This window comes from Melanotaenia boesemani, chromosome 12, assembly GCF_017639745.1.
Source record: "Melanotaenia boesemani isolate fMelBoe1 chromosome 12, fMelBoe1.pri, whole genome shotgun sequence".
Classification (NCBI taxonomy): domain Eukaryota; kingdom Metazoa; phylum Chordata; class Actinopteri; order Atheriniformes; family Melanotaeniidae; genus Melanotaenia; species Melanotaenia boesemani.
The window spans coordinates 3,713,078-4,286,661 of NC_055693.1; the positions used below are offsets into that span (position 1 = coordinate 3,713,078).

Here is a 573,584-nt window from a genome sequence, read left to right on the forward strand (position 1 = left end):
CCTTGAGTTTGTTTTTCAGCCATCCAAAAATATGTACCTGTAAGGCATAATATCGATTTGATTACTAAATAATTATTAAAAGAGCCATAAGCAAATAAATCAGGAGTAAATCTAACTGACATGATTAATAGACCTAAAAATGCATAATGCTGCTTGTTCACACTGCAGGCAAAAGTGATTCAAGACCGACTTTTTTGCTAACATGTGACCCATATCTTATCTTTTTATTACAAATCTGACTTTTTCAAATCCGACCCAGTCTACTTTCACATGTGATACTTGATTGGATCTTTTTCAAAGTGACCTCAGTCTGAACGGTCATGTTGCATTTCATCCGGCCTTTATGTCATTGAAGCGAGATAGACGTCAGAAATCTGCGCCAGAGGAGGCGAAACATGGAAAAATCTATATCTGAATTATTCTAGGCTCTTACTGCTCAATAACTATGCACACACAAACAAGTGTAGCATCCGTATTTACCTGAAGCACACTGAAGTCTGCATTGAAATGATAACACTGATTTGAGCGTTAGGACCTGCAGTGTGATCGTAATCTGACTTAAAGCCCATTTATGCTCTTTTCTAAAGACAGATACTGAACCCTTCGTCTGTCTTATTAAGCAGTGGTTCTCAAACTGGTGGTTGGGACCCCCATGGATAATAAGATAATTTCAGGGGGTTGCCTTTTAATTGTAAAAAATATATAGTCTACATTTCTCAAATAAATTTGGGATTTTTACCAGGCCTGTCAAAAATGATCCATTAATGAAGAGCTACATCTTTGAAATTAGCACCTTAATATTTGAACACAATGACTCATAAAGCTCTCAGATGGTTGGTTCATGGGACCTAATGAGTTGGCATGGCAACAACAAGCTTTTCCTAACCCTGTTTTTCACTTGTTTTCCACTTTTCTTGTAGCAATCTAGAAGATATTTGCTACTGTTTGTATATCTGAAGTTGCACCCGGTTACTTGGAGCTGTCAGGGCTTCAGAACAAAACCTGAATCACTAATTTACAAAAGATACCTGCATACTATCAAACACAGCAACAACAAACTAAATCAAAATAAACACTCGCCTGACTGAGATGAAAATACTCTAAACTAATGATGATAAACGATTGATTTACTTTCAGTTCAGAGCAGGAAGGACATCTTCAGGTTTAGGATGAACAGAGGGGACGACCACAGCAAGTAAAACCTGACTGTTGGTTTAGCAGACCTATCATGAGCAATTGTGTGTTCTGCTGTGCAGGTGATCAGTGCCCACAACCTGCCTAAGCCCCAGGGCTCAGGAGCCAAGGGGGAGGTCATCGACCCGTATGTGGTTCTGGAGCTGCATGGCGTTCCGGCTGACTGTGCCGAGCAGAGGACGCGCACCGCTGCTCAGAACCAGGACGACCCGCTGTTTGACGAGACCTTCGAGTTTCAGGTATCGCTGCTGTCTGGTCAACGTAGTCCAGTTTAGGAGCAACAGCAGCTGGTTGCAGCAGCTTACACACACACACACACACACACACACACACACACACACACACACACACACACACACACACACACACATATATATATATACATATTTATATATATATATGTATATAGCATGTATATAACAGTCCTAAAACCATTATTCTATTCTATTCTATTCTATTCTACAGTCATTTAGCAGACGCTTTTATCCAAAGCGACTTACATTTGAGAGGAAGAACAACACAAGCATGAATTCAAACAAGATGGGACGTCATAATTAAGTGATATGTGATATATTATGAACAACCTGAAATTAAATATGTGGAAAAATAAGCAATAAAACAAAATTTACATTTTTAAGATATGTGTATATATATATACAAATCCATACATGCATTTTCTGCCGCTAATCCGGAGTCGGGTCGCGGGGGCAGCTGCCTAAGCAGGGAAACCCAGACTTCCCGCTCCCCGGCCACATTCACCAGCTCATCCGGAGGGATCCCGAGGCTTTCCCAGGCCAGCCGAGAGATGTAGTCCGTCCAACGCGTCCTAGGTCTTCTCTGGGGCCTCTTTCCGGTGGGAAGTGCCCGGAACACCTCACCAGGGAGGCGTCCAGGAGGCATTCTAACCAGATGCCCGAGCCACCTCATCTGGCTCCTAGCAATGTGGAGGAGCAGCGGCTCTACTCTGAGCCCCTCCCGGATCACAGAGCTTCTCACCCTATCTCTAAGGGAGAGCCTGGCCACCCTGCAGAGAAAACTGATTTCGACCGCTTGTACTCGCAGTCTTATTCTTTCAGTCACTACCCACAGTTCATGACCATAGGTGAGGGTAGGAACATAGATCGAATGGTAAATCGAGAGCCTTGCCTTTTGGCTCAGCTCCCTCTTCACCACGACAGACCGATGCAGAGTCCTCATCACTGCAGACACCGCACCGATCCGCCTGTCGATCTCCTTCCCTTCCCTCACTCGTGAACAAGACCCCGAGATACGTGAACTCCTCCACTTGGGGCAGGACCCTATTGCAGACCCGGAGAGAGCACTCCACCCTTTTCCGACTGAGGACCATGGTCTCGGACTTGGAGGTGCTGATTCTCACCCCAGCCGCATCACACTCGGCTGCGAATCGCTCCAGTGAGAGCTGAAGATCACAGCCCGATGAAGCCAACAGAACCACATAATCCGCAAAGAGCAGAGACCCAATCCTGAGGCCACTGAACTGGATCCCCTCAACGCCTCAGCTGCGCCTAGAAATTCTGTCCATAAAAGTTATGAACAGAATCGGTGATAAAGGGCAGCGTTGGCAGAGTCCAACCTGCACTGGAAACGATTCTGATTTACTGCCGGCAATGCGGACCAAGCTCTGACACTGGTCGTACAGGGACCGGACAGCTCGTACAAGCGAGTCCGGCACACCATACTCCCGGAATACCTCCCACAGGAGTCCCCGGGGGACACGGACGAATGCCTTCTCCAAGTCCACAAAGCACATGTAGATTGATTGGGCAAACTCCCATGCCCCCTCATAGACCCTGAAGAGGGTGTAGAGCTGGTCCACTCTTCCAAGACCGGGACGAAAACCACATTGCTCCTCCTGAATCCGAGGTTCGACTATCCGACGGATCCTCCTCTCAAGCACCTCTGAATGGACCTTGCCGGGGAGGCTGAGGAGTGTGATCCCCCTGTAGTTGGAGCACACCTCCGGTCCCCCTTTTTGAGGAGGGGGATCACCACCCCAGTCTGCCAGTCCAGGGGAACTGTCCCCGATGTCCACGCGATGCTGCAGAGGTGTGTCAGCCAAGACAGCCCTACAGCATCCAGAGCCTTAAGGAACTCTGGGCGGACCTCATCCACCCCCGGGGCCTTGCCACCGAGGAGCTTTTTAACCACCTCAGTGACCTCAGCCCCAGAGATGGGAGAGCCAGCACCAGCTACCCCTGACTCTGCTTCCTCATCGGAAGACATGTTGGTGGGATTGAGAAGGTCTTTGAAGTATTCCTTCCACCGCCTCACAATGTCCCGAGTCGAGGTCAGCTGCCCCCCATCCCCACTGTACACAGTGTTGACGGAGCACTGCTTTCCCCTCCTGAGTCGCCGGATGGTGGACCAGAATCTACTCAAAGCTGTCCGGAAGTCATTCTCCATGGCCTCTCCAAACTCCTCCCATGCCCGAGTTTTTGCCTTAGCAACCGCCGAAGCTGTGCTCCACTTAGCCCACCGATACCCATCAGCTTACCTTACTGTCGGTGTCCTCCAACGAGTTCGGGGGTTACCCCCGATGCACCGACGACCTTCAGCCACAGCTGCGGCTGGCCGTCTCGACAATAGAGGCATGGAACACAGCCCATTCGGACTCAATGTCCCCCGCCTCACCCGGGACATGGTTGAAGCTCTGCCGGCGATGGGAGTTGAAACTCCCATTTCTTTCTGACTTTCTGACAGGGGACTCCGCCAGACGTTCCCAGCAGACCCTCACAACACGCTTGGGTCTGCCAGGCCTGACCAGCATCCTCCCCCACCATCTGAGCCAACTCACCACCAGGTGGTGATCAGTTGACAGCGCCGCCCCTCTCTTCACCTGAGTGTCCAGAACATGCGGCCGCAAGTCCGACTACACGACTACAAAGTCGATCATGGAACTGTGGCCTAGAGTGTCCTGGTGCCAAGTGCACATGTGGACACTCTTATGTCTGAACAAGGTGTTCGTTATGGACAGTCCATGATGAGCACAGAAGTCCAACAACAAAACACCACTCGGATTTAGATTAGGGGGGCCATTCCTCCCAATCACGCCCCTCCAGGTCTCACTGTCATTGCCCACATGAGCATTGAAGTCCCCCAGCAGAATGAGGGAGTCCCCGGAAGGAGTGCTCTTCAACACCCCCTGCAAGGACTCCAAAAAGGGTGGGTACTCTGAACTGCTATTTGGTGCATAAGCAGAAACAACAGTCAGGATCCGTCCCCCCACCCGAAGGCGGAGTGAGGCTACCCTTTCGTCCACCGGGGAAAACCCCAACATACAGGCGCCAAGTCGGAGGGCAATGAGCATGCCCACACCCGCTCGGCGCCTCTCACCAGGAGCAACTCCAGAATGGAAGAGAGTCCAGCCCCTCTCAAGGACAGTGGTTCCAGGGCCCAAGCCGTACGTCGAGGTCCAACTATATCTAGCCGGAACCGCTCAACCTCGCACACCAGCTCAGGCTCCTTCTCCGCCAGAGAGGTGACATTCCACGTCCCTAGAGCTAGCTTCTGCAGCCGAGGATCAGACCGCCAGGGTCCCCGCCTCTGGCAGCTCCCCAACTCACAATGCACCCGACCCCTATGGTCCCTCCTGCAAGTATATATATAAATATATACATGCATTTAATCTTTTCATTTATTGTGAATTAATGTATATTTTGTAAAAAAAATTGTAATTTAAATTTATATAGTTAACATTTTATATAAATAAATTCATTTTTAATGATGAATTTTAATAGAATTTATCATTTTTTGAACTTCATAAATAAAATATTTGATATTTTCTTTAAAAGCAATATAGTTTCTTTTAATATTTTTTCCTATTTAATTTATTTAATTTTACAAATGCATTACTACTTACAAATCACAATGAATCTACAAAATCACAAAATGTAATAAATCCAGTTACTCATATTGTGATCAACAAATCATTCTAAATGTACATATGTGTACATTCCCACATGTGTGATGCTGACCACCTGAACTGACTCACCCTAAAATACAACCTGAAGTCACATTAAGTCAGAAAGATAGAAAAGTTAAATAATTTATTTTCCGTCTTAAAAACATTTAACAATTAATCATATAAATCATATAATCATATAAAATGAAACCTTACATAGACCCCCCCCCCTCAAAAAAAAAAAAAAAAAAAAAAAACTCAAAGAAAACTTCAAGCTCTACAATGAAACTAAATTAAATGAATGAACAAATAAAGTGACAAATTCTTTATTTATCCCCTGAAGGAAGTTGCCCAGTTCTTGTTGCAAAGCTCAGGGCCGACGTTGCACAATGAATGAGGGTGTGTGTATGATTCATGACTTTCTTCACCCAAACATACAAGACAGACCAAAGACAAACAAGCATTTCTGAACACAGTCTGCAGGAGATCATTGTCTGGGTGGAGTACAGTAAGAATTCATTACTTGCTTCATTTATTTCCACCCAATATACTACACGGATGGAGCTAAGTGATGGGCTTGTGCTGTATAATTATAATTGCCCAATCACGTGTGTTTATTTGCAACAAAGTTTGCTTTAGCACTAATGCTTACCATTAAACCTTGTGCAATGCCTCTCTTCTTCATGAGGCCTACTTTTTCTGTCTCCTGTCTGAATCAACATACAGAATAAATAGAATATATCTTCACCACTTTAAGGGCTGCATGTATAATCGTGTTCTCAAGAGAAAGCTGAGACATGTGAGATTATTACAGATGTGTCAGAATCCAGACATACAACACAGTGTCAAAGGAAATTCACCTGGAACACAGTAGAAACTGATTATGTTTTTATCTCCTCCTATGTAAACTCTACATTACTTTGAATAAAAACACCTTTGAATTGAAGAAGTAGTAGAAAGAAGTAGCCCCATTAATCTAGGAATTAGTAAAGTCATAAGTAAAAGTGCAGAAGTAGAAGCTAAAAAAGTGGACCTGAAGAGTTTTACAGATGTTTTACCGCAGGTATATCCAGGTTGAACCACCTTTCTCAGGTACCAGAGTGGAAAACTAATTATATTTCACTGATAAGTCATCATATACTCACACAGAACAGGAGACTCCGGTGATGTAGACAATAAAACTTCAGCAATCTTTCCGCTTTCCCTCTCACCTCTAAAACCTCCTCAGCAATTAAAAGCAGGACTTTTGGTCCATTAACAGGTGACATTCATTCACACAGCTGATATTAGCGAAGCGCTAAAGTCCTGCACATCATGCATAAAATTGGTCAAAGTGTCAGAAACATTGTGTTTATTTTGAGTAGTTTTATTTGGGTTTGTTTATATGTGCAAAGCACTGAGGAAAGCAATTACTTATTAAAGCCTTTTACATAACTGCATGACAGCTCCTTATTATAATCCTGTTCTCAGACTGCTCAGTATTATTTCAGTTTTTACAGAGGCTTGTTTGTTTGACCAGGAAATGGAAGTGGCCTCGCAGAGCTGCCAGTTTGGCGACAAGGAGATGTCTTAGACATTGTTAGTGTGATTTTTATGGCTTAATGTTAATTCAAAGTAAATGAAACATTTAAAGCTAAGTGAAGTGAGGAAGAAGTTAACAACATGAGAGAGGTTTACGTCTGCTCTCCTGTCGGCTTTGATAATAGATCCCAGAGGGCTTAACTGAGGGGGGTCAAGTCCATCAAGATTTAAATGAGGTGTTTCCATGAATAAACTGATGTATGCAGTGAATTTATTATGCGAGACGGAGTTTGATGACTTGCTGATTGGGCTTTTTTTTTTTACCAGTGAGCCCTGCCTGAGTGTGGCTGAGCTATAATGACAAGCTGTCGCAACCGATATGCACTGTGTGTTTGCATTTTGTGTGTCTGCAGTGAGTGTGTGTGTGCAGCTCCCTGCAGACATAATGTACCTTCAAAGAGAATAAAAAAAGAGTGGCGTAATACCTGTAATCAGGAGACGGTAATCGCAGCGGCTGTTTGGCAGGAGACAGACATTAAATGAGTTTTCAATGGATGATTTGTGCGTCTGACTCGGATGCATGTGTGTGCGTGAGCTGCAGAATTACAGCTTCATATGAGCTTTTAATTTAACCAATTTTTTTTATCGTGTCCAAACCTTTATTTTAATTCTGCTGGCCCAGATTAGACCGAGGAAAGTTCTGCCTTTTCATCACCAGCCTGTCTCTCAGTGGCTTTATTTTTCTTCTGTGGGGTTCGCAAAGAACAGAAACATCTGTCATGTGGGCAGCTGGACCTCATCAGTCAATAATATGAACACAGAAAATAGAGGGTCTCACTTTTTATCTCACATTTCATAAAAAAAAAACCTAGACCAAAATATGTTCTCAGGTATCAGGGAATGTACCGGCAATCACATGCTTATGTGTTGCTATGGTTACCAGCCAACCCTTTGAGAACTCCTGCGAGAACTTCTGAGTATAATCTCCACAGAATAATATAGCACCCTGCTGGTTTAAGTATTACCCAGTTCAAAGAAAAGAAAATAAGCAGTTTTTACTTTTTACTTTGCTTTTACTTCACACCTTTGTTCAGTTATTCATCGGTCTGCCTGTGAGCATTGCTCACTTTTGTTTTAGTTGCCAGGTCCTCCTTTCACCTCACCGTTCAGTGTTCCAGTGTGTCCTACAACTCCTCTTGCCAATTAGAGCTCATATGTAATTTGTTCAAGCTGCTAAATATGACCCCAAGGAGTATACTAATCTGATGCTCCTACAGGTGTCAGGAAATACTTCAAGTCTTTGGATGGAGATCTGGAGTGCAGTGGACTCATCGTCATGTTCAAGGAACCAGTTGGAGATGATTTGAGCTTTGTGACATAAAAAAACCCTCTATAACAATTTTTTTTGCATTTTCTTAAAAACAAACAAACAAAATAAAAAAGTAAGGATATGGTAAGGTAATTACCAACCAGAGTCAACCAGAACGCATCATTTATGGTGAGAAACTGGTTAATGAAAGCATAGAGCCAAGCATAGTTTCAACACAGGGCAGGTGGAGTTGCATGACGGGGGTCTCCTGGGAAAATAGGTCAGGGACCACAGGTCTAATGGATCTATATTGTTGTTGGACGTGTTGTGTGTTCAGAGATGATGTTCTGCAGACTTTGGTTGGAACCTGTGCTGATTTGACTTCCTGTTGTCTTTCTATCATCTCCAACCAATCTACCCATCCTCCTCTGACCTCTGACCTCTGACATCGACAAGACATTCCGGTCCAGACAACTGCTGCTCGCTGGATATTTTCTCTTCTTCAGATCATTCTCTGGAAACCCTGGAGATGGCTGTGTGTGAAAATCCCAAAAAATACTCAGACCACCAAGCATGCCAGATTCAAAGCCACTTAAATCTCCTTTCTTCCTCATTCTGATGCTCAGTTTGAACTTCAGCAAGTCTTCTTCACCATGTCTACATGACTAGATGCTGCCACGTGATTGGCTGGTTAGATATTTGTGTTAACAAGCAGGTGGACAGGTGGAGCTGATGAAATTGCAGTCAAGTTGTAGACCCTTATAAAGAAATATTAAAGCTCTTATGAAATTTCTTACTTCAAAGCAGAGCCATATATTAAAGGTTTTTCTAGATTAAGCTTTTGTTGTGTTTTTAGACATTTTTTTCTGTTTGCCATGATGGTTTTATTCATGTAAAACTGAATCTCTGACACATAAACCCTAAAAAACAATGTGATCTGAATACTTTCTGAGCTGCTGACCTAATTTCCAGCTGTGCTGAATGTCACATTTCTGTATCACAAACTATTGCATCATGATATACTGTCACACCCTCTAACGCACATTGTTTGGTATGTGCAGACAGCTGAAGCAGCAGTTTTACTTCCAGGCTCAGGAGGATAACAACATGCAGCTCGTCGTATTTCTGTGTGTGCTGCAGACACTGTGTCCGAGCCTGGAGGACAAATGATTAAGACATATGAGAGGCAGCTTCAGAGGACCGACACGCACGCTTAAACCAAACACCACAACCCCAACATGTTTCTGAATGTGTGCCGCAGTTTGTGTTTCTGGGTGTGCGGGGTATCTGATGTGTGTGTTGCATGGCACAGCCCCCTACTCGGCCTCGGGTTACAATTCAAACGCTAATGAGACGAGCAGATCCGGAGACTTGTTCCTCGGCAGCTCAGCCAGCCTCTCCGCCTTCCTACTAATGTTGTACAGGAAAGCATGAGACCTCTGGTCTGCTCTGAGTCATGACAGATCCAATAAAGTCCTCAGCAGTATCGCTGTGTGCTCGGTCCGACCACTGAAGGTCAACGCAGAGTCAAGACTCCAGCTATCAGCTACATGGAAAATGACACGCAGGTGATTCTATAACAAATCGTTCCAACTCAGATTTTTTCAGTCTGTCTTCAAGTTTACTCAGAGAAAGTTAAAATAATTTTGTTGTAAAACCAGTGAAACTATTTCAAACCCTTCATTATTCTAAATTAAGTTATATGAAAAGGAAAGTACGACCTTTTTCATTACATGGTCTTCGGTTTCGATGGTAATCAGGTATCAGGTATGACAAATGAACACGTCTGATAAAAAAGAAACCGAGGACTATCTAAGAATAAGACACTATTCATTTGATTTATCCTTTTGAATTTCTCAGGTTTAATCAATCAGAACATAATTTAGAAAAAAATCACGTGGTCTTTACGATGTCTTAAAGATGCATTACAGAACTTTTGTTGTTTTCTCAGTGATGCGCCGCCTATTGTCGGATAATCCAGCTTCCATCTTTCTAGCAAACTACTAGTACTGAGATCTCTCCAGACAGTAAAAGACAGTCCTGTCTTGACTCTTGGTATGTTCTCTTTTTCTTTTCTGCTCCTCCTCCAATAATGTCATAAGGCCTTTCTTGCTCAATCAGCCATGAAGCGTGCTCAGAACGGCTGGTGTGTTTAAATCCACTTGCTAGCATGTGATGTGGTGCGTAAAGCGGCAAGCTTCGGTTTTTCAGCCTCGGGACGCTGCTGGGTAGCGATGGCTCAGAAATGCACATAAGAGATGTCACTGTACCATCAAACGAGTCAGCAACGTGGAGTTTTAAGGTTTAAAAGTTACGTAATGTATCTTTCAAATCAGGTAAATACAACCTATGAACAACATCACATCATTTAATGTGCAGCTGGTAAATTAAGTTTCATTCAATCAAGTCAGCTTGTGAGGAAATAGTTTTTCCATGTTGTCCATGAATTCCTTTTAATGGACTCTAGAACTGAGTATTGTCCCTAACTGAAGCCCTACCAACGGGTCCAGGTCGGTACGGGGTGGGTCGGTGAGCAATGTTTGGTGTTTCCACTGGCAAAACCTAGGAATGGTGCCACAATATCTTGAATATCAGAATGTACTTCCCTTGGGGTCCCAGTCTTACCAATCTAACCCAAAGGGATGGTGCTTGACGCTGCAATCTGCTGATTGGTCGCAAGAGTCATCACTTCCTGTGCGACTTTAAATATACGGTGAGAAGCTTGTTACTTACTCCGCGAGATACAAACCAAGCAGACATTCTGACCATAGATAAGCAGCAGAGGAAAGCCACTGGGATCGATAGCCCCCAACCATGGCAAGATCAGGAAAATAACACAAACCGGAGAAATGGAGCACTGGGGTCCGTGACCCCCACACAGGAGAAGTTGTATAACCCCCTACATTTTCTAATTTACTTTATCTTCATTTTGGTTTCAAAGATTTTTTTTTTTTGATTGGCACATCCAGCTTTCCGTAGAAGAGCAGCTATAAACTCTTATATTAGATTAACATGTAGAATTTTCTCTGGGGTCATTATATTTTTCTTTCTTTGAGATGAATATGAAATCAGTTTTTTAATATGCTGCTGAGTTTCAAACGTTTGTTCTTTATCTTAATATAGATAGTATTTTGATTTTTCCCCCAATCAGGACAGTATTATGGAAATCCACTTGCGTTAGTTTTTTTTTAGCATAAAGGATTCTGTTATTTAGATTAAGCTTGTATAAAAATGGTAGAAACTAAGACTTAATGCTTTAAAAGAACTAAAAAGCAAGGAATTTTTCTACAAGGATGTTCTTTTGGGAGTGTGTGGATCTGTGAAGAAAGAATAAGGATGATGTAAGAACAGAGATCCAGTCTAAGACAAAGCTTCTTTGCAGCGTTTGGTTTTGAAATTGATTAAATTATTGGCCACAGAGCTGCTCTGCTCAGCCTCGAGTGCTACAGAAAAACTGACAAAAATAGCCAAGACCAGAGCGAGTGGGACTTGAGTCGTGATTTGATGCCCTCACACAAGCATTCAGATGGTCAGATACGCGCCAGTAATACCTGGACTGCACACAAACACACACACGCATGCTGGTGGAGCTGCATGTTGGGCTTATCTGTGTGTGAAACTCGTGCTTTTCTTTCCACCAGTCTACATTCACACCTTATGGGACACACGGACCTGTGCAGGTTTCCAGAGCTGTGCAGGGCACTCATACAATTTTTAAATATATTTATTATATAAATATTTTTTTTTATTTAAAAGGGACAAATACACATTATTAAACATAAGTATAAATGAATGCATGAATGTAAATGTGCTACAGAGTAGGCCTAGCAGCTAATTTACATCTGCTGTTTCTCAGCTGGTCACAGACAAACTTCAACCTTAAACCTGTAGTAGTACACACTGTATAAAGTGCATGAGTTAATGTGCATATTTCAAGTGCATGAGGTTGAAGTGTTGTTTTAAGAGTATAAGACAAAACACAGACACTGTAATTTAATTAAAATACAGTCCAATACAATTCAGTCACACAGGAGAAGTACTCATATACATAAACATATATGTTTATGCAACAAAACATGTAACAAAATATCATGGGAATAAAAAACTCAAATCAAAAGCACACACACACACATATATATATATATATATATATGTGTGTGTGTGTGTGTGTGTGTATTGAATTTGCCAAAAATCAGTTTGCATCAACCTTTGATAGTATGTTTCATAAAAGAAGATAAACACATTTATGTTGGTCCTATACTTAACCTTTTAAAACCTGAGGTATGTTGAGAACAGACAGGGCAAAATGACCATTTTGGAGCCTTCTTTTGAACTGTGTGTACATAAAACCTTCAGAATTTACTCAGAGTTTACTCAGAGTTTAATCAGAGTTGACCTTTGCAGGAATTCTATTCACATATTATTCTATAGTCTGATGGAAGTTGGAGCTACAGCTGCTTCATTACAAAGGAAAATCTGTCTGTAAGTGTTTGTTTTAGGCAAGCCTGAAACTATTAGTCCTATGTCCTTTAATTATTTCTTCCTCACCAGGAACACGTACTGATCTTTACTCATGTTAAAAATGTAACAAGTGTTCCCTTGTTGCAGAGATAAACTCATTTTATTTTGGCACAGAACTCCAAAGGTTGAGATCTTAGAAACCAGCTGAATGGCGAACCACTGCCTGAAGATCTTATCTAAACATGAAGAGGAGACAGTGGTACACTTCCCTTACTTCCAAATGTGATTTATGCAACATATCTGAATTCAAGTCCCTGAACAGCATAGAAGTCCCTGAACGTTACTATTCACTCACCATGCTGTTAGCTGGCAGTCTAGTCAGTTAAATAAAATAACTATGTTTGCTTTTTTGTTATTGTATCCTCTATGAAGTGTCATATTTTGTTCCTTAGACTAATTTAAATTCTTAAGGACAGTTTAGTTATCTGTGTGCTAGTTTTGTGAGATAACACTTCAAGCAGGAACAGATATGCTAAGCGCTAGAGCGAGCAAATGGTCTCCATGGAAACTGAAGAACTTTTTGGACATAAAACGTCTTTGAGTGGAGCACAGGCCTTAACAGTTTACTTCGGGTGTCTTTTTAAGAGATTATTTGCTGCAGTTGCAAACCTGAAACAGCCTGTAGAAGCTCAGTTCCAAAGCGAGATCTAACCTCAACATCTACACTTTCCAAATATGCCTGTCACAAAACTAGAAACCATTTCAGTCCTCACAAAGATGTATAAAAACACGCAAACACACATGCAGTCTAGGCCTAAGGGCACAGCTCGGTCTTTGGTTTATGTTCTCTGCTCCTTCATCCATCAGCAGCCTCTCCACCTCAAACCAGAACAGACTCACACATTTATAAAAACATTCACACAAACGTGGCCCCATGTGTGTGTTCGTGCATGCATACGTGGCTGAACGTTTTATTTCCTACTTATAAAACATGACATTTCGACGTCAGACGCTCGGCTCTTCTCCAAGCTGTCCTTTTTCAAGTTTACCATTCAAGACCAAATCTGTTATTCTTTTGACGCTCTCTGAGGCCGTTTCCGCTCTGCAGCCTTCACTTTGACGGCTCGCTTGTTTTATGACGCATTCAGGTGCAGCAAAGGAGACAGACTTCACATGTGTGACTTTTATTTTCTTTAAAGAAGCAGCCGAATAATTACAAATTTCTTAAGGTGTCAGAGCTAAACTGACTCTTAAGTGAAATATTATGAGCTTTGTTTTATGATGGAAAAGAGTATTTAATGTCATATCTCATCACAACCGACATGAACAAGTTTAATCCAGCAGGACTCAGACAAGATCATCAGAAACTTGAAATTTACACATCTGCTCTGCTTCAAAGTGTCCGTTCCCATCAGAGTGAACATGCAAAGAGACTAATTATTCTTTACAACAACAAGGACAGTTTTTCCAAGGATCTGTTTTGAAACTGGATCCATTATCTTTTAGACCTGTGAAGACCTTCAGACCAATTTTGGTTTATACAGTTCAGATATAAACATACACCGGGGATGGATAAATAGTGAGCTGAGGCCAAACCTGGTATTTCATCATATATTTAAAATTTTCCATGATTCTTTTTAAACCACCACAGCTAAATGTAAACAGATTTGTGTAAAAAGAGTATAAATTTAACTACAAATCCAGACAGTAATTAGGTTTTATGTGTGAATAGTCTCTGAGTTATATCTTCAGTGTTACAGTAAAACACTGACTTAACATTTGGTATTTCTCTTGCTAAATAATGACCACTAAAAAATGAATATGATTTCTTTATGTTTATGATTTATTTTTAAATGTAATTATTCATCTTTATTTAAAAACATGCTAAGTAAATAACCTTAACATCAGTCAGCGAAGACTTCAGCAGTCGTGAAAACATAAAACTGTGTAGTTCATGTAAAATGTTCAGACACGAGATTGTTAAGAAAGTGTAACAAATGAGCTTTACTAATCAGATGATTAATCTCTTGAAGCTGACCCTAAAAATCTTTACACCAATACAATAGAATATAAATAGTCAGAGAAGGAAGCATAAAGAAAGCCCAGAAGGAATAATGATGGCAGTTTTGTGTAGCATAGAAAAGCGGGCCCAGGATAAATCCCTGTGGAACCCCATTTCTGATAAATGAGGTTTGATAGTGCTTAAGTAAAACTCTCACCTCTTCATCGGGTCCTTTCTAGTACCGGGTTGGATCCCTTTTATTCTTCAGAACTGCCTTAATTCTTGGTGTCAAAAATTCAACAAAGTGTTGGAAACCTTCCTCAGAGGTTTTTCTCCATATTGACGTGACAGCATCACACAGTTGCTGCAGGTCTGTCGGCTGCATCCATGATGAGAATCTCCCGTTCCACCACATCCCAAAGCTGCTCTACTGGACTGAGATCTGGTGGCTGTGGAGGCCGTTGGAGTCCAGTGAACTCATCGTCATGTTCTAGAAAGCAGGTGGAGATGATCTGAGCTTTGTGACATGGTGCATTATCCTGCTGGAAGCAGCCATTAGATCATCCCATAACATCAAAGACCTGGAAAGAGATGGATAAAAATTACGTAGATTTACAACTACGTGTCATAAAGGGATGGACATGGTCAGCAAGAAAACTCAGGTCGGCTGTGGTGGTTAAACCAGACCACACAGGTACTAAAAGGCCCAAAATGGGGCAAAAACATTTCCTATTCACCATTACACCAGCAGCAGCCTGAAGCGTTGATCCAAGGCAGAATGGATCCATGTTTTCATGATGTTTCCAGCAGATTCTGAGAATTACTTAAATCTCCTTTCTTCCTCATTCAGATGCTCAGTTTGAACTTCAGCAAGTTGTCTTCACCATGTCTACATGAATAGATGTGTTGAGTAGCTGCCCTGTGATTGGCTGGTTAGATATTTGTGTTAACAAACAGGTGAACAGGTGGAGCTGATAAAGTGTCTGGCAAGTGTAGATGTTATTTTAAAACTGAATTAAAAAGACATGATAATTAACTTAGTAAAAACAATAAACATTGAAGTTAGTCTGACTAGTGTTTCCCTGTGGTTATCCTAAAATTAATTTCCTTAGTTACAGCTCACCTGGCATTCAACCAAGATATTTTCAGCTCTAACTCACTACAAGCTGCTGTTGAAGTCATTGAGGTCACATGTCTGTCACTGATCACACATCCTGCCTGTTATTCACCTACCTGCCTAACACATCAGATGTTTTTGATCAAAAGACATTAATGGTCAAGAAACCACTCAGAGAGGAGAGTCAAGGCTGCATCATCCGCCTGAGGCTAGAAACTGTTCTGACATGTTTTTCCCATTTTAACATCCTCTCTCTGTCATCCTAAAAACCTTCTGACCAGAATGTGTCTGAAACACCTTCAAGGACTAGAAAGAGGTGGATTTTTCTGTTGACCGTTAGCGTGGTCATGCACACCTTTATGAATATGACTGGATGTTATGAACCAGCCAGTGTTTCAATGAGCTGCTGACTCTGAACGATGAGTCAAAGATTTGTCGAAATATTATCGTAATGCAGCATCAGCTATTGCCTCTCTGAGGTGAGAGATGGATATAAATCCTGAGCTGAATGAACGACCATCCTGCTGCTTCTGTTGCAGCGTTCAGCAGTAAATTGTGTGCCAGGAGGGCTTTTACTGCTGCGCTCCTCTCGTTGCCTCCACAGTCTTCATGTCAACCTTTTAATTAAACAATTTCAGGCACATAAAAAGTGTAATCTTCCTTCGCAGTCTCTACTGTGCTGCTTAAGTTTGTAAGATTTCATATGGTGTTGTTTTTATTGTTGCTATTGACACACAGGTACGAGCTTGAGCATGCTTTCTGTAGAAAATGACTGGCTGATGCTGCTTCCTGGTGTTAACATAAAAACTTTTTTCTTTCTTGCTTCAAACCATCAGTGAGGGTCTTTTTGTATGGTAAGGATTTTTTAAATTTTGATCCTCAAAGCTTCAAAAGAGATTTTTTTTATGCCTTTTTTTAATACGTTGACATAATTCCCAAGATCTTAATGAAAGGTGGTTTGGTCAGAATTCTGCATAAAAACAATACAATGAGGATCACCAACTCTGGAGCTCTTGGGCCACAGGCCTGCAGGTTTTAGATGTTTCCCCTCTGCAAAACACATGATTCAAATTGAATGGACCTCCAGCAGCTTTTTGTCAAGTTCTGCACAAGCCTCCCAATAACCCACATGTTCAGAAACGGTGCCACTATGTGGTTAACCCTGTGTGAATTCCCTTTTTTTTAATACAAAACATAAAAAAGGTGAGCAAACACTGAGCCCAGTATGACCAGTCCACCAGGATCCTGATCCACACAGTCACTGCCCAACAACATGATCAGTGTTCTCTGAGTTGTCTGGATTTTGGCTCAACACCAAGAATAAGTTACTGGCGGATGGGTTGTCAATGGATGTGTGCAGCAGCCGAAACACAAACGGAGGGAAAATAAAAACTAAATATAGTTCCAGGTTCACCAGTGATCAGATGAGTATGAGAACGGTCCTGACTTCATACAGGTTCAGGTTTAAGATCCTGAGAACGGTCTTGATATGCGCAGTGCCTTCTAGTTCAGAAGAAGTTCTTTTTTTATTTTTATTTTGAACCATTTGAACGTTGAAATTATCAAGATTCCGTAACTCTTTCAGTTTCTAACAAAAACGTATCCGCCACAGTCCAGTTCTGTGACAGTATCCGCCACTGGGGGGGAGGGTTTTTTCCCTTTGTGAGGTCACAAAAAGGGAGGTCTTAGACTCACGTGTTAGAGCACACATTCGCTAAAAAGTGGAGCAAGCAAGTGAGAGAGGTGCTGAAATTTTCTCATTTTTTGGCCTCATACACAGGCTATGAGGGGACATATGACTGTTAGAAAACCTTTAGAAAGTGACTTTTGGATAATATGGGACCTTTAAATGAAAAACAAAAAAATTACACTTAAAATACAATTTGCATAATAATTTGGAACACGTTGTAAGTGAATTATAAAACTTATAATGATACCAAATCTACAGCGAAGATAAGAAAACTGATTATTATTGTTTTTTTTTTCATAATATGTCCCCTTTAAAGGTCTGTTTGAGGATGAAGACTATTAGAAAACAGTTTGGTTCAAGTTTGAGCTATGCCACCAATGAAATATAATTTATTTAATCATGATTGCTGCTTCACTGGAACATATAAGGCATGAGTGAAGTATGTAACCTGTAAACATACATATCGTTAGCTTCATAGCATAATTGCCTAAGTCATATTTGAAGGTTTTCCAAGCAATGATTCACAGTCTATCAGCAATATTAGCAGCGCACAGTTAGACAGATATAACAATTTAGCTGAAATGTGACTTAGGCAATTATGCTATGAGGCTAATGATATGAGGATTATGGTTTCCCAGCAGAGTGAGATGAAATGCAAATGTCTGTATTGAGCTGTAATCCAGACATGTTGTTGGTAAACTTCCACACAATGAATATGCAGACACACACTCCCTCAGCGTCTACTTGTTCTTTTGTGTCTGTGTTTACATGTGTGGGTGTTTGTAGCATTATTAGCTGAGGGGAGGGTAGCCTCAGCTAATAATGCTAGCCCTTTCAAGGTGTGATCTGAATATTTCAAACAAGCTCACGGTGCTCTGCTCATCCTTTCAATTAATTAACTTTATTGCTGCATCTTGGAAACTTTCTGAGCGGCGCAGCCTTCAGATGACTTTTGTGACCAGCTGATTATCCGTTACTGTTGTAAACAATTAATGAAGAGCAACTTTTCCGACTAATAACCTTTGACTTAATGATTTCAAATCAGGAGCTGATGAATAATGTACAGATGCATTTAAATGCTGTCATAGCAGCAGCATCTCCTCAGGTGACAAACCATTAATGTTTTATCAGCTTCGCCGTTCAGATGATCACCTCGGATGTAAACAGGTTGGATTTTCTTTGTAGACGAAGCAGATTTCTCTTTGCTTTGTTCTGTGTTTGACAGCGGCTTTAGTCAAACTGTGTGTGCAGAGGGATGAGGTGTATGGTAAATTACAGCAATACTGTTGTTTTATAAATGGGGAAAAAAAGAAAAAAACATTTAAATTAAATTGCAGTAAAAACATTTTTTGTTCATAGCATCACAAAATACAATTGGACAACATGCTGTTTTTTTTTTTTTTTTTTTTAAATGATATGTTTTCAACCCATTTTCAGCTGCAGCTCTTCACATCTTTGTGTATGGTTACCATGGTTGCAGGTGTTATTGTGGTCCGTGGTGAGGTTAATGGAAAAGCTCAGCTCCCCTTTTTATGAATGTCAGCAGCAGCCTGCATGTTTGCAATTTTTCTCAGCTGTTTTTATGTTCTTATGTTTTTCTATAACTCTGCTTGTAATTTTTTAAAACGTATGTTTGTATATGTACAGTACCAGTCAAAAGTCTGGACACATTTTCCCATTAAATCTAAAGGCTGTCCAAAACTTTTGACTGGTACTGTATACACAAATATGTGTGTGTGTATCTATATATATATATATATATATACATATTTAAAAAAACAAACAAAAAAAAAAAAAAAAACTTTCCTTACCCAACCTCCCCACCTGGGTTGGCTAGGGCCTCTTCGTCTCAAGATCCGAACGACACATGCCGCATTAGATCAGACCTTATTTTTCTTGTTATCTCTCCAACGTCCAACTGAAGCATGAACTGAACGGCATCATTGTGTTTGTTTCTGCTTGCTTTTGTCATGGGCAGTGACGTTCTTTAGTCAGTGACGTGGATTTTATTGTTAGACACCAGTAGTTCCGCCTTAACTGTACCATAGTATTTTCCTATGGATCCACAACTGAAGGGACGGCCCCCAGTGCTCCAATGACCACTGGTACTACTGGTAATACTTCACCTTCCAGGCATCCTCCAGTTTTTCCTTGAGCCCTTGGTATTTCTCCACTTTCTCGTGTTCCTTCTTCCGGATATTTTCGTCATTGTGGATGGCTACATCCATCACTACAGCTTTCCTTTGGATACGGATTCATGTGGAAGTGATTTTTGAGTCAGATAAACAGTAACCTGGAGCTTCTCAAAACTGCGTTTATGCATCAGTTAATCACTGACTAATTCTTAGTAAAAACCTTTACCAGAGCCAAAATATATCTCTTCTAAATTATTATTGAGGGGGTAGTTACAAAACTGGTATGAAAATATCTTGGATTTGTATGAGTCTGAACATAAAATATTAAGTGGTTTAAGGTGATTTTTGATGTGATGCTCCAACAAACCTTCATATAGACTGATCATTACAGGCTTGTACAGAACTTGATAAGCTGTTGAGGAGTTTGAATCAGGTGTGTTGCAGCAGGGAAATATCTTAAACCCGAAGGACAGTGGTCCTTGAGGACTGGGAACAGTATTTTGAAGGACAGTCTTGCCTCAAGGTCCCCTTTGTAGCTGTGAAGGTCTTCTTCCAGCATCGATTAAACCGCCTGATAACGCACCTCTGTTCATGAACTTTCCGGTCTTATCTTGAACAGGCTACAATTCTTCTGTTCAATATCTTGAACAGTTTTGTGATAAAAATCTACAATCAGCTGCTGTGTGGATTTTCATTTTAACAGCTAAATGAAGACATAATAGCTTCATTACTGCAACAAGCATGTTGACTTCCTCCCCTACTTCATTTGAAATAAACACAAGGAACATGAACTGGATTTAGAAACATATTAAACAGATTTTGAATGATGGGTAAGAGGGATGATTGTTAGGTTGGTACGAACATTGTGTTTGTTTTGGACGTGGTTTTATCTTGCTTTATGTACAGCAGACTGGATTTCATGTCTGAGTTTTGTTTCCTGTGTGCAGGTGAACATGCCGGAGCTGGCCTTGCTGCGCTTTGTGGTGCTGGACGATGACTACATCGGAGATGATTTCATCGGCCAGTACAGCGTGGCCTTCGAGTGCCTTCAGCCCGGCTACCGGAACGTGCCCCTGTTAGGCCTGGCGGGAGACCCCTTACCCCACACGAGCTTGTTTGTCCATGTGGTGATCACCAACCGGAGAGGAGGTGGGAAGGCCTATCGGCGCGGGCTGTCCGTGCGGAGGGTGGGACGGCGAGGGAGGGAGTACGTCACGCTGAGGCACACTGGCATCAAGGTGGTGGACGAGACCTTCAAACAAGCAAGTGGCCCCGTCAAAGAGGCGACGGACCTGCGGGAGGACGCTCAGGTGAGACATAAACATGGTTGGAATTATCAGTTTGTGATTAGGTATAAATTTAATTTGGTTTTTGTTAGTGATGGAGAGATTTATCTGTGTCTGGCCAGAAGTTTCCCCCCTAACCAATGTTATTTTTGACTGGCATCTCAGTTTTAGTCTTAGTTTTCGTCTTCAGGACGAAAATGCTTATTAGTTTTAGACCCATTTTATCCATTTCTATGTTTGATAGTTTTAGTCCAGTTTTAGTTAAAGAAAACTCACAAATTAATTTAGGTCAATAATACGTATTAAAAAGTGGAATCAAGGTTGACACGTTATAACATGTAATTCATAAAATAAGTTAACCTTAATGCTTTTGCATAGTAACCAGATCCTTTACCAGACTGAAAGCTTTAGCCTGGACTTTCCCATCAACAGGGATGCAATGCTGCCGTGTTACTTTACTGCTGTTGGGCAGAAACCTTTTATTTCTATATTTAAACTTTTTTCATGAATTGATGCCCTACTTCATCATACAAAAATGTCACGCAAGAAAATAGCTGATCTATAAGCACAACATATAGCAACACACTGTGAGCTTGTTGTTTGGTTATTTTCATCAATAATTACAAAATTAAAAGGAACAGCAAATACTTTCTGATCTACTTAGGGTGATGCATTGCACAGATAAAGTGCTAACTGTGGAATCAGTTACTCCAAAAAAGCAAAGAGCAAAGACATCCTTACTTTGGTAACGGTGGCTTTATTTCTGAGAATTTTCTGAAGTGTAATACTCCACCCTGAACATACACATGCCCCAAACATGAGCAAAGGATGAGGAAGACATGCTCAACTTGACCTGGTCTGCCAGTGAAATTATGACAGATTATAATTAAAATATATCCACATATCGTTTCATCGCTTCCACCAAACCCCTTCGTCGACGCCGCTGCCATGATTCATGAATGAATAAACTGCTTGTCTGTGTGTGCGTTGTAGATCTTGTGGTGGCCAAGGTGCAGCATTGCTGACTGACAGATTGCGCTCACAATAGGCAGAAATGTCTGCATTTTTAATTTGAACATTTTTGTCTCGTCTCATCAACGAAATCTCACAAATGTCTCGTCATGTTTTCATCATCAGAGAGCCATTTTTAACTCGCCACTGTCTTGTTATCGACATGAAAACAGTTCTTCAACAACGAAAACAATACTGCACCTGACTTAAATCAGTAGGTTATTAGCAGAAGTGACCAGCGCTTGACATATAGTCCTGGACCTTGGTTGCTGGATTTCTGCTTCCATGATGCTTCAGATGTTGTGTACTGGTGAAAGGTCTGGACTGCAGGCAGGCCAGTTCAGCAGCCGGACTCTTCTCCTGTGAAGCCATGCTGCTGTGATGGATGCAGGATGTGGTTCAGCATCGTCTTGCTGAAATCTGCAAGGTCTTCTCTGAAAGAGACGTTATCTGGATGCAGCTTTTCACCTGTCCACTGATAACAAGCTGGATGCTCCCTCTCATCTTTAGTCTGCAGGACACGCCGTCCATGCTTTCCACAAACTAGTTCACATTTTCGTCCATGTTGCCTCAGACCATTTTAAATGAGCTTTGGTCCAGAGAAGACAGTGCTGGTTCTGGATCCTGTTCACATCTGGCTTCATCTTTGCATGATAGAACTTTTAACCTGCATTTGTGGATTTCAGGCTTAACTGTGCTCACAGACAGTGGTTTCTGGAAGTCTTCCTGAGTCCATGCAGTGATTTCTAATAAAGAATCTTGTCTGGTTTTAATGTGGTGCTGCCTGAGGACCCCAAGATCACCAGAATCCAGTTTGACCTTAAGCCTTGTCCCATGTGCACAGAGATTCCTCCTGATTCTCTGAATCTCTTTATGAAATTGTACACTGTAGATCTTCTAACTCTCTTTTCTTGTGTATTTAAGTTTTAAGGCGAAAATATTTTTAGGTTACAGAAATATTATTTTTATAGCTGTCAAAGGCGTAGCTCATTCTCTCTTAATTGCTGTTAAAAAAAAGTATTCCTACTAATATATGATCCAGATCCTCAGTTCATTCTGAGTGATGCTGAAAATACACCAGAGTGGTTCCTTTACAAATCAGAGCATGACATTGCTCTGTAAACTTTGAAGCAGTCAATCTAATGTTTGTAGTACTGTTGGCTGTATGGTTAAAACTAGACACTAAACTGACGCCAAGGCTGTGGCAGATGCTTTATTTATACCTCTGATAAACTAAACACTCTGAACATTAGTTATATAAGAGTTTTTCTGAAACCTGGACCCATCTGGACACTTAATGACTGATTCTGACTAATTAAACACCTCTGTCAGGACACATTTTTCAGCTGCACTCAGCTTCCAAAACTGGATCCCAACTACATTACCCATAATGCCACCTTCTTAAAGAGGAAAGGTTTAAGTTTTCTGTAAAAAGAAGGTAGAAAGCATTATGTGTTGTGTCTTATCTTCATGATTCCCTCTATTAACTGGCTGCAGACCAATATGTTTCTTTTGGAAATGAACAGAAAATTGCTAAAAGAAGTTTTCGCAATCCTTCGAGCAGAACTCGCACTATTTCACACAACCTGACTGTTCTGAAAAGTAGTGAATTAACTAGAACGAAACAAGGCTTGTTAATCTTGTGATTAACAAGTGTTCATGTTGAAAGGCTGTGTGATTCGACTTCGAACAGCTGAAACCAGACTCTACCTGAGACGTGTCTGCAGGGTAAATGAGAGAGGATGAAGAGGAGGAGGTGGCGACAAAAGAAGAGCTGATGAGAAGAGTGAGGGAGGACAATAAAGGTTCTATAAATACCCTCAGAGTTGGAAGATGGTCGCACAGCACCTACCAGTTTGTCACTGAATATTAACATGTGCAGGTGGATAATGTAAAAATAACATTACAATGTGTCTGTTAAGAGAAATGTATATGCTCACCATCCACTTTTATCAGGTCCACTTTGCTGGTACTGAGTTGGACCACCTATTGCCTCCAGAACTGCCTTAAATCTTGGTGTCATAGATTCAATAAGATGTTGGAAACCTTCCTCAGAGGTTTTCTCCATATTAACATGACAGCATCACACAGTTGCTGCAGGTTTGTCGGCTGCATCCATGATGAGAATCTCCCGTTCCACCACATCCCAAAGCTGCTCTACTGGACTGAGATCTGGTGGCTGTGGAGGCCGTTGGAGTCCAGTGAACTCATCGTCATGTTCTAGAAAGCAGGTGGAGATGATCTGAGCTTTGTGACATGGTGCTTTATCCTGCTGGAAGTAGCATCAGAAGATGCTCCACTGTGGTCATAAAGGGATGGACATGGTCAGCAACAATACTCAGGTAGGCTGTGCTGGTTAAACCAGGCCACGTTGGTACTAAGGGGCCCAAAGTGGACCAAGAAAATCTCCCCCCACCATTACACCAGCAGCAGCCTGAAGCATTGATCTAAGGCAGGATGGATCCATGTTTTCATGATGTTTCCATCAGATTCTGAGCCTAGCATCTGAATGTGGAGCTGAAATGGAGACTCATCAGACCAGCAACGTTTCTCATCTTCTATTGTCTAGTGTTGGTGAGTGTGTGTGAATTGTAGCCTCAGTTTCCTGTTCTTAGCTGGCAGGAGGCACCCGGTGTGTCTTCTGCTGCTGTAGTTCATCTGCTTCAAGGCTGGATGTGTTGTGTGTTCAGAGATGCTGTTCTGCAGATCTTGTTCGGAACGAGTGATGATTGGACTTCTTGTTGCCTTTCTATCATCTCCAACCAGTCTGTCCATTCTCCTCTGAACTCTGACACAAGAAGACATATTTTCCAGACAACTGCTGCTCACTGGATATTTTCTCTTCTTCAGACAAGCAGTTGAACAGGTGGAGATGATAAAGTGTCCATTGAGTGTATATTATTATATGAATATATTCAAGAGAGCCATAAATATATGAACACATCTTTCCTTGTCCATCACAGAGCTTTGTGCATAAAATTCATATTGAAACATTATGGTGTGAAGGACCTTATCAGACCAGCACAGATTCTGACCTTAACCCATCTAGCACCTTTCCCAGGTAGCCAAAACGATTTGGGCAGAAGAACTAACTTAGCTCTGGTACCATTCCAAGTCCTGGCCCAGGTCCACTGGCCAGACTCCCGGTGCTAACACAGAACCAGGCTTTTTAGCTTGCTCAGATTCAGGTCAGACCACATGGTCCACTCTGGCTCGCTTTTGTTGAGCTTCTACCAAAATGCGGCCGAGTGTGCCGATACTTGGCTGCCGTCAGTCCCATTCAACTGGCTGTGTGGGCTGTCATGACCTTATACAGCAGCTGCAAGCCAAGCTTGTTTCCTTCATTTCTGCTCTGGAGTTTGGTGAGAAACACCATGCAGCTCAAACTTTAGCACAGTTGTTTTTCAGTAAGATACTGAAAGACTAAATTATAGAATAAATTATAGAATAATATTTAGAATTTAGCAAACAACATAGAAAGTTTTAATAGATGTTTAAAAGCTCATTTGATTGCTGATATATAACTTTTTATATTTGCATGTATTCATTTAGTTTCATATACCCTAGTATATTTTCTTAAAAACCTATTTTTTTCTCATTATTTTGTTATAAGTGGAGACTTGATATAAGCCTGTTTGGGCTTTTTTGCCTCTTCCTGCACTTTAATGTTTTCTATCAACTGTATATTTTAAATGTGCTGAATAAAAAAGAGCAACAACTTGGGGAAACATGCAACCACCAGCCATTTTGAAGCTAACAAACATGTTGTATCTAATTTCCTAAACACACACAAAAAGGAAATTTTGATCAGCTTTTCACATCACTGTTGCATCTCTGTGGTTTTATTCCTGGGTTTCCAGCCCTGGCTGTTACATCTCAACACAGAGCTCTCCGTAACACAACAGATGCAACAAACTCTCCTTAAATTATTTTGGTTTTGTAATGAATTCACATTTATGGATTAAAATGTATATTTATAATTTTTGCTGAGTTTACATAAAATTCTAGGACAATAAATGAAATATCCTGCTGTTCCTCCTCGGTATGAACAGAAAGCTTCCAGCCGAGTCTGTCAGACATCCTCCCACACACACCTACACCCCCACACTAAGTCCTACACAGAAACACTGTTGGCTCAATCACATGGAGCTCTGAATATCTCTGCTCCGTCTCCTCGTCCTTCCCCTCCTCTCCGTCTCTGAGTCCAGCTGTGCGCTCATCTGCCAGGGTCAGTTATTATCCATCACACCTCTGTTCCTGCTTCTCACACACACGCAGACACACACTGTTGTGCAGGTGGGGTGTGAGAATCGCCCGTCCCGTTGCAGCTCACTTAATTGAGGTTTTCTATTTGAGTGCTTAACACATTTTTACATCCTGACACACCTGCAGTGGCTAAAAAATTCCCAAAAGCTTAGATTTTTTTTCTGTTCCATTTTTCTGCCACAGTTAAGTTCAGACTGATTTCAGTGGATGAAAGGACGGCCAAACTGATTAAATCTAAAAGAGAGGCAGCAGAGGACAGCATGTGTGAGTGTAGGGGTGTGTGAACCTTTATTTTACTGCCCCAGCAGAGTTTTTCAGCAGAATATGGACATCTGATCTAACCCTGTCACCTCATTTTTCCTCTCCAGAGCTCCACAGCCGGTTTCAAAGAGCAGTGTGGGCTCCCCTCTGTGGCCAAGCTGAAGCAGTGCATCCAGAGCCTGGCCACAAGGCTGCAGAGCCCTGAGGGCCCCATGGGGGCCACCATGGTGCTAAGGGAGGGTTACCCCTGTCTGGAGCCGCTGGTCAGCCTCTCGGAGACGACTCGCAAACTGCTCGCTGCCTATGACACGGTCAGTATGTCAGACCACCGGAGTTCTGAGATCAAGCTCTTCTTCACGAGGCCTATTTTTTCTACCTCCTGTCTGAAATGACACACCCAAAATAAATGAAGAATGTCTTCATAACTACAAGGGCTGTATGTATAATCCTGGTCTCTACAGAAAGCTGAGAAGTGAGGTTACTACAGACGTGTCAGAATCAAGACATGTGTTAATGTGTCTGAGTAAATTCATCTGGAACACAGTAGAAAATGGAAATGGTTATCTCCGCGTAAAAGTAACCCATATTACCTTCAGTGAAAACCAAAGAAAAGCAGCCCAGTTCATCTAGGAACGAGTAAAGTAATCCTAGAAATGATTAAAGTAATCCTAGAAATGATTAAAGTAATCCTAGAAATGAGTAAAGCAATACTAAGAATGAGTAAAGCAATCCTAGGAAAGTAATATCTGATGAGGAACTGTGCTACAGTAGAAGGTAAAAAGTGAACCTGCAGGTAAATATCTCAGGAATGACGATGATGATGGACACCTCTATCAATGGTCAGAGTCAGGAGAATCAAGTAATGGCCTCAAAATTCACCGTCTCCATGGAAACCAGCAGGACCTTCATGAGTCATTTCAAACAAAGGCAGAGCCATAGGAGAATACGTTAGCAGAGTTTTTAGAGCTGGAATCAAACTTTTCACCACAAAACAGCAACAGTAAGACCTGATTTCTGATTCTGGCTGCTAGCTCCAGAGTTTCTGTCCCACAGTGAGACAGACGTCTCTGTAACCATCAGAGTTTCTGCTTTCATGCGACTCCTTGTTTGTGTGGTGTGCTTGAAGTGGAGAAATTAGCAGAAGCTCTAAAGTGGACAGAGATGTTGTCGTTCTTCTTTAGCCAGGAAACTAAGGGATGAGGAATTTTCTTGCTGGTAAAAGTGATAAAAAAGCAGTGGCACATTTAACATTGTCCTCTCAACTCATGATAGTTTGCAGCATAGTTCATGTCCAGAGAGCAGAAATAGCTCAGTTTATCCATCTCTCACTGCACTCGCTGACATTTCAAACAGTTATCTCAGGAAATCTTCTATTTCTGCTGACGTGACGGAAAAGTAGACAGGAAATGTAAAGAGGTTCTGATAATAAACCAAAACATGTACCTTCATCTACCAGCTACAGAAAAGATCGCACTAAAGGCATAAAAGGGGAAACGATGAGTGTGTGAACCTCCATTTGTAATAAAGTAAAAATACACAGATGACCTATAATGTAAATGACGTCACAGAGGTTTAATACAGATAAAAGTGAGCCCTGCACAATGTTCTCTAGCTCAGTAAATGAGAATCAGTTTTTAAGAAAAAAGCTTTCTCAGCAGATTAAAGTTAAAACCAGCTTTTCTTCAATGCACGTCTAGAAATCTGCAGGAAGGGATTCAAATACCATCTAATGCCCAGACGGAGGAAGCAGCTTTAACCCCTCAGTGTTCTGTTTGGTGGAGGAAACGTCAATCACTACATCATTTTATAAACTTCTATATTATATACTCTATATCATTATATCATCAAGGGCGGCTGTAGCTCAGGAGGAAGAGCAGCCGTCCACCAACCAGAAAGTCGGTGGGTCGATTCCAGGCTTCCCCTGACTCCATGCCATTGTGTGCTTGGGCAAGACACTGAACCCCACGTCGCCTCCCGATGTGCCTGTCGGGGTGTGAATGTGTGAATGTGGCATGTAGCGTAAAGCGCTTTGAGTAGTCAACATGACTGGAAAGCGCTATATAAGTACAAGTCCATTTACCATTTCATTTGCTAACACACACTGAATTTATGATAAAAAAGGAACAATTTCTAATTAAGCCAAGAAAAAAAATCTGATCAAAGTTCTGCATCAACTGATGAAAATGATCAATCTGAGCTGCAATAAGAAACAAATCATTTGTTACAAATACAGTTACAGCAGATGTCATTGTAAAATAATTATAGAGGAGAATTTTTGATTTATTTCATCTTTATTTTACCAGGCAAAACATTAAGAACAAATTCTTATTTACAGTGTTTACCTGGTCAGTGCTAGAAAGCACTTGTAGGACAGAAAATAAATAAATAAATAAATAAAATTAAACTTTAATGCATGTGAATTTCAGTAAATATTTTAAAACATTTAAAAGTTGTTTTGAGTTGTACCAAAACATGAAACATTTCTTGAGATATAGGAATGATATTTAAATGTATATAAACTGAAATAAAAGGCTAGCTCCTGCATGGGAGGGCCTGGCATGGAGAGTTAACAAGGACAAAAAGAAAGACACGAACAGAGGAAATTTAAATGAAAATGGATAAAAACATTTCTATTTATCCCCTGTGGATGGAACTTTATGAACAACATTAAATGCAAAATTACTCACATTATAATGAGGGTTGATAAGTATGTGGCTCTTATGCAAAACATAGTTAAAATCCCTGGTTTAATTCTAATTAAAGAATTTATTTTATATTTAATTTTGTTATTTTGGTTTTAGTATAAAAAAGTAAGACTAAAACTATTTGTTTTTTATGTATTATATTTCACCAAATCCACAAATTTTAAAGAAAGAGTTTGTTAGTTTTATCATGCACAGTTCATCCCTCTAAATAAACCTTTTTTATTTTTTAAATTTATTTTAATCACCAGTCAGTGTGGCTGGTAGAGCCTTAAAGTTAGCAGCTAATCAGAACTTTCATCCGCCAAATACTTTTATAAATAATCTAGATTATAAATGCATCTGAAGACATTTCACTGTACGTGTTTCTTTTGGTTTTTATTCACATTTTTCATGAAAATAACAACATTCTCCCATTTTCCCTTTTCCAACAAGGAACAAACTTTTACTCTGAACTCAACTGAAATGAAGAATTTTACATTTTTACAGCATTAGTAAAATAACAGAAAGATTTCCTCTCAGGTAAAAAATAAAAGATTGATCAAAGTAAAACAAACAAGTAAATGAATAAGTAAATAGAAAATATATAAATGATTAGATATATTGATAAATAAACAAATAAATAGAAAGATATAAAAAGCAGATAAATAAATAGATTTATATATCTAACAGAGAAAAACACTATAATACAATTAAATACTAAATAAGTTAAAAATAATAAATAAATAATATAAAATAAATCCATAAATAAGATTTAATAAAAGCAAATGATTTCATTAGATAAATAGAAATAAAATAATTATTAATAATAATTAGATTTTTAAAAAGAAATAAAATAAAGAAAGGTCGGTAGGGATTTATTGTAATTTTGCTACAACAGGCATGAAGGGGTTAAATGTCTTTTCTTGGTTAAATTCCAGCCACTAACGAGCTAAAAGCCACAAGGCCGGGTCTTTTCCTTCGTCTCACCAGCTGGTTCTTCCCACCGTCAACCACCTGCACATGTTTGTGTTTCCTGCTTTTTACTCAGTATAAATTTCACTCTTCATCCAGCTGCAGTAGCACATCTGCTGGGTTGGTGGGGGATGATTTCCAGCCTGCACCCCTCACCTCACGTCTCAGTTTAGCTGCACGTTCATTCGCCTTCCTGCTTGATCTAAGATGTCTTTATGTTACTGGATAACAGCACAAAGTGACTTTCAGCTTCATTTTTTAATTAGCTTGTCTCTTTTCTTTTTTTAATGTACTTTAACGCAGGAGGAATGAGTGCACACACACACTCACACACACACACATACACACACACACACACACACACAGCCACATGCATTCATGCTTTCCTCAAGCATTAAACATGCAGAATGATCCCGTGTGACGACGGGCATGTAGTGTTACCCACATGCTTCCTATAACTACCAGCTGCGCCTCCTCCCACTCAGTCCCCTCTCACAGCAGATGAGTCTCTCCTAACTGTTGGTAGTTATTTACACCTACACACACCTCCAAACACACAGCTCCCATCATTCAGTTAACGCTGCATGTGAGGCCAGCAGGCCAGCATCAGGAAGCCACAGTTGGTCTGGTCTGCACTCCAATATCAGCTTGATCTCACATATGAGATTTGGTCATCACACATACTAAACCTCACACTTCAGACTGTAATTTCATTCCATAAATTCCTTATTTGAGATAAATGCTTGATTCAGCCTTAACTGAGAGTGGTTTGGTCTTAACGTCAGAAATGGTTGGGATGGTGTGGAAGACGCAGCTTTTCCCACTTTGTAGTGTTTCCATTCCTCCTCCCAACATCTTGTTACACTGAGGAAACCGAGTGATGAAGAGTTTCTGGAGTTATTTTGTCCCATTCTTCCTGCAAACACGTCTTCATGTGTCCAACAGTACGAGGTCATTGTTGTTTCAGGTCAGGACTGCAGGCAGGCCAGTCCAGTACCCTCCTCTTCCTCAGCCATGCTGCTGTAATGTAGCAGAATGAGCTTCTTCATCGTCTTGTTGAAAACTGCATGGACGTCTCTAGAAAAGATGAAGGAAGCAGAACCCTGATCCCACCCGGTATCATCACAGAACCCCAATCCGACCCGGTATCATCACAGAACCCCGATCCGACCCCGCACCACCACAGAACCGTGATCCAACTCTGTACCATCACAGAACCCTGATCCCACCCGGTACCATCACAGAACCCCGATCCGACCCCGTACCATCACAGAACCCCGATCCAACTCTGTACCATCAAAGAACCCTGATCCCACCCGGTACCATCACAGAACCCCAATCCGACCCGGTATCATCACAGAACCCTGATCCGACCCTGCACCACCACAGAACCGTGATCCAACTCTGTACCATCACAGAACCCTGATCCCACCCGGTACCATCACAGAACCCCAATCTGACCCCGTACCATCACAGAACCCCGATCCAACTCTGTACCATCACAGAACCCTGATCCCACCCGGTACCACCACAGAACCGTGATCCGACCCCGTACCATCACAGAACCCTGATCCCACCCGGTACCATCACAGAACCCCAATCCGACCCGGTATCATCACAGAACCCCGATCCGACCCCGCACCACCACAGAACCGTGATCCAACTCTGTACCATCACAGAACCCTGATCCCACCCGGTACCATCACAGAACCCCAATCCGACCCGGTATCATCACAGAACCCCAATCCGACCCGGTATCATCACAGAACCCCGATCCGACCCCGCACCACCACAGAACCGTGATCCAACTCTGTGCCATCACAGAACCCTGATCCCACCCGGTACCATCACAGAACCCCAATCCGACCCGGTATCATCACAGAACCCCAATCCAACCCGGTATCATCACAGAACCCCGATCCGACCCCGCACCACCACAGGACCGTGATCCAACTCTGTGCCATCACAGAACCCTGATCCCACCCAGTACCATCACAGAACCCCGATCCGACCCCGTACCATCACAGAACCCCGATCCAACTCTGTACCATCACAGAACCCCAATCCCACCCGGTACCATCACAGAACCCCAATCCGACCCCGTACCATCACAGAACCCCGATCCAACTCTGTACCATCACAGAACCCTGATCCCACCCGGTACCACCACAGAACTGTGATCCGACCCCGTACCATCACAGAACCCTGATCCCACCCGGTACCATCACAAAACCCCAATCCGACCCCGCACCACCACAGAACCCTGATCCGACCCCGTACCATCACAGAACCCCGATCCCTGGTCAATACTGAGTCTGGTCAAGTATCAGTCCTGGTTCTGCTTGATCTCAGCTCTGCGTTTGACGCTGAATCTTGTTCCAGAGGCTGGAAAACTGGGTTGGACTTTCTAGAGCAGTCTGTAGTTGGTTCACGTCCTGTTTCAGGGGTGGCGTGGCTCAGTGGGTGGAGTGGTTGTCTTGTAGCCTGAGGGTTGCCGGTTTGAATCTCGGCCTGTTGAGCTCACGTCGAGGTGTCCCTGAGTAAGACACCAAACCCCAGATTGCTCCTGATGGGTGGTGGTTAGCACCTTGCATAGCAGCTTCCACCATCAGTGTGTGAATGTGATATATTGCAAAGCGCTTTGGTTAAAAGTGCTACCATATTTATTATAGTTGCATATATATGTGTATTATTAGTTTATATATTTTTATTTAACCTGTATTAAGTGACCAATGAACTTCAGAAAAGAGGTAGGATTTAAGTTTTTTTTTAAACTTTATTATTTATTTATTTTTCTTTTCACACCTTTAGGTGAAATTTTCTTCTTTATCTTGCGATTCGTTTATTTCTTTTTTTTTTGTATCTGACTCACACTTTTTGTCACTTCTTTGAAAAAAAAAAAAAAAAAACTTCAGTAACTGGTTTAATGATATTCTGACTGTAGAGGGAGAAATTCGTAAATCCCTTCCAGTCTTTCTTTGAGGAACTTTGTGGTTAAACTGAATGATTTTGTCAGAGATTTGGTGTCAAACCGGAGATCCTGTGAACATGTTTGACTTTCCTGGATGTTTGTCTGAGCAGATCATTCTTATACTCATCATACATCATACTCATGTGTTGCATGGCGTCATTATTAATTTTTACATCTTTATGGCCTGAAAGTTCTGGTCAACCTTTTCTGCAACATGCTATAGACAAATTACAAAAATGAATGTATATTAATAAATAAACAGACTTAAAATGAGATGTTGGATTTAATCTGTGCTAATTCTTTAAAATAAACCTTGTGTGATTTGGGGTTGTAATTATTTGAATCAATATATAAATACAAGCTGAAATGAGGTTCTTCTTCTCTGTTCAGATGATTGCTGCCCAGAAACAGCTGATCGAGAACGCAGATGGTGTCCAGGAGAGGATTGACCAGGTGCACCGAGAAGGTAAAGCATGCAGAGATGGGTGAATGGGCCGGTATGTGGTGAAGCCAGTGGAAACATTACTGATAATGAGTTTAATGACTGCAGTGTGGGTGAGATAATTAAATGTACAAGTCACCAAATGAACAACTGAGCAACAGGAATATAATGAGGACGACTCCTCAGAGGTCGAGTCTGTTTTTAGTCACATTTTTCTGTTGATGTTGCTTTTCTATAAATCTGCAGCTCTGAATTTTTTAAGTGTGACACCTGCGCCACCTTGACGGGGAAGGAGAGGCATCTACACGGCCTCAGCTGTGTATTTATAGAGCCACTCTCCATCTTAGAAACTCTTGACCTTTAACTGCCAATGGAAATGTCAGGAGTGGTGGCTGTTTACTGTTTGCATAAATACGTCAATCCAGAATGTGACAAAACGCCCATCAACACACACTGATGATGCTTACCTGTAGATATTTAGCTTCAGGTAAATCCTCCCCACAGCCTGAAAGCTGCACTTTTCCTGCATTTGAATTACTGATTTCACAAACAATGTTCGTTTTCGGCAGGAATGGACTTCCATGAGGATCTGTCTCGGCTGGGGGAGAAGGAAGGGCTGAAGGGACGCAAGCTGAACAAAGCTGTGGAGAGTTTCACCTGGAACATCACTGTGCTAAAGGTACCGGGAATACGGGAAGCTCAGGGTGCAGCAGCAGATACAAACATCCCTCCATCTGTTTGCAAAGTAGTTAAAGGGGAAGTTCAAACTAAATTATATGTGTTTTCTTTTTTATCCCGTTTCATTTTATGTGACACAACGCAGATTAATCTGCTACCAGTAAAACGCCACTGTAGACATTAAAACAACCTGGATGGATAAAAAGAATATTCTGAGATTCAGGGTTGACGTTAATTCCCTTCTACACCTGCCGTCCCTCCATTGGGATTCCTTTCAATGATAACCTTAGTGGACTGAGTCCTCGTTATCAAAGTCATAACTGAGCTGACCTTCTTGTTTAAAGATCGATGAAACGTGCAGATGGACACGCTTAGTGTGAAAGAATAAAGTTAGTCACTCGTTGCACAGGCCACCTTCTGCAGTTCAATTGCTTTTTTTTTTTTTATGTACATCAGGGTTGTCCACTTCCAGTCCTCAAAGATCACAGAAGCAGGGAAACATTTAAAACCTGCAGGACAGTGGTTCTTCAGGACCCGGATCGGACATTCCTGATGGAAGTTGTAGGTTTCCCTCGTTTCCCTCAGCTTCTTTTAGTTTTGTTTCTATCAGCTGATCTCCCTGCACATTACCTGGTAAACATGCCGACGTATGTAGCAGCTAGAAAGAGAATGGTTCATCAGGGGAGGAGAGGGACGCTTTGCTGCCCCCTAGTGGCCCAAACTGCAGTTGCCGCTTTAAATGAATACTCTTCAGATTTCTTCTTGGGATTTTTCTCTGTTGGAAATGAATGCCTCGTGTTTGTTGATCCTTGCATTAAGTGATGAGACAACTGATACAAGATGGTAGCGGAAACTGGACACAAACAGGACAAAAGAAGAGTCAGGACTAAAAACTATCTACTCTCACACATCTCAGTGTATTATAAACCCAAAGAAATATTTAAATTTGAGTTTTTATTTGATCATAAATGTGAGATCCGTGTGTTTCCATGTTCTTCAGGGGCAGAGCGACCTGTTGCGTGGAGCTAAGATGGACTCCCTGGATGCCCTGCGGCAGCTGGCTCTGGCCTGTGAAGCCTGTGGACTCACCTCTTCCTCCAACTCCTCGTCCTCCAGCTTCTCCACAGCTGAGCTGCACTACCCCTCCCACCCCACATCCGGCAGGCGCAGCAGCACACATGGCAATGGACGCATCTGACAGCCCCCCCCACCCCCCAGCACAGTGCTGGAGATGAAAGATGGACTGGGTAGGGTAATTACAGGATAAGAGACGAGGAGATATGAGTGCAGATGAGGAGGTTTTTCTTTATCCAGTAGATTTAAGCCTTATGGTGAGTTTAACTCTTATCAGCGACATTTCGACCTGCAGAGAGGCTTCTCATGAATGTCTGCAGTGCTAAAGCTAATGAAGACACTGGACTTTGAAGGCTTCTTAAACAACAACTCAGCCGGTTTTTCCTCTATAAAGATGTAGACGTGAAACTGAATGTAGAACTGCCTCTGTGTTTCAGCTCCTTCCTGAAGCTGTTGTAAATATCAGAGATGCAACGAGAGCCTGAGAAAACCCCACCGTTGACAGATCCGTTAAGGATGGCCTCAGATAAAGCAGGCTAACACTAAAATGACAGGTACTGATATAACCTTCAGGAACGTGGCAGCATCTGTTCACTTTCTCCAAAACCTTTAAACAAAATGAGCTTCAGATGAAAAACAAGAATTAAACTGAACTTATCTTAAATATCAGGAGTTATTAATGAGGTTTGGAGGGAAACCGTTTGAGTTCTAACTTCCTTCACATCTCTCAGCCTCCGGAGGTTTTCGCTGGGTCTGTTTGAGGATTAGCGAGCGTCCTCGTCATCACTGTGCTTGGTGATATCAGCTCACACGGGTTGTTTTTATCGCCGGCCAATGTGACGCCGCTTTGGCTTAGAAACACGAGAAGCGTGTATTGCTGCTGCAGGTCTGTGTATGTGCAGTGTTTGCGTGGATCGTGTTGGTTCCTTGCATGCATGTGTGCATGCAGGAGGAGCAGATTTCTACAGTGCTTATGATGGAGCAGCAATAATAAGTTAGAAGAACATCACTGAGAGCTGCTTTTCCTCTGGGCCTTAGACTGTAAACGTGTGCATCTCCCTAACACAGGAATAATTCTTATTTTAACTCTGCTTTTGTATCTTTATAATGTGTTTTAATCTAACTTGTCAAAATGATGTTAAACCTCAAACAGGACCAAACTAAGCCAGTTAGAAATACCTCTGGTTGCCTCTCAGCTCTCTGTGGACCAAAAAAGCATTTTCTTAGTCAAAAAGACCAAATGTTCAGAGGATAAACTCATGATTGAGTAGCTGAATGTGATTTAAGAAGACAGGCAGGAAGCTAACGGGCACCGGGAGGGGACTTCTGAACGGAAGATGATATGAATGTTTGTTCTGCCCCTGGAGGGAGGTGGGCAGGTGGACTGCAGCGAGATGCAGCACATCAACACAGCTGGTGGCATTCAGGAGTCGAGTGGGCGTGATGAGGACTCGTTGAAGTGCTTGTGCAGGACTTCTGTGTCAGCTGAGTGGTACCCATTTCCTCTCCCTCCTCTCAAACCTGCTGCTGCTCTGGAGCCTCCGGGTGAGGAGTGACAGATCTGATGAGCTGAGTCACAGCCGACCTGATAACATTTCCCTGTGTGTGTGTGTGTGTGTGTGTGTGTGTGAGGATGCTTACGAAAGCAGAAACATTCGCAAGGGTTGCGGATGGAGGAAGACAAAGAGGCTGATGTTGTAGGCTAACCTCTGGCTGCATGCGTGGTTCTTTGGGAACACCTGCAGAGCTTCGTAATTGGCTGTGAGTAGAAGATGCAGTGGCAGCACCTGCTGTTTGTGGTCTATTAATACACTCTGACTCACTGAGGGTCTTGTGGTGTGCTGCTGGTGTGCTGTCAGGATTCACAGGTCTCGGTTTCTGCTGGTATATTTCCTCTGAACTGATTCAGAAGCTGTTTGGTGGATCTTCACTGCCCCTGAGAGGCAAACCTGTCTCATACACAGCTGCTCACCAGGAGCGAGGGAGGAGCTCTGCATTAATGATGCATCGGCTGCAGGTAAACACCGCGTGGTGTCGTCTTTCCGTTAGACATGGAGAGAACGAAATGATGGGACTTATTTTACCTGAGCATGGAGGTCACTGCACATCCTCTGCAGGGGTTGGGTTTCAATAATTAGATTGTTTCCAGAGTCATTCACCAGGTTCTTGCTGTATTTACAGAGACAGCAGCAACCAGAGGATGTGAAGTAACAGCTGAGGAAAATGGCAGCTCTGTTTCGGTAGTCATTAACCGGTGGCTGGATGATCCAAAAAGACCACACTTTTTATTTAGCCCTCACTTCCACTCATATGCACCCACATTAATAAATCATAGTTCTGCAAGTTGACTCTGCTTTTCTGCTGCTTGCCTCACATTTAATCTGACAGAAGAGCTCATCAACCAGCTCAGTAAAACAGTTCATCAGCATCCCACCAGTTTCCCCATAACAGCAGATTTTAGTTGAATTATTTTATGCTTTTTGTTGCTTTAGAGCACGATGATTGTAAGTTTCAGGATAAAAGACTAATGAAGGTTTTTAAAAGATGCATCTCCAGTTGTCACGCACACACTCGTCACCACACTTTGCTTTTTCCAGACATTTAACCAAATGTCCATGGTGCAGTATTTAAAAAAAATTTAGTGTTTATCTCTGCAAAAGGCATAGCAGTCGGTGCTTTCCTACAATGCTCGGTACGTTGCATTGCACCTGGAACACCTGAGCTGTGCTTTACCTCCCTTTAAATCCTCAGAGGTGCAGTTGATCTGAGTAAAACTCTGAGTCTCACTGTGATTCTGTTGTAATGAATGATTCTGGTTTATTTCATGCTGCTGTGTCTGTTGTGTCTCTGTGGACGATTCTGTCTTTATAGAGTTCATCTTAATGGCAAAGACCCAAAAGAAATGAGAATTATCACGAAACGGCAAAAAGGCGCAACGTTCCTGCAGCTTCTCATCAGTTTTCACCTGAAGACGGAAACCCCGGCACCCTAACCCTAACCCCAGCAGTTTGCAGGCATACGTTACCTTTGACAACTTCTTTTATTTCCAACTCAGTTCAGTGGTGAGCAGATACAGCACAGGCTGTGTGGGGCTCATACGGTGGAAAACCAGAGCAGTAAAAACATGACACTCCAGTTTGTGACCACTTTTAGAAGGCAGTTTTTCCCCTTTGTTTTTTTTTTAGATTGATTTTTGTTTGAGTTCTGCTTAGGAATAAAGATTTCCTGGTCAGCTTTGGTGACTAAAACATCTCGTTTAGATTCCAGGGAAGATCGAACACATTAGAAATCAGTTTCAAGACGTTTGGGGTCCTGAAAAAAATTAGAAAACATCATATCTTTCTCTTATATCATAGTTCATTTCTTATCTGTGGATTCTGTTTCCAGTTAACATGACTTGGCATGAAACTGGAACAACCTGCAGCCATCCTCACAGCGCTCCACAGGATGAGGTGCCACTTCCACTGCAGGTAGGAGAGAATCTACCTGAGGATGGAGTGAAACAGCAAGTAATTATGTAGTTAAAGACTCAGTTTTTGCAGTCAGAGTACAAAGATTTGAAGTTCTTCAAGTAAAAACCTGCAGGGAGTTTGCACACCTTGCCTCTGTGCATGCCTTTTTCTGCAGCTCATATAACAGAAGTGGAACTTAAACATGAGACACAACAGATGCATCAACAATAAACCTGCAGGAATCTTTGAGTTTGACGGAGGGGCGGACTGCTCCGCCCTGCAGAACCCAGTTACCCACGTGTCTTATAGAGCTAGCTCTCTTTGTGCTCTTCAGTGATGATACCTATCTGCTCAGACTATAGTGGCTAATTAGACTCAATGGGAAGTCGTTTGTACTCGCCATAGTGTTGTGGACCGACTCGTGAACACTTGGAGACGTGTATTTTAGGTTGTGTATTGCCGTGGCATCTGTGTCTACACTGCTGACCTTTAATCCATTGTTGTTCCCTCCGCTGTTCCTACAGTCGACTGTATTTTTTTGTAAAACTGAAGAAAAAACTAGCAAAAGAAGAAAAATATTTATTGTGTTTTAAAAACTAAATAAATGTAATAAATTAAACGGACCTTGCTTCTTTTTTTTAAAGAAAAAAAGCTACTGTGTTTTCTATCTGACATGTAATCTAATATAACAAGAGTACGTATTCTAGACTAAATAAAGTTATCTTTTCCTGACTGAATCCTCTTGTTGGCTCTGTTTTTCTCGTGTTGATGCTGGTGTGTTTTCATTTCCATCCTGCATGTTGGTCCTTGGGTTTGTTTCCACTGAAGTAGCGTGTAAAAAATAAAAAAAGAAAAGGAAAGAAAGCAGCTTATGGAAGGATTTGGATGAGATGTCCTGCACCCCAGAAGGTGAGAATACAATCTGAACACTAAAAACATCTTTATCGTGAATGGAGGACAAAAGAAAAGTGAAGTTTTCTATAATCGGGAAAACCAGCCACGTTTCCACCAGCAGGTACGGGTTGGTACATATTTTTTGAGTTTCCAGTGGCAAAATCTGGGACGGGTACCAGAATATCCCAGCCGATCCTTCTGTTGGGGTCCCAGTCTTAGTTGCCTTAGTTTTGTTTTTTCTTAAAATAGGGACAGTGTGTGGACATTAATCACAATGGCTCTAATGTTCAAAGTCTCGGGGAGCCCCTGTGTTTTTTGGGGGACCGCCTTGGGGGGAAGAACTGACTTATAAGACATCCTGTCTCTTCCCACAGCGATCCAGCGATAGTGTAACAAAAACAGCAGTAGTAGTAGTCCGTCCGTCCGTCCATACTCCCTTTGTCCATTAAGGGTTGCGGTGAAGCTGAAGCCTCACCCAGCATCTAGCAGGTGAGACATCCTGGACAGGTCACCAGTCCATCGCAGGGCGACACAGAGAGACAAGCAGCCATTCAGGCTCGCTCTTAGGGAGATTTTAGAGTGACCAGTTAACCATTGTCATGGTCGGAGGAACAAATCTCCAGTTAACCATTTATTCCCAGTACTGTGAATATGTTAATGTCTATGTCGTGGAGCTGTCACCCCCCAAAAAAAGGAAAAAACTGGAACCTTATCACATTAACGTGATAGTTTATTGAAAGAACATGAATCAAAGTAGCCTGTATGCAGATGTTGTTGCGACCTATACTGGAGCAAAATATATTTTATGGAAAATAAAATGTATTTTGAATAAAGCAGAAACATTTCAGTTTTTTTTGATGATGAATTGTTCTACTCTGGTTTATTATTGTACGGCGCGTCACACTGCCTGCACGCAGTGAGATGGTGCGTGAGTTGCCTAGTGTGTGTGCTGCTTTTATGTACCAGTGGGTACCCCTATGGCTGTCTTCTGAAAATGAAAATGAAAATGAAAATTATAAAGGCTATATGTACCGCTGGGACTGGGAGAAAAAAGTTGCTGACACAAAGACGTAGTCCTGTCTGCTTTAAGTGTGCAACGTCAGCAATATCAGTGTTCTTCAAGCTTCACCAGATCTCTCCAGTGAAGTAGAACTTAATACTATTTGGTAAATCAGGCATTTCTCTGGCCATAGTATGCAATGTTTCCCCATACAATGACACATTTATAGTCCACATTTTCACGTTTTTAGGCAAGGCCGTTTATTTGTACAGCACATTTCATGTACAGGACAATTCAAAGTGCTTTACATAAAACAAAGACATTACAGATATTTAGAAATAGTAACAGGTATCAACACATAATCAACACATAATCACAATAAAATAATAAATTACATTAAAATGATTAAAAGCAAGATAAGTTAAAAAAGTTAACATGCAGAATTCATGCATAGACATGAGAAAAGAAATGTTTTTAACCTGGATTTAAAAATGTCTACATTTGGGGAAAGTTTAATCTCCACTGGCAGTTTGTTCCACTTGTTTGCAGCATAACAGCTAAATGCTGCTTCTCCATGTTTAGTCTGGACTCTGGTTTGGACTAGTTGACCAGAGTCTTTGGATCTAAGAGCTCTGCTAGGTTTATATTCTCTGAACATATCACAGATGTATTCTGGGCCTAAACCATTCTGGGATTTGTAAACAAGCAGAAGGGTTTTAAAATCTATTCTGTGACTGACTGGAAGCCAGTGTAAAGATTTTAAAACTGGTGTGATGTGTTCAGATCTCTTAGTCCTGGTTAAAACTCTAGCAGCAGCGTTCTGGATGAGCTGCAGATGTTTAGTGCTCTTTTTAGGAAATCCTGTTAAAGACCATTACAGTAATCCAGCCTACTGGAGATGAATGCATGGATGAGTTTCTCTTGGTCTTTCTGGGAGACTAAACTTTTAATTCTGTTGATGTTTCTGAGCTGGTAAAAAGCTTCTTAGTGAAGCTTTGATGTGGCTGCTGAAAGTCAGATCTGAGTCTATCAACACTCCCAGGTTACCAACTTGGTTGGTGATTTTAAGAGCCCGAGTCTCCAGGTGTTTACCAATGCTGACCCTCTTCTCTTTGCTACCAAACAGAATAATCTCAGTTTTATCTTCATTTAATTGTAGAAAATTTATAATTTACAATAAATGTATCATGTTATAACGTGATAAGGTCCTTTTTTTTATTTATTTGGGTGACAGCTAACAGTTAACTGGTCTGTGTAAAGATTTACTCTGCAGACAAACATATCCGGGCCTGTTGAAATGATGTGAGCTGAGCTCAGAGAAATATTCCTATGTTCACACTAACTTATCACTCCAAGCTGAACTCGTGCAGCTTTTTATTGTAACATTTACTTATTTTATTATTTATATCATAACTATATTTATTACTGCACATTTGGACAACATGGGAAGACTTAGTTTTAAGTTTGCAGGGAACTCCTGTTTGATTATCAGCACAACTTCCTAAACCTAGCAAACAGATGGAAATTACTTTCCTAAAACTAAACAACAGGGCTCCACATTTTCTCTCACTGTACTTAGATAGGATAGTATCTGGATAGTACCGATAGTACCCGGATAGTATCTGGATAGTACCGATAGTACCCGGATAGTATCTGGATAGTACCGATAGTACCCGGATAGTATCTGAATAGTACTGATAGTACCCGGATAGTATCTGGATAGTACTGAAAGTATCTGGATAGTATCTGGATAGTACTGATGGTATCTGGATAGTATCTGCCTGCAGCACCAAAGGACTCCAGAGTGATGTCTGTCTCGCACCTGCCTTCCTCCTCAGATTTCCTCATCACCTCTGCTTCTGTGTTTGGATTGATTCTCTAACATTTAAAGGGGTTTTGTTGCTTCTCACAGATCAAACTGTGTGTTATTGCTGTTTGCGGAGCTGAAATGTCTCCACACGCAACACAATTTCGCACTGACTGATCAGTGAGTGAGCGAATGGCAGGCGGAAGAAAAGTAGTTCCATCCTGACAGTTTACTTTCCACTGTGTTCATGTTAATTATAATTATTAATATGAGAAGGAGATTAGTTTGAGAATAGTTTCGAGAATTTAAATAGTTGTTAAGTAGTTGCACATCACTGCTTATTAGTCTTTTTAGATAACCTCGTAGTTCAAAAGCATTTATTGTTTATTAAAAGTTCCAGAGAACTTGGTGTCCTCTGTGTTCTCATCGGCCTTGCTCTCCATCTGATGGTCATCCAGTGAAATAGAAGGCCTGTCAGGAAAAGACAATGGTTCTAAAAATGACTACGCTGAAGTTAGCTTCCGATTTTTCATTTGTGTAAAGGGTGATTTCACCGAATTTTTAACAACCTAGACCATGTTAGACCAGCTTCTGATCAAAAACTACAATACATATCCACTGCAGGTAGGGATGGTGAACACGAGGCGTCATGAAACAGCGAGTTAATTTCGACACAAACGCATGAAATATTCTCTTTGTGTTGAAACATTTGACACAGTCAAAGAGCGCCATCTGCTGGCTGGGGGTGTCTGATGCATGTCTGTTATCCCTGTCTCATTTTTGATGGGTTCAATAAATGAAACGTTTTCTACCATGTGTTAATATCATCTTCTGTTGTTCATATAAAAGATAAAAGGGGACTGTTAGGTAACACTGGTTTAGGTAACAAGATTATGGTATAATTTAAAGTAGCCTATACCAATCTGTGATGACAGTAGTTGGTTACTTGCAGCTACATCTGTATTTGTAAACAGGAGCGTATGAGGGAAGGGGTGCTTGCACAATGGGGAAAGTGATCGTATTTCTGATTTTATACAGTTGTATTTAAAAATGTTTGCACTACTTTGTGAAGTGTCATATATATATATATATATATATATATATATATATTTATATATTAGTATTTTCTTAATAATGTTAGGCTTCAGTCTGCTCCTCTTCTGACACACTACTTCTCCAGCTTTTCAGGACAACTTTATACGTCTCCTGATGATACCAGACCAATGGATGCCCTTTAAACTGCATTTCAGGTATCAAATCCAGGATGGTGGAGAACTTTTTACAGTTCTAAGGCCCTGAGACAGAAACATGCTTCTAAACTACAGGCATTGTCCCTGAATCCATCTTTGAAAGTGAAAAATCATTTTTGACTCCGACCGTAGAGTCCGCCCTATTCTAACTCAGGGCAACATGGAGACCTAATGCATGCTTTTATCACTAGTCACATAGACTTCTGTAACGCTTTCTGGTCTCCCAAAATAGAGTATTTTGGTTCTTTAGCTGCACAAGTCCTGAAGAAGACAAGAAGGTAGGACCACATTACACCTGTTCTAAGGTCACTACATTGAGGATTGATTTCCAAGTTTTTTCACTAGTTTATAAATGCCTTAATGGTTCTGTTCCTTTTTATCTTTCAGACCTGCTTTTAAATTAGATACCCTTGCGGACCCTGAGACCCTCTGGCGCTGATCTTGTAATCCTTCTTAAAGTCAGGACACATACCCACATCTTTTCAATATTTTGGCCCCCGTCTCTGCAACAGCCTGCCGGAGGACCTCAGGGCTGCAGAGAATATTCATGTTTTTAAGAGCAGGCTCAAAGCACCTTTTAATTTGGCTTTTACTTAGTATTTATTGTTTTGGTGTGGATATTTAATTTATTTTTTGTAACCTGGTTTATTTGAGGGACATTTTATTTTATTTTAACACATTTTAAACCATTTGGCTGGTGCTGGTGCCTGCGGTCGACGCCTTGTGCAGATGGCTCCTGTGATGGTGCTTCCTTACATGGCTTCTCTGTGCTAAGACACAGGAGATGGCGTGGTGTATGGTGGGAGGGGGGACTGATGGGCTGTTCTTTTTAATGCTTTTAAAATCTGTAAAGCACTTTGTGCTACTTTTTATTGTATGAAAATTGCTTAACAAATAAAGTTTGATTGACTGAGATATCCTACATAACATTTAGATGAATTAAAATACAGTTTTTGATTTGTAAAACCTTTATTCTATTTGTAAAAATAGAACAAGGAGCCTGTAGCAGTGCTTGTTTCAGACAAGACAGAAATAATTAAAATAGTTTTCTATATATTTTTGTCACCCTCTTAAAATAATGGCCTATGATATATATATATATATATATATTAGGTTTTTTCTTAAAACACACACTAACACACAAAATGGAACCAAATATCTAAAAGAAGATTGCTTTTGTTTTTAGAAAAACATGAAAAAAATTTGACCACTGCTTTAAGAGGATGACTACATGTTTACATATGAATATGATTTTGTCTTCAGCTACTTCATCCTCATTAGCCTAATTTAAAGTTTATTTCTGCCATGTGACCCATCTTTCCATTACTGTGTGCCATATTTCGCCCTGCTCTTCCCCTCCTGCTCATTCCTGACCTCCCATCTGTGTTCAGACCGGACCCTCGTCGCCCACTTCAATAATAGTTCATTTTGTTTACATGTGCATCTATAATCTTGAATGTGCTTAGTTATAGGGCTTTAATTTTAATTAAAGGGGCTAGCTGTAGTTGCCATATAGACAGTAAAATTATTCTTTTTGGTCCAAGACTGTTTCAGATTTAATCCATTACCAGGAAAACTTCCTTGTCCTTGAAGTTTAAGTTAATTTATATACATCCGATTTGCAAAAAGTTTTAATTGCAATTTCAGTCCAGGTTTGAAGAGTTTATGTATTGTAGTTTTTTATCAGGACCTGGTGTAATGTGGTCTATGTTGATAAAAATTTAGTGGAGCCACCCTTAACACACGTCGAATCGGAAGCCAACTTCGGCGTCGTCTAGAAAAGCGCGTGTGAATCGATCTGCAGGTATGCTTCTCAAAAAAGGCGACAGGTGAGTGTACCATTTTTAAGAGAGAGAGAACCAGAAAAAATAGCTATTAATGACTAACTTTACTTGTTTAGTTTCAAACTCTGCCTGTTAGTCACGTGCAAACTGTTTATCTAACGTGTGCAGAAAACTACGTTATGTTTGCTCACGGTTGTTAAAAGGAAACGCAGCTTCGTGCAGTTTATTTCCTAGTTTAATTTATCTTTGTATCAGCATTCAGGTAAAGGTAGGGGTTGATGTGGTGATATGTCAGTCTCTGTCCTTCTGCAGTATGTGGTGTGTTTGTGTTAAATAGATCATAAATGAATCTTAATCTTCTGTTTCTGTCCGTTTCTTGCATTGTGAAGCTTCTCTGCTGTTTGCTGGTTATTTGGCTTTTTGACCAGCATGCATTATTGTCACAGAAAGTACATTTTATGACAAAAATATTTACAAAGTTTAGTTCCTAACATTTGCATTATGAATCTTAAGCGTTAAATTGACTGTTTAGGGAAAATCAGGACGTTTTGTGGGTGTAGGTGTGGAGTTTATCATCTTTGACTCTTCGTAATGTTTCTGAGGATGTTTCTGAGCTTTGTGTCAGCAGAACAATTAGTAATGAGACCATTGTTGTTATTTTCTGCACTTGTTTGAATGTCTGCCTAATTTAGGGCTAAAAATTCATTTTTAAACAGAAATCGCAATTTAAAAAATTGTAATTAGCAAATAGCAAAGATGAGTGATTAGTTTACAGTTTACATGGTGTCTGATCCGGGTTTTAAACTCTCAGCGTCCACAGTTTTACAAATCCACTCGCTTCAGTCGTAGTTATTTTACCTGAACATGTCCTCTACAAGAACTGAGCCAGGAAAGGATTTTAAAATTGTCTGTGATTTATCTAAATGTCAGCCTCAGATATGTTTTTATCTGATTTGTGCTGCGTTTCATTCCCTGCACTCGCTTCACAGAGCAGAGAGGACAGAGTAACCGGGTGTTTGTGCAAAACTGTGTAAAAGTGTGAGCGACTTTCTTCTCATTGTCTCTGATGGGTTTCGCACCGTCGGGGATGTGAAGCCCATCAAACTTTTCACAGCGAGAGGGTTCAACACCAGGTCGGTTTACATGTTTAAATTACACATTATATGACATAAAGTTCTCAGCATGAGCGCTTCCATCTTCACCTCCTGGGAGAGTTAAAAAACAGGATTTCTGTCTGCTTTTCAGCGTGTTCTCTGGCATGCATCCTGTCTGCAGGTTGGAGTTCTCACCTGCACGGGCAATGTGAAGTTTACTTGGTGACTCAGTGAGCCTACAACAGACAAATCAAAAGTATTCCCAAAAACCACAATTTCTGTTTTGGGTTCATTAAGCTTTACAACCAGTCCTTCACTTCCTGGAGTTTAACAGGGCGTGGATACTCTCTGTGCTTTGGTTTTATGACTTGGAGGTTGTCGGCGAAACAGTGAAAAAAAAATTGATGTTTTTTAAAAATGTACGCACCTGTGTGTGTGGCGTCAGGGCGGAGCTTGGCGTGTGCAAAACAGAAAGCATGTAGAGAGAAATGAAGTGTTGTGGTGTAAATAAGATAAAGAACATGCTGTCTCTGTTTTACTTGGATCTGTGGTGGTTCGTTTTCTTTTTCTCCAGCAGGGGGAGCCAAACACAAACATATCATTTCACTGGTTGACTAGACAGCAAGTACTATTTTTTAATCATTTATTTATTTATATAAATAAAATACAACAAAAAGATGCCATTTATCAGGTCTAAAGGCTTTCATATTAAAGTAGAAGACAGAAACACAGAATGTTTGCATTATGAAACACAGGAAATCTTTAATATATCCTGCAGATGTTTACAACCTTTTCTTATTTTAAATAGATTTATTAAAAAATGATCAACTGCCCTCTGACTAATCTAAGCTGAACCATACCTGCAGCAAACCCTGTCAAAGGATGTGCAACCAGTCGGAGGATGTTAAGTTTGTAAGGAGGAAGATGGATGGATGTGACATGGAAACAGTTTTATCTAACACCTGAACATTCTGGTTTGTTAAGACAGAAAAAAAACTAAATTAGATAATATTGCTGTAGTTTCTGTATTTTATTAGAGTTAGTCACCAAAATTACTGTAACGTTAACGACTTCCATCTCCCCAGGTTCATTTACTTGACATTAAGCCCTGTATGCCTGAGACAATGAGCTTGTATTCTTCAGTCATCTCTGCGTCTTACTGGACCTTCGCCAAACCAAAGCTCCTGCATCATCTTCTTTTCCAAACCAGATTGGTGATTCCTCACTGAATATTACTTTAATCCACCCATCCACAGTCCATGACCGCTCCTCTGACCATGAGTCATGTTGACTCCTCTTTCCCGTCCTCTCCAGCTGGTTGAGGCTGATGGCTGTCCTTCCTGGTTCTGGTTCTGCTGGAGCTTTTCTCCTGTTTTCCTCCCCACTGTCCCAGGAAACGGGATGAAATCAGAGAGAAGAGCTGATGCAATCCGTTGGGTTCCTTAGAGAAGCTTTTTTCTCCTTGAGTTTGCATCATATAAAGAACAGGACTAATGTTGATTATGACTCATTTGATTTAGTTGGGTCATAATTTGAAATGAGTTTCCTCTGCAGGGTGGCCGGCCTGCATTAGAGATGGGGCAAGAAGCTCGGTCATCCAGGAGGGGCTCAGAGTAAAGTCGCTGCTCCAGAGGAGCCAGGTGAGGTGGCTTGGATTTTTTGACAATTTGTTTAGAAAGCCATAATATTCAGCTGTTAACCAAGATAATGTAATATCTCTTTCCCCCCCTACAAAATACAAATAACAGCAAGGCTTCTAAGAGTGGTGAATCCATTTTTCTATCCAGGGTTTTTATAAAAGTTCGTCTGAGTTCAGTTATAGTTGATGTTTTGAGGACTGGTGGCCTGTAGATGGAGACATTTTTATTTTAGTTGCTACATCATGGGCAGTCCGGTCTACAGTGCCCTGTAGGTCTAATTCATTAAAGATAAAGTGGTGATGTCTACCGAAATAATGCCTTTATATTGTCTTTATTTCCAACTTCTTAGTTGGACAAGTGATCAGTGATTTGGGATTCTGGGTGGCTCACCTGGTTCATCGAGCCCCTCTGAATGAAAGATTAAGTCCTTCTCACTGTAGACCCAGATCAGTCCACTGCCTCGTATCACTAAAAGGTCTAAATGCTTTTTCTTGCCCTCTTTCAATAACATAATGAGGTAAAAGGATGTTGGAAGGAGAAATTCATAAGTACTTTGGAAATATGTGTCGTGTCTGCAGTGATGCTAAAGATGTTTTTTTCCTCGATGTTTATTTCCTCGATGTTTATTTCCTCGATGTTCAGACAAAACGTCGGGGGTCCAGATCCTCGACGTTCCTTGACGTTCCAAATGAAAATATTCATTTTTGACCTGCAGCTTTTATTGTTAAATCACCAGAACAGACATTTAACTTTGTGACACAAAGGGTCTGGGTCTATTCTGGTTGTTTGGAAACTTTTGATTTTTGCCTTCATACACCACATAAAGACAAACATTACCACAGCCTGTTTGGTAGCCTATCCTCCTTATATATATATATATATATATATATATATATATATTTATTTATTTATTTATTTTTTTTTAACTTGTCCTGTCCAGCATCATAGCAAGCAAAATGATAATCTGGTTGCTGTATCGTGCTGAACAAATTTGCTCTGCCAAGGGGAGGCCTATGGGTAAGGCTCCTCTTGATAATGTGATTAATTTATTTATTTCTTTACTTTGAATCACGGAATCTATGTAATCTTGCTGGACCTGACCGGAGGGGACAGAAAAAGATGGAAAATAGCAAAAAGAGCAAAAGGGAAAGAAGAAAGGAGACAAAAAGATCACAGACAGAAGGCAACGACCCTTCAATCCACACCATCACCAGACAACAAACAACAAACTGTTACACCTGTACATGAACACACCAGAAAATTTCCTACAACTTTTACAAAAGCAGAAACACACACACAGAAAAAACTATTCATTAAGAGTTTTTAAATAATAACCAAATCAAAAATACACAACAGCGACCAGATACTAACTCACAGGAAAAAATAAATAAATAAATAATAATTATCGCTTAGTATTAAAACCCACTGGACACCTCAGTGACTGTGTCAGCATGCAGAGCATGAGAAACAAGGAGTGATCAGTGATGAAGAGTGGTGAGTGAGATCATGCAAATGCGACCACGCCTCCACGGAGGCCAGAGACAGACCAGGGCCAGAGGCCCGGGCCCTCAGCAGCAGACCCGGAGCACCAACCCAAGCCACCCCACCACGAAGATGACTCCAGCCCCACCCGAAGGGCAGCAGAGGAGAGCCCCAGCAAGAGCCCCCCACAGTCCCGGGGCACAGGCCCCAGTGGGCCAAGATCAGCAGCCGCCGGCCCCGCCAGGGACCGGCTACCCAGGGCAGTCCAAGTGAAGGGCCCAGGGCCCCAGGAGCCCAGAGGCGGCCACCCCACCCCCCAAAGGCAGAGGGCCCTCAACATGCCTAGGAGGACCAGGCCCCCCCAGACAGCCACCCGGCGCAGGCCAGCACACACCCCGATGTTCCAGCCGCACACCCCGGGAACCAGGGTGCTGTCGGCCCCCTCCCCCCACTCCCCACCTGCACCCTATATAACCCCACACTCACACCCTCCCCCACGCCGCACCCACAATCACTCACCACCACACAGTCACGCCACACATAACCCACCCACCATGCCCCGTGGGGGACACCCCAGGCGGACCAGAGGACAGCGAGCCCCAAGCACCCCCTCTTGACCCAACACCCACAGAGCCAGCAGCCCACCAGTGCAGCCACACCGGGACCCGGCCCTGGGGCAACCACCTCCCCCCGCCCGCCCCCGGCCACACACAGGGGGAACAGGGGTGTGAGAGGTCCCCAATACCCTCTCCCTCCCCGCTCCTGACTGTTTAGGTGGTGTGTGTTGTGTGCAATTAAAATTGAGGGGCAGTGACCGCAATGAGCCGGGAGCTGGGCCACCTAAGTGGCCCCGCCCGACATGCACCGCATGCCATGCCCCCCAGGTGTTGTTTGTGTGTTGGTTTCTTTGCACATATATGATCTGATAAATATTCATCGCCTTAAACCTGCGTTATTAACACATCAGTCATCACATCTGAATTGGAGGAAAGTACTATTTATTGCAATAAAAACTGTAAAAACACAACTTTTTTTGTTTTAGGATATAGAAATGTAAAAAATCTGATAATGTGATGTGATCTTAGACTTTTTTAGGAAAATAGGTCTTGTTTATAAACGACAGAAATCTGTTTAGCATTTATTAATTGGGATGTGAGCATAAATTACGATCAAATCTCTTGACAGGTCTGAGATTGTGTACGCAAGTTGTACAAGTAAGTGTGGATCAACATTGCAGCTCAGCAGACGCTGAAAATGATAAAACTTAAACCGTCATCTCAGCATCAGCAGCCACATATTCAGTATTTAAAAATGTTTTAAATGGATTCCCGAAACGGATAAAATTAAATAGCTTACTGAGATGCTTGGAGTGCACACAGACTGATTTGGGAAAATAAACTGTGAACAGCTCAGATTTATTAGACCCATAAACCATTAAACACTCTAATTAGAAATAATGATAAATACAAACAGATCTGTGTTTGTACTAGGGCTGGGCAATATATCGAGATTTTCAAATATATCGAAACTTTATCAGATGCAATATAGAAGGAAGCAATATCGTTTATATCGAGATAACTTGTTTTGAGTTAAAAACATCTTTGCTTTTGCATTTTGCACAGATGATTTTTGTTGTGGTCATTGAAAAGTATTTTAAATTTATTTTTTATTTTAGGAGCATTTAATATAAAGGTACTGTAATTTTAGTCAGCTGTTTTAATGCACATGTGCTGCTGATCTTTAATAAAAGTACATTTGGCACTAAAGGCTGTAAATTAGAGCTGTCTCTTTGGTTACTTGACAAAAAAAAAACAAAAAAAAAACAAAACAGATATATATCGTATATCGTGATTCAGGTAAAAAATATCAAGAAATAAGATTTGGTTCATATCGCCCAGCCCTAGTTTGTACTCACAACAAACTCATACCTCTGTTCGCTCTGGGAGCATCTCATCACCCCGCAGGTTCAACGGTGCACACACTTAGACAAACACATGCACACACACACGTGCACGGTGGAGGCTGCTTTGGTTGCTGAAGGGCAGGTGGATGTGTCTCAGACCAGCAGGGGACGCTGCTGTACTCTCCGGAGAAAGTCTTCAACATATTCCTGTTATGTGCTCTGGCTAACGGAGCCTTCTGATACCTCAGTGCAGCCAGAGGAGGATGTCCAGGGAACGATCCGACTTTTCTAACAAGTAGTCTAGACCTTAAAGTTGTAGAACTCTATTTAATCAGTAGGCTAATGTTTACCATGCTGTGCACTAAAATGTGCAGTTCTTTACCGGACAGGTGGAAATGCTAGAGGCTACCAATTTTCTCTTCTGGAGGCTGTAAAAAGTGGCTTCATGTAACAGAACCTTGAACACAACTATGTTTAGCTAATGCTAAAGGTAAACAGACGTTTAGTGGTTTAAAAATTTTTTATTCACTGTTTAATGTTTTCATTGATCTTTCAGCGTCGTTTCTATTTACAAGTGTGCAAAGTGAAGAATATTGAGATTCAATTACCAGGCATGGGATGTTACCTAATTAAAATGAAAACATTAATCATGGGCATATATAGGCTACCTATTGAGAATTTTTTTCATATCTCAGCCCGAGTCGGATCAACAACGGCGAAGCTATTAACTACCTCCGTAATCCTCCTTCATGAAGTGTTTTTGTTCATGCCTTTGGCTCCGGTTTTTAGGCTATCAAACAGCTCCTCTTTATTCTGTTCCACCTCACAAGTGAGGGTTTCCATCTTGATCTCCAAAAAGTTTCTTTTCTTTAGCAGAACGTCTCCTCTCTGTGGTTTGACCTCACTGGGCGTGGCCTCTGGCCCATGAATAATTAAGGGCGTAACATGTAAATAAGGATGGATTTCAGCCATTGCATTTATCAAGGCCCGATCATTTGTAAGATGGGATTGGTCCGATACGAACGTTTCACAAATGACACGTGGATCCAATCCTAAGATCATTCCTGCGATCAGATGTGCTCATTTCCACGTTCGCTTGATAAGACCACCTGTGTGTGCCTGATACCTGTTTTAATCTGATGAGATTTTTTATCTGGTTGAGACCTCACACGTGAAGATAAAAAATCTGGCATTTAACAGTACTGATTGTACTGTGTGTGGTGGCTCTAATCTAATCACAGAACAACACACATATAACAATGCTGTCCCATAACCGATCTACAATCTAGTCCTCCAAGCTGGAAATCTCGCATGATCAAACAATAACTAAGAAGAGGAAGCACAGCAACGACCAGAAAAACAAAGAAGAAGAAACACAGCAACATCCAGAAAAACAAAGAAGAAGAAACACAGCAACATCCAGAAAAACAAAGAAGAAGAAACACAGCAACGACCAGAAAAACAAAGAAACACAGCAACATCCAGAAAAACAAAGAAACACAGCAACGACCAAAAAAACAAAGAAGAAGAAACACAGCAACATCCAGAAAAACAAAGAAACACAGCAACAACCAGAAAAACAAAGAAGAAGAAACACAGCAACAACCAGAAAAACAAAGAAGAAGAAACACAGCAACAACCAGAAAAACAAAGAAGAAGAAACACAGCAACAACCAGAAAAACAAAGAAGAAGAAACACAAAAACATCCAGAAAAACAAAGAAGAAACACAAAAACATCCAGAAAAACAAAGAAGAAGAAACACAAAAACATCCAGAAAAACAAAGAAGAAGAAACACAGCAACAACCAGAAAAACAAAGAAGAAGAAACACAGCAACATCCAGAAAAAAACAAAGAAGAAACACAGCAACAACCAGAAAAACAAAGAAACACAGCAACAACCAGAAAAACAAAGAAACACAGCAACAACCAGAAAAACAAAGAAGAAGAAACACAGCAACAACCAGAAAAACAAAGAAGAAGAAACACAAAAACATCCAGAAAAACAAAGAAGAAGAAACACAAAAACATCCAGAAAAACAAAGAAGAAGAAACACAGCAACATCCAGAAAAACAAAGAAGAAACACAGCAACAACCAGAAAAACAAAGAAGAAACACAGCAACAACCAGAAAAACAAAAGGTGTGTCCCAATTCAGGGTCTGCGCACTTCGAAGTGTGCAGACCCTGAATTGGGACACAGCTAATGAAGAAACACAAAAACATCCAGAAAAACAAAGAAGAAGGAACACAAAAACATCCAGAAAAAAAACAAGAAGAAGAAACACAGCAACATCCAGACAAACAAAGAAGAAACACAGCTCTCACATGTACAAAGATAGAAACTGTTCCTATTTCTGTGAACACAGTCCTGATACCTGATCAATCAATGTTAGCTTCAGTCCCAGATTTGCTTTTCATCCATCCTTCTGGCTTTTCTGTTTTTATGACAGCAAATGGAGCGAGAAGACTCACAATGTGTAGATTACACATAGCATAAAGCCAAATGTTAACCCATCAATAAACCAGTCAGACTTTATTTAAAAAACACTTTTTATACAATTTTGTAACTTGAAGCGCTTTACACAAATAAAAAAACAAGAAGTCTCTCACTTTCTCACACAGAAATCATCTGATTGTACCCATAGAAAAAAAACCAAACAGAAAGCACAATCAGTGAGATGAGGTAAATAAAATGAGAGTAAATGTATTAAAACAGACTAAAATAGGATAAAAATAAGAAATAAATTAAATATAGCATAAAAATGGAACTAAAAATTGAATAAAATACTTCACTAAACAAAATTAAGATGGAAATAAATGTCAGTTCAAATAAAAGCCGAGTTAAAAAGGTGGGTATTTATACATTTATATTTCCTGTTGTTTTCGCGCCTTCAGGAAGCTTCTGCATATTTGGTCTGCAGGAAGAGAAAGTTTTCTCCCCGTGCATTTTAGCTTGAACTTTGGCAATAATAAAAAAAAAAGCAACAACAAAAAAACCAACTTTCTTGATAAAGAAAATCTGAGATTTATAAAAGGTTGATAATGTAAAGCGGTTCAGATAAATACTCAGTACCAAGACCATTAGTTTTATGTACTCTCTTACTGGCCCCGGTCAGAGCCCAAGCAGCTGCAGGGTGGGGGTAACAGGTCTCTTTGGGAGGCCAGAAAGTAGAGCATTACAATAGTCCAAACCATGAGGAAATCCTTGGATCTGTTTTTGGATCATGTGACATTTTCACAACGCTATAAAAAAAAAAAGTAGGTCACCTGGAGCTCTGCTGTCCGCTACACTGGAAAGTTCAGATCAGAAACGGTCCCCCAGCTTTTTTTCACATTTACTAACCATGTGAAACTAGAAATGTCACAGTTTTTATTTGATAATGCAAAAATATTTATCTGTAATTTACAGATTCTGCTGTACATTTGGTTGATATGTTGGGAAGTTCTCCAGCATACAACTAGAGGGAGTGCGAGTACCACCAGTGGTACATGAACCGCAGTTTGAGAACCACATTAGATGATAAGAATGTAAACGTCCGTGTGCTCACATCTGTCACACAGTCCACATAAGATAAGAGCTTAACAATGTTGGGCATCATTACCGATCCATCAGTGCTGGGACGTTTGAGCTCCTGTGAGGGATGATGGGAAATAAAGTTAGTGTATACCCCCCCACCCCCCACCCCCCACCTCTCAGGAGGCGTTGGGCAGCAGATGGGAGGTGATGGAACAGTGTGGTAGCGTAGGCGCTAACATGACAAGCTGTCAGGCCCTAATGCAGGCTAACATCTGGAGGTTGTTGGCTATGTCACTTCAGAGTCCTGTAGCCCGGGGGCCAGAAGGGTACCCTGAGGGACACCCACCCAGGCCTAAACCTGGGCGCCTGTGACAGGAAACAGCAGCTCTGATGGTGTTTGGACTGCAGCCGTAGCTTTGTCTTCAACTGGGAAGTGAAATGAAAATTAAGTGATTGTAAATGTCTAAGCTTTAGTTCAGAGTCGGAGAAGAAACTGGTCTAAGTGGGTCATCACAATACTTATAAATCTACCTGCTTCTGCAGCCTGAAGCTTTGCAGTAAACAGCCGTGATGAGCTACAAATAGACCATCATAAGACACTTCCAGCGAGCAGGAGGTGGAGGCGCAGCAGGATAATACAGAGCCCGTTAAAACTGTTCACGCCATTGAGGTGCTGTGCTATTAACGCTTCATGCTTGCCGGGAACATCCAAGAAGCAAGTGCCTCTTCTGTTTTAATGACAGCCTTCATCCAGAGGTAATTTCACAGTGATTAAGGCAAGAGAAAAAAACGACGTCTTAAAAGTCTCTAAATTGCATCTTATTTATCTACCTTTTAACTAACTACAAAAGGCAGGCGGACAATGGCGCTGCATGTCTCTACCTCCGCTGGTGAACAATTATACTTCAGACATTATTTGGTCCATTGTTGGATATTAAATATGGCACCCAGGAGATAACACGCACTGGAGCCTTGATGGAAAAGTTTAGATGAAAGAAATAAGATTTTATGAACTTTGTAAAATGCGTTATTCTAATTTATTTTTTTTACCTGGTTCAGCAGTGAAGCTTTTTGGTTGAATTTTGAGGCTTCACTCAATAGTTGAAAGATATTTAATTAAATGCTTATTCTGTGTTTGTAACATGATCTGGTCAATCTTAAATTTTCTTAAGCTGGGGTTTATTGCTCCAAGCCATTCTGTCACTGTTGGTCCACCTGTTTCTTTCATGTAAAATTCATGTAGCAGCTGAAGCTTTAGATCCCAGTCAGCATCAGACATGATGTTTCCAGCCTCAGCTGTCAGTTTCTCAGGCTAAAATTATGTAAAATGAATGTATCAATAGATTTAGCAGCATAAAGAAGAAGAAAGCAGAATTTATTACTAACAGAACTTCGTAGAAATAACACACAGATCAACAGTGACCAAGCCTTTTCTCATCTGCACATCATCCTCTCAAGTGCAGCCGTAGAGGAGCATTATTTTTCCTCTTTTCACACACACATAGAACTTCCTGCTCACTGGTTGATCTTTGGCTGCTTCTGATTGGACGTTACCGTCAATCTAAGCTCTCTGATTGGTGGAAAGTTGGACAGGAAGTGGCTTCATCATCATGTCCAGGTCTAAATAGAGGTCTCTTAGCAACATAGTAGTGATGGTGATCTTTTTATGATGAAAATGTGATAAATAATGCAGTCAACATGGATCATTGTGGATTTACTATATAGAGTCACTGAATAAACATTATTTTGTGGGTGGATTGTAAACCTCCTGGACGGGATATAAATGCCAGGAAAACTTCCGTAGATAACCTGAAGAATAAACAATCCATCACATTTCACCCCACAGTTACAGACTACCGTTCCTGAGGCACTGGTGGTGACATAAGCGACGGCTCTCAGGTGTGATGGCAGGCTAATAGGCTATTAGGGCTGAACTCATGTTTGCTTAAGCTGTAATTTATAATTTCTGCTAGGTGTTAAAAATAATGCCAGGAAGAAGCAGCTCAGAGAAATGCAGATTTTCTGTCTCTCTGTGTGTCTGTTGCATATTAACTGCTCAGCAAACTACAGTTTTGGTATTTTAATACAGTTTTTCATTAGCACCAAGCTCTACCTGAATAGCCGAGCTGTGTAAGTGCTGTAATCTAATCATGATTATCAATATAATCTGATTATCAAGTTGCACTTAAAAAAATAAGCTATTTTAATATCAAGGGGAAAACACTCAACTCGAAGTCAGACTATAAGCAAGTGAAGCACACTGACATAATTACACTTGGTAGGATTTCCTAAAATAAGAAAGAACATCTTAAAACAAGTGGTGAAACACTCATCGAGTCCTTAATGCAAAAATAAAAAACAATCAAAAAGACATCAGAACAATCCTGTCAGTGCTTGTTTCAGTGTAGTTTATTTCTCACTTTGAGAGAGAAGCAAAAAAATGTTTTTTTAATTATTATATGAAAAGATTTCTTTTATAGTAATATTTTGGGACTGAGACATGTTTTCATGGCTAAACTTTAATGAGAGACACAATGTAATCTCAAACATTGTCTTTAATATGATTTGATCCTAGTGTAAAATAATCAGTTTAAGTACAAAATAAAATAAAAATAAATAAAATGGCAGCGACTTGATGACAGGGTTGTTAACAAGTTTCAAAGGCCTCTGAAAGTGCTGCTTTCCTCACATCCTCCTTATCAAAATACAGCGTCAAGTAGATATTAGTCAACATTAATATTGTCTAATATAGTCCAGCAAACTACTAATTTATATAGAGTAACTATGTGAAACATGCAGTGAAGCTGTGCTGCTGATGCAGACAGAAAAGACGCTGCAAGATGTACCCATGATGCACGGTGGTGTGGGGGTTGCTGCCTCACAGCACGGAGGTTCCTGGTTTGAACCCAGTCTTTCTGTGTGGCGTTTGCATGTCCCCCTCGTGTGTGTGTGGGTTCTCTCCAGGTAGTCCAGCTTCCTCCCACAGTTCAAAGACGTTTGTTAAGTTAATGGGTCATTTTGTTCAGAAGGCTCACTTGAGACCAAAATAAAACACGAGGAACCTCAGCCTAATGATGCCTCTGCTGCTCGTCCCTCCAAACCAGGACTAAGTTAGGATGCTGGACCAATCAGTGTCCTAACAGGAGTCATCACAAACTGGGATGGCAGGTATACAGACAGGAAGGTTCTGCAGCAGGTGATCAGAGCTGCCCAGAATAGTCAAGTGTAAACTTGCACAAGTGATTTTATTTCCAACGACACCATTTGTGTTTGTAGAATTAGCTGATTTAACATAAAGTGCTTGAGAGCCCGAGTGGTTGTTGTCCCTGTGATGGACTGGTGACCTGTTCAGGGTGTAACCTGCAGCCCTGCACTGGAATTTAGCTCTATAAGGGTTGCAAGTGTAAGACAAACAAGCAAAAGAAAATGTCTGAGAGACTGAAAATTGGAAAGAAATGATTTAAAATGTCACTAATTTTATGATTCTAGACTTTTTTTTTGGGGGGGGGGGACAAGTATATGTCATATTATCCTTAAAATGTTGCTTTTCATTGTTTTCCTAAGTAAATTTAACCTTTTGTGACTCTAACACGATGCACCAAGCAAATGATGGAAAAACTAACTGAAAAAAAACAAAAAACAAAAAAACAAACTGAACTGAAAAAAAAAGTAAGAAATCTATTAAATACATTTATCTGAGATAAAAGCAGATTTGGCTTATTTTGGTTAAAAAAAAAAGGGGGGGGGGGGGAGGTGGATTTGGGCCTATCCCAGTTTCCTGTCCTGTCAAGCCGGCTTATTTCATCATTATCAAATCAAACACTATTGTGTGAGTTTGGAGAGTGATATGTGGATAATTACTCCATCCAGAATTCGTTCCGAAGAGCCGAGAAGTCCCGCCCCCTACCTGAGCAATCACACTCCATCTACAGACTCATTGTATTATAATCACAGCTATTCACAAGTTGTTCAAGTTTGACTTTATCGTCATCGTTTATCCTGTTGAATTACGTCTCCTGTCCGACGCTTCTCGTTTATTTTCCTCTCTTGATTGTGTACTCGTCATCATCAGCAAGTTGCCATTTTTACACAGATTGCACCATGTAATGATTCTAAGGAGGCCGCCTCGTTTAACCTGCTTGCTCGCCTTTCTCCACTTCCTCTGTAGTGACATTCTCCGTTATGCTCGTACCAAACAGCAGCGAGGAGCAACAAAAGCCTTAAATCTGCTGCGTGAACACGACTCAGCTTACTCAAGCTCTGCTTTACATGTGACTGAAAAACTTGTTTTAATTGTGGTCTTTTTGTATCCCACCACACACACACACACACACACACACACACACACACACACACACACACACACACACACACACACACGCACACACGCATGCTCCTCCAGCTAATGTTGCTAATGTTAATAGCTTGTGCTGCTTTAATTGGTCTCTAAACGCTGTAAGCAGGGTTCCAACTGTGTGTTTAATGAACAGGTAGCTCTCCATGATTACAGCAATCTCAACCCACCACCCTGCTGCTTCACGCTCTCTTCAAACGCACACACCAAAAACGCAGCACACACACCGTCACCGGCCTCATACACAAATGGACGGAGGCAATTTGAGATGCTCCTCAGCTCTGCAGGATGCTGGGTAAATTAAAGAAGAGGATGAGAGGGAAAGAGAGAGGCCTGCCGAGGAAGACAACAAAAGAAAATGAGGGGAGATGAGCACAAAAATGATTACTGGTGTTTGTGAAGGGAAGAAGAGACAGAATCATTTCAGATCTCACCACCATGAACCGCGGACATTCAAAGTGTGCAGACGGGAAGCTTCGTTTTTTTTAGTGATACATTTGCAAGTATAAATGCATTCAGGTAATATTCAAGGAAAGGCAAGTTTATTTGTACAGCACATTTCATGTACAAGACAATTCAAAGTGCTTTACATAAACATTAAAAGAATTACAGCGGGGTGCAGGAAGCAATAACAAGTGCATTAAAAACACAAACATTAAAAGAAATTAAATAAAAACAAAGAAAAAAAAAGCTAAAATAAAATAGATAAAATGCAAGAAATAACTTTCCAGTGTGGGGAATTAACAGTTGTTTTAATAAAAGGCGGCAAATAGAAAAGTTTTTAACCTTGATTTAAAACTGCTGAGTCAGCAGACCTGCAGTTTTCTGGGAGTTTGTTCCACATGTGAGGAGCATAAAAGCTGAACGCTGCCTCTCCACGTTTAGATCTGACTCTGGGAACAGAAAGTAGACCTGACCCTGATGACCTGAGGGATCTGGTTTGTTCATAACGAACCAGAAGATCCTGAGTGGATTCTGGTCCTAAACCATTCAGGTCTTTGTAAACTAACAGCAGGATTTTAAAGTCAATTCTTTGACAGACAGGAAGCCAGTGTAAATGTGTACTTTTTTCGTCTTGGACTCGAGCAGTAGCGCTCTGGACTAACTGCAGCTGTCTAATTTTTAGGGAGACCTGTGAAGACAGCATTACAGTAGTCTACTAAAGATAAATGCATGGACCAGTTTTTCTAAATCCTGCTGAGTCATTAGTCCTTTAATCCTTGATATGTTCTTTAAGCGATAACAGGCCGACTTTACAACTGTCTTAATTTAACGGCTAAAATTCAGGTCTGAGTTCAGGAGTTCAGGCTTGGTTGTTAGTTTTGAACTTAGCTGTTTGATGCTGTCAACAGACTTTTAATCTTTCTTCCTTGACTCCAAAAACTATTATTTCAGTTTTGTCTTCATTTAGATGTTGAACAGCAGTGGCCCAAGGATGGAGCCTTGGGGAACTCCACAGGTTATTTTTGTTCTCTCAGATGTATAGTTACCTATAGACACAAAGTAGTCCCTGTTTTTTAAATAGGACTTTAATTTTAATTGCAGTGCCAGAAAGTCCGACCCAGTTTTCCAGCCGGTCTAGTGAGATGTTCTGTTCGATCGTGTCATTATCGCCTCCTTTCATGTTTTCTTTAGTTTTTTTTATCTTCTATCCCCGTCATTCCTCCATCTCTCCTTTAATGTCTTTTCCCCGTTATCTTCTCCTGTACACTTTGTTCCTGATGTTTCTTTTTATTAGTTTCTTTTATTTTAATTTCTTCTGGTTCTGTTTATTCATTTTCATTTGTTTTCCTTTCTTTCCATCTGTTGTTTGTGACTTTACTTTTTCCTCCCCAAGTTTCCTCCATTTATTCCTTTTTATCTCCTCTGTTATTTTCCTGTTCTGTTTTCTCTTAATTCCCCTTTTCTTTCTCTCCTTGTTTACATTTTAATTTTCTCTTACATCTCCTGTTTTCTCCTTCCCTATAAATATTCTGTATATCTTCTTTCAGTCTTCTGACTTTTCTTTTGTCCTTTACAAGCATTTTTCTTTTGTTTTTTTTTGGGGGGGGGGTTCGCTCTCCTAATAGATCTTTTCTTTTCTCCTTTCTCTATTCTTCCTGTTGTTGTTCATTTCATTTACTCCCTCTTGTTCTGATTTGTTCTATCCTGTAATATTCATTCCTGTCTTTATCATGTTTTTCTTCATATAATTTCCTCTTTTCTCCTATTTTCTCTTTTAATTTTATTTTTATTTTCCTGTTTCTCTTTTTTTGTCATTTCCAGTTTCCTCCTCCCTTTTCTTGTTTTTTCTGCTCTCCCCCGGCTTGTTTGCTCTCCATCTGTTAGTTCTCGTCTGTCCTGAGGCAGAGTTTCTCTGTCGGCTGATGAAGATGTGGCGCGACAGTCGTCTTTTCTTTCTTGGCCGACCCGCTCCCACAGAGTGAGCAGAACCAGAGGCGGGTCTAACCGAGGCCTGTGTATATGTACGGCTGGGTGGCAAACCTCATTTTGTATACATATTTGTTCAAACATGTGCAAGTTTCTCAGTAATCCTCCCCACTTGGCTCCCCCTCCTACATATGTATATAAACAGGCAAGCCTCTGCCCATCTCAGCAGCTACGGTGGAGATGTGATGGGTGAGGTTACAGAGGAGGGGGATGGTGAGGGAAGAAACAACCTCTGCCAGATGCCCTTTCTAAATAAGCAGGGAGTCCTTTGAGGGATTCGTCGGGCATCCCGAAGGACACAACAAGGGTGCCCCCCCCACCCCGGGTGCCCCCCCCCCCCCCCCCCCCCCCCCCCCCCCCACCACCACCACCTTGTGTCAGGGGTATGGAAGGGTGATCGAAGTAGAGGGTCTGGTCTCTGTGTCTGACATAGAGGAGCTGTGGGTTTAATTTATTAAACCAGCTCTAATATAAACAGTCATTCATTTCTCTGGCTGACTCTGGGCCGTCTGGACAATGTGAAGAGACCCAATAGAGCTGCCATACACTTCTGTGTGTGTGTTAGTGTGTGTGATGGAGGCTGGCTGTTTCAGACTATTTGTGTGTATGAGCTCTCAGACAGGCTTCTGGTCCAGAGCAGGTACAGTGAGGCTAACCAGAGGCGTTCATGAGCAAAGTCATGGTTAAGTTCCACATCAATGTAAATCCAGCCAAATGGTGCAGGCTGTCCAGATTTTATAAAACAAGTCAACACGTCCCTGATCTGTCAGAGTTGTGATTTGCAGCTGTCAACTCTTCAGCTGGTGAGTGACAAATTCTGTCCTGTCAGACCTCCATTTTTTTTTTTAACGGATCCGTTTTCATCAATTTTTTGCAAAGTCTTAATCCTTTAGGTACAATCAAGAATTCAAAATGAATTAGGAATAAAATGTTGGTTTATGAGGTTTGCAAATCATTACATTCTTATTTTATTCATGTTTTACAGTGTCCCCATTTTTTTTTAATTGTGGTTGTATAATATTTTAATTAAAAGCCCACAGCAAACCAAATATGAAACTTCATACATTTGTTAGGGACAAGAGAAAAGTCTGAAGCAGGTGATCTAAACCTTAATTTTGGTGGTTAAATAGCAATAAAAAGTGTTAGCTTCTTGCAAACTTTGGACACGAAAGTAAATACGGGTGCAAACAACACACCATACACTGACTGTAAGTTCATATTTGAATGAAGCCTAGAAGTGAGACTAGCCAGTTTACATTACTGCACTCCCACTAAATAAATAAATACATTTAAAATATACCCAGATAAACATTTCACTTGTAAATATAACATTAAAATGTCTCTGATACCTTATCACACAGACACAGGAGAAACTTTTTATTTTTTTATAAAATTTATTCTTTTATTTGTTCTATAGTAAATATGTTTTAACAGCACACTTGCACACTTGCACACACACACACACACCATCACAAACTCCACTTCTCGGTCTCCTGCTGGGCCAAATTTCCCACATCAGGAACCCTGTTGCTCACAATTAGCTCCATGTCTTCTCTTGTTCCTCTGCAGTAAAGTGAAGTGGTGTTCTTTGTTAATATGAGAGAAAAGAAACAAGGAAGAAGCCACAGTGTTGCAAGCAGCAAGACTTTTGTAGTACGGTAGACGGGGGTATTTAGAGGTAATTGTCTACGATGATGAGTAATCATGACATATAAAAAGCTTTTTCCTCTCCACTGAATCTACAGAGTCCCAGAAAAACTAGGTAAAATAACCCAAATCCACACTGTTTTACTCAAAATGAGGTGAGTTTTATCTGATATCGGCTTGTCCTGCAGCATCTGGTGGCGGATCGGGATGGCTGTCTAACGGTGTGGCTGGATCTTTAAAGGACACGTTGACAGTAGACTCAACAGACAGACAGGCTGCACACACCCACTGACTCTGACACTGAATGTGGAATGTGGCTTTTATGGGCTTACAAATGCACGCACACACACATGCACACACCCATCCGTTCAAGCATGCAAGCATCCACCCACACAAGCAAACACGCATACATACACACCTAGGTATCTATGACCACTAATTGTGTCTGGCCAGTACCGTCCCCAGCAGCCAGGGTCATGAGAGTGCTGGGTAGCCATTGTGGTACCCTGTTAAACATAGCTCACTCTGAGGCCTGTTATTACCCTGAGAAACTATCATCTTTTTCTTCTCAAACTGTCCTGCTCAGTCAGTTTAATGAAGTGGGCATTCCAGGGGAGGGAAATTAACAACAGCTCCCACAGTCTCATGAAGCACCAGCACTTAATGGTTCGAGACGGCATCCTCCAGGAAGGAGATTCATAGGTTTATCCCAACAATGTTGTTATCACACATCTCTGTGCTGTTTGTTTGGTCTTTTTCAAACCTTTCAGGTGTTCTTTAGGTTATCAGAATCGGAGCGCTATCACTGCTAACGTCCAATCAAATGCTGTCATGATGATATTTACCTGAACTGTTGAGCTAAAACCTGGCTTATGCTTCTCACCTCAGTTATTTTGAGTTAAAACAGTAACAAGGATTTCTGTTATTATCTAACGGCTTTGCTTAATGAAGTTTTTATTAAATTGAAACATTTAAATCTATTTTCACAGAAGGTCTTTTACACAGGGGTCTTTATGTATTACTGCCAGAAAAGGGCTGTAGAATGAGTACGAAGGCAATGAAGAAAAAAGTGGATGAATTGTTGGTGGCAAATGCAGAAATGAAGGATGATCTTATTAATGCAGGAACAGACAGCAAGAGAATCAGCATTGTAGCGCTGCGCAGTATGCTCAAAATAATATATCACAGTGATTTTCAACATTATGCTGGTTTCACTGTATTTTTTATTTATTTATCTTTTTCATACATGACTGGATTTTAGCCACATTTTCCACTGATTGAGAAAAGAATGAGCAGTAGATACCTGAGGATGTTATAACTACTATGGTCACAAAAGGTCCAGACTTCTTACAGATGCATAGATCGTCTTTTTTCCATGAACAACGAATAAAAACCATAAAAACTAAAAGGCCAAAATGTCCGTTCAATGTCAAAACTCAAATAATCACAAACGAAGCACTTTCTAAATGCAAATATACATTTTAAAACATTCTCTTTGTTTCAAATACTCACTGTGAAGCCAGTTTTACACAATGTCCATTAAAATAAAACTAACAAACATTATTGTGTTCGCATTAACAGGAACATAAAACTCCTCTCCAAGTCGCCACCATTGCTTCGCCTCTCTTTTGGCACTTTAATTACCAGCTTCCAGCTTGCAGTCACATGACTTATGACACAAACTTTTCTCTTAATGAAGCATCAGTACAGCCACAAAATAATTTTTACAGAATATTTTATATTTTTGCAACCAAACCTTCCAATTTTCATTAAAACACAGGTGAAAAAAACAGCATGGATGCCTAATTTTGGCGTTGCCATGGTAATGTATAAACATTGTGCCAAATGGCATCAGCTACAGAGGATGCTGATCTTAGTTTCAGATATTCGTGGTTTGCAGCTAAGGTGGTGCAGCACATGTTGCGTTTTTCGGCGATATTAGCTTGACAGGATTTCCAGTAACTAGTTGTTTGGTTCACGCCTGACCTTTTTAAACAAAAGCATCTACAGACAAAAGAACTCTGTTTTTGTATCCTCATGTTCAACTTCAACACTGCTACAGCTTTACTTTCCAAACTTTTTCTGTCCATCTTCACTTCTCAACATCTCAAGTAGCTTCTGTGCTCTCCGGGTTCTCCGACTTCCTCCAAACCGTCCAAAGACATGCATGTTAGGTTAATTGATTACTCTAAACTCTCCCTAGGAGTGTATGCGAGTGTGAATGGTTGTTTGTCCCCTATGTGTTGGCCCTGCGATGGACTGATGAGCTGTCCAGGGTGTACCCTGCCTTTCACTTGTTAATGCTGGGATTGGCTCCAGCTTACCCGCGACTCGTAATGGATCAAGCGGTACATAGAATGAATGAATGAATGAATGAATGAATGAAACCGTTGATGTCGTATGAAACATTACAACCTCGTCAAATAAGGGAAAATATCAAAAGACGAGAGAATTTATGATGGGCAAACAGAATATATACAAATGCTGATTAAGAGGAACAAAGGGTTTTGTAGAGACGACAGGTTATTTATAGCCCTCTGAAGATGTAGTTTGTTCTTAAGTAGTGACAGGAAGGAATTTTAGTTTGAGTTGATTTCTCCAACTTGCCCACTAGATATCAGTTTTTGTTTGACACCGTTACCATAAAGCAATCATTCATTGTGGTTATTCTACCTGCTGTTGACTCTGGTCAACTCTGAGCTCTACACTGCCCCCTAGTGGATGGGAGTATGTGGGCAGTAACGTTTGATATGGACGTACCTATTCACATACATAAAGAGAGCATCGTCAAAGTGACACACAAGGTTTTTTATTTATTTATTTATTTATTTGTTTTCTTACAATGAGAAAGTAAAGAGAATCTTGTAACATACTGGCACACTCAGTACTGTACAAAACTTAAAATTAGTCCTTCTTTTTTAAAGAATTGGGGGTTTCAGTAAAAAAAAAAAAAAAGTGATGCAGAGATCAGCGAGTTGGACTTATAGCATGAAGCTGAAGTGAATGAAGTGACATTCTTTATATCGAGGCAACCATATGCACAACGTACCATGTGATCACTTGATATCAGCAACATCTGTGTGGAGAGATTCAGATCTGTGATTCACGGTTGTTTCCTCCTGAAAAGGTCGTCCTCTGATCTTTTGGCCAAATTCTGCTCTGAAAAACATTTTCCCAGACTATGAGGCAGTTGGATCTCACCATTTTAAAAGGAGAAAGAGTAGCTCACGCTTTCCTGGTAAAACTATAACAACCTGCAGCATCCTGACTGCTCCCACCCTGCATGACAGGCTGTTTCAGGTTTGTCCAGTTGGAATGAATTTCCTGTTTCATTTTCAGTGTGATATCAGGTCTTTAAAGAAGGCAGAGCAGCCAGCTGAGTGACAGCACCACCTCTAACTTTTCCTCTCCTCTCAAGGACTCCGCTTCAGCTGTTGACTTGAATTAGCCTCCTGTTGCCTTTATTAGCAGCAGCGGTGGAATCAGAGAAGGCTGTCTGCGAGGACGGTGGAGGAAGGAAGGAGGGGAGGGGGCGACCGCTAAGTGCTTCACTTCAGATCTCTGATGGGGGTCATGGGGTCGCCGCTCAGCCTCACCCTGATGACTTCTGACACTGCATGAGCAACCAAAACCACACACACACACACACACACACACACACACACACACACACACACACACACACACACACACACACACACACACACACACACCCACACACACACACACACACACACACACACACACACCCACACACACACACACACACACACACACACACACACACACACACACAAGCAGGGTTTCATTATAGGAACACAAAGCCACATCCTCAGGAGCACTGATATCATTAACTCAAGTACAACTGCAGTATTTATTCACCATACAAGCAAACTTCACATAGCTACTAAATAGGAACTGAAAGGCTATTTTTACATAGCTAGAAACAATTAATGGGACAAAAGTGAGACTTAAAGGAATTTTTCTCTCTAATCACATCACCAAATTAGCAGTAATTTAAGGCTCTGAGTGAGACTGGTCTCATCTTACGCACTGGTTATGTCTGAATTTACCAGTCTGAGACAGCTTGTAATTAAAAATGAAATGTAATCATGTATAATGCATGTTTTTAACAGCACTCTAGACCTTTTGAAAGTTTGATGCCTGATGTCTAAACACAGATTAAAACAAAATAAGTGAAGCATTTACTTTTAATTTAAAAAAATGGCTCAAGCTGCCACTTAATTCAGTAGAAGTAAAGTTAAAATTGGCTTAAATGAAAATATGTGAGACGTTAAATAAGATAGAATTAAAAAAAAATCTCACTTGCATGATCTACTATATTTAAATTCTGTTATTAATGCAGAGTGACATGTAGTTCTTTTCCCCCCTCATGGACTTGCAAGTAAGGAGCAATATTCTGGATGAAGATGCAGAAATCACCCATCGGCTGCGTTCTGGACTGGAGGTGAGATGGCTAAATGCTATGCAGCATGGTCAGAGAAGGAAAACTGGTTATCAGTCACGGCAGACAGAAATGAAGAGGTGGATTTTAGATCATTATGATGGAGAGACAGCATAGGGTAATCACTGATTCCGTTTTAAGGATTCTTCTGACCCTTTGGATACCTGACAGAATCAAACTAAGATGCATCATAGAAAAAACTCTAAAACATGCAGCAAGAGCAGCAACCCCAGATCATAGACTGCCCCCACAGGCTTGTACAGTAGACACTAGGAATGATGGCTGCATCACTTCATCTGCCTCTCTTCTTACCCTGATGCTCCATCACTCTGGAACTGGGGAAATCTGGACTCATCAGACCACATGACCTTCCATTGCTCCAGGGTCCAGTCTTTATGCTCTGTAGCAATTTGAAGCCTTTTTCCTTTTTGAGGGGTCCAACAGATTTGTCTTCTGTTGTTTTTGATACAAATAACACATAAAGTTATGTAGTTCTCATTCCTGCTGATGGGCTGTGACATAAATTTGGATGCAAGGCGTCTGCTTTGAGTGTTGATCAGTGGGTGGAAGTGTTGATTCTTCTCTGTGGGAACAAACCAGATCTGGTTGGTCTCAGAGCCGTTTTTTTGGTTGGTTTGTAAGAGGAAATATTAAAAAGGTAATTGTTATGGAGCACAGCAGAATGGTGACTCTCAGATTGATAAAAAGAGAGCAGACCCTCTTCATTACTCATCTTCATGTGTTTGCACTGAGGGTGTTTTGAACTTTGGGAAGTGAGATGTTTTCTCATCAGGATAAAACCTCAGATCTCGACTCTGCTCCATCACAGGCGTCTCCTGAGTGTTTATCTTCTCTTTATTGGTAAATAAGAGTGTCCCGCCCAGCAGGCCCATTCCTTCTCTCCTCCCTCTCTCACTTCTTGTGCTCGCACATCTCTTTTCTTCTTCCAGCCATCCATCCCTCCCTCCTCTGTGTGTGTGAAGTGTGAGTGCTGCTGATGTGTGTGTGTCTGAGTGTAACTATAGCAGTCAGTGTTTAGGCTATTAGAGCCGTCTATTTACAATCTGAAGTTTGCTATTGATTAGGTCTGCCTTCTCTTTCTGTTTACATGAGGGAAATAAATAACACATGTCGCCGACTCGCTCTGACTCGACATCTTCTTCTCCAGCTCCCTCTCTCCCTCTTTTCTTCTCCCTCCCTCCCCCCTCCCTCCCTTTTTTTAATTTTTTTTTTTTTTTTTTACCGTTACTGGTTTTTGCTGCTTTTTTTTCTCTATTTCATGGTTTTCTTACGACTTCCTTTTGTTGAAGTGACTGAAATGAGTTTGAAGTATATTTTAGAAGTCAGAGTAATTTGTAAACAGTAACATACGTTACTGGAATCAACAAAGTCTCAAATCTGTTTCTATTTTATCCCCATTTACAGGGATAAAAGGCAAATAGATTCCCCCTTTAGTGATATGAAAGGATAAAACCATCTCTCCATCCATCCTCACTGGGACTTTTTCCTCATGCCATTCTGGAGTGTAACAGGACCTGGGTATCTGGGCTTCAGACCAGGCAGTGTCTCATACCTTCCACCCCCCCACCACCATCTCTACGACCCTTTTCCTCAGCACACAGCACTCAGATTGCCCCTCCGATAAAACCTGAGCTCTATATGAACTGGCAGGAGTGAAATCACACCCCACAGGTCATTAGTGGAACAACCACGTCAGACGCAAACTTCTGAAAATACAAAATACAGCAGTAAAAGCCACAAACACAACAAGCTGAAGTTAAAATGCTTCTTTACATTTCTGAGGGAAATCCTAAGGTGCTGACTGACCAAGATCCACAGTATGTAGTAGTAGTTGTAGTAGTGGTATTTGTCATTATAAAGATTGTTTACCTGTGGAAGTAAGTTCCCGTAAATAAAGCCCAACTTCCATCTTAATTAGATGCAAGATGAATGAATATCATAGATTTTATTTAACAAATGCTTTATGACTAGGTTAATCCACATCAGAAACCATTTAAAAGGAGTAAAAGAGCGAATTATATCAGTGGATTCAAAGGGAAAGTTTGTGCTGGAGAAAGTACCTGAACTACTTCTCTGTTAGAAAGTCATTTAAAATAAATGCTAAAATTTTGCACATTAAGTCTTCTAGAATAATATGAAATTTTATGTTAATGCTGGCTGATGTGGAAGCTATTTCAGCCATTTATTAAAAAATTTCAACACAGGAAAAATATTTTTCACAGTATTTCGATGACAGCCTGAAATGTTTAATTTCAGTGATTCTAAAGATTTTTAACGCGTCATGGTTTTATAGAGTTTTTACAAAGATGCCATTGCATTAAAGGAAAATGGTATCAGGACATTAAATTCTGTTAAAGTTGTGTTTGTAGGTGAAATGATGCACCTGTAGGAACCCACAATGAATCTTCTTATAAATCTGATTAAAGAACTGAGTAGTTTTTTTCCCCCAACTAGTAATAAACTGCACTGATTTTGACTGATATTTTATTAGATGTTGCTTTGGCTGGACAACATAGCAGGCAGAATTTACAGGCATCGGTTAAATCTGTGTAAATAGTCCCAGTCTGGACTCTCTGGACCCAGTCTGTCCCAGTCTGTCCCAGTCTGTCCCAGTCTGGACTTTCTAGACCCAGTCTGGACTCTCTGGACCCAGTCTGTCCCAGTCTGGACTTTCTGGACCCAGTCTGGACTCTCTGGACCCAGTCTGTCCCAGCCTGGGCTGGAGTCCGTTAAATAATGCTGCTTTCTTCTATGTGAAAAAGTGAAGTAACTTAAATCTGCAAACTGCTTTAAATATTGATGTAAAACTCTGAACAAATGTTCTTGGTAATGGTTCATTACTGACCAGTATTAGGTTTCTCATATTGCAAGTTGCAGAAGGTCATTTAAAGCTGTTTATATTTATCTTCAAATGACCTCAACTTAATATTTTTTTCTTATTTTTCTTCTTTCCACGCAGCCTCATCCTCCATCTGGGCAGGTAGATTGTTCCTGTCTCTCGCTCTGGAAATATACATTAACGTTTAAAAATTAAAACCATTTTTGTTATTTTTGGTCCACCTGTTTTTTAAGTGTAAAGATGCATGTAGAAGCTGGAGCTTTTAATCCCAGTCAGCATCAGATATGATGTTTCCATCCTCAGCTGTCAGATTCTGAGGCTAAAATAATGTCAAAATGAATGTATGAATAGATGTAGCAGCATAAAGGCCGGCCAGAAGAAGAAAGCAGAATTTATTACTAACAGAACTTTGTAGAAATAACACACAGATCAACAGTGACCAAACCTTTTCTCATCTCATCGTTCTCTCAAGTCTTGGCTTTCAGGAGAAAAAATATTGTTATTGAAACAAACACACAACAGAAACTATTTCCATGTTTCCACTTTTTCCTCATTTCCAGTTATTCCTGCTACTATTTACCTGCTATCCTCACTAAATCAACCTCAGCTCAGCTGCTTTGTGGCGCCACCGTGCATCAGAAACGTCTTCTTGGCTTTATTCCAGCCATAGAGGAGCATTATTTTTCTTCTTTTCACACACACATAGAACTTTCTGCTCACTGGTTGATCTTTGGCTGCTCCTGATTGGACGTTACCGTCAATCTAAGCTCTCTGATTGGTGGAAAGTCTGACAGGAAGTGGCTTCATCATCATGTCCAGGTCTAAATAGAGGTCTCTTAGCAACATAGTAGTGATGGTGATGTTTTTATGATGAAATGTGATAAATAATGCTGTTATCATGGATCATTGGGGATTTACCAGATAGAGTCTCTGAATAAACTCTACACTTAGTGGCTGGATTGTAAACCTCCTGGATGTGATATAAATGCCTGGAAAACTTAATAGATCACCTAAAGTGTAGCTATCCATCACAGTTTACCCCACAGAGCTACACACTACTATTCCTGAGAAACTGCTGCCAGTAACGGTTATAGCGTTCTTGGTGGCGCTGGTGATTTTAAGGCTTAAAACTGGTCATAATAAAAGATCAGGGCTCATTGCTGCTCCAACTTTCTGGCTGTGGCTGAATGTTTGCTGCAGAATCAGAAACCTTCACCATCATGATACTGTCTCCTCTTGAGCGTACACACAGTATCAGTGTTTACTGCGAAGCCTAATAACTGAGCAGACTGTGTATGTTGGGAGTGTTCTGTCCAGATCGCTGCTCCACAACAATCAGGGGAATGAAAGAGCGAAGCCATCGAGACGCGTCGTGTTTACAGCAGAAAAGCTTGAATAACAGGTTGCAGCGGTCAGCGGCTGCAACTCGAGCTGCTTGTGTGGATTCACATGGACTCCTGTCAGACCCTCTGTAATACATCTGAGTTATAGGCTTTGTTGTCCCAGAGTGACACCACATATTTTGACTAGCAATCAAATAAACCCTGTCTAGAGTTTCGGGGGGTCTTTGAAGAGAAAGCTCTGCAGGTTTTGACCAACAAGGGATTAGAGCAAAGATGTGAAATGAGCATGTAACAGTATGTTACAGTCTAGACCTGCTCAGTGCAGGACGTCCAGTTTCTTCCAGAAATCAGATCAGATTTTCTGGCTCGGTCGGTCCACAGCATCTTGGCAGTTGTTTTATTAGCTGTAGCATGTTAGCAGTGTGCTTCCAGATGGAAATAAATCCTGGTTCTGCATCTGTCGCTCATGTGAAAGAGAAAAATAAAGTCTGCAGTGACAGAAGCAATATGTTGCGCTGTGAGGTAACCACAGGAACAATAAAACTGCACCTGGATGATATAAAGGCATATTTTCCACTCATTTTACAGCAGCTGTCTGAAATAAAGCAGGCTGAAAACGTGGTTTTAATTCTGGGGAAACTAAACCGTATCTTATTAACAGCTTATCAGGGGTTGCTTGTGGCTATCGCAGCGATGCCGAGGACACTGCCACATATTTAATGCTTGTCTCGTCAGGTTGCTGTGTTCTGAAGGTCTTTATGAGCTGATCCCCTTCCAAACACACCGCAGATGCTAACTTTGACCCTGAAAGCCTGATAAGATATGAGCATCAAGACAAAATGTCTTTTGAAAGGCCTCTTTGCTAAAAATCCAGTTTTTCACTTTGTCCATAAAATGCACACAATGTTTTATTCATTTATCAAGTGCATGTCAGCTTTCTACATGATACCTGAGGATTTCTGAGTCACACTGAGAAGAGACAATCCTGTCACCCTTCTGGGTGTTGCTTTAACCCTTAAAGAGCCACTCCGTAACATTTCAACCTTATAACACCGCATTCTGGACTCGTTTGATTGCACAGCGACATCTATTATGTGCATTTCTTTGGCTGCGGCTGCCCAGCAGCGTCCTGCAGCTGAGAAACCGCTCTATGCGACTCTTTCATTCGGGACGCTGCGTGATGTTGCAGCTTAGTTTTGCTTTGTATACGCATCACATGCTACAAGCAGATGCCAACAAACCGCCATTTTGAACGCACGTCATGGCTGATTTAGCAAAGACAATATAGGAGGAAGAGAGGAAATAAAAGAGATCCAGAGCAAGAGATAAGAGTGAACACAAAGGCGGATTTATGGTCACGCGGCGTCTGTGTAACCGCCACTGGGGGCCGCAGAGGCTTGACGCACACCTCTTCCAGACTTGATGTGCACCCCTGCTACGCAGACGGTTACGCGGAGGTACTCCCTTGTGATTGGTCAGTTTGGGATCACATGTTGTCGGATATCTGGATCTTCTCGATGAATTTGTGTGGTAACCCCCGTTTTTAAAAACAATAACATTTACAGACATTATTAGCAGTGTTGTTTCAAAGATCCATAAATCTGTTAAGAGTCAGATTTCTATGATTGGATGGACTCAGAAGCAACGCTGCACAATGTAAAACTTTTACTTCTGAATTATTCAGTGTTGCAGTTTCCTGCTGTTCAGTGCTGTATCAGCTCTGCTTGATCTGCAGCAGAAATGGAGGAGGCAGAAATCTGCATACTAAGTGATCTTAGTATATTAAATGAGACAGAAGAGTGAAGTACATTTTATCTGTTTTATCTCCCCAATCTGTGGTGCTTTAAAGGGATTTAATCTACTTTAACTGTACCGATAATGTAGCACTTTAAATGAAGATAAATTAAAATATTTAATTATAGTTCTTGTTGTACTGAAAGCTGTACATTTTGAGAGCAGAATCCCTTAAAAAAATCTGTTAACTGTTGAGGCAGCGTGAAGTTTCCTCTGTAGCCAACAGGGGGCAGTGAAGGTCTGGTAAAGTCTTACAGAGCACGTCCACCATCTCAAGGCTTCCTCACCTTCAGACAGGCCGGAGTGTGTGAGGAGGAAGAGAAGCAGGCTGTGAAATGTCTCTCAACACGTCTGCATTTCCCATCCCAGCTCGAAACAAACGTGATGCGTTTGTGCTTCTTGTTTTTCTGCTGTTTTCCATGTCAGCTGTATCTGGTGGCCTTGCGGCGGCCGCAGACATCCCTCCAGATGACAGTCGAATCAGGATGCATGTGCATGTAAAACAGCACCAGTCATTACTCGGCTAAGTATAGGGTCCCGCTCTGCTTTGCCAAACGCTTTATGATAACCAGAGTGTGTTAAAATACGTGTCCTGTGGGAATTTATCTGCCCAGGAGCAAATCTGAGTGCTGGTCACGGTGGTCTGACTGGCGTGTTGAAGTTAAAGATGGGAAATGTCTACTTTGGCTGTTTTTGACTCTACATATCTTAGATAGAAGGCAGTCATTTATACATTTGGATGTAAGAGATTTACTAAATGTTCTACTAGTTAATCTTACAAACTAATAAAATAATTTATTAACAAAAAATCACTCAGTATTTTAGCCTCTTCATTCAGTTTATAAATATGTCTATTAAAACTTTTTAAAGACTATGTAAGTCATTTTACATGAAAAGAACAACTTTAAGTGTACTTAGTAGTCTTTAATTCTTATTGTAGCAGCATATTAGAAAAGATTGAGACGTTTACTGGATAAAATAAACTGCAACATCATCATAAACATAAAGAGCATCACATTCTGCTGTTCATCAGGACCCAAAGTCTCACGAGTCGACGCAGAAGATACAGATTTTAATAAACAGTGGAAAAGTGTTTCTGCATCGCTTTGGAATAATATTATGAAGGAATGTGTTCTCAACCTGACTGAGATGGCTTGATGCCTGACCCCAACCAGACAGTGAGTGAAACTGAAAACTATCCCAAAGATTTCTCAAACTCAAGTGTCACGCAGCATTACATTCCGTCCACTTCATGAGGACTTAGTCATTTTTTAGTCATGGCTGCTTTGTTTGTGAGTCTAACAGAAAACAGGGCTTTGACATGAAAGCAGCAACTCAGACTCAGAGAATGAGAACATGTTGGATTCACCTGTAAACAATGAACTGAGAAGTCTCAGCTTCTGCCTTCTGGACGGTTAAAATAAACCTGAGTTCACACATTCTGCATGACTGATAAAAATCCAGGGGGTGGCCGGAGGATAACTTGCCTGGTCGATTGTTGTGATCACTTATGAATCTGGATCATTTTCCTCTTTTCTGTCCCTCTTTCTGGCCACCTCTCAACTCGATCTGTATGTAGTAAAAACAAAAACCTGACAGACAACAGCTGCTGCTCATCTTCAAACATACGAGAGAGATTGAGAGGTGTAAATGTTTAATCCTGATGCGCTTTATTGATTCATCACAATTCAGCGTTTGCAGATTCTGCAGTGATTCGGTTTTGACTCATTTTGATTAAACTATTTAAAAGGCAACTAAAAACTCAAAATATAAGAGCGAGGACTGAGATCTTGTCCACACGGGCAGAAGTTTAGGTGATTCTGCTGTAGGTGTTTAGGGAGATGGAAACATCTAGTCTTCTAAAGTGGTTTCTGAACTCACGATGACCTAATCCCACAATTAATCACGGTGTTGAACTCCACGATTAATTAGTCGCAAAGATTCCTTTAAATCGTCACTTTCCATAAAAGATTATTTCTGATATGCATAGATCTTCTGCATGGAACGAAACCAAAGATAAATCCTCGTGTTGCTTTGTTTTCTTTCCGTGTGAGTTGCAGAAGAGGCGAGTTTGTGCAGGAGAGTAGAGCAGAGGAAGAGTTATTTTATTCCAAATAATAGATGAAATCATCCTTGTTGGATTTTTCTTTTGGTTATAGACATGAAAACCAACCAAGGTATCGTTGTGGAGGACGACTCTCCAGCCTGTAAAGCAGGACATAAAAAGCAGCAGAGAAAGAAGGAAAAGCAGCAGAGAAAGAAGGAAATCCATCCAAAGCCCCACCTCCTGCAGGATAAGCAGCAGATTTTTATGCTACATTAAAGGTGAAATACATAATAATGACACCTAGTTTTTCAAATCAAGACTGCAGTTAAAAGAAAAACATGAGAGTGTTCTCCCCCTTGAGAGTTTCACACAGGTTGCCAGTTTGTGAGAGGACGGCTCTTCTATATACAGTCGATGGAGGACGGAGAACATGGTGCCAGCAAACATCGTGAATTTTTAGCAGGAGGCTGAGGCTTTTTAGGTTTTTCTGAAACTATTTCTGGTCTGCTTCTTTTACTAGCTTCCATACCTGCAGGCTGCTGCTCTTTTGCCGACATAAAATACCAAATGCTGCGCTGTTGTTTGGCGACTACTTCCTGGTTAAGGAACCAGGAACCAGGAACTACTTTTAATTTTAGAGGAGAAAAGATTGACAGACGTTGTTGATGTAGAGACAGATTGTTTATCGGGAAGCTTCCTTTTATCCCTCGCAACAAGTGAGGACATTTTAAATTATTTTTACAGAAAAAAAAACGTTATTTAGCCTTTAAAAGTAAATGTTTAGTAGTTTGGTTAAAAGATTCATTCATTCATTATCTGTACTGCTCTGTCCATTAAGAGATTTCAGCACCAAGGTAAAAATGCTCACTTACTTTTCATTCTCTTTGCTCGCGCGTTACGGGGAAGCTGGAGCCTAACCGACCTCCCCCAGCCGAGGCTGGAACCAAAGAGGCAGCTGTGAGGCCGCGGGGCTAACCACCACACCACCATGCAGCCCTGGTTAAATGATGATGTGAATGTTTATCTAAGGTAACACTGAAGTTAAATGTTGTCATTTGCAGTTTTGTAATTACGCATGTTCGGGTTTACTGCGGACAACTCAACGTGAGGTCGATGCCTTTGGTCATCGGTGATCAATGGTCTGTGGAAGAAAGTATTTTCAGTTCCAGATATGTGGTCTAGCTTCTTCATTCCCACTGTTCCAGGATTATTTATGTGTCAAACTGCAGCTATTGTGCTGAAGGACAGCTGGAAGTCAGAGCTAACTACATGTTTTTCCTGCTTTTTAAAGAAATGTTCAAAAGCTTTTTTATTATGTAGTTTCCAGAAAAAAGCCTCCCAAGTCCAGGTAGAGGTCCTGTGGCCTTTTCATCTATTTTCCATGAAAGAAACCCAGAGTTAATGTGTAGGATTTATTTATTCTGCACACAGCAGAGATATTTGGTTACTCTACTTTGTTTCTATATAATTTTATGCTAACTTTAAGAATATAAACAAATAAAACTTATGTTCATGTAATTTTAAACATTTATATTGCTGGGAAATTGATTAACAGAATAATTAGAATTATTTCCTTGACAATTATTGTACTTAGAAGATCAATCATTGTGACATCCCCACACCTAAGCCCCACACGGTTCAAGCAAAGAACATACAACACAAAATGTTTTTTAATTAAGACATAGGAATGAAATGCATTTTTATTCCGACTGGCTGTTTTAACTGAGGTTCTCCATGTGAACGCAGCTGGTGAGATGCATGATTGTGTTTACTTTTTTGGGCTCGAGGGGTCTTTATAGATACATGCTGGAAAGGAAAATGGTGTCAGAGAGAGAAGTGACGTGCAGCGAAGGGCCTGAGGCTGGGTTTTATACCCGGGCCAGCTGCGTTTGAGAAGCTGTACCCTCTGCATATAAGGGGGTAGTTCTACCCTCCCAGTTGTTCTTATTTTAGTATCTGCCTGGATAGGAGCATTACATCTACATAAAGAGGCCTGCACATCATCACTGAGTGCTTAGTTTGAGCTGGGTTTCTGTCTGTGAATTAAAAACTAAGCAAATAGCCTGAAAGCTCAGGTTTGCCTCCTCATCCTGCAGCCTCTATGCTCCATCTCTGAACCAAAGTCTGTCCTGCTGGCTCAGTTCCAGCAGTTTGTTCCCACGCTGCAGCGTGACAGTCTCACTGTGACCTGTGGCCGAGGCCGAGACCGGGCTTCAGGCTGTGGTCAACATGAAGAAGGGAGGGGGCAGGAACCAGAGCTGACCCACATAGGCGCCTTCGGTCCGGGCCAGGCTAGACCTTTTCTGGTCTGCTGCAGCCTGTAAACACAGTGGACAACAACACAGAGGGAAGCAGGACAGCAGGAGGGACAGCTTGACCACAGGGCTGCTCGGCATCTGCTCACACCCAGGCAGAACTGAGCAGCGAGCGTCCACATTACGCAAAACTTGCAAGTACCAATGTGAATGAAAACCTCAGAACAGCAAGAGGGACCGTTTCTATATTTCAGCTTCAGCATCACACGCTCGTATGAGAGCAGAGAAAACAAAACCCTCCGGTTTTCACCCTGGAACATCTTCTTACTCACAAAATACTCATTTTAACCAGTCAGAGCATTTTCGTTCATTTGATAACTTTGTCAGCTGAATAGTGTTGAGAGGCAGTATGCCCAGGACTTCATCTTCCAAATGATTTTTCATGTGGAACTAAGAGGCTGTTCCAGAGCAGATGGATAGAAAAGCTTTCTTGAATTTAAGCTACACAACGTTTTAAGTTCCAGTTTCTTTTTAAAGTAGGTATCATAATCTTGAAATCATGAATGTCATCTAGGAAGATAAACTGCTCACTTTTGGATGAAAATTACAGTAAATGGAAATGTAGTATCATGAAAGTAGGGCATTTAAGTAGAAACATGCAGTATAATTCTTTATCTCAAAGTATTTATTAAAAACAATCCACCAACAGTGGCGTGTTAGTGTAAATAACTTGTCGTGTGTTTGGTGTCATCTTGGAGATAAATGTGAGCAGTATGATGGAGAGGACTGTTGTCACTGAACCAGAATATTTACTGGTCGATTAATGGTTCAGACACGTCTTTTGTTTTTTATGTTGTACAGTAAGTCCATAAACACTGAAGAGTACGTGTGTATTCAAAAGTTTAGAAAAAGTCACATTATGTTTACCTGTAAAAGTTATAGTTCATTTTAGGTTAATATATCCTCTAACTTTTGTGATGAATGTATGTTAAGTACATCCTGTTTTTATTCTTAAAGAACAGACATCTTCTGGTCCTAACCTTGACACATGCGACGCTGTTTATTCAACAAAATTGACAAAAACTAAATCCAGTTCATGATCCAGCAGCTTGTAGATGCACCTTTGGCAGCAACAAGTTGAAGTCGTGGTTTCTGTGTGACGTTATCAGTGTGTCTCATGGTTGTGGAGGAAATTTAGTCCACTCTTCTTTCCAACGTTGCTTCAGTTCGTTAGTTTCTGCAGCTCTCTGAGGTCAGGACTTTGTCAGGATCATGTCAAAACTTTGATTATTTTTTTTTTAGACATTCTGTTATAGATCTGCTGTTGTGTTAGCAAGCCCAGATCATTATCTGTCCACCTCCGTGTTTGACAGATAGAATGAGGTGTTTGTTCTGATAGGCTGTGTTTGGTTTTCTCCAAATGTGCCGCTGTGCATTCTGACCAAATCTTTTAAATGTGCATCATGAACTTTAACATTTAACATGCTAACTGAAGCCTGGAGAGTCTGAGATGTAGCTCTTGGTTTCTACTTGGTAATAATCTTTCTTTTTGTTGAACGATGGACTCCAGATACTGTAGTTTGGAAATGACCCTTTAACCCTTCCCAGATTGATGGGAAGCAACAGCTTCTTCTCTAAGATCATTACACCATTTCTGCTTTCTTTCTTATTTTTTTATTTATTTTTTTTTCATGAAAAAAATTGTGACACGGCATAATATTCCATGTGTGTGTGTATATATATATATATATATAAATATATATATATATGTATTCCAGTTGACCTCATTTTAAAACATGAAAAGACCAAATGATTTGTTTTTCTTGTTGCTTCCCCACCTCAGAATTAAAAGGGAGTTTACTTTCTTTTCATTTAACTTTTAAAGCTTCTTTATCTTTAAAAATGTGTCTGAATTTGCACTGATATCCATCCATCTCTCATTCCTCATGAATAAGTGTCGAACATATTAAAAAAACAGCTAATCATAGACATTCGTAATCATATATTGGTTTTCTTCATTTTAAATGACTATAAATTAAATAATAGTGATTAATGCATTCTCTTTGAATTTGAAGTTTGATCATTGATGCTTGTCATTAATTCATGCAGATTCAGAGACACTTATTTACCACAGTTATTTAAATACTGCATGTAGTTTAGTTAAATATATATAAATGCATTAATAGAAGTATTAGAGGTTCTTTCATTCCTTTTGAAATGATCTGCTCAGCCGCTGGCGTCATCCATGAACTTGTCTACATTTGGTACAATACAAAAATTAGAGAGATACCTGGAAAAATGCAATTATAGCATACAGTGTCAAGAAAAGTTCAAATCAAAGAGCTCAGAAGATCTCATCCAAACTCCAGTTTAAATTACAAGGTGCTAAATAAGAATGAGGTAAAGACTTTTGGTCTGTAAAATCAGAGCTATTGAAAGAGGCATTCAGACATCAGTTTTTCTACTTTTGGGAAAGTTTATGAATCCCCATTAGTGGCACATGTCTCATCAGGTGAGGACTTAGTGTGAGAATATATATTGAGCAGATTTTCCATAAAGAAAACCCCCATAAAATCTCTATAAAATACCTCCTCATCTCTGTCATTACCGCTGCCTGAAAACAATAATGCTGTAAAACACTTTTACTTTTACTGGAGTTATAAAAAAGTACCTGCTGAACATGTATTTCATTTTAATGGTGATGCTGCTTTATAGAGGGCGGTCATATGAGAGCCATCAATAGGACGAGGTGAGAGTTCATAGGGCATAGATTTGCAAACACACACACACACTCCATGCACATCATTGAGGATTGATGGGGCCCGGTACACAGAAAACAGACCTGTTTTTGAAACAAGACCCAATAGATTGGTATTGCCTTGCTGGCTTCTTAACCTGCTGCAATTAGCAGACAGGAAAAGGTCTGGTCACTGAAAATGTAATCACAAAATTAGCTGTATGATACATCAACCCAACATATGTCTATTAAATCCAGATTATGGATGCAGCATTTGTTCATATCAGCGCTGATGATGGCAGATAATTGGCCGAGCTAATCCGATAACACTTACAAATGGTCCGAATTACGTTTTGAGTAGCGTTGATTAAGGCACAATGTCGAACATTATGGGCACACGTGCACAGCGATGCATGGTGTAGGTTCATGCATGCTCACACACATTTCCTGCTGTTTGTGCCACACCATCAGGGGTCAAAGTGTGGTTGCACACTGCATTGACAAGTGACACCACTCGTAAAAAAGCGCTGTCATTAACTACAGCATCGTTTGCCAATACATCACCCTCCATCGTCATAAAAACATGGAAAACACATCGCTGCGGTGCTTATTATGCACTTTAAACTTTGACCAGCCTATAAAAAATGGATGAAATTACAAGAAGGGTATCAGCCTGGTAATTTTTTATGAGTTTTTCTTCTTTTAAATAGCTTTAACTAATAAAATTGATGGTCTGTATAGTGCTGACAGCAGATTTTTCAAAACAAGTTGGTTGTAAATGTTAAAATCACACTTGCAGATCTTGCTGATTCACAGTTGGATACTGAGGGTGCAACTTTAGGTTATTGTAGTGTTTTTTTTTTTGTATACCATGAAATGTCGCTTTTTGGTCCATTTGGCCCCGAAACTAAGGAAATTTAATTGACTGTTAAGGCTTTCCTCTTTTCAGTGATTTTAACATTTTTATAAATTAAAACTAAATTGAAAATTTTCTTATTTTTTCTGTTTAATTAATCAGAGCAATATATTTATTTGAAATCTGTGTAAACAGCTTTAAAAATCCAGTATTTCCAAATGCATTCATTGTAGAAATGCCTCCTGCCGCTGGGCTTCAACCACACTCTGCTTTTTATAAGTATGCCACACAGCCACTGCAACACACCAATCTAATAAAACATGGCAGATCAATTTATGGCTGCATATGAAATGTCTCATGCACATGACCTTATGGCTGCCTATTTAACCTAATATAACTAATATGAGCGCCATATATCACTTATTACTGATATGGGATCAATACTGGATTCAATTAGCTAATGATGCTGAAAGGTACTTCCTGGATCCATTTGGATTACAGAGCTTTGTTGGACTCACCTTTGATAGAGCATAACTTTGGGTGTTAGAGTTCTGCATACAGTTTGATGTTTTCAGGTTTCTGATTTTAGCAGTTTTTTCTTAAGATAATTTATATTCTACCGAGCCCGTCTGAATGAGCCTGTCAAACTCCTGGCCGTGCATTACTAATGCATCAAAAACTTGCCCGGTGTCCGCATAGCCTATTGTTTTCTTTTCAAACTGTGTTTCTTCAGCACACTAATTAAGTGTTTGTTACTCTTATTCTTACGTGTCCTGCTGTGATCTGTGAAAAATCACAACAGATTGCAGGATATCATTGTAACAGAACATACAGTGTAAAGCTCTTTGGGTGCCTTGAAAAGTGCTATATAAATCTAATCCATTTTTATTATTTAAGGAGGTTATTTTTTAAACATTTCTCAAGTCTCTTAGTGTTTATTAAATGGCTTCAGTCTTAATGGGTTAATAGCACTATCTACCTGTTTATTTTTTATGAAAGTATTGACTCCACCACAAAGTGGCTTTAAACAGCTTGTTTTCATGGAGCCTGTAGAGTGAAGGTTTTTAACCAAAGCCTGTCAGACGCGAACATCAGTTAGTGGAAGGTTTTCATTCGATCGTGGCCAAAAGTCTGGATATCATCAGGCCTGCTAGATGTTCTGTAAACAGAGCAGGCATTGAATACATTAGTCCCCACATCAATTTGAGCCTTTCCTTCCAAACACCGCCTCCCTCCTTTTTTACTCTGTTGTTCAATCTAACTTCCCTTTTGCTCTTTAATCTTCTGCTCTCGCTCTTCTCGTGTCAGTCATCCTCATTCCTTTTCACTTCTTAGAAATACTTCAGATGATGACACAGCAGTGTTCACTGCATGATTTTAATGATGGTTCCTAGAAGAAACAATCCTGGAAAGTAGGATGAAAGAAGGTGGGCTTGATGAGATTACCTTCCTGTACAAGAGGCTTCCATTCTGAGGTCCTAGCTGTTTGATGCTGTCCACTCTGATTGCCTGCTCAGTTTAATTGGAATAATCTGTTATGAAAATACACTGATGACACAAATAAAGGCAAAGCAAGTTTATTTATCACATGTCATGTACAAGACAATTCAAAGTACTTACCAAAAAAAACAAACAACAAAAAAAGAACCAATAACAAAACAAAACAAAAACTAAAGTAAACAAGCATTACAGTGGGGTACAGAAGTACTAAAAAGTACATAAAAACATAAAGTGAAACTTAAGCATATTAAGACATAATTAAAAGGGTGTGCAAATAAAATCATAATAAAATCATCTAAAAAAGCTAAAAAAAAAAAAAAAAAAAAACAGCAGCACTCTTGATTAGTTAAAAGACATTTCATGCATTTGTGCATAAGAAAATAAATGTTTTTAACATTTGTGGCAAGTTTAATCTCCTCTGGTAGCTAAATGTTGCTTTCCATGTCTGGACTGGACTCTGGTCTGGACTCTGGTCTGGACTCCGGTCTGGACTCCAGTTTGGACTCTGGTCTGGACTAGCTGACCCGAGTGTTTGGATCTAAGAGCTCTGCTAGGTTTATATTCTCTGAACATATCACAGATGGATTCTGGGCCTAAACCGTCTTTTAAAACCAGTTTTAAAATCTACTCTGTGACTGACATGAAGCCAGTATAAACTGCAAACCAGATGCTAAACTTTTAATTCTGTTGATGTTTCTGAGATGGTAAAAAGCTTCTTAGTGAAGCTTTGATGTGGCTGCTGAAAGTCAGGTCTGAGTCTATCAACACTCCAAGGTTACGAATCTGGTCGGTGATTTTAAGAGCCCGAGTCTCCAGGTGTTTACCAATGCTGACCCTCTTCTCTTTCTACCAAACAGAATCATCTCAGTTTTGTCTTCATTTAATTGTAGAAAATTCTCCTTCATCCAGGTGTTTATTTGCTCCAGACACTGACACAATAAGTCTGTTGGACTGCAGTCATCTGGTGACAGAGACACATAAAGTTGTGTATCGTCTGCATAACTGTGATAATTGATGATAAAGTTCTGTAGTATCTGACCCAAAGGGAGCATAAACAGGTTGAACAGAAGAGGTCTGACCCCTGAAGGACTTGACAAGTCATAGCAACTTGGTCAGATAGCTGCTGATTGTAACAAAATAACTCTGGCCATCTTAACTCATACATCACATTCACACACTGATGGTGGAAGCTGCCATGCAAGGTGCTAACCACGACCCATCAGGAGCAATTTGGGGTTTGGTGTCTTGCTCAGGGACACCTTGACAGGCTGAGGTTCAAACCAGCAACCCTCAGGCAACAAGACAACCACTCTACCCACTGAGCTATGCCATCCCTGAAACAGGACTGCTCTAGAAAGTCCAACCCAGTTTTCTGCCTCTCTAACAGGATTCTGTGATACAGTGTCAAACGCAGAGCTGAGATCCAGCAGAACCAGGACTCATACTTGACCAGACTCAGTATTGACCAGAGCTGTTTAACTGCTGTGATGAGGTCAGAAACCTTTTATTAAACACATTTATTCCACCAAAGTTTCACAGATATTTCTTTTCATTTCATAACATAGAAAATAACATTTTAAAATGCACAGAAGAAGAATAAAATGATGATGAAGCATACTTTCTCTGATTTAAATGCTCACATTTGTTCCTGATGAAGCTGGTGAATCTTTGTTAATAGGTTAGAGAGGAGAACATCCTCTGGTCTCCACACAGCTATTACCTCCAAACACGGAGCATTCAAGCCAAAAGCCAGACAGGCTGCAGGTCTCTTCATTTATTTATGTATTACTGCAAAGCTGTGTTGATTTGTTACTTGGGCTCAGCTCATGTGTGTGTTTCATACTGTATCCATATGAGCTTTATCAATTTATGTGACAATTTAAGTGCCTGTTGCCTCGTGTGTGTGTTTGTATGTGTGTGTTTGTGTTTGGTGGGGGGGCAGGCAGGCTGTCCTGTCGCCTCAGCTCCGGTCTGATCAGCACCAACAGACCCGGTTAGCGCTGAGCTGAGAGTGCAAAAGCATGTCAAGCAACACACAGCTGTTTACACACCAGGCCGCAAACACCCCACGCAGGCTCGCCTCGTTCCTGATGAATAATAAACACCCCCAGGCGACCACTGCTGCATCTGTATGTTCATAATAGCATACCTGATAAGAAATATGACACACAGAACATTTCTGGTTATTTATCTTTATATCCTTTGTTATATACTCTCGGGCTCCTGTGTTGCTTGTTAATGGATTATTATATTGCCTTGGGCAATATCCACTCTGTGCAAAATATACTGTGAACACCACCATAGTTGCACCCACTTCCTTCCCTTTTTATATGTGTCAGAGTTTTTATATTTTTATATTTTTATATTGTGTGTTATGCAATGTTTTTTTTAGTGTTCATAGTTTTTACAAAGTGCACTGAAATGCCTGCACCTTACTTTTCAGTGTACTTGTTGCAATGACAGTAAACTGAATCTGAATCAATTCATTGAATTCATTCATCAGAGCAAACCCCCAGATCTGTGCAGTCTTTAGTTAAATATAACAAATTGTGTGGAAACAATTTTCAAATTGTGATAGAAGTGGAAACTGCAAATGTTGCAGGACTTTTACAGATATCTCTCCCTTTTCTTGCGTCTCGCTACCCACTGGGGTTCCATTGGCACAGTACATTCCCCAGTTCCTTACCCTTAACAGCTAAATGCCTCACCCTGAATCACACCCTAAAATAGCCATACCCTAATTCTAAACCTAAACCCTAAAACCTGGTCTTAAGCCTCAAAAATCATGTTGTTCAAGGGCTGCTAATAAATTGATTTGATTGATTAATTTGAATGTGTTTTTTATTACTTTGTTTTTATTAAAATTAAGATTTTTTTTCCCTTTTAACGCTTAAAACTTTGCTGAGTTGCATTGGCTGAAGATATGGTTCCCTTTTTATACATTGGAAACTTCTGGCTTAATTTACATTATTCACACATTTAGTTTTTATTCAAGACATATTTTTACACGAAACTTTACACAAAGTTTAATGTTTTTTATAACTTCAGTTTGTTTTTAAGAAAGAAGAAATTGCAGAAAGAAGAAATATTTAACCAGATCTAGGAGTTTTTCTTTAAGAAGAATGGCTTTTTTAAACAGTTTGAGGCTTCTTATTTGTCCCTCTGGTTCAAGTACAGAGAGGACGACTGAATACTCCAAATTTGCTAAGTTAATTGTTGTCCTGCTTTTAAATTTTTACATGTGCAATGAAAAGAAGAGGTTTAGGAACTACAATGTCCTCATAAAAACAGACAGGGCAGTTAGAGATTTGCAACCAGATCCAGGTTTTTATAAAATGTCTGTTATTAATGTTCAATTTGTCCCTATGAACATGGCTCATAACGCTGTGTTCATTATTCACACAGCATTTTCATGCTGGTGGTTTTTCATTAAAATGAAAATTACAAGAAAGATTTTGTATGCTGGTGATTATAGTTTTTAGACTGAAAACCAGAATTGGCCGAGATAATTGCAGTTGGTGCATCTCTAATCAAAAGTGTTACATATTTGATTGTTTTTAGCATTATTAGAAAAATTCACTAAAAAGCTGCTGCATGCAAACACAGGCGTACCCTGACCGACTGAACCTGGCTGACTTTAGATGCCGACATTATGAACATCCAGATCCAGACCAGGATCTTCGTACAGATGTCCACACAGTCCCACCAGCGGTTCAGCTGCAGTGGCTCCCAGTTTGTCATTTTTACACCTCAGTTTACCAGTTTGTGACTGGAGTGCATGTTTGTAGTGGATGATGTTTAAATCAGGACTCTGCAATTGGCGCAGGAATTTCTTTTTAATTGAAAACACATCAAACAGCATCTCGTACAGAGTTGTAGAAAATATTATTTTACTTCTGGGAATCACATGAAACACTTGTCACCCATATTCTGTGTAACAGCAGTGTTTGATGGATCTGATAATCCAGTAAAAATGGTAGGATTTTGTGGATAAATTTAACAACTTAAACATTTCATCACCACAGGCTGAGAGCCACTGAGCTAGATTTCTGCAGTGATCGTCTCAATCCATACAGCCTGCTTCTGATGAGTTCTGTTGAGACTCTGGGCGAAGCCACAACACTGTGGACCCTGTTTGGGTTCTAAGAATCACACCTGCTCCTTTTCGGTCATTAGTCCTTCAGTATTTCTTCTGCCTGGTTTCCTTTGTTCTTTAAGAGATCATTATTGTTTTTTCAATCGCTGTTTGTCTCTATAGTCTTAAGTTTCAGTAAATCAGTCCATCTTGTTTCCACCTGAAGTTTTTATCCTGATTTAGTTTACAGATTATTTAGTCTTTTCAGCACCCTTTATTTATTTAATAAAGCCTGAGTCAAGTTGATCTCCTTACCTCAAGTCTCATAGTCCAGTATTTGGGTTTGATTAAATGGAAACCTTAGAGGCACTCATTCCTTTCCAGTTCTAGCTTTGAAAGCCTCCCCCCATATCAGAACTGCCCCCTGTGTGGACACTGAAAAGCCTGTTTAAAACACACTGTTTTCTCACTGGCATTTTTAGATTAATTCCAGATTATTTTTTTCAGTTGGATCTGTGTTTTGTGTAATCTTATGTTCTCCCTGCTGTTCTACTTTTAGCTTCTTATTCTGGTTATATGTGTTTTTATATCTTGATGTTTAATTCTGCTGTTTTCAGTTTTAATATGTTTCATGTTTCATGGCTGAAAAACCTCTGGCTTTGGCTGGTTTTGCATGAAACATAACATGTTTTTATTGCTTTCACTGACAATCTAGATATATTTGTTGTTTGCTGACTGGGAGTATTTAATGTATTTTCTTGAATGAATGTGATGAAACCAGCCGAGCTGTCGGAGCATCTGGACAGGAGCAGCGCTGAAGGAGTTAAAAGGCAGTGAAGGGGAAGAAAAAAAACGCTCTGATCTCCTTTATTGTTGAGTTTAATTAAATTTTCAGCTCTAATTACAATTAAGCCACTTAGTATGTATAATAATGTTTGCATCACAGAGCAGCACAGATGCAGTCCATCAACGCAATTAAATATTAAAATGGCTGGGGCTGTATTAATAGCAGCATGGTGTGCTAGTCAGGGTGTGTGTGGGTATAAACTCCAGCCAAGGCAATGCAGAGAGGCCTCTCCCTTGATGCTGGTGCTTGGAGACCAGCAGTGCCATCCTTTGTACCACCAGTCAGCCCACTGTGAATATGACCTATATTCACCGTGCGCGCTCTGTGCCAAAGAAGCATCTCTAAAATGGAAAAAAACACAGTTTGTGGTGGATCCAAAATCCCCATGAGTGTATGAATATTCCTGCGCTGCACAATCAGCACACTGTAAGTTTAATGCAAAATTAGTGTTTTGGTACAAAATTATTCATGACTGCACATAATGAGAGTGTTTTTAAGTGAAAGCGATGATTTGCTTGATTCTCTGCTCTCGTCCCCTCCTTTTGAATTTCATATTTTATCTGCTGCATGCACATAATTCAAACCTGGGTTTAGATGCACACGCACATGGTCACTTGTGTCCATGACCATATGCACATGCAGAAAACTCGCTTTCATACAAATAAAAAAAAAGAAAGAAGTGAGAATTAAAATAAGGTAATTACAAACGAACCTCTTTCCCAGCATTACTCAGGGAATCAGCGCCTGCAAACATGCTGTACCACATGTGCAAGTCTGTGTGTTGGTCTGATGATAGGCAGAGCCCGGAAGCTGCATTACCGGCACCTTTTTAGAACCAAAACTGTTCAAAAGACTTGATTTTCTCAAACTTATGAGATCGGGCATCACCTTCATATCTCCAAATTTAAATTTATGCACATGTGCAGTGTTGGCTGCAGACTGGATCATTATATTAAGAATTAAAGGTTCAGTTTGCAGGTTTAATGACATCTTGTTGCTCAAACTGCAAAATGCAACCAACTAAGTAGCTTGTAAACCATGAAAATAATCAAAGGCCTGCTTTAGAGTTTGGTTTGTTACTGTTACTGTGTTACTGCTATAATCTGGTGGTGGATCATGGTGGATTCATGAATTCATTCATTCATTCATTCATTCATTCATTCATTCGTTCATTCATTCATTTTCTGTTTACTGGCCAAAATCGATGTCTGCTGTCATGTTTCACAGTCTCATTGTGTTTTAGTTCTGTCATGATTTTGGTTATATTTCTGGTTTTTGTCATGTTTAGTTTCTGTTTAGATCATGGTTTGGGTTTTAGTTCAGTTTTCCCTCGTGCGGTGTTTTCTGTCCTTGGCTCATTAGCTCACCTGGTTTGATTTTCATTCACTTCACCTGTTCCCAATTTGTTCCCCTGTGTACATGCACCCCATAGTTTCAATTCTTCCCTGTCAGATCATTGTGGTTTATCCCTGTCTTGTTTGATTCTCTGTCCTAAATTTAATGGAAAATAAACCGTTGCCACCAGCACAGTTCTGCCTCCGGTCTCGACTGCCTGCATTTGGGTCCTCACCCTCCGCCATTCATTACATCTGCATATAAATATGTTTTATCATGTGTATTATGATCTCTGCTGATGATCTGTCACGTTCTCGTAAGTAAGAATTTTAGATTTATTTATACATATGACAGGTAAACCAATAGGGAAGCGCCATGACAGTCTGCCACCTTGAAACTACAGCTGCCAGCAAGGGACAAATAGCACCAACACGGAATCCCTGCGAGCCAGCACACTGTCATTGAGACGTTGGGGGAGAAGATAAACGAGAGCGGCTTACCACCCCAGCAAGTTGGAAAATCTTTTAAATTGTTATTGACAAAAATGCAGCACCATGCATATGTAGCAGCAGCACGGGGGCCGATTTCACCATCGTCAAGGAAGCGAAAAAGGGGACTTAAAAGGCAACGTGACCAGACAATACCAAAATGGATCAACATCGCTGTTGCCCAGGTAGCCTTCCTCACGTAGAAGGAGCTCAAGAAGGACAAAGATTTTAAAAGGGATGCTGAAGTTGCCGCTTTCTCCTTGATGAATAAGTCAGCGGTACTGCCTAAATGAGACTAAAGCTAACTTTTTTCATTCAGTTTTGTTAGACAGTGCTGCTCATTACCATTACAGTAGATCCTAGATACACCAGCCTCGTTAGTACAGAAGTGTATGTTTACGTGGTTTCAGTCGGTTTCATAGTCATGGAGAACTACTTGTATACTTGAAACAGGGCTGTGACTGCTGTCCCTCCGATAAGAGTTGCTGTAAAGCAGCGTGGTAACGAGTCGTAAACGGTAAACATCACAATGCGTTTGTGTATCACTACATGAAACATGACACTATGGAAATGACTAAGTGACAGGATTAACCTGTGAGTGTGACAGTAGGAAGTCAAATTAAAAGATTCAAGTTCCCAATTAAATATTTGATTTAACCTAAAGTTACTTAATATTCACATTATACTTGATAATATAACATGTAAACAAAGTTTTTTATTAATTTCATTCAGATAAAATGGATCTGCAACAGCTCGTTGTCAAGTTCTGAAAAAGTCTGTTAATGATCCATTGATTTGAATCAGGTGTGTTGCTGCAGGGACACATCCAAGACCTGCAAGGGACCAAACCCCCAAGGACCGGAGTAGGTGACCCGTGCTCTACAGTCATGTGCAGGTGACATGACAGTTTTTAGCAGCTAGTCCTCTGTCATATCTCTTTTCATGTTTTACGTTGTACTTACAGGATATATGTTGGGGTTTGGAAAACATGACATTTACTAATTGTGATTCAGCTTGTGCAACCAACTTATTTAAGGTATTTTATTTTTTATTGATATGTCTCTGATCATCAGTAAAGAAGTAGAGTAACATTTTTTTCTCATCCCTGCAGTGATTTGCTCTGGTTTGTGGAATTGTCATTCATCTTCAGACCAGTCTCAGATGTGTATTGTTGGCTGTTGGAATGTGTGGGGAAAGCTCAGCCGTAAAGTTGAGCGACTGGGCCCAGCCAGGCATGCACTGATAAATATAGCTGCCACTGAGGCAGTCTAAATACAAGGCTCTTCTCTGCTGTAATGGATGGGTGTCGCTGACCTGTGGTGCAATCATGCCAGATTCCACAGAAATATTTCTGCACAGTGGCAAACAAACAAAGCAAAAAACAAAGGCATGGAGCAGGCAGTGCTAATCATGAGGCACAGCAAGGCGTCTGTGGCCAGGGCGGCGGATATGTGTGTGCGCGCACACTGCAACAACTGTAACAACCATTGCTGACCCTGAAGGACTAAACAACCTCTCTACAGTAGGATAAACACCAATGGCTCTGTGTGTTTGTGTGTGTAACACCACTTTATAGTGTGTTAGTGTGTGAATATGTGTACGTGCAGAATGAATAGGGAGATATTTATGACCAGGGATTATCCTGAGGACACTCGGCAAAGTCCAAAGGTCGCCTTGCTGCCTGTCCCTTTGGGTTTCTGGGAGCATCATTAACCAACATTTAACTGCTGGCTTATGAGTACAACTTAACAACCTGGGCTGTCCTCGTATGAAGAAGTCACACAACACACACATCCCTCCAATATCCGGACTGTTACCACTATTTATCACCCAATGAAATGACAGTAATCCACTGATAAAAGTGCAGTTGGTCTCTATTGTCTAATAAAACTCACATGTCACATCAGTCCACATTGTAGTAAAAAGGGATGTGTTTGTTTCTCTGACACACACACTTTCACACAACAGTCATCAGCTGCTGCAGCCTGTGCTGATTTGAGGGGCAGCTGTTGTGATGAGTGGGCTGATGTGAAACAGTTTACACACACAATTACTATTAATACCAGAAACACATGCGCCTCCGCTCACACTGCCATCCGCTGGACGTGAAGCGCGACTGATTAGGCTGCTCTTTGTGTGGGTTCGTGTACGTTTGAGAGAAAGATGGAGCTGAGAGGCGGGAAGCAGTGTAGCGTGAGGGGCACACCTGTTCGGGACGCACAGATCAGCAGAGGCATGAACATACCGAACGTCTTGCAGGTGAACTTCATGTCAGTGTGAGTCTGCAGCAGTGACGACTATAGGATTAGACTGCTTTTGGTTTAGACTCTTCAGTCATTTATGCAGAAAAGTGTTGAAATAGACGAGAATTATAATCTAGTAGTCATAGCGATGTTTTAATTAGTATAAATTCCTGTGAAATTAGAAGTATTTTTTTTCTTTCACATAAAATAGGCAGTTTATATTCAAGATGCTTTGGTTGCTGCTTTATAATGGTTCACTCTAATAAGGACTTTTGCATTGTAAGTCCCAACCAAGGTGAGAAAAAATCTAAGGTGAGGCAGAAGCTCTTAAACTGGGTTCAGAACTGTCCAACGCATTATTAAAAACTGGAAGAATAGTGGTTGTCTTCCTGAAAGAAATGTGGCCAGAAAAAACATCCTGAATGATGGTGATCACTTAAAGGTTTGGTGAAATCAGATGGAAGAAAAACAGCAGTAGAGCTCAGGACTGTGTTTAATAGTGCAAGGTAGAACATTTCCACATGAACAATGTGAAGGAACTCAAGGGACTGAACAGCTGTGGAGCCAGAAGAAAACCACTAATCAGTGAGGCTAACCTGAGAAAAAGGTTCAGTTTAGTAGGGAGCATAAAGACTGGACTCTGGAGCCATGGAAGAAGATCATGTGGTCTGATGAGTCCAGATTGACCCTGTTCCAGAGTGATGGAGCATCAGAGTAAGAAGAGAGGCAGATGAAGTGATGCAGCCATCATGCCCACTGCTACTGTACAAGCCTGTGGGGGCAGTCTATGATCTGGGGTTGCTGCTGTTGGTCAGGTCTAAGTTCAGGTCTAGGTACAGGTCTAGGTTCAGCAACATTATGTGTCCAAAGAATGAGGTCAGCTGATACCTGAATACTGAATGAGCAGTTATTCCATCTTCCCTGCTGGCACGGCCATATTCCAAGATGACAATGCAGGATTCTTGAGGCTCAGGTTGTGAAAGAGTGGTTCAGGGAACAGGAGACATCATTTTCACACGGATCAAGATTGGCCACCACGGAGTCCAGACCTGAACTCCACTGAAAGTCTTTGGGATGTGTTGGAGAAGGTTTTACAGGGGTAGGGGTCGGACTCGCCACCATTAATAAAACATCTTGGAGAAAAATTAATGAAACACTGAAAAAAAAATTAATCTTGTGACAGAAGCTTTTTTAAAACAATGACAAAGCGAATGCTGCTGTAATCAAAGCTAAAGACGCTCCAATCAAATATTAGTGTTTAACTCTTTTTGGTGGCAACTTATTTGCTTTGCTACATACATTTACATACTTATCAGCTATGTAAAAGCATGACACAATGTCTTCCTTAAATCAAAACAAAGAAGAACGTGACATAAAAGCAAAGGAGAAGCGTTGTGGACCTTCAGCAGTTTAAACAACAAGTATCCAGTGTATATTCAAACATGGAGCTGTTCCTGCATTGTTCTTAGTGCAGAAAAGTGATGATCCTTTCATCCAATAAACATTGCACTGTGTCAAATCGGGCTGAACGATTCATACATACATATATATATATATATATATATATATATATATATATAGTAAATTTAAAAAGTTGCAATTAGCGAATCATAAAGGAGAAGGAATCCTTTTTTATGTTACACGGCGTCTGATCTAGGTTTCAAACCTGCGGCGTCCATGGTTTTACCGCGTTCACTCTCTTCAGGTGTAGTTCCTGTCGTCTTTCTTGTGTGAGAGCCATTTAAACATCATGTGACAGCTGATCTCTGCTGTGAAGTCACATCAAAACCTCATCACTGACTAATTTTCCATAAATAACAGACACACAAAGGACAGAAAACAGTCCAACTTCTGAAACGTCCTGAAGAAGTGAATAAAGACGGTTTTACTGAGTGGAGTCACTCTAAATATTCATAGAATTCAGATAATTTGATGTTTATAAAACTTACAAAGAATAAGGGAGCCATTTTGAGCCATAAAACGACTCAGAAATTCCTGCAATGACATAGATTCAGCTTAATGGAAACGAAGTTCTCAGCATCTTTGCCTCCCTGGGAGAGTTTAAAAAACGATGATTTCTGTCTGATTTTCAGCTGGATGAAGCTACAATTAACAGTTTTTTCATTAACAAAAAAGGATAATTGATCTTATAAGTGGTTTTTGAGTGTGATGAATGAACTTTTAACGTACTATTTAATACCAGGATGTTTTAATTATGGCTGCATCAAGTATTCTGTTTGGGAGGAAACGTGACTGATATCTAACATCCTTGATTTTTGTGGCCTTAAATCATGCCTACAATATCACAACTTTCACAGTTTCTACCAGGACGATCAGCAAAAGAAACAGACCTCTTTTTTTACTGAAACTCTGAAACTTTGGTTTGGTCTGAATTAACTGCTCTATGTCATCGTGGAATCAGCAATAGATTAAAAGTTCATTCTTGGCTTCAAGAGTTGGGCTGTTGCCTCCTCAGCTCTGTTATGACTTTGGTGTTCAGGAGAGCAGTGTGCAGGTTCTCACTGCAAAATTGTAGGTGTTTATAAATGTTTTAACAAGAAAGCAGGGAGGCAGCAGACATGAGCGTCCAGGCGGCGCCGTCGTTAGTCAGTCCCATCGAAGAAGAAGGTTTGAGGCCTTTCCAGAAAGAGATAGCATAAATGTGTTGTACCTAGGTTTGTAACTCATTAACTTCGACATTAACAAAATGCCAAACGTAAAGCAATGCAGAGGTGTGTTCACCTGCCAAATGTCACAGAAGCAGATACAAAACTACTTTTTTTGTTGCTGCTGGTTTTGAACCTCCCTGCAGCATCTCTTCGAGGTGTAAATCAGTGTTTTGTTAGGTTCTTTTGCTAAACACAGATTCCCTGCGACATGACACGTCTGCCCACATACAGTAACAGTAATGTCCATATTCTGGCTCTGGATTTTCCTGTTTGGGGAACATAAGGCCTTCTGAAGCATCCCTTTTCTCTTCTGGAATTATCACTTTTAATGCAAACCCTGTTTTTCAAAGTAGATCATGAGCAGCTGCAGAATACTTCATCCTCCTCTCTGGCATTCAGTTAGTGGAGGTGTAGGCCACCATCCAGGTGAAATCTGCCCTGAGAAGACTGAGCTGGCACAGCTGCTCTCTGGAAGTCAGCCTCTTAAGTTGTACTGAAAGCTGAATCTTGTATGTACCAATCAGGCCTCCACAATATTTAGTAAATTCATCTTCATCACAATATTTGCCTTTGCAACATACATACATAAAGACATACATATACCAAAGACTGCCTAAACTTTGAATAAATAGTAGTGTCTATATTTCCATATTTTTAGAACGTGGTGTGACTCAGCTCAATGCAGCTCACTCTGGGATGGATACCTCCACTGCTTGATTCACATTATTGTCTTAAAATAAGAAGGACACAAAAACACCACTAGTGTCTGGTTAATGAGTGACTGTAATACCTGCTCTGAAGGATCATCCAACATGGCTGGATGCAGTTGGGGTTCGCGTTAGCAAACGGTAATGCTCATGAAAAAGGAGGCCTGGCCCAGCTGATGATATTTGGCCAATTGCTTTTAAGTATGAGAGAGCTTAAGGAGGAAGATGCTATTTATGTTTCCCTAAAAGGGCTTTTTAAGTCACCTTTTTTACCCCTTAGTTTGCAATTATGTATTTAGAGTCTCAAACTAAATATTTTTAGACCTTGTTATAACGAAGGTAGCAGAGTCTGACTTTATCATAGTTACATATTACATCCTTGGATATCTACATTTTCTGGGATTAAAATGAGACATTTTGGTTGTTAGAACAGAAAATGGAAACAGTTCAACATGATATTTCTGACTGTATTAATGTTTAATCAATATTTTTAATTTGGATTGATGCTACTGGCCATTGCTCCTTAGATTCATGTTGATTGATATGTTTTTACACCCCTGCAGTACTTTGTGTAAAACAACTTGGCAACACCAGCTGACAATCTGTAAGAATCTTCTTTATTACCTTTTTGGTCAGGTTTAGATGAGATTAGTCATATTATACATAAATCACGTGCACAGTAAATCCCACCGATAAAGACAGCCCTGTGTTACCTCAGCCGACGTTGAGAATAAATATTGACATTTTAATACCGACGTCAAAGTGTTATTGTCTGTGCTAAAGAGCTTGTAACTCACTAATGTGCAGACTTTCATAAAGCAGCTGTTTGAGGCCGTGTGCAGGAATGACATCTCATAAAATCCATCATAAAAGTCATCTCACAAACAATATTTTTGTGTAATCAGTCACTTTCTGCTGGTTGTAGTGCATGTTGAGCTCAGTGTCCATCACATCCAGATTACTGTCATCCATCCTTCCAGAGTGGACCAGATGCCAGTTCATGCCTACTAGTACTCCACACAGACTATAGCACACTGGCTCATAATTAATGAAATTAGCAGCCTTATCTGCTGAGAAGAGTCCTGCGTCTGTTACTGAAGAGAGATAGATGGGTGAGGAGGGGGTGCTAGGAGGAAGAGATTGATGAGAAAGACACAACTGATTAACAAGATTGGCAGTAATGTGTGGGAAGCATGCACAGCTGGTGAAGAGTGGGGGATAAAAAGTGAGGGATTTCCAGCAGTGTGGAAACACAAAATGCTGCAGCCAACATGTGTTTCTATTAGCTGCTCTGATCGTCTGTCAGCTTTATGGTTGTGTTAGCAGTCAGTTAATTACAAGTACTGAAAACAGCAGATCAATGACTTGCAGTGTGAAAGCTTTCACTCGTGTCTCAGTGGCTGTTAGCGAGAGCAGAAATGCCAATTATGTGATTAGCCCCCGTTAGTCGGGATGGTGTTTGGACCCTGAGGGGCCCTCGGGATGGCGGTGAGCGTCTGATGGCTGTCCATCATCCAGTTCTGACATTTCTGACCACATTTCCACTTTTACATTTCCTTCTCCTCGTGTCTCTTTCCCAGTTCTATAACACACCACTCAGTTGAACTATTATAAGGCTGAGCTTTGACACCTTTGAGAGTTTACAGCCGCTCTTTCAGCCAATCACAACAGAAATAAATAAATTAAAACAGGCTTGATTTGAACTGTTTTTAAAATAAAACCTTATGGAAAACGGATAAATCACATAGTAATGGTGGATAATAGATGGACAGAAAAGATGAATTTCTGTGTGTTGTTGGACCATGAAATCTTGTTATGTATGTAAAAACAAAATTGGCAGAGTATTGAATTTCTGGGAAAAACAAAGTACATTTTAACCAGAAAACGTTGCATATTTTATATTGTTCAGTTATTAAACCACACTTGAATTATTGTGTGGGGATATGGGGCAAAAGCACACTACATCCACTATGCACATTACAATGAACGAACGATGACGATAATTCACATATTCAGACATTTGGAGCATGAAAACACTTTTTAAAATTTTTTATTTATTTATTTATTTAGTTAGTTTTATTTATTTATTTTATTTTATTTATTTAGGGTAAAAATCTGGTGAAATTTAGAATGATGCACAAGACAAATACTCTGTTACCAGAAAATATTAAAAGCTGAATTATAAAAACATAAAGAACAAACAACAAAGAAGATGTGCACGTGTGGAACTTAATTAAAAAATCCTTGTAATGCTGTTTATGGATCAAGCATAGTATAAAATATTTTAAACATTGACAGAGTGACTGTTTATACTGTATAATTATATAAACAGATATAATGGACATTTTTGGTTTGGTGTGAACAACTAACTAATATAAATATATAAACATGAAAACATGGTACTGTATAGTAATTAGGTTTGTATGTAGTATATTGGAAAAATGAGTCGATAGTAATTGTTTAAATGGGGTAAAATTAGATGAGCATTAACTTCCCTTCACTTCCTGTTGAACATAAGATGGTTACGTTTTTTTAATGTGATGTGAGCTGCTAACGTAGTTTACCATGTTAATATGTTGTTTTTTATTTTAATGAATGTTTTCTTTTTATTTATTTATTTTGGATTCAAAATGTGGATATAGAGTATATAGCTCTTTCAAATTTAGTATGTGCCTCTGTGACATCATGTACTTTGAGGTTAGCAGATTTATTTACAGCTGTAATAATCTGCTTCTATTACTAATCTCTATTTGATGCTCACTGGAGCCTTTTGCTCCCAGTTCCTAACATTGCAGCCAGAACTGTTGCTACAGCAGTGACTCTTTGCTGGGCCAGAGAAAAAGATTGCCATGGTCATGAAGTCTGTTGTACTTAATAAAAGCTGAGTTTCAACATGGATGTGAATCTAAGCAGCAGTGGAAGAAGACGACTGCAGAGTTACTCGTTTTCCTTCTTTTTTGTTTTAATATTTCTAGTTTGTGTTCGTGAACGCTGCCCAGTGGCTCCCATACAGCAGCAATCACACGCCCTGTCTTCAGCTGGATTTATTACTGCTGTTTCTAAGATCGACAGGTGTTTTAACACCAGCTGGAGATTATAGATCCCATTATAAAGAGTGTGTGTAAATCCTGTTTGAAGCAGTGTTCATAATTAAAGGTCAATGTTGGGAAACACCAGCCAAGACTGCAACAAGCGCTCATAAACATCACGGTGAAATGAAGACATGAGCCAGTTATTCATTTAGTCATCACCAAATCTAAGGCTTTAAAAAAACAAACACCAGAGGTATAAACTGCAACATGAACTGTGGTGAAAATCAGAAAAGGGAAAATTAAGAAAGCCTTTCTTCAGGAATGACTGTAATCTCTGGGAATATTACGAACACTGATGGCTGATTTTATTGCTTTTCCACTCAGATTTGAAACAGCTGGTGAGTCACATCCATGGTTCAAATTAAGGGAGCGCTAATGAGGACTAATGTGGAGCTCTAAAGATGGTTTCAGGTATTCTTGTTGTTCTTGTATGACGTTGTTTTTATGCCTCATTCCTGAGTGAGCAGAGGGACATTTTGAGTGCAGACAAATGGTTTTCGCATGTCAGTTAAATTTTGTGCTGAAAATATTTTTGCACAAAAAAAAAAAAAAAAAAAAAAAAAAAAATTCCAACCAATCACAGGCTTGGACAGAGCCATCCTGACTGGTTGCTTCACTGTGTGATGATAACACTGAAAAAAAGGATCAAGAGGAGTTGCTTTTAAACTTCCTTACATTACATTTTTGGTTAGCGTTATATTTGATTTACATTCTAATATTATAAGGGTTGTCAAATGATTAAAATTTTTAATCAGGATTAATCACCATTCGCTTAATCACTTTAGGTGTAATTATCAGTTCAAAATATCATAAAATCAAAACCTTAAAAAATATATATCATTTGTGCCAACTTTTTCCTGGTCAGTACCCCTGCCTGGCCTCCTTTTCTAGCCCTGCACCTGCTCATCTGAAGTATAAAGCCTTTCTACCACCTCTCAACTACTTTGTTATAGAAGGGTCCTGTTCTGATTTGTATCTTAGATTTTACAGGCGTGTATCTCATTAATACTGAAATACAGGAAATAGGAATTTATAGGAAATAGAGGCAAACTATCTTTTTTTTTTTTTTTTTTTACTTGTCCTGTCCAGCATTGTAGCAAACAGAATGATGGTCTAGCTGCTGGTGGTGAATAAATTTGCTTTGCCAAGGGGAGCTTTATGGGTAAAAGGCTTCTCTTGATAATCAGATTTTTTACTTATTTTTTATCTTATACATTTATTTAAAATTATGGAATTTATCTAATCTTGCTGGATCTGACCGGAGGGGTCAGGAAAAAAGAGAGTAATGAAGAGAAGTTAAAAGGAAAGTAGAAAATAGGACGAGGAGACTATGATACAACAGATAAAAGCAACGACCCTTCGATCCAACCTAACACCAGACAACTAACTGCTACACCTGTACAGAAACACAACAGAGCATTTCCTACAGCTTTTACAGGTAAGTTTAAAAAAGCTGACAATCATCAGGAGTTCCTAAAAAAAAAAAAAAAAAAATCACATACACACACACACACACACACACACCCTAAACAAAAGTAAGGCAAGGCAAGGCAAGGCAGTTTATTTGTATAGCACATTTCATGTACAGGACAATTCAAAGTGCTTTACATAAAACAAAGACATTACAGATATTTAGAATAGTAAAAGGCATCAACACATAATCACAATAAAATAATAAATTACATTAAAATGATTAAAAGCAAGATAAGTTAAAAAAAAGTTACCGTGCAGATTTCATGCATAGGCGCATGAGAAAAGAAAAGTTTTTAACCTGGATTTAAAAATGTCTACATTTGGGGAAAGTTTAATCTCCACTGGCAGTTTGTTCCATTTGTTTGCAGCATAACAGCTAAATGCTGCTTCTCCATGTTTAGTCTGGACTCTGGCCTGGACTAGTTGACCAGAGTCTTTGGATCTAAGAGCTCTGCTAGGTTTATATTCTCTGAACATATCACAGATGTATTCTGGGCCTAAACCATTCTGGGATTTGTAAACAAGCAGAAGGGTTTTAAAATCTATTCTGTGACTGACTGGAAGCCAGTGTAAAGATTTTAAAACTGGTGTGATGTATTCAGATCTCTTAGTCCTGGTTAAAACTCTAGCAGCAGCGTTCTGGATGAGCTGCAGATGTTTAATGCTCTTTTTAGGAAGTCCTGTTAAAAGACCATTACAGTAATCCAGTCTACTGGAGATGAATGCAGGCCCCAGCCAGAGCTCCCCGTGGTCATGGGACACAGACCCCAGTGGGTCAAGATTGGTACCCACCAACCCTGCTAGGTACCCGCCAACCAGGACGGCCAGAGCGAAGTGCACTGAGCCCCAAGAGTCCTTTTGGTAAATGTGTGCTAGTGTGAATCCTGAACTGCTAGTTTCCTCCTTCTCAGCTGAAAGATAACCAAGCCCAACAACAGAGACGGTACTACCAACAGAAAGGCCAATTAGCTGATCACGACACCTGGTCACGGAACAACAGTAGAAGCAGGGGGGACGTGAGGAGGCTGGGCAGACACAGAGAAAATCGGAACTGCGACGTTTGTGTAAAACTATATGAAAGGTTTTTAAAAATGCAGGAAAACCTCGGATGTTGAACTCTCTCACCAGTATAAGTGTGGGTGTTAAAACAGCCTCATCCCACACGAGTGTGACATCCTGAAATCCATCAGCGAGATCTTGTTCCAGCAGATCTTGCTCTAGCAGATCTCGTTCCAGCAGATCTTGTTCCAGTAGATCTTGTTCCAGTAGATCTTGTTCCAGCATATCTCGTTCCAACAGATCTCGTTCCAACAGATCTCGTTCCAGCAGATTTTGTTCCAGTAGAACGCCTCAAATCTGTGCATGCATTAAATGCATTAAGAATTTTAACTTAGTTAATTACACAACTGAGTTGCTGCCATTAACACGTTATTTTTGACAGCTTTAATTATTACATAAACAACAAATTTTATTTTATTTTTTTATTGCATAGGAAGCTCCGCTACATTATTTTCACCATGTTGATGGACATATTGGTAAAATTATATGGCTATTTGGTTTTGTTAGGCTAGCTGGGATAGCAGCATCTCTCTTATTCAGTGAACGGTTTGCTGCTGCTAGTCTAGCTAAATCAAACTAAGACAACATCAAGATGATCAATTTCCTTATATACCAGTTAAAATGGTGAACATAATTTACACTTACTAATGTAGAAAATTAATTTACTTTAGATCCATGGAAATATAATTCTATCAGAGTTGAACGAGTGTGTTGACTAAACTGACAGGTGTATTATTTGTTTTATGTGTGCCGTGAGCTGCCCTATATGAGATGTTTCAGATTAAATCAGCTCCAAACTGTAGTAGCAGAATCATTTTGTGGCAGTAATCGTGTTTTTAACCACACAGCTGTGCACTAATCCATATTAGGTGCAAGTGATTTGCAAATTCGTGGTGCACGTAGGAAAACAAGGCTCCCCCAAAAGCACCTGTGTCACATCAGTTTAATCTTTGCCAGTACACATTGATTGAGAGGATCTAGTCATTCACCATATTGGGCATCAGTTAGTTTTGAAAGCAGAAAAAAAGAAACGCCTCTGTGTTTAAAAGGTTTTAATCTTTTTTTTACAGTTTCCATTTACCGCTCCATAGACATATCTTCTAAAACTGTGGATCAAAACTAACAATTGCAAATAATTAGATTAATAATGATTTAAAATTTTTATTCGCGATTAATCACATGAAAGTTTGAGATTAATCGCGTTATGTGGAAGATGTTCTTTTTCTGTAAAAGTACAGCTATATGAAAATATTGCAGTAAATTTTTGTTTAAAAACACTAAACAAATAAACAGCATTTAGCAGCAGTTTTTTCTTTACACTATAACAGTTAAAATATTTCTTGTAAATTTTATCTTAAATATTAAGGTTATAAAATCAAGTATTTATGACAAAGAAGGATAAAAATTTCTGGATTTACTAAACTATGTGAAGCTGCTTCCTTCTAAACACAGAAGGAACAATATGTGATGAATATCAGCATCAGGTGAACAGACAGAAAGCAGGATGAGAATCTCACAGCTTCTAGATGGTGAGGAGAGAGAAATATTCACAATATGCACAATAACTTCCATCCATGCACCTTTAATGCTTCATTATCAAGATTTCTGCCTATAAATTCTCTAACCTTTCATTCTTAGCTTGACTGTTTAGCTTCACCTCTGCGCCTGCAGCTTCTGCTACCGGGAGTTAAGGGGTTAACATCCGGTTTCACGGGTGTGTTGTCAGGTCTGTAGATGTAACTATAACATGTGTGGTATCCACAGAAAGTCCAGAATCTCAGCTACCAGCTCAGTGAAACCATTTCTATCACCACCAAACACAGTTAAGACAACAAACAATTAAAAGAGCAGGTACACAAAGTCCAAAATAATATGCAAACACAACTTATGTCTCCCCGTGTCCACCCGACAGAAGAACTTTGAAGGAAAAAAAAGCTGCATTAACCCACAATAAAATAATTAACAGCATTAATTAATTAATGCGTTTAAACAATAATAATACCTTGACGTGCCCAGCCCTAAAAATAATACAAACACTGTGATCTGTGGAGATAAGTTGCTTCTCTTCTCTGTGGTCCTTCACAGAAATACGATAAAAGACGAGGCTCTCCTAACTGCTCTTTAATGTTTTTTGTATCCTGCCGGTGACACTTGGCACCAGCGCTTTTTGTGTACTGCTGCTATGACTGTGTTTGAAATTGGCCCCGAGGGCAAATAAAGTTTTTATAATTTGAATTATTATTCTATAATAATAATTTGTGATAAAAAGTTATTTCTCCGGGTTGGGAATGAGGTTCGGTCCCAAGTGGAGAAGTTCAAGTATCTCAGAGTGTTGTTCAGCACTAAGGGAAGGATGGAGCAGGAGATCGACAGGCGGATCAGTGCAGCTTCTGCAGTGATGCGGACTCTGCATCAGTCTGTCGTGGTGAAGAAGAAGCTGAGCCAAAAGGCAAAGCTCTCAATTTACCAGTCGATCTACGTTCCTACCCTCACCTTTGGTCACGAGTTGGTGAGCAGTGACCGAAAGAACAAGAATGCGAATACAAGCAGCCAAAATGAGTTTTCTCCACAGGGTAGCTGAGCTCTCCCTTAGAGATAGGGTGAGAAGCTCGGTGATCCAGGAGGGGCTCAGAGTAGAGCCGCTGCTCCTCCACATCGAGAGGAGCCAGATGAGGTGGCTTGGGCATCTGGTCATGATGCCTCCTGTGCGCCTCCCTAGTGAGGTGTTCCGGGCACGTCCCACTGCAAGGAGACCCCGGGGAAGACCCAGAACACGTTGGAACAACTACATCTCTCGGCTGGCCTGGGAACGCCTCGGGATTCCCCCGGACGAGCTGGTAAATGTGGCTGGGAAGAGTGAAATCTGGGTTTCCCTGCATAGGCAGCTGCCCCTGCGACCCGACTCCGGATAAGCAGGATGAATGGATGGATGGATGGATAGATGGATAGATGGATGGATATGTGTGAAAGTGTGAAACATCTCTCCAGTGCTTGCTTCCCGTTGTTGGCTCCCCCATGTTAAAGGCCAGATTTTAAGGTTTTTATTACTGACTTGGGCTAGCTTGTTTCTACAGTACCTGTCTGACCTCTTGCATCCATATGTGCTCTCTAGACCCCTGAGGTCCACTCATCAGTTACCTTTACTTGCTCTGAAATAGAGGTTTATTTTCACATATTTATTGATTTTTATTTATGCATTTCCTTTTTGGATCTTGTTAAGGTATTTTTCTTTAATGTCAACATTTGTGAAATTGTAATTGTATTTAATTGTACAGCAACAGGCTGTTGTTTTAAATGTATTTTTTAAATGGACTTCTTGGACAGGAGTTTGACAGGAAAGAACTTGGAGAGAGAGATAGAAAAGAGGGATGACATGCAGTAAGGGGCCCCTGGCTGTGTTGAGGAGCTATATCTTCTGTACCCAAAAGACAAAAACAAGCAGATGCCATCAGAGATACTGATCCATCTCTCCAAAAATTCTAGTATGTTGTGCCTAAATGGCTCAACCAGGGGGCATTCCCATATGAGGAGCAGAAAGGTGCCCATCACTGTTTGTCATACCTATAATGAACCGCCTACAAGGCGTCTGGTAGTACTGGTAGAAATTTTGTATTGAATGAAATTCCTTGATATATGTCTCATTATTCACTATGATTTGGTATAAACCAGTGTTTAGTAGACTTGGCTCTGGACTGGATCCAGCATCAGTACCTGGTTGAAAAGGGCTAACTGAGGATCAGCTCTGCTACTGGTCCTATGGGTGTCTTTAGTCAGCTTGCGTGGTTCCTGTCCCACCCAGCATCTGTGTTAACGCACACACACAGACACACACATCAGCTGTGGTTTAGACTAGGTGAGTAAATTGTTTTTTATTCTTGAGGCATTTTTCAACTATGGTGTCGCCCGTTGGACCAATGGCTTCCGTAATGGATCTGATTAATGGCAGCTTATTAACAAAAGCTCTGTTGTTCAGGCCCTGAGGGCTCGGTGTAATTCTAGAGCTCAGTGCTGATATAATGGCCTATTTTAGGAGCGCCGTGATTAAGCACCATTAAGCGGCGAGCAAAGCCCGGCTGTGGACAACTTCAATGGCAGCAAACGTAAACGCAACGGAGTCCCCAGAGCCCCTCCATCCTTCTCTGCCTGTCTCACTCTGTCTCCCTCTCTGTCTGTTATTGAAACAGAGAGCTGTATTTATATTGAGTTTGGAGAAAGAGTCTCAGGGGGGACAAAATTTATCTAAATTTTCTCCAAACATTACAGATATATTGTGTTGCTAGCCATTGGCAAAATGGGAAAGCCATGTAGTGGTGGGAATAGCAGAGAGGCCGCGGCCACTCTGTAAAATTATGAGAGTAAATTAATCTCTGCATCTCCCAGTTTGTGCGCTGTATGCCTTCTTGCACACATATGAAGAGCCAGGAGGGAGTCTGGCGCTCGGCCAGGCTGCTGTCACCATGATAAAGGATAACCTGGTTCCATTTTGTCCTAACCTGCATGCTAATCTGGTTAACCTGAGTTCAGACCACACAGTCAGAGTCTGACACAGCTGGCTCCAGCATAAAGAAGTCTTTGGTTGATAAAAACCACCATTTAATGTTCGTTAATCCACATCTCTTTACACTATGACTCTGTTTTTGTCTTTGACTTTTAAATCAGCAAACTTCTTAAAACAGGGCACGGAGGCCATACTTTTACCTCCTGAAGCTTCTCCTCACGTTTAACCTCTTGTTGTTTGTCTTCTGTTCCTCAACCGGAAGACTCCTCACTGTCCACCTCCTCCCTCGCCACTTCCTCTCCCCCATATCCCACCTTTCATCTCTCCCCAGACCCTGCCGTTCTCCCCTGGCTCCTCTGGGGAGGGCAGTAATAATTATTATGTAAATAAATACGCCTGCTATAATCACATTCGTGCCACTGATCCAATTAGATAGCTGATAGCAGGCGGCTGATTGCACAGACTGGCGGCTGATGGTCAGGGCCTGTGTGTCTGTGAGGTAGCTGGGGGAACAGACATTAGCGAGCTAGCAGGGCCAGCGTAATGAAAGCCGTTTGGTGCCACGCTGCATGCAGTCATGTACTCTAAATAATGCTCTTTGACCAGGACCCTGCATGTCTGCCAGCCTCGCAGTCTGCTGGCTGGGAAGCCTGTGACGGAGATGAGTGTTGGTCTATGCAGTACTTCTGTTATCATGATCCCCTGCTCTGGATCACTTTCACCATGCATCATCTTATCACCAATTACTGCCTTGTTGTGATACTCATCAGCTTAATGATGCTCCGCTGAGACCATCATCGTCATCCTTCAACCTCCATCTGCACTCAGCTCGCCATCGGCTCTGGATTTCCTTCCAGTGTGCATGACATTTTTAAAGTAAAGCAATAATAAATGGAAAGAATCTAAGCATAACTCATAACACCACAGGAGATACTAAACCTGAAATGCAAAAATCCCCCCTGCTCTGTTTGTCACTGGCCAGACACGATGAAGGTTGACATCTATCAACCTCCTTCATCAATCTTTCCGGGATTTCAGTAAAGAGTCTCCTGAGGTTCTTGTAGTTTCCAGGAGGAAGTCCCATCCCACTAATAACTGTTGCATTGAGCTGTGCATAGTAAATTTCTTCATTGCAACAACCTTAACTTGAATGAATACCACACAACCCCTAAAGAGTATAAAATTAGGGTTTAAAGAAGCACTACTGATCTTTGGCAGATATTTTCATGAGTTGGCCCCCAACAATGGCTAATTAGGCATCTGTCTCATATCCTGTGTCTTTGCTGAAAACTCTCCAGTCAGTAAAAGTCAGTCTGATACTGACTCTTGTCCTATCAATTGTTCTGTGTCTGTCTTGGTTTCTTTTCCCTGAGTTCCTCTGATGATGTCCTCTTTTGCTTCTTTGCTGAACCAGCCATGGTGTGCATTTAAAATGGCCACTGTGTTGATATCCAGTTGCTGGCATGTGACGCAGTGCCATAAAGCAAAACTCTGCTGCAAAATGATGAAGCGCCTCAGCCTCGGTACACTGCTGGGCATCGATGATTCCAGGAATGAACATAATAAATGTCACTGTGCCATCAAAATGATAGGATAGAATAAACACGAACTACTGCACTACTGTAGCTCCACCAGCTCACTGACCTCACAAAACATGTGCATGCACAATAATTGATTGGATGTACAAGGTGTGGCCTACTGAGTAGCTTTTTTAACAAAAATAAAAATAGAACTTTCTGGCTCCCAAAACATCAGTTCCACATGAGCAAAACGTCCAAATGATAAAATAAATAAATAAATAAACATCAACTTGTCTGTGTTGACATAGCCTTATGAAGCTAAGGGGGTCCCCTTGAGGTAAAGGGCTGCTTGAGATGGAGTCTGGGTGAGGCAGGATTGCATCAAGTATTCCAAAAAAAAAAGAACTGACCCAATCTTCTCAATCTTTATAATTAAGTTCTGTACAACATGAGCGTTTCTTCAGAACATGGGCTTCTCTTTACTACCAAAGACCTGGCAGTGCATCCCCTCACAGAGCTGAGCCTCATTCGGCTTGAGGGAGGAAATAGTTGAGACTCAGTACGGCTTGAAGATGCTCATCAGTAAGTTTGGACCTCTACTTTGACTTATTAAAGTTCATAATGGAGAAGAGATTTTAACACAGTACATGGTTTGCTTCCTGGAAAGCGAACTAGAAGAGCTGTGTGGTGTTTATTGCTGAAGCTGGTAGCAGAACATTCACTACTAACCAGGAAGTTTCTCACAGCGACTTTCTCTGCTGCGACGTTCCCTTTCCCCTCCCAGCTCTGTGCATCTCTCCTCCTCTCCAGCTCTTAAAGGGGCCATGCTGTTCTTTCACTGTTAAAAGCACCATGCCTCTTCACGTTGACACATAACTCTTGCTGTTTTTATTTATTTAATTTTTTCATTAATGTGAATGGTCCACCAGTTGCCAATTGCTGATATGCTGGGACAAAAAAATACACAAAATGACTCTGTCCTCCTTATTTATGTTGATTCTGACCATTTTCAACATGACTTTTAGAATTTTTATCATTGGATGAAAAGAAAATTATTTATGGCACTATATTAAACATCTAAATTTAGCTCCATCTCTACAGGAGAAGCTGATTTAGGTTGTCACAGAGGTAATCTGAATCCACCTAAAACCACCTTATCCCAAAACATGCTTTGTAATGCTGTAATGAATAGGCACCTGCTACATCGTTCATAAATACATGATTTAGCAGAGCTGATTTTAAAGTTGACCAGATTTACATTCAGTTTACTAAGCTGTGTGTAAGTTACACGTATGAAACTAAAACTGAAGAGTTTAAACAGACTAATTAAAATCCCTGTCCGCTATATGTGAAGAGCTTGTTCGAACCGCCATGGTTTGTGTGCTGTAGTCATGTGACTGCATGGCTATGTTTGATTGGTGCAAGAGAGGCATGACCGACTCAGCAAAAAGGCACTAGACTTTGGTGTCAAGTAAGGGGTCACAAAAATTCATCCCACAGGTCTTAAATGGCCTGCAGACCATGAGATTGCTTTAGACGGACAAGACCAAAGTGGAGATTTTTGGTCTTGCAGAGGCCAAACTGCAGGTCCAAGCAGAGCTGCAGAGACCGGCACTGCAAACCTCGGGCTGCTGAATTGTTTTTGAATGGACTTAAATGTCTCTTTTTTTAAGTTTCTTTTGTTTCTGAGCATTATAATAAGCAACCCATGGGAAAACAGCCCTCTGTGTTTTGTTTCCACAGGTCACATTTATTCCTTCAAATCAAAATTATAAAGCTTTTTCTGTCCATTTTGGATTGTTTACTCAAAACAAGATAAACAACCGAGCATAAACAATAGGATCCTGATTTAAGAGGTTTTTAAATGTTAAGTTCTGGACTTCATTGTTTTTGTTTCTCTGTAAAGGTCAGAAATGTTTGACTTGTAGCTCCAGTAGAGATCGGGTGGGAAAAATGGCCAAGTTGTCTGAATCTAATTACTCCTTCACAGATACCTCAATCCCAAAGTACGGAGGTGTCATCACCCTGCCAGCAGCCTTGACTTTCCAAAGGTGTGGGCACAGGTGAGTGGTTAAAAGACTCAGAGGGGGGCATTATTTCTAACCTCAACATTTGCCCAGGGGCTGTACTTCCACCACCGTGTGTCGGCTGAGTAGACTACTGTTAATGTTGGGAAGTAATGTATGGGTCCCAGAGCTAACTCCCTGCCTTTTACATCTCAATCAGGTCACTCTAGTTTATTTATATATTGTCAGGGGGCAGGGGGAGCGAGTGTGGAGGCTAAGAGATGAATGTGGCAGATTTTTTTTTCTCTCCCTCGTTCTCTATTTAGTTAGCAAAAAGCTTTTATAATGAATTTGAAAGGCGGCACAGATCCAAGTGTTTGAAATTCCCAGAGCATTGCTAAGTGAAAGATGGATTGAGGGGAGTAAAGAGAAGCCAAAATAATAGATTGCTTTAACTCAAAATGTGGAATGGATTTTAAAAAATCAAAATTAATAAATCTTCTCTTTTTTTGCTGGTTTTCTTCTTTCATTAGTTTCCTTCCCTGCTGCTGCCTCTCCTCCCTCCTCCCGCTGCCCTCCTCTAGCTTTCTGCTCTTACCCAGTTGGTCGCACGCTATTAAACAAACAATCCTAATATTTTGAGCTGGCTGGCAGTTTGAATTTCATCTCGCCGACGCATCTTGTTTCTCTCAAGCCCTGACTGTTTTGACATGCGGCTCGATTAAATTATAAACAAGCAGGCCTCCTGATGGTGATGCTGGAGCCACTAATTTCCCTAATTGTTTGCAGTTGTCTGGGAGGCGAGGCTCAGAGGCCCGGGCCTGATCCCCCCCCACCCTCGCCCTGACTGGCACAGCCGAGTTAAAGGGAACGGAGGGAGGGAGGAGAACGGGAAGTGGAAAAGCAGAGCAGAGGAAGAGGAGGGAGGGGAGGAAGAGAGGATGCATTCGAAGAGGAGACAGAGCATGTAAATCAGAGAGCTGAGGTACGAAATTAGAGTGGAGGTGTAATTAAGAGGTCCAACAACCCATTAGTGTCCAAAATGGCTGACCTGCAGTGGCCTCGTGAGGACACGGATGTATTAAGACATTTGATACGTTGGCGCCTCTCTGTCTTCTGCCATTTTTTCCAAGTGGTTACTGGTGGTACTGCAACAAAAATACAGTATTTCCTCAAATAAAAAAACAGGAATAACTTAAAGGTGCAGCGTGTCACTAAATTAAAGGTCAGTGACAGAAAATTTAAATATACCTTTAAAAACAATTTCTATTGGTATCTAATCACTTTATTAAAAAAGCTGTTATGTTTTCACTCTGAGAATGAGCCGTTTATATCTACTTGCTGTGGGTACACATACAAGGCAGCTGCCATATCTGCTCATTCTGCAGAATCTGATTAAAAAATGACTGCAGCAGATAAGAATAGGCTATTCTGCTGTCACTGGAATTATATTTAAAAAAAGTGTCTTGATCTTCACCCTGAATTTGTCTTCCTCCACAGAACCTTTCAGGACTCATCAGAACCATGCTGTTGTCTGTGTGGATTGTAACGACATTGGTTATCTCCATCCACCTCTTGCTTTTTTCTTTTTTTTTTCTTTTGTCGTAGTCTGTCTAGTATACATGTGTCCAAGTGACATCTAACTGCAGTGTTCTCCATTTTATCCATTTTCAGTTGTGGATGGTGCTGATCTTAGGTTTAGACATTACTGGTTCTTTAAAGCTGTGATTCCCAACCAGGGCTCCGGGACCCCCCAAAGAGTGCAGAGGGTCCCTGAGGCTTTGAACATTCAGAGCCATTGTGATTAATGTCCACACATTATCCCTAATTTAAGAAAAAAAGTAATGCTCTATGTTAATTTAATTAACTTAATTTAACTTTGGCTTTATCAAAGGACAGGATTACATTATTTATGCTAAGAATCTCACCTTTGACAGCATCAAACCAAGGATGGTTTCAGCACGGAGCGGCAGCTTCCACTGTGTTGTTGCCAACATTGTTTTTTTTTTATTTAAATCAGTGTTTGCAGTATAAGATAAATTCAGATGAAACACCCAGTTTTTTATATGGATCAGTACCACGCAGCACTAGTGTCATAATTCCTGGGTGGATTCATGTTGTTTAGTGTTAAACTTATTCTAACTCTGCTGTTTTTACTCATACTTCCCCACCACAGAGCTGCATTTTAAATTAATGTTAAAAATAGGCACTAAAATTCTGCTCTAAGGTATATGAAAGCAATAACTTAGTTTGGACAATATTTTAGCTTAAGACCTTAACCTGCAAGTTAAAAACAAGAGAAGACGGCATTTTTTTCCTAAATAACTTTGGATGTCAGGAGTAACATCACACTGTCAAGGTTAAAGCCGGGCACGAAGAAAAATTAAATCAAGAGGAAAATTATTTTGAGAACATTAAAATGTCAGAAACAGACTTCTCAAAATTGAGCAGTTTTTGAATAAATAAACTCTGGAATATAATGAAGCCAGGAAAATCTGAGGAATAAAACGGCCTTTTCTTCTCTTTTTTCCTTTTTTTCTTAGTCTGAAAGGTTTCCATCTTCTTCCTTTTCACCGTAACTCATATCAAGTGAAACATGTGATTGAGTTCCAGCAATCACCCATCAGAAAACAACACTGCAGCTCATAATCTCATCCAGTCGCCACCCTGCTGTGTTTTCCAGATCTCTGGTTGACATAATGTGTGTGTGTGTGCGTGTGTGTGTATGTGAGAAAGGATAAAAGACTTCTGAATGGAACTGTGAATGTTATCCATGCCGGCATCTACGTACGGGCATCGCTAGCTGGCAGACAGGAGTGTAGTCATATCACGACTGTCATCACCCAATCACTGGAGCCGCCTCTGTAGATGCATGCTTGTGTGTGTGTGTGTGTGTGTGTGTGTGTGTGTGTCCAATGAAGACTAATTTAGCGTGACAGCAGAGATGGCTGGCATTGTTGTTGAGCAGGTGAGCTAATACACCGCTCACAGAGGTGAGACCTGAGCTGGGACACGTACACAAACTTCTCCAGGTCCTGCTGTTGATGAAGAAAGAAATGGAAGGAAGAGTTTAACAAACGTGTCTGTCAGTCGCTATTTTATGATTTTCCAGATGGAAATAACACCCAGCTTCCACTTTATTAGGTCCACCTCCAAAGTGCCTTCTAATCAGCCAATCACAGAGCAGCATCTTGTCATGTTGACACGGTGAAGACGACTTGCTGATGTTCAAACTGAGCATCAGAATGAGGAAGAAAGGGGATTTATGTAACTTTGAACGTGGCATGGTTGTTGGTCTGAGTATTTAGTGGGATTTTCACACACAACCATCTCTAGGATTAAATGCAGATGAACTACAGCAGCAGAAGACACACCGGGTGCCTCCTGTCAGCTAAGAACAGGAAACTGAGGCTACAATTCACACACACTCACCAACACTGGACAACAGAAGATGGAGAAACGTTGCTGGTCTGATGAGTCTCCATTTCAGCTCCACATTCAGATGCTAGGATCAGAATCTGGTGGAAACATCATGAAAACATGGATCCATCCTGCCTTGGATCAACGCTTCAGGCTGCTGCTGGTGTAATGGTGGGGGGAGGTTTTCTTGTCCCACTTTGGGCCCCTTAGTACCAACGTGGCCTGGTTTAACCAGCACAGCCTACCTGAGTATTGTTGCTGACCATGTCCATCCCTTTATGACCACAGTGGAGCATCTTCTGATGCTACTTCCAGCAGGATAATGCACCATGTCACAAAGCTCAGATCATCTCCACCTGCTTTCTAGAACATGACGATGAGTTCACTGGACTCCAACGGCCTCCACAGCCACCAGATCTCCACAATTTTCTGAACTCAGCTGTTATTTGTTTGTAAAAGTGTCATAAATGCTACAACTCGCAGTGCATTTATACAGCAGCTAAACTTGCATTTTATGTTGCTGCCTGTGAGAGGAATCAAGAAGTAGAAACTATGAAAAAACAGAATACAACAAAAATTAGGAGATTTTTAGGAGAGAAAAAAAGAAGGGCTATAAGAAGAACAGGAACAGCTAATGTTGGCCTGTTTTGAGCTGACAACTCTTGAAATCTGTTCGGACAAAAATTCACATCTTAGAGCCCTAATATCTATTTAATGGAGGGATTATTTTTAGAAGGACCACCGGTACGCTGGTCTGGAGTAAATTGAGCTAATGGCATCATAATGACTTGTGGAAAACATATATTGGCTCAGTGTTTCATGAGAGAAGTTGGTGCTTTTGAATGGGAATCATTCCTGGTTTTAGTGACCATCGCTGGGAAGGACCTCTCTTTCTGCTTCACTTGTGTTCTGAGTGACAGCGTCCATCTTTTATACACAGTCTATAGCAGGGATGTCAAACTCATCTCAGCTCAGAGGCCACATGCAACGTAATTTGATCTCAAGTGGGTTGGATCAATAAATCAGCAAAAAAATCCCCAAATAGTAAAAATTCCAAATGTTTCCCTTTGTTGTAGGGCGGAAAAGTAAAAGTTTATTATCAAGATGTTTACATTTATTGAATGTTCCTTTTAGAGAACATTCTGAACAACATGAAATATCTGGAGGAAAAAAAAGGTGCAGTTTGAACCATACTTAGCCTCAGTTAATGTATTTTATTACATTTATTTTTATTGTTTATATTTCATACATAACATGTATAATATGTATATTTATATAAAAATATGTATATAAATGCATACAATTAGATAATTTTTCTTCTTTTTAAATTTAATTATAAGAAATTTTATTTATAATTAATTTCCTACATTTTTAAACTTCATAATATATATCAAAATATTGTCATTTCTAATTATATCTATTATATTTTATTTATTTTTAATTATTTTACTTACAAATCAAAATTAATGTAGAAAGTCATGAAACTTAATTGCAGGTATCTGAATCTGAAAAATACAATATCAGATCAGAGTAACTTTCAAGACCTTATTTTGAATGTACATTTGTGAACATTTCCACATGTGTGTGGTAATCCTGACCACCTGAACTGACTCACCTCATCATTCAAACTGAAGTCAGATCTCTTGATTAAGAAAGACAGAAAAGATAGAACGAGTTCTCCTCTTGACTCAGAAATGTTTTATATGTCACAGCTACCTGGAAAGTTGCCGTTAATGTCGCTGTCATTTTCACATTCACATAATTCATCCCTTGTGCTCGACTGGACCATCTGGTGAGCTGGTTTAGGCCCCCGGGCCGTATGTTTGACACCCCTTGGCTATGTAGTTTAACACTACCTTAAAGTTTGTCCATAATATATTTTTATAATATAAAGGTTTGATTGAGTCATTGAGTCTTTTTCATTCAGTCATTTGCAGAGAAAGTTTGTGTGTGTGTGTGTGTGTGTGTGTGTGTGTGTGTGTGTGTGTGTGTGTGTGTGTGCTGACTGCTCTGTCAGCTGTTTAACTATTTCAACGGAAGGAGCCCATTATGTGACAGCTTGTAGTGATGAATATTGAATAGACTGTGTGCCAGTGTTAATGCTGCAGATGTGTGATAAGATCTGATAATTCAGGGGGGAAAAAGCACGCAATGTAGGAGCAGCATGCTCCTCCTGAGGTCAGCCTATTAGTAAAAAACAAACACACACATTTCCTGCACACCCCCACATGTATGACTGATTTTTACTGTAGTAAATATTTGAATGAATCTTGTTTATCTTTGTTCTGCATGAAGAGCCGGAGACCAGAGGTGGAAGCACCGAACGTTCTTCCGATCTGCAGACTGCTGGTTTGGGTTTATTAAGATAAACAAGCAGAGACAATAAGTGACAGGTGTCCATTCAACCAGGACAGTTAATGCCTAATGAGAATTTACCCTCAACATTCACAAATGCTGAAGTGATAGTTACTGACTGACAGCGTGCTGCAACCTGCGATGCACCCATGCTTAATGTGAAGATTCAATGAGAAAAACAGGTCAAATCTGTGTGAAATCAATTTAAGTTGGATGACATTTAAATCATGAAAACAGCTTTTCTAGAAATGTTTCCCCAAATTATTACAAGAAACTCTGATTTTAAACCAGATACAGGGCCCAAACATGGTTTACACTGTCTACACTAACTTTATTGTTCTTAAAAACAGAAATAAATGTTTAATTTGCTGCAGCAACATTCAATAAAAGTTGGTTATGTTATGGCATCTTTTCTGGGGTTCTCAGTTCTTCTGTTTTCCATATTAGTTAAACATCTGTGCATTAATGTCAACTATCTAATCTGATTTTAGTAACCAACAATTCACACTGAAATATAAAACACTGGAATGCTTCAAACTTTTATAAAGGTTATTCATTTTCTATTTAGTCAGGTATTTAACATTATGTTATAACACATCTTTGGACTGCAGGACACAGTGTATGTGATCTGTTTGTATTACTGACTGAATTGTTTTTATTTTCTGGTCACAACCTTGACCTGCTGAGAGCAAATAACATTACATTTCACAAAATCTCCTTAATTAGTCATTTACTCTCAGAAACCCCTTGTCTCTTAGTTCGTTAATATTAAATAGTGGAACAAATGTTTCCCGTTATTCTACATTAAACTTGACAGAAATAGGAACATGTAGAAGTTAATGTTGGAAAACTGGTCACCAAAATTTACCGCACTGTTGTTGTTTGTGATAATAAAATCTAGAGTTTCCTCCACCGTTTATATTAGCGGCTGCCGAAGCAGAAGTAAAGGTCCGAGGTTTTCCTGCTTGAACAGCCAAGAACGGCACGAGTCCTTCAAGTTTTTATTAAACACATAAAGATAAAAGATGTACGTCCGGTATTTGCTATGATTCCTCTAATTGTTCCAACACTATGAAAATAATGATCAAACACTGGGAGAAAATGACCTGAAAGGACAAACAAATCCCTTGTTCCCAGCTTGTTAACCGCTTCTGATTTCCACTGGTTAGGAAGCATAAAACAACTTTTTTTTAAATGAGTCTCGAACTTCTGCAGGAGCAGACACCAGAAAACCAAAGCTGTGATTTGGTTTCAAATAATGTTTGCATTATTTCCACTTGCACAAATTTTCCCCAACTTATCTCAGCAGCTCTGCTCCACCGTCCAGCGTTTCTGTCAGGAAGCATCAGCGGTGGTGATGGCAAGCGCCTGCACCGGGGACGGCCCCGGGCTGCTCTGTCCTACACACACCTGCCTCTGCTCCCCATCCCCACCCAGCCACCCACCCTCCATCACAGCCTCAGGGCGTCCGAGCTGTGATGTGGAGGCTGATCTGGTTCTCTCAGAACCTCACAAAGACACAGCAGCAGGATGATCAGAAGTTTTATCAAAAATAAAATCCTTTAATCTCATTTTTCTTTGTCATTTTGACAGAAAATAACATTCAGTTTCTCAAATCTGATGAACCACATCAAATTTAAGCTCTTGTCCTTCTATAAATGTTTATCAGGTGCGGCATAAAACTAATATCTCCATTACTGCTCAGATTCTCATCTCAGAGTATCCGGGGCTTTAGTTTAAAGTGTTTAAGTAAATCCTTGGATGGATGAAATTATTACATTTACCCTCATGCATATTTCATGTCCCAGTCCAGATTAGTTATTCCAGGGTTTAGAGAAATTCTGAGTGTGATTTATTTTTAATCACAGCAGCTGTTTGCCTTCTCGCATTGAAGATCTTGGCTGACACAGACCCAGATCGGATGAGACAAATGTGAGCCCCCGTGACCGCTACCGTTTTTAATCCGCTCAACCTTTTTACAGAAGAACATTCCTCAAACAAACAACTGCAGTTTTCCAACATGGTTGCTCCTCCCAGAGCAGCATCCGAGAGGGTTCTCATCGACTCGCACTAACACGAGCCGGATTCCCCCTGAAAGACTCAACGCTGACAAGCAGTTGTTAATCTCGCCGTAACATTCAGCTAGTTGAATGTCTGCTGTTGTTTACTGTTTGTCTCCATGTTGGCCCCCCAAGTGACAGTCACCACTGCCTTCAGTCTCTTCGGTGCATTAGCCTTGCTGTACGGTGCTGCCACGCCAGCTGCCCTGCCAATCCGTGTGAAGCTCCCAGTTCAGATTGTCCACAAGAAGTCGCATCATTATTCCAGATAATACCAGTTTTAACGCTAGAAAGCCATTTGCTTATTTCGTGCTGTGATCAGATGTTGTTTTCTACATTAGTTAAAGTTCTTGACCCATGCCGGCTGGCTGAGAGGTTATCCACATGAGCACAGCGGGGAGGCCACAGGTGTGTGAGCCCACTCTGCTGAGAGCCTCCCTTCAGATGCTGCTTTGTGGGTGATAATAGTTAGCAGCAACAGCTGTGCCCCCTCTCCCTCCTTCACCCCTAATGTTCTCTAATCAGCCCTCTATCAGGCCTAATACCCTGCTGTGGTGCCCTCACATCTGTCTGAGGGGCCCTGGGTACCCAGACACCTGTCAATCTCCCTCATTTACACTCAACCAAACACGAGCACAGGCCAAATGAAGATGAGAATGAAATCCTCCCACTTTCACAAGCAGAGAAGATTCTCCTTCCTGTTGATGCTGAGTTTAATGATGAGTTTTCATCTTGATGGCGTGACTCGTAGAAAAACAAACATACCCTCATCATGTGCTGACAGTACGTCTAGAAAGTCAAGCATCTGTTGGTTAAATTGAGTTGGAACAGATCCGATCCAAAAATAGCTTTGGGCTCCGATACTGACCTGATTCACGGGTCTGATATCTGTTTGAATTCCCTGATCAACCTCACCGATCAAGACAGAGACCTTTTCAGGGTCCCGTGTGTAAGTATCAAAGTTTAAGCCAAACGAAGTATGTTGATTCAAAACTAGTTCCTGAAATATTTCCATTACAAATTGTATATATATGTGTGTGTGTATAGAATCCATTTAAATAAAAAAAATGTTGCTTTTTGGGACAAATATTGTTATGTGATTAAAATGCATGTAATGCATGTAAATCTGTGAAGCATTTTAAACATTCACAACTACAACAGTCTCTTTGTAGTTGTAGAACTAAATGTTCTAATCAGCTCCAAGAAGTCGTTCCAACCAGACTGAACAGCACCTTCTATGATCAGAAGTCCTCTTCAGTAGAAACAAGATACTGCAGACCACAACCTGTCTGCAACACCGTTAGATTACCTGGTGTTCCCAGATTATTCACATACATCCTGCTTCCCTTTCAGCACATTTCCTCAGACCCTAGATAATAAAAAAGCAGTTCCGCGTATGGGAAACATATAAAATGGATTAGTTTTGTTCATCAGTTGCTCTCTTATTAAGAAGTGATGTGGGGTTTACTACAACCTAATAAAAGAATACAAATAGAACAATTACTCGTGTAAACTGATTAAGTATTGGAAAATATTAATATCTGCATATAGTGGATTTCAGATATTGGGTGTTGATCGGAATCCCCACAAAAAGCAAATAGCTTTCTAGTTAAATAACAGCAGTGAAATGCTCCTCTGCTCAAAACAGAAACCATCCTTTTTCCAAAACACTTTCTGAATCAGCCTTGTCAGGTTCTTTTCCTCTGTGAGGATGAAATGACAGCAAAAATAAAAAGTTAGTGACTACATGAGCCACGTTCTGTATCACGGCTCAAGTGGACATCAATCTGCATCTTTATGGATTTTTCTTGACATTTGGGAATGTGATGGATTTGGGAATGTGATGGGAGGTAAGTTATCATTCCCGGTTTCATCGAAAGACTTCCCATGAGGGATCACCCTGGTGGAAGCATAACTCACATGAGCCGGAGCGCACCCAGACTTTCAGCTGGGATGTTAGAACCGCAGACCTCTGGGTGGTCTGCCGCGTTCATTACTGTCTGTCTGTCTGCACGTCTGTCCCGACCCGGATGAGCTGACTCCCGTCCAACTTCTGACGGAGCCGCTGCTCGACACGAGGAGGCCGATAAAACTGCAGCAGCACCCCGCTGGCTCCTCTGGCGTTTTATGATGCTGCATATGTGTGAGAGAGAGCTCAGACCTGTGAACCCCTCCTCCCCGCCTGCTCCACTCTGTTAATGACTACCAGGTCTATAAGATCCCAGGCAGGGTTTTGTGGGGGGGAGGGGGTAAAAGCCCACCAATTGAGCGAATAATGAGTTGAATTAGGAGATTTAGGGATGAGGTAGAAGGAGAATAGGTCTGGTGGAATTGAATGAAAACCAGAGGTGCTTACCACAGTGATGCATCCCTCCTCTAATGCTCTCACAAAACACATTTATGAATATAATATGCATCATTTTATGAGAAGAAGAAGCAGTGACAGGACCACAGATATTATAACTGGAAAAAATGTCATCACTGAGCGGAAATAACATCTTAATCAGAGTGCTTGGTTCTGTTTGCTGCCAGGAGCGTATGTGGTTGGGAGCAGCATTTCCATTCAGATTATGTTCCTGTTTCCTTAAAAGCTTTCTTTTGCATAATGTTTGCTTGTGTGTTTCAGGTTGATGAGTTTGGAGCATTAAAAGGAAAATGTGCGTCTCAGTGTTTATCAGCTTTGGTGACAGTTTGACGAGGTTTATTCTACCCATAGAGCATCCACAGAGGCCTCCTTAGTAATACAATTTCAAATTGCTTGTGAGGAATACGGCGAGTTTGAATAAAATTACCATTCAGATTCAGCTGTTGTGCACTTATTAGCTTTGTCTTGCATAATATATTTGGCTTGAGGCTGATTGGTTTAGATTGTTTGAGAGAAGTTTGAGTCTGTTTTATAATTTCTTGGCACGTTCATATCTCCCTTCTTCCCTAATAGAGCTTTTAAAAGTGTGTTCTTTTAGTAAATAAACACAGGATGCTGCATTGTCTTCCACAGTTTCCAGTAAGTTCCACCCAGAGCGGTCTCTTGGGTTGTATTTTCTTTCCATCACTGGTTTTCTTTGATTGTGTACAAATGAAGCAATATTTGGTTCCTGCGGCCACGTTGCTGACTCCGCCCGGCCTGCCCCCCCACCGTCCCCAAAGCCAAGCCCTCTTTAAGTTTATACAGAATGCACAACATTGTTCAAAAGATGAGGCGCTGCGAAACCTTTGAACATCATCAAAAGAGTCATTCTGGGTTAACCCGGACAGACAAATGTAAACTCAGAGCAGAGTGATTCACGCTGGAATGAGTGACAGCTTTCTGTTTATTGCTTTATAAAAAGGCTGTTCAGTAAGCATCAGTGGATTCTTCCTTTTGTTCTCATAGTCAGCTCACTTCCAGCCCGGGTGTATCTCAGCAGGTATAATTATCCTGCAGAGTGACAGCGTGAGCTGATTGTCTTCAGTCAAGCTGAGTGGAGACCAGGCTGCAGGAAGACCTCGACCCTCCAGCTCATCAGCTCCACTCAGGCTCCATTGTTTACTGAAGGAGGTTAACTCCAGGATTGTTCTGTCTGTAGGGAGGCAGTTTAAAAAGTGTGTGGTTGCTCTGCTGGAGGAGGTGATTGTCATGAGGGATTTTTTTTTATTATTATTAAAGCTGATTGTCAGGATGCACTGTGGTTGGTGGTTTGTTGTTTCCAAGTTTGCCTAAGTTTACCTTTTCAAGTTCACCTCTAGTTTCCTGCTCTCACCAAGTAAAGGAAAAACTTTGCCACCAACAGATACAAGCTCTAGGGTGGACTCTAGGATATTCACCTAGACTCAGTTGGGTCTAGTTGGGGGTGTGCAACATTCTTCTGGATTGAGATTGCATTCAAGCTTTACTACTGAAACAAATTGGCCCTTTTAAATAACATATTCCACTCCCCGGCAAAGTGCTGCATCAGGAATTAGTGAAGGAGAAGACAAGACACATCAAAGAAGAATACTGACTCGTTTGTTGGTTGATGCAGATCAACTTCTGTTTCCATGGAGCTGAGTCAGATCCTAGAGGCTGATCACATATCAGAACTTTTACCGAGTTCTTCCAGTTCTGAGAGCGAGCCATTTCTCCCAGCCAGAGCCACCTATCATCCCCCACGAGCATATGTTTTACCAACAAGCCATGCACTGAGACCACAATACATTTTGTTTTGTAGTCCGCTTCCTGTATTTGGTTCACTTAAAGTGGGCCTAGATTAATGCTTGTAGTGGACCCAGTCTGTTTGTTTATGCATTAAAAATTCCCAAACAAAGCTGACTTTCTGAGCAAACAAAGTAGGATTCACATAAAAAAGACTGGTGTGAAGCGTCCTGTAGGTCCTGAGTCAGTCCTAATGTCAGGACACAGAAACAGGCTGGGAAACTGATTGTTGTGGGCAGATCCTATTCTCCAACGAACTTTGGCTTTACATGAGGACAAATTCCAATTTAATAATTCAATCTGTGGCCCATATTGAAGCAGAGGGTATAAAATACCATTAAAAAGACGTATTTTTCTGCTATTAAACAAACCTTTTGGAGACATTTAAAATAGCATTCAGCTAATTTCAGCTGTGACAGTTTCAACACAAAATAGAACATTTCATGTATGACTATCATTCAGTCTAGTAATTTCAACTAATTACCAGACTTTAAAGATAAATGATAACTGTTCTGAGGGCGAAACCAGATAATTAAAGAACCCAATAGTACGAGAGATATGTTCAGCAACATGGATCCCACTTCACAAAGAACAACACAGACGCTCAGCACAGCGCAGATGTTTTGCTTATAATTTCTATTAGATAAATAACATTAGGCTGTTTAGTTTTTAAACAGACACTGACGAAACAGACTGTCGTTGGTGGACACCGGCAGTAAGGGATGCCGTCAAGCTGAAGAAGGAGTCCTATCGGGCCTTTTTGGCCTGTGGGACTCCAGAGGCAGCTGATGGGTATCGGCGAGCTAAGCGGAGCGCAGCTTCGGCGGTCGCTAAGGCAAAAGCTCGGGCATGGGAGGAGTTTGGAGAGGCCATGGAGAATGACTTCTGGACGGCTTCGAGGAGATTCTGGTCCACCATCCGGCGGCTCAGGAGGGGAAAGCAGTGCTCCGTCAACACTGTGTACAGTGGGGATGGGGGGCTGCTGACCTCGACTCGAGACGTTGTGAGGTGGTGGAGGGAATACTTCGAAGACCTCCTCAATCCCACCAACACGTCTTCTGATGAGGAAGCAGAGTCTGGGGTAGCTGGTGCTGGCTCACCTATCTCTGGGGCTGAGGTCGCTGAGGTGGTTAAAAATCTCCTTGGTGGCAAGGCCCCATGGGTGGATGAGGTCCGCCCGGAGTTCCTTAAGGCTCTGGATGCTGTAGGGCTGTCTTGGTTGACACGCCTCTGCAGCATCGCGTGGACATCAGGGACAGTCCCCCTGGACTGGCAGACTGGGGTGGTGGTCCCCCTCTTCAAAAAGGGGGACCGGAGGGTGTGCTCCAACTACAGGGGGATCACACTCCTCAGCCTCCCTGGTAAGGTCTATTCAGGGGTGCTTGAGAGGAGGGTCCTCGGATTGAGGAGGAGCAGTGTGGTTTTCGTCCCGCTCGTGGAACAGTGGACCAGCTCTACACCCTCTTTGGGGTCTTTGAGGGGGCATGGGAGTTTGCCCAACCAATCTACATGTGTTTTGTGGATTTGGAGAAGGCATTTGACCATGTTCCCCGGGGATTCCTGTGGGGGGTACTCCGGGAGTATGGAGTGCCGGACTCGCTTGTAAGAGCTGTCCGGTCCCTGTACGACCGGTGTCAGAGCTTGGTCCGCATTGCCGGCAGTAAATCAGAATCGTTTCCAGTGCGGGTTGGACTCCGCCAAGGCTGTCCTCTGTCACCGATTCTGTTAATAACTTTTATGGACAGAATTTCTAGGCGCAGCCAAGGTGTGGAGGGGATCCGGTTTGGTGGCCTCAAGATTGGGTCTCTGCTCTTTGCGGATGACGTGGTTCTGTTGGCTTCATCGGGACGTGATCTTCAGCTCTCACTGAAGCGATTCGCAGCCGAGTGTGAAGCGGCTGGGATGAGAATCAGCACCTCCAAGTCTGAGACCATGGTCCTCAGCCGGAAAAGGGTGGAGTGCTCTCTCTGGGTCTGTGATGGGATCCTGCCCCAAGTGGAGGAGTTTACATATCTCAGGGTCTTGTTCAAGAGTGAGGGAAGGATGGAGCGGGAGATCGACAGGCGGATCGGTGCGGCGTCTGCAGTGATGCGGACTCTGCATCGGTCTGTCGTGGTGAAGAGAGAGCTGAGCCAAAAGGCAAAGCTCTCGATTTACCGGTCAATCTACGTTCCTACCCTCACCTATGGTCATGAGCTGTGGGTAATGACCGAAAGAACGAAATCTCGAATACAAGCGGCCGAAATGAGTTTCCTCCGCAGGGTGGCCGGGCTCTCCCTTAGAGATAGGGTGACAAGCTCGGTGATCCGGGAGGGGCTCAGAGTAGAGCTGCTGCTCCGCCACATCGAGAGGAGCCAGATGAGGTGGCTCGGGCATCTGGTTAGGATGCCTCCCTGGTGAGGTGTTCCGGGCACGTCCCACCGGAAGGAGGCCCCGGGGCAGACCCAGGACACGCTGGACAGACTACATCTCTCGGCTGGCCTGGGAACACCTCGGGATCCCTTCGGAGCTGGTGAATGTGGCCGGGGAGAGGGAAGTCTGGGTTTCCCTGCTTAGGCAGCTGCCCCCGCAACCCGACTTCGGATAAGCGGAAGAAAATGGATGGATGGACAAAGGATGAGTCAACAGCCTTTTGGCCACATTTGACCAGGAACTGGGAGCTTATTCTACAGAGCTCTTAGATTTATTAATGCCCAGTGTCTGATTTTATGAAACGGAATTCTATTTACTAAATTTTAGAGCTTAATATTTATCACACACACACACACACACACACACACACACACACACACACACACACACACACACACACACACACACAGACAAATGATCATTTATTGAACAGCTCAGTGACTTCAGGAAAGTTTTGTTTTGGTATTCATTCATCTTATTGGCCCCAGAGTTGAAGCCTGGTGTTTTATTCGTGCTATGCGGCTCTATGGACAATCTATGGACTGATAGGATTTTTGTTGCCTTAAATTCAAAATATAGAAATAAGCCACAAATTCACACCAGGTGTTTTTTATTAGCATGACTGCTGATCTGCTGCTGTAAATACTTACTGTGAACTTAATGTTAAATTTGTGGCTGAAAACAGTCCCCAGCAAGTTTCCACTTTGGCTAAAGGTGTGAAATGAAACTTAAATCAGAAAATGGTTGAACAGTATAAGAGGAAGTTATTACATTTGTCAATTTACAATCCTTTTTTTTAATGTTTGTTTTTCAAGCCTGCAGTTTGTTATGAAATTTAGTTGGGGTGAGGTCAGTAAGGTTACTGATGATGATTTGGTCCAAAAGTAGCAACTATGCTGCCTTCAAGACCACATTTTCCCACATGTCAACCTGAATTCAGCTCTCTGCTTATTACCATCATTTTTATGCATTTCATTTTTAAGATCTTAACTTTTGTAAGTGCATTTTTTCCTACACCAGGATCCAAACAGCAGTGATAATAAAAAGTAATGGAATTAAAACAACACAATTTTCAATTCACAAATTTTAATTCACTTCAACACTGATGAAATAACATTTCATTGGAACTGTGTTTTGAGTCTAACCCTGATTCCTGTCATACAGAAAAACACGATATCATCATACGGAGTAATGATTGAAAAGGCAGGACATCTGTTTGAGCGTAGCAGCCAATCAGGACGGCCAAAACGAGACGCCGTCCACGTTCAGATTGTGTTTCAAACATACTGTACACGTACACAACTGCACCAGACCACAAACAATAAGGAAGAAATTCTTTTTAAATAGTCTTGTGTGTGAATTTTGAACTGGCTCAAACATTTAAAGTCACTCAGCAAAAATGAAAGTAGAGTAATAACAATTTGTCCCACGTTGGGTATTTACAGTCAAACCTGCCACTTTTCTTTCATGGCTCAAAAAGTAGATTGTCTTCAAATGCAGCAAGAGAAGAGAAGCACACTTCTTCTTTTTTAACTATTTCTCTCTTTAACAAGTCTTATTTACTATTTTTGGAAAACAGAGCAATGAAAAGAAGACATAATACAATGTGACAGGACATTTTATTAACACTCAGTAACTGTTTCTTTGTGTTTTCTTTTACCACCGCCTCCTTTTTTCTTTCTCTTTCCTTTCAGGGCAGAGCATCTTGCATCCAAACAAACGCCCAGTTCTGAAAACCAATATTTCAAACCATGGAAATAAAAACTAAAAATAGCCCGCAGCGACAGCAATTCTAACCATAATAACAACAATAATAACAATAATGATAATAATAATCATGGATAAAGATAGCAATAAATAGGGTTGGTGAAGTTTAAGTGCAGGGAGGTGTGGTGAAACAAGACTTGTGGGCACCAATTAGACAGAAGAAGGACAGGGTGGGGGTTGGGGGGTGGACTGCTGCACATAAAGTGACTGTTTGTTTGGCTGCTGAAGCTCCACGCTGTCTTTTTCACCACACATTCGTGGGTGGTGCCAGGAAAGGCCAGAGTGTCCGTCGTTGCCACATCCTCTCGGTCCGGCGGCCTCCTGCCAGGCTGGCCTGCAGGGGCGGGAGGATGGAAGGGGTTCGTCACAATAAGTGCTAAATAGGAGTCTGGAGTGTGATTGTGAGGCTGGGGATGAAATAAAGCTTTTAGATGCACAGCGAATCAGGCCTGCATTCTCAGGCAAAAGCAAAGTCTTTGTGTCTCCTGAGGATTTTTAGGACTGTTTTTCTTTCTCTTTTTGGTCTCTGAAGGCCCCAGGTTTTTGTCACTATCTGGGAAATGTGATATTACTGTGCTCAGATTGTAGAGGGTATGAGCAAGAGAGCCCCACCTCATTGGAGTGTCTTTACTGGTTAATAAAAAGGAGAATGATGTGATAAATCAAAGGTCTGACTTGCTGGGGTGAAATATGAAAACATTTCTGGGGATATTGTGTCACAGTTTTACGACCACTGTCATCAACCTGCTGACGTTTACTGAGGTAAATTCACGCCACTAATCTGAGATGGTCACGATAATCGGTCCATCTGGTTGGTTCAGTCTCGTACAGTATTTCAGCTGTTGGTTTCTTGGTCAATGTGCCTGCATAGACATTAATGTCTCACACAGTTTCTATGTCGCTGTCCTCCATGACGAGTTCCTCGTTTGGTTTTCCAGTTTCTTCTCTTTCCTCCTGTTTGCTAGTCTCTACCTCTGGTACTCAGTCTGCTCGCGAGGACTGGATGAAGAGCTTTCGGGGGCCAGAGGGCCACCGAGCCGCCCCTTGTCCTTGCCCTCCTCCTGAGACACGTTGGTCCCTAAAGACAACTGGCTGGAGATGGAGCTGGAGGAGGTGGGAGGCTGGTTCAGCCCCCCTGTGCTGCCACTGCTCCCCTCTGAGGTCTGGAAGATCTCCTCAGCTCCATCCTCGCTGGACTCTGGGTCCTCTGAGCCTGAGAGCAGCTCCTCATCCCTGTATTCGCTAACATCAACCCCTCCGCTGGCGGCAGCCCCCTCGCCCAGCTCCTTGAGGCGGCCGTGGTGCTTGACGTGGTAGCGCTGGTTCTGGAAGAACTTGATGATCGTGTGTTTGGGGAGGTCAAGCTGTGCCGACAGGGTGTGGATGGCCTCCTGGTCAGGGTACAGGCCGACATCCTGGATGAAGCTCTGCAGGATGCCCAAGGCTTCCAGGGAAATCTAAAATACACAAAAAATATGAATTAAAATCAGCTGACCTGTACACCAAAGTTCAGATACTTAAGCAGTGACTGTCAACCCCTTTTTAACCCAGTGCCAACCCTGTTCTTAATTTGGTCCACTACCACCAATTAACCATTACATTACAAGTAAAAAAAAAAAAAGAAGGGAGAAAAGTCCAATTTCTTTAATCTAAAGTTTTTATTTGGCATTTTAACAAAATGTAAAAAAAATAAATAAATAAACCATAAAGTGATGCATATAAAATATGATACATATGGCATGACAAGGTTAAAATATAGGTTATGTTCACACTGCAGATCTTAATGCTTGTTTTGATTTTTTGCATAGATCTGATGTTTTTGCATGGTTGTTCACATTATTATTAATAAAATGTGCCCTCCATCAGATTAATACGCCATACACTGTGAACCGTGTATGATCCTAAAGTGACCTGCATGTGCTGAAGGTGTAACATGCAATATATATTCTCTTTACAAAATAAATCTGATAATATCCAACAAAAACATTTTCTTCATTTTCTATTAAAATGAATAAATATCACACTAATCCTGGGAAATTAGTGTCTACTAGTCTGTGTTTGTTGGTTCTCTGCCTGTTTTTTCACTGCACATTGCAGAGAAGTTCATTTTAACCATCGTGCGCCTGAGGTCAACAAATCCAAGTAATCAATTGAATGATTTGAAAATGATTTTGTGAGTCTAGTGGGCTTTATTACCCAGGGGTTGACATGCAGCAAAGGGCAGGGAGGGGCTGTAGCCTCGTCTGTATAAGTAGCGCCTGCTCAACACATCTGGGCGACTGCAGTACTTGGGTTGCATATGGAAGATATATTATTTGTGCAGAAGAAATAATATATATGCATGCTAAGACGCACCAATAATAACATGTACCATACCAAAAAACCTTTAAAAGAATCACACAAAAACTTATGTATGTCATACCTTTGCTGTTTTGTGGTCAAAACACATGTTCAAGCTAAAGAAATGCTGCTAAAATCTGCCCATTTCACTCTTTGTTAGTTAGGAATGAATCATGAAGGTCAAGGCTATTTACATTAAGAAGAAAAGTTTTTTAGGCTCGAGTGGGCCCTCTTCCTTTAATAAACTACCTTTGTGTTTCCTCCCTTTTGGATCATTAGTGTGATTTGGGTGCTAGCCCTGTGCTAGTGTGCTAGCCCTGGCTTACCCTGCCTCTGATTGGTCGATAGAAGTGCCAGTCATCAAATTATTTAACCAACGCCCCCATTTAAAAATATTGCATATCCCGAAGTTCTCTGAGCTGACAACCAGATAGAGGGATGAAGAACTCCACCTTAGTGCGCGACCGTGGCTTCTTGTTGCTCCCAGCGCCTCCAACATTGCTGGGTGGACACCCGCCTGCAGCCCCAGCTCCAACATTCTGCGACCTCTCTTCATTCACAGAGGCCGGTAACGGCTCCTCACGCATTGGAGACAGGTGGTGTTCCTTCATCGGGGTTGGGGGGGGCCTATGAAGTGCCTGATGAGAAAGACAGAAGAGCTGATTAATGGGGCACAGTGACCCCTGATCAAGAACGGAGCCAGGACTGAGTTCACATAACTACGTATGATTTTCACTTAAATAAAACCTTTATTTTGCATTAAACAGTATACAAGTATAATTTCCAGTCAACTTTGTGTAGTGTGACCTCCTCGCCCCTCCACAACACAGTAGCTGCAGGGTGAACAGAGGGTGAGAACAAGTGTTTCACAGCTCACACAGCGTCATGCACTATTAACCTGTTCTGAGGCTGGCTTTCTGTCCAGTATACCTTTGACCTAATGTGTGTAAGATTAGCTGTAGTGAAACGCCAACCAACTGTATGCCAGGAAGTCTTTTATTTACAAACTTAGGACATCCCAATCACTATTTAACTAGCCCATTGAAAGCAATGGGGAGGAGGGTACGAAGAAAATGAAATGGAGCCTTTTTGGCCGAGTATTCAGATAATGGGAAGAAATGTCTGCTGTGGGGAGAAAAAATGAAAAAATTAAAAGTACCTCGCAGATTAGAGTAGATGAAATTTGTGTAAATGTATTAACATAACAAAAAAATTAAAATAGCACTTTAAAATATAACAATATATGCCAGTGAAAGGACAAGAAGTTCAATAAAAGCACAAAATAAGAACATGTGCATATCTGAATTAGATTACAGTGTGTACTTAAAATTTTCCAGGTGCAAGTTAAAGATATGTGAAAGCTGGTTGGAATTAGCGAAAATCTAACCATCAGCTGGAAGATTGGGCCTAAACAGTATGACTTGGAGCTGGGAAACATGGGTTCTCATGATTTTGATTTTGGGAATATGCGATTAATCTGGATTATAGCATCTGATTTGCCTGAGAAGCCTTCGACACACTCAGCTGCATTTCTGCTGAATATAAAATTTAAAAAATGGATGTATCGGTCAGTCTCTATTCCTGCAGTAAGTAAAATCTGCTGAAAGCAGTGAAATGAATAAAAATGCTCCTGCTATGATGTTTCTCAGTCAGTTTTGGCTGTTTGTACTTCTGGGCACTTTTCAAACAGGAAGAGGTCCCAGGACAGAGTATTGAGATATCGATCTAGGCTGGTGTGGAAACACTTCAGTGCAGTCCTGGAACACCTGGAGGGAGTGGATGGGAAGGGGAAGATCTGGATAGCTTTGCTAAAACCACTGGATTTGCACCCTGGACCCAAATATTCTGTAGAAAATAGATATAAACATGATCTGAAAGGCCTCTAGAATCAATCCTTGGGGAACTCTTTAGGGAATTTGTGTTTGCTTAGCTAAAGGTAAAACCAGCTGGTCTCTTTCTTGTAATGATGGAAACTGGTTTTAAAGCAACACCACATCAGTTTCCAACCTTAAAATTCTGTCTTGTTTTAATGCTACATTCACAATGTTCATTCCTGGAGGCATCGTTGCCCTGAATGAAGGCTGTGAAATCACACCTCACACTTTTTCTATCCAACGGTATCACATTAGAGCCGAGTTTCACTTAATGACACAGCTTCACCAACTAGCAACTGGACATTGACACAATGCCGGTTTTGAACATAGACCACAGCTGATTCATCAAAAAATGCAAGTGGGCATTATTGAGGGAAGTGTGAAAAAGAAAGAGACAAGTAACAGAGCAAGAGCTAAGACAAGAATTAACAGCAGACTGACTTTTATTGGCTGGATAGATCCTGGAAAAGAGACAGGATGCAAGATGGATGCTGAATTAGCTGTCGTTGAGGAAATCTGCTAAAGTTCAATAATGTTGCTTCAAGTATGAACTGGAAGTCTTCTAAGATCGATCCTTGGTTCAGTAAAGTACAGTTCAGTTCAGTTTATTTGCCATTTGCAGAACAGAAGCCATGTTGGAAAACAGTTGCAAGGAACTCAAAATGCACTGTCAACATTTAACAGACAAAACAAAATATATGAAACACAAGTCTAAATAGATCTCACAAGGAGTTCCCCCTTCTTGGGGAACTCCTTGTGAGATTTTTTTTTATGAATATCTACAGGAAAAACCTACTGATGTCTGGTTTTAAAGTTGTGTGACCATTATATAGTGATTAATGTAATTAATACACTGCAGCTTGTCTTGTTTGGGTTGTTGCCTTTTGAAAAGATTACACACACAAACTTTGAACCTATACTTTTAAGAAAATATTTAATGTACATTTAGGAGAAAAAACATAACCCAACTTATAAGTTTAATTGATTAGTTTTGTCATCTTCAGACGGTACCTGCTGGATCTGGTGCTTCGGGTGATGTTTTGACCGGTTTTTGTAACCTGTTGTGGCATGAACGAATGTGTGAGGAGGTCCATCTGTTCGACATATCAAAACCTAACAAAATCAACTAAATATACTTTAAAGTAAAACAGATCTTGAAATTGTGCAGTAGCATTTTAATATACGTAATTTACTTCCTTTATGAGCTTCTGTCAAGTGAAAGGAGTTTCATGCAGCTATAGAAACCCACTTCTTTGCAAAAATAAATAAATAAAAATATGACCTCTACTCCTGAAGCTGTTGGCACAAGTATATCTGGGTTTTTATCAACTCAGATTATTCAGTAATCCAGGTTAAGACATAAGGAGTTCAATGTTTAGCAGGTTTTCTGGAGGATTAATGAAAGAAGTTTCAGGAAATCTGTGAGGAGGTTTGAGGAGGTGCGCTGTTGGTTGTTTTGATGGGTGGATCTCTTGTCAACACTCAGGGAGCAGCTGAGGTCTGTTTGACAGCAGCGAGGAGGCCAGGATGAAGCGTTCGCAGGGAAAGTGCCGACTTTGGTTGTTTGTCAGAAGGTAGTGGCAGTTGTGAAAGCGTTGTGGTCGTGTCCCGCCCGCTCGCTTTAAGAGCAGGGAGGGGCCTCCCCACTGGAATGCCCAGCTATAAATCTGTGGTGCATTAAAATTAAAGGACCCACATAAAGATAATAGTCATTCGCTTTTCTCTCCCTCACTTCAATAATAACAGGGTATTACTTAAATAATATTGAGGGCAGGCCAGACCATGAAATTGCTCTGATTTTATTCTCAAGGGCTTTATTTTCCAGAGGGAGGGGGAGTGAATGACCAGTTTACAGGAATCCTGCCACTTTTTTTCCCCTTTTTTAAATATTTCTGCCTCCCTGCTTCCAATCTTCTACTTGTTTCATGCAGAGTGACGCTTTAGATATTGAGAAAAGACTGTAAGAATGCAGGAAAACCAAAACTGAGTTACAGGCACAAAAAAAAACCGATATCTATCCCTGCCTTAATGAGGACCACACAGCCACAAACAACCCCCCCCCCCCACACACACACACACACACACTTACACACACACAAACTTACTGAGACACTTAATAGCTAAATTGAGGGTAAATTATGGAGGAGATTGTGAAACCTACCCCACACTTCAACCCCCCCTTCTCATACCTTCATCATTTCTCCTTTAATTCAGGCTGACAGCAGGGACTTGCGGATCAATGGCCGCACACATGCATACATTGATGACGAAGCCTAGTTTGCCTCATGCATTAATGATGATGTTGAAGAGCAGAACCAAAGTTGTTGCCATTCCAACACAACTTCACATCCAGATCAGCCCGGATATCACCATTGATACCAGGACCCAGGTTACCTCTGCACATTTTATACCCTCTATTCTTTCTGCAGAAATGTGTCATCATACCTCTAAAATTTTGCAGGGGTTTTAAGTAAAAAAACTGATTTTTAATATCCAAAGAAGAAAAATGTGTTGCATAAATCTGACTCTGGCACAGGTTTTGTCTCCACTGTCTTACTGGAAGAGTTTTCTCAGTGCTCAGCACTGCAGGATGACTGCTGGTAATCAGTGTCGCCTCAGTGCAGCAGCTTTTGGGCGTGTGAGGGCATAAAATCCAGGTGAAAACCATTAAACCGATCTGTGCTCTCTTTGGCAAATTTAATTAAAAATTGAAAACAGTCATTGAGGAGTTGACTTACACTCCTGGAACAATTATGTAGACATGTGGCCAAAAATAGCTGCCTTAAAAAACAAAAAAAAAAAACAAAATAAAAAAGCTGCCCACTGGAATGTTACGTAATCCTTTGTTTCCACCAACATGTTTGAAAACTGAAAAATGAATCATGTAGCGTTTTACTGACCTCTCACTTCTATGGTCAGGGTTTTGTTGCCATAAGTTTAGGAACAGAAACTACTGGGTCAAGGTTATGTAAAGATCATGGTTTTGGCTTGAAAACTTCCATGGAGGTCAGGGAAAGATCTTGGCTTAAAAAAAAAAAGGGACCTGAACTGCTCAGTGAAGGTTAGAAAAATATCAGAGTTACAATTTAAAAAAAAAAAGAAAAAGAAGTGGAATAATGATGGATAAAAAAACAGTAAAAACAAACTTTTCTTCTCATTTCTGGAGGCATGCAGTCCCACACACCTTCCTTTCTGGTCAGACTTATTTTGTAATTCACAACATCAACATTTTGCTGCTGGACACTCAGTTTTCCCAACTAGTTTTTGTAACAAAATCTATTGTTGGAAAATGATAACATCATGAAAATGTTTAAGACGTAAAGGTAGTTTATCTAAATGCTAATAGATACAATACTCATACATACAACACTCATAATGATGGATATTAAATTTAATGACCTAAAATTTACTCACGAAGAAATCATTTTATTTTTTCCTCCAGTTACGTTGTCTTATTTTTTTAACCTTAAAACTTTGGGCTGATGTTTTTCTTTATTTACAATTTACAAAAGTATAAGACTTAAAGCATAAAAAACTTTATTGTCATCATGATGCTGTGCAGACCGCAAAACCAAGAAATTACTCCCTAAAGTCCAAAATGGTAATAGTAGAAAACAAAACAGAAAAAGATGTAAAATATAGAGAATAGAAAAGAAAAATAAATAGATAAATAAACACTGTTGAAATTTGGACACACTTCCTCATGAAATGCAATGGGTAGGTGTGTCCAGGGCGTACGGTTTTGTGTGTGTGTGTGTGTATATATATATATATATATATATATATATATTTATATATATATATGTATCACTATTAACTGTTTTGTGGTATTCTACCATACCTACAGAGAGAAGAAGCTGTTTATGGTCACAATGATTCCTGCAGAGTGAAAACTGGAAGACGTGGAAGGTTTTCTTGAGAAGTTTTCAGTTTCCTCCCACCCTGCCTACAGATTTATATATATATATAGATATATATATATATATCTATATATATATATATATATATATATATATGTGTATATATATATATTTTATTTAAAATAGAAATTTCAGTAAAAATTTGATTGCATAGAAAACCGAGAAAATTCATCACAGCTGAACCTTGTTTCTACGACATGCAGGCTTAAATGACCAAAAACTGAAGAAGCATTATTATGTTTTTTTTTTGTTTGTTTGTTTGTTTTTTATGACATATAGTGAGATTGCACAAAACCACAATGCTTGGACAGGAACGCCACCACAGCTTTCAGCGCACACTTGGTGAATGACGCTGCACACTGTTGAATGGTAGACAATAAATATCACTAATTACCGATCCCAAATCATCAAAACATCAAGCAATCATTAATCATGAGGCAACTAAAAGAACACAGTTGCATAATTTGATCCTGATGTAAAAGGTCGGACAGTTCAGGTCACATAAAATCTGTTATTTCTTATATCTTCTCTGGATGAATTATTTATCTAATTTATCACCATAAATTGCCATGCTATGGTTAAGATGCCTTACTAACCTCACTATGTAGTGATTTAAAATCTACTAATTGTAAGAAACTTCAATCATGCTGCTCTTCCATTTGTGGAGTAGTATTTTTGAAGTATTTTTTTGGATGCCCATTAAAACAGATTTTACACAAACTCATCACTGAACAATCAGAATCATCCCAGCTGCTTAAGTTTAGTCCGGTCGTTCTCCCCGTTACATGTTTAAATAAAACCACAAGCACCCAGGGGCTGCAGTGAATCCAGCTCATCGAGTGCCGTGATTCAATATTCCTGAAAACTTATTTTTTTCCCCCTCCTCCTCATCCTCCCTCCCACCCTCCTGGCAGAGATGTGAGTGCTCTGCAGTAAAATGAGAAAGTTTCTTTTAAACGTAAATCAAGGCAAATTACGACGCAGAACTATGAAAGAGTTATAGAACATGAAATATTCATCTTCTTCTTAATGAGCTCAGGTCCTCCTGGACCTCTAACGCTCCCTCTGTTTCTGTCGGTGTGTGTGTTTTGTTGTGCATGTGGGTTTGCAGAGGGAGTGTGTGACCACCAGAGACACCATTAACACAGAGATAAATATGTAATGAAGGAAAAATCACTTTCTGTTAGTTTTTTGCATGACTTCACCTTTCCTGTTAATCAGTGTTTTAGTCTCATTTTTCCTTTTCCCCCAATCTGTCTGTCTCTATCAGCCTGTTTACATCTTTCTTGTCTCCCCCTTTAATCTCTGTCACAGTTCATTGCTTTCTATCCTCTTTCTGACCTACCCTGTCTACCTACATGTCTATATCACATTATATTTACCTCTGTGGTGCTTTTCCTAAACATTTTACATATTGTTTGAAAGTCTGAATGATTTTAAATTAACTTGAAAAGATCTGAAGAATTTTTTTATCAGTGTCAGTGCAGCTACTGCCCATGGAAAAGTACATATAACTGCATAAAACAAACAATTTGGGGGCAGCTATGATGGAAAATGTCTAAAAGAAGCAGCTGCTTTCTAACTGGTTGACATGGTGACGAGTGTGAGGGAGAGGCTGTGAACAGACATACGCTCATACCCACCGATGTTCATTGTAAGCAAATAAAAACGTCAGATGATTCATTAAATGTATCCTGTTCCTGTGAGTCATTATATATTACTGTTTCTGGAAGGTGTGTGCATGATTCCAGTGTTGCACACACAACAGAGCCTGCTGGTTGCTGTTGCTACGATGACAGGGCCTGCTCATTGCCATTGCTACGACGATTTTATGATGAGTTAAAAACACCCATCACCTGAAAAAATCAGAGAAAAATAAATCAGAGCCAGGAGTGGAAGCACCCTACACTTTGAGGTAAATTGAGTGAAAAACATAAAGCCTATCACAATGATGGTAACATAGGACGAAAGCAAGGAAAAAGCCCAATGTTTTAATTAGGGTTGTGCACGTTAATGCAACAATTAATTACCGCCGTTAAGTTTTTTAATCACGTGTAAAGTTTTTTTTTTTTGTTTTTTTGCTGCCTGCTGGCTTTGACCACAGAAACATGGCATCCCGGCCTCTCTTCCCTGCTGCAGCGGTGTATCTGATGTAATCAGGAGAGAACGGTTTCATTAAAATGAAGAGACCTTTTCTGTCTGGAACTTAAGAAAGACGAAATGAACCTACGATTCTCTTTGTCAAAACCGATGCAGATGGCAGAACGGGAAACTGCTCCCAAAAGACAATGAGAAACTTTTTATTTATTTTATTTATTTATTTTTTAAATTAATGTGGTTTTAATTTAGGCAAGACAGCAAAGGTAAGACATGTTTTTTGACTTTTACAAACGTAAAGCATAAATCCGGCCTTCTTCTGCCTCTGGTTCGGTGAATCTTGGTCATAGCGAGATGAAACTTCCAGCCATGGAATCTGTGAGATGTGAGCTTTCAGTAGAGGAGTCATTTGTTCTTGTTCACAGGGAGACATCATCTGTGTTTACATATGTTTTTGACATTGTGTACCTGGTCTTTTATTTATTGTTGTCTTAACTGTGTTTGTTAGTCATAGAAATGGTTTTGCTGAGCTGGTAGCTGAGATTCGGGACTTTCTGTGGATACCACACATGTTTATAGTTACATTTACACACCTGACGCCAAACCCAGAAACAAGATGTTAACCCCTTAACTCCCGGTAGCGGAGGCTGCAGGTGCAGTCAAGCTAAGAATGAAGCTTTGAGAATTTATAGGCCAGAAATCTGGATAATGAAGCAGTGAAGGTGCATGGATGGAAGTTATTGTGCATATTGTGAATATTTCTCTCTCCTCACCATCTAGAAGCTGTGAGATTCTAATCCTGCTTTCTGTCTGTTCACCTGATGCTGATATTCATCACATATTGTTCCTTCTGTGTTTAGAAGGAAGCAGCTTCACAGCTTTAAATTCATCCTGCTGACTTTTTACCTTTTAGTTAGTAAACCCTGAACATTTCATCCTTCTTTCTCATAAATATGTGGTTTTATAAATATATATGAAGACATATTTTAACTGTTGCTGTTTAAAGAGAAAACTGCTGCTAAACCTGTTTATGTGTTTAGTGCAGGGGTCTGCAGCCTTTCCAATCCAAAGAACCATTTTTCCCTCAGCCAGCCAAATAATATATATATATATATATTTAATAAAGACCCACCATAGGATATTTGTTATTTTTGAAGAACCACATTTTTATTTCCATTTTTAGGTTTTAAAATAAAGAAAAATTTAAAACCTTTATAAAAAGAGGATAGACAGATTTTCTTCTAAGGGATGTAGATATTTGTGGAAAATGATGTAAAGTAAAAAAAAAAAAAAAGAAAGTCCCTGGCTTCCAACCTAATTACAAGAAAGGTAGATTTAAAAAATATTTTAGCCACGTATTTAGCGGCATTGTGGAAGGGCCAAAGAGCCACTTGAAGCTCCAGAGTCGCGGGTTGGAGACCCTGATGTTGTATTTGAAAACCAAAGTTTACTGCATTTTCTTCATATAGCAGTAGGCCTTCTTTTAAAGAAAAGAGACATTTTACGCATAACAGTGCGATTAATCGCAACATGTCATGCGATTAATCACAAATAAAAACTTTAATAGTTGCCCAGCACTGTTTTTAATATACAAATTGTGTATGTACATCAGAAACTGTGAGCAAGAGAGAATTTTTTTTGAGAAATTTTCTGAATAATTTGAGGCCAGAAATCTGACAGTGATTTCTGAATTTTCATCAAACTTAAACTGCGACTGTGTTTGAACCGTAAAAGACATTAAAATGCCTTTTCAACCAGTCAAAGTTTTATCTTTCAGGACCTAAAACTTTGAATGAAGTTTCTATGCAAATGTATGCCTAAGCTATAGGGCTCCAAAGTGGGTTGGGTTTTCCACTCATTGCTCCCTCTACAGTTTTAACCCAGTCTCACGTTGTACAATGTGTTTAAAATTATTCTGCGTTTGTTATTTTTGTTAATTTCCCCACAATTAATATGTAAATTGACAGTGAATATGATTTTTGCTGTCAAAAATAATTTAGGTTAATAATAATAATAATGATGATGGTGGCCCACTGTGAGTTTTTCTCCCTTTATACCAACAGAAGTCAAAGATTCTGCTGGTATTTCTGCATCATGGGATGGAGTGTTGTCTCTACTGCAGAAGGAATGTATTCTTTTATACCACAGAAGGAAATGGTCAAAAAACTGAATGGATTTTGCAGAGGCCATCCTAAAGGGGCCTACCATCTCTCTTTCCATTACTCCAGCCCAAACCATCACTCCACCACCACCTTGCTGGTGTGGCAGCCTTGTTGGGACATGGTGGCCATCCACCAACCATCCAGACTCTATCTATTTGGACCATCCAGTGTAGTACAGCATTTGTCATTGAATAAAGCTGTTTGAAAATGCTCTTCATATGTTTCTGAGCCCACTGCAAACATGTCTCTGTGAGCTTAGGTTAACAGTGGCCTAAATACAGCTTCTTGCACAATTTCTCTGGGGTCTCTGGGGTGTCCTGCATGCAGAGGTTCTCCAGCAGCTGCAGATACAAATACCTGCAGCTCATCACTGGCTCTTTAACAGCTGCTTTCTGACAGAAAAATGCATAGTTTTTTTGATCAGTCTTTATCTGAACCAACGTGTTTACTCTCTGAAAAGAGCTTTGGTTTGTCTTTGTGTGTTGTCTGTCTCTGTCCATCTGTCTGCCTGCCTCTCTCAGTCTTTGTCTTTTCTTTATTTAAACTAGTGTGTGGTTGAGATTTGTGGGGACTGGATCCAGTCTCTTGGAGCAGATGAGTCACAGCACATTTCCCTTTTTTATTTTAGTAAAATAATGTTTCTTTGATGAAAAGCTGCACACACATAATGTCATTTAGCCTGTTTATGTGTGCTGTGGTCGTACGTGTGCTCACATGCACATGCTTGCATTACTGCATCTTTTATTCGCTCACACTGTGTGTGGTATTCATTCCATTTATCTGCAATTAAACAATTAACTTAATTGTGGTTGACCAGAAAGCCCAGCCTCCACCCTGCAGCAGTGGAGGAGAGGCCACCGGGACAAAACAGACGGAGGCAGTGACTTCCTCCCAAAACAGCTTTTTAATGCTCCTTCTCCAAATTTAAAATGTGCCTTTTTTTCAGAAAAAAACATGTCTTTCTTTTGATGTACTTCTGAATAATTCAATGTTTAATGAGGGAGATTAAAAACGTAGGTTCAATGACTAACTTTAAAAAGTATAAACATGTCATTTACAGTTTAATGACTGAAATAGAAGCAGATATACAGACATAACTTGATTTAAGGAGGATGAATCTAGTGAGAAATATTGTAACCATGAACAACCACACAGAAAAAAACATGTTTATACAACCAGCTATTAAATGTTTAAATGTGGCATTAAGGTAAATAGTTTTTTCCTCTAAGGGTCAAAAAGAGTCACTTCCTTGTTATTGTTGCCTGTTGAAAGATACACAGCTGAGCAGATGAGCTTAAAAGTGAATTTTTGTTGGCTTTTCCAAATGTTTGGTATCCATCCATAATGATATTTGCTGAGGTCACATTAACACATGCCAGCTGTCGACTGTAATTTATTATTTTCAAGGGGAATCCAATATTTCGTGTTATTAGCTGAATGAAATAACTACATGGTTTTACCTTCTTATTCTTTCATGCTACATGAATCTTTGACAATGTCAGAGCAACCATGAACTGATTAAAACTTTCTGTTGGCAGCGAGGTGATGGTGGAAACTAGGGATGAGCGGATCGATACTCTGAAGTCGATGCTTTGAAATCAGTTAAAATATCATATTCGGAATGTTTTTGAGTGTCAAGATACCACTCTGCTGATACAAAACATGCTATTTGTTTAGACTTTTGAGAGTTTTAGACAGTGAAATTGTACACGAAGCCACAGTGTATTCCTTCTGTGTCACATGATTACAGTCGCCTATCAGATGTCATGAGGCTGCTGCTACTGTGATGATGAGGTTTTGCTTGGTATTTTACAAGTTTAATGCAGGTTATTGCACATTATGTTTTATTATATTCATCTTCTTACTTTTACATATTTTTTATTTTACATTAAATAAATGTGAATAATCTTATATTAATCTGAAGTTTAATTATTTTATCATTTTAAATTATTTTTCTATCCTTTTTTGTTTAATTTACTCATCCTATCAGTTATTTTTATTTTAAAAGAATTTCTTTCAAGTATTGATGTTCTTGAGTTTTATTTATATTCTGTATTGCACTTGCAATGATGTTTTGTTTTAACGAAGATATTAATGCACACTGTAGAATTGTGATTTTCCTTTAAGGGAAGAAGTATCGATATTGATATCGATATTGGTATCAATTAAAATGTACCATAAACTAAAAATAAAGGAAAAATGTTGGTATCGCACATCCCTAGAGGAAATGGCATCTTCATGTGACGTGATTAACGTTTTTCTCCTGCTGACAATAACTATGCTTGTTGCCGTGAGCCCGATAAAGCCCTCCAGAAGAAGCAGCCAAAGTCTTTTATTACACTGAAAAAAACAATGTTTTTAACCCCCTCATGCCTACTGTCATACATTTGCTACAAACCGCTTCCTTCCTTTTTATTTATTTATGTCTACCTAATAAATTTATTTTATTTATTTGTTTTTATATACTCTTATGTATGTATTTATATGTATCTATGTTTTATGTCTTAAGTGTTTTTAGGTATACATTTATTATTAAATTTTTTGCTTTATTTATTTAGTTTCATATAATTATAAATAGATTTAAGCATTAAGTGGCTGAGCTGCTCCTATACACAGTAAAAATAATGCTATGACTCCAAAATGTGTTTGGTGTCATATTCAACTTAACTTACTGTCCAGTTTTGTGTGTTCTGTCTTAAGTTTATCTGAATGAAGCCATGAGGAAATATTAACCCTTAAAGCTCCACTAGCTTACCAGCATTCGAATGCTATCACTTTTATCTTTACCAGCGTCTCAGGAGCTGTAGTGTGTAACTCTGTGGGGTAAATTGTGATGGATAGTTTACCCTTTAAGTCATCTATGGAAGTTTTCCAAACATTTATACCCTGTGCAAAAGGTTTACAATCCAGCCACAAAACAGTGTTTATCCAGAGACTCTATCTGGTAAATCTACAATGATTCATGAAATCAGCATTATTATCACATTTTCACCATAAAAACATCACCATCACTACTATGCTGCTAAGAGACCTCTATTTTGACCTGGACATGATGATGAAGCCACTTCCTGTCAGACTTTCCACCAATCAGAGAGCTTAGATTGATGGTGACGTCCAATCAGGAGCAGCCAAAGATCAACCAGTGAGCAGAAAGTTCTATGTGTGTGTGAAAAGAAGAAAAATAATGCTCCTCTATGGCTGGAATAAAGCCAAGAAGACGTTTCTGATGCACGGTGGCGCCACAAAGCAGCTGAGCTGGAGTTGGTTTAGTGAGGATAGCAGGTAAATAGTAGCAGGAATAACTGGAAATGAGGAAAAAGTGGAAACATGGAAATAGTTTCTGTTGTGTGTTTGTTTCAGTGCCAATATTTTTTCTCCTGAAGACTTGAGAGAATGATGTGCAGATGAGAAAAGGCTTGGTCACTGTTGATCTGTGTGTTATTTCTACAAAGTTCTGTTAGTAATAAATTCTGCTTTCTTCTTCTGGTCGGCCTTTATGCTGCTACATCTATTCATACATTCATTTTGACATCAACTGAGGCTGTCATGCAGACATGAAAACATCATGTTTGCATGCTGACTAGAATTCTACATGCATTTTTATAACCAGGTGCATATAAAAGAACAAAAATGGCTTGATTTTAAAGGTTAAATCTACATGTTATTACTCAAATGGGCTTTTCATTACTTTACATTCTTCATAATTTACTGATGAAACTCACTAGCATTTTAGGGGGGGTGGTGACTGAATAAGACAAGTATTTACAAACGTAAAAAAATTGCTAACAGAAAATTTACATTGTTTGTGTCTGAGTCAACTGAATCTCCCTTTTTTATCATCTGCTTTGCAAAGCTGTATAAAAAAAAGTATAAAAACATAAAATTACTGCAAATTTTAGAAAAATATAATCAAACCATCTTATCTACTATTAGGAAGTGAATTTCATTTACAGCCTCCACCCAGTTAAAGTCCATCGAACCTGCTGAGCAGCCGCCCCACAATAAACTGTAATGAGTCGTCTTGTAAAACATTTTAATAGCTTTGTTAATCATCTGTCATGTTAAATCATTAGAGATATACAGACAGAAATAAAAAGTGTGCATTGTGGTCATAGTTCAGTAAAGTATATAGGTGGTTTCAAAGCCAGATTAATGGATCTGGTCGACATTGGGACCTGAAACAAGAGCGTCTCCCAATTCTATCATGGACGACAGCATCAGTCATGACCTGTGACGCTGTAATATCAGAGATCTGACACCCCGTTCAGGTTTCCACCAGCCCACTGGTTCACTCTGTTTTCACTACTTAGACATTTATTTGTGGCAGTGTGACCAACCCAGTGCAGCACTGATCACAAGCGTCACCAGCTTCTCAACGATGTCTGTCTTTTCACGTAGAATGAGTTGATTTCTTTTTTCTGCTGCCAACCTTCCACATTTAGTCTCCATATGCAACATGATCAGGGTTAAATAATCCAGAAATAAATGCCAAACAGCAATTTCACAGTTCAAGTCATCAGCTAATCTGTCAACGTAGTTTTGACTGCATCTCTTTAACTTCACATTAGAAATCATATATATTTTGTTTATGAAAGATTCAGTAAGAAACCTTTCACTCAACCTCATTTATGTATTTATAAAATGTTTATAAATAGTTAATAGTTTGTAATATTCTGATGAGACAATATTTATCATTGTGTTATGGTCTGAGTGCATACTTGATTCTGATTGGCAGCAGGGAGGCGGTTAGTTCCTGGTAATGAATACAGTCAACTGGGTCTTTTGAGCTGAATGGACCAGAAAAATCTCCCTAATAAACCCCTTTTTCTCCAGAACTGCCTTCATTCTTGGTGTGATAGATGGAAGCAGGTGGTGGAAACCTTCCTCAGAGGTTTTTCTCCATATTGACATGACAGCATCACACAGTTGCTGCAGGTTTGTCGGCTGCTTCCATGATGAGAATCTCCCGTTCCACCACATCCCAAAGCTGCTCTACTGGACTGAGATCTGGTGACTGTGGAAGCCGTTGGAGTCCAGTGAACTCATCGTCATGTTCTAGAAAGCAGCTGGAGATGATCTGAGCTTTGTGACATGGTGCATTATCCTGCTGGAAGTAGCATCAGAAGATGCTCCACTGTGGTCATAAAGGGATGGACATGGTCAGCAACAATACTCAGGTAGGCTGTGCTGGTTCAAGGGGCCCAAAGTGGGCCAAGAACCCCCCCCCCCCCCTTACACCAGCAGCAGCCTGAAGCGTTGATCCAAGGCAGGATGGATCCATGTTTTCATGATGTTTCCACCAAATTCTGAGCCGAGCATCTGAATGTTTACGGACACTAAAATTGAATCATGAATAAGCACCTTTTGAAGCTCCTTCAGGTAAAACTTAGTGAAGGTGGAGGAGGGTACAGCAGCTGTTACTTCTTGTTCTAGTCCACCACTCCTGGGGTCTCGGCCACAGTGAGCGGTCATACACGCACACACAAAAACACCCGACTAGCAGCAGAAATCAATTTAGCAAAAACAATAAAGAAATAATTTATAAGGGCAGACTCTGCCAAATTAGCTGTGGGACGCACTTAACTGCAGGAGAGCTGTGGAGCGAGCGCCAGGGCCACGTCGCTCATGAACAAATGTGATGCTGCGCACACACACACACCTGCAGACTTAATAGACCTTCCAAGAGCCCCCGACATGCAGAAATGCCTCCATCCAAACACACACATCACATGTGCACCGCTTTCACTTTTCATGTGTATCTGTGGCTGCTTGTTGCCATTTCAGAGACCAGATCTCATTGTCCGAACATAAAGGAGCACTCACATCAGCGACTTATCATGAGGCTGTGTATGTGTGGCAGATGGGACACATGTGGGGTCTGTGGTGGCAGGCTGGCTGGAGCCTGAGGTTGGTGGGGGTGTCTGAACACAGCAACGCTAACACACACACCTCATTTCTCCATTAATAAATCACAAGTGCTTCACCACAGTGTCTTAGGAGGGGGGCGGAGGGGTACAACATGGACATTTTTAGGGTGAACTTTTTTTTTGAGGAGCAGAAGAATGTGTGAATGGTGCCACCACAGCTTCCTCCCATCAGCCCTTCACACAAAGCTCTGACAGAAATTAAAACCCCCAAAAAACTGGAACCTCCAAACGAGCCATGAATGATTAGTGAGGTGTAGGAAATGGGAAGTTTGAATATTTGCCTGTTTTTAATTTAGAACATATGGAACTCTAATGGCTTGCAGTGGATGGCTGGTGGTCACAAAAACCTTAAACTGGATTGAAGCCAAGAAGTGAGTTCAGACCAGGCCTGGACTGGCCCACGGGAGACGCAGGACAATTCCCGGTGGCCTGGACCTGACAGTGGCCTGACTGGCCTGCTTGTCAAAGAAAATAGTAATAATAAAATCAAGGTGCATCACATCGGTGTGGCTGATGGGTCCACCCGGCACCTAGACACCTGTGCACAGACGACATTATTTGTACTTGTAAGGTGTCACTAATAATGGCGATTGATCAAAATGTCAGTAATATTTCGACACGAGCAAAGCGTGCAGAGGCGGAACAGCTGAAATGCAGAGAAATGTGGTGGCGAAATGGACTCGGAATAAAAAGATGAAAGGGGGAAGACGGATGAGGAGGAGGCAAGTGTCAGAAAATTTCTGAAGCTTTCAAATCGGCAGCAGCAGAGACATCGCGTGGGTTTAGTCTTTAATGAATGAGTGATGGAGGAGAGATGGCTGGTGGGTTACAAGCTGCAGATTTTTATCTGAACATAACATGATGAGATTCTCCATGTATGAAGAAGCTTAAGGTTGGACAGTCTCTTATCTGTCATTTTCTAATGCTAGTAGAATCACATCAGGTGAAGCTGCTGTTGACCACTTCTTGTTTATACTGTTGCAGCGAATACTGATGTTAACATATTTATGGTAATCTGGCATTTAAATCATTTGCTGATAAAATGACACAATTGTGTTGTTTGAGACTAACATAACATGAGATGAATAATGATGTACTGAGACTCTTGTGTTTATAAAAAGAAATAAATACATGAGTCTTTTGATGAGAGACGGAGATATGCATGTGTGTGTGTACTTGCATGTGAGCATATGTTTGCAGTATATGAATTAGGACCGCCTGAGTGAGTGTGACTTCTGACTTTTTGTCCCATCCAGGCCTGGTTCAGACTGTCTGTCTGTGACCTTTAGCATCAGTTAGCATCAGTCTCCAGTCAGCAGCCTGTTTGGTCAGACTATAAGTGGACTATATTATAAGTCTAAAAACTATGGAGAAGAAAAATTGACTCGGTACCATTGTGTGTGTAATACATGATCTGTAAACTGTATAAACTAATTTATGTGTTACTTTGGGTATTTGCAAATGTATGTTCAAATGCATGCACCAATATCTAGAAATTACTAACATAAAATAAATCTGCACACGCACAAATTACAAAAGATGCACAAACATTGATAGTTTACAAATATTATACCTTAAACCTCACAAATCTAAGAGGTTTATGTTGAAAAAGGCTTCTAAGCATAAAAATCATTAAATACGTGTGCACGAATCACCTTGTATGCACAGGCAAAACTGCATTTATACACAAATTAGTTTACATGTACACGCTGTGCACTCTCTTACTCTGCATTCAGTAACAATGGGACATGGGACTTTCCAGCTTCTAGCTGGCAATTAAAATAAATAAATAAATAAAGTTTTCCATCAGCTAATTTCTAAAAGCGTTTTAGGTGAACTGTTCAATAACGCATTAGATATTTTTTGCATATATAACATGAAAAGCTAAAAAAAAAAAAGAGTTCCCATATCTACCGTACTTTGAATGTAGTATGATGCAAAGTTGTGGGTGGAGATAAAAATAAACACCATGGAAGAGTAGATTTTCTTTTTTACATTATGTCACTTTAACTGTTAGCCTCCTGTTTTAACCAAACACAGATTTAGTTCATTATTTATTTCTAATATCATACTTCCAGAAATTCTTCAGAACAACTGTTATGAAGACACAAAGGCAGAGAGAGTGAATCAGTGGGAGGGTTTCCTGCATCGATCTCCTTCAGCCCCTCACCACCCTCCTCAGAAACTAATGGGGCATTTCCTCTGATGCCACACCACCCAGCAACACTGTTTACTCTTCGTTCCTGAGGGGCACGCAGGGACACACAAACACATGTGCACACACAACGAGATCAAACGGCAGCGGGCACTCTGAGGAAATACATACGCGTACATCATAATGACAGATGTGGTGTGTGAGGGTGGACGCAGTCAGTGGACTTTGCTCTGGGAACAAGCTCAGTATTTTAAAACATTGTGACTGAAATACAAACGTCGTATCCTGAATTTCATCTATGTTGATAGAAAAGTAGGATCCAGTTGTCAAAGCTAGACTTCAGAATGTCAGAGATGTTATTCACTACTAGCTCTGAAGGTGTAAGTGTAACAGGATGAGGAAATCTTTGACCTGGTGTCTGAATGAAAACGGCCACACCTGTGCAGGTCGCAGCCAACTCTTACCTGTGTGTCCTGCGGCAGGTGGAGGACGGTGTGCAGCCTCTCGCTGTGATGGTGGCGGGACTCCTCCTCATACGCCAGGTCTCTGTCGGCCTGGGGCAGGGTCAGGAACCTCCGTATGGTGCACAGGTTGTCCCACAGAGTTCGGTTCTCCGGGCTGGGGTTCTCCTTCCACCTGAGCAGCTCGCACAGCCAACCCTGCAGAGGAGGAGGAGCTTAGGTATAGAAGTGATGCCTCAAAACATCTAATGACTCTTAGAAAAGAAGGGGAACAATAAGGACTGAAGGAGGACGTTGCTTTAAATCCAGTGAGAAAGTTGCAGGAGGTTTGACGAGGATGATGGACAGGGAAGATGAAGATTCAATTATATCTGGTAGACTGCTTTGGTTTGTGACACCAGCTGTTGTGTTCAGCCAGCCTCCTCCGGCAGCTCGCGCCGCTAATAGCCTGATCATCTCTCTCCCCTTCGCTTTGTCCTGGTGGCCAGCTGCAGCAGATGTGTGCAGTGAGCTGTGACCACCCACCACCCCCAGAATCCCCATGTCCCCCCTCCAAACCTGTGGGACAGCGCTCACCACACACACACAAACACAAAGGCCATGCACATACTGTATACATGCGTCTCCACATGTTGTGGCTTAGCCACATGCTGCTGCCCCCGGTCATTTTAAGCTACCGTGTATGAGGAGATCAGGTCAGGTGACCTGCAGACGTTACAGGAAGTTGCAATGGATGAAAATTCAACCAGTCCCAGTGAATTCTGCCTCATTCTGTCTGATCACTGCTGTTTCATATTAGATTCTTTGCTCTTTAGCTTTTCTTTGGCCTCAATTATTTAGATTTTTATAGAGATTTCAGTTTTTTAGTAGCTATCTGTAGTATTAGTATGAATATTCAGTCTATTAGTTGCACCAGGCAGTCATAAGTAGGCTATTCTTAGTTAAGCTAAGCTAAAGAAAAAAAAGCTTAGTTTTTCCTTTCTGAACAGCTAAAACCTAAAATATTTTATATCTTTTCCATGAAAGCTCAGATGTGGATATTTACATGCTGGTTACGCAGACTGTGTCTGAGCAACATGTTTTCACATTTTCCACAAAACTCTACAGTTTAGAAAGTCTCCACACGTGTCTGAGGCAAAGTGGAAGTAGTGTTCTTATTTGTTGTTAGATGATGAAAATGTAATTTTACTGGCATCTCTGTGATGAGCAGTTTTGTAGCGTTAGCTCTGCCATCAGAAAAGTTTCTATAAACTGAGTTTTCTCTGACTGTCATCTGCTGCAGGTAAGATACTGACTTCTCATAAGTACTTAAAAGAAAACAAAAAACTTTTGTTTATTACTTAAAAGACTTTTTTTTACTTATATTCTTGAATTTCCAATGCTTTAAATGGCAAAAAAACAAAACCAAAGAAAACAAAAAAACGGTTGTTTTTCTTAAATAATGTGTTTATTGTATGTATTTATTTTTATGTAATTTCACTACACAAAAATAAGTACATTTATTAATTACATTAATTAAAACAATTAATTTTTTTTAAAAAGCTTAAAAACATTGCAAAATTTATTGCAAAAAAGTATTGTATTATATTGTATTATATTGTATTATATTGTATTATATGTATTATATGTATTGTATTATAAACTGAGTGAATAAATAAATAAATAAATAAAAAAGATTTCTCAATGCTGCTGCACTCAATTTAAAAACTGCTCTAATAAACAGGAGAAAACTGATAAAAATAAACATCATCTTTAATTAAATGTACAATCAGTTATGCTGCATCCACAGCTGTTAACAGTGGCTCACTGAGCACCTGAATGTCTGCTACCCTGCATATCAAAACCTTCGTTTAACAGTTTAACCTTCGTTCCATCAACAGTAGAAATATTGAAGGAAAAAATCATCCAAACCAAATTTTTAGATTTTTTTCTCTGTAACGTACCCATATAGATTGTTTTGCTGTGAGCTTCCACGGTTCAGATACCCACCACAGAAATGTCAGCCTTCGATATGACACTGGATGGCACTCAGCTCTCTGGACATTTGCAAAACTCAGTGTGTCCTTTGCAGGGTTCCCTCAGTGCACTGATGTGGTTTCAGTTTGGTAAAAATCAAATAGCTTCTGCATGAAACTGGTCAGAACAAAGATTGTGGATTTTCTCCAGTAATTCTGGACCGAAATGCCACTGTTGGGGTTTTTCACATGTGTTTTTTGGGGCACTTTTAGCTCCACAAACCAAGTTCCATCTCATTTGATTACATTCAAGAGAAGGCATTCATAAAGTATGTCTGAGAAAAACTAAACTGGGTGAGTAACTCAAGAACAATCAGCATGACAGAGCAGAATAAAACCTGCTATGAGGTGCAGCAGAGTGGCCAAACACTGAACTCAGGAAAAGTAAAAACATATGTTGAAGTACTGAGTAACTGTTTGGTTTTAAAAAGTATGTTAGCAGATAAGTTATCAAAACCATCTTGATCACTGATAATTTGTGATAGCTGGTAGCTAACACTAATTCATTCCTCCATAGAAATTCACCGTGGTCTGATTAGCTGATGCAGCATGTGTACAAACACTAAGATAATTATTGTACTATGAAATGGAAACTATCATATCTCAGATTTTTCATGGTCTGTCAACATCAAACTCAATCTGAGTGTCAAACCTGCAGTTTTGAGTGAAGCGACAGCAGCTCCAGATGACCTACTTCTTTTAAGACATTAAAACCAGAAAATCATGCTGATGACAGACCTCTGAAGAATAACGTCTCCACATGAACCGTTTCACGAGTCAGAACAAACTAGTTTAGTTGAAAATATCTGGTTACTAATCAGTCATGTAAAGGTAGACCAGCAAAGTAGTTTACCTTCATCACCCTCATCCTCAGATCTATGGAGAGAAAATCGTGTGTGTTTGTTAACTACTGTGTATAAACTAATTTATGTGTAACGTTGGGTATTTGCAAATGTATGTTCAAATGCACACACAAATATCTAGAAATTACACACTAAAAAAATCTGCACACGCACAATTTACAAAAATGCACAGACATTGATATTTTCCACATTTTCTTTTACCTTCAATCTCACACATCTAATAGTTTTATGTTTAAAAAAGCTCCTACGCAGACAAATCTTTAAATATGCGTGGAAGGATCGCCCAGTACGCACAGACAAAACTGCATTTACACACAGATCAGTTTACATGTAAACAAAGAGTTCGGAGACTCAGTCTTGTGCGTGCATGGTGTGTTTAAATGCTGGTGGGAAGCTGGGTCATGTGGAATTTTACCTGATTCTCATTTGAAGTTATTTCATCTATCTTTTTTAACATAAAGGCTAAAACTAGAGTTAAAAGGGAAATCAACCCAAAAAAAGGAAATGAACATAACTAAATGACCCTGTTCAAAAGGAGTGGGAGCAAGAATGAGCTTATCTAATCCCACCCCAGAAAATCACAACAATGTAAAAATTATAGTCACAGTCATTATTAAAATGGCCAATAGGCCTTACATCATCTTATAATGAAACAACAGTAATATAATGATAATAACAATACTCAGCATATACAGAAGAGTTAGAAAACCTTTATTAGTCCCACAGTGGAGAAGTTGCTCTGTTGCAACAGCACAGGTGCAGTAAGCAGAAGCACACACACAGTAAGTAATAATATGTATAGTATATGGTCTGACAGGGTGAGTATGTGTAGTATATAAATATTTACATAAGCATGTATATAAATATGTAAACACACTTTACATGTGTTCATTGTAATGTCTGACAGCTACATCAATATCTCCTTAAAAAATGGAGCTATATAATAATAATAACTGTACTACCAACAATAACAATATCTACAGTAATAATATAGTAATGGAAATACATACAGTGTTTATAATCAATACGCTTACCATATGCATCAAAATTCCAAATGACCCGGCTTTCCACCAGCACTTAAATGCACCATATACGCATGAGTCTCGAACCCTCATGTGCACATGTAAACCGATCTGTGCGTAAATGACGTTTTGTCTGTGCATAACAGGCGATCGGTGCACACGGATTTAACAATTTTATCTGCGTAGGAGCCTGTTTAACATGAAAAAATTTAAATATTTTTGTTATATTTATTTCGTGTTTGTAACTTTCAGATATTTGTGTGTGCATTTGAACATAAATTTATACAATACAAAATCAGTTTATATAGTTTACACACACACACACACAATGATACTCATGGATTTTTCCTCCACATGGATCTGTGATCATATGATATCTTCACAGCGCCCAAACAACAAAAACAAGTGTAAAAACTTGACTAAGTGTTGCCCGAGTAGCAGTTCTTCCTTACAAATTTATTCAAGTAAAAGTAAAAAGTATGCTGCAATAAAAGTACTCTTAGAGGTACTTTTTACTTTTTCATAAAAGTAAATGTAACACCTGGAACAGTAAAAGTTATCCTTACACTTAGACGTCCTCTCTGTCCCCCTCGGCCCCTCACCTGACTCTTGTTGGCGGCCACCTTGGCGAACAGAGCCTGGGACACCTTCGCTCTCTTCATCTCCTGCTGAATCTCATCGTAGACGCCGGCTGTGATGTTGACCAGCGACTCCAGCTTCAGAGGGATGTCCGCTGCCGGGCCTGAAGGCTTCGGCTGGGTGAAAGGATCAGCACATCATCTCAATAAGTAGGAATTTAAAAAAATAAATATTTTAACTTGTACGCCGAGATTAACATTTACATCTTGAAGCTGCTATGAGATTCCTCCACTAAGTGCATACATGTGAGGGAGAGTTATCAGCTGATGATCAGACCGAGTTGCTCTGAGAACAGACATCTGTAGTGCACGTCTCCACATGACTTTTGTTTACAGATCGAAGTCATTAAGTCCTTCTCTTTTGTCTTTTTTTGTTGTTTCTGTTTGAACGAACATGTATTGGCTCTCAGAGAGCTTGTATACACAGTGTTTGAAGTCATCCACGAGACATGTAGAGACCAGCCCGCTTACATTCCCTCAGTGTAAACGATGCTGAGATAATTTTACTTAGCCATAATAAGAACAGAGCACAAATTCAGCCAGAGCCACGAATGGGCATCAGAGGGAGCTTCTTATCAGTGACATTGCTGAATGGTTTGTGCATATGGAGGGACATTTCCAAATGCTGTTTTAATGTTTACAGCTCGCTCATATTGAGGCTTTGAAGATGTTTTTTAGGACATCATTCATGAGTTTGCTTTGTGAAGGAGGTTAAAGACTGCAGGTAACTCACAGAGTTGGAGATCTTGGTCTTGTTCTTCCAGATGGAGGCCCAGGTATCAGGGGTTATCTGGTCATCCAGGCTCCTCTCCCACACTTTCTATGCACACACAAAGACATAATCAAACGTATGTATCACTGTGAGTTCCTTTTAAAATCCCAATGCAGTTTAAAAAAGACATGCAGCCAGCGCTGCATCGGATTACTAACCTGTGAGAGGCGAGCGGCGCCCGGGTTGGAGGAGTTGGAAGCAGGAAGGCCAACTGTTGGGTTCATGGTGCGCTCTCTCTCCTCCTGGTAGATTCGGTCTCTCTCGCTCTCAGGCAGAATGAGGAAGTTCTGCATGGCTTTCAGATTGACCAGCAGAGACTGCGAGGCTGTGCGAGGGTCCTCCTCCTTCCTCAGGATCTCTGAGAGCAAACCCTGACCAACACAAACACAGCCACATCTGTACTGTCAACCTCACTGAGGGGCTTTCGTCTTAGTTTCCTTCATAGTAAACATCAAGCAAAATATTTGACACAACTAAAAAAAACAAAACTCGTTTCCACCTAGTCTTGCAAAAGCCGTCCGATCACAGCCTGAGAGTTTAATAAAGTACGACCACAGTGCCGGCTCTGACTGGCTGTAAGTCTATCTGCGGCATCTACAGGCGCTTTGGTTTGGACTCGTTTATATTCATAAATGAGCTGAGAGCTTCCAGACTAATGCACATTTGAGACCCCTAGAAAAAAAAAAAGCCTAATGAGTTGTTTGTTCATGCATAAAATTGTGAGCTATAATTTTGCAACTTTATATTTGAAATTAAATATTTTATTTAATTGTTAAAAAGATCAAATTAAAATTTTATAATGATTAATAATGTATATTTTCATTTCATTTTAATAATTAATTAATAAAATATGTGACTTCTTGTGACCTTGAAAAGTGACGTCCATTAAGGTGATGGTGAATGTTTATTTGTCCCAAACATGGCGTCTTATAACCCCGATGTAATGGTCCTAATCCCCAACACTAAACCCAGCAACATGGTCAACATGGCAAGCTTTCATATGATGTTGCTGGGTTTTACTCTTTCTTTCTCTCTTCTCCCCTTCCCTTGTTTCCCCTGTCAGCTCCAGTATTAACTGTAGTTCAGCATGAAACAAATTAAAAGATAAAGAAAAATACTCATGGCAAGAGGAGTTTTTTTACCTACAAAGCTTCATAGCCTTCATATCCATTAAGCTCTCCTTGATGAAGTAAATCTGTTCCGCAGTAAAAACTCATTCTGGTTGCAAAAAAAAGTTTAAAAAGATGAAAAAAGACGAAAAAAAGCATATTAAACAGAGATTAAGCGGTTAAAATTAGGAATGAGCTAATTCTCGCATTTAAAAAGCTATGACCGAGATATGTTTGACATTTTTGCATACAAACACCTTAAAATAGATTTTGTTCTTTAAAGTTTATAAGAAGAATTACTTTATATTTATAGTATTTCCAAAATGATGGGATGCTCTTACAAAGAGAGACACACAATACCGACTCAAACACACCTGGCCTCTGAACCAGTAGGTCTATGAGCCACCTCCCATCGCATCAATCTAATGGGGCGTGCAGTTACCAGCTTAGCACAGCCTGGCTGCATCAGGTGTTTGTGCTGCTGCGAGGGCGGAGGAGGAGACTCAATGACCCAGCAAGCAACCTCGCAACGCTTCCACTAATCCCTCTGAAAATACCACGGGGGGGTGAACACATGATCAGGCAGTGTGAAAAATGAGTCGCCAGTATATCGTTCTTTCAAATACAGATACAGAAAGTGAGGATAATCGGCTTTTTATTTCCAGAATGTAACATTCTGAATTTTAAATTTTACCCCCGCTGTGTAATTAATGGCTTCCTATCCTGTGAGCATCACCTTGCGCCCCATTTTCCCCTGATTTCCCACCTGCCTGCTGACTTTCTGGGGATTTCCTACCTGTGTACGGTTAAAAGCGACGCGGGCGAACACGGCCTGAGAAACGCTGGCTCTCTTCAGCTCGTCTCTGACCTGCTGGTAGATTTCAGAGGAGACTTCAGCAGCCGACGGGTTGCTCCCAGGATGGTCGCCTCCACTTTTAGTTGAGCCCCGCGGGATGGGTGGGTGGTTGAGGAACTGCTGGTTGAGGGCTTGTGGGTGTTGATGGGCCAGCAGGCGGCTCACCGCTAGCTGCTGGTTGATGAGGTGGGCCATGGCGAGCTGCTGGCGAACCAGCTGAGGGGAGAGTTGAGGGGAGAGCAGCCCACCTGGTCCCAGCAGGGGCTGCAGGGCACCGGGTGGGGGGGGTGGGGGAGGAGGAGGCACCTGCCCCGTACGGAGAGGAGGACTGTGATGGAGGGGCCCATGAGGTGAGGGTTGTTGCTGTGGAGGAGGAGGCTGCTGGGGCGGCTGCGATGGTGCCTGTGGATCTCCGGACCCAGCTTTCAGGAGGGGACTTCCAGCACTCAGGTGACTGAGCTGGGCCAGACCGGCAAGGTGAGGAGGAGGTCTCTGACCCAACACGCAGAAGTCCGCCATGTTGTCCCTCTCAACTGAAGAGAAGAGAAGAGAAGAGAAGAGAAGAGAAGAGAAGAGAAGAGAAGAGAAGAGATGAGAAGAGAAGAGAGTCACTAACAGTTAAACAGGCACTAACGTACAGCGAAGACACCAAACACAAGGCTTACTTTTAATGTCAGCAGTTTCTCGTCCAGGCCACATCTTCTCTAGGTAATCACCTGATCAACAAAACAAACAGAGAATCAGTGGTAGCAGCAGGAAGGAGATGCGGGTCATGTTGCAGGACTGAAAGCTGGAGGACAGCCACAGTCAGGGGAGTGATCATGTTGACAGGTGTTGTCTCTGCAGGACTCATCCTCACCAACTGTCCACCTACATCCTCTACTCCTCAGGGATAGTCTTTACTGGTGTGGTTGAGTAGAAGAAGACATCATTACACAGTCACTGTACAGTGATATTGAATGTTACACAACATTTACACAACCTTTAATACATAACACATATTCTTGTGGTCAACTGGAGTTCCATCACAAAACTGTTAGATTGATCATTGATAGTTTAACATCATTCAGCATCAGATTAATGTAAATGCAGTAATGGAAAATTAATACAAAGATACTTATCAACATAAGTCATATCTGAATTGGTTTAAGTCAAAAGATCGTCTTCCAAAAGCACCAGATAATCTACACATTTTAAATTCCACACACAAGATTGTTAGACTTGATTAGTTTTTGCAGTTTTACACCAATCACAGTCAATGGGCCAGAATCAGGCTCAGTATGGGAAACGTTCAGTCCCACTGATGGGCAAACATGCATGAGCCTTCTTGTTATAAAGCAAATGCTGTAAATATATTGCAAAAATTACAAAAAAGGGTTGCATATTTCAAGGAGAACAGAAGTCCTCATATTTAGCGCTCCACGAAGAGTTTACATGAAATGCAACTTCTTCCTCGTTTTGTTCTTATTGAACGGTGATGGACAGGTCACCAGTCCGTCACAGAGAGACAGACACTCATGCTCATGTTCAGGGAGAATATAGACACCAGTTAACATAACATGCATGTTTTTGGATTGTGGGAGGGGGGTAGAGTACCTGAGAGAACCATGCTTGAATGGGGCAACATGCAAACTCCACACAGAAAGACCCCAGTTGAGGCCTAATGATTGCACTAACCACCACAACACTGTGCAGCCACAGATTTGCTGAACCATTCAGGCTAAAATGGTCAAATTTGAAAGTTATGCTGCAACATGCCAACATTTTAAGTCATGAGAAACTGTCACAGATGGGTAAATTTATTACTTTATCAAGGCTAAATATCGTTCAGCTCTGATGAGTAAAAATGGAGGGTCCAAACCAAACCTAATTTTGTTTGTAAAACACTTTTCATACAGGAGCAGCACAAAATGCTTCATATAATAAAAACAAGCAGAACGAAGCTTGAGTCCTATCCACTCAAATTCTGTCTAGCAACTTTTCTTTGCTGTCATTTACACTCATGTTGGGTTTGGTTTCGATATTATAAAGATAAGACTAGTGCTACAAATCATAAAACATGGGATTAAGCTGCCAGAATGCCGACATTTATAAAAGAGGAAAAGTGAATTTTTACTATTTTAAAATTTGTCGTCTTCATTGTGACACGTAGATATTCTATGTTCCCTTATGAGACCAGTGGAACCAGACATGAGCTCCTTACTGGATGACTAAACTCTTCTGCAAATCTTTTTCAGAGTCGACAGCGGCCCAGAAAAAGCTGTTTACCAATGTGGTAATGATTTTTTTAAGTGTAAACATGAAGGAAAAGGCTGTATCTCACCCTCATGACAGTATGCAGAACACTTCCATAAGGAGGTCAAGATTTATTTTTTGTTTGTTTGTTTTGCTGTGTTTTTCCCAGATGTTTAAGTTTTCCTGATCCATTTATGTTTCTCCAGAGTGGTATTGTAGGTAATGTAGGATTTTGGCATGAAAAAGGATGGAGGATGAGAAATCAATTCTCTGGCTTTTGTTTTTGTAAACCTGTTTTTTTTAGCATTATTGGAGTGCAATGCCACATCGCTGGGATGCTCTTTTGATATCTTCACCTAAATTTAGCTTAAATAGCTTGTAAGTGTTAAATCCTGACATCAAATTATTTCATTTGTGTTATTTTGGGAGATGTTGTGGACGGACAAACACACCAGGTGTTGTTCATTTTAAGGCCATTGGACCAAAGTCTGCTGTGCTCACCTTTGATTTTCTTATACTTCTTGTACCAACGACCAAACTCTTGACATTTGGCTGTGGAGACGTTGGCATAGTAGGAGCTATTTACGATGGAGGAAATCATACTCTGTGAGAGAAACAGAGAGCAAAGATAAGTAATGACCAGCATAATATGAAATGCTTGGACTCACGCGACCACATGGCACACACACACATACACACAAAAGAAATAGACAAACATTAATCATGACTGGAAGCCACCCATGGAAACACAAGCCGGAGCAGCAGAGAGGGAATCTCCCGCCACACACATATGCTTGCAATTGATGTAGCGATCAACACCCCTGCCAGAGACCCATTTAAACACAACATGCAAACACATCACACACACTACAAGAGCAGGATGGAGATCTACACATGCAGCTGCTTTGTGTACGTGGGTTAAAGTAAATTGTTGATCTGGGAGCAGCTCTTACCTGTGACAGTGGACACTCTTTGGCCAGAGTGCTTTGGTTCATTTCCTTCAGCAGCTCTTTGAGAGCGTTCCTGACAGTTGCGTGGTTCCACTGCTCAGAGGGCAGATCCTCCAGCTTTGAAAAACTACAGCAAACCCAAACCACACGCAAGGATCAGACATGTCTTCATGCTAATTCAGAAAGATGAACCATCAATGATTTCTTTTGTAGCATCTCACAGGATGTTTTTGGATAGAATGAAACAGGTTGCACAAATTACAATGATTTATTTTATCCTGATGTAGTTCAGATCCTAAATTTGCATTCTAGGATCAATGAATATCCAGATAAGCCCTCCAGCCATGAGAGGAACTTGGCTGTTGTTACAGCATGGCAGACTTAATGCTGGTCAACCCACGCCCAGAGAGAGACTTTTTTTCAGGAGATCTTCAGATTTTGGGTAACTTGCTTTCACAGTAATGTGACAACTTGACTCATCAGGTCCAGTCTTCTTCTCTTCCACTCCTTCTTTTTCTTTTGTCCACACAGTATTTGTGTTGAGACTGTGTGTTGGGAAAATAAATTTTTCTTTTTGGATTCCCAGCTCTGCATGTGTCACAGACTAAAAGAAAAGTGTGTGGCACTGTTTGTGTCATGGAGTGGGAAACCTAATCCTACAGTTTATGAGCACAGAGATGCACGAATACCCAGAAAACAGACCAGAAAGCTAATAACAAAACAGCAGTAGAGAATCTACGCTGCGCTGTAAAGAACAACGTATGCACACCACATGGCCTAATGCTAAATGCTAACATTAGCTAGATCTTATTCCAGAGCTGAAAAGTTGTCATCACTTAGCATGAATGAGTATTTTTACCTCCACCAAGGCAGAGATGTTTTCAGCAGCGTTGGTCTGTTAGCAACATCACTCAAAAAGTTATAGATGTAATTTGAATAAATTTTAAGGAAATCTCAGAAATGGAATAAGGAACAAATGATTAGATTTTGGGGGTGATCTGTATCGCTGCCTGGATCCAGGATTTTTTTAAAGGGTTCTTTACAGGCGCAGGGCAGGAGCAAACATCCAGGAACGTCAGTGAAAACAAAACACCGTCAGATTTTCAGCGTCGATCCTCATAGATTTTACTTTGATTTTAACAGGCTTTCCTTTAAATATGCTGAAAGACGTGAGAACTGGTTAGCGGCTGTCAATCTTGCCAGTGCTGACACCACCTTCGAATAGTTCTTCGAAACATTCTGCAGTTTGTTCAGATCATTTTGACTGGTGAGTAAAACAAAAAATACCATGAAATGTCTGGTTACAGTAACAATAACAAACATCTGTTGGTGGTTTTTTAATGTTTCTCATTAGCAGCTCCTTCACAATGTGACAGTGGATAAACACAAGAACATTCGTTCAGTCCTGCTGCCACTAGCTTCGCCTTGCATCTTTTTCTAGCCATGACACTGAGGGGAAAATATAACTATCACATCATGGATAATTTTCTACCAAAAATCAATGGAGAAAAGGTAAAACTATGAGAAGAAGTTGTGCACTTTAACATAGACACTGGTCCGATGCAGGGTTTGGTTACTCTGGCAAGCTGTTCATGGTCACGTGACCATCCAGGTTTGCACCTGCCCATAGGGAGATAAGGATTTTGCCATTAGAACATATATTTCAAAAACTAATGCCGACAATCATTGACAATGGCTTGGTGGAGGTCTGTGCTCGCTGAGTGCTTCTAGTTATTTATGTTTGGTACACTCCCTGAAGATAAAGTACCTTATTGTACCTTTAGGGGTACAAAAGATTGTTACTGGGGTGGTACTTTCAGAGGTACTGCTGCTGTACCCTCAACTGTGGATCTTTATTTGTACTCTTCCAGACCAGCATTGTACCTCTGGGGGTCATCTTGTACCCTAATTTAACAATACTGGTCTTTATAAGGTACACACGGCAAGGGCACAAATTAATACCCATTGTTCAGGTTTCAACAGCAGTACTTTTGAGGGTACCACCCTACGTACCACCTCATACTGTTGAACATGTATGTTAAAAATGCATAAAAACATATATAACATAGTCTCACCGAGCATTAAATAAGGTCTCAGAAGGTGGTCGTCATAATAAATAACCCATTTTTAGATATGATTAGTGAATTAATTACTGTAAAACTAGATGTTATACAGTCTGCAGCTGGGGCTTCATTCTGCTCATCTAATAAACAGCACAAAGTGAACATTAGCCTAAATGAGCACCTCCAGTTTCCCTACTGATCATCCAAAACATCAACTCCAGATTGAAGTTTCCTGTTGAGGGTCATTTTCAACTTTTTTAAATAAAATTTTATCCCAAAAAATTATTTCCACTCTCTGCACAATGCATAACAAATTTCAGCAGTTGCCATGGATATACATAAAAAACACACAAACAAATCTGGCTGGTATGTGCCTAAACAATAACAAAAATAACCCTATCATCTGGAGTTTATCTGTTTTCATCTGTGCATCAGGACTTGTTCTGCTTCACTTTTCTCTGGAATCAGGAGTTTTCTGACTCACAGACTCTCTCTGAAAGGCGATAGATAAACTCTCGCTGGGTTTTTAGTGTTTCAATACTTCTGCAGTGACGTCAGGTGCCGGTGGACCAAGTGTCTGATACCTCATTTTATTCATAAAATACAAACACAGTCTTTCTTTGTTCACCATCTGATGCCACATATCTTAAATCTGATGAGTGTAAGAGAAATTGTTGTGTCGCATTTTATAAGCTGAATCTGACCTGTGTAATTGGATGTGTAGCGTGACCATGTGGTAGACCTCCATCAACATGTCGGCAACGGTGGCTTCTGGAGCATCAGTCAGAAAGTGGATGGGCAGAGGGTTCCACCTTCCCACCTTGATGATACCTGCATAGAGACAGAGAAGACTGCTAAACAATAACCCCTCTATGATGTGGTAATGTTGTGATATAGATTTGGTTGTTTAAAGGTTAAAGGAGCTCTGTCATCATGGTTTCCATTGTAATCATGCAGACAGGTTATAGTATTAAGATAGTCCCGTGACTATAATATAACAAGGAGTCATGGGACTAAAAATACAAGGTTTTCCCAACCCTGCCTACAATGGGAAAATTGTTTAATCTAGTGGAATCCAGTAAAAATGTCAAAAATGAGTACTTTTTTCTTAACAAATGCTGACATTAAAGAATAAATTGTTTTAAACTGTGATGACTCTGAGATTAAAAATATGCAGTTTTACTGGAAGTCAATGGGACATTTTTGGCCACAAAGGTCACCAGAAGGATAATCTGAGAAAATATAAAAATACAATAAATACTCAGTCTAATCTTGGACATATCATCGTCTGAAATTATCACTACATATGCATCCTCCTAATATAGTGTACTTTTTTGTATGTTTTTTATTAATAAATAATAATTCAAATAATCAAACAGGCATTTAAATGTAAACATCTTAAAATATAGCATGTTTTATAGTTTTGAGCAGGTCGGAAGTTGGTAAAAAAAAAAACAGTGAATAATTTTAATTCATGATGATTTTATAGCAGATTTTGTGATGTGAATTAGCTATAAGTGTGCCCAGAGGGAATGTCTAATGCAAACAAAAAACCACTTATGCAATCAAGTAATTTTTGATGCTAATCTTTGATACATGCAAGAGTCTAATCTCCCCAAAAACTCCATTCCCCAGATATTTATGATATAGAAAATATTACATTTTTATGTAATTATTTTAATAGATAAACAGTAATTTAAATATTCAAAATGGCATTTAAAGGTTTACAATTCTAAAAATGATTGAATGTTAGTAAGTTTGGCTCAAGTCATCAGTTCTTTGAGTGATTAAAAAAAAAAAAGCTGTAAAACATATTGATTTTTGATGATTTTATAGCGGATCTTGTGCATAGACATTTTTGGCCACAAAGGTCAATTAAGGAGGGTACAAAAGTTAAAGGGTTCAATTTTTTTCATAAACTTAACTGATAAGACTTGCATATAAATGCAGATGAACCACAATGGTCCTTCAGTAACATGCCCATTTGAGTCTATTTTACACTTTTAAAGTCATTTATTTAGCAGTTTTTGCTGCACAAATAAATTATTTAATATATAAGTGTATGTCACACTGCATCAGTATTTTCATATAAAATCCCAAAGTTAGAGAATGAGAAAGTCTGAGATTTAACTGTGATCTGAAAGGGTTGTGAATAAACGATGGCTCAAGTCCTCATTTTTTTTTTAAATACTTGGTTTAAGATTTCAGGATATAAGATATATATTATATCATATTGGTTTATTATATTATATTCTATTATATTATATTATATTCTATTATATTATATTCTATTCTATTATATTATATTATATTATATTATATTATATTATATTATATTATATTATATTATATTATATTATATCGGTTTGCATATTGTGTTCTATCGCATGTTCTGGTGTGAAATCGGATGGTCGATTCTTGCAGGAAATGAATGTACACATCTACAAAAATATGTTTAGAAAGTTTTCATCTAAGGTTTAACTAATAATAATAATAAGAAGAAGAAGAATGAGTAATAAGATTTATATTGTACTTTCCAAAGCGCTCAAAGCGCTTGACACTGAATCCATTATTCATTCACTCACTGGTGGTGATAAGCTATATGCGTAGCCACAGCTGCCCTGGGGCAGACCGATCCATGGCATCCAATGCAAGCCAAAAACCTCTCCAGCCACCATCCATATACATTCATGCACCATTGTTTCCCACACAGGGAAGTGTCAATGACAGGGCAAACCCTCCAGTTATGGGATAACCCACTGAGCCACTGTTGCACTCATACCATGAACAAGAACCAGTAGGAGTAAAATGATGGGACAGCAGATATCTTCACTTTGTTCCTGCTCAGGTTCCTTAATGGACGATGCATCTTGTTTTAAACTTTAACCTTCCACCTCTACTGTCTGATGTCTTCTACTGCATCAACTAACAGAATGTGATGTATGATGTAAAGCGCTTTGGGTATCGTTCCAGGTACAGTAAAAGCACTATATAAATACAGACCATTTACCATTTTTAGATAAGTTCTTATCCTGGATCTGCTACAAAGACGACTATGAACAATGTAAATTGATACAGATCATAGCAGCTCATCATATGATGAGAAAATTAGACAAAACCGTGCACATGATCAAATCCTGGTTACTTCCATGTCCTTGTATACTGGAACATCACCAGATTTTATATCTATGTACAAATAATGTTCAAAAACTGACCAAGACTCAACTCGTGTGTTCATCCTTTGACCCCACTGTCAGCAGTTTAGATGAGACATGAAACCACAAAGTGTCCTGGAGATGTCCTGCAAAAAGTTTTGTATTAATAATTCAAACTGACTATTAGCTCAAACACGCAAATGTATTTGTCCTCTACACACCAGAACACACAGATTAATACACATTTAGGGTTTTTTTTTTCCTAGGGACGAGCTGGAACTGTGAAAACTAAACAAAGCTAATCCCATTACTGTCCTCTAAATGAGATCCAGACGGATCTGGAGAAGTCTCCCTTCGTCTCTTTGTCCCTCACATCTCCCTCTCCCCTTTTCTTCCTCTCTTCTATGGAGCTCCTTCCCCTCTGATCTCCTCTTTTCAGTTATATCTTTGTTTCACTCGGGCCAAACCGTGTTCTTAATTATTTGGTCATGCAGAGGCAGCATCATTAAAACACCATGCAGAGAACGGCCTGAGCTCCCTTGGGGCAGAGAGGAACCTCAGACCACCAGGGAGACATTTGAGACAGAATCAGAACAAGCTCTGAAAATATAAAACCTTTTTGTTTCTGTTTATAAAAGGTAAGCAACATCAGCTGCTTTAAAAATCAGTTGAGCCTCGTTTTTGTGAGATAAACATACAAATACACATTTTTAAAATATCCTGTTTTGTTTTCTTCTATTGCAGTCACATCGTCACGCGTGGTTGTGATCCCTTTTTTTAAAACAATCCTACGTGCAAAGAGGAGTTTTTTATTTTATTTTATTCATTTATTTATTTAGTCATTCTACAAAACGCAGAAACCATCCAGCCTCTCTTTCTCCTGCTATTGTCTAATTTATTTCCTGTCTTCCTCTCCACCGAGCAGCATCTGCACATCTGAAAATAAAACTAATGCCCAGTTGGGTGGAAGCAAACGGATGAATAAGCAGACAAACACAAACTCACAGAGGACATATGACAGCACACAGAGAAGTGGACATGTACCGGCTCGCATGCAAACATGCACACGCTCGCAGTGTGATGCATTAATAATTCATCCATCATTCTTGGTCTGCTGTACAATGAGCTCTGCTTCTTCTGCACATTTAAAAGTAGAAATCATTGTTCCCATTTCCACATTAAAATTCCACCTCCCGGAGACGGGCTTTCATGTGGCCGGCTAGTGGCTTGGCTCATGTCTCCGAATCCACACGGATGTCTCTGACTTCTCCCATCAACACTCTTGTGTACGCACATATTCGCAGACACACGTGCACGCTCAGTAATCCTGTGCTACAGTTAGTCTTAATGGTTGCAGCAGCCTCCCTACAAACTGGTTCCAGGTTCTGCCCCTGGCACACACTTAGGGAAATCCTGCGTACAGTACAGCTGACTCATCCCTGTTGTCCACAATTAGGAGTTTCTCATCATCAAAGTCAACACAAAGGTGAAAACCCAAACCTCTTTTTTTCAGGGGTAAGGTGTCTCTTTTCTTTTAGGTTTCAGTTTGAGGAGGATTTGGGAATGTGTGAGTTTTGTTGTTAAATTTAGCCAAACTTAGTCAAATATAAGAATATTTGAGCTGCCATGATGTGGTGTTGCTCCTTCTCCATCATTTCCTATGGAACTTGCACAATGAGGCGAAAATCGCTGCCCTCCTCCAGCCAAGCGACAGGCAACATTTGTGAACGTGAGATGTTGAGCTCGTTCACGTAGACGTAGATGTGGGTTTGCAATGTGACGCAACCATTGACTGTAGTTAAAAGATGGACGGAGCCTCCGTGACGTCACCCGTAGGTTTCTGAAGAGCTGAATCGCCATCTTGGCAGCGTTATGCATGTTGACGTTCCCGGAAAATCCAACAATAGGCAAAGAGGTGGAGCTGAGAGGGGGACTGTGAAGGTGGGGGTGGATGATTGACACCCATCAAACTCCGAGCTGCCTGTAGCTAAGAGCTAACAAACGAACCTGGAGCTAACCAGCTAACGGAGGCTAAAGCTAAGGTGTGCAGTTAGCTGGCTAAAAACCATGGTTGTGCTGCACTCTCCTTTCTTGCCGTGGATATTGGATACCTGTTAATCAAAAGGACACGCCCCTAATTATGCCAAACCTCAAGATTAAATAACATCCAAACAGATAAGGTAGAAAAAAAATTCACCCCCCTCACAGTTGTCATGAAGGAGAACTTGACCTTTTAATCCTAAAATGGATTATTGTACCAGGCTTTAAACATGTTTATTTCTGCTGTGAAGTTGTTTTTTTTTTAACATGGGAGTTTATGGGGATTTGCTCTGTTTTGGAGCCTCTAGTGGATGAGGGGTGAACTGCAATTTTTTGCACTTCCGCATAGGCTTCATATTTTATTAGTCGAGGTTGCTGCTTGGACGTGACCCAAAAAAGTTGAAAAATATAAAATTTTTGTCACTGCTGCAAGGCACTACATCCAACCAGCGAGGGTTTCATTGACTGACCAGTGAGCTGAGAGCATATGTTGGGTTTCACCTGGGTGGTGATGAATTTTGACTGTCACTAAACAGCAAGGTATACATTTATTCACACCTAAATGCAGTAATGTCTCAGGAATTTTTTCTACAGCTGTTTTATCAGTCTTAAACCATAAAATACCACTGTGATGGCCGCCTAGACAGCCACACACTGAGCCTGGTCTGGTAACCTTTTTTTCTTTCAGTTAAATAATTTTATTTGTAATATTTACCATTTCCTTTATATTTCACATTTTTCTTAGCAAGTTTGGCAGGAGGGGTTAACTGATTGGGTGCACACTTTTAGTTGACTCATTCTTGTCACCTTGTTAGTTTGGTTTATTTTCAGTTAATATGCATTTTCTTTGAGTTACTAGTTCCTGGGGAAGTTGGTGTTTGGGAGGCCCAAGCCTGCTAAGAGTCCTAGCTGAGGTGGATCTCCATTGACGAGGCTACAGCCTAATTGGACTCATCCATCTGGCAAAAAGATAGTGGGAGAGGGGTTTAGATTTTCTATTGTTTTGTATTACTTTGTTTGTTCTTTATGTAGAAGTAAGATTATTTAGATTTATGTTTCCCTAATGAGTTATGAATCTAAATTGTTTAAGTTCTGTTGTGAATTAGTTAAGTTTATTAAGTTAGCTGAAGATGGTTATGTTATATATTTCCCTCTTGTGTCAAAATGGTCTGATCAGCCAGTGTATATAGTTTCCCTTGTGTGTCAGTTTGTTAGGTCAGTTAGTTTTCAGTTCCTTATGTTGATGTTCTGTTTAGTTGACCTCTTTTATGGGCCCAGAACTTTATTTAGGAATTTGTATTTTTGTTGTTTTTTTGGTAAAATTAAATGTCAAAAGACTTTTTCCTTAAAAAACCTCCTGTGCTCTCTTCATCCTTGGCCTCGGTCCCTCACAACCACATAAATTATTTGTTTGACACAATTCCTGTCCACTAAAAGGCAGAGAGGACATTACAGTTTGGACATTTCTAGGGTGTATTAGTCCTCCTGTCCACCAAGAGGCAGCACTTCAATATGCTTTTGGTTTATTTTAGTTACTGCCACAACTTCTCCCCAGCAACCAAATGCATCATTGTCATGTGTTATTTGTTTTTCTTTTATTGGTTGATGTTGTGCATTTTTCCACCAATAAAAAAGGAGTTAAATTTTTTTTCCTCATAATCGGGCTTTTTTTTTATCATTTCCTCCTGAACCAAACTGGTGGTAATATACAAGGAAAAGGTATGCTGTATATATTTTTTTTTTATTATAACTCTGGTTTTACTGGTTTATCGACACAATTTAAAAACTGGTTTATAGCCTAAGGTCCACATTGTCAACAGAAGTTGGAATGGAGACTCTTGTGGCTGCATCTTTCTGTTACATCATCTTAAATTGTTTATGTGATTTGGACATTCCAGGCTGTCTGTCAAACCCCAGAGGGTTAAGAAAGGACCAGAGCTTTTGGCCAAAATTAGCTTAGTTACATATTCTCTACAGGCATGTTTGAAGATGTCAGAACCACTTTGAATGATAATTTGTGTCTCATATGGTTTGAATGTCATCTATGACTTTTCCTCACATTTAAAAGTACAGCAGCCAAGGGCAGCCATTAATGCAATTATTTATTTTTGATGCTGTTATCTCAAGATGACGAGGTAATTATTCTGTAATCTGGAGATAATGAAGTCCATCATCACATTAGTTGCATTCTCTCATTAACTAGAGATATCGTCCATTTCTCGAGATAACAACATCCTGTAACTGGTGATGATCTTTTTTTTTTTTTCTCGAGATCTTAAGATGATCAAGATTACTTTGAGAATGTGCTGTAGCACCTAATTTAATCGGCAAATGTTGCATTTGGTCAGAGGCTATAACAGTGCAGGTTTTTCTGAAGTTAACAAAGGTCCTCTTTGTTTTATCTTGTCTTTGAGACACATTAAAACCCTTATTTTGAAATAGCAAAAATGTTCAAGCAGGACCGTTCCTGGCTTCCGTACAAAAAGAAATCCATATTCTGTAAATACTTTTCATTTTCCAAAGTTTAGCTACTTGATAAAATATGTCTTTAAAGTTCTTTCTGTTTTCTTTCTGCTTCAGATTTCCACATCACATTCTTTATGCTGTTTGTTGGACTCTGGTCAGCTTCCAAGCCAGCTGAAAAGTCACAAATCCTTTCCACAGGTCCACACCTTCAACCCTTTCACTCAAGCTCAGAGAAACTCAGATTTCATAAACAAACTTTAAATGTCAAACAGTGAAGCTCAAACGCCCAAATATAAACAAACCACAACACATTTGTTGAGTTGAAGAGGGCCTTCAAACTCCAGACTTGATCCAGACACTCAGCTGACTCGTGGAGCATTTCTGATTCAGTTTTGTAGCCCTGGAGGTTTACAGGCTCTGAAACATAAGCCTGGCCATTAGAGACATCTCAGCTTGTTTTACAGAGCTTTTTACAAACATGTGGCCAAAGATTTTGCAGAAAGACTGAAGAAATCAGGCTCTGGCTGATGTGGATCTCTGGCCTTCCAGTGACTGAAGCCAAGATTTCTCTGTCATTCTGGTATCTGTTTTGATCATCAATTTATTACATTAAACGCCTGAAATATCTGGAATATTTCAAAGATTTTAACAATGGTTTACTGTAAATTTAAGGACGGCTAGGATAACCACAGACATGCTTTCAATGACTGACTTTCAGCCCCATCCAGCTGGTCACCAGTCAAACCAGTAGCTAATGGAGTACTGCTAGATTAAGGTTCATGCTTAGTGAGCCTGTTTACATGCACACCACAAATCTATTATCTGATTTCTGGATTTACCAGATTATTAAAAAGGTCATGTAGACAGTGTAATCCAATACCCTGTATCAGATGACAGTTATCTGATAATGTGAACTCAGACTTGGTGGTGTGGTTAGCACCGCAAGAGTGACTTCTCAGCGAGAAGGTTGCTGGTTTGAAACTTCTCGCCAAGGAGTTCACTCTAGGTACTCCGGCTTCTTCCCACCATGCATGTTAGGTTAACTGGTCACTCCAACTTATCCCTGGGAGTGAATATGTTGTTTGTCTCTCTGTGATGGACTGGTGACCAGTCCAGGGTGGACTCTGCCTCTCGCCTGTTAATTGCTTGGGTAGGCTCCAGCTCCAGCTTCCATAAATTGGATGAAGCGGTATAGAAAATAAATGCATGTATTAACACTCCCCAATGCTCTGATGTCTTTGTGCATGTAGACCCCTATCAGATTTATTTATTCTTTTTACATCTGCTCATGTGCAAAAAAACGTCATGGGATGCTAAAGACAAACACCAAGGCGAGTATAAACGCAGTAAAGCAGTCATGTGTTGCCTGTTTTTCCAGCTTATTAGCTCCCACATTAGCAGCTAACCTGAAGACGGTGGGTGCCGCCATGTTCAACGTATATCTATGTCCTACAAAAGAAATCCAATAATAGACGGGGAAATGTAGACATGGGTCTATAAGCGTATGCCAATGTGTCAGTAACCGATTATTACAATTATGTAGTCACTCCCAGTTATTGGATTTTGGTTGTCATATAAACGGGCTCTATGACACACAGGTATCCATCTGCATCGCTCTCATCCAAACACAAGATGCTGCATGATGGCTGAATATTGATTTGTTGAAGGTTAGCTTGAACTGAAAGGACGATGATTCCAAAAGATGTTATCATTAAAAAAGGTAAGAATAAAGAAGCATAGGGGAAAAGCTCAGACAATCTTTATCATCATTTAAGACTGCCTCCAAGTGGCAGCAAAACTCTGTAACATGTGGATGTGTTTGTGGAGCGTATCATGAATGTAACTATGGAAGTACAACTTATTGGACAAGTAGACAGATGTATGGATTTTCTTTATGGATGTGGTCATCAACACTTTGTAACCTTAATTCTTATGGAAATGATATAAAAAAGAAATTAGCTTTGAGCAGAAACTGAAGCTGTACGTTAACGTGGTGTCCGTGGTTTCCCCTCAGATGTCCGGTGAACTGCTGATCTGCAGCAGTGACCCTTTACGGCCTGTTCGACGTGGCACCGTTAACCGTTCGCTGGCTAAAGCCGTAAAGTACAGGTCTGCTCCCATCCATTCTATAAAAGCTTTCAAACCCTTATAATTGAAATAAACAATATCATCCAGTTAATTACTGGGCAGAGCTAATTAAAGAAAGGCCGTGGTCCTTTAAATACACCGCTGGGACACAAGAATGCAGGACACAATTCAAACAGGGAGAAAATAGCTGAGACTCTATGTAATTTTGGTTGTGAACCGCAAGGGAAAAATGTACAATTTAAACCAGAAATTATTCATTTAACATAAACACTTGTTTTAAAAAACAAAACGTATTCATTTGAGAGAAGCTCAGAATTGTGTGTGTTTTGTCTGAGAGGTTCCACCCTGATTGTATGTGTGTGAATAAAAGCATCCTTGCATGGGTTAGATAAAGTCTTTAAATGCGTGCACATGTAGGTGAGCGTTGCTCTTTGAGCTTTGTTTGTGTGGAGTTGAGATGTCCCGTTTGGTGTGCATTGATGTGGACAGGGGGCCGGCGTTGCTCATCATTTTTCCAAACTCTGATCAGACCTCCCCTGACACTTGGCAAAAACACTGAGGCTAAAAGTGTTACTAATAGCATTCATCTGCAAACCATAGCAAACACCCACCATACCGCTCCAGAGGCCTGTTTGAGGCCATCGCTGTAGGATAAAGTGCATCTGAATGTTTGTTTTTCTTACTCTCTTTAACAGGCTGTTAAGTACAGCTTTGAATTTTACAGCCGGCAGCAGAAACGGCTTACAAGGGTGATCTTTTTCTTTCTTTTTTTACTTCATATTAAAGAAAAAACATGTTATTTAGCATCTGAGATTATCAGATGGATAAAACCACCAATAAACAGTTAAACCACAGATCGATCTAAATCCTTTAAATAAGCTGTTTGTGGCAGTGATTCAACTTTTAACTTTTCTTTCTTAAGATCCACTTCCAGACACAATGTTTTGATACCAATATTAGAAAATACAATGATAATAATAATATTTTTTTTTATCTATTTTGCACTTTTCACAATAAATGTTACAAATTCTTTACAAATCAATAAAACCAACAGATCATAACAAACTAAATCAGCAATATTAATATTAAAAAGTTAATGAAAATAAACTGTAACTGCATTTTAATTAAAAAAAATTGTCTGATAAATAGGTTTGTATATATAAATATATATATATATATATATATATGTATAGATATATGTACACTATCAGAATATAAAGCTCTGTGAGATTAGTTTTTTTATCCTAATTGATCAGGTTTTTTTATGCTAAAACCTAGTTTTTAATTACTCAAGCTAAACTGCAACAGAAAACAGACGTGAAGTTGTGATTAAACGTACAAAACTGTAGATGAACTCTAGTCTCATAGGTAATAATCATGCTATTCCTGCCTCCTAACTTAGATGTTTTTGCCTTTTAAATCAGGTAAACACACGTCATGACAGGTTAACAAGGTGTGTCAGTACTTAATACTGTGGAAGGAGATGAAACACGGTTTCAACCTTAACTAAAGAAGAGTAAATCCTTAATTTTCATTCGTTACAGGGTGTTATCACCTATTCTCAAAAGGCTTTTGATCATTAATATTATCTTATGAGAGGTATTACTTTCCTTCTGAGATGTTGATCTTATTGCAGCTGTGATGCCATGTTTTGTTTTGTTTTCTGGATGTAACTGTTCTGCTAGATGTAAGTGAGGCGTATTGAGGGTAAACAGAGGTGGAGTTTGAGCATGCACCGCCTGTTTAAGGTGGGCTGGCAGACAGATAAGAGCTAAACGCCTATAGGCAATAAAGGGATTACCTGGGTAACAAAAGCAATAATACAACAGGTGACAAATAAAGGAAAAACATGAACCTTTGCCCTGTATGGTGAATCAGATTTGCATAACCAGATTTTTCTATATCTATATAAACTGCACTTCACATGTCTCCACACTCAAAAACACCATGTTGGGATGACACAAGCACATGCACGCCAACGCTGCAGGAAGATTTCAAACAGATGGGGGATCTCCCACCAGTTTCAGTCTATTGCAATAGCCGCACCGCTCACTGTCACTCGGTTGTTACCATTTTATATTGATGTGAAGCAACTTCTCCAGATAGAATATTCTGCATACTTGAGAGAAGACAGCAGTAAATGACACTGTCCTGCTGCAATGACTACCATGTGTGCAACAATAAATTACAGAGTTTTTCTTTTTCTCTGTTTCATAAACATCCTCACACATACTCCACACACACACACAGTGTATTTTTGTCTTGCCGGGACATTCCTGTCCATCTCTTTGTTGTGTCTTTAATGACTTTTACAGGCTCTGTCTGTGTCTCTGTTGTGTTTTTTAAGCATTCTTGTGCTTATTGCCACTGTAACAGAGCAGCATTTCCTCTGAGAGCAAGAATTCACATCCAGTTTTCTTCTTAGAACGCTGATTAGAGGGAGACTCTGCTGAAAGGCCGTTCTTGTCTCAGCCCCCAGGCTGCAGTGTTGTAGTTTACACAGAGAGAAATGTGTTATGGTTTCAAACTTTTTACTTTCAAAGCAGTCTCGATTGAGCATCAACCTCACGTTTTTAGACAACGTATGTCCATAAATTCTATAAATTTTACTTTTCTAATTGGTGTAGGAGAGTTTTTTTTTGTTATTTTTGTTGTTATGCTGCAATTACTACCCTCAGTTAGCTGTACTCTGGGTTCTTTCACTTGGGGACCATAAATATGAAAAAAAGATGTGCAGCTCATCTGGGGATTTATTTTCCCCCAATAAAATCCTGCTCGACACTTGAGGCTGTCGTCTGCTTTCATGAGGTAGATCCTCATTTCAGTATCTTATTAAAGACAAAGCTAGAAGGAAGCCCAATGGCACGGTCCTCAGATGTGGATTTTGTTGCCGCCAGGTTGAGCTAGGCTGGTTGTGGTGTTTATGCTAAGCTAACAATCAGTTGGTTAATTTAGTTTACATACAAAATTTTAATAATAATAATTTCAACCATACTTGTCCGAATCATAGTAATGTAAGTGCATTTCCTAAATGATTTAAGATTTTGGGACACACTGAGTTCAAAACTTCTAAAATTCAAGTTAAAATTAAAAAGTTCAGGGACTAAATCTATTAAAAAACAACAAAAATAAATAAATAAATAAACACTTTAAGGGATTTTAAATATCATAGTTTTTCTTCTATCTTTTTGTCTAATAAAGACTAAGCTTGTGGTAAAGTATAGATAAGAAACAGTTTGATATTTTGGGAAGTTATATCTTTTTGCCGAGAGTTTGTGGGATAAAAGTTTAGCTTGAGGATAAAAAAGCTTGGTTAGCTTAGCATAAATACTGAAAACATATTAAAACAATTAGTTTGGTGATGTATTTACCACCAATCCACATATCAGTGTGATAGTAAGTAGAAAAACTTGCAGGTGGATTTTGTTACTTTCAAGTAAAGCTAGCATAGCTGCTTCCTCTTTTTTGCTAAGTTAAGTTAAGCTAACACAGATTTTTTTATCTTAGCTTATTTGTTTAACACACAAAATAATATCTCAAACATACATGTCCAGTTCTTGGTAAGACAAGAATTGGAGATAATCTCCTTTTGCTAATTTTTACAGTAAATATGTAGCTGATGCCAGCACATGGTTAGCTGAGCTTCAAGTTTATTAACAAATATAAACATTAGCCAAGCTAGACTAAGCTAACATGCATTTGGTCATATTTTAGCTTAATTAGCTATAATGTAGAAATGTTAGTATAGATATACTTGCTAAATTCTCTGTGAGATAAAGATATTTTTATATGACATTATATTATTATAGGACACACTAGTTTAAAAAACTTTATGACTATATGGTGTGACAAAACTTATAAAAATCAAAATCTAAACCTGTTTTTAGACAGTTATTCCCCTCAAAGGAATCAATTTGTGCAGCAATGTCCTGTTCCTTGTGTGTTAACCACATTTTGAGCATGTTTTCTTCAGTTAACTCATTCACATTTATACTAAAGGCTAAATATCTGTCAAGCCTCGTTTTAAAATCTAAAAGATGAAAATCATCTTACAAAGTCTAAAGAAGAGCATTGTTTAGCTGCATGTGTGTTTTTTGACTAACCGTGGGCTTGTGCAGCAGAGCTGTGGGAGTAGCCAAGGGCTAAGAGCGCTGTCTCCACCAGCTGAGAGAAGAGAATATCCTTCCTGACCAACACAAACTCTGCATGCTCCTCCCTTCCCTCACATCCGTCTGTCGGGATCCCTCCATCCGACTGCTCCACCACACAGAAGACTGGAATCATCAGACCTGTCAAGAAGCACCAACATTTAAAGGAGAGAACAACAAGAGGATTCTTTTAAAGCCTGGCTTTAATTTTTTGTGATCACAACGGGGATTATTCCTCTCAGACAGCAAACATGTGGACCGTATTTGTTGTTGGTCAAGCTTGTAATCACTTCATGCTTTTTCTTTTACAAAGTTGGGTATTGCAACACCTTAAATGTTCAATGTAATGCACCCAACCAGAAATGCAAAATGAAGGATGTGCAGTCCTGCATATACTCTAAAAGTGCTGTTAATGCTGTTAACACAACCCCAGGTGTTTAACGGTTTATTAGATAGGCACTTGTAATAATAGCCACACTTCCAGATATGCAAAGTCAATATACAAAAGACTTAGTGTGATAACAGCAGCTGCCTTTATTAGGTCATTAATAACAGAAGGACCAACACTGAATGTCAGTGTGGTTAAAAACAGCTCAAAGAAATTCCTGAAAAATTTTCATATAAGATGCAAATTCAAACCAGGTGTAAACCGACCCAGATTCTCCAGAACACTTCCTGCAGACAGAAACAGTGGCATGTCTCAGAGGACCATATGCCAACCTGATGTTACAATACCCACAAGCGTCCTGAGCGACCACTTGTGAACAGATCCCACTTATTAGCTAACGTTTAATCACATATTTACATTTTGTTGCTGAATCCAGTTTCACCCTCCCACAGAGACAGCACTGAAACCTGAAAGGGTTCAAAGAACATTACAAAGTGATTGAGGTGTTCATGGCCTCCAATGTGACATTATGGGAGTTAATGGCCTCTGTGGGAAGTGAGCACACCCCCAAAACCAACAAGGTCTAAAAGATCTATTTCTAAGGTCCTGGTACTAAACACTCCAGGATCAAGTGATGGGAACTTTGGCTCTTTTCAAAGATTCAGCTCTTTTGGCACCCAAATGCCTCTTCATTTAATTCAGATTCCATTTTAGTCTAATTTGCACATTTTTTATCTAGTAAACAAATTTTTTGTTTTATTTTTCTGTAAACGCCTTTTTCTATTCATTATTCAGTTAAAAATACAGTTACTGCTTAATACTTTAATCAAACATTTAAATAAACAACTAAACAAAGAAAATGTAAACAAATCAGATAAATAAAGGCCAAAGTCTTAACATTATGACCCTTTAGATCCACTCGTTTGTCCATTTTTACCCAACAAACTTGTATTAAAATACAATCAGTAAAGTCCGGCTTATCTAAAGATTTGGTTCTCCAGGACTCATTCAATGTGTTGTAATAATCCTAATTTTAAGAAGGAAAAACTATTCAGGATATTAAAATCTGGGCTGAATTATTTAACAGAGCGTGATGATTCGTTAAAACAGTTTCTGATTTGTGAAACCTTTATTGTACTCATGAAAATGCAGATAAGGCTCATTTTATTTATTTATTTATTGATGGATGGCATCTAGACCACATGAGACCAGGTCCTGTTTAAGATTATTGCGTACAGATGGAGTATTTTAGCCACCTACTGACCTTTTGTGGTCTTACTGTTTTAAAAAGTTTTGCTAAACCTGCAGTTTGTCTGAGAAGGACCAATATGGCAGATAAATTGCTAAGAAACAGGGTCACCTGTAATTTCAAAAGGGAAAATCATTTTAAATAACATGTTTTGGCTTAACATAGAGAATCCAGGGGAAAATTCCACAAAGTTGTCTCAAGGGATAATATTTTTACTTTAACCACTGCATCCTAATAAAAATGAAGATGTGCACTTGCTCCTCTTTTCATTATCTGCTTACAGGAAGGATCTAATGCCAAAATTTCCTCTTCTTGGCTCCCTGCGCTCATATCAATCCTTCCTCTCCAATCCTTTTTCCTAAAAGGCTTTTGGTTTTGGGCCACCTGTCAACTGACAATTAATTAAAGTCCTCTGAAGAAATGATGGACTGAGAGCATTAGGCAGCGTCCCAGTTCTAATGATACAGGCCAACGGCTGTGTGTTTTACTACAACACACCCACGCAGCATTAGCTTCCCTCCACCACCACCTCAACCCCGACCCGTCCCAGCCGTTGTTTTAATCAGTCAATTCCTATATTTCTATTTCCTCCTCATTAATCACTCGACTCCCAGTCCTCCAGCCTCTCATGGAGTGAATTACACACCGGAGCGCTGTGCCAATTCAAGTAAGTGAATTTCCCCCAACAGGGAAATATAACTGTCAACATGGAGCTGCTCCCTCCGACCAGCACTCCTCTACCCTCCGTCTCCACCTCCTGTCTGTCTTCTCTCGCATTCAGTGTCCTGGATGGTCTGGTTTGGACGACGTCTAACCTCTAATCCCTATAATATGTACAGGGACGAGTGAACGGGGACATTAAAATAAGATGTGTGTGTTTTGGCAGAGTGGGAGTGTGTGTGTCTACATGTGTGTTTGTGTGTGGGCTCGTCCTCATAGCAGCCATGTGGTTTGGAGGAGACACGTCGAGTTTCCTGTCTTCAAAGGCAACCCGTCATTATTACAGCCCAGCACAGGAAACCCCGTCCTCCTTCCTCCTCCTTCCATACGTTTATATTCTTCTTTACATTTTAAACATTCATTCTCTCCTTTTCTGCATTTGCTTCTTCTTCCTGTGGTCAAATCTAAGCTCCTCATTGATTTGTGAACCCCCAGATGGATTTATCTGTACAAACTGTTCAAACCCACAGAAAAGATTTCATCTCATTAAACAGAAAAAAATCCCGGAGTTCAGAGAAAAATCCCAGCATAAATCCTGCCATCCGTTTATATGAAAGGAACCACACAATGTCAAATAAATTGATCGATTTTCATTATTGCGCCACAGGTTTATAAATGTCCACCCTGCAAGGGCTTTAAAGTCAGAGTCTTCATCCTGAATGATTAACAACTATAAAACAAACAAACCATTCCTGCCTCTTTTTTCCAGCTTCCAGACACAACTTTGCCATCTTAAAGACAAGTTTTATTTTTTTATAAAGTATCTCTGGATTTATTAGACATTTCTTCCCCTGACTGTTTTGTGACTGAAAACATTTAAAAAAGGAAGAATTCTCTCGAAATCAAGCTGTGGGAAGCTCATATTTGGTTTTAGAAGAACTGGACAACAATTCATTTAAATCCCACCGTAAAGCCAACTTCACCAGTCAAACAGAACACAATGTGATCATTTTACACCATCGAGGGGCAAACGTCAAACTTTTTTAACTTACCTTAAGTCGTTTTCAGAGTTCTTATCTACTTGTTTACTGCAAAACTTGCTAGTTAGACAGAGAGCAGGATGGGGGTGTTGAAAGAAATACAGTACTGTGCAAAAGTCTTGGGCCATCCCTTGTTTTTTATGTATTGCCAAGAAAACTGAAGTTCAGCATTTCACCGAAATAAACATGAATATAAACATAGTCTGAGGCAAAAACTCCAAGGAGCTTAAAAGTGAATATTTGGTCAGAGCAGCTTTATTCTTCATCCCAGTCCGAACCCTCTTAAACCAGCTTTCCATCTTTTCTTTAAGTAGTATGGGGCGGCGTGGCTCAGCAGGGTAGAGCGGTCGTCTTGCAACCTGAGGGTTGCCGGTTTGATCCTAGGCCAAGTCGAGTTCATGTCTTGTGTCCTTGGACAAGACACCAAACCCCTAATTGCTCCTGATGGGTCATGGTTGAGCACCTTGCATGGCAGCTTCTGCCATCAGTGTGTGAATGTGATGTATGATGTAAAGTGCTTTGGGTATCGTTCCAGGTACAGTAAAGCGCTATATAAATACAGACCATTTACCATTTTAACATTAGTCTTCAGGAATCGTTCTCCAGGCTTCTTGAAGGATTTTCCAAAGTTCTTCTTTGGATGTTTCTGCCTTTTGTTCTGTTGTCAGTCCAGATGATCCCACACTGCTTGAATAATGTTGAGGTCCGGGTTCTGGGGAGGATCCAACCCTCCATCTGACCTGTTGCTTCAGATTTTTAGTCCAGTTCTTGTGTCATGTCACACACCTCAGCCTTTTCTCCCTATTTCCCTTCCTTAAGAACGGCTTCTTGACAGCCACGTTTCCATGGAGACCATTTCTGGTGAGGCTTCAGGCCAACAGTAGAGGGATCGGCTGAAGGTCCAGATGCATCTATCAGGTCCCGGTTCCGGTTTTTGCTGAATCTGTTCAAATTTCTTCAGGACATCACTTTCAGATCCTGTTAATCTGATAGTTTTTAGTCCTGACTTTTTTTTTTTTTTTTGTCCTTCACATGTTCAGCTTCTGCCTCCAGGCTGAAATATGCCAAGTCTCCAGCTAACAGCTCTTTGGGAATCACCTTGTTGCTGCTAACATCCTGTGTTCTGTCTGTCAAACTGTGTTTTCTTTGATGTTTTTCACAGATAAAACTAAAGAAATGGGAACAAATTGTGTATATTTGTGACAAATAGCTTAAAGATCCAATTTAAAATCTATTCTTTGCTAATTTGTCTGTTATGTGTCAAATCAAATGCATCCCTTAAATTAGGAACCTTTTTTATCCTTAAATGATTCATAGGTCAGTGTTAAGTACCTAACAGAAAAGTACAAGGACTGGAATGAAAATGAGTGAATAAGAAACCAAAGAAAACCTTTAAGACCCTTAGAAAGCTAGGAAATACTGATCACCACCCCAAAAGATTACAACAAAATCTGGCTGCGGGGAGGAGAAATATAAAGAAATGAAGAGAGGTGCAAAACTTTTGCACATAACTGTAATGGCTGAAGGTCGAAACATTTCTGCAAACATGGCAACAAACACAGATGGATAACTGCACACACACATGCACACATGCATGAACACACACGCATAAAGAGGAACTTTCACAATGAACGCAGAAATCGATAAGCCAGAGTGACTTGTATAAATCTTGTTTATGTGGAGCAATCTCCTTTATTTGGTAAGCCTGTGTTATACAGTTCCCTCCTGACTTATAGATTAACAGCCTGAGGTTCTCCCTGCAGAGCCGCCACACAAAAACATGGAGCTCGGAGCCAAACTCAACTCGTGGCCAGGATGTGGCTCACAGCTGGGCCAAAAGCTGTCTTAGGTTTGGTGTGTCAGAGCCCAGAAACCTCCTGGATGAGGTGGGAAGAGTCTACGTTTAACCCAAAGATGTTAGTTTATTATAGTTATCAGTTATTGCATTGGAAAATTTCCTTCCATCTTTCCACCCACTGTTATTACAGTCACTACTATACAGTAAACACCACCCAGGCTGTTTCATCCTTACCTCCGAGGGGTCGTGGAAGGGCTCCATTGTGCCGCATGCGGGGCCCGGTGGGGCTCCCATTGAGCTCCAGCCGGCCCTTTTTTGCAGGTGGCGGGATGCCACTGAGTTCTGGGCTGCCTCCCCTTCGCTCAGGACTGTCCTGGGTGATGGGACTCTCCCCTCCTCGCTCCATCCTCCTCCAAACCCCCAGAGGAGCTCCAGCCAGAGAAAATGTGTCTGGAGGGGTTAACCAGGAAAACAGAGGGATCAGATATGTGACACATATACCGATATATTTCATCCTCTCTAGATTTGTTCTTTTATTTCTTTCTAAACAAAAAGATGAAAAGACTAAAAAAAATATTTTTGTGTGGTCAGCAAAAAATAAATAAATAAATTGTCCTTAACAAAGATTCTCTGAGTCATCTTTCCTAAAAATTTCAGCATTTATGTTGCAGTCCACAAAGAATTTGAAAACTTACAGACCAAACGTTGTCCATCTAAACAAACAGGCTGATGTCCTGAAATACGACGCCAGTGTCTTTGCAGCGATTCTTAAGCTGGCCCTGTTGTTGAAGTTTGGACAACTCAATAACTCCCATCAAAGCAGTTTCAGACTTTACAGTTTAATCTTTATTTTCATTCTCTGTACGGGGACATTTAGACTCTAAAACTGGTCTGCTTAGGGTTTAAATAGATGCTGATTTGGGATAAAACACAATCTTTGGTAAAGTTGACTTCCCTGATGAATTTGATGAAGATGATAAAGTTGTTGTTTTTTTGTTTTTTTTGACGCTTTAGCCTTTTATTGTAGTTGAAATGAGAAAATACACGGCTGGCCTGGGAACGCCTCGGGATCCCCCTGGATGAGCTGGTGAATGTGGTCGGGGAGAGGGAAGTCTGGGTTTCCCTGCTTAGGCAGCTGCCCCCGCGACCCAACTCGAATGGATGGATGGATGGATGGATGGATGGATGGATGGATGGATGGATGGATGGATGGATGGATGGATGGATGGATGGATGAAATGAAATGAGTGAATATTGTCTCTTTGGGAGACTCATTCTCTGATTTTTAGGAACCAAGTAACTATTTTTCCTGAAGATAAGTAAATAGTAGGTGGCAATCAAAGCAAAAATGTCCTCAACACAAAAAGTTGAGGAAATAATTCCTGAAGTGAGCAAGGGAATCTAAAGTATCTGATTTAGGAAGTAATCACACCAGGAAAAAGTCAGGTTTGTTTTTTTTTTCACCCTGGACTTTTCCCAAAACGGCCAATGACCAAGTAGAAAAATGTAAGAGGAAGAAGATAACCTGGCTCACTGATTGGCCAGAACCAAAAACTGATCTTTTGCTTCAAGTAAACAATGAGGCAACATCAATTATCTGCAGTCTTCACCAGTTTTTACCAGAATCTGTCCATTATGAGCAGCAGGAGAGGCTGCATGTTGCTCTACATCCCTTCCTCTCTGTGGTTCGCGTCATGGTCTATTTGCTTTCATGCTGGACGAGAACTGCGCCATGATTTACTTGCAAGTAAACCCCTGGTTTTTAGGCAGACCAGAGTTCACTTCTTTGGTCTGCACCAGAGCAAATGTGCATTCACACTACTCCAAACGAACCGGACTATCCGTGGAAGCTGTGGGCCTTGTACAGTTCACACCGAAGTGTGATGGAGGTTGCATTTAAATGACAACATAAACAACCACACACAAAAAAAGAGAGATATCTGAAAACAATCTGATTTGAGCATTAAGACCTGCAGTATGAACATATTCTTTGACTCTGTTTTGACTGACCAAGCATCCGTTCTCTCAGGGAAACTACTGAACATCAACTCTTTTACCTCTTTTCAATCATAGAGGTTCCAGTGGTGGTTCAGGTCTGGTGCTAGAGCCAGTTCTAAATTAACTCTAAAAAGAACCAGTGAATGTCTGGTTTAATTTTCCAGTCAGATGCGATGCAATTATAACTTCTTTCCAGCTAAAAAGTACATGAGCTCGCTTTCTGCTGTAGATAGGCTTTGAGTCCTGACTCTTTTTCTTTTGTCCACCACATTATGTCTAGTTTCTGCCACCATATGTCACGTTTCCAGCCAACAGCTCTTTAGGAATCACCTTGTTGCTGCTAAAAACTGTCTGATCTTTGATATTTATCATATAAATGGGAACAAATGCTGTGTCTTTGTGAGAGGCTGATACAAAAAGCCCAAAGGTCACATTTAAAATGTTTCTTTACTTTCTTTGTGTAAAATGTGTCAACACAACACTGGTTGAATGATTCATAATTTTCTCTGAACATGGTCAGGTACAAGGACTGGACTGAAAGTGAGTGAACAAGCTGAAAATGTCAGAAGAAAAACTTTTTAAATAATCTGGAGAACTGTTGCTTTGCGACCACTACAAAAAAATTACAACAAAGTCTGGCTGTTTGGAGGAAACTATAAAGAGATGAGAGCTGGACTTGATCACATACAACCTCCTACCATACACATGCATGCAAGCCTCATCCTCATGGGTCAGTTTTTCCTGATAAGGAAGCGTCAGCCAAACTCTAATATGCGTAATGCCGTTAGCAGCATTAGCAGGCCTGACGAGGACTCACGCCAGCTCGCTCTGGCCAAATGGACTGCATTTATTTACCCACCAGACCCTGGACAATATCCACCGCATGTGTGACCCTCGGTGAGCAGAGAGAAATTGCAAACTGTCTGTGGAAAACGGTTAATAGTGTATGGAAATCATGGAATAGAGTGAGCAGATTTGGGAACGGAAAAACACAGAAGGTCTCACTGTGGAGTGACACTGAGCAGAAATCCACCAGAACAAATGAGGGAGAATCCACGGTGATTGTTTGAGTGTGAAATGTTCCACAGCACTTGATTAGAAACTGTACTCCCCCCACTCTTTAATATTCTGCAGCTCCAGCTGTTGTAACTTTGTACAAAAGACGCCATTTCTTTTCTTTTTTAAGCATTTTCTATCCATCTTCCTTCTTTCCTGCTCATTCCTTCTCTTTCCATCTCTTTCCTCTACCTTCTATATACCCACTCACGTTCTTACACAGCAGCAAAGCTGAAAAACACCACGAAAAAGCAAATAAACTCGAGATCTGAGAAGTATTTAGAGCTCAGGGAAAAAGGCAGGATGAATAATAAATTAAAGCCATTAGCTCTGGCGTGATTAAAAATTGTGGGAGACAGAGGCCAAAAATGCGAGTGGCAGAGTTTAATAAAAGAGAAAACAAGTTCAAAGAGTGGAGAGCAGCGGGTTTAAATGTGAGTACAGTGGTAGCTATAATTTACAGTGAGGCTTGCTGAGAAAAAAGGGAGGCTCTGCAAATAAACCCAACCACTAACAATGTTGTAGCTACAATACAGAACGAGTGAATAAAAGAAAACAGACTGTTTACAATCAGTGCAGCTTTTTAGTGTGACGGTCTGCACCTGGAGGGTAAACTACACAATTTAATGTTGATTCTTCTCCTCATATTCGGACATAATCCTCAAAAGAATCTGACTTCATCACTGAACAAGTCCAATCCCGTTTTAGCTGCTGACGATCCCTATCAAGACCCGCCGACATCTCTTCATCTCACCTAGCACACACACACACACACACACACACACACAGATCCTCTGCATCACCTTCATCTCTCCTCACATCCCACTTCTATTACATTTCATTTGACCCCAGAGATAAAGAATCTTATCCAGGCTGTGCATCTTTATGTTTTTCCGTACATCCCAGTGATAAGATGTCCAAATGTTACTACAGTAAGTCATCATCAGGTCACGAGTGGCCAGAGAAGGCTTGTTTTTATTAGAAAATCACAAAGAGGAGTTTATTTCCTCCTGTTAGCAGCTGTTAGTATGTAAAGTGTTATCTAAATAAATTTGTAATAATAATAATGATTATAATTAACAGCCTTTATGTATTACATGGTGGTAAAAGTGAGTCAAACTGCACAAACAGTGTCTGAAAACTAAATAAACCCCCACGATTCAGCAGCAGTAACAGTATCAGTTCCTCACAGCAGTCAGTTCTGTTGTAGATCTCACATCTGACTAGAATACTTTGGTATCCACAGGACTTCATGGTCCACTCAATGACTGCGAGATGTCCAGGTCCTGTAGCGGTAACTTTAAATCATTTATTTACTTGCCTTTCAGGGAGTTTGCGGTCACTTTCATCTTCATGTTTTATTTTAAATACATCTCGATGACTTCTTTTTTAAAATTATTAATAAAAACAAATAGAACATTTACTGAAATTGTACAAACTTATAAAACAGGACATATAAATACAACAGTAAACATTACAATTCAGATAGCTGTGATGCTCGAGGGTTTAAAATAGTCTTTTCAAGGGCAGACATAGTTTTGATTGCCATAGAATTACACCTAAATATATGACCTATATAAATATAAAGGGATGGCAAGAATGCATTAAAATTGGGTTTATTATGCTAAAACTTTGAGGTGTAGATATGATATTTCACATACATTATTAGCAAATCAACAATGTACAACTTATCAGCGTTTTCAAGGTCACTTTTCTCTATGCAAAATAGCACATGCTTGTTTTTTAAGGAGACATTTATGCCTCTTCTATCTAAAAAGTTCATCATATCACTCCAAAAGTGTTTCATATACGTGCAGACCCTGAAAAGATATAAAAGAGTTTCATAATAAACAGTCCAAATCCCATTAATATTGTCTCTTTAAGAATGTTTTTACCCGATAACAGTTGTGACTTCTCCATAACGTTCGCTACGGGCTAGAAGCTAGCTGAACTTCTTCTGCTTATTGGAGTTTGTTAAACACTTCATGGATAACTGGAATATCTCTCATGACTTCAGCTTATAACTTATGCGGTCCTTGCAGCCCACAGGTGCAAAACTAAAAGTTTTTTGCAGCCCTCTAGGTGGCGCTGGAGGCCAAAGCCTGGGCCCCATGGTTTAGGAATCACTGGCCTAAAGGACATTGTTCCAGAAGTCTTGCAGTTTGCTCAGATGCAGCTTTGTGAAAATGTTCTTTTTTGAGAGAAGAGGCTTCCTCCTGCAACTCTCCCAAACAAGCCACATTTGTTCAGTCTTTTTTTATTTGGACCTTTGTGAGCTTTAACATTTAACCTGCTAGCTGAGGCCCGGAGAGTCTGAGATGTAGATCTTGGGTCTGATCTTGCTGGGACGTCCACTCCCGGAAAGATTGAAGATTTGAAATGTTTTCCACTAACGAAAAATCTTTCTGGACTCCAGATGGTTTGTAAATTACCTTATAACCCTTCCTAGACTGATGGGCAGCAACAGCTATGTCTCTAAGATCACTGCTGATGTCTTTCCTCCTTGGCATTGTGTGATAGGGGAGGAGCTCAGACTGATGGTGGTCAGTTTATCACTGCATTGATCAGGAGAACCCTCTTAATTTATTATTATTTATTATGGAAGCCGTAAGTGTGGACTTTTGCACACTATTTCTACATTTTAGGTTTTTTTTATATAATTATTATTATTAAATAAGGACACGGTGTAATATGTCTTGTGATTATTTGATTTTTTTCCTTAATTTTACAACCCGATGAGTATGTTGATGCATTTAGCTCAAATATGAAAGAAATAGTCATAAAATAAACTTATAGATCAGTCAGTGATGAGAATAACAAGTGATGGCTCTAGCAACATATAATATTTAACATTTCTGTCTTTTTCTCTGCAGAGCATGTTACTGTAATTATTTGACCACATGCACTTGATGAAACTTTGGGTTAGATGTAGAACCTTTGCTACTAACTGCAAGCACAAATAATCAGTTTTGATTAGAAATGTGACTGTACATAGACTTAAAGAGGACATTTTAGAAATCTGCAATATTTTAAATCAGTCTGAATCTTTATTTTTTTTAACTCAAGACCAAAGGAAGGATTTTCAATTTTTTACTGACTAACTTTTTATTATTTTATTGTAATTTTACCTGTTTTTAAGGTTTTTAACATCCTCAGGTTTTAGATTTTTACGGCAGTTGCACCTGAACTTTTTGCCCAAGACTAATTTTTCTTTGGAGCAATAAAGTTTATCTTAATAACTTCATCATATTTAGCAAATATAAACAAATCCATAATTTGCTGCATCAACACACTCAGTAAAAGTTGGGATCGAGACAAAGACAGAAAGGTTTCTACAATAACATTGTTTTGGAAGATTATCCATCAGCAGATTAAAAGGTGGCAGGTAAGGGTGTCAAGATTGGGTATAAAAGCAACATCCACCAAATTTTTTGTCTTTTTAAACAGGAATGGGTCCAGTTTGGTCACATCACCAGTTGGGTCCAAACTCCATTAGAGAATCATCAGTTAGTTGAACAACAGCACTGCAGGAGAAACCGTCATGCCAGCGCAAGGGTTTTTGGACATAACCTCATTTCATTCGGAAAGACAGTGGACACGAGCTATGTAGACAGATAAGCCCACGTTCAAGTTGCTTCCAGGAAAAACTGACGCCTGCTTTTACATGCTAAAGATCCGAAAGGTAATCATTCTCATTTCACCTTTATAGTTCTTACAACTAAAAAGGTCACCCAGGCCGAAAGCTGAGATGGTATGGAGGACATCAGTGTCCGTGGAGGACTTTATCTGTGTGAAGGTACCACTGATGCAGAGATGTTGGAGTTTTAGAGACATATGCTACCATCAATGAGATGTTTTATTTCAGCAGGATGATGTCAGACCTCATTCCTGACTGTCTGTCTGCAGTCCACATCCTCATGAAAAGGAGAGCCAGACAGCAACAATCCGGAGTGTTTGAACAGCCAAAATCTTGGATTTAGCAGGCACGGACACAGATTTCTCTGGAAAACTGAAACAATCAGGATCCTCAGTTCATTAAAAAAAACTGACAGAAACAAGACTCTATTCAACTTCCACTGAGTGTTGCTGCAGCAGATTCTGGATTTTTTTTCAGATTTCTGAACACAGTGAAGTTGTTCAGAAAAGATCCTGGAAATAATTGAAACAGCAAATTTAGTTTGTTTTTTGTTTTTTTCTCACATTTAGAAAACTTGGCATTTATTTTGGAAATGCACATGTTTATTTAACCACAATATCTGTATTTAGTTTAATGCATCACTTTTACTAGTACAGCAGTTTGTGACAGTTATTTCTTTTAGTAAATTCGATTAACACTCAAACGAAAAAGTACCTAATTGTACCTTTAGGGGTACAAAGCCTTGTTACTGAGGTGTTATCCTCAAAGGTAATGTTGTTATACCCTTTACCATTGCAGTTTATACCTTGTAAAGACCAGTTTTGGGCTCAAACCACCAGTGACTCCTGAACTACAGCCAGGTTGATGATGAAAACAAGGATAATGTGAACAAAGTTAGATAATTTTTTAAGCATGAATTAAATCGTAGTAAAAATAAATAAATAAATACACTGAAATGCACAAATCTAATTTTACAAATAAGCTTTTTTTCATTTCTCAACACTAGACAACATAGCTATTTCTTTCTTTCCTTTTGTTTTTCCCATCACCTCCTCAGATTATGTCCCAACATTTAGCTGAAACAGTACAAAATACTAGATTCTGTTTGAGAACATAAGTGTAGCTTTCAGGTCCTCAGATGGGTACAACTAGTTAGTCCAGATTGGGGGACATAAATGTTTCCCTTTGTTGACAAAGCAAATTTTAATTATAGGTGCTTGCATTAACCATAAATTACATTACAGGTTAAACTTATCAATTTAAAACATTTAACCTAGAAAGATGTTGTCAGATCAAAGTTTAAACTTGTTTATCATAGACAAGAATTGAAGGTTTTTGCACATAAAATCCACAGTGATTGGTGTAAATAATAATTGGGGTGTGAACCTGTGTGTGTGGAAATCTCACATAAACATCCTCTGTCATCCACAGATAAATGCTAATCTATTCCTGTAATTATTACAGGCATGTTGAGCAATAACCCCTTTGCTCCAGAGACTGTCAGAATGAGGGTATGCGCTGGATCGCGTGTTAACGTCTCAGAGTGCCACTAAAAACATTGATTTAGTAACACTGCTATCAGTCTTGAGATACTGAGATTGGTATCTTCTAAATCCTAATTTTTTCTGTGCTGCATTGTTTATAAGATGTGTGATAGTCAGAGCAGTTAATAAAGAGATGATAAGATGATCTGTTGCATATCTGTTATATAGACGGGAACCAACTTTAATGTCGATAAGGTGGAGGTCACGATCGCGTTTATTGCCCCTCTGAGGGACAGTCAGAACTCTCCAAGGAGCTTTCATTGACACCTGTTGATGTCAGAGAAAAGCTTAAGATGAGCTTCTGTAAGGTTTGACCCTCATTTTTTTATTTTTTTGTTTTATTCTGGCACAAACTTGTGTTTTCATGATAAGCTGCTATCAAGTTCCATATTATTACACATTCTAGACATAACAAATACACACCGGCCAAAGACAAGATTGCAGAGCAAAAAAATGTGGACACACCCTGAGAAATAGAAGAGTACAACGCGACAACAAACACACCTTAAACAACGTGTCCAGCTCAAAGACGTAAACACACACAAACACAGGCTGACATAACCTAAACTCCACAAACAGTTTCACTATCTCTCACAAACAAAACGCAGAAAACTCTCCTCAGAAGAAGCAGCCAAAGAAGAAATAACACACACACACACACCTCCACTGTAATCCCATTGTGATAAATTTGAATCATACAGGAAGCAGGGTGCAGTAAACGCCTCACACACACACACACATTTACAGCACGATCAGCAGAGCAGCAGCAGAAGTATGAAGTTTATGGAAATGCTGAAGAGCTGAAACTGACCTGCAGAGCTGGCGGACGCCTCCACGCTGCTCTGACCGCCCCTGTGCTGTCTCACTGTCCCTGACTGAGGCTTCTGCCTTTCACATGCAAACCAGACGGAGCGACCTGCGAGGGCATTATTAGCACTGATAGCAGGGGAGAACAGGAGAGGTGTCCCTTCCAGGGAAATTTCCAGAGATATGCTGCTCTTCCCGTTCCAGATCCACTTTTATAGCAGGGCTATCAAGCTATTGGTTAATGCTTGGCTCTGCAGCACAGATAAAAGACGGGGGTTGATATTAAGAGCCCTGCTGTCACATAAACATACAGAGTGTACATGCGTTCATATGAGATAAAGGCTGGACTGGAGCAAATTGGGCCCCCAGTTTGGCTCATTATTTAATGATTTGATCCAGCATCATTTGTGGAAAAGCTCAGCCTGCTAAGAAATGTTTTTATTTTTTATTGAATGAGTGAAAAAAAAATAAATGAATTATTTGTGGAGTGAATTAAATAGAAAAGCTTTAATAAAATTTCTTTGTTCATTTTTTAGTCACAGACTCAAAGATTCTGTCATTTTTTTTTATCATATAGAACTTTTAAACTACAAGTTTTTATGTTCAGGACGCTGGAAGAGGAACAGACAAACAAAATGATGAGGAAAATCTCAACTTTTGTTCCAGACAGGCACATCCGAAGCCAGGACCACAGAGTTAGGCACAGTTTAACGTCTTTGTTGGATGGGCAAAGTATTTTTGTGCTTTAAAATGTATTTAAAGATTAAATCAACCAACAGAACAATTTTTTTTTCTAGTTGAAAAATTGATTTATTGTTCCAGCTTAGAATTAGTTTGTGGTTTCTTGTGATGTTTATGAATTAGAAACACAATAAAATAAAGTATCTATAACAAGTCAGATTTTCAGTTTCTTTTCAAAGTTTTACATTTTATTTTATTATTCATTTTTTTAAGCCTTAGCAAATCAATTTTGGTTTTTGCTTTTGTGTTTATTGTCAGGGAAAACTTAAAACCAGCAGGTATTTACATTAGTAGCTGGAATGAGAGTTTTCTCCCAGATGAGGAGAATTTTCTTTTATTTGCTTTGGACAGACAAATATAAACACATTTTCTTCTCTTGGGCGTTGGGTGCACAAACGTTTTCTCTTTTAAAATAACATTAATATATTAAATAATAAAATAAACCATTTTATTTTATCACTTAATGATCTGAGAGCCGTTGCGCGCAGTGACCTTTATTAATAAAAACGCCAGAAAAGAGATGGAAAACCCTGACAGAAGAAGAAGTCTCATTGTCTCAATTTGTTTTTTTAAGTCTGGAAACAACATGTGGAACATGAAGAAACTTCTTTATGTGGCCGATTATGAGGAAATATTGCTTTTCGGGAAGGTTACATTATTGTGGAATTTGCTGTTTATGGCCATCAGATGTGTGGCTGTGATGTGGAGAAACTCGGGGTGGGAGGCGGGCAGGCTGAGGGGGCGACACCGGCCCTACATGTTTGTTTTTCCCGTAAACACATCGTTTGATAACGTGGGATGAAGAGCAAGCGTTTGCAGCCTCGCCCTTCCAGCCAAAGGATGCGCACGCGTGCTTAAACATCCGCGCACACACCGAGCCGCACAAACCGCAGCCAGCACGCGGCACAAGCTCACTGCTTCAACACTTCCAGGGACCACACACTAGACTGTGAACGCAGCCGAATCCCAGAAAAATACACTCACAGGACAACATGATGGTGTCACTTCACGCGCGTGCGCACAGGGATGCCACGCCGTCCACCGCAGCCCAGCAGAGCGAGAACAGCTGCGAAAAGTGCAAGTTTGTCCTCAACATGCATCAGTGACGCCCGCATCTGCGCCATTAGAGCCTGTAGATCATCTCATCTGCACTTTAACATTCTTATTACGTATGAAGGTGTCACCGGGTTCACGCGGTGAGGCAGAGGAGGAGGGGTGATGAAGAGTTCCTGAAATCCTGCACACAAGTTTGATTTCTTATGGTTGCAAAACTTGGCGCGTGCACGTGAGAAAGGACGGGAATCCTGAATGTTTTCAGCCTCTGAGGTCAGGCTTGTAAAACTCCAGCGGTCTCATAATGCGCGTGACATTGCAGACCAGAAATAATTGGACTCACACACATCAGGCCTCCGCAGCTCAGTTAAAGCCAAAGAAATTTTAACTTTCCCACCATTTTGGACATTCCTGATGTCCATCCACCCCTCCCACCCCCCCACCCCCACTTATTTCTTTTAATGTCCCAGCAAATCTCCAACTGAGATTCATGTTCCCTTTTTTTAAGAAAATATATTCGTGTGTTTTCTTAAAAAAAAAGAAAAGAAAAAAAGAAACCGTTGTCAGTACACGCGCTTGACTTCATCTGCTCCTGAAATAGAACAGGATGACCAGATCCAACCTGCGCAGGTGATACACCTCCTGAAAATGAAGAAATGCATTTTTAAAATGAACATTTCTGTAAAAGGAAGCTGGCAGTTTTAAGCCTGAACCTGTTTTTGGTTTTGGAGCAGAAGAAGGAGCTGTTGTGTCTTAAATGGTCACAGAGGACCACAGACTTCATGGAGGCTGAAAGCGGCTGCTGTCAGCGCGAGGAGCCGCAATGAGGGGAACCAAAAGCTCCCAGAAGAAGAAAAAAAGGTTTTATCCTTTTCATAATCAGTTTGCGCAGCTTGACGTCTGAGCTTTGTCTAAAATTAAACACTTAAAATTGATTTAAAAAATACAAAAATATTCTGCTCTGAATTTTCTAATATCTTGATTAAAAGAGTTAAAAGAGGTTTTAGTGGTGAGAATTGATCCTGACGTGACTCGACACAAATCTGCTGCTTTTAATTTGCGTTCGCAACCGAAAGGCCGCAACGAGACTTCCAGTCCCTGACATCCCCTGACATTCCTCATTTTATTTATTAATTCATTTATTTGTAATACCGGCCGTGAAACAGTCGGTGTGTGACGGTGTCGCGTGAATCAGGCGCTGAAAGTTAAGCCGCAATTCTGCACCTTTCCGCTCCTCCACATGACGTTTAATACAAGGCGACCCAGTTATATTATAAATATGTGTAAAACTAATGGGGGGTGGGGGTATTATTCAGACCCCGCACGTGTTAATGACTGACACCTCTCACAGTAATTGGTCATTAATTGTTTTCTTTTAAAGTTAAAATGTGACAGAGTGCGCTAAATCTTCATGGGGGACAAAGGTGTCGCACTTTATTATTGGACTTTATTATTTATTATAACTGAGTTATTCTCCTAGACACACACACACACACACACACACACACACACACACACACACACACACACATACACACATACACACACACAGGTGTACAAATAAGCCAATCAAAACCGCCAAAACAGAACGAAAACTAAAACCTTTAATCTAAAACTTGCATTTTTAATTTAATTGTAAATAATTTATAAAATTTAATCCGCATATTCACTTTGGTGCAATATTTGAAATTCAGTAGTAACTTTAAAATGACATTTTAAGACATTTAGCTTTGATTTTACAGCAATAAAACAGTGTGAGATTCTGATTTCAGTCAAAGGAAAACGTAGAAAATTTGACCAATTAATAATAAAAGGCTGAACATGAAGAGAAATTAATAAAAGCGATAATTATAAGCAAAACCCAAATAATTAAGTTTATATTATTATTATTATTATTATTATTATTATTATTATTATTATTATATTGATAATATTATTAATAATTATAATATGATTCTGTTTTGTTGAGTTTTTTTTTTCTTGCAGCCATTTTCTTCGTGATCATGTACTGTTGAGTGTGTGTGTGTGTGTGTGTGTGTGTGTGTGTGTGTGTGTGTGTGTGTGTGTGTGTGTGTGTGTGGACTCACTGTTCACGGCGTGTCTGTAGCGCTGCTGCCCGCTGAGGAGGCTCTGTCCATTGATCAGCAGTAGTGAATCCAGGGCTGGGTTTTGGTTCGGCGGATCACGCTGCTGCTGCACGGAATCTGGACTCGAACCCGGATCGGAGATCCACAGAGGAAAAATAAAAAGTAGTTACAAGTGTGTGTGATGTGCGCGCGCTGGTGTCTGTGGTAAGAGGCGGACGGAGGATGAGAGTTTGTCAGCCAGCAGCAGCAGAAGTGCTGTCAGTTCCGGAGTCGTGGACCGGACTTTAGAACCGAATTTTGCACAATTTTGATATTTTCACGGACTTTTTTCCCTTCTGTCGTCCTTTTATGTCACGAACCAGCTCCTGACTGAACTCCTGGCTTCATCCTCGGAATAGATAGAGAGAGGGAAAAAAACGCAAAAAGACAGTGCGACGCAATCGCTGAAAGTCAACACGCACTCACACACGCACAGTCCGAGAGAAAAAGAAAAATCCCAAAAGAGAAGAAAACAGAAAGTTGACTGAGAAAAGCAGACAGCAGCGGACTGACTTCCAGCTTCTCAGCAGCGTTAAACGGCGCAAAGGAGCGCGCTCTGATCAGAGTGTCACTTTCAATCGTCTCTGTGCCAGCGGGTGCACTGACTGATAGAGGGAGGAGAGAGGGGAGGAGAAACCAAGGCGAAGGGGGAGGGAGGGAGGGAGCGGAGGGGGCGTCAAAAACTAATCCGATCCATGAAAGCGTTCAGTGAGCCGGTTCCAGGAGAAAAATGAAGCAGAAATGAGCGGAGGAACTCGGGGTTTTACGCATTTTAAGCACCCGATCAAGACAGGTCGTGACCTGTGGGGTCATTCTATTAATTAATTTATATATTATTTCATTAAATATCATATCACGTGCGCCCACAACGCAGAAACCTTGACAACAAAGAAGAGAAACGCTGTGGGAAGATTCTGCTTCAGGCAGCAGGAACTTATCAGCGTCTCTTTAACACCTTACAGGTATCATCCCACAGATAATCCGCACGAGCTGAAGTCCAAGCTGATACATGTTAATAAGTAGCCTAATAATAAGCAGGATGACCCCTCCATCTCCTGTTAGACGTAAGGCTCGCGGTCTTGCGGGATCCTGTTAATCATAAACATGAATCTTGATAGACAGATGTCACCGCGCGGGGCCTAATAAATAAGGATGCCGCAGAGGGTCAAATGGAAAAGGAAAAGAAAAGACTGGAGCTGGGAGTGTTTTTTGTAAAATAAGCATAAAAGTTCGAATTTGATGCAAAATAAGCTAATAAAGTGAAATTCATCTGCAAAGGTTCATAGAGATAAACGATGTACAACCGAGAGTCGAAATTCTTTTGTTTAGACTCATCTTTGCATATGCAGTCTTACTGTCTCGTGCAACAAGGGAGTCCTTTCATGAACATTTTAATAGAAGCATATGCGACGCAAATTAAGCCACAGGTCAACAACCACAGCCGGGTTTTTGGTGCCGCGGCTCGCTCCGGGCCCTCCGGATGCCCAGTCTGGTTGCTAAACAGTAACTCTCAGATTGGGGGCTTTTTACTAAATATTATTTTATCATTTTATTGTCTTTTATACATGTTCTATTGTTGTTTAGTCCCTTTTTTGTTTGTATTTTTTCTCTCTTAGTTGTATAGCCTTTTTGGTCATCATGTGTTGTTTTACTGGTGCTTATGAATTACGTTTACTTGACAAAACACGAGATAAATCACATGAACAGGTTTTTTTTTATCAGATCCTAATGTGGAAACTCTTCTATCGTCATTTTACAGTCACATTTAAGGAATGGAGCTCAGACTAAAACCCGTTAACGACCTGCTGGAAGTCCTTCATCTCTCACGCACCTTCCACATGGAGCACGTTATGAATTCATCCTGCAAACTCGGATTAAGAGTCGCTTCATTTGGATTTATTATTAAATATGACAGTGACGATGGTGAAGATGCGCAACGCGCGGCTGGCGGGTTTCTACGTGGAGAAGCTCGTTTAAGAATAATAATAAAAAACAAAATTATTTTTAAAGCAATCCGTGGCCCCTCACTAGACCTTCTTATTTAAGCTTATTAAATTCACAAGTAAGCAGAAAATATTGTCTTTATTTCTGATCATTCAGGCTACAAGTTTCTTAGTTTTTTCACGTTTTTGGAGGAGTCCTGTAAAATGTGTGATTTGTGATAAGATGAAGTCTGTGAAATATTTGCACCATTACAAATAGAAACTTCTGGATTTCACTTCAATTAAATCTGAGAATAATTTTTCTGCAACTCGGTTTTCATTGAATATAAAACATAAATATCAGGAAGATAAAAATAAATAAGTAAAAAATGCTATTAATGCGGAGTCTCTGCCTGTCTTTAGGACAACTTTTTGAATAAAAAAATCAAATCTGCCATTTTCTTTGGTTTTATTCAGACATTTTTATTTAATTTTAAGATTCGGAGCTGTGTTGTATTTGTGAAAAGAGCTGCTGCGGTAACCAGCTGCAGCATTTTCTCCTCATCCTGCAGAAACATTCACCGTGAATTATTGAAGCCTGTTCGGTGGGGGACGCCTCTGCGCTTCTCCTTCTGTCTATTTTTTCCATTCCTTTGTGGATGAGGACATTCATCCTCACAGAGGCGCGAAAAACCCTGATCCCTGAAATAATGGGAACAAACTGCAGAGTAAATCTAGATTTAAGTGGGGAAGAGCGCATTTGTCGTGCAGGTAAGGCCTCCACCTCCCCCTCTTCTCCACCCCTCACATGAAAAAAAGAAAAAAAAAACATGAATAACACGCTTTTGTTTATTTCACATCCAGGGAACAGAGTGATTTATAGAAAGCGATCCTGTGATTTTATGCAGAGCGGAAAACTCATTTAAAATTCAAGAAGTCAGCAGAATCATTTAGAGAAGAATGCGTCTGGTTTGGGTCACACACAATGAAGCATTAATAAATAAGCACACTTCATTTCAGCCTCAGCGCGGAGAACTAATCCAGGACAAGTTCATGGAGGACCCTTTCTTCGTTTTTAAGTCTCTGATATAGTCTCTGTTCGCCATCACGTTCTGTGCCGGTTCTCAGCCTCTTGTTGTCACCTTGTGAAATGTGGCGCATTTAGAAACGCGCAGGCATAATTTGTGCAAACAGCGCGGCTCTGTGGTGAAAATGAAGAGACAGAAACGGCGAGAGAAGAGGCCAAACTCTGGCTTCTGAAGAGAGGAGCGAGTGTTTGTGTCTCAGAATGACTCTTAAGTGGATTTAATACAGTTAACTTTGCTGGCATCATGTTTCCAAAACGGGATGCAAATGATTCTGTGTGTGAGAGCTGGGACTTACTGGGAAACAGAGCTTGTGGCTTGTAAACCTGCGGCACACACAAAAGTAAACACAGGCAAGCCAATATACAAAGGCCTCACTTTTATTTCTTTTAAAGAAAAGTTTTTTTCTTTAAATTAGTGCAGTTTTAAGAAAACTGCCCAAAGCTTTCCGGATATCATCTTTAAATATACTGTCACCTCTACGCGGATGATATAGTAGATTTATTTCTTAGAAAACAGCGTTTACAGAAAGAAAAGAAACGTGTATTTCCAGATAACACCGCCTTCCTCTTGTGCCTTTTTACGCTGCGCAGGAACATCATTTATTCATGTAAACGAGCTTCCTGCTGCTCGTGAACGAGAAGGAATCCCGTCAGATGGTGACTGAGACAACATGAACACATCCCTGACCGAACACACCCCGAACCGCCTCAGACCCGTGATGCGGATCCTTATTCCACTGCTAGATCTGAATAACGCACGCGACCTGGAAATTAATAAGTAAATAAATAATCCGCTCAAATAGCATAATATATATATATATATATATATATATATATATATATAGATAGATAGATAGATAGATAGATAGATAGATAGATAGATAGATAGATAGATAGATAGATAGATAGATAGATAATAATAATAATAATAATAAATGTTTTTATTGAACTTTTTCACACTTTTACAATTTTGCGCCAAATGAAGCGGCTGTTCGTTGAATCCGCGCTAATTGCAAACGAAAGTAAGTAAATCCTAACGAAGCCAGATTTCTGACAGATTTAGGCAGACCACCAACAAAGCGAAAGAGCATTTTTTTTAAAAAGCCAAAAGTGAAAATAAAGGTTTTTGTGTTTTTTTGTTTGTTTGTTTTTTTGTTTTGTTTTGTTATTTTTTTGTTTGTTTGTTTTTTGTTTGTTTTTTAGTAATTCCCATTTCAAAATTTTGTTTTGATTTGAGAGGATCAGGGGAAAAACTGACGAGCTGCTGAACATTTCTGTAAAATTTCTTTGTATTTTGTTCTGCACCCTGCAGAAGTTGGTTCTGGTCTGTGCTTCACTTGCGGGTCCTGCTCTTAGATTAAAGACGAGCTGATGGGCCAAAGCGGCCCAATGGCTTGTTTTTTAAAGGATGTATCTCGTTTCCGCCGCAGATTAATTTGTCTTTTGCCGCACTTTTAACTCGTTTCCAAATTGCTTCCATGCAGAGGTCACGACTCGCGGCTCCATTATTGCAGCTTCACACCATTTTTCACCGGGTCGCGGTTTGAGCTCTGAAAGCCCCCAAAAGCCCCGAAACGCCCCAAGAGACTCCAAATTTAGACTTAATTTAACTCGGGCTATGAAACTGGTTATTACAAAGTTTAGTTCCACTATTATTACTGATTATCTAGCCAACAAGTCAGTGTAATTTAGAGAATTTGAGAAAAGTAAATTATTTATTTTAATAACCTACTCTATTATTATTATTATTATTATTATTATTATTATTATTATTATTATTATTATTATTAAGTATTTAAAGTTTAAAATGTTACCAATTTTACTTCTTATAATAATGATAATAGTAATTATTCATAATAGTTGTAATGCTACTGGGTAAATTATACTGTGGATTAATTACATCATTATCCTTAATATTACTCAGTAAATATCTGTATTAAAAACTTGAATTTATAGGATGCTTAATAATAGCTTAACGAATTTGTCAGGACTTTGAGGCATTTTCTGGTGTTGCTGCTTTGGAAATATTTCTGATTCTTTATGTTTTCACAGTTTGTTTAATTTTGTAGAAGTTTTTAAAACAACTCAAAAGTATTTCTGGGTCATATTCTCATCTTGCTTCCCAGAATAATTTTACACAACCTGGCAACCCGGACTCTGTTCCTAAAGGTAACTGATCTTAAAGCTTTAATCATTTATTAAACATTTTTTTATTTATTTATTTATTTGTTTGTTTGTTTGTTTATTTATTTATTTATTACATCTCTTTTCTCAACATTTCTGTTCATGTGAAATGATCAGGGCTGACTGAATAATTGATCTTCTGTCAGAAACAGTTTGAGACTCTAAAAGTCCACAAGCTTTCTGCTCAGTTTTGATTGTGTGAGACAGCAGCTATCTCAGCCTCTCAGCGTCTGGACTCTACGAGCTCTGATCTGCAACACACAGGATTGTTTTGGTTTGGGTAAAAGCCCTCTCTGGCAGACCCGTGGCCTCTTTTCCTCCCACTAAGTTCTTACCTGAAATCAAATCCGCCTGCTTAAAGAGGAGGGAGGCGGTTGTGAGCGTCAGCACTCTGCAGTATGTCATCGGGCACAAGTATTTGACAGTTGGAATTATCTGTAAATACTTCATTAAACTGTGTATGAGTTCGCCTCTTGTGCCTCATGGTCCACTTCTGGTAAGATTTACAAATGATAACATAAACAGAAAGAAAAAGAAATTCAATTCTCATTTGAGGAGAATTGTAGAGCCGGAGGGGGAGGGCAGGGTCTTGATTTGGGGCCCACAAGCAACAAAACATTGGAGGTCTCTGTAAAGAGGTTTGGAGAGTGTGTTCAGTGTTTGGGGATTGTCATCCTGAGCCAGATGCTGAGCTGCCGTCCAACTACCTGCAGTCTTCATCTGTTAGAAATGTGGGGTCTATTTGTCCTCCTGCAGCTATTCAGCCTTTTCTTTAAAACACAGTATGGAAATGAAGCAGCCTGACAGGAGAGGCTTACCGGTGCAGTAAAAGGTTTTCTGATATAATGTCACTCCAAATCCATCCTCTCTGCTCCAAAACTCCCCTCGTCAGGCCGTCTGAGCTAACAAGCCCACATTTGTTTGCAGGAAAATGATGCGTTTAAAAGTGGAGCAGAGAGGAGAAAATATAAGAAAAGCAACGAGAGATAGTCCTGATGGGAGGTCATGGGTCACGCTGCTGGAAATGGGTCCTACCGTGAAGCGAGCCGGTCTTCCAGGGGTCCTTCAGGCCTGTCCACAAACATCTCGTCTCCAGCTCTTCACCTCCGGGACGCAGACCAGCAAACAGCCTTGTGGGTAAACATGGGTGCTGGGTGGTTTCGCTTTGCAGTTACCCCCCTGGGTGGGCGGAGCCTTTCACTCAAAGTAAATGTCAATCATTTACTGTTGGACACCAATGAGGAAGCTTTTGTCTTCCAGAGTAAATCCCTTTGATTTCTCTAAAGGGAGTCAATGATTGAAAACATGTATGGAGGGACACCCATGTTGGAAAGGGTTCAGCGTGTCTGACAGTCACTCTGGAGTCACACACACACATTCAGGGCGATAGTGATCAGGCCGGCTGTGAGGAGGCCTGCAGGGTCAGAGGTGACCTCAGTGCTCTGATCTCATGTTTGTTATTGCTATGCTGCCCTTGGACGGGTTAACATAGCACACACTGCATCAGCTGCTCTGAGCACACACCGTCCAGCCAGCAGAGCTGTCTGAGGGTCACTTCCACATGTGTTGATGGGCCCTGAGTGAGCTAATCTAAACTGGTGAAATGTTATATCCCAGTGCAGCAGGGACAGGAGCTGCACTTTATCCAGTACTCTGCAGCAAACATGTGGAAATATGGTTGTAACCCAGGCTGAAATGGAAATATTAATGACTGTTCCTCATGTGGAAGGACGGCTTTCTTTAGTTTCTTCAGTTCAGTGTTTATGCAACATGATTTCAGTTGAATTATTCCTGTTGCTTTTTCATTTTACTTTGAGAAGTAAAGCTGTTAAACCAGCTGCTGTGTTACCTGGAAGGACATAAAAGGAATTTAAAGTTTATGTAGATTTTTCTTAAGTTTGATCTAAACGGTTTTCTGTTCCTGTTAGGACATAATTAGTCATCATAAAAAAACATAAAAAAAAATCCAGAACAACACTTTTAGATTTCTGAATTTCTTGTTTACTTTAACAGGTTTATGTGTGTATGTTCATTTATTTGCTTATTAATTATTAATTACTTATTAATTTATTTAAATATTCACTTAAGTGTGTGTATCTTTAAAGGATTTTATCTTTTTCTTTGTTTGGCTGTGTTTTTAAATGCTATTTTATCTTATTACTATATGTATCAGTTGGATTTTATTCTTATTTTATTAGTTTTTATACTATTAGACTGCAGGTTTGTACAGCTCAGGCACATTGTGTTGTTTGAATGTGCTATATAAACAAACTTGACCTTAACCTTGACCTTTATATATTGTTTATATATTATTTATACATATATATTTACAACAAGACAAACCTTATTTATTACAGTAAAAATTATATATATATATATATATATATATATATATTTAGAGAGAGAGAGAGAGAGAGAGAGATTTTTTCACTGCAATAAATGAGGAATGAGCTCATTGAGATTTGCAGGTTGTTTCCGCAGCTCTCTGAAGGTCCCACCACGGCATTTCAACTAGGTTGAGGTCTGGACTTTGACTAGATCATGTCAACATCTTGATTATTTTCTTTTTTTAACCATTCTGGTGTAGATGTGCTGCTGTGTTTGGGGTCATTGTCCTGCTGCGTGAAACAGTTTCAGACAAGCTTTAGCCGTCAGACAGATGGGCTCTCATCTGACTCTAGAAGGAGAGTTCATGGACCACTCAGTGACAGCAAGGTGTCCAGGTCCTGTAGATGCAGAACAAACCCAGATCATCATCCCTCCACCACCGTGCTTGACAGTTGCTATGAGGTGTTTGTGACCAAGCATCTCCACTATAGTCTGGTCTGGACATTGTTGTAAAAGTCTTGTGGTTTATTCAGATACAGCTTGTAAACTTAAAAATGCTGTTATGTTCTTTTTAGGCAAGGCAGGTTTATTTGTATAGTGCATTTCAATTTGCTTTGCATAACAACACATGAAAAAAAGAATAATATAAAGACACAAGGAAGTGTGTACAAAATAACTTTAAAATATTAAAAGCAAACAACAGTCTAGATTACTTAAAAGATACTGTGCAGACTTTTAATGCATAGGTGCATGAGAAAAGAAATGTTTTTAACCTGGATTTAAAAGTGTTGATGTTTGGTGAAAGTTTAATCTCCACTGGCAGTTTGTTCCACTTGTTTGCAGCATAACAGCTAAATGCTGCTTCTCCATGTTTAGTCTGGACTCTGGTCTGGACTAGTTGACTTTAATCCTTGGATTTAAAAGCCCTGCTAGGTTTATATTCTCTGAAAATATCAGAGAAGCAGTTTCAAAATCTGTTTTGTGACTGGAAACAGTGTGAAGATGTTAAAACTGGCATAAAGCGTTCAGATCTCTTAGTGTCTTAGTTTTAGAGACAGAAGAAGTTTTCTCCTGCAACCCCTCCAAACAAGCCATACCTGTTCTGTCTTTTTTAATTGCATGAACTTTAGCATTTAACATGCTAACCAAGGCCTAAGAAAGTCTGAGACATAGCTCTTGGGTCAGATCTTGGACCAAACCTGCTGGGACGTCCACTCCTGGGAAGGTTGTTAGCTATCTTGAATGTTTTCCATTCTCTCTGCAGAAAGATGGACTCTAAATAGTTTGGAAATTACCTGATAAACCTTCCCAGATTTATGTGCTTCTCTAAGATCTTCGCTGATGTCTTTCCTCCTTGGCATTGTGTTAACACACAATTAAATGAAACATTTGACATTTTTATCAGGTCAAATGGAATTAAAGTTGTCAGCTGACTGTAAAAAAACAGCAACATTTAAGGTCCTGCCAGTGAAAGCCGACGCATTTTAACAGCAGAGCTTCAGATCTTTCAGTATCTGATGGATTTATCTGGTTTAACTGATCCTCTGGATACTTCTATGGATCTGCCTCGCAAGTAAAATCACAGCCTCATCTGAGCGCTGCTCTGACTCTAACTGCTGTAGCAGAGGTATGATAATGAAGTCAGAATATCATTGTGTGGGCGTCACATGTCTCCTCTCAAACACTCAATAAAAGCCTGCTAATACAGAACATACTGGGGAGGGGGCAGAATGCTGGACATGTGCAGGAGGAGGGGAGAATCCTCATCATCTGTCATTATTTATTGTCCAGGGAGGGTTAAAATCAACATGTTCCAGGCCTTATGGTTTTATAACTGCTGTTCAAATAATCACAGCACAGATACCAGATATGGATCACTTCTCCTCACCTCCTTCCATCCTCTCTTCCTCCACCAAAACAAAAATTTTGAGGTGAGCCAGCACCTGTCTGCTTCCTGCGTTTGCTGAGGAAGTTTAGATGAGGTTTTTGTAATCACACACACATACATGTGCAGATATTTGCTGGTTTGTGTGTTCTGCATTTTTGTGAAAGCTCAGATGAAATGAAAACAAATGGGAATGTTAAGTGAGCTGAACATGAAGGATGGAGCTGCTCACAGGGAACAGAAGCATTAGTGTGTATGGTGAGTGGTCTGGTTTGGCACATGGGCTCTGTACGTGTGTGTGTGTGTGTGTGTGGGAATGACGAGGCAGATGAGGAGAGGTGGCGTGAAGTCAGTGAAGGTCTGATACTGCCAGAACCTGCCATGTGTCATTTATTAACTGAGCTGCAATGATTTAGTAGGACTGCACATCCAAACGTGTGTGTGCAGATTAATGATGCAGAGAAAAGCCAGATACTTGTCGACATTAGTCGAGGTGCCAAAGTGATATCGTGACATTGTTTTATTTCTCACAGGATTGTTTTTCTTTTTTTTACTGTGAGATTATTGACTACAACTGCAAAATGATTCACGCAAAGCGCCTGAGAAGCAGGACAGTGAGTGTTTGGACGTTCTTGTAAAAATGATGGTGATTTACCTCATCTGAACCAGAGCCCCCTGTACAGGGGGCAGCATGAGATACAGCAGTACAGCAGATCTTTGCACATGCTGAAGCAGAAGCAGAAATATAGCAACCCATAACATAATAACAGCCAATAACGTAGTGGCATATTGTCCATAATGTATTAACTTTATTACATTATTGGTCTTGCATGAAAAAATCAGTTGAAATTTTAATAACAACTTCCAATATTGTATTAATACATAAATATGACTTCTTAGATTTAGCACCTCTTAGAATTTGTTGTTTGTTTGTTTTTTTTCCCTAGTGGAATGTGTCAGGAAGAGAACACGGGTCATGTGACCTACGTGTCTGATTTTATCACTTTTATTGTCAAGAGGCTTGTGCAGAACTTGACAACAAGCCACTTGATGCCCCATTAATTTCAGTCAGGTGTGTTTCAGCAGGGAAATATCTAAAACCTACAGGACACTGGCCCAAGACGTCCAGAGTTGGTGATCCCTGCTCTAGTCAGTCACATGACTTTGTTAGCTTGACGTGAATTAGCTTAGTGCTTCTAAATAACTCCCTGCATGTTTTAAATGTTTCTGAATTTAACACACCCGAGTTAAATGAATAACTCATTAGCAGGTTTGCAAAGAGACTGACAATAGGGATGCACCAATACCGATACCAGTATCGGGTATTGGCTCAGTACTATGTGCATGTACTTGTACTCGGTATTCATAAGTGTTCTGATACTACAGAACAAAATACCAATGTGGAAAAACTAGAGCCGTCAAAATTAATGCATTAAACAAAGAGATTAATCTGTCATTCAATTTTAATCCATAAACAAGTTATTTGTCATGTCATATTAAAAGTTATAACTTGGCATTATCTCAGTAAGAGATGTTGTTAATATAGTCCATCAAAAATACACTTTATCCTCCTTATTTATGACGATTTTAACAGTTTTCAAACCTGGTATTTCGAGGGTTAGGGATTGGAAGTAAGGATGACCCATTCGCTATATCACACAATGACAACATGCCACTCAGTCGTTGCATCTGACATTCTGGCTCAACTCCTGACTGGTGAACTCTAAAAGGATTTATTAGTATTTATTAGTACGGTAAGTACTCAAATGCAAGTACTTGTGCTTAGTTTGAAAAAAATGTGGTATTGGTGAATCCCCAGATGATGAGCAGTTCAGTGAATCTGAATCAGGTGTGCTGGAGTTGGAAACATCTGCTTTAAGCAAACCCTGGTCCGCTTCCACTGAAAGTCCGGTCAGCTTGGAGCAGTGTGGACGTGCATTCAAACAAAGAGAGGAAGGGACGTAGGACATCATAGCACCTACTGGATAGCTCACTGCCTCTCCTGCTGCTCATATTTATTCCTTGATGAGACCAAGATTAGACATACAGCCCTTGTAGTTATATTATGAAGCAGACAAATTAGGCCTCGTAAGGAAGAATTTAAAATAAAAATGTGATGCTGTTATTTTGATTAACTGCAAATGAAATCCAATCAGATGAAAGTGTTGCATACTTAAAAAAAAAAAAAGAATGTTGCAGGAAAAAAGAGCAAAAATGAGGATTTGATTTAATTTTCTGGATTAAATGTGCAGGTTCTGCTAAAAAATAGTGATGATAATGATGATAATATACTACTCCTACTTACAGTATGCGTGTGTTAAACACAGGAAAGTCTGGGTTGTGAGGAAAGGTGAAAGGGCCAGCAGAGAAGTGAGGGCCGACACTTCTCAAACCAAAGCCGAACCTGTTTTATCTCAGCATGAGGACAGAAACAGGGAGAGGGGTCTTAGAGGGGACAAGGCCAGGCCCGTCGTTGTGTGGCAATGAGGGGGAGGAGGGTAAGATGAAGCTGCTGCAGGCCTGGAGGTCTGCCTCTCTGTCTGGGAGCTGTGCTCCGGGGGCTAACTGATTAGCCCATAATTTGAAGGGTGTCTTGAGGGACCGGCCCCTTCTTGCCCACCACATTCAGTCCTCAGAGCCCCTGGGAGGCTGGAGTTGGTGCAACAGGACCCATGAACACACACACATAGAGACATGCATGCTTAAGAAATGATGGATAAGCAGACGAGGGGATTGAGAACAGGAAGAGATGATTTAAACAGAGCGCCAGAGGCCTCCCTCTCCCTCTGACTCAGAAACTACAGCAGCAGTGGAAGGAACAGCTTTGAATTATATTTCACACCAAAAAGCTTTGAAATTAACCTGGAAATAACTCAGCAAATGGATTTCATGATTAACATCCAATAATTACCCCAACGGGCTGTTTGTTCATACAGCACACAGGAATAATAACGTATAATTACATCTGAAGAATAAATGGTTGACACTGCAACTTCATGCTAAGAGTAGGTTTAAATCAATCAGAAAATACCCAGGTCAGAGTTCCCACTGAGAAAAAAAACTAGTTTCAATACTTCTAATCAGCCCTGGACATAGACAGGTCCGGGAAGAGAGCTTTGTTAGTGCTAAAATCCTCCACTGGCTGACATTACATGAATATTTAATACGTCTCTGCCAGGACCTACATGTCTAATTATGCTTAATGGATGTAACTAGCTAATGATTTATATAAAGTGGTTTCCAGTTAATTTAAAGCAGTACATTTGGACTTTTGTAAACATTAAACTCCATTTTTGTTACAAATTGGACATTAAAACCAGGAACCAGGAGATATTCCCTCCCCTGGAGAAGGAGTCAAAATAGTGTCATTGTTTCAGTGTTGCTTTAACCACAAATGAGCTTTGTGTAAACTCAACCAGGACGTGAAAAAAGAGTTTTAGTGACGTGGTGTTAGAGCCTGAAAATACACCCGCTTCATCAGCTCCACCTGTTCACCTGCTTGTCAACACAAATATCTAACCAGCCAATCACATGGCAGCAACTGGTCATGTATATGTGTGCTTACTGGGACCGCAGTGGCTCAGGTGGTAGAGCGGGTCGTTCAATGACCGGAAGGTCGGCCGTTCGATTCCCACTCCCCAAGTCATCTGTCGTTGTGTCCTTGGGCAAGACACTTCACCCTCCTTGCTGGTGATGATTATTCGGTGGGGGTTGGAGAGGCCGTAGGCGTGGTTTGGCTGCCACGTTTTTGTCAGCCTGCCCCAGGGCAGCTGTGGCTACACATGTAGCTTACCACCACCAGGTATGAGTGAGGAGTGGATGAATAATAGATACAATGTAAAGCACTTTGAGTGCCTTGAAAACGCGCTATATAAATCTAATCCGGTATTATGTAGACGAGGTAAAGACGTTTTGCTGAAGTTCAAACTGAGCATCAGAATGAGGAAGAAAGGGGATTTATGTGACTTTGAACGTGGCATGGTTGTTGGTCTGAGTATTTACTGGGATTTTTACCCACAACCATCTCTAGGGTTTCCAGAGAATGGTCTGAAGAAGAGAAAATATCCAGTGAGCAGCAGTTGTCTGGACCAGAAGGTCTTGTTGATGTCAGAGGAGAATGGGCAGACTGGTTGGAGATGATAGAAAGACAACAGGAAGTCTAATAAGCCCTGATTCCAACCAAGATATGTAGAACAGCATCTTTGAACACACAACACGTCCAGCCTTGAAGCAGATGGGCTACAGCAGCAGAAGACACACCGGGTGCCTCCTGCCAGCTAAGAACAGGAAACTGAAGCTACAATTCACACACACTCACCAACACTGGACAACAGAAGATGGAGAAACGTTGCTGGTCTGATGAGTCTCCATTTCAGCTCCACATTCAGATAGGCTCAGAATCTGGTGGAAACATCATGAAAACTTGGATCCATCCTGCCTTAGATCAACGCTGCAGGCTGCAATGGTGGGGGATATTTTCTCGGCACATTTTGGGTCCTTTAAAATTTTTCCAACACCTTGAATCTATGCCACTAAGAATTAAAGCAGTTCCGAAGGGCTTACCCACCTGCAGCACCCATATCTGCCTGGCAGGGCCTGATGGGGCCTCATACTAAGCTGAAAACAGCCTTCTGTTCAGTGGCCCCCAGACTCTGGAACGCTCTTCTTTTGGACTTGAGATTGATGGACTCTGCAGTCGCTTTTATAAGCCTTTTAAAAATATATCTTTTTAAATCTGTTTTTTATTAATTTATCTTATTTTTATGCATTGTTGGCTCTTGTGAAGCACTTTGTGATTTTATTTCTTGAAAGGTGCATTATTAATAGTTTTATTTATTATTTTATTGGGCTTTTATTGGGCTTAAAATGTTTTCTTCCTTGAAAAAAGAAGAGTGGTCAGGAAAGAAAAAGCACAATTTTAGGGAAAGTAAAACTGATGATTATCAGTGAAGCAGAGAAAATAGTTGTATTTGTTGGTCTTAAATCTGGAATTACAAACAGAACAAATACTGCATAATGAACAAAGTACCAGATACATGAGTTCTTAAAGATCAGAGAGAGTAAAAGCAAAACAGGAGTAAAAGCAAAATGTGCGCCAGCTCACACGTGTCAGCATCAGAGCTACAGATGGTTTTATCTGCAACTGATAAACACACAGCATGTAGAGTATAACATACAGAGTGGAGGTGGGATAAACGGTGTTTGAAAGCAAATAAACCCTCTCATCACAGATAATCAGGATGATTTCCATGAAGCAACCGTCCTGGCTGCATTCATTTAGGGTCCCCACTGTTAAATAAGACAATAAAAACTATGATAGGAATCATAATCAGAAACAATTGGCTTTATGGTTTTATGTGGAAAAACTATTTCTACGTCATCATAGGAGGCTTGATTCGCTCTAAACTGTGTGTACACTAAGTCTGAAGAATGCCCAACAAAAGGTTTTGTGTGCACATTATTTACGCCTCTGATCTCTGGTGTCACCGTGTCTTCTTCTTCTTTTCTTTCTTTTTGTTTTCTTGGAGGGAATTTATGTTGCTGCAAAGTTTGTTGTAAATTCACCTCTGACATGAATTAATAAGTCTTGAAAAATCCAGCTTGCCTTAACTCACAGAAACCCTTTTTTTTACATTTTACTGCCACCATCCTAGCTGCTGCAGCATAGTATGTCTCCATGGCAACAGTTGGTCCTACCTCAGCCCCTGGTGCCATTGCCTCATGTATTGCTACCTACATATGACATGTGAAAATGAGCTATACTCTGAAATATGGATGATTTAGCTGCTGCTGGAAGGCTTCATCAGCATTATTTGAACTCTTTTGAAATAATGTATGCCCCACTCTGCTTTTAAGTTAAGCTCATTGTATTTGTTTGCATTGAACCAGTAGAATGGTGTAACATACAGACTGCACAGACTGTAGGTCATTCTGGTTTTTTTTGGCCTTTTCTTGTTGTGACTATCAAGTCATTAATTGGAATTATTGTCCAGAATATCAAAAGTTTTAGAATAAAATAACATGGTATTAGCAGCTCAGTTGATTAAAACAACATATTCTAAGTGGCTGCAAAGGTTTTTGCATTTCTGTGCAATTAATGTAAATAAAAGTTGCTTTGTAGAGATCATTTTGATTATCTGCGATGAGAGGGTTTATATGTGCTTCAAGCTTTCAAACACCGTTTAAGCCCAGATATCCTTCTCTTTCTGTGTGTTTGTGGCTTCCTAATGATGACCTCCACTCTGTATGTTATACTCTACATGCTGTGTGTTTATCAGTTGCAGATAAAACCATCTGTAGCTCTGATGCTGACACGTGTGAGCTGGCACACAAGCTATTGTCCTGTTGAACTGGTCTTCTTTAGGCTTACAGACAGTATTCCAGCTGTAATTAGGACAATATATTTATTGCTGGCAGTTTTAAGCAAAGACGCTGCTATTTATCCAGTAATTACAGGCACTAAAGCTCAGCCCTGCTTTGTTTTCCTTGTGTTGTTTGGCCATTTCCATGACGCTGTGTGGATCTCCATGGTCAACAAGCAGCTTGCAATCTCCCATTAGATCAGATGCTATTAGTGCAGAGAGGAGTCACTGAACAAACAGCGTCCCTGCCTTTAAAACCGGGTTATCTAATCTAGTAAACGGGGATGAGCTGGACTTTGGAGTTCACAGACAGGCAGGCCAGTTTGTCCACGAGTATTGTTTGTAATGAAACGCTACTCAAGATCAGACAAGTCTCTATTGGTCGATTCCCATGGCAGTGCTCACCTGGAGCTTTACGAGCGGTGATCAGATAAGAGGCCAGGGAAGGTCTTTGTTAAGGGTCAGATAACGTCTGGTGCTGATGATCAGAGATGGTCCTCAGGTCCCTCAGTTAGATGTGATTCAGTGGAGGTTACTTTAATGGCCGTGCTTTGGTAGCATTAACCTGCAGGAAACAATGAGGCAGACATGTTTCCTCCTCATTAACCATCTGATCCTAACACATTTTTACTCTCCATATTAACAAAATATACAGTATTTATATTATAACAGCAGTCAGTGTCTCCAGGTGACATTGAGGTATAACTAATTTAATTAGGAATAAAAACCTAAATTTTGGGTTGTGTAGGTTCTTTCCAGTCGAAAAATGCACGCATGCTAGATTATTGGGTGTTTCTAAATTCTCTCTAATTAATTTGAGCCTTCATTAAACACAAAGAAAAACAATGAAACTTGATCGTGTTAACAGAATAGAAACAAATCTACAATTGATGTGGTGAAAAATGTGAGAAAAGCAAAGAGTCACAGTAAAGTTTCTAGCACACCCAAAAACATAATTCTGGAAGATTCTCTATAAGCAGATTAATTAATGACAGATAAGGGTGCCAGGATTAGGTATAAAAGCAGCAGCCACCATTTTGGATGGGTCACCACTTTGGCTAAAGTCTATCAGAGAATCATCAATGAGTTCAATGAATATTTCTCAATGACAGACTGTAAAGAACTTTGTTCTTTCAACATCCACGAACACGTTTCAGCTGCTTTTAGAAAAAAATTTATGTTGTGATGTATAGTTGACATCAGTGTCAATGGAGGACTTCATCTGTGTGAAGGTACCACTGATGCAGAGGTGGATGTTGGAGCTTTAGAGACATGTGCTACCATCAAGGTGATGTCTTGTTATAGCAGGGCGATGTCAGACCACATTCTTGACTGTCAAGTAAGCAGCCCACATCCTGAAGATTTTAAGATCTTTTGTCTCAAAGTGAGGAAGAAACCACATTGAAAAGAAGAATTGACAGGCTGGTTTTGAGGGTTTTCTCATTTTTCTTATTTCAGGAAATCTGTGTGTGTGAGCTGGTGCTAGGAGGTCTTAAAACAACTTTTTACATGCAAAATTGGGCGTGATAAATACAATGTGATCTCAAACAGTCTCAGTGAGATCATTTAGTTTGATATGCATGCAAAATAATAAATTTTGGGACTGAGTCATTTTATGATTCACTTGCTAAGTAAGAAATAAAAGAAGTAAACCCTAATAACATGATCAATAATCTTACACATTCTGGTCTTGCCAAGAATATCACTTCCAAAACAAGATCAGAAAATCTTTTTGGCTAAATATAAGATGAGATGTGAGAAATTAAAATTGGTAGTGAGGTGGTTCTCACCGCGGCCTTACAGCAAGAAGGTTGCTTGTTTGAGACTCACCTGGGGAGAGGTTCGAACTGGGGGGAGGTGGCCTTTCTCTCCACGTATGCGTGGGTACTCTCCGGGTACTCCCGCTTCCTCCCCCTGTCCAAAGTCATGCATACATTATTTATCACTCTAAATTCTCCTTGTCCGTTTCTGTGTTTCCCTTCCGATGGACTGATGACCTGTCCAGGGTGTACCCTGCCTCACCTGTTAAATGCTGGGTTAGGCGCCAGTTTCCTCATGACCCGTAATGGATGAAGCGGTACAGATAATGAATAAGATTGTATGACTTGGCTAGACAGTTTTTGCAGTGATCCTGAGCTGCACAGGGCATGCTCAGCTGGTTCCATAAGAGAGAGGCCTGCTAACCAAAGGTTATCTATTTATTTTGTCTGAAAATGGGATTTCATTAGTGGGTTATAAGGTTCTATGTTTTAAAGAAAAAACATCATATTATGACATACACACACACACATACACCATCTTAGAAATAATAGCATGACTGATTCATGGAAATATCAGGTGAAAACTGATTCCACACTAAACAGTTATCAGGGCGTTATGGAAGTCTGAGGCGTACATGTGTGATGAGAAATGGTGAGAGTCCAGTCCCTTGTGGCGCTCCAGTGCTGCTGACCACCATCTCAGATGCACAAACTGTGGTCTGTTTGTTAGCTAGTCATAAATCCAGGTGGTTGTGGAGGTATCCACTTGGAATTTATGGAGCTTCACACATAACAGAGCAGCTGAATTGTATTAAAAGCAGTTGAGAAATCAAAGAACAGGATCCTGCAAGTGCTGCCTGACTGGTCCAGATGAGAGTGGGCTCTCAGATGATGGCACTTTCTCTTTTCTGTCATTTGCAACATGCAGATGGTCTGAAAGTCACATCATTTTAGTCACAGCTGCTGATTTCTGCGAATTTAAGCCTTGCTTGTCCATTGCATTGAGGTATCCTAGATTTTTCTGTCTACAGCTGCTTTTTGTGCAGATTCCATATTTGTGTCACTTTTCTTTTTAAAGGAAACATATAATAAACTCTTAAAATAGATGTTGCAATTTTACACTTCACTAAAGACCATGTAAAAGTATAACTTGCAACCATGTTTCATGTTTTCATCATTTCTAGCTGTGATGAATGGTAAATTTTTGGTAAATTTAATTTTTTATTTTTACAGAAAACATATTTTTGAATGAGTTCTTCCTGAGCCTTAACAGATCCCTCTCTGACTGTCGGAGTCACACTTCCTGTTTAACTGAAGAGGTAAAATCTCCCAGATCGACAGCCATTTGCAACAAAAGAGCAACCGTGGACTCTCCCTCCTTTTCTACATTTGGACTGCATGCTTAGAGGAGAAACAATTACAGTGATCACCAACTGAAGCACGAGCTGGAACACGAAGATTGTTTTAGCTCTTTCCACTCCTTTCCCTGTTTTAGTATCTGCTTTGTTTCATTTACAGCTGTAGTGACTGATAAGATTGGCTACAGCGTTGTTGTGTTTCATTGATGCTGTATCAAACTGGGCAGAGAGGAAGTTTAGAGCTTTAAGAGCAGGTTTAGTAACAACTGTGACACTCTGTTTATTATTAGGTTGCTATGTGCTCTGCAGGTGGATGTCAACAGTTTTTGTTTGTTGTCAGAATTTCGTCATGCTTGGTAACTGCTGAGGGATGAAACTGTTTAAAAAATCCATAGAATAACTTCATAATGCCAAATTAATATATCTAAAATTCACTAAGCGAATAATTAATGTATAAAAAATGGAGGACCGGAACTGCCAAAATTAAAAGTAAATACAGAAATATAAAAATGGCTCAATAAACTAACTAGTGTCAATGAATTACACAAAATGATCCATCCATCCATCCATTTTCTGCCGCTTATCCAGAGTCGGGTCGCGGGGGCAGCTGCCTAAGCAGGGAAACCCAGACTTCCTCTCCCCGGCCACATTCACCAGCTCATCCAGAGGGATCCCGAGGCGTTCCCAGGCCAGCCGAGAGATGTAGTCCATCCAGAGTGTCCTAGGTCTTTCCGGTGGGACGTGCCCGGAACACCTCACCAGGGAGGCGTCCAGGAGGCATCCTAACCAGATGCCCGAGCCACCTCATCTGGCTCCTCTCGATGTGGAGGAGCTGAGGCTCTACTCTGAGCCCCTCCCGGATCACCAAGCTTCTCACCCTATCTCTAAGGGAGAGCCCAGCCACCCTGCGGAGAAAACTCATTTCGGCTACTTGTATTCGCGATCTCGTTCTTTCGGTCACTACCCACAGCTCATGACCATAGGTAAGGGTAGGAATGTAGATCGACCAGTAAACCGAGCGCTTTGCCTTTTGGCTCAGCTCCCTCTTCACCACGACAGACCGATGCAGAGTATGCATTACTGCAGAAGCCGCACCGTTCCGCCTGTCGATCTCCCGCCTGCTGAGGACCAATGTCTCGGACTTGGAGGTGCTGATTCTCATCCCAGCCGCTTCACACTCGGCTGCAGATCGCTCCAGTGAGAGCTGAAGGTCACAGCCCGATGAAGCCAACAGAACCACGTCATCCGCAAAGAGCAGAGACCCAATCCTGAGGCCACCAAACCGGATCCCCTCAACACCTCGGCTGCACCTAGAAATTCTGTCCATAAAGGTTATGAACAGAATCGGTGACAGAGGGCAGCCTTGGCGGAGTCCAACCTGCACTGGAAATGATTCTGATTTACTGCCGGCAATGCGGACCAAGCTCTGACACCGGTCGTACAGGGACCGGACAGCTCATACAAGCGAGTCCGGCACTCCATACTCCCGGAGTACCCCCCACAGGAGTCCCCAGGGGACACGGTCGAATGCCTTCTTCAAGTCCACAAAGTACATGTAGATTGGTTGGGCAAACTCCCATGCCCCCTCAAAGACCCTGAAGAGGGTGTAGAGCTGGTCCACTGTTCCATGACCGGGACGAAAATCACACTGCTCCTCCTCAACCCGAGGTTTAACTATCCGACGGACCCTCCTCTCAAGCACCCCTGAATAGACCTTACCGGGGAGGCTGAGGAGTGTGATCCCCCTGTAGTTGGAGCACACCCTCTGGTCCCCCTTTTTGAAGAGGGGGACCACCACCCCAGTCTGCCAGTCCAGGGGAACTGTCCCCAATGTCCACGCGATACTGCAGAGGTGTGCCAACCAAGACAGCCCTACAGCATTCAGAGCCTTGAGGAACTCTGGGCGGACCTCATCCACCCCCGGGGCCTTGCCGCCGAGGAGCTTTTTAACCACCTCAGTGACCTCAGCCCCAGAGATAGGAGAGCCAGCACCAGCTACCCCAGACTTTGCTTCCTCATCAGAAGACGTGTTGGTGGGATTGAGAAGGTCTTCGAAGTATTCCTTCCACCGCCTCACAACGTCCCGAGTCCGCTTAGCTCGCCGATACCCATCAGCTGCCTCTGGAGTCCCACAGGCCAAAAAGGCCAGATATAACTCCTTCTTCAGCTTGACGGCATCCCTTACTGCCTGTGTCCGCCAACGAGTTTGGGGGTTACCGCCACGACAGGCACGACGACCTTATGGCCACAGCTGCAGCTGGACGCTTTGACAATAGAGGCACGGAACACAGCCCATTCAGACTCAATGTCCCCCGCCTTACCCGGGACATGGTTGAAGCTCTGCCGGAGATGGGAGTTGAAACTCTTTCTGACAGGGGACTCTGGCAGACATTCCCAGCAGACCCTCACAACACGCTTGGGTCTGCCAGGCCTGACCAGCATCCTCCCCCACCATCTGAGCCAACTCACCACCAGGTGGTGATCAGTTGACAGCTCCGCCCCTCTCTTCACCCGAGTGTCTAGGACATGCGGCCGCAAGTCTGACGACACAACTACAAAGTCGATTATCGAACTGCGGCCTAGAGTGTCCTGGTGCCAAGTGCACATGTGGACACTCTTATGCCTGAACAAGGTGTTCGTTATGGACAGTCCATGATGAGCACAGAAGTCCAGCACCACTCGGATTTAGATTAAGGGGGGCAGTTCCTCCCAATCACGCCCCTCCAGCAGAACGAGGGAGTCCCCAGAAGGAGTCCCCCCCCCCCAAGGACTCCAAAAAGGGTGGGTACTCTGAATTGCTATTTGGTGCATAAGCACAAACAACAACAGACAGGACCCCAAATGATGAATAAACAAAATTATATAAATAAGATTTTAAAAAGTGTAAATAAATAAAAACAATTTAATAAATTGATAAATAAATAGATAACTAGATAAATAATAGTTTGAATAAATCAATAAATACAATATTTACATTAAAGAAATAAGATAGCAAATGAAAGCACATTTTATTCACTTATAATTTTTTAATTTTATAGAATATTTATTCTTTTCTGTATTTATTTATTTAATCATTTATGAATAAAAAGCCACTCTATGAATTTGTTTTTTATCTCTCATCCATTGAGCTGACGGTGGGTCAGTTTGACCTGACAGTTGAAAGGAGGGAGGAGTTTTAGGGGTTACGACATGATTTTTACAAAGAGCTCTAAGACAGATGGAGCTCTCGCTCTGCATCAGTGGGTTCTGAAGGGAAGCCACCTGAACTCAGGTTTTTTAAAGCCAGATAAAGATCCCATGTACATGTTTTCCTGCAGTCTTCTTCTTTGTTTTGTCTCAGTTATATCCTCATCTTCCACAGCTCCTCCTCTTCCTCCTCCTCCTCCTCCTCCTTCATGGAGTGTTGGAGTCCAGACTCGGGAGGCAGAGGCGGCTGTGTTTGCCGGTCCTGCCTGGTTCAGCCTGCCCAGCATCAGTTTAAGTGACTCTGACAGCCCACCGCATAGTTATTAACTGTGATCTGCCACCACAGGGCCTGGGCAGCCCCGCGCCGAGGGGAGGGTCCACCAGAGGGCTCTGCTCCAAACACAAAGACTGCTTTCACCTCTGCACTCCACTGTGTATACCTCCCTGACCCCTCTGCACTCACTAATACATATTTATATTATTTCATATGCTGAGCATGCACTTCTCTAATGTGGAAGATTTTATAAGACACATCTGTGGAGGCGGCGATGCTGAGCTGCATTTATAAACCACCGCTCCAGCCCTGCCTCGCAGGCTTTGTGTTGCCTATGGAATGCTGTCCATATACTTGTGGTTTTGATCCGTATAGGTGGTCTGCAGCATTGTTTGTCCTGCGATTGCCCTCCTGCATCCCAGCAGCCCCTTCTCTTCCTCACAGGATGTGGGTGACCAAAGAGCCATCAAACAACAACACAACACAGGTCATTAAAAAGCAGAATTGGGAGAGAAATAAATAAATTCTCAAGAGGGGGAGGATAAAGAAGGAGGGAGAGTGAGATCCATAATGACAGTTGACTATGTTTAGCCCCCAGAACGGAATCAGGATAAACAGCAGCTCGTCCCAGCTTACAGGAGGGCTTTAAGTCGCTGAATCAAAAAACCCCCAAAGCCACTTTTTCCTGCCCACATTGGCCATAATGAAAGCCCCGCTATTCAATTGTTGAATAGTTGAGGCTTTTCCCTTTGAGGTGACTGGCTTTAATATAGTAACACGACATATACAGTGGAGCAATGGACGTCCCCAGCAGTGTTCAAAGCTGTGGTGGGACAACGATACGGCTGACATGCATTATTCCCTACAAAAGCTGCCCTTTGTTTGCTTTATGCTCACAGCCCACAAATTGTAGGCTTTGTCCGTCAACATTTCTTATTTCAAGCCTATTTTCCCTGCTTGTTCCCCCTTCCTCACATGCACTGTCCTCCCTAGTCCTGGTATTTTGTTGGTGCTTCGCTGGGCTGATGACTACGAACACACTGAGACCAGTTCAAGAGTCTTGTCTCCCATCTCAGCGGTTTTGGGGAAACCTGCCAGAGTCCCGTTTAGCTTGAGATGCGAAACTCGACTCAGATTTTCTGTTTCAGTTTTATTAAGGTTTTCATTTATTTATTTATATATAGATTTTTTTGCTCTGTGTTTCTATTTTTGCTGAAACTATGAGAGAATTGAATGTAGCCACCAAAACCTCCTCACTTCTCTGACAGAAAGCTCCAGCATTAGTTACCAAATTACATGTTCATTTTCAGCCTTTTCTTTCCAGAAAAACTTTTTTTTGTTTGTTTGGTGTTTTTGTTGTGGGGGTGGAACACATCCGATCTATGGCTTAGAGCTTTGAAACGGAAAAGGAAAACAAAACAAACTGGACAGGTACAGTCATGAAAATGTTTTACATATCAGGAAATTCTGACAAAGAATGACCAGATCTTATGCGATGGTCAGAGGAACTGCAAAAAAAAAAAAAAAAGAAAACATGTGTGTTTGCTGCTCTTCAGCATTCAGCTGTGTTAACACAATGCCAAGGAGGAAAGACATCAGCCATGAGCTTAGAGAAGAAACTGTTGCTGTCCAGCAATCTGGTAAGGGTACCAAGGTCATCTCCAAACCACCTGAAGTCCATCATTCTATAGAGAGAAAAATTATTCACAAGTAGAAAACATTGAAGTCAGCTTTCAGTCTTTCCAGTCCAGCCAGAGGTCAGACCCACGAGCCACATCTCAGACTTTCCAGTTCTCAGCATGTTAAAAGCCAGAAAGACTGAACCAGTATGGCTTGTTTGGAAGGGCCACAGAGAAAGTCTCATCCCTTTTAAAGAACATGGCAGTAGATTGACAAAGCTGCATCTGAATAAACCAAAGACTTCTGGAACAATGTCCTTTAGACAGACCAGACCAAAGGGGAGGTGTTTGATCAGAAACACAGCATATCAGCACGAACACCTCAGACTTGTTGAGTTTTGGCCTGTTGTTTCCACAGTAATGGTGAGTTTTAGGTGGAAAAAGTGCAAAGGTTTGAAAACAAGCTCCAGAACGAAACTTTCTTGAAATGCAAGGCAAACCCTGTCCATGTAAATGTGAGCTGGAATTTGGTGATGATGTTACATCAACTTGCTTTTTCGCTCATGATATTTACACCCCCGAACAACACGGCAGCAACAGTGACAGACCTGCATGTTCTGTTTGTACTGCGGAAGTTATTTGCTTTCATAAAACTAACTTTTGTTGAAGACATGTGGATTACATAGATAATTAATACACCTGTATAACAAGCAGAGGGCTACCAAGAGATGTCTCTGGATAGTTTCACCACCCCCTACAGGTCTGACATGCACACTACATCATTTCCTATTTCTGTATTTAATCTGTAATGATGTAGTTTTCTTTCTGCTCTTATTTAAATGCAATATTTTTTTAAATATGCAAAAGGAAAAGTTTTGGGTCTTGTAAGGAAACATCATGTAAACAGAGCCCACAGTGGTGGGGGGATGGTGTTCTGGACCTGGACACCTGAGTCAATGAGTAGACCATGAACTCATCTGGACACCAAAATATTCTAGAGTCAAATGTGAGTCCAACTGTCCAATAGCTAAAGCTTGGACAAACTGTCCTATGTAACAGGACAATGATCCCAAACACAGCAGCAGATCTACAACAGAATGTCTGAAAAAGAAAAGAATCAAGATGTTCACATGATCCATTTAAAGTCCAGACCTCAACCTGACTGAAATACTGTGATGGGACCTTCAGAGAGCTGCAGAAACCAATGAACTGAAGCAACAATGAAAGAAAGAAAAGAACTGAAAGAAAATAAACCACAATTACTCCACCACCATGAGCGAGACTGATAATGTCGAACAGAGGTCAATTTCTGTTTTATTTCTAGATTTTACTTTAACTGTTGCTATTTATTGAAACTTGCATGTTCTCATGTTTCCATCCATCCATCCATCCATCCATCATCTATCTATCTATCTATCTATCTATCTATCTATCTATCTATCTATCTATCTATCTATCTATCTATCTATCTATCTATCTATCTATCTATCTATCTATCTATCTATCTATCTATCTATCTGTCTATCTATCTATCTATCTATCTATCTATCTATCTATCTATCTATCTATCTATCTATCTATCTATCTATCAGAATTTCTCATTTTTAAGAGCAACAAAATCACAACAGATCCAAACAGATTTTTCTTCTATAGATTGTGTTTTTGTTTTTTGGAGGAAATAGTAATCTGTCTTGATATGTGTGTGTGAGTTTTACTTGGTGGTGATGATTGCACAATAAAACTGAAGATTTGCAATAATTTGACATCACATATGGATGTCAGAAAATTTTACTGAAACTGTTTACTCCTTGTAGAAAGGGTCATCCTCCCAGGTTTCGATTGCATAATTCAGACTGAGTTGAGACCTTGAATCAAATAAAACTGGCGTTAATACTCAGATGTGTTTTCATCAGACTTAAATAAGTTTAACATTAAGTTTTTAAGTTCTGTCAAAAGCCAAAATCACTTTTAGGAAACAGCTAACAGTTTTCTGCTCTGAGTAATGCCTCGCTGGTGAGGTCAGGCACCATTAACCGAGTACACTGCAGAGTCAGAGCAGGTCAAAACAGCCGATGGCGCCACCTCACACACACACACACACACACACACACACATATATATTCTGAGGAGATTGCTCAATTACCCTCCTTTAGCTGGAGCCTCTCTTAACCCTGCAGCTGTACTTAAACGTCATTACATTCAGGGTCAAGTGTGATCACTGTGCTTATCTGCATTAACAACTGCCAAGTGCAGGCGTGCACATATTTCACGCACAGACCTCTGTGAGGAATAAAAAGTGATTTATAGATGGAACACATTGAAGAGGCAATGCTGCCCTCTTGTGCTCTAAAATTTGCAATTACAAGTGGTTAAAAGATATTTGCGGGTGGCTGGTAAATCCCCAACATAACTCACTCAGGCCTCCACTCCGAGAGCCGCATCTCAGAGTGGGTCACCAAATCTCACCACATATGCTGGATTTTAAGCGTGTGGATGCTGCCTGGACTCTGAAATCTTCATGACACTCTACACAATTGTGTAGAAAAACATAAAAGTATGGAATTCAACAGCTTTTTAGAAAAACTTATAGTAGCAATAAGTTGAAGTAATGGTTTTCAGAATGATGCTATGAGTCCTTCACATGGTTGTGGAGGAATTTTGGTCCACTCTTCTTTCCACTGTTGTTTCAGGTCATGGAGGTTTACAGCATGTCAGACAGACAGACTCACATTTGACTTAGGAACTTTGGTTTCCAGAGGTCCAATCAATGACTGCAAGGTGTCCAGGTCCTGTAGCTGCAAAACAAGCCCAGATCATCATCCTTCCACCACCGTGCTGACAGTTTGAATAAGGTGCTTCTGTTGATATGCTGGGCTTGTTTTTTTCTGCACTCTGACCAAACATTTCCACTTTGGTCTGGTCTGTCTAAAGGACATTGTTCCAGAAGTCTTGTGAATAATGAATAATCTTTCTCTCTGTAGAACGATGGACTCCAGATAGTTTGAAAATGACCTGATAACTCTTCACAGATTGATGGACAGCAGCAGTTGCTTCTTTAAGATAATTTCTGGTGATTTCTGATCATTTCCTCCGAGGTATTCTGTTAACACACCTGAATGCTGCAGAGCAGCAAACTGAATAAACCTCTGTTATCGACTTGATCAGCACGAGGCTGCTACTGACCTTCTTAATTTATGTAGAACCAGTAAGTGAAAATTAGTTTTTCAGTTTCTACAGTTTGAATAAGTTTTTACTTAATAAACATTCCACTTTAATATATTAACATTCAAAGACTTATTAAAGACGACTGTCCAGCTTTCTCCAGCCAGTAAAAGTCAGTCTGAGTTGACTCTTTTTTTATCTCTCACTCTGTACCTTTTTTTCTTTCTATTCCTCTCTTCCTCCAGTAATGTCTGATGAACCAGCCATGGTGCACACTAAAACCAGCCAGTGTGTTGATATCCAGTTGCTGGAGTGTAATGAGGAGCCATATGGTGAAACTCAGCTGTAAAATGATGCAGCATCCCAGAAGAAAAAGTTAAGTTGGGTTTCTCAGTTTCAGGATGCTGCAGGACAACAATGTCTCCGGGAGTGCTCATAATAGATCTCACTGTGTTATTAAAACAAGTCAGAAACACATTTTTAATGTCAGAAAATAACAGTGCTACTTTAAGGAAGTTGTTTAATAGAAGTTATAGCAGTTGTCCTTCAGTCTGAGTTTTGTTGGATTGATTCCCAACTTTCACATTTACTATGTCTGAGTGTCCTTGTGTATGATATATTTGATCCAACTGACTGAACTGAAGTATTTTTTTATATGCTCTGATATGTAAACCCTTAGAATTGCAAAAGGATGCAGTTTCCTTTTTTTCTTTACAACTTTAAGCAGTGAACCAGCACCTTTATGAAGGCAGGAGTATTCTGGTATTAGCTGAAGGAACCATCCACAGTGGCCTTAAACATGCTGGATCTTTGTGGTTTTATTAGTTGGAGAATTGAGCAGTGAGATGAACCAGGGAGATGTTTCCTCTGAGCACCGGCACAATACTCCTCTTCTCTTCTGCAGAGCCTGAAAACGACTGTGTGGTGGGCTGAGGAGGAAACTCCCTTCACCACAGCCCTGCTATCTCTGTGGGAGTCCATTACACACACACACACATGAATGCCAGAATACAAACACACACTCATTCATGAGCTGTGGGAGATTACCATGCACATCCAGTCTGTGACAGGAACACTGGTGGGCAGATGTGCGCGGCGTCTACCGCACCATAAACTAACCATCGTGATTATTTCTGTGGACATCCCCTGACCCGCCCACGCAGACAGACGCCTCCACCCACAAGGTGTGGGTGTACAGGGGTGAGGAAAGGAGCGCTCGCATGGCAGATGTTACAGGAAATAAAACCACAGAGGAGTCACAGGGTTAGATCACAGCAGGGAATACACTACTATCACATGGACCACACACACACGTCTTTACACACATAAGACCTTTATCACTACACATGTTCCTGTTACTGTAATGAACATCCAGTCTGGCCTCAATAGACTTGTAGTTATCAAGAAATTTCACAGATTTCCTCTGTGAAATTTGGACTGGGTCAGCCAAAGAAATGATCACAAATTTACTTCTCACTGGTCAAACTCAGTTCATGCAGCATCCAAAAAGTGATGGGTGCTCAGAAGGGGGTGGAGGTGGTGTGACTGTCAACTGTTGTTTATTTAAAGGTCTTTATCCACAAAGAAGTTGGAGCAGTGGTGCTTTCTCTGATACAATTTGTGTTAACTTCCATCCATGACCTGGAAATGTTTGCTATCTTTAAATCATGAGACTCAAACTCACAGAGATCTTGTACCTCTATTTGACATCAAGGTTTCGTGAAAGCAGAGACTGCACCAACGCCAAACTTTTAGCTGAGTTGCTGCCCGCTGCACTTTCACCAATCAAATGTAGCCATGCAGTCACATGACAACGGCACACAAACCATGGCAGCATAGCAGCACAAACTCTTCACCTCTAGCAGACAGGGAACAAAACACACATGAAAACTATCAGAGGCAGCTGTCTGTGATGCTAAAACCGAAGACAACGAACACCTCTGGTTTCATATATGTTTGGAGGATAAAGTGGTTTTTGGATTCACCATGATGGAGCCAAATTTAGATTTTTAAAACAGCACCATTAATAGTTTTGTTCCTTGAAACCCAGTGATACAAAAACCTAAATGTAAGGCTGGCAAACTGACCGGATCTTCATAAAGAAGGACAACTTTTGTACTTTTGGGCCCCAATATCTTAATGAGGTGAGTGGAAAAGCAGATAAACTTGTTTTTGAGACACTTTCCTCCCACCTTCCCTGAGCTCTCCAGGATGTTCAAGTGGATCATGTACCTTTAGGGAGCACATCTCTGCATGGAAAACTCTTCTCCACCAACTTTAATAAGTCAAAGTAGAGGTCCAAACATACGGCTTGAAGATGCTTATCAGTGAGCCTCAAATGCTTTAATCCTCAAGCGAAATGTGGCTCAGCTGTGTGAGAGTAAATGTAGAACCGTTCATATTCAGAAGGACCGTTCACATTTAGAAGAATCGCTCATGTTCTGAAGAACCGTTCACTTTCAATAGAACCTTTTATGTTCTGAAAAAAACACTCATGTTCTGAATAATGGCTAATGTCCAAAAGAATCATTCATTTTCTGAAGAACTGTTCACATTCAGAAGGACTGTTCGTGTTCTGAAGAACTGTTCTTGTTCCAAAGAACTGTTCATTTTCAAAAGAACCATTCATGTTCTGAAGAACAGTTTATGTTCTGAGAACTGTTCACCTTCTGAAGAACCATTCATGTTCAGAAAAACCTTTAATGTTCTGAAGAACTGTTCATGTTCTGAAGACCTGTTTGTGATTTAGAAGAATCATCAATGCTCTGAAGAACTGTTCATGTTCTGAAGAACCATTCATGTTCAGAAAAACCTTTATGTTCTGAAGAACTGTTCATGTTCTGAAGAACCATTCGTGTTTTTGAAGAATCATCAATGCTCTGAAGAACTGTTCATGTTCAGAAGACCCGTTTGTGATTTAGAAGAATCATTAATGTTCTAAAGAACTGTTCATGTTCAGAAGAACCGTTTGTGTTTTAGAAGAATCGTTAATGCTCTGAAGAACTGTTCATGTTCAGAAGAACCGTTCATGGTAAAAAAGAAACATTTATAATAATGATTGAGAAGATTGGATCAGTTGTACTGTTTTTTTACAATACTTGATGCAGTCCAGCCTCACCCAGACTCTACCTTCAGCGGCCCCCCGGGTAAGATGAGTTTGGGACCCCTGCCTTAAAGGTTTTCTATTCCATCGATGCACATGAGGAAGCATAGGTGTATCCTGGAAGTCTTTTATTAGATGGCATACTGTATAAGTGTTGTACCTGCACATTTTAATTACTGCTAAGGAAGAGCCGAGTTATCATTTAACAGTTTGGCTTCTTCATCCTCGTAGCTCTCTCACATCCTCATCCTCACTGAAAGCAGCCAAGATTTCATGTATTTAAATGGGTCATGTAATTACATCATGTAAACAAAACCTGTACAGTTTTAAGCATTTATCTCTTTTTCATAAAGCTTCTGATTTATCTACTCATGTATTCATTGACCGTCATCGTTCTATATATTTATTTAAAACAAATAGACTCCAATTTAACCTCCCATGTCCATAACTGCTGCTACATAGGCAGTACACCTTTTTTTTGCTCCTGTTTTTGCACTTTTGTGTATTTTAACCCAGTCGTTTCCAACCTATTTTTCTTGAGAACCCCCTTCATGCAAATACTAAAAAGCCATGGACATTCTGCCGCACCCGTGCTGAAACTGTGTTTGCTTTTATGTTTTCAAAAGTGAGATTTTCACCATAGATAGCGTATTCTGGTTGAGTCCTCTCCTTCCATAAAGCCTAAGTTAAAATAACAGCATATAACCTTACTTTTTTTCCTTACATTGGCTCCAAATGTTCAAAGCCTCAGGGACCCCCTTGGGGTCCCGGACCCCAGGTTGGGAAGCACTATCTTAAGCTCTCTGATTGTTATACTGTGCTGTAAATGCTGATGCAGGATCCTTAATTTCCTGAAGAAACCCCTCAGAGACCAATAAAGTCTATCTATCCATCTAAGACACAAGGAGGTAAAATGACAACTCCTCAATCAGTTAGTTGTTGGTGTACATTACCAATTATCCAGGTTGTGCTACTCCTAAATGCAGGAACTGGACTTCTTATCTGAAGACTTCCCTTCTGACAGTTTCAGGGTTTAAAGTTGTTGCTGGGACATTTACACCCATCCACTGTTTTGGGTCATTAAGCCATTGTCACCTGGGAGGGTTTGGTCAGGACTGGACTCCACATTCGTTACTGCTGCACATCTCTAACTGGGATTTATTAATAAACTGGACATTTTTTCCAGTTTCTCAAGGATTCAAGAACGACTTTCCAAAGCTCTTCTTTGGATGTCTCTGTCCAGATGATCCCACACTTCTTCAATAATGTTGAGGTCCTGGTTCTGGAAAGGATCCATCCTTCAGACCTGTCGCCACTGATTTTCAAACTGACATACCTCAGCTTTTTCTCTCAGTTTCCCTTCCCTTCCTTCTAGACAGCCATTCTTCCATGGAGACCATTTCTGATGAGGATCAGCTGAAGGTCCAGATGCATCTCTCAGGTCCTGGTTCAGGTCTTTGCTGGATTTGTTCCTATTTCTTCAAGACATCGCCATCAGATCCTGTTCATCTGCTGTAGTTTTGAAGTCCTAATACTTCTTCCTCTTCCTAAAGTAAAGAAAATAGCAGTCCAAAGAAAAACTTAAAGAATTAAGAAAGTCTGGAGATTAATTGTTGGAGAACATTTTAAAAGCTTTCCAGCAAATCCAGCTCTTTGGGTGGATCGACACAGTATACTGTTTATGTGATTAAGTTCCCACAAAGTGTTGAAGGGCATCGTCCTCCGCCTCCTTCCGTCCATCCACAACACAGCCCTCATTGCTCAGAAGAATCTTACCCATCCTCATAGGTCACAGTTGGTAATTTTCTGTTGGCAACTTGAGGCTCAGTTATGTTTTAAAAAGATGAATAAGGGCTGTGGGTTAAGCTGAAATAAAACCTGAGTGGTTGAAAGGAAGGATGGAATGCTTCATGCAACGCTTCAGTTCTGTTTTTTTTTTTTTTAATATCCAAATCCTCAAACTTTGTGATTATTTAGATGAAAATTTGACATTTTCATAGCGTCGGGAGTTTCAGACCCACTTGGCATTAAATTCCCCAGAACCAACAATCCAGAGAAGGAACATGTGACGTACATTCAGCTTTTTTATGTCTTCGTCCTCCTCCAGATGTCTCCCACATTCATGGTGAGAATTACCCAACAGCCTGACCACAGCGCAAAAATAATCCAGTTTCCCTCCTGGAGGCAGCTGTCGTCTATTTAAAATGGTGTTATAGTGCCACCTACTGGTACATTTGGCGTATAACATCTCATCAAATTTGTATAAATCTTTATTTATATTGTCAGCCAAAAGAGCATTACCCCACCCCAAAACACGTAAAAATGGCCGAATAATTCACATTTAAGGCTATGAAACTCTGGTGAGACCGCGAGGCAGCACTGCAGACAATGTAAAGCCTAAAAACCATAAAACTGTCCAACAGAGAGGCTGACACCTGGTGATCTGAAGTCCCTTTGAGTTGTAGGTGATTGTAGGAAAGTGGAGGTCAACTCTCATCACGGTATAGTGAGTCGAATGCAAACAACCAAATAAAGAAACTAAAAGACGAGGAAATGAGCTTTGTTCTTCCCTATTTACATAAAGTGTTACTGAACAGGAATCCGAGCAGAGCAGAAATCCCTCAACAGGTGGCGCTCTTACGTTCACAAAACTAAGAGGGGACCAAAAAAAAAAAAAGAAAAAAGAAAAAAAAAAAAACCACATGGACGACTTTGTTCAACAGTAGATGCAGAGTTTCCATCAGCAAACGTGGAGTCTCGTCTCCAGAGTTCCAGTAAATCCACAGATCAGCAGATGTTGCAGAAAATAAAAAACATAAATAAAATAAAATAGAAAACAAAAACAGGTGGCATTATTTCTGTTTTCACACTGAATATTAAACGTCTGCAGCTGCTCCTCAGAGATGTACAACATCAAAAAGTACAAACTAACCGGAATAAAGCCGTCCTGAGAACAATCTGGAATTAATAAATACACCCTGGCCAGAAACCCCCCCCCCCCTCGACTAACAGAACATATCTGTGTGTAGTAGGAATCAGTCCAGGCTGTGGAAGGTGGTGTATTAGTATCCTTGTAGTCCGTTGTAAACCTTCTGTACAGAACTCTGTTTCAGGAGACTCCAAATACCTGCAAGACACAAAGAGGGACACAAAAATTATGGAGGATTTTTTTTAACTGTCCTGCAAAACAAAACCAAGTTTTAATCAGTATTACATAAATAAAAACCATGAGCCCATACACTAAAAAAAAGGTGACTGCAGAGTAAATACTGAAGTTTAAAATATAACCCAGCTTTTTCCAAACTGGAGGAATCTGCCAAAAACCACATTATGAAGCTTCTAATAGTTCAGACACAAATGGATGTTATCTTGGGGGTTGTGGCTAAAAAACTTTGGGAAGCACTCATAAAACCAAAAGGATTCAGAAAAAGGAACATATAAATATTTTTTTCATAATTTCTAAATCAAACTATTACTCTTCAGAGCAGAAGTTTAAAGGAAATTAAATTATATCAAAATAACGATAATTCAGTGTTTTCAGTTTTTAATAAATTCAAAGAAGACAAATCTCTTCTTTACTTTGAAATAAAATAGTAATGTTTTGACTAAACATTACACTGAGGAAACAAAAGAAGAACCAGCAGAGCTGGACTGGATCAGACAGAACAGCAGATCCAGTCCAGAACCAGCTCTTTCTGGTAAGAAGGGCGTATCAATACTTGAATACCCAGAGCCGATCCAAAACATGCAGTCTACTTTACTTTGTTTTAAAGTATTTGTTCATTTAAGAGCTTAGTGGATATGGACTAAAAGGTTTACACCTTTGCTAGTCTCATGTTAAACTTTACCAATAACTTATTAAACAAAGTAGAATTTAAAGTTGGTTTAAAGATAATCTACCTGGATACTATCAGATTGAGTTAAATTTGATTAAAAGATTTCTCATATTTATGCAGAATGATTTGGTTTTATGCAGTCTGATACAGTTAAATTTAAACAGAAATGAATTTTCTATCTCCATGTTATCCTACTGAGGTCTGCAGGGCATACCCAGACAGTCCATCACAGGACCAACACACACCAAAGAAACAACTATGACTCACACATTCACATTCACTCTGAAGGTCACATCAGAATCACTACTCAACACAAAATGCATGTTTTTGGACTGTGGGAGGAAGTTTGAGTAATTTATTTCCCATTTATTTAGATATTGCATACAGTACATACATTTAATAAATAAAAAAAAAAATCAGGGGTCATGTTAACCGAATTTTTTCTGTCTTTAACAGTGTTTTTTTTAAATGGTGACGGAAAAATCAAAAGGCCCTCTGTCATTTTGACAGATTGCAATTTACACCCCTGACCACTCGGTAGCAAGTGAGCATATTAATGAACTATTGTCTCTCTTGATGCATGACCTCGTTGGCTTCACTCGGAAAAATGACCACTATGGGTCACAGAGCGGTGCAGCTGAGCCTCTGGTGCAGAAGTAGCCCATGCTGCAGGATTTCCTCCCACTTAAGCAAGTGCTTGAGTAATCAGGAAACCCGCTGTACAGAGTCTTGCTGACTTCAGGTCACTTCACTTGAAGAAATGTTCCCTGATTTCAAAACCCTGGCTAAAGCAGCGCTTGTAATTCCTGTCTCCAGTGTAGCAGCACAGCGTGGATTCAGCCTCCAGAACAACATCAAAACAGCCGTGAGAAGTCATCTGTCTGAGGAAAAAGTCCAAAACCTCATGACAGCAGCTTCTGCAGCAATCCCACGTGAGGCATCTGATCACACACAAGGGAGCACACAGTTCAAGTCCATGAAGACCAGGAGGAAGCTGTGAGACGGTGTGTCCAGGCCACACAGGTGGATTGTTCATATTTTAAGTGGAATCATTTCATTCGTTTTTCTGTAGCTACCAGGGCCACAGTCAGTGGTTCCACGTATTCATCCCGTAGCTACCGAGGCCACAGTCAGTGGTTCCACGTATTCACCCCGTAGCTACCGAGGCCACAGTCAGTGGTTCCACGTATTCACCCCGTAGCTACCGAGGCCACAGTCAGTGGCTCCACGTATTTACCCCGTAGCTACCGAGGCCACAGTCAGTGGCTCCACGTATTTACCCCGTAGCTACCAAGGCCACAGTCAGTGGTTCCACGTATTCACCCCGTAGCTACCAGGGCCACAGTCAGTGGTTCCACGTATTCACCCCGTAGCTACCGAGGCCACAGTCAGTGGTTCCACGTAGTCACCCCGTAGCTACCGAGGCCACAGTCAGTGGTTCCACGTATTCACCCCGTAGCTACCGAGGCCACAGTCAGTGGTTCCACGTAGTCACCCCGTAGCTACCGAGGCAGCAGTCAGTGGCTCCACGTATTCACCCCGTAGCTACCGAGGCCACAGTCAGTGGTTCCACGTGTTCACCTCGTAGCTACCGAGGCCACGGTCAGTGGTTCCACGTGTTCACCTCGTAGCTACCGAGGCCGCAGTCAGTGGTTCCACGTGTTCACCTCGTAGCTACCGAGGCCGCAGTCAGTGGTTCCACGTGTTCACCTCGTAGCTACCGAGGCCGCAGTCAGTGGTTCCACGTGTTCACCTCGTAGCTTTCCTCAGAAATCGGCTGAAATATTGAACATGTTCAATATTCCCAAATGTCGGCTACGATCCGTTTCAGAGCGGATTATCGGGACAAATCGGCTCGTATCACACCACAGACCAAATGATAATTGGACAGGGAAATTCTCATGATGATCGGGCGTTTGCCATCCGAGGTCGGGAAGAGTCAAAATCAGCCCAAAAATCATTGTGTGTACCAGGCATAAGTTGTGGTGGGAAAAATCTTCTATATTTGTGCCCGTTTCTCATGTTGTTATTCTTTCTTGTGCTAGCTATGTTAGCATCCAGGCTAATGCTCAGTCTGTTCTTGTTCTGCAGCCGTTTTGTTTCTTAGAAAATCCAAATGATTTTCACTGCACGGTGCACTTGAAGATGTGTCAGCATCCATCGGTCATGCTGTGTTTGTGGGCATGAACGCTGCCCCGTTAACATATCTGAGCAGAGGATCTGGCAGCTATGCTGCTAAATGGGTTGCACTGACAGACAAATCTTCTGCAGACCTTTTTTCTTTACATATGCAGGAAAACCTGAGTCAAACGTTTAAATGTAGAAGTTAAACTTGTACTTTAGATTGCCACACATCAGTATCTAAACATCTATACAAGTTTAAAGAGACATGAGATCGACACGTCATCGGTGCAGAGCCTGAACAGTTATTGACATTTCCCTTTAGAACTATGTATAAAACCGCATTAAATTAATAGTTTATAAGTTGAAAGAAGAGCTTAAAATGCTCCTATTAAAAAAAAAAAACAGATTTTATCGTTTTAAAACATTAAGGCTTAAAGTCTTCGTCTCACCTTCTTTCTGCTGATCATCGAGCTGCGTCTGAGGAAACTCTACATCGAAGGTGATGATGAGGGAACCTCGGATGTTGATGTTGTCAAAGTTGGGCAGACCTTCTCCTTTCTTCCACATCCGAGCGCCTGGTTTGGTGATCTTGTCTCTCACTATATGAACCTGCCAGAGGTAGAAACAGAGTTTTAAGAGTTTGTCTTTTCCGCCCACAATAGTCTTGGTTCTGGAAATAACTATAAAACCCAAATGGAACCTTGTGTCCGTCCAAATGTACAATGTCCATCTCAAAGCCAACCAGCGCCTCCACCAGAGAGATGGTGACGTTGGTGTACAGGTCATCTCCTCTGCGCTCAAACACAGGATGTCTGAAAGGGAAGAGCATCCTCAGATTACACTCAGCGGAGACCACATATACCCACACACACAAAATAAGGCCTGTTCTTACTTTAGTACTTTGATACGGAAGCGAAGGTCTCCAGGTTCACCATCGATGTGTGGTTCACCTGAGATCACAGGTTAGATGTTAGGAGCAAAGCAATGAGGAGCGAAACTAATGTTCAGATTAAGTTTCACCTTCTCCAATGAAGGGGTACTCCATCTCATCCCTCACTCCCTGCTCGATCTCCACCTCCAAGGTCTTCTCCTCGTTTACCAGTCTGAGGAAGGAAAACATCTAGTGTTTGATGCTTCTGTAACTTTATCACAGTCGTAATAAACACTCAGCTCATCTGCTATAACTAACAAAATAGTTAAAATCCTACAACAAACTGACCTGTTGCACACTGCTGCGCCTCAACTTGCTAACAGTTTGTTTTACATTTAAGAAAAAAAATGCAGTCTACAGACTTGTCACCAGGCTCATGTTTAGTCTTGATAGTCAAATTTTGTTCGATGCCTCAGAAAAGCTTGTTTTTGACTTGCGATTTCCTTCTAACTTTGGAACAAAACAGGGCTGCAGTTTGGATTTTACAGTATTGCTAGATTAATTTCAGACCTTAAAATAATGCTTTTCTGGCTGGTTGTAATGGCACGGTGATATTCATTATGTACATTCATGAGGCCGTCGCTGCCCTGCAGCCTGTAAGCTGAGAAACCAGTTTCAAATTGTTCCAGGACGCTGCATTTCTGCAGATCAGCATGTGGTTTGGGTCTGTTCAGCCAAGCTTTAAGGTCATACTGATAAACAGACAGTTCACATACAGGATCAATTAACCTCCAGTTTCACTGTCACTCCCTTTCTTCTTGTTTTGTCTACAGTTTATAACAGAGGAGCCCAAGTTCAGTCCTTGAGTGCTACTATCCTGCAACTTTTAGATGCATCCCGTCTCCAACGCAACCGAATCGGGTGAATGGCTTTACCAGGCCTCCACAGCGCTGAATGACATGTGGATGAGGGAATTCAGGTCTGTTGGAGAAGGGTTAAATCTAAAAGTTGCAGGATAGAAGCTCTTGAGAACTGGACTTGAACACCCCTGGCTTACAGACTGACATTGAGGCTACATTTACATCTAATTGTTCACTAGACTGTGTGTGATTGAGGAGTCGGTTCAGTTGGGGAGTGCAACATTCTTCCTGCATGGGTTTGCTTTCACATTACGCTCAAACAAACCAGACTTTTAAATAATGTATTCCCCTTTGTGACTTTCCAAGCAAACAAACCAGGATTTGAATCAGAAGGGCTGGTGTGGTCCACCTTAACCGAACCCTGGTCCGCTTCCACTGATAGTCCAGTCCGTTTTGGAGTAGTACGAACGTACATTCGGACTCTGGTGCCGACCAAAGAAGCAAACTCTGGTCCACTTAAAAACCTGGGGGTCTCAGTCCGCTTGTGGGTAAACTCTGGTCCGAACTGTGTGAAAGCAAGCGGACCATCTAGCGGACCAAAGAGGACGTAAGGTATGACACGCCGTACTGCAAGATGTCAGCTATCTGGCTGCCTCTCCTGCTGCCCATACAAAACAGATCCTGGTGAAAATGGATTTAAGTTTTAACATCAAACTGCATCAGGTGAAGAAATCAGATCCAGACTGGTGGATGTACACATGCTGGCAACCAGACTGAAGACATTTATAGTTCCTCCATTGTTTTTGAACTTGTGGAGAACCATCTGTTTTTCAGCTCTGGCCAATCAACGAGAAGCTGTTGTAACTACGTGTAACTACGTACGAAACCAAACCAAGGTGCAAACATTTCTGTAATTCCCCGCCAATTCAAACCGAGTTCCCTGGACTACCCTGGTGTAACAGCACCCTGAGGCCTGTTTATGTGGCTGATAGTGTTTTACTGGTGTTAATGTCTACAGTCAATCATACAGATTGTTGCTGGTAAGGACCTACTTTGAGGTGGAAGCTAAAAGACCCAATTAACAGGTTTGTGGTTCTTTAATTGCCCCCACAGTGGAGGTGATGTATCCATAGCAACTATAGTGTGTTCAGAAATATTACATGATAATATATCTGGAGACAAAATGTTTTGGATATAATCAGAACACCGGATCTCACATCAACAGCCTGTTTTTATGATTTGATTAACTTGTTTCAGTCTGAAATGTCTATTATTAGACTTTTTTCTAAAATGACTTATAAATGTGACACATAGATCCAACTCTTCTCTTCTAACAGACATCTCAGGGTCTTCAGCTGCATCTTTCAGACCAGCTGTCACATAAGATCCATTTTGACTCACTTCACATTGGGGCACTCATCGCACACCGTCTCCTGGGTCATCTGGAAGCGTCCCGGTCCGAGCTGCGTCGTCCTCATCTCCTGTCTGCAGTTACACTTCCTTTTACCGGGAGCCTCTTTGGCTACAGGCTTGTTTCGTACAACCTAAGAGGCAAAGGAGACGCAAGAAAAGTCAGAAAAACAAGAAACGTGATAAGAAGTGAAACTTAAAGATCTGCTGTTCAATGACTCAAGTGTTACTTTTACAAAGTTGAAATACAGATAACAAGTCTAGGTTGTCTGTGTAGAACGCATGTAGAAAGAGTTTTTCCACACCTCCACAAAGTTCCCAGAATACACCTCTTCAAGTGTAACTTCCAGATCAAGTATTACATCGTTTCCTCTGGGAATGTTCCTGTCCTGCTGCTGCCGGTTGCCTCCAAACATGAAGCCGAAGTCACCAAAGAAGCTTTAGAGAGGAAACCACACACATACAGGTGAGTTTTGGAGTATTAATAAACAGGTAAACGCCTTTTTACTGCAAGCATAGATGAACATTTTCTATAATGTGACATTTAAAAAGATTCACTGAACAGATGGAAAGTGACAGAGTTACCTGTTAGTCTGGGAAATCCATAGAAATTATTTTTCTGATTTTATTCATTTGAAAATGTTTAACTTAAATGTTAAATACAGACTTTTAAAAACAGTCTGTTGTCATCAACATGGCTGGAAGATATTGTCATCTTAGTCAGTCAGCACTGTAAGCTGATATCGTATCAGCTGATCAGCTGCACATTCTTGGTCCTAAACCCCACCTGAACCCAGGACACCAACCTGGAGAAGATGTCGTTGTGAGAGCTGTGATGACCCTCTTTGAGTCCGTCCTCTCCGTACATGTCATACTGTTTCCTCTTCTCCTCGTCTGAGAGGACCTGCCAACAAACACACACATCAGTCCAAAATCTGACATGTTTTCACCCACACCAGAAACATCTTTTACATAGCATCAGGATTTAAGGAAATAAAAAGTTAAAATATTTGGAAGTGCAACAATTACTCAAATAATATGTCAACTTACATAAACAGTTAATCTGAAAAAATTTTAAATGAGTGACGCCTCAGGAGTGAAACTCAGATGTCGCACTGTTCACATTGCATCTACTTTGTCTTGTGAACACTGTTCACAAAACACAGTAGATATTTGATCAAGTTATTAGAATCTGAAGGTGTGGAGCTGAGGCGTGTATGTGACAAAGGGCCGACCTGAACTCACTAGACACAATGCCATCCATGGTAGCCAAGATTCTGGGTCTGCATCAGGTGATGAAATCAGATCCAGACTGGTGGATGTACATATGTTGGCATCCAGATTTTGTATAATGGATGAGATTAGCATATCCTCAACATTTTAACTTTATTTTCAAAAGTGGAAAATCAAAACAAATAAAAGTCTTTTTCCCTGCTTTATTATTCCCTTCTCTGTAATCCTGTAACTCTAGGATAAAGAAAAAGATTTTCTACTTTTTCTAAAGTAGAAAATGCAAACTAGAAAATGCAAACTAGAATATATATATATATATGTATGTGTGTGTGTGTGTGTGTGTGTGTGTGTGTGATATAACAGTTTACTAGCAGTGCAGAATTTCTTAATATCGTTATTAGAATAAAGTCGAACTATAATGCTCGTCTCAAGAAGTTTAATGCTTTTCCAATTTATTAACAAATAGTTATTCTTAAACATCTAGAGATGCATTGTAAATATATTAAAGTAATCTGATAAATCTAATTACCAGACTTGTAGACCGTGACCAGGTTGTTAAATTAGCTTATAAACTTCTCAAATTGAAATTTAATGCGAACATTAGGGGAGGAAACACCTGCAGCGCTGATCTTAACCCACTCCCATTCATCCACGTCTGACTTCTCATTATGCCAGCGGTGGTTCCTTACAGCCAATCAGCTGCAGCCACACGGTCTTGCGGGCCAATCACAGAGCGTGTAGCGTTTCCAACAACAATCAAGTAGCAAGGGTACAAAAGACGTTTATAACTAAGCTTCAAGCGCTTCCACACAAAATATATATTTTTACAAAACACATACAATTACATTTATTGATATTCCTGATATTTTATAACTAAAAACAGCTCGAGAACCCAAACAAGTCAGCTTTGCATCGCTTTACAAATCACCGGCATCAGGTATACAACAATAGCTTTTGACCCACCTCATAAGCTGCCCCCAAGTCTGCAAATTTGTCCTGTGCTTGAGGGTCGTCTTGGTTTCTGTCGGGATGTAACTGCATAGCCAGCTTTCTGTAGGCCTTCTTAATGTCCCTGATTGATGCTGACTTGCTCACCCCCAAGATTTTATAGAAATCTCGCCTACAACGGAATGAGGGGGAACACACAGATTAGTATGGAAACAATATGTAAAAAGTGTGCAAGATGAGAAACTGCTACAAAACTCTGCTGTACCATTGATGGGTTATCTGGGTAGTCAGACAACAGCTAGCTAGAGTCCCGGAGGAGAAAGCCGACTCAGTGTCACTTCTGTTAGCTCTGAGCTAACTAAGCTAACTAGTCCAAAACACGACCCTTAAAGTCACAAATGCTGGTTGTTAGATGTAAACTCTTTAGCAGTAAACAGCGAAACACAACACATTTTTATAGGGTTAGCTCTGAGTGTCAGCCTGCTCCACACATGGAGTGCACGGTTAGACCAATCACAGTGAAACATGTGTACCAGCTGCCGATGCTGTTTCACCGCTTGTCGCTGCTCTGAGTGGGACCCACTTACCCGGCGAACACCGCGGTGATGACATAAAGAAGTAAGCAGCAGACATGGCACACGTTCATCCCTTTCTTAGCCATAGTTCCCAGCGTTTTATGAAGGGTGTAGTGGCGAAATACAACCGGCTTTTTGAAGCTTGAATCCTGCTGCCTGTCTCCAGCCTTCTTCTTCCTCCTGTCACAGAAAACCCTCCCAAGGTATGTCAGCAAATCCGCCTCCCCGGCATAACTCCGCCCGGTCTTAAAGAAACACCACACATACTTCACATGGCTACACCATCTTCTTATTTAATATGTGATCATTTGCTCTACGAGATTATGAATCCACACATAAACACGACTAAAAAAATGTTTAAATATTTTTTCTAACTGTGTGAGTTCGGGTTATAGTGTAGACCCATGCGCGCTCCCGCTAGCTGCGCGTACCAGGAAAGGGAGGGCGCCAAATAGGAAGGACACGGAAGGCAGATGTGTGTCTGACTGTCTGGTAGACAACATAGCGCATCAACTGTGCTCGATACGTCCATATTCTGCCTTATGAAATCGTGATCGGTCGGTTCATCTCCATCCTGACGGAACGTCTCCTGCACGCGGACAAAGTTTAACGGTAGGACATCCTCCGCTTTGCTAGCTACCTGAAGCTAAGTTAGTTAGCTGGGGAGGCAAACTTGAGCAAAGTTAACTGTTAAAACAAACAAATGGAAAATCTGCTTTCAGCTTGGATTTAAAGTGACTTTAATGTTTGTTTGTTTACAGTTTGACTAGAACTAATTTAGCTAGTTAACCCAGTCAAGCTTAATCTTATTATGTGATGTCAGGTGTTGATATAAGCAGTTGTCATGGGAGCATTTGGACAAATTTGTCGCCATGTTTGGTGAACGGAACAGATTTCAGATAAATTGTCACTGTTCAGAGGTCAGGAATAAATAAAGTTGACGGACATTTAGTTAGCCTCTAATCAGAAGTGATCAGAACTTTATTTACAGTTTAAATCTAGATATGAAGAAGAGCAGGTTGTCATGTAGTTTAACAACGGTTAGAAGTATCTGAGATTTGGGTCAGTGTCATGATGATGATGATGATATTATCATCATCATCACAGTGAATGAGCAGCTGCCCCCCTAGATTACACAATACTGTGACCTTAATTCTGTTGTAGTTGTGACCACATTTACAGACTGCATTGCAAAAAACCCCCATCTTTTGTCCCTTTTATAACAATCAGTATGATTGAAGAATTATAGGTGCTTTACATTCCTTTATTATCATTATGTATGGGAGTGCTATATAGAAAGTTGTCATTAAAAAAGAGGAACAATAATACACGTGAACAAAAAAGTCATTTAAGTGGCATGAAAAATGAATAACACTATCTGGGAAGAGTTAGAGCAATTTACACATATATAACTATAACATAAAATAATAAAAAAAAAGGCTAAATGGAATATCTAAAGGGAAAAAAATAATCAGATTATTCTGTAGGGCATTTCCACAATGGCAGAGAGACCTAATTTAGCAAGGGCAGCCCAATCTTAGCTTAAAGCTTACAGTGGTGGGGATTATTTCACTAAGGAGAAATTGTTCAAAAAGCCTTAATGTCATTTAGTGATGTATAAGTATTGAATTCAAAACTATTTTGTTTTGCAATGTCAGATTTTTTTTATACTCTAGTGAGATGAAAAGTCCAAACATTGGAAAATGAGGAGAAATGAGGGAACAGATTTCTCTCAATAAACTTGGGAATAAGATTCAGTTTTAGTTCATGATGTTTAAAAAAATATTTGAATGTCTAAGAGTTGAAGGAAGCGTGTACAAAACATAATGCAAAACTGATTTAAAGTTTTTTCCTACAATGTAGGGCAAAATATTCTTGAAAGACACATTTTTGGTCGTAACTTGTTCCTCAGGTTTGTCACGATATTTAAAAGTCAGCGTTTTATGACAGTTTGAATATTTTGTGTAGTTGTTTTACATGAGCTTGTTTAGTTTATCTGCAGTAGGTACTGATTGATTATTATTGGCTCATTATTTTGATTGTAAACAATCCTGATGAGGTTTGAAAGCAGAATGAACAGTAGTATTGGAGGTGACCATTACATCCAGTTACTGAGAAATCAATGGCACCAGGGAACAATGCAGACCCCAGAATTGAGGCTAAAATCACGTGTAATATTTCCAATATAGACATAGTGCTGCTGAGGTACCTCTGAAACCAGCTGTCTGCATTTATCTCACAGTCTGACCCCTGAATGCAGCAGTAAATTTATACTCTTAACAAAAAAGTCTGTCCAGTGTTTCTTTCTGTCCAAAGCTGGAATGATGTTCTGTTAAACAAGAAATGCATCAGGTACGGTGCTGTTTTTGTTTGTTTTATGATTAAAAAGCTGGACAGCTTCTGTTCTGTTGCTGCTGTCGTTGTTCCTTTGATGGGTTTACAACTGACCGTCATACATACTGTGATACACGAACACCAACCATAAATTTAATTATTTATTTCACTGTGATTATGATGCTGAGACTTGCAGTTTCATTTTACAGTAATGTTCAAAGTGTCAAGTGACAACTCATTTATTTATTTATTGAATTTTGCTTCCAAGCTGTCAGACTTTGTTGTTTTTACGTGATTCTCCAGCTTTCTGAAGGTCTTTCAAAGGTTTCTTTTGACATTTTTCTGCTTTTTCACCCATTTTCTGTTTAGCGGTTTGCTTCTTTATTAATCTACCTAACTCAGACCTATGAATCATTCAAGCATAAAAAAATCCTCCAAACTCAAGATATGAACCAGTGTTTTGTTGACGCATAACAGACAACTTAGCAAAGAGTGAGTTTTAATCAGGATCTTTAGGCTCTTTGTCACAAAGACGCATAATTTGTTCCTATTTCTTTAATTCCGTCTCTGAAAACCAGCAAAGATAAGACAGTTTGACAGGCAGAAAATAGGATTTTAGCAGCAGCAAGGTGATTCCCAGAGAGCTGTTAGCTAGAAAACTTGGCATATCTCAGCATGGAGGCTGTGTGTCATTAAAACATTGGAGGGGACTAGACAAGTGGAGGACAAACCAAGTGTCCAGCCTGTTACACACAGCCCCCACTATCCCCTATCCATCATAAACGTAGGAAAGAAATAAGCAGCACAAAACATGTTTTGAATAAACATGATAAGACAAAAGCTTGTCTCATAATAGTTAAGGCCAAATCAGGTTTCCAAATGTCTGTGTGTCCTTGCAAGCATTTTTATACAGACTACAAACATGCTGCAAAGATGACATATCAAACTTCAAGTTTGGTTTTAACCCTTAAACCTCCAAGCTGAATTCTTTTAATCTCAGTCAACATCCAGACAGGAGTCAGAACATCCATCCATCCATCTATCTATATTTTATTTATATAGCACTTTTCATACATAAGAGCAGCACAATGTTCTTTACATTACAATAACAGCTAAATATCAACAACAAAGCTAAATTAAAAATAAGTCTTCACATACCCCATTATATAACTCAATCAAATTAAAAACAAAAACACACATCCAATTATTATTTCTCACACACTTACACATGTAAAGCACACAAAAGCTACCTACCCAACCACTAATCCCATACCCCACAGACAAACCCCAGTCGCTAATATCAGGCTTATTGCTGCTATACAGCAGCATAAAGGCTGACCAGAACAAGAAAACAGAATTATTACTAACAGAACTTTGTAGAAATAACACACAGATCAACAATGACCAAACCTTTTCTCATCTCATCGTTCTCTCAAGTCTTGGCTTTCAGGAGAAAAATATTGGCATTGAAACAAACACACAACAGAAACTATTTACACATTTCCAGTTATTTCCTCTGCTATTTACCTGCTATCCTCACTAAACCAACTCCAGCTCCGCTGCTTTTTGGCGCCATTGTGTTGGCTACCCTATTTTGTGGCTGGATTGTAAACCTTCTGGATGGGATGTAAATGTCTGGAAAACATCTATAGTTAACCTAAAGTTTAGTTATCGATCAGAACTTACCGAACAGAGTTGCGCTTTTCCTGAGAATTTGCTGACAAAAAAGTACCTGAGAGATGCATCTGGAACTTCCATCTACTGTTGGCCGAAGCCTCATCAGAAATGGTCTCCATGGAAACGTGGCTGCCAAGAAGCCATTTTTAATTTCTACATCTGTTCATTGTCCTCTTTCCTCAGACATGGAGGCAGATACTGTGAGCATCTGGCCACGCATGGAGCCTTTCTTACTGGGAGCCCTGCAGGTGAAGACATTCTTCCAGCTCCTCTATGTGATGATATCCTGAACATGAGTTAATTTTTTTAATTAACCCGAGTCAATGCTGTTGAAGGTGGCTCCATCCTCCAAGCTCAGCCTTCACTATCTTCGAAAGATGGCGAGCTACGTGCGAACGCGGGACGGCTGCTTCCCGGTTCTGGGCTGGTCCATGTGGAGACACATCGCCTGTGGAAAGCTGCAAATTCCAGAAGACCTTGCCTGGCTGTACTTTGAGACCTTTGACCTGCTGGTGGGCCACAGTCCAGAGGAGAGGCTGGAGAGGGCTGAGTGTTTGTCCCAGTGCTCCTCAAAAACTGAGCTGGACCAGCAAAGGAACAAGGTGAAGGAATGTCAGGGGTGGAGTTTGGAGTTGCAGATTAGATTAATTTTACACAGATTATTTAGGCTTAAGTGCTCTGTTCTCTTGTCTCTTTGCTTCCAGTTGTCAGTGGACACCCTGCAGTTTCTCCTCTTCCTCTACATCCAGCAGCTGAACCGTTTGTCTCTGCGTACGTCTCTGATTGGTGAAGAGTGGCCCAGTCATCGCACTCGTTCCTCCTCTCCGTCAGACCGGGAGGCCAAGACGAGCTCTCAGAACAAGGTTCTGTACCGATGACATCACTGAATGCCTGAATGCATATTATGAGGAGTTAACAGTGTCTCGGGTCTTTGATGCGTCACTCATCTCATGAGTCCATCCTTGTTCCTGTGTTTGATCGGCAGAACTGGGACGATCAGGCCCACCTGTCGTTTGTGCAAAGCCATCTGCCGGAGATTTTGGAGCTGCTGCTGGAGCCCGGCCAGCTGTCGCAATCTGGACAAGCCCGAAGAGACAGCCAGGTCTGTTGAGTCAGCACACACTTATTACACTTATTATTATTATTATTATAGATATGTTATTCCTCACACTCTGTGTGGAGTTTGCATGTTCTCTCCGTGTATGCAGGTACTCCAGCTTCTTCCTCCAGATAAAAGACATGTATGTCAGGTTAATTGGTGCCTCTAAATTCTTCCTAGAAGTGAGTGTGAGTGGTTGTTTGTCTCTGTGTTGCTGAGGAACTTTTTGTTACTGGTGGGTGGAAATCAGTTCAACATGGCCGACCCCGATGTCTGCAGTCATGCTGATGGTTTTTACAGTGTTTCTTCTTTTTGCACATGCTTTAACCACGTGAGGGTCGGGCTTAGGAACGAATGTCAGGAAACGATTGAATTACAAATTGACTAGAATATTTACAGACAAATGTTTTTTGGCCATAAAGGAAAACATGAAAACATCCATATTAAGTTGAAAATAACATAATTGTTTACATGTTTATGATGTTTGTCAATATCAGGACATTCAAATTGATTTCTGAAGTAATTATAAATAAGCAGGGAGTTTATTATCAGACAGTGAAGACGCACAGCCTTATAGATTACACTGTGTGGATATAATGAATGATGAAGGGCTTTCTCAGTGTTCTGCAGCTTATTGTAAATCTAGTAAAGATGACTGTTTTTAAGCATCCAGCTTGAACTGTTCATTACTAAATCATTTCTGAAATCTGGATTAAATGAATGTGTAAAAGGAGCTGGTGTTTCAGCAGATATCTCTGGAGGCCGTGCGGAGCTTGGGTCTGCTGCTGGAGGGCACAGCTGGTCCTGGAAAAGCAGTTCAGCCCGTTCACCGGCTGCTGACCAAGGGTCCACTCCAAACACAAGCTGGCTACTCAATGCTGAGCCGCTCCTTCCTCCTGCACAAGCTCCTCTCCTGCCTCCAACACAGCCTCACCCTCAACCCCTTCGGGATCACTGCCTGCCTCCGTTCAGGGAAGAAACTGGCCTGGGCTCAACAAGGTGTCCCAGAACGTCCCGGTATTAGAGATTTCTAACGTTCTTCGCTGTCTGCAGGTGTTTAACCGTCTGCTTGTCGTCTGATTGCAGTGGAAGGCACCATGAAGAGAGCCAAGATAGCGAGGAACACCCACACTGCTCCACCCGGTAGTAAGATGGTGCTGATGTCTCAAGTCTTCAAACAGACTCTAGCTAAGACGTCCGACAAGTTGACTGCCGCTAACATCAAAATCCACAGATGCTCCGATGCCTTCATTTACCTTCTGTCGCCTCTCAGGTCGGGTTGGCTTCAGTTAACATGTCGGATGTTTGGAACATGCTCTGTTTTCACTCTGCTTCCTGTTGCATCTATTAGATCCGTCAGCGTGGACAAATGCCGGGACAGCACGGTGGTTTTGGGTCCTGTGGAGATCAGCGTCCACATCCACAGCTGCCACAATGTGCGGTTGGTGTGTGTGGCCGGCAGGATCGCGATCGGAGCGTCGTCACGTTGCACCATCCACTCCCTGACACCCACCCGCCCACTGCTACTGCCTGGAAACGCAGACATCACCCTGGGTCCTTTCCACACCTTCTACCCCTCCCTGGAGGATCACATGGCCAGCGTGGGACTGGCCGTGGTCCCCAACGTCTGGGATCAGCCCCTGCTTCTGGGAACCGACGGCCTCGCCAGCCCCTCGCTCAACACCTCCTCCAGCCTGGACGCCACCTGCTACCGCTTGCTGCCTCCGTCCGAGTTTCACATGCTAGCCGTGCCCTTCCAGATGGAGGGGGATACGTGCGAGGTGCCCGGCGGACTGCCTCCCGCGTACCAGACAGCTCTGAATGAAAAGCAGAAGAGGATCAAGGACTGGCAGAAAACGGTGATGGAGGCCGGACTGACCAAGTGAGTGGCTAACAGACCCTCATCTCACATAGATAACCACCTCACACAGGAGTTCACCATCAAGCAGTAACCGGTACCAGTAACAGGCATAGAAGACAGTTATCCTGGAGAAGTCAAATAGAGCCGTTTCATGAAAATATAAGCTTTAGTTTGCTCCGAATCTTGGATTAATAATAATGTATGTTCTCTGAGGACCCCATTACCCCTTTAAAAAGGTAAAAATGGTTTAGTCCACACCAGTAGCGGTTGGTTCACCAGTTACATAGCCTCCATAGAGTGTTGTGACAGCAGAGAAGAAAGCAGGAAGTCACGTCTTTCTCTACGGAACAGAAATCAAACTACAAAAAAAAAGAAAGAAAAAGGAGGGAAAACGAAGTGAGACTAGATGGAGAACAGATGTCACGGACCTCGCCCTTAAAAACTCAGCATCGATATTTTTGCCCTTTCCCTGTGATCGATCATGACATATTTAGTATTGATGGATTTGTTGTAATCTCAGGCTTGTGAAGATGGAAAATCAAAAACTGTAATATTAACACTAGATGATCTACCATCATTTTACAGAGGGGTAAAATGAAACAGGAGGAGAATATTCAAACATAATCAATGATAAATAAGTCAGTCTTATTATATAATGAGTTACTCTTCGTACATTTGAATCAAATCTAATCAAAACTACTTGATCTTGAAAAAGCTGTCTTATAATAATTAACAAGGAAAAAGGTTATCAGGGTGTTTTCACCAGAAAGCTGCTCAGATGGATGTTACACAACACAGAGTAGAATAAATATGGATAGTAAGAACTGCTGCCTCTATGTTCATGATAAAATAAGTGTGTTGATTGTGTTTAAATCGTGCTACTGAAATCAAAATATAAATATGTAGATAACAGCTCCAACATCACTTTTTTGTCCAATCTGACTTTGTACAAAAAGTAAAGTAAAATTATCTTCTCACTTATTAATTAGATGGGTCAGCTGGTGATGGCAATAAGTTAATTATCTAACTATTATCTATCTAATTATCTGAGTTTGTTTTTAGAATATTTAATTATTGTGTATTTTTCAAAAAGTTGCCAGTTCAAAAAGATCCAAAGGATGGATGCTTCATCCCGCAGCCGTCCTCTAAATGTAAGGCGGGAAAAGTGTCAGAAACGTCATAAATAAGGAGGATAAAGTGGTTTTTGGTGGATTTGGTTCACAGCTGTGACAAGATACCAAAAACCAGCTTCTCTCCCTGAGATAATGCCAAATTCACATTTTTTTTTTCACATTGGATTACACTCACCTGTAAACTACTAGCAGCTTATCACCTCTCACATTAGCAGCTAACGCTAACCGTACCCTCCGCCATGTTCAACAAACACTTCTTAAAATAACAGGAAGTGACATCACGACCAACGTACGTACTCCAACATAAATTCACTAATGGGCCGATAAATGTGAGCAACGATCTTTTCGAAAATCATATTTCAGTAGCATATGTAGACACGTCAGGCCAGATGATTCCAGTAATCTGATTACTCCCAGATATCTGATGTGAATGTGCTCAGGGTTTTAGAAGAATAGTTATCCAAGAATGTATTTAATATACAAGAAAAAATGGTGTTACATAAATATCTGTAAATGAATCAATATGGAATCAATTCAGGCTGTTGTGAATGGAATCGATTCAGGAACTTAGTGGTGATACCAGCCCTACCGCTTACCAGGGCTGACGGCCCTACCGTTTACCAGGGCTGACGGCCCTACCGCTTACCAAGGCTGACGGCCCGTTTTTAAAGGTATTGGTACGGATGATACCAGCCCTTTATTTACTTTGCATCAGATCGATACCAAATCTTGCAGTATCCCACACCACTAGGTGGTTTATGATGACTGGCATCTGAATAGTAAATGGTAAGTGGTCTGTACTTATATAGCGCTTTTTACCCAGAGTGCTTTACTTATACGTCACATTGACCCATTCACACACTGACAGCAGGAGCTGCCATACAAGGCGCTAACCACGACCAAAAACAGTTGTGTGACCACTCTACCCACTGAGCCATGCCGCCCCTGAAGGGTTGAATCCTGCTATAAATAAAACAAAAACCCTTTTTTGTAAACTATTGTAAAAAATGGTGGCGCTAATTTCCCTGGTGATAAAATCATTTTTTAAATGAGTTCATTATTTGCCACGATTGTTTATATGGATGGAGCTCAGTGTTAGGAAACTTGTTTGAGAGTCTTCTCCTCTCCACCCAACCCTGACATCACATGACCCTCCACCTTTTTTCTTTCCTTTAATCCACCTCTTCCTCTCCTCCTTTGTTTCTCTGTCTGTAGGGAGCAGAGGCGCCAGTTCCAGGAGCTGGTGGAGACAAAGTTCCACGAGTGGCTCCTGGAAACGGGACACCGACAGGAACTAGACAGCCTGATCCCACCATCGGTAACCTCCCTGAAGGAGATGGACGGAGCGGCGAAGAACACCAGTCGAGTTAAGGATGCCAAACACATGGGGACAGGACGGGGGGAGGGACAGTCCCCCATGGCTTGTTAAGTTTATGGGCTATGCTTGTTGGGACGTTTTCCAGAAGGATAACTACAGCTTTGGCCGTGAAGCTGCTGATTCAGATGTTCTGCCCAATTTCAGGTGTGTCCAGGGTTAGAACTCCCTCTGAAGAAAAGGCAGCTTAAGTCCTCACCTGTCTGAGCTGGGAGTGGATCTGTCTGAGCTGGGAGTGGGCTGGCATGTTGTAGAGCAACATGACGAGCATCGATCATTAAAGAAAAGACGTTAAAAAACAGGTTGGACGGGTCATAAAGGGACAGTCTGTAAATAAAACATGCTTAGATTTGGATTTAATTCAACCAAACTTTTTTTTAACCTACTTGGACTGGTTCTGCTGCCAGTTTAAACCCGTCCCTGTGGTGGATTTTACATTTCCTCTGCAGGAAGATTGTCTTGTTGCTCTTCTAGAAGTTGAGCTTTTAGATTGATGACTGCGACACGGGTTGACTAGCAGCAACACTGCTGGTCTGGAACCAGTTTTCTTGGCCCAGAACCATTTCTAAACCCATTAACAGGTTCAGCCATGGTTCAGTACGGTCCAATTCCCAGAGAACGACGACTTCCACCTTTTCTGAACACTGTCATCATTTCATCTCAAACAGTTCATAAACACCATGTTAGTTTGTAAAGAAACGTAAGTTCATAAAGGGAAACTGGTGTGTATCTGAAGATGGAGAATGTTGCTGAATGAGTCCCACTTTGTGTGTAAGTGAAGGAAACCCCACAGTAACACACTCAGATTGTAGTGTTTATGACTTCTGAAACTTTAAGGAAACATTGTCGGTTTGATTTTACCGTCCGGCAGCGAACATCTGATCTGCCATGATTACGCAACTGTTTACTGACGAGTTAGCCAGTTTATTTTGTTACAAATCCTAAATGTATTTTTGTATTTATTTACCTGATGTTCTGTATATATTAATTTCCAGAAACCTTCCCTCTTTAAAGAGCCAGTTTAAGCATTTAATACCTCCAAGTGTACTTCTGTCAGTTCTTTGCACATTTGAATGTTTTAATTTGGAGCATTTTCATTAGAAAGGACACATGCGACAGAACTGCTGGAGGATTTTAGTGCAGAATAGTTTGGGTTAAAGGAAGCAAAGGGAAGATGGTGGTACTGTAAAAAAGAAAGTGTTTACACTACAAAAGGCCTTACTGATGCTGTATGAAGACAAAAAACTTTTAAATTAAATAAAGAATAATAAAAGTTTTTACTAAAACCAGCTCACCTTTTGTTTAGAGGTAGCATCTTCTGATGCTACTTCCAGCAAGATAATGCACCATGTCACGAAGTTCAGATCATCTCCAGTTCCTTTCTAGAACATGACGATGAGTTCACTGGACTTTTCACTGTTTAGCTTTCAGTTCTGCTGCAGCAGACAGCATTTATAGGTGGTAAAAAAAAACACATTAAATGGGAGCAATATTGAAGCTGAGAGAGGACAGAAAGTCAGTCATAGCCACAGCTAATATATCAGGCATACCCAGAACAACCATCTGAAAAGTCCTGAAGAAAAGGACTGAGCAACAGATGCCAAAATCTATAGACCAAGGAAAACATCTGCAGGTGAGGACAGAAAAGATGTGCCTTAAAAGATTAAAGACATTTTTATGGACTGATGAGACAAAGATGAAAAAGGGGTGTAAAGAAAAGCCTTATTGAAATCTCCTAAGCTCATTTGTGAAATACAGGGGGTGTTATGTCATGCCTGGGTCAGGCTCATTGATCTTCATGATGATGTAACATGATGGCAGCAGCAGTGTGGACAAATTTAAAGAGAGATTCAACCAAACCAATCAGGGGATCCTTTGAGGGTGAAAAGTTGAAGGTTTTAGAAAGGTCAAGTCCATTTCTACTGAACTAAAAAATGCTCAGGGTGTTGATATCCAGTTGCTGGGCGTGTGATGAGGTGCCTTAAAGCGAGACTCCGATGTAAAATGACACAGTGCTGCATTACTGAACTGTGGTGGATTTTCTCACAAAGCCACCCCTTAATGACAAATAATTTCAGCATCTATTCTGCATCCTGTCTCTCCTCTGAGCTCTATCTATCCAGTAAAAGTTAAGCTTGTTAGATACTCTGTAAGAACAGACAACTTTGTCCTCTTTAGGTGGCAAGAACAAGAACAAGGCTCAGTTCTTTTATAGCTTAAAAAAAAACTTCCTTCTTAATATAAACCAGAGACCATGGAGCAGCGGGGGTGTGGCCAACCTGGCAGATCTGTCAAGCTCACCAGGTTGGCCACACCTAGAAATAACAGCTGATAAATGACACGTTACAGCTGTCAGATGACACTTCTGAGGAAGACTGCAGTTGCCAGTAGAAACATGTCAAGGCTTGTTGTACAGGTTTTTGTACTTTTTCATCGCATTGAACAGCTTTTCGTTAAAACAATCCCGTCATCCTTGTTGAACATTTCGCATCAGCTGAAAAACAGAAACGACAGCATTTTCTTTTCTACCTTAACCACGCCCACTTCAAATTTTTGACCAATCACACAGTTTTTGGACGTTGCACAAGAAAAAAGCTCTGGTCCGCCAACATGTCGCAAACAAGCTGCAAGAACTCCCAAACCAGAACCGCTTCCAGAGCAACATAAAGTTTGCAGCAGCCTTCTGTTTGATGTTGACTCGTCTCATCTCTTAGTCTGTGCCTTGCTCTCTTCCTTTTTTACTTCAACAATATCGTCTTGCATTTCTTTGATGAATCAGCCATGGTGCACGTTCAAAGCAGCTGGTTTGTTTATATCCAGCTGCTGAAGCGAAACTCAGCTTTAAAGTGATGCAACACCTGGGAAGCAAAGTTTGAAGTTTGGTTTCTTAACTTCAGAATGCTGCAGGGCAACGATGACTCCTGAAATGTACATCCGAAGTACATAATAAATGTCAGTGTGGCATTAAAATGAGTCAGAAATGCAGATTTTTAAGGTAAAAAAGTGACATAGTGCTACTTTAAACCCTAATGAGCTGCTGGACACTGAAAAAAGCTAAAGTGAAAACCTGGAAAAGCATCATAAAAGAAGAATGTAAAAGGCATGGTGCGAAAAAAACCTGAAAAATGCAGCAAAAATAAAGAAAATGGCTTTGCTGTTCCAATAATTTCTAAGGGTGCTGTAATCTTATAATAAAATGTAGCAGAAGTGTTTATTTTTTTTCTATTGGATGATGTTCTCTATCAAAGGAGTTTGACCGGGTGCTTAAAGTTTTTACACTGAAGTAAGGCATTTGAATACTTCTGCTGGAGAGTGGCGATGCATCTGGATCCATCCAAAGGCCAGAGGTAAGTCATGAGCTGGCAGGTCCTTGCCAGGTGGGGGCAAGCCGGTGGAGCTGGCATGTGTCACAGGGGACCCAGCCAGTACAGAAGTGGGGGTCAATGGACGGGTGCTGTTGCCTGGCTATTATGCCGTAATCCTTCCTCGCTTTTCTGGAAAAACTGAATAGCACTAGAATCACTGACTCAATTTTTGGATCTCATTTTCATGACAAAGCGATTGTTCCACTTTTGCCTCCCCTGTTGCTGTTTATGAAGGTGAGGGAGCAGGGAGGTATAAAAGGCACCAGCTGAAAGGCCAGAGCAACATCGAGACCTCAGGGGATCCACCTACATCAACTCTATTCAGCATCTGTGAGGCTGTCCCACACTTTACATCCAAGATGGGCAGGGTGAGTTCTGACAGGTAGCACGATGCCGCACCTGGAGGCCTTTAAACAGCTGCTCTGGTCACCTATGACCCCCCACTTCTTCTCCCTCAGATCATCTTCTACGAGGACAAGAACTTCCAGGGCCGACGCTACGAGTCTGAGAGCGACTGCTCAGATTTCCACGCCTACCTGAGCCGCTGCAACTCCATCCGAGTGGAGAGTGGGGACTGGGTGGTGTACGAGAAGCCCAACTACATGGGCTACCAGTACGTTCTACCCAGGGGGGAGTACCCAGAGTACCAGCGCTGGATGGGGCTCAACGACCGCCTCAGCTCCTGCAAGATGATCCACATTGTAAGTAAGCCTGTGATCTGAATCATTGGTTTTTTTTGTCTCTCACTGAGTGAAAGATGAACCAAATATCAGAGGTCACGCTGTGGCGTTGGTGACTGGGGGCTGAGTTGTTGACCGATCCAGGACTGGCGGGCTGTGTGACCCACATCCTGCAAAAATCATTACAGCCTGTGTTCTGCTGATTATGAAGGTGCAAAACTAAAGTAAACATTGAAAAGATGACTTTTGACTGAAGCTTTTTATCTCATTTATGTGGTGAAAGATGTTAGAGGCTGAGCATCAGAAACTACATCCTCCAATAGAAAGCCTGAACTTCTGTTAGCTGCACGTCTCATCTCCCTATATATCCCCCCTTGATCTATGTTCTTACCCCACATCCCATCCGTGTTTTTTCCCAACCCTCTACACTAACATCCCCCCCCCTGACCTTCCAGGGCAGAGTGACCCTGTACAAGATCTCCCTGTATGAGAAGGCTGACTTTGGGGGCCAGATAGTCGAAGCCACAGAGGACTGCCCTTCGCTTCTGGAGAAGTTCCGTTTGAGGGAGGTCAACTCCTGTAAGGTCAACGATGGCTGGTGGATTTTCTACGAGCACCCCAACTACCGCGGACGCCAGTACTTCCTGGAGAAGGGGGAGTACCGCAAGCCTGGCGACTGGGGAGCCGTCAGTCCTGTGGTCCAGTCCTTCAGGCGCTTCACTGAATGATCCATCCAAACTTCGGAAAGACCATATACAAGCTACGTCAGGGCACTCACAGTTGATATTTGGCAAAGACTCTCACTGATTATGTTGTGATTTTTAACTGAGGTCTCAAAAATAAAACAAGTCCAGCAAGCATATCAATGACCTTTCTTTGGATTTCACACACAAGTTTTTACTCTTCTGAACCTTTTCTGCAAACTTCTCGCATCAGCTGGGAGTGTTACAAAACTGCACGTGTTGCATTTCAGGCTGCAACACGTTAAAAACCTGGAAAGGGGGAAATTTATAGCTTGTAATCTGTAAAAGAATAGTTGCCAACAGATGATGGTGATCATGATTTGGTCCAAAAGCAGCATGCACAAAACAGTTTGACAATCAAAGATGTTCAGCGGATCACTATGGGCTCAATTTAAAGCTATGAAGATTTTGAAACGTGTCAAAAGGATTTGCATGGTTGTAAAAACGATCTGTATTCATAAATAAAAATAGAAGTTCTTCTGGAAACATCTGTTCACCGATTTAGCAAAAATAAACCTCTGCAAGACTCTAAAGTTGCAGATGCAGAATTTTGGCCCTGTCTTTACACCTCTACTTGATTGGATGATGCCAAATCAAACTGTCCAATCAGTGAGCAGCCTCTTAAAGGGCAGCAGATGGATTTCAGAGACGGGCGATGGTGTAACCAGAGTGGTCTGTTAAATTATACTGGGTGCTACTCTGTCCCATTAGTAGTCACACCATCAGTCGCCTGCCACATCATGCAGCTACATGCTAAAATCCCACTGGCAAGGAGCTGCTTACAAAACTTCCATTGAAGGCATTAAATCACATACACATTCTCCTCACTGTAACTAATCATTAAATAAAAGAACACAGAATCCTCGGTAAACGTGGGTTAGCCATAAACGCAGTCAATTCACACTGTATGTGCTGAATTACGTCATTAACTCTGCTCACTCTGCTGTAGTGGTGGGTGGATCGATCCAAATATCAATACCAGCATTGGGATCAATACCCCTTTTGTGTTTTGCAGTGGCATTTAATAAGATAAAATCATTGGAGCACTCTGCTGCTTTGATGTTGCACTGTCACATGACTCAGCTGTGCGGGTAAATTACCACCAACGCACCACCTGCATGTGGGCCAGATGTGACAATGGAGTGGTTAATTATGTGACATATCAGAAGGGCCATCCAGCTAAATGAAAACTGCCCCAATCTTTATAAATAAGAAGGATAAAGTGGTTTTTGATGGATTTGGTTCACCACTGTGACAAAAATCGGCTTTTCTCGTCGAGATAAAGCTAAATTCTGATATTTAATATGGCATGAGTAATATCTTTATATAACATGTTAATTCCACACATTAATCCCTTTGCACGTTCATTGTGACAGCCCTATTAAACAGTGTCAGTATGGATGATACTAGCCCTTCGTTTACTTCTTGCAGTTTCTCACACCACCACTCCGCGGTGCTGAAGGTGAGAAATAATAACATTAAGAAAACCTAGAAATCTAGTTTATGTCATTGTGGGATAGATTCTGATGTGCAGGAGACATAAAACACTAAATATATTAAAAAACATCAAATGTTTGGAGTATTTTCCAGAATATTCGGTTTAAAATCAGTGAATATATATTTAAGCTTAGCATTAAAACACCGCTAACATGTAGAGGAAGAAGCTTAAGCATTCCTTTTTAGTGTTTTTGTAATTGTAGGATCTTGTCATGTAGTTATGAGGATGATGATGAAGTCTGAACCAGGTGTGATGAAGCTCAAACAAGTCAATACTTTCAGAAACTTTTTACAATAAATTTAGTATAAAAAATGTCTTTATTTTACATGTGTGTGGAGCAGCTGAGACACACAGATCGACTCCTCTCTCTCCGTTACCATGGCGAATTTTGTGACTACGACCCGCTTCACCTCAGTACCGGCCTGAGGTCCACAGAGACGGGCTGAGGGTTGACGTGAGTCCCGAAGGAGAAACAGTTCCCTCCTCCTCCAATCAGGAGCAGCTCTGGTTCTTCTGGGTCCGTCATCTCCGAGCAGAACGAGTGGAGCATCAGGGGCCACGGTACCGATATCTACAGAACCCAGAGTCCGGTTCAGATCCAAGCATCTCTGACTAAAGCCCCGTTTCCACCAACAGGTCCAGTTCAGTACGGAATGGGTTGGTATGCTTTTTTTCCCATTTCCATTCACAAAAACTGGGAAAGGTACCAGAACATCCGATCCAAACTGTCCTACTTTCATTGGAGTGCCAATCTGACCCAAACCAAAAGAGTGGAGCTTGACACACTGCAAAACACTAATTGGTTGAAAGAATGGTCTCTTCCTGTACGACATGGCGCTAAAAACAAAGCAAAACAGCTCCATGTTTAAGTTTAAGGTGGATGTTTTTGTTGTTTAAAGCCACATGACAGCAAGAAAAAACACACTCTGCTGGATGTTCAACATTATGGGTCAAGTTCTTCTTTGTTATAGGACAGCGTCATGCCACTATGACATCTGACATCTGTCGCATTGCTATTCGGCCGACACGCTGCCTACCAGGTAAGGATGTGGTTTCTGTGGAAACGCAGCCGAGATCAGGGTTTACCGCACCAAACCGTCCCGTACAGACTAGGACCTGCTGGTGGAAACGGGGCTAAACATGGGTCACTGGAGGCTGAAGACAACTGACCGTATCCAGTCTGAACTCCATGCTGCTGCACGTGTTGATATCGATCACGACAACGCCGGGCACGCCGTCTGAGTGCATCCAGACTCCGCCTGCCACCACTAGTCTGTCACCAGTAACGTGGGCACAGTGGGAGTATCTGAAAGGCATCATGGAGTCAGATCAGCTGCAGAGCAACGCTTCCTTGTACAGCTGCAGTAAGAAACAACCAACCTGGGAACAGGAGGGGGCTGCACGTCGATCCTCTCCCAGCAAAAGCCTCTTTCACTCGGCCTCAGCACCACCATGTCGCCCAGAGGAACCCCCCCTCCGCCCAGTCCTCCAAACATCAGCACGCCTCCCTGATAGGAACAAGCTGAGTGGGAGTGACGAGGCGCCGGTGCTGCGCCCTCTACTGGAATCTGTGATTAATGCAGACAGAAAAGCAGATCAGCTCAGTCATGGACACAATTCCCCTTTCTTCTTCTTTTTTTTTTTTTTTTTTTTTTAGGAAGAATAGTAAAGCCTTTAAAAAACGTAAACTTTTTAAACAAATAAAAAAATGGAAGTTTTTAAGTTTTTGCCATAAAAGCAAAGCTTTTGTAGTCTTAATATAACTTGATTAGTACTCTAATACTAGTTGAAGTGGTGTGTGTTCTGATCCTGGCCTGCAAACATGTCCACCTTCCATGAAATGGAAAGAGAGAAGGCTGCAGGAGGTCAGCTGGAGTGTGTGAGTCTATTTATTAAAAACAAGATGAAGTAAACCTCCGTCCAAAGCTGCTGCTCCAAACTCAGAAAGCAGCCGTCACCCAGAACCGAATCAGACTGGTTCTTTCCACCAAACACAAACAGGAAGTGTCTGCCTGCAGAAAAACAACAGGATACACTGAGTGATGGGAAGAGAAAGAAAACATGGAGTATCTGATAACAAAGAAGTCTTAAAGACATAAAAATCTGGATGACTGAATTATCTCCTGCTAAATCCAGACAGGTTGAGGTTTGTACGTTTGGACCTGAACACCTCAGGTACAAACTTTCTAGCTCTGGATTTACTCTGGAAGGTATCACTTGGCTTCCAGTACAACAGAAGTTATTCTGGACCAGGATCTGTCCTTTGAGTCACATTTAAAACAGGTTTCTAGAACCACCTTCTTTAACCTACGTAATATTCCATAAATAAGGAACATCCTGTCTCAGAGTGATGCAGGAAAACTAGTACATCATGTGTTACTTCCAGATTGAAAGACTAGAATTCCTGATTTTTGTTCTGTCCTAAAAATGTTCTGAAAAGTTTCCATCTGATCCAAAATGCTGCAGTTCAGATTTTTATCCGGGTTTATCTTCTCGTCATCAGGGAATTTCAAATTCTTCTCCTCACATATAAAGCTCTTAGTGACCAAGCTCTGTTTGGATCTCAAAGATCTCAGAGTTCCAGATTCCAGTTCCAGACCCCTCTCTGTGGAACCAGTTCCCAGTTTGACTTCAGGAAGCAGACCCCCTCTCTACCTTCAGATCATCTTCTAACTTTCCTTCCAGATAAATCTTATAGTAGGTCTGGCTTAGGGACCTTAATCCATCCCTTTAGTCCTGCTGGGGGACATCCCATAATGCACTGGGCTCCTCTCTGCTCTCGTCATTCATCTGTGTTTCTCTTCTTCTTTCTCAGCAGGGAACTCCCTGGATTGGTTGACCCCTCTTTCCTGTCCTCTTCACCCCTAACCAGTCCAGGCATATGGTGGTCCATCCTGGTTCTGATGGAGGTTTTCCTTCCTGGTTCTGATGAAGGTTTTCCTTCCTGGTTCTGATGGAGGTTTTCCTCTCTGCTGTCTCTTTATGAAGCTCAGGATGGAGAAATGGATCACAGAGAAAATTCCTTCACTAAGTAATTACCTGGTTTATATGAACAAGGTTAAAAATTGGACTGATGTGGATCATATGATGGACTAGATTTAACTGGATTATAACTGGACCACGATGAACTGGACTGTATCTGTTAAAGTGCCTTGTGATGATTTTATGTGAAAATGACTTTGTACAAATAAAGTTAAACTGAATTCAATATAAAGAAGACAGAACAAAAAAAGACAAAAGTACAAAAGAAAGGATGAAAAAAGATAACATGAAAAATGAGTGTGAGAAGATTAGAATGAAAGAAAGAAACAGAGAAAGAATGCTCGAAAAAGAAAGTGAAAGAAAGAAAGAAAGAAGCATAATAAAGAATGAAAGTAATGGAGCCAAGGAGAGAAAGCAAAAGAAAAGAAGAAAATGAAAGAAAATTAAAGCAAAAGTGAAAGAAAAAGTCAAAGAACAGAAAAACTAAAGTCAGATGAAAGAAAAATGAAGGGAAAGAAAGAATAGAGAAGAAGAAAGTAGAAGAAAATTTTAAAACCTAGAAAAGATTAAAAATGAAGAAGAAATAAAAAAAATGATAAAAGTAAACAAGAAAGTAACAAAATAAAAGAAAAGAAGCAAAAGTGAAAAAAAGCCTGAATGAGCGACAGAAAGCAGAGATGAAGAAAACTAATCCTCATCCTCACCTCTGTGACTGACCACAGCAGCCGTGTGCCTCCATCTTGGCGGCGGGGGGTCGCCCGTGCACTCCATCCGTTCCACGTTAACCTTCGCTGGATCTTCCCCCTCCGACTCTGCCGCAGCCGGCAGACTGCAGGGGTCAAAGGTCACTTTGAAGAGGTCTCTGGCTGGGCTGAGTGGGGAGGAGCGACCTCCGTAAACCACCACACCTCCTCCAGGAAGAGGAGTAGCCGTGTGGTAGAGCCGCACGCCTGCGATCCATCAAGGAAACGTTTCAGACTCAGGATGTCGCAACTGCTTAATTTCACAATTAATTGCAGTAATAAACACCATGAATAATTAATCATAACAATCCCTTCATGTCATCACTTTAAATAAAAGCTTGCATTGCTTTTTTTTCCGTGTTAGAGACAGAGGAAGAGTTTTTCCCTCCAAACAGATTAAGTCATGTTGGAATTCTTGAGTCAAACTAAGAAAATCAATGATCATGACATCATTTTGGATCAGCTCAGGTTTTAAATTCTATGGGAATATAAAAAAACACGCCTCACCCAGATCTGCTGACAGCTCCACACTGACGGACCTCCAGCCGTCCTGAACTCTGAGGAGACCTCTGGTCCCGGCCCCTCGGCCTGCTCTGCTGGAGCCTCCTATTAGCAGCACCTGATCTGGCTTCATCCAGAAGGAAGCCATTCCCAGACCCTCCAAACACACCGGAACAGGGCGAACATTCAGAGCTGTGGGGCTCCAGCGTGGACTAAAAGAAGGCACTGGAGACACTGAGGCAACAACACACACTCAGGCACAGTTAGCAGAAAGGTGTTACGGACTGAAGCAGAGGTCGGGGTTTTCTACCTGGAGATGGAACGAGTAAAGCCTCCTCCAGCAAAGAGCCTCGAGATGCGGTGAGGATGAAGTAGTGGGAACATTTCTGGTGCCACTCCTGATGGTAGACAGGCTCATTAGAATCATTCTTCTCATCATCATCATCATCAGCAGAAGGTTTGATCCGATGAAGGAAGCAACAACCTCATGTTCATCAAACGGCTCCAGACTCTCCACTTGGCCTCTCTCCTCCTCAGGGACCAGCTCCAAGTAGAAACCATTCATATCCAAACACACACACTGCTCCCAGCCCTGAGCACACACAAACGGATTTCATTAAACACACAACGCTGTGCTGTAGTCTAGCTCATCGTCATCCTCACAGTGAAGCACAGCAGTGGCAACATCATGCTGTGGAGAGCAGCTCAGATCTGATCTGGTCTGGTGGAGCCGAGTAAAACCTGAATGAAGGATCTAGGTGTGCAAAACTCTGAGGAGACCTAAGGTTGGCCCATACCACCAGAGGGTTGGAATCAGGAGGGAAAATGACGATGTAGATGACACTACATGGACCCACAGGAACCAGGAATCAGGTCTTACTCAAGAAGACTGGAAGCTCCAGCTGCTCCCTGTTAAATTAATCTGTTTTACCTTTAATATGATCCTAAATTAGATAAAGTTGGGATGGTTAGTATAAAACAAAACCGTGGTTTAAGCATTTAACAGCCGACAGTATGAGCCTAAAAAAAATCTCAAGTTTGGTCTCATTATCTTTAAATTCATTCCCACAAGTCAGGTCTAAAACACAGTCGATCATAAGTTAGTCCAAAAGTAGCATCCATGACAAGCTGAGTGTTAAAGCAGCAAATATGAACACGAGATCTCCGTTCGTCACTAAATGTGTGAGAAAAATCACTGAGCTGTTCAAAAACAAAGTTCCGCATGAACCAGGAGTTCCGTGATGGTACGGGGTCGGATCGGGTTCCGTGATGGTACTGGGTCGGATCGGGTTCCGTGATGGTACTGGGTCGGATCAGGTTCCGTGATGGTACTGGGTCGGATCGGGTTCCGTGATGGTACTGGGTCGGATCGGGTTCTGTAATGGTATGCGGTCGGATCGGGTTCTGTGATGGTACGCAGTCGGATCGGGTTCTGTGATAGTATGCGGTCGGATCGGGTTCTGTAATGGTACGCGGTCGGATCGGGTTCTGTAATGGTACTGGGTTGGTTCAGGGTTCTGTGATGGTACTGGGTCGGATCGGGTTCTGTGATGGTATGCAGTCTGATCGGGTTCTGTGATGGTACGCAGTCGGATCGGGTTCTGTGATGGTACAGGGTCAGATCGGGGTTCTGTGATGGTACAGGGTCAGATCGGAGTTCTGTGATGGTACTGGGTTGGTTCAGGGTTCTGTGATGGTACAGGGTCAGATCGGGGTTCTGTGATGGTACTGGGTTGGTTCAGGGTTCTGTGATGGTACAGGGTCAGATCGGGGTTCTGTGATGGTACAGGGTCAGATCGGGGTTCTGTGATGGTACTGGGTTGGTTCAGGGTTCTGTGATGGTACAGGGTCAGATCGGGGTTCTGTGATGGTACAGGGTCAGATCGGGGTTCTGTGATGGTACTGGGTTGGTTCAGGGTTCTGTGATGGTACAGTGTCAGATCGGGGTTCTGTGATGGTACAGGGTCAGATCGGGGTTCTGTGATGGTACTGGGTTGGTTCAGGGTTCTGTGATGGTACAGGGTCAGATCGGGGTTCTGTAATGGTACAGGGTCAGATCGGGGTTCTGTGATGGTACTGGGTTGGTTCAGGGTTCTGTGATGGTACAGGGTCAGATCGGGGTTCTGTGATGGTACAGGGTCAGATCGGGTTCTGTGATGGTACAGGGTCAGATCGGGTTCTGTGATGGTACTGGGTCAGATCGGGTTCTGTGATGGTACTGGGTCGGATCGGGTTCTGTGATGGTACGCAGTTGGATCGGGGTTCTGTGATGGTACTGGGTCAGATCGGGGTTCTGTGATGGTACAGGGTCAGATAGGGGGGTTCTGTGATGGTACAGGGTCAGATCGGGTTCTGTGATGGTACGCAGTCGGATCGGGTTCTGTGATGGTACTGGGTTGGTTCAGGGTTCTGTGATGGTACGGCTGAGGAAGAGGAGGGTACGGGCAGTGGACTGGTCTGCCTGTAGTCCTCACCTGAAGCAACCACAACCTCTTACTGTTGAATCCTTGTAGACGTGTTAGCAGGAAGAATGGAACAAAATAACACCTGAAACTCTTCATCACTCGGTTTCCTCACTGTTAGAAGATGTTGGGAGGAGGAATGGAAACATTACAAAGAGGGAAAACTTTTACTGTAACTGTTTCAGAATCTGTTTCTGGCCTGAAAAAAAAAATGGATGTACAGTAACAACTCAAATGAAGCTGATGAGACAAAACATTAAATATTTTTGATTCATATTGTCCGCAGTGGAATTAAAAGTCAAAGTAAATGTAAGATTCTTCATTTATTTTACTCAATTGAAATAATACATCGTGAAGAGGTCTGAAAACCTCCTAGAGCCTTCCTTTTGAACCCATTCCTTTCAACAGGTAATGCATATTTTTATCATTTATAGTGTTTTGGTAAAAGAGAGTTTAAACGAAGCACATTTAAGAAGTAGCAGGGACCAGATACACACATATACACACGTTTATATACTGGCCTTCTGCAGGAACCGTTGTCTCTGTGCAGAGGTGTCCGGGTATTGTCGCAGGGCATGCAGAGTTGAATTCAGCTTCAGGAAATGCTCCTGCATGATGCATCCAAACGGATCATGTGGGTGGATTTGTTCATACATCACAAACAGAGACTGAGGCAGAAGCTTCGCTGCCCAGCTGATCACAGCATCCGACCTGGAAGCACACAGCAGCTTCAAACACTCACAGCCAGGTTGTGTGGATGCACCTGACAACAGATTTATGAGTAGTTCACTGAATCTTCGGCCCATGTAGATGTGCCTATTATTGAATTTTTTATTAAATTTTTATTTTATCTATTTGTTTATTATTGTATATTCCTCCAATTCTTTATATCATAAATAAAAATGTATAAAAATTTTGAAAAATACAAAACATGAATATATATCCTAGTGTTTATATATATTCTAGTTTGCATTTTGCTTGTGAATGATGTCTCCTGTACCGTTGTGTTTCCATGTAGGTGAGGACCACTTCAGAGAGGATTAGGGTGGGGGCAGTCCAGTCCAACCCAGCTGTACCCAGAGCCTCCTCCATGTGGGATTCTTCTCTGACATCCACCCCTAACAGTCGGTACTGGCTGCTGGACATGTAAACAGGCCCTGTGGAACCAGGCAGATAATCAAATTAAATATAATTTTTCTGGTGAATTTAGCTTTTTTTTAAAATGATACAACAGAAGAACAAGCAGACCTGCAGGAGGAGTTAAACAGGAGTCTAACATCCCCCTCAGAGTTATGTTAGAGCCAATCAGAGCAGCTTTACGCCGCGTCACATCAGGAAAATCCACCTCAAACACAACTGTCCTGTCCAGAGCTCCGTCTGCATGTAGACGAAAATACAAAGAGTCGAACCCTGCGCCTAAGGACAAAATCTGCAACAGTGGAGGAGAGAGATGAGGACACAGGGAGTCAGAAAAGCACAACTTCATACACAAAGTGGATCCATTACAGTAGCTTACCTGTCTTTTAGGGCACTTCTCAGTAATCAGAAAGAACCGCCTCACACAGTGATCCACAGCCTTCCAGCGCACATAATAACCCCTGAAACACACAGAGAAACGTCCTTAAATGTTCATCTGCTCTCATAAAGAAGAGCTCAAACTGCTGTGTTTTACCTACAAACATGACAAGTAACACGATGATGCTTCTTTATCATGGTGGGACTATGTCTACACGTATCCAGCTGTGTGAAGATCCAAATGCCTGCTGACCTGTTGATGAGAGGAGCTCTTCTGGTCACTTTGCACACAAAGTGTTGGAGGAAGTTGTCTCTGAAGTAGCCCCGCGCAGCAGCTGACACTTTGCTCACCACGCTGCTGTCGTTGGTTCCCTGAACCTGCAACGCAGAAGAAGAAGTCTCATAATCCATCTATCCAAGATAAGCTGCAGAGAGCTGAACTGTAATAAACAGCATTAAAATAAATGCTGATCATTTCAGTCTCCAAAAGGATCGCAATCTATTAATGGCTTATTGATCTGTACTTTAACAGTGCTGTAAAAATGCAGCAATAATTTTAAATAGATAAACTCCAACCATTTTTGTACATGTCTTATAAAACCAGCAGAACCATATATATATATATATATATATATATATATATACACCATAATTTAGGAGGTCATCGTTTGTTTTGGTAGTTATTAGCTCCATAATAATACCAAATTAGTTTACGTGATTTATATTTTGAAATATATATCAACGTTGCTTGTGAGTTGTCCTAAAGGTAGAAAAGTTTTCCTGCTCAGGCTTTTTTGCTCTACTGAATAAACAAGCTGAACTAACCGCCATGTCGCTGCTCCTTTTCTGTTTCTTTTTACTTGTTGTTGGCATAATGTCAGCGAGATTCTCTGGAAAACTTAAGGAAAATGCATTCAATCCTTTAATAAATGTTGGCATTGATGTTTTGAGGAGTCGCTGAAGACGACAATTCAAACATCCTTCACATGGTTAAGCACTTCCGGGTTGTTTCCTTGTTGCTCTCGGGCGCCATCGTGCGGCCTGGAAGTTTATCACATCTATGTTCAAAACTCCATAAATCTAAAAAATCCTCCCAAAAACCAGTTTTAGCATCATGGCGTCGAACTCAACTTGTTTTATATCTTTATTTATGATTCTGATTTTTATTGAATGTTGTCACGATCTGCCTAACTGTTACATCTAACACATTTTACACTATTTGGGGAGAGAATCTGAGAGATGTAAATACATTTAGTCTGTTTATAACCTAGTTTATCGTTGCTAAAATTCTCGTTGTTTGGCCTTTTGTTGTTCTCAGACTGAGTCATACACATAATTCAAACTCTGTCTTTTTTTTAATGCTATTAGCTGTGTTCAAGAAAACAAAGGGGGGAAAAAACTTTTCCCGGGAGAATTTCTCTATCACCTTTTTTCCAACAATAATACAATAAAAACATAATACAATAAATCTTATTGGAACCAGAAAGATCCTTCAAGAAAATTAAACCAGAGGTTAACTTTCAGAGTTCCACAATGTTTAAAAGAAACGTAACCTTGAAGGAGCTATTTAGATGTATTTTAGCCAAAGGTTAGGTTAACGTATTAAGCTAGAGAACCCTCTGGAAATCATCAGGGAAATAATAATAATAATAATAATAATAATAATAATAATAATAATAAAGATAAATTATTAAAACGGTAATAATAATGATCATCCTTAAGGAACCTCCGGGAAAAATTCCCTAGAACTTCATCAAATTTTCAGTTAAATAAACCTCCCAAACTACTTCAAAGTATTGTTCAATCAAAGTTCTTGGGAAGACCTAAAAACCTAAAGGTTCCCTAGAAGTTATCTCAATGGTCTAAATCAATAAAAACCGAGGGACATGAAAGCAACATTCCGCAGAGGTAAACTATAGGTTTAAGGAAGAATGCTGAGGAAATTTTAGAAGATTCCCCAGAGGTGACATAGAGGGTTTAAAACCTTGTAGTAACCTTCTAGAAACCTTTAACAATTCTCCAGTAGTTTTAAAAGCTTTTAAAATAGCAATAACCTTAAAAGAACCTCAGAGGAACATTCACCAGAAGAGGAACAGGTATAGTAATTATCATAAGTTTTATACGAATTAAATCTAATTTTGGAACCTTTAAAAAAAAAAGAAAAGTAAACGTTGATTATTTTGTCAGAATCTACAGACTGAATAATGTCCATATGCTTGTAATGTATGTTAATGGTTTGATAAATCAAACAAGAAGCTTTAAGGGAATTTACATGAAGTCTATCTAGTCTTTTGTTTGGCATATATAATTTATTCCCAAATATTCCTAATTATTTTCTGTTGTATTTTATAATATATACCGTTGCTTGTGTTCTGTGTCCCATAATGTTCGTGCTTTCTAATTCTGAATATGTAAATTGATAAAAATAAATTAATTAATAAAAAAAAAAAGAAAAAGAAAATGCGGTTTTCTTTTTTTTTTATCGGGGTTGACAATGCGACACTCAGTGCGCCTGCGCCGATTTACAGGAAGCGTTAACGTTCTCTTCACCCAGCTGATAGCTAAATTGTCAACAGTGAAAGCTGCGGTACCTGCGCCGCGGAGACAGCAGTATAAACGGTAAATATCCTCATGTTTTGCTCTCAGTAGAAACATGTTGTTCGGGTGAACGACTCGGTTCGGTATGTTTAATCTTGCGTCGAAATATTGGGTTCTGATTCAGGTCGTTTCGCCGAACCGATCGGTGTCACGTTAGCACATAACGTAAGATAAGCGCTGGTGATCTGATAACATTCACCGACGGAAAAACATCGTGTCAGTCCGCGCACTCACTTCCCAGCACGCGGAGGGCCGGGTGGCGTTTCCAACGGTTATTACTGCAGTGATGAAGCTAATGACTGATGGAGGAGTAGTGCCGTGTCGGTGAGGTGGGAAGCGGGCATTATAGGCTCAGCATCCTGTAAACTCCTGTTTCTCAGCTGTACTGGGCCATCATCCCCCCCAATCCCCTCATTCATGGCTGTTCCCTGTTTGCATGTCCGAGCTCCGTGTAAAATCCAGTCAGGAGGATTCATGGATGATCTGAATCAGACCTCTGTTAGAGTGGATAAGAACACAGGGGACATTCACAAATGGTGGATGATGCGTAACAGTTAAAACTTCTCTTAAATCCCCTCCTCCATGTAAAACTGTAAACATTTAAGAGATGTTTGTTGCCTTTATCAGAACTCCACCTATCCTGATAAAACTCTAATCTCCAGGCTTTATGGATCCAGTAGAAGAGACTTTTTACTGCAAGACAAAACAAAAAATGTAACACTTGGAGGGGTCATAGGTTTAGGCAGGGAGGCATTAAAGGTTTGCAAATCTATATGTATTCTTCAACAATTGAAAGTATCCCATATATTTTCCAAGTTTCAAGAAAAACACCAGTGTTCATGTGTTCGAGTTTAACACGTTTTAAACACAACAAATCTACAGTGTTTTAAATGCATCGACTCTGAGCTAAAGAAGCTTTCAAACTCTGGTTCCAGCACTCTCAGCAGCTTGGTAACCAGTTTTACTGCCTTATGTTTATATCCTAGATAAATTTTTTAAATAAAGCATCATCAGCTCTGAAACTGGGGTCATTAAAAGGTGTCAGATACTTTTCTTTATATGTGTGCATTCATCTTTAGCTCAAGTTTTACTTTAAATTGTTTAGCCCTGTGGCGGTTTATCTCTAAACTTAAAATCATAGTATTATATATGATGGTTTTCTGCACAACTGTCAGCAAGCTTCCCCATGACTATGAATTAGGGCTGGGCGATATGAACCAAATCTTATATCTCGATATTTTTTACTAGAATCACGATATACGATATATATCTCGATATATTTCTTTTTGTCAAGTAACCAAAGAGTGCTAAATGTACTTTTATTAAGGATCAGCAGCACATGTGCATTAAAACAGCTGACTGAAATTAAAGTATCTTTATATTAAATTAAATGCTCCTACAACAAAATAAATTAAAAATACTTTTCAATGACCATAACAAAAATACAGCTGTGCAAAATGCAAAAGAAAAGATGTTTTTAACTCAAAACAAGTTATCTCGATATAAACGATATTCCCTCCTTCTATACTGCATCTGGTAAAGTCTTGATATATTTGAAAATCTCGATATATTGCTCAGCCCTACTATGAATTGTACTGAAATAAATGTTTAGGAGTCCTTTGTCTTTGTTTTGGATTAATTAGCTGATTAAAGTGTGGCACTTAGAGGCTACAACATTGAACCTTTTCACACTATTCTAATTTTATGAAATTTAGACTTTTGGGTTTTCATAAGCTGTAAGCCATAATCATCAAAATTATAACAAATAAATGCTTGAAATAGCTCACTTTGGATATAATGAGTCTATATATTAGTTTACCTTTTACAGGTAAATTATTGAAATTAAGTTTTTATTCAGTATTTATATATACTATATATATATATATATATATATATATATATATATGGGTAGCTATCACCACTATTTACCCCATTGATCTAGACACTACCGTTCCTGAGACACTGATGAGGATATAGGGTGCCCAGGTGATCTGGTGTTGTTTTAAGGGTTAACACACCTGTGCTCCTATTTAACATCTCTGCACACCTTCATAATTTTCCTGCATTCAGACATCAGAACCAGGAAAGATCTGGACCCCGTCAGTAAGACTGGACTGCAGCCGGTTTGTGAGTGACTGATATCCCAGCGCTCTGAGGAGGAGGCCCAGCTCTCCTGCCGTCCGTAAACAGGTCAGTATGAGCTCCAGAGGGAGCGCCGGCCGCTCCAATGGCACGCTACCGCAGACCAAGATCTGCCAGTTCAAGCTGGTGCTGCTGGGAGACATGGCCGTGGGCAAGTCCAGCCTGGTGCTACGCTTCGTCAAGGGTCAGTTCGATGAGTTCCAGGAGACCACCATAGGAGGTGAGATATTGATCCGCTGGTGATGGTTGGTGTTGAGAACAGCTGATGATGAATGGTTCTCTCCTGTGTGTGTGTCCAGCTGCGTTCTTGGCTCAGTCGGTGTGTCTAGATGACACCACGGTGAAGTTTGAGATCTGGGACACTGCAGGGCAGGAGAGATACCACAGCCTGGCTCCCATGTACTACCGAGGAGCTCAGGCTGCTATTGTCGTCTTTGACATCACCAAGCCAGTAAGACCCAAAACCAACAAAATTAAGCTTCATTTATTTTTCTGCGACTGTCATGTGGCATTTAGGGACAAATAAGCTCAGCTAAAATAGTTTCATAAGTGAAATTCTCAGTTTATTCACAGTCATGTGAACAGTCTGAGCTGTTTGTGTTAACTGATGCAGAAATGCATGTATTGACATTCGTGCACATCCTCCTTACTTCTGAACCTGGTGCATTTCTGCAGGAGACTTTTGAGAGAGCCAAGGCCTGGGTGAAGGAGCTGCAGAGACAGGCCAGTCCTAACATAGTTATTGCTCTGGCTGGAAACAAGGCCGACCTGGCTGAGAAGAGACTGGTGGAGTACGAGGTAAGACACTGGTCCAGCGGCGGCTTGCTAATGCAGGACGTTCGGGTGCCGCTCCCATCGAGATGGCTACTTATCCCGTTAAACAAAAATGAATTACATTATGCAAAATTATTATTAAGCTAAAATAGATAACTCTTACAGTGTGCCTGCTTGTGTGCTGTAGGTTTGTTTGAAAATTGGTTGTATTTGGTTAAATACGTCCTGTGTAAATTTATAATGCAGGACGAGTTTGTTTGTACAGCACATTTCATGTACAAGACAGTTCAAAGTGCTTTACATAAAACAGAACATTACAGCAGGGTGCAGAGGAAGCACTAGAAAGTACTTTCAAAACAAACTTTAAAAAGAAATAAAAAACAGAAAAAGGATAAAATACCAGAAATAAACGTTTCAGAGTTTCAGCAGACCTGCAGTTTTCTGGGAGTTTGTTCCAGAAACTGAACGCTGCCTCTCCGTGTTTAGTTCTGACTCTGGGAACAGAAAGTAGACCTGACCCCGATGACATGAGGGATCTAGTTTGTTCATAAAGGACCAGAAGATCCTGAATGTAGTTTGGTCCTAAACCATCGAGTGCTTTGTAAACTACCAGCAGGATTTTGAAGTCAGTTCTTTTTTCATTACATTACATTACAGTCACTTAGCAGACGCTTTTCTCCGAAGCGACACATCTGAGAGTAGGCAGTAGCGTTAAGGGTCTTGCCCCATTGTAATATGTTGAACTCCGTCACTCCTGCATGGGAGACGGATGCCCTGCCAGTTTATTCGGTTGGCAGGACAGACAGGAAGCCAGTGTAAAGCTCTGAGGACTGGAGTTATATGATCTACTTTCCTGGTCTTAGTGAGGCTGAAAAGCTGGCTGATGGATTTTTTTAAGGAGACCTGTGAGGACAGCGTTGCAGTAGTCCAGTAAAGGTAAATGCAGAAATCCTGCTGAGTCATCAGTCCTTTAATCCTCCAGATCTCTGTTAAGCGATAACAGGTTGGTCTAGTAAGAGTAACAGCAGTCCAAAGGGCAGACGCCCTGCATCAGTACAGTAGAATAATATCACAGCAGGTCTAAATATAATATTCCACAGAAAAATCCTGTTATGCCACAGAAATTATTACACAGGGAGAATGTACTTACTGTTTTCATCATTGGTTTGTTTGTCCATCCTCCCATCCTATGAAAAACTAAGTCGGCTTGCTGGATGTGACTGATGCTGATCTGAGAGAAGTCACAGACGATTGGACATTTAGTTTGGGTAATAAGTGGTGTGAGTGGGACTGTGGATGCTGGTTGATCTTGTTCCTGTGTTGCAACGTCACAGTTTAATGTCATTCTCAGTGAGTTAGTTCACAACCACATTTATATTCTAAATGTTTCTAGAATAAATAAAAATGGCTGGACAACACCAACCTTGTTATTAAAAGTTCAGTCTGGATGAGAGATGAAGAACTTGGATGTTTACTATAAATCCAGTTTTGTTTTGCTTCTACAAAGATCCAATGTTGCATCTGATTGAATTAACTGTCAGAGGTGATAAATCTTTCTTATGCACCTCAAGAATACACTTGCAACACACTTGTGTGAAAACAAAGCATCAGTAACGTAGCAGTGGTATCAGTCTGAATCTTCATCATCTTTCCTTCCTGCTTTGGCTGCAGCAGCTGTAGGAATATTGGACCCTGACTGGTCATCTGCTGCCAGCTCCTTCTGTTTCACATGGATGTTCACATATCCAGAGTCAGAAATACAGGTTGACTGACCGTGTCGATGACCAGCATCATATAAAGATCTCCATGTAAGGGGTAGTTAACCCTGGACATGTTCAACCTACGTCATCATTCAGGACAGTTAGCTGGTATTCACATCAAAACCTTGTCCTGTCCAGCATCATAGCAAGCAGGATGATGGTCTGGCATGCACACACACACATCCAGATTAAATGTACTAGAACCCCTTCCCCCTCTAAAGCAACATGTCTCAAAAAATAACTGTATTAACAAACATGTCTTGGCACCAGGTGAGGAAACGATATCCTTCTACACCAAGAGCTACTGCACCCATGACCATAGAGGCTGTGACCACGGAAAACCACCCAGACCCAGGAAGACTGTGCCCACATAGCCACCATAAGGCTGCCACAAAAATGTAATAAGTAAATATAAAAACGGATTAATTTAACAAGAATAAAACTTAATTATAAGCTAAACTAAAAAAATTAGGTACCAGAGGACCTCAGGGTCCATGAAGGTTCATCTCTAAAAGCAGGTTAGATAAATAAAAAGGCCTAAGACCATTAAGACATTTAACAATAAAAGAACCTTAAAATCAATCCTGAAACATACGAGGAGCCAATGCAGAGATTTTAAAACTGGTGTGATGCGTTCTCGCCCTCTGGTTCTCGTCAAAACCCATGCTGGTGAGTTCTGGAGCAGCTGTAAACTAAAAGTACTTTTTGGGAAGACCAGAGAGCAGGGCATTACAATAATCTAATCTAATCTAGAAATAAAAGCATCAGCTCTTCTGTGCTGGCAGAAGACAGAAGTGAGCAGACTCTGGTGATGTTTAAGATGATAAAATCCTGTCATCCTGTTATAATTTTAATGTGTAGAATAAAATAAATCTTAGAGTCAAAGAGAACACCTAAGTTTCTTTTAAACTGAGAGGGTTTAAAACTCTGTAGTTTGCTTGAAATGATCTCTGTGAGATAAGTAAAACCATTTTAACGACCTGAAAGGCCCACCAGACTTCTTAGTCTGTTTAAAGTGATGTGGTGATCCACTGTGTCAAAAGCGACACTATGATCCAGAAAGTTTCTGTACATCCAAATTACACCTAAGATCATTTACAATCTTTAAAAGCTGACAATCATCAGGAGCACCTATAAAAAGACAGACAAGCTGGAAAAAAAGAATAAAAGAATCACAACAACAAAGACATTAGTAACACAAAGACAAAAACATCAGGGTAAAGTATCAGGATAATGATCAGTGATGAGTGTGATTTGCAAATGCAGCCAGGTCCCTGCAAAAATCTGAGGCAGACCAGAGTCCCGTAAGACCCGGGAGTTCAGCCACCACCCCAGAGCAGAAACCCCAGCCAGCCCACCCCAGAGACGACCTCCCATCCACCAGGTGGGGGCCGGCCCGGATTCAGTGACATCCTTTCCACCTCAACATCCTCCACCGTTCACAAAAAAGCACAAAACATCAGTGTGCAGCAGTTCTGTGGATGAAACACTCTCCCATACAGCCCTTAAACGGAAGACCACGTCTGGTTTCAGAAACCTCACCAAAACCGGACAGTCAGACCACGATCAGAGCACGGCAGCTCTCTTTTAGATGATATTTGATTCCTCTTCATCACTAATAAGTTGTTTATTTAACGTCACTAATCAGTGATTGAGGAAATATTTGTCCACATTAATGCATCCATAATGTAAACAGGCAGTAAGACAAATACACTTCCTTCTGTTTGACTTTGGTACACAATCCTGACATAGAGACATAATAATGACATGTTTACCTGATCTGTTGCAATAACTATCAGTTAACATATGAGTGTGTGTTAGGTTTGCAATGTGCGTGTTCCTCAGCACGATCATCTCTGTGGATCAGAACGCTTCTAACTTCTAACTTTGTTTTTGTAATAAATTGACCAGCGTTGTGTATCTTTGTGTGTTGAAGGAGGCCCAGACGTACGCTGAAGACACCAGCCTTCTGTTTATGGAGACATCTGCCAAGACGGCCATGAACGTGAATGAGCTCTTCTTGGCTATTGGTGAGTCTCCCAAACATAAATGCATTTTAAGAGGCTTTAACAGTTTGTCCAGTTCACAGGAGCCTGAAAGGGAATGTTTGCTCTGAGTAGGGCTGGGCAATATATCGAGATTTTCAAATATATCGAGACTTTATCAGACGCAATGTAGGAGGGAATATCGTTTATATGGAGATAACTTGTTTTGAGTTAAAAGCATCTTTTCTTTTGCATTTTGCACAGCTGTATTTTTGTTATGGTCATTAAAAAAAGTACTTTTCAATGTATTTTGTTTTAGGAGCATTTAATTTAATATAAAGATACTTTAATTTCTGCTGTTTTAATGCACATGTGCTGCTGATCCTTAATAAAAGTACATTTAGCACTCTTTGGTTACTTGACAAAAAGAAATATATCGAGATATATATCGTATATCGTGATTCTAGTAAAAAATATCGAGATATAAGATTTGGTTCATATCGCCCAGCCCTAATTCATAGTCATGAGGAAGTTTGCTGACAGTTGTGCAGAAAACCATCATATATAGTACTATGATTTTAAGTTTAGAGATAAACCGCCACAGGGCTAAACAATTTAAAGTAATGTATTTTGTTTTAGGAGCATTTAATTTAATATAAAGATACTTTAATTTCTGCTGTTTTAATGCACATGTGCTGCTAAACCTTAAAAGTATATTTAGCACTAAAGGCTGTAAATTAGAGCTGTCTCTTTGGTTACTTGACAAAATATATATATATATATATATATATATATATATATATATATATATATATATATATATATATATATATATATATATATATATCGTGATTCTGGTAAAATATATCGAGATATAAGATTTGGTTCATATTGCCCAGCTCTGGCTCTGGGTGGCTTTTATTCTTCAACACAGTCTGAACCCTCTTAGACCAGCTGTCTGTCAGTAGTTCTCCAGGATCCTTGAAGGAATTTCCACTGCTCCTTTTGGATGTTTCTGCCTTTTGTTCAATATTCACGATCTTCATTTGTCATGCCACATGCGTTCATGTGAAGTGGTGTGAAATTCCCTAATAAAATAAGTGTGAAAAAAGCAGAATAAAGTAGAAATACAGCATAAGAGGCATTAAAATAGTATTGCACGTGTTGTGCTTCTCTCATATACTGCTGTAACTGTTTTTTTAGTCCTGACTCTTCTTTTGTCTTCAACTAGTTTCTCCACACCATGCTGAAAGGTTTTAGCTAACAGCTCTTTGGGAATCACTTTGTTGCTTCTAAAATCCTATTTCCTGTCTGTCAAACTGTTATCTTTGCTGTTTTTCAGAGAATAAACTAAAGAAATGTCTTTGTGAGTAGTAACAAAGAGCCTAAAGGTCCAATTTAAAATTTGTTCTTTGCCAAGTTGTGTTATGTATCGACAACATCAGCTCAGTTGGGTTGGGAATGTTTTTATGCTTGAATGATGCATAAGTCAGAATTAAGTTGCTAAAAATGCTCAGGTAGAAGGACTGGAGTAAATACTGATAAAGAGATAGCAAATGTCCAAAGAAAATCTTTAAAAGACCCCCCAAAACCTGGAGACCTATTGCTTAAGACCAGTTGGAAATATTAAGAAAATCTGAAGGAATGAGGGACTGGACTCTGCTGATTTTCTCACAACTATCTGAGGCTTAGTTTTTTTTTTAACAGCAAAAAAGATGCCAAAAACAGACACCCAGAACCCGACACATGCAGCACGACATCGGGGAGTCAACCTCCAGGACCCAGATGCTCACTCCACCCGAGCCTGCTGCGGTGGGAACTAGACGTCCAACCTCCCACCTGTGTCCCACCATCCACACCACCACAGCCCTTCAGTCATCTCATCTCCTTCAACGTCCAGCGGTCAGCCCGATGTGGGGCAAACCCGTTCCCTGCATCCATTGTCCGGTCCCAGTGGATGGAAAATCCAAGAAGAGATTAAAAACAGAAGCAGGAGGACGGAGACGTGATTCTGCATGTGGAAATTACAAGTAAAGACTGAGTGAGAGGAGGAGAATAATGTGGAAAGTGGTGGTAAGCCTGATGTAGTATTTAGCACTAATTGTGAAATTTCAGTTTCTGTCTGCCTTGCATCACCTTGGCCACAGCCTCGCTGCATAAAGAAAAAAAAAAAAAAGGGCACAAACTGAACAGCAGCTGCTGGCGAGTGGACGAAAAGCAGAACAAACGGCTCAAAGGTCGCTTGCTGCTTCTTCTTGCTGGAGCTTGCTCCTGCTTGCTTTGCCTCTTCCTGAATCGATCAAACCCTGCTGTCAATAACGCCACATATCACACCTCCGGAATGATCTGTAACCCTACTGTGATGCTCCGCCTTAGCAGGCCAAAAAAAAACCCAAAAGGTCAAATGTGTCAGTTTGTGCATATTTCTAGCCCAGTGTTTTGACTTGCAGGCTGAAGTGCTCCAGGGTTCCTGAAGCTTGACCTTAAAGTCCAGATCCAAATACTTAAAGCAGATTTCTCACAGATAAATTCAGTCAGACTTGTGTCATGAAAGATTGAAGTGCAGTGTACTAGTGTTAATGAGGACAGGAGGCGACTTGTACAACACTATAGACTTGATGTGGAGTGTGTGATTTATTTTTATTTATAAAGCAGAAAATGTCTGGAAAATGTCTAACAGGCAACCCAAAGAAGTTTAGCATCAAACACAAGTTCCCTGCTTGGAGTAAATGTTTTAACCATTTGTTTAATGGTTGCAGTGACTGGTGATTTTTGGGCTTTGATGTTTAGTTTAAAACAAGAATTAAGTGAATATGAGAAAAATGAGGCTCATAATAAACCTCCCCAGCCTGCAGGAGCACATCTGCCAATCTTCTGTTAAAATGTGTCCACCATCTGTCTCGTCTCAAACCTGTCGTCATGGTGATCTTAGATAGTTTTATGGATTCCTTTATCTTCCTGCGATGGTTGTCTGGCAGTCCGAGGCTTGACTGAGGAAAAATCTGTGAAGAATTGATGAAAACACACACACAAAAAAGAAAAAACAGAAGTGCCTACTCCCAGTTTTCTTTCTAAGAATCATCTTCGAGGCTTTAAGTGTGCTTCGTAGATAAAAGTGCAGAAAAAAACTTGTCCCTTACATTGGCTTGAACCATAAACCAACAACTCTGCGCCCCGCCATTCGGCTTTACTGTGTTGGCTTGAACCGGATCTTGTCGAATACACTGTATGTTGTATTTTGTCTTAATTCTAATGAAAGTGTATGTTGATTTTAGCAGAGCACACTTGTCAACCTGGAATGGATGGCTCAAATGATCAGTGTTATAAATCTGTTTGATTTAAACAAATACTGGTGTCCACAGAAATCTTTTGTTTTGCTTTATTTTCAGATTTAGAACAATGCATAAAAGGAAAACATAAAAAGAGAAAATGCAAGTTGTATTATAAAAGCAAAAGAAAAGTAGAGATGTTCTTCCTTACAGGGCATCAACGACTCATCAGCTCATTCTGTTCAATAAAGTAATTCAGTCCTTAAATCTACACGTTTCCATGTTCAGCTCCAGTTACCCTCCCCCAGGTCATAATTAGACGACAGCGCCTGCTGTGCTTCACAAGCAAAGGAAAAACAGCGATTTACTGATCGGAGTGTCAGATTCCCATTTTTAGCTTTTTAGTTTTGTGCTTTTTCTGGTCCACGCCATCATTTCTGGTTATTCTGTTTTTGGCTTCTTCTGTTAGTCTGGGTCAAAGTCTGGGATGGGAACTGTGGCGCAAATGAAGAGCAGATGCAGGAGAAACTCCCAACTCTTCCCTTTAAAAAAGGTTTGTTTTTTAACTCTTTATTTAGTATGTAAATGAAGATCCGTCCAATTTCTATGGATACACGGGGAGAACCAGCGTACCAGTGACCGGTGTTAAGATGTTTGCATGCATTATAAAAGTCCGGTTTTAGTCCTGCTCTTTTCTGACGTATAAAAATACAGAGTATTCAGGAATAATTCAGTGTTTCTATCAGCACCTTTAGTTTGAACCGTTATTGGGCCAGTTTGGTGCACCAATATGGAGCCAGAATACGGACCTACATGCATCTAAGTACAGGTACAAATTGAATATATAACTCAAGATTAATTCTGCAAGTCTGAAAATACAAGTCGGTTTCAGTGCAAGTTCAAGAAATTTGTCTCACATTTTATATGCTTTCTTAAACAACTGGATTTCTTGAACCCCCCAGCAGAATGATGGTCTGGCTGCTGTGTTGTGCCAAACAAATTTGCTTTGCCAAGGGGAGCTTTAGGTATAAGGCTCCTCTTGATAATCTGATTTATTTATTTTAAATCTATTTATTTATTTTGAATTGTGGAATTTACATAATCTTGCTGGACAGAAAAAAAAATTTAGTGAACAGAAGTAAAAAGGAAAGTAGAAAAAAGAAAAAGGAGAGAAAGCTACAACAGATAGAAGCAACGACCCTTCAATCCAACCTAACCAGACAACCAACTGCTACGCCTGTACAGAAACACAGAATTTCCTACAAAAACAAAAAGCAAAACATGTATCACAGCAACAACCAAAGTACCAGAACTGATCTACAATCTAGTCCTCCGAGCCGAACATCTTGAGTGACCAAATGCGATCTAACAAAAATGTAGAAGAACAACCACAGTAACAACCAGAAAGCACAACACCCAGCATGGAAGAGGATAATACAGGACGAGGGAATGATGGTGGTCTTGGGACTATTGTTAACAGAAAAAGCCAAAACTGAAAAAATTTAGACGGTGTGAACACGGACTTTATATCCTTCCTTGTTCCCCAGCCAGCTCGCTCTCTGATTGGCTACATTCTGTGCCACGACACCATCCACACAGTCAAAATTCATGAGTCGTCAGCTTTCCTCACACAAATGAAGATATCGGGTCGTAGCTGGGAATCATGAGAGGGAATTTACAATTCTCCGTTTTGGAGCGGATTATCGGAACAAATCTGCTTGTAACACACCTCAGACCAAATGATAATTGTACAGAAAAACCTCATAAGACTCATGATAATCAGGCGTTTGCCGTCCTTGGTCGGGAAACAGCCTGATAATCTTTGTGTGTACCAGGCTTTAGCGTATAAACCCACTGGACAACTCAGCGACTGTGTCAGCATGCAGAGGATGAGCGTGATTGCGCAAATGCAGCCACGCCTCTACGGACGCTAGAGCCAGACTAGGGTGGCCCAGAGATCCGAGTGATCAACAGCAATCCCGGAGCACGAACCCTAGCCACCCTACCACGACTCCGGACCCACCAAGAGGAAGGCTCCAGCCAGAGCCCCTGCAGCATTTATGTTTATGAAAACGCAAAGATTTCTTTCTGGAGATTGAAAAACATGTTCTAACATCAGTTAATTCTGCTAAGGGTTTTAAAATGTTTAATTTAATCCATAAACCAACTCATTTTCAGGGAGCTATGGTGGTTGCACTAGGGATTAGAGGAATCTAACTGGTTCCTGAGCAGGTGTGTAAGGGTGCATTCACACCAGGATTCTCTGGGGGACTGGGTTTGATTGGGCAGGGAAAAAAAAATTCCCATCTTCCTTTGGTTTAGTCCAAAGATGTTCATATGGTCTTCTTGGTTAAATGATGCAAAGGTTCCTTTTTTAAGACATAAGAAACCTACAAGACATTTCACACCAACATCACGGGACCCTTCTGAGGAAGTCTACAGGAAGTAGCTGCAACCTATCAAGGTAAAAGGACATAGACCTTAAATTTCTTACCTGCCTTACAAAAAGGAACCTTTGCGTGATTCCTTTGGTTTGCTTTTACACTTCATTTTAAATTAAGAGGACCAAACGCTCTGGACAACTGTTCACAAGGGGGCGATATTCCCCAACATGACCACTGACCAAGAAGGAAATCCAGCTTATTGACTAGCCAGGGCCGGAAATTGCTTGTAAACCAAGTTTATTCAGTCTTGGGGTTTCTGCTTTTACTTCTGTGCTCAAACTAATGCAGGATTAACCAGAATCTGTCCAGTATGAGCAGCAGGAGAAGCAGCCAGCTTCTACATCACTTCCTCTTTGGTTCACTGGATGGTTCAGTTTGCTTTCACACTTGAAGCGAAAAGTTTGACAGTGCGTTTCACTTGAAGTGAACCTAGAACCCTAGAATGAGCAAACAAACTGTACCATCAACAGAAGCAACCAAACAGTGCCAATGTGAATGTGGCCTGAAATGTGAGACAAAGAGTTTTTTACTTGTACAACTGACTTGCATTTTCAGACTCAAAATGTGTTTGTATTTTAAGACTAGCAGAACTGATCTGTATTTGTAGGTTTGATCTGCATCTGTACTTGTCACACAAATATGGAGATAAACGTTAAAAAACGTTCCTAGCTCCATACAACCAGTGAAGAGCTGTAGCAGCAACACTGCTGCTTGTTAGCAAGATTACCCCCCCTAAAAATACGTGTCATATGTAATTAAACCTGGAGATATAGCAGAGGAAGAACCATGACATTTTGATACAGAACAGTCAGATTTTTTTTTGTTGAAATCAACACAAACTGTAATGGATTTAAATGGTTTGACTTTGAAGTGGTTCATCTTTAGTGTCTACTAGAATCCAGTGAAACCATCCGTTCATTCAGACTGACTGCTGGTGTTAAACCTGTTCTGAGTGAAGAAAACTGATGTTGATAAGCGAGCAGCCACATTTATTGCATTCTATTTGTCCATCAACTTATTAATTCATTTAAAAAATAGATTTTTATCTTTCTGCATCACTAATAGTTGATGTCACAACTGGAATAAAAAAAATAGAACTGAAAAATCTATTCCCTAAAATTGTGTTGGTTTCATTAAAATACATAAAATAATATTTCAACAAAGAAATGCTGCCAGAGCTGTAAATCTGGACACTAATCCTTGTCTTTTTGCATTCATTCCTCTGCAGCACTACATAAATAAATGTTACTCATCACTCTAGTGTAGAAATGTCAGCTTTGTCTTCACCCCGAACCCTCACACGCTTCATCGTCTGCTGCTGCGTAGATGACCTGGTTCCTGCGCTTGATCCTGGGAGTAGGACCTTTGCTGTCCGCTTCCACATGCTCGTTGCTGCTTCGTTTCAGGATGCGTGCTGCTGCATCGCTGCTATCATGCTGTTCTTCCTCTTCAGATCCAGACTGGATGTGAGGAGCTCTTGGAGTAGAGTGGCAGGGAGGAGGGAGGTTCATCAGAAGGGGCGGGGGAGCCGGTGAGGAATGAGATTTAGGCTCTGGCAGAACCAAACGGAGGGGTGTTTGGATTTCAGAGGGTTTTTTTGCCTTCTCCGCTGCTTCCTCCTCTTCCTCCCATTCATCCTCTAAAGTGATCTCATCAGGGTTAAAAGAACCGGACAGCCCGGACGTATCGGTTGGATACTCACTGGGTTCATCAGCACTTCCATCGTCATCGTCCTCCCCTCCAGTGCTGCTCTGAAGTCTGCCCAGCTGGTCCTGCCTCTGTGCAGCCTGAGCATAGATGTCTGTGAGGCCCAACTTGGCACAGAGCTCGGTCGTCTGAGGGTTGGTGTTGCAGCTTGGGGTGGAGTACGGCTGAGGACTGTTGGCGTCGTAGGCTGGCACGGTCTGGCTGAAGTTGTCTGGAATGCTGAGGTCACCGCTGAGATCCTCCACCACCTCCATCATGGCTGCCTCTGAAGCTGTGAAGTCCCACCTGAAGGTTTCAGACAAGCCACGTTACAAACTAGAACAGCTGCACCGTTCTGGTTGTGTAAACAATAAATGTGTAAAGGGAAACTCAAGGTTAAATTCTCAACAAACTGAACTAAACTTTAAACCTAAAGAAAAATAACTAAAAAGTATTCTTATTGTGTTAATACAGACTCAACATTCAGTTTCACACAATCAAACATTACAAACCTTTTTGATTTTACTTCTTTGGTAACTGAATACATCTGTAAACTTCCAGCTTTTGAGATGGTTCAGGGCTCTTGAGTGCGACTATTCTGGTTACACATGGCAGATGTAGGACTTTTATCTCCCTGAATATCTGTCTGCATATTTGATGTTCATTTCCCTCTTACCCAAGCTCAGGGAAGAATGGCGTCATGATAAATTAAAAACAATTAAAAGGCAAAGAAGTGGTGGGTTTTCTCTGATTGGCTCTGATCCACAGTTGTACACGGTGTTGTGTGTTGGTTTGAAATGACGACTGGAAAAATTGGGACATCCAGTATGATGAACGATGCAGGTCAGTCTGTTATTTCAAGATGAAGAAAAGTTGGCTTATACAAAATATTAAGTGTTAAGACAAATAAAGTTCTATCAAATCCACATTTCCGAGTTGTACCCTGACAGCTTTCATGACTATCCAGGCATCAGTAGGACCCTACGATTTCCAAGAAGTGGAAAAACAAACAGAATTTGACAATGAAACTGGAATCAATAGTAAAATGTGGAAGATTGTGAAATTTGTTCATTTAAAGGCGTGATCACCGCTTTAAGGCTTTATTCACAATAAAGACAAAAGTGACTCAGATTTTACTTTTTTGCTCATGTGACCCATATCTGATGTTTTTATTAGAGTCTGAACAGCACAAATCCAGTTTTTCAAATCTGACCCTGGCCACTTTTACACGTGGTACTTTTAAATCGATATCAGCCTGAACGGACAGATCGCATTTCATACAGCTTTTACATCTTCGGAGTGAGGCCCATGTCAGGAAATGGGACACGGTAAGGCAGAATATAAACAATGATCATAATTTTTACCAGCTCTGTCCAAGAACTTTAAAACTGATATACAAGCTAACAACACGTAGCATCTACATTTACCTCGCTAATCAGTGTGACGTGACGTCTTCCTTTGCGCAGGCAGCTCACTTCAGGGCCATGCACAGCTCAGTGAAGTGTGATGGAGGGCACATTTAAATGACAATGTAAACCACGAAATGAAAAAAATAAATAAAATCGTATTTCAGCATTAAGACCTGCACTGTGAACGTAGCCTAAGAGTTTTTTAGTGTCTGAGCCAAATGAACAAGAAAGGCTGGATGAGTTGACTGTATCTCAACCATGTTTGTGGCTGTCAACCAGCCATAAACCTGCCGTATATTGTAGCCAAAGAAAAGCTGCCTTTCATGAAATTTAAATCCAACTAAATAATTCTCCTGGAAATGATTCAATGTAAATCTGAGGATGGAAATTTCCCGGGAGCAGCACAGCCTTGTGATCTATTTCAGAGTTAAAACTGCTTAAGTTGGATTTATACTCGTGTGGCGTCTGTGTGTGGTTGATTGTGGCGTAGCTGATGCTGGTGAGTTTGCTCTCGCACTCGAGCGTTGGGGGTACGCGTCTTTTTGGTGTCGTGTTGCCGTTTCTCCTACTAATCTCGACCAGTAAACTAACCAGGTTGGATTTCTTTTGATGCTTCACTTCAGTTTAGTGGTATTTTTTGTTTTAAAACAACAATGGCGTCCAGTATGGTTCAGTGTCTTTATTAGCTTGTGGAAGGAAACAAAAAAGAATAATTCGATCAGCCTCTCATCAACTTGATCCATTGGGTGTTGTTTTTAAAAATGGCGGTTACTACACAAATTCAGCAAGAAGATCCAGATATCCAGCAACACGTGATCCCTGATCGACCAATCACAAGGGAGTACCTCAGCATAACCGGCTGCACAGCAGGGGTGCACGTCGGGTCTGGAAGAGGTGCGCGTTGAGCCTCTGCAGACCTATACAGTGCCTACGGTGGTGATGCAGATGCCCTGCGAGTATAAATCCGACTTTAAAGTCCTGCTTCTCCACTGCAGTCTCAGAAATCTGAGGTCAATCATCCTCTACACAGGTTCTGTATTAATGATTGGTGGAACAGATAAGACTCCTAGCAGGATGTACAAATACTGTACATGCTATGTGTTCAAAAAATAACAAAAAACAACATGAGAAGCACAGGGGGGAGTTAGCATAAGCTAGGTAAAGATGCTACTTGCCAGATTCAGTAGTCATCACATTTACCCAACAATGCTCCACTAGAATGGAAGTGGATGCAGTTTATTTGGAGACATTGCAGTGTTCTATCAGAACTACCAGACAGGACAGGGGTCTGCAGCAAAAAACAACTAAAATAGCAGAATTTTGCATCTAAACTTGTTATGAAGACATTTTACTTCTGTGAGACATGTCGGTATTATTAAAAATGATTTTTAATCCTGTCTCTTTCCTCCAGGTTACACAGACTCATGCAGAGACTGTTTCCATAAGCTTTAGTCACTGCAGCTCATTTTTGTTGTAAATATCTGTACCGTTCATGCAGGCCGTTGTTCTCTGGGGGATTCCAGGGTTGCGGCGTGGTCCTCTGTAGACTGTTGGTGGCTTTCAGAATAGCGAGCCACTCTGGATCATATTCCAGACCCTCAGATGAACTGGGTCTGTCAGGAAGATCTATGATCTGAAACATGTTCAAATGTTTAACGCTAATCCACAAACCTGAAAGAACACTAAGGTTTGTACATATATAAACGAAGTTTCTTCCTACCTGTAAGAACTCCCTGTAAGGTAGACATTTATCCAGAGACAAGAACTTGGTTACACGTGGAGCAGCATTACCTTTGGGCTAAAGAAAAAAGAGAAGTGGAATTAATTTGTATTCAGACTTATTAAAAACCAGCAGCAGAAAACCATCACTCTTACCGGGTGCTGCATCATGGCAGCAAACTTCACATGAAGATGGGCAGAGAACCAGTAGCTGGGCTGGAGGTAAGCCAGGACCTCCTCAGTAGCAGGATTTCCCAGAGTGTTGGACTCCACTTCCTGACGCAGGTACTTCTTCTTGCGCAACAACTCCGCTGTGCTTCCGTAGTAGTAGATCCCACGAGGCCAGTCGTGACTTATGAAAATGTCTATGGGCATCTGGATCTTCAGAAAAATAATTCATTAATCAACTAGTCCTGCCAGGAATTAGCAATTTTGGATTGCAACCATCAACACAGATTGAGCCCACAGTCATAAATGATGCAAATCCTTGCATTTAACTACTGCAACTTTAAAGCAACTTGCAGCTCTTCTCCACATTTTTCTACATTTGTCCGTCATCAGCTTCACTTCTGGGTTTCTGATCATGAACATGCAGATGTGTGCAGGAGAAATGTGTCACATTTGGTGTCTAAAATCACCAACAAGGACCGCACACGACAGTTTCTTCTTTTCAATCTTGTAGTGATTATGGAAGAGTTGGACCTCCAGCACATCCCAAAGATTCTCAATGGGGTTCAGGTCTGGACTCTGTGGTGGCCAATCCATGTGTTCCCTGAACCACGCTTTCACAACCCGAGCCCCATGAATCCTGCTTTGTCATCTTGGAATATGGCCGCGCCATCAGGGAAGATGGAATAACCGGCTCAGTCAGTATGCAGGAATCAGCTGACCTCATTTTTTGGACACATAATGTTGCTGAACCCAGACCTGAACCTACACCTGAACTTAGACCTGACCAACTGCAGCAAGCCCAGATCATAGACTTCCCCCACAGGCTTTAACAGTAGGCACTAGGCATGATGGCTGCATCACATCATCTGACTCTCTTCTTACCCTGATGCTCCATCACTCTGGAACAGGGTCAATCTGGACTCATCAGACCACATGACCTTCTTCCATTGCTCCAAAGTTCAGTCTTTATGCTCCCTAGCAACCACACAGTGACATCTATAAAATGTACATTTCTGGAGTTTTTGCTGCCCAGCAGCATTATGAGACAGAAGCTGCACTATGCAGCTTTTCCTTCGACGTGCTGCTTGACGTTGCAGTCGGGTTTCGCTTTACGCACCGCTTCACACTAGCAAACAGATATAAGCACACTGGCCATTTTGAACAAGCACTGTGGCTGATTCAGCAAAAAAAATACATGAAGACATTATCGAAGGAAGAAAAGAAAAAAGAAAAAAAAAAGGGACAGAACAAGAGATAAGACGAGTCAAGGTAACACTGTTTTACTGTCTGGTAGGTCCGTGTTTAAAAAAAAAAAAATCTAGTTATTGATTTTAATCTATTCAAATTTAATAAATCCAATCTTGATTCATAAAACTTGGAGATCGATTTTTTTTAAAAATATGTCCTCTTTTCTGGTAACATGACCATACTCTAGCATGACTTACTGAGGCTCGGCGAGATCTTAGCATTTAGACACACACAACTGGTTTCCTGTGTTGCTTCTGTCCAAAATCAGCTTCTCTTGCCGACATGATGTCACACTCAGATGTTTTCAAACCAGTATGGATTACATTCACTTGTAAAGTATTCTGAAGCACATTATCACTAACATTAGCAGCTAATGCTAAGACTGCAGAATCTCATTTTAGCAGTTAATGCTAAGACCACGGGCGCCGGCATCTTCAACAACAGGAAATGATGTCACCACACACATACACACTATGAAATAAATCTGACACGGTCATTTAAAGTCATATTTCCTCCAGAACAGGTTTACACTTTGTCCTTTTATTAAAAAAAAAAACAGTCTGATGCTATTTATCTGATTTACATGATGGCATGTCATTGCTGCGTCTGTTCTGTGTCCACAGCAGTGAGCACACATGATAGCGTCATGGTCGTCACGGGAACGCGCACAGCTGAAGGAATTTCTGAGTCATATCACGGCTTTAAATGGATCCAATATTCTTTGTAGGTTTTATTAACATCAACATGTTATCTGAGATCTGATCTTCAATAATATTTAGAGCGACTCCGCTGAATGAAACAGTTTCATCAGGACATTAAAAAAGTTTAATCTTTTTCTGTCCTGAGTGGGATTTATTTTCATCACAGCATTTTTGGCTGTGAATTGGGGGAAACACTGTACTGTTATGTTACAGTATTCAGTAATCTGATTACTCCGAGATAACTTACGACTGATAACTGATGTGAGAATGTCTTTAATGTTCAAGAAAAATAGGTGGTGCTACACAATTAGCTGTAAATGAATCAATATCGAATTAGATTTAATCGAAATCTAATCGAAAAAGGCTGTTGTGGATCAAATCGATTCAGGAAATTAGTGACGATACCCAACCCTACAGGAGAGCACCCAGTACAGGTAGGATGCAAGATGGCTGTCGTTAGGGGGCGCGTCATTGAGAAAATCTGCCAAGTTCCGTAGTGTGTCTTTAATAATGCGTTGGACAGTTCTTAACTTAGTTTTAGTAGTTTCAGCATCAGATGTTTTCTCTGCTTGATGCCAGTAACTTCACCCCTCTAAAACAGATTCACATCTTTTTCCCCAACAGGATCTGTCTTCTGACACGGTTCTCTAAGAAATGAGAAGCGGCTCACTGCATCAGTAGGGGTTAAATAACTTGTTGCCATCAGAAACATCATCATCCATGCAGTAATTATCCAACGGGAGGCTCTTATCTATTTGCTTAGTTAAATCCAAGTGAAGACTTTATCTTTATTGGACAGGCAGTGTATTAAACGTTTGCTAAGTGCACTGGGAGGTGATTTCCCCAGCGCACTATATTTACATAAGGGATTTTGGAATATTAGTTTGAAATTTTATTAATAATTTAAAACAATTTGAGGGTATTTGTAATTTTCTCTCATTTAAAAAATTTCATAGAACAAAAAAAAGAACACTAAAAATTTGTTTCTTGTGTCACAACTTTTTAGAAAATCTGTAGCAAACTGAGGCATTTTAACGCTGCACTACGCAACTTTTACAGATTTTCTCAGTGCCCCCATCAATGGCATCAACAATCAGCATCCATCTTGCATGCTACCTGTGCTGTGTGATCTCTCAGGTATTATCTTGAGTCGTCTTCTCTTGCTTTGTGTCTTTCTCTCTTCTTTTTGCCGTCTTGTTGTGAAGTGAAGCTTCTCAGACTTGGGATGCTACTGGGTGGCAATGACCCCAGAAATGCACATGACAGATGTCACTGTACCCTCAAATGAGTCAGGAACTTTACATAGTTGCTCTTTTAGTCTTAACAATCACAAAATTAAAAATCCTGGAGAGATTGGTCAATTCACATTTAGATAAATATAGTCTATGAACAAGAATGAGAAGAAAAGTTTAACATCTGATTTTTACCTGTTTTAGTTTGAAAATCTCGATATTTCTGATGTGGTACACACTTCGTAGGGTTTCAGGATTGTAAGGAGGAAATTCGTGGTGACCTTAAAGAGAATGTATACGTTTAAACAAAGTTTGCAACTTCAATCATTTAAAAATGATTTAAAACCATAAAATACAAACGAACCCTTTCTGTAGTCATGTGATTTATAGATTCCAGATAAGCCACCGATTCTTATCCCTTTGTAGCGAACAACACCAGCATAACCTGGGGACAAACAGTCCAGTCAAGTGTGTGGTGCATCAGACAGGCAGATGGACACATGCATCATCTGAACATGCCTACCCAGATAATAAATGTTGGGTGCCACCCAGCCTCCATAAGGCAGTTCCTGCAGGTGGTTGGAAGCCTCGTGGTTTCCTCCAACAAAGATGGTCAAGATTGGAGCTTTCTTCTCTCCAGAGTAGTATCTGGAACACACACAGTAATATCAAAATTGGACATGTCCTCACATTTGATTTTCTAAAACATGAACCACCAACAACAAAGAACTGACTTATAAAAGGTCTGCATCATCCTGTACTTGACTGGAACCGCCATGCACTTCATGTCACCTTCATTACGCACTGCCTGGAAATCTCCACAGCAGAGCAGCAAGTCCACTTTCACCCCCTCCTTCTTCTCCAGAAAGCCAATGGTCTCGTAGATCTTGTCCAGTTCGCCATGGCAGCAACCTTCTACTGCGACCTTCATGCTGAATGAACAGGTGAGCTGAAGATTCCCGGGGAAAAAAGGAGAAAAAAACAACAACACACATTCGCAGTGAGAGTTGGTTGGTATTACTGTCTCATCTGTCTAGATCTGCACAGACAGAAGATGGGTAAAGAAATATCCATTAAAGTTCAGCAATTTTGTGTTTCATTTGCTGCTGTGAAATTGTTATTGATCTATATACAACTGGCACTGGCCACTGAAAAACCAATACCATTACATATTATACACGATCCTATTGGCCATAAAATTATGATCACTGACATGAGAAATTGCAGCTCATTTTGAATCACTTTTAACTGGCTGTAGTCTCTTTTAGAAGGATAATGCACCCTGGTACACAGAATAATTAATGAGCAGTTTAAAGATGAAAATGAGTTTAAGATTAATCCAAGATTTCAAGATTAATTAAATTAATTGATTTAAAAAACAACTGGTGTTCTAACTGCTTCAGAAGAATTGAAATATGTGAGGGGACTTCGGATGTCTACTGTAAATGTTTTTTAACAGATAACTGGAAATGTTTTGTTTGCCATGCGCTGAACTTCGCGTTTCAGTTGCACGCCACAGAAACATTGGCTGGATAAATGAAGGCCTTCGTTTAACCTCAGAGCTCACTTGCCTCCAATATTTATATGGTAAAAGAAGTGTTCTTTGTAAGTTGCATGGACATTATATATATATATATATATATATATATATATATATATATATATATATATACACAATATTTTCAATGTAAAAAGTGTTGCTGCTATTTTGCAAACAATGTATTTACAATATCTTTTAATCTACTTGTAATATCATCCAACCTGACTACTAACAGATGAAGCGCTAGTTAGCAACAAAACACAACATGCCACAGCTAGCTAGGTAGCGCTGTTAAATAGCCAGTAAGACAAAATGTTGAGGAAAAGAACAGTGAAGCTAAATGAGCCAAAAATATATAGTACTTACAGGAATCCTTGTTTAATTGTATACGGTATCCGTCCCGCTTTATAATTCGTAAAGACTGAAATCTGTTTTTAAAAACATGCTTAAGCTACAACGCTGTAGCTAATAACAAACGAATAGAACGAATTTTCCCACCTCGTTTCTATCGCTGACGGCGCATGCGCTCTGCGCAGTACTTCCGGAAGCAATATTTGATAACCGGCAGCAGATTCCATCAGAAATAAGTACATTTTATTTAAAAAAATGCACGCTGTTTGTTATAAAGTATCGAGAATTTAAAACTCTCACAAAGTATGTATTTTCAAATATTTTTTGTATCTGATGCAAAATACAAACTGTAAAAGTTTTCTTATCGAATCTAAACTGAACGAAATCATGACTACGTCACAGTTATAAACAATATTTACTTAATTGATAACCACAGTCTGTCAGACAGCTCGCCAACTTAGCAGTGCTGTGTTTTGTTGTATATCTAATGCCGATCATCACAGCTGAGCACAGAGGGTGACTACTTTTGCATGTCATTTAAAATAAAGCTCACAAGGAGCTTTGCGGACTAGCTACAGTTACTTTTTAAAGGCTGCTCGCAGCTGCTCTGGGGGGCGGAGTGTCCGCAAAGTGCTGCGCCGATTGGGGCGCTCGATCAGGGGAAGAGAGATGGCGTGCTTGCTGGAGGCCCCTCTCCGTATCAGTGTGCTGTCTGTGAGTGTCGCTCTAATAATTTAAAAAGTCTGTTTGCAGAATATGGACTCCAACATCAAGTGGTTAATATCATGTGATCGGGCATATGAAGCTAAAAGCTGTCAGACCTTGAAGGGCTCAGGTCTTCCATTAGCTTGCAGGCTAAATCAAAGGCTCAGCAGCTTGTAACGTTGTAGCGGTCCACCTACGTAGCTGTTGGTGAATATGATTTATATCCCCGCCTTGTTTGGGCGGGCGGGAACATTTGGGACTTGGTAATTATTACATGCGGTTGACCACTGTTTACCCCGTCGGTATGCAACATTAATTAAATCAAACTATCGAAAAAGCTGTCAGTGTCACTTAGAATGGGTTAGCAGCTAGCTGCTAAGTGACAGTGCTGTCACCGGGTAAAAACACGTTAAAAAGAATTGATTAAAGCTCTGTTAAAAACATCACAGGATTTCTTTTAAAAAGAAAATTCTAAATACCCGGCATTATTGTCTTTCAACCCTTACACTGCCTGCTCGTTACAGTGTTAAATTTAAGACTGTTTTTTTCAAATTCTCCGGGTAACATTAGCAACCGGTAGCATAAGCTTTAGCTAGTGAACTAAATTGAATAAATCTGATCACATACCCCTCAAGTTTTGTTTTTAATCAGATAAAATGAGTAAAAAAGTGTTGCAGTTTGATAATGTATTTTCTTTTAACTGGCTTTTAATTGCTATGAGGTGTAATCTGCCCTGTTAAATGGAAAGCGAAAACTAGCAATCGTAAAACGATCCCATTTATATAAAGAAGAGTTGAAAATTCCGTAGTTTTTGTATTTTAGGTAACTTTTGTGAACATACACAGCTGCTCTGGGATGTGTATTACAGCTTTCTGTGTGATCAAAGTGTGTATCAAAGCTGAAATAAAATGCTAAATGTGCAGGTTTATTTCAGTTTATGCAGGTACAGAGTGTGCCTTGTCAACAGTGTTGGCAGCAGGAGCTCGTAGTATCAGTGTGTTAGCTGGTGGACGTTTACTTCTCAGGGGTCGTGTGGAAAGTTCTGGTCAAAGCTGTCAAAGGAAGTTTTCTGGTGTCACATGCTGTCACTGGGTGCAATTTAAAACGACGCCGAAAGGGTCGTGCCATGGATAGTTGTGTATGTATCAGTGTGCATGACTGTTTATCATTTGGTTATCTTATAAAAAGATTCGTAATTTTAAATTTAATATATATGTTTTCCAGCAAGAAACAAATCTGCTTGTCCTGATTAAGGTTTAAATCTGTTGGCTATTCATGCTAAACTGTGCACTGCATGTAGTATTTTCTGTTGTGTGGGAGGAAAAACTTGACAAGGTGGAATCTCATAAAGTTTTTTATCATTACAGCACAAGTGTAAAAATGTGTGTCAGAGCGTTTTGTGAATAATGTGATTATTTGTCCTCATGCAGGAGGTTACTGCCACCAGTCGTCATTATGTCGACAGACTGTTTGACCCCGACCCACAGAAAGTGCTGCAGGGAGTCATGTAAGTCTAGCCTTGCTTAATGTGTAAAATTCTGCTTAAAAATATTCACAACAATGCCAGATTTTCATTTTAGAGTGGTGGTTTTATTGCTTTTGCAGTGTGCATCATCCTTCATACTCTTTCTCTGAAACCAGTGGCAAAGGCTTTATTTGTAATCCTAGTAATGAAACACTTATAATGGTGACCAACAAGGTTTCTGTATGACTCTGAGGGATTGTGGACCATTCTTCTTCCAGGTATTTGAGGTTTGAAGGCTTTTTTGCGATCACTGGTTACTTGCACAGATTCTAGATGGATCAGGGTCTGGAATCTTGATAGGCTGCTATGTCTGTGTTATGTCATTCTCTGTTAACCATTTTGTGGCCACAGTGGCAGATTGTTTTCAGATGATTGTTTTATTAGAAAGCATATTTTTTTGTGAATTTTTTTTGATCATCCTCTCTCCAACAATTATCAATCGAACAAGGAATTTGGCCAGTTCAGGTACCGACATTTCATGGCATAAGGCTGCTGCTTGTGGATGCAAACTGAACTAGTTTGTTGTCTGCAGCCAGATGAAACGCACTGCTGAAATAAAAACTCAGAAGCAGTTGAAATTTGACATCCTCTGAATAGTTTTGAGCTTGAAGCATATCTTGGTACCTTAGGAAAGAATAATATTTAGTCATATTTGTTAAAATAGTTGCTATTTTCTGACTGTGAGATAAGTAACACACACAATGGATAATATGATTTGCAACCATCTACTAAGCTTGAGATTAAACAGACCAAAATAGTTTTTTCTCAACAAATAAAACAAATAAAAGAATATTCCCCAAGCCTGTGATAAAATGTGAAAATGAAAGCTAATTTAATAAACATTACGGATGCTGTTGTTCCTGTTGGAGTATCTTCTCACTGTTTACATGCACAGGCTTTCATCTGCTGGTCTATCATTTCAAAATGAATCTCTTTGCTCGGTATAACTTCACATCTCCACCGAGGTGACCTGGACTATATTTCATCGTTATTTTTATCTTGTGAGGAGACTAGCTCTGGTTACGGCTCGCACTGCTACACCGACTGAGCGCCTGATTGCACGCTGCAGCTGTATGTTTTTCCAACAGCTCCTTCCAGCTGCTATTTCATATCATCTGGGGGAACTTGTGTAGCAGAGGACACACAGAAAAATACATTTAATGTAAATGACGGGGCTTTTGTTTGTAGTACTTCAGATCTTTAGATTGATGTAAACTTTGGATTTCTAACTGTGTGTCCTTCCTTTGAACTGCACTACGACTTCTGGCCAAGTTCATGGGCTGAAAGGGACACTGCTGTGTGAAATGCTTCTTTAGTGAGACACAATGAGCTCTCATTTAAAAGACTCACGAGTGTGTGTGAATTTACAGTGATATGAAGAATGCGGTTATAGGAAACAACAAGCAAAAGGCCAATCTAATCGTCCTTGGAGCTGTGCCAAGGTACGTCTCTGAGCATCTTTCCTACCACTCCCTCCCACTTTTTTAGCATTTATTGCTGCCACACATGATGTTGGAATATCTCTTCTCATATTTAATAGATTACATGTGCTAAATTAAAAACTTTTTTTCCCAAACCCTTCTGAGCCTGTTTTTTTTTTTACTTGGAAAATACATTATACATTGAAAATGAAAGAATTGCCACCTTATGGGAGATTAAACATGTGGAACTTGCTCCCAGGTTATTGTACCTGCTCCAGCAGAGCTCGTCCAGCCTGCAGCTGAGGACTGAGTGTGCTGTGGTGCTGGGCAGCTTAGCTATGGGCACTGAGAACAACATCAAATCCCTGGTGGACTGTCATATCATCCCTACCCTTCTTCAAGGTTAGCCCTCAGCACATACACACATTCTTATGCACGCAAATACTGCAGAGGGGCAAGACCTTCATAAAACCAGCATTTTCTGCTTCGCAGGTCTCTTGTGTTCAGAACTAGTCTTCATTGAAGCCTGCCTTCGATGTCTCAGAACGGTCTTCATCAGTCCAGTCACCCCTGTGCAGCTGCTTTATACGGTATGTTGTCTTAAACATACGACCACACGGTGCATCGAACTCATGGCACAGCTGATGACATTAAGAATTTATGATGTTTTTATACAGCTCAATACAATATTTACATTTACATCCTTTTTAAATTCAGTACATATGTAGTCTCTTTTGAATTTAAAGTCTCAACAAACTGAAATATTTGGAGCTGATTAAACTGAGAAAAAGCCTGTGCAGGGTAGTGATGCAAAGCAACAATGCATCGGCTGATATTTGAGCAAGTGCATCGATGAAACTGGCTGCACATGAGAAGCGGACAGAGCGGCTGTGGCGTCACCTGCCGGTTTATGAAACGCTGCTTTGATATGGTGGTGTTATGTCTCCTTCCTGAGCAGCAGAGGCTCAGTGCAGACAAGGTTTCTTGCAAGCATATCAGTTACATTTTGAGCGGAAAATATTTTTGTTTAACTTAATCTGAGCAAACAAAGATGAATTTCTGTGTTTGTCCCTATCTGTGTAAATTTCCGAGGATAAAACTTTCCCTCAGTTTTTCTTCTTCATTGTTCTCTCCTCTGCTCGCTGCCACACGCCTGTGCACACACTCACACTGAACCATCTGATCAGTTCGGTCAACATTCTTGCTGCAGCGCTAGAAATGTGACATGATTCCAACCAATCACAGGTTTACACAGAGCCATCCTGATTGGCTGCTTTGCTGCATCATGGAAGAGTCAAGCGGAGTCGTTGAAGTCAAGTTTTATTCAGACGGAATTACAACAAACCGTGAAATCAGAGGAGATGGGTGGATTGTTTGTCCTGCTATTTTGGAATAAGTCTCAAAGACTGCGTTCCAGAATCCTTGTAACTTTGGGTTACTAGATTAGGATTCACCACCGTAGTAACAGCAACACCACAAAACAAAGCTGCTATCGGATTTGTCTTCAGCTGGCCCCTGGTCCTCTTGAAGTGACAAACACACAGTTGAAAGCTGCAATCTTGAACAGTTCTACATGTTTCCATATTATTTTTTAAATTTTTTGTTTGTTTTCTTTAGGATCCTACTGTGATTCCTCATCTAATGTCTCTACTGAGCAACTCACAGAGAACCCAGGAGTACATCACACAGATCTTCTCCCACTGTTGTAAGGTATTTGTTGGTATTTGGTCACACACAACACGATGGTTTCAGTCACACATGCAGCCACACCAAGACTCATAGTGTTTGTTTTTTTTTTGCAGACTCCAGATCATCAGACTGTTCTTTTCAACCATGGCGCCATCCAGAACATTGCCCCTCTGCTTATCTCCCCCTCTTATAAGGTATGAGGTCTTCCTGGGAAATAACATTCTTACGCAGTGCTAATCTCCGTAAATCATCCTCTGCATCTGGTCTCGTTGCCTCCTCAGGTCCGGATGCAGGCATTAAAGTGTTTCTCAGTCCTGGCCTATGAGAACACTCAGGTCTCCATGACACTGGTGAATGGTGAGGGAATCTTTATGCTCTTTTTTTTCCATTTATTTCTTCTTCTTCTTACCGTTCTAAGCTCTGGTCATCTGCTTTGTTATCATCAGTGCATGTGGATGGTGAGCTGCTCACTCAGGTATTTGTTAAAATGATGCAAAGGGATCAACCAATTGAAATGCAGCTAACAGCAGCCAAATGGTAAGGGATGTCTTACTGCTTTATTATTAACATTCTTGCTTTTACTTCTGGATACCTTGATTCAGATATGATCTCTGCTATTTCTGTTCCAGTCTAACCTACATGTGTCGAGCAGGTGCCATCAGGACGGACGACAGCTGCATAGTACTAAAGGTTAAACTTCTTTCTTCATTATTAGAACTATTATCAGTGGCCTTTCTTTACGTAACATGACTTCCCATCATGCTTGCAGACCCTGCCGTGCCTCGTGCGGATGTGCAGTAAAGAGCATTTACTGGAGGAGAGGGTGGAGGGTGCAGAGACACTGGCCTACCTGATGGAGCCCGATGTGGAGCTGCAGAGAATCGCAAGCACCACCGACCACCTCGTGGCAATGTTGGCCGACTACTTCAAGTACCCCAGCTCAGTGTCTGCCATCACGGACATCAAGAGGGTGGGTCAGTGGGTTGTAGCCGGCCCTTTTCATGTAACAGTAGCTTAACAAGGTAGAAGAGGGTATATGTTGCCACGTAGGGGCGGCAGCTCTGGCCTGAGTTAGACTGCCTGCTGTCTAAAAAGTGAAATACACCCTCATTCAGTTCCAAGGTTTTATATACCAGGACTTCATTTAAAAAAACAAGTGGTTCTTACCAGGTCTTCAGATGAACAAAAACACAACATTTTATGTTTTCATTGATGATTTAAGTCCAGCCCATGAGTTTTTGCTGCTGATTTTATAGGTTTCTTACATGGATGTGGAGAAATTTTGGTCCCCTCTTCTTTCCAACATTGCTTCAGATCATTGGTTTCTGCACAGCTCTCTGAAGGTCCCGCCAGGTTGAGGTCTGGACTTTGACTGGACCACATCAACACCTTGATTCTTTTCTTTTTCAGCCATTCTGTCCTAGGTCTGCTGCTGTGTTTGGGATCATTGTCCTGTTGCTTGAGACAGTTTCAGCCAAGCTTTAGCTGTCAGATGGACTCTTGAATACTTTGGTATCCAGAGGAGTTCATGGTCCACTCCGTGACTGCAAGGTGTCCAGGTCCTGTAGCTGCACAACAAGGCCAGATCATCAATCCTCCACCTCTGTGCTTAACAATTGGTATGAGGTGTTTGTGCTGGTATTTGTGACCAAACACCTCCACTTTGATCTAGTTTGTCCAAAGGACATTGTTCCAGAAGTCTTGTGGTGTGTTCAGATGCAGAAATGTTCTTTTTTGAGAGACTTCCTCTGGAGATCCTTCCAAACAAGCCATACTTCAGTCTTTCTCAAACTGGACTGTTATGAACGTTTAACATGCTAAATGAGTTCTGGAGAGTCTGCGATGAGCTCCTGGGGTTTTTGCAGTTTCTCTGAATATTGTCTGACTTTGGCTGAACTTGCTCTGGCACGTGTCTTGAATGTTTTTTCACTAATGAATAATCCTCTCTCTGTAGAAGGATGGACTCCAAATAAATAGTTGGGAAATGACCTTACATATCCTGATGGGTAAAACCTGAAATTAACAGAATCCTTTGCTTTCCCCACAACTTTAATGTCAGATTTTGTCCATGTGTGGTTCAAGCAGGTAATTCACAGCCAAACAGAGAAGTAGACCCATAACATTCATTGTCTGCTTTTCTTTCTATTCTTTTACTGATAAATAGATTTGTAGTACTGACGTCATTGTTACAAATAAGTTTGCAGCCTCTCCGATTTCCACTCTGTTTTTAACATTTTGTCTTCTTTCCTGTATTTATCTCCAAGTTATTGTATCTTGAGAACTTTACTGAAGATGTATGAAGTGGGGAATGAAGTATAAATCAGTAAACTGTACTTTTCGTGCAGTAGACGGAGAATTACGAAAGGTGAGGTTTTGATCTGGATATATATATATATTCCGACTTTGTGTCTGCCTGCTTCATTGTCGTCTGCAGCTGGACCACGACCTGAAACATGCACATGAGCTGCGACAAGCTGCTTTCAAACTCTACGCCTCACTCGGCTCCAACGACGAGGACATCCGGAAAAAGGTTCCTACTGGCGTGATTTCGTTCGACATGCGAGGCTCTCTGCTTACGCACGTTTTATTCTAACCAATCCCGTCCACTTTGTTTTCTTTCAGATCACAGAAACGGAGAACATGATGGACAGGATAGTCAGCGGCCTGTCAGAATCCAGCATTAAAGTCCGTTTGGCAGCCGTCAGGTGAGCAGTCCGTACTCCGCTATGATGATGATGATGATGATTATTATTATTAATAAAATCAGAGGCTTTTTTAGTCTCTGTGCTACAAAATTTACCTGGAAAAGATTCAAATATCCTTACTTTCATGTATAATTAAAAGTATAATGTTGTTGATTTTTATTTTGTTAATTTTCTTCTAAACACCAAGAAATTAAAGTCAAAGAAAAAAGAATAACTGCATAAATAAGCAAATAAATAAATTAAATATAATATTATAAGACTGAAAACAAATGAATAAAAGTAAAATGATAAAATAAAAACGGTAAAATCCAATTTAAAGTAAATAGATATATAAAATATTAAATATAATTAAAATAAAATATAATATGAATACATTAATTGAATACAAAACATGAATAAGATTATATAAAATAAAAAAGTAAAATACAATATGAAATAAATCTAAACTCAAATAAAATTTAAAATAGAATAAATACAAAAGTAAAGACATACTTAATTTTATTTATTTGTGTGAATTCATATTCTCATTTTTTTTTCTCCTTGCAGGTGTCTTCACAGTCTTTCCCGATCGGTGCAGCAGCTGAGGACGAGCTTCCACGACCACGCCGTGTGGAAACCCCTGATGAAGGTCTGTTTGCTCGTCTCTCCTCAGGGGAAACTTCTCAAAGTTTAAGTATGAACTCTCAGGCCAGATGTGTGTGAATGTGAAAATACTCTGATTTAAAAAAACTTTATGTCTCATGTTGTGTGCAGCTGCTGCAGAACGCCCCAGACGAAGTCCTGGTCATGGCTTCCTCCACACTATGCAACCTACTGCTGGAGTTTTCACCGAGCAAAGAGGTTCATTAACAAACAGACATGTCAGCTTCACAGCGTTGTTGTCACAGCGGAGACTTCTAAACTCACCAGACTACTGACTTGTGTTGAAGCAATAAAAGGCTGGATAGCTGATAACGTCCTCCAGTTAAATCCCAGAAAGACTCCAGATAACATGGGTCCTGAAATGATGCAGAATCTTGGGTCCTTGTTACCTTCAGCTTGTTCCATTGTTGCAATCACTGTTAAAATCATGTTTCTCCACCTCTGTAATCTTAGCAAGCTGTGGGCCATGATCTCCCGGGCTGACATGGAGATGCTCCGTCATTCCTCCATCTCATCCTGCACTGACTACTGCAACGCTCTGTTTCCATCACTCAAAACCCTCCTTTACCATTTACAATCCATCCAGAATGCTGCTCCTAGGCTACTCACTAGGTCACCCCTTGCTCTGCGCTCTACACCGACTCCCAGTCACCCACAGGATTCAATTCAGTATACTCACCATCACTTAAAAAGCTCTACATGGACAAGCACCCACATATCTCTCAGATCTCCACATCCACACCACCTCATGCGCACTTAGATCAGATGAGCTGAACCTGTCTGTCCCACGCAGCCCAGCCTGTAGGCACAGACTCTGGAGCGCTCTCCAGCATTAGATCTGCTCACAGTGTAGACGTCTTTAAGTCTCAACACAAGACACATTCGTTTAAAACTGCTAATGGCTGGTATTGCTGACGTGCATCCCTTTGTTTTTATGGATTCTATTGTAAAGCACTTTGATTTTTACTGTAGGAATAAACGTTACCTGCCAGTCACTGTTTCAAAGGTGATGTTTGAAGTTTTTCTGAAGCGGCACTGTGTGTGTTTGCAGCCTATCCTGGAGTCGGGGGTGATCGAGTTACTATGCAGTCTGACTCAGAGCGACAGTCCTGCTCTGAGGGTGAACGGGATCTGGGCCCTGATGGTAAGAAGAGGATTTTAAGGTTTTTTTATGACTGTGAAAGTGGTCACAGAACACGTGACTCCATCTCAAACGTCATGAATGTTTAAAATTCTCTCCTGGGTGTTTGTTCAGAACATGGCGTTCCAGGCTGACCAGAAGGTGAAGGTGGAGATAGTTCGGTGTTTGGGTACCGAGCAGCTGTTCCGGCTGCTTTCTGACCCCGACACCAACGTGCTGATGAAGACGCTCGGTTTGTTGCGCAACCTGCTGTCAACGCGGCCGGTGAGAAACCAAAAAACACACACGGCTTAGAGACCGAAATACTATCAAATATTACCCACCCTAGTTTAAAAACATGTTCAGTTCGGTTAGGGTTAGGGTTAGGGTCTGCTTGTACTCTGACTGGGTTTGCTGCCATCTAATCTGACTGTGCCATTGTTGAAGCTCAGACATCCACTGTGTGCTGAATTAGAGTCAATTCTCCATGAATGTTAAATGTTGACTTTCCCCCAAGTTGCTCCTCTTCCTCACCTCTCCGTTTTACCAGCACATCGACCAGATCATGAGCTCTCATGGGAAGCAGATCATGCAGGCGGTGACCCTCATCCTGGAGGCAGAGCACAGCATCGAGGTCAAGGAGCAGGTGAGCGCACGCCTTCCGCTCAGAAATGGTTTTCATACCGCTGCAGAGCGCCTTTAACGTCCTGCGGAGAGGATACTAAATACGCTCAGATAAAAACACTGATGCAACACTTTCATTCATCTGTCAGACGCTCTGCATCCTCGCCAACATCGCCGATGGCAACACAGCCAAGGAACTCATCATGACCAACGACGACATGCTCCAGAAAATCAAATACTACATGGTACTGGTTTACCTGAATTCTCTTTTCATGCTTCAGCATCATCTTTCTTATCGTTTCCAGTAAAAATATCCAGTTTCCCTAATGAGAAAAGTGACAAGAAAGTAAAGTAACTAAGGAGGAATGTTTTTTAGTTTTTTTTTATACTATTTTATTTAAATTCAATTTATTTCAATTTATTTTTAATCTCTTTTACTATTTTTTCTAAATAAACAGCGAAGTTAAACTTTCAGTTAGTCCCAGGTTAAAAAAAGAAAGTCTTTATTTGATGTAGTTTTAGTTCTTATTCATCTATTAACTTAGTACTGTATATAGCTGTACTTTTTCCAAATACCAGCCATGACATTAAGTAGATGAACTATTTTCATTATTATTATTTAAAGAATAAAGTTGATATTTGACATAAAAATAAAATGTTTTAGATTAAATCAGATTATTGGACAAATTTAGCTTTTATTAATGGATTAGTTTAACTGTTGTTGATCATTTACTTCATAACAACCATAAAAATCAGTTTTTGTTAGAATTATGTCATGATAAAGAAATCTTTCTCTCCAAACCTGATGGGTCAGAGAAGTTGATTTAATTGTTAAAAGTGAAAGTAAAATTCTGCTCTGGCTCATTTCCTCATGTTAAACTGGGCTCTCGCTCGCTGTGCTTCGTAACCTGATGCGTGTTCTGCTCTTCTTGTCCTGTCTTTTGTCTGACGTCCTCTGTTTCCACAGGGGCATTCCAATGTGAAGCTGCAGCTCGCTGCCACCTTCTGTGTCTCCAACCTTATCTGGAATGAGGAGGACGGTAAGAGAAGCAGCAGCACATGGTGGGGTGGCTTAAATTAAACAAGAGGGGAGGTGTGATCAGTTTAAAACATACGCGTTAATTCATTTATGGCTCCTGTCTGTCAACACAGACTTTACAGAAGAGACTAAAACCTCACTGATGAGTGTGGGATGGAAAATTAGACTAACACCAGCTGGAAATGTTGATTTTTGGATGATGATGGATTGAAATCTTCCAGGTTGATTTGTGTATTTCATGTCTGCACAAATCATCTCCATGTTGGATTTCTGTCTCTGCTTCGTGGCGTCTTCAGGTTCTCAGGAGCGTCAGGACAAGCTGCGGGAGATGGGCTTTGTGGACATCCTGCACAAACTGACCCAGTCCTCTGACCCCAACCTCGGCGACAGGTGGGCCACCGCAGTAAAAGCAGAGCAGCAGGCGCTTGTGTCGGATGAAGGTCCTCTCACAGTGTGTTTGTGTGTCTCAGGGCGAAGACGGCGTTGCAGCAGTACCTGGCGTGACTACGGTGGGCCGCCATCTTCTACTGCCAGCCCGACTAACAATCATCAGGAGGACGCCTGCTGTTGGTTCTTCTTGGTTTCTTGTTTGTTTCATTACTGAGGCTTGTTTGTTGCACAAAGACATTTTCCTTTATTTTTTCTTAAACTTTTGTTTTGGACCTGTGGCTGAGCTCCCTCACTTCCCTCCTGACACCTAAACCCAGCCTCAACGTTTCTGCTCAGTCCTGAACTCGTCATGAAGACTGTGAGCTTGTTGGAAAATCAGCGGTTAGGATATTATTTTTGCTTGAAGTGTTTTTCCTTTTGGACTTTGCGATTTAGGGTTTTTTTTCTTTTTTGGAGTGCAGCCGCCTGACGCCAGCGCTGCTCTGGTGCTTCTGGACTCCTGATGGCGAAGATTCTGGTCTCAGAGAGTTGACTACATGTGCAGGGCTGTCGGCCAGGGAGGATTTCTGGTTTTGTTTTTTAATTTCTAATTATGATTATTGTTAATATTAATGTCTACTTTAGGCATCACTAGCAAGAACAGAAAAAAAAAACTGTCTATTTTGAATTTTTGGGTGTTTTTTTTTTTTTTTTTTTGTGGATACATACCTCGTAAATATATAAATATATATAAATATAAGCATAAATATATATATTTTTGGATTTTTATTTTCCCCTGACTCACCTGTTTGAGTTCATTGCTCCCTCTGCACCGTCATTCCGGTCACAGTCGGATAAATCCGCGGCTGTCCGAACCTGAAAGCGGTCTGCAGGGGTGAACGAAGAAAGGAAACGTAATTATCCTGATCTCTGTAGTTTAATGTTTTACCGCTGAGGTGCTCTCTGCACTGGAGCCTCGACTCTGTCCAGCATCCTTATAATCCCCATGGGAAGTATCGCTCCAGAGCTGAACGTTTATACTCTGACCTGCCTGGTTATTAATCAGCAGGCATGAGTAAACAGAGCAGCAGAGATGGGAGGATGACCGTATCCTCACTCCTCTGCAAAATGACTTTAGTTGCCATGTCTGCAGCTCTCCTGTCTGTGTGCATTCATCAGAACGGTTAAATGAAATGGATCTCCGGGGTTTCTTCCTCTGATGTGTTTTCAGTAGATGGAACGGATGAAAGGAAGAGTCAAAGACTGGCCCACTGAGGTTCAGGCCCAACCACAGCAGCAGAATCAAGTGCTTCTCTGTTTTTTTATCCCTCTGTTATATAATTTCTTCTCCCTCTCAGCATATTTCTGGAGTGTTTTTCCTGACATTTCAAACCTAATGAAGCTCTGATAGAATGAATGTTACCAATGAAAATATATGCAGACATCAAGAAGGATTCCCGCTTGTCTTATTTCTTCAGATTCCTTTTTTTTTATGTAATTGAAGATATCCTTCCAAATGAAATGCATACATTACAGAATGATTAGTTTTAAACTGTAATAACAGTGCAATTAAAATATGTTGTTTTAATGAAAGTCAAAGGGGGCAGTTTTGGCCACAAAGGTCACCAGAGGAAGTATCTGATACCACATAAAATATAATGACATCACATCAGTTTTGTTGCTAATCTTTAACATATTCAAGACTCCACCAAAGCCCCACACAGTGATATTTATTTTATAGAAAATATTTAATGTTTTGTATGTTTTATAATAAATAATTAATATACAAAAAATTAAATGTTATTTAAGAGATTAAAGGTAAAAAAATAATGGAATATTTAGTAGTTTTGAGCAGGTCTAAAGGTGTTTAGGTGATTGAAAAAAAGATTAAGAAAATACTGATGTATGATAATTTTATAGCAGTTTTTTTGTTAGTGTAATTTTTGCCATGAGGGTCCTCAAAGGGAGTTTCTGACATTACATAAAAATTACAGATGGAATCAAATCAGTTTTGTTGCTAATCTTTGACACATGCAAGTATCTAATCGCCATCAAACACCATCCTTCTAATAAGTATTACATGGAAAATAATCTCATTTATTTTTAATGAATGAGGCACTAATGAAAAATTCAAACTGTCATTTAAAGGGTTAAAATCCGAACATATGATTGAATATTTAGTTTTTGAGCAGAACAGAAGTTGTTTATATGATTTATGGGGAAAAAAGTTGAAAACATTTATATTTGATGATTTTCTAGCAGTTTTGGTTTGTAGACACTTTTTGCCACTGAGGTCACCGGAGGGTACTGAATTTGTCCATGGCACAAAGGTTAAAATCTGAACATTCTGGCTTTGTAAAACAAACAAAATAATAAGTTTACATTTATTTTTTTCAGATCTAGTGAAGATAAAAGGTCTCTGGTTTGAGAGCTCTCACTGTGTGATGATGGAAGACTACCATTTGTGATCAAAAACATCACAATTCTCTCACAATGACAGTGAGAATCACACATTGTTTACCAAGTTAAAACAAATACCTACATCATATGCAAGTTAAAATAAATATGCATCAAAATATGCAAATGAGTCTAATTAAAAGGCACACTTGTAAAATTGTTACTACTGACTGACAGGAAAGAGCTGACGGTGGAAATTATGTTGCATCTATAATTTGGAGCAAATACAAATAAAATGGGAAAGTTATAAAATAGAAACATACAGGTCGACCAGAAAAGGCATCAAAGCATCAGGACAGAAAACTTAAAGCAATATGATTAAAAATAGAAAATCCACCACAAAAATGCAGAAAAACCAAATATAAAACATCACTATCAGATAAAATAGAAGAAAACAAGGTTAGAGAGTGAAGCTGGAAAGTGAGGGTGGATGAAAGTGATGAATCACCAGTCTGGTGTGGACGGGGAGATCGTGCTGGAACTTCGGTTTAGTTCTGGTCTAATGAAACGTAGATGAGTGAAGCGAAGCAGCACATTTCCTCCATCAGGGAGGATCTGAGGTTGATGTCGGGTAAAGGACCAGAGGAGATGGACGTAAATACATTCTGGACTCTCCTTCCACCCATCAGAAGGCGGTTTGGTGATGCTGAGGTTATTTTTCAGGGTGATGATGATGATGCATTTTCACATTGCAGTTCAGACATTCCTCCAGGAAACGCCTGATTAGAAACGATGTCTGAGGTCCTCAGAGAACTTCAGCTGTCTGTTTTTGTGATTCTACATTTGGACTTTGCTCTAGATGATCTGGGAAAATGCAGTTAGTTACAACAATTTTTACAAAGCCAGAATTTTCATAATTTTTGATCAAGCAGCTGAATAAATCCTCTTTTTTGCTTGTGTTTCTAATTTCTGTTGCTGTAGTTACAAGATTCACCCCTTGATGCCACAAACCTGTTCTGATCTTTATTTCTTTTATAAAATAATTTCTTATATTTATGCATTTGCTTTTACACACTCTTATTTATGTATTTATTTTATATTAGTTATTTATCTTTATTTATCAATTGTTGAATGCTGAATAAAGATTTATTAACTGTTATCCTTCCCTGACCATACCGTGGTGAAGGGGTTTGAACATCCTGAAGATCCTAGAAGCTATAGATGGATGGATATTTATTGTTATTAATTTATTAAAAAAAAAAATTTTCAGTGTTTTTCCTGTATTTATTTCATTTTTATATAATTGTATTGGTATTGTTTTTTTTTTATTTGGAACAAAAATAACAAACAACATAATAGTTAAAAACAAACAATTATTTGTATGTTGCACAAATAAATAAAAAAAAAACAAACAAAATAAAACCAGCTATTACCAAGTCTGAAAAGGAGCATGAAATAACTTATTCCTGTCCTCTTTGTAATCACAGCTTTCTCTTCCTTGCATTTGTCTCACTAATCACATAGTCATTCAGTTTTCCATAAAATGAGATAAAAAGAATAAAAAAATAATAGTAATAATAAAAATAAAAATATGTAAAGTTAAACAAGAGGCACAAACTTCACAAGAGTCTGAATTCTTACAAAACAACATTTCTTTATTGTACTTCATGGAATCCTGGTTTAAGTCTTTAATGTAACAGCATTTTTTAATAAAATACATCTGAAACCCGACAGTCTCCAACAGGGCAAGAAGGTTCTGCTCCGACGAGTCTCCTGCCCTGAACTGCTCAAAAGCAGGCACGTTTCTCATGCAAAAATAAAAACTAAATGTGACATGCATTTTATTTAAACCCCCCACCCACCTAAACCCCATCAGTGGGTCTGAACTCCAGAGCATTTCACGGTCACTTGCTCGGGTTCCATCACAGAAAACCAGAAATCTATATTACAAGAAACGGTGCACAAAGCACCTCAGCAAAGCAAAGCAAAGCAAAAAAAACAAAACAAAACAAAACAAACAAACAAACAAAAAAAAAACAGAAGTCCTGAGACCTTCATAGCAATGCAGCCTGGATGTCGTTGGGTTCAGGCTGTCGTCCCGTACCAGCGTAAAGCTCAGCCAAAGGAGATGATGAGGAGTGTGTGCTACATAAGAATCAGTAGGTTACAGTCAGTCTGGAGAGCATCCAGTCACAAAGACGTGCAATATTAGTCCTCACTTCTTTTCTAAAAATAACAAAAGAGTCTAAATAAATAAATAAAGTGGTTATATTTCAGATAAAAGGTGCAAGTGTTCTCAGTAGGTGACATTGATGGCTTTTGATCTAAATCCAAACAGGTGAAGTACCGCGGGGAAGTCTTTACATGGAGAAGGCACGAATGGCTGGATGGCTAAAGCTCAGGGGTGATGTGGGATGCACAATCTGATCGGCTGATTGTAAACACATATGATAAGGATGCGGGTCATGGTTTGAGTTCTCCCCGAACGTTTTCACTTTTTCTTTGGCAAAGAACCCAAACAGCTCGTCCAGACTTGGCTGCTTCCTCGCAGCTGCCCTGTACTTCAAGAAACTGTTGAATTCTTGATTTATTTTCATTTGTTGGAGCGTGCATGACTCAGACAAGATGAGTGTTTAAAAGCTTAGAGGTGTTTGCTTCCCTTTGAAAATAAATCCAGTGATGAAGCAGACTGGCCCTCCAGGTGAGAAGACCTGATGAGACTGGATGAAGAGCTTACATTCGCCGTCCTGGTGAGCTGGCTCGTGGTCATCGTGTTTGGGGTGGAGACCTTTCCTGCTGAGTGATGTGTCTTTGTACCTGCCCTTTAAAGAGGAGGAGACATCTGTGTCGGAATTTAAAAAAAAACAACATTGTGTGTTCAGTTAGTTAGAAGGAGCCGAGCGAGACTCCAGAGATGAAGCAGATAAAAAGTTCCGCTCCTCATTTTTTATCTTGTGCTGTTGTTGTTCTGTGAACTGATTGGTTAACAGCTGGCAGCGTCTCAGCCTTCCAGGTGTGTTTGTGTTTACCTGTCTATCCAGACAGCTGCCGTCATGGCTTCCTTAGCACGAACCCGCTCATAAAGCTGGCTCCTCTTCATCGATGAAGCTGATGTGCTCCATGGAGGACGTCCCCTCCTCCTCCTGTCGTCCCCACTCTTGCATCTCCAGCTCCTGGGGATTTGCCGGTGCTCTCGCCTCTCTCTGGTGCTGCGGTGAGTTGCGCCAAGATGAAGTCTGGGTGTCTCTTTTCATCACGCTCCCAAAGTCCAAGGGCAGGGAGAGAGTGGAGGGATGGAGAGGGACAGCGGGGGAGACGATTGGGACAGAAGGGGGAGGCCTCAGCCGGTGATCTCCAGGGGAGGATGTGAGCGACGGGGGAGCGGAGCAGTGTGAAGAAAGGGGAGGAGGAGGGGTGTCCTGGGATGGAGGTGGGGGGAGCAGGCTTCTGGTGCAGAGGCCAGTTCGTGATGGGTGGGGGCCCTGGCAGGGGGAGAGGGAGGGCGAAGGGGAGAGAGACATAGAGAAAGAAAGAGATGGTGATGGGGTGTGAGAGGTCAAAGGAGGCTGGTCCTGCAACAAGGGCAAAAACATCCTGTTACTGGAGGACACCTGGGGGCTCCGGGAGGCTGGGGACCCCTCCAGAAGTCCCTCCTTAAGGGAGGGAAGACTGGAGTTGAGGGGTTTGTGGGTGCTGCCTCCTGTGGGGTTGGTTGGAGGCTGCGCTGATGCTGGTGGAGATGAATTAGGCCCTTTTGCTGAGTGAAAAGTTGGGAGAAGGCATCCTGGCAAATCCACACTCTCCGTATCTCCGCTGTCCAACAGAGAGTGAGTGCCTGGTCTCCGGGGGGAGCAAGGTATGGCTGGGGGTGGTGCCATGAGACAGGAGGTGGATGACAGCTGGCTGGCACAGCTCTGAGGTGGGGTTAAATGTGGTACCATGCTCATCAGGATTGGCTGCGGTGTCGTTTGGAGGAGGGGCTTCAGGAGGTGGACCATTTCCTGCAGCTCCTGACTGAGTTTGGAGACTTGTTTAGAAAGACCGTTCATCTGTAGATAAAAAAGGAGGACAGGTCATGGACAGGATCACATCAGTCCTGTCAGGGGTGCTTTAAAAACACGTTTAACAACACATTTATTTGTTGCCTCTGTAAATGAACAGGTGGAAATCAGATTCCCCAACTCTCACACAGTTACCACATAACAACATAACACTGGAGGCTGACGTCTCTCTGCTTCAGTGTTTCTGAAGAGAAGTTGAAACTTTGTGGAAAATGGTCAAATCAGAGCAAATGCTTTACAAAATAAAAGATAAAAACAACACAGTAACAGAAACTGATGCAGCGATAAACTAGCAACTCCTTTCTTCTGGAGGGTAAAATGAACATACATGTATATAACCGCCCTTCCAAACAAGCCATACGTTTTTAGTCTTTTTTTAATTTTTCTGTCATTAACTTTAACATTTAACATGATTACGGAGGCCTGAAGAGTCTGAGATGTAACTCTGTTTTTTTTTTCTTTTGTTATTTTTTTTCACAGTTTCTCTGAACATTGCACAGTCTGACTTTACACTGAACCTGCTGGGACATCCACTCCTGGCTAAGGGAGAGGTTAACGCCTCTGAATTAGCTCATGTTTTATTTATTTATTTAATTACTTTCATTCTGTTCATTTAGGCTAGCAGTATTAGTTTCTGCAGCTCTCTGAAGGTCCCACCGCAGCATGTCAGTCAGGTTGAGGTCTGGACTTTGACTGGATCATGTCAGCACCTTGATTATTTTCTTTTTCAGTCATTCTGTTGTAGATCTGCTGCTGTGTTTGGGATCATTGTCCTGTTGCATGAACCTGTTTCAGCCAAGCTTTAGCTGTCAGAAAGATGGACTCACATCTGACTCATGGAAAACTAGTATCCAGAGTTCATGGCGCACTCAGTGACTGCAAGATGCCCAGGTCCTATAGCTGCAGTACATCTCAGATCATCAACCCTCCACCACCGTGTTTCACAGATGGTATGAGGTGTTTCTTTGGTCTGGTCTCTCTAAAGGACATTGTTCTGGAAGTGTTGTGGTTTGTTCAGATGCAACTTTGTAAACCTAAGCTGTGCTGCCATGTTTATTTTAGAGAGGAGGCTTTCTCCTGCAGCCCTTCCAAACAAACTACACTTGTTCAGTCTTTTTCTAACTGGACTGTTGTGAACTTTAACGTTTTACATGCTAACTGAGGCCTAGACAGTCTAGAAGGTTAGTCTTGGGTTTTTTACAGTGTCTTTTTTACAGCGTTACATGGTCTGATCTTGGACTGAACTTGCTGGGATGTTCACTCATGGGCAGTGAATGTTTTTCATGTGTGAATAATCTTTCTCTTTGTAGAAGGATGGACTCCAAATAGTTTGGAAATGACCTGATAACTCTTCCCAGATTAATGGGCATCAACAATTGCTTCTATAAGATCATTGCTGATGTCTTTCCTCCTTGGCATTGTCATAATACACACCTGAATGCTGCAGAGCAGCAAACTGACTAAACGTCCTCTTTTCTAGAAAAGCTTGCACTGATGATCAGGTTAAATGAAATCGTTAATCAGTTAATCAGTGCATTGATCTGCAGCAAATGGTCGATTTTTTACACTTTTAATTCCTGTGGAGGCAGCAAGGGTGGACTTTTTTTCAAACACTGTTTCTGAATTTTGTGCATGAAACATGTTACATGCACAATACCAAATCCTAAAACTGAAGCAGTTAAATAGAATGAATTCATTTTTAAGGTAAAACTTCTGCTTTTACAACTTTGACCTCTTTAAGTTCCATTAAAAAGTTCAGGAAGATTAATGATACGTAAACATGTGGGTCAGCACTCACCTCCTCTGTCAGTTTCGACACACTCTGCTTGATCTCAGATTGCTCACGGATCCCTACAAACAACACACACACACACACCAACGTTAACTTTTCTGAAAAAATTTTAATAAAATGTGTGTTTGTGTGTGTGTGTGTTACCGGGGTATGGGGATGGTGGAGCTGCAGTTGTCAGGCTGGGACTGAATTCAAACTTCTGAGAGAAGCTGGAATTGCTCTCCGTTTCGATGCCATCCACGAATCTATGCAGGAAAGAGGGATTAAAGTGGGACAAGAGAGGGATGCAAATCAGCAGAGAGAACAGGACACGTCTGCATGTGGAGAATTTTCATGCAAACATAAAAAACAAAAAAACATTCTGCATCAACAACTTTTGCTCACACATCTTGACATGCTACACTGCTCGCAGACATTTCATCCTGCAGAATGAAACCATACACAGCAGAGCTGTGATGTACTGGTTACCATGGCAGCCAGACACCTGTGCCGCTGAGATGACTGCAGGTCCTTAGTGTTTCTGATCTCTCTGGCTATTGGTCTAAATTAAAATGCTTGTGTGTTTTTGTGTGTGCGTTACCTGGGGCTGAGCTCCGGTGGCGCACCACCGAAGCTCACCACGGGAATCTGCAAGGTGGAGGGTCGCGAATACTCGGAGGGGGCGCGGAACGGACGTGGCGGCAGGAGGGGGGAGCGCAACGGCGAGCTCAGCCCCCTGCTGAGGTGCAGCGGCGAGCGAGTAGCACGGCTCACACTGCTCTGCTCCTCGTCGCCTTCTTCATCCTCCCGGATGGACGGCAGCTTCTTCACTAGGCCACCGTTGCTCTCCCAGTCCGCCTGAGAGGGATAGAGATGAGGAGATGTGAACAGGTTGAACCGTCACCTGTTAGGCTGTAGTACCACAGCTCAACCAGCAGGTGGAATGCAAACACAAGAAATAGTCTTTTTTGCTTCATAAACTGTTCTCACCTCCTTTTTTTCTCTCTCTTAATTTTTAATAAAATAAATCAGTTAAAGTTTTATAGCCAGGCTGACTGGTTTGAAATCATCTGAAGACAATCCAACAACAACTTCTGAATCTTTTTAAAACATTGTAAAAGAAAGATCAGTTAAGATTCTTGTGAAAATCAAGTAAGAAACATTTGAATGTCTTGTTTAATTTTCAGACTTCTGCAACATAAGTGTGGCCCAGCCTTTCTTATCATTTTATGATTTTTTTCCTTCTCATTCAATCTGTTTTATTTATATCTATTTGCATGAAATGAAGTTTTATTTTTCCACAAATAAAGGAGAAAATGGGCAAACTGTGTTCTGACTGAAACATGCACTTAAACAACAACAAAAAACTTCCTCTTAAGGGATTTAGATTTTACTTCCGCAACTTAAAAATACATCAGTACAACTTTTGGGGTGTGGACATTAAAAGCATCTTCTCACAGGGATTTCAAGAGCCAAGTCCCAAACTTTTCATGTCACTCTAGTCTAGATGGATCACATCAGATGGGAAAATGTGGAGAAACTCTAAAACCAGCTAACATATACATTATTTGCTTTGTCTGTTCTGATTTAAAGCCATTAGCTGCATCTTAGACGGGAAGAAGAAGCATCATGAAACATTTAAAGAGCCATATTACTGCATTTACAGATTTGAAACGTTATTTTTGGTTCAGCACTAATCGAGAAACAGTGCAGCTCTGACGTCAGATCAACCAGCCAAGAGTTACAGATTAGAAACTGGTTCCAAACCAGCACTGCATACATACATTATCTGTATGAAATTAATCCAAACTAGACGATAACTGAGTGTGCCACAGTAACAAAGATCTATCAGACAAAAAGGATTATATTATTAAAAATGATGTTTCTATGAGAATATAATTGCTTTCCTAGATGGATTATGTTAGTAGCAGCTTAGAATGAACCCTCTATATCTCTTTGTGCCTCAGTGAGCTCTAGATGGTTTCAGTTGTAGCGCTCATTTACCAAATATCTGTTTTTATTTCCAGCAGTTTAGTCCTTATTACTCTATGTATACATCAATAAATGGCTGTAAAGAAGTAAGCTATGTCCTGTTAAACTCATGCTGAAATCTCAAACCCGAGTTTTAACATTGAGCTCCATTCTAAAGCCGATCGATTCATCGTCTTGATGTCTGAGACTTTTTTTCTTCCACTGTCTGCTTACTAGAACAGGTAAAAACATGCTATTTGAAATGCAGATATGTTTTGCAAACTGGTGTTTCACTGGTTTGAATGGATTTAATGTTTGATATGAAATCTTTTACACATAAAACAATACAGGCCAAATCCTGCTGTGCCGTCATAAAGGTGCAGTTCAATACATAAATGTGGGAAAAACGTAATTTAATATGGCTGTTTAGTTTAAAAGAAGAAAAATAATGAAATGAGCTTGAAAGATGAAGTTTTAGGTTCAGTTTCACCCATTTATGCTGCAAATCCTGGTGAAATCTGGGCCAAATTGAACCCTTTACTGTATTATATTTGATTCAGTTTCTGAGACCTTTAGCATCATTTTATGGTAAAAACTTTGCTCAAGACCATGTTGTGCACAGTCAGATACTTTTTGCACTACAATAATTCTGACATAAACAGTAATAAATGAATTATTTCTAACTGAAAAATGTTCATTGTAGAACATTTACACTGAATAGCCATACCATATTTATTTATATAGAACTTTATAAATACAACATGTTTGACCAAAGTGCTGCACAACAAGTAAAACACAAAAATAATTAATATAAACACAAAAAATAAAGAGGAAACAAACATTCAGAAGACAGTAAAAGCTTAGTTAAACTCACACTTGGTTAAAGAAAGAATAAAAGTGTGTTTTCAAATATTTAAAAACATCGACTTGGAGGAGCTCGTTTTATGTGTAAAGGAAGCTCGTTCCAGAGCTTAAAAGCTTGATCACCTCTCATTTTCTTTTTGTGATTTAGGAACCACCAGGAACATCTGGTCAGGTGACCAGAGAGAAAGAGAAGGGGCGTATGGATGCAGCAAGTCGGACAAATATGCTGGCCTAAGACCATTAAAAGACCTAAAAACAAATAACAGATCCTTAAGATTAACCCTAAAATGAACATGAAGCCAATGGAATCATCTCGTTTCTTTGTACCTGTTAAAAATCATGCTGCCGCATTTTGCACCAACTGAAGGTGTGATAGAGTTCTCTGGTTAATTCCTTTTAAAAAACGACAGTTTTTGCACCACCAACTTGTGTTGTTTGGGATACCTGCGGATTTAAAAGGTGCATAGAGGGATACTGATCAGAGAACGATGAAGAAGGAGGAAAGTGGAGGAATAAGAGGCTGCAGATATTATGAGAAGTATGAAGTTGCTCGTATGCGAAAAAGAGAATTGCACTTATTATGCAACATAAGAGACAACAGTGCATGAACTGACCTGATCAAAGAAGAGAAACATGAATAAGTGATACGATTTCATAACAGAGGAGAAAGTAGAAAACGAGAACAAACTTTTGGGGTAACTTTTCCAAAATGACCTGTTTTACCTTTAACAGGTAATTAAGTTAAATGATTTATAGAAAATATGTGCTGCTCAATTCTGAGTGGACATTTGAGATGGTTGCTTTCTCCAACTAGATGTCAGCAAATAAACTGAATTTATGCTAAAACGTTATAAAGATGAAGTTTCAGGAAGTTCAGGGGTCTGAGGAGACGATTCACTGCCCTGTATACACAGAAGCTTATAAACCCCTAAGGTAAAAAGGGATCTTTAATACAGACTGCATCTGATTTTCCCTCATAAGACACATTCACACTCCACCCACAACCATGTTCCATCAGTCATGTCTGATCATGAATTCAGTAACTCAGGTGTTGATGCTGCATTGCTGAAAAACTTCTAGAAATGACAAGTGGAACAAAGTGAAGATTCTAAATCCTAAAGTTTCTCTGTTTAAAGAAGGCAGCACTTTGTTTTTATTTATAGGAGCAGAATTGTGTTTTACTGATGCTGCTGTGTGTGTTTGAAAGTTTTAGCACAACACATGCAATTTATTCACCCAGAAATAAACTGTTTTCTGTTTACTTTAATCCATATTCATGGCTCCATGAAAATGTTCTGGGACTGTACTTCTTCTAAACACCCTCAGACTCTGCCAGAATTATAATGTGTTATCTGGAATAAGAGGTTTCTGTGAGATCTGTGTGTAGGAGCAGCGCTAACTCATCAAACCCCCACATTCGCTTATAGCAGCTTCGACTGGTCGTCACTCACAGGTTTAACATGCAGCGACTGCATGATGAGATATGAAAGACTTCCATCAGTCTCTGCAGCAGCCAAGCAGCCGCCCCTCTGCTTCCCTCCACACTCCCAGCATCGCTCTCCTCTTAATCAACTCACTCTTTTCCCTCCGTCCCTGCCTGCTCAGCATTCTCTCTCTCTCCTTCTTGCCTCCTCCTCTGTGCAGCCGTGGTTTATTTTTAGCTTTCTTGTTCTAATCTTAGCTCGCAGCTCCGCAGGAAACCGCTCTGCGATGAGGGGGTGTGATAAGTGTACAGTTGCTGTGTGCAGGCGCGTGCCTTTGCTGGATGTATGTGCTGTTCTTGCAAGGAGAAGAATGACTTTACGTGTGCATGCAGTGTGAAGGGCAGTTTTGTTCTGCTTGGCATGTTTGCTGGAGCAGAAACAGCACAAGGGCATTGGGTGCAAATCTTACAGTAATATCAGTTCACCCCTGTAGACTGGCTGAATGCAGAACCCTCTTTCATGCCTTGCAAACACCATTTTTTCCCTCAAATCATGTATTTTTTGTATCTATCGTGACTACACCTGTTTCTTTTTGTTCAATCTTTGAATGTGCAACTTGTTTACCTAACAAAGGGAGCATAAGACAGATATCTGCAGGCTTTTTGTTCTGTTCCTGGAGCCTTTTCGTACATGAATATGCAAATTAACTCTCCCAGGCTGCGGGTACCAGCAGGGTTTTTGCATTGATAACCAGGATGGACATCTGTAGCCCAGTCCTGAGATACAAACAGACTGTGCATCCAGAATCGTGCATTGCTTTGACATGGCGATAGCCACACACTGATATGTGCACACACGTGTCCTCCACTCTCACTCTGCGGTAATTGTGCAGTACCCTGGAGAAACAAACCGTTCCACTGCAGTAGAAAACGGGGAAATGAGAAGAGAAAATGAGATAGCAGAAGTTTTGCCTCCTCCTCCTCCTCCTCCTCCTCGGCTGGCTGAGCTATTTTTATCGAGCAGGATCCAATCTTAGCAACAGCTGCGAGGGGGACAGCCAGTCAGGGAGAACCCGTGCTTCCCCCACCTCTATTTTTAGCAACAGCAAAGCTTCAAACAGCAGCACTCATCTATTCCTGTCTGTTTTTTTTTTCTCTGCTGCAGCAGTAACCGAAAGTGCAGTCTGTGTTGGATGGCAGCAGTTTGAAATGAAGCACAAGAAGGCTGCAGGCATGCCAGACTGTGATGAGTTGTGCAGTGGTGAAGAGGTCACACACAGCTTTTATCTGTGAGACCCCTCTTAACATGAGCATCTCTTCAGGCTGCACATTATCTCCACATGAAAAAGGATTTTTGATCTGTGCTGGCACGGCAGAGCATGCAGTGGTGCTGCTCTGCGGGTTGTATGACAACAACTTCTATCTCTAAGGTTTTTTAATAAAACTTTTTAAGGTTCTGATAGGTGTTTTTTTTACTTTCTTTCCCCCATTTTTACTATCCAAAAGTCTTAAACATCTTCTCTTTTCTTTTTTTCTCTCTCTTCCCAGCAGTCAGGCTTTGTTGTAATCTTTTAAAGTTGTCTTAATCAATAGTTTTCAAAGTTTCTGAAGGTCTTTTCATTTTCAGTCCAGTCCTTGTACCTGACCCTTTTCAGACACTTAACTCAATCATTCAGGCAGAAAAAAGGCTCCTAACTCAAGGGCTGAACCAGTGCTGTGTGGACAAATAACAGACAACCTAGACAATCCACTTTAAACTGGATCTTTACGGTCTCACAAAGACACATTTGTTATTTTGCATCTATGAAAAACAGCAAACATCAGACAGTCCGACACAGAAAATCGGATTTTAGCAGCATTAAGGTGATTCACAAAGATCTATTAGCTGGAAACTTAGCAAATCTCAACATGGAGGCAGTAACTGGACACGTGGAGGACAAAAGAAGAATTGCCCAGACTTAAAATACTAATTTAATTCATTTAAACTTAAAATGTTCTCATAAGTAGGGAAAAAGAGCTCTGTTCAAAACAAAAAATTCAAACAGCTGATTGTGTTCTTCATTAATTTGACCCTCTGGCTGTAAATACAACATTTTGCAAACAGTGTTGCAAAGTGTAAGTAGAGTTCTTCACTGTCAGACTGCAGGTTTACTTTAGGTTCTTAAAATTACAATGTGAAACAGATCCTTCTCAGTAGAACCAGCTCCTAGTTTGGGTTTAGGAAGCAGACCCCCTCAGTACCTTTAAGATACCTTTAAGGCTTCAAAGTTCATAGTTAGGGTTGGCAAGGGTGACCCTTATCCATTCCTTCAGTTATGCTTTCTATAGGCTAAGACTGCTGGGGAATATCCCATGATGCACTGACCACTTTCCTCTGTTTCTCTCTCTTTACTCTTTTTTCCCCCCTAAATGTGAATATTTGATATCATTACTGTAATTTGTGTTTCTTGTGTTCTTTCTCAGCAAGTTTCCCTGGCTTAGCGTCATTTAAATGTGTGATCCCTTTCTCCTGTCCGCTCTACCCCCAATCAGTCGAGGCAGATATGGCCTTCCTGGTTCTGGTCCTGCAGGAGGTTTACCTTTCTGTTAAAAGTTTTTTTTTTTACCTCTTTCCACTGTCTCTTTGTGCAGCTGAGGATGGGGGTTTGAATCAAACAGATGATTTGATACAACCCTTTGATTTCCTTAGCTAGATTATCATGGCAGGACCATGATAATCAAAAGCTTTAATCAACATATCAGTAACATCTTACTTATATGATTTAAGATTTTAAAATAACCTAAAAAGGATTAGTGACAAAATGTATACAAAAAAGAAGTGTCAGAGCAGAAATGAACCAAACTGGGAGGTGATTGATTGAATTCTCATCAGTGAGGAGAAGATGAAAATGATCCATGAAGGAAGTTTAATTCATCAGCTTCTGTTCACTCTTCATACAGCTGTTATTAAAGCTGAGGAAGTTTTCTGTTTGCATGTGATCAAGTACATTGAGCTCTCCTTCTATTTGTTTTCTCCCTAAATGGGAATCTACATGCGGATACTCACGTCGGCCCCGTGGCCCTCTCGCAGATTGTACGTGAGGTCATGTTGGATCTCGCTGACAAACTTCTGTGCGTACTCGGGGTAAAGTCGGAGGACCTCGCGGAGTCCCTTCAGGCTGATGTACTGCAGGTCGCAGTAAGTCAGTGCCTTGACGTTGGCGTTGGTCTTGATCACCTGCTCCTTTGTCAATGAGTCAGAGCCAATCAGATCTCCTTTTCCTGAGAGAGTGAACACACAAAAAGGTGAATTTAAGACAAGTGTGTGTCTTTGGGTGAATGCTGATGAAATATCCAAACAGGTGATTAAATGACTGGACTCTCAAATCATTCCAGGTGCGGCGGAGAGTGTGTGTGTTTGAATGTTGATCTAAATGGAAGGCTAATCTTTTAGTTTTATAAAAGACACCACAAACCATCACAGAATGTCTGTGGATCCTTTTAGCTGAATGTTGTCAGTTTTATTCATTTAATGTACAAAATATTTGTTCCTTAATTATTGTGATTAATTAAGTAACTTCTCAGAAGTGCAGCTAAAAAGTTCTGTGGTGTGTTGAACATTTAAAAAAACACAAAAAGAACCCCATCAAAGCTTTCCTTCAAAGCTCCGCAAATCTGTGCAAAACATAGAGCTGCGTCTGTCAGAGGCTGGTTAGTGATATGTGCAAAAAAAAACAAACAAATAAATGGAATGCAAATGTGCCCAGTTTCCACACCTATGAGCATGGACTCCGAACCTGTGTTTGAAAAAGACCTGCAGACATCCCTACACATAAAAAGGTCCAACATGACTATGATCCCAGACTGACAAATTAAACTAAATATGGATAAACTGACCAAAAATGTCTCAGCTGGTCAATTGTTCATGCAGACAATGCATCAAAGAACGTAAAACATCTCTGCATCCATTAAGGTGGCGCTACATGGTAAATAACTGATTTTAGTCTTAAATGTGATGTTTTTAACCCTGATTAAGCAGTTAAAAGATGCTGACTGAAAGGAACCAAAAAGTGATAAGAACTTAAAACGAGTGTCAGATGTTGAAAGCAACGCTGTGCCTGACTGAAAACTGGATATTAACACAGAAGCTTTTTTGAAGCACTACATGGCTGATTTATCAAAGGAACTCAGGATAACATTATTGATGGACGTGAGAAAAAAAGAGAAAAAGACAGAGCAAGAGCTAAGGCGAGAGTTAACGCTGGTCTGACTTTGACTGGCTGGAGAGAGCTCGGAGAAGAGACAGGATGCAAGATGGAGGCTGAATTAGCCGTCGTTAGGGGGCACCACAGTGAAAATTCAGCTGTATTGTTCTGAAGCAACATGTCTGAACTTCCTTACCTTAAATCTCTGCACTTCTGACCTGTTGCATACGTTTAAACAACTGTTTAAACAATTAAATGAAGAAACTATTTGGAAGGATTGTTCTACTAACCTGTCTTACCAAATTCACTTTAAGTAACTTTGAGGTTGTTATTATTTTCAATCGTACAAGTGTAAAAAGTTACATGTAAATGATTATTTCTGCTCTTCTTTTTCTTTGTAACTCTAATATTGGTATAAGGGGGTAAGTCATGATATTTGACAAATTTATTACTCCATTTTTCAAAATAAAACGTCCGCTTAAATCATCTTAAGATTATTTGTCTAATTTAATCTAATTTAAACATGCCTTTTTTCTATATTCTATTTTTCCTCCTACCTTTATTTATTGTTTTGAACTTCTTTTGTTGGACATGACGTAATCTAAAAAGCAACCTACTGCTTTGATGACACACTGACATTAATGATGAACACTCTTGGAGCCATCGTGTCCTTGTAGAGTCCCAAGGCTGAGAAACCGCATTTGACAGCTTTTTTCCCATCCTGGAGCATCACATTACAGCTGCATTTCACTTTATGGCACTTTGCATTGGATGGACTGCAGATGGAAATTAGCATATTGCTACATCTGGTGCAGCCATCTATTTATTCTGTGAATAATCAATGTTAACTGCACACAGTCCTTTAAATAAAATGAATATATTAATGTCACAAGCCAGCAGCTAGATATGAACATACTGGCTGCTTTAAATGTGCACCTCAGCTAATTTAGCAAAGAAATGAAAAAGGAGGCCAGGAAAAGAAAACAAGAAAGGGAAAGAGCAAGAAATAAGATAAGAGTCAACATCGTTCTGACTTTTACTGGCTGGAGAGATCTCAGAGAAGAGACAGGATGAAGATGGATGCTGAGTTAGTTGTTGTTAGGAAGGACTAAAGTGAGAAAATGGCAAAGTTTAGTAGTGCTGCTTTAAAAAAACTGTTTCTAATTATACCATCCAATCACCTTCATCATCTTAAAGAGGACTTTGTGATTTCTGGGCGGAAACAGTTAAGAAGGATATTTGCTTGGATGTGGAAGCACTCATAAAACTTTTATTCCTCTACCAATTGGTAATTTAATTAAACTTTTTATTTTATATAAATGAATCACATTTTATTTTAATTTATGCAAACTAGTTCTATCCATGATTTCTGGTAAACTTACTTGCAGTAGAAAAGTGGTTTATTAGCTGGAAGAGACAAAGTCTCATTAGTTAAGATAACAGCAAAGCTCAGATTTCCATTTCACAGATCTCTTCATTCAAAAGTGACTAAAGAAACACTAAAGCATAAAAACATGTAATGGATTAGAGCAGGGGTGTCCAGCTAACCATCCTGCAAGTCTCCCAGCTTCAAGGCGCCTGACTCAAATGAAAGAGTCATTGGGCAGAAATTCATAGGCTGTTGGATTCATTTAATTTGAGTCAGGTGTGTTGGAGAAGGTAAACATTGAAAACCTGCAGGACAGTGGCCCTTGAGGACTGACACTGGACACCCCTTTATTAGAGCCTATAATTGGAAACGATCATTTGGGAGGCGTTTGACAGAAACTCGCTGCAGAAATTGGGACTAAGACAAAAGATTGCTTGGGCCTGTACAGAGACACAGCAAAAAAAAGAAAACAAATGAGCTAGAGGCAGCAGAGGCAAGATAAAGGGAGGGGGTCGGACCAAGGCAGAGGTGTGCAGGGACCACATATAGGTGATAAAGTGCAGAGGTGGGTTGAAAGGAGGAAGGTTGAAAAAGCAAAGGGAAGAACGGTGAAGGAGTTGAAGTGGAGAGGGAATGGGAGTGTGGGTGGTTGCAGACTTGCAGGACTGAGGGGGACATAAATGGATGAACTGAGAGGGGAATAAGGAACCTCTCTGAACCTCTGACATCCTCCATACCCTGCTGCTGCTGCACTCAGCCCCGCCCAGCATTCATCTGCACCCTCCTTGCTGGATCCCTCCCCACTCATCTGTTCTTCCACTTAATCTGGCATGATGGGCCCTCATGAGCTCCATCTGTCTGTTTTCTTCATGTTTCCACTCCTCCACTTCTTCTCTCTTCCACTCCCCAACACAGATGTCTCCTTGTGGCAGAGATGATGGGTGGCAGCAGAGCAGAGTGTCGGGGAAACAAGGAAATGTTAATCTGAGCAGGAGATGAACACTTGAAAGTGACATTTCAGAGTGTGTTTCTGCCTCACTTTGGAAGTGTAGGTGAGCAAGATGAAGATGATGAACAACAACAAAAAAACGAAAAAAAAAACTAAAAAAAAAGAAAAAAAAATCCCTGAAGAAGTTCATTTTTATCAAATTTCATCAATGTCTCTTGTTTTCTTTTTCCCATCACAGATAATTCTTCAGTTTTTACCCCATTTAAATGTGAATTATCACTCAATATTTTACACATTTTTCAGTCTGTTAAACACGAACTAAAACTCAGTATGATGATCAGATTTTTATATTATTTTTACACTGACACTGAACCTGCTTCTCTCATGCAGCCGTCCAACAAATTAGGCATCTTAGCCAAGCAGGGGGTGTAATGAAATAAAAGGTCAATGTTTTCTCTTGTGTCACATACTATTAATTCAGCTTTAAATATTACACACTTCCATACATGCAGTGGTTTTCTGTGATGGTCAAAGTAAAGGTCAGTTCAAGAAGAGATTTACAGATTGTTGCACAGTTTTTCATCACAGCTCCAGCTTTAGTCCAGGTTTAATTACCTTCAGAGGAAATTAGTTTTAGTTTAGATCTGCTCATTTCTAGCTGAACAGCTGAATGGGATGAGTTACAAACCTTTCTAATACTGGGTTGGACCTCTTTTTCCATCAGAACTGCATTAATTCTTTGTATCATAAATTCAACAAGGCGTTTGAAACCTTCATCAGAGGTTTTGCTCCATATTGAGATGTAAGCGTCACACAGCAGGTGGAGATGATCTGAGCTTTGTGACATGGTGCATTATCCTGCTGGAAGTAGCATCAGAAGATGTTACACTGTGGTCATAAAGGGATGGACATGGTCAGCAACAATACTCAGGTAGGCTGTGCTGGTTAAACCAGGCAAAGAAAATATCCCCCCCACCATCACACCACCTGAATTCTTGATTCAAGGCAGGATGGATCCGTGTTTTCATGATGTTTCCATCAAATTCTGACCCTACCATGTGAATGGGGAGACCAACAACGTTTCTCCATCTTCTACTGTCCAGTTCTGGTGAGTGTGTGTGAATTGTAGCCTCAGTTTTCTGTTCTTAGCTGACAGGAGGCACCCGGTGTGTCTTCTGCTGATGTAGCCCATCTGCTTCAAACCCTAGAGATGGTTGTGTGTTAAAATCCCAGTAGATCAGCAGTTTCTAAAATACTCAGACCAACAACCATGTTCAAAGTCATTTAAATGCCATTTCTTCCTCATTCTGATGCTCAGTTTGAACTTCAGCAGGTCGTCTTCACCATGTCCACATAACTACATGCTGCCATATGATTGGCTGATAAGATACTTGTGTTAACAAGCAGCTGGACCTGATAAAGTGGTGGGTGAGTATAAATTAGACTTATACTTTACGGGTATACTGGAATACTGGTACAGAAATCGAAATACCACTCAAAACAGAGGTGTGGGATGATTTTTAAAATGACTTGCTAAAGATGCCTTTATTTTATTGTATTTACAGGGATTTACATGTGCTTATATATGTATATATATAAACTCTTCCCTCATCCAACCTCCCATCTCCCTGGGTAGGCTGGGTGGCTGTTCCTCCAGCTCGGGTCCTCTAGTCTTGGGAGCTTGAGGGTCCTACGCAGAATCTTAGCTGTTCCTAGGACTGCACTCTTCTGGATGGAGATACCTGATGTTTCTCCAGTCAAGAGCCACTTCTACAGCATGGGGAACACGGGCCCATGTGGAAAACAGTTTTGCATGTCTGCTGTGTTTCCTGATTTTAATTGGTGGAAATAATCAGCTTCAGTTATTTAATGTTAACATTGTCTAGTCCCAGTTGCTTGCACGGTGGTAGTGAAGAGATTAGCTCAGAAAAAATTTATTCCTCCAGCTGGAAACAATATCACTGCTAATTGGTGTGTGTGTGTGTGTTTGGTTCAGAGTTGTGTAAAATGGTCTGCAGCCATGACTCATTTAAGATATTCAGGTGCACTTCAGCTCTCAGACAAGTGTTTGTGGTTGTCTCAAACTGTTGACCAGCCTCTCCAAACAGTTTTATTATCAACCTGGACACTGTCTAATTTCAGGAAGAACATTATATTAATAGGTTTAGGTAAAAGGTTAAAGGTAATGAAGGCAACATGCGAGGAGCTCCTGGGCTCTGCTTGCTGAAAACTTCAGCATTAATAATGAAGTTGTTTTAATAATGCAAAATCTATTCATTATTAAACACCAGCACAGCACCGCTTGCTGTCTGTTGATGTGTGCATGTGTGTGTGCGTCATGATCAAAATCAACTGTGGGCTGGGGCTTGGCATTTTAAGATAAATCCACTTTACAGATACATACAGGTACACTCTCAATGTAATACACCCTGACTTTCAGATCAACACGTACATCTTTTCTTGCTGTAAACACCAAACTTCTCCCCCTCATCTCCTACCCATCATGTTGTGTTACACATTCACACAAACACACCTCAGAAAAGCTGGTTGCTGGATTACTGTTACAAAAGCTTTGAGGCACGTCCTGAGGAAATGAGATTTCCTCCCTCCAAGAGAGCCAGCTGAAAAAATTATCCTAAGCTGTTATCACAGGTGTGACAGTTTGTCTGAACACACTTTCCAATTAAATGTCTTTCAGCGTTAATGTGACACCTTGCTCTACCATATGTTTGCTTAAATAATAGAGAGGTTTTGCCAAACGTGTCTACCAAACAAAAATCTCTGAGGTGACAAAGGGATTAGCTTCGGATGTTACCTGAATATCATCAGAAATCCACTTTTTCGATTTTGCTTATTTGTTTTCAAACTCCTTTGTCCAACTTAATAAAAAGGCCCCTGTTAAAGCAGCACTAGAAGAGTTTTAAGGATGCACATCACGCCAGCGCTTCTGATTCAAATCCTAGTTTGTTCAAACGTGCAAACGAAATCTGATGTGGATCAAAGATGCAAACTCTAGTCCTCCTACAAATGTAGGTCTCGGTCTGCTTCCAGTGAAGTAAATGCAGGAAGTAGACAACAATGCATGGCATTGTGGATAAAGGTTCTGCTTGCCAGGCAAATGCTTGGGGCCCAAAGCCAGAATGGGCCCCCCGAGCACTGACCATTCTGGCCAACTTCTCCAAGCTTCGGTTTGCCTAGAAGCACCAGACAGGGCTGCCCGCTTTCTCCATCACTCTTTGCTATTTTTATTGAACCCCTAGCTGCTGCCATAAGACAAAATAAAGAGATTAAAGGAATCCATGCCAAAAATATAGAACACAAGATAAGTCTTTATGCTGATGACGTATTACTTTTCCTCCAGAACTCACCGGCATCTCTCCCCCAGACAATCACACTCATTAATACATTCTCATTGGTATCTGACTACTCTATTAACTGGTCTAAGACTATTGTTATGCCCATTAACTGTGACTTACAAAACACACCCAACACTACAATACAGTCTGGTAAAAATTTTATATTTAGGCATAAACATTTCACCGTGGTTATCAGAACTAACAAAGCTAAATTATGTCCAGCTACTTAAAACAATAGAGGATGATCTCTCACAGTGGAGGCGCTTACCCATATCACTCATGGGGAGGGTTGCCACAGTTAAAATGATGGTTCTACCTTAAGTCAACTACCTGTTTCAATCAATCAATCAACCAACCAATCAACCAACCAACCACCCCACCAACCAACCACCCCACCAACCAACCAATCCTACTTCATTTATAAAGCACTTTTATTCATACAAAAGGAATTGTGACACAAAGTGCTTTACATTAAAACATAATTAACAAAAAACCCACATCTTTCCCCAAGCCACAAACCCACATGTCAAAAATACACACACACATATATGACATGAACCCATGCATAGATTTACACATGCACATACATATACTGTGCACAGAATGATGTTATCAACAGGTGGTTTTCTAACACCCACCAATCACATTGGGGAAACTAAAACACTTGGAATTTAATAGATATATAGATAAATAAATAAAATAATGAGGTTCACCCAGAGTTCCTTAAGGCTCTGGATGCTGTAGGATTGTCTTGGCTGACATGCCTTTGCAGCATCATGTGGACATCTGGGACAGTTCCCCTGGACTGGCAGACTGGGGTGGTGATCCCCTCTTCAAAAAGGGGGACCGGAGCCTCCCAGGTAAGATCTATTCAGGGGTGCTGGAGAGGAGGGTCCGTCGGATAGTCGAACCTCTGATTAAGGAGGAACAGTGTGGTTTTTGTCCCGGTTGTGGAACAGTGGACCAACTCTACACTCTCTTCAGGGTCTTGGAGGGGGCATGGGAGTTCGCTCAACCAGCCTACATGTGCTTTGTAGACTTGGAGAAGGTGTTCGATCGTGTCCCTGGGGACTCTCGTGGGGGGTGTTCTGGGTATATGGAGTGCCAGACCCCCTTGTACGATTCCGCCAAGGCTGCCCTTTGTTTCAGATTCTGTTCATAACTTTTATGGACAGAATTTCTAGGCACAGCTGAGCTGTTCAGGGGATCCAGTTTGGTGGCCTCAGGATTTGGTTTCTGGTCTTTGTGGATGATGTGGTTTTGTTGGCTTCATCAGGCTGCGATCTTCAGCTCTCACTGGAGCGATTCGCAGCTGAGTGTGAAGCAGCTGGGATGAGAATCAGCACCTCCATTTAAAATGACTCAGTCTGAATTTACTGTCTGGTATTTCATCAGGACAACAACAGTGAAGGAATGTTACGTTTTTTGGATGATTTAATCTGAAACTTGAACCCAAACTGCGTTAGAGATTTTTTATAATCAGTTACCATGGTGATTTAGTCAGATTAATAGAAAAACACATTTTCGTTTTGTTGTGAAATCCTCTGGTGTACAGCAGCTCACTGGGAATTTTATATAGAAATGTTCTGACTTAGTAAACAAAACTGTACACAAACAAACACTACCCACCAAACTTCACCATCAGCTGAGCTCTAATTACAGCTGCCAGTAAGAATATTTTGTCAGCTTTCAACAACTCTGACATCTTGTATGACAACAATCAGCATTGCTGCATTTTCATACCTTTTTCTAAAGCAGTAATGTGTTATTTTTTCTGGGTCATGTTATTATTTGTGTATTTATCTGCTTGGCAACAAATGTCTGAAACATTCAGATGCATTTTATCACATCAATATTGCTCAGAATTTTGAGTTTCGTTAGATAACAAGCTGTTCTCTTCTAAATTTTAATGAAACCAAAGAAAAGTAAAAAATTAAAGAATAAAAAGATGTTAATCTGAAAAAAGAATAAAAACAAAAATAAAATACATAAATAAATAAATAAAATAAAAAATTCAAAAATGAAAAAAATTTATCCTTAACCCCTGTTTTGAGTAGAAAAGGTAAAGCACTTAATCATAAATGACCATATTAATCCCTGCATTTTGCCCTAGATTTAGTTAAATAAATGGCAGCAGTGTAATACGTCATGGATTTCCAGAACACAGCCTTATGAGCCATTTCAGTGTATGAAATGTTTAGTTTCAGTTTAGAGAAGCCAGCAGTTTCAGTTTGTTCTCAGAAATAATGCATTTTTTTTATCTTAACATTCATCCTTCAAATAAAGAAACTTTTTCCTAAACTTCATGCTTATTCCCAATAATCTAAATAACCAATAAATAATCAATGTATTTGGCTAATGATATATATTTTTTGCTAGTACACCCAAATTAAGTAGTTAAGTAGTTAGTCGTACAGCACAACCAATGCAGAAAGGCAGTCTGGAAGCCTGTCTGAGGTTAGTTTTTACCTTATTTTAAGACCTGATAAGGACAGATTGTTGTTTGTATTTTTTTTGTCATGTCCTGATGGGTAAAACTTTAGATTTAAAAGAGAACATAGTGTCTATTTCACATTTCTGTGATCCCTGAGGAGTAAAACTGTGACATTGTTTCTGTTATCTGCAGGAAAAGTGTAACTACACCCCCTACTTTTTGTGTAATTCCACCCTCGGCCGAATTTGAAATATGCCTGAAACTGCAAGGGTTGGGGTGGGTGGTGTGGGGTGACCAGGGAGCGGAGAGTGGGCAGGTTGGGATACACATGCAGAAATGATTGACAGCAGCTCAGCTCACTGGCAAGATGCAAAGCGAGATTCACAAAGCAGCTACGCCACAGAGCGTCTTTGAGGTGGAAGACTTTCCCCTCCAGAATCTCCTCAGCTACACATGAACCAGGTGGTCCTGAACCGCATCAGCCTGAGCCGTTAGCGCTGTTAGCTGCCTGTCAGCAGCTCTGGAAAGCTGTGGAGATTGGCGGCAGGTTGTGGCAGCTGCAGGAAGTGCCGCTGCTACGATTTGAGCTGCTGTCTGTCACCAGATGAGGATCAGCAGGTAAAGAAAAAAGTCTGGTGTTACTTTTACACCCCTCAAAAGCACGAATCTGTCCCGTTGCAGGAAAATTTCATCAGAAAAGAATATAAGTCTGAAACTAGCAAATCTACACCATATAAGTTGACATCCCTTCACATGTGTTGGTGGGTGTGGTTTTCTATGGCTGTTAGGTGAAGACCCACCTATCTGCATCTGGAAGGAGGGGCTGTGAGGTTTTTAAAAAATTCTCATAATGTAAAGAGGGCTCTAGATTAATAAAAGCTAAAACCTGGTTTTACCCTGTAAAGGGTGTTATTAGCCGTTTTTTACCCACAAAATCCCATTTTTTAATAGAATAAAAAAATACCAATTTCATCAACACTATATGTAGTTTTGATCACAATTAAGTACATTTTTGGGTACACTACTCCTTTAAGTAGTCTTCAGGAATCTTTCTCCAGGCTTCTTGAAGGACGTTCTAAAGCTCTTCTTTGGATGTTTCTGCCTTTTGTTCCATTTTCTGTCCAGATGATCCCACACTGCTTCAATAACATTAGGTCCAGGTTCTGGGGAGGATCCATTCTTCATCAGGCCTGGTGCTACTGATTTTCAGTCCAGTTCTTGTGTCATGTGAAACACCTCAGCCTTTTCTCTGTTTATCTTCCTTAGTAGTGGCTTCTTGGCAGCCACATTTCCATGGAGACCATTTGTGATGAGGCTTTGGGCCAAGAGTAGATCAACTAAAGGTCCAGATGCTTCTCTCAGGTCCTGATACAGGTCTTTGCTGGATTTGTTCCTGGTAATGTAATTAGACTAAAATGAAATAAGGGTGGTAAAATTGAAAGGAAATTATGTATGACTGTGTGATAGAGAGGAGAATGAAAACTTCACAGCTCCCACATCAAATCTGACAATTACAATCTGAGACTCAGAGGATTAGTGGTGATGAAGAACTGTGGGACACTGATTCACTTTTAATGAAGCTACGAACTATTCGTGTGAGGAATATCCCAGTAAGAACCAGCTTCATGTGTATGTGTGTGTGTCACTTTAATGGTAAATGCTGTGAGTGATGAATGGACTTCAGAGAGGAGAGAGAAAGATGGTCTGTCACATCGTTACAGTTTAAATGATTTCACTGAGCTGGGTTTGCTTCCATGCAATCAGCGCAGCAGAGCCGCTCAATCTGGATTTCAATGGAAATTCAGCTGATGAAGGAGACAAGGAGCAGGAGATGGGAAGCACTTTATGACAGATGTGTGTTTGTGTGTGTGTCAGACATCATGGAGAGCAGGGCTGAAAGTGAGGTTTTAAAGCATTGATCCTGAAAGGTGCACAGAAGGAACCCTCTTACACTGCGAGGAGAAATGTGGGTAGTCCACTATCACACCTAACATATGGCAGAAATGAGGTGCTGAAGAGATACATCAGTGATTTGTAGGCAGTCTGATGCTTCAGTTTCTCACTTTAAAGAAAGGACAGAAAGCTTCTCTAAGAGGAAGAATAAAGCTGCTCAGACTAAATATTCCTTTTTAAACTCCGTAGAACTGGACAAACTCGGGTTTTAAACTAGGTACTGTATTTATATTTGCACTTTTTCAAAAAATTGCAGAACTTTTTCCCATTTTCTTGGCAATATGTAAACAACTAAGGGATAGATCAAATTCTTTTAGTTGTGTAAATAAGACTGGATAGACATGAAATCAAAACTCATACCTCATAGCATGAGTCCGACTCCCCAATGTCCTCTTAGTTTAATTTCTTCTCTTTAATCAAATTTTTAGCTGCGGTTCAGTTGAGCCTTTTTCTCTGTAACCACCAACATTTTGTCTGACTCACCCAGTATAGCCAGCACAGTGTTGTCTTTCAGCACCTCCATGGACCCGGAGCAGACGAAGTAGATGGCCTGCAGGGCATCCCCCTGCCGGATGAGAAACTCTCCTGGAGCGCAGAAAGACGTCTTGATGATGAGGGAGAGGGAGCGCAGGCAGCCCCGACTGGCTGACTCAAACAGAGGCAGCTGCAGCAGCTCCTTGTTCAGGTGCATGGCGATGTCGGCCCGCAGCTCGTCTGGAAAGTCCTTCAGCAGCTGTGAGGCCAGAGGAGGTTTACATTTAATAGCTGCTTGCTTCTAAGATTTGATCTGTAGCTTTAGTAAACAGCTGACGTCTCAGCATTAACTTCAATAACATCAATCTATCAATCAATCAGTCATCTTTATATCTTTATTTTGGTTAGGTATACACAGTCAGATGTTACCACATCAATTTTATACCATTCAAAAACCAAAAAAGGACTAGGCTGAAGCTCATAGCTTATGTATGCCTATCCTAGTATCTTCCCCCAATGAATTAAATGTTAATCAGCGATGGCCCTGCAACACCATTTGTAGTCATCCACAACTCATTTTTGTCAAACAATCATCATGTAATCATTGATTATTTTCATTTTAAAGCTCTTTCTAAACAAAATCCGAAAGTTAGACAATTTCAGCTCAGAACTTAGTCTATTCCATAACTTGTAGGCAGTCACACACAGACACATCTTTTTTTCACATTTGTCCTTACATTACAAATCTTAAACATAAAAAGTCCTGTCAAATAATATTTCCTTCTCTACTTGGAACTCTATTATTCAGCACTCGAAAGATAATTTCCATCATTTTTGAAAATATCCACAAATTTTAAGACATTACAACATATAAAAAGTTTTTTAGTTGATTCATAATAGCCTATTTTATTTATTATCCTAATAGCTTTTCTGTGAAGTTTTATAACTGGTTCTAAATTTGTTTTATATACATTTCCCCATATTTCAACACAATATGACATGTAAGGCATAACTGAATTGTATAGTACAAGCAGGCAGTTCTTATTTAATAATTTTCTTGCTTTATAAAGTGTTGCAATAGCTTTGGATAATTTTCGCTTGACGTAATCTATATATATCTTCCACGTTTGTGATCAATAATTACTTCCAAAAACTTTGTTTTGTAAACTTGTTCAATTTCAACTCCATTTCAGTACAACTTAATGTCACGATGAGCCCTGCCGCCTCCAAAAACCATGAATTTAGTCTTGCTTTCATTAAGTGATAGCTTATTCAAATCGAACCATGTTTTTAACAGCATCAACTCCATTTCTACTTTAACAGTTGCATTATATTATATCCTGAACGGCATAAATTTGTATCATCTGCAAACAAAAAGTTATATAAAGTAAAAATAACTTTGATCCCAGTACTGATCCTTGTGGAACACCACAAATTACTCTTCTTAAAACTGATTTAGTGTGATTCACTTGTACATATTAAAACCTATTATTTAAATAACTCTTTAACCAAAGTTGTACAACTCTTCTTAAACCATAATGTTCACATTTCTTTAGAAGTAAAGAATGATCAACTGTATCAAATGCCTTCTGTAAGTCAATAAACACTCCCACTATTGTTTCTCATCCAAAGCTTTTGCTATGTTCTCTACAAATTCCATCACTGCCAGAGTTGTCGATCTATTGCTCCTGAAGCCACATTGATGGTCACCAAGCAGCTAATTTTTCTCAACAAAGGCATCAAGCCTCTTTTCAAATAACTTTTCAACAATCTTAGAGTATTGTGGTAAAAGAGAAACCTGTCTATAATTTGAAACCATTTGTTTATCACCATTTTTGTAAAGTTTTCATTCTATCAGGGAAGGTACCTGTTAGAAAAGACGTGCAAATGGTTTTAGAACACAGTTAATTACTTTAACAAGTGACATATCAACATCATTACAATCTGTTGATTTTTTATTCTTAAATTGTAGGACTACTTCTAATATATCACTCTCACAGACTCCTCCAAGAAACATTGAATTCTGGTTGCTAAAGATGACATCTGTTTTATCATTGCTATTTGGAGGTTTAATTTTATTCGCTAGGTTTGGGCCCACATGAACAAAATAGTCATTAAATTCATCAACAAATTCCTGTGTATTCTTAATAACTAAGTTATCATTTTTTACAGTATGTATTGGATAATTCTCATAATTGTGTTTTTTAATTACCTCATTTAACACATTCCATGTTGCCCTTATGGTTTTTTATATTTTTGCAACAGCTGATTATAATAATCTTTTTTTGGCCATCTCATGATAACTGTCTGTTTTTATACTTCTTGTACTTGTCCTTTTTTTACTTTATGTGACTAAGATATGTGACTAAGAGGAAAAACATGGAGCAGAGGTAAGTGAACGCCTCGTATAGATTAACTTCTGGAACAAACTGAATAGGGGCTAAAAAAAAAAAAAAAAAAAAAGGTCTGCATCTAAATCTGATCATTTCAGGTTATCATAGTTTATTTGTTAAGAACACAGAAATCAGAGCTGCAAGATTTGGTCTTTTCCAGAGTAATGAGGATGCTGTCTTTTGATGCTGAAACTTTTACATCCTTAGTGTGACTAATTTACCTCCAGAGTCCTGATATGTACAATATGACTAGCACATTTCATGTACAAGACAACTGAACTGAAACACATCTGTAGAATGATGCTCCAGGCATGACAAAAAGTGTAGTTTCTCAGCCTCAGGATGCTGCAGGGCAACAACCGCTCTAGGAATGTACATAAATAATGTCAGTGTGCCACCAAAAGTCGTTGGAGCGTTTAGTCTTCTTTTCGAGGCATTCATTGTTTTTGGGGAAAAGATTATTTCTAATAAGTCTAGATTAGACTGTCCTCATGTTTTGATTATTTAATTTTAGCATCACTGCCTGCCTCTTTCTTTGTCTTCTGTTTGATTTTGTCTTTATGCTAAGACCATGGTCGGCAGTAAGCTCCCTAATGCTCTAATCATCTAAATATTTATATTTTATGTCACATCCAACAGTCTCCAGATGAGCTGGGTCATATCAATAACTAATCCCAGCTACTTTTTCAGACAATATTAATAAAAAATGTTGTATTAGTTTGATGCTTAAATCCAACACAACTAATCACAATAACTTAATTTTTGAGACTTAATTACTGCTATTTGGTGATTAAACAAGTTGTCAGTACACAAACAAATATTTCAGGTCCAGGTTTTTAGATCCAGTGCTTGAAGTTACTTGTTGGACCAGGACTGACCGCTGAACACCAACCCTGCTCACAGATAGTTAAACCTAAACTCAGATTTAATCACAAAACTGTCAGACTGAAAGACATCAGTCTGTACACTGAAGCTAAAACATCCAAGAAGTAAAAGGGATCTTTAAAGGTTAATTAGGTACATATATTTAATGTAAATAAAGGATTTTCAAAGTCTTAAACAAAAGAAAAGACACCAACCACACGTCATCTTTTTACTTATTTTGTTTAATTCCTGTAGGCCATAAGATTATAATTATGTTTAATAATCCTTTAAACACTGAGCAAAGATAACCATCCTCCGCTGTCGGACATATTCAGACTTCATCTAAAAACAGTAAAAACCTTCCAGATCTTCTAAGTTCTTTAACCGGATCTCAAACATTTATTTTTTTTGCTATGTTTATGATTTCCTGACCTCCGTTCACTGTTCAACCCTTGAAACTGCCTCCATCATTCAGTCATCATGCCTGTGTGTGCTGAAGCTCTCTCCTCACCTCACTGACGTCTATCCCATTGTTGACCGACCAGGTGGTCTGGAAACACTCCAGCATGCGCTGCTCCAAGGCTTTGGGCAGCCGGTGGACCCTGATGAAGTCCTTCAGGTCCTTGGTGCGGGTGTGGTACAGCGAGCGGCGCGAGTACATCCTCTGGATGATGGCTGTCACGTTACCGAACACCACGGCGTGCATCAGAGCTGCGGACAGAGGAGAGAGGACTTATTTATTTTGGTTTTGACGAGTTCTGTTGGTTTAGAAAAGTTTTAGTTTTGGTTTATTTGTTCTCAGGGACGCTGCATAAATGAACCAATAACTCACTGATCTGCCCACTCACGTCTCTTTGCTGAGACAGGATGCAGGGACGAGTGTTTTGTCTGGTCTTTGAGGCCTGAGCTGGGGTTGTGCAGAAGAAGCTGGGACAGACCCCCCAGAACCCAAAATAATTGGCAACAGTGGATTTCAAACTGAAACTGAACTGAGAATTGTGAATTAGCTTAACACTATATACTCTTCATACAAAGCATCAGTTGCACTTTGTCTTCTATGTTTCTTTGCATTTTCCCTGATAAGTAAATACATGAATAAATAAATTTTACTGGCTTTTGAAGAGGGAGGACCCAAACGCAGGACAATGAGGCAGGACACCGGCAGGCGAACTTAACAGAGGTTTTATTTTAAAAACAAACAGAAAGCACTGCTCAGGATGCTAGGACCTAAACTTAAGCTAACAAGAGACTAAACTCAGGCAAAGACATAGAATAAACAGACAAAGATACTCCAACGGAGAACGGATGCAACAAACAATGAACAAGCAATGAACACAGGTAAACCAGGTAGATTAAATACTGAGGGATTAATGACAAATGAGGAGCAGGTGTAACAAGGGAGGTGGAAGTAAACACAGTACGCAAATATCTAAACTCGACAAAATGCAACAGGAAGGAAGCAGAATAAACAAAACTAGAACGTGGAATTATCAAATGTAAGGATTAGAGATTAACAGGAGGAATGGAACCAGATCAACTCATAGAAAACCCATCTATACGTGAAAGAGACATCCCCACAGACTGATGGGATGTCACAGTTACCTGATCTCACAATTAATCGCCAAGATTGATTAATCATTAAAAACCTTCAATACAATCACTTTCCATAAAAGATTGTGTCTGAACCATAGTGGCAGATTGGTGCAGTTTGCACACAGAATAACAAAACCACATCCGTGTGTTGCTGCTTGTGTTGCTTTGTTTTCTTTCCATGTGAGTTGCAGAAGAGGTGAGATAGAGCTGGACAGTATGGCAGAGGAAGAGTTATTCCCTCCATACAAACTGATTAAATCATCCTTGTTGGATTTTTGTTTTGTTATAAAGAAAATCTCTGTTGGTCAAGTTTATTTCCACCACTACCCTCACATACTTAACAGGACTTAGATCTTCATGATCCTCAAGACATTCCTGAATGATTCGCATTTCCAGGGTTGGAGAGCACATAAAATAGTTTATGTTGCTAAAAGTGAGCCTGAGGTAGGTGGTACCTGTTAATATTATCCTTACATGAAAGCTGCACACACACCTGGTTGTTCAGAAGAGGTTAAAGAAAGAAATAAAAAAAAATGTCTATTCCATCTTTATCTTAAAAAGAAGCTAAAAATGACACTCCTAATCTAATTCTAGTATTGATTATATATAAACTTTGTCTATAGATGAGGGCCATGGTTTGGTTTTGGTTTGTCATGTTTAGTTCGGTTATGATCTTGGTTTAGTTTCAACGGTTTTGACGTTTGGTCATGTTTCCAGTTTTTGCTCTTGGTTTTTGGTGATCAGGGTTTGGTTTCTGTTCGTCAGTGCACCTGTCTGATTGCTTATTGAAGTCACCTGTGTTTAATTTGTCAGTCTGTATTTAAGTCCTGGGTTTTCAGTTACTCCCTGTCGGATCCTTATGGTTCATCCCTGTTGTTTTGGTTAATTCCCTGTCGTGTCTGGTTCCCTGTCCTGAATAAACCTTTTTACCTGCACCGTTCTGCCTCCTGCCTGATCTGCCTGCATTTTGAGTCCTCACCTCCACCGCTACACATAACAGATAAGTTGATGTATACCTCAATGTTATTTCCATAATAATCTAGTGATTTGTCTTCATTAGTGCTACATAAATGTCCACTTATGTCGCAACCATATCTAATAATGTAATCTAATCACAATGCTGGGATTATGTCTTGTGTCACTTATGTGTGTATTTGTATGTAGTTGTAGGCACTAGCTCATTGTTTATGAGCTTTAAGTAGCAACCTGGAGGTGACTATTTCAGATCCCTGACACCGTAAAAATGTTCATTGATTACGCTGTATTTCTGTGTGTGTGTGAAAATAAACTAAACTAAAGGAAACAGAAGACCAGCTCCCCGTCTCCCATCGCTTAGTTCTAGCCCTCATGTGGCCAGAAGGAAAGTCACTCACATGGTTTGTGACTGTGCATCTCCATCCATCCGTCCATCCATCCATCATCTATACCGCTTATACTGTACTCTTTACCATTACAGGTCATGGGGAAGTTGAAGCCTATCCCAGTATTTTATCTGGTGAGAGGCAGTGTACACCCTGGAGAGGCCACCAGTCCATCGCAGGGCCAGCACAGAGACAAACAACCACTCACGCTCACACTCACTCCTATGGAGAATTTAGAGAGACCAGTTAACCTAACATGCATGTCTTTGGACAGTGGGAGAAAGCCGGAGTATCCAGCAGGAACCCACGTATACAGGGGGAGAACTGTTCAAGCCCCCCAACTCGAACCAGAAACCGTCTTGCTGTGAGGCGGTAACCACCACACCACCGTGCAACCCCTCTATCTACATTTAGGATTTCCCAGTTTGTCCTTCAGTGGCTTTTCTGTAGGTTTGGGCAACTATAACCTGTGTGTTGTTTTGGTTAAAGTTTGAGTTTTAGCTGCTGAAAATGAATTTAATTCAACGCAATGTCCTTTTCAAGCTGCCTAGATGGATAACAGTGTGTGATAATTTGCAGCCCACCCACTGAGGCCTGAGACGTCTGCACATTATTGTGTCCTCTGACCATAAATCTCTGCATTTCTCTCACACAATAAACCTCTCCAATGCTTCAGTCTCTCTCTCATTTCTTCCTTTGCTGCTTTCCTCCTGAACATTTGCTTCTTTTCATCCTGGCTGTGCAGAAACCCAACAACAAAGAGCTTAAACCAGTACAACCTCAAATCAGGGAAAACTGAGATAGAAAACGCAATTAATAAAGCATGCAGTGATTTTTATCTTTATTTAGAATTTAAGATGAGATTTCAGTGTGGAGCTGAGATAGTTCAGGTTTTCTAATCAACTTTACATTCATGCATTTTAAATAGTTGGATAAATTGCCATTACCAGTTCCAGAAACAGGTTTATACTGAAACAGAAGCATGTTTGTCACAAACAACAAAAAGGCTTTATGGGAAAGATTTCATTAAGTTAAGCAAGAAAGAATCAGACGAATGAATCATATTTCAAAGGCAGAACCATTTTGGATTTTCATGTCATCCTAAACTTTCTCTGGGACATTCAGGACTGTGATGGCCGACCCTACAGCTGTACAGCTGAAGTCGGTAACACACACCAACACTTCCAGTTATGTTTTAGTTTATCATTAGACATATTTTGTTTACATATTTGTTTAAACTTAAAGTGCATCAGTTCCATTTGTAAGCGCGAACATATCTGCTTTTTATCTTCAACTTTGTTAAATTTTGCATATTTGTTTAACCAGTTCAACCATTATTTAAGTCCCCTTTTGCCTCCTGTTTGTTGGATCAAATTGTTTTTTGTTAAGTTACTTGTTGTTTGAACAGTTAGTTATAATTATGATTTCACTTTGGTTTTGTTCATTTGAGCTCTTTTAAGGGCTCAGATGCTTTGAGCATCTATTTATGGGAAAATTAAACCTGTGCTTTCTGATGCCACCTGTGTCCTCATTCTTGAGTAGGCAGTATCACAGTCAGTAACTATCACAAGCCATGTTTTAGTTTTATTTCAAAACCTAAACTTTTTTGCATTTAAATGGGCTGCACGGTGGTGTGGTGGTTAGCACCGCAGCCTCACAGCAAGAAGGTCGCTGGTTCGAATCTCGGCTGGGGTTCGAACCTTCAGCGTGCTGGCCTTTCTGTGTGGAGTTTGCATGTTCTCCTCATGTATGTGTGGGTTCTCTCTGGGTACTCGGCTTCCTCCCACCGTCCAAAGACATGCATGTTAGGTTAATTGATGACTCTAAATTCTCCCTAGGAGTGTGTGTGTGTGAGTGTGAATGGTTGTTTGTCCCTATGCGTTGGCCCTCTGGTTGACTGGTGACCTGTCAAGGTGTACCCTTCCTCTCACCTGTTAATGCTGGGATAGGCTTCAGCTTACCCGTAATGGACTAAACGGTACAGAGAATGAATATTTAAAATCAGGTTAGATAGGAGCCTTATACCCATGTCAAGGAGCGCTGTAGAAACGGCTGCTCCGTCAGTCTGCCTGTTCCTGTTGTGTTATATGTTGTTTTGTCTAGTCTTGGATGGGTTGTACTGAAAACATGAATTTCCCTGCAAGGGATTAATAAAGTATTTCTGATTCTGATTCTGATTTTGATAAAGCACCCCTTGGCAAAGCAAATTTATTCTGCACAACAAAGCAGGCAGACCATCATTCTGCTGCTACCATGCTGGACAGGACAAGTTAAAAGAAAAAAAGAAAAACAGTTTTTTCCCCTTTTCACTGTCACCTCATGCATGCACAGGATGGGGGATTGAATTTAAGTTTAAGTTCCGTTGGTTTCCTTAGCTAGCCTGTTATTGTTCAGTTGGCTTGTGAACACTGGACCACAATCAGTTGGCTCAAACTGATTATGTCTGTAAAACACGCTGAGATTATTTTGTTGTGAACTGATGTTATACAAATAAAGCCTAATTAAATTCTACTTCAAGGAAACTTAATGAGGATTTTATCATATTTTCTATTCCATCAGAGTTTGGAATCCATCATCTTTTATGTTACAAAAGCACCCAAAAACATCTCATTTGACTTGGTTTGCAAACTTAAAAGACTTAGAAGTGACTTTGTGAAATCATCACTGGGTTCCTGTCTTTATTTATTTATTTATTTATTGTTTATTTTTATTTCACTGTTGTGATTTTATCTGACATAGGCCTCTTTTGTAAAGAGACATTGGGTCCTAGTGAAATTACTAGTGTAAATAAAGGTTAAAAAATGAGTTAGAAAATCCATCACTGAAACAATCTATTGGTATTATCTATTTAACATAGTCAGTACTTTAGTTGGAGCAAAGCATCATTTTTAAACTGTAGAGCAAAGTAATCTTTTATCTTAGAAAATATCAGTCATTTCCACTGTGCACCAAGACACTAAAACTGACATCATGCACGGTTGAGAAATTCATCTATAAATCTTTATTATGCATCAAAACTAATTATGTTTTATGGCTCAAAGCCAAATTTTCCTCTAACTCTAATTTAAAATCTGTTCAGATTCTTTTAATGTATCCTCATAACAGAGAAACAAAAGCACAGCCAGACATGTAATGAAATCTCTCAATCAGCAAAGTGAGAGTAATGAGAAAATGAAAGGCTGCTTTGGATGCAGGTCTGAGCATCTATTGTTTGTCACCAGCATGAAGAGAGATAGAACAAAATGTGCACAGCTGTTTGTTGAGGGCTCACTGGCACCACATAATAAGCTGTGTAAGTACTTCATTCTAAGGGGGGTGGGGGTGACAACGACTTAACTATGCATACGAAGTGGACCTTCAGTTTTACCTCCGATGAGCATGGTGCAGATGGAGAAGATCTTCTCTGAGTCCGTGTTGGCTGACACATTTCCAAAGCCCACGCTGGTCAGGCTGCTCAGAGCAAAGTAGAGTGAGGTCACATAGCTGCTTCGCATGGATGGGCCCCCACCCAGCACCCCGAAATTGCTTGTCTCTGACACCGCTCTGCCCCCAGACACATTCCCGTAATCCTGGCTGGAGTTCCAGGCCACCTGCCCCGTGACCTCTGACCCGGTAACGTTCCACTGACTGCTGTTGGCTGGGAGGCTGCTGACTGTGGCAGGGATCTGTGTTGTCAGGGAGGACAGGAAGTATGGGGTCCCCAGCCGCTTTGCCAGCTCATGGAGCCAACCTGCAAAAAGAGGAGAGGTTAACCACTCTGCACTGACTTGTGTTTTAATGTTACCGCTTTGAATAACTTTTGACTGACTAATTCTATTCAGCTCATTGGGTTTGCAGGACTGGTTTCTGCACAGCTCTCCAAGGGTCCCACCGTAGTATTTTACGTTTAGCACCTATTGGTATAAATAATACACTTACTTCACTTACTTGGTTTGCATCACACCCCTCTGACCGAACTCAGTTAGTAAAACTCAAAATTGTTCAGGCATAACTTTCTCCAATCACCAATGGTGCTCCCCAGGGCTCTGTTCTAGGGCCCCTATTTTATCTACTTCCCTTTGTTCCACTGGTTTCAGCTTTAGCTGTCAAACTGTCTACAATACTTTGGTATCCAGAGGAGATCATGATCCACTCACTGACTTCAAGGTGTCCAGGTCATGTAGCTGCTGAACAAGCCCAGATCATCATCTCTCCACCACCATGCTGACAGTTGGTATGAGGTTCTTGTGCTTATATTATGCATTAGATTTTTTTCTGCATTATGAGCGAACATCTAAACTTTGGTCTGGTCTGTCTTCTGGACATTGTTCCAAAAGTCTTGTGGTTTGCAATGCAGCTTTGCAAATCTAAAGCTTACTAAATTCTCTGCGAAAAGCAAGAATTCTGTTCTTGTTCTCGAGGTAGCAAGAACAAGAAAAAGGTTCGTTTTGGCCCAGTAATTTCATACTACCTTCATGACAGAATGGGAATTAGTACAGTGTGTGTAATGTAAAATTGACCTTGTGATTTCATACTTAACGAGAAATTTTATCCGTGGTAGGGTGGGGTTGTGCATTTTACGGTGTCAGTGCCTATATCTGCCATGTGTTGCATACATAATTTTTGGAACTTCCTCACTGCCTTGATCAGTGGTTCATTAAAGATATCTGTTCAACTTTGTTGAAAAATTGTTCAATATAACTTTAGTTTAATATAATTTGTCATGTGTTGTCATCCATCTAATGTTATGTTTACCTCATTTTAAGACATTCTGAGGAAGGGATGATCTTCTGTTATGTCACTCATTCATTTTCCACACCCACTGCTATCTTTTCTGCTTACATTCATTATGAATGAAACTAAAATATATATAAAAAACACATACTTGGAACATGTTGCAACCTGCTGTTTGGCTAATCTCATTACTAAAGACCTCTAATTTGGATTAAGAGGCAAAGCAAAGTATATAAACTCTGTGATTTGATTCAGTGTGAAACTAGAAACCTGCAGAGGGAGAAAGGATGCAAAATAAAGAGAAAGGGTGAGAAAAGGAACATAAAGAGGAAGTAGAAATGACTGGTGTGGTGAAACCCCCCAAAAATCTAATATGAATTATACAGAACAGTATGGATGTATCCTTCTACTGTTTTCACATCTTCAGACAACAAGCTTTTCATAGTCTGTGTTGGTTTTCAGGCCTGCCAGCATAGCTAAGCAGAAATGACAACTGAGATGTGAGCAGACTCCAGCAAAGCAGCTGAACCAACAACATTAGAGGGTTTAACACCTGAGTAGTTTTCTAATTACTTTGTCATTAGCACAACTTAACCTCTGCCAAGCTGAGGAAATATGGGCCTGACTACAACATAATTTTGCATTCACATCTGTGCCCATGGTTAAGACAAACAAACAAACAAACAAAAAACAGAAAAAAACAAAAAAACTTGTCTAGTCAGCACATGAAGAAACATGCAGATACATCACTAATGTTTTGAGAAGAAATCTGAAGATACAGTGACTACGGTACTTCATCTGTGATGATTTCATTTTCTTATAATTATTTAAGCTGTGAGCCTTCATCCTTTCATCCATTCATCTATGATCAGGGTGCTTTAATTGAAAGTTAAGATGGTCCAAAAATCCATTTCCCTATTTCTGCTCCTTCTGGAGAGCTGAAAAGTTGACACCTATAAACTTCCCAGTACAATTAAGTCTAAACCAGCATGTCCTCCCAACCAGGCATAAGCCTGATACCTCAGATTTGAGGGACAAAGGATGTCTCCTGATCAGAAGCCTTATTTAAAATAAGTTAAATGCGCTGATGGGGTCTGCTCTGTTGTCACAAAGCAGACTGGACTCAGAACTGTCCGTGGTTCTGACCCCTGAACTGTCCAGGGTCCTGACCTCTCAACCATCCATAGTGGCTGACCATTGAACTGTCCATGGTCCTGAACTCATACCCTCATACCTGTCTACATGTTGCATATATGATAAATGTCTCAAGAGCAACCTGAGACAAGTTCATATATATATATATATATATATATATATATATATATATATATATAATTAAATCTTTATTTAACTAGGAGGTCCCATTGAGATTCAAAATCTCTTTTTTAAGAGAGATCTGGCCAAGGTAGCAGCCAAAGCACAAAGTAAATGCAGGATACATTAACAATTTACATTTTCATCGTAAGACAAGTACATAGTCATAAAAACATCTAAAAAAAACACGCACATGTCTTCATCACCACATTCTTTATGGAAGCTTTAAATTCATTTATGGACATAAGTGTTTCTAGTTTAAGACAGGCAGAAAAGTAGCTTCCACAACTTTCTTTTTAGCACTAAAAGTAAACCAAGATTTGTTTCTAAAATAAAAGCCAAGTTTTACTTTAAGCTTTTTGACTAAAGTTGTAATATGTACATTGAAGGAGAGGTTATTATCAATACATATCCCCAAGTACTTGTATGCAGATACTCTCTCTATGGATTGTCCATCTAAAGACGAGATATGACAATTGTCAAGTAGCTATGATCGAGTTTTTTAAAAGACCATAAACTTTGTTTTCTGTGTATTTGAAACCAATTTTAGACTCAACAATGTATTTTTCAATGCCTGAAATGCAGCCTGAAGTTCATGTACTGCTCCTTCAATGGTGGAAGCTTGGGTGTAAATCACTGTATCATCAGCATATAGATTCAGATGTATAACCTTCAGCATAAACACACTGAGAACAATCTAAGAGATAATTCTGGAACCATGCAACAGCCTTCAAGCTTAAACCAATTGATTGTAATTTGTTTAGTAACAAATCATGATCAACTGAATCAAACGCCTTAGAAAGATCAATAAATAATGCAGCACAGTGTTGTTTTCTGTCTAAGGCCCAGATAATATCGTTTGTCACAATTGTAGCAGCAGTGGCTGTGCTATGGCCACTTCTAAAGCCTGACTGGAGATTATTTAAAATGTTATTGGTAATTAAAAACTGTTGTAACTGTGAGGTTACCAGTGATTCAAGGATCTTAGGTAGAACTGAAAGTTTTGATATTGGACGATAATTATTCAACTCTGATGGGTCTCCGCCTTTATGTAAAGGGAGGACATACGCTGCTTTCCACCATTTAGGAATGGAGTTGGAAAGAAGACTCAGATTGAAAATATGAGTATTGGGCTCTGTAATAATATCAGCTAACACTTTTAACAGGAAGGGATCCAGATTATCTGGACCTGCAGACTTTTTGTTATCAATGTCTTTCAGAACTTTATGTACTTCTGACACGGAAATACTTTTGAAATGAAAGAGTTCCGAGTTAACGTTTTCATTTTCCGTTTTTGAAATGGTGGGACATGGGACAGATGGATTTACAGTTCGGTCAAATATTAATCCAGCCTGAATGAAGTGTTTATTAAATTGATTGACCATAATCGCTTTATCGTTTACTGCATCTGAGCCTACAATAATCTGTTCTGGGAGGTTTGAGGTCACATGGGCACCAGACAAAGATTTAACTGACTTCTAAAACTTTAAAGGGTTATTTAGGTTGTCTGTAGGTGACTTTAAATAAAACTCAGATTTGGACTTCCTAATCATTAAAGTGCACTTATTTCTTATAGTTCTGAATGCAGTCCAATTAGCTGCAGAGTTGGAAAATCTAGTTTGTGCCCACAACTTATTTCTCAAACAAATTAGTTCTGAAAGACTGTCTGAGAACCAAGGATTGTCCTTCCCACCGATCCTAAACGTTTTGATAGGTATGTGTTTGTTTACAATGGAAAGAAAAATTGAATGAAAAAATTCCCTTGCCAAATCAGCATCTGAAATCAAAGACACCCTGCTAAGATCACTGTGATACAGATCATGCAGAAAAGCCTGTTGTTCAAAACATTTAAAGTGTCTTGTTAAGATGACGTGAGGTTTTACCTTGGGGATTCTTGTATTTCTTACACAAGCAACTACTCAATGATCACTGACATCTTTACAAAATACGGCAGTTGAGGTGTATTTATGAGCTGTGTTTGTTATGATTAGATCAAGCAGGGTAGATTTTATTTGTGCTTTGGGGTTCATTCTTGTTGGTTCATTTATAAGTTGCACCAAATTTAGGTCATTACACAATTCTTTTACACAATCTGAATTTCCTAAAAACCAGTCCTAATTTAAATCACCCATAACAATAAATTCAGTGTTATTTACTTCATGTAATATATTGGACATAGATTGAAAAGCATCTTTTGATGCAGATGGGGGTATATAGCATCCAACTACTGTAATTTCAGAGCCCTTTGAGATTTTTATTTTGATTGCCAGAATTTCAAACTGTTTAGCTTTAGTTACTGACAGTTATAAAGCTTATAAACTTAGATTTAACATAAATAGAAACCCAACCTCCTTTGCCAACATGATCATTTCTATAAACTTCAATATATTTTAATTCATCAGGTAGAGATTTTTTGAGTCAAGTTTCAGAGATAATAATGACATCACTATTGATTGTATTTTAGGGACAAGGCCTCTAACATTTAAATGTATAAAACCAAGTCCATGTCTGCTTTTGAAATCAGGAGTGGATAAGGATTGCAAAGGGGTAGCAGGACCAGGATTGGGCTAAACATCACCAGACAACAACAATAAGAGCATATATATATATATATATATATATATATATATATATATATATATATATATATATATGTATGTATATATATATATATATATATATGTTCATCCATACATCCATCCATCCATCCATACATAGAGAGTTCTGATAGAGAAAGACATGAGTTCAGGACCACGGACAGTTCAGTCAGGACCTCCTCAACCCTAAACTGGTTGAAGAAGATGGCTGCCCTTCCTGGTTCTGGTTCTGATGGTTTTCCCCCTCTGCTGTCTTCTCATCCAGCTCAGGATGGAGGATAGAATCAAAGAGAAGATTATCAAATCTTGATGACAGACTGGTTTTCTTAGCTAAGTCATTATCTTTTGTGAATTGATTTATATGAACATTATGAACGTTATTATAAATGTCAAACATATAATGGATTTGTTTTAATTGGGTTATAACTGGAGTACAGCGAATTTGATTCAATTGGACTGTGCCTATAAAAGTGCCTTTAGATAACTTTGTTATGAATTGGTGCTCGACAATCAGTATTCTACCCCCCAGTTCAGTAAAACTGGCTTATTTGTGGCGACTACAGCTCCTTGTGGAACCAGAACAAAGCTGTAGCTCCACTGTCTGTAAATTATTAACATCTCTGCACCACTCACAAGTAGCAGCCAAATGACTGACATACAGTATTTCCATGCTGATATCAGACCTCCATTGTGAATCCCAACATGTGTCAAATAAAGGTCAGACTGCAGACCGGTGTTTGTTGTCCCTCAAATAACTTCTACCTTGTTGAACAGTCAACTGGCCAATATGAACTGACCGAAGTGCTACTGCCTGTCATTGTGCTGTTTGTCTGAAAAGATTATGACAGATGGGCTTATGCAAATCAATAAGGTGAGACATGGAGATTGGGAAAAATCAATGATGATGAGGACTACACTGAAAAGATAGAAGGAAGAGAGATATTTTGTTATGTGTCTGAACCACAAATCCTGCCATGAACAGTCGAGAAAACTCACTCATTTGCAGTACTTCATGAGCACTTGTGTCTGTGTTTGTTTGCTAAGGAATAAAACAAAGAAAACTTGAGTATTGCCTCAGGTCATAGTCAAAAGGATTAAAGTTTGCTCCTTCGCCCTTGGAAACTGGCTGTCTGTGTGTCTGTACAAGTTTATCAGGCTGAGGGTTTCGTGATGCCTGCAGGATTTAGGATTCTCCACTGAGAGATACTTGTGGAAGATCAACAAAGCTTTTAAGGTTTAATGTGTTTTCTGAAATGTGTCTTTCAGACGAGGTGAGGAAGGCAAATGTGCAAAATTTGAATGATGTAAAAATGTTTTAATGTCAGCACAACAAAGAAGATCTGTAGTTAGGTCTAGTCTGTGTTGCATTTGATCATCTGAGAAAGTAATTGTTTTCTGTTCTACTTTGATGAGACTCAAAGTGACAATAAAAAAAAAAAAAAGGAAACTTGCTCAGGTCACTAAACTCCCTCCACTCAGAGGAAATGGGCCATAAAGCTTCTTAAGGGAGGATTTTTCCACCACTTGCAACCCACAAACACAACTCAGATCTGATTAAAGAGCAGTTTACTGTGAAATAACGGAAATATTTCCGTTGTCCTTCACATCACAGAGATTAACTCTGTCATTTAGGTGGACTCTAGTACTGAGATCTGAATTACACACTTACTGTATGAAGAATCTGGCTCAATATTCACATTATGGTAAAGTTGATGGAGACAAAGAAAAAGGAAACCAGAGAAGTACTTAGAAACAGGTCAGACACAAATTTTGAATCTGGTCTCCCTCGTCACCTGCAGAAGCTTTAAAGACAAAAAGCTGCAGGACAGAAGCTTAGCTGCCCCTCCTGCTGCTGGCTTGCCACTGCCATGCTCATGCGCTATTTACTGCAGCTTTTCATGTCACAAAGCTCGCAGAAGAAAGCAAAGACCAGTCTGTGATCAGTCTTCCCCAAACCTTCATCCATATCTGCTGCTCGACAGCATCGTTTATTAATTCTGGGCTCTAAAACTGTAATTCAAGCATAATTTATACATATTCGTTCCATTTTACCTCTTCAAGTTTAAAATAGAAGGTACTTGTAACTTATGTTTTTCCATCTTGTTATAAATTACAGAACTGTCTCTTCTCATTCACTTTCTTTCTTACCACTCCATCCTTTCCTCTGTTACCCTGCCTCTCTCTTCTTTCCCACTCTGTCAAAGTTTCTGATTCATTTATGATGCCACCACTCTGCTCCAATGGTCTTCTTGCTTCCTTCTTCACCTGCCAATCAGGCTGAGCCCCCTCCTTTTTTTAGATCTCAGTTTTGCTGCTTCCTTTAAGCTAACCACCAGACTGTGGCCCTTATGTGCTTTATTCAGTTTTTCTTTTTGTTTTCCTTAAAAGAGTCTAGAAAGATTTGGATGAAAACCTAATGAGAATTTTTTTTATTATATATATATATATATATATATATATATATATATATATATATATATATATAGGATCCAGAAATGTTTGTTATTTGGCCTTGGCAGAGTTGGTAGAAATTAGATACTAGCTCAAGACACACAGATGTTTTTTAATAATGCAAGATTGTTGAAAATGTACTGCACACATTTTCATTTTTAGTGTAACACATGAGTTTTAAAGTTTAAATCACCTGAACACTAAATGCTGTTTTAGTATCACAGGGATCATTGCTAATAAAACTGGCTTTATGCCATGAAATATGATGAAGTAAAATTAGTTTTAGAACATTTGCAAATTTGTAAAAAGACTTGAGTAACTTCATGTGTTCACATCCACATACAAATATAAATTAATTTGAGGACATGTAAAATAACTTTTCAAAGGTATTTTGCCCACAGATTTTACCCTCAAGCTCACTGTGGTCATAATTTCAGATTATATGTGCACACAAATAAACTTGCATGTGCATGTGAAGTTTTCACGTCTCCAGACTCCTCACAACTTTACAAATACATGCTGCATTTAAGTGCTGGTGAAAAGCTGGGCCATCTCGACTTTTGTGTCATTTCCCTCAACACTAACTTCAAAGTAGAAGGAAGCTTCTATGCAGATGGTATTTGTGGAACTGTGAGGGGAAGTGAGGGCAAAACTGCACATGTACACTCAAATGAATCTGTACACATCAGGCTATGCATAGACACACAGAGTTTCTTAATATTTGTGTATAAATTCGAATGCACATTTGCAAGTACCCAAAATCACTCATAATTTTTTTCCACATTAGGAAATCAGGAAATGCACATTTGTGACTGTTATGTAACTAACTTTACCTCTTAATATACAGACACTTAAGACAGAAATACATATTTCTTACTGTGTATTCATTTCATTTTTGGTATTTCATGAAGATCTGAAAGTGTAATTTTTTGTGTCTGGTAGGAATTTGTGTTATTCCCTCTCTTTCAAACAGTAACACAGATCTTACGAACAGTGTGTAGAGTATGAAGTGCAGCAGTCTACTAATGAAAAGCATGCAGACTAACCGATATCCCAGGAGCCAGGGCTTTCGATCTCCCTGCGACCGATGAAGTACCAGACGCAGGCCATCCAGTGGGCCAGCAGGGCGAACATGGACATGAGCAGAGTCAGGACCACAGCGCTGTACTGCGAGTAGCGCTCCAGCTTCTGCAGCAGACGCAGTAACCGAAGAAGCCGAACCGTCTTCAGCAGGTGGACCCCGAAGTACTGAACAGAAATGTGCAGACCACATCAGTTCACCAGTTCTGAGGCAGAATTAAACTGTAAAAGAAATGTCATGTGTTCTGTCCATATAGTGCAAAAGTCCTGATCTGGCCCTCATTTCTTATATTTTATTTCCAAGCAACCAGATTTTGTTGCAATCTTTTAAAGTGGACTTGAGCAATAGTTCAGTCCAGTCCTTGCACCTGACCAATTTCAGAAACTTAATAGGGACCTATGAACCATTCAAGCATAAAAAATGCTCCTAATTCAAGCAGTGAGCCTGTGTTGTTTTGACACATAGCAGAGAACTTAGCAAAGAACCAGTTTTAAATTCCATCTTTAGCTATTAGTTGAAAACTTGGCATATCTCAGCATGGTGTGCAGTGTTTCCATAACAAATTTGAGGAAACTTTAAGGACAAAAAAAACAAGTGTCAAGACAAAAAAAAAAAAAAATCTGCAGCAAATGAACATATCAAGCCTTTTGTGCAACGGTAACACAGCAGGAGACTCACCACACTGACGTTGAACGCATACAGCAGGTCAAATGGCAGGGCGGCAATGAGGTCAACAAAGAGCCAGGTGGTGACGTAGTGGACGCAGATGGAGCGGGCATCGTACACCACCTGACCGGACGTGCTCACAAATGTTGTTCGAAAGTTCAGCAAAATGTCTGCAGAGGGCAAAAACAATTTTATTTCCCAGCAACAACAAAACCCTGTCCTTTTTGTTATAGGGAAACATGACAACAGTTACTTATTCTTTAGCTTTTCTAAAAGATAAAATCAGAGGGTCTTTATGTTTCTGTATTTTAGTAATTATTTGAAAAATTGGAGTTATTATACATTATTGTCATAAAAAGTCATTTTATTGTCCTCAGTTGATTTTTGCAGCTGCTGAAAGTAACAAGAATTAAAGAATTAAAATCTGAGTGGGTCACAAATAGCAAGTTAGTCACAAATGCTGGTAAGTATTGATTTTGGAACCAGACACATGCTGTTGAAAGAACCCGAATTGAGTATTGCTGTCACAGATAAAACTACTTGGTGTTGAAGTGGACAACAAACTATCTTTGTCTAATCACATCAACACAGTAGTGCAGGATGGGTAAAGGTCTCTCAGTGGTTAGAAGATGTTCCAGTTAGATGTCACAGTTAGATTACTGTTCTGAGATTTGGTTCTGTGCTGTTGCAACACATTTAAAGGCCTTACAAACGGTCCAAAACAGAGCAGCTCAATGTGAACTCCGGTGCCCACTCAGAACTAGTGTGAACTGGACGCATAATGTGTTGTTCTGACTAAAAGGAAAAGATAGATTTACAGCCTCATTGCTGAATTTGACCAGAAACATTATCACAAGCAAATTCCCAAATGTGCTTCACGAAGAGCTGAACACAGTTATGAAGCTAGACATGCCAGGGAGGGAAGATTAAGACTATCCAAAGTGAAAACAAACTGGAAAAAGTACTGTAATTTTTAACTAGAACACTTTGCCAAGTGACATCATTAATGTAAGCAGTAAATGTAAGTTTAAAGTCCTTTCGAAAAGGCATCTTTTTATAAACTAACTTTCTGTGTCTAATGGCCATTCTTGCTAGTTAATTGCAACTGCAGGTTGCAGTCAGGTACAATTAAAGGTCTCATGACTGCTGCAAATATTGGATGTTATGATTATGATAGCAGTAAACAACCCCCATGAGTCAGGTTATATATAGGTCTCTTTTACTGCAGGAATAATAGCAGAAACTAGGTCCTATGTACATGTATATATGTGTGTGTGTCTTTTTGTGTTATTTTTAATCATTGTTTATGTGTTGTGAAAACTGGCGTAAAAATTGTCTTAAGAGAACATTTGTTGTTGGAGTACAGCTATTCTTCCTGGAGTCAATCCAACATTTGATGCTTGCTTTTACTCTCCCACCAGTTTACCTCATAAACATAGAGTCCTGGAATTTTCTATAACTTTTAAAATGGTCCTCCCATGCCTGTTTTACCATGATGTCTTTTTTGAGATAAGAAAATTTTGGGGTAAGTACTTTATTACCTCAGCATGAAGAGAAACCAGAGGTAGCAGATCAGTCTACTACCTACACGACTGTATTACATGACATTTCTGGACATGCTGATCATTAGAATGAATGATGTGATTCCTGTTGGTTGCACCCACTGCTGTTTGCTGAGGGAACATATCAATAAACAGGTTCAGCCTATTAGTCTGAGCAAATAGGAAATCAACATTTTTAACTTGTGGTGGCTTGTATAATTTAATTTTTTAACTATATTGATGGAGAGTTTGTAATCGCTTTCTTTTCATTAACGCAAATTGTCTCTTGAAGAGCGCTCAGGCAAACTTTCTTCCTGCAGTTGCGAGGACAAGGCTGACAGCAAAGAGGGCTTTTGTTTCATAGGAAATGAGTTTGCAATTAGACATAATGATCTATTGTGAATGGCTCATATCCTTTTACTGCAACATGCATCATTAAAAACTTCAACAGAACTTTTATCCTGACTTACATGCCTCTCAGAGGGAGGATGTTTAACGTCTCATCAACAGGAGGTTAATACAACAATGTGTTACATCATACATCATACAACATCAACTGAACAGAAGGATCAATAAAGTTTTAACACACCTGATGCTTTAAAGGTTTAGTTTTTATTTACTGTTTTTACACAGATAAACAAAATCTAAGATATATGGAGTGACTAAAATGTAAGTATATTTAGATTTCTGCTCTTTTTCTGCTTATTACATAAAACCACAAATTGGGAATTGGGACAATATGGTAAATGGAAAAAAGAAGTGAGTCTTAGATTTTTCCGATCTTTTCATATTATATATTTTGCCTTGACTACTTTGTTTCATTCATTTGTGTCTGTCAGGCCTGAAACACAGTAATAAGATAATTTGGGGCTGGTGACGAGGTTGAAAGAAAAATAAAATACATGTTATTTCAAACAGGTGATGTCAGCAAATGATTGTCATGATGATTTGGTCCAAAAGCTGCATCCATGAAAGGCCGAGTCTTTAAGCAGCAAAGATGGACCAAGGATCTCCAGTTTATCAGTGTTTCTATATTTTTCCTTCTACAGTCAGAATATCATTAAACCATGCAAACAATCTGGAGGAATTTCTGTCTGTAAAGAACAAGAGAGCAAGTCTAAGCTGGACACTGATCTCTGATCCCTCAGACAGACCTGCATAAAGGACCATCATCCATCAACAGCTGATCTTTGCTCTCAGCTACAGAGTTAAACTTCACACTTTACTGAGCAGAGAAGAAACTGCATGTTAACCTGGTCCAGAGTCCTAGAGGCAGCTTCAACTTCTTTGGGCTCGGAGGCATCTAGGATAGACCATCACACAGTGGAAACCTGGACTATTGTCATACCAATTAGTATTCCAGATCTTTGCTTGTGAGAAATTGAGCGAAGAGCATAAAGGAGCGTCCAGACTGTTGTCAGGAACAGGAACTGGTTCTGACAAGGGTTCTGTGATGGTACGGGGTGGGATCAGGGTTCTGTGATGGTACGGGGTGGGATCAGGGTTCTGTGATGGTACGGGGTGGGATCAGGGTTCTGTGATGGTACGGGGTGGGATCAGGGTTCTGTGATGGTACAGGGTGGGATCAGGGTTCTGTGATGGTACGGGGTGGGATCAGGGTTCTGTGATGGTACGGGGTTTGATCAGGGTTCTGTGATGGTACGGGGTGGGATCGGGGTTCTGTGATGGTACGGGGTTTGATCAGGGTTCTGTGATGGTACGGGGTGGGATCAGGGTTCTTTGATGGTATGGGGTGGGATCGGGGTTCTGTGATGGTCCGGGGTGGGATCGGGGTTCTGTGATGGTCCGGGGTGGGATAGGGGTTCTGTGATGGTACGGGGTGGGATCAGGGTTCTGTGATGATACGGGGTGGGATCAGGGTTCTGTGATGGTATGGGGTGGGATCAGGGTTCTGTGATGGTACGGGGTTTGATCAGGGTTCTGTGATGGTACGGGGTGGGATCAGGGTTCTTTGATGGTATGGGGTGGGATCGGGGTTCTGTGATGGTACGGGGTGGGATCAGGGTTCTGTGATGGTACGGGGTTTGATCAGGGTTCTGTGATGGTATGGGGTGGGATCAGGGTTCTGTGATGGTATGAGGTGGGATCGGGGTTCTGTGATGGTCCGGGGTGGGATTGGGGTTCTGTGATGGTCCGGGGTGGCATCGGGGTTCTGTGATGGTACGGGGTTTGATCGGGGTTCTGTGATGGTACGGGGTGGGATCGGGGTTCTGTGATGGTACCGGGTGGGATCAGGGTTCTGTAATGGTACGGGGTTTGATTGGGGTTCTGTGATGGTACGGGGTTTGATTGGGGTTCTGTGATGGTACGGGGTGGGATCAGGGTTCTGTGATGGTACGGGGTGGGATCGGGGTTCTGTGATGGTATGAGGTGGGATCGGGGTTCTGTGATGGTCCAGGGTGCGGGTTTCCTTATTAAAAGAACATGTTATATTATCAAATTAAACTTAGTTAATGGGAAAAACAAAATATCTTTGGTTCATGCTGTCTGCAATGAATGAACAACGTAGATGCCTTCCTAACTTTATCTGATTAGATTGTAATTCCAAATGTGTTCTTTAAATCTTTTCAACATCACATCACTTTGTTGTGGCAGACTGAAATAATCTGACCTTATTTCTGTTTTATTCATTTATTTTTTTTGCTTGAATATTTATTGTGTGAATGATAATTATATATTTATATATGGTGACAAACTAAAATAAAACCTGCATTCCTCTAATTGTATGTCCAAAATGTTAAAATGGGTATTTTAGGACTATTGTCTGAACTGTCTGTCCTGAAACCTCTAATTTTGTTCTGCTTCCCTTAATCACAGTTGGCCTTAGTTGCAGAGATAACTTACACTTATTGTTCAATGATTTGATTTAGCTTTAGAGCAACAGCTGCACCATTCCCAAGAGATATTCATATTAATCCTCAAAGTGGCTGATGTTTTTAGGCGAGCTTCAATTGTTTTTCTATTTCTGCTGTGTGCCATCTCTGTGTTGTGTAACACAAATACTGATATTTACACATCCTAACAAATCTCACTAGTGTTCTCTTTCAGTACTGAAATAGACCTTGTGGTTGCAGAGATGTAGTCATTTCATTATGGGTATGTAATTTTCAAGTAGAAGCCTAAACGATGGGCACTGGGCTGAAAGGGTGAAGAGTTTATTCTCTCACCTAAAATAAACAGGATCTCTACGAGGATGTCGCTGACGCTGGGAGGACTTCGTGGTGTGCTGCTGCTGCCTTCGTCCCGCCCTACAACCGTGAAGCAGACGTTATATGGCACAGTGACAGCCACGTAGAAGGTCGCCAGCAGAATCAGCCAATCCCAGCCAGCCTTGAAGGTCCCATAGTGGAGCAGGATGAAGCGAGATTTCTGAATGGCTGCCACTTTGTACTCCGGGATCGGAGGCTTCTGCCCAAACATGTTCTTGATGGGATGAAACAGAGACACCACATCACTCACCAACTCTCTCACACAGACACACAACTAAAAACTCCACAAGCCTCTATAATTCAGAGCCACTATCAAAAGCCTCAGAAGTGAAAATTCAAGTTTTATACATCAAGATAAAAGACAGTGTGAATAAAACAGAAAACCATCAGACTTCTGCTAAAATTAACACTCTAAAAAAATCATCTGTTTTTTTCTAGAGACTTGTGAAAAGCAGAAAAGCAGAAAAAAATGGGAAATATGTTTGTGGAAGCATGAGAGGCTTTTGAGGGAAAAACTGCCAACATTAGCTTCAAATAGATAATAGACAATAATTTTGGTGCTCAAATGTTTGTTAATCCCCAAAACCTTCTTATATTTCTGCTCTGACAGGATGTGACGTGTAATTAAATAATAGCATTTTTTCTTATTAAACTTTGCTATTGTCATTTTAAAACTAGACAAAACCTCTAATTAGTACTTCATTCAGGTCTACAGCTTTTTATCATTTTGTAATTCATTTTATTTGTGCAGTTACATTAATTATTCACAAAAATAAAAAGATGGCTGCACCAGATTTAGCATTACGCTAATTCCTGTCGGCAGTTCTTAACACAAATAGACAAACAAGTACAGGAGCAGATAAAACTTTATCAACTAGTATAAAACACAATAAAAAAAACAATACAGTATAAATCACTTTCACAGTGACTGCTAAAATTTGCAAACCAAGACAGCTATGTAGGGCTTAGAGGTCTCAGTAAGAGGAGTTTAGTTTAAAACCTGCCTTGTCTCTGCACACTTCTTCTGTATACATACATTTACCAAAATTTCTAACAAAATAATTATGTTGTAAATGCATGCATTTGAAAGAAAATATAAATTTTTATGTCTAGTTAGCTACTGATGAATTCATATATTTTAAAAAAGTTTCTGTTCCTATTGTTTTTTAAACAAGTAAAAAGCGAAATGATCATTAAAACTTTGCAGCGGACAGTAATCACCCTCTAAGCAGAAATCAGAGTTGTGGGATTTAAACTGCATGGATCTGCAAGTTTTTTACTGACATCAGCTAAACGTCGAGTTTCTCTATCCCAGAGTCAACCAGGAGTGAACACACCCCTCACATCCATCACACCATCTGTCGGGGTGTGTGCTGACCTACAACTCAACACACACGTAAAAGAAAGCTGAGCAGTTCATCTTCCGGTGTGTTTGTGCATTACGAGCTGCAGTGTTCAGGAGTCTGAAAAAATGTAAAGAATCATAACAAGACTTCAAAAGACACAATAGTTTACTTTCAAAATCGTTTGCCGTTCGGTTCAAGATAGTGTTTCAGGTGGGGAAGCAAACGCATTTCCACTAAAATCGAGATAAAACTATTTCTATTCTGTAGAAATGTTTTCAACGAGTGAAGACCTATAGAAATATCCCGAAGAAAAAAGATATCTCTAAAAAGTCAAGATCCAGCCATCCATTCTTTACATTTTGCTTCCAAACAGCCAGACCAGAGTTTCTGAAGGTCTGTCAAAGTTCTTCTTTGGACAGTGGCTGCTGGAGGATGAATCCTCTCCAGAACCCAGACCTCAACATTATGGCAGCAGTGTGGGATCATCTGAGCAGAGAATGGAGCAAAAGGCAGAAACATCCAAAGAAGACTTTTGGAAAGTCTTCAAGAAGCCTGGAGAGCTGTTCCTAAAAGAAACAACCAGTAAACCTAAGAGGAAGAATGAAGCCGCTCAGACCAAATATTAAATCTCCAGCTCCTTAGAAATGTACAAACTTACAAATTACATTTATGTTTGCAGATGTTTCAATAAATCACTGCATCTAATTTGTGTATTTGTGTAAGAAAAGAATTTAAAGTTGGCTGAAGACGTTTGCTGTTATTGACTGGCAACCTGTCCAGGGTGTACAGGCTGTGGAACAGCAGTCAGAAATTATTTTATATTAAATTTAATTTATTAAAAAAAATATTAAAGTCTTGAGTTACATATGGGACACTGGGTTGGACTGAAAAGAAAGGGGTTGATGACCTATGTTTGGATAGTTTGTATGTATTGTAAGATACAGATTCATTTAGCCTAATAACCATCTTGCTCCACTTGGAAACAAACTACTGGTGCCACTGGATGCTGCTGAAAGTGGTACAACCAGGAGATAAAACTCAGTTATACTGACAAAAACTGAGGACACGAATGAGGAGAAACTCACGTTGTTGATCTTCAGCTTGCTCTTGTCCTGTTTCTGCAGGTGCCCAGAGAGTTGATAAAGCACAGCTCTGCTGCGGCGCCGGTTGGCGTTGAAGCCTGGAGGGCGAGTTACCTGATGCACCTCCAAACCCGTCTCCCCATCTGTGGAGGAGAAGAAAGCAAGCAGAGCTTCCATCACATCCACATCACAGGGGAACAACTGAAAGCAGGCTTTGTCTGATCCTCTTCATGTTGACTCAAACACAGACCTGTGTTGGGTCAGAGGTGACGTTTGACAGCGATATTTATAGATGGAGGGAAAAACTAAACTGGTCAGGATGTTGTCCAAGTGAAATAACCTGTTCTGGGGTCAGCCTGCTGCTTTGTGTAAATATTTGATTTGACATTGATCTGCTTTCTACCTGCGTGCCCCCATATTGACTTGATATGTTCTGGATTTAGATCCACATCTGCAGCTATAGAACAGGATCAGTACCAATGGCAAGCAACTCAGTCATGCTATCTTTCTCTCCTTTGAACTCCAGGTTTCCGAACAACAAAAAGACAAAAGTAGATGTACGCTGTATAGATGAACCAATAAACTTGACAGACAATATCTTCTTGTTTATTTCCACTTTTCATATCCCATTTAAGTGGTCCCACTGGGCATAACATGATATAATTCTTGGAAAATACCCACCCATGTAAACAAATCATTTCATTTCCATCAAGTAAATTTGATTTTGTTGTAATATCAAGGATAGATTTCAAGCAATTTAGACAACATACAAAAGAAAATGTCAGTGGCTCTCAGCACATACAGTTGAACCAGTTTTTTGAACCAGTTTTTTAGATATAAACAGATGTGGCTTCAACAAGGTGCCGAGGAAAACAAGGCACTTTTTCTGGCAGATGTGCATTCATTGTGTTCAGATGCAACACTAGTATTTCTGCTGGGAAATTAGTATAGTTATGGTTATGAAAAATGTTCAAGTATAGTCAAAAAGCTATTTATACACTGGAAGGTTCCAAACAGATTCATATTCCTTCTAATGATTTACTGACCTCAAGACATTGAAAACAAATTAAATAAAGTTTATTTGTTTATCACTAATTCATGGCAAAGTCACCTCAAGACACTTTTCAAAGATGTCCAATCCAATTTACTGCAATCCAGTCCAGTCTAACAATAACTGTGTTCATTATTAATGTTTTCAGCTGCTCATTTCTTACAGGATCACACTGTATGTGTTCATTCTAAATTTAGTTTTAGGAGGTCTGGCTGAGGAATGCTAATGAAGTTCATAAAAAATGTTTACATGATGATTTTCCCTTTTGCATATAGAAAACATTATTTTAAACAAATATAAGAATGCAGTCCAAGAGTATTTTGTACTGGGAAAAAGGGTGTGATTAGAAGTTTCTTAAAAGGATAGAAGCACTTATTATGGAGGATGTGTGGGAAAATAAAAGCTGTCATCCATAAACTGGAATTTGTTTCCTGTCCAGCCCAATACTTTACTACAGCTCTCTCTGCTTGTTAACACTTCTTTTTCTTTATCCAGCTTATTTTTACATAGTTTAAACTTAGTTTTTACTTATTTATATTTGTAAATTTTATATTTTTGTATAGTATTATTATTTATTTCTTTTCTGCTTTCATCTGAATATTTGTGTTGCCTACAGTATTTTTGCATCATATAGTTCATTTAATTTTATTCTTGTTTTCTCTCTTATTCGATAATGCTGCTGCAACGCTGCAGCTTCCCAGTTTGGGATCAATAAAATACGTCTCATCATTTCTCATTTGCTGGGTGCAGACATGATAGTAACCTAGGATGGTGTGGTTATCTTTTTTAGATTAATTCAAACAGCTTATTTCTCTTCATAAACAGTTGCATTACAGCAAACTTGATCCTTAATTCAAGTGGAGGGACGTCACATTAAAATAAATAAATAAGTAAAATAAAATAAGCAGTTTTACATAACAGTCAGTAAACCTACTGAAAACATTCAGATTAGCAATTCCTTCCTGAACTGACTTCTCCTCTTTATTCTCACTGCATTTGTTGATGCACAGCTCACTTAAGGTGAAAATGCATCCAGAGATTTATCTGAAGCTAAATGTGAAGCTTTGTACTTTTGTTTCCTCCGGGGAGGCTCAAAGAAAACACTGCAGGAAAACAAAAGGAATTGAAAACAAAAATAACAACTTTACAAAAATTATTTGCATGTTGTGTCAGAATTTTCATGTTCAATGTGAATATTTGGAAGAAGTTTAAAAAAAAATAAAACTATTTACTGTATATGGGGACAGTGTTATGGGTATTTGGTCAAAGAAGAATGGTAGATTTATTGTCTTATTTTTCTCTATACTGCAGACCATCCATGTTTGAAGCATCACAGACCAGAGGGTCATTAATAATAAAATGTTGATTGCATATCTATGGCCCCAGCTAGCCTCGTTGGACCGTCTCAGTCATCTGGTCCGTGGTCAATTAGCTAAAGGCTGCTGTCCTTTGCTTATTAATAAAACATATCAGAGCATATGGACCCTGAGAAACATAAAAAACGACCTTATGAATCTCTAAACAGCAACTTTGTGTCTGTTTCAGACTGAACAGGCATCTGGTGGGCTGTTCACCAGCAAATAGCAATCAAATAGAATTAAATATCTAAAGGATATAAATGTAAAGCTTAGCCCACACCTAGTTTCCCTTCTTGGCCCAACTCCTCCATTTTGCAGGGATAAAATGCTTCATTTTTTGTGGGGAATCAAGGAGAAGTTATGTAGCCCTTCAAGATCAGAGGGGCATTTGGATGAATAGATGATTGATGCTCCCTGATCCTCAAAAGAAAAGGTACAATTTATACCTGCAGAGAGGAGGCAAAGGGCCAAGATGTCAGGCCAAGAGGATCAACTGGGATTGGGCCTTTGCTTCCAGTTTTAATGGATTACAGCTGGGGAGGCTGAGGGGTTATGAGGGTGGTGGTGGTTAAGGGGAGGAAGAGGAGGAAGAGGAGAGTGGTTGATGGTGTCCTGGTTCCTGGGGTGTGCAGCTGGAATATTGGGGTGGGTTCTGGCCCATGCCGGGGGGTGCGGCCCACTCCTGGGCATGGTGCGGGCGCTCTGCTTTGGGTGGTGGGGGGTGTTCTTTAGGCTGTTGGAGCGCTGGACGGCTGGTGCCTGGCGAAGTTGGGGGCTGCTGATCATGACCCACTGCCTCTGCCCCGTGACTGTGAGGGGCTCTGGCTGGGACCTTCTTCTGCCACCTTCTGGGTGGGTTCAGGGTGGTCTTCGTGGTGGGGTGGCTTGGGTTTGTGCTCCGGGATTGCTGCTGATAGCCCATATCTCTGGACTGACCCTAGTCTGCCTCTAGCCTCCGTAGAAGTGTGGTCGCATTTGCACAATCACACTCATCTCTGATCACTCCTCATTCCTCATCCTCTGCATGCTGACAGTCACTGAGTTGTTTGTGGGTTTATACACTCAGAACTACTTGTCTTTAGTTTTCTTGGCACAACACAGCAGCCAGACCATCATTCTGCTGCTGCCATGCTGGACAGGACAAGTTAAAAAAAACAAACAAACATAAAAAAACAAAAAACAAAAAAGGATTAAAGCTGCATTCAGATTGGAAACTTCCATCCATCTTTTAACTCTCTGCTGTCACCACGGTAACCACCAAAACCAAAATCACACTTGAACGCTAATGGGGCATGGTTCTAATTGCTAATGTGTTTTCCACTTACTTCACTTTCATTTAGCTAAAAATGTGACATTAGTCCCTGTTTTATCAGAGTGATGTGAGCTGAAAGAAAATCATCATAAAGTAAAAACCAGCTTGTTGCTCTAATCACGTCCCAAACAGTCGTCTTCTAATTTATAACCACGGTAATGTGAATATGTCCATATAATGTAGTTCATAATTCATAATCACATATTACATTTTGAACAGCTGTATCTATCACAGAGGCATGAGGGTGTACTGGATTTGTGCGCACATACACTTACTTCCAATATGAGAAAGAGTAAAAAGGTGTTTACACATATTTGTAGGAAGGTCAGATAGCTGACTGATTATTCAGAGGACCCATAATACTGACCGTTAGCCTTTTATTAATACTCTTTTTAACTTAAAAGAGCCAAAACCAGAAAATTTCCTGTTAAGTGTAATGTACAATAAAAAGAAAATATCCTTTGTGTAAATATGAAACTAATTTCTGTCTCTCATCTCCCTTTTTATTACCTATCTTTGATTGATTCTGTTTGCCAAACTTTAACAGATCACTGATAAAATCAATAAATTGGCTAATTATTACAAAATGACTAATTAAACAACACAAATAGAATGTGTTAACTGGTGACCTGTACAGGTGCTGACGGATGGATTTAGTTATGTTTGGAGAAAACCCAGACAGCTTTTTATTTATGGGCTTTTTCTTGATTTATGTTAGGCTAAGTCGGACGTTCCTACCTTCAGCGTCATGACAAACATATAGTTTTTTTGCATTTCTTGCAAAACATGGACGAGTTTGTGAAACTATCAATGAGCAAACATGAGCCAAAAAACAATAACAGTCATATCAGCAACTAAAGACAACAAGAAATATGACCAGACATATCTTGCCCTGGGCTTGACCAGCACAGTGAAAGGTAATGAGAGGCCACAGTGTGTCCTGTGCCTCAAAATATGAGCGTCTGGCAGTATGAAGCCCAACGGGTTACAACACCTCTCCAAAGACTTGTCACCTCCCACCAACATTAATATTGTTTTAACTATGATTGATGAAGCAGCAGCCCATAAAGCTAAAGACTATTTCTCTGGTATTTCTCTTGTGGCTCATTTCTTTGTATTTTTCATTACAAGTGTTGGGCTGAACATGTTAATGGCCTGACATTAAAGTTGTTGATGAGAAAGGGGCCTTCCAGAAAAAGTTTGGGAATCACTGGGCTGTTTGACAGCATCACTGTACAGACATGAGTGACATTACCTGATCCAACTCTCAGCGAAATAAGTGAATAAGTACATTTTCAGACTGATGCTTTCCAGAAGACGATGATGGACACTGTGATAATGTCACTATGCATAATGGAGACACGGGATGCTGAAGTGTCTGGGTCCTTGCAGCACCTTGCGCAGCATGATTTTGCTGCTGGCAGATTGGAAAAATGCAAAGGAGGAGACAATATTTGCATGCTGCAGGGCATATTCTCATTATGCTGTGCTCATGGTGATGCTGTGGTACAGAGCATACTGTATGTTCTCGGGGGGAGTCTTTGTGAGCTAGTGGGGAAAGTGAGCATGCAATGAGGTTTAAATTATTCATAAAGTTGATTAATACTGTATGTATGTGTCTGAACATGATGTGTCTGTTTTAAAAGGTAATTTTACAGATGTTTGTGACTACAGAGGTTTGTAATTTAAGCTCAGTTCAGTCACAGTCTAAATGTGTTTCCAGCATTTAGGCCTGTTCTGTCTTGCTAAATGATTTAAAAAGTCACATCATGTTGTGCCTGCAGACTCCCACTGAGAGACAGATAAATGTGACTGTCTGTGCCAAAGTCTTTATAACACAAATGTCAAAGTCTTTTTTGTACCTTGTTGTTTGGTCATGGGCAAATATTTCCATATTAAATTTCCATTTCATGTCCAAAAGTGCTTAATTAAGCAGAAACCTTAATGATGAGTTGATGCACAGTCAGCAAATATTCAAATCCTCTTCCATCCTCTGATATCCTGTATGTCCTCTGCTCTGTAAATCTGCCACATTACAAGCTAGCGGCTCGTGTTGAAAGTGAAAAACCCCAAAACTGTATAAAAACAGGCTGCAATGATTTCTGCTTCAGGACAGTGAGATTTTCAGCCAAATGAGAGAGCTGCAGAGTGGGTGAGAGGAAATTAAGTGATTTCAAACAGGTGCTTTTGCCCCCCACACTGTAGGAAGCATCACTTCCAGCAGCTCAGAAAGGCAATCTCACAACAACTAAAATTTAAACACTTCATCTTGAGTCTTGATTACTCTGCTCCTCTCCTGCTCTCTCTTCACGGTCCAACTTAAACTGTGCCAGAAACAGAATTTTTCTGGTTTCAAAGTGGGATTTATTGGAGTGTAACTTCTGCAAGATTGGAAAATATTGAAGAGGTTTGTCATTAGAGACTGCACACACCTCTTAGATATGCAAATGGCTTGCTTTTGCCTTGCATGTTGTTGTCTCTTGGTCTTTTCTCGCATAGAAAAGAAACTCTTTAAATCAGAAAAACAAGTTTCACAAAATTTGACACAGTCATTTTTCATATAATGTCAAGATGATGTTTTGTACAAAACACTCTGCCGGTTGCTTTCTTCTTCAAACTGACAAATCCTGCACAGGAATTTAAAACGTTGCATCTTTCACAATAAGCAGCTGGCTGTGTGTAATAATCTGACTGTTTACTCCACAGCGTCTGCATTTAATGTCAGGAAACCTTTGATATTAATGAAATGCTGAAATTGGCAGCCGCGTTTATTTAATGACGGTGAGATTTACAGTGGGGAAGATGGGTGGTTAAAATGATTAATTGAGGTTTAATTGTTGTTTGCTTGAAAACACAATGACTTCAGAACTCATCAGGCAGGATGCTGTGCCTGCTGCTGATCTCTCCAGTGGTGATGGGTAATTAAAATTATACAGCTGAGTCTTATCGCAGATATCCAAAATCATTTCGAGGGGTTTATTGAACTGATTTGCATTTCTGAGTATTCTAATGAAGCTGGTTTTTAACTGTACTGTAATGGGCTCTGTGTGCTTTGAATACACCGTACACATTTGTGAAGTTGTCTCTTTTTGCCAACTGCACCAGTCCATCCACTACATCGAGTTAGTTTGAGCTGCCAGTCAAATTAACATTTCTATTAATGGCCCAGAATTGTCACGCTCCTAGTTTTCATGCAAACAAACAAGGCAAGGCAGTTTATAGTACAGCACATTTCATGTACAGGACAATTCAAAGTGCTTTACATAAAACAAAGACATTACAGATATTTAGAATAGTAAAAGGCATCAACACACAATCACAATAAAATAATAAATTACATTAAAATGATTAAAAGCAAGATAAGTTAAAAAAGTTAACAAGCAGATTTCATGCATAGACATGAGAAAAAAATGTTTTTAACCTGAATTTAAAAATGTCTACATTTGGTGAAAGTTTAATCTCCACTGGCAGTTTGTTCCACTTGTTTGTAGCATAACAGCTAAATGCTGTTAACTTTTAATTCTGTTGATGTTTCTTAGCTGGTAAAAAGCTTCTTAGTGAAGCTTTGATGTGGCTGCTGAAAGTCAGGTCTGAGTCTATCAACACGAACTTGGTCAGTGATTTTAAGAGCCCGAGTCTCCAGATGTTTGCCAATGCAAACAGAGAATGCATCATAAATAATTTTTTTACTAGACATATTCAAATTAGTCTTTTTATTAATACTATTACATTTTTTTTTTTTAAATTCTCATAGTACACACTTAGGGCATGCCCCCTATGATGCACTGCACCAAACAAGGATCTTCAGCTATCTTGACCCTCTCTGTGAAACCAACTCCCAGTTTAATCTCTGGAAGCAGAAACCCTGTCTACCTGTAAGATTAGGCTTCAAACTTTCCTTTCTGATAAATCTTGTAGCTAGGACTGTTTTGGTGACCTTTAGCTGGCCCTTTAGTTATGCTGCTGGTGAGGATGCTTAGGGCTGACTTATGATGCAACGCTTATTTTTTCTGTCTCAACAAGTATCTCTTGAGCTCAAACCCCAACTGATCAAGGCAGATGGCCTCAACTGCACATTAATTAAGTACAAATGCACCAATGTAAATGTGTAAAAGAGTTAGCCTGGTAGCTAATTCGTGTCTGATTGTCTGTTGGCAGGTCACAACAATAAACATACGAACAAGGTACAAACAATAAAAAAGGTAAAGTGCAAAACAATCACAGTAAATATTGTATAAAGTGCAAGAGTGCATGGGATTGGAGTGTAATATGAAAAACAGGATAAAACACAAACACTTGAATGACTGCTATTCAAAGTTCTCGGTTCTAACAGAGAATGTAGGAAGTGTTAAAGACCTCTAAACCTGAGTAGCACAGCACAAATAAACATCAGCAGCAATTTAGTCCACTGCCCCAAATGTTTTCCTGCTCACTGCAACTGACATAAACCCACTGAAATGGACTTGTTGATAAATTGTTGATGCTAAAAATATTTGTCTCACTTCATTTGATCTTATCAAATTACATTATTGGTCTGAAGTTGGTACAAAAGGCACATGATGAGGTACTTCTTTGGTTACTTTATGTTCATTTACATGTAACAGGATTCACTGTGCTGGATCAGAGTGTGAAGCAGTAAACTGGGAACCCTGTTAACATGCAGGTTTTATCTCTTTAAAAACTGAATGAACTCTCAGATCAAATGAAATTTTAAATGAACTGGAAATCATAAAGCTTGCATCATAAGAGGAGGTGTTATTTACATCAACTCACCAGTTTCAGGCCCCTGCTCAGGATCCTGCTCCTTCTTCTTGTCACTGATGTCTTTGTGGGACACCAGAAACAGAACCACCTCACCTTTCTCATTTTTAATCGGGACGATGTCCAGAAGACACCAGAACTGTGTACCTGGAGAGATTAGAATGCAAACATTCACAGTCAATGCATATTTTTGTAAAATGTTCTATAACATCAGGTCCAACTAGTATTTCCCAGCACTTTCTGCAGATGTAATCTCCCCTATATTCATGTGAGAATGATGTGACACCAACATCTGCCCATAAAGACCTGTTTGAGTCTTTAATCACCTCTATGTGTTGAATTTAAATTGATATACGGTCAACAAATCCTCCTTATTTAAAATTATTTAACTTTCAACAAGTAATGAACAGATGTGATGGTATTGATGTATATGTGTGTAAATGTGATGTGTATGCAATGCGGCCGTTTCAGCTGCAGATGTTTCTAGATCTAGATGTTTCTACATCTGGAACTACATGACCTCCATGAGAAGTTTCAATCTGGTTTTAGGTTGTGTCACAGCACTAAAACAGCCCTTCTCAGGGTTTGCAATGATTTGCTTTTAACTGTTGATTCTGGAGCCTCTGATGTTTTAATTCTCCTCAATCTCACTGCTGCTTTAGATACAGTGGATCATAATTTTATTTTGACATTTTCAACAGTCTGCTGGAGTTAACGGCACAGTACTCAAATGGTTTGAGTCATATTTGAGAAGTAGAAGTTTTTCTGTACATCTTGGGCAGTTCTCTTCCTCCGAAGCCTCACTTAATTATGGGGTACCTCAAGGCTCCATCTTAGGCCCTATTTTATTTTCACTTTATTTACTTCCTCTGGCGTCCATTTTTTTAAAAAAAGACAGCATGTCATTTTGTTGTTATGCAGACAACATCCAGATTTATCTGCCTTTAAAATCTGATGGAGATCGGCACATTGAAAATCTATAGAATTGCTTGTGGGATGTGAAAACATGGATGAAGATGAATTTCCTCTTTATTAATGAAAATAAAACAGAGGTCATCACTGTTGGGAAAACAGTGATTTATTAAAAATCTTGGGTTGTCTTTGATTTTAACCTTAAAGGCAGGTCAGTACAGCAGTCCAGTCTAGTTTTTATCACTTCAGGCTTATTAGCAAAATCAAGCCTTATCTTCCTCGTGATGCCCTAGAAAGGGTTATTCACACCTAAATCTTGTCTAGACTGGACTACTGCAACTCCCTTTATTCTGGGATTGACCAGTCTTTCTCCTGTCAACAGCTGATCCAAAACTCAGCTGCCCGCCTATTAACGGGGACCAGACGATGGAAGCACATTACTCCAGTTCTGCACTCTCTTTATTGGCTGCCTGTCTCTTTGACTTTTTACATATATATATATAGATTATACATTTATATATATATAATTATTATTAATATTTTGAAGAGCACAGTATCTATGGTGGGGTTAATGAAGGAACATTTTCATCATGTTTCTAATTGTTTAGACACTGATGAGCCTCTGTTATCTAAAAGACTGGATCAGCAGTCTTCTCATTCAAATAAGGGGTTTAACGAGGGTAAGCAATCGCCTGCTCACTGATAAATAAATGTATGTAATAAGTCTAACACAAGCTGCTTTGGTTTTCTGTTACTCACATGTAAGCTCTGACTCATGACATGGTGGGCCTATTTGGAGCTGCAGGAAAAAATGTGCAGGGTGCCAGAAACTGACACCCAACTAGGGATCAAGCATGTCAATAATGCATTCAAATAAGCAGGAGGACTGAGTTAATAAAAACATAAGCCATATTGTGACTTGATTTTTCCCTGTTTGACTGGAACATGATGGTAAAACATAGCAGCTCAAACATCATGTCCTGGCTGGTGTTCTGCTTCTGCATACATGACAATTAGAGACATGTGAGGACAAATAATATTACTCTTCAAAAGTACCACAGCTGGTAATTGCTGAGTGATGATATATTTTCTATATACGGTTTGCTTTTATTAATGGGAAGAACTGCTTGTTCTTTTCACGTAACTTTGATGTTTGACGTTTTTGTAAAGTGGCTGATGCAAAAACGAAAATCATTTAAGCCCATTTTGGGAGGCATGACGGGAGAAAAACAAATTCAAGGTTTTATGTGTAGGAAAGTGTGAAGGATCTAGTGGCATCAAAGCCATTTTTCAGATTTTCACCCAAAAAATCCCCGCCCACCTCAACTTTCTCCTTCAAGCGTGTAGGTAAGATACTCACTTTAGAGACAACGTGATGCAGAAGATGAGGAATATCACTTGCAGTATCTTTGGATTTACAGTTATTTGAAAAAGACAGCACATTTAGTTCATTTCTAAGATTTATGTTTCAAGACACTAAAAAAAAAGAAGAAGATTTTTGTTTTAGTTTATAAAGGTTTGCAACATTTATTTCTACATGGCTATCTTAAGGTCCTTTTCACTCAGGTTGTGGCCTTCGTACCATTGCAACATTTTGATTCTTTTCTTATAGTTTTACTTTGTTTTTTCTTAAAATATGGACAATGTCTGGACATTATTGACAATGGCTCTGAATGTTCAAGGACTCAGGGACCCACTGTGCTCTCTGTGAAGCCCTCCTGAGAGGTCCCTGATCCCAGATCTGGAACCTCTGATCTAGAACATGGTACAGATGTTGCAGAACAACATACAGAAGTACATTACATGCTGCATTTACTGACCTTTGGATACATATATATATATATATATAAATTAATATATTAATCATTTTTTATAAATATCTACATCCCACAGAAGAAAGTCTATTCTCTTTTAGAAAAAGTTTTTAAAACCTAAAAACTGAAATAAAGATTTGGTTTTCCAAAACTAACAAATTTCCTATAGTAAATCTTTATCAAAGATTACAAGCTGTTTTTTGTCAAAAGGTCTTGTAACATCTCACAGCTTCTAGATGGTGAGGAGAGAGAAATATTCACAATATGCACAATAACTTCCATCCATGCACCTTCACTGCTTCATTATCCAGATTTCTGGCTATAAATTCTCTAACTTTGCATTCTTAGCTTGACTGTTTAGCTTCACTTCTTGTGCCTGCACCCTCTGCTACAGGGAGTTAAAGGGTTAACATCCGGTTTTACAGGTGTAGCATCCGTCAGGTCTGTAAATGTAACTATAAACATGTGTGGTATCCACAGAAAGTCCAGAATCTCAGCTAACAGCTCAGCAAAACCATTTCTATTACTAACAAACACAGTTAAGACAACAATAATTAAAAGACCAGGTACACAAAGTCCAAAATAATATGTAAACATGTGAGGGAACACCACATGGTGGCTTTAAATGGCCAGGTGAACGTCTTTAATACATATTTATCACATCATTTCCATGAGAGGGAAAACGAGGGGAAAAGTGGAATTTTTCGGGGTGTGAGACACAGATCCTGATGGACCACGTTGAGAAACATAAAAATGTTTAATTGGTGGGCACGGCGTGGGCATTACTTGTGTCAGAAAGGCAGAATAGTGGCAGCAGGTGGCAAATGCTGTTATCACAGAGTCAGAACACAAGACACGCCAGAGGGATCACAACATGCGGCTGCATATCTCAGTCGGTAGAGCGTCCGACTGCAATGCAGGAGACCGAAGTACGAATCCCACAGGGGTGAATCACTTTGGAGAAAAGCGTCTGCTAATTTTAATTTATAATTTATAAAATAAATGTAGACAGATACATCTGAGATTGGCAGTAGTTTATTTAGTGTTAAATAATATTTATTTCTAGTCACTGGGTGTTCCAGCTGGGTGGGCGGTGCTCCAGCTGGGTGGGCGGTGCTCCAGCTGGGTGGGCGGTGCTCCAGCTGGGTGGGCTGTGCATAGGGACAAAATCACTGCTATTAACCAGGTGGACAAGGAGTTGCAGGAAATAAAGACCGTCTGGACAGAAATTGAGACAACAATTTAAAAAAGCATTGTGTAAAAATAAATAAACAAAAGGAAATCCACCTCTTGTGTGTTTCATTAGCGTTGCATCACTTCTAGACCTCCAGCTTCCAGTCTGCGTCCCGCTCTGCTGGAATGAAGGACCAAAGCTACTTTTCACACTAACTGCTACATGCTGGCAGCAACCTGTCCACCTTATTTAGCTGGATGGGTTTTAAAACATGTTAGTTTTGTTTTACAGTTACAGAACATATTTTAGTGGTTGAGGTTCGTATTATTATCGTCTCCCTTTTTCCTGAAATTCCTATTATGTTTTCCCCGAGCGTGCACCCTTAGGAGAATTAATATCAAATGTGAGTCTTTGTTCATTTCTGCAAACAGCTTTAATATCTAACATGTGGTGTGAAAATTAATAGTGGATTATGCAGAAATGTCACATTTCACAGCATTTCCTTGATTTTATTCTGTACCGATGGTGTTGCCGTTTCCCGTTTCTCTAGATTTTATGCATCAACTGGGTCAAAGTTGCCGTGAAGGTAGAAACATTTTCCCGTCAAGTTTGTTTTTTTTTTATAAATCCTAAAAGTTGATTATATTTTGTGTACACTGGTTTTTGTACCTATGCCAGCTTGATAAATAAGGCCCCTGGACTGCAGCCTTTACATGTGGTTTCTCTGTGTTCAGAGTAGGACTGCAATGATTAGTCGACGTTGTCAACAATAGTCAAAAATAAAAAAAGTCAACAACGAATTTAACTGTCGACTATTGTTGGCGAAAAAAAAAACAAACAAAAAAAAAAAAAACAACAACAACAAAAAACTTCAGAGTGAACTTTCTCTGCTGAGTGTTGCACATGTGCAATAAAGTCTGCCACATTAAACTTTTTTATAATAAATACATGTGAGATTTGTAAAGCAGACCATTCGTACCACGGAAGTACGTCTGCAATGCTCAAACGTTTAAAGAGGAGGCACGTCGGACTTACATAACAACCCCATGCAAAATTTAAAAGCTGAAAGTGAAATAAGTTGCCATTTAATAAGATACATAATCCAACTAGCTGATTAATGGCTTTAATAGTCGATGACTAATCGACTATCAGAATAGTCATTAGTTGCAGACCTAGTTCAGAGCCAGTGGGCAAGAACTTTGAAAAAGAAAGAAAAAAAAAAAAAAAGAAAAAAAAAAAACATGTTAACGTGCCCAGCCATTTTTATTATTATTATTATTATTTTTATTACTATTATTATTATTGTTGTTGTTGTTAATACTTATAGGATCTGCAAGACGCAAAATATATGAGAGCTATAACTTAAAACATGTTTTTTTCAGCTACACCTTGCACAGTTGCTCTTCTCTGATTTTTAAAATGTTCAGTATTTGCAAATGTAAACAGTAGAATTTAAGCATTAAATCTGAATATACACCTTTTGGCCTTTATTTGCCACAACCCATGTTCAACACCTTGAGTGTCCATTTAACATCTTCAAGAAATTGTTTTTCTTTTTATTATTTCTGTGTTTATTTGTTTTGGATTAAAATGTTATCTGCAAGGAGCATTATTGCAAATTGTTTCAATTTTAATATTTTCTTGATATGTACTTAGTGAAAAACATATAATCCAGTTTGAAACAGTGCCAGAGGCTTTGCTACGGGAACTCTGGTGATCCAAAGCAACAGGATATAAATGTGTTTATTCTCTTCTCTGATCCACAGTAGAGCTGCATCGCTTTTAATTTGTAATTTATGTGTGCTTGTGGGAAAATAGCTTTTATAACCCTGTGCTGTTATTTTTATGGGTCTATATCTCAAAGGAGCAGATGTGTCCACACCTCTCCTTCATTTGTGGAGTTGCTTACAACCTTAAATTTTCACCTGACCAGGATTTTGCCTCCTTGCTTCCTCACTTCATCATCAATCACAGCACTGAGCCATTAATAATTACTGAAGCATGCATGAATGAGAACATTCTCTCTAGTTCTTTCACAAGCTTCTTTTTGCCTCCAGATTTTTAGATTTTCCCACTTTTGCTCTTGCTCACCATGTTTTCTTATTATGTATTTAATTTTTCATCTCTTCTTTGAACAAACTTTCTATTTAAGCACAACACATTCAGATCGAGGAGGTTGCCTCCTGGTATAACAACTAAAATGGATCTAAAATTTGTTTCTAGGTTAAACATTTGCATCACTAACCCATCAATATGACGCTGTTTCTCATTATCTTCATCTAATTTCTACTTCAGGTGATGCTGCATTCACTTCACCTCAGAAATGGGAACTTGGAGCTCTTTTACTCATGTGTCTTGTGCTTTGCTGTTAGCAACAAATCGTATAATTAGTTCTATATTTCATTAAACATTAGTGTGATGGCCGCCTAGGCAGCCACGCACATTGAGCCCGGTCTGGTAACCTTTTTTCTTTATTTCAGTTAATTCAAAACACATTTTATTTGTAATATTTACCATTTCCTTTATATTTCACATTTTTCTTAGCAAGTTTGGCAGGGTTAAGTAATTGGGTGCACACTTTTAGCTGACTCATTCTTGTCACCTTGTTAGTTTGGTTTATTTTCAGTTAAAATGCTTTTTCTTTGAGTTACTAGTTCCCGGGGAAGTTGCTGTGTGGGAGGCCCAAGCCTGCTAAGAGTCCCAGCTGAGGTGGATCTCCATTGACGAGGCTGCAGTCTGATTGGAGTCATCTCACAAAAAGATAGTGGGAGAGGGGTTTAGATTTTCTATTGTTTTGTATTACTTTGTTTATTCTTTATGTAGAAGTATGATTATTTAGATTTCTGTTTCCCTAATGAGTTATGAGTCTAAATTGTTTAAGTTCTATTGTGAATTTGTTAAGTTTATTAAGTTAGCTGAAGATGGTTGTTATGTATTTCCCTCTTGTGTCAAAATGGTCTGATCAGCCAGAGTATATAGTTTCCCTTGTGTGTCAGTTTGTTAGGTCAGTTAGTTTTCAGTTGTTTCTGTTTAGTTGACCTCTTTTATGGGCCCAGAACTTTTACTTAGGAATTTGTACTTTCGTTGTTTTTTTGTAAAATTAAATGTCAAAAGACTTTTTCTTTAAAAAACCTCCTGTGCTCTCATCATCCTTGGCCTCGGTCCTTCACAATAAGAAATAAATTAGGTAATAGTCCACTGCTAATACACTGCTTAATATTTAACAAGGAAATCTGAGCTTGTACGAACTGTCCGGTCTCTGTACGATGGGTGTCAGAGCTTGGTATGCATCGCCGGCAGTAAATCAGAGTCGTTTCCAGTGCGGGTTGGACTCCGCCAAGGCTGTTCTTTGTCACCAATTCTGTTCATAACTTTTATGGACAGAATTTCTAGGTGCAGCCGAGGTGTTGAGGGATCCGGTTTGGTGGCCTCAGGATTGGGATTGGGCTCTTTGCAGATGATGTGGTTCTGTTGGCTTCATCGGACCGTGATCTTCAGCTCTCACTGGAGTGATTTGCAGCCGAGTGTGAAGCGGCTGGGATGAGAATCAACACCTCCACCTCAGTTATTTAAATTTTTAATCAGTCTAAAGCTAGAAATTCTGATTTGTCATTGAATGCTCAATCGTTTATAGCCGTTGCAAAAAGCAAAAAGATGTACTCATACGAGTTTATTTGGTTGCGACAGCAATGACAGGGTAGTTAATTTTGCTAGTGGGCTGGGAAGATGGATGGAAATTATTCAGAATTCCTACAGGGATCACAGTATTTTGCTTACAGCAGGAGAATATTGTGGATCCAGTACAATAAAAGAGATAACTGAGCTTCAGCAAGTCCCAAAGGCAGTAAAGTCTCTGCTGAGCTCACTTGAAAGCAGCAAAACTTATGTGCTTCTGATCTCATAAAACATATGCATTATAAAATACACTGAGAGCATAAATATATGCATGTAAATATTTTGCCAGCATACAACTGTTCTCATCTAAAAACAGTGATGAGCAAAATATGCAATGTAACAAGAGCTTAAGACAGCGGCTGCAACTGATTAGGTTGTTACACTCACCAACCACTTTATTAGGTCTTTTTTAATTGTTTGTTAATGCAAATAACTAATCAGCCAATCACATGGCAGCAACTTAATGCATTTCGTCATGTAGACATGGTGAAGATGACTTGCTGAAGTTCAAATTGAGAATCAGAATGAGGAAGAAAGGAGATTCAAGTGACTTTGAACATGGCATGGTTGTTGGTCTGAGTATTTACTGGGATTTTCACACGCAACCATCTCCATGGTTTCCAGAGAACGGTCTGAAGAAGAGAAAATATCCAGCGAGCAGCAGTTGTCTGGACCAGAATGTCTGATTGATGTCAGGAGTCAGAGGAGAATGGGCAGACTGGTTGGAGATGATAGAAAGACAACAGGAAGTCTAATAAACACTGGTTCCAACCAAAGTCTGCAGAACAGCATCTCTGAACACACAACACGTCCAGCCTTGAAGCAGATGGGCTACAGCAGCAGAAGACACACCGGGTGCCTCCTGTCAGCTAAGAACAGGAAACTGAGGCTACAATTCACACACACTCACCAACACTGGACAATAGAAGATGGAGAAATGTTGCTGGTCTGATGAGTCTCCATTTCAGCTCCACATTCAGATGGTATTCAATGTTCAAGATGCTGCTGTGTATGTACTGCTTTTATAGTTCTTTCTGCACCTTTTCCAATAATATTAATCAATTAATGTTCAACATAGCCAACATCATAATATATTATTCAGTACTTAGTGAAGAGACTTGTCGTTACTGGTATTCATGCCCATTTAGATTCTGTAGCCTTTTACATTTTCATAAGTCCACCTCACTTTTAGTAAAAAGTCTAAATTTTATTGCAAGTTCAAGTGTTTATTGTTGTAAAATTTCATTTTACATTTTGAATTTCAGCAGAATTGATTTCCAATAATTGGCAGAGTCTGATCAGGCCAGCTAAATCGACCAAGCAAAGCAGACTAGACTTTATGAAGCGTTCACAGGAAGTCTGGAAATGTGAAAGGGCAAATGACTCTACTAGCAATTTCTTTGGAACTTGAAGTAAACATGAGGCAAGTCTCACCTTCCTTCTTGTAGAAGACCAGCTCTGTCTTGAATTCCCTCCTGTCATCCAGGGCTCCTTGGATTTGAGCTGTGGACCGGTCACTTGTTTCCGGACCGTACAGGAAGTGACAAGCACAGCTTTTCTGCATGAGCTCTGCACGGGCGTAGCCGGTGAGTTCACAGAAGCCATCGGAGCAGTAGACGATGGGGTAGAGCGACTGCACTTGGGCGTTTCCCAGAACAAAGTTGCTGTCTGAAAGGAGAAGAAGAGCAGTGATCACTTCTTGGATATCACATGCTATTTGTCACATAAATTACACTTCTTAACAAGTTCTTTTAATAAAACCCATCAGTTTCTTAGCATGAGTGCTTACATGTTGACCATTGCATGCTCCAGAGGTAGTCCATCTATTTAAACAAATGAATGATGATGATGATGATGATGATGATGATGATGATGATGCAAAGGCAGAGGTGCCCAGTAGTCACAATATAATATTTTTGGCTCCAGTCATCTGACCTTTGCTCCAGGTTTTGGAACATACCACAAAACAACCTTGATTTAAACTGTTAATTTTATTTACAAGCACTTGTGCGACACAATTCTTTCATATTTACGTTCTTTAAGAGGAAAAAGTGCTTTTAAACATAAATATGTATCAATTAGTTCTCTGCTGTAGAACAAAGACTGTTAAGAAAATCTGATTGTTTTTGTCTCAGTTTGTTGGTCATGGGAGATACGTTAAGAGATATTTTACTTGAAAACACTAATGTGTACATATTTGATTTAGGATTAAAGATCTGTGCTGTCTTCCCAAAGGAAACAGTAAGAAAAGAATGCCAACTGCAGAGAAATGGCCTATCACTCTAAATATTTACAGCATTATATCATACAAAATGTTACATACAGTATCTCACAGAAGTGAGTACACCCCTTGCATTTTTGCAGATATATTTCATTATATCTTTTCGTGGGACAACACTATAGAAATGAAAGGTTGATATGCAGGACACCAAACTATTAAACCTAAACTTTGATATTCTGTATGTCGAAGTTTATTTTCTATAGTCCCATGAAAAGATATAATGAAATATTTGCAAAAATGTGAAGGGTTTTGTTGAGCTAAAATAATTCACTCTGTTGATTATTTTCTAAAAGAATTGATTATTACTTCTGCCAAAATGGGTTTATGATTGGTACAGCTTTGTTTTTGTCAGCAGGATTTTGCCAAAAATTTAAAAAATAAGTGAAGAAACTAAATGAAAATCTAACTTATTAATGAATAAATAAATAAATATATATAAAAAAATATTAAAAGAAAAGAAATGCCATTAAAATAATGACTAACATTAAAATGTAAGCTCCAGTGTCAGTACAGGCCTTGGATGCTGTCTTCACTATCTTGTTGGGTTTGTAAAGTCTTTGACCCCAAACGCAACGTTTGCTTTATTAAATAAAATGTGTTTATTAAAGAAAGAAGAAGAAAGAACAAAGAGGATGCATGTTATTAAAATGATGGAGCATTGAAATGTTGCAATTATAAACCATAGATATGAATTATCTAAAAAATGTTCCTTATCAGGGGGCTGGGATGTACTTGCTGTGAATGCAAACGTACACGTCAGCGTTATGCTATGTTTGTCTTTATACTTGCTGCAAACGACAGAATCACAGCGCAGCAAAACGCTCAATACTGGAGATCTCCACAAGGGGCAGTACACAGCATTTGGACTTTGAAATAGCAAAAAGGTCAATATACCGGTTACATTTTACTTCCAGGTCATCAACCCCCAAAACGCTTTTAATTTGTTGCCGACTGTTAAGGCACGAGTGTTTGTCACTGTGCAACGGGGAGGAAAAATCCTACAGATGCCAGTAGTTGCAAACAAGGTCTGAGAGACGGTTTGCAAAACTATCCGCCATTGTGTTTACCTTCGACCTGTTGTGTTCATGCTCCTGGTCACATGAGAGCCTCATTCATGTTCATGTCAATATTACAACTCATGCATTCGACACGTTACCTCGCATCAACGCGAGCGGCCTACATGCCAAATGGATGCTAGGAAATTCAGATCTGAAATTCAAACTTTTGTGCCACACATCCGGGACCTGACGTGAGGCAAAACTAGTCGATCGCAGATGGAGTAACGTCAGTTTTGTGCAGTTGTTCTTGAATTTCAGATCTGAATTTGTATTTCAGATGAATTACGGAATTAATTTTTTCAAATACAAAAGTTTCAACTTTACCAATATACACATTCAAAAAACAAAGATTCAATATCAGATATGGTCATTTGGATTCAGTTTTTTTAAGCAATTATTCAAACAGGCATATTCAGATTCAAACTGAATGATTCAAATTCAAATATAAAGAATTCAGATTCGCTCCCCAGTGGCACAAAGTTTATCCCATACACGATACGTATGTGGACGTGTTGCAAACAGCAAGTATTTCCCAGCCCTATAACACACTGCAGAGTACTTCCTAGATATAGATGTAAAAGTAAATTTCAATATATTTCCCCAAATTTCACACAGTTCGTCTGAATTTTCTTCTAGCAACACTACTTATTTCTGTTCAAATCATCCCAACTTTCACCCGAAAATTCCACTTCAACATGATCTACAGGTTACAGAAGCATTTCCTGGACAACATCTCCAATAATACAACATTTTCAGACTTATTAGATAAATATTCCCCTCGCTCCCAAAAAAGCCCTGGTCTAATTTCTGTCATACATTTAAAATGGCGCCCATGAAAGCAGCCTCATTGTGAGAAAGAGGCAGACTGCTGGAGGAAAGGCAGATCAGTAACAAGAATTGATTGGGTGTGCTAACAATGACAAGAGTCATCACAAAACCTTATGAGGTTTCTTTAATTGATGCCACATGAGCCTGCCCTCAAGTAACAATCAGGCAAGCACAAACACAATTGCTCTCCGGCTGTTGATCAGTGATCTGCTCACGATAGACGTGTGTGAATGCACATGTGTGTGAGAGTGTGTGTAAGTAGTGTAAATTCTTGCGGCTGCATATTTAGTTAATGGCTGGGGGCATGTAGATGAGTGAGCACTCTAAAATGGACTATTTATTACTTTGTGCTCAGTCGTTCTCATTGATCCATTAACTCTGAGGGCCCTCGAGACCCCATCTTAAATGTTTCATGGTTGATGTGTGGGTTGTAGACGTGCATGTTTGTGTGTTGTGAGTATGTGGGTCTGTATTGCTTTGAGCTCATTTGAGAGAAGGTTTAAAATGAAGTCTTGAGGCCAGGGGAGTTATCCACTGAATGTGAAGGGAGCTTTTTGTGAAATTGGGAGGGGTGTTGTGTGGAAGACAAAAAGTAAATCAGTGTGGAGGTTTGCTCAAACTGTATGTCAACATGATTTAGCATTCTTCAACTTAGCATCAGTCAATCCATCTCATTAGCTAAGTTCTCCCTTGCTTGACACATCTGCTCTACCTCCTCTTCCATCTCTCTGCTTGTTCTCTTGGGGGGTAACAGCAATGATGTTTACTGATCTGAACACAAACAGAAGAAGTGACGACCACCTTCCTCTCATACTTCCTCCCTTATGTTGATCCAGAGGGAACCTTTGCTGATGTCATCCAGGGCACTGGGGCATGGATGTGCTACCAGGATGGAGCCCAGTGCCCCATGCCTGGTAGCACATCCAGGTACAGCTACAACTTCCTGTGATTAACCAACAACAAGAGTAACAAGCTGTTTACCCAACAATATTAATCTGCATGTATTTTATAATTGAGGAAAATAGTTTTGCATAGAAAAATTCATGATTAAATGTTTTTCTCCAGCATCAACCAGTTGTGTGTGTTCAGCTTGGTTACATAGGTTGGTTTATTGTTTAAAATCAACCTGGTTGTTAAAAATGAAAGTATTAGTTTAATACCTTTCTGGTCAGTCTCAGAAATACAACATGACCATCTCACTGTGAGACCAATGATGCAGCACATGAAATCAGTGGGAAGTTTTGTGCTGATCAATACAAATGTGCTCTTGTGAAAAATCCTAGATAAATCCAGATAAAGTAGCGGGGGTAAAACAGGTCTCTGTGCACTGTTACCATGACCATAAAACTAGTCAAACTGTTCAAAATGTGCATGTTTTGAAATGATGTGATCTGCTGAAATGACCATGCCAAGGAGCAAAACGAAATAAAATAGAAAACTATTACCTACAGCGTAGAAACTATTATTAATGTAAAATCTACATTTATCCAACACTGTGTGATTTGCACTAATCTTTTCCAGTTTATAGGCTCCCCTTAAAATAGAAAGCAAAGCATTGCAGCATTTTGCTTTAAATAATGTTTATTATTGATCCTAAAGCAGCTAATAAAGTGTCACAAAAGCAAAAAAACAAACAAACAAAAAAAGTTCTAGAATAGGAATTAGTCCTCAACATGACTTTAATAATCAAGGACTTAATGTTTTATACAGAGCTGATTGTTTGCCCAGTCTAACACTTTTCTCTGACCAATGTGACATTATTTCCCTGTTCTTCTCAATAATAGTTGCATTTACATCAACCCACTGACCACTGCCTTTGGTTCCTGTTCTGTCGCTGTCTTCATCATCTTGCTCTTATTTTCTGCTTAAATTCAAAGCTAGTTTCAGGGGATTTATTGATTACCTGGTTCAGTTATATCACTTGCTTTGAATCAAATGAGACTTCCTGCAGCTTGATTTTCTAATGAAAATGGCTGGAACTATATTTGTGTCCAGGAATAGCCACCATGTGCAGGTTCTGCAGTCATCTGGATTACAATCGCTGTGTGATTTACAGAGTTACTGGCTGATTTCATGCACTTGTCCAAACCCATTTTCATTTTCATTCAAGTTTGTGCCTGCACATGAAGGCAGCTCCATTTACATAAAGGAGTGAGAAAAAGATTCAAAGGTTTTCTGTAACAGGTCTCAGTAAAAGAAAATGTTAAATAAAAGGTTCTTACTTGGTCTTAAAATGAGGCACTGATGAAAAACAGATTACACATAAACTTTGTCGTTATTACCTCTGCCAAGGTGAAGGTCATGCTTTCGGTGGCGATGGTTTGTCTGTCTGTTTGTTAACAACATAACTCAAAAAGTTATGGACGCATTTTGGTGAAATTTTCAGGAAGTCTCAGAAATAGAATAAGGAACAAGTGATTGTATTTTGAGGGTATTCCAGACCACCGCCTGGATCCAGGAATTTTCTTGTTTGGAAGGGTTGGAAGAGAAAGTCTCTTTTCTCTTGAAAGAACATGGCAGCACAGCTTAGGTTTGCAAGGCTGCATCTGAACAAACCACAAGACTTCTGGAACAATGTCCTTTAAACAGACCAGACCAAAGTGGAGGTGTTTGGTCACAAACACCTCATACCAACTGTAAAGCACAGTAGTGGAGGGATGATGAGCCAAGCCTGTCCTGCAGCTACAGGACCTGGACACCTTGTAGTCATTGATTGGACCATGAACTTTTCTAGCCAACCAAGGTGTTCTAGAGTCAGACGTGAGTCCATCTGTCTGACAGATAAAGCTGAAACTGTCTCATAGGTCAATGGTCTCAAACACAGCAGCACATTTACAATAGAATGGCTAAAAAAAGAAAAGAATCAAGGTGTTGACATGATCCAGTCAAAGTCCAGACCTCAACCTGGTTGAAATGCTGTGGTAGGACGTTCACATCAGAATGGACCAATGTTAAGTTTAGAAAGTCAGAATTGTAATACAACAAATTATCTATCTATCAAGAGAATCATGATAGATGCTGCAATCAAATCTATATAGCATGTTGGTAACAGATGTGGTAAGTGCAGGATCCACAGTTGTTGCACACTAGTGAGAAATTTTGTCTTGTATTCAAATTAAAAAACTTCAAACTTCAAACTTCAAACTTACCACACAATGAAATGGAGTTAAACATCTCTAAAGCATTCTTAATTCACTCTAAGGCCTCTGGAAGTAATTTACAGGAAACGATCCAACGAGCTGCTTGTTGGAGTGACTGGCGACATGCAGTCACACTGACGTGAAAAGGGCAAACTTTACCGAGGTGTGGGGGCACACTCAGCATCAGAAATGTACCAGAAGTTGGAAACATAAGCTGCAATTTATTTTTGTCTCCTTAGCAACCTCAAGAGCCTGAACAAATGTCAGTGTATCAAGATCACCTCTGTGGAGTGACTCATTGATTCCACGTCATCGTATACGTCATAGAAATCTGAGATAGAAAAGCACAGACTCAATTTATGTAAATGAACATGCACTGATGTGGGGAGGTAGTGGGACTCAGGTGACAGTCAGCACGTAAGTGCTTCTGTACTAAAGGAGGAACTAAATAACCCATTATTTACACACCTGAATATGAATGACATTTCATACTAACCACAAAGGTTAACAAGTTCACTTGGTTGTGCAGCTGTGCACTCAGTAACTTACATTTCCCTGTTTTTTCAGTAATTACAAAACACAGTGAGATATGTTAAGAGTTTAATTCTGAGAATTTATATGACTTCCAAACACACAAGGCCAAAGTCTAAAAGTCCTACTTCCAGAAAGGTTTGGAAGTTTTCTGAAAATGCTACAGACAGACAGGTAGTTCTGGTTCTAAGGTGCAGTTTGTGCAAAATACGGTGTGTGCAACAGTCGGTTTGTACACACTTGGGTCCAACAGAAGCGTGAGTGTTTGTGGTAAAGTGTGTATGTCCAAGGTGTGTGGTGTGACTGTGTAGTGAGTCTGGAGCTCTGTTTTGTGTTATCGCAGTCCCCGAATGTCGAGTGTTTTTAAGGGTAAATTAATAGTGTAATGGTGTTGACTCACCTGACTCATGTTCTCTCCAGGGTGTTTGGGCAAATGGGTTTCAAGTGGCCTGGACACTCTTTTATGGTTTGGGAGAGACCATGAGACCAGGGAGTTAAAAGCGGGTTATTTGTATTGGTTTTGCGTTTACTTTATTTTTGGGTTATTAAATACTTAGGAGTGTAAATATGGTTAGGATTTTGTATGGGATAGTTTTAGTGGAAGAGGTTTGTTTTTATACTTGAGGAAACACCTGTTGAAAGTGGTTCAGTCCAACCAGCAGCAGGAGATAAATGGGGCTTGTTTGCTCATTTGGGTGTGGCTGCAGGTGGAGAGTTGACTTCTCTGCAAAAGGAAGGAGTGAGTTCCTGTCAATTTATGTCTGGTAAAAAAAAAATTGTGTCACTGTTTCCAGCAGCTCACACAGGCCAGCTTGTTCACACTGATCTTATTCTGAATGACTTGCTTTTAACTGTCCTGTCCACAGTTCACATCTGTCTCCTCCTGAAAATGTTTGGAGCATCATGAAGAGGAGAGTCAGACAACCACCACAAACTGTCTGAGCAGCTGAAATCTTGAATTCACCAGGAATGAACACGGATTAATTTCGATAACTAAAACAATCAGGATCCTCAGTTCATTAAAAAGTCTCTCTAAAAGGAAAAATGACTCTATCCAACTTCTGCCGAGTGTTGCTGCTGCGGATTATAGATTTGTTTGTTTTGGGAACAGTGAAGTTAGTGAAGACAGTGGGAATCTGGATAAACATTGAAAAAAATTAAGACCTGACTAATATTTTATTCACATTTAGAAAAGTAAATTTTTTTTTAAAACAAAGGGGGAGTAACACATTTAAGGCAATAAATGAAATTTAAACAAAGCTACTGTGCATAAGAGACAATATGAGGTGCTCAGATAAATTAAAACCGAGCAAGACAACTGCAATCCTTTAAGCATATTTTGTGGATTTAACCCTTGCACCCACTAGTGAAACAAAACTCAAACAAGCACAAAAAAGATGTTCTCAAATTCATAATTAAAGCTTTTAAATATTCCACCAATCACCACTTTTCAGTGCAGTGAGATTGAGTCAGTAACTTAAAACAAATTAGTCATTCAAATCATAGAGCCTCTTATGCCTCAAACCTAGAAACATGTTTTTGTAAATAATCAAATCATGTGTTTCCTTTGAGGTCAGAAGTCTCGAATTTACCTTTATTTGTTTTTACTGCAATGACTGACTGATCAGGGTACTCTGAGGTTCATTTACTTTAAAAGCTTTACAAAGACTTCAAAATCTATCCACCCATTTCCTTCCTCTTATCCAAGACCGGGTCACGGGAAAGTAACCTAAAGATCCATTCATGTACTACTCTAAATACAGATATGGAGGCTTTTGTCTGAGTTCTGTGTCCTTTATGAGCATAATTTGAACCATTTACAGAAAGTTTATGGATGCCTAGCCTGATGTAGCAAATGGAGCAGTACCACCAGAAACCACAGGGGCAGTGTTGAGCAGTATGGCTGATGTGCAGTAGGTAGGCAAACAGAACAAAGGAGAAGAAGAAGCTGCAATGTATTTCATGGTTGCACAGACTACTGCACTGCCTCTCTTAATTTCTCTTTCTTAGAATGTACATTATGATCTCCTCCACTGTCACCATGTTTACTGTTGTCTTAAACAGACATTGGAACTTGGAGGTGAACTCTGAACTCTGCACTGTCCCCTGGTGAATACTGCCTAACAACCATGGATCTGATTTACTGCCAGCAATGTGTACCAAGCTATGACACCAGCTGTATGGGGACCAAATGGCCCCTACCAGAAAGTCTAGTACTCCATATTCCTGAAGCGCTCCCTAAAGAACATCCTAAGGGAAATGATCAAATACCTTCTTCAAGTCCGCAAAGTCACAAGTAGACTGGTTGGATGAACTTCCATGCCTCCTCCATGGTCCTGCAGAAGGTGTAGAGCTGGTCCACTGTTCCACAACCAAGACAAAAACCACACTGTTCCCCCTGAATCTGAGCTTCAACTACCAGGGAGGCCGAGGTGTGTGACACCCCGTAGTAATTCTGATTCAAAAGCTCCAGTTAAAAAAAAAATAAAATATGAATTCAATGATAAAACATATTTAGTGTAATTTATTAAACATAATTTAATATGTTATACTGTATTGCAATGTTTTAAATTTTTATTCATATAAGATGTAAAATAACCTTTTGTGTTTGTGTAATTTTGTACATGTGTACGCTGCAAAATAACAGGATAGTCAAACAAAAAGCTGCTGAAATGCAGCCTCAGGCACCACCTAATTTATATGAATGACAGGGATGCAGCCATGAATGCACTTTAATGTTTGCTTCCAAGTCTCGAATCTAATCAACTTGTCAGCAGAATGATTCCCTACTTTCTCTGGACAACATCTGACAAGATATTTGGAAAAAAAAATATATATATATACAGTCATGGACAAAATTGTTGGTACCCTTCGGTTAATGAAAGAAAATATCACAATGGTCACAGAAATAACTTGAATCTCACAAAAGTAATAATAAGTAAAAATTCTATTAAATTTAACCAATGAAAGTCAGACATTGCTTTTCAACCATGTTTCAACAGAATTATTAAAAAAAATAAACTCAGGAAACAGGCCTGGACAAAAATGATGGTACCCCTACAAAAGACTGAAAATAATGTGACCAAAGGGACGTGTTAATCCAAGGTGTGTCCACTAATTAGCATCACAGGTGTCTACAATCTTGTAACCAGTCAGTGGGTCTATATATAGGCTACAGGTAGTCACTGTGCTGTTTGGTGACATGGTGTGTACCACACTCAACATGGACCAGAGGAAGCAAAGGAAAGAGTTGTCTCAGGAGATTAGAAAGAAAATTATAGATAAGCATGTTAAAGGTAAAGGCTATAAGACCATCTCCAAGCAGCTTGATGTTCCTGTGGCTACAGCTGTACATATTATTCAGAAATGTAAGATCCATGGGACTGTAGCCAACCTCCCTGGACGTGGCCGCAGGAGGAAAACTGATGACAAATCAAACAGACGGATAATACGAACGGTAACAAAAGAGCCCAGAAAAACTTTTAAAGAGAATAAAGGTCAACTTCAAGCTCAAGGAACATCAGTGTCAGATCACACCATCCGTCGTCGTTTGAGCCAAAGTGGACTTAATGGGAGACGACCACGGAGGAACCATTGTTAAAAACAAACCATAAAAAAGCCAAACTACATGTTGACAAGCCACAAAGCTTCTGGGAGAATGTCCTATGGACAGATGAGACAAAAATGGAACTTTTTGCCAAGGCACATCAGCTCTATGTTTACAGATGGAAAAATGAAGCATATGAAGAAAAGAACACCGTCCCTACTTTGAAACATGGAGGAGGCTCTGTTATGTTCTGGGCTGCTTTGCTGCATCTGGCACAGGGTGTCTTGAATCTGTGCCGGTACAATGAAATTTCAAGACTATCAAGAGATTCTAGAGAGAAATGTGCTGGCCAGTGTCAGAAAGCTTGGTCTCAGTCGCAGGTTATGGGTCTTGCAACAGGACAATGACCCAAAACACATCTAAAAACACCCAAGAATGGCTAAGAACGAAACATTGGACTATTCTAAAGTGGCTTCTATGAGCCCTGACCTAAATCATATTGAGCATCTTTGGGAGGAGCTGAAACATGCCGTCTGGAAAAGGCTTCCTTCAAACCTGGGACAACTGGAGCAGTTTGCTTATGAGGAGTGGACCAAAATACCTGCTGAGAGGTGCAGAAGTCTCACTGACAGTTACAGGAATTGTTTGATTGCAGTGATTGCCTCAAAAGGTTGTGCAACAAAATATTAAGTTAAGGGTACCATCATTTTTGTCCAGGCCTGTTTCATGAGTTTATTTTTTTAAATAATTCTGTTGAAACATGGTTGAAAAGCAGTGCCTGATTTTCATTGGTTAAATTTCATAGAATTTTTATTTATTATTACTTTTGTGAGATTCAAGTTATTTCTGTGACCATTGTGATATTTTCTTTCATTAACCGAAGGGTACCAACAATTTTGTCCATGACTGTGTATATATATATATATATATATATATATATATATATATATATATATATATATATATATATATATATATATATATATATATATATATATATATATACTAAAGGAACGTTTTTGACTGATAAAAGCTTATTTACGCTGCAGAGAGTCCTTTAAAGGTCTATTTATTCCAAAATACAATAACAAGAAAGATTGTGCTTAAAGTTTTTCCTTTTAAATAAACTGATTGTAATTTCTTACGAAACAATTAAAGATCATAATAATTCATTATTAAGATTCCTCCACTTAGTGGTTACACTAACCTTGGGTCCAATGAGAACATGATCAGGCAACCGGAACTGACCAGTTAGAGACAACTGTACCTTCTAGGAGTGCCTTGTGTCCTCAGCTTCAGTTTTACAGGAAAATATGCAGATATAAATAGCATTCTCTTAGGTTTTTATGGAACTTTAGCTAAATTACATTTGTGCAAATCACTGATTTGTATCTTCTCGTGATGGGCACATGATGTCCGTGATTTGGGGCAGCTGGATTCTCAGGAGATTTATAAGATCACACTCGCAAAGAAAAAAAAATGTCAAGCTCAAAGATATGTCTAAAACACAAAAAATCATATTTAACTTTTTCCTCGGTGGGATTGCTTCAGGAAAATGTGTGGTGGTGCACATCAATTACAGATACCCAGCCTTAGTTTTGGGTAATGGACAAACAGGTAATTATGACTTGCTAGAAGAGTTTAGTAAGAACAGGGACTGGAGAAGGAGAAGAAGTAATAACCTCATTTAGGTTCCCGGAGATTTGACAGGACATCAACAAAACCTCAGACAAAATCCCTTTGGCACAAGAACCTGAGGAACCATGTCAAACTCCATCCCAGACACTGGTGACCATCGTCATCATCAAACAGGACACGAGTTCTTTCATTAGTCCATCACGTTGCTACAGACTGGTTTAAAGGGTTATTCCAGTCATGTCAGCTCCCAGCCACTCACTGGCTGACTGCTCTAATTTTGCTTCATTGATCTGCTTGGTTAAAGTTGCTTTGGTATTGATAAATCAGTGATTAATACAAGAACTAATCATTTCCTTTTCATGCAAGTTTTAAACATTCAAAATGGTTCTGGTTCTGAAATAGCTTCAGTAAATCTATTTCTTTAACTAGCTGGGTTTCCATTGCTGTTTTTGATTTTTCAGTTTTAAAGACATGAATAAAAAAGTAAATGAAACATTTAAACACTGGAAAAACTTCTATTTATATAAAAGAAGTTTTAAGCTATATTTGTCACATGCACCTGCAAGATGGCAGTGAAATGCAGTCATACATGCATCCAAGGCTGTGCACACCTATATACCACTAGTAAAAAAACAAAACAACACGTTGATAAATTAAAAAGACAATAAATATAAATATAATACGCCACAGTGCAGTAATTGTGCAGTGATGTGCATGCTACACAGAGTGACAATATGTGTTTATATATGTATATAGAAATTTGTACACTGGAAATGGTAGTGCAAAACATAAACCTTGTTAAAGTGACATGAGTAAATGATTGTTTTCCAGCAGAAGGTAGGACAGTGGTCAGGGTCACTACAGGGTAGAGTTCCCAGTTCTGACAGCCTGAAGGAAGAAGCTTCTCTTGGGTCTCTGTGTTCGTCTTAATGAGCCTTAGGCGCCGGCCAGAGCGCTGTCACTCGAACACACCGTTGTTAGGATGATGAGAGTCTCTCATGATCCTGTTGGGTTTTGCTTGCAGTAGTTGTTGCCTTTTTAAAAAAAACTTTATGCACATATAGAGGATGAACTGTGTTTGTGAGAATATTTAAACATGCAACACTGACCTAAAATATAACATTTATTTGATGTGAGAGTTTTGATTATATTGGCTGTTTTTTATGTGAATTTCCAGTGAAGTGCCCTTTAATTCTTGAAAGTTAGGCCACAGTGGGATCTGGTTCAAGCTGAAGCAATGCTGTGTGTGCACCACAGAGAAATCAAATATATCAAATTTTCATTTGATATTTTTAGTGTGTCTGTGTGTGTGATGGATTAAAAGTTCCCCCAATGGCTAGAGTTTAACCATGCAGCTCTTTTCTCCCTTCACTATCACATCTGCCCCGGACCACTCTTTGATTTCTATGCAGAGCTTTGGGAAACTGGTTCTCCTGCACATCAAAGACCACACTGCAGCCAGTCTGGACCCAATCAGTGAGCATTCCTGGCCAGCTGAGGATATAGTCTACATTACCCTCTACCCCCACATATTCTGAAAATAAATAATAACAAAAACATCACAGACACTGTGTGTCGACTTCAGCATTCAACACAGCCAAACCTAGTTGGCAAGCTTTAAATTCTGGACCTGACTACAAATTTATGCAAATAAATTAGAGTTTACTTCCTCACTGACAGACCAGGGATATGCAGGACTTGCAGATAGGTTCATTCCAAGGCTGTGTTCAGCACACTCATTAATTCAGAAAGTCCATTAGTGTCTAATGTCTACAAGAATTTCCTTGTTGAGCTTGCAGATGACATCATGACAGCAATGGTCTCACCTCAGGGAACATTCTGTAACTGCATGTCACCGTGCACGAGCAGCAGGTGAACTACACACACGTCACGCAGCTCTCCGTGTGTCAGGTGAGCACACAGCGCAGTTTGAGGTCTCGTAATGTGTCATAAAAACAGTCAGTTTTATATTATTTTTATAAATAAAGCCAAATGACCTTATACTAACAAAAACATATTATCGCGTGACTTCTGTAGATGGATATCACTTCACTCGAAGCAGAAACAGGGAAGCAGCAAGGAGGGATGAGAAAGAGGAAAGTAAGACCGCCGTCAAATGACAGGCTTTCCGTGAAATGGAAATTCTCATTAAGGACATAAAATAATATTTTCATACTAAAGAACATACTAAAGACTTCTGGCGTAAACAGAAAGAAATAACACACATTTTTTTGGTTTTCATACAGGGTGCCAATTCTTTTGAATTGCTTCAAATTTTAATACAGATTTAAATAATTTCTTAAGAGAGAGAGAGCGAGAAAAAAGAAAAAATCCAATAGCTTCTAAACCAAGTGACCCAGTCACTTCAAACCAGAGCTGAACTGAAGCAGATGACAATCCAAACAAGACACATCTCTTCCTGACTTTCCTAAAGATGACACAATCAAGTGATTGACCCCTTTGTGGAATTGAAAAATATGCAGTACGCTTTAATACTCAAGAATAAACAAATTGTTCAGAATGAGTTGAACTATCACCCTGAAAACCAGGTGATAGCCATTACTGTGGAATGTGTATGAAGAGTTCTGACCTGCCATCGTTTGTCATGGCATTTTTGCTTTTGCTGCTGTGTTGAAAGTGTTCATGTTTGTTAAAATAAATATGTTCTTACACTCATTAATATCTCGATTAGTATTTTTGGTAGGAATGTGGCAGTGGCACGGGGCAGTGTATGTGTGTGTGTGTATGTTTGTGTGTGTGTGTATGGGAGACGGGGGATATGTGGTAGGGGGCCTGTGTCCCAGTAGAGCGTTTTGCCTAGCAACGCCTCTGCACCTCATGCTGCAAAGAGTATTTGTTGCAGTGTGCATAACTCAGGTGGCTGCTGGACAAACAGGAAAGGCAACATCGATTATCTACATATAACTATGACAACATTTTAAAGGTTGAGGAAAGATCATCTTTGATACTCTGGGAATGAGAATGGGTTGTGTAAAAGTTTGAATAAGCTCAATGCTAAACCAAGAACAGAAAGAGAAACTCCGGAACTGTCCTGGAGACCCTCTGCATGCACAAAGTGATCTATGCAACATAATTTAGAATCAAAATGAAGAAATGCTGAACATTGGGTAGAAAAGTTTGTCAAAACTTTCTGCATGCTGCAGCATTTTTTCAGTTCTGATCGTAGCTGGACAATGTCCATGCACCCATGCAGGGATTTTCTCAGACTGATCTGAAATTGATTAAAAAAAAAAGGGATATAAAAGAAAGGCTTTCTCCGATCTGACTTGTTGAAAGTTTCAGATTTATAGGGAAGACAGACCGTTTAAAATAAAAGCAAAGAAGAAATTTTTGTTGAGAGGGAAAAGACAACATTAGTCAGAAGAGGAGGAGGTGGCCTCAGGAATCTTCTAGCTACAGTAAAACTTACAAAGCAGCTTTAGGTCTACCTCTCCAGGCGGTTTCACAACCATTCGCACCTTCTATCTTGTGACCAAAACATCTCACATGGCAGTCAGGCAGGTAAACAACTTATAGGTGACAGAGACTGATGTGACCGACAGGATGGGCAGACTGGTCTTCAACAACTCCCAAAGTGTGAATGTCCTAACTACAATTTCAGGCCTGAAACCTCACCAGTTAGTCAACTGAACAAACCTTTTAGAGATGATGTAAAACATCTTAAAGAGCCAGAAAAGAAGCCCTCCTCAAACACATCTGACACATTATGAACATGATAAAAATACATTTGGATTTCATAAAGTCAGGAGACCAACTGTGTTGATTCAAGAAACTTCTACAATCAGCGACTTCTCTGTCGGTGTTCTCTGCTGCAGAACTAGAATGTAAGCACTGGTGCTAAACACAAGCTCGGACAAAGTAACACACCTTCTTAACCTTAGTGTATTTCGATATGATGACTTATTTTTTCTGTTGTGGACTGGATGAAACTCTTTGAGTAAAGGAGCATCTTCTTTCAACTTTACTCATCTTCTTTATTCTTTTGCAGTCTAGTGATTTCTAAATGCTTGCACCCAGACAACAAACTAAATAAATGTGTGTGTGTATTTTGTGTCTATATATATATATATATATATACATATAGATAGATAGATAGATAGATAGATAGATAGATAGATAGATAGATAGATAGATAGATAGATAGAAATATCTTCAAGCAGCAACAAGAGTGGATTTTATTGCCCTACATATTGTTTGCTGCCTTAGTAGGAAGTATCTGCTCTATATGAATATTCTCTCAGATTTCTTTTGTCACATGTAGATGAATGATGAGCTTCCTGTTTGAAGTTTCCTCCAAATAAAACACGATTCAAACTTTGCTTTACAATTTGCAGGAAAGTCAAAAAAAGCAGAGCAACATGAGCAGCTGCAGTAAACATGGAGCGATTCTAACCAGAGCCTGCAGCATCTTATCAGACAATGCAGCACACTCAAACCCATTCAATGTAGATCATCAAATAAATGCACACGAGCTTCAGGTAATGAGTCTGTTGGTGTGTCATTGCAATTGATCTTATCAAGACAGATGTTTTATCCTTCCCACTTTGAATTAATGCATGTTGTCTAATACAGGAATACAAGTTTACAGCAAAAACAGCATCTGTGGATGTACTCCTACATAGACGAATGAGCGCTTTGGGCCAAATATAAATTATAACTATTCAGAAATAACTAACTTGGCCAGAAGGCAGCAGCTCAGTTCAGCAGATGTTGATAAAATAATATGCTGATTTAGATATCATCCAAAGGAACAAGATAACGTTACAATTTTTAACATCACTAACTTGAGAAACAAACAAAAAACTCATTATGTTTAATCACTGCAGTCATCACAGGCCAAATGGGGGCGAAAAGATCAATAATAAACTTTAACCAGACATCTCTGGTTTTAGTACGTCTACAGTTTGCTTTAATTTATTTAATAAAACTAGCTCTTTAAGATTCAGGTGATATTGAACAGTCCCTAAATACCTTACAAATGTCTCTTTTTGGAGGCGGAACAACTTCCTGAACTTTTTTAAATGATGCACTTCTATTAGCAGATCAGTATGAGGATGGAGCAGATAACAGTGGTACATCAAAGCTTTAAGATTACAAAGATGTAATCTTTAAAGTTGTGACTCAAAATGGGTAACATGGTGCACACAGGTCCAGATCTGCTGCCATTAGTGGTGGATCGATCTAAATTTTGATAATAATGATCGTTGGTGTTGATATTGATCGATACTAGTGTGACAACATAGATACTTTAGTTTCAGCTCCTTTTCTCTATGTAGGATGTGCTGCTGAATTTCTTCAAAAGAGTGACCTGGATGTTTGAGTCTAAATTGCCTGTCTGTCACATGCCCCCCCTCTTGTGTTTTCATGTATCGTTATGAGACTCCGCTACGCAACGAGCAGGCAAACAGTCACCAGACAGCAGCACATCCACGACCAACTGGTGATGAGTATGGACCAGAATGTCAGACGCAACAACTGAGTAGTTAATTGTTTGATAAATCAAACAGGTCATCCTGTAGCCATCTTCTAAATGTAAGGCTTGACAACGATCAGAATCTTCATAAATAAGAAGAATAAAGTTGTTTTAGGAGATTCAGTTCATAGCTGAGACAAGGCATTCATGCCCCAAATTGGCTTCTCTCGCTGAGATAAATGGCACCAGCAGCATCTTTGTTTCTGGACACTCAATGATGAAATTCTAAATGTGAGGCTGGAAAACTACCAGAAACCTCATCAATCAGGAGGATAAAGTGTTTTTTGGTAAATTTGGTTAATCACTGTGACAAGGCACCAACATGCCCAAAATCAGCTTCTCTCACAGAGATAATGACAAATTCGGATTTTTAATGTGGCATGAGTGATAATGAGTTAATTCCACAGATTAATCTCTTTGTATTAACTCATTAATTTTTACAGCCCTATTAGAAGTATCAGTATCTGCAATATTAATTTGGTATTGGATGGATAGCAAATCTTGCAGTGTTGCACGTCACCAGCTGCTGCAACAGAAAACTCATAAGCAGGTAATATGAGGCAAACAGAGGTTGTGTGTTCTGCAAGAACAGCAAATAATTTGTTACAGTTGTTTACTGGAGTTTGAAATGATCTTTAAAGTCCTAATACAGCAGCAAATTGTGATGTGAAGGTATGACATTACATAAATAGGATTAACGTTCTTACCAGAATATCCATAATATTTTCATCTTGTTAAACTTTGTTTTCAGTAAACAGAACAGCTGGTTAATTTGCTTTCTGCTACTGAATGGTTCCCCCTCAGATGAAAAGATGCCCACAAACAGGGGGATACGATCTGAGCTCATATGGTTTGTTTTCACCTAAATAAGGGCATTCATCAGCTATTTTGGTGGCTCTAAACAAAATTTCTCTCTGGGTTTGTCTTCAGCTTGTTGTGGAATTAGAGGCTGCTCAGAGAATGCAGACTGCAGCTTTAAGCATAATCTTATTTAATCCCAAAAATTCAGGAACTAACAAACTGATAAAACATCATTAACTGGAGAAAATGAATTAATAAGTGGTTAACAATGAATAACAGAGTCATTTACTGTGGATCCCATGGGACCTGCTACAAATCTTGAAGTGAAACAAGGTTTTCATGATGCCACGCTAGGACGGGCCCAACAGTGACAACATTTCTGTTACTTTATCTGTAGTGTGCAGATTGACAACTAAAGCTGAGAGGAAGACTAAAGCAGGACTTTCCAGTTAAAAATACAAAGCTACGAAGTGTGTTAGTCAGACTAAAGGAGAACGAAAATCCTGTTTGGCTGTATCTTACTTGACTGGAGGCTTCACTACAGTTAGCTATGATGTGTTTTACTGCCGGCTAATCCATGTTACCACTTGCATTAGATTTAGTTATCTGACTAAACTTGTTTTGATTTCTAGTATACAGTATCTTTTCTAGTTATACTAGTACTGTGCAAGGGTGTCAGTAAACTTGATTATGTTAATACATATAGTTTGAAGACAGCCTTTCTTTTTGCTGCATTTTGCACATTTGTTAGATGATTCAAACTCGGGGGCTGCACTGTGATCGGGATCATGCAGGACCTGACACAAAGCTTGCAGAAATCCAGCATGACAGAGATGTGATAACAGTGCTGTGTAGGGGTTTATTTTGCATTATGCTGCTGCTGCTAAGCAAAGGTCGATATATTCATATATGTTATACATCTATTTTTATCTATATAAGCACATTTTGGAGATGCACCTTAATTTCATTGTACTTCTGTGCAATGTCAATAAAGCTTTCTACTCCATTCTATTCTGTACTTTGGCCGTGTTTTGACAAGAGTTGTCAAAAGTATTTGAAGTGTCAAAGGGGACATAGAGCCTCTTGTTTGTGGTTGAAGAATGCTCAGTAAGAAGTCAGTGAAGAAACAGTTTCTATATTGTTCTGGGTGGAACTAGAATAATCGCATTAAATGTGTTACATATTTCTTCTTTCTCAGGACTAACATTCAGTTACCATCCCAGTTTCCCAGCAGTTTTTGTGCTAACATGTGACTGAAGAGAAACAAAAAAAATCTGACTAGACTCACAAGGGATGAGCAGATCTCCAAATAAGATGATTTCATAAGGGAGTTGAATGCAAATGAAAGTCTCACATCACCTCTTCTACACCCTAAGGGGGGAACTTTGTCAGTCATTGAAACAAAACTCCCGGCTTCATATATTATTACATTCCATGCATAATGACACAGATGCCATAAGAATTCTTTAATTTTATGAATTTTGAGACGCTTTGACAAAAATCTTTAATATTTGATGAAATCAAGTTATGCAGCATAATAACTAAATGAAAGTCAGTTGTTACTAACTTTTGATATTTGCAAGGCTAATTGATTATCTCTAGGGGTTACTTTATTTATTCATACTCAGTGTATGTAAGCGTGAAGTGGAGGCAGAGATGGACCAACAAGGGATCCATCCTCTAAAAATGCCTGAAGGCATAGAAGCTGCCCAGCTTTGATGAATAATCTAACACTCTGGTCTGGCAACAATTTGAGTCGACTACAGGATCTGACGGTGTGTGTGTGTGTGTTAATGTGAGTGAGAGGGAGTGTTGCTTGGGCTCCTTATCGATTGTTGAGTTGCTCTGTTATTGGATTACCAAAAGACGCACACCAAGTTGTGATTGGATCATTTAACTTGTAACTGGATTACACAACAGCTGGATGGCCTGTAGAGGCTCAGGAAATGCATGGGTAAACAAAGAGATTACCAAGCTTTTAGACTTAGCTGTGCACTTTTGTTTTATAAAACTGGACAGAGTAGGAGGTAGGAATGTCCCTAATCAAGGCTTTGATCGATTCAGTCAATGTTAAATGGATTTGTATCTCCTCTAGAAAGGCTAATTAATTTCACTTGGTATACTGTAACTCACTGTGTTCTGAGCTGTCAAACAAACCCTCCCCCCTGTGAGAAAGTGAACAGACAAGATCCAATAATAACCAGCCAGCACAGCAATGATAATGCAGCAAGTGTCAAGGTAAGGACTATTACAGCTACCAGGCCCCTAGACAGGAAGATTATAGAGCTGCAACAAACTGGAAGTGGCTTTAATCTGGGTGGAGGAGTGGATACAGGCAGAACTTGCATGCAATTCACTAATTTCAGCTGCTGCTCAGACCACATGTTCACAGAGATCCCAGTGATACATTTCTTTAAATATTACTGTTAGCATGAGAGAGAAAAACACCCTGTGTATGATATTAAAATATAAATCCCAGCCAATCAAAAGTTCTGTCTACTGTATTTGTGCAGAGAAATAAAATTACACGTAACTTCTTGATGTCCCAAGGCTACACAACAGGAGACAGGTGTCCTGTCGAGACAGAAAGGATGGAAAACAACAGAAGGAGCAGAGACCACCGGCGAAGAAATCATACTGATAAGAACAAACAAACAAAAGACACCGTACCACATCAGACACTGAGCTGAGTGACATCTATGCTGCATGCTGTAAATGTGTGAAGTCACTATATGTCACACACAGAGATCACAAAGCAGCACGTTCTTTGTTTCAGGCTGAGGAGCATGAATGCAGATTAAGCAGTTGATCGCTGGTGAGGAAGAGTCTCTGGCTGTCTTATTAATGCACCACCAGCTGTTTTAAAAAAAGAACCCCATTAAAAGAATTTCCACATGCAGCTGATGCCTGCATGCAAAATATGAGATTGATCTTTACACCTTTGGGATGATTTGATGAGAGCAAAGACACACACACACACACACACACACACACACACACACACACACACACACACACACACACACACACACACACATATATATATATATATATATATATATATATGTGTATTTATATATTAGTTTACATTAAGTAAACTAGAATGTAAAAGCCAAAACAAAAAAAATAAATAAATAAAAAAATGAACAAATGGTTGGATTCCATGTGTGAATGGACTTGTCAGATTATAGGAACACAACTCTTGTGCAAAACAAGGTACACAATATGCTTAGCAATAAGCCCTTTTTTATCTGATCAGGGTGGAGCTGCTGTGCTCTGTTGTTCTGTTGGAAACAGGTTGAAGCCTTTGAACCTCTGTTCCAAACAGAAATCACCACAAAACCAAACTGAAGCCTGCATGTGTGTTTAAAGACCCACTGATATTTGATGGTGAATGTGTACACCAGAGGCCCATACCTGTCCCCATTTTCTCATCTCTGACTGGGTGGAGGTAAATGAGAATTTCATTTCGATTCTGCATGAATGCATGCAGATTAATATGGTAATAATAGGTGGATGATATTTATAGGCCACACTAGCCCATTGTACGCTCATAAACGTACAACACTCCTGTAGGTGAGAGATGGAAACGAGTAACAGGTCAAAACATGGAACAACACTTTTTCTGATGTCCAAGTACATTCCTGCTCTGTAATAAGTCAGTGGTATGAAACAAAAGGTGCACAACAGCAAAGATTTGACCAAAAAGATTAGCAGAGATCCAGTAACTGCCCAGGAAATAGGTGAGTCCAACTCCGACATGTCATCCAAACTGGAAGAATGTCCCACACTGCAGACAAAAACACCTGAGGACATTGACAAGAGTCAGAGATATGACACTAAGGCTGAAGTCTGAAAGAAATCCAAAACACTGGAGAATTCTCTGATAAATTTTGAATTAGAAGTCCCAGTTTAACTCAATTCAGAACCTTTGGTTGAAACAAAAACAACAGAAGTTCAGCTGGTGACCTCTAGTCATCCAACCATCAGAGACTGAAGTAGCTGATTCTCTGTCTGGAAACCTGAAGCAGTCCTGTCATCAGGCAGAGAGTCAAACATCTTCCCATCCAGTCGACAGTAGTCTTAACAGCATCGCAGAGGCTAAACTCTGTAAGATGTCTGAAAACCTGGAGAATCCCCCAATAACATCTGCAGTCCCAGGATCAGAATTCCTTGTTGGAGTCCGTTTAGAACCTGTGTTTCTACCATCTCCAGCAGATTTACATCCAGTTCTAAAACTTCTGCTGGCCAACACACCATCAACTAAACAGTCTATGAGCACAAACCGTGTTACAGTCCAGGTGTACTGAAGGTCCCAGAACAATAGTTTCATCAAGACCTGGCTGTAAAGGACAAGAAGATCTCAGCACTTCAGAAACAACACGAGGATTTGCTGAATCAGCTGAAGGAACTGCATTATGAGGTCCACAAAAGTAAGATCCTGCATTCATTAATGTCTAGGCAGGTGCAGAAACTAGAAACAGAACTCCTTGAGGAGAAAGTCCAAAGAGAACTGCCTGAGACTTCGTTTCTGACCTACAATGTGAAACAGACAAAGCTAAGACTGAACTCAGCCAGATTTATGTCCAGCTCCAGAATCAACAACAAGACATCACTGAGGAATAAATGGCTCTCATGAACAGCTGAGAAGACAGATGAAATCACAGAAATCTGTCTGAGAAGGAGACGGCCATCCTATATGATGAACTCAAGAAAAACCATCTACATGCAGACATCTCCAGCAGAGTCATCCAGCTGGAAGCAGATCTCACTGCTGAGAGTAAGAGGGCGTCACGAGCTGAGACCTGCATGGCCCAGGAGGTGGAGGAAACATCTAAAATAAAGGTGTGCTGGTGAAAATCCAAGAAGAGTTTGAACCGTCTCCTGGTTGAGGGTGAAAGTAAAGCCTCCATAGAAAGATCTGCCATGGAGACAGAATGAGAACGGGAGAACAAGGAAAAGCAACTGGAAAATTCAAATCTGAGCTTATAGAGAAAATATATGCTCAGAAGAAGTCTGTAGAAGAGAAAGAACAGAGGAAACACTCTTCAGAGAGCTTATTAAGTAGAATACAGAATCTGGGAGCTCTGATGTAAATAGAAGAACGACCCAAAAAGAAATCTGCCAGAAAGAAATTCCTCCATGCTGGACATTTTTCCTCAGACTAAGATAAAGAAATTTCTCCAGATCTTCTAAGATCAGGGAGGAATTTCTTCCCCAGACTCCGTTTAAACTGTCTTCCCACCTTAGTCCAACCTCTGACCCCCACAAAAACCCACAAGTCCATCACAGCATTTCTGGCTGTGAATGGTGGAAACACTGTATTGTTATGGTATTTCAGAAATGCATGTAGATGTATCAGATCAGATTATTACAGTAATCTGATTACTCCCAGATAATTGATTTTGATTATCAAGTACATGCACTCAGTGTTTTATAAAAATATTTATCTGAGAATGTTTTGATATTCAAGAAAAATATGTGGTGTTACACAATTAGCTGTAAATGAGTCAATAACAAATAAAATTGGATTTAATGGAAATCTAATCGAAACAGGCTGAATCAAATCGAATCAGGAAATTAGTGACAATACCCAGCCCTCTAAAATAATATACAAAAGGTAGACAGGAAGTCTCATTCCAACCAAGTCTCCTCTGCTGTGTAAAGAATGAATAAATTCTAACTCTGTATTTCTCTCAGAGAAAAGAGATGGAAAAAGTTTCCAGGACCTCTGACTTGGGTGGCAACTTTCCACACTACATTATAAAAATGGTTTTGATCTTTTTTTTTTTTTTTTTTTTTTACCTCAGTGGGCCATTTTGAAAAACAAAACAAAAAAAAAAACGACAACAACAACAACACCAAAAAAAAAAAAGAAAATACCTCAAGCTAGCTTTGACTTCCAGCTGTCCTTTAGCAGAATTAGCTGCTGTTTGACACATATATAAAACTGGAACAGTGAAAATAAAGGCAATCATATAACTGAAATTAAATACAGAAAAAACTTTTAACTTCAATGTTAAGTTTATTTAACCAAACTACTAAACATTTACCTTTACTTTACAAAGCTGCCGTTTATCCTACAAGTTGTGAAATATATTCAATATTTCCCCCTTTCACTGCAGCGTTTTTATGTCATGCTTTACAGCAGTGTTTTCTCAGTCCGGGTCCTCTGGGATGACGGTCCCAGAAACTAAAAACTAATAGAAGTAGGAAAGAACTAAAGCATGCAGGACAGTGGTCCTCAAGGACCAAGACTGAGGAAAAACTCCCTTTCAGGCTGGTGAGCTGTCCTCCACATTCATACTTGGGACATTTTCCTCTATAACCTGCTTTAACCTCTATAAAATCCAACAAGGATGGCTTAATATGCTTTGTAGGGGGAAGTAAGTCTTCCTCTGCCATACTGTCCCATTCTTCTCTTCTGCAACTTGTGCACGGTAGAAAACAGAGCAACACACACACACGTAAAGCTTTCATTACATTCTTGAGTGAAACCACTGTGAAATAAAGTAACTGCATCTCCTCCTCTGGCAGCTTTGATTCTGTCACCTGATAAATATCCTACTGATTTATGTTAAGGAAACAAGTTTCTGCTCAGTGACTATTATTATCACCAATATTAATGACTTGTTAGCAGTTAAGAAATTAATTTCATTGTGACTATGTTGACTCACTCTAAAATAACTCCCAATGCCCACCTCTTTTTTCTTGCTCCTGACATTGTGAATGAAGACACATGATACCTGTCTCTAGTACCAGGCAGCCAACTCTTTCAGTGAAGTAAGCGACAGTAGGGAAGGGATAGGGATAGTAGCCAATACTGTTGCAGGAAACAAAAGAACAGAACCAGTATATAAGATGAAATGAGGTGTAAAGCTGCATTTCTAGCAGCAAATTGTTGCAGATAAAACTGATCTCTCAGCTTTTTATGTGACGAAAAATGGAAGGGACCAGTCAGGACTTGCTGGACATTGGTAGGGACATGTGCCTTACTCTTTACCTTTGCATGGATTTTCTTTGGTTAAAACAATAATTCCAAAGCAAAAATGATGATGTGCAAAATTTAATATATATGTCACAATATACAGTAATTATAATACAGATAGCCTTTTCTGTTTGAGTATGTTAGTGGAAACTTGCATGGTCCTGTTGAGTTTGAGTGTGTTGAAGATGTCACTGTTAATCTGCATCACCATGCATGCATAAAGACTGAAATTCATGCCACAAGCTCTGTCTTCAGACTCAAAGACTTATGGGCTTGAATCATGGAAGAAACGCTGCAATGAGAAACAGTTTGATGATCCAAACTGTTGACATTTCCTTGTAACATTTATAGACACCTGCAGATCACCTAGTGAGAACTTTTTGAAAGTGTCTGCAAAGAACTTTACACATTGATCTGTGCAGCCGTGTGCAGCAACTTTCCAGTCTGTTTATTTACAGTACATGTAGTATCACATGCATCTACACAGCAACTGGGTAATTGCAGTAAAAATAGATATACTTTATTCATTAAAATATGCAAACAAACGGAAGTACTAATTAAAGACAGACAACGTTTCATTTTCACTAACTGCACAGCTGCAAAGCGAACAGCTGCACCTTATTCAGACGACCACTCTGACTCCTGCAGACACGTACTCATCAGGCATCAGCTGTGGTGCTCACATATGTAAATGAAGTGTTTTGGATGTGAATGAAGAGGCACTATAGCTTAAACTACACTTTAATCAAACATAAATCCTAAATGTAGCTGTGGTTCAGTAGGGAGAGTGGGTCATCTACTAACGAGAAGATCAGGGGTTTGATCCACGGCTCATTACGTCTGCATGTAAGTGTCCATGAACATTATGACCCCTAAAAACATGTGCTGCACCATTAAAATAGTAAATATAAATGATAATGGAATAAAAAATGAAAATGCTGCATGAATGTGCAAATATGGCTTGCAATGTGAAGCACTTTTAGGGGTCAAAAAGACCAAAGAAATGGCACATATATGCAGTCCATTTAATTCAGGCTCCCTTTGAGAGAATACCTCTAGAGGGCCTTTCTGAAGCTGACCCCTGACCTCATTGTGAATAGCCAAAGAAGACGAGTCTTTTTGAAAATCTATAATGGATCATGCAGTTAGATGAGGATGTTATGTTCTCCATCTGAATTGGGCATAGACGGACCAGTAGCTGACCCAAGTTCATTTTAAATGGACTGGTACGGAGTGTGTTGACTGCCAGCATGCATTAAACTGGTGGTTCGTTTCAGACCTTACCGGCAGCAAGCCAGAGCTCTCAAAAATATAGAGTCACCGTTCCTGGAGGGTGTTCCGTTCAACTAGAAAAAAATGTAATAAATTATTGATGTTTTACAAAAAAGAGTAAGCCAACAGGCTTTGAAAAGCAAGCCTAAAAAAACAAATAAAGTGTATTTTTTTTACTCATTAAGATCAAGTTAAGGGGAAAAAAACTCACTTAAGTCTTCGTCAATTAATATTAATACTAATCATTAATCTGGTCCCAACTTTATCATTAAATAGATGCCAGATCAGCTTTGCAGGATGGATCCTTATTTAATTTTCCATGATAAATTTCAGCTGAGTTTGAAATTTTTGGGCCATGTCATCGACTCACTGACTTTCTGTAAGAGAACAACTGAACCCTCTTTCCTCTGGATGCATCATCATCCTGAAAAATAACCTCAGCATCACCAAAACTTTTTTTTTATTGGTGGAATAAAATAAGTGTCCAGAATTTCAGAGTCCACCATGTATTTACTGCAGAGGTAATGACTTCTATGTCCTCTGGTCCTTAAGCAGACTTAAACCCCACAACCACATCCCATGGTCATGGAAAAGATGGAGGAGAAGGTTCAAATCTCTGGCATCAAGCAGACAGAGCATCTAAGGAGATGCAGAAACTACTAAAACTGGGACAGAGCAGATAAACATTAGTGATAAACGTCATCTGAACGTTTTATGTTTTATTAGCAAATCATGTGCAATAATGTTCTTTACATGCAATAGTTTACTGTAGTGAATGGCTGTTTTTAGCTAATTATATTCTTATTTTATCAATGTTAATATACAGTATGTATACATATTGTTTCCTATCTTTTAAATTATATATATTTTTTTCTTTTAACACCACAAGGAAGGCATTTAATTTAGTTTTACTATTGCAATGACAAAGGTATTCTGATTGTTCTGATTCCCATGTTTTATTGGACCTACATCAAACCAAAATTCCAGCACTATGTCCTTGTCCAATACAGAAGGATGATTCATGACTAAATATCACTTTAATCCAGTGTTTCTCAGTCCAAGTCCTCAGCACCCACTGCCTTGCATGTTTTAGATGTGTTCCTACTCCACACACTTGATTCAGATTAATGAACTTCCCCATCAAGTTGTGTTAATTAGCCATTCATTCAATTCAGGTGTGAAAAAGTAGGGGTACCTCTAAAACATGCCAGACAGTGGATCCTGAAGACCTGCTTTAATCCCATCATCCACATTCCATGACCGCTCCTCTTCAGCTTTGTTTTCTCCTGTTTGGTTCTTAGTGATGGTTTACGTTAAGCTTTTCTGGATGAAAATCCCATTTTCTTCAGCTGTTTTCTTACGGTTTGCTCACAAACATCGACTTGCATTTCTGAATATTTGCTTTTCATTATTTTGTTGAGGTTTCTATCCTGAGGCTTTGAGATTTTCTATGATGAATTTGTGTTTTGTTTACAACGTTCCCATTTTGTTTGTACTTGCTCCATATTTTAGCCCCAGCCGATTGGGAGCAATCAGCATCTTTTTGCCAGGTTCTGAACTGAATTACCTTCTTGAAGAAGTTTTATCATCCTGTCCTCTGTTTGACCTGAAAGCTCTCTTGTTTTGGCTTCCTGTCAATCACCTGCTGTAACAGCTTGTATGTTTAAGTGCTGTATTTCAACTGCTAACTCATTTGCACGTTTGTGTACGCAGATTACAAAATAACTCCAATTTCCTTTTTTAATTGAATGTGACTTTTTTGTTTTTGATTTGAAAACAAACAAACAAACAACAACATTATGATAATTTATATGAACTGAACGAACACCCTCCAAGAACAATAATTTCATAGTTTTTTGCCTGCATTGCAGCCGACTATCACCAGCACATGGAAGAGTTCTGGTTGCTTTTCCTTTCTTATTTCCTTTGTTTCTCCTCTTGTTGTTCCCACTCCTCCTCTCTGTAATCTGCCTCACCTTTCTTCTCCTGCTGACATGCAGTGAGCTGTCTGATTCAGAACCAGGACGTGAATGGAACACTATATGAGGGTGAGAAAGGCTCCATCCTCACAGTTTCACTGCAAAATGATCCAGTTTCTTCTCTCACTGATTGAACATATGTGTGATGATGGAATTATGATGACAAATATATATTTACATTAATGTTAGGATTTAGATCTTGATTTCCCATGGGTCTGTAGCGAGGTTTCTTGGGACTGTGTGCTGGATGGACTGAGGCTAGATGCTAGTTAGAGCCAGTCTGCTAATCAGGGTCTCTTCAAAGTGCCTTTGAAGGGCTGCAGCTTTGAAAGGTGGAAATAGTAGAGGTTGTTTGTGCATATGTGTGTGTGTCCTCTGATGCCCTTTAGGTAAGGGAACATTATATAACTCAGAGCCAACTTCATTCACTGGTGCTGCAGATTAAGAAGCCATAATGACGAGCATCTTGGCTGCCGCTTCTGTGAATAATCTGTAGTATTCAAAGACTCATCAGAGGAGGATTAACGATGGGGAGATGGCTTTTTAGGTAACAAACACACAGCTGGGATTCATGATGGTACCTGGATCAGACTCAAGTAACAGCAACACCTGAGATTAATATGAGATTAAAAGCACACAGGTGCTGATTTCATTAAAGACATGCTGGGACGGTGATGAGGCAGCCAGCAGAGGTTGTCAAAAGAAGGATGAAAGTAGAAAACAAAGATAGAGATAAGAAAAATAACCGGTACAAGAAGATTCTGCTGGACCTCACTGATTTGTTTTCTTCCTTCAAGTCTTAGTGTAATTTTTCCTCACAAAGTCAAGCTCTGCAGAGCTGCTGCAAAACTCACTCAATCCGCCAAGTTCCCAGATAAAAGCGAAGACAAGCTTGGGGCAGAACGACCTGCTTGAGGCACTGAGGGTACTAGAGGTTTGTGTTAGAGACACATTCTTATTGTTCTTGCTGTCATCTCTTTTCTTTCCTAACAACCCAGCAGGTGTCAAAAACAAACGCACTCTGGCTCAGAGTTGACAGAAAGCAAGAGAGCCTGCTTTAATTTAAAAGGTAGGGAATTTTCAGAGATGTGTCTGAAAGCAAACAAAAGTGATGAAATTATCTGGGTTTTTCTCTTTTCTTCTCTGAAGCAACCACTTGAGCTTGCTAGTTGCTCCCTGAAACTGTTAAGACATACCTTAAATTAGGGTTTTCTCCAGTTAACAACATAAATCTTTAAAACCAGGTCTAAAACTTCTAATTTTTACAGCCACAGTAATATCAGCTGGGCCCTGTAATTTTTACAATAAGGAGGTTACCAGAGGGTTTTTTCCTGCAGCTTGATTTAACACATTTAATTGGTTTTTAGCAATGCATGTGTAGCTCAAAGAATAAGTGTTATGCAGGCTTGGGAAGCTTAAGGAAATCTTTTTACTTGGACCAAATTATTAGTGTTATTGCCATTTTCTTTAGCTCAGAAGACAAAAAAAAAAGTAATTATGTCAGCAGCCTTTTTCTTCAGTGATAATAACCATACCACATAACAAAAAAGATTAACTTCTGGTCTTAAACGAGGGAGAGCAACTATTTAGTCTCTAGCATTTTTAAAGTATATATAACACACATTTAAGATATAAAAACAAGTAGCCTTTATAAGTAATTGTATAATTTATCTTATTTGTGGGAAACTTGCCTGGCATCTTCCTCATCTTTGCATGAATTTTACCCAAGAAGTAAGGAAATGTTATTTATTTGTTTTAGCAATGCTTCTTGGCAATAAATTGCATATTGTTGGAAATCCTCTTTATTTCTCTTTTAAATGGAGCCACATTTGTCAGAAAAATGCATTTGTTGGAGGAGCGGCAGAGGGAGGTTGTTGCCCCAGGAGCTGGGATCCATGTGGGCTTTGCTGACGGGGTGCCCAGTCTGCCACATCTGGGTGGGATGTGGTGGAGGAGTGACTGGGGGTGGTGTGGGGGCCGGATTTGGGGCTCACTATTCTCTAGTCCAGTAAAAAAATTAATTAATTAATCAGATTATCAAAAGGAGGCTTAAACCAATGAAGCTCCCCTTGGCAGCATCCAGACCATCATTCTGCTGCTACCATGCTGGACAGGAAAAGAAAAAAAAAAAAAAAAAAAAAAAAAATATATATATATATATATATATATATATATAGACAAATACTGGCAATACTAACTGTAAAAATAAGCCTTAATCATGTGGTTTGTCAAAAAAAAAAAAAAAAAGGGTTTAAGAATTACTGACATTTAGTGGTAAAAAGGGGCACAGCAATGGCCACAAAAGCCAAGCACAGATGTGAATGGATGGTGGCCGTAAGTGGCCAAAACTTTTCCAGACATAAACATGTTTTTATACAGGTAATGACTTTAAAGTTGTGTTCATGTCTACTGTCTTCTTCTATGGTCCTTTTTATGTGTTACTCATCTCAAACAGTGCTCCAGCACCAGACTACTGTTACTGAGGATGGCCTGCATCTTGCTCCTAATGCACTTCTCTAACAGACCCCATCACTGCCCATCACTGATACTTCTTGACCAGTTTTTCGAGCCGTTTCCCCTCCCTGGCCAACATGCAGTTTCCCCAGCACACAGCAGCAAAATATACAGCACTGGTGACAACTGACTCATAGAAACGATTCAGCATTTCATGTCAGACAATAACAGTTCAACATGTATGTTCTTTAATGTTCTGCCATCAGTTCAACCAAAACAAGCTCAACCATTTTACTTGATTATAGACTCAGTTTAAAATCTTTTAGATTTTACTGAACAAAAAAAGTGAGCCGATGAAATTTGAAAGCTGAAACTGTAAATCAATCCTTCATCTACTACAACCTGAACAGACTGCAACTGATCTGATGTAGGAACGTTCCAGATCAAGTCTAACAACATTTCTGCAACGATTTCCATTTTTTTTTATCCTGTTTATGGTTTATGCAAGTGGTGGAAAACCCCATCACTGAAAATAATCGGTATTTTATGGCTGGAAAAGGCAATTCTGAAAGACAGCATAGAAACACTAATCATGGCAGCAGCAGGTGCTGCACCAGACGAGATCCCAGATGCAGCAGGAAATACTTTCAAAGGGGATGCAGAATAATAACCTAGGATTCCTGTGGGACTTCCAGATACAGGCTAATAAACTGATCACATTTTATAGAAGAAGGCAGGAGTAATAGATGTAGCCATGCTAACTGACAAAGTGTTGGCATTAAGTACATCTACAATGTTTTTGGCATCCATAAACAACCCAAACGCCAACAGTTTTATAGCAGTTAGAGTAAATGTTCATGTATCTGTTGTTCCTGGACTCCCTGGAGGAAAATATATTGTATCTCAAGAGGAGTTTCTTCACTAAAAAAATTAAAAAATAATACATTTTTTAAAAATTATATAAATGTGATGAATTGAGGAATAATAACGGTGGTGTGGTGAATAATACCGTTGCTTTACAGCAAGAAAGTTCCTGGTTCGAGCCTCAGCTGGGACCTTTCTGTGTAGAGTTTGCATGAGTGGGTCCCCTCCAGCTTCCTGCCACAGTCTAAAAACATGTATGTTAGGTTAACTGGTGTTTCTAAAGAGTGAACGTAAATGTGAGTTGTTGTTTGTCCCTTTCATGGACTGACAACCTGTCCGGGGGTACCTGCCTCTTGCCTGACAATAGCTGGGATAGGCTCCAGGCATTCTGTTTAAGGCAAAAACCATACTTTTATCATTTCATTATTTAATAAAATGATAAATATTAAATCATTAATAAAAATTACAATCCCCCCCCCCCCCCCCCCCCCCCCAAAAAAAAAGAGGAAAACAAACTTATATTGCCCTTTGTTTTAAGACTGATGCTGTTTATTGATATCAGATCAATAAATGGCCTGTTTTTATGTAGTGCTTTTACCCAAAGCCTTTACATTATACATCACATTCACACACACATTCACACACTGATGGCGGAAGCTGCCATGCAAGGCGCGCGACCATGACATGAGCTCAGCAGGCCGAGGATCGAACCAGCAACCTAGGCTACAAAACGACCACTGGTAGCCTGAGGGTTGCAGACTATTTAAATCAATAAATCTGAAATTAGATAAAATACAAATAAAATATACAAATAAATAAATTAAATGTAAACATAAAATATAGCAAATGAAAAATAAAACATAAAATACTACTTAAAAATAGAGTAAAATATTAATTAAATGGTAAGCCTTTACAATAAGGAACATTTTTTTCAGATAACTATTAGTTTTCTAAAAGAAGTTTACTTGATTGTAAAGTGTTACCATTAAAATACTTTAGAAAGTAAATTAAGTCATTTTTAATGATTCAAAAAGTGGTTAAAAAGTTTGCTTTTAAAGACATAAACCATTTTTTCCTTTTGCTACTATTTCACACAGATTTGACTTTTGATTAAAAGAAAATTGTCTGATATGTTTACAGACCAGTTTCTGTCATTTTAAACACTGTGGCCTTTCATCTTAGACTTTTTGAGTATTAGATGTTTCCATTCACTTTCATGTGCCTCTGTTTGTAGATGTGTTAATAACGTTAACTAACCAAATATATTTCTGTCCCAATAATATTAAGAAAAAATACAATATTTCTAGTATGACTTTTAAAACTTAAATTTTAGATAAAAAAATGTAAGATTAACTGGCTGTTCTGAAGATTTATGATATACACAAGCACACAAACAGTCCACACGAACATGCACCTGCAGGCAGACGTGGTCTTTTTAAGGCCTTCTGAAAAAAGCTCACCACCCCTTCCTGCGGTGGCTGTGACAGAGGCAGAAATAGCCACCTGAAAATGTTGCTGTCACAGGCGAGTCCCTCTGGCACAAAACATTATGCTGAATTGATGACTGAGGGCCCTGCTGGTGGAGACACTGTCCAGCTGCAAATACCAGCCTCTTACATAAGCTGATATCAGTTCCTTCTGTATCTTAATTAGCTGATGTAAAATGTGCTGAATGACACAAACCTCAGTTTTTGAGGTCAAAGCTGCTTTGAGATGACATTTTATCTTTCAGTCACAAGAGTTTGAATAATTATTGACGCTTCGATGATTGGTTTGAACTTTAGGGTTTGAATGCTTTCAGCATTAGGAGCCACTTTCTGCTCAGTGATGTTAAACCTTAAAATTTTACTGTCCGTGGCTGATGTGCCTCTCAGGGAAAGCCTGGAGGTAGAGAGCAAAGTGAACATTCTGGTTATCATTCACACATTTTATCTTTATTATCACTGCCAGGGCTTAATTTTTAATATATTATATGTATTTAAAAAGATATATAATAAAGAGTTTCAAAGAACTGATACGTTAACATCCCGATTTAAACAGCAGGTCCAACAATTTGCAAGGTTTAAGAACACATTACCTTCACTGACATCATTGTGTTTTGTTTCAGGTCTCCATTAATACTGAATAATCAGCAGGAGACACTCTGCTGGAAACATTTTCTCACAACATGTATCTGAAATGCAGAGGATGCAGGACATGATGGAAGAAGTGCATGTGGAAATCTCTATTCTTCATTATCTACACACTGAAAATTGATACAATATTTATTTGGACTTATCCACGATACCTGGCAACTGCATGGAGAGCAACATAGAAGGAAACAGGAAAGTGTGAAGCAACAACTGTTAGCTGCACATTTGCTACACAGAAATGCTCCAGATTACCTGCCGACTCTGATATTTCCACACTTCCAACAATGCAGCTGAACAGCTGATCTACAAAAGGTGTCCAGACTAAATGTAGAAAATGTGCATTTTCACATATAACCCCTCTGGAACATTTGAAAAATTTAAGGGCTGTAGTGGACACGTAAAAACAGCTGTGCCATGCAGGGGAATTTAATCATATTACAATACAAAGCAGAGGTGCAATCCATGTTGCCCTCCTATTCCGGGTTGTTGCTTTTTTTACATGAACTAGGATAGTATGCAGTTGTATCTATTTTTTTGGGCTGCACCCAGTCAGTTACAGAAAGACCTGGTGGACCTTTGCAGGCTTGTGAGGAAGACAAGACTCACGAATGCTGAAATCGTGCTTTGAATTTTAAACCCATAAATGAGTTTCGTTAATGTCCTTTGTCTTCGTTAAGTGACCATGCTGTAAACCAGAGATGATGACCTGAGTCGAATTTGTCAGATGAAGTTGCTATTTATTGGATAGAACACAAAATACACAAATACATAACAACTGGATTATATTTGGACCTGCGGTAAGTTGATAAATTAATGAACAGATGACAAAAAAGAAGAAAAGAAAAGAAAAATTTGAAAAATAAAAATTCATTTAAAATAAAAAAAAAAATTCACTGCCTCAAAAAAATTGGGAACACTTTAAAACCAAAACCAAACAAGATATTAAAATGTATCTACGGTGGGTCTCTAACTTTTATTAATAAGACATTTTCAGGCCCCACAAAATATGTAGTTATATTCGTGGTTTCAATGTGTCTATGTCTCCTGCAAGACAGGATGTAAAAACTGTGTGTATCTAGAATAAATACTGGCACATGCCCCTGATTGTTATCACTGATCAGAAACGCGTCGACTAAACTTGAGGTCCATTAATATTCTCACAGAGTATGGTGCGATGGAAGGAGCTGCATCTTAAAGTCTGCACACAGAAATGTAAAACAAACCAGCTCTGAGACAGCTGACAAACTGAATGTGTGTGTGTGTGTGTGTGTCTGTGTGTGCGCGTGTGTTCTCCAACAGCTCTGTGTCCCAAAGATACCGGGCAATGTTGCCAGGCGACAGGTAGCAATTGTGTTGCGTTTCCTTGGAGACTGTAGGGAGGGTGGGGCTTTGATGAGAAGAACACAGTGTTTCTGACTTGTGCTCACACACACACACACACACACACACACACACACACACACACACACACACACACACACACACACACACACACACACACACACACACACACACACTGCGGTGAACTACATTAGTACATAAGAGGTCTTGCAATAGTGGGTCTGAATGGAGCCTGATATCCTCACTAACTGCTCACATAACTGACAAGCACACACATCCAGGAACAGCAACATATATTTTGTGGAATTGTGAGATTTTGACACATAAAGCAGTTTCAGCCTCAAATCAAAAGATGGATCAGTCCATCAGCAGTGGCCCACAGAGCACATCTCTTCTATAGAGACAGAAAAACTTAAGAGAAAACACCTATTTCCATGTTCTGTGTTTAACTCTGCTGTAGCCTTCATGTTAGCCTCATCCTGTTTTTAACTTAAGTTAAGTGAGAGAAACAACTGTTGCTGCCCATCAGTCTGGTTGTACAGTCATTTGCAAGCCATTTGGAGTCCATCATTCTATAGAAAGAAAAATTGTTCACCAGGAGATCAGAAACAAGATCAGAAAATGTAAAAGAACCCAGGAACTATACATGACTCAGAAATGCTGACGTTTGTGAAAGTGCAGTTATAATGATAGAACAAGTGTGGCTTGTTTGGAATGGTTGCAGGAGAAAGCATCTTCTCTCTACCAGAAACATTGTTGTAAAGCTGCATCTGAACAAGCCACAAGACTTCTGGAACAAGTTCCTCCATGTGAGACGCTGACAACACCACAGAAAACCATTACTTCAACTAAAGGAGCTTCTTCAGGCTGCTGGATCATGGGAAGGACTTTCAAACACTGGTTCTACATTTTGTCTTAGTTTTTGTTAAGATTTGAGCAGTGATTGTGTTGTGTTGTTTTTTAAACTTATCTTGCTTTTAATCATTTTAATGTAATTTATTATTTTATTGTGATTATGTGTTGATGCCTTTTACTATTTCTAAATATCTGTAATGTCTTTGTTTTATGTAAAGCACTTTGAATTGTCTTGTACATGAAATGTGCTGTACAAATAAACTGCCTTGCCTTGCCTATAGCAACAGACCAGCTAATCAGGTGTTTGTAGCTCAAAAGGATCAAAAAGTTCATTTCATCCACCTGGAAAGATTTGCAGCATTATCTGGAACTAGTTGTCATACTTTTCCTGTGCTGTTTGATTTCTTCCAGCTTTTTTAGCTAAAGATATGTTAACTGCCATTTTTAAAGCTGTGTTTTCTTAATAAGATTTTTTTTAAACAAATGATTTTGTTTTGACTAGAATTCTTTTTGGAAATTAGAGCTGTGCATTTCTGAATGCAATGAGTCCATGCACCAAATGCTGTTAATGGGTTCAGTCTGGTACTGAAGTCCTGCAGAAAAAACCCTTCTAATTAGAAAAAAATCACCTCAAAAACCCAAGTGATGCACCAAATTGCATTACAGAACACACAATGTCTGCCTGTGATTCACACACACACACACACTTAGTCTTTCCAAATGGCTATAATCATGATTCCTAGAATAGAACTAATAATCAAACTGTCCTTCCCAGAGAGTTATGTGTTTACTCTGTGTGTGTGTATGAATGTGTGAGTTAACGAAAGTGCATACAAGTTCAAATACGTGACACATGGCGACGGGAGCATGGGTCAAAATAAAATCAGGAGTCAGTTGCAAAGCAAACACTTGTTTTCCACATCTAGGATCCTCTTTGCACCCAATCACAGCATTAATGACTCATTAGGAAGTAGCCGAGCTGTAAAAGGAAGTTGATCATTAACACCCTCTAAAACAAAGAAAAAAAAGCTGCATCTTGAAGTCGCCATAGTAACCTGGCTGCAGAGGCTGAGTGGTGGTGAGGGTCAAGCTCCCGTCTGAGCGAAGCACACGAGAAGGTTCTAATACTGTCTCACTCATCCAACTGGCTTCAATTAAATGTGCCTGGAGCAACATATCCATGACAGGCAGTTTATCACACCGAATGTTATCTCCCGTTTATTTGCACATTCACACACAAATTATCATCTGAACCATAAATCATGATAGGTTTACAAACAGAACTGCACCGCTCTACAAGCATAAGTTCTTGACAAATTATTGTGCTTACAAGCCAAATGAAAGTAATATTGTGTGGAAGTCAATCCCTTTTCCATCTGTCATTTCTGATGTGTTCTGAAGGGATTGGGAATGTTCTGGGAACACAGAGAATGTGCAGAATCATTAATGATCCTGAAGATCATTAATGATTCTGCGCATTCTCTGTGTTCTGCAATAAGGACTGTAGTTAAAAGGATTCTTGACAATGAGCAGTCCTGTGCAGAGATTTGATGACGCGGTGTGCTAGACACAGAACCGTTAAGGATTTTCATTTGACTTTTAGAAGCTCCATTTAGCTCCCAACAGACTCAATGAATTGATGAATCAATGGGTGGAGTCCACATCAGTAAAAAGTCTTTTCTTTACTTTTTTAGTTAGGAAACCAGGAGCTAATAATTAATCATTATTTCTACATTAACCAAACTTTGCTCACACACACACAGTTATACTCTGATAACATGTTCCGCCTTAATCATTATACCAAATGCTGCATGATGCTGTTTACACACATCCTGTGTGCAGAAGAATACGTCCCTCTGCGAGAGATTGGTGCATCAGTGAGCTCAACGTCTTTTGATGTAGAGAAACCGCGTGCAGGGGGAAGCAGCCTGCAAAAGAAAATGATGTAAGTGTGCAAAAGTGTGATTGCATGATGAGTTCGGGAGTGTGTGGAGATGATCATGTAAGATTATCACATAAGATCTGACGTCTTAGTTTTCAACCTTCAAACCAAAGAAGTTAAGCCTGTTAAACAGTCTAGCTTTATTCTTTGCACACAAGATAAATAATAGATTAGACATATTTACGTTTTTTCCCCCTCTCATTGTTGCTGCGGTTTTTCCTGGACACAACTACATTAAGAACACGGGCTGGTGTGACACCCTACTGCTGCAATTTATGATCCCAAAAGACTTTCCATACTGTGCTAAGAAACAAACCAGAAAACCCTGCAACAGAGAAACAAAGCCATTTTAGAGTTTATCCAAGATCAACAGGAGGCAAAACAAGCTCCACAGTGAATGACGGAGAAGAGAAAGGCAAGGGAGCAGTGCTGCAAAATCTTTAGTATTCACCTTTTAAAAAATGGAGAAAGCAAGTTGGAATAAAACAAGCAAACATCAAAGTTCCTGTCAATTCTCCCCTAGATTCATGTATCTTAAAATATTGATGGTATTCACCGCCTGTGTATCTAGCTGCACTTTCTGATCGGCCAATCAAACACATCATATTATACAGCACACTTCAGCCTTATCAGCCAGTTGCCTGGAGCAACATATAGTAGCTGAAGCAATAAGCAGAGCAGCGCTGTGGGCCAGTTTGGAGACACTCAGCTGTGACAGACTCATCGAGCATGACATGGTGTTTTCCTTCTGTAATTTGCTGATGAAAAACACAATTAGGGAAATTGCTTGCGGTGCACCACAGAGAAGAACTCGGAGGAGGCAATAAAACCTGGAGAAAGCATAAAACAGACCACTGAAAGACTCAGTGTCAGCACATGTTTGGTGAAATGAAAATGATCGGTGCTACAGCATCAAAAGAGCATCTGTAATTGATTTCCAAGAATTGTGAGCACAACAGTCAGTCTTGACTCATGTTCATGCATGCACGTATCTGAATGTTTCAGTGTGTGTTCAAGGTAATGGTGCCCACACACAGTATTTCATCCCGTTTCCAGCCAAGTCACCGCTCAACAGGTGCAATAGAACAACAACAAAAAAGTCCATTATCCTAAAAATTTAAGGGTTTTAATCGTCTGCATGTCTATCACACAAAGTCAGATCTAATATGAACCAAAGAAATACTACAACTTAAATCAGAGAGTATTAGCACAGTCGACCTCAGCTCCTCACATTCATCCCAATGTCCAATAGATGAAACGCTGGATTTACTGGTCCATCTTTTTCCCAACCTTTTTTTCCCCAACACATTTTTTTTTCTAGGTTTTCTGATGCATGTTAGAGCCCTGCAGAGATCCCCCCAACACAAGTTTTGTGGGAGCAGGCAGGAGTGACTGAGACAGGCTGCAGTAGCAGGCGGGAAACCCAGGAGAAGACGAAGAACTCACTGGAGGAATTATATATCTGTTCTGGACTCAGAATGCCTCTCAATCCCACAGGAGGAGCTGGAAAGTCTCACTGGGGAAATGAATGTATGGGTTTTGGAACCGTTGCCTCAGCAACCCAACCTCAGATTAGAGAAAGAAACATTCAATAGCTCAAAATAAATGTTTATCATTAGAAAATTGAGACGCTTTCATTACACATCTTATTGCTTATAGCCCTGATTCCACCAAGCTGTTGACCTCGAAGTCGTACGGTTTGTTGTGTTTTGGTAGAGTAAATCCTGACCTCTGTTCCATTTCCACAGTCAACTGTACCGTTTCCCGGTAGGAGGGGTACAAGCCACTTAGCGATAGATGCAGCAGCTATATAATAGCGCAACACATTTTCTTGAATTGTCTTGAACAGGTCCGTGCTCTGGGATTGTCGCCCATCGCCCGGGTCTCTGGGCTGCTCTAGTCTGCCTCTAGCCTCCATGGAGGCGTGATCACATTTGCTCGATCACACTCATCTCTGGTCAGTCCTGACTCCTCACACTCTGACACAATCACTGAGTTGTCCAGTCGGTTTGTACACAAGCTCTTTTTGTTTAGGTTTTTCTTTTTTTCTTCTGTTTTTATGTGTGTGTCTTTGGTACTTTGGTTGTTGTTGTGATACATCTTGTTGGTGTTGTCTTGTTTTTTTGTTTGTTTGTTTTGTTTTTTAGGGGCTTCTAATGACTGTCAGCTTAGTTTAACTGTAAAAACTGTAAGAAATTGTCTATTGTGTTTCTGTACAAGTGTAGTAGTTGGTTGTCTGGTGTTAGGTTGAATTGACAGTCGTGGCCTCTGTCTACTGTATCTTTGTCTCCTCTTCCTTTTTTCCACTTTTCCTTACTTCTCTCGATCAATGTCCTTTTTTTCTGTCAGGTCCAGCAAGATTACAAAAATTCCATAATACTAAATCAAGAAGATAAAACAATATATTTAAACAAATAAAGAAATTAAAAAAGAGATTATCAAAAGGAGCCTTATACCCATACAGCTCCTCTTGGCAAAGCAAATTTATTCAGCACAGCATCCTTCCCAATATTTGCCTGTGGAAACCAAAAAATGTGTTCTAACCCAGACCTGCTGGTGAAAATGGGGCACATGGGAGCCTCCCTAACAATTATTATTTTTGAGCAAATATTATTAGGTCAGTATTGATTGACATTCATATTTATCTACTTGACTGTGGATGTTTCATTGGTCTTTGTGTTTTCTGAAGAGGCTGGGCTGTTAGGGTGCATTTATAACAGGATTTTCTGGGAGACTTGAAAGGTCTGGCTTGGAAACGCTGAGAATAATAAATAATAAAAACTATGGACATAAATGTAAACCACTGGGAAACTGTCAGCCGAAACGTGTATTTGTCATCAAAACAAAAGCTAGCCTTAGAGACAGAAACCTTGCTAATCTCAGGCTGTAAATAAAATAGTCTGCATGGACTGAGCTTATTTTTAAGTCTCAGGAAAAGGTTAATGGATTAATGGGTCTTAACATGTGGCCAGTGACAAAATGCCCAACCAATGACTGCACAGAAAAAAACTACGACTAACATTCAGAAAAGTTTAAACTTCTACAATAATATGCTGAAAATATCAATTATGTCCTGAAGTCTTAACAATGTCATTGGTTTAATTTAGACCTTCTGATCTGATAAATGCTGTTGTGGTCTTTCTCAAAATGTTTTATTATTAATTAAATATTAATCCCTTTCAGAGGCTTTTAGACAACAGGACCGTTTTCATAGTTTCACAAAGCGTTTGTGTCCTTCCCTGCTCTTGACTCTCTCCCCTTTCCTCTGCTTTCCTTCCAAGCTTGACTGGTTTCCAGCCTTTAAATCCAGGCCTGCTTCGGATTAAATTCCTTTGGTCTCAAACTAGCCTATCACCAGTGAGAGCGCTCAATAACAGGAGTACGTCTGAAGAATCAAGCTCCTCTCAGTTTCTCTGCTGCCTGAGCTGCTTTCATGTTGTTTTGAACAGACATATTTAGAATCACATGGAAGTTAGGGGTGGAGGTTGAGGGTAGTAGGTAAGTTGGGGTGTTCTTTATATTGTTCCCACACCTGGTGGATATTTTGCAGGCACACCAGTAGCATGTTTTCCTTTTTAATTTTAGACTCAGTCAGGTCTGGTTTTGCCTGTGGTCAGAACATCACTGTGTATTTTATTTTCCCAGGTGAGTATGTAATGATGTGACGGTTACATATGACTCTGTTATAAGCTCAGTCCATGAATCTGTGACGAGAGACGACTTTTCAGAACATGCTTAGTGTTGAGTTCACTTACATTCACACCAGTTCTTCTGATATCAATCCTAGTTTGTTTGCTTGGGAAATCTGGTATGAAGTCTGACGTGAATCAAAGAAGCAAACTACAACACAGGTCTTGGTCTTGAACCAGATATAGGATGCAAAATACAACGCAAAGGGCATTGTGGGTAAACGCAGCCAAAACATACACATGCAGGAGAATAGGCGGTTCTGGCTAGGAGAAATCGCTTGCGGTCAGATGTGGAAGAATGAGGCAAGTTCTGATAGAAACATGGTCAACCCAAGACCCCCTAGGATTTAATGAAGCTCCACATTTTGCTCTGATGAGGTAGAAACAGAAGTTGTCCTGCATTAAATAATAGTTGACTTCTTCTTGGTTTATTGTCTAGAAGGAGTTCCTCACACAATCTTCTCGTTGGTTGCTGTGTTAGCTGCTTCATGTTTCTAATATTTTTACTCCATTATCCCCAAATCTTATATCTGTATTAATGAAACATTCCTGATTTTTTTCCTGGTCATTGGCAAACAGATTGATAAATTAGTTGTTTTTCAGTGTTACATTACAGCATGGGTCCTGATCCCCAGGAGAGACTGCCCTGCATTTTTACATTTTATAAGAATATGGTGCAAAAGTAAAAAGAAAAATTTATTCTAAGTGGGAGAAATCATAGGTTTATACACTGAAAGCTTAATCTCACACAGAGGCAAATTCATTATACTGAAACAACTGAAAAACAAGATCAGAGGTCTAACAATGCAGATGGTGCAGAATCTTTAAAGAACCTTTAAAGAAATGAGCAAAACAAGGGAAATTCAAGCTTTTTCATGTGTTTTTAGCAAAAACCAACTGAAAAACACAACCTGACTAATTTACTAGTCGATGGTTGGAAATCAAACTCACTTCAGTGTTTTTATCTACTCATGATCAGTGAATGTCATGTAATGATGTTAAATTTGGCTCCTTATAGAAATCTAGCTATTCTGGCTCAGTTCAGCAAAATAAATAAATAAAAAGTGAGGTTGAAATGGGTGTTGAAGGAGCTAAGCCATTGCTTAAAGCCAGGAATGTTTAGATCTGGAACGTTTGGCTGACACGCTTCTGCCTGGTGTAGATGGTGTGAATAAATGTCCAGACGCTGTCCGCTGCATTAAAAGCTGATTTATTTTCTTTTTATTTTCTTTTCAATGAAGAACATAAAACAAATGGCATGCTGGGTAATGACAGTGTGTTCCCACCATTTCCTGTCTTATATAGCAGTAGACTAATTGGCTCTTAAATATGTGTTTTTGAATGGTGGTCAGCAACTAAGGAACACCACAAGGGACTGTACTCTTACCATTTCTCTTCACACTGTACACAGTCTCACAGTCCTATCATCTGCAATACTCTGATTACTCTGCAGTTGTCCGGTGTATCAATAATAAACAAGAAGCTGAGTACAGGGAACCAGTCAGTCAGTTCGTGAGCGTGTGCAGAAACAATCACCTCATCTTGAACACAAATAAACCAAAAGCAAAAGAAGAAGGGTGCAGCCACTTTGCTGTCTGTTGCACATCACACACCTCTGCTTTTAATCCTGATGGTAACCTGGACTGTTAATGGTCATACCTGATTGTTTCCACCATAACTTATTATTCTAGCATATATTATTCTATGAGGTTTTATATGTCACTCCAAAATGTCAAACCAAAATTCTTAATAGGAGATGTCAAAAGAAAAGCACAAACCCATTGGTATCTCCATCTAAGTTGTCATATCAGCTTCTTCTGTTGCTGCAAAAACATTTAGTGCTGTGCAGATTGAACCTGTGCCTCCATTACTGTAACTGAAGAAGAGGAAAGTGAACCGTTCTCAGGTCGGCTAAGAGTAAAGAGTAAGACAGAGGTTTGAGGCTTTCATCCCAAACATGTGCCCAATGATCTGGCAGATAGAGAGAAGATGTGAAGAATACGTTCAACATGTTAGCTACAGAGCCAAGCAATCAGCTTCTTTCAGTGTGTCTAGCCTTGTTCTGGCAGCAGAGACATTACTTTATATTTACCATCAAGAGAGAGTTTTTGCCTTTGCAACACATCAGTGCATCAGTGCCGTGAACCAATACAGGGCTGCTTATGAGTCATGTTTTGAAATTAACCTAGAAGTCTGTAATATTGAAAGTCTTGGAAATATTTACTTGTGCACTTTGCCTGTAACTAATTTCTCCTGATGAGTCATTCTCCCTGAGGGGAAACACTAATGTGAACAGAAAAACATTAAAAAGAAGGAGCAGAGAAGAAATACACTGAGGACTTCTGGCTTTATCTTCTCATTGTCAGTTTAGAGTATTGAGGGACCAGACTGATTTCTGCTGTTTATGTCACTTAAAACAGTTCTTTTGACAAGATAACTCCTAAACTTGTGACAAGACCAGTGACACAATCCGAAGTCTCTCTGATCCTCACGAATATTAAGGATATGATGAGTAGGAGCTGTGTGTAATCACACATCTGACAATCCAACTGAGAAAGACAAGCTTTTCATATCTAAATATAGTCAGTTTTTCCAGAAGGAAAAATATGAATAAAAGCCCCAGTTTTGCCTTTCAGAGAACACCAGACAAAAAAAAAAAGACGTCTCCAAACTCCTGGTATATCAGATATCAGCCAGAATGTCATCTTGTTATACTTCATTTGAGGGTTCAGTCTGACATTGACTCCATTTTAACACAGTGTAAAAAGAAAATAGTTGAACCAACTTAAATTAATTAGTTTCATTTGGTAACAACTGACTGAATTAAATTAATTAAAATTCAGATATTAAGTTTGTTCAACTTGCCAGCTTCAAGTCAAGGTTACTGAAATTATTCAGTTTCTTTCCAAAAAAGAATCTGAATCACTCTGACTAAATTTTAAAGATTCAATTTGAACCAAATGAAGTATTTAATTAATTCAAAAGTTATTTTAATATTCACCATTTGCTTAATGTGTAAAGAAACTATTTTCATTGTGTACTTTCATATTAGAGTATGAGAGTATTTTACTACAGAAGGATATATTGACAGTACGAACATTAAAGACACATTACGCAACTTTCCAACCATAAAACTCTGCTGTCCAGACCCTTTGAATGGCACAAAGACATCTATTATAAGCCTTTTTGTAACTGTTGCTGCCCAGCTGTGTATTGAGGCTGAGAAACCACACTGTACTACTGTTTTGCTTTAAGCCCCACATCACACACTAGCAAGTGAATATAAACACAACGGCCATAAATCTGCCTGTAGTAGTACATATAAGCTGTATAATTACTGTATGTCTGTGGTTGTATTTGCCATGTATTATGAATCTGAAGGTTAAGTCCACACTAGATTGGCGAGCAGTGACAGCGGATTGCAATGTCACTTAGGGGTCATTATTAATATTTTCTGTGGCATACTTTTGTTTTTCCTCAAATCGGGAGGTAAAGTTTAGGAAATGCAATATTCTTGAATGGTTTGTGACAACCTTGAAAGTTTTAATTTTATTTTATGTTGCACTATCTGAAGTGAGGTGTGTAAGATAAAGAAGCTTAAAGCCTTTAGCTGTGTCGGTGGACGTTCAAAGAAAGGTCACATTATAGCAGAGGGAGAAAAAAAAACATCTGACCTTTGGATCAGTGTCTGGGGTTGATCATCGTCTGCTGAGGAAAAGAAAGATAAAATACCTTCCTACTTCTACAGAAACATTTTATCAAATAATACAGCCTGTATGGAAAGTCTAAAATCTTGCAGAGTAGACAAAAGGTGAAATATTTTTAGTGATGTCAAATTAACAAAGTCTATAATAAGCATATAAGGGAGATTTGTAGCTTTCAGTAGATATTAGAAAAACCATTGAGTTTTTTATTCAGCTAATAATCTGATTCCTAAACCTAACCAAATAGCAATAAAGCTTTTGGGAGCAGGTACATTGGTCAGACAGAAGGATGGATGATAGAACTTGCCAACACAGGCAAGTTCTTGAGTAAAACCTTTTTCAGTTTTCTAGAGAACTGAGTCACGGGTTACATTTCATTAATTTATCAGGCAATTCTACCTTCAGTAACTTTTAAACACACTGCTGAACAATACAAGGTTCAGTATTTTCCCCAAAGATACTTAAACAGCATGGCAATAACCTCAAGCGTACTGCTGGAGTGGTTTGAGGGGAAACATTTGAATGTTTTGTTATGGTATCAGAATCAGAATCAGACATATTTGATTAATCCCAGACTGGGAAATTTCAGTATAGCCAAATCCGGGATTGCACACTAGCAGAGTACATAAAATTTGAGATTCTAAAGGGGTATTGTTTTGAAGAATAGGCAAAAATATGGCTAAAAAAGTGGCTAAATTTATATACCAAAGACATACCCAAGGAGACTTGAGTATGTCTACATGTGACTACTGTAGTAGTTGCAAATATGAGCTTTGCAAAGTTTTGACTTTAGAGAATATTTATGTTAATTTAGATTTGCTGTTTTTTTCTTCATTATTGTTTCTTTTATAATTATGAATATTTTCCAGTGTAAAAATGTTTGCCATATTGTGTTGATCAGATGGCACAAAGTCTATAAAATACATTTCAATGCCCAGTTATAAGGCAGCAAAACAAGATAAATAGCAAAGGGGTGAATACTTTCAAGTAGTTTTACACTGATGTAGATAAATGCTTGATCTGTCTGAAATCTCAATATTTACCCTCTTGGCATAGAAGTTTGATTTACTCAAGATTTGGTAATGAGCTTTTTAAACTTTTTTCCAGCCTTCTGTGCTCTTTTCAACCTTTTGCAGTGTCCTGTGTTAGCCCTTTCAGGATTAACTCTAAACTTCTCTTTCCAGGATGTTTTTCTGACAGATGTCATGGAATAGTTCCTGCTTCTCTCTTCCAACCACGTAAATAAACAAAGGCTGAAAGGTTAAAGATTTCACCCATTTACACAATGTTCTGGAATATTTTCATCCCCATTCTCCAAAAAAGGTGGAAGGAACCTGGTTGGAAAAACTGGCATGTCTGCACTGCAACATGATTAGAGCGAATGCAAAGTATCGATAATCCCCTTAGCAAAAAGAAGAAAAGGACAGTCATGTTTGTTCACCTCTGGGTAGACTGGAGAAGACACTTTTTAAAATGATGCATGTCAAAAACTTTTAACATTTTAAAATACAACAGGAAGCTCATGGTGGTAGCTCCCATGTGCTGTTTTGTGTTTGTTTCTCCAAATCAGGTAGAGATTGCAAAATTAGGAAGAAACAATAATGTCAGATGGTGAAATATACTGGAGCTCTCATTTCACTGTATGTACTTTTATAAATAAAAACATGATTTTACATTTAAAAGAATGACTTCTCTATTCAGCAGGTATTCATGTTCAGAGTAATTTAGGGTAACACACTTGAACCAGACTGAAGTGCAGTGCATTTACTAAGAGGTAAGTGGACCTTTCTCTGTACACCTAAGCAATGCTACTTCTAAAATGAAGTCACGTCATCTAATCCTCAAAATGCCAATTTCATAGTTTTAAAATGACCGCAAAGCTGCTCCAGCTGAGCTGCTGCAGGTAAGAGGCAAACCCACATGAATTTATTGATAGAGCTTTTCTTTAGTTGAAGCTACAAAGAAAAAACGGCCGTCACTCATTCCTCCACAGACACAGACTGTCTGCTTCCCACAATCATCTCTGAGTGCTCACACTTTGTAAAAGCTACATGAAAACTACACCCCTTTAATTTCTCTGGTGTCTCTACATTTGTATGTTTACAAGATGAAGACCAGAAAATATAGTGGCTGACTGCGTAGACAGCATTTTACAGGCCTTTTTAAATCCAGCAGGGCGAAGCACTTCATGGAGCTTCTCATTCACCCACGCTCTCCCACGCAGATCTGCCACCCGAGGCATCGGCTTGCATGTTAGGAACAATTTAGGGGCTCAGTGGTTTACTAGAAGACACTTTGACATGCAGACAGGAGAAGCCTGGCATTAAACCGCCAACCGTATGATTAATCCATGAGGTGTTCTCCCTCCTGAGCCACGAACACACAGCTGCAGCTAACTGTGGATCCTGTGCTGTCTGCTAACAGGTTGGTATTAGCTGCAGCAGAGCAGACGAGGAGAGGAAAATGAGAGGAGAGAAGACACAGCCATGCCTCACTACTTACTCCACTGCTTCTACCGCATTGACTGTAAAGGAGGATCAGGCTATATTTACAGGTGAATTGAGTTCTCGACCTGCCAGATGATACCTTCCACAGAATTTGAGATGAATGCCTCGTATGGCGAGTTGATCTTTGCTCATTTAAAACCCTCACAATGTCACATCATACAGGCATCATCTATAGAAGCACAATAGTAGGAAAATGTGTTGAAAAGCAGCATATGATGTTGAATTTAGGTTCATTAACTTCTGCATCTCTGAGGTGGAAGTGTGAGGATGTGAACTCTTCTCGACGGGGCCTAATTTTTCTGCCTCCTGTCCAAAATGACACCCAAATTAAATTGAGTATAACTTCACAACTACAAGGGATGTTTGTACAATCTTGGTCTCAAAAGAAAGCTGAAACAAAGATTAGTACAAAAGTGTCAGAATCTAGAAATGTTGCTGTGTTAATGATGGACACTTCTATTAATGGTCAGTCAGAAGAATCCAGGGATAGCCCCACATTCACCTTAGAAGCACGATGAGAATCCAGAAAGAAGCAAAGCCCAAGATAGTCTATGATAGAGTGAATCCTTCACTATAAAACCTCCTTCATCGCCATGGAAACTAGCAGGATTAATTTCAAACAAAGTCATTAGAAACATTTGCAGAGTTTTTGACATCACTGTTCTCATGTCGTTGTTACATTCTCATATAACTGTTTGGGGCCAAGCTATATATTATATAGCTATAATAGGTGGTTTTTATTTTTGTTGTTTTTATGTTGTTTCTGTTTAATATTTTAATCAAACCTTTAAACAGACAACTGTACACAGAAGCACATTAACTAAATCAAATAAATAAAGGCCAAAGTCCGAACATTTTGACACTTTAAATTAGCTAATTTCTTCCATTTATCCTGACACAGCAATTTAAATATGGCTTCCATCTCTCTCTGTGTACCTGGTCTGTGCCACTACGCTACCAGTCTTCTAAGAAGCCCTTCCTTCTCTACACGGTGGTATGATCCTAATCTTTCCTCGTATTGATTGATTGATTGCATGGTGTGCCCATTAAACTGAAGTCCTGCCACTTCTAAAGATTCGGTTCTGTTAGACAGGAATCGGCTCTTCTCTAAAAGGAATCAACTTTTAGAGCGGGCACGTTGCTATTAGGCAATAACATAACTTGCTTGGTCTAGAAATTCAAAACTACTTGGTCAGGTTTTTAACAATAAAATAAGATAAAAGTATAAAAATAAGTACTAAAAGGATCAAATAGTACTAAACATTGCATCTTGGTAGATGTTATTTTAATATGTGGTGGCTCATACAACCACTTATGATAACGGTAATGTTTGAACTTAATTAGAGGTCATTATTGTCTTCATGGTTGTCTGAGGAAAGCCTCTATACTAAGGAAATTTTGTTTGGTTATTTTAGTTGTAATTTCACTCACAGTCTGACAAGGTTTAATCTGGTTAGATTTAGGCATTGTACTATAATTAGTTATGCTTAGGCCCTAAAAACAACATGGTTAAAAACAAATAAAACCAAATCATGGCTTGCCATAGAATAAAAAAGAAAGAAATGTTTGATGCACTGTTTGGTGTCTGTTTCATGATTATGTTGTGTTTTTACAGGAGACATGCCCCGTTTTGACTTCAGTAAACAATCTGGTGAACAGATGTTGTAGCATAATAGTTAGTTTAACTTTTGCCTTTTCTCATCTTGTTCTCTGTTTGGAATTTGGTCATAAACCTTTTTTCAACCTGGTCCCAGAGCCAGAAAATGACACCGTATTACATGGTGTGGGCATGTAACTGGACAAAATGATGATGCAGTTTTTATCTACCGACTGCAGAATGTAAAAAAATCGCCATCCAGCCTGCCCGGTTACCTGGGTGATGAGTCCCATCCCAGGCTCTGCTGATGACGCTGCCGCTTCTGTGAAAGGGCTGGACATGAATTCATTCAGAAGTAGGTAATTTTCCTCAATTCAGAAGCTGAAGGATGTTCATTGCAGGAAGAGGGCTTCACACCCAGACCTGAAGGTTTGATGACAGGTTTTTGTCAACGCCGGCACTTTGGTTAAGATGAAAGAAAAAATATGGATGAGGAAATCACTCTGTATCTGAAGACTGGCAACCTCCTCTGCATTGACGTGAAACCAAATTTTTCCAGGCCAGATACAGATATTGTACAGTAGGAAAAGACCTTTGACCATAAAAACATCTGCAATACTAATGTATATGAGAATGAGTAAATGCTATTTGACAATATTTTTATTATATATTCTATTTTTTTTCATAGAAATTGAATTGAAAGAATACTCATTTATCCCTTAAGAGAAATTATTTATTAAAATTATTTTTATTTTAAAGTAGTTTTTTTTTATCTAATAATTATTCATTTATTTGGGTATAATCTTATTTAATAAAATTTTCTTTCAACATATAGTGGCTTTTGCAATTTGCAATTGAGTGGATTTGAGGACACAAGACAAATGCAATATGTGGGAGGAAAGAAATGCATTTCAAACAAATAACTTCAAATATTTTCATTTTTGCCTTGTAATCTATTTTTTCATCTACAGCTGCACTTCATCCTTGAAGAGCCAGCCATAATAAAATCTGTAGCCTCCTGGACACCATCGTCACAGGACTTAATAACCTGGCCTCGACTTTTTGTTTCAAGCAGACTTTTTAGGAAAAATAAGAAAAAGATGTGATCCTGATTTCTTCTCAAGGGGAGCTCAAAAAATAAAATAAAACAAAACAAAACTTCTAGAAGCACAAGAGATGAATTATAACAAGCTTGTCTGCAAACATTTGAGAGCATGTGAGTATAAATATATAGTTTCATCATCAAAGGAGAAGGTAGGGGCAGCAGAGGATTCTCTATATGGTTGTAGCCAAGAATAGAACAGAAAGTACAGGCTGCCTGTATGTTTCTGTGAGGATGAATTCTTTTTGTCTTTTGCATTTCACAAAAGCATCAAGCCGATTGGGATTAAACTGCCCAAACAAAGTAAAAACCACAATGAAAGAACCGTGGTGATAACTTTTATCATGGCTCAGAAAATGGTTTTACATTAGAGGTGTGAAAACAATTATGATGCATTTGTTGTATTGTTTTTTTTTTCTTTCTTTCTTTCTTTCTTTGCAAAAATGACTCAGACTCGGACCAGTCTGACAGGTCTACACACAAACATGTCTCATTAGGGCCTCTGCTGCTGTGAATCAGCAGTCACCAGCTTCTCTCACTGTCATGGACAAAGGGATGAACCCTGCTCTTCAGGTCAGATTTGCCAAATTAAGATTGGTCATGGAAGCTTGTACGATGGGATTGTTCGCTCTACCTGGTATTTGTCAGCATTTTTGGAGAGTTTTTGTAGCTGCAAAGAAGTAAATACAAAATATTAGTCACTTTTTGTGTAAACATATGCAGCCAGCTTATAGATAATTATTTTTAATTATAATTTATAAGATTTTTGTGCCTTCTTGAGTTTAACTAAAGCACTACACACTTTAGTTAAACTTGTGTCTTAACCGTCTGAGACCTGAGCTTTATTTTGACCTGTTGTAGAGATTTCTTTTGGCTAATTGGGGTTAGAAGGAAGCAATAAAAAGAATTTTATGATTCATGATTATAAATATTTTATTATATGATGTAGATATAAATATATTTTAAACTGAAAAACAAAATCTCTTCTGACACCACCAAATGACACTGTGTAAGTGTTCAACAGGTTTCAGTTACCCAAAATTTAGTATTATGGTGCAGACAACCAAATATGTTCTGTCCTCGTATGAGGGCGCTACGTCTCAGGAGGGTAATTTTCAGGGAATAAATTGAGTTACATAATTTTTCCTAGAACAATTAATTAATATGAAAAACTTTCCAACCTAAAAACTCTGTGCTCCTGACCCATTTTGATGGTACACTTGCATTCATCATGTGCATTCCTGGAGCAGTTGTTGCTCTGCAGCCTCCCGTGGCTGATCACTCACACTTCACAACTTTCCAGCCCAGAGCATCACACTGCAGCCCGTTTTGCTTCATGGCATTACGTCACACACCCAGCAACCGGACATCAACAGATTGACCGTTTTGAACGCACACTGTATCTGATTCAACACATGGAAATGGTAAATGGACTTGTACTTATATAGCACTTTCCAGCCAGTTTGACCACTCAAAGCGCTTTACCACTACTTATCACATTCACCCATTCACACACACATTCACACCCCGATATGCACATCAGGAGGCAACGTGGGGTTAAGTGTCTTGCCCAAGGACACTTCGGCATGTAGTCAGTGGAAGCCTGGAATCGATCCGCCTACCTTCCGGTCCGAAAGACCACTGCCCTGAGCTACAGCCGCCCCAAAGGAAAGATGACTTTATTGGAGGAAGAGAGGAAAAGACAAAGAGAGAAAGGAAACAGAGTATAGAAGAAAGAGGAGCAGAAAATGACATGATGGATTAAAGTTAACATCAGCATAACTGTGCTCTGCTTGGATACATGTCAAGGTTAATTTGATTATACAGTTTATAGACAGAACATGATAAAAGAAAAGGTGAGGGATAAAAAGAAGAATAGAGGAGCAATAAAAATGAAAGAATCTCTTTTTAATACATTTCAAAACAATAAAACTGGAACCGAGTGAAGAGTGAGGTGAAGAGTTTTATATCTCCCCAAAAAAGGAACAGAAAATATGGATTCACAGCAGCATGTGGACTTAAATAACCCTTGTCCTCTTTTTTCCTCTTATTTTCACTCTATCTCTCACCCTCTGCGGATCTGTGCCAGTATCAGTCTAACCTGGCATTGTGTGGCTCAGCAGCCCCTCTGGGGAAAATCTTGCTCAGAAAACACAGTGGAAGGATTTCTGCTATCACACTCAATTACATGCATTCACGCACAAGCACAAACAAACGGAGAACAATGCGTGCGATTGTGATAAGAAGGACAAGCTGTGTGTGTTTATGGTTATTGAATGTGGACAGATATGTATGAATCATTTCTGGGACAGTGCATAAAACAAGAGGCAGAAAAATCCTGAAATATGGTGCATTTGTGTTTCATGGTCACATTTAAACTTGACCACCCCACGATCAGCAGGTCTTAAATCTGCCAGCAAATAATAACCAATAAAGCATCCAGTTGTCATGATACGCCTTCTGTCCTGCCTTTTAGGATATATGCACATCCAGGTGATAAAGTACCCTGCAGGACGTTATGGAAATGGCCTTACTCATCATTCATGGAGAATTCATCATGATGTTGTCATGTGAAGTCCTGGCCAGGCAGAAATACAACCATTATTCCACAGTCAGTCCATGAATTTTGTTTTATACTCTCTGCCTTTCTTGTATAGTGGCAACTAATTTATTCATCCATTTTCTCTGGCTGTTATTTACAAACTCTGCCAGTAATTGCTGAGATGAGATGGCTCAATAACAGCCTGCTGGGCCGACTACAGAGCTTATTCAATACCCATGTGGAAACATCCACTGAGCTTCTCAGCTTTAACTTTAAGCTGATATTTACCTTCTTTCTCCTGTTGGAGGATTCAAGTTAAAACCTTTCAAAAAAGGCAAAAACGTGAATTTCTTTTCTTCATGGTCTTGGCTGTTCATCGGATCTGCTTTTTGGAACTACTGGTCTTCAGGAAGAGATCCTTTAGTGAGACCTACTGTAAAACTAAAACCTTTGAGGAGCCCTGCTCACGACATGAAATAACCTTCCTGAGAAGCTGAGCAGCAGAGACCTGTCATTACTGGTCAAGAGCTTTAGACCTATCTTTGTATTTTTCCAGACCAGTGGCTTTGCCTGCTGCTCTTATTCACTTGCTGTTTTGTTGCACTTATCTTTTTGGGTTTGCATTTTTTTCATTCATTTGTTTTTTACATCCTTATTTAAAACATAGACCGCCGCTGGTGACAGGTAGGTGACGCTGGTGGCAGGTAAGTGACGCTAATGCTGTAGGTGACGTAGTTCCGGGGGAGACGGCAGATTCAAACTAGGCGCGCCCAAACATTTATACTTTCATTCAATTGTATTTTGTACCAGCCTAATCAAAATATTCTTTAAAGTAGGAAAACAGTGTCTTTAAAAGGTACACTCTGGAGCACAGCGAGGAGGATTTGGCCAGCCTGACAGATTTTATAGATCGTTGTTACGGCAGAATCGTCATGGGGAAACCAAACAACACGTCCACCCCCTCCACCTCATCCAAGTCCAAGAGACAGCGAAATGAGGATTCACCTGGAGCTATTTCACCACCGGGGAACAACTCAACAGATGTTCTGATCTCTATAGATAAGAAACTCAGTAGTTTTGATGCGCGTTTGAGTCTGGTAGAAATTCTCCACAAGGAGTTCCAGGCGCTACGTGAATCACTAGAATTCAGCCAGAAGCAGGTGGAAACTCTGGCTGTAGAAAATGCTGGTCTCAGAGAGACGGTAAAATCCCTCACCGAGGGCTTGACCCGTCTCTCGGAGGAAAATAAGAAGATGAAGGAAACGGTGATCGATCTGCAGGCGCGGAGCATGAGAGAGAACCTGGTATTTGCAGGGATTCCAGAGCAGACGGAGGAGGACCCCGAGACCACGGTGAAAAACTCCATCAAAACCCACCTGAAGCTCCCGGAAGAAACGGTGAAAAACATCTCCTTTCACAGAGTCCATCGGCTCGGCGGGAGGAAACCCGGGTCCAGCAGACCAAGACCCATTGGAGCGAAGTTCGTCAGCTTCAAACAGAAGGAGCAGGTGAAGAACCAGGGCCGCGAACTGAAGGGAACGAACTTTGGAGTAAACAACCAATATCCCAGAGAGATTCTGGACCGACGGAGAGTCCTGTTTCCCATCAGGAGGAAATCTATCGTTGAAGGTGCTCGCGCTGTCATCGCGGTGGATAAATTATTTATTAATGGACAGCTGTACCGCGACCCGGACATCACTCCGTGGCTCTACTGACTTGGTATGTGCTTTAATTTTCCTGTTTTCTCACTAGATCATGTTATATCCTTAAAACTGCCATAAAAGATAATTTAGTTAACAGTAAATCCACTGCCCGTCTCCAATACACTGCTCTCAGCACAGATGCGTTTTTTAAATTACTTTTTTCATTTGGCACTGTCGCTCTTTTCACTCTTTACACTTCTTCTCTCCGACCCTTTACCGGTTAACGGTAACACTTGTCATTATATTATATACACATCAGCACTTTTCATGATTCACAGGAACACACACAGAACAGCACAAGCGCACATACATCCCTGTCACAACCAACAGTCACATACACATGTACGCAGAGAAGCAGTGGGATGCACTCACACACACTTCAGTAATATGCATATAGCCCTCATTTCTGTGGTTTGTTCATGAACGAACTCACATTTGTCACTTGGAATGTGCGTGGAGCTGGCACAAGGGAAAAGAGGTTAAACATTTTTAATCGTTTGCAAGAAATGAAAGCAGATATAATATTACTCCAAGAGACTCATTTATCAAACTCAACAATAGATCTTCTCTCAACAACCCAGTTTCCACACGTGTATTCAGCTTGTTATAATTCTAGGCAGAGAGGAGTAGCAACTCTTATTAATAGAAGGTTAAATTTTGATATAGATAATACAATCATAGATCCAGAGGGCATATTTATAATAGTTACATTATCTATTAAAAATCTTAAGTTATGTATCGCAAATATATCTGGTCCAAATGTAGATGATTCGTCCTTCTTTCACTCCCTCTTCGCCTCTATGGTCACTCAGATAACACACTAATTGTAGGAGGTGATTTTAACATTATACTGGACAAACAAAGTACCACAGGAGCTCATCGAGTCTAGAAATCCTCAGAAACTGTAAAACAGTACATGAAGGATTTTGGTCTCTGTGATGCTTGGCGCTCTCACCATCCCACACTAAGAGAATACACTTTCTTCTCTTCAGTTCACCATTCCTATTCTAGATTAGATTATTTCTTAACTAGCAGCTCGCTGATGAATGACATGTCAGAAATCAGAATCCATCCTATTAGCATTAGTGATCACGCACCAGTATCATTCACTCTGAGAAGTAAGAGCAATAAACCAGCAACTAGAAACTGGAGATTTAATACGTCATTACTTAAAGATCCTGAGTTTATCAGCTACTTTAAAAGAGAATGGTCCTTATATCTAGAAAATAACGACTTGCCAGAAACTTCAGCGTGCGTTCTTTGGGAAGCAGGAAAAGCAGTAATGAGAGGGAAAATAATTTTCTTCTCTTCTCATAAGAAAAAGAAGGAAACTTTGAGAATTTCAGAGTTAGAACTCAGAATTAAATCCTTAGAGGACGCTTACCATGTCTCCCCAGAAGAACACACACTAAATGCTATAAGGAAAGCTAAACTTGAATTTAGTGAAATAATAGATAAAAAGATGCAATTCTTGGTGCAAAGACTTCGCTTGGAGAATTTTGAGCATGGCAACAAATCTGGAAGGTTCCTGGCTGATCAGTTAAAAACAAATAAGGAGAAATCAACCATCTCCTCTGTCAGAGATCCAGAAGGAAACATCAGCCACGACCCTGACAAGATAAATAACACTTTCAAAGAATTCTATAAAACATTATATACATCACAACTAACTACAACAGATGACAATATTGATAAATTTCTTAGTAACATCAACCTTCCACAATTAAAACATGAAAATAAAATGGTCTTGGATTTCCCCCTTTCAGTCGGTGAACTCCAAGAAGCTCTCCACCATATGCCCAACAATAAAGCTCCAGGTCCAGATGGTTACCCAGCAGAATTCTACAAAGAATTCTGGACAATGCTGGCACCCACTTTCTACAATATGATATTAAAATTAAAGGAAAAACAAAAAATACCTTCAAATATGAACCTAGCCAATATTACTCTACTATTAAAATCAGGTAAAGACCCGACACTTCCATCCAGTTACCGTCCAATTTCATTAATAAATGTAGATCTCAAAATAATTAGCAAAGCTTTGGCCAGAAGAATAGAAAAAATAACCCCTCTAATAATACATCCTGACCAAACAGGCTTCATTAAAGGTAGACATTCCTCTACTAACATGCGTAGATTAATTAACATCATAGATTATTCTACTTTACATAACCTGGAATCCACAGTCATTTCTTTAGACGCAGAAAAAGCATTTGACCGAGTAAACTGGAAATTTTTATTTGCAACGTTAAACAAATTTGGGTTTGGGTCATCTTTCATAGATTGGATAAAAATATTATATAACAACCCAAATGCATATGTGAAGACCAATGATCAAACTTCTCCAAGCTTCTGTTTGCAGAGAGGCACCAGACAGGGCTGCCCGCTTTCTCCATCACTCTTTGCTATTTTTATTGAATCCCTAGCTGCTGCCATAAGACAAAATAAAGAGATTAAAGGAATCCATGCTAAAAATATAGAACACAAGATAAGTCTTTATGCTGATGACGTATTACTTTTTCTCCAGAACTCACCGACGTCTCTCCCCCAGACAATCACACTTATTAACACATTCTCATTAATATCTGACTACTCTATTAACTGGTCTAAGACTATTATTATGCCCATCAACTGTGACCTACAAAACATACCCAATACTACAATACAGTCTGGAAACATTAGATATCTAGGCATAAACATTTCCCCCAGGCTATCAGAACTAACAAAGCTAAATTATGTCCAGCTACTTAAAGCAATAGAGGATGATCTCTCGCGATGGAGGCGCTTACCCATATCACTCATGGGGAGGGTTGCCACAGTTAAAATGATGGTTCTATCTAAAGTAAACTACCTGTTTCAATCAATCAATCAACCAACCACCCCACCAACCAACCACCCCACCAACCAACCAATCCTACTTCATTTATAAAGCACTTTTATTCATACAAAAGGAATTGTGACACAAAGTGCTTTACATTAAAACATAATTAACAAAAAACCCACATCTTTCCCCAAGCCACAAACCCACATGTCAAAAATACACACACACATATATGACATGAACCCATGCATAGATTTACACATGCACATACATATACTGTGCACAGAATGATGTTATCAACAGGTGGTTTTCTAACACCCACCAATCACATTGGGGAAACTAAAACACTTGGAATTTAATAGATATATAGATAAATAAATAAAATAATGAGGTTCACCCAGAGTTCCTTAAGGCTCTGGATGCTGTAGGATTGTCTTGGCTGACATGCCTTTGCAGCATCATGTGGACATCTGGGACAGTTCAATGATACCCACTAAACCATCCTCCAGTTGGTTTAAGTCACTGGACTCACATATATCTAAATTTTTATGGAAAAATAAGCCATCACGTATCAGTCTAAAAACTTTACAACAGACTAAAGATAGAGGCGGATTGGAGCTACCCGACTTTAATCCTGTTTTCTTAGCTAACAAGCTGCAGTATATCTCCAAATGGCTTAAACCTAGCAGTCTGGATGAAACATGGTTAGATGTAGAGCAAGCATTGTGTGAGGATGTGTTTATCTCTGATCTGCCATTCATCAGCTCAACCATCAAAACACATAAGTGTTTTAAAAGCATCAATATCAGTTCCTCTTTAGTGGCTTGGTGGGATTTTCTAAAAATAACCAAATCCTCACTTTTTCCATGTAAGTTTACACCCCTCTGGAACAACCCTGACATCCTGCAAAACAAAAAGCTTATCAATTTTACTCAATGGAAAAATAAACGAATAAAACAGTTAGAACATATAATAGAAAATGGAAACTTCTTATCATTTAATATTCTCACTTCACAATATGGAATCAGTAGCAAAACATTTTTAGAATATCACCAGCTTAAATCTATTATATGTAAAAAATATACCATTAATCAATTAAACTTATAGCTACCTATTAGGGTGGCAGAATTCATGAATCTCAATGCCCCAAAGCTATTATCAAAAACATATAGACTATTATCCAAACTAGAAGACTCAATCTGTTTTCCAACTTCAAAATGGGAGGGTGACTTATCCAGTAACTTTAATAAAGATAAATGGTCACAAATATGTTTAAACACCTTTAAAATGACTAAAAATTCAAATATGCAACTAATACAATTCAAAATTCTGCATAGAACTCATTATACAGGACAAAGGATGTTCAGGATGGGTCTGTCACAATCAAACATCTGCACACACTGCAATGAAAACACACCAGACAACTATCTCCATGCCTTGTGGTCCTGCACACCTGTCCGCAGGTTCTGGCTTCAGGTATGTGTGGACATGTCAACATGGTTTAAATGTAATATTCCTACAATCCCCGCACTATGTCTAGTAGGTGACTTGGGTGACATTAATATGGCAATTAACTCTGCACACATGATACGCACAGCATTATGCATCGCAAAGAAAACTATCCTTGTGAACTGGAAAAACAAAAATAATCTGTGTATTCAGCAGTTTAGGAATCTCTTAGTTGACCACATCAGTAGTGAGACAAAGTCTGCCTCCTCAAAGAACTATTTGGCTGAATCTCATTCCTTCTGGTCCCCTGTGCTTAGTTCCATCACTTAGTGTAGGTGGAGGACTGTGACCTCGTTGCTATGGGGGTTTGAGAAATGGCCGGGAGTGACTGGTGGTTGCGGGTTCTTTGTGGTTGCCCGTGGTGCGGGACCGGGCTGCTCTGCGGTGGGGGTGGCTCTGGATCTGGCCCCGTCGGGTGCTGTGGGGGCCAGCGGTTGGAGTCGCCTCGTGGCGGGGGGTGAGGCCACTGGTGGTGCCTGGGTTGGTGGGCGTCGGTCCTGGGCCGGGCGGCCGCGCTATTCCGGGGCGGGCTGGGCGGGGGTTCTGGGCTCTGGTGCCCGGGGGTGGTCCTCCTCCCTCCGGGGTGGTGGGCTCCGTATGTGCCAGGGGTCTGGGCCTGCCCGGATGTGCTGCCGTGGTGTGGGTTAGTGCATGCCCTGGTGTCTGGTTGACACCCTGGGACCCAGGGTATGGCCCGGGGACAGGGGGGGTGTGGGGGTTTGAAGGAGGGCTGAGTGGGATTCAGGGGATTATAGGGGGAGGTGCTGGGGTGTGAGACAAGGATGCTTGTAAGTTGTGTGTGTCTATACTTTGAATGATGTTTGTGTGCGTATGCATGTGTTAGGATGAGTGGGGGTGTGTCTGGGGAGTGAGAGTGGGAGGTTTGGATGCTGTGTGAGTGTTTATATTTTTTGGGTGGGGCTGAGAGGGCATATATGAGTTAGGATGAGCAGGAGTGTGCAAGGAAATAGGTGTGTGCATGTGTTTCTGTGTGTGGTTGGGGCGGGGTTAAGTGCACTTGTGGGGGAGGACCTGGGCGGGCCTGGGGGCGGGCGCTGTCCCCATCCTCTCATTCCCCGTTAGGGGTGTGGGAGGGTGGGTATTTTCTGGGGTGGGTGATGGCTCACTGGCTGCGGTCCCTGGGTGGCTCGGTCGTGGGGGGGCGGCCTCTCCTGGCCTGTCTTGCCCTGGGGGGCCTCCTTGGGATGTACATCCCCGGACCCCTCTTACTTCCCGCTCTCTCTGTCTCACACACACACACGTAGGGAATTGGGAGGAGTGGAGCCATGCGGGGTGGAACGGAGGAGACCATTCAGTGGTCTCCTTGGATGCACCCCGTGGCGACTCGCCTCTCAGTTTTAATTGCACCGAGACACCAAAACACAAGACACTCAACACACAAACAACACCTGGGGGGCATGGCATGCGGTGCATGGCGGGCTCATTGCAGTCACTGCCCCTCAATTTCAATTGCACACAACACACACTACATAAACAGTCAGTCAGAGTTAGTATCTGTATAGCTGTTATGTCTTTTTGATTTGGTTATTATTTAAAAACTCTTAATGACTGGCAGCCCTGTTTTTTCTGTGTGTGTTTCTGCTTTTGTAAAAGTTGTAGGAAATTTCCTAGTGTGTTTATGTACAGGTGTAACAGTTTGTTGTCTGGTGATGGTGTGGATTGAAGGGTCGTTTCCTTCTGTCTGCGGTCTTTTTGTCTCCTTTCTTCTTTCCCTTTTGCTCTTTTCGCTATTTTCCATCTTTTTCTGTCCCCTCCGGTCAGGTCCAGCAAGATTACATAGATTCTGTGATTCAAAGTAAATAAATTAATAAATGGATCAGATTATCAAGAGGAGCCTTACCCATAGGCCTCCCCTTGGCAGAGCAAATTTGTTCAGCACGATACAGCAAACAGATGTGTGTGTGTGTGTGTGTGTGTGTGTGTGTGTGTGTCACCATGTCATATGTCAAAATTATTGTAGTGCAAATGATATTCACCACGGGGCAGAAGACAAGTATCACATTCTGTTTAACAAGTTTTTGAGCAAAGTATTTACCATAAAGTCATGCAAAAGCTCTCAGAAACAATACAAATGTGATACATGCGGAATTAAAAGGTTAAATTAGACCAACTAAAATAACTAAATAAGTTGAATCATTATTAATTAAGTTGGTTCCACCCAAGTTAAGCTGGAATAATAGAATTCCGTAATGTTGAGATAAAACACCTTAATCCTGTGGAAATCCTTTCCATTATGATTAGTATTTATTTATTTATTCATTTATTTTGATTTATTTTATTTTAATTTTAATGTTATTATTTATTTATTTATTTATTTTTTAAAACCCTATGGCCTCACAAGATTAGTTAAATAACTTGGCCCACTACTATTTAACATTTTATAAGTTGCCAGTTTTAAGCTGAACTGGTAGCTGATAAGTGAAGTGGGCACCAGGTAATATGATGGGATTTATAGAAACATGGGAGATGTTGAACCATTTCTTACTGCGTCTCATGGTGAAAATAATACATTTAACTTTTTATTTCATTTCAACAAGACATACAAGATCAGATGACACGAGAGGAAGGAAGACACGGTCATACACACTACGTCCAACATTTGTCAGAAGCAGCTTGAGCCTTGTCGTGTTCAACTCTGGGTTGCAATGTTTTCAGATGTTTATTTATTTATTTATTTTTTTTATTAACTCCCCACTAAGACTTTTTATTGACACATAAATACTCAGAATCCTCAAGTCCCTATTAGAAACAAGGCAAAGGGATTACAACCTTATATTTGCTGATGGTCATAAGATTTTTATCTGGAAGGCATTAGAGCCCTGAGACACAGGAAGCATTTAGTGGACATGTATAATAAAAGTTGGAATGTTTTTCAGGGCTGTAGATATATTGACCTTAATATCTGGCCGGGCGATAGTCAGCTTGTTGACTTAAACTGATCAATCTAACTGGGATGACATCAGTTGATGGCAATGGTCAGTATTTATTTGATGTCCTGGTTGAGTTGCATTAACTTTTCTTTAATTTTGGCCAATCTAATTTAATAATAATAATCTTTATATATATAAAAAACTAACATTAAGTAAAAGCTTTAATATATTTTATACATTTAGATTAATGTTAATTAAAAAATATTAGTTTGATGATTTTAAATGCCTACTTTATTGTTTCTCTACCATTACATGAAAAAATACAACTGTATTTTGCTATATTTTCTTCTTTATAATATAACCAGAACTGTATCTGTACAGCTTTAGTTTTAAGTGGGCAAAAAAGAAAGATTATGTTTGAATGCTGTAGTCACAGTTTAAACCATTAAAATCCTGCAAATTTTACTTAAAACTGGTTTAATGGATAAAAGATTTGTTGTGGACAAACTATTTTACTGGACTACATTGCTATTCTCACTTGTTTTTAAAACCAGTTCTCTTTGGGTTTTTCACACTCTTCAGAACATTTTATTTTTGCTTTTATATTTGAACTTGTTTTATTTATATGATTTTGTTGTTTCTTAATGCTGTGAGTAATTTTGTTTTCTGTGCTTTTATTCTTCTGTACAGAACTTTGGTCGTTTTAAAGTGCTTTATAGATAAATTTAGATTAGATTGAATCACTGGACCTTTGCTGATGTAACAGGAGTGTTTTTGTTTCAGGATCATTTGCTTCTGGAGAACAGAATGGCTTTACAGATAAATTGCATTTGCAATTGGTGTTTACTGAATCTACAGTAGTGATTGCAGCCTGGAATGATATACATCGTTCACATCTCAAGAGTCTTTCCTTTTCAGTAGAGTATAACATGTGTAGGTAACTGAAGGGAGACTGAACAAAATCCATATTTACAGGACACCTGGTACCAACATGTTAACAATAGGAGCACTGTTTTTATTCCTTACCATCATTGCTTTTTTTCATTTTCGTCACTTCACCACCTTCTGCAAAAGGTCAGCTCTTCCCAGCAAGGAAACAAAACGGTCAATATTCCCATATACACGGGTTATCAGTGCAGAACTTTAATAACTAAATTCCTCATACGTTTGTTCTCATTCTAAAACATCAATACAACCCAGCTGCAGTCACTGACCTGTGATGAGATGATAGCGATTGCATCTGTAGTCCCAATAACTTAATAATAATGCTGGTTTAAGTAGTTTCTTTTCATTCATTTTTTATAGATAGAGTTGCGGGGAAGCTGGAGCCAACCGCGGCAGTTACTAGGCTAGAAGCAGGGGACACCTTGTACAGGTCACCAGTCCAGCGCAGGGCCAACTGAGAGACAAGCAACCATTCACATTTATTCCTAAGGAGAGTTTAGAGTGACCAGTTAAACTAACATGTATGTCTTTGGACTGTTGGAGGAAGCCAGAATACCTGGAGCGAACCCACATATACATGGGAAGGACATGCAGACTCTACACAGATAGGCCTGGTTCAAACCCAGAACCTTCCTACTGGGAGGCAGCGGTGCTATACACCACACCACTGTCCAGCCTATACTTATGAAGCATAATTGTATTTCATAATTGGTCCCTTTTCACTGTAGCAGAAAAGTCTGAATGCAAAATTTTGCAAGCATCCCTTTGCAGACCAAAGAAGTTTCTCCTGCTGGGGCTCATAAGTTGAAGATAGACGTAAGAAATCTCTTGTTGAATCAATCAATTATTTTCATCAGTGGAAATAACTCAACAACAACACAATGTCTCCAGCTGCTCAGATCTACAAACTGATGACAAATGAACACAATCTGCAGCTGATCATTTACTTCTGAAACAGATCAGTGGTGGATTTTACTGCTGACCTCAGAGGACAATCAGGTTGTACAGTAGCATCGAACAACCAAGACCCCAGAGATCAACAATCCTTTATTTAAAGGGAAACACGCAGTAAGCCAAGAGGTTCCTGTGAACCTGCATTACAGCCTCTGTCTATTTTTTATGGACTGTTTTCTTAGATCATAAGCCAGAGACCTTTAGTAGAAACCTCTGAGACCTGTCTCTATTTACTCAGCAAGGAGATGTACAGCTGCTGTCGGCAGCAGAAGGTCAAAATAATATGATTGTCATGGTCAACAAAAGCACCACTAATGGACTATTATTTAACCTCTAAAACCCATGCTTTGAATTCCCCAGGATTTTAATAATTAGGCCTACAGTTTGTACAACCTTTGAAAAGGAAGTAGCTTTTTAAGAAAACAAACAAACAAACAAACAAACAAAAAATCATCCTTTTGTGGCAACACTGAGTTTGGATTAGACAGGATTGAAGTGGAAAGACATTAAATGTGACTCACATACAACATCCAGGTGAAAAAGTTTGACCTATCATATCTGTCCTCAACTAATGGAATTACCACTCGTAAACATGAATTAACTATCAAAAGTCTTAAAACATTAATTTTGCTTATATAAATATTCTTTTCACTGGTACTGGTAATTAATAAGAAGTTAAAGTAATGTAAAATAATTAAACTACGATTAAAATTCACAAGGGTGTTCAGCCTGTTATTATCATTAATTTACAAAAACAAAGTAACTTTATTTTCAATGAAAAACTAAAGTAATTAATTCTGAATAACTGAATAGAAAACATTTATGTCATTTATATTGTTGGTTCAGATTAACAAAGAACATTATATTTTACTGAAAAGGAAAATTACTTTAATTAAAAAATTATTTCATCAATTTGAAAAATTCTTAAATTATTTAGCTTAATTCAGAAATTCATTTTTCTAAGTAAATGTAATACACTCATAGTCTGAGCGCTGTTAAAAAAAAAAAAAAAAAAGAGAGAGTTTTGAGAATTTTCTTGGGTATCAACATCAAATTTGACGCTCTTACGCTAAAAGACAGCCAGGGAAAAGTAAAAAGGGTGGGAGTGTGGCCTTCCACTTTCTGAAGTAAAAACAAAGTTGTATGTAATTTGACGTAAGATCAACTGACAGTATTTGGGCAAATTAAGATAACAAAATACAGCCACAGCCAACATCTTTCTATGTTGGCCCTGCGACGGACAGGCAACCTGCCCCGTACCCTCGCACCTGCTAATTGCTGGGATAGGCTCCAGAACCTAAATAAGAAGGTGTAGAAATAGATGGGTGGACTTCATGTTTGCTTTACTTCATAACAAATAACTATTAACACTTTATAACAAATGCCAGCAGATCAATAGATCACTTAACAGATTAAGGACATTAACATAAAATCCCTGAAAATATTTACTTTCATTTATTTACTTTTCATTTGATCAAGAAGAACAAATATTTCATGATGTAGTAAGCTGCCTTTTGGGAAATTATTAAGCACATGAAAGTCAGCATGTGCTTATTGCCAAGCTTTTTTTCCTTTGATTTCTCCCAGGAGGAGATTGGAAAATCTGAGATCCTTGTGGTAAGTGAACGTAGCATCAGATGCAGCAGCTCTCCGTCAAGGCAACAGTTTGTCTGACGTGCCTGAGCAGCTTCCTTGTAAAAGTCAACAAACTATGAATCAAACATTTATTTTATGTTGTAAAATAAATGAATAAATAAAACTTATTTGTATTATTTTTATCCAGACTTGATACACAGCGGCCACATCTCACTCTCATCTCTCAAGAAATATCATTAACTGAAACCATCAGAACTCACCACATTCTCAGCTGATGCTGAAAATAATCTTTTCATTCTCATTTTTTATTTTTATTCTAACACTCATCTTGACTGCTGATGGACTGCTGGTGGACAAGCTGAACCACTGTGTTACCGAGTTAGACACAAGTCTTCAGTTAGTGCTGGTTTATGACTGGTTAAAAGTTAGCGATCCTATTTGACTACCTTCCTAACTACCGTTTTATAACCAGCAAGCTCTGGTTCAAACACACACACAGCATCCCTGCCCCTCTGTGACAATTTTAATCTAAAGCCACATCTGCAAATTACAACATCAGCAGCATTACTGCAAGGGAATAAAGTCGGTGGTCATGGTAATTAACATTCATGACTTGCACATAATCGTGTGGCTGATCTGTCAGAATTCAACAAAGGTGATTGCACCTTCTGCTGCTCTCCGAGAAGCAGGCAAAGAGGAAGAGAGACTGAAAACAGAGCGGGGAGGTGAGGAAGATGGTGGCAGATGAAGAAAATAAATTTATGAAGGTGACTCAGAGGATGAGTAAGGGGTGAGATGCAGGTGACGGTGAAAAAAAGGAGGATTTTGGTTAAGAGGTAGAAAAGGAGGTAAGAGAAGGCAAGGGTGAGAGAGGGAAGGACAAAAGGAAAAGAGATGGGACTAAATAAAAAGTGACAAAGAGCACATTCATTTTCTTTGGAAATTCACAGAAAATTAGAATATAGTCACTGAGCTGAGAGAACATGGAGAAGCTTCCTGTAAAATAAATTAAAACTGATGCAAACAGGCATTAAAAGTGCATTCAAATCTACAGCTTGTATCTTCTCTTTCTGCCGGTATAAGGACATGTGATGGGCAGTGAGGCAGCGCCAGCAGAGAGAAGCAGCAGGGAGGGAAGGAATATGTAGATGACGGAGGAGAATTACAGGCCAAGGTGATAGAAAGCAATCGAAGAGGGAAGTTAAGAATTCAATCAAAATGAGAATGCAGCAAACGGGCAGGATAAAGGAAGGGGGGTGGCGTCATCCTTAGAAAGGTAGGAAAGAAACAATGGCCACAAGATGTGAACTGCTGAGAGTGGAGAGATGGGAAGATTAGTCTGCATCTGTGATGGGAGTAAAAAGAGAAAGTGGCATTTTACTTCACTGTTTCCAGTTACAGCTGCTTGACTAAACCATACATACAGAGAGGATGCAGGAAAACTGCTGGAGACAATCAAGACCAAGCAAGTGAGGCTGATTGAAGCATAAAGTTGAGCACTTGTAAATAAGGTCAGGAGGTCACTGCAAAGTCTAGTTACTTACTGAAATGAGATGGGAAAGATGAGTGACAGAGAAAGTAGGTGGTAGGGGGAGGAAGGCGGCGGAGGCTGAGGAACCAACAAATCATCAGGATTGAAAGTATAAGCAACTCCAAATCCAGAGTAAAACACTGATATTTAAGGCTCCTAGAAATAAAAAATACATATGATGTCAACAATGTTCCACAAAAAACAGTCTGCAGCCTCTTCAGCTTTATCGCATACTGATTTGAAAATTTGCTGGGATGATTTAAAGAATAAAATCATTTTCCAGATCTTTGCATGAAGCTAAGTAAAAAAAAAGCTAAATAAAAATAAAATAAAGTAACGCAACGATACACTAAAGCAACGATTCTCAAACTCAAGGTCAGGACCCCAAGGGTTAACAGGGTTACGTGGTTGCAGAAAGTTCTCTTACAGTTTGAACAAACTGAACTCCAACACTCTTAGAGCTGCATGGTGCTATTCACACAACATTCCTAATCGGATGTCTTTCTGCATTCAGAATTATTTGTATTAAGTCCGTAACGTTTGCAAGCTTGTGTTCTCTTGACAGAGCATTTCGCTCTCAGACAGCAGGTTTACTTGTGACTCTAGAGGTTTTAAAGCAGCCTTTAGTTCTGTTGCTATAAGCTGAGCTGTGGGACGTCCCGTGATGCCCTGAGCTACTCCCTTCACTTTTCTGTCTTTAGGCTTTATTTTTCATATATAAATATGACATTGTTATCAATCTGAGTTGATCTCTTTCTTGGTCTAGAAGAACCAAAATAAACTCATTGGACACTTTCTTTAGGTCCACCTTTCCTTCAGAACTGCTTAAATTCTTGGTGTCATGGAAGCTGCAGGACCTAAATTTTCCCCTTTGGATCACTGCGGTTTTCTGCAATCAGAGCTTTCTAGATAGTTTAAACCTGCTCCGAGATCACAGCTCCCACTGGCTTCCTGTTATTTATGTTTCCACTGTACAATGCATTTTTAATTCAGAATGACACTTCCATCCAAAGGCGTTGGATGAGCAGCCTTCTGATACAATCATAACAAAATAGAAAAGCCAAATTTCCCTGAGGACTCTCCAAAAGGATTAATAAAGTATTTCTATTCTATTCTATTCTATTCTATTCTATTCTATTCTATTCTACTCTATTCTATTCTATTCTATTCTATTCTATTCTATTCTATTCTACATGTTTTTTTGGAAACATTCCTCAGAGGTTCCATACTGACATGACAGCATCACACCATTGCTTCAGGTTTGTCGGCTGCATCCGTGATGATACTCTCCCGTTCCACCACATCCCAAAGCTGCTCTACTGGACTGAGATCAGGGGCCTTATTTATCAAACTGTGCGTAGCAAAGCAAACTACAGGTGGCGTCTGCTGCACAAAAAGCAAATGTTGCGCACTTTTACTTTCAGAGTTATAAAAGCCTGCACACACACGTTTCCTGTTTCCGTTTATAAATCAGAATCACCTCTAAAGCAGCCGCATGTGTAGGAACACCTTCCCACGCCCACAAGGTGGCTATAAATGGTCCGGTGGACGCTCAAAGTAATTACTCAAAGTATCAAATTATGAACTATGAATGTGAATGAATTGATCCCTCCACAATTTATCACATAGAGGAATCAGGTGACGGACGATCTTTTAATTTCAACATCCATGCTGCTCTTTTCATAAGCAACCTTAAAACCCCAAACCACCTCTGCAGCCTTTATATGTTATTCAATTTAAATTCAATCTCCCTGCAGTAAATCATACCTGCTCTAAAGCTCAGGCTTTTCTATTTTGTTATGATTGTATCAGAAGGCTGCTCCTCCAACGCCTTTGGATGGAAGTGTCATACTGAATTAAAAATGCATTGTACAGTGGAAACATAAATAACAGGAAGCCAGTGGGAGCTGTGATCTCGGAGCAGGTTTAAACTATCTAGAAAGCTCTGATTGCAGAAAACTGCAGTGATCCAAAGGGGAAAATTTAGGTCCTGCAGCTTTAATTGGCTCCACCACCATCAAAATTCCTCGAATCGAATTAGACAACACCTTCAGCGAACAAGGTTAAAAGAAGCTTCTTTTTTTCACTTATGTCACTATATTTCTGGAAAATATGACATTTTCACCAAAAGACTTTTGCATTCTTAAAAATCAAGTGTTTCCCTTGTGTCTCGTATCTCTGTGTGTCTGGTTATGTTATGAATAATAATTCTGTAACTCTGCACCAGAGCAAGCCGATTTCAGCTGAGGCACGGCTCATCATTTCCCAGGGGAGGATCTCAGTGAGCTCCTCATTGGATGGGACATTTTTCTTGCAGGCCAGTAGCAGAAGATTCTGGTTGCAACAACTGGGAGGGAAGAACAAGAAAATTAAAGGTAATTTGGTCCACGTGCAGCAGATATCACCTTTCAGACCATTCTTTATTAGACCTTTTCAACAAAATTGGACAAATTGAGCTGTGTGTTACTCATTTGCACATCAGAGATAAGTACACTGCTTAACTGGTTCATTAAGCCTAGTGAAAGAACATGTCATCATGTGGTAGCTGCCTGTTTACCTGTGATAAAGTGTTTCAGTGTCCACTGAGAAGCAAGTTAATCTGCGATGACTGCAAGTCAGTTCTGTGTTGGATATTTGGACAAATCCTTTGAACTTTGCTGCAGATCCTTTATGAATCATAGTCAAAAAGTTGAAATCCATAAAAGCCTAAGAGCAAAAGGCAGAGGCGGCTTCTGCCGTGAAAAGAAGCATAGATCATGACCCTGAAGGAAATTTGCAGCATGATACCATCTGACCTCTGTGTGACTCTGAAAGCTTTGCTAAGCACAGAGAAACCCAAAGATAAGCCCAGCTGTAGACCGTAAAAGATAAAATAGTTTTTTTTTGTTATTGTTTATTTGCTATTCGTTTTTTTCTCATGGATGTCCACAAACTGTTATTTGTAAAGGTATTAGAAGCGTTTACTGTAACATCTACCATGTAATGTAAAATTAAATAGCAGTAAAAATGGGAAAAAAAAAAAACTTCTGACTTCTGAAAGCCCTTTTTTAGAAATGTGACCCACGTCTGTTTGGATGGATTTTAGATCTTCCACTGTTAGCCAGATCAGAGGAAATGGTTGTTTTATTGAGTCTTGAACCTGTAAAACTATACAAGTCATGTTTGTTTCTATTTTCTATGGGGCAGCGGTGACAGAGTTAAAATGGACACCCTGACTCTGTCACAGGAAATGTCTGTTCCCGCCACATTAGCCCATATTCTTGCAAAGACAGACACCAACTGATCTTTGAAGGTTTGTGGGGAAATCTTGAAACAGTGAAATAGTCAAACAACACAGAATCATCACGGAGGATGTCCATCAGGAAAAGAAGTCATCCAGAGGTCAGACGCCTTGATACAGACACAAGATCTGCACCTCGAATGTAAAAGTAAATTAGATATTTACCTTTGAATCCATTTTTGATTGGATGGGTGGTGGCGGTACCTCAGTTGGCATTCTAGTAAATTACATCATGGCAGCAGGTTTAATGCACAGCAAGTCTGGATCAGATCTTCCATGATGAGGAAGCTGATACTGACTTGGAGAGCAGGAAGATGCATGTTCCAGTAATGATTGTGTTAATATTTTAACTTCCAACAGTTTGAACGCGTTCCTGAATTTTCAGCTGCAATTAAATACATTAAAACCGTCATGGCTTTTATGTTTTTATATCTTTTAAATAACAAGACATGATACTGTGTATTAGCAGATGTTTTTCTCCAAAAAATAGTGATAACGACTGAAAAAATACTTTTGACTTTCTAAAAACTTTATTTTCGATAAATCATACATTTAATAATCTGAGATAAAATACATAGACAATTTTAAATAGATCTAAAGTTATGAATTTTGTCCAAACAGTCCCTCTTAGGAAATTTCTGCTCTGTGCCAAAATTGACCCAAACCATACTGTGAAGGTATAAGATTTTAACAGTTTATAAAGGTAAAGGTCGGAAAGCTACATGGTGTGTCTTTAACTGCTCTAAGCAGTCACTACTCCTAACAAGAGGCTTGACAGTGACATCAGCTCACATTTATATGAAGTGTATTTACTTCACCATGCTTTTAGGGACTTCACAGGGTGAAATTATGTGTTGTATTTAAGTGTATGAATACTCAATGTTTTACCTGGAAGGCTTGTTGGGTAAAGAACCAGTTTGTTTGCTGTTGAATCAGTAAACTGGCCATAATCTTCGTACCACAACTACAAACACCTCAATCAAAAAGTGGAATCAGTGGAAACAGCTGATTTATATGATGGTGACCCAAACGAACATCCAGGAGGGCATCAAGCAAATGTGTATATGACGTGACATAAATTACAAACAATGCAGAATTTCACACAGCTGGTTTCAGTGGGAGATGAATATTCCCACTGTTGTGCATTTTACACTTTGAAAGTTTGCAGAGCCTTTACATGCACAAAAAACATAAAAGCTGAATTACTCACTGCAGCAGAGCAGAAAAACATCCAAAAGCATAGCACACCCTCTTTGATGCTAGTGTTTCTGCCTTTGAAATCATGCACTACTTGAGGTGGACTGAAGGACAGATAGAGTTGTGAGAGTGCAACTAAAAGAAGATGAAGGAGAGCATCGGAGGGGATTCTTAAATGCAACGCCACATTTCCTCAGTCTTTTATCACCTCTTGGTTATGACCGTAAGAACAGAATTTTACAAATAAATGAGAAACCCTGCTGACTTCACTGCACAAAGATAGGCAAACACATCCTAAATGCTTCATATGTGCATGAATCCATGTGCCGTTTTGCACGTGCAGCTATGCAAAAAGTGTGCATACCATTCCTCTTGTTTGTTTGGAAAGATCAATATATATTTCCTGAACTTGAAATGTTTTCTCTAGAATGATTCACAGCTAACAGAATGTCATCAAGGAATTGAAGCATATTGTTGTGGGGACGGGCAGCTTTTTGTACTCGTGACTTTAGATCACCACAAAGCACTTATCCACACCATTTCAGCTGAGGAAGCACGGTGAAAGATGAGGAGCTAAAATGGAAATGATGTAAGAACCCATTACCCTCCTGACATGCCCAAGCACAAGCACATGCACACGCAGGCATGTGCCAGTGTGGACAAACATTATCAGCCACACGCAGATGCAAAGAATGATGCTTAATAGTGTTCACAGGAAGGATGAAATCAAGGAAAGTGCTTTTGTGGTCTTCTCTGGACCAGTCTCTGTTGCAGTACTTTATCTTATGGATACTTGCATGAATGTGTTTACAGCTCACACAAACATTTCAGGCCTGTCCTGCAACACTAAGCAGGATTAGTGAGTTACAGTAAAAATTCATAAAGGTAGTTTACCTATCCTTGTAACAAGTTTCTTGTATAAAGAATGAACAACAAAAAGATTGTTGTTTTTTTTTTTTTCATGTAGTAGCATTAGTTTTCTACCCATTTGTGTATCATGATGTTATATTAAGCTTATTGAGGCTTACCTCAACAAGCAAACGAACACCTTTTAGGACCCATCAGCTTATGATAATGGGCTAGTGGTTGAAGACATCCTCATCCACCTGCTTCAGAGAGCCCACTCTCATCTGGACCAGTCAGGCAGCACTTTGAGGATCCTGTTCTTTGATTTCTCAAGTGCTTTTAATATAATGCAGCTGCTCTGTTCTGTGAGAAGCTCCATAAATTCCAGGTGGATACCTCCACCACCACCTGGATTTATGACTCCCTAACAAACAGACCACAGTCTGTGAGACTGAAAGGTTGTGTGTCTGAGACGGTGGTCAGCAGCACTGGAGCACCACAAGGGACTGTACTCTCACCATTTCTCTTCACACTGGACACCTCAGACTTCCAATGAACTCTGAGTCCTGTCATCTGCAGAAATACTCTGATTACTCTGCCGTTGTGGGGTCATGAACAAGTAACTGAGTACAGAGAACTGATCAGGTAGTTTGTGAGATTGTGCAGTAACAATCTCCTCATCTTGAACATAAAACAACAGATGATGGTGGATTTTAGGAGGAAGAGGAGTAAACAAAGTGCTGCTTACAGCCTTGGAGAAGAGTTGGAGGACTACAAATACCTGGGAGTTTAGCAGGACAACAAACTAGACTGGAAATACAACAGAAGCCATCTAGAACAAAGGACAGAGCAGACTCTGCTTTTTGACGAAGCTAAGATCCTTCAGAGTCTGCACCAAGATGCTGCATAACTTCTATAACTGTTGTGGAAAGTGCAATCAGCTTTGCAGCATCTGCTGGGCCAAAGACCTAAAGAAGCTGAGCAAACTGATCAAGAAGTTCTGGTTCTGTGATGGGGATAACTCTGGAGCTGAATGTCCAGAGAAGACATGATGGGCGTTTCTTCACATCCTCTACACAACATACAGTAGGTTCGTTTGAATATACTTGCAACACAAAAAGGTACAGGATGTCATTCCTGCCAGCAGCCATCACGAGTCATAGCTGGGAATGAATCATTTCTGATTAAAAAAAAAATTAAAAAACCTGCAAAACTGCAACTCGACTTCAGGGTATAGATAATGTTATTTTTCATTCATTAAAACAGCATCCTATTGTTAAAATACACCTTGCAAAAACCCGACGTTTTTCTTTTTTCTTTTATTAATTACTCAATTTTGTTTTTACCTTGAAGATAAAGGTGATATCTCCACTTCACCTACAGTTATTATTATTATGAATTTAATATGAAACCAATGAGAGAGGGATTGTTTTGGAATATTTAACTGCAGCCAATAACTAAAAACAAAAAGGTGAAGTTAACAGAACAAAAAGCTTGAAAAAACAATTTCAACACTTGTCTTGAATTGTTGCTCATAGCTGTTTTGAATTTAATGATGTTTGACTTTTAGAATATTAAAAACATCATTAAATTAAATTTCACTCAAGAGCCTCTTAAAATTCATTATGCTATTCAGGATGAAATTAATGAAGCTGAAAGATCAACGTTATTAAATGAAATTGTTTTTTTATTTGCATGCATTCACAGGTCATAGAAAAGCTCTTTTATTCCACGCTGTAGACTGAATTCAAAATAGCTGCTTTAATCTAAACATTGCCAAAGTGCATTCATCAGCTTTGCCTCTTCAGGGATGGGGATTGGACAGAGAAGGATGGAGAAGAGGAGAAATCCATTTTAAGAATTTTGACTGATGTCTCGGCTGAAGTAGTCGATTTTACTTGAAGAGCTCCGAGAGACTCGATAAGGAAACTTAAAGGAAGAGAAAAGATGCCCAAGTCTAAATTTTGCAAAGAGTGAGAGGAAGTTTCTGCTCCTGTGTTTGCTTAATGAAATAAGTTGGTTATTCCTCTCACTGGCCACATTATTAAGACCGAAAGAAAAAGGGGTCCAGCCTGGTACTAGAAAGGGGTACCTAATAAAGTGGTGGGTGTTAGAAAGATTCCTCAGAGGTTTTGCTCCATATTGACATGACAGCATCACACAGTTGCTGCAGGTTTGTCGGCTGCATCCATGATGAGAATCTCCCGTTCCACCACATCCCAAAGCTGCTCTACTGGACTGAGATCTGGTGGCTGTGGAGGCCGTTGGAGTCCAGTGAACTCATTGTCATGTTCTAGAAAGCAGGTGGAGATGATCTGAGCTTTGTGACATGGTGCATTATCCTGCTGGAAGTAGCATCAGAAGATGCTCCACTGTGGTCATAAAGGGATGGACATGGTCAGCAACAATACTCAGGTAGGCTGTGCTGGTTAAACCAGGCCACGTTGGTACTAAGGGGCCCAAAGTGGGACAAGAAAATATCCCCCCCACCATTACACCACTGCTCTGTTTCAAGGTTGGATGTGTTGTGTGTTCAGAGATGCTGTTCTGCAGACCTTGGTTGGAACCAGTGCTTTTTTGACTCCCTTTTTTGTCTTTCTACATTCTGGTCCAGACAACTGCTGCTGCTGGATATTTTCTTTTCTTCAGACCATTCTCTGGAAACCCTAGAGATGGCTGTGTGTGAAAATCCCAGTAAATACTCAGACCAACAACCATGTCACATTTAAGTCACTTAAATCTCATTTCTTCTTCATTCTGATGCTCAGTTTGTACTTCTCATCTTCACTATGTCTACATGACTAGATACTGACTTGATGCCATGTGACTGATTGGTTGATTAGATATTTGCATTAATAAGCAAGTGAACAGGTGTGTTTTATAAGGTGGCCTGTGAGTGGATGATACATATACTGGTAATAACAGAAATGCCAAATAAGTCAGACTAATGAGGTATTGAGATGTACAGACAATGAGGTACAGACAATGAGGTACTGGGTAAACTGGGATTGGGATCATACATCATTTGGATCATGAATGACCACAACAGTTGGATTTTTAAAATAGCTTAGATTTGTTCACAGTTCAGCATATTTTGGAGTCTGGAGGAGGAATAGAGTCTGAATCTACAGGGGGAACCTGTGGCTCAGACATCTGACACTTTCATTGTTTTCTCCATTATTCCCATCGGCCCCAGCCCTATTCCACACTGTAGCTCCCGGAATAATTTAGTTTCCCTCCCAGTGGCACAACTTCTGTGCATGTGCTTATTGTGCCTGTGGCTTTTTCAGTTGTGTGACAGCTGAATTAGTCGCCCACACCTTTTAACATGAGGCTGTTAAAGTAAAGAACACATTCTCATTACAGCAAGAGAGAAACAGAAAAAAAACGTGAGGATTCTTGACATTTGAAAATAAGATTCATAATTTCAGTTACATCTTTAAGCCCTCAGTGAACTTCCCTTTCTTCCTCTAAAGATCACAAGGTACTGTAAGTCTAAGAGCATCCACTCACATCATGCACAAGTCATCCATCCATGTCGGTTTAGAAACATCTGGCTTCTTCTCTGTCTGCTCAGTCTCTTCAGACTAAGTGGCCTCATGTCAGCATGTTCAGTCCTTGTGTTACACACATGGAGAAACCAATACAAGACACCAACCCGATCTTCCAGAGTGACAATGTTACATCTGTACCACATTTCAATCTCTTCTCTCAGCATCTCAGGATAATTATATAAATAATGTGACACTACTCCATACACCTGAGAGTTCTTACTAGAATTTTGTCATTTTTATAGATGCATTGCGCCGTCTAAATTGCATCATGAAAAATAACAGACTTAACAACCAAACACAAGTCTGGAGGTCAGAACTTTACTTATTCTATTGTGTGTGATTTTAGACAAATTCCTTGAATTTGTGCAATGTCACAAACATCTTTATTAGTTCTGTGTAACATGAAGAGGGGCTAAGCATTGGACTGTATTTACTGAAGCCTTACAGTTGTTGTTTTGTTTATATAAAAATGGATGTAGAAGCTGAACCCTTTTAATCCCAGTCAAAACACAGACGCTTTTATTTTTTAAATGACAGCCTCAGCTGTCAGATCATGAGGCTAAAATGATGTAAAATGAATGTATGAATAGATAAAGCAGCATAAAGGCCGACCAGAAGACAAAAGCAGAATTTATTACTAACAGAACTTTGTAGAAATAACACACAGATCAACAGTGACCAAGTCTTTTCTCATCTCATCATTCTCTCAAGTCTTGGCTTTCAGGAGAAAAAATATTGTTATTGAAACAAACACACAACAGAAACTATTTCCATGTTTCCACTTTTGTCTCATTTCCTGTTATTCCTGCTACTATTTACCTGCTATCTTCTGTCTACTTGGCTTTATTCCAGCCATAGAGGAGCATTTTTTTTCTTCTTTTCAGACACGCAAAGACCTTTCTGCTCACTGGTTGATCTTTGGCTGCTCCTGATTGGACGTTATCATCAATCTAAGCTCTCTGATTGGTGGAAAGTTTGACAGGAAGTGGCTTCATCAGCATTTCCAGGTCTAAACAGAGGTCTCTTAGCAACATAGTAGTGATAGTGATCTTTTTTATTATGAAAATGTGATAAATAATAGTTTCATGGATCATTGTATATTTATCATATGGATTACCATGGATTGTAAACCTCCTGGACGGGATATAAATGCCTGGAAAACATCTGTAAATCACCTAAAGGGTAAGCTATCCATCACAGTTTACCCCACAGAGTTACACACTACTGTTCCTGAGAAACTGATGACAATTTCTTTAGTGCTTGGAGGCGCTGGCTATCTAGCAAAGTTTCAAGGGTTAATATGGTTATTAAAATTCAGCACAGATTCCTGGGCTAATCCCGTGATTGCTGACTGAAGCTGGGCACTAATTTTAGATATTCACTTTTGGATTCATGAGTTGAATAAAAAGCAAAAAGCAACTACAGCAGAACATCATTAAAACATTGTGAACATTATTTTTTCAGCTGGCTTCTTAATACCTATTTTTTTTTACTTTTTCTTCATGAAATGTAAAATTCCTAAAAATTTCATTCATAAATCAGTCCATGATTCATATATAAAGAAGCACAATGAAACACAAACATTAAAAATAGTGGCTTGCAGCTAAATTCATGGGTCTGCCCGCTGTGAAAGAAACAGCACTGCTGCTGCATTACCACCTCCAAACAAAGGAGCAGATGGAGGGAGTGAAGAGCACAAGACTAAGGAGAGCTAAGAATGGAGAGCAGGAGCAGGTGGAGGAGGTGAGAGGGGCAAACACCTGCTATGCAGGGGAGGGATAACGGGAAAGTAATGAAAGAAAAAAAGGAAATGGAAAGGAGAGCCTCAACTGTTACATTCCCATTAAGTGTGGGTAGAATGCCGGGCAGTGGGAATATCACCTATTCTCTCCGCACACACAATAACACACAATCCACTTCCTCTCCTCACAATGGATCAGCTTCAAAAAGACATTCTCCACCTCCATCACGTCCACAAGCCTCATGGCACTCCAAGGAATACACTCAATGTTGAACGTTTATGTATGTCGGCGTCATCCTGAATCTATCCTCACTTCTCCTGAAGAATTAGGGTTTTTTTTTTTTTTTTTCCTGTTGTTAGTTAGGATTAAAATGAAAAGCTGTTCCTACACTCCAGGCACCAATACAGCTACAAAGACTGGAAAATGTGGGATGTATTATGATTTATTTAGTCATGTCTGACATCAAAGTATGCAAATATAGATATGTCAGAAATGATCTGTAGCTGCAGTGAGTGAATTTTCAGAAAACCAGAGGGAATTAGTGAAACTTGTAAGTCAGTCTCTTTGAACAAGCACTTCATTAAAAGCTGTTCAATGTCTGCATCTTTAAATGTTTAAATTTACATTAATCTGAACCTCAATACATCTAAAGGACAAATCACAATAAACTGATAAGAAAAGAGCTAAATGGACCAAAATATGATCACACACCCCCTCCACATGACTCTTTACGCTTTTATTTTATTAATAACCAACCATCAATTACTTCATGCTTTATTATGAACTCCATTTGGAAATTATGCAGTGATGCAGGGAAAATGAGATAATTGAGAGGAACAAAGTGCATTCTACACACATGACAGCAGCATGGCTGAGGAAGAGGAGGATAGGGGTAATGTCTGGCCTGCCTGCAGTCCTGACCTGTCCCCGATAGCCAAACCCATACTGGTGCACATCTTTGCAGAAAAAATAACAATATCACCTGAAACCTTCATCACTGGGTCCTCAATGTCAGAAAGGATGAAAACAGAATGAATGGAAAACATTACAAAAGTGGTAAAAACTTCACTCTCCAAATTTTTGTATTAGGTCTCTCTAAAAAGTCCGTCACACAGCTGCAGTTAGTCCAGAATGCTGCTGCTCCAGTCCTCACTAAGACCAGGAAAGTGGATCATATAACTCCAGTCCTCAGATCTTTACATTGGCTTCCTGTCTGTCAAAGAACTGAATTTAAAATCCTGCTGTCAGTTTACAAAGACCTGAATGGTTTAGGACCAAAATACGTTCTGGATCTTCTGGTTCGTGATGAACCAACCAGATCCCTCAGGTCATCAGGGTTCCCCACACCCCTACTTATTTCTTGTATTCAATCTTATTATATTTCAGCTTTTTATTTATTTTATTCTTGAGCTAGTTCTAATGAACTTTTTAATGACTTTTCTGCACCCTGCTGCAATGCTTTTGATGTTTTATGTAAAGCCCTTTGAGGTGCCTTGTACATGAAATGTGAAACACAAACTAATCTGCCTTGAATTAATGTTTTGCAGCCTGAAACTGAAAAATATACACTTCTATTTGCAATGAAGACAAAACATAAAATCTCTCATTTCATTGCAGACAGTATGAACCAAAATCAAACTGCTTTCTTTTGTGTGTTTGGGAATAAATCAGAGGAATATACATTAAATTTGAAAAATTATGTATTCTCCATCAGGAGGAAGGATGAGTGGTGGTGGAATAAATTATGTGACTTTGTGTAGATAAATGCTTAATTTTTATCTTTCTTAGGCTGTCACTCACAGATGCATCACATCAAATACCCCCTGTGGGAACAAGTCTGCAAAAGGGATGACCAATGAAACCAAAAGACACCAGCAGTCTCAGCCGGTCAGATACAACAAGAAGCAATGTTTAGTTTCCTGGTAATATAGGTCCAATTACAAAGGTTTCTCAATAATTTGTACTCAAATCCAGTGCAGACAAACAAACATACGCTCTTCCACCAATTCAAATCTCACTTAGCTTCACAAAGTCAAACTGATAAAACTGAAATGAACCATAGTCATGGTGAACTAGATTTGTACTGAGGGGCAGCACTGGTCTCATACCATTACTGACAAGCACATAATTTGATATTTTACCATTAGCTTGCATATTGTCATACCAGAAGCGTTAAATAGTCCTCAGTTATGTCCATCTGTTGGACAGTGTTGTCCATTTACTAATTAATGCTGGAGGTTTTCATTTGAAACTGTATCCTAATGAGATTTACTTCCTTACAGAAAACAAAACAAAACTGAAATGTGATCAGTTACTTAGAAATTTCAATTTAAGCTGCTAGCAGGAAAATTTAAATCGGCACAAATCTGGAAAGACAGTGAGGGTAGCTCTTTGTTCCCTCACCCAGACTGCATGTTCCATGGATGCTGGCCTGATGGCTCTACACACACATGCATATAGTCACACGGCATGTTTATTCCCTGAGGGGAACCATGTGTTTTTTTCTTTTCTTTTTTTTATCAATATAAGTTGATCCAAAAACTACATGGCTGGTAGATCAATTCTAGATTGAGCCTTGCAGGCTTCTGTATAGCATAAGTGTGTGTGTGTTTGTGTCACACTGTGAAAGAGAGACAAAATGCATCACTCTTTTCTTCCTCCATCCTTTTTGGCACAAGGAGCCAATAAGCTTCCAGTTCAATTTCTCCAGACTCATTAATACACGACTGACGATCGACACTGGGCCATTAATGAGCCTGACTGGGCTTCCTGAAGGAATTAATCATTTGTTCAGCTGTATAAAAAGAATACAAATGTCCTACAATACGACTGGCAAAGTACATTAGCCAGTGTTTACAACAAAATGTCTTAATTTGCAGCAAATAAAAGCTTAAGGTTCTGTCACACTGTTTGCCAACAGAAACACATTTCTTCACACTGCTTCCTTTTCTAACCAGCTGCTGTATCTTTGTCACATGCTGGATTTAGCTTCTGGTTTCAAACAGTAAAGTCCACTGTGCATTTTTTTGCGTAAATATAGATAGGGTGAAAACATAATGAACTAACTACATTCAGAGAAATTAAGTTAAAGTATGCAGAAAATGTTTCAGGAAAATTATTTTTACATGAATAGTTTTGCTCCTGATTAACTAGATTAAAAAGCTGCATTAAAAACACTGTAACTAAGAACAGTTTAGTGAATGTTGATTAAACTGACTTTTTAAACTGTTTCCAAAGAGACTGACAATAGAATTAGACAATAGAAGACGGAGAAACGTTGCTGGTCTGATGAGTCTCCATTTCAGCTCCACATTCAGATGCTAGGCTCAGAATTTACTGGAAACATCGTGAAAACATGGATCCATCCTGCCTTGGATCAACGCTTCAGGCCGCTGCTGGTGTCATGGTGGGGGGGATTTTTCTTTGGGCCACTGAGTACCACCGTGGTCTGGTTTAACCAGCAAAGCCTACCTGAGTATTGCTGCTGACCATGTCCATCCCTTTATGACCACAGTGGAGCATCTTCTGATGCTACTTCCAGCAGGATAATGCACCATGTCACAAAGCTCAGATCATCTCCACTTGGTTGATGAGCAGCTGACAAATCTGCAGCACGTCATCATCTAATTGTCAAATTCTGACAACATCTCTATGTGCTGCACTGATTAATTAATACAAAGCAAATGAACATTTAGCTCCATTACCCAGTCCGATCCAGATCAATGACAGCTCGCACATTCATGAAATATTGAGCATTTATTATGAAATATGTGCAGCTCACTCTGGAGTCATTTTGGGCAAATTAGTGTGTTGTTTTTGGTTTTGTTGATGCTTTATATACGGTGAGGCAGTGAAGAGAACAGCCTCTTAGAGTATAGCTGCTATTTACAGTTAATACAATCTTGATTTCTATATAAAAAATATTACAGAAGACATTTCTTTGTTCTTGCTCTTTGACCGCTAAAAACACACCTGAATGGCTAACTGCAACAGAACTGAGTTAAATTTTGTATTCTTAAGAAAAACAAAGCAATGGATTTAAAAAGAAATGGTGCTCTTTAGTTACATCTCCATGCAAGTTTCAGCTTAATTTCTGCCATTCAGGTAGTAAACATGGTGATGCTAATATGTGGCTAATATGTGGGTGATGATGAGTGACAAAAAAAGGAATATCCAAAGAATACCTGAAGAACAGAACAAATTAGGACATCATCTGGCCCTAAATAGTGATCACACAGCAGCATAGTGACTGCTCCAAAACAGAGGAAATGTTAGACCAGGTACAGCCTCAGTTAAAGGACTCGGCTCCCCAGAGACTCCACACTGAACAGGAAGCGGACACAGACCTGTACTTTCTAACCAGCTGTCCTCTTTACCCGGAGATCAGAGAAACCTACATTTCCCTCATCCCCAGCATACAGAAAGAATTTCACCATCCCCCAGCTCCACACCACCATGAACAACATGAACTACACAATAAACTGGACTACACGGGAGGCCAGAACATACCTGTAAACTCTGCAACATAGAGCTGAAAATGGACATTATCTGTACGTTTTTACAACAAAGAGATTTTCATTTTTAACATTTTTATTTTAGGCGCAAATTTCTCTTTACACAGTAAAATATGTAATTACTACAAATCTACACAGTTCTGCTACTTCAATACTTTTTGCTATTCTTTTTAGTGTTTTTATACACACACACACACACACACACACTTTTATTAATCCACTTTTCAATGTAAATGTATGTTTTGAAAGCAAATAAAGCCTGTTGAATTGAACTAAGAGAAAAAAAAAACATGAAAAGAGGTACTTTGTGGTGTGATTCGTGTTGGATTTACATGACAATCAATCTTTTTCTTTCCAAGTTTTTTATGTGGTTTGTGTTACTTGTTGGCAATCCAGCAGGATACAACTTATTGGCTTAGTTGGTAAATGACTTACCGGCAATAATCAATCTTCAGCTGTACAACTCGTGGGTGTCACAGTGAAGAGATAAGGAGTATAGACCCAAATGCTGGACTATTGAATGAGGGGGCAGGCAGATGTAGGAGCTCATACTTTATTATAGAAACAGAAAGTGCAGCAAAGGCAACACAAGCCAAACTGAGGGTAGCACACAACTGACAATACAAGGGAGAAAACAGCCATGACAAACATGGCAAACAATAAACTGACCAAGAACAAAGGAATCCAGGCAGAATGTACACTGAGGGACAAATTACAAATAAGAAGCAGGTGTGGTAATCAGTGTCCAAGAATCAGGTGCAACAGCAGAGCAGGAAGACAAGAAATCAGGAAAGAAGACTTCACACATCTGCCTTTGAGTTCTCAAAGACAGATTAAACAGAAAACTAAAAAACAGAAATATAAAAAGAACCAAACCAAAACCAAACAAATCACAACAGCTGGACACAGAGTGATAACGCTTTCGACAACAGGTTGAAAATGGATGAAAATTAATTAGTTTTCACAACAATTAAACGGATTCTGTTGATATTACTTCTGTGAGATCAGGGGCTTGTTCCCGAAAGGAGGTTCAACTAACTCTGAGTCCAGTCAGAAACTCTGGGTTAACTTAGTCTGAACTGAGCAACTCTGAGTTTTTGGTTCTAGCTCAGATGATTTGAGTTGGTTTAATCAACTCTGAGCATCTTTACCCATCGATGGATGTCGACGCCTGGAGTCACCATGGTAACCGCTGTTGTCATGAAAACCAAAAAGATGAACATGAAGTTAAATTTATTTGATGTATTAATGCTCCTGACATCGGATGGAAGTGAGAAAAAGCAGCAAATTTTAAAAAAGGGAGTCAAACTTTGCCTCGAAGTCAAAACAAGTAAAAATAACCTCAGCTTGGGTCTTCAGGACATAAATCCCACCCCATATTTAATTGCAACTACCTTCTTACTACACTGCAGGCCACAGATATATGTAAAATGATTGTCCAGGAGAGGTTACAACCATGAAACTGCTAGGGCCTGCTCAGAGTTGGAAGATGTCTGTAGCACCATGCCAGTGGCTGGTATGGGTAACCATAAAGCATTTTATTGCTAAAGGATGGAAAATAAAACAACTTTATGAAACTGCTGAGATGTAGAGTTGCAGCATTTGGCCACTGAATTAAATCCTAAGATGGCTAAAGGAACGAATTGGTTTTAAATTGATTTCTAATTAAATGAAGGGAAAAGAAAAACAAATAAAGAGACAAAAAATACTGAAAAAAAAATAAATAAATAAAAGAAAACGAGTCTGCAGCAACCGAAAACAGCCGTGAAGATGTGGAGTGGCAAGTGACGGGCAGACATGAGGTGTAACAAGAAAAACAGAAAGGTTCCAGCTAATCAAGCTGAACACAGGAAAACAGATGGATCATTTTTATTTGTCCTTCTCACATCTACACTTTGTTTATTTTGCAAACAAAGTCACAAACATAATTACACGGTATATTTTATGGGATGATATGTTGGAAGAAATGTTCAATACTTTGGTTGTTTTTGTGGGGCTCTTTTTTTTTTTTTTTTTGCTCACATGCAAAAACTAAATAAATAAATAAGATTTCTTACTGCATGTTACTAATAATCACGGTACTGTAGCTGAAGCAAGGAAACTCCTTCTATGTAGCTTTACAGAGTAAAGACCACTGCATTTTACAATGCTGGAATAAATGATTTTGAACGTAGTGAGGTTTTCTTCGTCTTAAGGGAGTCCATGTTCTCCTTTCTTGAAAATGTCACAGTTACATTATCACTGCATGATAACACGGTTGGGAGCAGGGATTGAGTCTTGCTCGTGTCTTTCTTGTAACCTGCAGCTGATATTGAACACCTGCTGTCTGAAGCCTTTTAATAACCTTCTCGTCTTTGTCTGCTTTGACACGATGCAGCAAACTGACCTTCCTCTTCCCTCCTGAGAAAGGCTAAAGGATGAAAATGAGCATCAGGTCTCATATATTTCATAGAGGTATGAACATAAATTTTACCTCTTCACCTCATTTTCTCTTATTACTGTTAACTCAGCTCTTCACGGTAATAATATCTGCCTTATTTACTCTATCTACACCTGCTCTGATTTGTTCCATCACAGTTTCTGAATATTAGTTCCCTCCAGGTGTCATTTTCAGCCTAAATAATGTCTTTCAGTACTAAATTTGACCTTTTCCCGGTAGAGTTATGACACTCACACATTTAATATCTTCTTAATTGATAAGGACCATTTCCCCTGCAGAATGTTAAATAAATCTCTCATATCAATATATACTGATATCATATCAATAAATCTTTCTTGATGACCTGTATGAATGGTTCCAGTCTGGCTTTCTCCCATTTCACCATTTGCTAATGACCTCTTTATGGCTACTGACACTGGACTCCTTACCATCCTTTAGTTAAAGAGGATGAGGATTTGCAATGAATGCAGCAGTCACACAATCTCCCACAACAATCTCGCTGACAGAATAGCCATCATTGAATTATCTGATTTACCCTGGGACTGGTTTAAACAATGAAAGGCCGAAAATAAAAACGGCTAACTTGGGAGCCGTCCCTACGATGCAGAATTGCAGTAAAACCATAAAAGTATTTAAGCAATTCACTCTTTTATCCCCACAAAACCAAGAATTAGCCTCCATGAAACCGATCATGCCTGAAACCAGGTACTAAGGTGGATAGGTTTGAAACCTCCACCGTTTATGATATTGTGAGGACCGGCTAACATCAGTGTGATGAACGCGCGCCAAACACAACAACAATAATGGCGTCGGTGACCAACTATGTTGTGGTGCTGCTCCAGACAGTTCTGGCTTGTGTACAGCTTCAGCACCAAAATGCACGGCTTTTACAACCCAGTATCGTACTACTGTACCATCAACAACGAGAGCAAGCAGATATGTCATTATGTGGCATGCGTTACGTCTTGTTCTAGCTCTGGAGTGCCACCGTTTTCACACCTGAACCGGCATCGGTGCCGTGTGGACATGGCCTTGGACAACTCTCCTTCTTTAGTTTGAAAAGTGAAGCATGCTTCCAGTTAAGCTAAACTGTGAAGACTATAATAAAAAGTTATAGAATTGTTAAGGAATGTGGTTGATTCCTGTGATTGATTTTGTGCTGCCTCCTCCCACTAGGTGGTGGCCGCCTCCAGCCAATCAATGCCTGGGCGTGGCTTATAAAAGGACTGAGGATCTGCAAGTCGGGGTCTTTCGGCCGCTTGCCATTTGCACCATGTGTCTGTTGTGTAAGCTTTAGTAAGTAAGGTTTTGGTTATGTCTGGTAGGATTTATCTTTAATTTTCCAGATTGCCTTTGTAGGGGAGAGCTGCCATTTTGTTTTCCTTGTGGGTCCTTTTTTCTCTTGTTTATGCTGAAGTTAGGGAAGTTAAGAAGTAGGTTTGTATTATTTTGTTTCTGCAGGGAAGTAAGTTGTTCTTCTCATTTTCAGGTAGAGGGGTTTTGTTTGTTGTGTTGGCCTTGGCTCTCCCTGATGCTACTGGCCCTTCTGTATTTTAGCTGTCATACAATATATTCACATTAATGGCTTATAATGTTAAGACTGTCTCCTCATTGGCATCTTCTGGAGTTGTGTTACTCCCTTCTTTCCTAGACCTGCCTTAGGGATTTAACATAATTTATTAGCAATAATTCTGTATAATACACTACTGAGGTGCATGGATGTTACTCTGTTTTTTGCAAGTGGTTTTTATAATTTATTTTATTTTCCATATGTGCCCAGCAGGTTTTAAAGTTATGAAAACTGTCTTTATTTATGTCACATATTAGCTGTAAATTTAATTCACTCATAATTCAGGCTTCAGTACATAGTTTATTCCTCTATATTGGAATCATGTTATATTATATTGCCCCTGTTTATTGAAATAAAATGAGCAAATAATTAAGTTTAAATAAGTAGAAAAATAATGAAAGCTGCAAAAGAACATTCAATGGTTGCATTTGAGTCATTTGAGGCAATAACACTCATTTTCTATTATGTTAACATAATATTGTTAAATAACTGGTTGGACGGGTTTGCAACCTGCAGCATCTCTTCTAGACCATTACAGGTCCCCTACCAGAAACCCCTCACAAGAGCAGCCCAACAGGATGTAACTTGGGGTGTTTCAAAATAAAAACAGAAATACTTTACTCCTCTTCAGCTGTAAAATAAACTAAACTTAAACCCTTAATCATATAATATCTTTTGATTGTTATTTTCAAATAACAATTTGAATATTTAAAATCAACATGACAGTCACAGTTACAGACTGGCTCACATGACCTCCACGGGAGGTTAAGAGCAGGAGTCGGTCTTGTGGACTTTGGCTCACATGACCTCCATGGGAGGTTAAGAGCAGGAGTCGGTCTCGTGGACTTCTGTGCTGCAGGTCTTGGATGTTCTCTGCTGCAGCAAACCTGAATCAGATTAATGGGTCAACATGACTGGGCAGAACTTGAAAACAAGCCATTTTTGAATCAGCTGCGTTGGAGCAGGGAGACATCTAAAACCTGCAGGATTGAGGCCCTCAAGGATCAGATCCGGACACCCCTGGTTTAGAGCCTTCAGCTGCTCAGTCTCTCACCTTGGAAACACTGCCACAGGACATAAAACATTCATGTAATTATTTTTTATTTATTTATTTTTAAAGTAAAACCCCTTTGAAATTTTGCTGCATTAGACAACAAAATAAAGAAAACATGAATCTGCGTGTGGATATCCTCGGTTGCTCCGTCTTACTGATTTGCTCTCTACAACATCAGGAGGATCAGGCCCTACCTGACTGAACACACGGCCCAGCTCCTGGTCCAGGCTCTGGTCATTTCGCATTGACTACTGCAACTCCTTACTGACTCACAAGGTTATAATAGTTTTTGGATTTTTCGTTTTCAAATGCACTTAGTTTTAATTAGTTTTTAGAGCAAATTTTCTAGTTTTTATTAGTTTTCGTTTTTTAAAAATGCTTAGTTTTAGTTTAGTTTTTATTACTTTTAGTATTAGTTTTAGTTTTTTGTTTGTTTTTTCTAAATTAGGGTATGTAGCGACTATCTGGTCCTATCATTTTAGTCGCTCTGGGTGCGGGGGATCCTGGTCATAACGCGCTTCATTGAACCAATGTCCAGACAGAAAGGTAACTTTGGGGTGTGTTCCCATTTATTGAACGAATGAATGACGATCTGAAGTCCAGGATGGCGGTCTACAGCAACAGGATGGATGGATGGCCCCGAGGTTATGACAGGTATAGATGTATTGTAGAGGCCGAGTGTAAAAGCACTGAGAAGTGGAAAAACATTGAGGAGAAGAGAAGTGATGGAAGCGGCAAAAACCATGTGACTTCGAGCACCCCATGCACTGTTATCTTTGGCATGGTCATAACGAAAGAAATCCCAAATAGGACTCTGCCGCTTTCATCTAACTTTCTCCGTAGCATCACGCTAGCCGCGCGGGCGGACACGCTGTTCACACATGACGTCACGGACCGTCAGGTGCCGTGCGACGCAGACACCTGGCGTAAATCCGGCAGAGCGAAACAAATACATTTCATATCGACCCCGAGGGCTTATGTATGAAATAAATTTACAAAAGACTAAAACAAAGGACATTTTTGCTTTCGTTTTAGTTCGTTTTGTAAACACACAATACAGTTTCAGTTAGTTTTAGTTGGTTTTTTTTTTCAGTTAACGAGAATGGTTTTTTTGTTTATTTTTTATTCTAGTTTTCATATTTTCGTTAGTTTTCGTTAACGATAACAACCTTACTGGCTGGCCTGCCTGCATGCTCAGTTAAACCTCTGCAGATGATCCAGAACACAGCAGCACGTCTGGTCTTCAACCAGCCCAAAAGAGCTCATGTTTCTCCGCTGCTAATCGCTCTCCACTGGCTTCCAGATGCAGCGCATCAGATTCAAAGCTCTGCTTCTGGCTTACAAAACAATAACCCAAACGGCTCCGGTCTACCTCCACTCCTTAATCCAGAGCTACACTCCTTCTCCACAGTTACGCTCTGCCAGTGAAAGACGCCTAGTGCTCCCACCACAAGGTGGCGCCACATCAGTAGCTAGACTCTTCTCCTCTGTTGTTCCCCGGTGGTGGAACCATCTACCAAACTCTGTCCGATCCGGAGAGCCCTTATCCACTTTTAAAAGCAAGCTAAAGACTCAGCTGTTTAAGGAGCATTTCCACACTTAACTCTTCTACTCAGAATGAGGTAGAAAGATTTGTCCAGCTCTTTGGCTCAACCAGGTACTGAAGAAGCTGCATGCATTTATGCCCAAGATGATATTGTTTGATAAATTCGTAATCTTGTATTTAAACATAATAACTCAAATAAAACTATAAAAAAAACTAAAAAATATAAAAAAATTATATGCACTGCCTCCAGCATGACAGCACCTGGTCCAACTGGACTCCCAGCAGTCTGACTACCGCTTAATTATGACGTCCCATCTTGTTTGAATTCTTGCTTGTGTTGTTCTTCCTCTCAAATGTAAGTCAATTTGGATAAAAGCATCTGCTAAATGACTGTAGAATAGAATAGAATAGAATAGAATAGAATAGAATAGAATAAAGATTCACTGAACCAGAACCAAATGAAGCCAAAATTAGGCTTCACTTTTTATTAGCTATTTGTTGAGGCTTAATAACTCATCTTTTCAGTCATATTCCCTCTACTCCTGGGGCTGGAATGACCACTCTGTTGTACTTTATTGCTATTTCAGTGTGTTTTATTATGTTGACTGCAGCACAATCAATAAAACAGACTAATGAAATGATCATTTTGTTTATTTGGTTTTTCAGTGGACAGCATGTTACTGGCATGGCCTTACCTTCTACATTTTCTTGTTTTTGCAGTGTGGTTTAAATTCTCTGCTCTCTTTCTGCCTTGATTCACCCCCACACAGAGAGAAATATTTTTCCCATGTTCTTAATAATACATGTCTCAGTCAGAGTTGATGAATGGTGGTGACGGATGCAGGGTTTGTTATACTCTGCATGTGTACACTTGTGTGACTCATGTTGTAAAATATGTATCGAGCGCGTTTCACCACATCGACCCCTGGTGGCCGGTGTAGTATTGATCCATGGCATCATTAGGTGTCCATAAAGCCTGTTCATTATGCTAGCACTTAAGAGGTTTGAAGAGGAGAGACAGCTCTCAGTGGCGTTACTTCCTGGTTTAGCTAACTGATGAAGAAACACAGCTCGTGTTTCTTCCATTAAAAAGATAAACAAGTTTACGCTTAGAAATAACTGCTGCTACATAATCAAAATATGTCATGATCTGTGGGTTTTAGTTCTGGTTTTGTTCTTATTAGATTAATCTTGGTTTTCACTTTAGGTTGTAATTCTTTTTTTAAGTTGAGTCTTCTGGTTTTTTGTTATTGAGTTTTTTTCCTCTAGGGCCTGGTACACACATAAAGATTATCGGCATGTTTTTGTCCTGATTTTGCTCCTTCCCAACCAAGGATGCTAAATGCTCGATTATCTTGAGTCTTATAAGATTTTCTTATAAAATTATCATTCTGTCACATGTGTGTTAAGATTCGTCCCGATAATTGGCTCCGAAACGGGTCGTGCAGAATGGGAAATATTAAATATGTTCAATATTTACGACAAAATATCTTCACGTGTGTGGAAAGCTGATGACTTCTGAGTCGTGACTGTGTGGATGGTGGTGTTGAACGGAACGTAGCCAATCAGAGTGTGAGGTGACTGGGGAACAAGGAAGGATATAAAGTTTGTGTTCACGCTGTCTCCAGTCTGTTGTTTTTCTCTTCAGTTCTGGATTTTTCTGTTAACAAAAGTCCCAAGACCACCATCATTCCCTCGTCATATGTCCTCTTCCATGCTGGGTGTTGTGTTTTCCGGTCGTTGCCATGGGTCTTTGTTTTTCTGGTTGTTGCTATGGTTTTACATATTTGTTAGATCACGTTTGGTCCCGTGAGATGTCCGGTTTGGAGGACTAGATTGTAGATCGGTTGCAGGAAAGCATCGTTATGTGTGTGTTGTTCTGTGATGAGATTATCTAAGCATACCACACACAGTATGATCAACATTGTTACATGCCTGATTTTTTCTCCTCACGTGTGAGGTCTCGACCAGATAAACAATCTCATCAGATTAAAGAAAAATTGTATGTGTGAACCAGGCTTTAGTGTTCTTCATTCCCAGTTCTTAGTGTTTGATAACCACAGGGGCTCGTTGCTTTGGCATTACCTCTCTCAGTATAACTCCCCATTTCCTTTCCTTGTGGCCTGATCCTTTTCTGTCTTGTTTGTTGTTGTGTCAGTTGTTCTGGATGACTTTTATTGATTTGTTCAAGTTCTTTGTTATCATGCCAGAGACTTTTGTTTCTGTAAATAAATCTTAGTTCCTACGTCCACTTGTCTGATTCAGTTAAGCCTCAGAAGAGAGTTTTTGCATCACTATATTATGTCTGTTATGTCCTGTGTTTGGGTCCTTCCTCCTCGTTTCCAACCTTGGATCATTGCAAAATACTTTTCCTTTAAAACATCCTTTACCAGACCGGACAAGGGAAATTACAATCTAAAACACACTGTATAATAATTTTCCAAGATTTCTTTTTAAAAAAAAAAAAAAAAAAAGCTAGAAAATAGAAATGGACATGGGAAGATCAAACAAATGAAATTGGATATGTTCTTTTAATTTTGGTAGTAGAAATAAATAACCTTAGAAGCCACTCCATCTGACTCGTTTCAACCAATACACAAGGCTCCATGAACCACTGCATGCTGAAAAGAACATGCAGCAAGTAAATAAAACATTTCACACACTGACAATTGCATAAAACACTGGAAATATAACAGACATAATATAGTGATGCAAAAACTCCCTTCTGAGGCTTAACTGAATCACGAAGCAGCAACGTGTTTGTTGATATTCCTGCTATGTCTTTTTTGAGTGTATGAACAAAAGATGTTAGCATAACCAGCTCAGGTAACCCTGACTGGTCCAAGCAACTTTTAAATTCTTATGTAACTTTGCATTGTGTAGAGAATGATGGAAACATGGCTGGTTGCTTGTTTTTATGTAATTTATTTATTTTTAATTGAAGCAACAACAAAATGTTTACCTAACTAAAAAATTATTTTGGGGCTTCTCTTTAATAAAAGATTTAAAAAATGTTTGACTCTTAACAGAAAATGACAGGAATGTGATTTCAAAAGGACACTGCAAAGATTCAGGACAAAAAAATTTAAATGCATCTACATAATAGGTGCAAACATTTCAGCTTTGTCTGTTTGTGTTAAGCCTTATACAACCAGTAACGCTCACACACAGAAACATGCACAATATTTCAAGGTTAGAATATTCTGTCAGTTTCTTCGATCACACACTAAACGAAAAGCTCTCACACGTGTGCTGCTCCTCTGCTGGCACATAATACTGAACTTGTTGTTGAAATTACACTTCAGATGGACTTTTGTGTCTGAAATGACTAAGTGATGCAAATGAAGACGCGACACTTCACACTGACAGAGCTCACAGCCGAGTCTGAGCTGCAGCAGCTTTACTTTCCATCCAGAAAACTGGGGATTTAAGTTATTTATTGGTTGAAATGCAGAATGCTCACTGAAAGCCATTCATGATAAGAGAAGATAGTTGATAATTTCATCATTTTGACACAAATTACAGACTACAGAATTCTTCTAAAATGTTCCACAAATGCTTTTCAGAAACGCTGTTTGATCCTGAAGGCAACGTGATGAAGGGTAGCTACATGAATAAGGCCATGTTGGGGAGATATGGAGCAAATGCAGAGGACAAACATATTTAAAGTTAAATACTGGTGCTGAGGCTGCAGAGAAAAGTCAGAAAAAACTGGTGGGGAAATAGACAAAAAAATGCAGTTAATGACTGATTATCTTCTTCTCAGTGATGTTTGTGTGCAGCCTCTTTTTACTGAGAGATGGGTGATTGTTTACTCATAATTATCTAGTCATAATGTCACCAGTACAACACTAAAACCCTGCAGTTACACTGCACGATGGACACCATAATGGCTGATGTGCAAATTAGTCCACTTGTGCTTTTTTAGGGTTAATGCAAACTGAGCAGGCAAATGGTAATTAATTAGTTCCAAAATTAATACAACTGCAAAATAAATAAATAAATAAAATAAAATAAAATAAAATAAAATAAATGAATGAATAAATAAAAAGGAAAAAAAAGAAAAGAAAAAAATCATTACTAATGCATAAATAAATGAGGTAAGCAGCTGGAAAGCAATATGCACTTAAATGTTTGTTTGTATGCAGATCCAGCTCTGCCAAATTCTTCTTATAACATATTTATAAATTTAGCTTTACCTTTTTCATGAGATGACCACTTTAGTTGTAAAAGGTCCCATTGTTGTCCACCGTTTTGGACGCATTTAGTCATGCAGACATGGTGAAGACGACTTGCTGAAGTTCAAATTGAGCATCAGAATGAGGAAGAAAGGAGGTTTAAGTTCTATAAAGTATCTGATTGGATGACACTTTTGAATCTCGTTGTACTCATTACGATGACGATAAAGATACTCTCTTCTTCTGTTCTGTGAACGTGGCATGGTTGCTGAGTATTTCAGAAACTGCTGATCTACTGGGTTTTTCACCCACAACCATCTCTAGGGTTTTACAGAGAATGGTCTGAAAAATAGAAAATATCCAGTGAGTAGCAGATGTCTGGACCAGAATGTCTTGTTGATGTCAGATGTCATCAGATGTCATCAGAGGACAACCTTGAAGCAGATGGGCTACAGCAGCAGAAGACACACCGGGTGCCTCCTGCCAGCTAAGAACAGGAAACTGAGGCTACAATTCACACACACTCACCAACACTGGACAATAGAAGATGGAGAAACGTTGCTGCTCTGATGAGTCTCCATTTCAGCTGCACACTCAGATGCTAGGCTCATAATTTGGATGAAGCATCATGAAAACATGAATCCATCCTGCCTTGGATCAACGCTTCAGGCTGTTGCTTCTGTAATGGTGGGGGCGATATACTTTGTTTTTTGGCACACTTTGGCACCTTAGTACCAACTGAGCCTGGTTTAAACAGTTTTACACATAGCTGTGAATATACAGAGTTTTAATAATCTTTTCTCAGGTCTTTGTAGTTGTGGAATGATGTGCAGTGAGAATGATGTTATTACTGTAGCATCTATGAAAACATTTCCATCACCTCTTTTTGACTGTATAAAGAAGTTAGACTGATGCAGGTTTATGACTATTAACACTAATGACTGATTCAGATGGTCTTTCCAGGTAAAAAGAATCAACATGTCAGAGCTTGTGCTGTAAAGCAGAAAAAAATGAAGAATTAAGGAATTATCAAAGCAATTTCTTTTTCTGTCTTATATTGATGAGCAACTGCAAGTTATCAGGTTTAAAGACACACACACACACACACACAAAGAACTGAACATGAGAACATGAGAGCACGTGTTATTGAGCCATGTGGACACACACATGGTGCCTGGAAATGTACCGAATATGACAGCTCAGCCTCAGTTATTACTGCTGTGCGATCAAAGCAACACAACTGTACAACTGACAGCCAGATATAATAATTGGACAGATGGAAAGACAGGTGGATAAACAGAACGATGGCTTGGATGGACGAACTGGCAGATGAATAGATAAACAGATGGACAGACAGAGAGGCAGACAGGACTTTAATACTGCTCATAAAGACAGAGAGAAGTGGACAGACAGACTTATAAATAGACTATCTGGTGCATCTGCACAAACATGAAAATAAAGCCGAGAGGGAACATAAAGAACTTGATGGTTTCTCTGATGAGTCAAAAGTGTGAGTAACTCAAGTCCAGCAGTCACTCTCCTCACAGCTATCGTGTTATTTGATTGGTTGGCTAAACAAAGACAAAGGAAAAACCAACACAGGAGTAGCTACAAACATTTCACAAACACCACGTCTGAATATCTGAGTATAACTTCTGTTTTCATTTATGTTTACAGGCACTGAGATCAAGTCCTAACCCACCTGTCACCACTTCAGTTATTGCAAATGAAAGAAAAAGAGCAGAGATTTATTAAAACAATTAAACATGAAAGAAGGAAAACCAGAGTTTACACAGCTCCAAGATTGAAATGAATATTTGTTCTGAGCAACACATTCTGAACCTTCTAGACAAGCTTTCTCTCATTTCTTCATGTAGTCTAGGAACAGTTCTCCAAACTTCTCGAAGGACTTTCTAAAGCTTTTCTTTGGATGTTTCTGCCTTTTGTTCTGTTCTCTGTTCAGATGATCCCACAGTAATGTTGAGGTCAAGGCTCCGGGGAGGTTTCATCACTCCATCAGACAGGGATTTGAAATCCTGGTCCTCGAGTGCTGGTGTCCTGCAGATTTTAGAAGTTTCCTTGCTGCAACACACCTGACTAATCAATGGGTAATTAGCAGATCTGTGCAGAGCTTGATATTAAGCTCTGCAATACTGAGCCCGAATACTGAGCCTGAATCAGGCCCTCCGGTTTGAGATTCCTGCCATTAAACATGTTGCCACTGATTTTCAGTCCAAATCTTGTGTCATCTGGCATTCCTCAGCCTTTTCTCACCGTCTTCCCTCCTTATGAATGGCTTCCTGACAGTCACCTTTCCATGGAGACCATTTCTGATGAGGCTTTACCACCAGTAGATGGATTAACTGAAGGTCCAGATTAATCTCTCAGGTCCTGGTTTAGGACTTTGTTGAATTTGTTGCTAGTGACAAATTTCCAACAACTCTAATTTAAAATAGTTTCTTAGCTGATTTGTCTATTATGTAAAAATAAAACACTGGTTCATCTCTTGAGTTAGAAGTCCTACTTGAATGATTCATATGTCAGTGATAACCATTCTCTAAAAATGGTAAGGTACAAGGACTGGACTGAGAATTGGAAAGACCACCAGGAAGCCAGCAGCTATCACTCAAAACTACTTTAAAAGATTACAATCAAATCTTGCTAATTAGAAGCAAAATATAAATAGATCAGGGTTTAACCAGGCAGCAGCAGAGACTTAAAGAGCCAGAACAAGCTGATCGAGAAGGCTGGTTCTGTGCTGAGGATAACTCTGGAGCTGGTTGGACAAAGATGAATGAAGAATCCTTCACATCCTCTACACAACACAGTGAGGAAACAAGATTTTGTTTTCAGTCAGACACTTCTTCAGGTCTGCAACAACACAATAAGGTCCAGGAAGTCATTCCTGCCAGCAGTCATAACCTTCCAGAAAAAGAATATAAGTTAATCATTTTTCACTGTTAATTATTGATTTTTTTATAGAAAAAAAACCCACAACTACTGCATACAATTATAATTTCCCTTCAGGGATTAATAAAATATTCTTCCATTTAATTCCATAATGGTCTGATCAGTCATGCTCAGTTTTTCTCAAAATGGGTCACAGCTGTCAAATGGTCTAACTTTTAATTACAATCCAAATATCTTCTCTCTACAAAACACTGTCCACAGACAGACTGATTTTATATATCTACAAATGGGTACCGTGTTAATAATCTGATGTGTGAGATGCGGCCTGACAAAGCGTCATGGTGTGTCAGGATGAGTGCTGTCTAATAGTGACAGGTCAGGCTACTTCCAGAACAACTTACCGAAACAAAGAAACTAGAAAGCTGAAAAGACAAATATTTCTCTGCAGCTGTCAGACAGATTCACACACACTCACAAAGACAAATCCATGTCATAAAGCAAAGCTCCCTTCCCCACACTGTCAGTGGAGCAGGTATCTGCTCATTCCTTGTGAAGAATGAACACTATAACTCCACTTTTTCACACAGAAAATTACCTTTGTTTTCTCAAACATTGACTCACTTCAATTGTCTTCCACCCATGTCACTATTTCCCATCAGCCTCTTTGTATTTTTCACATTTCGGTCACTCATTTGATGCATTTGGTGAATGACATACATACTAGCATTCAGCAATGTTGATTTATTTAGCGTGTGCTAAACTGCTGAAGGATTGTCTAGTCACTTACTGCCTGAAACACATGATTTTAGCTCCTTTCTCTTTTTTTAAAAGGCACAAAGATGCTTCACTGCTGATTGCACTGATAACATCAAAGTTTGATCAAGAGCTAGTGTGCCTTTTTGGCACCCAGATGGAACAAGTAGCTACTGCTAAGCCACAATCAGACATCTTCATACTGATAAATGCAGACATATCCAAAACCTATTGCATAGAGGGACATTCTTAAGGATTGAAAGAATAAACCTACATTCACAGACTAGTGCAGGTAAAAGTGGCCCAACCTTTTTTCCCCATTTGTAACCCCTAATTTTTTATTACCACCCAAACAACATATTAACATACACAACACACAAAGCAACTACAGTCTGAATGTTAATTTAACCAACTTTATGCAACTGAGTGAAACAGACATCACAAATCTGCACCAGAGGAGGTGGGACGTAGCAAGATCAAATGTAGTTCATTAAACACAGCCTACTGCATGTGACATTCCCCCTTTAACCCCTATGTGTTCCTAACTTGTAAGTCACTTTGAATAAAAGTGAATACTAAATGAATACAGCTCAAGTTTCAATTCATCAGCACATGTCCAACATCTCCATACCTGTTCCAGTTTATGGCATCCACTTTATATTACCTGATAGTGTTTAAAAGGCCATAAACACACTTTGGGTCAAAGGAAGTGGGGTAATGTTATAATCACAAACCTTTGTGAGCCTGTTCACAAGTGTGTGCGTTCAAGAGCAGATTGCTGGTTTTAGACTTGTCCAGCACAATGTTTTCAAAATTAAGTGCATGTTTTCATTTCCCTGCAGTCATGAATCTTTATTTTTCCTCTGAATTCTCCCCTGGAGGGATTGTGGTAAAGTATCAAAGGTGCATGGCTGGAATTAAAATATGTGAATATGTCTATATGTTACAAAATAAATAGACTTTTACTTAATCTACACAGTTAGAAAACAAAAATCTAAGATGTCACCTTCTCAGAATTTATAACCATGAAACACGACTGCAGCTGGTAAGCGGGCATACATGTATATACATTGCACCATGGACATAATTTTAGGGGGGACACAGGGGACATGTCTGCCGTTTTGGTCTCCTGCACTTTTTACCAAAAACAATGTTTCGCTATAGTAAACAAAGACAGGTCAAGCACTAGGACCAAGCGAAAAACGGCCGCTTCCACTGACTACATGTCCTTGTATGTGCGTGTCCATGTGCGTATGTGTGTTTGGTAATAAGGTGCAGCCAGGATGTCTAAAAAATTAAAAGTGGACACTTTGAAAGTCAAAGTGTAAGTTACTTAAAGAAATGTGTTACACCCATCCTGCAACACCTTCAGTGGCACCACATCTACTTTAAGATCCTCCTCATCATTTACAAAGCTCACAATGATCTTGTAAAGTGTATTATTTTATTGGAAGTTCTGATAAATAAAATGTATTATTATCATTATCATTAAAAAGGGGGAAATACAAAATATACAAATGTGGTTTTTATGCATCCAAACTAATGATAATTGTGAAACTCAGTTTTTCCTCTATAACTGTATCATCAAAATTGATGATTGTTGCACCTCAAATTGTCCCACTGTTCATGTCATGCACTAATATAGTTTGTCAGGTGATGGATAGTAGAGATGCAGAAGTAGATGCAGGAGGAAACGCTGGAGGAGGGAGAGTAGGAGAAGCTGGAGGAGATGGAGGAGAAGAGGCTGGAGATGGAGGAGAGAGAGTAGGGGAAGCTGGAGGAGATGGAGGAGTGGAGGAGACGAGGCTGGAGATGGAGGAGGGTGAGTAGGAGAAGCTGGAAGAGATGGAGGAGAAGAAGCTGGAGATGGAGGAGGGAGAGTAGGGGAAGCTGGAGGAGATGGAGGAGTGGAGGAGACGAGGCTGGAGATGGAGGAGGGTGAGTAGGAGAAGCTGGAGGAGATGGAAGAGAAGAGGCTGGAGGCTCAGAGGTGAGGTTGAAAGGATAAACATATGTTAGTCATGACATGAAGCATTGTGACAAATGTTAGAGTGATGATAATCTGGATCAGAGCTTTGAAAGTTCAAACACCAGACATCCTGGAACCATGCTGCCTGAAGTCAGAGGTCTCTTTGATCAGGTGGAGGTCCTTGTGAGGCTGTTGCAGAAGTAGATGCAGGAGGAAACGCTGGAGGAGGGAGAGTAGGAGAAGCTGGAAGAGATGGAGGAGAAGAAGCTGGAGATGGAGGAGGAAGAGCAGGAGAAGCTGGAGGAGATGGAGGAGAAGAGGCTGGAGATGGAGGAGGAAGAGCAGGAGAAGCTGGAGGAGATGGAAGAGAAGAGGCTGGAGGCTCAGAGGTGAGGTTGAAAGGATAAACATATGTTAGTCATGACATGAAGCATTGTGACAAATGTTAGAGTGATGATAATCTGGATCAGAGCTTTCAAAGTTCAAACACCAGACATCCTGGAAGCATGCTGCCTGAAGTCAGAGGTCTCTTTGATCAGGTGGAGGTCCTTGTGAGGCTGTTTTTGAAGCTGAGAGGAGTTTCAGCACTGAGGAGGTTAAAGACCTGGCTTCACACCTGCATGAGGCAGAAACGCCTTAACAATGTGGCAGTTTGTCACATACATGAAGAAAGAGCTGATGTCTTGGACAGGAAGAACCTCTGCCAGGAATTTATCTCTGCCAGTGATCACAGACAACATGTGTTTGGAAACTTTGGTTGAGTTCATTATGTTGACCCTTCTGTGGTCTTGCTGGTCACTTTTCATTTACAAAAAAAATTCAATGGTTCTGTGTTACAATTATTTAAAATATAATTTAATATTAGATTACTGAATAATGGATATTTTATTCCATCTGCCCACCATGGGTGGTGCTATGTAAATGATGATATTCCATAAATAAGTAAAACATGTGGTACTGAGTTGGTGTGAAGTTGACTAACAAGGGAAAACAGAATTGTGTAATGATGTTTTGCTACATGCTTTACAACCAGTCCAACCAAAAAAGGGAACATTAAGCTTAAAAGTAGCAACAGAAAACTAGAAAACACAGTGAGCTGAAAGGTTAGTTTTATAAAATACTTCTGTCCCCCCTACCTCTGAAATCAAAATTTCATCTCTGCATTGCGCACACTCCTGAGACGGGGATGGATTTGACTAAGAATAATGTATGTAGTACAAATGCTCGCATTACACTGACTTTGATTCTATTCAAATATTGTGGTTGGGTGGAAATATTTATTTCGTAGATACTTTAATTGCAATGCTTAGTACTGGTCTACACAAAATACTGTATAAACACATTAAATGTTTACATTTTTTATTCTGTCCTCTATTTTATAAAACACAAGTGTGAGTAATTATAAAGTATAAGCAGTGTCTAGGACACCACTTCTGAGATGGCATTTACAGAATTTGTCAGTCACATTCATCTAAACCTAACAGTCAGTGACCATGATGTGAAGCAAACGGGAGAGGGTCAAAGAAATAATGTTCCAGTGACAAAGCACACTACTAACATGTTAATATTAATGCATGCAAATGAAAACAGCCACGACACTCTTGGTTTGACAGAAGATGCTTCCTGCTGCCTCTTCCATTTACTGCTGCTAAATATTTCATGTTTCCATCCAGACTTATCCTTCAACTCTGCATGTGTCTGGGACATTGTTGCCTGGTCCATTCATCTTTCCATCTAACCCTCTTCTTTCTTTGTTAAACAACAATGTTTTGAACTTTTTCCAAAGAAAGTAGCTGAAAGCAGCATAAAAAAATTTAAATTTGCATTTATGTGATGGGGTTGTCACTACAGGAGTCATCAAACAGCCAGAACACCATGCAGACTCTCTAGATCTGAACAATCTGATTCTCTTTGTTCATCTTTGGGCTTAACCAGAATGTGTGAGCACTGCATTACTCTGTGTATAAATTGTGCCTGACTTGCACCTTTACTTCCATCTACATACAAAACTGGTTTTAATTAAAATGATGTTTTACACTGGTGCAAATCAAAGAGCTTCTGCTAATTTGTTTTACATTTATACGTTTAACCAGTAAGATTTTACACATAAAATAACAGTATGGCACCTCACCACTGCTATCATACCATAACTTCAATAATACAATCAGATAATTGCAAATATTCTAGTCCTGAAAATAAAATTTGAAAGGTGATGCTTGCTGGTAGGATGAGAAGGTTTAGTTAAAACACCATATTGTTCTCCATCATTTTAGTCATATCACATGCTGAATTAAATTGTAGGTCCATTTCTGTGCCAGTGCTGATTGCTGTATGAGCGGCAGTTCCTAACACCCTCCATCAGGCATCAGTTCACTATATTTCTAGGACTTCTGCCTCATTAATAACTGATTGTAGCTTTAATGATGTCTCAGCAGGAGTGTCTGTTTTTGGACTTGGTGACTTGTGGAGTGCCTCAGGGTTTGTTATATTTTCTTCATTTTCTTTTGAGTACAAAAACCTAACCAAGTGCATCGGTTTTGGTGCTTAAAAATCAGGGATTGAAACAGAAAGCAAACATACACAAGACTGAACATGTGATGGATGCTTTGGTTTGGTGGTCTCAAAGGAACGACAGGAAGTAAGCTTCAAATGTTTCTTGTTAAATGAAGTATTCACAATTTAATCTAAGTGTTCTTGTAATTGGTCCCAAATCTTGTACATATATGTTTTGTAAAGTCATTTCTTTATTTGTTTTACTATTCAGAGGATTCACACAACAGAGGTGAAAGTAAAAAGGTAGAAAACTTCTAACTTTTCCTCAACAATAACAATGTTGGAGATATATTTTTATGCCCAACAGTAACAATATGAAAGTATTTTCAGCACACAGACCAGAATAAACAGCAGCCTGAAATACTCATTCTGATCCAAGTACAATTTTCATTTCAATTTCAGTTATCAAGTTAAATGACAACGTGAGCTGTAAGTACTTTGAACAGTAATGTCAGGACCTGACGGTATTACAGAGGGAAACTCTACCGTCCCCTCTGAGAGAACACTTTACAATGAGATACAGTAAGTGGAGGACACCCAGAAAAACTGAAGATTGGACGATTGGCTGAAGATTACATTTTAGTGTCGGCTTTCTGAATTTTTACAAGGAACAACATAATTTAAAAAAGGATAATATGAGAGCAGGTGCACCAACGTGAAAAAACCACTGCTAAAAGTACTACAGGACAGTATTTACAGGGTCTTAGCCTGCATGTTTTGATAAATAAGTAAATAGCAGAAGCTCATATTGCTGCCCCTTCTCATTTTATACTTTTACTAAAGTCTTTGCTTAATCCACACACACACTGTGCATAATTAAATCTGAAGTGAGCTCCAACACAATGAAAGCAAAATTCACCATTAACAACGAAATTATTATTAAATATAATCTTCCTTCTTCAGTTAAATCCTTTAAAGTTAACATAATGAAATAAATGTGAGAAACAGAAAGTGAGAAGGTGGTTCTATATCAGCATCGAGGTCACCAGTTGGTCAGCTTCTGTGTGAATAATCAGCACTGCAGGAACATCTGGATGTTTGGATGGAGGAGCCCTCATTATCCAGGTCAGAGCATCATTTCAGTAAACCAGCCTCGCTCAAGGTTGCTGCTTAACAAGAAACAGCTCTCTGGTAGTGAGTTATACCACACGTCTTCACAAACACCCTCCATCAGTAAAAACCTCTGCTGAGAAGCATGCCCACCCTCTGCGGCTCCTGTTATGTTGTGTTGCACCTTCAAGGATATAAGCAATCAATAGTCATCTGCAACTTTCAAACTTCTCTAAGAAAATTTTCTGTTAAAGTGAAAATAAACTTTTCCTCCTTGTTTCTACAAAGAAACAGCATTCATCACATTTTGATGTTTTAATAATTATCAAACAGTAATCAAACCGACTGGAGCTGCACAATGCGTCTGGCACATTCACGCATGATTCTCTCTCATCACTTTGACACAACTGCCATAACTGCATAATCTTACAACTCTGGTGGGCTATATTAAGAAAGGTGGTAATAATGCAAAACAGCTTAAAGCCATAGATCCGATGCATGACAAGTCACATGCAAACTGTCCCCAGTCAAGGCCAAATTTACACATACTGTCAATTAGTTTGGCGATGGAGCGGTTTAGAGTTAATGCTCAAGTCATGGTTTCATCTGCCTGCAGCTGACAGGCCACATAGAATGAGGAGTGGGGAGAGTAAGAAGTAATAAAAGAAATACCTCCTGAGGTTTAGACTCATTCTGTGCCATGAATATAGAAATGAATATAGAAATATATTTGTTTACATAATCTGCTGTGATAAAGCATTATCATCCCCTTAGAACAGGGGTGTCCAAAGTCAGTCCACAAGGGCTGCTGTCCTGCAGGTTTTGGATTTTTCCTGCTGCACAACACTTTAATCAGATTAATGGGTCGACATGATTGGACAGAACTTGACAACAAGCTGTTGAGGAGAGCCATTTGATTTGAATAAGGTGTGATGGTGCAGGCAAACATCTAAAACCTGCAGGACTACGGCCCTCGAGGACTGGAGCTGGACATCCCTGCCTTAAAGCTTGTTTTATAGGTGGGCTGCTTGTCAGAGCTCCAACAATTCTTCAAAAAATATTCCTCCATGATTGAACATTATGGAAACATTTGTGAGCTATGAGCTACTTAACCACCAAAACTCTGGTTAGATTTGACAGCCATATAACATGGAGGCATAAAAAAATGCAACAAGCAAGTCTCTATTGTGTGTCTGGGTCCTCGTAAATCTAGTCTGATTCGGCTAGCAGCAGGTGCATCAAGGCTTTTTTTTTTTTGTGAAGCTGCCTCTCTCTTGCTCTGCCATAGAAAACACAATGTTTTTCTCTTTATTGGAACAGAGTTTAGTAACTGGCCTTTTGATGCTGGAAATGAGAGACAGGCCTGTCGCCTTCTCCAAAGTCAATATTTGCTGCAATTACACAAAAGCAGGAGGAGATGACAAACTGGAGAGCAGTGGAGGGGCTAATGATCCAATATAGTACTCATATACCAATCCAAAAACAAAGAAACAGACATCATCAGAACTTAAATGGAACTAAAGCCTTATCATACACACACACAAAAACAAAAGCATACAGGTTTGGAAAAAAAAGACACAATGAGGCCGAGGTGCCACAGCGATAACAGCAACGTCTGTACCTCCAACCTGCTCGCTGGTGGAGACACTGCAGAGTGACAGTCCCCAGGCTCCCGCTGCCAAGTCTTGTTTGGCTCACTTGGCTCTGACATGGTGTCTGTCTGTTTGACTGACTGGCTGACTGAAGAGAGTCCAACTGCCCTGCACCACCTTAAACTCTCCTCCCAACCATATGCCACAATCCCCTTTGCCTCCATTTCCTTAAAAGCGAGGCCTTTTCAACTCAAGCTGTCTTGCATCCTTTGCATCCTGCTATTAGATCTTTCTAAAAAAAAGGAGGACCACGTTCAGAAGCTGTGCTCATTATTTCTTTGGACCATCACTGGCCTCGCTGGGAAGCCTCTATGACTGTTTTTATATAACTCCACAAAGTCGGCTGAATATTTTGTCTTGGTTGCATTATTCATATGAGTTGTTGTAATATGGAAATACAGAGACATGAAAGTTTTAATACAGCCATCTATTTTTTGTATTTTGTTTCAAAGGAATATCTGTGATTATCCTTTAAAATGGGTTTAACCAATAGTTCCCTAGGCTGTCTGAAGGTCTTTCTGAGGTTTTCTTTGGATATTTGCTGATTTCACCCAATTTACAGTCTGGTCTTTGTACTTTACCATATAATAACAACTTTATTTATGAAGCTCTTTCACACAATCACAGACCAAACAAGGTGCTGTACATCAGTAATAAATTTAAAAACAAGACTCAAATCAAATAAAAAAAAAACAATAAAATATAATTAAAACAGAAGTAAAAGACAAAATCATAAAATAAATAAAAAACAATGAGTAAAAGAGGGTTTTAAGATATGTTTTAATAAGTGGAAAATATGGTACAACTACTAAAATCTAAACTGCCATTTTCCAAGGAATGGTTTTTTGTCAAGACACTTGACACTGACCTATGAATCATTCAGGCATAAAAAGTGCTCCTAACTCAAGGGATGAACCAGTGTTGTGTCAACACATAGCAGACAACTTAGCAAATAACTGATCTTAAACTGGACATTTATGCTCTTTGTTACAACCAGTCTGTTACAAAGACACATACTTTGTTTCTATTATCCTATTTCTTACAATTTGACAGACAAAAACAATGTGATTCCCAACGAACTGTTAGCTGAAAACTTGGCATTTCTCAACATGGTGGCAGAAACTGGACAAGTGGAGAACAAAAGAAGAAGATTCAGGACTGTTACAGACAGCCCCCCTGTATCCCCTCTCCATTACAAATGTAGGAAATAAAAAGCATAAAACATGTTTTGAATAAAACATGATAGGATGGATGTTTGGCTCATACCAGCCAAGGCCAAGTCAGGTTTCCCATATATGTGTGTCCTTGCAAGCATTTTTGTACAGACTACAAACATGCTGCAAAGACGACAAGCCATTTAAAAATAAATTACAAATTTTTAGCAGTTTAGACCTAAAACTTCTCTTCTCTTATTTGCATCTGGTTAAAAACAACTCCCGTATATTATATTATATTATATTATATTATATTATATTACATTACATTACATTATATTATATTATATTATATTATATTATATTATATTATATTATATTATATTATATTATATTATATTAATTCAAAAAGCTGTAAAATCCACTCTTGTGGTTCTATTCTGATTAGCTCTTAGCTTATCTTCCTACTTCCTGCCCTTTAAAGCTAAATCCATGCATGCATGGTGACAACCTACTGACACCAACGAGAGTTGCTTTTGCTTTTGTTTGTGCTGGGAAACAACAGGAAAGTAGAGATACATAAAACTGTTCATGTATTGCTGCGGATCTGAAATAGGATGTACAAAGCTTGTTTCTAGCTGACATTTCTGGTAGCTGTTGAGGTGGGTGACACAGCATGATCTTACATAAATTTTATCTTCTTCACCAGCAGTGATCTTCCACCAGGTCCCTCTGCAGCTGACTGCATGCAGGTCAAAAATGTGTAATGTTGCAGATCCATTTATGTATTCAGCTGGATCAGTCACACACACCATAGAAGAAACAGAAGAACAGTTTTTGAGGATGCATTTTTCTCTAATGCTTCATTGAAAGAATACAAGGACTGTAGGCCAATGGCATGTTAATGCATAGAAGCATCAATGCAGCTGACCCAAAACAAATCTGCAGAACTCCCATGAGGATACAGCTACCATGCCTCTACAGATGGAGTAAATAATTTGGTTTCACTAATAATCAAAGCATCTCAGAAGCTACAAATACTCATATAAAATGCTACAGATTTTTCTGATGCTTGATTATATGTATATCAAGTTGATATCTGATGTGAAAACTGCACACCTACAGCTTGTTTTGGGGATTTATTCAGTGAGATTAATGCTCTGGATAACAGAGATCAATAGTTTCAGACCACTTTAAAAGATTACAGGAACATCTGATTCCTTGAAAGCTGAACATGAAGAACTGATCAGTAATTTTACACTGTACTATAAAAATCCTAACCAGAATGTAAACAAAAATCCAGCTGTAAATGGTAAATGGACTGTACTTATATAGCGCTTTTCTAGCCATGTTGACCACTCAAAGCACTTTAACGCGTTGTCACATTCATACAAACACACACACACACACTCATACAGCACTTCTATGGTTATATACTAAGTGCTTTCTCCTTTCTCACACATTAATACCCCAACAGACACATCAGAGGGCAACGTAGGTTCAGTGTCATGCCCAAGGACATTTAGGCATGTAGTCAGTGGGAGCCTGGAATCGATCCACCATCTTTCCGTTTGGTAGACGACTGCTCTCCCTCCTCAGTTAAAGCCAACCCTGACTGTAAATCCTGCATTAATGTTCAACACAGACCTATTTCTTGTCCTTTGAACACTTATTCAGAGTCTTTCTTTAAAACATGTGATTAAAAGTGCCATATTTTTTCTTTAATTATGTGCAAAAACAATAAAGCATCAAACCAAAAAGGTATTTCATCAATACTGAGAAAATGAGTGGAAGAAGACTCTAAAGACATCTTTCCTCTCTCTCTACAGGTCTCCTCTTTTTGTCCTTGTTTATGCAGATTGTTGTATCTTTGAGAAGTGTCCTGTGGCTACAGCAGAGTTTTGTGTCCATATGGGTTACATAACTAAATCTTGCTTACAGACCTTTTTTTTTCTTTTGGACCAGAGATTGCCCTCGATAGAGACATGATCCACCTGGTGACTTCTGTGCAGCCCACAAAATCCAACAAAGCAGTCTTATAATAAATTCAACATGATTTCATGCTACATACCAGCTTTTAAGCTGCTGTAATTGTTTGTTTTCCACCTTATTGGGTCAACATTTGACCCCAGCCTCTGATCTGCTCAGGTAGGTGTCGCAGTGACTCAGATGTCACACAGCGTTTGGCATCTAGTTCAAAGCAGGAATCTGAATCCTCTTCTTTCTTCCAGTTTTACCTCATACGAATGTAATAGGCTGGAAATGAAGTGATTACAGTACGAATGAGAGTTTTAAGGCTTAAACAGAAGACTGGGGGATTTGTCACTGATGCTCAGACAGCTTACAGTTTGACATATGCTTTAGTTTACATGTTAGGAGGTAAAAACAGCACTCGTGTGTTGCTGTTTGTAGCTTTTTGCTGCTTTTTTCAAAAGGAAATCTGTATAATCAGTGAGAATAAAATCACTGCAATACAGAGATTTGCTCTCACTGAATCTCAAACACAGATGTGAAGTCGTTGGCAGATTGTTTCTGGATTTCAGTCAAACCCAAAAGTTTGTTTTCATGTCCTAGTTTGTTTTATCACATTTGTAGCGCTATAAAGTGAATAATTTTACTAAAAATTAAATTGCATTAAATGTCAAAGCAACTTTTACTCTTATTGTTTCCACTGGGATTAGAATGGTCAGTAGCAGCCAGGTGCTGCTGATCAATCCACTGATTAACTGATCATCTTCAGTGTGATCCAGTGACATGAGGTTCATCGCTCTTACAATAGCAAGAACTCAGATATTCAACTGGCAGCAAAATAACCACTGGAAATGTTTCATATCCTCTGTTACTCACACATACACAGACACACACACACACACACACACACACACACACACACACACACACACACACACACACACACAGAGGAACATATTTGACTGAGAAATAGTGTTTCTTTTAAAAGCAGCAAGAGACGATGAATAGAGCAAATTTGCTGGTTTCATGTGTTCTAAACAGTTCATATTTATTCTAAACAAAGTACAGAAATGTGAACACAAATTTAATTTTGATCCTCAGTTAAATTCTGAGTTTTTTTCAAAATTTCAAGTTTGGGTGATTTGATTAATTTTAATACAGGTTGCTCATCAAAAGGACAAGAAAACATTTCTCATTTATTTTTATGAAAGAAAACTGACATCCATTTCTGTTCTTGCCTTTCTTCGTATATGAAGTCTATGCGCCTCCTCTTCCACAAAAAGATGTTACTTGGTTGTAAAACTCCTTATTTTCTTTTAGCTTTAAAAGTCTCTCTAAAGAGATAATGGACTACCAGAGAAACAAATCTTTATTGATCCATCTTATTCCACGTGTATGTTTTTTTTCAGTCTTTAAATTTTAGTTTACACATGGATCCTCCATCTGCACAGTCAGACGAAGCAGAACCTGCTGACTTTAAGCTAACACTGTAGCACAGCAGCACCAAGCACCTCAAGGTGCGGCGAAGTTCTGTCTGCCTCACTTTATGACTTTTTACTAGTTTACTGTCCGATCCGCGAGAATAATTATGAAACACACATTAAAGACATTACAAAGTAATGGTGTATAATACATCTTTCTGTAAACTTTATATTGGTGACACGCTGACAAACAGAAATGGACACGCGGCATACAGCCCATCGTGTGTGGGATGACACATTCAGAGGCTCAGCTCGGCTCACCGCTGCCTCATTTTGGGTTTCCCTGTATTTGATCAGGAAATGCAAGAATTCAGCAACTTATTAATGGACAAATATTAAAAATTATATTATGTGATCATTATTAGTTTTTTATTGTGCATGGCCTCACCTGCCTCTCCTGACCGCACGCCACTGGTGTGATCTCCTCTATAGAAGCAGTTTGTGTGTGTTAACAAAATGCCAAGGTGGAAAGACATTAGAAATTATCCTAGCATGGCAACTACTGCTGCACATCAACTTGGGAAGAGTTATCAGTTCATTTCTGTAGTGCATCTCTCCACAAAGAGGAAGATTATTCACAAGTGCAAAACATTCAAGACAGCTATTAACCTTCCCAGGAGTGAACGTCCCAGCAAGTTTAACCCAAGATCAGACCATGTAATGCTCAGAGAAACTAAAAACCCAAGAGCTACATCTCAGACTTTCTAGGCCTCAGTTAGCAAATGCTAAAATGTTAAAGTTGTTGATAGTCCAATTAGAAAAAGACTGAACCAGTGTGGTTTGTTTGGAAGGGATGTGGGAGAAAACTTCTTGAATACGGCAGCACAGCTTAGGCTGGCAAACCTGCATCTGAACACACCACAGGACTTCTAGAACAATGTGTTTTGGATAGACCAGACCAAAGTGGAGATGTTTGGTCAGAATGGAGAAAACCAAGCACAAATGCCTCATACCATCGGTCATAAACGGTGGTGGAGGGATGATGATCTGGGATTTTCCTGCAGCTACAGGACCTGGACACCCTGCAGTCATTTAGTGGACCATGAACTCCTCTGAATACCAAAGTTTTCTATAATCAGATGTGAGTCCATCTGTCCAGCAGCTAAAGCTTGGCTGAAACTGTGTCATGTAGCAGGACAATGATCCCAAACACAGCAGCTGTGGTGGGACCTGCAGAAAGGTGCAGAAACCAATGAACTGGAGCAACACTGGAAAGAAGAAGGGACCAAAGTTCCTCCAAGTGAGAGACTGATAACATCCCACAGAAAACCATTACTTTAACTTACTGTTGCTAAATGAGCTTCTACATGCTGCTGAATTATGGGGTGGACTTTCTGGTAGTTTAAACTTTTATTTACTTTAGTTTAAAACTTGGTAAGGTCTAGATATATGTTTTATCGTGCTCTGATACATAAAACCTGAAAAGATGTATTTTCTTTTCCATACAACCATAAAACATGTTTGCTTGAGCATTTCCTTTTTTCTGATGTGATTCCGGCAGTTGCTTGAGTTTAATTGAGGTAAAATTTGGTTGAATGAGGCCATTAAAACAGAACATTTGAGCAATCAGCTTTATAGCTGCTGTAAAAGCTTCTCTAACTGTTCTTTTCCATGTTGCTCTTTATAAGTTCGGGGATCTAATAAAGCTGCAGCTCGGATTCAGCTGCTTTTTATTTGGACATATTACTTCAGAGCAGTTGAATATACCCCCTGTTGATTTGGCTTCATCACTTTCACTTACTGCTATTACGGAGTCAGTCCTTCTGCTCCTGCACAACCCTTGTCCGTTGCTTCCTCTTTGTGTTGCGCACATGGTGACATCTTCAGTGACCACCTGGTTTGGTGACTATTTTTGCTCTGTCTTTTCTTTCCACCTGTGTTTTTTGCCTCTCTGAAACCTTTCCCGTATTGTGCTTTTAACAAGCCAAAGTAAAAAGCTCAGAGGCAAACACAGGTCCGCCGCTCTACAAGAAGCTGCACAGCACAAAACTGAATGACTCAGTGTTGAAAACATGACAAAATTCAACTTGACATTTTGACACTTGTTTCCGCTGCTTCATTTCTAAAACGCCTACAGCACTTACTGGATACTTAGCCCTAATATAAAAGACCTTTTCCACTGGCAACAGGAGTTGTTGGGTAGTATTGCTGTTGTAGTCCCTGATGAGCGCTGTCAGCCAAGGTGATGCAGAAACACCATCAAGAACAAATGGACGACATTTCCGAGATGAGAAGTTGTTATTTAAATCATCCTCAGTGCTGAGTTATGAGGAAGATTAGATGAAACTGGGTGGAAGCAAACGGGTTATTTTATAGCTGTTAGACTGCAGCAATCATCTGCAAAACTACTGCTATAAATAAGTGTTCTGCACTAATAAAATGATGGTGATTCTATGTTGAATGACTGTTTACAGGGTTGCATGATGTTGCCTGAAGGCTTCCTGTAAAAACCATGTCACGTTCAAAGTCACATAAATCTCCTTCCTTCCTCATTCTGATGCTCAGTTTGAACTTCAGCAAGTCGTCTTCAAAATGTCTGCATGACTAGATGCATCGAGTTGCTGCCATGTGATTGGTTGATTAGATATTTGTGAGTTTTTCAGCTGTTTTTCATTTTCCGTCATTGTATGTCATGTTTTTGTCCACAGTTTTTTGTTATTGTTTTTGTTTTTGTTTTTTTTGTCACTCTGCATGACTTGCAAATTCCCCTTCAGGGACAAATAAAGTGTTTAAGTTGATTTGAACTGAACTGAATCATTCTATTGTGCAAGCAGCAGGTTTTTCTCTGCCCACCAGACAAACCAGACTTCCTCCTCATATGAAATTCGACCCATGTTTGTAATTCGACCAATGATGACAGAGATGATCACAAACTTCACATCAGTTCAGTTCAGTCACGAGTTCAGTTTATTTTCATCAGGTACACCTGGAGTCTGGGTAAGCTGCAACGGCAGCAGGTGGTGAAAGTACACATATTGATCTTTTTAAAACAGACTTCCATCGTGTAAATAATATATGACTGTTTGGGTGGCTATTGATAGCAGCTCAGGCGTTGCTGCCAGAAACACAGCCAGACAAATAGCTTGGAGAGTAGACACAGATGTCTCAAAGGAAAAAAAAGAGAACAGACTGCACAGTCTCTGACCTGCAGAAGCAATACATCTGTTAAAAGATTCAATAAGTGAGTTCTATTGCATTGATTATCAGCTGTGTCATCTGACCAAGCTGAATGTGTGTAAGGGGGAGAAATAATGACATAAGCTATTCTCACTTCAGAACACTCTAGATTAGTGTACTCAAGACCTGAATTTTCTTTTATGAATTCTCTTTTTAAAGGGAACATCTCATGGTTGTGTGGGATACAGCCAGTTGTGGGCATGCACACTGAGGTATGAAGTGAATTCCTGCAGCTGGGATGAAGCAAACTAGATGTAACGTGAATGAAGTCAGCAAAAACAACAAGGCTTCCAGCAGCTTCTCTCACAGGTTTACAGTTACGATCAATGAGGGTAACGAGGCTGAAGGATCTCAGCAGAAAAGTCAACAACTTCTGGATTAACAACACTTTTTTCCTTTTTTCGGCAGTAATTTTGATGCTCCTCCCCACTTCTACATCTTCAGTTCTCTTCAATTTATACATCCTTATTACATTTGCTATGAGCAAACACCACACCCTGTCATTATTTACCCACCCCTCATCATTCCTCCTTCCTCTCTGCCTCCATTCCTCCCCCCATATCTGTCACTTTCACCCGGATCAACAGGCACACCATGACCGGCTACACTGCAGTAACGCTGCATTAAGTTACAGTAACGTGCCATTTGAATCACATATCACCATCTTTTAGTATTTTTGTTTCATTTTCTTATGTTGTAACTAGGCTGGTAAAAGATGACACTGAACTCAGTCACCAGTTGGGTCGGTTATCTTTTGGCCAGTCTGATTGAGATAATTTTGCTCTTTCATTCATTCCCAGCTTTGCTCCAATTACAGGAGCAGTTTCATGCATTATCTGAGTCAGACAGACATACGTGCAATTTATCATCGCTGTGGTTTAATTTCATATCTATCAATATTCTCCCAAACACTACAGAAATAGAGGAACAAACAAACCTGCATCATAATCATTTCCTTGCCTTAAAATAGACACTCTGGCATCTAACACATGTTGGAACTCTTACTGGCTGAAACTAAATTCATGATATTCTCATCTGGTTGTACGTGAGGCTTATGTGACCTCAATCCAGTCATTCCCACCAGTCTGCAAGTGCAGCCAAAGTTTCTAACTGTTCAGACGGTGCAAACCAGTTTCTGCACATGTCTGGAAAAATCTTACATTTATACTGAAATAAATGAAAGAGGAGACGAAATAGTGGAAGAAGAACAAAAAAGATGTATGTTTTGTTGAAAGAGTTTTTGAAGGAAGACAACAAGGACTCTGGACCAACTGCTGTAAATACAAATGCATCATAAATCTGTAATAAGAATAGAACCAAGTACACTTCCACAAAGCCACCATCAGTGTGCAGCTACAATTAACTTGATCTCAGAGGTTTACTTACTGAAAAGCATCAGTCTGAAAGTAATTCTGGATGTCAGACTAAATGCGTAATTTGTTTCCATCAGTTTCACTCCTTTTCCATGTTTTGCCAATCAAGCCAGCTTGGCTGATCTAACACCAGAGGACTGTTTCATTCATGTAAAATCTGCAAATCATCACTGCAGGGCACAAATACTATACATCCAAAATACATCTAATATTTCTAGTGCAAAACGATGAATAGCACTACATTCAAAGTGGAGGTGGACTGAAGAGTCACACCTTCTCATTAATACATTTCCACATCAATCAATTAGACTTAATAGCAATTTTCATATAAAACTGTATGAAAATGTAACAAACTTAATAAAAACCCTGCTCCACCCATTACATTCAACTCCACAACTGAAAGAGTTTAACTTTCAGAGGTTCATAAGGTCAAATATCAGAGAAAAGTCTGTTACATTGCGGGGGGGATTCCAGAAAAACTAAAAGCATTTTAAAAACATTGCAAGATTATCAAGGTACAAAAATGTATTAAGGATTTTATAGGATTAAAATAAAATAAAATAAAATAAAATAAAATAAAATAAAATAAAATAAAATAAAATATGCTATTAAGTGAAACAATATCAGATTGTATAAATATATAAAGAATAAAAATGTATTGCATTTCCTAAGAGTAAAGACATCTGAAATGATTAAATATTTGTTAATAATCAGATGTAATGAGTTAACAACAGCTTTGATATTTGCCAAACCTAAACCCAAAGACGACCTCTAAACCTCCGTTTTTAACCCACTGTAGAAACTAAAAACAAGAAATAACACATCTGAGAGGTTAAACATCTGTTTTCGCTGTTAAATACCTACTTCACCCTGAATGTTTATCTTAAAAATGTTGATGCAACATTACAAAGAGAAAAGGTAGAAACACATTCTGAACTCAGCGAAAATCAAACTTGAGTGATAAAAACCTGCAGTATGAATGTATGGTGGGGGGTGGGAAGGAGACCTGGACAAAGAGGGGCACTGGTTTAGATGTCATATTGTTTACCGTCTTGCCATTTTTTGTCTGCACAGACCCTAAATTCTTACTTCATAAAGATGTTTCTACGCTCAAACTGTGGCATCGGCTTCTAAAATCTATTTTAAACCTTCATAAAAAATATTAAACATATCTGTTAAATGCATGAGAAAAAACACATTTTAATGACTTTTAATGACAGGAACAGAACCAAATGCACATCCACAAAGTCACCATCAGTGTGCAGCTGCAACTTACTGGTAGCTGCTCTCTTGTTTATTTAGAATATCTTGCAGGCTTTCTGGGGAGATCAGATTTTGACACATGATCGATTTGAATCAATGAACTAACACACTTTCCATTCAGCACTGCAATTAAAATCTTTGTAAGGTCCACCATCTTTCTCTGTCTCTTTCTTTCTCCGCTACACTTGACTGTTTTTAGCCAAGCAAAATCAAATCTAACCAGACAAAAGTGGTCATAAACGGTGGTGATGCTCCTTATGAGATGATGTTCCCTTCCCAGCATGCAACCCAGCGTGATGTTTCTTTCCATTTTCTGCAGCATTGAAGGGTCAAAATTGTGGGCACCTGGTGTAGAAAACAGCTGGGAGACGTGAAATACAAAAGTAGTCTTCTATTCTAATACATAGTGTTTTCCTCCTGTTATCACTGTCAACACAGTGGGAGAACATCACTAGTATATAAACTATATAAACTGTTAAAGCAGGCTGTAAATTTCTTGTTTCCTGGTTTATATGCTTTGCTTTTGATTAGTGTTTGTAGTTTGTTCTGCTGTTCACATCCTGCACAAGATCAAACAAATTCTGGATTAATTATTTGTTTAACAGACTCTGTTCTTTCATTTTCTCAGCTTGTTTAATTGCTGTGATATTTATTTAGTTTTTCATTTCCTTCAGTTCCCTCTCATGTTATGGACGATGAAAACAGAAAACATGTAGGTGCTTTAAAAAGGTCAGTTTTCAGAAACTAATGAAGAGAAACGTCAACTACTTTTAAGAACTTTCCTTTAAATGTCAAACAATATTCTACATACGATGAACCACTGAACCAAATCTAATGATGCAGAAATGTAGTTTTCCTAATTACTTCATTTACACTCAAAAGCCATTTTATCAGGTCTACCTTGCTAGGACAGTGTTGGACCCCTTTTTCTCCAGAACTGCTTTAATTCTTGGTTTCATAGATTAAACAAGGTAAGAGACACCTTCCTCAGAGGTTTTCTCTATATTGACATGACAGCATCACACAGTTGCTGCAGGTTTGTCGGCTGCATCCATGATGAGAATCTCCCGTTCCACCACATCCCAAAGCTGCTCTACTGGACTGAGATCTGGTGGCTGTGGAGGCCGTTGGAGTCCAGTGAACTCATCGTCATGTTCTAGAAAGCAGGTGGAGATGATCTGAGCTTTGTGACATGGTGCATTATCCTGCTGGAAGTAGCATCAGAAGATGCTCCACTGTGGTCATAAAGGGATGGACATGGTTAGCAACAATACTCAGGTAGGCTGTGCTGGGTAAACCAGGACACGTTGAGGGGCCCAAAGTGGGCCAAGAAAATATCCCCCGCACCATTACACCACTGCTCTGTTTCAAGGTTGGACATTTTGTGTCTTCAGAGATGCGATCATGCTAGATCATCTCCAACCAGTCCGCCCTTTCTCCTCTGACCCCTGACATCAACAAGACATTTTGGTCCAGTCACTGGATGTTTTCCCTTTTCAGACCATTTTCTGTAAACTCCAGAGTAGAGCTACCCTATCCTGTCTCATGAAGGCTGCAATTCTGCAGTTTTCAATGTGTCCCTGCTCCAACACACCTGACTCAGATTAATGAGTCATAGTACAGAACTCCACAGGCTTTTGGATCCATTTAATTTGAATCAGGTGTATTGGAGCAGGGAAACTTTGAAAATCTCCTGTTCCAAATTGAATAGCCGTGCTCCCCATTCTGAAGCCCGGTTTGAACAATGAGTTGCATTATGGATATATGTTAAAACTATTTTAGGCCTCTCCTTTAGGTTTGCTATGCACATTAACATAAGTTTATAAAGTCTGCATTCTGGACACCTCTCTGTTAGCATGGCTGCAAATTGCTGTAAAATATGAGTGTAGCTTGCTAATACTGCAGAGCCAGGCTGAACCATTATTAGGATCTATCATTACATCTGCTCCTGCCTGACAAGAATCTATGGGTTGGGTGGGGGGTGTTAAGCACAAAGCACCACGGGGGAAAAGCACACCTGAGACACAACAATGCCTCACAGCTAATCTGTGCTGTCAAACACACACAAGCGCTGATGCACACAGGTACAGGGAAGTGGTGACAGTCTTCATCCCTGCAGCCTGCAGCCTTTTACACTCATTTTCTCACTTACACATATGCATAATGACACAGAGGCACAAAATGATGTTAAAAACAAGAGAACAGGATGGGAGGCAACTAATGAACAAGAAAGAGTGATGAGGACAGGGGAGCAGGGAGGGATGTCACATAATTTGACACTTCTCAGCTGTTAGGAAGCAAAGTAATATGGCTGACTTCTGTGTGACAGGAGAAAATGAGCATTGTGGGAAAGTGGGCATGGAGGTGAAAGATCTTTACTATCATAAAACCTGCAAAATTCCCATTTACTGTGCTAAGGTGTTGTGGTTTTGCTTTAAAAATCAAACCATCTGAGTGACAGGATTATTGAAAGGAAATGGATTCTTCTGCAAAAGAAAACAATTTAAGGACCAAATTTAAGAACCTAAAGAAATTTCCCATCAGGTGTGATTATTTGATTTCATTGCTCTTTGATTAATTTCCTGTTTTAAAAAGCATTATGTCTTAATTCATTTGGTCCATCCATCCTCATGCACTTTCCTCTCCTTTTGGATTAAAATGAAACATGAGAGAAGGAGAGGGTGCCGGAAGGCTTGTGGGAGCTTATGCCTCTTCGGACCCGACATGTCCATGTGATGAGCAGGCTCAGGCCCTAACCTGATTAGTACCAAGCCAAGACCCACTCAATTAATAGGACCAATTGACTCTTGTAGCTCCACACAGCAGCTGCACATTGATTGAATGGAGCATGAGGTTTGTTTTTCTGAGCTCTGACTGCCCACTTTTCTCCCCTTTTATTAATTTTAATGAGAACTCTGTGTGAATCCTGACTGAAATAAAAAGATAAAAAGCAAAACATTTCGTAATAAAGATGTGTCCATGCATGAGTGTGTGTGCTCTTTTTGTCATGTTGTTATTAGAGGTGTTTGTGAGAGGATCTATAAATAATAACCTTCCTCCAAGAAGTCGTGATGTCTAGCTGCACCACTTCAAACCTGTTTCGAGGCATCTATGTGCACATGAGATTCTATTTTTGTGTCTAAAGACTCTTATTTCATGACCATGGTTCTTTCATTGTTAGCAGACTTTTATCTACGGATGACCTCGCGCAGGGAGTCAGCGACTGAGGTCATCAGCAGCTCAACTGCAGTATCTGCAATTTTACTGAGTAAAGTAGCACCTCTTTGACATCTTTCAAGAATTTATTTCAGGTTGTGAACAGAGTAGTTTCTGTTTATTTCTGTGCACTGATGTGTGTCAAGTGTGATGCATCGATCCAATACTCAACAGACTAGACCTGCAACTGCAACTATGTTTTGGTGATTAATCGGTTAATGACAGACTGCAAAAATGTCATAAAATGGTTCAAACAATTGTCAGTTTATGCATGTTTCTGCATACAAAAGATCGTCTTAGTGCAAGCCAGCAAATTCTCATTCCTAGCTTGTCCCATATTGACAGATAGATTACTTTTTAATGCTCTACGGGTGCATACTTCTAGTTATCCTCAGTAACCAGCACAGTGGCTGTGCCAAAGGTAAACACAGAAAGGAAATGCTCATTCTACAGTGCTACTTTATTAATAACTAACATGGTCTGCAAGAGGAGGTTGGCAGCAAAGAGGAGGAAAGAAACTCCACCACTAAGCACTGAACTTATGAGCTCCTTTACTCAACAGCTGTATTAGTTTGTTTAAAATTACAAAGTTCTGGATCAATATTTGGCTCTTCACTCACTGATCAAGGCTAAAGAAATATCATGAATAGGGGTTTAAAAGAAAACAACACAGAAGTAAAAGCAGAATTCTGTGACTATTGTCTTGCCAGCTCAGAGAACAATAAAATAAAAACAATGATGTTTAATGGGAGCCCTACACATTGGCACAGTGCCTTTCTAAACACGTTTTCAAGCCAAATCATCACAAAACGACTCATAAATGGATCAATTGCTTCCAATTACCCAAAATTCAATATGGTAAAACATCAAACGCACTCGGATCACACATCTTACCGGTTTTCTTACAGCCTGGTCTGAGAAATGTGTGGAAAATAGCATATAAGCATGGTAGATGGTGTTAAAATGACGCCAACATTTATTTATTTATTTTTATTTTTGTTTTTGTTGCACACGTCTCAACTTTACTTTTCTCTGCAGCTCTTTCCAAAGACAAGTTTGACACAAAGTACCTTACAAAAATAAAAAATAAAAATTAATTGATAAAAATACATGGAAATAATAATAATAATAGTAATAATAATAATAATAATAATAATAATAATAATAATAATAATAATTTTGACTTGATAAATCCTGATTGGGAAATTTGCATTTAATCTGTAGATGTACCAGAGAACAGAGAGGTTGGGAGGGTTACAAGGCTTGTACAACTGTCCACAGTGGTAAGAACTAACAATCGGGTGTATTAGAAAATAATAAAAGCCAAAAGGACATGCTGATGAGCTTTTTCAAAGAAGAAATTTATTAGAATAAAGACCTAAGTAAACATAGCGAAGAGGATGATCTTTTACCATCAGTAACCTTGATTTGGATTGGGCAAACATTTAGTTAAATTTAGGAAAATAAACTACCTCCTGTTCAGTCTGGACAGTCCTGTTTTCCTCCAACCCTGGCAACTGAGCAAGCCAGTCTGCCTCCGGTGGACAAGAGAGGAACTTTTGCATCACCATCATTTTAACAAAACTGCTGCCTGGACATCACTCTTCAACGTTTTTTCTGTCAGACCACAGAGCAATGACAACCTTTTTGGTTTATACTTTTTACCACTGCACAATATGATGCTGTTTTTTTTTTCTGTACCTTCATCTAGGTGGGAGCTGTGGGCTTTCTATTTTCATAGCTGACGTGGTCAAGCCACAACAAATTCACTGATCATTCTTGTGCAATAATAGTTTTCATTGTTTAAAGTTGCTGTTTTCTTTTACGTCCTTTAAAATTTGGCTTCTTTTTCTCTGTAAAGCTCTTTAGTTCACACACATCTTTATTAATTTCTTGAAGTGAATGAATATAAGCAAGTTAAGCAAGTCAAGAAAGTGTTTTTCCATCTGAAATCTGGTGCAGTACAACTGTGTGCTACATTTCAGCTACAGCTGTTTTAAAATCAGCCTTTTCTTCTTTAAACTTCAGACTCTGACACATTTCTGAATACAACACCGGGGCTGTTCACACATTCAGTCATCTGAAATAGAGCCACAACCACACAAAGTGGCTGATTTTCCTAAACAACAGAAAACTGGGTGCTTTCAGGTATTATACCAGCAGAGATGAATGTTTTTTTTTTCTCCAAGTAATCACAGTTTTCCATCTGCTTCACACACATGCAGTCGACACAAAGCATCCATCACCTCCACACACAGACACATAACTGGCTTCCTCATCCATCCTCACCAGAGTGTGTGATTTAATGAGGAGCTTATGTCACACCGCTTAAAACACACGTAACAGCATCTCTGTTTCAGACAGCCATCAAATCCAAGCCCCCATCAGCCATCAACCCCTGTTCTCCCTGCATCACAGCAGCTACACATGCTCTTCTCACCATTCAGCTCACATTCCCGCCCTCCCCACCCACACAACCTCTTATTTACCCCCCCTCTCCTTCCTCTCTTCTTCCTCCACTGACAAGCAGAAAGGCCACGATGAATTCTTGACATCCCTTCGTGTTAATTACAATGACTGCACATGTACTGCTGGAAATGTGTAATTATCACACCTCTGCATGTGGCAGGGCTGTGTTATCCTCTCAAAGAAAAATAGCAGAACTTATACCACTTCTTCTTTAGATGACAAGGGCTTGTCTGCAGAGCATGAATGGGATCATCTACATTTTACATTTTGTGTGTCAGCATATGTGTGTTCTGCGCATGTTTACAAACCGTACCCATGAATTATGCAGTATTTATAGTCTGGTGTAAGACACGACAGCAGAAAACAGCACAAGTTGCGTCTTTGTGCGCAACAGATCCTTGTTGCTTCATGGGACACCAACAAGTCGCTTTGCCTTTCAAAGCGAGCACATTTAAATGTCTGGGAGATAAAAGTAGGAAGCAAAACTGACACCATTTAGAAGACTTGGAAAAAAAGCAAACCCGTGAGTGAGATCTGGATCTGCCTTTGAGGGACTTTCTTCCTGCCTGTTCACACAATCTTTGCTACCATGCTGTCACGGATAACTGGTTTAGGGGAGACACTGGCTCGCCACAGTCGCGTATAAACTCCATTTGCCCTGAATAAGCAATGCAGAAAGAGAGCCGAGCAGCCTCAAACACAGTATAAGCAACTCTCACCCGCCCACCAACCCAGCATGAGTCCAAACACACACGGGCTGCTCATCGCATCTGTTCACAAGACACCCTCACCAACGAAGAAAACATGGTCTGTGCACCCTCTCTCTCTCCTTCTCCGACATCTTCTCAGCTGCTACCTCTTAAATAACCCCGCTCATTTCATAAAGATCAGAATAAAGCAGGATATGTGCTGCTCGTTTGCCAGGTGAGAAGCTCTGAGTGGGCTTCACACAGTGAACTGTAACCTTTCTGTAACCGGCTGTCATGAGCAGACTAAACAAAGTGAAGTCATGTGATACACAGTGGAACTGAAGGCAGCAGTATCAAAGCTGGCCTGTTTAAGCTTTAAAGTGGATGTGTACCCATCCTAATTGTTATATTTGACCAAAGGGAATCACAGAATACATCTCTAAAACTTCCAGCCTTTCAAATATCTAAACCCATCAGGAGATAATGGCTTGCATTTTCACATAAGACGTCACTTTGTAGAGTCCTTTGACGAAAAAAGGAGGCACATGCTTTAAACTTCCTCAGTTGCATCTTTTGAATAATTACTACATGTATAGAACAATTGTTTGCAGCCAATAGGTCAATGGTTTGAGAGGGTAAAAATGCACAGGGATCAACAGAAGGCGTGTGTTAGTTACTCACGGGTGCCATCAAAGCGGGTGGCTATGGTGTCCAGGAAGGTGTTCTGTGGGGCCAGCAGCCCTCTCATCACCGGCATCCTGCTCCGGGTCGACTGGCTCCTCCTGCCTCGGCGCCCCGGGGCAGCGCTTGACTCCTGCTCAGACCCGAAACTCGGCAGGAAGCGAGAGGTGCCCGGTGCGCATCCCAGTCCCTGGAGCAGCGCACCGATCCGAGATACGCGCGGTGGCTCCACCTTGGCACCGCGGGGGTTGTGACCATAATCAAGTCAACAGAGAGCGAGTATTAACCGTGGGATGCACCTGTGCACCCTTCAACCGGGGTGGGGTGGGTGGGGAGGGGTTCTAATCAAAAACGCTCCTATGGAGTGCGTGCACGCGCGCTGGAGAGAGAGGGATGAGGATGGATGGGGAAACCGCAAGTTTTGGTGCTGATGGTGCGTGGAGTGAATCTTATACCGGTAAGCTCCTCCTCGGCTCTCTCTCTCTCTCTCTCTCTCTCTCTCTCTCTCTCTCTCTCTCTCTCTCTCTCTCTCTCTCTCTCTCTCTCTCTCTCCCGCCCTCCTTCTCTCCCGTTGCGTGGTTATAGTGCCACAACTGTGAGTCACATGACGTCTTTCAGGTCCTGCCAAGCTGTGGTCCTGTTTCAAAGAGGAGGTGGGAGACAACAAAGAGATTCAGATTTGGAAGCCAGTGGCCTTTCCCTTGATCTGATCTACACACGGCACTGAAAACAAACGAGACGCCAGAACCTGATGCAGAGGAAGAAAAGATGTTCTTTGCATGAAGAAGGCCCAGGTTGTTTAACGAAATCACACACACACACGCACACACACACACAAAAAAAAAAACAACTGACAAGAAAGTCACCTTTAGACACATTAAAGTCTGTAATTCAGGTTCTATAGCGAATAAGCAGGAAGTCATCTATGTTATATTTAAAACATATTTTTATAATTTCATAAAATATATAAATAAATAATTAAATAGTGTTTTTTAATTATAATTTATTTATTTTTTATTCTTACTTTCTTTGGGACCACATGATGGACGCAAACTCTTGGACGCTGGATAAAGACGCTGCAATCATATTCCGCCGTCAGGTTGCGCCATCTTCTGGTCACAAAGCGCAAATTAGAACTGATCTTTAGCACTTAAAAAAGAAATGAATTGACGTACAATTTAATAATACAGAAGCAATTATTACCTCCTTTTTTTTCTTTTTTTTTTTTTTTGTGATGTAGATAGTGAGAGTGATGGTATAAGTGACAGAGATTCAATTGGCCTGCTGTATATATGGTTAAATGTTGTGTTGAATGTTGTGTTTTTGCCTATAACAGGATATCCGATCATGTTTTTGTACAACAATCTGAAGCTCATTTTGTATAGCTCATTCCAAAAAAGTTACATAATGTATAGTTCTGTGCAAAAGTCTTGAATCACGGTACAAAGTTCAAGTTTATTTGTCACATATTCATAAGACGGCAGTGAAATGCAGTCGGACATGCTTCTAAGGCCATGCAACACTCATTTTACACACAATAAAAGACACAAAAAAAGCAACTAGAATAAACTGAAAACACATAATAAATTATAAGACATACTGCAAAAGTTGTGCAATACTAACAATTATATATATATGTGTGTGTGTGTGTGTGGTGTGTGTGTGCATATAATTTGAAAATAATTAGATTTATTACATGTTTAGTTTAAACATATAATAATTCAAATTATTTAATTATATTAGTAATATTTACATTATCATAACACATTATAATACATTTATAATAAATTATTCTCAATTTTCAATTCAATGTCTGTAACATCTTGGACATAAAAGTGACATTTATTTGCAATACAAATTAGGTACAAGATTTACAAATATACGTGGAGGAAAACAGCTTGTTGAACTCCCCACCCTGTACAGAGAACTAGACTATTGTGGAGATATACACATGGAAGATGGGGATAAAAACAGAGATAAGTGAGTGAAACGGTAGAATTGAATTTAACATTGTAAAAGGCCTCTGAGTTAGAAATGTTAGAAATGTCAATTTTTTTTAATTCTGAAGTCTTTTTTGGCCCTTTAACAAATTGTAAAAAAAAAAAAAAAAAAACATTGTATATTTACAACTTATTATCGTGTGATAAGTCAAAATTATTTTAGTGCCAATGGTATCTACCAGGGGTGGAAGACAATCAGATATTTTACGATGTTAAAGGGCCACTTGTCCCTGAAATGTGACTGTACATGTACTTCTGTTGTTCATCAGGTTGTGCTGTCAACAAACAAAAATTTACAATGTAAATTTGTATGTGTGGTCATCCATCCATCCATCCATCTATTTTCTGCTGCTTATCCGGGGTCCTGTCGTGGGGGCAGCTGCCTAAGCAGGGAAACCCTGACTTCCCTCTCCCCAGCCACATTCACCAGCTTGTCCGGGGGAATCCCGAGGCGTTCCCAGGCCATCCAAGAGTCATTCCAGCCTGTCCCGGGTCTTCCTCGGGGCCTCCTTCTGGTGAGATGCACCTGGAACACCTCACCAGGGAGGCGTTTAGGAGGCATCCTGACCAGATTCCCGAGCCACCTCATCTGGCTCCTCTCATTCCAGACCTGGAGAAAGCCCTCCACCCTTTTCCAGCTGAGGACCATGGCCTTGGATTTGGAGGTTCTGATTCTCATCCCAGCCACTTCACACTTAGCTACGAATCACTCCAGCAAGAGCTGAAGATAATAATCCGATGAAACAAACTGAACCACATCATCTGCAAAGAGCAAAGACCTAATCCTGAGGCCACCAAACCGGATCCCCTCAACACCTCGACTGCACCTAGAAATGCTGTCAATAAAGGTTATGAACAGAATCAGTGATAATGCCGGCTTTACGTGTGGTATTTGGTATTTTTTATTTATTTTTAGTCCCGAACTTGTGATTATTGTTGAATTTCCTCCATCTTTGTTCTTCTTTAAAGTTGTACTGAATGCATTTCCATTTAATACTGCACTGACCAAAAATAGCAAGTAGAAAGATTTGACAAATACATTGTAGTTTAAGAGGTATGGACATCAATGTCTGCCTCTGATCTGTGTTAGCTGGCCGGTATCAGGGCTCTGATGCGTTCTTGGTACCTGAGTTATGTGAAAGGCTTTGAGTTAAAGCCTCTTTAAGCTTCTTATTAAGACAGAGAAGGGACAAGCTAAACAAGATAAGATCAAGAGGCTGTTTTATTTTATCTTTTGCACTCAAATAAGTGTTGCCTTTTTAACAAACATTATAATACTGAAAGTGAAATATCTCCTCTGACTCAGACATTTTATCCAAGTCTTTTGCTTTATGCTTGTACTTTGAGCTTGTTACTACAATAATATTAATATGAAAAAACACTGAAGCCATCTTGCAAAGTTACATGTGGTGATCATTTCTAAATTGATTTTATATTGTGAGTAAATATAAAATATTCAGGCTGTTTACCTCCATCTGCTACACAGTGTTTGTACCCTGTCTTCTCCAAGCAGCCATTAACTGCAGACGGAGGCTTCACAGGGCAGCTTCATTATGTGCACTTTTATCCAGTAACCAGAATACCATAACTTGAATGAAATCATCTGGCTGTGTACTCTCAGCCAGATTTTCTTGTAATGTTTTAAGTGGTCATTGAACCTATCTGTTTATTTTCATATGAAAGTCCATGGTTAAAGCTCTGCTCTAGAATCCTTGGCTATAATTATTGATTATCATTTTTCATAAGTATTTCTCATAGATATGCATTGTCATAGCTACATCTCTGGTATTTAAAACAAACCAAACCCCATAGCTATAAAATTGAGCAAGTTATGGTTATTTATAAATTGCATGCACCATTAAAACAATGTTATGAGTGAGTGAGCTGACTGTGGCAAGATGGCCGCCAGTGCGGACGTTTGACTCCACTGCCAGCAGCAGGGGAGACGTCTACTAGGTTTTATTGTGAATATCTATCACCTATGCTCTTGTCACCCTTTCTAGGTCCGCCATTGTGACTCTAGTGGGTGGGTGGGCGCGGTCAACCAGACCAATCAGCGAGTCGTGTTTGGCCCTCTTATTGTGTGAACCTATCTGATTGGTGGTAGGAAAAAAGCTCTTCTGTGATTGGTTGAACGTCTGTCAGAAAGCTCTGGATGTGGAAACCGGCTCCTGATCCGCTGTCACGTCGATCCGGACATCACTCCGCTTCCTCTATTCGTCGTTGACAGTGTTGTGGATCTTTACATTAAAAAAGGTAGGGGATTGTTATGAAGATTTCATCCTGCAGAACGACGTACCGGCGACGTAAACGCCAGTGAAATGCACGCAAACCTTATCTCGAATTCTATCTTTATTGTTCGGTTTTCCGCAGTCTTGTGAGAAACCTGAAGACACTTTTTTTTTTTAAAAAAAGGTCGATTTTTTTTTTGTTTTGTCTGTGTTTGTGTCGGATAAATATATCTCAACCTCGTTCCATTATTAGGGCTGGTTATTTTTTTAAAGGAAGTCATAGCTAGCGTAATGTGGGTCTTCAGGCCCCGAACAACCCTAGAAAGAAATTCCTCTTCCTGGTTTCGTGTTTCAAGCTGATATTCATCAGGGTTTTTATGCTAAACGCACCAGACGCACGACATACGTTAATAGTTTTTCACTCGTCTTACAGACCGGCTGCTTTCCTCTGTGTCTGCGACGTCTCCTCCCCATCAAGCCTCAAACATCCAGGCTTTGAGAACATTGTGTAATATCCCAAACCAGGGCAGAAGTCATTAAGTAGTCACAGACCCTATGAATACTATGAAGCACCAGAGTTTGTGTGGATGATGAGGCAAAGGTAAAATGTCTGTCTACCCTGAAAAGACAACCTTTGTTCATTTTTCCAAAACCATTTATTTATTTGTTTACTTTATATTTATTTATTTAATCCAGCATTGACTTGTGTTTTGAATGTTTATTTACGTTATGATGCAGGATATTGTGCATGGTTCAGTTTAATAGACTTTCCATTCAATAGGATTGTTTTGGAGCTAATCTTGTAGATCAGATTAAATGCTGAGTCATTGCGTTTGCTGCCCACAGTTCAAGCTGTGAATGAATTCATTCATTGAAAGAATGAGGGGAAAAAACCACTTTGTGGTGTTATGCACAAGATAATTATAGTATTTAATTCAAAGAAGCTGAGGGAAATCTCTGCTAGTATCTTCAACCAATTAAGTTATTTAGTTTTAGTGTAACTTTGCTGAGGAAACCTGCAGGTTTCAGCCTGTCCCCCTCTTCATAATCCTCTTCACTCTCTGTGTCTGTGTTCAGGCTGGAAGATGTCTCAGAAGATCAAGGCCGGCTCTGTGGTGGAGATGCAGGGAGATGAGATGACACGGGTCATCTGGGAGCTCATTAAGGAGAAGCTCATCTTCCCATACCTGGAACTCGACCTGCACAGGTGAGGATGCCTCTTCATAAAGAGCCAGTTTTCCCTCTATGATCTCTTTTTATCATAATATCATATTTCTATGTAATTTAAATCTAAGCCTAACTAATGTGATTTATTTTATTATTCATGTATTATTTATTTATTTCAGACTAATTTGCTTCATAAAATGTAAAAAATATTATGTTTCCTTTAGTCCAAAACACAAATATATGAAGTCTCCTGTCTCATTAGAGGAAATTAGTCAGAAAATATTCAAATCTGAGAAAATGGAACTGGAGTTTAACCAAAACAAGCGGATAAGCAGTGATTTAGCTGATTAACTGTTCCAGTTCTACTTTACATGACCAAATTTAACAGTGTTTTAATTAAGTTCACAAAAAGATAACCAGGAGGAGGAGAAACCAGGTGAGAGTTCCTGCAGGTCTTGTACTTCTTGTTCAGCTCGTTTATCTTATATTTGCACACTGAATATTCTGACAAGCTGTTGGAGTAACTGAAAGTTGCACAATAATAAAGTGACCCTGGCAGAAAGATCCTGCCTATTATCCTGCTTAGAAAGAAAAAGGTAAAGCTGTAATTGCACAATGATTAGATGTCACCCAGCCTGCAGGTTTATTTGCACACCTTAGTAAATCTAGGTAGAGAATATTCCGGCATCATTCAATGACTTGTTGGTCTTTTAATACATTTTATGAATTACTCTATTGAGTCGCTGCTGTGTTTTTATGACTTTTGAACTTAGACTTAACCGTCTTCCTTTGACCTTACTTATCTCTTCCACAAACTTTGCTCGGGCTTTTCATGTTATTTGCAAGACCGTCCCATAAATCTCTGGTCACTTACTGTATGTTTCCATAAAGATATTCTTCTCTTCACACATGTTTTAATGTATTTTGTTTCTATTTCTTGTATGAGATCATAAAAGGTGATTTCTTTTGCAGCTTATACTGGACGTACGCGCTCAGTTCTGCTGGTGTAATGATACATTTTTTACATTAATACTTTTAACAGCTGAATAATAACACTCCCCTGTGATGGGACGGGTCCAAGCAGAGGTTTCCAGTCCCAGACACAGCACAACAGATGGGAGTCTTTCTCCTCAGCTTGCTACCCTTTTCTGACCAGTAATTTCATACATTCAGACACTAATCGTAGCTGTAGATCCAATAATGCTGAGTGCTGGTGCTCTGACACTGAATGCAACACAATGGCAGTTTTGTCCACTTACATGAGATCATGGGGTGGGTTTTTGTGAAGCAGTCTGCATTAAGTGGGAATGTTTTCAGGAAGATTTGATGCCATTTTTAGCTATTTGACAATGAAATGTATAATTTTTTTTAATGGTAAACAAAAGTCTGTTTTCACCCCAATATTAATGTTCTTTATCACGTTTCATTCAGTTGGTTTAGTTTACAGTTAAAACAAATCATGTATCACAAAGGTCAGTCATCTCTTTTTAGTTCCATCAGGCATTTTAATCTGTTTCCAGGTGAGGAAACTGTAGAAATGTGGTGTTATCTCACTTTTATCACTTCACTTGTGTAAACAGAGTTGCAACCAGTGCAACAGCTCTTTCCGAGCATGACTTAGACTTACAGCACTGTACGAAGGTCTAAGGCCACTGTTCATTTCTGTAAGCAGTAAAGGTGCAGGAATTTATTCAAACATAAATGTAATAACAGTGTTATTATACAAGCAGGAAACAGAATTTGTCCAGGAGTTTAAAAGTGAATATTTGGTATGAGCAGCTTCATTCTTCATCACAGTCTGAACCCTTTTGTTATAATCATGATATTACGTTTTATTTAAGAAACCTAAGGTCACTTTCCAGTTCATATCAACAAATCAATGTAAATACATACAAAACAAAAGTAAAGCAAAGCAGTGTAATTCAAAGTAAAGAAGTCAAATAAAACAGTTAAAAAGCAGTAAAATGCAGCAGTCAGGTGAACTGAAGGGTTAAAGGCTGTAGGCAAGTTTGAGAAGTTGAGCTTTGAAATGAGATTTAAAGAGAGGAATGGAGTCAACATTAGAGTTCAAAGGTCTTAGACAAACTTCTCTTTCATTTATCAAAGTAGTCTTCAGGGATAGTTCTCCAGGCTTCTTGAAAGACTTTCCAAAACTCTTCTTTGGATGTTTCTGCTTTTTGTTCTGTTCTCTGTCCAGATGATCACTGCTTCAATAGCGTTGAGGTCCAGGTTCTGGAGAGGATCCATCCTCCATCAGACCTGTTGCCCCTGATCTTTAGTCCAGTTCTTGTGTCATTTGTCAAACCTCTGCCTCTTCTCTCTGTTTCCCTTCCTTAAGGATTGCTTCTTGACAGCAACGTTTCTATGGAGATCATTTCTGATGAGGCTTTGGCCAAGAGCAGATCAACTAAAGGTCCAGATGCATCTCTCAGGTCCTGGTTCAGGTCTTTGCTGGATTTGTTCCTACTTCTTAAGGACCTCACTTTCACTTTCCACCACTGTTCATCTGCTGCAGATAGTTTCTTAGTCCTGTCCACTTTCCTGCACACTATTCTGAGATATGCCAAGATTTCACTGGTTGCTTCATTAAACTTGGTTCTTTGAAAAGTTGTTAACAGAAAACTGGTTCATATTTTGAGGTAGGAGCCTTTTTTATGCTTGAACGATTCATAGGTTTGTGTTAAATTGCTTAAAAAATGATGAGATAAGATAAACTTTATTAATCCAGAAGAAAAATCAGTGACACCAGCTGCTTAGACTCACAATTAAGCCTTCAGTCAATAAATAAACTGAACCAGATAAGCAATCCGCTGAAAACAATCAATAAAAACAGAAAAAATCAATAGATGTATTCAAAATATCACATAAATTGATAAATAATGTAGAGCTGAATCAATGCTTTTGCACATAATTGCAAGGCAACTTTATTTGTATAGCACATTTATTGTACAAGTTGTAGATTGAGTAAAGAAAAAAACTTGTGTTGCGTTCACTGGTCTGCAAACTAAGGTCGAAGCTTGTGTTCTGCTGTCGTCATAAATCCTACGGAGATGTTTTGTACATTTATGCCACAGTCAAACGTCTGCAGTCTCTAAACACGGTTTATCACAGCTGTAGTCGTCTTACTCACCATTGGGAGTTGAACTCTAAAGCCGAGTGGCTGGTTGCTGCTCGTATATAAGGCTCTTCTTGGTTTGGTTCCAACATATCTCGCTTGAAGATGTCAGGGCTCATTTAATTCCAGGCTTTTCATTCTTCTGTGTTTTTAACTGTTGTTAAGTATTTGCACCTTAACAATCTCTCACCTCAGCCATTGCTCTTTAAAACCTGTTAATCTGTCTGGAATGTCTACATTATTGGTTGTTTTAATTTACTCTTATTGTTATAATGTACTTTGCACTTGTATTTTCTTTTTCATGACGTGTTGCTGGTCTCGGCGAGATCACCCTTGCAACAGAGTTGTTGATCTGATTGGGATTTTAATCTGGTTAAATGTAGGTTTTTAAAGCTTCAGGTTGACGTGCCAAAAAAAACCAAAAAACCAAATGCATTCAGAATATTTCACTCATCAGACATCATGAAGACCTCAAGTTAGCAGGTTCTACTTAAAAAAAAACAAGAAACCTGGCTGGTTAAATGTTATGGTAACTGCATGTGGCCTTTTACAGGATCAGTGAGAATTTAAGATCTGCACAGAGGTTGAATGTCTTCTTGCTTTGTCCAGATCTCGTCTCCTGATTAAGTTTCATGAAATCTGATCTGGTGTTTTTCAACCCATCTGGCTCACAAACAGCCGCCACTGGAAACACACCTCCTCTGTGTTTCTGTGGAGGGAAAGTTGTGAATGAAGCTCACAGTTTGGATTACAAGTGTGTTTTTTGAGCATCAGTTCTTGTTTGAGGCAGGCGAGGAAGAAAGTAGGCAAAAGGTCACGGCTGCTTTCCAACAAAGCTGACTGGCCCACACAAGCTCACACAGCCTAATACCTGAAGGGAATGATAAGCACCCTGAGCTCCTTTTCAGGTTGCACAGGTTTGTTGGAGCAACGTCTCCGGTGATCTCAGCCATCATCGGACAAATGAGTGCTTGTATCTTTGTGTTTCTGGCTGCTTTTACAGATCGCCTCATTAAAGATGCTAACAGTGCAGCACAGAGGAAGAACAGGGGAGCACAAGCAGTGCTTTGAAGGAAGAGGAATATGAAGTTAATAGCTCTTCTTGATGAGAACACGGTGGCAGGTCTCACCATAAATATAATTAGCTTCAGTCAGGCAGAAACAAAGTCCCAGCAGCAGTTTGACTTATTCTGGACTCTGCAAGCTCACATTCTGTTATCACTCATTAATGTGTTCTTTGACACAGTAATTATGTTCCACATCACAGTTGTTGTACTTTAAAAATTCAGCCTTCGAGCCAACTGACGCAGTGTCATATGTTCCCTTTAGGGCCTGGTTTGTTCATGTTCCAGAGCTGCTGCTAAATGGTCCATACTGAAGCATAAATAATCACATTACATAAAAACAGGGTACTGTTGTTGATGGGATCTATCCATGCCTCTGCTGCTGCGATTATAAATGGTCTTTTTTTGTCCTGTGGTGATTCAGCCACATTTTGCTGGAAGATGTGCAGAAAAATGAAACCTTGTTTGTGATGCTCCATACATTCAAAATAGGAGACAGATGTGAACTCATCAAACACACTCTGGCATCATCCTGCTGGAATAACCACAGACGTCACCTTGATGGTAGCATTCCATCATCCACCTCTGCATCGGTGGTACATTCACACATTTGATGTCCTCCGTGGACAGATGTCCTCCATACCACCACAGCTTTCTCTGGTAACGGCCTGGATGATCTTTCTCATCTTTGGAATGTGGGAGCCGAAGTCAATTTTTTTGTTTAGTAGCTGTTTCAGCACAGAAGTCATATCTGTCTCCTTCCTTGTGTAATCCAGTTTCAGGTTCTGGCTCTGGTTCCAGCGGTGGACTGTGAGTCTTTCTGAGTCCATGTGTCTGACATTTCCACTGAGATTTCTCCAGACTCCCTGAATCTTTTGCCAATATTCTGCTGTGTAGATGCTGAAAGACCAAAGTTTTCTAAAATCAAATTTGTTGAACTTATTGATGATCTTCTAATCCATGCTTGGAAAGACTTAACTTTTAGTGGCTGCTCCTTTTATACCGAATCCTGACACCCTCACCTGTCACCATGTAATCTCATTATAAAATCTTAGAGAACTTTGTCTTCATTCGCTGCTCTAACTTAAATTTTAGTGTAATGCTTTAGATTTTTAATTTGTTTATATTTTAGATGAAACTAAGTTGGTTAGTGAAGACAATGAGAATCATTTATTACTTCTGCCAAGGCAGAAAATCTCAGAAATGGAATATGGAATAGGAAGTAGGTGATCCAGATCACAGCCTGGATCATAGGAATTTTTTAAACGATTCTGTACTATGTGAAGATAGGGATCATTTTACCATTAGAGCTTCTAACTCAAATATAATGCCCAAAGTAAGTGCCCAAAAAATGCACTGGCTTGGCAGAGGTCTGCGCTCTTTGAGTGCTTCTAGTTTATACCTTTGTTTGCTAAAAAAAAAAAAAAAAACTTTGAAAGTTTCCCAATTTTTTTAAGTTGTTTTAATTGTCCAAATGCTCCGAAGCCACTTATTGACCCGATGTCTTTTTTTTTAATTTTTATTTATTTATTTTTTTTGTAATTTGTTTGGGCCTCTGTAACTCAGTAAATAGGGTGGGTCAACCCTGCCTTACACCAACAGCTGCACAATGTTTCCTTTGCAGTTCTATAGCATTTGGTAGAAAAAGATATGGGATCTTTATATTTAATATTTTACTAAATTCTTAGTTTGTTCTGGATCAAATATTTTCAGATGTAGATGAAAATACTTTTTTTGTTTCTGCAGGATTTAACTGCTTCATGTGTAAGTTGTTATTCTGGCACCATTAAATATGGTGTCTCCGTCTGCTCCTGCACAGCTATGACCTCGGCATGGAGAACCGAGACGCCACAGATGACCGGGTGACAGTTGAAGCAGCGGAGGCAGTCCAGCGTTACAACGTGGGCATCAAGTGCGCCACCATCACGCCGGACGAGAAGCGCGTGGAGGAGTTCAAGCTTAAGCAGATGTGGCGCTCGCCTAATGGGACTATCCGTAACATCCTGGGAGGCACGGTGTTCAGGGAGGCCATCATCTGTAAGAACATCCCTCGCCTGGTCCCTGGCTGGTTGAAACCCATCATCATCGGCAGGCACGCGCATGGAGACCAGGTAACCCATTCCTGCTTAGCAGAGTTGTTTTAGACCAGTGGTTCTCAAACTGGGGGGGCGGGCTCCTGGAGGGGGCCCAGAGTTATACTGGGTGGACGCAGCTTGGCGAAATAAAACTTAAAGTGTTTGCTGCTCACAAAACATGGACAAATTTTTTAAAGTACTGATGGGCAAATGATGAATCACAACAGAGATTTCAGCTACCAATAAAAAAGAGAAGAAAGTATAATGAGGTATATCTTGCGCTAGGCTTGACCAGGTAATGGTAACGGTCAGTGGTGAGTAAGGGAGAAGACCACAGTGTGTGTGTGTGTGTGTGTGTGTATGTCTTAAAATATCAGCATCTGACAGCATGAAGCCACTTTGGGACTGAACACAGAAAAAAACAGGTAATTACTTTAGAAATAAGCTCAGACTCAGCTGTCATATAGCAGAGTTGTTTTACTAAGCAACATCCGTCTCGTCAAAAACTCAACTCACCTGAAGTAGTTTTCAATGTCCTGGTTTAAAGCCTCACACTAGCAGAGGAGTTGATCATTCCCCGACTGCTGCTGACATGCTTTTAACTACTTAATGAAGAAGTTGCCAGTAAAGACTTTTTTCCTTACACATTTCTTTGTAAGCATTCGGGTACACGTGATACTGGGATTGAGGGGACTTGACATTATTTTTGTCGATGAAAAAGAGGCACTGCAGAGAAAGTTTGGAAACCACTGTTTTAGACAAATTTTGCATCTTAGAAACTTCCACAAACTCAACTTCCATCTCAAAAACCTGTAACTGAAGCTGTCTGAGAGGTGTAATTTTCCAGTGAGCTGTGTTCTCTTTACACTCGTATGAGCTCATCGAGTTAATGGTTTGGTCAGACGTTCGGTGGGGGTTGCCAGGAGAGCCACAATCAATAATTATGTTTTCAGCTGCTCTTTGGACCACAATGACGGGCTGCAGCAGCAGGTACCTAAACCAACAGACGTCCAGATGTGTGTGTGTGTGTGTGTGTGTGTGTGTGTGTGTGTGTGTGTAATACTGTGACAGAGGCCTGCTGACGTGTTTATGGCTGCTGCAGTCGTCACGTGAACTTTGATCTTACATTTTTAGAGGCTCATAACTTTTAGGAGCAAACATTCATGTTGTTTTCTACGTTTAATTATATTTATAGCGAGGCATATCACAATACATTTGGAAGAGACACATATTGCTTCACTTTTTTGTATTTTAAATAAAATAAATAAAAAATCAACACCAAAATTACAAGTGTTTAACGAGAAAACAAAAAACCGCACATCAGAGCCAATCTGTTTATTAAAAATGTGAACCAGCAGCAGATTTTTAAAAAAGTTAGAGGTAAACAAAGAGAAATAGCAATGTTCTGAAAGATTTTACAATGAGATTAACTGTGAGGGCGCCATGGTCAGTTATAAAAGGAGCATCTACCAATTGTTTTGTCTTTCCAAGCAATGATGGGGTAGATAAATCATCAGTAAGTTCAACAAATATTTCCTCATACTTCTCTGAAAAAAGCTAGATCACACATGACTTCAACTCATTCAAATATACCAAAACAAGTCCAAATATGCTTAAAAATTCTATTGGAGAGTATATGCTCACTGTAAATGGAGTGTCTGTCATTACTGTCACCCACTCCTTAGTGGATGGAGCTTTATTCTTCATCCATTAATGATGCCATTTGGTCTGTGCTGCCATTGATTGTTTTGAAAACCATCTCCAATTTCTATGCAGCCAAGAACAATTAACTTCAAGTCTGGATTTATGTGTTTAAAACATTGTGGAAAATCCAGAAAATATGCTATCCAGAAATTGTTTAACTTTGGACACAGAGAACAAGAATGAAGTAAACTGGCATCATTTTCTCCACACTTGTCCCATGCCAATGAGGTTTCAGAAAACATTTTGTGCAGTCTAACCTTAGAGTAATGTAACCTATTAATTAAACATGTATGAAATTGTTGGGAGGCATTCTTTCCAAACTTTCCATTCAAATTTCCTCTGTAATAAGCATCCCCAGTCTCTGTTCCCATTCTTTCTTAATTTTGCTTGTTGAAAATTTATCCACATCTAACAGGACATACAAAAAAAACTAAAAAAACAAAAAAAAACAGCATGGCTTCTGCCCAAAACTGCCTTCAAATTAACTGATCTTTAGTAAATGTAAAACAAAAATCAGATTTTCTTAATGAGAACTTCTTGTGAAACTGCTAAAATGACTCAACTTCTTCCTGAATATAAAGTTCACCTATTCGCTCTTGTCCCACATGTCCAACTGAAAGAAAAAAGGATGGATTAGCAACTATCGGGGTCATGAAGGACAATGTTTTGCAATTTTAATTGTTTTGATATTTGTTTCTATATTTGAATTGTAGAGTGAATGACTGGTTTTGGCTGTACCTGTTTTTCTTAGTTGGTAGAAAAGACAACAAAACTGCCCGTAATGCAAAAGCTAAACAGTCCTCCTGTTCCAGATGCAGCCACATGCAAGATATAACTGATTCGTCAAGAGTGACATTTATGTTGTTTTCATGTAGTTTTCTGTTCTGAACCCTTTATTTCCTCCTCCTCCTCAGTACAAAGCCACTGACTTTGTGGTGCCCGGGCCTGGGAGAGTGGAGATGATCTACACCCCCACAAACGGAGAGCCAGTAAAATACATCGTCCATGATTTTCAGGGTAAGAAGGCAGCCGGTCAGATGTACAATCATGATTCCAAACACAATGTGAAATCTGATTTATCTAACATTACTATGTGGAAAATTTTATTTATTTGATAAATACATATCAAGTGGGCACTTCAGTTTTAAAAAATCCCAAAAACATCTCACTGCTTCATACAACACCAATTCTTTTTTTATTTAAATTCACTTTTTAAGTGGAAAAATACTTTTTAAAAAAGTTTCTTTTCTTAGTTTTTCTTGTGCTTATTTTGTTTTAACTTGTCATTTGTTGGGACTGTTGCATCTAAAAGCGAAGACCTATCTGCAAAGATCTAAAGGCTGATGTCGGTTTATGTGTCAGTCTGTGCTTCTACTTCGTTTGAGCAGATTGTATCATTGTTTCTGTCCAGGCACTGGGGGTGTAGCCTTGGGAATGTACAACACAGATAAGTCTATCAGGGACTTTGCTCACAGCTCCTTCCAGATGGCTCTGTCTAAAGCCTGGCCTCTGTACCTCAGCACCAAGAACACCATCCTGAAGAAGTATGACGGTCGCTTCAAAGACATCTTTCAGGAGATCTATGAGAAGTACGGACACACAAACGCTCACAAAAAGCACAAATATTGAACCTGAACTGTACGAGATACCAGAATTTAACCCTGAAAACTTTGCCCCTGAGCACTATCGTTAATGTTGTCTAGAATTTTCTCAAGATGTGTAACTCTGTAGTGTAATTTGTGATGGATGGTTTTCCGTTTAGATGATCTGCGGAAGTATTCCATGCATTCATATCCCTTCCAGGAGGTTTACATCTAGCCACAAAATTCACGTTTATTCAGAGTCTCTATATGGTAGATCTACAGTGAGTAAATAACACCATTATTTATAACATTTTCATCATAAAAACATCACTATCACTACTATGTTGTTAAGAGACCTCTTCTCTGACACACTTCCTGTCAAACATTCCACCAATCAGAGAGCTTAAACTGACCAATCAGGAACAGCCAAACATCAGTAAGAGCAGAAAATTCTGTGTATGTCTAAAAAGAAGAAAAATAATGCTCCCCTATGGCTAGAATAAAGCTAAGAAGACGTTTTTGATGCGCAGTGGCGCCAAAAAGAAGCTGAGTTGGAGTGAGGATAGTAGGTAAATATTATCTACTGATACATTTATTTTACATTATTTTAGCCTTATAATCTGACAACTGAGGCTGTCCTGACTCCTGAAAACATGTCTGGATGCTGACTGGGATTAAAAGTGTTCATCTTCTACATTGATTTGTTACAGTTATTAAAAAAACAGTAAAAAAGCAGGCCAACCAAAAACTGCAAATAAAAAAGACTTGGACTTTTAAGGGTTAAATGTGATCTATTGTGTGTTTCAGGGAATATCGTGCTCAGTTTGAGGCTAAAGGGATTTGGTATGAGCACCGCCTGATAGATGACATGGTGGCTCAGGCCATGAAATCTGACGGCGGTTTTATTTGGGCCTGTAAGAACTACGATGGGGACGTACAGTCTGACTCTGTGGCACAAGGTCGGTGAAACAAACTGATCTCCATCAAAGGTTTGGTCATGAACGATGTAAAAACTTTCATCATAAAGCGATTAATTTTTTGTGAATGTTTTTAGGCTATGGCTCATTGGGTATGATGACCAGTGTGCTGATCTGTCCTGATGGACGCACAGTAGAGTCAGAAGCCGCCCACGGCACAGTGACTCGCCACTACAGACAACACCAACAAGGAAAAGAAACCTCCACCAACCCCATCGGTAGGAGGATCAGCTTCTTTAACAATAACTTTAAAAATCTGTATGGACTCATCAACTGATGTTTGTCGTTATGATGCATGTTTGCTTTAGCCTCCATCTTTGCGTGGACAAGGGGTCTGCTCCACCGGGCAAAGCTGGACAACAACGCAGAGCTGCGGGTCTTCTCTGAAGCTCTGGAAGCCGTCTGCATCGAGACCATTGAAGCTGGTTTCATGACCAAGGATCTGGCTATCTGCATCAAAGGCCTGCCAAAGTTAGTCATATTTGCTGTGCACATCTATTGCTACCTCGAAGTAACAGAGGCTGTGTTAGAGATGTTTTGGCTAAAAATTCTGGCACATCCATGTATTGATTTTGACCGAGGCACAAACTTAAGACCTGAATGTGACTAGAATCCCCTGATGAGACAGTAATGTAGGGCTGAGTGTCATCAGCATAATTCTGATCAGAAATGTGGTTTGTTTCCATGATCCGAGCTAATGGGAGCATGTAGGTGCTGAACGATAGGGGGCCCAACATGGAGCTTTGGGGAACTCTATTTGTCATCTTTGTTCAAGTAGATCTATAATTACCTATTAATTATTTATTGGCTTTCAAGTAACACTCAACCCAGTTAAGAACCGTACTGTAGATACCCACCAGTTTTGGGGATTTGGATTCTTTGGTTGTTTTCTTCTTTTTATTAAACTTTTTAAATGTTAAGAGTTGGTCCAGTTCTAGAAATGTCTATGAAGTAGAGGGGTTTGCACTGTCTGTTTTTGCAGCTTTAGAAAGGATACAATGGCCCATCCTTTCTGCAAGGAAAAAAATCCTTTCAGTAGCAACTTGCAAAGTGTCACTCATTTGTTAGGTTTCATGCAGTCGTATTATTTAGGATTTATGCAAATAAATTCGAGCAGTTGTTTTAAAGTAACAATGAAACGGGACACTTCTGTAGCTTTTCTATCATTTTGTTTAGTGTTTTAAAGCACAAACCCTGGCACTGAGTCATGTTTTTACTGGGTTGTTTAATCTGCTATGAACACACACAGTAATGCTCAGTGTGGTTTTAAAGTCTGTTCCCTCAATACTTTCTACACAACTTTACTAACGGAGCTGGAGAGATGACAGTTGTGTCTCTTCTGAGAGCAGATACGATTTGTTTTGGTTTGATATTTTCATTTTGTGAATTTCCACACATGTTTTGAGTAACTTGAGGATATTTTTCAACTCTTATGATCACAAGACTTGACGATGGCTGCATCAGCTGGTCAGTCAAGCTTTTAAGTAGTCTCAACCCAGCAAGCTCCAGGTGGGGTTGCCAGCAACAAAACCTCCTCAGATTTTATCAGTAGCAGCTGTTGGGTCAAACTGAACAAACCTGGCTCTGTTGATAAGAGACACTCTGTCCTTATCGCCAGGATTCCAGTCAGACTTTAGTAAAAATGGACTTTTGCTTCCAGCATTTGACTTTGTTCCAACCAGAAGCAACATCTGCAGATTTTTACCATTTAGAGCTGACTCATCAAATGTGTAGCATCAACACTTCAAGATTCAGTGACGACAGATAAAGTGAAACATGTCAAAGAGAGAAAAGGGCATCACAGAAAATAGTTTTAAAATTCTCAGACATATGTTGAGGACAGCACAATGAAACTAAATTCTATGAAAAGACATGAGACATATTCCGATGCTGCTGGATTTGCATGAAAACATATTTTATTAACCATTGCAACAAGACACTATAAAACCAAACATTTATGTGCTTGCTGATTACAGTCATTGCATTGGACGGTTCTTTTGGCTTAATCTGACCCTTCGGAAAGAGCTCAACATCTTTTCCATGGCCACGGGATGTGTCTTTCCACAAAGTTGTCTAAGAAATGAGAGCTACTCCCTGCATCAGTTAGTGTTAAATAACTTGTTGCAGCTGAAACATCGTCATCATCCATGCAGTAATTATCCAACCTAGTTGCTTAGTCAAATCCAGGCGGTGACTTTTTTTCTATTTTTGTGACCAGGCAGTGTATAAAATCATCCAACCTTACAGCTATTCCCCATTTCTCTGCCCTCCAACAGTTTATAAGGACCTGATAAAATAAACATTGTCTGCAGTCAAGTCTGTTGATGGGTGGCAGGGGGAGGGCATTTCCTCTCCTCTTCAGGTTCAATAGAGAGAAAGAAGAATAAGAAATCTGTGCATAAACTCAGACTGCTCGTGTAAAGGATGCAGAGCGGTTTGTTAGTCTGCTGGATCATTTTTGTGCATCGTGGTGAAGATGAGCTTTCATCCTTCCCTGTATAGTTTACTCTGATTGGTCAGAGTTGTTAAACCCTCAGTTTATCTGCACAACTTTGTAAGTTCTCATCTGTCCTCTCCACTGAGCGGCTGCATAAAGTTAAACCTTTCTGACCTTCTCTCCTGTGTTTGCAGCGTGACCCGTGCCGACTACCTGAACACGTTCGAGTTCCTCGACAAGTTGGCGGAGAACCTGAAGATGAAGCTAGCCAGCCAGCCCAAGCTGTGATCTCCCCTCCCAGCTGCAGCACTTTCACACAGACACACACATTCCCACAAAGACATCTAAACAGGAGCTGAATCAATCACCGGAGCGCTGGGGAGCCTCCTCTGGGCTGCAGGAGATCTTTCACCAGCTGGAAGGGCGGGGGGGTGGCGCCTCTTGGACGAGAGCGCAGGCTTCTGGTCGCCGTCCTTCCTGCTGCATCAGCTGTTGACGAGAAGCCGATGCAGACGGATGCCGATCTGACCCGACGACTCGGTGTCCTTCTATACCATGATTGCCCTTAGCTCCCAGTATGTGTTGGTGGTCTGTGCTGGAAGGGAGCCTGGAACATCACTGCCTTATTCGTCTTGTGTCAAAAATCATCTGTCGATTCGCCTTGTTGTGTTTTAATGAGACCTCAAGCAGCTCGTATGTCTGAGAGCCAGAAGCACAGAGGTCAGTCAGCCTGTAAGACCTCTCAGCTCTGCAGCATTCCATGAAATTTTACTGTTATGTCACTCAGAAAGCATGATAATAATATATGAACTGAAACAAAGGTTAATACGCTTCTCTCACAGTTTGTAACTACACTACTGTAAACAATAAACAGTTTTATTATATACTAAAATATTTTCTTTGAGTTTATTTGTACTCATGAAGTTTAAAATGTTTATTTGTTTTTCCAGTGTGTGTGTGTGTGTGTGCTATCAGATTATTTACCTGTCAGAAATAAAACCTTTTTAAACTACAGACTGGTTATTCAAACACTTGTTCATTCCTGGTTTGATTATAACACACACTCTCACACACTAATATTTTTCCTTTGTTTCCAAGTTTTGTCTTTAATTGGCTTTTAAATTAATGAATGAAATAAAAGAACGAAAAATACTTTGTTAATCCCAGAGGGAATCTGCAATGACACCATCTGTAGGAAACGTACAATAATAAATATTAATGACCCCAGCTGAATAAAGAAGTTGTGCTTTCACATTTTTTTAAAGCTGCAGATTCATCCTCTGTATTGCTTCAGCAATTTTTACTGTAAAATATTTTTTTCTTTTTAATTTATATTGTACAACTTGCAAAATGCAACACAGGACATGAAAATTTTGTTTAACAGTGCAGAACCATGATGAAATAAAGGTGTGTGTACAACTTTATTCATCCAACAGGTGAGACATGCTCACCATCCACTTTATCAGATCCACCTTCTAGTACCGGGTTGGACCCTTTCCCTCCAGAACTGCCTCAGTTCTTGGTGTGATAGATTCATTAAGATGTTGGAATCCTTCCTAAGAAGTTTTTCTCCATATTGACATGACAGCATCACACAGCTGCTGCAGGTTTGTCGGCTGCATCCATGATGAGAATCTCCCGTTCCACCACATCCCAAAGCTGCTCTACTGGACTGAGATCTGGTGGATGTGGAGGCCGTTGGAGTCCAGTGAACTCATCGTCATGTTCTAGAAAGCAGGTGGAGATGATCTGAGCTTTGTGACATGGTGCATTATCCTGCTGGAAGTAGCATCAGAAGATGCTCCACTGTGGTCATAAAGGGATGGACATGGTCAGCAACAATACCCAGGTAGGCTGTGCTGGTTAAACCAGGCCATGTTGGTAATAATTACACCTGCAGCAGCCTGCAGTGTTGATCCAAGGCAGGATGGATCCATGTTTTCATGATGTTTCCAGCAGATTCTGAGCCTAGCATCTGAATGTGGAGCTGAAATGGAGACTCATCAGACCAGCAACGTTTCTCCATCTTCTATTGTCCAGTGTTGGTGAGTGTGTGTGAATTGTAGCCTCAGTTTCCTGTTCTTAGCTGACAGGAGACACCCGGTGTGTCTTCTGCTGCTGTAGCCCATCTGCTTCAAGGTTGGACGTGTTGTGTGTTCAGAGATGCTGTTCTGCAGATCTTTGTTGGAACCAGTGCTGATTGGACTTCCTGTTGTCTTTCTATCATCTCCAACCAGTCTGTCCATTCTCCTCAGACCTCAGACATCAACAAATCATTCTGGTCCAGACAACTGCTGCTCACTAGATATTTTCTCTTCTTCAGACCATTCTCTGTAAACCCTGGAGATGGTTGTGTGTGAAAATCCCAGTAAATACTCAGACCAACAACCATGTCACGTTCAGTCATTAAAATCCCCTTTCTTCCTTATTCTGATGCTGTTTGAACTTCATCAAGTCGTCTTCAGCACGTCTACGTGACTAAATGCATCGAACTGCTGCCATGTCAGACATTTTGTGTTAAATAGCAGCTGAACATGTGTGTGCCTTATGTAGTGGTAGGTGTGTTTATGAACAAATAAACTTAATCATAACTGTATTAATACCAGCAATTATATTTATCATAAAACTTGAAGGGCTTTTACAAATGTTTTGCTTCATTGCTTTGATCAGAAGTGATGAACAGATCAAACTCAGACTCACTGCAGGATTAACTGAATACAGTACTTGACCAGGGCCGCCTTAACCTACTGTTAGGCCCCTGGGCTGAGAAGTTTTGTAGGCCCTGTCATGTCTCCCAAATTTAGTCTCATTATAGAAAATACCAAGGTCTACACCGTGTCTTTTTTATTTACTTTTATTGCCATAAAAATAACATGAACATTATGAACAATAAAGACTAATGAATGAATAAATAACTGCAACAGATCAATCCTGTAACCCCATGCAACTCAACATGCACACACACATCCTATCAAAAGTCCTTTCTTGTCTCTTAACACTGCACTGTCCTTTTCTAAGTACTTTCTTCTGGTCTTTGAACCCTGCACTGTCCTTTTTAAAAGTGCTTTCTTCTGGTCTTTTTGGCAGAGAAAGCTGTGATTATGTCCTTAAAATCCAGATCATGAAGAATGTCATGCTCAATGGACATAATATTTGTTGTCACCAAATATTTTGCATGCAAAACAAAACACACATCCTGCTGATGGTGAGTAACTAAGCCATTCTCTATCCACACACTCTCCATTACTCAGTTTGCGGCTGAAATATGTTTTTGAAAAAAAACGTCTCTGATGTTTGTACATGCGCACCGACGCAGACAGATCAGCGTTTTTATTCTGACAACCTGCCGGCCCCACTTTTGCCCAGTATGCGCGCACTTTGGGCCGGTCAAAGTCATTTCCCCAGAGGCCAGGGTCACTGCTGAAAGCGCCGTCCATCTCGTCCCCCGCCCCTCTCTGATGCTCGTGTGCCTGCCGTTCCTCCTCCGCCCCATATCTGTCTTCCTCGCCTGTCTCCGTTACCTGCGGCATCTGCGTGGGCCCCGCTGCTTCCTCTGGCGGGATAGATGGGCCACTTCCTCCGCTGTCATCCGAGTGGGACTGAAAAAATCCAGTTAGCTTTGGAATGCTTTTTAGTAATTTTTTCTCCCGGTCCTGTTTATCCCGAGCCAATTTCCTTTTGAACGCACCGCTTTCGAACTTTTTTTTGGACGACATCTTGCACCAGGCTGTCTCGCTCTATCAAAGTGGTGAAGCATGACCAACTTGACATGGGGGGGGGGGGGGGTGTGTGGTTTTGCATGGTAGCAACTGGTTAATTTGGATCAATCAGCCGTCTCAAATTCTCATACAATGTGATTGACAGGAGAGTTGACAAATTACATAACAATCTCAGTTTTTATGATAATTTAGTCCCAAAATGATAGGCCCATAAACCCATGGATGTATTATAAGAACTGGATAACGGACTGAACAATGGCGGCACGCCGATTTTTCCCAGTGGCCACTCGTGGTACTGCAACAAAAAATCCCATGGGGCCCAAAAAGCATTTTTCCCATAGGCCACAATGGTAAAAGACACGGCTGTAAAACTGTTGACAGGACGTCTTCAGCTTTAAACACAGCTAATTACTAATCTTTCTATTCAATATTTTTAATTCATGGACATTTAATCCGTCAATTATTTTTCAAAAGGCCATAAAAGCCACAGAAAAGTCTCTATTTCTCCGGGGACGTCACGGCTGTGCACATGCACTGCCGAAGCGCGGTCATGCTGTGTCGGGAGCGAGGAGGATGGCTGTTGACTTCAATTTGATGGGAAAGCTGTTCGTAAAAGTTAAGTTAAAGTTAAGTTTCTTTTTTCTGATATCGAGTAACTTAATACATTTGTATTCTTAATGTTTGATATTACATGCATGATAGTTCCTGTTTTTAAACGTATTGTGACCTAAATCCTAATTAGCTCTAGGTTGTAGTTACGACCACCTGTTTAAACCACCTGATAGTGCGTTTTACTGGTTTATTTTATGTAAAGAGAGATTCAGCCCATGAATAGATCGGGGAAAGTGAGGGTGGCTTTTTTTTTTATTTGTTAATTTCTTATATTTTGGTTCACATTAGTTCACTTTTTGTTAAGTAGTTTAATCACACTGTTCACCCAGAGGGCAATAGAATTTTTTTTAATTAAAATATTTTGTCTTATGAGCTGCTATTCTATTTTCGTTAGTTCAAATAAAATATGAATAACAGTCTTGACGCATCGCTGTCAGTGATATTTTGTTATACATATACAGTTAAATATTTTGGGAGTGTTGAGCCATTTCATGACAGCGACACAATGTCGCCAAGTTAGGTAAAATAGCCTACAAAACCATTTTCAATCCCTAACGGAAATCACGATACATAAAATACATAACTACATAATAAATATAGAATGGTGATAACCCAAGTGGCCTAGTTTTCCTTAACATAGTCCTCAGTTTAAACAAAGTTTTTTTTTCTTTGTCAATTAAAAAACTGCAGCATTTAACAAAGTGGAATCCGGCAAAACACAAGAAAGGAACATTTTAAGAGACGCAATTGATAATCTTGGTGTCATCCAGGGAATAGCAGAAAAATAAAGAGAATATGCATGGGTAGCACAATGAAATAATGCATTAACAAGGACTTCTAACATTTATTACAAAAGACGTGCCTGAAATTATTCATGAATAAAGGTAGGAATTGTAAGTCATCGTGAAAATTTGACACGGGATTATACAAATATACAATATAGACTGACTTATATTGGGCTATTACGAATCCCATATAGAAATTCATCAGATTAAAACAAACCATCATTTTAACAATTACTACACAACTTTTTCCACGTATATTATATCATTACTTTACATCGAGGTCCGATCGTGTGCCGTAGAAAATCATCATCTGAGTTTGTACAGCTCTCATACTGCAGATTAATGTCGTGACCGCGCGTCGCTGGATCAGGTCACTGGGCTGCGCATTGCTCGTTCACAGTGACGTGAAGCATGATGGGAGGTGACACTACTGCGCATGCTCTATGGGCCCAATATGCGGAAGTAACCCGGAAGCCTGAGAACTTTTTCGGCGTATGCGCTGGGTGAGCAACTTCCATAGAAATGAATGGGCCGCCATTTTCAGTCCGTTATCCAGTTCTTATAATACATCCATGCATAAACCCCGTGGGCCCCTGGGCTTCAGCCCAGGTAAGCCCGTGCAATAAGGCGGCCTTGTACTTGACTAATAGGTGTTCCTGGATAATTTCTCTTTCGTCTCTCTCAGATGTGAATGTGAGCCTGTTCTTCCAGCAGATGGCGCTGTTTTATTTAACCCTCCCACTTTGCCAAAGGTTGGCTGGCTTTATATTTGATGGCAGATGACTCAAGAGGCAGAACTTAGGAAAGAAAAGTGCGCTAAATATAGAACAACAGGCTTCAATCTAACGCCATTTCTGTAGCCATCAGTGTTCGTAGGATGGATCCTCATGACCAAAGATACACCACAGACCTGGTGGACCCCAGCGGAAACCACATGAATCAGACCCCTTCAGGTGCGACTGGAAGCGCTGACGGAAAAACACCTGACGGCAGAAACCAACAAGCGGCAGACAGACAGCCGCGATGGTAAATAACCGTTTAACGGAAGTTAGCCGAAATAAAAGCAGCTTTTCAAGCAGAAATACGTTTACCTCTTTAAATGTTGGTGCTGTCTTACACCAGCTAAGTTAAAATTACTTTAGGTGTGTCGGTGCATGTTTGTTTATCAGCAGCTCACTTTCACTTTCCTTTCTCCGGATTGGAAACAGAAACGCTGCGTTCACTGTTCATCGTAAATCTCTATTTTTGACAATAGAAAGTCTGATACTTTCATTCACGTACTCTAAAACAAGTTTTATTTACACAAATTACATTCCCTCGATCAAGACTTAAAAAATACTTTAAAAAAATGTTTAAGATCTTCTTACTTAAAGAAAAACTTTTCTGTTTGAAAGTGTAGCCGGTACAGGCTACAGGCTTGTTCAGACTCCTTTACCTTCTAAGTAACAGTAATAACAACAAAGACAACAACAACAACAATAATAGTATTAATACTACTACTACTACTACTACTACTAATAGAAAAAATAAACCTTTACAAACATATTAGTTAAGTTTAGTTATGCCCCATTAAAAACTGGAGTTGAGAAATAATAAATAAATTGTAAAAAGTCCTTTTAAGGCACTGCGATGGACTTGCGACCTGTCCAGGGTGTACCCTGCCTCTTGCCTGTTCATTGCTTGGATACACTCCAGCTTTATCGACCCTGAATTAGACTTAGAAATACAGAAAATTAATTAATTAATTTTAAGGCACCGATAGCTACATTAGCTGCGTGGTAATTCCCATCTCACTTGAAAGCAGCATCATAAATTGTGGAAATCATAAATGAGCACAGAAGTGTGGAACCACCAGGACTTTCCGTAGAGCTGAATTGAGCCATTGGGGGAGACAGGCCCTTGTCAGGGAGGTGATCTAGAATCTGGTGGTTATTCATACAGAGCTGCTGCGTTGCTCTCTGTGGAGAGTGAACTTTCCAGAACTACCACCATCTCTTCTATACTCCACCAGTCAGGCCTGTATACTCCTCACCTAACCCTAACCTGACCAGTGCTATCCCTACAGTGAAGCATGGTGGTTGTAGCATCATGCTGTGGGGTTGTTTTTCAGCAGTATGACCTGGGAGATTAGTCAGGATTAAACAGAAGATGAATGTAGAAATGTGCAGAAACATCCTTGATGAAAATCTCTGCCGGAGAGAGTCCAGACTGGGGCATAGGGTTAATCTTCCAGCAGGACTATGACTCAAAGCATTTCTCAGGTCCTGTATCATGTCTTTGTTGCATTTGTTCACATTTCTTCAGGACCTTTGCTTTTATTTCAGAGATACAATGAAAGTCTTTGTGACAGGCTGCTAGTGACAAAGAGCTTTAAGATTTATGTGAGAATATAATTTATTTTTAAAACTAAACATGTGGCTCATTCAACCCAGTAGGTTAAGTGTTACAACTCCTGTTCAGCCTTTGTCTAACTACAGGACTATAGCCAGATTTTACAGTGTACACATCCCAGCTAATCATCCCGGCTCTGTCTGTTCCAGTGCAGGTGGATACACTATGATCCCACCAAATGAATCTCGCCGAAGCCAGATAAAAACGAGTAAGTATCCAGTTGATTCTGTTTTAATCTCCATGCATGTTTGAAGTTTGTTTTCAGACCAGTGGTGTTATTGTTGCTTCAGTGGCTCAGAAAGAAGAGGAGGAACTTAAGAGGTGGAGAGAGACACACCGACCTCCCGCTGTGCACCTGAATCCAGAGAGGCTGGGTAAACCAAGACACGGCAATGCTTTCTATCACATTTTATTTTTCTTTCTTTCACATTCAAATGCCTATCACCACATGTGTCCTGCCTTTTTTTTTAACTCTGTTAATTCATCCAGGGGGTAACGTGACATTAGCTGAAGCCAGACAGAAGCAGTTTGTGGATTCACGCAGCACCAAGCTGCAAAAGAAGGTAAATTACCTTCAGCAACGTCATGTTCATCCAGTTACTTTCCTGCAATACAATGAACAAAAATACATCATTATGAAATAGAAATTGTGATGCAGCAAAATACGAAGAATGTTTTTTAAGATGCTGTTTATGAAAACACATATTTGCAGAAAAGTTGTTTGCATGCTGGCTTGAACTAACAAATTTGAATCATTGCTTAAAGCTGAAAAAGGAGGAGATGGACAAGAAGAAGAGGCAAGAAGAGGAGGAGGAGCTGCAGAGCATGAAGGCCAGACAGAGAGAGAAGGTACAACCAAGATAAAAAAAAAAGTGTTACAATATTTTCTTTTTTTATTTACAATGTAAAAAGAAGTCCACCTGTCAAACCTTAAAAATATAAAAGAAATCATTTAAATCAAAAACACTTCAGTTGTTCAGAAACAGATGACATGATGGTTGGCTGCATGTTGTTCCTCCGTTGCACTGCTTCAGTATGAGAAGATGATGTTTTAATCTGTAGTGTTGTGGTTTTTGTATTCGTGTTGTGACTTTGTATTACTGTGAGACTTCAGGGCCACCATAGGTCAGGATTACTACACACATTTGGAAATATACACGTACGTACATTTAAATTAACTTGTAGATAACTTGTACATATTTATTACAAATTTGAATATATGTTTTATATTGTTCAATATAAAATATAACCAATTAAAATATGCATCCATCCATCCATCCATCCATCCATCCATCCATCCATCCATCCATCCATCCAGCCATCCATCCATTATCTGACTGCTTTGTCCCATTAAGGGTCATGGGCCAGCTGGACCCTAACCCAGCATTTAGCACGTGAGAACAAGGCAGAGTAGACCCTGGACTGGTCACCACTCCATCGCAGATAAAATAAATAAAAATAAAAGAGGGTTTTAAATAAAATAATAAAATTATGTAAATGTTTGAGACAAAATATTATTGAAACGGCACAATTTTTTCTCTATAAATTTCAGCTTGTTTATGTTTTCTAAAAGGATAATTCATTAAATGTAGATATCTTGGGAATGTACTTTTTCATACTAAAACAAAGGGAATATGTGCAGTTCATTATTTATAGGCTATTATGCGGTTATTCTACAGGTTCAGCGCGCTGGACAGCAGATTACACTACATGTGGTCCCTGAATTAAAAATGTGAATTGACACCCCTAAATAAGGGGGTACTTAGCTGAAAAATATTCCACAGGGGTTACATGTTGAAAAAGGTTTGAGAGCCACTTCTTTAGACTGCAAAAACAAGACTGCAACACAGCCATAGAAAACACAAACAAATAGACCACCAGTCTGACTGCAATGCAATGAAAAGCACCACAGCTGAACACAGTGGAGCTGGACATGTGCAGAGATGTGACTGAGGGACAACAAAAGACAGATTTCTATTTTTTTAAATGAAACCTGTTTTGTGAAGGAGCTCCTGCAGTGAGTACAATCCTGTTTATCCTGTAGATGTCAGCAGAGACAAGCGTCCGTCTGAGCTGGAGACGGAAAGCATTCGCTCTCACACTCAGTATTACAGGCATGAGAACTATCTAACTGATGGGTTTGTGGGTTTCCAGCTGATTAAAAGGCAGCTCCTCATTCAGACATGTTCTCTTCCACGTCTGGGTCACACGGTGGGTAAATAACTCCTTTGGTCATGGACAGAGGTGATTAATCCAGACGTCCAAACAGACCTTTTCTCATTGCGCCATAAGACTGCGCCGATAATCCAGCAAAATAAACATGTGTATGTGAAACATTTTCTTCTCAGACCGTAGACGTGATTGAACAAGATGCCTGCAAACACCTGCCTCAGGTTCAGGAATCCATCATCCGCACTTATCAACCACCCTTCATCCTTTGTTGGGCAGGCTTATTTTGTTTTACTGTAAATACCCAGTCAGAGAGGTTTATGGTACCTATTTCAGAAGTTGTTGGGATGGTGTGGAAAATACAAATAAAAATGCAATGACTTTAAATTCATTGCAGACAGAAGAAAGCAAACATATTTAATGTTTTGCTTCATTTTAGTTTTTATTATGCATCAACTGTTTGTTTCTATCCTGCAACACATTTAAAGAAAAAGTGGGATGGAATTTCCAACCGGTGATGAGACTAAAAAAGGCTGCGTGTTTTAAACATGATGTCAGCAGATGACTGTGATCTTGACCAAAAAGCAGCGTCCATAAAGTTTGAGTGTTTGAGGATTGAAGATGGACAGAAAATCACTAAATGAGTGAGAAAATCATTGAACAGTTTAAAAACACAGTTCCTCAAAGAAATTTGGAAGAGATTAGCATATTTCTCCCTTTACATGGTAGAATATCAAGAAACCATTCAATCAATCTGGAGGAATATCAGTGTGTAAAGACAAGAAAACAAGATTAAGCTCAGATCTCTAACAGCACTGCGTTAACCCGTAAAATTCAAAACTTTTGCTGTTGTTTTCCAAATAAAAACTGCATGTAGAAGCTGAAGCTCTTAATCCCAGTCAACATGCAGATGTTGTCATGATCACGGTTTGTGTTCCTGGTTTGCCGTCACATTCTGGAGTTTTGTGTTCATGGTCACGTTTAGTTGTGTGTTGCTCTTGGTTTCTGCTCGTTATTTCGCCTGGTCTGATTAGTCCCTCAGTGTATTTATACCCCTTGGTTTTCAGTTTCCTTTGTCTGATTCTTGTGGTTTTTCCTTGTTGTATGTTTCCGGTATTTCCTGAGTTTGGAATTAAATCCCTTGTTCCTGCATTCCATTTGCCTCCTTCCTCTGAGTTCTGCATTTTGGGTCCTCGCCTCTGCCGCACTGTGGCAGACATGATGTTTTTAGGACAGCTGTAATTGTCAGATTCTGAGTCTAAAATGATGTAAAATGAACGAATCAATAGATATAGCAGCATAAAGGCCGGCCAGAAGAAGAAAGCAGAATTTATTACTAACAGAACCTTGTATAAATAACACACAGGCGCTTGGGTGCGTCAGCTAAGTGGAGTTTTAAGGGTTAATAAGTTTAATAATAAACATTACAATGCAAAAACAGAAGCCACGTGTTAACTTGGTCCAGAGTTTCAGAGGCGGTGTCCACTTCTCTGAACTCAGAGGGAGGGATGGCCCATCACACGGTGGAAACCTGGACTGTGGTCAGACCAGTCAGTATTTCAGATACTTATTTCAAGAAGTGGATCAGTGTCCAGTGGTTGGATCTGTGATGGTATGGAGTTGGTTCGGGATTCTGCAGTATTAATGCACAAAAGATTTTATAGCAACACTTGCTCCCTTCCAAACCACATCATTTCCAGGGATGTGCATGACGTTTTCAACAATACCATGAAGAACCACATTCTGGGTACTGGACTGGCCTGCCAGCAGTCCTTATCTGTCCCCAGAAGAGAACAATGGAGAATTTAGAATAACCAGAACCCTGCAGTGTTGGACACCTGAACTGAAGAGGTTTGGAGGATGAATGGGACAAAACTCTTGAAACTCGTCATCCCTTGTCGTCAAGATTAGAACATATTGGAAAAAGTAATGAATGTGTATAAATACATTTAGAATTTGACAAGGAAAAAAAATACTTCTTGTGTCAAATAAATTGAAGAGTGATTTTCTTTAAAATTTAGGTTTAATTTAAATAAATTTTATATAGACTTAAGTGTTTTTTTAACCCTCAAAATATGTTGAATTTTTGTGAGAATAAGAGGAATCTTTAACTACTGTATGAAATTCAGAGAATGACAATGTTTTTTTTTGGAGGGGGGGTTCCATGTACAACTTTATGTAAAACATTTTATGGTATATAACCTACCCACCACAAGCTCTCATAGATGAAGGGCAGATATTGTAGAATTACTGCTTCTTGAAAGATTGAAAGTGGTTTTCATGTTGTAAAATCTCTTATTTCCTGTAAGAGAAGCTTGTTGGAGTATTTTATGTGCTGTATTCTACAACAGCAGCAGGTTATATACTGTATCATGTTTTAATGTGTATTTGATGAATGATGTGACTGTAATGTGTTGCAGTCTGAACGTCTACAGGAGAAGAGGCAGCAGGAGGATCAGAAGAGGTCGGCGCAGTTTCAACAGGATCGTAACAGGTCGGTATGGGATCAGGTTCACCTGATCTGTATGAAGAAATAATATCTAAATAATAACAACATAAATAAAGTGTGCAAACATTCCAGCAGTTCTCAGCTCTGACAGATTCTGTGAGACAGAGCAGCAACTTTCAAAAATAAAACTTTGAAGTTGAGGTTATTGCACCCGAAAACCATAAAAGTGAGATCGACCATGTACAAGAAGCATTGAAGAATCAAAACTGATGACAAATGCAGCAGGATCAGGTGCTGACATCTTAGAAAACGAGACGTAGCATCTTCAGACCTGTTAGTAGTATAACTGTTATTACTAATACTGAGTTTAACTGTAACATACCATCCATCCATTATCTGCACCGCTTTGTCCGTTAACGGTCGCGGGGAAGCTGGAGCCTAACCCAGCATTTTAATAAAATACCTGTAACATTCAGCAATAATTTAATAATAAAATGAATGACTAAAAATAATAACATACATATTACAAATAAATGAAGAACTCTGAAGGACTTTCTCTGTGAATCTGATTTACCTGTTACTGTGCTACAAGCTAAACATGTAGATGCAGCAGACAGACTAAAACCTGCATAAATCATCATCCAGCTGTGCATTTGGCATCACTAAAATATCATGTTGAAACAGCTGTATAGTCCCACAGCAGCTACAACAGAATCATGGGGAAACTGCTTCATTTCAGCTTAGCTGGCCTCTAGCTGGAACAAAGGGAATAGACAGAAGAAAAAGCACAACTGAATTAAGGTATAACTACACAAATAATTAAAGCCGCAAGCGGCATCTATCGGGTCCGAGCGGCCTGGACCCCACCACCCAATATCGCCATGACAACAGGTGGTGTAATGCGTTAAGGACCCAACCTGTATGAATCCTGTCAAGTTTGGTGCAGTTCCCATGTATTCCTATGGAGATATGAGCAAACCGTGTCTCATGGCGAGAAGGTCATTTTCCGTCGGTTGCCACGTTAACACGCTTTTTCCTATTAGAAAGGTTTGAGGAACGTTTGGTCCCCAACGTGTCAGGAAGGTTCCCACCAAGTTTGGAGTCAGTCGCACGAATCCCCTCAGACTAGTTTGTTCAAATGTGAGTGAAATCCAAGATGGCGGGCACCCCGTTGCCATGGCAACAGGTGTACGATTGACTTCTTTGCTGCACTTGGGGTGGGACACGTATGAATGCTGTGAAGTTTGGTGCAGATCCCGTGTATTTCTATGGAGATATGATCAACCCGTGTTTCATGGCTAGGAGGCTTTTTCCGTCGGTTGCCACGGTTACAGGCTTTATCCTATTAGAAAGATTTGAATAGCGTTTGTTCCCCAACTTGTCAGGAAGGTTCCCACCAAGTTTGGAGTCGGTCGCCCGAATCCCCTCAGACTAGTTCGTTCAAATGGCAGTGAAATCCAAGATGGTGGCCACCCCGTTGCCATGGCAACAGGTGTTCGATTGACTTGTTTGCTGGACTTGGGGTGTGACACGTATGAATACTGTCAAGTTTGGTGCAGTTCCCATGTATTCCTATGGAGATATGAGCAAACCGTGTCTCATGGCGAGAAGGTCATTTTGCGTTGGTTGCCACGGTAACATGCTTTCTGCTATTAGAGAGATTTGAATAGCGTTTGGTCCCCAACTTGTCAGGAAGCTTCCCACCAAGTTTGAAGTCAGTCGCACAAATCTCCTCAGACTAGTTCGTTCAAATACGATGTGTGTAAAGTGCAAAAAATGGCCAAAAAATGGCCGCACACGCCAAGATGGCGGGCACCCAGTGTCCAATTGACTTTTTTGCTCGACTCGGGGTGTTACACGTGTGTGGCGAGTTTCGTCTTCCTACGTCGAAGTCGACTTCCGGGGCCCCATTCATTTGGGCATTTTCATTTTTTCTAGGTGGCGCTGTTGAGTCACTTTAGCATTGAAGTGTATGCGGATCTTAGAATATTGCAATTTTCGCCGGGCTTGACGTGTGTGCCAAGTTTCACAAGTTTTCATGGGTGTTTAGGGGGTCAAATTAGGCCTCGAAGCGCTTAGGAGGAGAAGTATAATAAACATAGCAGAAACAATAGGGCCCCGCCATACTTTGTATGGCTCGGACCCTAATTAGCATGCTGAGTGAATGATGTGCAGCATGTGTCTCAGAGCTGATCTAACATCTTATAGGATTAGATGTTGATTCAACAGTACAGCGATTGTTAGAAATTCTTTAATCTCACTTCCCTGAACCGAAGGTTCGTTCTGTGAAGAGAGTAAATGTGTGGTCTACAATCATTTAGTCAAGGACACGGAGGGAATTCATATTACAGATCATAAACTGCATACAATATATCATAACTCTTTTCATAGTGTATATATTGGACTGATTTAACACCAAAAATTCTGGTAAGTGGGATATGAGGATTCCTGGAATAACATGTGTAGACACGTAAAACCCAGGCAGTCCAAACATCTGAGATTGCAGCAATGAAAGCTGTTTTTTCTCTTTGCCATTCCACTTTGAATCTACGAAGAGTCCGGGAAGTTCAGGTGTGCTCACCTGATTTCTGTAAGCTGCTGACTTACATGATGCTGACCTCCTCCAGAAGTCATGTGAGGTTGGAAAGTTTGCAGTAAGAAATAAGCAAAGGAAACATTTTTCTTTGAACCTTTTTTGATTTCTTAGAGACAATAATAATAAGAATCAATGTTTTTAACCAACAGTTGTAATAACAGTTAAATGACCAAAACTTGAAACATTACATACCCAAACCAAGTGGTAGAGATGGTTCAGACAGGTTTCCTTCCACAAATTTTTAATAAGATTCATTATAGTGCTTTACCAAACAATAGAAGAGACAGTTAAAACGTTTATTTCATTTATCTAAAGTCCTATAATTAAAACAGCTGAAGAGATTTTAAAATATTATATGAAATGGGAATAATATTTTGGGATTTTGTGGAAACTGTCCAGCTTTACTAGCTGTTTGGTTTTCTGCCGACTCCAGAGTCCACGTTTGTCTGCTTTCCGTGCAAGATGCACTTCATCTTGAACGAGCGTGATTACAGGGGCTGTAAACCAAAGAAAGCAAAACAAAACTGTACTTATGAACTTAAAACGGGAGAAAACTAACAAAAGCAACAAACTGGAACACATTCTGTTGGTTTAATGTGTGCTGGTATCAGAAGACTCACATGATGGAAATTTATGAAATGATTAAATGATGTTAAATTAAATGGAAAAATATTTTATGAATCCCCGAAGGGAAGGGGTAATGTTGATGTTGGATTTTAGGAACTGAACGAGCCACTTAACTCCCACTCCACTCTGTTTCCATTCAGAGCTTGGGCTACCGTGCAAACAGACATTTGGACACTAATTAGCATCAAGAACCTGTAAGTGTATTATTACCATACAAAGCAGCATGCAGCATCTACCACCCACATACCAAAATTTTTCCATTGTGTGCACTTCAGCTATGGAAAGTTTGAACTGATCCCTATTTTAGGGACCTGGATAGTTAGACAGGAGTTTAAATAAATTAAAATCTGCTCCGATCTGCTCAAAATCCTGCATGGGATGTTTTCCTGCTGCAACACACCTGTTACAGATGAAATGGTTCTCCCCAACATATTGTTGACAAGTTTTGCACAACCCTAATAATGACCCATTAATTTAAATCAGGTATGTTGAAGCGGGAAAACTCCTAAAACCTGCAAGACAGGTTCTCAACATCCCTGATTTAGAGCCTAAAAACCAGAGATGAAATCTTAAAATCAGTTCTGTAACAAACAGGAAGCAATCAGCCACTTCCACATGTAAACAACTTTCCTGTGACATCACAGATGCGAGGCAGAGTTAGAAGCACCGTGAAATGTAATTCCAGCAGCTCAGCATTCAAACCACAGAGAAAAATATTTTAATAATTTGTGTTTCAATGGAAAAAAAAAAAAAAAAAAAAAAAAAAAATCATGCAAAACCAGTGCTGGTACAGCTGGATGCTAAGAGTGCAGGGCAGTTCAACTCAGTGCCTCAGCATTCATAGAAAACACTGAAGTAACTCATCAGCGGGTAATAGACAAGTACAAATTCCATCCATTCAAGCATTTTCTATACTACTTATTCCAAGTCAGGGTTGCAGGGTAGTTGAAGCATATGCCAGCAATTACTAGGCAAATGGCAAGGTACATCCTGGAAAGGCCAGCAGTCCCTCACAGGGCACACAGAGACAAACAACCACTTATCTTCACTCCTAGCGAGAATTTAGAGTGACCAATAAACCCAACAAATGAAAAAACATACAACCAAGTCGTCTTTCAGGCGTGTTAAAGTCACACTTACCGTCCACGTTATCAGGTCTTCCTGTTCAACTGCTTCTTAGCACAAACATCTAATCAGTCAATCTGTTATGGATGGACCCCTCGGAGACAAAGATTAACATAACTATTCACAAAGAATCAGAAATGTCATCTTACAAGTGCAGGCAGCAGGAGGACTGGCTGAAGGTCCAAAGGGAGATAACAGGAGAGGCGCAGGGTCCATGCAGGGATGAACGTCAAGGTCCGGCGGGGAAAGACTGTGGTGCTGGGATAGATAAAGGCTGGTGAGGTAATGGGTGGCAGGTGTGACTGGTTGTCTTAATTGAAATGACTGGATCAGACACAGGTGTGGAGGATCAGGGAACTGCAAGTGGAAGAGTGATACAATCACACGGCAGCAACTCAATTATTCAAAACAAACTTTATTTATAAAGCACTTTTCAAACAATAGCAGAGCAGCACAAAGTGCTTTACATAATAAAATTTATACACACACACACACACACACACATATATATATATGTGTGTGTTTGACCTCTGAACTGGATTAAATTAGAAGTCAGGAATCCTAGAAGTGAGGTTAATATGAGATAGACAGTTTGTGTCTGATGCTCACCACCATGAGTTAACTGACATATAAAATCAATGTTGTGCCTCATTAGGGCGGTCAGGCTTTCATATTGGTTGTACGTAGATACTGAAGGGATTTGGAATGTCTGCTGTACAGTGTGTTTGCGGTTTTCATCTGATATTCCCCAGTTACGTATTGGACCACTTTAAATCAATTACCTTGACAGTCTTAATGTTACTGGAATCCATAACTGGCTCTGAAGAAAATTGCCTGTCAAGTAGCATCTCTGGCTTCCATACAAGAAACACAGAAACAGGAGACAGCAGACCAATGTGCGAACCTAAAGGAACAATGAAGATATTTAAAAGATGGGGCTAATGGGGAGAGCGTAACAGATCAGATGCTCCATGGATGGGGACGGCAGTGTCAGGAGGGGACAGACAAACCTGATCAACCTTGTGGGATTGCTTCTCTGAGTCTGGTTATTTCTGTGGGGCGGTTGTCTGAAGATGATCTGTGTTTGTTTATTGCAGGAAGACTGAGAGTTTCCTGCAGAGCATTGAGACGAGAGCCGCAGGTCCATCCAGCAGTGCTGCACACACATCCTCCAGGGTGAGCCGACGACCACACGTGTGTTTTGTTTCTATATATGTGGACACACACGCATTTAGTGTGTGCAACTCAGGGTTGATCACTGACTCTCATTTCTGTGGGGCTGGAGACTGAAAATCTGTGATATTTCACACCAGTAGATCTGGCTTTTTAAAGTGTTTTCTCAACAAATACATTTGGGCGCAGAGTTTTCATCATCTGAGGCCGACAGGGTATTAAGCTCTATCCCCAATAGGCCGGGTGGAGGTGAGAAGCCTGATACCCCTACAATTATCTCCTGGTTTCAGACATAAAGGCCTCTGGTCTTGAGTGTTGTCCATCTGTCGGCCCCTTTCACTCTATGTTTTTTTCTTCTCTTCCTCTGAATGTTGGTTTTCCTGGGAGGGAAGGAGGGGAGTGCTCGCAGAGTTCAAGGGACTTCCCAGAGTTCATGTTGAGCAGAGACATACTTGCACAATGACATGAGCGAGAGGTTTCTGCAGAAGACAGAGTAATGGAACAACCTGTGCTGATAAAAGTACCTGCAGAAAAACCCCAGACCTTCATCAACAAGTCGGTGTCTTGTCAGTTAGTTAGGTCATGTTATTCCTCGGGGTTTTTTCCCCTCATTCACTGTGTTATGTAGCTTTACTTGCTGCTGTGGATTTGCCTGAAAAAAAAAATCTGTCATAATTCAGTTTTTATTCCTCTTTTCTAAATGGCATCACCTTTAAATGCCGCTGCATAATGGCAGCCAAGTTGATGAAGAATTATTCTATTCTACAGCCATTTAGCCGATGCTTTTTTCCAAAGCAACTTAAATCTGAAGGTGGTTAGGCAGTAGCATCAGGAGTCTTGTCTAAGGACCCAACTAGAAGGAGTTAATATTTGTCCCTTGCGGGAGAGGGATGCCTTGCCCACCGCGCTATCCAGCTGCTTTAGGGTTAGAATTAGGAGCTGTTACAGTAAGTACTTACGATAGCTAAACAAACTGAATGTGACAAGAGGTGATGCAACATGTGCAGTGTGAGGAAACCCAAAAATAAGTAATATGATCCTGTAAGTGAGCATTTAATGGGCTCTCTAATTGATGCAAATTTAACTGTTTTGGAAGAAAGAAATAGAAGAAAAGACTTACCAATCCAGTGTAATAAGATTTAAAAGAACGATTTCAGAATTTGTTTAAGACCTGTCAGAAAGCTGACATACTAATTTACCTGGAGGCTGTCACAGACTCACACTTGTACACAGACGTCGTCACATTGGTCCCCGCTTCGTACATCAACAGCGTCGCCATGTTGGTCCTGGCAAGTTATCCATTTTCAATAGGCCTAAATGGAAGAAAAACGCCTGGATCGGGATCTTCTGCAGTTTGGGGCTGATCAAACCGTAACATTGTTAACATGACCGATGAAACCTTTAAAGGACTGCAGGGTTTATTATAACATTTATTACTGTTACAATGGTTTTCACTGGTGCAGTGCATTTCTTCAAAACCTTGTAAGTGGTCATTGTATGTTAGTTTTTGTTGTATGATGTTTTAAAATGACAAGGGGTTTCAAAATATTCTGTAAAATCTACATTCTGTACATTCATTTTTGTTTAATGATATCATAATAAGTATATCTATGTAGCACCGATGTACAACAAATTAGACTTTACTACGATACATAGGGGCACCTTTTCAACCAGAGGTTTACAATATAAATATCTGTTGCGTTAAACAGGAGAAAATAAATCAACCACATGTACTCTTGACTAACTCCATGTTTTATCTTTCCCTTTGACAGAAATTTTCCCCACCCATAATTTATTAAACTTACTTTAATCTCAATAAATACCCTAGTGATTGTCTGTCAGTGATTATTGATTAACAATTATGTTACAGCTTATAACATATTTTTTTTACAAAAAACTAAACATCAAAAAACACAATAAGCTGAAATTTTACAAACCTTTAATATTTAATCCAGATTAAATGAAACAACCGTTCACTCGTATTCATCTACTGAGCTTGTTGCCAGGACCAAGATGGCGGACGTGTTGACGTTACTTTTATTTACTCCATCAAAGGCAGCGGGTCCTGCTGGATGAGCTGCATGCATGTGTGCATCGTTGTCTCTGTGCTGCATTTTTCATATAATAGAAAAGAAGTGTTTTGTCCAATTTTTTAATTTCCTTAATAAATAATTATGAAATAAAAGGTCTAAATGATTTAAATAAATTTTAATTATTATGTCCTAAGTCAATACTTTGGTATATAAAGATAATTTATTAAAATAAAAGAGGATATAAAGAATAAAATATAAGATAATATTGATATATAATATAGACATAATATAGATATATAAGATCATATAAAATATAAGATAATAAAAAAATAAGATATAAATGCTGCTCGAGCTGTTGAAGAAACTTTGGGAATAAAGTTAATGTTATAAGCAAAAGATAAAACCGACACATAAATTATAAACAAAAAAAGAAGAGAAGATTATTTTCATAGATTTCATATTAAATAAAAATAGAGAGAAACAAAGTAAAAGAAAAAATGCATCAAAACAATGTGTTGTTAAATTAAATACAGTAAGTAAATAAATGAATGAATACAAATTATGTTTCATACATGTTAAAGTCTTTTAAAGTTCTTAACTGTCATTTAAATATGATAAAAGTTTAGTTTTGTCTCATAAATCTTCTACCTGCTTTCTATAAATATATTTATCCTCAATTAACCATCTTTATTTATATAACTGCAACCATAAATCTTAAAATATAAATATTTTCTGAAAATTTGGAGTCTTGCAGTGAAGAGGTCAGAGTTATTCTTAGCTCAGAAAACACACTCATTGTAGAGTGTTGACAGCATCTGTCAGAGAGTCACACATGGCGCTAACAGTGTGCACGCTCCTCCACCGTGCACCACCGCCCTGTCCACCTTTCAGTGATGGTACAGGGAGCAGGAAACAGCCTGGTGGTAACAGTGCACACGCAGCTCTCTCAGTGGATGCAGGAAGTGCTTTCCTCTTTGGGCTTTACTCGTTGCAGACTTTCACATCTCAACAGAACCGATGCAAATCTCAAATCTTTCTGTAGGGAAATTAGTGCAGAGAAAGGACGAGACTTGAGGTCAAAGCAAGAAGGAAAAAGAAGAGACGGTTTTCCAGTAATGTGGACGTCTGTTTTATGCTGCAGCACACAGACAGGCTGAGTACATGATGCAGTTTACAGGACAATATTGAGGTTTTAGACAGAAACAAAGGTTCATGTCACCTCCTGACTTTCCCACCTTCTCTTTTTCCACCGCTCCTTTTTTGCCTCTTCTTCCCTCTTCTTCTTTATTTTCTTATCTTGCCTCATTCATCTCTTTTCCTTTTCCTTGTCTGCACCTTCAAATCTTTTGTTTCCTTTTTCTTCTCAGCATCTTTTCATCTCCTCTTATTTCCTTCCCCTGTACCCCACTTTCCCATCTTTTCTTCCTCCGCTCTCCCCTAACTCTCCCAGGCTGCAGCTTTGTCCGATAGACGTCACAGATTAAGAGATGAAAGCTTGCGGCTGCAGAGCAGCAAAAGTCAAACTTCTTGATGTGGTTCTGACCAGCACCCTGGGATCTGTTGTTCTTTCAGTGTTGGCTCCAAAAGACAGACAGATCTCCCCCTTCATATCCTCTGGCTGTGGGTGTGTGTGCATGTTTGGTGTGTGAATGAGTGGGAGATTTGATGCTGAGCTTTGGTGGGAGCAGAGAGCACACACAGGTGGGCTGCATTCCCGCTCCCCCTACTGACCCGTCAGCCGTCTTGGGACTGAAAGCTAAGAGAGAAAAATAAAGGCGTGTTTGTGTGTGAATGTAAGATATTAGACTTTGTTTCCCAGGAGAACGTAGAGTTTTGGCTTTACACTAACAGATAATCTGTTTAAGTGTATGGAGCATAAAATTAGATTTATGATTATCTTTAAAGTAAAATGAATGATTCTGCATAAGAATGTACAGTAATAGTCAGAAGTTTAGGAACCTGCCTGTCCGTATTAGGCAAACAGGTATGTCCAGTCCTCTGCAGTTTTCTGCTGCTGTTTTTTTTTTAAATATATATGTGGCTGGAGTTAGTCATTAAATCCCTGGCCCGTGATACAAGTGGAGATTAAAATAATTTAGTTGTAATGAGTTGTCAAGGGGGACCCTGGAAATTCAGCCACACACAGTGTGTGAGTATTAAACATTATTATTATTAATAATAATAATAATAATAATAATAATAATGTATTATTTTGGCATGTCAAGGGAATAAACATAAACAATCATTTTTACCTTTAATCTTGCATATTTACATTCACATATATATATATTAATATGCATGTTCCCTTTTAAAGCAACACCACAGCTGTTTCCAGCCTTAAAACTCTGCTTCTGATTCTTTTTGAATGCACACTGAAATTCATCATGTACATTCATTTTGCCCTGTCCTGAGGCTGAGATGCTGCACTTTACAGCTTTTTCTTTCGAGGATGGGGCATCATACGACAGCTATTTTTTGCTTTACGGCCCCATGTCACATGCCAGCAAACGGATATCACTTGAACATACAGCCAGGAAACCCAAAAGAACATTATCGGAAGAAGAGAGTAAAATAAGTGAGAAAGTAACAGAGAAAAGTCAAGAGTGAACATAGGACAGACTTTTACTGACTGAAGGGAACACAGAGAAGAGGCAGGATGCAAGATGGATGCTAAAATAGCCTTTGTTAGGTGGAGCCTCAGCAGAAAACCTGCCAAAGTTCAGCAGTGCTGCTTTAAAAATAAGAAAGTCAACTCAACCAGAACCTGAAAGGGCAGCCACTTGCCTCAAATGATTAGGCGCCCTCCTTTGGGGGGATTCCAACCGAGTTCTAGTAGGGTGTATCTAATAAAGTGGCCAGTGAGTGTACATAACCAGTCACATTGTATAAAAAGTTTTCGTGTTTTACAATATGATTTCTGTCTTGTTACATTGTGATAATCTATTGTTTAAATGTGTACAGAGTAAAATAAGTGTCATTCAAGATAATTTGTGTCCATCATGGCTCAGATCCATGCTCAGGCTCCAGGCTCCAATTGTTAGATCCACTCAAGCAACTAGTAATAGTTTGTTGTTTTAATAATAAGAAGAAGGGATATAAAGACTGCTTTACTGGATGCAATTATATTTGTAACCACCAACACACCTCCAAGCCCCCCATAGCGGACATGTTCACCTCTTAAAACTGGTAATCCCTCCTTTTTATACTCCCTCCATAATCTTTGGTTTGACTTTTCTCTTTTGTCAGAGCGAAGATGTGGAGAAACTGTCAAAAAGTTTGAAAGATGTGCAGCTGGAACACAAGAGGTAAAGCACACATTAAAGAAAAAGAAAAAGACAGTTTTAAGGACATCTGATGAAAGAGGAAGAATGTTAAATGGAAATTACACAGGCAAAAAAAAAAAAAAAAAAAAGCTAAGAGAGATTAATCGTTTATTTTGCTCATCTCTTTGGAATCAAACCAGAACAGTCTGGCTGGGTCAGTAAACATTTTACTAGCTTCTCTGTATCATAGTGGGTACACAAGGTTAAAAAGATGTCAAACACTTGGAGCCTGCAGGCATGTCGGAGTATGAAGTCCAACACTGGCAGGTTTTATGAGAAACATCCTTTTTTCCCTGCTTTATTATGACAGGGTGAACGCAGCCTTTCTGGACCGACTCCAGGGCCAAAACAGAGGAAACGAGGAGACAAAAAAGGAAAGCATTCAGGAAGACGAGCGTCCTCGTTTGGTCTCTGATGACTTCAGTAGTTGGACAAAAGCTGGACAAGTGTCCCTGACTCACCTGCAAGCAGGTCCAGAGCAAAGCTGCTCCGCCTGCACAGAGGAAACTGGTGAGCTGATTACGACGTGTGAATGAGCCACAAAGCTACCGTTTCTCACGCTTTTTTAAAAAGTCTGGCTCAACGCTGGTTAACCAACCTAAATCAGACAAGAGTTGCCCACCTCTGCCCTTCTGTGATTGTTTGTTTAGTCTACATTAAATCAAAGGCTTACCGTGCTTCAGAAATGCAGGCAAGAAGTTATGCGTGGTACATAGTGATGCTCCCGGCATTTAAATCCTGCTGATACTTGTAGTTTATGGGAAATGTGTGTGTGTCTATATGTATGAGTAAGAATGCTTTTTCCAGGATAGAGGGAACTTTTCTGGAAGGTAGACTGACTCGGCCTGCAGCCAAGCAGACATGACGAGAGGTACAGTCCCACCCCTCTACTGTATTACTGGATGTGGATTGCCACCTCTTACAACCCAATCTGCAGCGATGGGAAACCGCCTGCTGGGAGCTCATAAACAGACGACAGACATTAATATGCACCTGCACACAAAGACATAGCTCACCGGTGTGGCAGAGGGCAGTAGAACATGCTATACAGAAAAGGAAAGCAACAGGAAAGTAATTCCTACTCATCAAAAATTGTAAACATTGTAATTATTAAATACAACAAACAAATATTTTCTTAAAGTATCTGACCTTGATTTAACCAGTTTCTTTGCTGTTAAGACACAACTCTGCTAGAGTGAATGAGCCACAATGAAAAGGAGAACTGTGGCAAGGTCTTAAAGGTGAAACATTATTTCTTTTATTATTGAGACAGGGGATGCGATCCTGCTTAACAAAATTAAAATAAACTACTAAACAAGTCAAAATCAGCCAGTAAAAAGGAATAAACACAAAGAGCCAAGACGCTATACAAAAAAATAGGAGCAGCACCAACAACTAAGAATGTTAATATATCAACAAATACCAAAAAGCCAATATTAACACTATTTGCACACTAACCATAACCGTTCCTATCCCAACTGCACACTAATTAGACTAATAATAAACTAACAAACACAAAACCAAGTAGTTTTAACACTACTGGAAACCCAAACTGAAGCCTCCAAGATTAACCAAAGAACTACACTATTAAACTATCCTAAGCTGTCAAACAGCATCAATCACAAAGCCAAGCAAGCTCTGGGACGGACTGTTACTGAGCCAACAGTTGCCCCTTGACTGATCGGTTGCAGAAGGCTCTTATTTCCTGGTGGTGGCCAGCAGAAGCAGTGATTGGTCCACCACTTATCCAATGAGGAGGGTGAAAGCAAAGGTGTGACAGCTCCAGCCAATCCCAGCCAGGTGACGGTGAGCAAGCATTTACATGCAGAGCGGGACACAGGTGGCACCAATAAGCCCACAGCCTAACATCTGCTGATTAAAGCTTTAAAAAAGAACTCCTTCCTCTCACATTCGCGGTGATATGGTTAAATATTAACATCATTTAAGATGAAGAGACTGGTGACGAAAATGCATCAGATTCACAATCAAGTGCTTCGTTTTTGGAGTCTTGTTTTCAGGGTCATGATCTTTCCTATGACCACCTAAATAATAAATAATAAACCTCAATTAATCATTAAAGTCAAGAATCCACTTTCTTTCTTTCTTCCTTTCTTTCTTTCTTTCTGTCTTTCTTTCTTTCTGTCTTTCTGTCTTTCTGTCTTTCTTTCTTTCTGTCTTTCTTTCTTTCTGTCTTTCTGTCTTTCTTTCTTTCTGTCTTTCTTTCTTTCTTTCTGTCTTTCTGTCTTTCTGTCTTTCTTTCTTTCTGTCTTTCTGTCTTTCTTTCTTTCTGTCTTTCTTTCTTTCTTTCTTTCTTTCTTTATTTCTGTCTTTCTGTCTTTCTTTCTTTCTTTCTTTCTTTCTTTCTGTCTTTCTGTCTTTCTTTCTTTCTGTCTTTCTTTCTTTCTGTCTTTCTGTCTTTCTTTCTGTCTTTCTTTCTTTTTCTTTCTTTCTTTCTTTCTTTCTTTCTTTCTTTCTTTCTTTCTTTCTTTCTTTCTGTCTTTCTGTCTTTCTTTCTGTCTTTCTGTCTTTCTGTCTGTCTTTCTTTCTTTCTGTCTTTCTGTCTTTCTTTCTGTCTTTCTGTCTTTCTTTCTGTCTTTCTGTCTTTCTTTCTTTCTTTCTGTCTTTCTGTCTGTCTTTCTGTCTTTCTGTCTTTCTTTCTTTCTTTCTTTCTTTCTGTCTTTCTGTCTTTCTTTCTGTCTTTCTGTCCTTCTTTCTGTCTTTCTGTCTTTCTTTCTTCCTTTCTTTCTTTCTTTCTTTCTTTCTTTCTTTCTTTCTTTCTTTCTTTCTTTCTTTCTTTCTTTCAGCACCACACTAATGAAGTGTTCCTGTTTCCTGTTGAAACGTCAGAATTTCAGTTTTCCAGGAAGGAAATTTTAATTTCCTTCAGGCCACATTTCGAGCAAAGAAAACCATCTCCGACCTCAAAGTTCAACAGTGCTGAAAAGTGTAGAACGATTTGTTAATTTACTATTTATTAGCTCAGCTGGCTATTTGGTGTTTAATAAATTATGCCACACGTATAACTTAGCCTATATAACCGTGTACATGTTGCTTTCTACTTTTTTGCCAAAGATATTGATTCTTTAATTTTGGTCGTCTCACTTGGAACAACCGAAAACCACACAGTATATTTGGAAGAGCCAGTTTGACCATATACTGTATATACAAGATGAATGTAGACACTCAGCCTGAGTCATGCAGGCATAAAGTAAAGCTTCAATCACCAAGTGTCAGTTTTTTCCATTAGCCTTTTAAAACCTGAGGTCCCCCTCACTTGAAGTGTCTGTAATAAAACATCTCTGGTTTTGTTCTGCTTCACTTTAACAGAGTCGGTCTTTGCAGAGATAATGTTCACATATTGAACTAAGATCTTTAGAGCTACAGCTGCATCATTCCAAAGGGATATTCATAATCATCCTGAATTTATTTTTGGTTTTTTAGGTAAGCCTGAAACTATTTTATTTGTACTCTGTGTTCCCTGTGTTCCCTTAATTATGACTCCAATAGTAATAAATATACCTTGTGGTTGCAGAAATGTACTCATTTCTTTATGAGTGATATTTCTTAGCACACAGTTAAAATATTGAGTCAAGAACTATTTCCTTCAAGTCTTTTTTTAATGTCACAGCAGTTAATTGGCTACAGATGGTTCAGAAATCAGCTGGCAGACTTTTTAACCAGGAAAGATCACGTTGTTCTTTTAGCCTCTTAGTGTGGGTTTCAGCCTTGTTGACCTTTTAGAACCATGCGAACCTGTGTGAGTGTTGAGATCCTCTGAACTTTCACTTGTTCCGGAGTCTCTGTTTCAGGCCACTAGTGACGCAACATTTGCAGTCAAAGCCCGAAAACTCTGGAACCATCTACCTGAGGAGCTCAAATAACTCCACCTTTTACATCCTGTCTTTTGGGACCTATCCTTCCATTTACACAGAAAATATGCTGCTTGGTATCTTGGAGCACTGGTCATCAAGTCCTCCAGCTAGAGCACAGGAGGCTGATTGAAATGCTAGGTGACCATTATTGCTTATACCAATAGATAAGTTGTACCTTATTCCTACAAAATAAAGAAAAGAAATAGGGCCAAGTAGAAGGGCCCTGCGTTTCCATTTTTTTACTTTACTAGGCAAAGCTGGCCTGATCAGTCTGTTACAAAGCTATAGCATCTGACAAACTAAGTGTGACATTAGTTGGACTTTACAAAAAGAGTTTGTTTATTTACTGACCATCAATTTCTTAAGTAAGAGCGACAAACTGAGGACTCGGTAGTCTTTGAAAGCTAAACTGTAGTAAATATTTAGTGTAAACTTAATCAAGTAGAATCAGTGTTTGGTCCCGGTGGGGCTACAACTCCAGTTTTAGCATCTCAGAAATCCCCTGCATCGTGTCAGATGGATAGAAAATGAACACATTGATCCCAGGTTTCTTGGTATTAACAAATCAAGAATTTTAATGCCAAGAAACATGCACAAAACTCATTTCATCTGGCAGCTTTTTCTACCTCTCTTAGCTGTTCAGAACAGCCATCAGAACACTCGCCACAGCAGGGCGACTTTACTAGACCAGGGTTAAAGCCAGAATACCAAAAAATATTCCAAACATTTAGCCTGCCATTGTGGGTGCAGTTCTGCACGTTGCAATCCCACAACATCCTCAATCCATGACAGGATACATCCGCCAGACCCAGCCTATGTTTTACCAGCATAAAGATCCTGTTTTTCCATTCTGCCATAACCTGTCTGCGACAATCTCCTGCTTGGTTGGATGATGGATAGATGGCTTATTTTCTCATCCTATAACTGGATCAGCTCATGTCGCTTACAACCAACAGGACTCTGATCCTGTCCCTGGAAGGAAGAAATGACAACATGGTCATACAGGAAAGCTTTTAAAGCTGCCAAATAGAAGCAAGACTTCTTCACTGATGCTTTAGAGCAGTTTCTTTATCATAGAACTGAGGAAACATCTTGTTCATGATCTTATGCTGATCCATGAGTGAAAAGTGCACAAACCTGTAAGCATGCTTTTATTAGGAGCTTTGTGAAATAAGCTGGACTCTAAGGATTATTTGTTTTATTTCTCTGTGTTTTCCAGACCCGGATCCTGACTACGACTGGGCCTTGATGAAACTGATGAACAGCTTTCCAGACTGCTCCAAAACCTTCCTGGAGGAAATCCTTTACCAGTGCAATGGGGAATACGAGCAGGCCTACACACTGCTCATCACCACGTTTAGTTGATATATATATATAAAGTATACAGCATAGTAACCAAAAAATAATGACAACTCCTAATTTTACTCCTTTATTTTAGTGCAAAGAAGTACAATATCAAGATGTTCATATTTAATAAATGTTCCTTTTAAAAAATATAGTGTGAACAACATGAAATTTCTTGATAAAAAATCACTTGTCCTCCTGCCTTGGAAATGTTTTATATCTAAAAAATAAAAAGGCAACCTTATGTGGATAAATGAGGAATTGCTCTTATTTTAAAAAAAACTCCAGTTAATGTCTTTTATGTCATTTTCCCACTTACCAAACTCATCCTGCAGGCCAGATTGGACCTGCTAACAGCCCTTTTTTGGCTCCAGAGCCATATGTTTCACACCCCTGCTCTAGATGATAAACCAAATGAAAAGGTATGATCACTGCTCAGGTGTTAAAGGATGCATAGAAGCAGGTTATTTACAGCAGTTTGCTGGACAAAAGTAAAAACTCTGCTGACTCCCATGTACAACAGCATTAAATCGATACCTACAGAGCAATCTGTGTTTCTTGTGATCTGTTTTTCATTATGCTGTTAATCACGGAGTGTTTGGTGTCTTTTATCTGTCTGGATGAGTCACACTGTTTTTTTTTTTTGCTCTGACATGAAGTTGAATTGATGCTCGTTTTCTCGATATTTGGTTGACGGTCATCGCTTCATGACTCATACACTTCAGATCGTGTCTGGTGCTTTTAATTAAATCAGTGTGTGTTTATGAGGGGGGAAAGCTGCTCCAAAATTTAAGATGTTTTTTATTTATTTTAGAATCAAAGTCACAAATGATGCAAGAGAGCAAAAAAGATGGAGATTTGAATTTAGCTACACTTTTATTTGTTATTTGTCGTGTATGTTTCAGAGCTTCATTAATAATTTTTGGTTTCCAGTGGGGCAGTTGGTTTGGAGCTGCTGTTAGGGCTGTAAATGTCAGTTCCAGCACTGCCAAGCTGGACAGCAGAGATGGTTATCACCTGACCGAGAAACCGAGAACAATGGGTGGTGCTGTCCACAAGAGGGGCTAAAAATCCCCTTCTAATTCAGCATGAAGTCATGTTTACTGCTGTCCTCTAACAAATGTTTTCCTCCAGAGATCAACAAGAGACACAACAGTTCAGCACTTAAAAAGTCTAGAAAACTAACAAAGTTAGATGTTAGTGATGCAATGTTTCAGAATTTTAGGTTTAAGAAAATATTAATATCCATAAATTCCACCATTTAAACCAATGCAAATAACATCATTGATTTAATTGAGACTATTAAATGAAAAGTGAAGTCGCATCTTTGGATGGAAATCTTGTAACTGATTCATGTGAAGCTGTCTTGCAAAATAATTAGCAAACTTGAGTAATCTTGTCAAAAAGACATAAGAAGCTTCACATCAAACTACATTTATATGCACAGCAATATTTCAAATGTCAAATATTTTTCAGTTATTCATTTAACTCAAGCAATTTTATGATTGTTGAAGGAAATTTGAACGACATCAAAGTATATTACTATATACTGTTAGCATGATATGCTATGTCATATCATTCTATATTAAACTGCCCGAACCACCCTCTCCAGAATGAGTTTATTTTATTACCTCTTTTGGGAGGACAAAGAGACTTAAAGTGTTGTTTGTCCCTTCTGCTGTTCATCTATTTAACAGAAATGGCCTAAGGTGACAGAGTTGTTCTCTCCATTTGTTTTGAGCTGTGATTTTATTTAACCTATTTTAAGCTCATTTATTGTTTTGGATTGTGTGAATCTCTTTTTGACATATACCACTGGTTCTGATTTTGGTTTTTGATGTTTTTGATGTGATGCCTGTCCTATGTGTGTGTTCTGGCTGCAAAATGAATTTCCCCCTGGAGACAATAAAGGATTTGAATTTGAATTTACATGTACATGTACATACATGTAAAACACTAGAGAAAATAATCCCCAACATTATCCACATTGTGGTATGTCACTGAAATGTATGAATACATTAAAATAATGATCTTTTTGTTGTTTGTACTTTGTTTTAATTTTTTTTTCAACACAGCATCATACTGTGTTAAAGCTGAAGTCTGAGTAAAGGTTAAAGCTGGGTGGGGAACGGTTGTATCAAGGCTTAATTTATTGCACTGACAAGTAAAGTAATACAAAGTAAATTTGTTTTGCTTAATCTTGGCACCTTTTGTGGTGTATCACTATTAAGTGAGCAGGAAAATCCTGGAAATGGCTGTGAGTACAGATGTGTGGGAGCGAGGCTGGGAGACACCACCTCTCTGTCGCCTAATCAATACAGTTCAGTGCTGTCTGTGAGCTGATGAGATGATGGTGTGGGAAGGTATCAGATGATGTCTTCTCGGGGTGTGTGAAGCTCATTTAGGACAGTACAATAAGCTCAAGTGGAAACAGCTCTGGGACTTTGGCCTGTTCCAAGAAGTAGGTTTACAGAGTTATCTGGATAAAAATATGAAATCCCCTCAGATTTATTTCATGGATTGATGCAGAAGGACTTGTTACTTAGGAAAGAATTTCAAATAATCCAACCTGTCTTTTAGAAAAGGCCTTGAACTTTGCTTTGTGTGTGTTTGCGTGTGTGTTTTATGCTAGTTGCAGGGTTATGATTTATTAGTGTCTGTAAGGGAAAGTTTGGGTATTGGGCTTCTTTGTGTTTCCTGCAAAAACATTTCTGTTTATGACTGTCCTCCTGAAAATGATGGCGTTAGTCACTAGTGCAGACAGCTGAAAACAACTTTGTCTGCATTCAGGGCCAAAGCAGAAGGTAGCGTGACTTCATTATTTGGGAGGGGGCTTGGAGTGAATACATAGGCCCACCAAGTATGTAACCAAAGAGACCTTAGATTACTTCAGATTTTTTGACAAATATAATGACTCATGACCACAAACTTAATTATTTCATTGATGCAGATTTTATGCACATTAGAAAAGTTAGATGGAAGCAGTCAGCTAAAAAGAAAAGAAAAATAAAACAGTTTCAGTCAGGATTTGCACAGTTGCAATGTTTACAGTCAACATTGGTGGGCATGCTCGATGTTTGGGATTGAACACGTCATGAGACGTGAGACATTAGACATGCCACTGGTCTGCAATTTAACTGACTGCCGCCTGAACTTTTCTCAACTTTCCACAAATTATGTTATTACAGCAAAACCGTGGAGCCACATTGATGTGCAAGGTGTCACCTCATTCACAGTAGATAAGCGAGACAACTGACGCCTGAAATTATTATTATTTATTCCTACCCTAGTAAAGATCATAACAACAATCATCTGTTTATGCTTGTAGAGATCAAATCAATTAAAATTCAGATAATGCTACCAATTTACCACAAAAACATCCCCAGTTCTCTTTCCAAGTTCGGTTAAATTCCAGTTGAATTGGATCAAATTAAAATCTTTTTAAATTTATTTCAGTCATGTTCATTTTAGTGAGATGCCAGTTTGTACTAAAGTTGTTTTGCTTCAGAATCCGATGAAGTGAACATGCTCATAGCAACATTATCAATGCTCGCTGGCATAAAAAAACAGCTGAAAATCATTCCTAAAGATTTTTTTTTTCCTTTCTTAAACTGAAGTATAACTCAGAATTGTTCCAGATTGATTTGATAAATGGATTGAAACCAAATTTATTCAAGAACGATAACAGTATTAATATCATCACATGGCAATCGTTGTCATGTTCTAGAAAGGTGTCTTGGTGTCATAGAGCCAATAAGATGTTAGAAACCTTCCTCAGAGGTTTTCTCCATATTAACATGACAGCATCACACAGTTGCTGCAGGTTTGTCGGCTGCATCCATGATGAGAATCTCCCGTTCCACCACATCCCAAAGCTGATCTACTGGACTGAGATCTGGTGGCTGTGGAGGCCGTTGGAGTCCAGTGAACTCATCGTCATGTTCTAGAAAGCAGGTGGAGATGATCTGAGCTTTGTGACATGGTGCATTATCCTGCTGGAAGTAGCATCAGAAGATGCTCCACTGTGGTCATAAAGGGATGGACATGGTCAGCAACAATACTCAGGTAGGCTGTGCTGGTTAAACCAGGCCATGTTGGTACTAAGGGGCCCAAAGTTGGCCAAGAAAATACCCCCCGCACCATTACATCAGCAGCAGCCTGAGGAATTAATCCAAGGCAGGATGGTTCCATGTTTTTTTATGATGTTTCCACCAGATTCTGAGTCTAGCATCTGAATGTGGAGCTGAAATGGAGACTCATCAGACCAGCAACGTTTCTCCATCTTCTATTGTCCAGTGTTGGTGAGTGTGTGTGAATTGTAGCCTCAGTTTCCTGTTCTTAGCTGACAGGAGGCACCCGGTGTGGTCTTCTGCTGCTGTAGCCCATCTACTTCAAAGTTGGACGTGTTGTGTGTTCAGAGATGCTATTCTGCAGATCTTAGTTGGAACCAGTGCTTATTTGACTTCCTGTTGCCTTTCTATCATCTCCAACCAGTCTGCCCATTCTCCTCTGACATTTTGATCCAGACCACTGCTGTTCACTGGATATTTTCTCTTCTTCAGATCATTCTCTGGAAACCCTAGAGATGGTTGTGTGAGAAAATCCAAGTAAATACTCAGACCAACAACCATGTCACATTCAGTCACTTAAATCCCCTTTCTTCCTCATTCTGATGCTCACTTTGAACTTCAGCAAGTCGCCTTCACCATGTCTACATGACTAGATGCACTTGACACATAACATAGCACTTGAACTAGTGTTTCTAGTACTAGTGTACAAAGTGACCGATTAATGTATATCTTGAGTCAATCAAACTGATAGAAAAGTCAAGTCACAAATCTAAAAACACTGTTGGTCATGAAACTGGCCACCAGCAAAAAATAATAATAATAATAATAAAAAATTGGAACAAAATTAATAGACACAGAAAGTCTATTAAAGTTATTTTCTAAACCAGCAAACCACATCAAAAGCAAGACAAATGAGATAAAATACCACAACATGAGTAAGGCTGCTTATGATTTCATTATCAGCACATACTGAACATTTCTCACCTGCGTAAACACAGCTTTGTGCACAGGTCATGTGTTGATTCTTTCTTTTGACAGTTTGACAGAGAACAGGATTTTTGCTTTAGAGAGGCTAACTAATGAGTTCAAATAATGGGTTTAATAACTGGAACTAGTTACAAGTTTTTATTGAGAGAAACTCTGAGTCGTTTTCTGCATAATAATTTTTAAAAGCAGAGGCTTTTTCGTATTTCAGTACACTGAGACTGTGACAAATTCTGGTTCATACTTCTGTCCATGTTACCGGGTGTAATGTGGGGAAGGGAGGTGCTGGAAATCAGAAAGCTAATCCTACACTGACAACAGCTCCATTTAATACTCTACAACAGTGCATCATATAACAGGGTGGAAACTATGTAAGATTTGGTGCAGAAAGTCTGCATACATTTGCCACATCAGGTCAGAAATATGTCAGTTATGTCTTCACATCTTATTTCTGCTGTTGCTAAGCAGCAAAAAACTGTTTTTGTGGGTTCAAAAGGGTTTCAGTTGTAGTTAATAGATAATTGTCTAAATGTCTAAAATAAGAATTACTGCCTTGTGCCTACCTGCCCTGTCCTTGTATCAGCTGTATAACTTAAACCTTGTCATTTTAGAATAATGTCAACCACAACTGAGCATCTAGGGAAAAAAGGCACATGTGCGTTTTAACCCTGACAAATGACCTACTTTAGCCTGTTGGTATGAGACCAGTCCCTATTCTAATGAGAAATCAAGAGGGAGGTTTGGTCCAGCAGGAGGAAAAAAAGAGGCAGGTGCAGGAGGAAATAGATTCTTTCCCAGAGCTTCAAAGTGGGGTGGTTTTTCGCCTGAACTGCATCCAAAATTCATAAAGTAAACACATGTTTGGCGCACATGTGCAGCACCAACACACAGGTTGACACACAAAACACCCACTTCTCTCCCACCAGAGTGATGGATCGTTTCCTGTCTGGTCACCAGCGCTGGTATAATGTTGTTCTTGAACAGAGATAAGTCACAGGAAGGAAAGCTGCCTGTTCACTCTCATGCTAATACTCTCCACGAAGGGCTTACGTTTCCGTCCGTTAGCCACTTGTGTGTGCATGAGCATCCTTACAAGTGTGTGTGATAAATGGACTCCAGTAAGATCAAATAAAAGTGGAATTTATTTAAACAGAGTCAAAGGCTTGAACTTGCATTCATTACATAAAAGCATTAATGTCAGGCCTTGCAGCTGTAAAAACCACCGCAGCATAGCTTCTCCCAGCATATTCATAACATAAACATTGAAGCCTGTTCAAGGATTAGTTTCAGGTTTGAAGTATTCTTGTAACTTTTTGTTTTTTTGCTCATTGCACCTTCAAGCTACAGTCAAAGGACCACCCAAAAGTTGTTTTCTGAGGACAGCAATTACCTCAACATTGCACTGACTAACACACATGCATGGATGCAGTGGCCTACAAACATTTGTGAGACCAAGTGTTGGGGGATTCCCAGAGGGTGGTTCACAGTCAGAGTGAGGTCACCTCATTCTGTAGTGTTGCACACACAAACCCCAAAACTTCTGGGTGAAAAATATATTGAAACATGTCCACTTCAGATACACCCCAACAGTCATACACAGTCATGAAGTTCTGGAGAATATTAAATATTGGTTTAAACGCATAAAGCATCTTGATATGTTGGGAATCACCTCCATTTGTTTTTTACAGCTCTGGCAATTTGGGTCTTTGAAAGACTATTCAACACTGAGCTACAATATGAGCTTATGTGTGATCAGTGCTGTTCAAGTTACACATTCACTTTGTTCCCCTGCCAGACAAACCAGCGCTCCCCTCAACCAGTGGGATGTGGGATCCCCCTACCCCTCAAAAAAACAAATTAAAGGGGCAAAGAAACTAAATCAAAACAATTCACTTCTTTGCCTAATTTCTGTTCACTTGTTTTATTCGAGCTCATCATGGCAATCTTTTATTAGTAATGATCACTTCAAGTGCAGCAAAGCTTTTCAACAAGCAACAAAAAGCTGATCTTAAACTGGTTTGATCATGTTATTTATTAATAAACCCAATAAGCACATCATTTTTCTTATACAGCTTATTCCTGCAGCACAACTTTAGCTGTTTCCTAGATCAAGGATGTGGTCCATGAAGGTATATCCTTATAAAACTGTAAATCCCAAACCAATGTTGGTTAATGACTCAGTCTAGCCTATAAAAGATTTATAACTGAAGCTGACCATGGCATGGTAAAATAAATTTGAGTAACCTGTGTGCTCTAAAAGCAAAACTGCATAACTATCTTACTTTAAAACTCTGTATTTCTGACTCAATTTGATGGCACACTAATATTCAATTATGTACATACCTGGAGCCATCATTGCCCTACAGCATCTTATAGCTGTGAAACCACAGTTTGCAACTTTTTTTCCCCAGCCTGGAGCATCATGTGACACCTGCATTGCATATAACGCCACCATGTCACATATCAGCACATGGACACATACAAGGACATTAATGGAGAAAGGGAGGAAAAGAAACAGGTTACAGAGCAAGAGAAAAGAGTAAACATCTGACTGACTTTTACTGGCAGCAGAAAGCTCAGAGAAGAGAAAGGATGCAAGACAGATGCAGAATTAGCTGCCATTATGGGGCACAAATGTGCTTAAATCTGCCAAAGTTCAGAATTACCACTTTAGCAGCAGCTACTGAATGTTACTGTAACAACTAGCTAAAAAAAGCCTCAGGATGCTACAGGGCAATAAATGTTCCCAATAAATGTTATTGTGCCATCAAAATATTCCAGAAGCAAAGGGTTTTTAGTTTGGAATCTTATGTGGTGTTGCTTTAAACTTTAAAAAGCAACACCACAACACAACACCTTTAAAAAGGACGGCTTCACAGCAATCATCCTTCCCAAAAACATTGTCCTGGTCACTCGGGATAATCCACAAACCTCACTGGACAACTTGTACTGTGACTATTTCAGAAGAAAAAATGAGTTCCAATAAAAATTCTTCACAGTGAAGTCTATTGGAGGCAGCGGCAGCGGCGGCAAAAAAAAAACTTGCAAAAGGATATTTCAAAACTTCAGCACATGAAACCAAAACTATCTGCACCGTCGGGATGTTATTGGCTGACTTTGGCCTTAACATGCATATAGCATAAGCCTCTTTCCCCATCCAGGGGTCCGGCAGTATGCTCTCTGGGAGTGTTTGGGTTTGACAGCACCCTGCATGCTCCTTTTAGACTTAACATATGAGGCGTAGTGGTGTGAAGTCTGTACCAAATACCATAAAACATTAACAGCAGTAAGGGATCAGAGGTAAGTATATTTTAGGACACCAGTAAACCTCAGACTGACCTGAGCAAAACATGTCAGTCCTGGAGTTCAGTCATGTAATCACTTAAAAATGTTTGAGCACACAAAACTCAAATAGACGTACACAGGAATGTAAGCATGCATTGTGCATACAGGCGCTCCTGCTCTTACTCTGAATCCTCCATCCTCCTCCTTCCACATACACACACACATTATGCACTCACAAACAATGTCAAACCACAACTGAGTCACTTTGCTTCCTGAGGGAAAACTGGCTCCACACAGAGGGCAATGAAGGCACTCCTTCGCTGTTGGTCGATAGCGCTGACAGCAGCACGTCTTGTGCTTTCTCATACACTCCACTCACACTCGTCTGAGCTTCATGCATCGCCTGGTCCTGGTGATCTACAGTGCTATTGTTAAAGGGTGCTCATGTATGCATCCATCCATTTTTCTATACCATTTAGTCCAATTCAGGGTCTCGAGGAAGCTGGAGCCATTTTTTATTTTAATTTATTTATTGTGTGTTTTGTATTTCTCTTGTATGTATTGTGTTTATTAAGCTTATTTATTATTACTTTTTTTAATCTGTTTACAACTTTCTGTTCTGTACTTATGTTACTGTAACTGCTGCTGTAACAAGAAATTTACCTAATCTATCTATCTATCTGTCTGTCTGTCTGTCTGTCTGTCTGTCTGTCTGTCTGTCTGTCCGTCCGTCCGTCCGTCCGTCCGTCCGTCCGTCCGTCCGTCCATCCACCCACCCACCCACCCACCTATCCATCCATCCATCCATCCATCCATCCATCTATCTATCTATCTATCTATCTATCTATCTATCTATCTATCTATCTATCTATCTATCTATCTATCTATCTATCTATCTATCCATCCATCCATCCATCAGGAAATGTCTACAAAAAAAAAAAAAAAAAAAAAAAAATCCCAGGTGGGACTGAACCTCTAGGATCCCCAAAAGTTTCAAGACTATTTTCCATAAATCCATCAACAGAGGAAAGACCACACACACAATCCTGTAAAGACAGATATAAAAAGTCTAAGTGAAAGCACTCACAACAAAGATAAGGTTGTGTTTGGATCTTCTCATCCTTCTCCTCATCAGCAGTTTCCTTTGTGGTCCACATCTTGGGTCTCCTGTTACACAGGCCATGTCCCATCCAGCATCAATTAAACAGACAGAACCCGGGTCAGAGCACAGATATTAGGTCCTAATGATGATTTATGAGCTAATACATGCCTGTGTGACATCTCAGAAACGCAGAGCAGTAAGACAATATACACTCGACTGTTTTAACTGAATCCCTTGGCCTCTGGATGTGTCCAAGTCTGTGACACAACTTTGTGATTTGACTGCTTTTCTTTTGCACTACAAATCCATAGGATGTAAAATGTGACCAAAAGAAATAAAATGAGAACATTTGGTCTTGCTGAAATGTAATCAAAGCATTAGAAATATCAGTTAGAGTTCCCAAAGTTCCCACAAATGGTGGATCAAGAATACCACAGCCTGTCACAGGGGAGCTGGTCTGTCAGCTGGTCTTTTTTAATTGCCAGAGCCCTGACCTCACTTCTAATTAACATGACTCACAGTGTTTAGAATGGCACGCTCTTGCCTAATCATCAGCATTTAAGCAGACTGCAAGTTCAGCTCCTTAAACTATGCAATCAGGGTGAAGCAGAGGTGAAAGGCTGCTGGGTTCAAATATTCACAGACATGCAGTGACAAAGCTTCAAACACACACACACAAACGGGTCAAAATGTTCTGCTGATATCAGGAAAACACGTGTTGTAGCAATTTACTCCTCATGCAAAGAGCCAAAATTACATCTTTCCAGCTTAGCAACTGTCAACAGTGCGACCAAAGGCCATGTCATCATCGGACTGCTTCTAAGTTTCCTCCACCCACAGGATGGTTTGCCCGGTGCCCCGTTTCTATTTTATTGCTTACACTTGGGCACAAACAAACACACGCTAACACACATGCGGTGGGATGAAAATGACTAAAGCCACTAATCATTTCAGGCCCACTGTGTCAATTCCCACTGGTCAAGAAATGCAGCAAAAATAGAAATATATATAGAATGAGAGTTGTTTGTTCTGTTTAACCAGGTTTCGGCTTCATATCCTCACCTCCTGACCCAAACACAGAAACAGTGGTTTTGCTAATTTCTTGTCTTTCAGCAGCTGTATCATTAGCTTGTTGGGAGGGGTGTTAAATTGCACTGTGGCTGCTCCTATGTGCTGTTCTGAGTGGACTGTTGGGAATTGAAAGGACAAGTAGCACACACACAAACACACACAAGGAAAGATAGATAAGGAGATTGCAGACCTACAGTGCAGCGTGGCTGGTTAGCGCAGCGTATAGTATGTGGTCCAGTGGGAGGCGACTGGGTTTATAATTAGAGACTTGATTCAAGTGGCGCAGACCTTACAGTAACATGGCTGTGACGGTGACAGATTGATGGTGTGTAATGGGAGGTTAGGACAACAGTGGAGGTCCTCCTCATGAATGGATGAGCACGTTACCTACTGTGCTGCAGCGGGAGCTGTCTCGAGTCTGGGAAAGAACTTTGGGGAAATCCCACAGGGCTGCAAATGTGCAAACACAGCCGGCTGTTGTATTGATGTATTTTTGCTTAAATTGTCTAATGCAGCCAGAAAATGTGTTTAAGTTTTCATAGCATAGAAACAATTGACAAACAGCCCTTCTGCCATCTCTTGTGTTGAAATGAAACTAATTTCTGCCTGTGTAACGGTGGTGTGGCACAGGAGAAACATTCCAGCTCAGGCTGCACAGTAAAAAGGACTAATGAAATCTGAAAAACCTCTGTGGGTCTGTGGGAAAATAATTTGTCGAGTTTATGTGGTTAAAAGCTTTAGAATTGTACAAATTATCTTGTGCAGAAGCTCTGATAACATTTCCAAACATCTACATTTCTACAAGTCTGGAACCACATCTAATTTCTTTCTATTTGCTTCCAAAGAGTCAGACTGGTAATGTCTTAAAGTGGTCTTGGATGACAGCTCTCCAGCTTTCTGAAGGCCTTTCAAAGTTTTTTTTTTGGACTTTTGCTGCTTTTTTACTCAATTTCAGTCCAGATCTTGTCACAGGATTAATTTCAGGGGAAAGTTTTTGTTTTAGTTTGTTAGTAAAGAATTGTTCAAGCTTAAAAAGGCTCCAAACTCAAGAGATGAACTACTGTTGTGAAGATGGCAAGAAAAATAAAATGATCTTAAGGCTAATTTCTTTTTTTCTTTAGTCGTATCTATAAAAAACAGGAAAGATAAGACAGTTTGATAGACAGAAAATAAGATTTTTGCAGCAACAAGAGCTGTTAGTTGAAAACCAAGATGTGCAGAAACTGGACAAGTAGAGGACAGAAGAAGAAGACTTAGGTCTAAAAACTATCTGCAGATGAACAGGATCTAAAAGTGATATCCTGAAGAATAGGAACAAATCCAGCAAAGACCTGAATCAGGACCTGATAGATGCATCTGGACTTTCAGTTGATCCATTTCCTTTTGACTGAAGCCTCATCAGAAATGGTGTCCATGGAGGGGTGGCTGTCAAGAAGCCATAATACAAGAACTGGACTGAGAATCATCTGCAACGGGTCTGATGGAGGATGGATCCTCCACAGAACCTAGACCTCAACATTACTGAAGCAGTGTGGGATCATCTGGACACAGAACGAAGCAAAAGGCAGAAACATCTAAAGAAGACCAAATATTCACTTACAAAATCCTTAGAACTGCATTAACGCTTGCTTTTTATTTATGTACTGTAATTGCACATGTCAATAAATCCCTGCACCTCTTCCCTGTTTTCCTGTAAATATATGAAAATACAGTACAATAAACCCAAAAACACGGGTCAGCTCTTTTCCCTGAAAACATTCCCTGAAACAAAGTCAGCGCCTTAATATAGCCGCTCCCTTCGGACTCTGCCCTGACCCAAGCTTGACCATGTCCTGACCAAAGCTGTGGTCGCTCCTCGTCTCACTAAGATCCTCTCTGATGACTTTCAGCAGAGTTTTGGCTCAGCGAGCCCCGCTCCATCAAGTCAGGAGACTTCAGAACAACACACAAAAACTGGGGCATGCAGACATGTACGGAGACTCCCAGCGGAGCCGTGCACCATAACGCTAAATCAGCACACTGTAACCGGCTAGATTTGCGCAATTCAAAGTAATTATGGTCTTCGTGCTAAAACGGGTCTCAGAAGACTGCATCTGTCCAACTGTTCTGCAGAGAGAATATTGATCTGACACAATCCACCCTGGATGTTACAGCATAATCTGGATGTATATTTTCTTGTGGTCATCTCCTGCCATGCTAGATTGACTGCAGTATGCAAATATTTCCTGTCAAGACTCTTGATGAGTTTTGAAATTGTGTTCACTCCCCTCTGCCTCTTTGTTGTGTTTACGCTGTGGTTGTTGTCTTTCTAAATGAGATATTCAGAGAAATACAATGCTGTGAATCTGTCTGTGTGCACATGTGAGGGGAAAAAAGGGAGACACTTGAGTAGATTTTCAGTTTATGAGTTGGAAAAATCTTCCGTCTCATTTCAAACAAACTTGTCCCCAGGGGCCAGTTTCTGGTTTTATAGGAGTGTCACTCAGCAATTTCGGGTGGGGGTTGAATGTTTTTTCTTGGGGATTTAAAGCTTAGTTTGCATCCTTGCGTTATATCTAATTTACATACTAAATACCAGCATCATTATCAATTACTGATGCAAGCTGTTTGCATCGATGCCTGCGATGCTCTCAAACACAACATCCAAATTTTAAAATGACACCAAAAATGTGGGAAATTGTGTTTTACTTGACGTGGAGAACTTAGGAAATATTTATGGGGATTTCTTTCTTCACAGCCGGGTGTCTGCAGAGGAGGGAAAACTCTTAGCAAATCCATGTGATCTTTGCAGAGCTTGTAGTAAACCTTTGTAGTGGAAGGAAAAGTTTCTTGCTGTCCCAAAATTTTGGATCATTTGCATCTAAATATTTTTCATGTCTCTTGCTGCTCCTTTTGAAGTACTTTGCACAAAGCTGTGTTATTTATGCAGAGCCTTGATAGAAAAATTCAATTCTGTTGCAAATTTATGGCATAAAAAACTGAGCTGCTTGTAAATGTAGCTTTTGCCTACATTTAGAAAGACAATCTGCTTCCTGACATCATAATACTCCTTTTTCTTAGTTCTGATTTCACTAATTCTCTCCACACCTATAAACCTTTTGTTATCATGAGGTAGTTTCACTCCTTCTGATCAGTGTGCTGATTAATTCCATGACTGAATAGATATTTACAGAGCCCAGAAAGATAAAATTTTATTGCACACATGGATTACTTATGTGGGAACTAAGTATTGTGGCCATGTGTTATGAATACATCAACTTGAACAAATGTTTGCATATTGTTTTAGTTTCAAACTGTGTGCCTTAAGTTCCCAAGTTGAGCATCTCTTGCAAAATTTATTATTATTGTTATAAGTTATCCCAAGATTAAAATCAAAATTGTCCGTGTTACGTGCATCATTAGCTATGATTCAATTAATTTCAGCTTTATTTGTATGCCACCAGTATAAGACAAAGTTGTGTCAAAGAACTTTTACAGACAGTCCAGTTCCATCCAGTTTATGTTATTGTAGTCCAATTATAGCACAATTTAAATAAATCAATTACACGATCCAAATTATTTCAATTTATGATGAACTTTTTGGATAAACCAATTAAAAAATAATGACCTGGTTGAGGAAACCAGTGAATTGCATCAAATTTTCTCTTTGAGTCAACCCTCCATCCTGAGCTGTACGAGGAGAAAGTGGAGAGTAAAACCTCCATTTTAAACTTGTTGCTAAATCCCATTCATGGCCACAAGTTAATTATCTAATTCCCATGCATTAGGAATGTGCCCATCGCCATGAGTTTATGTATTTTCTGATGATGACACCAGATGGGCTTTGTAGATGTGTATTGTTAACATATGTCACTCTATGGTGGTTTTAAAGGCCACTATGGTTACGGCAAAAGGTTGAAGCTTTAAAGCAACACTAACTTTGCAACCTTAAAATTCTGTGCTTCTGACTCATTTTGATAACATTTATCATGCCTAAATTATGCTGAAATCTGCAAAAGTTTAGTAGCGTGGCGTTAAAAGGGAAGTTCCAGAGTGGCTGATCAGAATAATAATAATCTAATATTCCACAATCCTTAATTTTCTTCCTATCTGCTCCATAGTTTCATCTCTCCAAGAGTCTCATCAGCTCCTTCTCACATATCTTGTATTATAATTGCTTAAATAAAAACACAGTAAGAATCATGTAATACATAAAATGAATAGCATTGTCCCTTGAACACATTTTTAGCCATGTAATGACATCTTGACAAATTCTCGAAGTGTGGTTAAAATTATTGTTAATGTAACCACCAAACCATGTACTATACATACAGTTTCTGTCAGGATTTAATTAATACATCCATGTGGTTGCTGAGTCAGAGTCCTGCTCCATGACCACACCCTGGAAAAGGTGAGGAATGTTGCTGCTTTTATATTCTGTCACTCAATAGCCCTCTTTTCTTTTTTTCTTTGTGTGTGTGTGTGTGTGTAGATATACATCTGCAGCGGTTAGAAAAACATGACTCCCTCAAAGGAGATTAATATTCTCAGAAGTAAGATCTATACCGCAACCACGCAGCCAAACCCTCGAACAAACACAAACACACATGCAGACAAATGACGACTGTATGAGCGAGTGTTTCCTGGCCTCTTGCTCCTCCGTCTTACCAGAAACACGTCTGTCCAGGATCCACCAAATCTGTCTGAGGTCGGAGACTTTAACACCTAGCTAGACTCTTGTCGTCATTTCCTACAGTGCAATAAATGCCTCGTCCTCCTCCAGCTTTGTCTGCCGCTGCACAAAACATCAGCCATGACCAGACTTGGGTGGATGGGCTTAACTTATGCTGTGTGTAATCGTTGCAATTATTGAAAAGACAAATCAAATCAGGAGGATTTAGCTTGTCTTTATAAGCCAGGAACGTGGGTACCAGTTTACCGCTTGCTGACATGCAGAGCTGCGACACCCGCTTGCACAAGACCTGTCAGGGACTCAGTTGAGAAATAAATTTTGACTCAGAGTTGATTTGGGGTTGTTGGGGTCATTATGCAGTTGCTTTTGCAGACCGCTGCCAAAGGAAAATGAGATTTAATGCTCGGAGAAAGGATTAGGGCTTATACAAAGAAAGTTTCCCCTAAATGTCGATTTTATCTTCATGGAAAATCACTCCACAATACAAATATGAGATTTAATTATGACTTTCCTGTATGCCAGGAAGGAGTTAAATATTTTCAATTTACTCTGTTGGTGTGGTCATTTTCATTTCCCCACTTCTTCTTCAGTCAATGATTTCCTGTGTTTCCATGAGTGACATCCAAAAAGGAAGCTGAGGAAAAAATCTGGATACAAACACAAAGTATCGCAGTGGTGGTGACAGCCATGTGAAGGATTTAGTCCCGTTTTTTCTTTCAAACATTTTGTGGCTGTGTTACATTTCTTTCTGTTGAGGCAACCCAGAGTAAAAGTTGAGCCTGTTTACCGTTTTGAAATTAATTCATCTAAATGTGATAATTGCTTTTGCATAGTGGCGGCAGTGGATACCCAAACCACATCTGCAATTTCAATCTGGACTCATGTTCAAATGTGGAACAAACATGAAGTAAAAGCCATGCATTCATTCTGAAGGGAATAAATTTAGCTTTTTTTTCATGACACCCAGCAAAACATTTTTTTTTTAAAAAGTATTTTTAGTAGGATATTTCTTATGTCAGCATTACTTTTTGTGTTTAAGCCAGAAGGGAGACATGTTTAAGATTTGGTAGATGTATGAGAGGGTTTATATGAAGAGAAGTGGGTGTAGAACTGGGTAGGGACGATGGCAACATGTCCCTACCAATATGCAGCAAGTCCTGACTTTTTCCTTCTATTTTCCATTGCACAAACAGCTGAGAGATCAATGTTTTCTTCACTTTATCTGCAACAAGCAATTGCTGCTAGAACTCCTTATGACCCATTTCAAGTGACATGATTGGCTCTAGTCATTTGATTTTTGCTAACACGATTAAGAGTTAGTGCTAGGTGGTGCCAAACAGCAGTGCAACAGTAGTTGTGTCTTCAGTCAGAAAATCAGGTGCAACAAAAAGCGAGATGGACATCAGGAGTAATTTAGGTAAAAAAAAAAAAAAGTAATTAATTTCTAATAATAATAATGGTGATAATAAAAAAACATGTTAACGGCAGTAACTAATTTATGTAAATAACTTGGCAGGATCAACATGCTGTGCTACTGAAAACAAACGCCCCAAGTTAACAGAGAAAAATTAAAATAATAATAATAATAATAATATTAATAATAATAGTATATTTTTTTTTAAAAAAAGGTTCGATATTCCAAACCACACCAACCCGATCACTCTGGATCACAGCAAGTAAGATCCCACCAGCCCGACGCATTTCATTGAAGAAAGCTTCCACCGGATCAGGATAGGCAAGTCAAACGCTGCGGTGACGGCCTCCAAAACCCGCTCCAAAAGGGTTCGCCCGGCAGATTCCCCTGAAGGAACCAGTCCAGTTTCTCCAACCAGCAGCGATACAACGAACATCTTAATCTCCATCGACGGGAAGCTATCCAGTCTCGATGCCTAACTCTCCCTGCTGGAATTTCTTAACTGTGAGTTTCAATCTTTAAAAGAAAGTTTGGAATATAGCCAAAAGCAGGTGGAAGCTCTTGCTATGGAAAACAATGCCCTCAGAGACTCGGTGAAAACCCTTACTGAAGGAGTAAACCGACTATCAGTGGAAATTAAAAAAATGAAAGTGTTAGTCCTAGATCTACAGGCTCATAGCATGAGAGATAACCTAGTTATTTCAGGGATCCCTGAGCAGGTGGAGGAAGATGCAGAAGCAGCTGTAAAAAATTATTAGAAACAACCTGAAACTTCCAGAGGAAAAGGTAAAAGCTATCTCCTTTCATCGAGTTCACCGCATAGGAAAAAAAAAAACAAAAAACAAGAAACAGAGCGTAGACCCAGGCCGATAGTAGCTAAATTCGTTCTCCACAAAGAAAAAGAAGAGGTGAAGCGTCTCGGCAGACAGCTTTGTGGGACTGACCTTAGCATGAGCGATCAGTTTCCCAGAGAAATCCTGGAGCGTCACAAGATCTTGTTCCCCATCAGGAGGAAATTCCTGGATGGAGGAGCCCACGCTGTCATATCGGTGAACAAACTTTCCGTCAACGGACAGCTACATCGTGACCATAGCACCACTTCCTGGCTCTACTGACCTCAGATATGTATCCACACAATGCACACTTTGCACAGGTGATATAAATGCTAATCAGACTCACTGGGCTTAAGTCACAGAGTTTAATGTTTGTTCACATTCAGCAATAGTACTGCCAGTCTCTAATGTTCACAAAAAATGGACTTATTTTTTATGGGTTCATTTGCTTTTTCTCACCCACTCCCCCCCCCTTTTTTGTCATTTTCCTCCCACTTTATTCTTCTTTTTCTCTCTCTCTGCACTCTTTTTTGCTTTTCTTTTTTTCTAGCTGCCACCTCACAAAACCACATAACATTAATTCTAAGCTGCACAGTACATTTAGTAATACCTGTATATATAACCCAACACTCACATTTATTAATTCAAGTACATTTAATAACATTCAACACAGGCACACAACATTACGCATTTATATCAACAAGAAGCATCCAACACTCTGCTTTTACCCACAACCATGACCATACTTAGATTTATCACTTGGAATCTGCACAGAGCTGGGACCGGAGAGAAGAGACTAAAAATCTTTAATAGATTGAAGGATCTGCAGGCAGACATTGTGTTCTTACAGGAGATTCACATGACAAAAACATCAGTGAATGCCCTCTCTGCAACCCAGTTTCCTCATGTTTATTCAGCCTGTTATAACTCCAGACTGAGAGGGGTAGCCATTTTGATAAATAGAAAAATAACATTCACAGAAATGAACGGAATCACAGATCCAGAAAGGAGATTCATCATAGTAAAATTATCTATTCAAAATATGAAGTTATGCTTAGCTAACTTATGTGGCCTAAATGTTGATAATCCCTCCTTCTTTCACTCTTTCTTCACATCACTTTCCGAACACTCTGATAGCACACTAATCACAAGAGGGGATTTTAACATGGTTCTGGGCTCAGCTGACAGATTTAGTAACACTGTAAACCAGCCATACTCATCTCAAGGCCCGCGGGCCAAATCCGGCCCGTCGGGGACTGTTGACTGGCCCGCGATCATTCGTGCGCTGATATAAGATATTACACACAAAGTTGTCCCTGATCATGGTTTCTAATGTTCAATAATTTCTCCAACTTTCACACAAGGAACTGGATGTAAAAGGAGTCCTCTTGTCTGTTTACAAATGACCCATTATGTTTTGGGGCCGTGAAGGCACTTAAAGTTTGCGCGGTTCAAAATCCACCACTGCAGTGCACAGCAAACGTCTGCCTGAGTGGCTGCTTGGCTCTTGTAGAAAATGAGTGAGGCTAGTAAGCGGAGAAAAGTTGATGTTGAAAACAGACAGCTTAATAACAAATGGACTGATGAGTTTGCCTTCATATTGCCATCTCACACCAATGCCAAACCGTTATGTTTAATTTGCCAAATGACGGTTGCTGTCTGCAAAGTCGCTAATATTAAACGCCATTACGAGTCGAAACATGCTAGCTTCAGTGCAGCTTTCCCAGTTGGCAGCACTGCACGGAAAGACAAGATTTCAGCTTTAAAGTCATCTTATTCAACCACATCAACAATCCTGACGACGACAGCCACTTCTGCTGAAAAAGCCACAGCTGCCTCGCTTCGTATAACTTGGAACTGGCAAAGAAGGGAAAGCCATTTGTGGATGCTGAGCTCGTGAAAGTCTGCACCTTGGGAATCATGGAGGAGTTGTTTGCCGGTGACAAACACAAAGATGAAATCATTAACGTGTGAAGCAGGTTCAGCTTTCGGATTCAACTGCGGCACAGAGACTGGAAACTTTGTACAAAGACAGTTTTTCAGCATTACTTAACGAACTAAAATGTGTGGATTACATGTCAGTCGCTGTGGACGAGTCTACAGATGCGACAGATACTGCACAGCTAGCTGTGTTTGTGAGATATTTCAACGGGGAGCTTTTCAAAGAGGAGCTGCTGTGCCTTTTGCCCCTCAAGAGCAACACCACAGGTGAGGTCACGTACACTTCAATTAAGAGTTTTTTTGAGAAACAGTCTCTGGCCCTGGATAAAATCAACCTCCTTGTGACTGACGGTGGGCCATCTGTGACAGGACGAGAGAGGGGCTTAGCATCACGTCTCATGTCAGAACATCCCACAGTTAACTCGCTACACTGCATTATTCACCAGACGGTGCTGTGTGCCAAACTGTCCGGTGAAATGAAAGGCGCGATGGACACTGTGATCAGGATTGTAAATCACATTCGTTCAACTTCAAGCTTACAGCACCGGCTTTTCAAATTACTGCTGCAGGAGCAAGACGCACAATATTCAGACCTACTGCAGCACAACGATGTCAGGTGGCTGAGCAGGGGTCGAGTTCTGCAGCACTTCTTTGCATTGCGCAAAGAAATCGACGAATTTGTCACCAGTCAGAAAACAAAGAAGGCAGAAGAGTTGTCTCAGTTTATGCAAGATGAGGAATCCGTGGCTCTGGTTGCATTTCTCTGTGACGAGCCACTTGAACCAACTTAACCTGCAGCTCCAAGGTGGGGATTCCAATGTGGCAGAGCTCTTTGAAAAAGTGAGAGCTTTTCAGACAACATTGGGAGTTTTTGTGGGAAAACAGCTTCACTTCCCTACCCTGCATGGTGTTCCTACAAATGGGACTGTGCTGTCACATATGGTATTATTGCTAAAAAATCTGTCAGAAAACTTCAGATCGCGGTTTGACAACTTCAAGATCCCACAGCAACTGCTGCTTTTCGTGCGCGACCCGTTTGCTGTCAGTGTCACCGGGAGCTGTTCAGCAGAGGCAAAAAGCGCGGTGCCTGAAATCAACAAGGGTGCTTTCCAACTGGAACTGGTCCAAATTCAGGCCGACGATGTCCTGAGAGCCAAGTTCAAAGAGGAGAGACTATGTGAGTTTTGGGCGGACTCAGTCCATCAGTATCCGAACTCAAAACGACTCGTTATATACATGTTGACAATGTTTGGATCCACTTACGTATGCAAGTCGGGCTTTTCAGTGATGAATGTAATTAAGGACAAAAAGCGCAACAAACTCACTGACTCGCATCTCAACCAGTGCTTGCATATCGCCTTGACATCTCACAAACCATCCTTCAACAACCTCTCAAAGGACATGAGATGCATTATTTCACATTAAGAGGGGACTGTGTGTGATGCATTAAGTTGGAGCATCTGATCCCATACCTGTGTTTTCTGGTCCGGACTGCTTCAAACATCTTTTTGTTCTTTGTTATTTTATAATGAGCAAAGATTTTTCTGAAGTAGCTCTTCCAATATTTGCTGGTTTGCACTGTGCAGCTATGTTTTTGTTATTTGAATCTTAACATTTTGTGCATCTTTCACACTAAAAGAATAAAATGAAATATTTTTCATTTTATTTTTTGAAAAACTTGTTAATAGTTTATTTATTTCATGCAATGTTTGTATGCATGGTTTAAAAAAGAGTTCTGGCTATACTGTTAAAGATGGTTCAGAATAAATATTGCTGAATTGCAATGGAGCTAATAAAAAGCATCAAAATATGAGCACAAGCTGTCAGCCTTTTTCAAAGTTTACTGATTTTGCATGATGGTTTATAAACTGGCCCCCGACCATTTCTTATTTTCTAAATCTGGCCCTCAGCCCTATCGAGTTGAGTATCCCTGCTGTAAACCATCGAAACTGGCAATCCACAAACACTGTTAAACAATATATGGAGGATTTTGGACTTTGCGATATATGGCGGTCTTATCACCCTAATATTAGAGAGTACACCTTCTTTTCCTCAGTTCACCATTCATACTCTAGGCTAGATTATTTTCTGGTTAGCAGCTCATAGGTGAGTGAGGTTTCAGAGACCCAGATTCACCCCATCACTATCAGCGACCATGCACCAGTTTCTTTCACTTTGAGGAACACGAGAATCACACCACCGGCTAAAAGCTGGAGAATTAATACAGAGTTGCTTAAAGATCCCGACTTTATCAGCTACTTCACAAAAGAATGGGCTATATACTTAGAAAACAATGACAAACCATGTGTTCTGTGGGAAGCAGGGAAGGCAGTAATGCGAGGCAAAATGATCTCTTTTGCATCACATAAAAAAAAAGAAAGAAAAATAAAAAATATTAGAATTAGATCTAAGAATTAAATCATTAGAGGACGCTTACAGTGCTTCACCAGATGAACTACCGATGAACCAAATAAGGAAGGCTAGACTTGAATTAAATGAAATAATTAACAAGAGAACAGAATTTCTGGTGCAAAGATTACGCTTGGAGACATTTGAACACAGTAATAAATCTGGAAGATTTTTAGCTAACCAGTTAAAAATAAATAAGGAAAAATCTATCACCATATCAGCAGTTAAAGACTCAGTAGGTAATATTACGCATGAGCCAGATTCAATAAACAACATCACACTTACATCCATCACACTTAGATCCATCAGACAATGATATCCATCATTTTCTTAACAATATAGATCTTCCAAGTTTACAGCAGGAACAAGTCACGGCCTTAGATTTGTCACAACCGCTCCATTCCCTGTGTCACTTTGCCCAGCCAAATTCCCCAGCAGTTCCATGGGGGTGGGGCTGGCTGGGGGACCTTGGAGGTCCATCGGCCCTGGGCGTTTCTCTGATTTGGTGGTCAGGAGGGTCATTGGGTGGGTGCATCTGACCGGATCCGAGGCCTTGGTGGCCTGGGAGCTTGTGCTCCCAGGGCGCTGGCCGGGGGGTGACCGGGGGTCCAGGGCTGTCAGGGGGCTGGCCTGGGGCTTGGAGGCTGGGTTGCTGTGGTGGGGGCCCCAGAGTCTGGGGGCTGCCTCCCTCCAGCTCAGGAGACCCTGTCTGGGCCTTGGGGGGGCTTGGTTGCCCTGGGCATGCCATGGGGGTTGGGCTGATCCAATGCCAGGCAGGTACCCTTGGGATTACGATGTGTTCGTAGGGATGAAGGGATGGGTAGGGGTGGAGGGGGTCCTGGTCCTGGTGGGCATTGGTGGGGATTAGGGCTCATGGGGGGATGGAGTCTGCTCTCCTTCTCGCTCTCTCCCCTCTTGCCGGAGGCTCATTCCGGGTGGATGGGGGCGCTGTGCCTTGGGCCAGACCAGGACCTGTGTGCAACCTGGGGCCCCTGGTGTGGTGGTGTGGGCTGCCGGGGATGGGTGGGTGTTCGGGGTGCTGATGCGTTGGACTCTTAGCCTGGCTGGGCCTTTGCCCTTCTGCCCTCGTAGGCGGGGGCACCTACAGCGGCCAGCTGAGGAGTTGGCTGCATGGGAGAGAGATCTCTCTCCCGGTTGTGCCCCTCCCCTCTCCCCTCTCCCCCTGCCACCCCATGTTCTTGTCCCTGGGGTGCCTAGCCTTGGTGTTGGGTTGTCGTGGCCCGCGGTGCTTTTGCCTGGGGTGGTCGGGCCCCGTCGGGGTCCTGGGCGGGGCTCTGCTGGGGGAAAGGGTGGCCCTTAGACCTGTGGGGTGGCCCGCACCACGGTGCCTGGCTCCCGCTGGGTCAGCTCACCGTTGCCCTGGGCTGGCCGGCGCCCCCTGACCCCAGCACACCGGGGTGCTACGGTATATTACAGATTACAATAAAAATAACAAAAATATCAAGGGCAGCCATGTATATAACATGTCTCCCTTGGTAGAGCAAATCTGTCAAGCAAAATATGGCACACAAACTACCGTTCTGTGTGTTAGGATGCTGGACAGGACAGGGTAAAAAAAAAGAGAATAAAAAGATCATTGAAGGTACAACACATGGGTGTCGCCTCCATGGAGGATGAAAGTGTTTTAACACTCACACTTTTCGTGTTGAGAGGGTTCCACAACCAAACTTTGTTTTTTCTTTTTTACTTTTACTGCATTGTGAAAAAACGTGGCTAGTCTAGTAGCTCTCTGGTTTTCTCTGTGTCTGCTCCTCCTCTCCATATGTTGTTCCGTGAATCATGACAGCTGATGGTGATCAGCTCTTCGGCTTTTCTGTCGCTAGTACCAGCTCTCTTGTTGCGTTTGTTTATCTTTCTTAAATAAATTTATGTAATCTTGCTGGACCTGACTGCAGGGGACAGAAAAATAAAGGAGAATAATGAAGAGAAGTATGAAAAGGAAAGTAGAAAAAAGAAAAAGGAGACAAAACTGTGCTGCCTGACCAGTATACTTCCTCTAAGAAATTACAGTGTCAGTCACCATGACAACAGGGTTAAACCGTGGTATGACTATTAACCATTGCAAAACACAGATAATGCAACTGAATACAACTGAAAGCAAGCCATTAAACATTGTCAAATAAAGCAAGACAGATTAAACATAGAAGCTATAATTACAAAATCATGTTAGACAGATGAAAACATGCTAATGTTAGCACATGACATTAGTACATCTATAAACATATAAACCAAGAGAAGTGTAGACAGATACAACTGCAGATTAATTGGAATATAAACATATATAGGCGTCCGAGTACAGATCTCACCTGTAATGACAAGAAACAGTACCCAAACAACTATAAAGGAAAAAATAAGGGAGTAGGCAAAATTAATAATAAAACTAACAATGTGCCACACTAATACTAACTTTCTCATTTGTGGCCGTGACTTCATGATGTTATTCCTACATATTACTAATCTAAGCTCCTCCCTGTATCTTATGGTCACACAATCAAATATTTTTCTACCATTTTCAGATGATTGTCTACTTAATTTTCTTCTAAAAATAATGAGCCTTAATTTTACTAAAGATTTGTCTTAAAGTGGCTTTAGTTTGTCCTCAGAGAGCCAGTTATCTGAGTAAAATGTGGGGTAAAAGCTGCTGATGAGAGAAAACAACCGATTTTATGACTGATTTTGAAATTGTGTTCGACCTAGCCACAAACCATGAACTGAAACAGCTTTTACCACCTTATCTTGATTTGCGCAAGGTACATTTCGTGACATTTTCAAGTTGCTGATATTTAGAGCAGCTTATTTGAAGGCCACACTGATGCTGGAAACAGCAGAGAAAATGCGAGGACCCTACTTTGGAACTGGTGGGTGGATTCAGCCTCATGACCTTTCTAACAAAGAAAGGCAGACATTAGGTTTCACTTTCCAACAATGTTTTTTTGGTTGTATCTGACACAGATTCTTATCTCCACATTGTAAGCTGCAAGAATACTGCAGCCCTGAAAACTTGAAAACTCCAGTCCCTCGCGTCTAAAAGGCCTTCCACTGCTGCTAATGCAACCAACATGAAGAAAACTGAATGCTTGGATCCTGCAGCATGCAGCCAAATGAAGTGAAGTCACCAAAGCTGTGACGTCTCCAGCAGCATTCCAGCTCAAGAGCTGCTCCCCAAAGCACGGGTAACATACTGTCCTGATGGTGGTTTGTTTGATTAAACGCAGCCTTTCACTTTACTTTGTGGTGCATAATAAAACTAATGCACCCTGCTCTGTGAGAAATATCAAGCCCGCAAACGATGTTCAATAAACATCCAACCAATCTGGATGGACGTCTGGTCAGTGTCAATGGGCCGAGACGAGGGGGTGACACACACCATACCCAGGACATCTGAACTTTTCCCCCTCCTGGCAGAATTAATCTGCACATTATTTAAACTGATTAAGGTGGAGATAAATCTGTCTGAGGTTTTGGAGTGTTAATGTCGCTGGAAAGGGCCAGCTGAGGATTCCCTTAAAGTTAAGAGCTGTGTGAAGCATGGGTGTGTGTGTGAGTGAGGTTAAATATGGCTTTTTGTGTGTTGGCCAGAGGGAGTACAGTGACTCTGAAACCAAAGAGAGCCCTGCCCACTCCCACAATGGAAAGAATGATGTGTTATTCTGTAAATGACACTACTGACCGAACAGATGCTTGCCTGAGGTGAGAGACTGGCCGTTGTGTGTGTGTGTGTTAGTTTGAAAGTGAATGCATGTGTGGATCACTTTGCGTGCAACAGTTAGCTAGCGAAATATTGTTTTTAATCCTCCACCTATGTGTGTTTTTGGTGTGGGGATGAGTTAGTGCTCCCTGTAGATAATGCTGAACATGGTTGAGGCGGCCACCTGTGGAGTGTTTGGTCTGTAAACCTTCCATCTTCTGTTGTGGTTCCAGTATGTGTGTGTGTGCAGTGAGGGGGGCCGGCCTCCTTGTTGTACATTCTGAGGGTGCTTTCTAATCAAACCGGCCGCAAAGGAAGTTGTTTATGATCTGTAGTTTGTGTGTCCGCGTGAGATTGCAGGTGCAGATGAGCTCCGTGTTGGGCTTCATGAGTATGTAAGCTGGTGAGTAAGTGCAGTGTGTAAGAGTGCCAGAGCGAGTGTTTTGCGTGAGAGCCTATCTTCCTTCATGTGGTCACTGAATCCTGCCACAGTTAGCATAATTGTGTTTACAGTAAAGCTACTACCTACTTCTGACTGGCTGTGGAACAAACACTTACTGGATCAGAATCAAACTGGGGGCCAAGTGCTGGAGTGTGGGATTTAAATACAGTCTGCTTTCAGGTACCAGCGCAACACAAAGGGCGGCTTCATCATTAATCCTCCTTATGTTGTCAAAATTAAATCTTTTTTTATAAAATGACTAAACTATCCCCAATGCTGACATGTGAACAATCATTTTCCAAAGGCCCAGGAAGGTTGCCAGCCATGCTCTCAAGTGTATCTGCATTTTGGCCTTTAGACTTCAAGCAGTAAGTTAAACACGGAGATGGGATTAATTACAGATCTCTTCTGGTAATTCATATTTTGTGCTCTAATGAGGGCACGCAGTTAAAAAATGTCACTTAAACATCCGTAAATGAGTGTTTTTACAGTCAGATAACCAGTGGAATCTGTGTGTAGAGCCATGGCTGTGTTCTGTTTTTTTTGCATACCTAATCCCTGCTAAACAGATTGGTAAAGCCAAGAGGAGGAAATGAGATGAAATGGGCCATTAAATGACAAGAATCAGATAAGATTTCAGTAAAGACCAGCTAAAAACTGATCTCAGATTAGAATGTGATGGTTTGGGACTTCTTTTGTAAAGGTCATTTCCTGCCTTTTTTGAAAAATTACCTCCCTGTTCTATCATGTTTCCTTGTCGTTTTCCTTCCACTTTTCCTCCACTGTGATGATTTGCACTTACAGTCTAGTGCCTCAGCTGGCCAGTTAACTGTCAGTATGTGAGCATTTCTTGTGTTCCTTGGGTGTTGTCATCATTTTTTCATCCTTTGCTATCTTCCTTTGAACCTTCCTTTGTTCTAAATGTAATCGCAAATGTCCTCCAACAATGCCAAGCTACACCACCTCTTTTCCACAGAGGTGACTTTTGGTCCGGATGAGGCTCAGAATGGGCATACCAAATCCTCGCAAAACAGATTGGTAAAGCCAAGAGGAGGAAATGAGATGAAACAGGCCATTACATGACAAGAATCAGATACGTTTTCAGTAAGACCAGCTAAAAACTGATCTCAGATGAGAATGGGATGGTTTGGGACTTCATTTATGAAGGTCATTTCCAGCCTTAGCTGTTGTCATCATTTTTTCATCCTTTGCTACCTGCCTTTGAGCCTTCCTTTGTTCTAAATGTAATTGCAAATGTTCTCTAATAATGCCAAGCTGCACCACCTCTCTTTCACAGAGGTGGGTTTTGGTCTGGATGAGGCTCAGAATGGGCTGGTAGTCTGCAGGCCAAATGAACAGCAAACTGGGGAGTTTGCAGTCTTGGCGTTCAGCCAACTGAAATGTCCCAGTAAAGTCAAACCAATCCCGAGTAACTGATTTATTAAATTCCACGGAAATTATCATGTAACCTTGATATGAACTGTATATGTAATGGCCCTCTTAAACCAAATGCTACAATGGAACTGTTGTGCTTTGAACCACATTCATTTCAATGTCTTGTGCAGTGCATGGACAAGTAAGTCCTGCACTGATGAAAGTGCATGCCCAGAGCTGCATACAGCTCAGAAAGCTCATCATGTGCCATTTGCTGCAATAAATACTTGAGTGGCTAACAGAAAGAAGGCATCCATCCAGATACAGAAGGCAAAAATGTAGAAAAAGCTGATTATATGTGTAAACTTTTTAAACTGTATGAAACAAGTTTGTGGTGATTGCTTCTGTTCCTGCAGGACTACGCTTTGAGACTGCAGCAGAGTTTTACTCAGTGTTTAACACAAAGTAAATTTGACGCAGCCGGCCATATACATCCAGCCAGAGAACTATATATCTATCCATGTATTTTATGCATCATGTGATATCTGTGGATCTCTCCAGTTCCTTTTCACATAGAGTTTAAATACTAATTCATAGGAAAAAGAACTCAGTTTCAGTGTCAAAGATGAAATGGCATCAGGATGCAAACCTCCCAGTCCCATCAACTACCTGACTCTACGTTCAAACTTTGGCAGATTTACTTCCCATCCTTCACAGAATCAATTATGTTGCCATGTTAATGTCATGGTTAAAAAATAATCAAAGTGAACATCTACACAAAGTTAAACAGACACTCCTCTCACATCCCATTTCATTTTACAAAATAGTTGGGAGTGTTGAATATAAAAACAGAATGCAATGATTTACAGATCTCATCAGCCCATATTTTATTCCCAATAAAACATAAACAACATATTAAATGTTGAAACCCAGACTACGGATTTCTGCTTACATGATGCTCCAGATGTTTTGTATTCATGAAAGGTCTGGACTGCAGGCAGACCAGTTCAGCAGCTGGACTCTTCTCCTGTGAAGCCATGTTGCTGTGATGGATGCAGGATGTGGTTCAGCATTGTCTTGCTGAAATCTGCAAGGCCTTCCCTGAAAGAGACGTTGTCTGGATGGGAGCAGATGCTGCTTTGAAACAGAGCTGCTCAATTCAGTCTGCAGAAGGCTGCAATCCTGCAGGTTTTCCATGTATACCTGCTTCAGCACACCTGACTCAAATTAATGGGTCATTGTGCAGAACTTGATAGGCTGTTAGATACTTTTAATTTGATTCAGCTGAGCTGAATCAGTAAAGCATTGAAAACCCGATGGATTAGATGCAGTTTGTCTCAGATTGATTAATCTGTCCATAGTTAACATCTTAGAGGCTCTGCCTCTCTATAATGCTCCTTTCATTCCCAGTCATCTTACTGGTCTTTTACTAATTGACCCAGTTAGCTGTCAAATGCTCCTCCAGTTGTTTAGATCTGTTCCAATTACTTTCCAGCCTTTTGTTGCCCCTGTTCCAGCTGCTTTTTAGTTGTGTTGCTGCTAACAAATTCAAAATGAGCTACTATTTTCCATTGAATGGTAAAAATTTTCAGCATTCGATATGTTTATGGATTTATGAAGTTTTCTAATCTTTGCATCAGAATTGATGTTATAGCTCTAACAGTGAATGTGGCTTACGGTATATCCCCACAGTCTTTGCTTGCAACTTCAACAAAAATACATGTTCAACAACCAGTGCTGATGTGGTTTAAATGCCCCCCTGATCCAATGTCTGAAATCCATTTAGAGTTTATAAGGATGACTGTTAGGCAGAAATTTGTAGAGCGTAGATTAAAAACAGCTGTTATACCAGATCTGAACACTCACCTGCATCACGGTGAATTCCTGGATTTTATTACATAGAAATCAGATTAATACTCAAAAAACCTGAAAACCCAAAAACAAAGTCTGGATCAACAAAAGCAAAAACCACAGACCGTGACACTGAATGGGATTTAACCTTACTGATATTCATTTTTTCCACAAAAGACACAGTTGTTATTGTCACTATAACTGAAGTCTGATTTTTCTATTTTCTTTTCACAGACTTCCTGTGTTTTTATGCAAATTTGTTTATATGTTAATATGCCAAAAAACAACTGGGCGAAGACACAACTACTAACTTGGCTTTAATACTGATTTCAGCCTTGCTTCCAGATGCGTCTCTGAAGCATCCATTGGGTTTTTCTGTAACCTATTCTCAAAAAAATACCAGTATTTGAAGCAGAGAACTGTATCAAAGCAGCAAGTGTATGAGTTGTATGAGTTCCTACATTCATGGACATCAGAAAGCGAAGTGCTGATTGAGATTGATTGGTACCTCAAACCGCACTCTCTGCTGAGACCTAGACTTTCTCTTTTCACAACTTGAATAATACCCCTCGGGCAGGTTTGGGGAAAGAGATACCTGTTTGTTAGATTATGGTCTTAATTTCGAGCCAATAGTTGTCACTCCAAAAGCAGAATATGAATCTATGAATATTATGTGTTTCCCACGTTCCCATCTATCTTGAAGTGTTACATGAGTTCATCACCCTGGCTATGAAATTCTTAACATCTGTTTATGTGTTAAATGTGCTCATACACGCATGTAATTCTGTGTATATTTAAGCATGCATGTGTGAGACGAATGTTAACCTCACACCACACAGACAGACAGTTGTTGATTCCTGGATTCCTCTCTCCAGACTGCTACCGCTGTCGTGGTTTACTGCCTACTTACTGACGGATTGCTGCAGGGAAATGGCTTCACATAACATGTTTGTTTCCAATCAGTGCAAAAGGAATAACTAAAAATAAACTGGCCCCCTTTTTTCCCCAGGTGACACATCTCTGACAACACACTCACACGAATGTGGTCTCTCTCCTGGTTAATTCAGGAGTAAGAGCAGTGTTTGAGTTTGATTGCATCCCAAGGTCAGCTGGGTTCTGGTAAAAGGATGTTTGGCAGAGGTGCACGTTCTCATGTCAATAACCCTGTGGGTAGAAGTTTTTACTAGCGTGCAAATGCTTCTGTGAAATTCTTGTACTATTGTACAACTGTCATGACTTTCAATGGAGAGTTACAAGCATTCATTTAACTGCACAGCTTCACAAACACTTAAGTCATCTGGAGTCATCGCAGGAGCAGATCGTAAGAAATTTGGATGGAAAAATAAAGTTCAGGAAGAGTGTGAGAGTAAAACATAAATAAATAAAACTGGAAGATAAATACTCAGAGACTCTTGTTATGCTGCTGTGATCAAGTGAAAGACCATAATTGTCTTATTTAAAATGGGGACAGTTCTCAGCTGCTGCATCTAATCACCTCCAATCAGCCACAGACTTGTGATAAATCTGAAAAATGCCATGCTTGACTGTGAATGTAACTGGATAACTTTGATTCAGGGCAAAACAAAGACATGCAATCATTTAAATGACAGTCTCAATTGCGCCAGCTTTGGATACTGAATAGTTTTTTCATAGAGAGCAGTGTGGTGTTCCATTGTTTATGACATGCTGCAGTAATGCGCCGCTCGGGGACGAGTGTGGGTTGCAAAGCCAGCTCCTGCAAATGGATGATAGCAGCTCCGAAACAGGATGTTTCTTTTGTGACAGGAAGTGAACGGAGTCAAGAGGGTTAATGAGGTTTCTCCTCTCCAAACAAACATCTCTGACACCGTGACCACATTATCAAGAAAAATATTTTTTATGACAGTCTATCTAGGAAAAACATGTGATCACAATTTTGAACCAGGTTTAACATCTTGTTTGTTTACTTTTCTCCTCATGTTAACACATTTTCTTTGGTAACTGGTAAAAAATACAATGGTATAGTAATTCAATATAATTAGTAAGACTAATATTCAATTCTGCTTCATTTGTAAAATACCAGTTCATGACAAAGTCATCTCAAGACACTTTTATAGGCAGTCCAATTCATTGTAGTCCAGTTATAATTAAATTAAAATAAATCCATTACATGATCCACATTAGTCAAATTTATAATTACTGTGTGCATATGACTCAATCTATAAACAATCATTAGCTAGTTACGAAACCAATAGATTGCATCAAACCTTACATTCAATTAAATCTAAATTAAACGAAAATTTAACAGATTAAATTTAATCTGCCTCAACCAGTTGGGGTGGAGAGGGCAGGAAAGAGGGGTCACAGATTAACATGAGCCTGCAGTCTATGAAGATTGGTTTCTATCTTTACAACATTACTAAATGTGCATGCCAAGGGGAAAAACCTTTGAAGCTGATCATGATTTGATGTTTATTTTATTTTATGTTATTGTAATAATTTTTTAGTTTAAACAAGAATCAACATGTTGCATAACATAATGCATAATTCCCCACTTCTCAACCAATGGCCAATGACAGCCACACAATACACAAGAAAACAGAAAAAAATGAAAGAAAGAAAACTGGGGATATGCACACATTCCATTACATACACCAGCATATAGAGGGGGTAGAAAATAAATGGGCACATAATACAATGTGCATAGAAATGAAGGGCAGATAATAAGTATTATAACTGAGAGCTATGCGGGAGTTTTGGTTTTAATCCAAGGCCCCCAAATCTTTTGGCAAATAATCATAAACATGATCATGACATTATGATCAGCATCTTTTGTGCATTCATTTTGAACCGATAATGCAGAAAGTCCATTTTCTCGCCGAAGCCTCACGTCCAGTTCAGCATCCTTCTTGCATCCTGTCTCTTCTCTGAGCTCTCTCCAGCCAGTAAAAGTCAGTCTCACAGTTGTCTCACTAATGTCCTCCCACATGTCTTTGTTGAATTAGCCATGATGCCAGTGTGTTGACATCCAGTTGCTGCCGTGTGACGCTACTCTGTAAAGAAAAAAGCAGCTGTAACATCATGCCCTGGCAGTTTCTCAGCCTCGGGATGCTGCAGAGCAACACCAGCTCCAGGAATGTCAGTGTGTCATCAAAACAAGTCAGAAGCACAAAGTTTTAAAGTCGAAAACATAGAGTTGCTTTAAAATGTGACCTCACTTGTTATTTGATATTAGTTGTGAGTTTCTGCTCTTTGGTGGTAATTTTACAGTCAATGGCAAAAATTGCCATTATATTGTATGTCTGTTAAACAATATGTGAAAACGTTTTGTACATGTGGCAGCGCAATCTGGGAAAATGCCTGGAAGTGTTGGAAATTTTCTTTGCTCACACCACACCAAGTACATGGTTGTATTTATAATGAAATATGGTTAGAAATGACCAGATAACACTATTACTAAAAAAAATGTGTTTTGAAACTCATCCAAGTGACCCAATGCCCTCTTAAAGAGGTATATTTGCATGCATAGAAATCCTTACATCTACAGGATGTCATCGTGTTCTCTGTTTAGAGATAAATAATTATAACAGTAGATCACATTTTTGCATTTTAGACGTGACTACGTAGTTGCCCTTTTGGATAATCAGAACCCAGATCCCTTTTATTAATCTGAATCCACAATTTTTCTTGATACTTTTGCATGAGAATGTATTAAAACTTTTATTTTATTTTACAGAACTGAACACTGGATTCCTTCAGATGTGGTTGCATTGTGTTTCAGTTAATTCCACCAAGTTTAGAAGCAACTCCTGGTCAATTTTTGATGAATGCTGCATCAAGATACAGGGGCCAAGCAGGAAGCAAAACATATGAATTCACCCTTTGCAAACTTCGGATTTCTTATCAAAAATTTGTCAAACAAATCAGATTAACAAGTCAGAAATCAAAGAATTTTAACTGTGGATGCTGATGGATGATTGATACTGAGATTTTAAAGTTTTACTTCCACAAACCTGAGAATGGCAACGATGCAGAACTGTGATAGTTGATGAACAAGCACGCTGAGATTGTGTGCTTTAACCAGAAAACGGTCCTGGAGGTTGCCTCGTCATCATTAAAAGCTACATGCTGTACATAGTGACAGTCAAAGAATGTGCAGTAGAAGACCTGTCATGGTGCAGTAAAATAAAAACAACCAAAGCAACCAACTACTGAAGTAAATTGATATCATCTGTATACAACTCAGTGGTTGCAGTTTACAGAATGCATGAGTGTGTTTCCAGGAACATGAGCTAAAGTAACAACACAGCAGTGTTGTCCATTGTGTGAGTTTCCTGGTTGTCTCAGCAGTCCACCGACACTTTAAATTCAAGTGGTTTTACACGGTTTAGTTATATGCGTACTTACACTTTATTCAGTTTGAGTGCAGTTACCCAAACATTGTGTGATGTAATAAAACAGCTCTACAATAAATCCTGTTTACTTAAAGTTTATGTTGCTGGGATTGAACTGAATGATCATTCTGGATTATATTCTTTTTCCATCAGCGGCTGGGTAGCTCAGTTGGCAGGGCACCTGTCTCCCATGCAGGTAACCTGAGTTTGAATCCCTCAGGAGTACATACTGTATATTAATAACTTTCAGTTGGGTCCCCTAACACTACTGCCTAACCACATTCAGATGTAAGGTGCTCTGGAGAAAAGCGTCTGTTAAATGACTGTAGAGTTGGTTGTTGGACTGGCTTTTATCTTTAGAACTGCCTTAATTCTTGGTGTGATAGATTCATCAAGGTTATGGAAACATTTCTCAGAGGTTTTTCTCCACATTGACATGACAGCATCACACAGTCGCTGGAGGTTTGTCGGCTGCATCCATGATGAGAATCTCTCGAAGCTGCTCTACTGGACTGAGATCTGGTGGCTGTGGAGGCCGTTGGAGTCCAGTGAACTCATCGTCATGTTCTAGAAAGCAGGTGGAGATGATCTGAGCTTTGTGACATGGTGTATTATCCTGCTGGAAGTAGCATCAGAAGATGCTCCACTGTGGTCATAAAGGGATGGACATGGTCAGCAACAATATTCAGGTAGGCTGTGCTGGTTAAACCAGGCCACGCTGGTACTAAGGGGCCCAAAGTGGGCCAAATAAATATTCCCCACACCATTACCTGTAGCCTGTAGCGTTGACCCAAGGAAGGATGGACCAGCAACATTTCTCCATCTTCTATTGTCCAGTGTTGGTGAGTGTGTGTGAATTGTAGCCTCAGTTTCCTGTTCTTAGCTAACAGGAGGCACCCGGTGTGGTCTTCTGCTGCTGTAGCCCATCTGCTTCAAGTGCTGGACGTGTTGTGTGTTTGGAGATGCTGTTCTTTGTTTTATGCAGTGTATTTCTTGACTGAACCATAGAAAAGTAAAGTCTCAAATCTAAAAATGCTGGTAATTTATACTGAATAATTACAGCTGAACTCCCTCAACAAAACAGAAAGATCTAACTGTTCTATTTAGATTAAAAAGTAGTTTTTCCTTTCCACTGTCCCATCTTGCATGCTCAGGATGGGCGGTTGGATCAAAGTCAAGATTGTTGGTTTTCCCTAACTAGGCTATTATTTATATTATGAATTGTTTCAAACTGATTTGTCTGTAAAGTGCCCTGAGATGACGTTAATGGGTGCTATACAAATAAAATAAAGCTGAATTAAAGTTTGTTTTATTTTTTCTTTTACTAATATATCATACACCCAATAAGAGGCTACTCATCTCATTTCATCCAGTTTCTTTCCAGCATTTTATTCATCCAATTTTTATCATCTGTTTTTTCTGGGGGTTTTTTTTATCTAGGCCCATATGGTTGTCAGACCACACTGACATCATCACAGTGTCCACAAACAAACAGCGTGGTTTAAAATTGCATTGCCTATAAGGTGTTGCAGATAAATTAGGAAGGAAAAGGTCATTACCAAAGCTTTACATTAATTACATCATTTAGGAAGCATTAAAGTGATCATTGGCCAAATCCATAATCACTTAACACTTAACAGTTAACTAGACAGTAGTTAGAGTTTGTGTTACAGGACTGCAGTCTTTGTCTCCTCATGTTTTTCCTGAAGATTGCTGGTCTGGTTCCAAATCCACTTTCAACTGTGTCTATCTTCTTGTGAATCAGAAAAACCTGTTTTATTCTCTGTGCCATACAGAAAGCACAATCCTTTCCTAAAGGTGTCACATACAAGTTCAGTTTGCTCACATTTTTATATCAAATTTCTAGTCATGTTAAACTTTTAGAAACATTACCGAATATAAATGTTGCTTGAAGCTGTTTCTGTACATGGCTTCAACGTCCGGATGTATCTGCGAGGATAGGCTTTCACATATCAGACAGATCTCTGGCTGGCTGCCTTGCCTCATTGTCTAAATGTGTAATTGGATAATTCATCTCCTGATGTGCCCAAACAGCCAGCAGTCCAAATATTTGCTGACAGGCTGAGAGTTCACAGCACTGTGCAGGGGGAAAACCAGCAGGAGCAGGTTTTAATGACATGACATTACAGATATGAAGCCATGTGGATCTGACAGAGAGTGAGAATGTGGCTGAGAGCCTTCCTGGTAGTGCTACATGTCGGTGGTTAGGATGTGCTGTGTGGTCGTATCAAGCCTACGTAGAAAACTGCTGCTCTAGTCAGAATACATGTGTATAGCTGTGCAATAGAGATAACAATCAAATTTGAAGCAACGCACTGCAGTTAACATTGGCCTAGTTGACATAGAGTCAGAGAGATCGCCAGCTTTGATATTGATTTCCATTTGAGTATAGAGGGGAAGTTTTATCATATGGAAAACAAAACATTACAGTAAGTTCCCTGTGGCCTGTAGCCACAATTTAATACACTCTTTTCCAACCAGGGGAACTTGTTTTGCTCCTCGGTGCAGAATCAGATAGAAAATGACCCTCCTCCTCCTCATTGTTTAGCTCTGAGCAATTGTTCATTCTTTTAAACACAATCCTAAAGTGAGCATGAACCATGTAACTACTGTACTGTAATCTACACTATGACCAGCAATTGTACACTCTCCACAATTTGTTAAACAATACAAGGATTATGAAAATGGTAATATTTAGAATCTACACAAACAGCCAGCTGGGGGACAGCCATGATGGTTTCACCACAGCCCAATATATAATTACACAAGCAGTCGAACAAACAAACAAGGAAAAGAGCAGCTGATGAGATGAAAAAGCAGCCAGTGGGTTAATAAGCCTGTTACACTGTGAACTAATTCATCAAGCCACCTTACTGGGCTTGAGGGGGAGTTAATCAGTATAGCTAATGCAATAAAATGGTAGAATTACTTTAATTTAAAAGCAACCTTATCGTGGTCAGGAAGTTTGTATGTCCTGAAGATTCTAGGAGCTATGTTATCGGCGGCTTTATGCCTTTAGTAGGGTCACCCATGGCTCTAGGGAAGGGACCAGACAAAGCGTGGCTCTAAAATCCCCTATAATGAATAAAATCAATGGATCCAGGTTTCCCTTGCCTTTATCCTGGTGGATGAGAAGGTAGCCTCCCTCTGCCTTTAGGTGGTGGGATGGGTCCTGACTGTTGTTTGTGCTTATGCACCAAACAACTGTTCAGAGTACTCTCAGATGTAAGTTGCTTTGGAGAAAAGCGTCTGTAAATGACTGTAGAATAGAATAGAATAGAATGGGGGGGGGGGGGCAGTGGCCTTTCTGTGTGGAGTTTCAGTGTTCTACCAGTGTATTCGTGGGTTCTCTCCCACCATCCAAAGACATGCATGTCAGGTGAATTGGTCTCTCTAAATTCGAAACTCTCTCCATGTGTGAACAGTTGTTTGTCTCATTCTGTGTTGGCCCTGCGACAGACTGGTGACCTGTCCAGGGCGTATCCTTCCTCTCACCTGTTAACAAGGTGGGATAGGCTCCAGCTTACCCACAACCAGTAATGGACTAAGCAGTACAGATAATGAGATGAGAGATGAGATGAGCTTTATTCTTCCTCTTAGAAAGGCTTTCTGGTTATTTCTCTTAGTCTTCAGGTATTGTTCTCCAGGCGTCTTGAAGGACTTTCCAAAGCTCTTTTTTGGATGTTACTGCCTTTTGTTCTGTTCTCTGTCCAGATGATCCCACACTGGTTCAGTAATGGCCCAGGTTCTGGGGAGGATCTGTCCTCCATCAGGCCTGTTGCCACTGATTTTTGGACCAGTTCTTGAGTCGTGTGACATACAGTTCAATTCAATTCAATTCAATTCAATTCAGTTCAATTCAATTCAATTCAATTAAATTCAATTAAAAAAACTTTATTTGTCCCCAAGGACAATTTAAACACAGTCATAACAGCAGTACACAAAAAGAGCAGGTGCCAGGTGTCAGTAGCAGAATACAAAGGCACATAAACAACAGTCAGGTGTTGGTAAGTGTATAAATATGCACCTAAATATACGTACCTAATATATACAAACACACCATATACACAAGCACACACACACAGATGTGTATATAAATAAATAGTCTTTTCTCCCTGTTTATCTTCCTTAATGGTGGCTTCTTGACAGCCACGTTTCCATTTCTGATGAGGCTTCGGCCAAGTGTAGGTGGATCAGCCGAAGGCCCAGATGCATCTCTCAGGTCCTGTTTCAGGTCTGTGCTGAATTTGTTCCTATTTCTCCAGGAGATCACTTCCAGATCCTGTTCATCTGCAGCAGAAAGGTGTTTAGTGCTTCTTCTTTTGTCCTTCGCTTGTCCAGTTTCATCAAATGTTTTAAGGACACCCTGCACACCAAGTTTTCAGCCAACAGCTCTTCAGGAATCATCGTGTTGCTTCTAAAATTGTATTTCCTGTCTGTCAAACTTTGTTATCTTTGATATTTTTCATTAAAAAATCTAAAATAAGTGAATAAATTAGCTTAAAGATCCAATTTAAAGTGTTTTTTTTTTTTGTTGTTTGTTTGTTTTATTGGTTTGTTGTTGTTGTTGTTTGTTTGTTTGTTTGTTTGTTTTTGCTGTTGACATCATGCTGGTTCATTCCTTCAGGGTTTCAGGGTTGTGACCCTTTTTATGCTGGAATGATTCATGGGCCAGTGTTAAAATGCTTAACAAGCAAAACCACATTTCTCTGAAAATGGTCACAAGAACTGGACTGAAAATGACTCAGTACCAGCCAATTTACAAAGAAAATCTATGAAAGACTTTTGCTTGAGGCCACTTTAAAAAATTACGACAAAGTCTAGCTGCCAGGAAGCAAAATAAAAAGAAACCCCAGTTGGCTGAAGACCTTTGCACATTACTTGATCCAGTTTCTAAAAGGATTTTTATTCTTCAGTTAGTGGAACAATAATCAACAGAACAAACTGCTTTACACTATCATCCTGTCAAAGCAGGGTATTCAGTAAGACAAACGACAGTAACATAGTCGAACCTTCTAGCTGTGATCTGAGGCCCAGTGAACAACACGTAAAAGGGGAAACAAGTCAGCAAACCAAACAGCCAAAGGTCCAATCCTTCTTATAGTCGTGGGACAGAAGAGGATGAAATTAGAACCATATGAACGACATTCCGGCTCGTCTTCATTCTGGGTGTGTTACTTGTTGTTGCTGGTGGTTTAGGAAGTCTGGGAGCCTTCAGTGATTTAGGTTCTGTTGACACTGTCCTGGCACAATCCCTCCGTCTGACTCACCCCTCTGCTGGTAGTCCAGGACAGATCAAACCTCCTGATTGACAGAAGCTCATTTAACAGTATTTATAATTTCTCTGAACGAAGCATCTTAACGTTGCTGATCTCTGAGTTGCAGGTGTCCCTGAGAGGATTAATGTGTTGGTCCAGGTGTCACCACATCTTAATGGAAGCTGAGAGATCTATCTAAGACTTTCTATCCAGGCAGGATTACGTTGAGGATTGCTGCTGTGTGACTCAGACGGGGATTCCCTCTCTAAGTGCATGTGTGTAGCTTTGTGTGCATGAGATATTTTGCACATTTTCAAGTATCTGCCCATGCCTGCATAGTCTGTATCTATTAGCGCAAGTCCAGCCACAGTCCTTCCTGTTTTTAACTCCATAGACATTCCCTTCTACCTCTGGCTGTATTTTTAAGTGGGACGATTAAATCTGTGGGACAACCAGCGATCAGAATCCTGAGAGCTGCAGGGTTTGTAGCCAAAGCAGGGAACTTGTAGGCGTACAATCAAAATTGAAAAGAAAACAATGAATTAGGTGAAGCTTGAATGATTCCCACATGAGAGGCTATGGAGAGGAGAGCGAGTGATCAGATGTTTGAAGGAGAAAACCTGAACTGTACATTATTATCATATTTTTCTGTACAAATTAAATAATTCTAATTCCTCTGTCATTCCTTGCTTTGATCTGATAGTGATTGTTTACCTCTTTGTGTCACTTCGTGGTTGTCTGGCCTTCTTCTAGGTGTTTGTGCTGTTTCGTCTCGATTTGTGATCCTTGAGCTTCTCCTTGTTGCCATTTTCTGTTAATTAATCCTTGTTTTGGATTTATCTGTCATACACTGTTTTTCACTTTGTTTGTTTGTTGTTGTCTTTATTTTGCATTATTTTGCTTTCATGATTTGACTCTTGACACGAAGCTTGTCATTTTTGTGGCCATTTTTGTACATTTATTGTGACTTTTGAACCACTTTGTTGTGTTTTTTTTTAACCTTTATTTAACCAGGTAAAAAAATGTTTGAGAACCAGTTCTCATTTGCAAACATTTTAACGTTTTATTGTGCTTATTTGTGGTCAGTTAGCTGTTCAGCGTTAGACTGTGACTGTTTTGCTTAATTTTGTGTAATTTTGTTGTTATGTATCTCTTTTTGGATGTCAAACGTCATAAAACCACCAGATGTGACCTGCGCACACGGTTAAGAAGCCAATAATGCTGAAGAAACAAATAAAAGTTGTGATTTTAGATGATTAACCCCTTAACACCTAAATTAATTTAAAAAAGAAAAACAAAAACCAAAACAAAACTAAGTAAATACAGGGAAAAAAGTCAGCAAAAAAAAAAAAAAGACTGAACCAAAATAAAGTAAAATTTAATATTAAATATATCAATAACCATAAATAAATAACGATTAATAATGCACAAATTAATACAGAAAAAACAGTAAATAAAAGCTAATAAATTGTTAATGTTAACTAGATGTGAACAACTAAAATAAACAAAGGATAGACAGGGTTTGATGCTGCTGGCGGGTTAATACCAAACAATTCAGGACCATCCTATGTAAACTGTTGTAATGAAAATATATATTTATATCATTAGCTGTTCAGTTGTAAAAATCAGCCAATTTTTCTCTAAAATCTAGACCCGTTTTTTAACAAGGTCTCATTTAGATGTGTTAACCTTCCCCCATCTCTGTGATCATTCACATATCTTTTTTTTTTTTTTATATATATTATTATATTATATATATTTTATTTTTTGATATATTTTTTATATATCATTCTCATATCTGTGTGTTTGTTTTTCCTCTTAGTAGTGCCTGTGCATGTCTTTATTATCATGTTGTCATTGATATTGGCCCTTTGCATGTCTTTGCTATTATTCTGTGCCATGTTTTGGTGGGTTTGCATTTTTGTGTGTAATTTTCTTGACCTTTGAGGTCATTTTGTCCATGAAAACAAGATGCAAAATATCTTTGTATCTATCTTGTCATTCTCAATGAGGTCATTTTGCTTCTTTTTCCATTGTTATTGTGGGTATTTTTCATTTCTTTGTGTTGCTTTGCATCTTTGAGTTTGCTCGATGCTTCTTCATATGCATTTCATCTCTTCTTTGTGGTTTTTCTGCATCTGTTTGTGATCTCTTGTTGGCTCTCTGTGGTCATTTTTTTACTTTTTGTGTTTCTTGTCATGGACAATTTGTTTTTCTGAGAATGGCATGTTAACATTGTTGATCATTTTTGATCATTCGAAATATTAAAGCGTTTTTGTTTTTGTTTTTATTCCTCTTTCTGTGCTGAACTCATTGACAGTCCACACTGGATTCTGGATCATTTTTCTAACTTTACAACGTTTGACAGAAAATGTTTGAGAGCCACTGGGTTAAAGGAAATTGAAATTATAGAATGATTAATTAAATGAACTGTAATTGAATTCAAAAACATCTTACAGCAATTATTACATAGTTCCTGTATTTTCATAGCAATTTTATAAAAGTGAAT

At 40.0% G+C, this 573,584-nt stretch overlaps 12 protein-coding genes and 1 long non-coding RNA gene across 24 annotated transcripts in view; 7 read left to right on the forward strand and 6 right to left on the reverse strand.

Moving 5' to 3' along the window:
• plcl1 (phospholipase C like 1) overlaps positions 1–37,988 on the forward strand; it is a 116,253-nt gene extending 78,265 nt beyond the window's left edge. Inside the window, exons 7-12 of the mRNA XM_042002072.1 lie at positions 1,257–1,433; positions 20,299–20,661; positions 26,283–26,486; positions 33,193–33,268; positions 33,814–33,923; positions 34,923–37,988. Of these exons, the coding sequence (XP_041858006.1) occupies positions 1,257–1,433; positions 20,299–20,661; positions 26,283–26,486; positions 33,193–33,268; positions 33,814–33,923; positions 34,923–35,120 (1,128 nt within the window). The 3' untranslated portion in view covers positions 35,121–37,988. The remainder of the gene's footprint in view (positions 1–1,256; positions 1,434–20,298; positions 20,662–26,282; positions 26,487–33,192; positions 33,269–33,813; positions 33,924–34,922) is intronic.
• Positions 37,989–124,600: 86,612 nt separating this feature from the next.
• satb2 (SATB homeobox 2) lies at positions 124,601–191,345 on the reverse strand. Of its 3 annotated transcripts, none has more exons than XM_042002601.1 (14): positions 190,721–191,345; positions 178,032–178,247; positions 172,618–172,803; positions 159,470–159,596; positions 156,706–156,829; positions 156,254–156,356; positions 154,183–154,233; positions 153,530–154,050; positions 151,711–151,923; positions 151,514–151,600; positions 150,745–150,897; positions 146,246–146,440; positions 128,099–128,305; positions 124,601–126,763 (listed from the first exon to the last, which is right to left on the reverse strand). In XM_042002601.1, exons 2-14 carry the CDS (start codon positions 178,201–178,203, stop codon positions 126,275–126,277), a joined length of 2,628 nt encoding a protein of 875 aa, XP_041858535.1. In that variant the 5' UTR covers positions 178,204–178,247; positions 190,721–191,345; the 3' UTR covers positions 124,601–126,274. The 3 variants fall into 3 exon arrangements, with proteins under 3 accessions (XP_041858535.1, XP_041858534.1, XP_041858533.1); XM_042002600.1 differs by having other exon boundaries at positions 128,099–128,284; positions 153,458–154,050; XM_042002599.1 differs by having other exon boundaries at positions 153,458–154,050.
• Positions 191,346–223,241: 31,896 nt separating this feature from the next.
• On the reverse strand, positions 223,242–233,034 carry dnajb11 (DnaJ heat shock protein family (Hsp40) member B11). Its single transcript, XM_042001672.1, has 10 exons — positions 232,859–233,034; positions 232,287–232,443; positions 230,897–230,994; positions 230,396–230,528; positions 230,082–230,224; positions 227,970–228,052; positions 227,842–227,899; positions 227,650–227,761; positions 227,399–227,558; positions 223,242–224,116 (listed from the first exon to the last, which is right to left on the reverse strand). The coding sequence occupies exons 1-10, from the start codon at positions 232,930–232,932 to the stop codon at positions 224,052–224,054; spliced, it is 1,083 nt and encodes a 360-aa protein (XP_041857606.1). The 5' UTR covers positions 232,933–233,034; the 3' UTR covers positions 223,242–224,051.
• A 104-nt stretch (positions 233,035–233,138) lies between these two features.
• Positions 233,139–243,611, forward strand: tbccd1 (TBCC domain containing 1). Of its 4 annotated transcripts, none has more exons than XM_042001669.1 (10): positions 233,139–233,458; positions 235,089–235,198; positions 237,041–237,105; positions 237,193–237,459; positions 237,562–237,720; positions 237,843–237,959; positions 238,703–238,955; positions 239,043–239,229; positions 239,308–239,838; positions 242,166–243,611. In XM_042001669.1, the coding sequence occupies exons 3-10, from the start codon at positions 237,043–237,045 to the stop codon at positions 242,377–242,379; spliced, it is 1,791 nt and encodes a 596-aa protein (XP_041857603.1). In that variant the 5' UTR covers positions 233,139–233,458; positions 235,089–235,198; positions 237,041–237,042; the 3' UTR covers positions 242,380–243,611. The 4 variants fall into 4 exon arrangements, with proteins under 4 accessions (XP_041857603.1, XP_041857605.1, XP_041857602.1 ...); XM_042001671.1 differs by lacking the exon at positions 235,089–235,198 and having other exon boundaries at positions 242,166–242,316; positions 242,473–243,611; XM_042001668.1 differs by lacking the exon at positions 235,089–235,198.
• Positions 243,612–245,950: 2,339 nt separating this feature from the next.
• crygs2 (crystallin, gamma S2) lies at positions 245,951–247,178 on the forward strand. The gene is made up of 3 exons (XM_042001673.1): positions 245,951–246,058; positions 246,149–246,391; positions 246,826–247,178. The coding sequence occupies exons 1-3, from the start codon at positions 246,050–246,052 to the stop codon at positions 247,096–247,098; spliced, it is 525 nt and encodes a 174-aa protein (XP_041857607.1). The 5' UTR covers positions 245,951–246,049; the 3' UTR covers positions 247,099–247,178.
• A 1,731-nt stretch (positions 247,179–248,909) lies between these two features.
• lcmt2 (leucine carboxyl methyltransferase 2) lies at positions 248,910–257,924 on the reverse strand. The gene is made up of 14 exons (XM_042001695.1): positions 257,640–257,924; positions 257,068–257,192; positions 256,816–256,897; positions 256,548–256,728; positions 256,300–256,456; positions 255,821–256,010; positions 253,322–253,429; positions 253,148–253,235; positions 252,844–253,071; positions 252,298–252,543; positions 250,526–250,623; positions 249,992–250,179; positions 249,782–249,917; positions 248,910–249,182 (listed from the first exon to the last, which is right to left on the reverse strand). The coding sequence occupies exons 1-14, from the start codon at positions 257,751–257,753 to the stop codon at positions 249,018–249,020; spliced, it is 2,106 nt and encodes a 701-aa protein (XP_041857629.1). The 5' UTR covers positions 257,754–257,924; the 3' UTR covers positions 248,910–249,017.
• Positions 257,925–259,328: 1,404 nt separating this feature from the next.
• On the forward strand, positions 259,329–269,613 carry rab5b (RAB5B, member RAS oncogene family). Its single transcript, XM_042001696.1, has 6 exons — positions 259,329–259,433; positions 261,483–261,774; positions 261,854–262,005; positions 262,230–262,352; positions 266,025–266,118; positions 267,781–269,613. The coding sequence occupies exons 2-6, from the start codon at positions 261,609–261,611 to the stop codon at positions 267,894–267,896; spliced, it is 651 nt and encodes a 216-aa protein (XP_041857630.1). The 5' UTR covers positions 259,329–259,433; positions 261,483–261,608; the 3' UTR covers positions 267,897–269,613.
• Positions 269,614–270,561: 948 nt separating this feature from the next.
• Positions 270,562–282,020, reverse strand: dbr1 (debranching RNA lariats 1). The gene is made up of 9 exons (XM_042001511.1): positions 281,859–282,020; positions 280,687–280,901; positions 280,476–280,600; positions 280,317–280,397; positions 280,148–280,233; positions 276,757–276,981; positions 276,602–276,679; positions 276,369–276,514; positions 270,562–273,778 (listed from the first exon to the last, which is right to left on the reverse strand). Exons 2-9 carry the CDS (start codon positions 280,881–280,883, stop codon positions 273,070–273,072), a joined length of 1,647 nt encoding a protein of 548 aa, XP_041857445.1. The 5' UTR covers positions 280,884–280,901; positions 281,859–282,020; the 3' UTR covers positions 270,562–273,069.
• A 257-nt stretch (positions 282,021–282,277) lies between these two features.
• Positions 282,278–295,136, forward strand: armc8 (armadillo repeat containing 8). Of its 3 annotated transcripts, none has more exons than XM_042001508.1 (22): positions 282,278–282,557; positions 283,979–284,055; positions 285,444–285,515; positions 285,754–285,896; positions 285,987–286,084; positions 287,112–287,204; positions 287,297–287,377; positions 287,465–287,540; positions 287,630–287,720; positions 287,813–287,873; positions 287,953–288,153; positions 289,618–289,713; positions 289,806–289,888; positions 290,435–290,516; positions 290,642–290,728; positions 291,582–291,674; positions 291,786–291,935; positions 292,201–292,296; positions 292,424–292,519; positions 293,242–293,314; positions 293,610–293,703; positions 293,784–295,136. In XM_042001508.1, exons 1-22 carry the CDS (start codon positions 282,513–282,515, stop codon positions 293,815–293,817), a joined length of 2,022 nt encoding a protein of 673 aa, XP_041857442.1. In that variant the 5' UTR covers positions 282,278–282,512; the 3' UTR covers positions 293,818–295,136. The 3 variants fall into 3 exon arrangements, with proteins under 3 accessions (XP_041857442.1, XP_041857444.1, XP_041857443.1); XM_042001510.1 differs by having other exon boundaries at positions 282,306–282,359; XM_042001509.1 differs by lacking the exon at positions 282,278–282,557 and adding an exon at positions 283,530–283,686.
• A 2,594-nt stretch (positions 295,137–297,730) lies between these two features.
• kcnh3 (potassium voltage-gated channel, subfamily H (eag-related), member 3) lies at positions 297,731–486,110 on the reverse strand. Of its 2 annotated transcripts, none has more exons than XM_042002721.1 (16): positions 485,696–486,110; positions 364,612–364,845; positions 355,615–355,749; positions 347,124–347,263; positions 344,651–344,906; positions 339,934–340,091; positions 339,221–339,422; positions 330,467–330,829; positions 324,657–324,856; positions 320,898–321,147; positions 309,216–309,430; positions 302,513–302,769; positions 302,077–302,177; positions 301,939–301,991; positions 299,109–300,128; positions 297,731–298,901 (listed from the first exon to the last, which is right to left on the reverse strand). In XM_042002721.1, exons 1-15 carry the CDS (start codon positions 485,769–485,771, stop codon positions 299,157–299,159), a joined length of 3,612 nt encoding a protein of 1,203 aa, XP_041858655.1. In that variant the 5' UTR covers positions 485,772–486,110; the 3' UTR covers positions 297,731–298,901; positions 299,109–299,156. The 2 variants fall into 2 exon arrangements, with proteins under 2 accessions (XP_041858655.1, XP_041858654.1); XM_042002720.1 differs by having other exon boundaries at positions 297,731–298,921.
• A 3,708-nt stretch (positions 486,111–489,818) lies between these two features.
• idh1 (isocitrate dehydrogenase (NADP(+)) 1) lies at positions 489,819–504,934 on the forward strand. Of its 2 annotated transcripts, none has more exons than XM_042002722.1 (9): positions 489,819–489,951; positions 491,004–491,133; positions 497,092–497,383; positions 499,966–500,068; positions 500,463–500,640; positions 501,442–501,593; positions 501,689–501,829; positions 501,920–502,082; positions 504,243–504,934. In XM_042002722.1, exons 2-9 carry the CDS (start codon positions 491,012–491,014, stop codon positions 504,334–504,336), a joined length of 1,245 nt encoding a protein of 414 aa, XP_041858656.1. In that variant the 5' UTR covers positions 489,819–489,951; positions 491,004–491,011; the 3' UTR covers positions 504,337–504,934. The 2 variants fall into 2 exon arrangements, with proteins under 2 accessions (XP_041858656.1, XP_041858657.1); XM_042002723.1 differs by having other exon boundaries at positions 489,899–489,947; positions 491,002–491,133.
• On the reverse strand, positions 490,587–505,147 carry LOC121650911. The gene is made up of 3 exons (XR_006012359.1): positions 505,062–505,147; positions 496,540–496,543; positions 490,587–490,597 (listed from the first exon to the last, which is right to left on the reverse strand). It is a non-coding gene; the product is annotated as an uncharacterized LOC121650911 (long non-coding RNA).
• Positions 505,148–509,847: 4,700 nt separating this feature from the next.
• On the forward strand, positions 509,848–534,302 carry epsti1 (epithelial stromal interaction 1). Of its 3 annotated transcripts, none has more exons than XM_042002726.1 (10): positions 509,848–510,190; positions 511,705–511,763; positions 511,846–511,929; positions 512,045–512,118; positions 512,321–512,404; positions 516,145–516,218; positions 521,619–521,697; positions 526,974–527,032; positions 527,361–527,560; positions 527,858–529,092. In XM_042002726.1, exons 1-10 carry the CDS (start codon positions 510,042–510,044, stop codon positions 527,860–527,862), a joined length of 867 nt encoding a protein of 288 aa, XP_041858660.1. In that variant the 5' UTR covers positions 509,848–510,041; the 3' UTR covers positions 527,863–529,092. The 3 variants fall into 3 exon arrangements, with proteins under 3 accessions (XP_041858660.1, XP_041858658.1, XP_041858659.1); XM_042002724.1 differs by lacking the exon at positions 527,858–529,092 and adding an exon at positions 532,142–534,302 and having other exon boundaries at positions 509,857–510,190; XM_042002725.1 differs by lacking the exons at positions 509,848–510,190; positions 527,858–529,092 and adding exons at positions 511,329–511,425; positions 532,142–534,302 and having other exon boundaries at positions 511,710–511,763.
• The last annotated feature ends 39,282 nt before the right edge of the window (positions 534,303–573,584 follow it).

What these genes read in the sequence shown, in the direction of transcription:
- rab5b (XM_042001696.1), top strand. Translation starts at nt 261,609, where the DNA reads ATGAGCTCCAGAGGGAGCGCCGGCCGCTCCAATGGCACGCTACCGCAG. An exon ending in TCTTTGACATCACCAAGCCA is followed by an intron (nt 262,006 to 262,229) that starts GTAAGACCCAAA and finishes GCATTTCTGCAG; the next exon opens with GAGACTTTTGAGAGAGCCAA. An exon ending in AGAGACTGGTGGAGTACGAG is followed by an intron (nt 262,353 to 266,024) that starts GTAAGACACTGG and finishes TGTGTGTTGAAG; the next exon opens with GAGGCCCAGACGTACGCTGA.
- satb2 (XM_042002599.1), bottom strand. Translation starts at nt 178,203, where the DNA reads ATGGAGCGAGGAGGGGAGAGTCCCATCACCCAGGACAGTCCTGAGCGA. An exon ending in CTCTGCTGCACAAGCCCACG is followed by an intron (nt 159,597 to 172,617) that starts GTTAGTCAAAAA and finishes GTCTCTATGCAG; the next exon opens with GTATCATCAAGGTGGGAAGG. An exon ending in ACCTGCCGCAGGACACACAG is followed by an intron (nt 128,306 to 146,245) that starts GTAAGAGTTGGC and finishes CCCATTAATCAG; the next exon opens with CTCTTCTGTCTTTCTCATCA.
- lcmt2 (XM_042001695.1), bottom strand. Translation starts at nt 257,753, where the DNA reads ATGCCAACATTTATTAAAGGATTGAATGCATTTTCCTTAAGTTTTCCA. An exon ending in CTGTTTAACTCCTCCTGCAG is followed by an intron (nt 256,457 to 256,547) that starts GTCTGCTTGTTC and finishes CTGGTTCCACAG; the next exon opens with GGCCTGTTTACATGTCCAGC. An exon ending in TGCTGTGGTCAGTCACAGAG is followed by an intron (nt 250,624 to 252,297) that starts GTGAGGATGAGG and finishes GTTTTTCTGCAG; the next exon opens with GCAGACACTTCCTGTTTGTG.
- armc8 (XM_042001508.1), top strand. Translation starts at nt 282,513, where the DNA reads ATGGCGTGCTTGCTGGAGGCCCCTCTCCGTATCAGTGTGCTGTCT. An exon ending in TGTGGAAACCCCTGATGAAG is followed by an intron (nt 290,517 to 290,641) that starts GTCTGTTTGCTC and finishes TGTTGTGTGCAG; the next exon opens with CTGCTGCAGAACGCCCCAGA. An exon ending in AGAAAATCAAATACTACATG is followed by an intron (nt 292,520 to 293,241) that starts GTACTGGTTTAC and finishes CTGTTTCCACAG; the next exon opens with GGGCATTCCAATGTGAAGCT.
- dnajb11 (XM_042001672.1), bottom strand. Translation starts at nt 232,932, where the DNA reads ATGGCTAAGAAAGGGATGAACGTGTGCCATGTCTGCTGCTTACTTCTT. An exon ending in TTCCGTATCAAAGTACTAAA is followed by an intron (nt 227,762 to 227,841) that starts GTAAGAACAGGC and finishes CTTCCCTTTCAG; the next exon opens with ACATCCTGTGTTTGAGCGCA. An exon ending in TACATTTGGACGGACACAAG is followed by an intron (nt 227,559 to 227,649) that starts GTTCCATTTGGG and finishes TACCTCTGGCAG; the next exon opens with GTTCATATAGTGAGAGACAA.
- kcnh3 (XM_042002721.1), bottom strand. Translation starts at nt 485,771, where the DNA reads ATGCCGGTGATGAGAGGGCTGCTGGCCCCACAGAACACCTTCCTGGAC. An exon ending in TGAGCAGGGGCCTGAAACTG is followed by an intron (nt 347,264 to 355,614) that starts GTGAGTTGATGT and finishes TCTCCTCCACAG; the next exon opens with ATGGGGAGACGGGTTTGGAG. An exon ending in AGAGATCCTGTTTATTTTAG is followed by an intron (nt 340,092 to 344,650) that starts GTGAGAGAATAA and finishes TGCCCTCTGCAG; the next exon opens with ACATTTTGCTGAACTTTCGA.
- crygs2 (XM_042001673.1), top strand. An exon ending in CCTGCAAGATGATCCACATT is followed by an intron (nt 246,392 to 246,825) that starts GTAAGTAAGCCT and finishes CTGACCTTCCAG; the next exon opens with GGCAGAGTGACCCTGTACAA.
- dbr1 (XM_042001511.1), bottom strand. Translation starts at nt 280,883, where the DNA reads ATGAAGGTCGCAGTAGAAGGTTGCTGCCATGGCGAACTGGACAAGATC. An exon ending in ATCACATGACTACAGAAAGG is followed by an intron (nt 280,234 to 280,316) that starts GTTCGTTTGTAT and finishes ATTCTCTTTAAG; the next exon opens with GTCACCACGAATTTCCTCCT. An exon ending in AACAACGGCCTGCATGAACG is followed by an intron (nt 273,779 to 276,368) that starts GTACAGATATTT and finishes TGAAACCTTCAG; the next exon opens with GTGGGACTTCACAGCTTCAG.
- epsti1 (XM_042002724.1), top strand. Translation starts at nt 510,042, where the DNA reads ATGGATCCTCATGACCAAAGATACACCACAGACCTGGTGGACCCCAGC. An exon ending in CCTGAATCCAGAGAGGCTGG is followed by an intron (nt 511,930 to 512,044) that starts GTAAACCAAGAC and finishes TAATTCATCCAG; the next exon opens with GGGGTAACGTGACATTAGCT. An exon ending in GTGCAGCTGGAACACAAGAG is followed by an intron (nt 527,033 to 527,360) that starts GTAAAGCACACA and finishes TTATTATGACAG; the next exon opens with GGTGAACGCAGCCTTTCTGG.
- tbccd1 (XM_042001669.1), top strand. Translation starts at nt 237,043, where the DNA reads ATGGAGGCAGATACTGTGAGCATCTGGCCACGCATGGAGCCTTTCTTA. An exon ending in TCTTACTGGGAGCCCTGCAG is followed by an intron (nt 237,106 to 237,192) that starts GTGAAGACATTC and finishes ATGCTGTTGAAG; the next exon opens with GTGGCTCCATCCTCCAAGCT. An exon ending in AGACGAGCTCTCAGAACAAG is followed by an intron (nt 237,721 to 237,842) that starts GTTCTGTACCGA and finishes TTTGATCGGCAG; the next exon opens with AACTGGGACGATCAGGCCCA.
- idh1 (XM_042002722.1), top strand. Translation starts at nt 491,012, where the DNA reads ATGTCTCAGAAGATCAAGGCCGGCTCTGTGGTGGAGATGCAGGGAGAT. An exon ending in CTGGAACTCGACCTGCACAG is followed by an intron (nt 491,134 to 497,091) that starts GTGAGGATGCCT and finishes GCTCCTGCACAG; the next exon opens with CTATGACCTCGGCATGGAGA. An exon ending in GGCACGCGCATGGAGACCAG is followed by an intron (nt 497,384 to 499,965) that starts GTAACCCATTCC and finishes CCTCCTCCTCAG; the next exon opens with TACAAAGCCACTGACTTTGT.